The following is a 510,164-nucleotide window of genomic DNA, read 5'->3' as shown; positions in this document are numbered from 1 at the left end:
GGGACACTGCTGAAAATATTAAATAGTAGCTATCCTCTGCCATAAAAAAGAGCCTGTAGCCAAGTACCTGAATATAGGAGAGAATGTTCTGGAATTTTCAATCTGATAGCACTTTCAGTATGAATGCAGATCTTGGAAAATGAACGAACATATAAGGTGCTCCTTAGAAATAGCCATATGTGGGCTGAAAGTCCAGAACCATTCCCTTCATGCCTCTAATGCATCTTAGGCTAACGAAACATAATACTATTTTTTCCAAAATGCACCTATCTGATCACTGTTGGGTGTATATGAACAAGCTTCCAGAGATCGGCCTGGAAACTAGCATTTGAAGTCCTCGAGGAACCAGGAAAGGCTCAATATCAACTAGTCAAATGCAACTTATTCAGTCATCCATGGCTAAAAATATGGCCAAGGTGATTTCCACACTAGAAATCTGTTTCTATCTTAAAGCATCACCCTGCTATTATGAGAGCCATATCAAGACCCTTAATTAATGGTATATCACTATCACAATGGCTGGGGTGATGCTATAAGTTGTAAAATACTAATAATAGAATGAGCCATGTTCACTCTGTGAACCAGGGGACATAATGTGATGGCCTCTATTGATTCATTTGCTTATATCCCACCTTCGGCTGAACACACAAGATAACCAATAGCAGTGCCTTTATTGAAAATGCCAAATATATGTATAAAAAATAAAGGCAAAATATATAAGGCACATATGATAACATTCACATATCAAGCTGGCTAAAGAAGTGTGATTGAAAGATAGTAGGAGCTGCTTTAGATTTGTGAAGAACCGCTCTGGGGCATCAATATACTCTCTATATACCTATTATATTGATCGGTCCTTTTCATTTCTGATGGTCCCAATCCAGGTGGGGGGTATAGTTATTCTTGAGTAATGCCAGAACTGCCCCAGATTGCCTCAAACAAGTACAGTTGATAGGAATTATCCAGCCAGAAAAACTGGCCCCAGGAAATCCTGGCTTGGAAGTGGAATATTGAAACTGACACATGGTCTTGGGAGCAGAGGAGATTGTTTGCTTGAGAGAACATTCCAGCTGACTGCACATACTTCTCTTACCAGATACCTGCATACGGTTAGACACAAGACAATATAAGGCAGTGGGTGATTTGAGTGGTATGGGATTTTTCTTATCTTTTCTTATGTATTTTCCAGGACTGCTTAAATCCTGCAGTTAAGGGGCTTGCTAATCTAGGGAGAGAAAAAACCCTGCTTAAGTGCTTATTCAAAGAATGAGGTTTTATTTTTTTTAAAGGCTTGCCTTTAAAAATCATGCTCTTTTGTAGTGCAAAACATTATTTTATGTGTTTAAAATCACATACTCAAATAATGGGTGCTTTTAAAAAAAAATCCAAAGCAGTATATTATTTTCAAAATATCCATTATCCAAACAGAAGTCTTTTAAGAAAAAAAAGTATTGTAAAATTGCATGCAATTCCTCATATACTTCAGAGGAGTAAAAGGATGTAATAAAACCTTCCAGTAAAGAAATATGTGCTTTGGCTTTTTTGAGAGGTATTCTGGTACTATCCAGCATAGAAATGCAAAAGTTAAGAGAATTTAAAATCCTCCACAGGTGCTAATTACCTCTTGATCCAATCTATACAAAGAGACAAGTTACTATATGCAGAGCTATTCTGCTACTTTTCAGGTTTTTTATGGTAGCACAATGTGCCATTTCTTGTGAATAATTGCTTCAGTAAACTGATAGGCAGAATATTTCCAGCCACAGAAAGAGTAAAGTAAGAAGTATATGGATACACAAAAATCAGACACTTAATCCACAGCATTGTCCTTGGTTAAGGGAAGATTGTTCCCACAGTGGCAAACACTGCTCCAGCCCCAGTCAGTTCTCACTATTTTGTCATGCTATTTCTTGCTTTGTTTTTATACAAAACTTAATCCGCAATACCAGGCTGTTGCATGAATCCCTTTAGGGCTTTTGGTGGGGGTGGGGAATAAGGAAGGCTTGACCTGTTTGTATATGTGTGAGTGAAACAGGCAGGCAGGTAGGCAGACAGGTGAATCGGATGCTGAGGAAAAGATACAAAATTATATGATAAGGCCATGGGGTTAGTGGTGGCAACTGGTGTAAGTCAGTAGATGAAAGAGGACTATTGAAAAGCTGAAGACCTGCAGACTACTGTTAGGGACTAGAAAGTCAGAGGTGGTGTCTGGGAGCAAAGTTGTTTTTCTAAAATAAATTTTATTGATTTTTTCTATTAATTACATTTCCTCTTGGCCCCCTCTTATGCCTAACATATGAGATCAGCGGGGAATCAAGGAGAGTATGGCCCCTACTTCCTTAAATAGTTGCCTTCCCCCAGTGTGGATAGATTAGCCTTAACCTCATTCATCCAATCAATAAAAACAGAACTATTCTGCAGGTATTTTGCAACTTAAGGTAAGGCTGCTTAAAGTTGACAACTCCCAGGTATATTTAGTTGGTATGTTTGGTATACTGTATTTAGCTGGCATATTTAGTTGGTATATTTAAGTATAATGCAGCATTCTACTGAAGTTGGGGTTTTATGGGTGATCACAGTTCTGCTTAATTATTATATATGTTTCTATTTTACCGTTCTGACAAGGCGTATCATTTCACAGTATAGAAACTGAATAAATATATTTATGAGTATTAAAAACACACACATGCAAACAAGCCATGCACATTGAATATGCTTTGTGGTGCTAGGCTGTTTCACTTGAAGGGAAATAAACCTGTTTCATTTCCTGCAAAGTATGATCAAGGAGTGGGTTTTATTACACAAACATTGGGTTGCCCTGAGCATTCAGGATTGAATGAAAAAGGCTGGTAGTGGGGCATGGATCCCTTTTCCCCCAAGCAGAAGATTTTTGGGAGGAAACAAACCATGTTCAAGCCACAGATTGGCAAGGCATATGGCTGCGTTATTTATAACTGTAATGAGCCTCACATGAAAAGTGACTAAGAACCAAAGGGCTGTATTTTTAAACAAGCTTTGACGTAAGTGTGAACAAAGAGCTATAAATTAATCTCTGACACCCCATCTTCATCTTTCTGGGCTAACGGGGTGTTGGGCCATTAAGAATCCAGGGCTGTCTGGTTAGCACCAATAGTTCACCTATATTTTTGCAAAGCTTACAAATTGGAAACATTTAGATATGCACTGCATCCTTGAGATCATTCTGGCAGCCAGGCAGTCAAAACTGAGCAATGTAGTGGTTAAGGCGCCAGGCAAGACAGTGGGAGATGGTGAGTTCTAGTTCTGCCCTAGGCACAAAACCAGCTGGGTAACCTTGAGCCGGTCCATCTCTCTCAGCCCTTTATTAAGCAGCAGGAAAGGGCAAATCACATCTGAAATCTTGCCAAGAAAACTGCAGGGCCTTTATTAAGCAGTTGCTAATGTCAACACTTACTCAAAGACAGACAGACAGACAGACAGACACACACACACAGCAATCATTTCGAGTACAACAACTGTGTGTCCAAAATTCTGGCTATACTGTGTGTAATGCATAAAATCTTTAACACTAATTTAAAAAGAACTAAACCATTTCTTGAAAGTTTAGAAGGGAACACCCTTTTTTCTGTTACATGAAAGATATTTCAACTTGTATAGGGTTTACACAAAGAATGAATAATTGATGACTCCCAACAGGTATTTGCTTCTTCCAAATCAATTTCCTAAGTCACAAGATGTTCATATTTGTTGCCAGATGATACTTGGAAATGGTAGCTACATTTACCATAACCTTTCTTGGGAACTTATTCTTCAACCACTCAATAAATACATTCCCGGTCCTTTTGCCACACAGTATAAAATGGCCTTTTGTCAGATGCTGTGGTGGACTGACAATTGAAAAAAATGGGAGACGCAGGGAAGACGTCTGAGCAACTGCCAGCCCCGAGAGCCCTCGGGTAGCAGTATTTATTAAGAAAATGCAAATACAAAATCAAAACAATGACTTCAACATTAGCTCAGCAACATTATCTAGCTAGGCCTCGGCGAAGGTGATAAAGTTCCCGTGAGAAAGCAGGGCACCAAAGGTCTCATGGGAATGGCTCGGATAGGTACTGTGAACTCCCACGCAGATTCCTGGTCTCTGAGCTTAGCAGACCATAACAGGATCAAACTCTCATCATAAAGACACTACTGCCCTCATGAGGAGCGTTTGTGATACCCCAGATCTTACAAAGCTGTACAAGAACTTGCAGAATATGATGGATATATTACCACATTCCCTCCTTTTTTATTTATTCAAAGATAGGGGTGTTTCAGTGGCAAAATACACAGTTCCTCGCAAACTTGGTTTCGTACACTTAAGGCTGAGGCACACATTTGAAATAGATTAGGAATACATTGAATACAGCAACATAACATAATAAGTGTAATAACAATTATTACAACTAATTGAAACAATAAATGTAACCATGAGCTGTCAGGAAGCCAATCCCATAGCAAAGCCCAAAATGACTTATTGAAGCCATCTTTTCCTGCTTCGTGTTCAGCTATGCGGTCTTCCATATCATGAACAGTTCTTGTAATGTTAGGCTCATAATTATGTATAAAAAACACAACAATGTAAATGAATTAAAGCACAAACTCCTAACATTATATCTAAAGCATAAAGTAACTTGGCGAATTTCAGACACTTCTTCATTTAACATCTTAATATTCTCAACAGTATCATAAAACATAGCAACAGTAAAATTATTTAAAATATGAATATCTCTATAGTTCATAGCTATTCCAAAAGGTGGGTACATGCATACAAAGCTAACAATTAGTTACATTTAAACTCTTTGCTGCAATCCGAACGTCCTTGATGTAGGAATTTTCTTTCCATAAATTATCACCAAGGTCTCTAGTTTCTGAGATAATAGCAGCTCTCCGCCTCCGTATTAGAGTCCGTGGAGGCATAAGACGAATGGAAAAAGAAGTTGTGTAAAGTAACTTAGGCAACTCCAATTGACACCAATATTGTCCATAGTCTGAAACAGAAACATTAAACAGAATCAGAGTTGTAGCACAGGCTGAAGATATAATATCCTTATCAGGTCCCGAGTAAAGAATGTCTTGACCCTTATGCCAGGACCAATATGCTGGAAAAATCAAAAGATGCCGCTGTTTGCAGATTAATTTAGTCCGATTCCCCAAAGGAACCTGCTGCATACAAGTTGATAATCTCGGATAAGCAGTCATCTTTTCCCAGCTTTCACAGCGCCACGCCTGGACTGCCGGCATCAAGAGAATCAGGAACCACGGAACGCCATCCTGAGAATCAGGAACCTCAGGAACGGAATCAGGAACCCCAGGAACGCCATCCTGAGAATCAGGAACCTCCTCACTGGCACCTGCGAAGGCGCTTGTGAATGATCAGGCCGGATACATCGACCAGGAACCCAGCGAATTTGACCAAGATGTTCGACTGCTGCATAACCACGTCCCCACGTAATCAGCTCAGCAGGAACCCATGCTGGATCCGGAAGGAATCGCACCAACACTCGAGGTCTCACTGCATCTGTAGAAGGGGAAGAAAAATGCCTGCTGGCCGCCCGCAGGGGGTTACCAGACAAATTTAAAAAATTTAAAGTATACAAAGCAAGATTTAAATGATCTTGAATTGCCGGAAGCCCCAGGAGCTTCCTCCTTTTTATTTAATTTAGCTAACATGTTCTTGAGCGTGCCATTATAACGCTCCACAATAGCTTGTCCTGTGGAATTGTATGGAATTCCAAATTTATGTTCCACGGACCACTGTTTGCAAAACTGATCAAAGACTGTGCTCCGATAAGCCGCACCATTGTCTGTTTTTAAAGTTTGAGGCGTACCAGCGACTGAAAATGTCTTAATGCAATGATTGATGACATGTTTAACCGCTTCACCTCTTTGAGGAGTAGCCATTAGAAATCCTGAATAAGTATCCACAGTCACATGTATATACTTCCAAGGTGCAAATGATGGATACTGAGTAACATCCATTTGCCAAATCATTGAGGGTTTCAACCCCCTGGGGTTGACTCCCATAGGAATAGCTGTGCCTTGCTTTGAACAAGTTGGACATTGTTGAATTATGGCAGCAGCTTCTGCAGCAGTAAGCTTGAATTGATGTGCCAACGCTTTAGCATTTTGATGAAAATAACTATGGCTGTCCCATGGCTGGACAGTGAGAACTGAAGTTACAGCACTGTCAGCTTTGGCATTGCCTTGTGATAAAATTCCAGGTAAATTACTATGACTACGGATATGGGCAATAAAACACACATTCATACGCTGCTCCAAACATTCTTGCAACAACAAAAGCAAACGTAGAATATTAGGTGATATTCCAGGAGACAAATAAGAACCTGCTACAAAGGGTAACAAATTATATACATACAAGGAATCCACTATTAGATTAAAATCCTGATTTTGAAAATTTTGAAAAGCCAAAACTACAGCAGCAAGTTCTGCCTGTTGGGCAGACTTCTGCTCTGATGTCACTTTTGTATGCCAAATTCCAGATTTATCTTTCCAAACACAAGCACCAAAAACTTTCCCTCCATCAGTAAAGACTGTAGGAGCATCTGATATACTGATTACTGATTTAGGTCACACCCTGTCCCATTGATCTCTCATTTTGCTGACTTTGACCCCCAGGAGCCCGACATTGCGCTTTAAAATGTCCAGGCTTCCCACAATTAAAAAAGTTTCTTTTTAGCATTTCCTGCCTGGAGAGCCAGAACTAAAGTCTCCATGTTAAAAGTCTGACTCCCCACCTTTTGGCAATCTGCGTTAGCCTGATCTACTGCTAACTTCAAAAGCAATTCATTCCGGGCAAATTGATTGTCAATTTGCCTTTCAATAGCCACTTTCAATCTGCTAATGAAATTTTCATAGGGTTCATTGTTTCCTTGTTTGATGTTAGTAAAGGTCTTCTCACCACCTTCGCCGTCAGGGAGAGTCCCTCTGACTTGTAAAATTAACTGTGGGAGAAGAACGAACCCCTCCTCAGGCATTCCATCTCTCTGTTGATTTAAAGCAACGTCCACACCAATTTCTACTGGATTAAGTTGAATCTCCACTCCAAAATCTACCAAATCATCTCCTGATAATTCCCCTCTATTTGTTGCTTCTTGAATAGCTGCAGTAACTGCATCTACTTGAACTCTTAAAGGCAAACTCTTCTCTTCTGACAAAGTATTTTCAGTGCCTGACAGCCCTCTGGATTTATCTGGAGGTGCTGTCGGTGGCAATATACGTACCGCATTGTAAGGCGGCAAACCTTCTTCGGGGGTGATAGGAGCGGTTGTTCATGCGTAGCTAATGCATCCATAACCACCCTCCAGGTAAACAAAATTGAAGAAGGGCACGAGGCTCCTCGTGCAAAAATTTCCCTATCTTTCTCCAGCACTCTACTTTAATACTACCTCCTCTGGATAACACGGAATATGTTTCCAAACATACTGTAATAAGTCCTCAATTTCTTTCTTTCCTACTTCATGTCCTCTACTATGAACTCCAAACTTAAAACTATTCCCAGCGATCTCTCTCATTTCCCTAAGGTGCTTTGTCTGAGCTTTGAGAGACCTCCCCCATACTCACGAAAAGAATCTGTCTCCGTCCAGCGAAGAAGATGAGGGCCCAGTCGGCGTCCGCGATGATGAGTATAGGATGCGGGAAACGTATAGCTTTCAAGCTATCACGCCAAAACGTATAGCCTTCCAAACTATCACGTCGGAGCATAGCTTTTCAAAGCTATCACGTCGGGTCACCACTTGTGGTGGACTGGCAATTGAAAAAATGGGAGACGCAGGGAAGACGTCTGAGCAACTGCCAGCCCCGAGAGCCCTCGGGTAGCAGTATTTATTAAGAAAATGCAAATACAAAATCAAAACAATGACTTCAACATTAGCTCAGCAACATTATCTAGCTAGGCCTCGGCGAAGGTGATAAAGTTCCCGTGAGAAAGCAGGGCACCAAAGGTCTCATGGGAATGGCTCGGATAGGTACTGTGAACTCCCACGCAGATTCCTGGTCTCTGAGCTTAGCAGACCATAACAGGATCAAACTCTCATCATAAAGACACTACTGCCCTCATGAGGAGCGTTTGTGATACCCCCAGATCTTACAAAGCTGTACAAGAACTTGCAGAATATGATGGATATATTACCACAGATGCCAGTTGTTTAAGTCTGAGGTGACTGAATTAACCCCAGGCAGAGTTAGTTAGGATGTTGATGGATGTTTATGCAGCCTATTTTTTTCAGGGATCTTATGGACTATTTCACGAGAACCAACCCAGGTCATCCATTCTGTTTCATGAAAAGATTTTCAATGGCCACCATTTATCCTATCTGAATTTTCATTTAGTAGTGAGGTTCAGACATCACAAATCAGTTCTTCCATAGCCCTCAGTCTGCACAGGTTAAGGTTTTGCCAGTGAATCCTGCGTTAAAAATAAAGCTATCACAGTAATTCCAGCATCTATATTTTTCTGATCCTGTTGCCAGAATGCAGCTGTAGTGGGATGTGAGAATAAATGTGGGAGACAGGAGGAAGAGCTGCAGCTTTTCTTAGCCCAAAGCAGGAGTGGGAATAGAAAAAAAAATATATAAAGGACTCTTCCTCATTTCCTGGAATATAAAAGGTAGAGGAATAGGGAAGTGCTTTCTGGCTTGCAAGATTCTGCTACTGTAACCTTACAATAAAGATAGTATTTGGGTTCTTGGTTTTGATTTCCTGGTCTGAAGAAGTGACAATAGCAGGCAAGTTGAAAAACAAACTCTATGTGAAACGTTTGGCAGAGTTGAGTGAAAATTGAGGGGACAATTTCTATATCCGTTTTATTTATTTGTATTTTTATTTATTTTATTTGTCAAGCGATTATAAGATAACAGGTATAAGTATAAACATAGTTATGAATACATGAAATGGATACATATAAGAAAAATAAAATGAAACAATAGGACAGGGACGGTATGCATGCCCCCTACAGACCTCTTAGGAAAGGGGTGAGGTCAATAGTAGACAGTCTAAGGTTAAAGTTTTTGGGGTTTGGGGAAGAAACCACAGAGTCAGGCAGAGTATTCCAGACATTGACCACTCTGTTGCTGAGGTCGTATTTCCTGTATATTTCCATTTGATCATGACAACTAAGTGACTTCCAGGTGAGACACAATCACAGCGAGGCTAATGCTTGTTTAAAATCAGCTCCAAACCTGAGCAGCTGCACAATGTTGGGGTGATTTTTGAGAGCTAAGCTGAAAGGGAGGGAGGTTGGTGGCTTATTTGAAAGCGAAGCTGCGAAACCCCTGGGCACCCTCCAACTTCGACATTAGTATCTTTAGATCTAGTTTTCTGCAGTGGCAAACAGGATTCTAGTCCAGTTGCACAAAAGAGAGCAAAGCAGTTGGTGGATTGGCGGGTCCACCAGTGTATCGGTTACATTCTTTCCATGCTACAAAACCTTTTAAAAAAAATAGGCACCTCGCTGGAATAGGGAAATAGCAACCAGAGGCATCTAAACACTGCAATCAGTGCCAAATCTCTCCTATGCCAATAACAAAGTGGTGTCTGTTACTTCTGAAAGTTCTTTTGCCAATATCAATATCTACAAATAACAAAGGTCTAGGGGACTATTTTGACCAAGGCCAGATCTATCAAACATCCGGTGTTCATCACATGAAGGGCTAATTTTTAATTCCTCTGTCAAGAATGTTATGTTTCTCTGTCATTGGAAGTCTCATGTAGCTACCTGATCTCTGATATTTCCAGAAAGAAAAAAACTCTGCAGGAAGGAAAACTGCCCCCTTAGAAGAGAACCAGATGCTCAAATGCCTGACAACAAAGCTGAGATAGACTCTTCCCCATCCAAGGCCTTAGAAAGGTGCTTCTATTTTGAGTGGACTACACTCGTTGGCCACAACCAAGTAAACAATAATACAGCTTAGCACAATCTATGGATTTTAGGAACCATGGTGGCGTAGCGATTAGAATGCAGTATTGCAGGCTAATTCTGCCAACTGCCAGGAGTTTGATTCTCAAGGCTGACTCAGCCTGCCATCCTTCTGAGATTGGCAAAGTCAGGACCCAGGGTGTTGAAGGTAATGCACTGACTTTATAAACTGCTTAGAGGGGGCTTGAAAGCACTGTGAAGCGGTATATAAGTCTAAGGGCTACTGCTATTTAGCCAATGAGGTTTACAAGCCATGATTTAGGGCTTAGCATTATACCTAAATCAATCCTCAAGGACTTGTTCAGCAAATTGTAGTTAAATCAAAACAAGAAGCTGGCATGAAGTGTGAAAATAGGTTTTGAGTTAAAATGATGGTCGGATTGAATATGAAGTACTTTCCTGCTGATAGATGTGATCCATTTCATGAGCAGTTGATTGATGTGATCCGTTATAGGACCAAAATGAAAACCAGGGCTAGAAAGTAGTAAGATTTCTGCCCCAACCGGTGCCAGGTAGGATGGCAAATAATCAGGAAAAATAGGACCTGTTGTTCAGTATGATTTGAGAGCCACAGATATCTGAACATTAGTACAAGAAAGAGAAGATGTTTGAAAATGATTCAAAAGGAAGAAGAAACTACACTAAAAATATGAAACAGAAAAGGAATCTGAAACATAAATAAAAGCCACCATTGTGAAATCCCCTTTTATAAAACAAGTATTAATCTCAATGTAGAAACCATAACAGCAGTATCTTCTAGTAATAAACTGAAGAAGAAATACATCCAGGTGTCCTAATACAATCAATACATACACCATTATTTTCTGGGTTTATTACATCAAATTATGTCTTGCATATCTGGCTATTCAACATAGATACAGTATATACATGCCCAACGCTCTGTTCTCTTTCAGGGTAAATTACATGATGCAGAGCCCAGAAAAGGAATAAGAAATAGGAAGCCCAAATGTCTGGAGATTCTCAGTCATCAGTCATGGTTGTGCCAAAAATGTTTTTTTTTTTTCAAAAGGCAATGACTTTCTTTGTTTGTACTTGAAGATGCTTCACTTCTCATCCACATTCTGGACAGAGAGGATTGTTGGTTTGAAACAGAGGTCAAAGAGGCCACCTACATTAAGACTGAACAGCCACGTCTCAATAGAGGGGAAGGGGTACAATATCATCTATCTCCAATCTACAACACAGTCCTTTCAGCAGTTCCACCCATTTGCGCTATTCAGGTGATCCCGAGGACACAGACAAACCTCCAAGCGGCCTCAACAACTCTATAAAAGAATGCAGACAACCAGATGACTACAAGGAATATAAATCCTTCTGTTCTGCACCATTCAGTCAGAATATCTCCAAGCAAAAACAAAGAAAGTCTAGTTGCCTTTTGAAAAAGCATCTGTGGGACAACAGGAAGCTGTAAATTACAGCTGTAAATTACGTAACTGTAAATTAAAGTCACAAGATAACAAAGGAAATGTGATTAAAATTAATTTACACCAAACCATTCATGGTACCTTTTCATATTTTCCACCTTGGCAAGCCATCCTTGCTTCTACCCCAGTCATCCATTGCCTATTGTCCTTTAAACTTCTCATCTCCCTCTTTTTCAGGATCTCAATCTACCCCTCTCTCTCAACCCAGTCACTGTACTTCAATTTCATTATTTTACAGTTCAGTGATCGTTTATTCCTTCTGTATGGCCATGCCACTTCAAAGTACTCCTTCGATATTGATTACCCGTTTTTGTTTTTCAGTTCACATTCATTTATCCCCCTTTCATTCCTAGTTCCATTTCTTCTATTGAACATTTTTCTACCATCTACACATATAACATTTCTTTATCTATTTTCCCATATTTAGAAAAAAAACCAAATCCGTGTACTTGCTATAGTTCTTCATCATTTATGTATAAATAACTACTCATTTTCCTTGTCAAATACAGCTAACTCTTTTGATACATGTATTTCCAGATCCACACTTCTGATTGCATCATACAAGCTAGCTAACCTTTGTTGCAAATCCTTCAGATTCTCTGCCAACAACAGCAATAATATATTAAACTTGAATGCCATTCAACTCTCAATGTCTCTGCTACTATGCAGTAAGCCTTTAAAGTACACATGTATTCTTATCCCCAACAAATACATTTCTAATGTCATGTCATCACAATCATTCCTCACTGTCATTTGTTCATTGTCATCCTTTTATGTTCTTTCAGCTAGAATTCTGACAGATACCATTCCAAGCAACTTAACAAACCAGTTCCTTGAAGGTTTTTCATTTACTCAGGCTATATTTCTGTCCTCATATGCCTCAATAATAGTATTCTTTCATTTGTCGGGCATAGATGCAGTCTCCACAAACATGTCTGATAAATCACATAATTTTCCGCAAGCCAAGCACACCGAAAATTTAATAGTTCTACAGCTACATTACCATCACCACCCTCAGCAGCCTTACCAGTTTTAAACATTCTTATAGCACCGGTGGTGCAGTGGTTAGACTGCAGTACTGCAGGCTACTTCTGCTCCCTGTCAGATGCCTGCAAATTGGCAGTTCGATCCTGACCGGCTGAAGCTTGATTCAGCTTTCCATCCTTCCAAGGTAGGTAAAAAGAGAACACAGATTGTTGGGGTTGATATGCTAACATTGCAAACTGCCCAGAGAGTGTTGTAAAGCACTTTGGGGCAGTATATAAATGCTATTACTATTGCTATTTATTACTTGCTTTTTATCCTTCCCCCCCTCCATGGGTCCTAACATTTATAGCAGTGATTTCAATTCACTTTTGACATATCCCATTATATAAATATGTTTGTAGTAAATATTTCTGAATGTAAATCATTCAACATTCTGTCCCTTAAGTTCCATCCCAAATCATTTCATCACTTGTATTTTTAATTACTTTTGCTCTTCTAGGGACTCCTTGTTTTCGTCTTTTTCATTCATTCCCAAACTATTTTTTGTCATCAAAATTTCTCCCCCTTTTCTCTGCCTCTTTTGATTTTAACCACGATTGCTCTCTTTGCCTACCCTTTTGGCAATGGTCTTTTTCTGTTTATACACATTTACCAGAGGAATTAAATTTATGGATGACCTTGGGAACAAAGGGAAAAAAGATGCTTCTTAGGAAACAGACAAAGAAATGCAAGAGCCCCTAGTGGCTTAATAGTCAGAGAAAGAAGCATTAGAAGGAGTCACCCTAATGGATCATGCAGTTAAAGGTAGAGATAGGAAGTTTAATTCTCAGACTTGCATAGCGATTTAGCAACAGTTTAGGATTGTAAAAATGTTCTTGCAGGTTACATACATAATCCTCAATTTATGACCATAATTCAACCCCAAATTTATGTTGCTAAACAAGACAACTGTGAAGTGAGTTTTGCCCCATTTATGACCTTTCTTGGCCACAATTATTAAGCAAATCACTGCAATTGTTAAGTTAATAACATGTTTGTTAAGTGAATCTGGCTTCCCATTGACTTTGCTTGTCAAAAGGTCACAAAAGGTGATCACATGACCCTAAGACCCTACAACAGTCATAAATACATGTCAGTTGCCAAGCATCCAAATTTTGATCATATGACCATAGGAATGCTTCAGTGGCTGTAAGTGTGAAAAACTAGTCAGAAGTCACTTTTTTCAGTGCTGTTGTATGTTTGGATAGTCACCAAATGAATAGTTATACATTGAGGACTACCTGTACGTTTATGTAAACTTTTCTAGGACAATGTATTTATTAGTTTCTGGGATCAATAGGCTCTTATTTGGGTCTCTCCCTGGAATGTGCTGTCTCGTCCCTGGCAAGTCACGGTGTGATTGCCGAGATTGTGTCCCATTCCTTCTCCAGTTGCACATGCCATCAACTTAATACAGAATATTAATTAATAATTCTGCATGTTATATCATTTTTCAGAGTGTCATGACTGGATCTTGAGGATAAAAGGGCACAAAAGAAAGTGACAGATTGAATGTAAGAAGAGAAATATGTAGTCTGGTGTGAAAAAGAGCTTAGATAACAGATATATCTCCTGATAAATGAATGGAAAATCAAATAAAGAAAGAAGACGTGGAAGTTCCTTGAAGAAGAGTGCATGTGATAATAACGTATAGCTAACAAAATGGGGAAATATGAAAAAGGATCTGTGGTGTAATGATGAATTGAAAGAGGTTGTGGTGAGAAAAATGCATGGAAAAGAATATTCTTTCTTTCCTTTTAATAACCCTGAAATCAGGGGTGGGATTCTATAGGTTCGCACCTATTCGCTAAAACCAGTTGTTAACATTCTAAGCAGTTCGGAGAACCAGTTGTTAGAAGAAATCACTGGCCTAATCCTGTAAGGAAGGCAGGAAGGAAACATTCTGGTGTTGCTTACAGAAACTGCCTCTCCATTAACCCTTATTACATTCTTGGCAGGACTAGACTTCCTGTCTCAGGAACTTCTCTGGAGTTTTTTTTTCCCCTCCTTTGCTGGTACTTTGCTTGTGTGAAGTGACCGTTCAAAGTTACTATGGCACTGAAAAAAGTGATTTATGACCATTTTTCACACTTACGACTGTTGCAGCATCCCCACAGTCATGAGAGGCCAGGCGAGGAGATGCGTGCCTCGATGTGCGTGATATTGAGTTGGCCATGCCCAGCCAATAACATGACTACCAAGCCACATCCACCAATCACATGACAACCAAGCCATGCTGACTACCTAAGCCACTCCCACAGAACTGGTTGTTAAAAAATTTGAATCTCACCCCTGCCTGTAATCCAGGGGTGTCAAACTCTATATGATTGAGGGCGATATCAGGGTTGTGTTTGACCTTGGAGGGGCAGGGGGGCATAGCCAGGGGGCATGGCCAGCTCGGCATCATTTGAGGCAATGTTTTTGGCTGCGATGGTCTCCTGCAGCCTCTCTCAGGGAGCTCAGGGGTCTGCGTGTGGCCTGCCCAGGCTCTGTTTTTGGCCACGACGGCCTCCCACAGCCTTCTAGCAGTAAAAACAGAGTCCAGGCAGGCCGCGCACGGCTTCTCCAACCTTTGTTTTCACCGGCAGAGGCACCACGGGTTGGTCCTTCATTGTTTCCAGGGTGGCCCCGCGAGCCAGATCTAAGCATCCTGAGTTTTATTTATTTCTTTATTTTGTTTGTGAAGCATGTATGAGGAAACAGGTATAAGTATGAACATAACATATAAGCATATAAGTATAAACAGGTATAAGTATATACATAGTAAATGAGTACAAATAAATGGGAACAGTAGGACAGGGACGGTAGGCACGTTGGTGTGCTTATGCATGCCCCCTTACAGACCTCTTAAGAATGGAGTGAGATCCACGGTAGACCATTTAAGGTCAAAGTTTGGGGGGTTTGAGGATGTAAACAATAGAGTCAGGTAGTGAGTTCCAGGCATTGACCATGCTGTTGCTCAAGTTGCATTTTCTGCGATCGAGTTTGAAGTGGCTTACTTTGAGTTTGCATCTATCGTTTGCTCATGTGTTATTGTGGTTGAAGCTGAAGTAGTCATTGACAGGTAGGACGTTGTAGCAGACAATTTTGTATACTAAGCTTAGGTCAGACCAAAGATGGTGTTTGACACCCCCTGCTGTAATCCCTTGCATTGAGGTGGAGTAAGGGTGACTGAATCGATGAACGAATGAGCATTTGCTAGCCGGATGCCCTTCCTGATGCTCACCCAGAGTTTGCAGCAAAGGCACCCAAAGAGAGAAATAACTGGGATTACCTAGGACTGAACTCACAGCCTCCTGATTGTGAGGCAAGAGCTCCATCTCTAGGCCATCACAACACTCATCAAAGAGCACGCCTATTGGAGGAAAAATAGGTTGAGGGAAAGATACACAGATAGCAACTCCATTGTTTCCAGTGACATCAGGGAAAGTGTCACGGTGCACTTGTGAGTTCAATACCTCCTATTTAAATTGGGGAAAAGAGCAGATCCAGGCAGGGATTCTACTACCTATTGTGTTAATTTTATAAGAACGGTTTTCAAAAGATATTGAAAAAAAAATGACAACGTATACTATTTATACGGTGATTTTTTAAAGGCATGGTGTTCTGAGTCTGTAACTGTTAAATTAGATGAGGTATTAAATGTGAGGATTTAATTTGTTTCCCACTTTGAAATATTATTTCCTGCTGCAGAAAGGAACCGTCAACTTCCATCTGGATCGTGATACCCAAAGAATGGTACAGATATGAGCTATTTCCTCCATTACTGCAGGCCAAGCAAAAATCACATTTCCCTAAATTCTTACTAGTCTTACCGCGGCTCATTATTCAAACTGCAGCCACAGGGTGGCAAGAGTGTTGCATTAAATAGCATAATTTGGATCTGTAAGTAATCTTGAAATCTCCTGTTACAGCAACATAGCTAGAAGCAAAAATAATAATAAAAATCCAGATCTAATTATATTTTTCAGCCCAAAACCCCACAAGAACTTTGAAAAACTGAAAAAGGTACAAGCTAAGTAATCAAGAGGGCTATCACAAATCCTTTGTGAGGCAAAATTCAACGTTCAGGCATTTTAGGGGGGGAATACATTTATAAAGGGAGAAAAGACTTGCTGTTCCACAATACAAGTAGTCCTTGACTTACAACAGTTCATTTAGTGACTGTTCACAGTTACAACAGTACTGAAAAGATTGACTTATGAGCATTTGGACCGTTGCAGCATCCCCACAGTCACATGAACAAAATTCAGGCGCTTGACAATTGACTCGTGTTTATGACAGTTGCCATGTCCTGGGGTCATGTGATCACTTTTTGCCATCTTCTGACAAGCAAAGTCAATGGGGAAGACAGATTCGCTTAACAACTGGGTTACTAACTTAACAACTGCAGTGATTCACTTAACAACTGTGGCAAGAAAGGTTATAAAATGGGACAAAACTCACAACAAATATCTCATTTAACGTAAATTTTGGACTCAGTTGTGGTTGTAAGTTGAGGATTACCTCTAAAACTATTTAATTTCTTTTACAAAAATGTTGATTTCTTTTAATAAAATATTGCTGTCAATATCATATATACTTTAAATCAGTCCTATAAAGATTCTTGTTTTCCCTATGACAGAATAATACAGTTGCTTAAAGTGAAAAGATTATTTGTGTTTATCTGGGGTATATCAGAACTGTGTGCAGAAATCAGAACAGTATTCTGAGAATTGGAGGAGCAAACCAGAAAAAAGGTAGCAAATGTAAGCAGTTTCTCAACTTGTTTAAAAAACTCAAATTTGGCCATGGAATACAAATTGGATTGGATCAGAGCGACAACCAAGGAAGTGTTTTGATATCTTTTGCAAAACTCAAATTTGAGACCGCTCGTTTACCAGAATATTCTCTCACTGGAGCTCATCCATTCCAGTTCTTGTTTTTGCTTACCCAAATATACATTTTATTAATAAATTTAATACAGTAGATATTTTGTCTTTTTCATTAACCTGTTTTTTTTTTATAAATGTCTGGCTTTCTTGTGTTTTGCTTTATTTTAAAAGAAAGGAAATCTTTAATTTTCAAGGTAAAAAAATAGGTTTGAGTTTGAGTGTATCTAGGTAATTCCAAAGACCATTTTTTGCAATTTCCCATATTAATCTATGTCTGTGTCATTTTTGCATAATGTTAATGTTATCACCTGTATGCTAGATTTTGTCCTTTCTGTTCCTTTCGAGTTTGTATTTATGGTGATAATTTCCCTTTGTTATAGTAATTTTATTAAGGATTATAATTGCAAAATTACAAAAAGTAATACAAATTGGAAAAAATAGAAACTAAAAAGAAAAAGAGCAGAAAAGAAAGAAAAATGGAAAAATAGAAGGAGAAATAGAAAAGGAAGAAAAAATAAGTGACTTCCCACCTTCATTGCAACAAAAATAAAAAATTTTAGGAACTTATCACCTTTTCTTAAAATACAACAGACCTTATGTCAGCAAAAGTCCATTAATGGTTATCAGATATAAAAACATACACTGCTCAAAAAAATAAAGAAGACATCCTAGATCTGAATGAATGAAATATTCTTATTAAATACTTTGTTCATTACATAGTTGAATGTGCTGACAACAAAGTCACACAAAAATTATCAATGGAAATCAAATTTAGAAACCCATGGAGGTCTGGATTTGGAGTTACACTCAAAATGAAAGTGGAAAAAAACACTAAAGGCTGATCCAACTTTAATGTAATGTCCTTAAAATAAGTCAAAATGAGGCTCAGTAGTGTGTGTGGCCTCCATGTGCCTGTATGAACTCCCTACAATGCCTGGGCATTCTCCTGATGAGGTGGCGGATGGTCTCCTGAGGGATCTCCTCCCACACCTGGACTAAAGCATCCCCCAACTCCTGGACAGTCTGTGGTGCAACGTGGCGTTGGTGGATGGAGCGAGACATGATGTCCCAGATGTACTCAGTTGGATTCAGGTCTGGGGAACGGGCGGGCCAGTCCATAGCATCAATGCCTTCGTCTTGCAGGAACAGCAGACACACTCCAGCCACATGAGGTCTAGCATTGTCTTGCATGAGGAGGAACCCAGGGCCAACCGCACCAGCATATGGTCTCTCAAGGGGTCTGAGGATCTCATCTTGGTGCGTAATGGCAGTCAGGCTACCTCTGGCGAGCACATGGAGGCTGTGCGGCCCCCTAAAGAAATGCCACCCCACACCATTACTGACCCTCTGCCAAACCAGTCATGCTGGAGGATGTTGCAGGCAGCAGAATGTTCTCCACGACGTCTCCAGACCCTGTCATGTCTGTCACATGTGCTCAGTGTGAACCTGCTTTCATCTGTGAAGAGCACCGGGCACCAGTGGCAAATTTGCCAATCTTGGTGTTCTCTGGCAAATGCCGAACATCCTGCACTGTGTTGGGCTGTAAGCACAACCCCCACCTGTGGACGTCAGGCCCTCATACCACCCTCATGGAGTCTGTTTCTGACCATTTGTGGCCCTCTGGAGGTCATTTTGGAGGGCTCTGGCAGTGCTCCTCCTGTCCCTCCTTGCACAAAGGCGGAGGTAGTGGTCCTGATTCTGGGTTGTTGCCTTCCTAGGGCCTCCTCCACATCTCCTGATGTACTGGCCTGTCTCCTGGTAGTGCCTCTGTTAGGAATATAAGTCACTTAACAGGTATTTGGGTTGGAAATATATAAACCAGGATAAACATTTTAAAACTGTATCTTTAAGAAAATGCAAAACTGTAATTAGGTGTGGTTTCTCAAACGGCCATATGATGGAGCCAGAAACCTGGTTTGTTTAGTCTTAGTCTCAGAAGAGAGTGTGTCTGAGTGAGTATTTCTGTTTCCTTCTGTTGGAAAGTATTGCCGTTGTTCCATTTCTTCTAATTGACTGATATTACCGGATTTAATGTAAGTCTGTTACTGAACTGTTTTGACACTGGACTTTGATATTTGGATTATCCCTGGATTGAAAACTGATTGATTTAACCTGTGAATGACTTTGGACTGCCTATTTTGGACTTTGCTTAAACCTTTCTGGAAGTAAAAACCTACATTTACTGTACAGTGTATCTGTGTGCTCTGTGTGTATTATTCAAACACTCCTCTCAAATACGTCTCCCTGTATGCACTCATTCTCCTAATGGGGATTTATCTCAACAGCGTCCATACTCTGGACACTACACTGACAGACACAGCAAACCTTCTTGCCACAGCTCGCATTGATGTGCCATCCTGGATGAGCTGCACTACCTGAGCCACTTGTGTGGGTTGTAGACTCTGTTTCATGCTACCACTAGAGTGAAAGCACTGCCTGCATTCAAAAGTGACCAAACCATCAGCCAGAAAGCATAGGAACTGAGAAGTGGTCTGTGGTCACCACTTGCAGAACCACTCCTTTATTGGGGATGTCTTGCTAACTGCCTCTGCTTTCCACCTGTTGTCTATTCCATTTGCATAACAGCATGTGCAATTGATTGCCAATCAGTGTTGCTACCTAAGTGGACAGTTTGATTTCACAGAAGTGTGATTGACTTGGAGTTACATTGTGTTGTTTAAGTGTTCCCTTTATGTATATATTTTAATCTTGATCAAATAAACCAACATTATATTCCATTTACTTCTAACTATCTTAACCCTTAGCACCTTAATGTCATAGATCTTGATTTCTTTTCATTCTGCAAAACTTTAACCAGTTCTTGTAAATCCCAGGTCGGAAAGTATCCAGGTAACTCTCGTGGCTTGTTGTTTTTAATTATTGAAAATCAGTCTACTTCTTTTGCATATTCAGTGTAACATTTTTTTCTCCTATCGTTTGTCAGCCTTGGAGCTTTATCATTTTTAAGTCCACATTCAACTCAGTTTTGTAATGTAGAACTTGTTCCTCATCCAAAGGATCTTTTAGACGCAATCTATCTATAGAGGCAGACTCTCTAAATTAACTTTTAAGTTAATTCAAAATATCTATAAATATCCTATATATATATATATATATATATATATATATATATATATATATATATATATATATATATATATATATATATATATATTTCTCTTTGACAGCAATTAGGACCAGAATTTCCACTGCTAATGAATGTGGCTGTATATTGCTCTTCTTCTATTTTTATTCTTAAATGTAATTATTACATGGCTGTATCTTACTTAGGATTACCATGGTGATCGGTCGATTGATTGATTGATCGGTTAAATAAATGAATGAATGAATTAGTTTGATTAATTTCAGCTAGCATGTTGCATTAAGTGAACGACTGTGATTGTAAATCATGGTTTATGGTTTAATGTATTTCACATACCAAGCTAGTGGTGGTCCCCAATTCTTTGGAACATTCTCCCCCTGGAATTAAAGATGGCCCCAGCCTTGCATATTTTTCACTGTTATGTTTGAACATGCTTTCAAGCCTTAGTTGTTCTTAGGCACTGGGTTTATTCTTCTATTTACATTTCTCTTTTACATCAAATGCTTTATTGTATTGTGTTATTGTATTATTATTCACCTGGAATCTGTCAGGATTGCGCTGGTGGTAATGTAAATACTGGGAAATCGTTCAGTACATAAACAATGGTTAAACAAACCATGTTTTACCATAATGTGGGAAACCCAAATTACTTTGTAACTTTAGTTACCCTGTGGGCTGTTTGTTTGTGGTCTATTGCATTGTGCGTACCACCCAGACACTCTGATGTGTAAACTATGGCTTAGCACAAAGTGTACTATCCAATGGGGATCCCAAACATGCTTTTTCAAGGATGATTGAGAATCTCCATAGATATTCTCCCAATGGTGATTTATTCCAAAACCATGGTTAAAGAAGTTGTGGTATGGTGGGGTGTGCTAATCGGATCCCTCAGAAGTCCATCCTAAATGCTATCTCTGCTGAAGCTCACGTCTACTCAATCATGCCACTCTGTTTCTCATTAGCACGTGAGTTGGGTGTGAGGCTTGCTTTCTGAGAAATGCTCTATTGATCAATGGCTTATGCAATATGTACAGTAAATCTCAAAATACCATACTGACCTCTGGCCTAGATTCCCTTAGATGCTCTTTGGATTAGAAGCTGGAGCTCTGAGAATCCAGAATGGCACTCAAATGCTCTGGCCTTAAATTCAATGCCGCTTAAATTTACCTGCTTGTCCATCAAGGTAAATGTATTTCCTCTGTGGTTATGATGCAGCGATTCCAAGCAACCTTGAGTGTGGTAGGCTGTCACTGAAAGCACTCTTTCGTGTCTCTGAAACCCCCCAAATGATTTCTTTTCAGCTTCCCAATCTCCAAGGGTGAAGGATAAAATTTAAAAGATGACAGAACTGAACTCTTTTTGAAAATCCCAGTTTTGAGGTCTTGCTTGTCTGATTGTCACACTCTCTAATCTTGAAAGTCTGATGGTTCAAGTTAGGTGGAATATTCTGGTGTAGAAGTAAGCTTGAATTTTTGAGGTCTGCTATTTCCCAGAGGTATGAAATTAACATGGTTCTCCCTTCCATCTATCAGAAGAACCATGGAGCATAACACGAAAAATTAATTCCATAATGACAGGATTTTTTTTTATCCTCACCGATTCACTAGGTTAGGACATATAAGAATTCTACGCCATTGTGCATCGTGTTTGTTTTCCACTGGGGTACGATAGCTGAAGTGTCATCAGTTGCCTGTCTTTTTATGAACCACTGTGAAGTCCATGCTGTTGTGAAACTACATTTTGGTTCCCCAGCTTTATGTCCCCAGAAACAGCATTGTAGGCCTTTCTTTCACTGTGGCTGGCATCTCCAGGCAGGTAGAAGCGGCGTGTTACACATGCCCTGGCATCATGCCAAGGCCATTTCTAACTATTTACATTCATAGCTTCTATTCCTGGAGCTAGGCTGCCAGCAGTCTTAGTGTGCTATGACCTTTGATCTTAGCTCTTCAGTTGCATGATGTTGCAGAGGCAATTTTTCCCAGACGATCCTGTTTACACATTGCCTCCACCTTTGGCCAAAACCAACTCTCCTGTTATGTCTCTGTCTCAGACACAATTAAATAAGCCTCCATAACAGTCAGCGGCACCATGGTTCAGCGGTTAAGATGCTGGGCTTGTTGGCTGGAAAGTGTACAACCCAGGTTTAAGATCCAACCATGGTGGCACAGTGATTAGAGTGCAGTACTGAAGGCTACTTCTGCTGACTGCAATTTGGCAGTTCAAATCTCACCAGGCTCAAGGTTGACTCAGCTTTCCATCCTTCTGAGATGTGTAAAACGAGGAGCCAAATTGTTGGGGGCAGTACACTGACTCTGTAAACTGCTTAGAGAGGTCTGTAAAGCACTGTGAAGTGGCATATAAGTTTAAGTGCTATTGCTATTGTGAGATGGGGTGAGCGCCCATCTTTGCTCCAGCTCCTGCCAACCTGGCAGTTTGGAATCATGCAAATGTGAGTAGATAAATAGGTACCACTTTAACGTGAAAGGTTATAGTGTTCTGTACTGTCATGACATGGCCGTGGAAAAGTTTTCAGACAGTGCTGGCTCAATGGCCCTTGAAATGGAGATGAGCACTTGCCCTCTAGAAACTCTAGAAAAGGTGCAGAGAAGAGCAACCAGGATGATTAAGGGACTGGAGACTAAAACATATGAAGAACGGTTGCAGGAACTGAGCATGGCTAGTCTAGTAAAGAGAAGGACCAGGGGACACATGATAGCAGTCTTCCAATATTTGAGGGGCTGCCACAGAGAGGAAAGGCTCAATCTATTTTCCAAAACACCTGAAGGCCAGACAAGGAATAATGGATGGAAACTGAACAAGGAGAGATTTAACCTGGAAATAAGGAGAAACTTTCTGACAGTGAGAGCAATCAACCAATGGAACAGCTTGCCCTCGGAAGTTGTGGGAGCGCCATCAGTTGAGACCTTCAAGAAGAGATTGGACTGCCATTTGTCAGAAATGGTGTAGGGTCTCCTGCTTGGGCAGGGAGTTGGACTAGATCAGGGGTCGTCAACCTTTTGGACCTCAGGGACCACCAAACTCATAATTTTAAATCCCACAGACCACTAACCGGTTCTGTGGGTGTGGTCTAATTTGTGGGTGTGGCTTGGTGGTCATGTGACTGGCTGGGTATGGCTTGTATGTAAGTATTATAAATATTGATATAAATATTGATTTTCTATTAAAAAAGAGCAACTTTTACGCAAAATCAGGCAAAGCAGGCAGGCAGATTGAGTTGCTCACAGAATCATTCAGGGATCTATCTATCTGCCATCAGCTAGCTCGGACTGTCACATGAAATTTGCTTGCCATGAGTCTGCACTGAATAATAGAACCTTCAGTCCTAAGGGAGGTTCGGCTGTGCTTAAAAGCAGAGCCGAAGATCTAAAGACTAGCTAGAAAGCAAGGAATCCAACCATTTCCTGCTTCCTAGCTAATCTAAACCTCCCAGCACAGCAGAACAACTGATGGTCGGAAAAAGTTAAAATAGCAATTTAGCAGGCAAGTTTGCCAGGTAAGGAGTGAGTGGGAGGGAGGTGGGAGGGTTCCCTCGGGCCATGTGGGCAGCACAGCCTTGTGTTTCTGTGCAGAGTGGATTAATTGCTTTTGTGGGGGGTGCTCTGGGGGTGAGATTTCTGTGTGGCCCACCAAAATTTTCTCGCAGCCCACCAGTTGGCGACTGCTAGACTAGATGACCTAAAAGATGTTATCTCTACAGTCAGCAACGACTAATGGAGTAAAATCCTCCGGGACTCCTTTTTACCATAACAGCCAGCTCCACAAATATCAGATGGAGTTATTTCTGCCAAAGTTGGTGGTGGAACCTTTTCAAGGGATGCACACTACATCTAAGATCTTCGCTCCAGACTCCTACCCCAGAGATGATCACCATTTTTTCCAGGCTAAAGGCCACTCGGTCCTTTAATGACATGCCAGGGGCTTCCCTCCCCAAAATGGGTGAAGCCTGGACCAAAAGTACATTTGCTTTAATTTACATCTGCATTTGATTAAAATGAAACATAATTAATCTAACCACTCTCCAAGTTATAATATCCCCCTTATACCACAATAACAATTTCAGTTCAATTGCAGGTTTTGGAGCTCCTGGGGCAATACGAAACTTTAGGAAGTACATCTACACGTTACAGAAAAAGAAGAAAGAAAATATAGATGAGTTAGTCCTCTGATTAAGCAGTGGAAAATGCTTTATTTCCAGAGTTGGTTCAAGCAGTTATCGACTATGATCAGTGGATCATACAATGAAGATTAAAGCTGTGGCCAAGCGTGCATATTTCCTGCTTTTAAATACACTGTATTTTTTTAAAAAAAGGAGACACCCACTTAATCAAGCCAATTTATTCGGTTTGTTCTAATAAGAGAGCAAATGGAAATAATTGAAGCCCCTAGGAATCCATTGCTTTACAAGCTTCCAAAATTTTCTTTATCTTTTCAGCCCTGAGACATAAAGAGCTTTTTTCTTTGCCTTTCAAAATAAAAAGTTAGGATTTCCTGATCGGCTCCACATTCAATAGAAAATACCCTATTTAAAGATGATGTCATGGAACATTCATACCCCAAACAGCAACCCAGAGCTACAGGGATGTTTGCAATCACACAAATTCAGGCATTGCCCACACTATGTTTCCTAGTGATTAATTGCCAAGGAACTCCCTGCGAGCAAGGTCAGCGTTCTTACTAGGCACATGAATGCTGAGTTGATCCCAAAACCAAAACTTCTTATCTCAGTGGCTTTGGACCTAGCTGGTTCTTGATCCATATTTCTGTGGAAAGGTGCAGATCCTGTTTGTTTACGGGTCCATTTTCAGTGTTGCAAAACACAAGCAATTTCGGGAAGTAAACAGGCATGCATGAATTCTATGGCATTTATGCTAATGCAGAATCTTTGGTTGACCATCCAGGTTGCCCTCTTATTACCAGATCTTTAAAAAATACTAAAAACACATGACAACATGAACCAAGAATAGGTTTTCCCATCTGGAGAGTCAGTGAATCACTGCATATCCTAATGAAGATGTGGGCAGAGCCACATAAAATGTCATCAGAAACACATCCCTGTACAAAACCTCAAACGCAGTTTAACATCTACCCCATTAACTTCTGTCATAACTAAGCCATAAGGCTGTGGATTCTGCAATTACAGCTGGCTTCTTCCCTCTGATCTGATGCAGATGTGCTTTCCTTCTGTTGTCTTAGTTGTAAGACAACTGCTTAGAAATGTATGGTTAACATTTCTAAGCAAAAGTCTTACCTTCTTTCTCCATCCGGAAATAAATTGCTGTGTTGTTTGTTTGCATGCGCTACTGTCTTGGTGATATAACATTCATTCCTAACATTCTAACAACTTTTTGAGGTGACCAATCTTGGGAATTGTTTGGGATGTCTCCTCTGGCTCTTTTTATCTTACCAGTGATTGCGTGATTATCTTACCAGTGATTAGTGATTGCTCCCAGCCTCATGTTGGAGGTTGTATTTGGTGGAGAGATTTTTGCTCCCAATGATAAAATTATACGGATATAAAAGGAAGAAAATATGGTTGATCCTATATGCTTATGTAATGTAATCAGAATAGAGCCGGAAGAGACCTTGGAGGTCTTCTAGTCCAACCTCCTGCTCAAGCAGGAGACACTATACAATATGAGACAAGTCATTCCTTTAAAATCTCCAGTGAGGGAAATATATCATACGGCAGCCACCCTACTATGGATAAAGGATTGGGTGAATCTAACCAACAAAAGAACACTAGTATTAGAAGGCCACGATATGCAGAAAGGATGGCATGCCTTTCTGTGGGAAACTAGGAAACCCAGGCAATCATATTTCCATAGGCATCTTATCAGGGACTCTTTATTAACTAATTGGAAAAAAGTACGTAAAAAACTTTATCTAAAAATACCGATTTGGCTATCTCCAATGGAAGCGATAGTACACCCTAATAATTTGGACATAACCAAAATGATTAAGTACGAAAATTTATTAGACCCACAAGGAAAGCTGAAAACACGACAAGAATTACAAGAGCGAGGATTTATAATTGATCAGTGGGTGTACCTTCAAATTCATAGTAGATACAAACAAGACATTAAGGAATTTGGAATCTACAATAAATTACAGACTTTAGACAAAATTCTATTAGGACCGAGTAAAACCTCCAGTGATAATGTAGCATTGTGCTTTCCTGCAGACATTGGGACTAGCTATTTTACAAGAAACCCTTTGGCGGGGATTTTGTTTTAATGGTTTAGAAAAAACATACAAATTCAGTCAACAGTTTATGCACCTTCGCAGAGGTGGTATTCAGCAAATTCTGACCAGTTCTGGAGAACCCGTAGTGGAAATTTTGAGTATTCAGAGAACCATCAAATCCCATCTCTGACTGGAGATTTACAGTATCCTTCCCCTGCCATGCCCATCAAGCCACGCCCACAGAACCGGTAGTAAAAACAAATGAATCCTACCACTGCACCCTGGGCTCTCAATTCGCCATGGTCTTTGTAGTTATTCCTATTCATCTATTTGGTATTTTATAATAATTGGATGTAGCTAAATCAGCTATGTTCCGTACACTTCATTCCCATGTAGTAAATGACAAGAGTTTGGGGCATGCTTCGCTTGTTCCAATTGGAAAACCTGGGACATCCACCTGATTAAATCCAGCCGGATTACATTGTGGATTCTTCTGGATTACAATGGGAGGAAGAGAGGCCAGTGTTTGGTATTTTTGTCGGAGAGGAATATCCTCTCCAACAGTCTACATATCAAACAACTCTATTACTCTATTGCAAGAATAATTTTATTTTATCATGGAGTGTGATGGGAGTCATCTATTCATTCAAGAACTCCTTTTTGAAGGCTTTATTCGTTTGTATTTGCAGCATTGCTGCTTGTTACATTGATATTTGTGTAAGCCTCCTTACTGTTGTCTTTTTTCTACTGAAAAATACTGGCAGGTGGAAAAAGCATAGGATAGAAAAGATAATACATCATCATGCTTCCAGTTCTTTACTGCCAACTTAATAAGAATTGGATTCTATTAAAGTGGAAAGGATCACTGTAATTTTCCACTTTGGTTGTTGTGAAATACACCATTCTTTTTGCTACTTATCCAAAGCTACTATGTAGTTACAGGTAGCCCTCAACTTGCAACAGTTTGTTTAGTGACCATTCAAAGTTACAATGGCACTGGAAAAAGTGACTTGTGACCATCGTTCACATTTATGACCATTGCAGCATCCACATGATCATGTGATTTACATTCACAGGCTTCACAACTGACTCATATTTATGACGGTTGCAGTGTTCCAGGGTCATGCGACCCCCTTTTGTGACCTTCTGAGGAAGCCAGCTTCACTTAACAATGGTGTTACTAATTTAACAACTGCAGTGATTCACTTAACAAAGGTGGCAAGAAAAGTCGTAAAATGGGGCAAAACTCATTTAACAAATTTCTCACTTAGCAACATTTGGGGCTCATTTGTGGTCATAAGTTGAGGATTAGTTATATTTCATTTCTGTGGCATCCTTGGTGCTCTCCAAGTTTGGTTGTTTGCTTGCAGATGTTTCATTATCAAACTAGGTAACATCATCATGGTTACTGAGTGTGGAGTTTGCTCCCTATTTATTTATACAGTAATTGGGTAATGAAATGTCTGCAAACAAACAACCAAACTCAGAGAGCACCAGATTTGGTCCAGGGTAGAAAATAGAAGTCTATGAGTTCAAGTCCCGCCTTAGCCATGAAAGCCAGCTGGGTGTTTTAGGGCCAGTCATTCTCTCTCAGCCCAACTCACCTCACAGGATTGTTGTTGTGGAGAGAGAAAAAGGAAGGTGAGTTGCATATGTTCACTGCCTTGTTTGTAAAAAATAAATAAATAAAGATGGGATACAGACGGGTGGGATTCTACTGGTTCGGTCCGGTTCGGGCAAACTGGTAGCTCCGAGGATCAGCTGGGAGTGAACTGGTTCAATTTGCTCTGACAATCACCCACCCACTCACCTGGGCTCTAAGCTGTGCTTTATATCCCGTTTTTCAAACTCAGCTGTTTCACAGCAGATTGCCTCATGCCAGCTGTTTTAACACACAGGAATTGCTGGAGAAGGTCAGTAGCAAACGGTCTGGGTGCGCGAAGCATATGCTCCTTGAACCAGTTGTTACACTGGTTGAATCGCTCCCCTGGATAGAGAGAGGTTCTCTTCCGGTGTTCCATTTCCATTCATTGTTGGGATTTTTTTTTTCCTACTAAAAAGAAGCGGGGAAACAACAGAAGAACATAGAAAGGTTAGAAACAGAAGACAATAATGTCTGGACCTCCATCAAATATCACGGCCATAACATAAGAAATGGACTCGAAGCACCTAAGCTGCCAGGTGTAAAGAACCAGAGAAGAAACCCCAGGCTTATTTGGCAACCAGAATTATGATTCTGACGTTAGCTTTGCAATACATTTTCTTAATCTGCATCGTGTGTTCCACCTCTGGAACTAGGGAAGGGACACACCTAAGCGATGTGTCATGATCGAAGCATCTAGCGAGGGACCTTGACACCTCAGCAAAGCTAAGCTGATATCTCAAGGTGGCAGAACCCTGAGCAGCAGCAGAGTGACGTTGCACCTGCCATACAGAGATGCAAAAAAAAACCCACCCCACCCTTGGGTGCTTGCAATTCACCTTCCTTCCCTTTGTTTATCATGGGGTTTATTAGCAGCTGATAAGGGCTTCAGAGCTTCCGAAAAATGGGGCAGCTGTATGAACTCATGGGTGAATGACGAAGTTGGGGCCATTTCTCTCTGGCTAGCTAATGAAGTGTGGTACAAAGGTTGGCCACTTTGTCATTGGCCACAGGGGAAGCATAGCATATCCATCTAAAGGGCAATCACAGCAATAGGCAGCGCAATGATTCAAATGCCATGCGGTGAGACGTGGGATTTTCTGCCCTTTCTTTTTTCCTTGTGTGTTTTTTGGAGCAGTCTGAGGCTGTTGCACTTTTTCATGGTTTAAGGAGGCATGCTTGCAGGCCTTCTACTATCTCTTTGGTGTGCTTTCCCGACTAAAAAAAAAAGCATAAAAGCACATACAGTGCGCAATTTATGACGGACCGCTTAGCGACGGTTTGAAGTTACGGTGGACCTCAAGAATAGGACTTACGATCTGGATTTGAAGTTCTGATGTCCCTCTTCCCTTCCGCGGTCACATGACCACATTTGGGTGCTTGGCAACCGGCCCATATTTACAGCTGTGGTGGCGCGGTGATTAGAGCGCTGTCCTGCAGGCTACTTCTGCTGACTGCCGGCTGACTGCAATTTTGGCAGTTCAAATCTCACCAAGCTCAAGGTTGACTCAGCTTTGCATCTTTCCAAGGTTGGTAAAATGAAGACCCAGATTGTTGGGGGCAATAGGCTGACTCTGTAAATCACTTAGAGAGGGCTGTAAAGCACCGTGAAGCGGTATATAAGTCTAAGCGCTATTGCTAGTGCAGCAGTGGTGGGATTCAAGTTTTTTTACTACTGGTTCTGTAGGCGTGGCTTGGTGGGCATGGCAGGGGAAGGATAGTGTAAAATCTCCAGTCAGAGGTGGTATTTGCCGGTTCTCCAAACTAATCAAAATTTCCCCTACCGGTTCTCTAGAACTGGTCAGAACCTGTTGAATACCACCTCTATATTGCAGGCATTTGCAGTAACCTGTAGTCATATTATGACAATTTATTGTGGTTTTGCTGGAAACCAGTGTTTATTTCTGGTTTCTGGTGAAAAACGCCCCATAGTGAACAATGGGTTTGCCTAATGACCATGGTGTTTACTTAATAACTTTATAGTTGCCACATTTGTTTAATGACTGCCCACAGAAAAGACCATAAAATCAGACATGGCCACATGGAGACCTGTTTTAAGACCATCACAACTTAGGATCGAAATTGTGGGCTCAATTACCATCCTATAGTGGGCTTTTGGAAATATGGATCAGCTCTCTAGGACGCCACAAGAATTGAGGTTCTTCATCCAGATATAATGAATACAGGCGACTAAAGCAGCCTTCTGTACTTTGATACACCCCAAGTCTATTGAATGACAACTTCCATCATTTCCAGCCAACAAAACTATTGCAGAGAAGAGGGGATCAACCTATTTTCCAAAGCACAAGACAGCAAGACAAGAAACAATGGATGGAAACTAATCAAGGAGAGAAGCAACCTAGAATTAAGGAGAAACTTCCTAACAGGACAGTTAGCTGGTGGAATGGCTTGCCTCCAGAAGCTGCTACCATTGGAAATTGTTAAGAAGAGACTGGACAGACATTTTTCTGGAATGGTGTAGGGCAGGAGTGTCAAACTCACAGTGTCACGGTGATGTCATATGATGTATTGGGACTTTTCCCCCCTTTGCTAAACAGGACAGGGGCGGGGCCAGCACATGAAGCATCCAGCCCATGGGCCATGAATTTGACACCCTTGGGTAGAGTCTCCAGCTTGAGCAGAGGGTTGGACTAGAAGACCTCCATGGTCCCTTCCAACCAGGGGTGGGATTCTACCAGTTCTCACCTATTTGCTAGAATCGGTTGTTAACATTCTAAGCAGTTTGGAGAACCAGTTGTTAGAAGAAATTACTGGCCTAATCCTGTAAGGAAGGCAGGAAGGAAACATTCTGGTGTTGCTTACAGAAACTGCCTCTCTGTTAACCCTTTTTACGTTCTTGGCAGGACTAGATTTCCTGTCTCTGGAACTTCTCTGGAGTTTTTCCCCCCTCCTTTGCTGGTACTTCGCTTGTGTGGAGTGACCATTTAAAGTTACAGTGGCACTGAAAAAAGTGACTTATAACCATTTTTCACACTTATGACTTGCAGCATCCCCACAATCATGAAAGGCCAGGCGAGGAGATGCGTGCCTCAATGTGAGTGATATATAACATGAATAACATGACTACCAAGCCACGTCCACCCTGTCACATGAACATCAAGCCATGCCCACCACCTAAGCCACGCCCACAGAACCGATTGTTAAAAAATTTGAATCCCACCCCTGCTTCCAACTCTGTTATTCTGTTATCTCATTCCCACATACCTTTTAGAAAAATAGTGGTGATATGTGTAAGATAGGGATAGGAAATGAAGACTGCAAAGTTTCTAATCAGTTTTCTGTTGATTCAATTGCATTTTAATTTAGCAGTGGGGAAAGGTCCTTAGTATGATGTGTAAATCCAGATTATCTTTCTTTGTCCTGTACCTGCAGTCATGCCCTTTGAATATTCTGTCTTGGGCATGATCTTTATTGTGCTAAATGTGTAATATTTATAGCGCCCTAAATATAATGTATTCTCTGTATTCTAGTCTTACTGGCTGAAGAAAACTCAAGTTTGCTAGCACTTATGGGAAGTGGTAGATTAGTAGAATTGATCTACTGGGTCTACTAATGCTTTGGGATCAAACAGTTTGTTTTGCTCCTTCTGCGCAGCAAAAGATTCCACCAAAAGGTAGCTACTTTAGAATCAATACGGAGTTTTGCCTCTGCTTCTTGCAACATTGCTCCAGGCTGGATTTCAAGCCAAAAACCTAATTCAGACCCTAAGTAAAAAGCCACACAAGCCACGTTTAAAGAGCATGTTTTGAAAAAGACAAAAGTCTTCGGAGAGGATCAGTGGTTGTTAGACTGTGGGGAAGATCAGGAGGGAAGGTAGCGTCGTCCCAATGAAAATGAATGCTCTGTAGCCACACTTGGTGTTAAGCCTATAATATAAATACAGAGGTGGAATTTTAACGTTCTCTGCAGTTTATTAGCAGCTGATAAAAGCTTTGTGGTTCCTGAACCCTGGGGGGAAAGCGGTGATTTTTCAGCACAATTTTTTAGAGATACACCTGCTATGCATTCTATAGACATCAAAACATGTCAAGTAGGAATATAACTACATGCAATCTATACAAAGCGCTCTTTGTGCACTGCACATGATGTTATTCATCTTTTATAACAGTCCTCTTATTTGCTCCCAAAGGTACTGTTTACCATGAAGTGCACCATGGAAAGTTTTTTTTAAAAAACAACAACAAAGGGCTCGTGCACAACCCCCTTTTCCTGTGAATTCCTCTTCTGTCAAGTTTCTCCCATCCCTGCTCTCAATGCTACAGCGGCATTTCAGCAGCCCCTTCTGGAGCAAAGGGCACCCACACTTCCCTTCACCTCCTTGCTGTTTGAGGCTCAGTCTATCCTCTCCCCAGGCACCCATTCCCACTCTTTTGCTAAAGGCTGGCTCTGTCCCCAGCCGGATAAAACCTCCCTCTGAGCACCAGAAGGCAGCCAGCCAATCACAGAGGGACAAAGGGCAGGACCAAGGCTGCCAGAATGACAAATGTCGAGGCTGGCACTTGGGAAGAGCCAGTTGATGAGCTGAGATCTCTTAAGGGAGAGAGTCCTCCTGTTCTGGCAACAGCAGCAGGTCCTGGTGACCAGAAAGTCTCAGAGGTCCTGGAGCTGATTGTCTTCTCCTGATTCTGGGCAGATTGCCAAGCACCCTGGAATGCAGCAAAGGCACAATTCATGAATTCCAGGCACTGCCGCTAGACTTCTGAACGACATCGTTTTTCCCCCGAATCTTGCCACTTGAGTGCTTCATGGCTTCCACTTACAGCCTCCAAGGAAGCTGGACTCCTCTAGCCGCACTGACCTTACTATGGACTTCTTTGGCTTGGGTTGAAGGAAAGCCAAGCTGTCCTTCCTGCAGGATGCCCCCACTGGAACCCAGTGCCGAGAAAGCCTTCCTGATCGAAGTAGCCAAGCAACAGATACTCCAGAAACTGAACCTGAGCGAGAGGCCCAACATCACCCACCCTGTACCACGCGTGGCGGTGGCCAACGCCCTACGGCGGCTACACATGGGCAAAGGCTGGACAGATGGGTCAGGACACTTCTCCAGCTGGGAAAAAACAGAGTCCGATGAGCAGGGGTACGAGATCATTAGTTTTGCAGAGACAGGTGAGTGCCTGCAGGTCTTCCAAATAAATGTGTTAGCCAAGGACCGAATACGTTAAACCAGAAAGCATAGATCCTTTATGTTTCTGTCCCTCTGCTCCATAATTTGCTACCTATGAAAGTGTGCTTGGAGAGGAAAGGCTGCAAATAACTCCTGAAACCTATCCCATGGTTTAGGTTAGAGCCTGACTATGTGCTGGAATGCATCAGTTGCAAAAAGAGAAAAGGTAACGTGTGTTTTTGGATCTACTGATCAAGGGGGACAAATTACACCTTTATCATCAGATCTAGCTTCCTGTGGCACCTCAGATCTACATAGAGATCACTTCCTCTCCCAAAGAACGGCATGTTTCTGGGGTCAGAAAGATGTATATTTGGCATCGTCGTAACTTTATCCAACCAGCTGAATCTTTAAGATCTTCAAGATTGGAAGTTTTCAAACTTTTTGAAGTCCTGGAACCTGTTCATTTTTTAAACATGAAATAAAATCCCAGTATCCCTGATCAAGGGATAAGGTTCTGGTGATTTTTTTAAAAAAAAGCTATATTCAAATGAATTTCTCTCCCCCACTCCCTTAGTCTTTCATCATGTTGAAATTCCCATTTACCTGTTCCAGTGCAGCCACTGGGTTATGGGATGTTAAACTATCATTGCAGGTTTTGCCATAGTGAGAAAAAAAACCACCAGATGACCAAGAACACTAGGAGGACAAAAGAATCAATTCTGTCACATCAAGGATTCCATCAAATTGACTTACTATCTTTTTTTAAAATGTTTGTTTCCTGCAGCTGTTGGTCCATTTTTCTTTGCTTAAAATGCAACCTGAGATGAAATAATGTGATGCAGCGGGTTAAAAAGGATAAAGTCAAAGGGTTGCTTTTTAAAAATTTATATAAATTTTATTCTCTTATAGCCAATAGGCAGATTTAAAAGACGCTTGCCTGTCATTCTCTCATCATCCATATAGAAAACAGGTAGCTGCAGGAATATTCTGCACAATCTTATTGGTTTACCGCTTCATTTAGTCGTCCATATTTCTGATTTCATCCTTTGGGTTTGGCCTAGTAAACCCCAAAACTCGAGGTTTTGGGGGAATTCCTTACACGTCACATAGAATGCAAGAACAGATTCAACCCCAACACTGCTGTGTTGAAGGGTGCTCAGACTTAATTCAAGTATATGCAATTACTTCATTCTATGATGATTTTTACATTAATGCCTGAGGGACTGTATGAAGAACAGGTTTAATATGTACATGACCATCTCATCCTGGGCAAGGTTTACTATTAAGCTTCTAAGCATATTATTATAAGGTTTACAATTGAGGAGCCATATTTTGTGATGTATAGACTAGTCACACCGAAGATATATCTAAAGTAGACAAAAGTATATATTTAATGCTGTTCCAAGAGCAAGTGAAATTATCTTTCTTTTTTGCATTCATTTGCATACATGCACATAATTTTAAACACCGAAATAAGCACTGTTGTGATTATGATTATTACTACTGCAATTGCTATTAGGGCTGCTTGCACTGAGTAGCTCAATTTCAAATTCAGAGCTAAAGAAGGAGCTGATCTTAAAAAAAAAAAAAGTGAGCGTTCCTTAGACGGTTCCATGGTTTCAATCCAACAAGCTGCATTGGTCATCCCCTCCTGGTGCCTTTTGAACTAGTTGGGATTCTTGGCCAGCATGGTTTTGAAGGCAGATTAATATACAATATATGAGGCTAAATGCAAATGTAGCAAATAAGGAAAGACCAAAAAACAAAACAAAACCCATTCACCCTTTTAAAAGAACTCAGGCTCTAGTTTGGGGCTGGCAGCTTAGAGACCGATACTGATTTTTGCCGTCACCGTTTTCTCCTCCACAGAGCCTTCCGGCCTCCTTCAGTTCCAGCTGACCCATACAAAAGGCCAAGCCATGCATGTCCTGAAGGCCCAGTTGTGGCTGCACCTTAAGGCGCATGAAAACATCACAATAAAGATCTACGTTGCAGGACAGTCACCACTGGCGCTGGGTGAGCAGCATCTGGGAAGCCAGGGGAGTGGCTGGCACACTTTTTCCCTCATGCCAGCTCTGCAGAACTTCTTCGAGCACGAAGACAAAACCTTGCGCTTGGAGTTGCACTGCGAAAGCTGCCACCCCAACATTATGTCTTTGATGGCTACCGGTAGCAACTCTCACCAGCCGTTCTTGGTGGTGAAGGCGAAGATAAAAGAATCCGGCCATCGAGTCACCAAACGCAGCCTGAGCTGTGACCAGAACTCAGATCTGTGCTGTCGGAAAGACTATTATGTAAATTTTCGGGACATTGGTTGGAATGACTGGATCTTCAAGCCAGAGGGCTATCAGATCAACTACTGCATGGGGGAATGCCCTATGCACCTGGCAGGTGTGCCTGGGGTGGCAGCGTCCTTCCACACGACTGTCTTCAATTTGGTCAAAGCCAACAACATCCCCATTTCAGGCCATTCCTGCTGCGTCCCCACACAGCGAAGGGCCCTTTCGCTGCTCTACTTTGACCCTAACAGCAACCTCATCAAGACAGACATTCCCGATATGGTTGTTGATGCTTGTGGTTGCAGCTAAAGATGGGGTGATAAGCAGGGAGAAAAACCAAATGGACGAAGAGTAAGAAATGAGTTGCCACTTCCCTTTGGACTCCCACGAACGTCAAAGAACTCTGAGCCAAATTGAAGGGGTGATATTATCAGGTGGACTCTTTTCAAAAGAGCAACAGTTTTGTTCTTTCAGAGAGAACAAGTTACACTAAGATGTAAACTAGTCTGTTTTCTTACCATTGTATACTGCGTAATGTAGTGCTATGCAGGGCTGCCAAGTCTTGGGACACTGTATTTGTCTTCCTCTCTGAAGTTGCTCCACATGGGTTGGATTTACTTGGGAACTCCTTCCCTGGATGGGCAAAAAAAGGAGACCAAGAAGAGCTGCCCAGATTCATAGCCAAAGGACTCTTAAACAGGTTTTGCCTTTTGTACTGTGTGTGTGATTTATTGTATTTCTCTTAATGTATCTATATTATTTTATTTTTTGGAATGACATTTGTAGCAAAGCAAGTTTCAATAAAAAAAATAATAATAATAACCATTCAGTGTATTCTGAGAAATGTGTGGCAGGCCTATAAATGGGTATCTTGAGTAAAAAAAATGGACTTCAAAAACACTCTCTTTTACGAGAATCCATCCTTAGAATTCAACCACAGCTCCACTTTTGTTCCCTTTCCTCCTCCTTGCGACTCACAAATCTATCCATCTCCCACCTCCTGCTGCACCACACTTTGTCACTAAGCCAGTTTCCCACTGTTTGTACATTTAGCAAAATTCCTGAATCTAAACTCTGAGCTTTTCTGTCACTCCACCATGAACTGTCACCATAATGAAAACCGTGATTGAGGTGGAAATTGGCCTATGCGCTATCACAAATTGCACTATCATAATTGCCTGTGCAGAGAGCTAGAAAGATCCAAGAAGAGGGGAAGGAAGGAAGGAGGGAGGGAGGGAGGGAGGGAGGGGGAGGGAGGGAAGGAAGGAAGGAAGGAAGGAAGGAAGGAAGGAAGGAAGGAAGGAAGGAAGGAAGGGAGGAAGGAAGGGAAGGGAAGAAGGAAGGAAGGAAGGAAGGAAGGAAGGAAGGAAGGGAAGGAAGGAAGGAAGGAAGGAAGGAAGGGAGGGAGGGAGGGAGGGAAGGAAGGAAGGAAGGAAGGAAGGGAAGGGAAGAAGGGAGGAAGGAAAGGAAGGAAGGAAGGAAGGAAGGAGGGATGGAGGGAGGAAGGAAGGAAGGAAGGAAGGAAGGAAGGAAGGAAGGAAGGAAGGAAAACTCTAAGCTACATCAACAAGTACAATGTTATTATACTATTCAGCAATCATCACACTGCACCTTGTCCTCCCATTTTAGGAAGCACACTGACAAACTAACTAGAGGAAAGCCAGCAAAATGATAAAGTTACTGGGAGGAAAAACTTATGAGTAACACAGTACAGACTAAAGCTGGGATTGAATGAGACATGATCATCATCTGAACAGTTATGTAGAAAACGGGCCAGAAGTGTTCAGAAGACAAAGCAAGATAAAGTGTGTTTAAGTTATCAGAAAGTTAATTTCAGTAGGGCATCAGGGAGAATTCTCCCGATGGTAAGAGCTGTTCAACAATAACAGTCTGGATGGATGGATGGATGGATGGACAGATGGCTGTTCTAGCTGTGGTAGTAGTGAATTCCTGAACTGGGCCAGGAGTTAAGACTACATGATCCTTAACATTCTTTCCCACCCTTAGCTTCTATGTTTTCATGAAAAAAAAAAAAACAGGACTAAAACAAACCTAGTTATGGAAAAGGTTGATTTAAAACATGAATGAGAACCATATTCTGCCAGTTGTGTTTTGCAACTTCCGGCCCAGATGAGCTTTCTGCTGCTTCAGCCAACACAAGGTTTGAAGCAACAAGACTTGAGTGAGGAGCATCATTTTGCCCACTCGTGCACCACTTTGCCTATTTCATAAATGTCAAAAGTGAGGAAAATGACCTGGATGAACATCTGCAAAAGCTGATTCCTAGGCAAAACAGGCTGGAGCAAGGGTGTCAAACTCAAGGCCTGCGGGGTACTTAAATCTGGCCCTTGGGGCTGGCCTGGAAATAGCAAAGGACTGGCCCGCAATGCCTCTGGGAGCCAAAACCGGGCATGGGGAGGCCACGTGTGGCCCCCCAGCACCCTGTTTTTGGCCTGGATGGCCTCCTTCAGCACTCTGCCAGCCAAAATGGGGCACAGGGGGGCCACATGAGGCCCCTCTGTGCCCCGTTTTGGCTGGCAGGGTGATGCAAGAGACTGTCCAGGCCAGGGGTGGGATCCAACAGGGTTAACTACCGGTTTGGGGATTTACGATGTGCTTCCCTGCACACGTGTGTAACTCTTCGTCATCTAGCTGCCTGGACAGCTGAGCAGCGCTGCGTGCAGGGAAGCAGCATTTGAAAAAGTACTTTTTTCCTGCTTTTTCAATCGCAGCTGTGCCTCGCGTGGCAGCTGAGGCTGCAAAAGCAGGAAATAAAGGTCAGGTAAGAGCCCGGGCAGTCATGTGGGCCAAAACAGCAGCAGACATAGAACCGGTTCTATGCCTGCTGCTCTTCAGAGCTACCAGTTCTACAGAGCCGGACAGAACCGGCAGAATCCCAGCCCTGGTCCAGGCCAAAAACAGAGTGCTGGAGGGCTCTTGCACTCCCCTACACCCTGTTTTAGCTGGCATGGTGCTGCAGGAGGTATCTGTCCTGTCTCCCCGCCCGCCCTCCATAGCCAGCCCTCGGTGGAGGACTACAATGCTGATCTGGCCCGCAAAGAAATCCAGTTTGACACCCCTGGGCAGGGGTGGGATTCTACAGGTTCGCACCTATTCGCTAGAACTGATTGTTAACATTCTAAGCAGTTTGGAGAACCGGTTGTTAGAAGAAATTACTGGCCTAATCCTGTAAGGAAGGCAGGAAGGAAACATTCTGGTGTTGCTTACAGAAACTGCCTCTCCATTAACCTTTATTACATTCTTGGCAGGACCAGACATCCTGTCTCAGGAACTTCTCTGGAATTGTTTTCCCCTCCTTTGCTGGTACTTTGCTTGTATGTAGTGACCATTCAAAGTTACAATGGCACTGAAAAAAAGTGTCTTACGACCATTTTTCACACTTACCACTGTTGCGGCATCCCCACAGTCACGAGAGGCCAGGCAAGGAGATGCGTGCCTCAATGTGAGTGATGTTGAGTGGGCCGCACCCAGCCAGTCACATGACCACCAAGCCATGCCCACCAATTAAGCCACGCCCACAGAACCAGTTGTTAAAAAAATTGAATCCCACCCCTGCCCCTGGGCTAGCGCATTTTTAAAGCCTAGACTATCGATAACATTCAGAAGCAGCTCACACAGATGCCTCTCTAATTCGGTGAATTATAAGAAAGAGAAGGCAAAGCACCATCACACTTGCAAGATTCAGATATTATAGCTAATCTCAATAAAGCTACTTTTAGCCTTACTGTGGAGCTGGCTTCCTGGTCTGTTCTACCCAGCATGACTGACAATGGCAATTTGCAGGTGCTGAGAACCACTTCCTTCAACATTGCCACCACGTTGGATATATGGGAGCTTGAGTGAAATTGGCATGAATTCTGTTTGTTTTCCCTTTTAACCAGAGCAACAGCTCACAGGCACTGAGGAGTGGGGAATGCCCAGAGAAGCAGGAAAAAAGTATCAAGGCTCCTTACAAACCACCACCACCACTTCTACGTATTGGTGACCTATCACTTGGGGCAACTTGCAAGTTGCCTAAACCCTCCATCCTAGTTTTACTCCCCACCTGCAGCCACACAACGATAAACAAGATCAACTTCCTGGGAAGTATATGGAAATTTCAGAAGGAATCTCCTTTTTTCAATACGTCTCCATGATGTCCACAATAAGCAATGAGCTTTTCCTCCCACCCAAACAAATAAATATCTAGAGACTTTCCCGACAGGTCCTCTTTCTGAATGGTTGTGGGGCTGTCTAAGAAATGAATGTGTTTGTTCTGCTTTTCAGTCAAAAGAAGAACTGTGCAAGGGCATAATAAACACAATTTTGTTCTATCACTCTGTGAGAGAAATGCTGCTCAAAGTTCAGTGTTGCATGGCAGCTCAGAGGTCCACGATCATCAAGCCAAGTTGGTTCCCCTCTCTCATGGCCATGGATCTGTAGCTTGGAAAAGTACAGCGCAGAGAGCAAAGGGCAGCTTTCATCAGCCAGGACTCTTTGTGCACAATCTACTGCTTTATCTGATCACTCTGTGCACGAGCAGATCACATTGTGATGTGATTCCTGGATCAGGAAGGATCCATCAGACCCTGATACTTCTGTCAGAGGCTTACCTCTGCTTGCAATGTGCACGTCCTTTGAATCCCCAGTGGCTTTTAATTCAGAAACTCAAAAGACAACTCAATCTTAGCAAAGAGCTACACATTCTAACCCCCCAAACAAGTGGGAAATTCCATAACTAAAAGTCTGTCCAACTGAAACTATTGCTGTTGCATAATGCTTATTAATGAATAATAGCATACACATCTGGTAGAATGCTGAAAGAATTGGGTTGGACTACTGAGTGCCCTGCCATTGTATTGAGCATACTCTAGTGCCTAAATATTATGGTGAGAGAGCATGTCTAGTTCCCCATTTAAAAAAAAATATTTTTGGCTGTTATTGCTATGAGGATGTGACATTTGATAGAGTTATTTATACAAAGAAAGTGTTCTACTGGGCAAGACTCAATCCTATGTGTGATGAAATACTTCCCTTAGTGTATTAATATACACTTTTGAGTCTTAATATAAGATACATACTGGTATTGTCGCAATTTAGAAATACTGGGAGTTGGATGCTGTAGAAAATTAATACATAAAATAAATGCTTGATAGTGGTTGGATTGATACAACAAGTCAACTCAATCTATAGACTAAGTAGGTTACATAAATTCAACCGGCGAGGTTTCCACACCATGGCTTATGCTTAAGAATGGCCTCTTCAAATATAATGTTTAATCCAGTTTAATTCCTTGTACTTGGACAAAGCTTTGCGGTTAATATAACTCATAGGAAAAATGTAGGTACTGCAGAGCTTGTTGTAACTGAATATTTATCATTTAGTTCATACTGCTAATAAATGGCTTATTAGTAATTGCACTCAGATCATGACATTTTACTATATCATTTGCCCATTAGATTTGCATTGGAGGTAATTCAGGTTTGTCTTAAAGGGGAGAGTTCTCTGTTTATGAAACTGCATTTATTGAGCATAATGTTTTGGACAAGAAATCATCAGAGGGACTTGCTTTGCTAGGATTCATCACCCCTATCCCCATAGCTTCTTGACAAAAGTTTATAGATGGAGATAAGACAGACCTTGCAAAAATAACGATAGTGATGTAATACATTTATACCACTCCCTGCACAAAAGCACATCAAAGTTATTTTCAATTTACACACAAAAAAAATAATATAAAAATTTTATGTAATAAAATTAACAGGAGAGGGGCGAAAACCCATCCAGCTAATAATCATTCAGAGAAGGTCTGTGTTAAGTTCGAGCAATGAGAGGCTAGACCAGAGCATTAACAAGAATGGCTTTATTCAAACGAATAAAGGGCTGTCGCGTCTGCTGGCTAACTAGCAGACATGCCCAGCGAACAGCGGCTGGCTCAACCCAGCAGCCGGCTTTTATAGCCGGCTGTCGAAGGGAGCCAACCAATGGGAGCAGCAAACGCCCCCGCAACATGAACGGACTTGGTTGGGGACTTCGGTCAGTCCCAAGGACATAACACCCCTTCCCCCAGATGTGAACACGTATAGTCTTTTAAATACGCTGGAGGTCTGTGCTGGCGCCCGGAGCGGCGTAGCTCTGGCGAGCCACTGTGTGGCACCGAGTTCGGGGAGCCAGACCTGGTTGGCGTTGGAGAGCGGTTTTGTTCTGGTACCGGACCTGGCACCTGTGGACAGTCTCTGCCCTCGGGTTGGTTTGTCACATAGTCTCTGTCCAACAACCCGGTGGCTTCACTGGTCATCAACGTTGGAGTCTCTGGCTGGCAGTCCTGGTCTACTGCCCGCTCCCTCAGTGGTGACAGATCTCTCTGCTGGTCCCCGGTTGGGCCCGGCTGTGGCGATTGGAGATTGACTGGAGTCCAGGGCTCTGCGTTGGTGTGACCGCTCCGGCGCTTCCTGATCTGGTCCAGGTGCCTCCGCCAAACGCGACTGTCTTCCAACTGAATTCGATACGATCTCGGACCGGTGATGGCCACGATCTTCCCTGGTACCCACAGTAGATCCCCGGCGTAATTCCTGACAAACACAGGATCCTGCAAGACAAAATCTCTGACCCCACTATCAGAACCAAGAGGAGTGTCGGGGCAGTAGTGGGGGTGTAGCCTGTCCAACACAGTTCTTAGGCGTCTGCCCATTAGGAGTTCGGCCGGGGATTTGTTTATGACCGTACAGGGGGTTGTGTGTTGGCTTAAAAGGAAACGGGAGAGTCTCGAATGCCAGTCTACTTGGTTGAACCTGGCCAATGCCTCCTTCGTTGATCTAACAGCTCTCTCTGCCAACCCGTTGCTGGCAGGATGAAAAGGGGCCGTGAGGATGTGCCGGATGCCCAGGTTGGTGACATACCGGCTGAACTCTGTTGATGTAAATTGGGGGCCATTGTCTGAGACCAGGGTGTCTGGCAGGCCGTGTGTCACAAATAAGCGGGTCAAGGCCTTGGCAATGGCTTGGGTGGTGGTCGTGGGGAGAATGGCCACATCGATCCACTTGGAATATGAGTCCACGACCACCAGGAAAGTCTTGCCGTGCATTGGTCCGGCCAAGTCAATGTGGAGCCGTGACCAGGGTGCGTTGGCACTCTCCCATTTAGTTGGTGTGGTGACTGGTGGTGATGGCCTGGATTCCTGACAGGGCACTCTCCCTTTTTAGTTTGAGACCATGCTGCCTGAACTTGTCTAATACCGCTCTGACTCTTTGGAAAAGTTGGGGTCTGTCCCTGGCTGAGACCAATATGTCGTCAAAGTAAGGAACTACGCCAGGGAGGCCTTGGAGTATTCGTTCCATTAATGACTGAAAGATGCCTGGGGCCACACTTACGCCAAATTGGAGATGTTTGCACCTGAATGCGCCTCTGTGAGTAACAATAGTTTGTAATTCGGCCGTTTGACTGTCAACAGGGAACTGCTGATATGTCTGTGACATGTCCAATTTGGCGAAAATGGTGCCAGGTTCGAATGTGTGCAACAGGTGCTGAATGACTGGGACTGGGTAAGCGCTAACCTGTAGGTAGCGGTTAATTGTGGTCTTATAATCAGAACAAATTCTTAAACTGCCATCTTTCTTCAGGGGTGTGACAATCGGGGTCTCCCACTTGGCAAAATCCGTGGATTCTATTACCCCTTGCCTAAGTAATTTGTCCAGTTCCGCGTCCAGCTTTGGGCGTATGGCAAAAGGTACTCTACGTGGTTTTAAACAGACGGGAACTGCCTGGGGGTCTACCGAAAAAGAAATGGGCGTGCCATTATAACATCCTAATTCACTACTGAATACATCAGAGTAGTCTGCATATAACGAGTCAATATCAGAAGCTGAGACAGCATGGACTCCCGTTATGCTAAGGCCGAGAGAGGGGAACCAATCCAACCCCAAAAGACTAGGGAGGGCACCGTCAACGACCACTAAAGGCAAATGGCCTTTGAAGGTTTTAAATTTAACGAGGAACTTGCCTTTGCCGAGTACTGGAATGTTCTTTCCTTGATAGTCTCTCAAGGTGAGATGGCACTTCTGGAGTTGGTTCCTCGATAGACTGGGCTGGAGTTTCTTGAGTGTGTTCCATGAGATGATTGAGAGCGCTGACCCCGTGTCAACTTCCATGCGGCAAGGCTTACCTTCTAGATAGATAGAAAGTGTGATTTTGTTAGAGGTATGAAAGGTGTGGTTAGCGTGATAGCACGTGTGACAGTTTTCTACTTGCCTTTGAGGCCCAGGAGAAGAATAAGAAGGAGACTTTTGAGCCCCACTGTGTGTTGCCTGGCAGACCCTGGCGATGTGGCCTTTCTTGTGGCAGTTGTTGCAGGTAGCGTTCCTGAACCTGCAAGCTGTCCGGGAGTGGGGTCCTCCGCAGGATAGGCACAAGAGAATGTGCTTGGGTGCGTTGCCGTTACCCTGCCTTGCCCCTACCTGTGGCTGTCTAGATGGCTTGAGACGATGAACGTCTGAGTGTTCAGTAGGGTCGTCCTCACTCACCGCCTCCTCAGAATGTACAGAAGTAGAGCTGGGTTTGGGTGCGGTGCCCTGGATTTCAGCGGCTGACTGGGTTGCTAGTTCTGCAGCTAAGGCTTCTTCGACAGCTTGGGAGAGGCTAAGATCCTTTCTGGCCAGTAAACGTCTCTGGAGCCTCAAGTCTTTGACCCCGCAGACGAGTTGGTCGAGTAACATGTCGTCCAAGTAATTTTTGAACTCACAGTGGAGAGCTGCTGTCCTCAGGGCAGCCATGTATTGATTGATGGATTCTCCCTCGGCTTGCTTCTTCATCCGGAAGGCGAAGCGTCTAGCGATCTGCGATGGTTTTGGCAAATAATGGTTGGAAAGCGTTTCCAACAGCTCAGCCCATGGGACGTTCTTGATTTCCCTTGGCGCGAAAAGTGCTGTGGCTGTATCGAAGACTGCGGCCACACAGTAACTAAGGAAGTAAGACTTCTTCCTGTGCTCCGCAGCATCAGCCAGACCGATGGCATCAATGTAGTGGTTGAAGCGGTTTCTATAAGAGTCCCACTTCTCTTCGTCCGGTTTAAATGGCGGGAAAGCCGGGTTGGAGTTCATCTTGGAGTTTCAGTCTGTTAACTGACTGATCTATCTCTCTGGGTAATACGAGGCCCTGAATGTGTTACCGTGAGCGTGGCGGCTGTGGCTGCAGCGCCTTACTTGCTCAGTGACTTCAGCTCTAGAGAGGTTTTTTGTATTTCACGCTCCCTGTTAGCGCTTAGCGGCTGTGATTATAGCGCTGTAACTGACAGCAATTTGAATTTCGCGCTCCTGGAGAGCGTAGGCGGCTAATGGCTGTAGCGCCGAGACTGTCAGTGATTCAATTGCGCGCTCCCTGGAGAGCGTAGTGACTGTGGACACAGACGCTCTTCTTTCGCTTCTTGCTCTTAGCGAGCTGGCCGAGCTCTCAGCGGCGCGGCTGCGGCTCAGCGCTGGGTGTGATTTCAACTCGATTTGTTGGTTGCTTCTGGTTAGCTTGATCCCATCCTCGTCGCCAGTGTTAAGTTCGAGCAATGAGAGGCTAGACCAGAGCATTAACAAGAACGGCTTTATTCAAACGAATAAAGGGCTGTCGCGTCTGCTGGCTAACTAGCAGACATGCCCAGCGAACAGCGGCTGGCTCAACCCAGCAGCCGGCTTTTATAGCCGGCTGTCGAAGGGAGCCAACCAATGGGAGCAGCAAGCGCCCCCGCAACATGAACGGACTTGGTTGGGGACTTCGGTCAGTCCCAAGGACATAACAGTCTGCATGTTTTCAACATCCAAATGAAAGTTATAACAATAGATGCCTTATAGGTTTTAAGGAAGAGATTCCAAAAAGGCCATAGATTTTTGGCCTTCTTGGTTGTTAGGTATCAGCAATAAAGTCATCTCTAATAATCACTCAGGCCTATATTGTAATGTTGAAGGTAATCCATTAGGTATCCTGGTGTCAGACACAAAGTATCAGGACCATTTGTAAGATTGCTGCATAGAAGACTTATTTTAACCTATACACAAGAATCTGGTCAACTAAAGTTCAACACTAAATTGGCACCAGACAAGGGTCAATGAAATTCAGAAAGGATTGGACTTGGAGCGCTTGTGGGAATGCAACAACTATGCTGATGATACACTTAACTCCACCCCCTAGCTCTGTCTGCTCTTCTCCTACATCTGGTTCACATTGATTAGAACCTGACACTTTATAAGCATAACCTCGCTTGGTATTTAACAGGTAGCCGCTGCAACTTCTTCAAGGACAGAGGAGTAATATGTCCACAGCCGAGAACCTCTTCAGCAACCTGGCCACATGGCCAGAGAAGTTTCTGCATCAAATTCAAGCATTGACTCACATAACACATTGCATTAATCTAAGCACAAAGTTGTCACCGTGTGAATAATATTAGATATCTTGAGTGGCTTAGTCAAAACCAAAATGGGTGGTTTTTGTCCAGAAACAGAGTAGAACCAGATCATTTTGCTCTAGATACAAATTGACATGTGTTTTTTTCTAGGCAAAATATCATGTTTTATGTAAGGGTAACAATGGGGGAGGGGGAGCCAAGAGGTGTTTCCTTGTTGATGCTACATGCATATCATACAAACGAGGATGTGAGAAGCTATGAAATATTAAAAACAGAGAGATACCTCTTTGCACAGCCGTTGTGATGTTGAGAAGGGCCCACGTGTCATCTAAAGGCTCACCCTCTTTTCCCATGGTTTGCCATATGGTCGCTGAGGGGAGGCGAGTGGGATTAGATGTTCAGCAGACCATGGGAAGAGGGAAGGGGCAAGTTACAGGAAATTTTAATTAGTCCAGAGCAGTGATGGGTTTCAAAAATTTTTTACCACCGGTTCTGTGGACGTGGCTTGGTGGGCATGCTTTGCATGCACATGCACGCAAACAGAGGGTTTGCTACTAACCTTCTCCTGCAATCCTGCACTCTCCCTATGTCTTCAACAGCTGACGTGCAGCAATCCACAGCCGCGCCGTGCAACTGAGCTTCAAAACCAGAAATAAAGGTCAGTATAGAGCCCGGATGGGAGGGCCCAGCAGCTGATCGTCGGAGTGAACTGGTTCACTCTCGGATGATCCTCAGAACTACTGGTTCAGCCAAACTGGGCCGAACTGGGAGAATACCACCATTGGTCCAGAGAAGGGGAAACATAAGGAAGAGGTTCAGCATAATTCTGCCTTAATCACACTACTTATAAGTTGTTCTGAAGAATTCCTTAGGAAGGCTACCAAGCAGTCGTGGTATTCAACCAGTTCGGCCCAGTTCTGGTGAGACAGTAGCTGCTGTTGGGCCCACCCACCCACCCGGGCTTCCACACTCACTTTTATCTGCTGAATTTGAAGCGCAGCTGCTTTGCATGGCACAGAAGAGTGCCGTGCGGCAGCTGCTGAAGGGACTGGGATCATGCAGGCTTGCAAGAGGTGAGTTAGAATGCCTCTGCACCTGTGCAAACGCATCTGTGCCTGCGCAAAGTGTGCATTTGGCACACGCGTGCACGCAAAGTGTGTGCACGTGCGCAAAGCTCGCCCACCAAGCCACGCCCACAAAACCAGTGGCAACAATATTTGAATCCCACCACTACTACCAAGATACTGTTACATTGCCCTGCTAGCAATAAAGATCCTTCCAGACATTGAAGTGGTTTTTGATTTCTGACAGCCACAAAGTGCTTGACAGTAGAGGTGGGAGGGAAAGGAAAGTGTTGGAAAAACCAAGACAGACAGGCTGGTGAGATATATGTACTGGTGTGCTATACTGAAAGCTGTTGAGACCCCCCAAAGAATAAATCCACAGGCCACATGAAGGAGGCAACTGTGGCTTTCATTTTGAAGGAGGGTTGTCTTACCCAACTTGTAAAATCCATTTGGAGTTTCTTCAGGTTTTCTTAGTTGATATCTGGAACAAAAAAAAAAATTCTTTATCTGCCAAACTTAGGCAATGTAGAATTTCAGAGCTTGGAGAACCTTCTGTGACCTCCAAGAATGAAGCTAAAAAGAATTCATTTATAATTATAATAATATTATAAATTCATTTATACTATAAATTCACTCGCCAAAAACAACACCAACCATAAAAACCTCCGATCTCGTCCTGACCTAACCTTACAGTAACATGCCCGCTCCCGTATACTATGCACAGAACTCAAAAATCATCTAGACAATGGAGAGAAGGACCTGTACATTGATTACCATGCAGACTGTATCAAAAGAAAGTCACACAACCCACAACTCAGCATCCAAACCTTCTTCAACCAATCCACCATCACCCAAGACTAGGCACGCACGACCCCAACTACCTCAATTCAAACTACAACTGGCCTTAAATGCAAGCTACTCAATGCAAGAAGTCTTGTAAATAAAATACCCGAATTTCTCCTCTTACTAAATATGGCTAAATTTGACATCATATTTGTCTGTGAAACATGGCTCAATGCATCTCTCCCTGACTCCACTACCTCAGTAAGAGGTTTACCGATCTGATCGAGAAATTTGTAGAGGAGGTGATGTTGCTATCTTCTATAAAAGTCCTTACATCTAAAAACATCCAAGTTACCCAAGAGCTTGCTCTTCCTGAGACCATTATCTGTGAACTGACCTTAAATATCACATTTCGGTTCTTACTATGTTACAGAGCCCCTGATTATGACATTGAACATGTAAACAAACTAAATACACTACTAACATGGGCAACATCCTGCCCACATGCTTTTATCTTTCTTGGTGACTTCAATCTACCTCATATTAACTGGACCTAAACGAATGTACAACTGAACCCATACATGCAACCTTCTCTCGCTGGGAGCGCCAGTGTTAAGTTCAGAGCAATGAGAGGCTGACCAGAGCATTAACAGAACGGCAACTAGCAGACATGCCCAGCGAACAGCGGCTGGCTCAACCCAGCAGCCGGCTTTTATAGCCGGCTGTCGAAGGGACCAACCAATGGGAGCAACAAACGCCCCGCAACATGAACGGACTTGGTTGGGGACTTGGTCAGTCCCAAGGACATAACAGTCTGCATGTTTTCAACATCCAAATGAAAGTTATAACAATAGATGCCTTATAGGTTTTAAGGAAGAGATTCCAAAAAGGCCATAGATTTTTGACTTCTTGGTTGTTAGGTATCAACAATAAAGTCATCTCTAATAATCACTCAGGCCTATATTGTAATGTTGAAGGTAATCCATTAGGTATCCTGGTGTCAGACACAAAGTATGCAGGACCATTTGTAAGATTGCTGCATAGAAGACTTATTTTAACCTATACACAAGAATCTGGTCAACTAAAGTTCAACACTAAATTGGCACCAGACAAGGGTCAATGAAATTCAGAAAGGATTGGACTTGGAGCGCTTGTGGGAATGCAACAACTATGCTGATGATACACTTAACTCCACCCCCTAGCTCTGTCTGCTCTTCTCCTACATCTGGTTCACATTGATTAGAACCTGACACTTTATAAGCATAACCTCGCTTGGTATTTAACAGGTAGCCGCTGCAACTTCTTCAAGGACAGAGGAGTAATATGTCCACAGCCGAGAACCCCTTCAGCAACCTGGCCACATGGCCAGAGAAGTTTCTGCATCAAATTCAAGCACTGACTCACATAACACATTGCATTAATCTAAGCACAAAGTTGTCACCGTGTGAATAATATTAGATATCTTGGTGGCTTAGTCAAAACCAAAATGGGTGGTTTTTGTCCAGAAACAGAGTAGAACCAGATCATTTTGCTCTAGATACAAATTGACATGTGTTTTTTCTAGGCAAAATATCATGTTTTATGTAAGGGTAACAATGGGGGAGGGGGAGCCAAGAGGTGTTTCCTTGTTGATGCTACATGCATATCATACAAACGAGGATGTGAGAAGCTATGAAATATTAAAAACAGAGAGATACCTCTTTGCACAGCCGTTGTGATGTTGAGAAGGGCCCACGTGTCATCTAAAGGCTCACCCTCTTTTCCCATGGTTTGCCATATGGTCGCTGAGGGGAGGCGAGTGGGATTAGATGTTCAGCAGACCATGGGAAGAGGGAAGGGGCAAGTTACAGGAAATTTTAATTAGTCCAGAGCAGTGATGGGTTTCAAAAATTTTTTACCACCGGTTCTGTGGACGTGGCTTGGTGGGCATGCTTTGCATGCACATGCACGCAAACAGAGGGTGTTATGTCCTGAGGACTCAAGGAGTTCTCACTCAGGTCCACTCACTTTACGTGGGCGTTATTCCCCCATTCCCATTGGTTGGCTCTCCCCAGCAGCCAGCTATAAAAGCAGGCTGCGGGGTCCAACCGGTTGCTGATTGCTGCGAGCCAGTTCCAGGCTTGGCAAGCACGGTCAGCCCTTTATTGTAAAATAAAGTGTTGTTGCACTCATGCTCTGGTTCTGCCTCTCATTGCTCAAACAAAACACTGGCGACGAGGATGGGATGGCTGCCGGAGGCACCTTGCAGCCGCTGAGTCACTGGCCGCCGATCCGCAGCCCAGGGAGAGCGATCGGCTGGCGACGGGGGAGACGCTGATCCGCAGCCAGAGAGAGCGGTCAGCCAACAATACGAGCGATCAAAAAGAGCAAACGCTGATCCGCAGCCAGAGAAAGCGGTCTGATTCAAAGTTAGAAGCGTCTGTAGCCGCTTGTTAGCCCCGCTGCAGGGAAAGTGAAGCGCTGCGAGCACGCAGCCGCTCTGTATTTGGCGCGAAATTCAAACGGGTGTCATTTGAATTTCGAGCCAGTAGGAGACACAGCACAGCGCTGTAGGAAGTCACTAGCGCCCACTTTTTGGCGCGAATCAAGACACCTCCAACGGCTAGCAGCCAACGTGGTAACCCAGAGAGAGAAAGAGAGGGTAGCAAAAACCTCTCCAGAGCTGATATCACTCACGAGCGCCCGTAGTCCCAGAGAGATTTTTTCCGCAGGTTGCCCAGCCGTTCCAGCACCATGAGTTCCAACCCAGTATTCCCGGCGTTTAAACCAGACGAAGAGAAGTGGGAGTCGTATAAGAACCGCTTCAATCATTACATCGATGCGGTCGGCTTGGCGGATGCGGGAGAGCATCGGAAAAATCCTATTTCCTAATCTACTGCGGAGCCACCGTTTACGATACCGCCGCAGCACTCGTAGCGCCGAGAGAATTGAAAAACGTTCCGTGGTCGAGTTGCTTGAGATCCTCACTAACCACTACGCTCCCAGGCCTTCACAAATCGCCAGGAGGTTCACGTTCCATATGAGGAAGCAATCAAGTAAGGAGACCATCAATCAATATATGCCGCCCTCAGAACAGCAGCCCTGCACTGCGGGTTTGGAACATACTTGGAGGACATGCTCCTCGATCAATTAGTTTGTGGGGTCAAGGATCTCAACCTACAGAGCGCCTGCTAGCAAAAAGACCTCAACCTCGCGCAAGCGGTCGAGGAGGCCCTAGCAGCCGAGCTAGCAACGAACTCAGCCACCGAAATTCAGGGCCCAAGTGCCAAGCTAGCATCGTTCCCGTCCATTCCGAAGAGGTGGAAGCGGAGGAAACCCACAACGATGAAAACGACGTCCACCGCCTCGCCAACGACAGACGGTCGCAGGTAGGGGCCAAACAAGAATACACAGGTCCACCCAAGCACATCACATTGTGCCTAGCCTGTGGGGGGATCGCATCAAAGGGCCACCTGCAAGTTTAAAGGAGCCACTTGCAACAACTGCCATAAGAGGGGGCACATTGCGAGAGTCTGCCAAGCCCCCCCAGAGTGCTGCACACAGACCCCCCGTCCTCGCACGCGGGACCACAGAGGCAAGTATTAAACTGTCGCACGCACCGCCTTGCCAGGCGTACTTGCCACGCTGTTAGTAAAATTTCTCTCTCCATTTCCCTAGAAGGTAAACCGTGCCACATGGAGGTTGACACAGGGTCAGCGCTCTCAATAATCTCGTGGAACACCCTCAAGAGACTCCACCCCAGCCTATCTACTACCCGGCTTCAGAGATGCCAGTTCGGTCTGAAGGACTACCAGGGAAGGCCATTCCCGTGATCGGCAGAGGCAAGTTCTTTGTCAGTTTTAGAGCTTTTAAAGGCCACCTACCTCTAGTGGTAGTTAACGGCAATCTACCCACCTTATTGGGGCTCGATTTTTTTCCCCACCTCGGCCTAGGGTTAACAGGAGTCCATGCTGTCTCAACCTCAGACACTGACTCCTTATTCGCTGACTACGCAGATGTGTTCAGCGAGGAGCTGGGGTGTTATAATGGAACCCCCATCTCGTTCACCGTTGACCCCAGGCAGTCCCAATCAGATTAAAACCACGTAGAGTTCCATTTGCTATTAGACCAAAATTAGACGCTGAATTGGATAAACTACTAAAACAAGGGGTCATTGAGCCAACAGATTTCGCCAAGTGGGAGACGCCCATCGTCACACCCTTAAAAAGATGGTAGCCTGAGAATTTGCTCGGACTACAAGACAACAATCAATAAATATTTACAAGTTAGCGCCTACCCTGTGCCCGTCATTCAGCACTTATTGCACACATTCGAGCCGGGCAGTATTTTTGCTAAATTGGACATGTCTCAAGCATATCAGCAGTTCCTGTTGATAACCAAACAGCGGAACTTCAGACCATCGTCACTCACAGGGGTGCCTTCCGATGCAAGCGTCTCCAATTTGGCGTAAGTGTTGCCCGGGTATTTTTCAATCCCTCATGGAGCGGATTTTACAGGGCCTCCCTGGTGTAGTACCCTACTTGACGACATCTTGGTCTCGGCCAGGGACAGACCCCAACTCTTCCAGAGAGTGCGAGCAGTGTTAGAAAGGTTCAGACAGCATGGCCTCAAGTTAAAAAAAAGAAAAATGCGCCATTGCCACTAGACAGGTGGACTTTCTGGGTTATAAAATTGACGCCTCTGGCATTCACCCCTGGAGTCCAAGGTTAGAGCAATCCACGAGCTCCCACACCAACCTCCAAAACGGAGCTACAAGCTTTCTTAGGGCTGCTGAACTTTTATGCATCCTTCTTGCCCCATAAAGCCTCAGTAGCCGAACCCCTACACAGATTACTAGACAAAAAGTCACCGTGGCACTGGGGGCACAAAGAAGACCAGGCGTTTAACGCCGTCAAATCACTACTTACGTCAGAGGCAGTGCTCATCCAATTCGACCCCAACCTTCCTTTAGTACTGGCAGCAGACGCATCCCCTTTTGGAATTGGGGCGGTCCTTAGTCACAGACTCCCCAATGGCGCCGAGGCCCCCATCGCCTTTTTCTCCAGGACGCTCTCGGCCACGGAGCGAAATTACAGCCAAATAGACAAGGAAGCCCTAGCAGCTGTTGCAGCCGTGAAAAAGTTTCATGAATTCCTTTTGGCCATTTCTTGAACTGGTCACCGACCATAAGCCCCTCCTGGGCCTACTGGCTGGCGACAAACAGACACCTCAAGTCCTTTCCCCTAGAATGACAAGGTGGACACTTTTCCTAGCGGCCTACTCATACAAACTTATTCACCGCCCGGGCAAAACTCTATCCCACGCCGACGCTCTCAGTCGCTGCCCCTTACCCGCTCCGGCTGAAGACCCAGCTCCTGTCAACGCCATTTTTGAAATCACCCAGTTGGACCTGCCCATCACCGCCCTTGACATCGCCGCTAAAACCAAGGCAGACCAAACGCTCGCCCAGGTGCTCGACTGGGTGAGGAGGGGGTGGCCGGGAGGCAACGTTGATAACAAATTCACACCCTTTAAGACTCGCATGCAGGAGCTGTCCAGTTTGCAGGGTTGTCTACTGTGGGGCACTCGACTGGTCATTCCGACCTCGCTGCGCACCCGAGTCCTGGAGGCGTTGCACGAGGGACACCCGGCATTGTGAGAATGAAGGCATTAGCACGCAGCTACGTGTGGTGGCCGGGTCTAGACGAGGACATTGTCAATTGGGTAAGTTCCTGCAGCATTTGCCAGGAATCCCGTCCTGCTCCCCCATCGCCACCCCTACCAGATGGGAGAGCGCCAACGCCCCTTGGTCTAGAATCCATATCGATCTGGCAGGCCCGTGCATGGAAAGATGTTCCTAGTGGTCGTGGACGCTTATTCCAAATGGATAGACGTGGCACAGCTATCCACGACCACCACACTAGCAATCACCAACGTGTTAACGCGCCTGTTAGATTACACATGGACTACCCGACTCCATTGTCTCCGATAATGGCCCACAGTTCGCATCAGTAGAATTCAGCCGTTTTGCTGCCAACCTGGGCATTCGCCACATATTCACAGCCCCATTTCACCCTGCCAGTAATGGGTTGGCTGAAAGGGCCGTCAGGACCACCAAAGAGGCCCTCGCTAGGTTTGGCAGGGATGACTGGCACCACAAACTCGCACGGTTCCTGATGAGCCAGCACTCAACCCCTGTGCAGTCACCAATAAGTCCCCAGCGGAACTTCTGATGGGCCGGCGCCTGAGGACTGTATTGGACAGATTGCACCCACAATACTGCCCTGACTCTCCCCTCGCTTCTACGTCGGGGGTTAGACATTTTTTGTTACAGGAACCGATATTCGCAAGGAATTTCGCTGGGGACCCACTTTGGATTCCAGGCGAGGTCATTGCCATCACCGGGCCGAGATCGTATAGAGTCAGGCTGGAGGATGGTCGCGTCTGGAGGAGACATATAGACCAGCTTAGAAGGCGCCTCAGCACCCTTGCCAACAAGAATCCAGAGTCTCCAGTCGAAGGGGAACCGCCTCATCCGCCGCCCAGCCACATCGTACCCAGCGACCAGTCTGCACCAGCGGTCGTTCCGGTCAGCACAAACTCGGACAACAGCGCCCAGAGAGTTGACCAGCCTGATCCAACCCACGAGAGCTCGACCCCAGTAACCAACCCGGTGGTTCCCGAGGATGCCCAGTCCAGAGAGAGTGTTGGCGACACTATGCCGGCTCGACCATCACAGACTGGTACCGAACAGACAGACAATGTTCCCGAGTTGCGCCGTTCCGGGCGCCAACACAAACCCCCCGTCTACCTCAAGGACTATGCATGTTCGCATCTGGGGGGAAGGGGTGTTATGTCCTGAGGACTCAAGGAGTTCTCACTCAGGTCCACTCACTTTACGTGGGCGTTATTCCCCCATTCCCATTGGTTGGCTCTCCCCAGCAGCCAGCTATAAAAGCAGGCTGCGGGGTCCAACCGGTTGCTGATTGCTGCGAGCCAGTTCCAGGCTTGGCAAGCACGGTCAGCCCTTTATTGTAAAATAAAGTGTTGTTGCACTCATGCTCTGGTTCTGCCTCTCATTGCTCAAACAAAACAGAGGGTTTGCTACTAACCTTCTCCTGCAATCCTGCACTCTCCCTATGTCTTCAACAGCTGACGTGCAGCAATCCGCTGTGCCGCGCGAAGCAACTGAGCTTCAAAACCAGGAAATAAAGGTCAGTATAGAGCCCGGATGGGAGGGCCCAGCAGCTGATCGTCGGAGTGAACTGGTTCACTCTCGGATGATCCTCAGAACTACTGGTTCAGCCAAACTGGGCCGAACTGGGAGAATACCACCATTGGTCCAGAGAAGGGGAAACATAAGGAAGAGGTTCAGCATAATTCTGCCTTAATCACACTACTTATAAGTTGTTCTGAAGAATTCCTTAGGAAGGCTACCAAGCAGTCGTGGTATTCAACCAGTTCGGCCCAGTTCTGGTGAGACAGTAGCTGCTGTTGGGCCCACCCACCCACCCGGGCTTCCATACTCACTTTTATCTGCTGAATTTGAAGCGCAGCTGCTTTGCATGGCACAGAAGAGTGCCGTGCGGCAGCTGCTGAAGGGACTGGGATCATGCAGGCTTGCAAGAGGTGAGTTAGAATGCCTCTGCGCCTGTGCAAACGCATCTGTGCCTGCGCAAAGTGTGCATTTGGCACACGCATGCACGCAAAGTGTGTGCACGTGCGCAAAGCTCGCCCACCAAGCCACGCCCACAAAACCAGTGGCAACAATATTTGAATCCCACCACTACTACCAAGATACTGTTACATTGCCCTGCTAGCAATAAAGATCCTTCCAGACATTGAAGTGGTTTTTGATTTCTGACAGCCACAAAGTGCTTGACAGTAGAGGTGGGAGGGAAAGGAAAGTGTTGGAAAAACCAAGACAGACAGGCTGGTGAGATATATGTACTGGTGTGCTATACTGAAAGCTGTTGAGACCCCCCAAAGAATAAATCCACAGGCCACATGAAGGAGGCAACTGTGGCTTTCATTTTGAAGGAGGATTGTCTTACCCAACTTGTAAAATCCATTTGGAGTTTCTTCAGGTTTTCTTAGTTGATATCTGGAACAAAAAAAAAAATTATCTGCCAAACTTAGGCAATGTAGAATTTCAGAGCTTGGAGAACCTTCTGTGACCTCCAAGAATGAAGCTAAAAAGAATTCATTTATAATTATAATAATATTATAAATTCATTTATACTATAAATTCACTCGCCAAAAACAACACCAACCATAAAAACCTCCGATCTCGTCCTGACCTAACCTTACAGTAACATGCCCGCTCCCGTATACTATGCACAGAACTCAAAAATCATCTAGACAATGGAGAGAAGGACCTGTACATTGATTACCATGCAGACTGTATCAAAAGAAAGTCACACAACCCACAACTCAGCATCCAAACCTTCTTCAACCAATCCACCATCACCCAAGACTAGGCACGCACGACCCCAACTACCTCAATTCAAACTACAACTGGCCTTAAATGCAAGCTACTCAATGCAAGAAGTCTTGTAAATAAAATACCCGAATTTCTCCTCTTACTAAATATGGCTAAATTTGACATCATATTTGTCTGTGAAACATGGCTCAATGCATCTCTCCCTGACTCCACTACCTCAGTAAGAGGTTTACCGATCTGATCGAGAAATTTGTAGAGGAGGTGATGTTGCTATCTTCTATAAAAAGTCCTTACATCTAAAAAACATCCAAGTTACCCAAGAGCTTGCTCTTCCTGAGACCATTATCTGTGAACTGACCTTAAATATCACATTTCGGTTCTTACTATGTTACAGAGCCCCTGATTATGACATTGAACATGTAAACAAACTAAATACACTACTAACATGGGCAACATCCTGCCCACATGCTTTTATCTTTCTTGGTGACTTCAATCTACCTCATATTAACTGGACCCTAAACGAATGTACAACTGAACCCATACATGCAACCTTCTACAATGCTGGGACTGGAACAACTAGTAACCAACAATGCTAGGCTTAACAACTGCCTCGATCTCATCTTCTGCAATAGTTTGAATTCAATTTATGGAATACAAATTAAAGAACCCTTTTCCAACAGTTACCACAACATGATTGACGTTTGTCTCAACATACATCCACACAAAAATCATCACTATGACAAAATCCCCAATTATAACTTTAAAAAGGCAGCTACGATCTTATAATTAACGATCTCTCTTCCCTTGATTGGCAATTTCTATTCACTGGATGCAATACTGTTGAAGACCATTACAACATATTCTTACTACAAATCAAAAGAGCCATCAAACTATATGTAACAATAACAACTCGCAAAACCAGGAAAAACAGATTACTCATAACAATAAGGAAGCTTCAATCCAAAAAGAGATCACTTTGGCGAAAAAACAAATCTGGTCACGTTGCCAACTTCAAAAGCCGATACAAAAATCTATGCCACCAGATAAAACTGAATGCACTAATTATCACATTAAACAAGAGGAAAACCTTCTACGCACAAATTCCACCCATGCTTTCTACAATTTTGTAAACAACAAACTAAAAGACTCAAGGTCCACCCCACCCCTGAAAGGACCTAATGGCAAAGACTGCAATGATGACACCATCAAAGCAAACCTCTTTAACACATTATTTGGCTCAATATTTGTAAACAGCAATGGATCAAGCCCAGTACTTCCTAGTCGAACCACAGACAACTACATATTGATTTTACAGAAGACATTGTTGAAAAAGCACTGTGTAATCCATCCTTATCTATTGGACCAGACAGAATATGTGCCTACTTCTTAAAAAAGCTATCCACTGCCATAGCCGAACCTCTAAGCATAATCTTTGAAAAATCTTTCAGGACCAGCTCCTTGCCAAAACTATGGTCACAAGCCACAGTCATCCCCATTTTCAAAAAGGGAGACCCCAGCCTAGTTGAAAATTACAGACCAATCTCCTTATGCTGCGTCACCTGTCATGGAATCAATTATTAACCAATCCATTATCCTCCACTTAGATACAAACAACCTACTCTCTAATAAACAATTTGGTTTCAGAAAAAAAAACTATCCTGTAATCTGCAACTCTTACACTGCAAAAACATATGGACTACACAACTCGATCAGGGCAAAGCAATAGACACAATCTACATAGACTTCTGTAAAGCCTTTGATTCAGTGGTACACAACAAACTACTACTAAAACTAAAATCTTATGGTATCTCTGGACACCTACATAACTGGATAGAAGCATTCCTGTCAAACAGACAAAAAATGCTCAAAATTGGGAGCGTCCTATCAAATTCGGTACCTGTCAACAGTGGTGTCCCCCAAGGCAGTGTTTTAGGACCAACTCTCTTCATACTCTACATAAATGACCTCTGTGATCATATTGAGAGCAACTGCACTCTCTTCGCTGATGATCTATAGCTATTCAACACCACAGACAATACTACTACCCTCCAAAAAGACCTTGACTATGTATCAGAATGGTCAATCAAATGGCAACTTCAAATCTCAACAAATAAATGCTCTGTCTTAACATATTGGCAGAAAAAATCAGAAAAGAAAATACAAGCTAAATAATCAAGACCTTGTTGAGGATCCAAACTTTGTCAAGGACCTTGGAATACTCATCTCTAATGATCTAAGTGCTAGAGCCCATTGTAACTACATAGCCAAAAAGGCATTAAGAGTTGTTAATCTAATCCTACGTAGCTTCTTCTCTGGTAATATCACACTACTAACTAGAGCATACAAAACATTTGCTAGACCTATACTTGAATACAGCTCATGTATTCAATGTATCATGTATCTGATATTAACACAATTGAAAAAGTCCAGAAATATTTCACAAGAAGAGTTCTCCGCTCTTCTACTCATTGCAGAATACCTTATGCCACCAGACTTGAAACTCTAGACCTAGAAAACCTAGAACTACGCTGCCTCCGGTCTGATCTAAATATAGTATATAAAATCATACATTGCAATGTCCTACCTGTCAATGAATACTTCAGCTTCAACCATAACAATACAAGAGCACACAATAGATACAAACTCAAGGTTAACCGCACCAAACTTGACTGCAGAAAATATGACTTCAGCAACAGAGTGGTCAATGTTTGGAATACTCTACCTGACTCTGTGGTTTCTTCCCTAAACCCCAAAAACTTTAACCTTAGACTGTCTACTATTGACCTCATCCCCTTCCTAAGAGCCCTGTAGGGGGCGTGCATAAGAGTACCAATCATGCCTACCATCCCTGTCCTATTTTTTATTTTTCTTATAAGTATCTATCTCATGTATTCAAAACTATATTTATTCTTATACCTGTATCTTGTAAGCGATTGACAAATCAAATAAATACTAAATACTAAATAGAATTGATTCTCTTGAACTGGGGTGGTGGGTGTTATGACTCCCCTTCAAAATTCAAACGAACAAAACAGAAAGCAGCCGTTTCACAATTAAATCAAACAGAAAGAAGTCTTACAAGATAATGGCTGGCAGAAACCACAGCATAAATCTTTACTCTGTCCGGCAAACCAGTCCTGGCAATAAATCTCCAGTCTCAGAGCTCCTTGCTGTAACATCCTCACTCAAATAGTCACTTTGTTCCTGGCAAAATGTACCAGCCCTTTTATACTCATTGAGGCAACGTGCTAATTTACTGACTCGCTCTTCTCATTCGCTCCAGCTGATTTTGCCTTCTCAACCATCTTCTATTTTTTACATTTAACCACAAATTTTCCAAGTTCTCATCTCCACTAGAACACTCTCTCAAAACTTCCCTGTCAGCCATTCCCGGCTGTTGATCAGATAAGGAACCAGAGGAGGTCAAAGGTCCTGACAATTCTAATACATCAGGTCTGTCGTCCTTTGTCACGTCCATCTCCTCATCCTGGTTATCATTCAAATCACTAAGCCACGCCGGCTCATATTTTTCTGCCATGACCTCCTCACTTGAACTCATATCATATCTTGGACATGGTACCAAGTACCCTGATGACAATGGGTATCACTGTTAGTCACGTAGTTTCGATGGCCAGGTCGCAATATTTCATGATTTTTTCCAGTTCTTTTTCTTCGACTCTGGCATTTCCTGGTACAGCAATAGCAATAAATTGTACACTTTGGTTTTCAACAACTGTGATATCTGGCATGTTGTGTTCCAAATGACGATCCATTTGTATTTGAAAGTCCCACAAGATCTTTACCTTATCATTTTTGACTTTCTACTTTATGTTCCCCTGACTTTTTGATACAGGAAAGTCATACTTTTTTACATTAATGACGAGTGGATTAATTTAGCAACTTGGTCAAGTTTAGAAACAGTTTGCACGATTTTGCTGCACTCATATATTAAATGTGAAACAGTTTCAACTTTGTCATTGCAAAGTCGGCAGTTTGGATTGTCAGTGGATTTTTGTATCTTCACATTCATGGCATTAGTTTGTAGTGCTTGTTCTTGAGTAGCAAGTATTAAACCTTCCATTTCTTTCTTGATGGTTCCCATCTTAAGCCATGTCCATGTCAAGTTGTTATTGCATTTTCCTTCAGTGTTTTTCAAGTGCTGTCTATGCAAAGCTTTGGTTTTCCAACCATTTAATCTGTCATCCAGCTGTTTTTTCTTATATTCTGAGTTTGTTTCTGTTGTTTTTATAATGTTCTCCATTTTCACAGCCTGCAGCAATTTTTCTGTACCTTGGTTCACATAATCATTCAAATTATTATTATTATAAACTTTTATTCATTAAACATGAAAGTCAGTCAACTGAACATTTAAAAATGTATCACAAATATCATTGAGTGGCTCTGATTATTGATACGGGTTGCTGCCAGCATCTTAGGTATCTATTATTATTACTATTGTTATTGTTATTATTATTGTTGTTGCTGTTATTTTAACTGGCTCTCATTTACAACCCATTCCACAGAATTCAGTGCAAAGTTTTTCACTTCTAGAAAATATACATGCATTTTCCTCTTAATAATTTGTGTTATCCTTTAGCTGTACAAAGGATTATTCATCTATTTATTTACAAGTTAATCATCTTTAAGTCATCTCTGCTCCTCTTAGGATTTCCTCATCTATATAGCAAAATTCTACAACACTAAAAACAACAGCCATGGTTATATATCCCTTTTGATTGGAAGGGATGTAAGAAGATGTGTGTGTCTTTTGTTCTTTTACATTTCCTTTTTAATCATTGTTTAATAAAATTGCTTTTCATTGGATGAAATATTGTGTGAATGAGTTTCTTTTACCAAAAAAAAGTGTATTTTTTCCCCATCTCCCTCAACTTTGTCAATTCAAACATATACATTTATTACATTCAGCTGCATATTTTGGACACAAAATTATTTTTATACTGTTTTGCCTATCCCTACTTTTTAATTGGGTTTTTGTTAAAAATAAAGAAATTGTTTCCCACTTTCTGCAGTTCTGTTGTTGTTTTCTTCCATTTTGGCTTAAGTTGTGTTTCCAAATGATAGAAAAAGCAAAAACAGTCTGTATTGATCATGAGGTGAGAAATACAGATTGCACCAAAACTTTAATTAGATCAATTAAAAGTTTCTAAAATAGCATGCAAGCTTTTCAGTTTCCACTAATTCCTCATCATAAAGAAATTATTTTATTACTAGTTCTAGCTGCTTGGTGAGTAGTCTGTACTACATTTTTAAAATGTAGATTTTTCATAAGTTATAAGGTGTTTTAAAAATTTAAGGTCTTTGTCAAGGTATCTGGTAAATGTTTCCAGGCATGTTCATACAATTTCACAAGACCCATATCTGTTAGGTTTCTCTGAAATGTAAAATAGGCAATGCCATTTCTCTTGAATGAAATACTGGGTTAAAGGTTTTTGGTCCTAATCCAGCCTGCTATTTCTGTGTGCACTAATGAGAACAGATCCCCAATTTTTGAATTGAAAAATAATCCTCACAATTATGAAACCCAAGGAAAGGAAAGATCCTAGTAATAACTTTAAAAAGAAGTTGTATTACCAAGAATCAATCAAGCCTGGTAGCACTGGAGACAATGAGTGGAGTGGATAAGGCTGGACTTGAAGCCATCACTAAACTTTGAACAGTCACTAAATGAACAGTTGTAAATCAAGGACCACCTGTACTGATTAACTGAGATGTTTAATTTGCCTTCTCATAGAAACGTGCTCACTATATCAGAGTGGGTTATCTGTGGTTAAGGTCAGGGGTGCGATTCAACCGGTGTAACAACTGGTTCGGTGAGCACAAGCTTTGCACCCACACTTCATGTTTGCTACTGACCTTCTCCAACAATCTCTGCGTGTTAAGCAGCTGACACATGTCAATCTGCTGTGCCGCGTGAATCAGCTGAGCTTGACAACCAGGATATAAAGCACAGACTAGAGTTGGGGCAGGCAGGTGGGGCCAACAGCTGATCGTCAGAGCAAACCGGCTCACAGCTGATCGTCAGAACCGGCTTGAACTGGTAGGATACCTCCCCTGGTTAAGGTTAAGCTGGTATACCTCTAAAAAGCTGGTTTCCTCTTCCCTCCCTGCATTCCACCATCTTACTTTGCCTTGAGTTGTCCCTGTGTCAGTGCCTCTCTCCGCTTCCTATGAGAACCTGCACCTCCTACCCAGAAGAGACTGGTGTTTATCAGCTTTGGAAACAACTGTTTCACCTGCACTAGAATGTCACCTTTGACCTATTGCATTTGGGAGAAAGAGGACAGCAATCTCCATTTATTTGCCACTTTATTTGCACTTTTAAAGGAAAACACGTTCTCCCTGAGTTTTAACTGAGCCACCCGACCTCTACCTACCGATTTTTAAAAAGATAATGTAACCAAATATAGAATATCCACATAGGATAACCTATAAAGCACTGAACCAGCTCTGGTAGGCAGGAGAAATGTTCAAAGAGGGGCAGATTACAATGAACTTGGCCAACTCAGCAATCTGAATCCAGCTGTTCTTCTTCCCTTTTCTACACCACCATCTGATTTATATACTGTAGTATCGCTGCTGTTCCATTTCTTGGTTCCCAAATGTTGCTCCATTTCTACCAATAGCATTTCAATATCAGTATCAGAGAGGTTGTTCTCCCCAGCATGGAGGTGCACTTCTTGGTGCTGATTACTGTTCGGTAAGGCCATGCACCGAATTTCCCTTCTTCTTCACCATGGGAAATCACTTCAGCCTTACAGTCAATCAGGTGTTCTGGCTGGTTGGCAAAACCATTTACTGCAAGTGAAATACTCCAGATTAATTGCAGGGCCTGGGGCAATTTCAATCAACCAAAATACCTTGGAGGCCTTCTAGTCCAAACCCCTGCTCAAGCAAGAGGCCCTATACCATTTCAGACAAGTGACTGTCCAGTCTCTTCATCAAAACCTTGAGTGATGAAGCACCCACAACTTCTGAAGGCGAGCTGTTCCACTGGTTGATTGTCCTCACTGTTAGAAAGTTTCTCTTTAATTCCAGGTTGCTTCTCTCCTGGATTAGTTTCCATCCGTTGTTTCCTATCCTGCCCTCTGGTGCTTTGGAAAATAAGTTGACCCCCTCCTCTTTGTGGTAACATCTCAAATACTGGAATACTGCTTGTTAGAAATGTAAGTCACCTAACAGGTATTTGGGTTGGAAATATATAAACCGGGATAGACATTTTAATACTGTATCTTTAAGAAAATGCAAAACTGTAATTGGGTGTGGTTTCTCAAAAGGCCATAAGATGGAACCAGAAACCTGGGTTGTCTTAGTCTTAGTCACAGTGAGTCTCTTTTTCCTTCTGTTGGAGAGTATTGCCGTTCCTCCATTTTTCCTAATTGACTGATATTCATGGATTTGATGTAAGTCTGATACTGAACTGTTTTTGACACTGGATTTTGATATTTGGATTAACCCTGGACTGAAAATTGACTGACTTACCTGTGAATGACTTTGGACTGTGTTTGAACTCTGCTTAAACGTTTCTGGAAGTAAAAACCTACATTTACTGTACGGTGTATCTGTGTGCTGTGTGTGTATTATTCAAACACTACTCTCAAATACGTCTTCCTGTGTGCGCTCATTCTCCTAACAGGGAATTACCTCAACACTGCTATCCTGTCTCCCCATGTCCTTCTTTCCTGTAGGCTAGCCAAACCCACATCCTGCAACTGTTCTTCATATGTTTTAGTCTCCAGGCCTTTAAGTTCCTCTGAAAGGAAATCCTGCCAAAATTCCTATTGGTAGTCCTCCTGTACATTTTGTCCAAACTTTCACCAGCAAAGCAAGAGGTACAATCAGTAGGACTGTGCGGTGCTTTAGATTCAAGGCAAAACACCAAGTTGGTCTAGTGGTTAAGGTGCTGGACTAGAAATGAGGAATCCATGAGTTCTAATCCCCTTTAGGCTGTCATCCGGTGATTTTGGGCCAGGCACTCTCTCTCAGCTCAATCCATCCCATAGAGTTATCTTTATGTGGGGGGAAAGGTGTAGGCTTTGAGTTGTACAAATTAGAATAGAAATGTATTACTAAATAAGTGACTTGGAGCATGTGAGGCACTCACAGAGCATCTGCCTGCAACTCCTTAAAGCAGGGGTGTCAAACTCAGGGCCGCAGGCCAGATCTAGTCCTTCTGAGCTCCATTTTCTCTGGCAGAGGGTTGCAGGAGGTTGTCACAGCTGAAAACGGAGCTTGGGAGCCTGTTTTCGCTGGCAGAGGGCTTGGGCCACCACAGGCATTCTCAACACGAGTGATGTCAAACTGGCCACAACCACACTGGCCCCTGAGATCAAACACAACCCTGATGCGGCCCTCAATAAAACCAAGTTTGACACCCCTGTCTTAAAGCAACAGTATCTCATACTTGCAGTATGAGGCTGCCCACCATAGTTGTAGCATGATGCAACATGCTTGATTTAAGGAGCTGCAGGCAAGTCCTTGTGCCTGCTCCACTGCGGTCTGAAACCATGTTTGCCTTCCAATCCAGAACATTGTACAATATTAATAAGCCCTGTACAATCCAGTAGCAAAAAATGAAATCAGAGCACTGCAAATTAGCTCATGAACATAGGGCCAAAGTTTGCTCAGATCAAGGCTTTATCTATTTCTCACATTTCTAAGCTACCCATCTTCCTGAAAGAGTTCCAGAATCCATGGAATGGTTCAGAATGTTCAGCAGCATACACCATCAAGAGATGGTCAAAGTGAAATCATGCCATCGGTGAACGCAAGAATTAGATTCTGATATTATCCCAGTGATTAAATGTACCCATCGTTTCTCCATAAAATTTTGGATCCAAGTCCAGGGGTGCAATCTCCATGTTCAAATGTCTGTGGAGATTCTCAATCATTCAGGTCATGGTTGTCCCAAAGGTGCTTTCTTGGACCTTCTTGGTTTTGTTTTGTTTTTCCTTCTCATACAAAAAGCTTCTTCAGTTCTTCACAAGGGCACTTGTGTTGCACTGTCCGTCCGCCAGCCTTCTTGCACTCATGCATGGCTTACATTGGGCCTCCCAAGCCCTTCCCCAGCCTCCTCCACATCCCCTAAAACAGCTGTACTCTCCTTGCCTGAGATTCCCACCATTCCCTGCTTAACAATCTGCATGTCTTTGAATGACAACAGCCACTGGGAATGGTGAAATTGTTGTCTGTGGTCACATGCCATTACGACCACATCACTTAGCAATGGTAATCCTGCCCCAATTGCCATGAAATCCTGATGACCATTTCAGTGGTGGGATTCAAATTTTTTTTTACTACCGGTTCTGTGGGTATGGTTTGGTGGGCATGGCAGGGGAAGGATACCGTAAAATCTCCAGTTCTCTGAACTACTCAAAATTTCCGCTACCGGTTCTCCAGAACTGGTCAGAACCTGCTGAATACCCACCTCTGGACCACTTGTATTTTACAGTATACTGACATGTGGATCATGCAAGCCTTATTTATGCCCCATTGGTTTTGTGGATAATCCAGCAATTTTTATCTGGCTTTCTATTATCTATTTCATATTATTTTGTTATTGGAATATAGATTCCTTGGATGTTATAAGAGTGGCCTAATACATTTCAAAGATGCCATTCTGTTTGTTTATTAAGATGGTTTCCTTTATTCCATTTTGTGGTCTCCCCTCCACCCCCAAGCTAGCTCATATAACAAGCATTCCAGAACAATGGCTTCACCAAACTTTTATTTCTGGCAGAAACCTACACTTCATGGGCATCTTTGGAAAGCTGTTTCAGCTCTTGTATGTCAAGCTTTGCCTGTCGTTTGCACATCATGAAATGGTGAGGGCAGATGCCACTTTAGAGCAATATCTTCATTGCTTTGCAAGCTAACCACTAAACAATGGCCTCACATTTTGTGCACGGATGATCTCATTTAGCTCATGCCCCTGCTTACATGTTGACATTGCAGGCCACTTAAGGCCAGTTAAGACGTACAGCTGCTGCCAAATGCATCCCAAACTTCTGGGAGTCCAGCCATACAATCACTCACTGGTACCCATTTCCACCTTCGAAGGAGAGCAGAGCTTGTTTGTGGAGGGGAAGACAATTGTACAACCGATGAGGAAGAAATCAAGACTGTCCCAACTAAATATCTGGGAGAGGGAGGAGTGTGTTCCAAAGTGGGGAAAACCCAGACAGGAAAGTAGATGATTTGGGCAGAAACCTCCTCCTTGCTGTCCAGCTTCAGGAGGACGGATGGGACAGAAGGACAGAAAATGGAATCTTTAATAACCTCAACCCACAAAGAGATGGAGATCCTACTCGTCTTACTATCCTGAGTCAAGAGGAGGTCTGTAAAGGAGGAGGTCTCATTAGTTGTAGTTGACAAAGAAAGGAAACTCTAAGAAGCACAATGGTCCCCAGCCACCCATGACAGAAAGTGGCAGGAGGGGAGAGAGAAATTGGAAAGGGAGATGGCAATAGGAATGAATCCAATGCTAACAGTTCCCAGGAACATTACATTAACAAACCCTCGCTGCCTTCTGCATCCTTGGGGAAACTATCCAATTAACCATTAAATTGGAAAGGCCAGAGGAAAAAGCTTGCAATTTAAAACATGGGATGCATACATATATGTATATACAGATGTATGCATATATGGATAGTCTGTGAGAGGGTGGGGTAGGGAGGGAGGGAGAGGGAGAGATGATTGATAGAGATAGATTCTGACTGTATACTGCTGCAGCAGACAGATACCTTATGAAGTACAGTAAGGGAGGAGGAGGAGGTGGTGGGGTGGAGAAAAGAAGGAGAGAGGAGGAGGCGATTATTCTCCTCATTAGATCACTATTGGCTGATTTTGAATGCCCATGAATTCTGGGAATTGTGATTTAGTGTATTTGTAGGCCACTAAGTCAGTGAAGGAAAGCTAATGTAGGGAGCAGATCAGAGGTGGGATTCAGCAGGTTCTGACCAGTTCCGGAGAACTGGTAGTGGAAATTTTGAGTAGTTCAGAGAACTGGCAAATACCACCTCTGGCTGGCCCCTCCCCCATCTATTCTCTGCCTCCCGAGTCCCAGCTGATCGGCTGGGACTTCTTTTGTTGCCCTGCACAGGAGAACGGAGCTGGAAAGCAGGATAGTGGGGTGGGGAGGGAATGGGGATTTTGCAGTAACCTTCCCTCAGGAGTGGAGAGGGAATGGAGATTTTACAGTATCCTTCCCCTGCCATGCCCACCAAGCCACACCCACCAAGCCATACCACGCCCACAGAACCGGTAGTAAAAAAATTTGAATCCCACCACTGGAGCACACACTGTAGTGTCAGAATTAAACTAAAAGCCTTAGAAACACAATCCCAAATTATCACCAAAGCATAACACCTAGAGAAAATCAGTACCAAGGAAACAGGAGCAACATCCACATCTTTAAGAAAGGTTCATTATTGACAGAGCCATACCATTCCTGACTGGATTAATTTCAAATAATTCCATCCTGCCCTACTAATAATTTTCTTGAATGCAACACTTGGCATCCTAACCCTGTTTGGGCCAAGCCCAGAGGTTGGTCAATTATGTTTCCCACACAGCATTTAAGAAGAATATTTGCACAAGGATTTTGTTGGCAAGAAGCCATCGCTGTCACTCAACCTTGAGGACTTCACCGGATGGATCCCCCCTCCCTTTCTGTTAATGCTGAGACAGCTTAGAGATACCTGACAATGGACTTCAATATCTCAGAAGTCGAATCTCACTGCCATGTATTATGTCATATTCTGGCACTCTCAGAGAGAGGGCAAGGTCCATACTGCCTGAAATAGCTGCCTGTCCCTTCCGCCAGGGAAGGACCTCTGCCCTGCATCCAAGCGCCATGGCAACACCTGAGGGCAGGGACCCGCAGGCTGGAGCAAGAGGGCTTGGCCTCAGAGGTAAAAATAAACAGGGGTCTTGGATAAAGTGCCCATAGGGCCCCCCATGTCCTTGTATGTGTCTGAACACAGGTTGGGAGCAAAGATCCAGAGCTTTTAATTCTGAAGCAGAGGTCTCCAAACTTGGCAAATTTAAGACTTGTGGACTTCAACTCCCAGAATTCTCCAGCCAGCTATTCTGGGAGTTGAAGTCCACAAGACTTAAAGTTGCCAAGTTTGGGGATCCCTGTTCTAAATATAGGCAGTGAGGAAAATGAGGGTTTTGACTGGATTAAAACCTCAGGCCTGATCATCTTACCAGATGAGAAAGGCACAGAGAGGAGAGACTCTGTGGGGTGAGATTTCTCACACCCAGGGGTGGGATTCAACCGGTTCTCACCTATTCGCTAGAACCGGTTGTTAACATTCTAAACAGTTCGGAGAACCGGTTGTTAGAAGAAATTACTGGCCTAATCCTGTAAGGAAGGCAGGAAGGAAACATTCTGGTGTTGCTTACAGAAACTGCTTCTCCATTAACCCTTATTACTTTCTTGGCAGGACTGGACTTCCTGTCTCAGGAACTTCTCTGGAGTTTTTTTCCCCTCCTTTGCTGGTACTTTGCTTGTGTGGAGTGACCGTTCAAAGTTACAATGGCACTGAAAAAAGTGACTTATGGCCATTTTTCACACTTACGACTGTTGCAGCATCCCCACAGTCATGAGAGGCCAGGCAAGGAGATGCATGCCACGATGGGAGTGATATTGAGTTGGCCATACCCAGCCAATAATATGACCACCAAGCTATGTCCACCACCTAAGCCATGCCCACAGAACTGGTTGTTAAAATTTTTGAATCCCACCCGTGCTCACATCCCTTTTCCCAAAAGGGAACTGAGTTGATTACTTTGGTCTGAAAGGACTGTTTGGCCTGCTGAGAATTGGTTGCAGAATCTGGGAACGGCCACAGATCAGAGGTGATATTCAGCAGGTTTTGACCAGTTTTGGAGAACCAGTAGTGGAAATTTCGAGTAGTTCAGAGAACTGGCAAATACCACCTCTGACTGGAGATTTTACAGTATCCTTCCCTTGCCTCGCCCACCAAGCCATGCCCACAGAACTGGTAGTGAAAAAATTTGAATCCCACCACTGCCACAGATCCACCAATACTTTCATGCACGGGAATAAGCTTGAGGTTTGGGGCTTGGGAAGAGAATACTTAATGGAAGCCAAATTGGGAATGTTCCATTGATACATTGCAACCAACAAAAAAAAAGAAGAAAATTGTGGCAAAATGCATAAGAAAGTGAGTATCTGGCTGAAAGAGGAAAATATTATTCACACACCCTCACAGAATACTAAAGACAACATTGCCCAATTAAATTGATTGGCTGTAGGTTCAAACAAACTCACTTATTTTGGCTATATCATGAGGAGGAATTCACTGGAGAAAGCAATTATGTTGAGAAAAGTTTGTAGTAAAAGGAAACTAGGCCGCCCAAGAACACAGTGGCTGAACACCAGCCAAAGCACAGAAAAACTCAAAGAAGCAGTGCAAAATCAGAAGACGTAAAGAGATCTGATCCATAGAATCACCAAGAGTCATCATCATCATCATCATCATCATCATCAAGACAGACAGACTGATGGACTGAAGGACTTCTTTATATTAGTTCTCAGTTAGCGCATGAGTTCTCAGTCCACGCAGAAGAATCATAGAACCACAGAATCACAGATGGGGACCTAGAAAGTCATCCAATCCAACCCCTTGCCCACTGCAGGATTCACTAGACCTTCCTCAAATGCTCTTTGTCCTCAGTTTTGCAGAGTTGGTGACAATGAGGGTAAGCACAGGTGTTCTTCAAATTGCATTTGAAGGATGGAGGTTGGAAACCCTTCTGCTGTCAACCTGTCCTTAGTTTACATTCACTGAGATGGTGGTAGGAAAATGTCCTCGGTGTTTCAGAGGGAAGGACAGGTGTAATTTGCAATCGGTCAGTGAAAGAAGAGAAAAGATCTTAGTATCTTAGAGGGAAAATATTGAGATAACCCCAGTACATCCACTGAGTACATATTTAGAAAAGCATCTGTGTGCAAGTCAAACAAAGCTAATTAAAGGAAGCCCAGGGACAGGTGCTTAAGGTCTGAAAGGACAGGCACAGTTTATCTTAAAAAGTTACATATTCCAATAGAAAGTTTCCATCTCTGAGAACTGTGTTATCTACTCTTTTTTTAATAATATTTTTTATTGTTTTCCACCAGTACAAATCGTATTTACATTTTTGACAGCATTTTGCACTGACATACAGTTTTATCATATATTTTCTATCATCTATTCATTTATATCACCAATAATTATCTTCACTTATGTTTGTTATTAATCTCTATCTTTGTCTATTCTATATATACATCTTTATATATCATTCTCTTAAGGTTTCTTCTATGTAATCCTCGCTTTTCATTCCTTATCTCTATTTTCTACCCATTCGTACCATCTATGCCAAATTGAGTAGTATGATTCTTCTTTTTCCTTCATTTTAATGTAAGCATATGTGTTATCTACTCTTAATGCCCCCTGGTGATCAGCAGAATGAATGATGCAAGGAGTAAATGTTTCTGGAGGTTCGTGCCTCACATGTTTTCTAACTACAGATAGTCCTCAATTTACAACCATTTGCTTAGTGACCATTTGAAATTACAACGACACTGACAAAAGTGACCGATGACCATTTTTTCAGACATACAACCATTGCAGAATCCCCATGATCATGTGGTCAAAATTCAGAATGCTTGGCAACCGATTCATATTTATGACAGCTGGCAGTGCGCGCTGTGATAATGTGATTGATTCCTTTTTGTGACCTTTGGACAAGCAAAGTCAATGAAGAACCCAGATTCACTTAACAACCAGGTTACTAACTGAACAACTGCAGTGATCTACTTCACAACTGTAGCAAGAAAGGTTGCAAGATGGGGCAAAACTCACTTAACAACTGTCTCACATAGCAACATAAATTTGGGGCTCAATTGTGGTTGTAAGTCAAGGACTATCTGTATTCCCTTTTCCCCCATTAATTGCACCACAAGGCAGGGAAAAATAAAAGATGTAACCTGATGTGCATTGAGACAAGGAAGTAATTTTTTAAAGTTTCAGCTCACATCAGGTTGTGATATAAGTTTTTCAAAAAAAAAACAACCCAATTTGCCAAACCTCCATTACAGGATTCATACGGGCTGTGTTTGCATGACATGCTTCCACTAAATAACTGAAGCATGATTTACTTAATCCAACTGCGAGGTTTCACATATCATAATCAGCCATAAACTAAGCATGTGGACTGAATTTGCAAAATAGAATTAAAATGAAATGTGGGTGGCTAGCTTGTGGTCCTGCTTATGGTGCGAACGAACTGTGAGTGATCCAAATCTAATGGCGCTGAAATCCAGCATGTCATGACTTCCTGTTCACCAGGGAACAATGGAAGAGAAATCAGTATTTCCTCTGCGCCCCCTACTTTGTCTATCAGTCTGCCTACTCTTTTGCTAAGACATTGCTATTCTCAAGCCAGGTCCCTTTTGCTCTTTTTCACAAGCAGGCATGCACAAAGAAACAAAGAATACGTTCTCTTTAAATCTCCTCCAGGTGGGATCTAGCTAAGTGTTAGGCTTGTTCTAGCCTTTGTGGATGAATTTTCTATACATAAATGTCTTTCTATTACACTTAAGAAATCTACTAACAAACACTTGCTCAGTTTGAAACCTGCATTTGGGAATGCTCATACCCACACAAATGAAAATACTTCAACATGCAACACAAATTCAGTCTTAGGGAGGAACCAGATACTGTCTAGATAACCTTTCTTTAAATACCTTAACTTATTAATATAAAACTTATTGACTATAAATGTTAAATGTTAATTAAATGTTGTTAGCTAATAAATATTAATAGATTAACAGAGTTGGTAGGGACCTTGTAGGTCATCTAGTCCAACCCCCCACCTAAACAGGAGACCCCGCACCATTTCTGACAAATGGCAGTCCAATCTCTTGGACTGTCTCAAGTGATGGCGCTCCCACAACCTCCGAAGGCAAGCTGTTCCATTGGTTGATTGTTCTCACTGTCAGAAAATTTCTCCTTATTTCCAGGTCAGTTTCCATCCATTATTCCTTGTCTGGCCTACAGGCGCTTTAGGAAATAGCTTGACCCCTTCCTCTCTGTGGCAGCCCCTCAAATATTGGAAGACTGCTATCATGTCTCCCCTGAACTAGACTAGCCATGCCTAGTTCCTGCAACCGTTCATCATATGTTTTAGCCTCCAGTCCCCTAATCATCCTGGTTGCTCTTCTCTGCACTTTTTCTAGAGTCTTAACATCTTTTTATAGTGTGGTAACCACAGTATAGAGTAGTCCAGATATGATTTTATTCACAATTTAACAAAATCCAGTAGGATATCTAAACAGCAGTTGTGTATTGATTTGTTCCCCTCTCTTTTAGAAAAAATACTACACAAATGCCCCCAAAGGAGAAAATCCTTGAAACTACACTGAGCATGTCCTCTTTCAGATTAATCACCCAGTTCACAGATTCCCAAATCTTCTCATGGAGATCTATTAGATCACACAATGCTGTTGCTTAGTGCCAGGTCAGTAATGTGGCAAAGTAGGGTCATTTTAAAAAAAATGTAATTTTGAGTAGGCAAATTAACCTGATAAGTGTGCAAGAAAATGCACACTTATCTCCTCAAAGTTTGGACGGCAGCCTCAAAGAAGATCTGATTGAGTGGGAAGGTGAAGCAGAAGTTATTTATTCTGGATTCAAACAAATAGCCTGTGTTAAGTTACCCAGCCTGGCAATCATCAGGAACGCAGCTTCCATGCTTGATAGTAAAGCAATGAAACAGAAAAGGGGTTTTCTTGTATTCACCTTTGTTAGGAATGTAAGTCACCTAATAGTTGGGTTGGAAAATATATAAACCAGGATAGACATTTTAATACTGTCTCTTTGAGGGAATGCTAAAATTGTAATTGGGTGTGGTTCCTCAAACGGCCATAAGATGGAGCCAGAAACCTGGATTGTTTAGTCTTGTTCCTGTCCTGTTGCTGAGAGTGTTGCTGTTCCTTATTGACTGTTACAGATCATAGTTCTTCTTGGGTTTGATGTAAGTCTGTTACTGAACTGTTTTTGATACTGGACTTTGTTATTTGGATTATCCCTGGACTGAAAACTGACTGCTTTAACTGTGAATGACTTGGACTGCTTTGTTGAACTTTGCTTAACCATTTTACTGAAAGTAAAAACCTATATTTTACTATACAGTGTAGTTGTGTGCTGTTTGTGTGTTATTCTTTACACTCACTATGTCTCCCTGTGTGCACTCATTCTCCTAATGGGGAATTACCTCAACAACCTTGATGTCTATTCTTTTCTAAACTGCATGAGAAACATACTCCAGATGCTGCTAAACTATATATTCCTACAGTCCACACGACTGGCTATGCTAGCTATAGCTTCAGAGAGTCATAATTCCTTATAAAAATGTTATCATTTATCTCTATCTCGTAGCCTAAGTAAGTATCAACTTGGTTGATATCTGTTTTTTTCTAGTGGGAACATCTCTCCAGGTTTTCATGTCTCAGCCTTTTAGTCTTTTTCATAATGATTGGAATTCTATTTTTCAATAGAGGCTACATTAAAGAATCCTAAAGCCTGATTATGTTTTGTCTTATCTCTCCAGAGAGTTAAATGCAATCAGTTTGAGTTTCTTCAATCTATCAAGATTCAGAAGGATCTTGACAGACATGAACACTGGCAGCCCTATCCAACAAAATGCAATTCAGCCCTATCCAACAAAATGCAATTCAGTGGTGAGAAAAGGCAAGAAAAACTAAAGGCACAGGGGGAATAGGATAGAGCAGATGGTACATGGATCAACAGTAGCGACTATGAAAGGGATTGGATGTCCTAGTGAACAACCATTTAAATATGAGCCAGTATACTTGATTGGTTGTCCACCAGAACAAGCTGTATTATCCTAGTGGACAGCCACTATATATCCACATACCAACAGAAGGATAGCATTGACAATGAGAAGTGATAGTACTGTTTTACACTGCACTGGTGAGGCCACACTTGGAATACCAAGTCTAGTTCTGGTGACCACATTACAAAAAAAATGTTGGGACCCTGGAAAGTGCCAAGTTATGCAAGCTAGTACATAAGATGGCAGCCTAGGGATTGCAACATATTACCTGCAAAACAATGTCTAGTAAAACGTGTGTTATAGCCGAACTACATGACATCTACCAGTTTGTAAATGCTAAAACATACGAAGAACGATTGTAGGAGTTGGGTATGTCTAGTTTAATGAAAAGAAGGACTAAGGGTGGCAGGGTAGCCATGTTCTAACATCTCAGGGGCTGCCCCAAAGAAGAGGGAGTCAAGCTATCCTCCAAAGCACCTGAGGGCAGGATAAGAAGCAATGGATGGAAACTAATCAAGGAGAGAAGCAACGTAGAACTAAGAAGAAATTTCCTGACAAAACAATTAACCAGTGGAACAACTTGCCTCCAGAAGTTGTGAATACTCCAACACTGGAAGTTTTAAAGAAGACAATCATTTGTTTGAAATGGTATAGGGTTTCCTGCCTAAGCAGTGGGTTGGACTAGAAGACCTCCAAGGTCCATTCCAACTCTTTTATTCATTTTCAGCACGATGAAGGAGGGGCCAAGTTTGATTTCAGGTGGGAGGCTGTTCCAAAGGCCAGATCTGCTATGGAGGAACAGCATCTTCACATCAGCCCCCTCTTGGTAATTAATTACCTCTATGGCAATTTTTTTAATTTACCATAATGACAATGTTTCATGTTGCTACAGCTCATTGCTGTAAAGTTTCAGCTCATTTCTATTAAGTTTTAATCTCAAAGGAAAGTTTGCTTATCGACTTCTGTCTTGATGCTTGTCATGCAAGAACAGATGGTTGTGGGGAAATGTGTGATGTCCTGGTGGACAGAGCGTAAGGACAGTTTCAGCCTTTCTGGGAAGCAGGGGGTGTTTGGCCCCCTACTTGCATAAGAAAACAGTGAGGACAAGACACGCAACCCATCTCCAGCCTTGCCCAAGAGCAGGTTTTATTTTGCAGTACCTGCAACACAACAGTGCGTGTTTGCTTACCCTTTATACACAAATATACACAACGTGGCATTTGACTTTGCTTTGGAATGGGCGAAAGGGCTACACAGGAGGAGCCAGCAGCTCCATCAAAGTTTACCTCCTCTTACCCTTCACGTGCCATCTTAGGGAAACTGCTTTGCCCTTAATCCTACTTTGCTCAAAGAGACGAGGTGGGAAATCTCATATTTTTACACACTTATTTTCAGCAGGAAGGTAGAGTGTTGGTCCTTTGTCTGAACAGGACAATCCTTGTCTTCTTGTGGGACAAGGAAAGGCAATGAAGCGTCTTGGGCTTCACAATGTAACCTATTAGTCAGTCAATGGCTCTTTATTGCCTTCTAGTGGGCAAAAAGAGAGAGAGAGGGAGAGAGAGAGGGAGTGGGAGAGGGAGAGAGAGAGAGAGAGAGAGAGAGAGAGGAGGGAGGGAGGGAGGGAGAGGGAGAGAGTGGGGGAAGGAAATGATAAATCTTTTACTGGAGTCTACATGACAGCCTTCACCAAACTTTGATGCCAGACCTGGGCTACTAAGCTGAGCTTGCAAAAATCCCAGCAGATTTTACACATTCTGCACCTCTTTACTCTTCTTCCTGCAAAACTACTGCAGTTTTGCTGTCCAGATGTGCTACAGCATGTTGTGCAGTGCTTCAGTTCCAATCATCGCCTTGCTACCACAGTCTTTGACCATGTTGGTTGGTAATAATAGAAAGCACAGATGAAGAATATCAGATTGGGAGATCATTTTATGTAAAATGACATAAAAGGGGGGTTTGTATGCAGGTGTCAAGTCTCATTCTAGCAGAAATTACTTATATTCTTGGACCAAAGACCAGCTGGAGCGTCATTACTTTTGGCCTGAGGGTATTTTCCCTGAGCCATTTCTTTCTTTTACAACTAGGAAAGGATAAGAAGCCAAGTTTGTCTTGCTTGGTAGACCTGGCTAGTCACTGCAACTTTTCCTAACCTGTTGGTGGTCCTGCAGTCCCTAGGCAGCAGGAGTTGCAATTGTGGCATATTGGAAAGTGGCAGGTTGGAGAAGGCTGCTCTATTGGTCTGGATAACGAAAGGAAGCTCTAGAACAGGGCTGTCAAACTCCCGGCCTGCGGACCAGATGCATCACGTGCTGGCCACGCCCATGCCTGGTTTAACAAAGGGGGGGGGAAATCCCTATACATCACGTGATGTTGCTGTGACGACGTGAGTTTGACACCCCTGCTCTAGATAAAGAAAAGTGGTTAAGCACCAGGCACCAGGAGACAGTGAGTTCTAGTCTTGCCTTAGGCATTAAAGCCAGTTGGGTGACTTTGGGCCAATCACTCTCTCTCATTTCTACCAAGACAGCAATGAACCAGCCAACACCTGACAAAAAAAACCCCATTGCAACTCTGGACACAGCTATGGAATAATCCAAAGAAATACAAGAATGAAGCTTGGATGAAGAAGGTGGAGAAGGAGGAGAAATAAACAGAAATGAAATAACTTGAAACAAGAGCAGAAATGGTGGAGAAAAAGGTAAGGAAGATCAGGATTGATCAGAAATGGGTGCAAATGAACAGCATGTTTTGGGGTTGAAATCTGACTGGTCTACAACCACCCATTACCAAATAGTTTAATAATATACCGCAAAGAAGTGAAATTGAAAAGACATTAACATCTGATAAAACTTACTGATAATGAAAGATAGCAATAGCAATAGTACTTAGACTTATATACCACTTCACAGTGCTTTACAGCAGTCTCTAAGTGGTTTACAGAGTCAACATATTGCCCTCAATAATCTGGGTCCTCATTTTACTCACCTCAGAAGGATGGAAGGCTGAATCAACCTTGAACCTGGTGAGATTTGAACTGCCAAACTGCAGTCAGCCAGCAGTCAGCAGAAGTAGCCTGCAGTACTGCACTCTAAATAAAAAAGAGACCATACCAGGCAATTACAGGTCAATATCTGCTTATCAACAACTTTCAAAGTGCTAATTGGTGGTATAGCTGATAATGCAGTCCAACAACATCTAGCTGAAAGCAAGTGCTTTCCACCTGAGCAGAAAGGAAACTGCCTAAAGAGGAAGGGGGGAAAACAGATCAGCTCCTAATAGACAAAGTGTCTTTTAAAAAAAAATGCAAGAGAAGGAAGACCAACTTGAATGTAGCTTGACTGGTTACAAGAAGGCATTTGACTCCCTACCATATGATTGCATAATCAAATGCCTAGAAATAACAGAAGTCAGTAGAAACACCAGAAGCTTTGTGCAAAAATCAATAGCACACTGGAAGACACAGTAGCTGGTCAATGGTAATTGACAACATCAATAGAGGAATCTGTAATGGAAATTCATTATCATAACTACTGTTTACAATTGCATTGATTCCTCTGTCAACAACACAGCCACGGCTTCCAATCATCAAAACCATCTGGCACGCTAGCTCTCCTCCTTTTCATGTACAATTTCGCTATTTGGAAAAAATATCGCCTGAAATGGAATCGCTGCTCAATGCTGTCTGTATATACAGCCAAGATATTGCAGGGAAGTTTGGATTGGATAAATAAATCACCTTTACCATCAATATGATAAAGTAATGAAAACTGAAAAAATCAAGATGCCCTATGAAGGGTGGGTTTCAGCCAGTTTGGACGAACCAGTAGTTTTGGCGATTAGCTGGTCCCACCCATCCACTCCTGCCCTTGTCTGTCTTATATTTCTGTGTTTTGCAGCCCAGCTGATTCATGTGGCACAGCAGATTGCCGCGCCTCAGCTGTTTCACTCACCGGGGCTGAAGTAGAAGGTAAGTTTTAGAGTAAAAAATGGGCGGTTTTCAAATGTGAAGTGTGCGCTCACCAAAACGGTTGTTACACCAGTTGAATCCCACCCCTGACCCAGGGTGGAATATGGAAATAACATCAGGAGAACCTCTGGATGAAGAGGTTCACTACAAATATCTAGGCACCCTTCAAGCTGACAATTCCAAATACACTGAAGTCAAAGAAATTAGAAGTGAATACATCATGAAAGTGAAGAAGATCTTAAAGCCCAAACTCATCAACGCAATTAAGATTATTCCAGGCATTATATACACCGCTGGAATAGTGGACTGGATTTAAGCAGAACTAAAAGCCATGGCTAGGAAGAGCAGAAAAATAATGACAATGAATCATGCCTTTCATCCTCACAAATTTGACTTGCCATGGAGCATTGCTGGGCATGGAATGTTACAAGTAGACCAGACATTTAAAGAAGGAAAAAGGTCATTGAAAAAATATCTGAAGGAGATTAAAGAAGATGCACTGAAGCTAGTCCACCTTAGAGGCTTATTGAATACTGAAGAGACCAAACTGGGTTACAAAAAGAATAAATGAAGAAAAGAAAAGAAACACAGAAAGCTGAAGTCATTACACGGCCAGTATAGGGAAAAAAATCTAGCAGGCAAAGCAGATAACAACAAGACTTAGCAATGGCTAAGAAAGGGAAAATTGGAGAAAGCTAATTGTGGCTGCACAAGACTAAGCCTTAAGAACAAATGCACAGAAAGCCAAGATTGAGAAGACAGCTATAGACAGCAAATGCCATTTCTGCAAAAAGTTGGAGAAACAGTGGACTACCAAGTTAACTATTTCAAGACTGACTACAAACAGTGGCATGACAAAGTAGCAACAATAGTGCATTGGAATATGAAATGAGCTGGTGAGACCACAAAAAAGATAAAGTCATGGAATATGAAGAAGCTAAAGTGCTCTGTGACTTTGGAATCCAAACAAAGAAACACTTGCCACATAACACCCCAGTCTTAATAATTGTTGATAAGAAAGACCAAAAAGCATGGCTAATGAACTTGCAGTACCTGGAGATACTAATACTTCCATGTCGGAAGCATTGAAGAATAGAATGGTACTTTATTACAGTCATAGACCAGCAACAGACAATAATCATCACTATTTACAATAGTATTAAAATATAGTACTAATAATAATAGTGGATAATAACATCCATGGTAATAAAATCCCTGGTCTCAAACAGTTTAGATCATGTCCTTGTTTACATGATTGGAGAGCAGATAAGTATTGTGTAAATTTAATGTCTCTAAAAATTGTATTAGATATCTACAAAAAAATGGTGCAAGTTGACATCTATAGTTCTGTAACTGAATTTCTCCTTGCGGTCATTGCAGCAGCACAGAATTTTGTCACTGCATGCGTGACAGCCGGGTTTGAATCCCGGAGGAGATAGTCTACATAAAAATTGTCTACCCTCCCTGGTAATCTCTCTAATAAGGGGAGAATATACATTGACCTATAAACTCTGTATAACTCACAGTACAATAAAACTTGTGATATTTTTGACTTCTCTTTTACCACATGTACATATTCATTCCGCTATTGGGGTCTTCTTATACCTGCCCTGGAGGAGTGCTGAGGGGAGGATGTTAAATCTGGCTCTGAAGAATGCTATTCTATGTTTCAGGAAGATCAGGTCCTATAAATATTGTGCTGGTTCCCACACACCCTGTTTAATTCTGTTCCTACTGTGGAGAGGCATTCCATTTAGTTCTAAATGGAACTCCATGTCTTTTATTCTATTAATAACTACTTGCTTAGCTTGGTCAAAGCCTAGGGATATTAAGAGTACCGGGGAGAGCCCATAAGAGCCCAGGTTGTGGTCTATCTCCTGTTTCCAGGGGGAGGGGAACTTATCAGTCAACACTAATGGGGCCAGTCCCTCTGTAAAGAAATGCATTTTTAGTCAATAGATAATCATCAGCTTCCAGGCTTTTACCTGAATTTGAGGCATACTGAAGTGTTTCTGTGGTGAAAGGATTTGCTGGTGACATCACTGTTGCCTGGAGGACATTAGGTTGGGGGCTCCTTTTGCATCCCCATGAAGTTGCCCACCCAAAGTGTTTATGTACTTGCGGTCACCCACGTTTGAACCGTGGAGTCAACAGGAGCTGGAGCGTGTGATGGGAGCTTGCCCCACTTCAGGACAACAGGTCTCAAATGCAAGGCTGTGACCATCAGCCCAGTGTTCTAACCTCGTGAGCTACCACATTCTACTAGTACAGGGGTCAGCAATCTGTGGCTCTGGAGCCACATGTGACTCTTTCATCCCTCTGCTGCAGCTCCCTGTTGCCGGTCGTCTCCACAATTGATAGGGCTTTTGGTTAGGACAGGTAGAGGAAAAGGGACGCCGTGCTAGGAGGAGACTCTATGGTGAGGGAACCGCCATAGACTCTGGTCAGCTCCAGAATTGAATGAGGGGCTTCCAGTTAGGACCTTTGTGGCTCTTTGAGTGTTTAAGGTTGCCGACCCCTGCACTCGTACCTGGAGATGGTAAAAGAGAATAGGAAGAACTGGAGAAAATCACAAAATACAAAGACCTGCAAATAACAGTAGAGTGACTGTGGCAAAAGAAAGTAAAGATAATACCAATAGTAATGGGTGCCTTGGGCACAATTCCAAAACATCTGGCACAATATTTGAACACCATTGTTAAAATCACCATCAGTCAATTGCAAAAGGCAACTTTATTTGGAACAGCGTACAACTTGCAATGATATCTTTAACATCATCAAATAGCATCTGTCTATCTTACATCCTTGAGGAGAACTCGTCAGATGGATTAAAATGCCAAATTCATCTAAATATCTGGCTGATTGTGTGACCAACCCAAGTATAAATAGGGTTTGGCAGGGGTGGGATTCAAAAATTTTAACAACCAGGTCTGTGGGCATGGCTTGGTGGTCATGTGACTGGGTGGACATAGCTTGATGGTCATATTATTGGCTGGGTGTGGCTAACTCAATATCACTCACATCGAGGCACACATCTCCTCGCCTGGCCTCACATGACTGTGGGGATGCTGCAACAGTTGTAAGTGTGAAAAATGGTCATAAGTTACTTTTTTCAGTGCCATTGTAACTTTGAATGGTCACTCCACACAAGCAAAGTACCAGCAAAGGAAGGGAAAAAATCTCCAGAGAAGTTCCTGAGACAGGAAATCTAGTACCGCCAAGAATGTAATAAGGGTTAACAGAGAGGCAGTTTCTGTAAGCAACACCAGAATGTTTCCTTCCTGCCAGTAATTTCTTCTAACAACCGGTTCTCCGAACTTCTTAGAATGTTAACAACCGGTTCTAGCGAATAGGTGCGAACTGGTAGAATCCCACCCCGGGTTTTTTGGAAACCTCATCTGTTCCTTGAAAATGATTGGGTTGGTCAGCCTTTTATTCCTGGAATTGTACTTTACACACTAAACGGTATCTTTGTTTATCTTCTACATTTCTCCCATTCCTGTTGAAAAATGGTGGAAGTCAAACTGACATTAATAAGCTTAAAGGGAAAAATTATTCCCTGAATGTATGCATCTGGTTTTCTTTTAAGTTTTAGTTGCTTGGCAAAGTCATCGTGTTTCTCTAAATAAACTTGATGAAGTGTTATTGAAAACCATAAGCACAATAAATGGTTTAGATCCCCATTTTCCTTTCATGATGAAGCAGAAGTCTCAATCACAAAAGCCCTATTCAATGTTTTAAAAAAACAAAGCACTCCAGTAATGCCCCACCCATCAGCACTGTTGCTTAAAAGGTAAATTCTTCTTCAGAATGTATGCTTTTATCATGAATGTTGTGCTATGGATTGTTGGCGCCTCCCCTGGAGATATTCCTCCTAAATGCACAAATGTCTGCAGGAAGTGGACTTCATTTGAGCAACAGTATCTGGGAGGGACAGGAATGAACTGGTGTGCTCACATGGGAAGCACTTTTTGGAACACCTGATTAAAAAGGGGGAATGTTAAAAAACGTTCCCCTTGAACATTTTTTGCTCCTTAATTGCCAAGTCAATTCACAGCTGACTCTTGAGGATGCTAGGGAAGAATGGTCTCCAAGCCGTTCTATCTCTTGTAGCATTATGGGAATCTTGAAAGTGCATTCCTGAACCTTCCAGCATTTCAATATATTTAATAAAAATATTTCATCTATGGACCTCATGTACTATTGATGTCTTCTTCTCCTTTCATCTCTTTTAGCCAGGATTGTCACCTGTCCCACAGATGTGTCAGTCTGCATGATGCATCTACAGTACAACAGCTTAGCTCCCCAAGTTCATTTAACGTGAGTCTTATTCAGTCATCAGCTTTCTAAGAGTTCCTAGTGACAAACCCTACAAAGTTGTATTTAACATGAAACTACTCGGAGGGCATTCATGATCAGCCCTACTGCTCCGCTCCATTTAATTCCAGGAAACAATAAATATCCTTGCAAGAGCCGTGGTGGCATAGTGGTTAGAGTGTAGTAATGCAGGCAACTTCTGTTGACTGCCAGCTGCCAGCAATTTGGCAGTTCAAATCTCACCAGGCTCAAGGTTGACTCAGCCTTCCATCCTCCCAAGGTAAACCAAGGACCCAAATTGTTGGGGACAATAGGCTGGCTCTGTAAACCACTTAGAGAGGGCTGTAAAGCAATATAAAACTGTATATAAGTCTATAGGGCTATTGCATGCTGTACAGGTAGTCCTTTACTTATGACCACAACTGAGCCCAACATTTCTGCTGTTAAGCGAGACATTTGTTAAATGAGGTTTGCCCCATTTTGTGCCCTTTTTTGCCCCAGTTGTTAAGGGAACCTGGCTTCCCCCATTGACTGTGCTTGTCAAAAGGTTGCAAAAGGTGATCCTAAGTTTGAACCAGTTGCCAAGCACCTGAATTTTGACCATAGGATCATGGCGATGCTACAAAGGTTGTGAATGTGAAAAATGGTCATGAGTCACTTTTTTCAGTGCCATTATAACTTTGAACAGTCACTAAATGAACTGTCATAAATCAAGTATAATGTATTGCCTTATCTCAATAATAACCTGGCTAAGAGAAAACAGAGAAGATAGATGCACTGCAATAAGGAGTAAACTATACTTGAGGACTGAAGTGGAGCCTTTGTTGAAGGAGGTCATATTACCCCAGAAAGAGCAGATTTGGGTTTGGCAGTACTTCTTGACATCCACCGAATGAGGAACATGTTTGCACAACTATGCCTAGTAGATCAATATCAATCTTCTTGGAACCAACTTTGGCAACAACTATCCAAGTCTTGAGAAAAACCAGGAGAAGAAGGATATAGTTAGTGTTTCAGCTGTCTTTCACGTTCTTTTTTGTAGCTAAAATTGGGCGATTCTTGTGCGATGTAAAGTCATTAAGAAAGCCAGAAGGAACAGGAGTTTAGCCATTTTTCCAACATCAGACTATAAAGCTGAACAAGATGAGTTTGAATTTTCACAGAACATGGTAACCCATGGCTAACAAGGCATCGTTTACTGAATTAACCAGTTGCTCCCATTGGTTGTGTTTGCACAACATGCTAAGCTACACTAACCAATCATACAGGCTTAGACACTTAGATATTGGACTGTTTAATCCAAGACTGTTTCCTTCTGTAATAGTTAGCGGTCACTTAATTCAGATTAAGCAAGTGAGATTTTGCTCTCCCTTCTTAACTTCTTGGCTAGAAGAGGCCCAAATGATGTTTCTCTCTCAGATCTTATTCTCTACAAATTAAATTTGCAATGGAAAGCATATTGGGGAAGGGTTCAATTGGTGTCCAAATCCTTTGTTAAGAAATGGAACACTGTACCTTGAAGGTTTGCCGCAGTGACAAGTTCAGCAAAAAGTATGCACCCTCCTTCTTCAAAAATGATGGTTCGTCATTTTCTCATCTTTCATCTTTCTTCTAGCTGCAGAGTCAGATCACATTTTCTGTTTCCTTGCAGGGAACCAGGGGTGGGGGGGAGTCACATCCTCTGTATTACAGTATGTGACTTTTACTGATCAGATCCTTGCAATATTCACTGATTGAAAGGCAAACAACAGTGAAACAGAGGCTGCTGCTTAGGGTGTTGAAGCTAATGGTATCCACTAGAGGGCAGCAGGTGCCATGACTTGCAGTGCTGGCTTCCAGATGTGGACCAAACCACCCAAAGTATTCAAGCAAGAAAATGAATGGATGCATTATTTTTGGTAACAGACTGTCATGCTGCTATAAGTCTGCTGTATTTGCCGAAAGTATCTCAACCTCACAACCATTAAAGATTAAGATAGCCTTCTTCTCTTTAATATCAAATGATTGACAACTCCCCCCTCCCCCACACTTTATAAAGGCAGACCAATTTGCATCAGCCTAATTTGCAGTTGTTAAAAGGATGAAGCTTCTGGTCTTTTCTTTATACTTGGAAAAGTTTTGCCAACTTGACTTTTCTGTTCAGAAAACAGTGTTTTTCCCCCTAATGATAATGCACGTGTAGAAAGTTAGCACCCACCCCTCTCCTAGAAAAATGAAATGTCCTAGGAAATATTAAAAAGGCAGAATATTTCCCCTAAAAGGGAAGTAGAAACTCAGAGAGGCTGAAGCTCACCCCCCACCCTTGTTAATGGGAGGGCCATTAAGGCCTGGGCCAGGATATTCTACATAACAAAGGCCTCTATCCATCTCACCACCTGGCCTGGGAAGATTGCATCAGCCAGCACTCAGATGAAACCATGTGGTCCAGACAAAGCCTACAAAGTTAGCTAAGACCCCGCCCCCAGGAGTCTGACAGCCAATGGGATATATTTCTTACACAGGAACAGGAAACACTAAGGTGGGGCCCAACAAAGGGTATAAAACCAAGGGACTCTCAGCATCTCTTCCCTTTTTCACTCAGGAGCTCCAAGGCATGTGGTCCTGTCCATGATTAAACCTTCTTTCAAAGCAACTTCCATGAATCCAGTGTCTTTTTCCCCACTTGGAACTGAACCAAGAAGGATATTTCTTCCAACACATGGCTATCAAAGCAGAACAACGAGAAAGAATAAGAGAAAGAAAATACACTTGTGGTTGTTAATGGAGCCTGCCTGTTATAATCATAAGTTGGGATCATCGTAAAGCAGGTCATCCATGCGACCAATGCAATTTTACAACCTTTTTTGATCTGATGGTTGTTAAGCAAATGCTATGGTCATAAAGCAAATGTTGCAGCCGCTAAGCAAATCCCATTGTTTGCTATGGGGTGTTTTTGCTGAGACCTGGAAGTAAATGCCAGTTTTCAGCAAAAAAATATCATAAATCTTAGGCACATCATTTTGGGATGTTGCAAATGGCCATACACATGGCCTGGTTGCTGTATGTTTGAAATGCAGTCGCATGACTGCAGGAGCGGGCAGCTGCCAGAACTTTGGAACCGGATGGTAAGTGCCTTTTGGGGATATGTCATAACTTCAGACAGTTGCTAAGAGACCGGTTGTAAGTCGAGGCTTCCTATAGATACCTTTCAATTATGAATCTGGAGATGGTTATGAGAATATTGTGGACTGCAGGAAGAACCAACTAATCTGTCTTAACGAAATACTGACTATTCTCTTGGGGTGATCATCACCACACAGAAAGTCACATACTTTGGTGATGGGAAGCAAGGAATGATGGATTAGAAAAGCACTTATGCTTGGCAAGTTTGAGAGAGGCAAAAGAATAGGAGCCGATGGATAAAATATGTGGTTGGATTAAGGAGATCATCGGAATATTCTTGAAAGAGCTGTGGATTATCACTCAGGTCAGGTTGGAACAGCTACTGAGGGCCAAGTATGACTCAATGCCTACTAATGAATTATTCTTCATACTGAAGCAGAAAGTAGGTTAAAGAACAACCCACACATAGAACTACTGTTAGACATGATCTGAGGTATGTTTAACCCAGCTCAAGAGGGTTTCGATAGGTCCTACCTATAGAAACAAATGTCTGTACAGAAATCTCTAGGAGAGAAGCAGCAACTCTATAGATCCTCAGATATTGCCAACATATGGCTTCCATCATCCCCTATAATTGGCAATTCATCATCTGGAATCCGGGACTTCTTCTCATGTTGTATATATATATATATATATATGTTTCGGCAGAATCTCATCTGCCATCATCAGGCTTCTGGTTGTGTCCGTCTATGAGTCAGGCCCCCACAGTGGCCCCCCACTGACTCACAGACGACACAACCAGAAGCCTGATGATGGCAGATGAGATTCTGTCGAAAATAGTTGCTACAACTTTAAAAGCACAACTACAATGACCTGGGAAAATACCTGAACAAAGCTGAATGCCATACACGTAAGTACCGTGAAAACTTAAGAATATATATATATATATATATATATATATATATATATATATATATTCTTAAGTTTTCACTGATATTTATATATATGGTATTCAGCTTTGTTCAAGTATTTTCCCACGTCATTATAGTGCTTTTAAAGTTGTAGCAACATTCCTTCTATTATACATGTATAATAAATATATATATATATATATATATATATATATATATATATATATATATATATATATATATATATATATATATTAGAAGGATTATACTCCCAGAATTCTGCTTTTTTTACTAGAGATTTTTCCCTATATAAACAGGAGAAGCCAGGATTAAAAGGGAATTGATACTGTAGATAGGATTTGTAGATCAAAAACTCATGATAGTCAGAAAACTGCATTCTCCATTAAAGAACTGATTCTAGCAATTGTAACATGGGACAATCCAAAAGAAATATGTCCCAATATGTAATTATTATATTGTCATACTGTAAAGTTCTGATTGGCAGAAATATGTGTAACTTAAACCCATTCAAATGAGAGAAACTTCTGTTTTTCAGAATAGAGATGGCCTTCAGGACAGAGACAGGAGAAGGAATATTACAAATGAACCAGATCTATAGAAATTATGGTGGGAACAGAAACAGAAGGGATGGCACAGGCATATATGTAAATTAGGCAATCATCTAGGACACTAAAATGAATAGGGCACCATATTTCTTATATAGAGAGAAAAAGAAAGAAAGAAAGAAAGAAAGAAAGAAAGAAAGAAAGAAAGAAAGAAAGAAAGAGCTAGAAAAGGAAAAAAGTTAAAGGAAAATAGAAAAGAAACAAAAAAGTATAGCTTCCGATATTCTTCGCAGCAGTTACAAGTACCAATATATTTTGACTCCTCTCCCTAAAGTTACAGCATATTACCTTTATTTCTATAATTTGTCCTATCTAATCATCAATGCTATGTCACAATTTCATTTTTTAAAATTTTTATGCAAAAGATCCACATGAGGTTTCTAGCTAGCAATAAATGTAGATAATGCTTTTTCTCTTATCAAAGAATTCAATTTATCAATTTCTGCAAAATCTGTCAACTTCACTAAGAATTCATCCATAGAGGACAATGTCAAATCTTTCCCTTTCTGTGCACACAGTATAGTAATCTTGCTGCTGTCATAAAATATTGAAATTTTCCATGACTTTTTTCTATTTTTTCCTTTAGACTTTATTAGGATCTTAATAGATGTTTTATCTATTAAGAGCCTAATAAAGTCTAAAGGAAAAGTTCCAGCTTCAATTGACTATGCATTTTTAAAATCCTCTGTATCAAAATCTGTTTGGGTTAATTTTTTTAGATGTCCACTAAGCATAATAAAATGTCCTTTCAAGTTCACATTTCCAACATATATTTGATGTGCCTTTACAGATGGTTCTTGCCTTTTGAGCCTGTAATTATGGTTATAAGTTAAGTGAGTCATCACATAATCAATTTTACAACTTTTGTAGTAATCGTTAAGCGAACCTGTGGTCAACATCAGTGTACTTTTACCTTTAAAGATTAGGAATTCAGGGCAACAAATTCCATAGTACATGGGATATGCCAGCTGTTGCTAGCTACTCTAAGGGTCTTCACTGAACAGAAATTTGATTTACAAAAATTAGCTTGTGATTTTTTCCCCCCTAAGCATGAAGATGAACTTTTCCATCCATGAATGATTGCAGATCACACAGCAATTAAATAAAAGAACTGTGCATGATTCTCCTTAACTTTGGAATAGGTGATCGCTGTAAATAGAGATCCAGATAGGTCACACAGAATTGTTTTGGAGCTGTGGAATTATCTACTGTAAATCTGATAAGAGGGAGGGAGGGAAGTAGAGTTGGATGGAGGCTATCTCTCTCCCACCTTATGATTCTGCTGGCATATTTATTTGGCTAGCAATATCAGCACAGATGGCGGATACACTTGTTGTCTGGACTGACGGTATTCCGAATGCTGACTCAGCACATCGCTGGTCACCTGCAGAGCATGAGAGTCATTGGAGAAAATAAGCATCTGCTAGCGCTCAGCCCACAACCCGGTTGTTTCTGGGAAAGCTTGCTAGCTCCAATTTCTCATCTGTTAAGAGGCAGAACATGCAACTCAAAGAAAGGATGCTGCAAGCAGCGAAAACCACCCACAGGCAATGGCAGATGTGATGACAGAACTGAGCTCAGTGCTGGGTGTGGCTCCCAGATTGCACAGGGACCTGCTCGGCCTAGATCCAGATATTCTCTCTCTCTCTCTCTCTACACACACACACACACACACACACACACACCCCTCTGGATGGATAATCTTTATATACTAAGAGAAGATACCCAACTCTGAAGGCAAGCATTATTAGGAAGGACAGTGGTTTTAATTCTTGTTGTCCTTCAGCTATTGCTGTTAGTTATTCCTACCCAGCCCAGATATCCTGACCAATGTTTACATGGTCATAAAAAAACCCTTTTATTGGGCTTCTTGAGGCTCAAGATTGACTCAGCCTTCCATCCTTCCGAGGTGGGTAAAATGAGGACACGGATTGTTGGGGGCAATAGGCTGACTCTGTAAACTGCTTAGAGAGGGCTGTAAACAGCACTGAGAAGCTGCATATAAGTCTAAGTGCTATTGCTATTCTTTATGGAGAAAATGGGGTTTCACTGGGTCTCCCACCTTTATATGACACCCACCTTTATATATATGAATTATCCTTTTCTACCATGTAGAAAATACTCTGAAGATAATGAGAAATGAAATCGAATGATCTTGAAGTGCTTTATCCAGTTTTTTTTGGGGGGGGGAGGGGGCTTCATTCCTCTTCGCTAGCATATTTAGCTTCAGGAGATATGGAGTTCCAAATTCCACCACATTTGGGCAGAAATTCACCTTCTCATAGAGGTATAGCCCCCCCACCCCCACCCGTCCAAGTTACAGAGTGGCTAGTTATTGCTCTTCAGCCTAACTTACCTCTGTCTGTGGATGTTATAGAACAGGGGTGTGAAACAGGATTTTTTTCAAGGGCCAGATCAGCATTGTAGTTCTCCACGGGTCGGGGTTGGGTAGGGGGGAAGATGGACAGATGCCTCCTGCAACCCTGTGCCATCCAAAATGGGGCATGGGGGGGAGCAACTGCAGGGGGTCATCCAGGACAAAAATGGGGGGCCTCACACAGCCTCCTGCACCCCATTTTGGCTGGCAGAGTGCTGCAGGAGGCCGTCCAGGCCCTGTTTGGCTGCCAGAGGCACCACAGACTGGTCCTTTGCTATTTCCAGGCTGGCCAACTGGAACACCTGAAAGAACAGGTGAAGCATACATTGTCATCGAGAAAAGTTATCTATGTAGTCCCTAGCAATTAAAAATCAGGTACCTGATATAGCTCATAATCAATCAATGTAGTGGACTACCATTTCAGTGTCACTACTTGCACTAACTACCCCCGCTTTAAAATTCAAATCTCAGTAGGCTGATTAACATGAAAGATTAACATACAGCATTACATATAAAGCATCAAAATAAAAGCAAAGCAGACGAAAAACACACTAAAATAGATTGGAAATGCTGCTTTGAAACTTAAAAGCACACACACACACACACACCTATATATATATAAAAGTGAAATACCACTCACGCATCATCACAAAATCTCTAGAACCGTAAAGCCTACAAACTTGAAATTTGGCACATATGTTCCTCTTGGCCTCTAGGTGCTCACTGAGAAAGGATTTTTTGAAATGACTATCAGAGCATTAGTATTTTGATTATCATCATCATCATCATCATCATCATTATCACGCTCTGATGCTAAGGAATTCTACTCCCCTTCCCCACCTGAAAAAAAAAATCTGTTCCAAATGCAAAACACAAAGAGAGGAGTTTCAGTAGCTTTAGTACAGCAGCTTTAGTACAGAACAATTGAGCTAAGCCACGTCCAGGCTCCTTGCTGTCTCCTTCTTGCTCACACAGCAAATACTATTTCAGTTTCCAAACAGCCCTCAACTCTCACACACTGACTAGATGCTAGGCAGTTGAATGCCAATGGATGCTGGTAGGCAGAGGCACAATTTTTTCCCTTATTTTCCTCCCCAAAATCTAAGCCCAATTACATAGTTTCGTAGCGAAGCACGGGTATAGAGCTAGTACATATATATTATTTAAGGCAAAGTTAAAATACAAAATGCAAAACTCCCCCCAAAAATCCAAACAAAGGCAAAAAAAAAACCCTAACACAAAAAAACCGCAACATTAAAAAAGAAAAAGGTACATGAATCCCCACCACCACCACCACCACTTGCGCACATATTATCACTCTTTATTGAATACTGATTAACTTAAAAGGTGTCTTTTGGGCATCAAATAAGCCATTGGTTCCCAGATGACAACTGAAATGGGTCTGTTGTAAAATGAGTCAGCAGTGTCCCACAATGGCTATCACTTAAGAACAGGTAGGCTCAGGTTTATATCCCCATTCTTGTGTTTGATCTATAAAAATGTGTGCGTGTGTCTGTGGGTGTGGGTGTGTATAGGGGGGTGTCCATTTATATGTCTGCATGGATGTCTATCTCCATTCAACTGTGGGCCTCAATGGCAGCAGTTTCTCTAACCAGTTACTATGATATCATAATGGCAGCACAATGGCTCATTATATCATAATGTAAATGATATCTTTAAATCATGACATTGTGATGTCTCTCCCTTGTATACATATTAGCCAGTGATTCTCTCTCTCTCACTATTTACCACATAGCATTGTTGCCATGAGGATTTAATGAAAAGTCACGCTGGGCACATTATCTTCAGCATCTTATAAGAAAGGTGAGATATATATGAAAATAACAACCAAATGAGATGCATAAATACATACATTTTAATTACATATAAATCAAAGGGTAGTTTTAATTCTAGCAGCGGAACAAAACGCTTAGACTGCTACAACAACTCATAGTCCAGATACAGTCCTCTGCATAGAAGAAGCTGAATGCCTCTAGGTTCAAGTAAACATGGGGAGATTGAGATTCCTGTCATCTGTGAAGCTCATTTGGGATGGCTTTGGCTCGGCTGCTACTTTGCAGCCTAGTCTACCTCAGAATTATTGTGATGACAAAATGATCATAGAAAGAACGGTCCACACAGCTGGACAAAAAGTGGCATATAGATGTAATCAGTGGATAGTGCTTGTTTTAAAATGGGGTGAGATGTGTATCATAAACCAGGATTCATTTAGTAATCTAGCCATTTTCATTTTGTATTAGCTATCATTCCCGAATTGTTCTTTAAAATGGCATACACACAATAGACTGGATTTACCCCAATATGAATGAAGGAACTGAATTATCTCTTTCAGCAAAGGGTCAGTTTTGCCAGCACATCAAAGTTACATATATAGTTCTTGAAAAAGAATATAACCCTGTTCAAATAAACCAATCCCCACCTTCAGTATGCAGATGAACTACTGCCACCGAATATAGCGCATCCATTTTATCACAGAAAGGAGGTTTAATGCTCTCCCTGATCAAGATCAGCTCTATCCCCATCCAGTGGGAGAATCGGAGTCCATGTCTTCCTCAGCTGCTCCTTTTATATCTATGGAGATTCTCAGTCATCCAGGTCATGGTTGTCCCAAAGGTGCTTTTTTCAAGAGGCAATTGGACTTTCTAGTTTTTCTTTGAAAGATGTTTTGCTTCTCATCCAAGAAGCTTCTTCAGCAGCTGAAGAAGCTTCTTGGATGAGAAGTGAAATGTCTTCAAAGAAAAACCAGAAAGTCTAGTTGCCTCTTGAAAAAAGCACCTTTGGGTGCTCCTTTTATAGTTTTTGGTGCAGGGACTTAATTGTTTCTTTATTTATCAACTACCATGGGAATTCAGAAGATTGTTTTCTTCTCCCTTTAATGGTAAATCAATGATGGCTTCAAGGAGAGCTACAAAGTTTTGCTCAGTCCCTTCCGCAGTTCACCAATTGACTGTGTTGTAATATCTATGCTGCATAGAGCAACATGGAGGTTACCACACAACACGTTGTGCATTATTCTGAACCACAGTAGAACTATTATTATGTATTTATAACTTTTATTTTAATTTATAACTGTATTGTACTTATAACTAAGTACAATACAGATCTAGAATAAAACAACTGAATTATTATTTACAACTCATGGTGACATTACAAAGAATAAGAAACCTTGAACTAAAAGACCCATGACATATAATAATAACTTCTATGCTGCCATAGCAACAAGGGAGACCTTTTTTTAAAAAAAAAAATCTGTAATGGGGTTTTCTCTGAGATAGAAACACCCCCTACTTCCCTGCCTCTTATTTCAAAGGGCCCTGAAGATGCATCCAGGCCTTTAGTGAGGATGACTGGTGTCCCTTTTTTCCTTTCCATTTCTCCCCAAATTCTTTTTTCTGCCATTTTTCTTGGCATCTTTTTGAGTTGTTTTCAAATGTTTTTAACAATCTTTAAACTGCCCAAGACACCAAGAGTCTGGGAGCATATAAATAAATAACAACTATCATTAATATATTCACAGGCACCCGTGAATAATAAGCATTTTGGGATGTTCTTTTGAAAGCTCTAAAGGCATTATGGCTTTATATGTTTTCTGGTCACGGATAATAAATAAACTTCTATTTTATTGGACTGAACTGTAACTTTTTGGCCCATGCACTATCTGTGAGATGTTGAATGAGGGAGCCTATCTCACAACCTCCATTTTGGATGCTGTAAAAAAGTCACCTTGAAAACATCAAATATCTTACTGTATTTTGACTTCCAGGAAATGGGATATACAAGGGGGCAGCCATTCTGCTTTGGGTGCCCAAATATTTACCAACTATATGAGAGAGGCCCTGCCCCAGACACTGAAATACATTTTGTTTTTCCTTCTGGTGTTTCTTCAGAAATGAGGTCTGGTTTCCCTCCCCAATGAATGTAAGATTATATGCAAACTTTCTCCTTCTGAGGAAATGTGCATGGATACGAGCTTTCATTGAGATGGGACTTGGCAAAGGGATGCCTCAATATTTTCTGAAAAAGTTTCAGGGACATTTCATGAAAGGAAATACAATTTTTGACCTGGGCCAAGTCAACAGTTCCTTTCTAATGGTCTTTAAATAGGGTCTTCCGTTAGAGAACGACTTGGGGTGGGAGTGGGGAGAATGAGATAAGACTCCTTTAAGACACATGCATAGTCGTTTGCATCCGCATATGTCACATATGACACATGCCTATGTCGGCGTGTGTACTGTATGAATGGCCAAAACTCCAGGCCAGGTTTTCCACAGCGCTCTGGCACCGGAGGCAGCATGCTGTGAGAACTAAGCCGGAGAGGGGCTCCTTCATCTAAAACCTCACACAGGGCTCAGCTTACTCTTCTCCCGCTGCTAGAGATCCCACCTTAAGGAAAAGACAGCCAGCAACTTAAAAACTGTTTCCCCCCCGCCCCCCAAAAAACCCTCTTCTTATAACTGCTTGAAAGTTGCAAGGGCGGGAGGGGGGGTTGGGAGGGGGCGCGAAGAAACAAAACAAAACAAAACTGCCTTTCCATCCCATCTCGTCCCATCCCATTCCCGCCAGCGAGTTTCCCCGGTCCCAGCAGAGCCCTCCTTCAAAAGACAGCAGCGCAGAGGCTGCGGCTGATTGGCTCCATGTGCGAAAGCTCAAGAAAGCATCGGGAAAGTTTTGAAAGAAAATCAAAACTTCCTGCTTCAAGGTGGTCCCGGGTTGCAGGCTGGAGAATCGAATATTTATAACGCGTGCTGCTTATGCCTGGGTGTGCAGGCATGGAAAGCGGCACCCCCCGGTCGCCTTTTTAACGCCTTTCAACAGACTCCGGTTTTTGGATTTTATTTTTTATAGAGGCGAAAGAAGTGGAAGCCCAAGATGTGGAAAGTTTGGGGAATTTGGAGAAAGGTTAGAGCGCTCTCGATTTAGCTGCTGGGAGAGTCGTGGTTTGTTTTGGGGTTTTTTCCCCCCTTCCATCCTTTGGATGTTGCTCTTTGGGGAAGAAAGTTTACGGGAATTTGGGAATTTCGGAACCGGGGCCAGATCTTAGGAGTGGATCGCCACCGAACCCCAATAAAGAATACGAGGATCTCTAATGCCCGTCCAAACATTCCACCTCACCCTCCTTTGGAAAGGTAAGTTTGCGTGTGCGTTTAAGTCGCAACTGATTATGGCAATCTTTTGAAGTTTTTTTTTTTAAAAAAAATAGTGTCTCGCCTTGGAGGCATCTTTGACAACCTGCAAGATCGAGTGGTTGTAGCGTTGATGACTCCAAGGGAAAAAAAATGCGGGGAAGGAAAATGGGTTTTTTATTTTTATTTTTGAGCGAGAAAGGAGTCATCTCAAGGAACTTTAGAAAACAAGTCAAAGGAGCCTCGGACAGTGGTTGGGCTCTCTGTTCAACAGCCCTCCATTTAGAGTAACACGCTTTTTAGCTTGGACATTTCCTCTGGTGGGTGCCTGAAATTGGGAATTCTTCATGTTTCTTTGTCAAGTGAAAACAAAATGTGTCAGGTTTCTCCATCTGTTTTGGGTGGAAGAAAGGAGTCATTTGAATTAAACTGCAAAAAAAAAGATTGATTCTTGGAAGCATTTAAGATCCAATTAAGAAAGGGGTTGAAGCTTGCAACAAAACCCATCACCAATTGGTTTGCCAAAATGACAGGTTGGTAGCAAGATAGTCCCAAACAGAGTCTTTTTACCTGGTTTCCACTTTGTAATTTGCTTTGCTTTTCACATCTCAGTGGCTGGCCTGAAGTCCGCAGGACTGGGCACTTGGGAAACTTCAAGTCTATTGCTTTAAGAAGAGCAATGGCATTTTTCTTTAACATTTTTTTTTTCACGCAAGCAAGTCAAACTTCAAAAACTTGGTATGGGGTGAAACTGATGGATTCTGTAGTTGAAATTAAATTATTAGAATCAGGGTAAATTTCAGCTGGGTAAATCAGGTCTTAAAATATACAGTTCTATAGAGTAGTTAATTTTGGCCTCCTCTCACACTTGTTTTTAGACCACATCTTTGGGAATTGATTGGGTTAAGGGGGCAAGGACGTAATTGTTGGAAGATAAACAAGAGTCCAAAAATCTATTTTTCATTTAAAGTCCTTATCAATCCACAATTTGGATTTGATCATTTGAATATTAATACCCTTTTTCCTTCATAATTGTCTTTCACTTTACTGACCACATACATTCACAAGTGTCTGTTCAGGAGTAAATGGGATTCATGAGGTATGTTTTCACAGCAACTGGTTACAATTTTTTAATGCTCAGGTGTCCTGATTAAGGGAAATTACTTTAGTAGCAAAGGCTCCAGATTGCAAAGAGCTTTTCAAAGCCCTCACAAAATTAGACTTTCTGAGGTGCTTTAGAATAAGATGTGATACCTAAATTTGTTTAAGAACAGATGTGAATGTAGCTTATGAAAATGTTCTTAATGCTGGGTGAGCTTTAGAACCCCCCAGTTTTAAAAGCTACTCTGTTCATTTAGCAAAAAGAAAGAAAGAAAGAAAGAAAAAGGAATCCCTTAGCGTGACTCATCTCCAACATTTAGTGACACAACAGAGAAAAGAGAAACAAAGCCCTCCATGACAGGCTTGGAAAAATAATTAAGAATCCATTTCCCCTGTCTACTGGAATTGGCAGCTGGAGTGACCTGTGTGGACTTGTTGAACTGCTAAAGGGGATACGGTTGCTGGGGATGCCTCTTGACTGCAGCTCACATTAACAACAATCTGCTGTGAGTGATGGATTGAGGAGGTGGGGGCAGTGAAAAGGATGAGATGGAATTTGGAGCACTAAGAAATAAATCTTGTGGGAAGTTCTGCTGGTGAAAAAAACAACTCACTCTGTCCACTCAGGGTTTTGTAAGAGAGTTGCTGGTTCCAGTGTTTTGAACACCCAAGGAGAGAAAGCTCAGAGTGAATTTGTTGCTTGCAGATTACATATTGGGTGAACATCTGGCTGAAGTCTTAGGACAACTTGTGACTTAGTTGTTGCTGCTTCCAGGGTCTAATCATGCTGTGAAAGTGCATCTGTGCTTCTAATACTGTAAGTGTGATGGAGAGCCATCCTGAGAGATCCAGGATAGTCCAAATCAACTGTATGTGAGCTCTACCAAATTTTAATTGCTTGGTAAAATATTTTGCTTATAAATCCTATGGGGAAGGAGTAAGTGTTTCTACCTTTTGGACACATGCTGTCCCTTGCTGCTTCTGGAAATACAAAGTCCTATTGATTGCCTTCTACATCTTCTTGAATAAGTCCCTAGTTGATGTCTTATTGTAATCTAAAAGTCATAAACTCTGAGATGACTACTGAATTATATATTCAAAATAACAGAGTGTAAGAGAATCTGATAGTCCTCAGCCGAGGTTGTTTTATTCCCAGGATATTGTTGAGAGAGGTTGTCCATCGTGTAGGCCTGAAGTTTGGTAGGGCTCTATCCTCCTACCCTATCGAAAAACACTGAAGATTTACTCCCCTCCCCCCTCCCCCCCAAGTTCTGGGATAGGATGAGGTGTCTGCATGTCGGAAGCTTAACTTGGTGCCAGGTTTTTGTTTTTAATGTTTATGGTATTAATAGTTTTAATACAGTTGTTTTATTGACATTGTTTTAATTCTTGATTGGAAGTCACCCAGTTTGGTATAAGATGGCGGTTTTCAATAAATGTAATAAATAGTAAAAAAAAAAAAAGCAATGCTTGGTATTATTTGACCACCCAGATGGCAGATAATTGAAAAAGAAAAAAAAATTAAACCAGTAGCAGGATCATTAAATGGAAAAACCTTTCTAGTGTTTAGGTGTTTCTTTTGTAGAAGCAAAAATAGATCAATCTGGCATTGCAAAATATGGACAGTTACAGTTAAGACATTTATTTTTTTTCTGTTAAAAAGCCTCAATTAAAAACCCTATACTTCTGCTGAATTTACCTTTCAAAGCACATTGAAGTCAATGAGATATAGAGATAGGTCTTCCATGTTTCCAATTGTGTGTACTATAAAGTTGCCCATGCTTATTTACCAATAGAAGTTTTGATCAGGAAATATAGGCTGGACTTTTGAAAATTGGATAAAATCTTTCTTAATTTTTGTGTCACTGTATATTTTTTACTTTGTTACTTGGTTGGGCTATTATCTTTAGTACATTTGACATTGCTAGCTACATTCCATGGTTATTTCAGTGGTAGAACAGATATATGTCTACAATAGCATTAAGGCTGCAACTTAATTATTGAAATATAATGTGACTCTATTAGTACTATTGCTGATGCCTAAAATAGAGGACTTCTGTTAGGGTCAGGGTCTAGGTTGTAATATCAGTTTTGCATCTATTCAAAAGTCGGTTTGTAAATTTTTGGCAAATCTGAAATAGTTTTAAAAGGCAAGAAAAGGTGCATTTGTCTGTGTAGAAAACATTTGCTAATACGCTGATTTTTATGCACATTATGTAAATATTTTACTGCATTTTTGAGCCAAGGACTGCTAGGCAGAGTTTAGAGAAAGGAAAAAAACTTAGAAATAACTATTCCAATCTGTGTAAAAACCTAGGGGTGCAAATTAGCTTAGTTGACTTTAAGTTGGGCACCAAGAAAAAGAATTCTAACATCTCTAGTTGTGGCTACATATTCTTATATACAAAGCTGGAAAAAAAAACATACTGAAGCCAATCCTCGCTTGGAATGTAGTTACTCTGTAGTCTGTAGAAACTAGCATTACTGTGGATATTTAGATCTAGGCCACACAAGACTTGTAAAAACATATTCCTCTAATTTTCAGTCTCCTCTTCTACTTTCTAAACCATGAGATTGCTCTACATCCAATATAATCCTTCTTATTCACTTTGTTGTTTTCTGCAACTAAAATTTAGATTATAAGATTTTTGTTATTTGTGTTGTTTCTGGTATTTTTCTGCCAGTTTTGGAGAAGTATGAGCCTGCACATAGCTTCAGTTTCCTACAGGAGTAAAACTCCTGAGTATCCTAAGTACAGGTAGTCCCTGACTTACAACAATTCATTTAATGACTATTTGAAGTTACAAAGGTACGGGAAAAAGTGACATGACCATTTTTCACCCTTATGACCATTGCAACATCCTCCATGGTCACCTGGTCGAAGTTTGGATGCTTGGCAACTGACTCATATTCATGACAGTTGAAGTGTCCTGGGATCAATTTTGTAACCTTCTGCCAAGGAAAGTCAATGGGGGAGCCAGATTCACTTAACAGCCGTCTTACTGATTTAACAACTGCAGTGATTTAACAACTGTGGCAAGAAAGGTCATAAAAATGGGGCAAAGCTCACTTAACCAGTGTCTTGCTTAACAACCAAAATTTGGCCTCAATTGTGGTTCGCAAGTTGAAAACTACTATGGCCTTGATATCTCCAAGCACTAAATGGATTTTTTTTAGCTGTCTTTCCCAAGCCTCCCTCCTTTCCTTGCTCGCTCTGTTGTAGCTTTCTTAGTCATGTTGCCTTTGAACAGTTGCCTCAATCCACCTGGAATTAGCATTTTGAAAAGGAGATGTGATGGACCCACACCGTGCGCTTCCCGTCTTGGGGGGTAGACACACCTAAACACTCCCTGGACTGCAGAGAAAGTGGTAAGATAGTGATGGCTAGTTTGGGTGTTATCTGGGAACATCCATCTTCATCCATCTGCTGTGCTGAGGAGGCAGCGTCCTTTAGGGTGGGGTTGAACATTTCACAGGCCTGTGGCGGCTTCTTACAATCAGGGTAAATTGATTATTCTGTTGGACATACAGTAGATGCTATGGAATCGCCCCACCTAGGAACTCCTACTATCCAACCCATGACTCTTAAGCGTCCTTTCGGAGTTAACTTTCAAGTGAGATATACGAAAAAAATAGTCCATAAGGATGTGGCAAAATTCAGAAGCCTAAACCAGTATGAAAATTATGATTTTATCCCCATCTTTGCCAGATGACACTATCAGTCTACAATGAATGAAGGAATCTCTGGCCTTTGTGTTGTTTTCTACTTAATACATTTAATTTTTCATACATTCTCCACAGATTAATTAGGGATATTTAAGACACGTTATATTATGCAATATTTGGAAATAAGTCCTACCAAATTCCAGGGATTTTTAGTCTAAGCAGACATGCACAGCATTACTCTCATAGAAAACTACATTATTATTTTTATACAAACACTTACTACCCCAGTGTATCCCTAACTATTTTTCTATTAACTTTCTTATTTTCATCTATATGCCTGTTAAATATAATAATAAGCTCTATTTTTCCTGTTCTGAACCACCTCTTTTGCACTACATTCTGAACCAACTATATTAATGGTAATAAACTGGTACTAGCAGGTTCCTTCAAACAGACACTTATACATACTAGGAGCTGGTTAAACCATAGATTATTGAATGTACCACAACTGGCTGAGTTTGGACAATTTGCCAAGTAGTAACGCATGGTTTACAATTCACAGTAGCTAGGTTCATGCCACATGCCAAGTTAAAATGAAAAGACTCCATTATGGTTTAGTGTGATGGCTGAACTAGCCACACACCACTCTAAGTATTCTATTAAAGCTGTATTTTTATATAACTTCTATAGGAACCTGGCTGTTTTGAACAACTGCAGCTAAAATGTTATTTATTATTTGGTTAAGCACTTGGCAAAGGAGAAATGCAAGACTGAAAAGGATCACAGTATTAACAAAAAGATGTGTGCTGTTAAACATCTAACATGTATTCCCCCATCATTACTGAATTAGGTTAGAAAGTACCTTAATTATTTTGTAATTGAGCTAACTTTGAATTCTTATATTGACATGCATTTTGGAATTTGGCTTTTTACCATATTACTTCTCTGAACAATTTTAGGCAGGTTAAATACCTATATAGAAAACGAATGTGAACATCAAAGAATTGTGGATAAACTAATGTTAAAGTAGCATGGAGCAGAAATAGAAAAAAGATTGCATCATTTATAGTGGCTTTATATTTACCTGATTGTATAAAGGTCTGATTAAAAAGAGCAACTATGTATGTTAGTAAAAAGAAGTTAGAGGAGGTAGGAAAAAAGAGATTCACAATGAAGTGTACATTTTCATAGAGTTCTTCACCAATAACTAAAGCCATTCTTCCTCCACTCTGAATTTTTTCTTCCTGTTCATTTTCAGCAGTCATGTTTTTAGAAGTCTGCCTTTCCAATACAATAATCTAAAGGAAGAGAAATGGGAAAAGATCATGTAGTGAAATCCTCACCTTAATCAAGGTATCTCATGGACACTCCTGTGAAAGTCAAATGAAATAATCCTAAGTAACAGATAAAGTTCACTTACGTTCCGGATCCACTTTAAGATGGCTAGTAGGTAGCATTTAAAGGAAAGCGACAAGCTTGCAGAGGCTATACTTTTACAATGCACAGGATGAAAAAACTCAGGCAATTAAAAAAATATATCCACCAAAAGGAAAGATACTACCCACTCCTCAACAGTGCCAATAATTGTAACCAGATGATTGCATGGTACAAAACATGGCTTATGTGATACATTGTGGGTGGATTTACAGGCAGGGGATCCCGAGGATGCTTTATTTGGCCACGGTGTCCACGTGGGACTATCTTTAGTCTCTACCCACACTGTAAGCCCAATATTATCTCCTTGCCACAGCTACTTATGGAAGTACACAAGGAATAACTCACCGCTTGGAACAGCTATGTAAAGCAGTCTCCAGCTGCCCGCATCCTAGGTATCTCATTGGAAGATCCGCTATGTACATCCAGACTCTGAAACCCAGAACACTGAGATCAGTCATGTAAGAATGAAGCTTCATGTAAGAATTGGATGGCTCTCTCTGTGATGTCATAGAAATGCTCTACTCCTCTAAAAAACAATTACTACCAACCTGCCTTCAATCGAGGACCTGTATACTGCACAAGTCATAAAGAAGGCTGTAAAAATATCTACAGACCCCTCACATCCTGGACATAGACTGTTTCAACTCCTACCCTCAAAACGACGCTATAGAGCACTGCACACAGAACAACTAGACACAAGAACAGTTTTTTCCCGAAACCATCACTCTGCTAAACAAATAATTCCCTCAACCCTGTTCAACTATCACAAAGTCTGCACTACTATTACTGTTAATCTTGTCATCACTCCTTATCACCCATCCCCTCCCACTTGTGACTGTATGACTGTAACTTTGTTGCTTGTATCCTTACGATTTATATGGACTGTTTCCTAGTATGATTTGATTGCTTATTGTACCCTATTGATTATTATTAAGTGTGTACCTTATGATTCTTGACAAATGTATCTTTTCTTTTATGTACATTGAGAGCATTTGCACCAAGACAAATTCCTTGTGTGTCCAATCACACTTGGCCAATAAAGAATTCTATTCTATTCTTTGCTGACCCATTGGAGGAATGGGTCAGGGTTAGAGTTGATTCTATATGAATATATGTTAAATCAACCTATATAGATGAAAAATAATTGCAAGACTTTCCTCCAAACTTGTTAGAAAAGGGTCTATGTCCATAGAAAATAATGAAAGGGAAAAGTTTCATAAAAAGAAACGCAAAGTAGAAGATGTGCCCATCTTATCTTTATCTTAGGGAGAGTTGGTAGATGTTATTTTGCTGTAAGGATCAGGATAAAAATGTTACTGATCCATATTCCGTACATTATTTAGCAATGGTAAGAAAAGATGCACAAGCTATAAATTTGCTATGACATGCCTGCTTATTTCCCTCACAAAATGGTGCATAAATGGGAGAGGGAGAAGAGATTTTTCCACTCTTGAGAGAAGAAGCGGGAATAGAAAGTGCTTCTCTTCGAACTGCTTATTTTGCTCCTATTTTGCTCCTTGGTCGGTTCTATATTATTTCCTCATTTTACCAACATGGGGCTCTAATTCCCATGCTTTTCTTACAATGGTAAATGTAGTGTACCAAAGCCTCTCTAATCTAAGCTAAGTTCCAGGAGAAAGAATAAGCATGCCCAATTTTCACTTATCTTGTGTGTACCGTCTATTTATTTATTAAATATATGAGCCATTAAAATATATTGACTTTAATGCCAACTACCTTGATACTACTTTTACAAATATATTGTTATGATTATCTACTCTCAATTTAAACCTATTAGAACTCAGTTTTCTTTCCATAGGCAAAAACATTGGATTAAAAACAAATAAACCAACTCAATGTGTGGAAAATAGGTGGAAGGTACATTGGATATATTTGCCACCTTGAGTTATTTATAAAAATAATAAAGGTGGGAAATAAAATAATGAACAATTCTTAAAATATATAATAAATAAATTCTGAGTGAAAGGCTTGTTTCCCATACTATTTGTTTATTTTATGACCAGTTTGGCTCTACTGGTGTTTGCCAGTTGGAAGGTGTAGCTGTGTAGTAAAGACTGCTAGGGAAGAGAAAGCCAGGAGAAATGATTTCAGGCCTGTAAAGATCACCCAACACCGATCCTTGGAAAATTATAAAACACCAGTCTATAAAACTTAGGGAAACTTTTTTCCTTTTTTCCACACACTTTTATGCCTGCACTCCCAATTCTATAGTTCTCTGGTTCTCCAATTTGTGCTGACCACAGCCAACATATGAAAAGCTCTATTATTAGCAACAATTAGAAGGGCAGAGACAGCCCTGCATATGTATAGATATTAATGCAGTTGTACATCTCAGGCAAAATGCCAAGGACATTCAAAGACGAGCAAAACCCAATGAATGGCTGCATTCTAACGATAGAGATTTGTGGATGAAATCTGTCAGTTTGGGAAGTGTTAAATTTCTCATTCTTGAATCCAAAGTTTGTAGCTGCAGGTAATCCTCGGCTTATGACCACAATTTAGCCCAAAATTTCTGTTGCTAAAAAACAAGGCAGATATTAAGTGAGTTGGGCCTCATTTTACAACCTTTTTGCTACAAGTGAATCACTGCAGTTGTTAAGTGAATCATGCAGTCGTTAAACAAATCTGGCTTCCCCCATTGACTTTGCTTGTTGGAAGCCAGCTGGGAAGTTTACAAATGGTAATCACATGGCTGAGGACTGAGTGCAACTATCATAAATAATATATGCTAGCTACCAAGAGCCCAAATTTTGATCGTGCAGCCATGGAATGCTGCAATGGTCATAAAATGTAAAAATGATCATGTCACTTTTTTCAGTGCCGTTGTAACTGAATGGTTGCAAGCTGAAGACTATCTCTATTGTAAAAGGCTCTTTATATTTGCAAAAATATAAGCTGAAACAATAGTTTAATAAGTAAACTGTTGAATTCCAATAAGCTAACTAACAATACTATCCTATCTCCTATTTTGGATTAATCCCATTGGATTTTAAGGGATGATTCTGAATAGGCAAATAACAGATTGCATTGTAAAGATGGAATGATTATTCTGCTCCTTTGTCCAATTGTAGATTTTCATTATAACTTTCTTGATTGTTGTAAAGACATTGGAAGAGGAAGCCAAGTCTTCTGCCTCGTTTTGATCCTCCTAAATATACAGTATAACGATGGTTAAAGCATAGCAGAAAGGTAACCATTTCAAAGCAGAATATATTAACACATTTAAATGAGAAAAAAATAGTTCATTACAGTTTAAAGAATGACCTTTTCCCCTCTTCTTCCAAATTAAGAGTATCTTCCTTAATGCTTTATTGTGGCATTAAGGATATTGTAGTTTAATTCGGAATATAAATTATGACTAGTATAGCCCAAAACAAGATATAATTTTTGCTACTGTTTTGGATGTTTTCACACAGAAGGCCTTAAAACAAACCTTGATATCGTTCTGCAAACCTATATGTAGGAATAAATCCCACTTAATTCAGAAGACTTACTTCTGAGAAGAGAGGTACAGTTGTATTTTCCAGCAGATTTGCAACTTGCAATGTGCTACATGTATTGCCAGCATGTTTATTTACCTTTTCTTCAGACCATTTTCATACATTTAAGAACAGCGGGGCACTGTTTTACTGTAGGAGGATTTCAAATCTAATTTAAAGAGTAATACGGTGACTAAAAGTATGTATCCCGTCTGCTTTTCAGACTTTCCTTAGGGGACTCCATGAGGGTCTTCTGAGGATTCCTCAGTGCAGGATGGGCTGATCAGATGCTGTTGAAGTTGTACTGTTATTATCTCAAACTGTTGGTTATGCTTGCCGAAAGGATGCAGGTTGGAATCCAAGAACTTCAGAAACGGTTGAATTGTAGCTGATATAAAGATTATATTTATTATATGGTAATTGCATTTTTTTTGTTTCTTAATTATCATTACTTTTTCTCACTGATCTATTAATAAGCAGATCTGAAGTTGTCCATACATGAAACTAACTCCAGTTCACAACTCAGTCTTCAATTCGTTGGATGGCTTGAGTTGTCTGCAGTTAACGTTTCCAAGACTCAGAGTAGCAGGCTAAGGATAAAACCTGCGGGCTGCTGGTTGCCTTCTTTTCTGCACTTTCAGCTTATTCTATTCCACTGCAAAGTTCCAAATAATGTACAGGTAGTCCTTGACTTACAACAGTTTGTTTAGTGACCATTCAAAGTTACAATGGCACTGAAAAAAGGAACTTATGACTGTTTTTCACACTTTGAACCATTGCAGTCTCCCCACGGTCATATAATTTAGATTCAGATGCTTAACATCTGAATGTCCCCCCCCAATCATGTGATAATCTTTTGCGACCTTCTGCCAAGCAAACTCAATGGGGAAGCCAGATTCACTTAACAACCGTGTTGCCAATTTGACAACTGCATTGATTCACTTAACAAACATAGCAAGAAAAGTTGTAAAGTGGGCCAAAACTCACTTAACAAATTTCTCACTTAGCAACATAAATTCTGGGCTCGTAAGTCGAGGACTACCTGCGTGTGTGTGTATGGAGGCCTTGCTATTGAGTTTTATTTTTTGATTTCTATGAATCACTATCATAGATTTCCAAAAATAGAATTTACTAGCAATGTTTATAGATTGGCCCAGACCTGATTGTTTCTCTGGAAATCCCATAAAGCAGTTTTTTGTTCAAGATTCCTATGGAAGTAGGGAACGTGTGAAATGGCTACTGCAGGAAAGTTCTTGAAGGCACTCCCCTGTGGTTTTAGTTATGCTTGTGTTTTATTTGTTTTGTGCTTTAAGTTTTATTTTTAAATGTTCTGTTTTTTTATGTATGCCGCCCAGAGTCATGTTCATGAGATAGGCAGCCACCTGAATTTGATAAATAAAATAAATGGAATAGTTTCACAATGCCTGTACTGTATACCAACCATCTCCATCCAGTCCATGCATCCAATTCAAAAGGTTATTCAGGCATGCATGTGCTTGTCCTATATGATTATGCACATATGCTTTTTCCCACACCCAAATAATATTGGAGTATAAAAACCACCAATAAGCAGCCATGCTGTTTAAATCTTTAAGCTACATGCTATTGTTTAGAAGTTACTTCTTAAAAGAATCTTTTTCTGAGGCTTTGTATCAAAGGGGAAATGCCTCACAGGCAGTTCTTCCGAAGATGAGTCATTCACAGCAAATTCTGGTATGGAAATCTTTTATTTTCCTATATACAAGCTACGTTCTTCTCCCTAATCTGGAACATTGGAAAAGAGTCCAGGTTAAAAGCTTCAGTAGGATGGAGTAGACCAGTGCTTCCCAAACCTGGGTAAATTACCCAAATTTGGGTAAAATATTGGGTAATTTGTATTGGGTAATGACACATGAACCCATTATCCAAGCTCAACAGAGGCTTTTAAATAAGGTTTTTCTGTTCAGCGGTATACAGGACTTTCTCATAAGCGGTTCTGGGTAATAAAGGAAAAGGTCTGAGAAGCACGGGAGTAGACTTTGGCCCTCCAAATCTTCACACAGACATGAAGTGTACTGGATGACCTTTGTCCAATTGTAGATTTTCATTATAACTTTCTTGATTGTTGCAAAGAGGGAGGGAAAGAGGAGGAAGAGAATTTTTGTACTTATTAGAAAGTCTGAAGCATGGGATCAAGGCTATGTAAATAAATAAGTAAGTAAGTAAATAAATAAATTGAGTTTAATGTGCAAGCAGCTCATTTTACTTTAAATCATTTTTCATGTTTATAGATTGTCTTTACACTCCATCCTTTCTTTCTCTTTTTCTATTGGTAATTTCCTATATCGGTTTTGATCTTCCTCACTTACTTCATTAGAAGAATGACTGGTAATTAGCCACAATTGTAATTAAAATTGACATTAGCCTGTTCCTAAAGTCTTTCCATTCCCAGAAGGCTATTAAGAGGATGTCACAAGGAAAGGTTGTCTATCAGAGGTTGAGGAAGTAAAGACATTGACCCAGTTTTTAATGTAGACTAAGCCACCTGTTGATCAAATTATGTTGTAATTGGTGGTTTGCCATTGCAAACAACTCCTGTTGTTTATTTAGGAGGAAATTATTTATTTAATAATATTGATAAAACCAACCCAGTCTGAACAGCTCTAACAAATAAACAACCGAGTAACTCAATAATTACTTAAACCCCAAACAATATTCAGCATAATAACAAACAAACCTATTTTTAAGTGAATGAGATTTACTATCATACTACGAACCCAAGGCTTGCTAAAAAAAAAAATTGCCCTGAGTGTTCTTGGTTGCAAGATAAAGAGAGGACATCCTACTTATAAGGAGTATCATTAAATAAATAAATATGTTCCATGATGTGCTTCTTAGCTCACCCCCTTCAATTCCCTATGGGAAGAGAATCCATAGCAGTTTTCTGTTTTTCACACCTTATTGGCAATCCATTTAAAATACACAATTTAGAAACAACGAATAGGAAGGGAAAAGGACAGCCTTGGATTCTAGTTGGTTAAGGTGGGTTGACATCCAGATATTGGGAGCAGCCGGGAAACACTGTGTCAAAACAGGGTATGCATTATTTCTCCCTTTGTTTCCTTTTTGACAATGTTCCTCCCCCGCTCCCCCTTGCTGAAGTGATAAGGTAAACGGGGAAAGGGGCAAGTATCTTTGTCAGGTTGCATCCTATCACCTTGGCTCAGCTAGTCCTGCCAAGTTGTCCTACTTCCTTTACAACTGAATCCATTAGGCCACCCAAAGTAGGTAAGAACATAGCAAAGCCAATTCTGGATGTTTTTCAGAAGGCTTGGGAGACAGAAATGCTGATAGAGTGAAACTGCCATTAGTGAGCCTGGCATTATGGAAGCTTTTGGAGTGTCTAACATTGTTGCCAATGTGGGCTTGCGCTGTTGCATTTTATTGCTTGTTAGGTCCCATCAGAGTCAGAAAACGTTGTATTCCCATGTCTGGAAAGAAGGGCGAACAAAACTGATGTTTGGTAAGAAAGGACATACAGTATTTACTTCATCATCCACACCTTTAATTAACACTCTCATCTTGGATTACACAACATTGCTCGAATTGCTAGCTTCGCTTCTTCACATTGCTTCTTTTATTGGTTTTCATTATTAGGCGGACTTTGGAATGGCACAGTCGAACAAATGATTAGAACAGTAAGTTCTAGTGAACAGTAAAAGAAATAAAAAGTTTCAGCAACATGGAAAGAAAAGCTAGATCATGCAGCATAGTGATGTAGAAAATGGCACAATGAAAAAGGGGCATAGCAGACGGGAAAATAATAGCCACCAAACTTCCCCCCTCCCCCTTTGGGGTATTTTGGTTAGATGGTAGTTAAAAGAATGAGTAGTTGTATGTATTGGGTCAGAAAAGACATTGGTCTGTAATAATATTTTCGAGGCAGGAGCTCTATGTTGTTTCGCAGAAGCCATCTGTTGACAAGGCAGGCGTGTGTGTGTGTGTGTGTTTGTGTGTGTGTGTGTTTTAACTAAATCCCCTTACGCTTTTCCCCGTCTATCACTGTATAGTTAGGAACAAAACGTTACTGTCTTCACCAGCATTCCTGCCCTCCCTTTAACTTAGAAGATCATTACCAAAAACAAAACAAAATAATGACCACAGAAGGCCATTAGAAGCGAAGTGTTTTCCCACACTTCCTTCTCTATCACTGTCTTTTCCTCTAGGAATTTAAGATGAGGGTGGGGGGAAGGTCTCCTTTTCAGAGAATTAAGGAAAATGAAATCTTTCCTCCATTAATGAAAAATGGAGAAGAGAGGTGATCAGGAACAATATTTTAAGTTGACATGGACTCAAGCCCACTCAATGCGGGGGGGAGTTTTTGTGGGTTATTTTTTTCAAACATTTTTAACTACATTTTTCTCAGTCCAAGATTGTATTGAATTGTCTTTGTGAGCATTTAAAGCCAACAACTTTAGCTGTTATCTTTGGGTTTCAGATGTTTTTAATACATGCTTATTTTGGTTTTGACCAAAACACCCTACTAATTTCAATGGACGTTTTCTAAGTATGGATGATTTTAAATGCAGGATGGTTTCACTGCATTTACAGAGTTGAGATTGTGAAAGTGTAATCAACTGGTCCTCTCCTCCTCATCTTTCCATTTTTCAAGGGAGTTGTAAAACACCTATCTTCTCAAAGGTATGATGATAGGACAAGCTGCAGAGCTGAGGGTTTCTAGATACAGTAAGTCCTTTATAAAAGTATTGCCCTCTTTCTTTAATTAAAAGAGAAGAAGCAAAAAAAAATCAAACACCTGTCATCCCTATGTCATTTTTAAATCATTTTTCTGCTTTCTTTCCTTCCAAAGTGCATTTATTTAGGAGGAAAAAAAAAACAGAATGGTTGCATAATGTCTTTTAAATGATACTACTAGAGAATATCTATCTGGATGGAAGCACTTCAGGATGGTGTGATGCAACCACAAAGAAACTATGTGATGAATCAGGCTATTCTTGGCTTGAATTCTGCCTCAGTCAGTAACTCATTAGGTTGTTTGAAGCACACTCTTTGCATTTAACTTCAGGACCATAACCTGTTTCATGAAGATGATAAGAACTGTATAGAATTATTGTACTGATTACAAGATAATATATGCCACATGCTTCTAAAAGGTCACTATAAGAACCCCTTAGGGACAAAATGCCTACAATTCAAAAATGCTGTGGTAATGTTAAGTTTAATTGCCATTACTATTCTTCTAAAGAATGCTGCTTAATTATGTTGAGGTGGTTATGAATGCCACAGCATTGTTACATTCTCACTGGGCAAATGTTTGCTTTGGATTTAAGCTGGGTGGATAAAACTGAGCATAGTTTGTGATGAGATCTTCATTTCCATCTTAAGTGCTTGCACTTCAGATTTGGGCACTGAGCATTTTTCATTATAAAGATTGTGGAACTCAGGGTTACACTGAATTGTTGGGAATTTCTTCATTTAATTAATGGACTCTCTTGCGGTTCATGAGTAAGAGTGTGATGTGACATGATGACCTAGCTACCTCAAAGTATTTTAGGAAACTATTGTTTCCTTTAACTGGTGTGATGTTCAGCACCTTGTAATAGGGGCAGTGAGACACCCACCTCATGAAAGGACAAATAGTTAACTAGATAGTTTATTATTACCAATTTCCAATGTCAGAGAGATGTGTTTGTGGGATTTTCTTTCCAAATAAGATAGCCAGGCTAGTATAATGCAAAACTTGGAGGTTGCGTTTCTATATTAAGCATATGTTATATGGAAAAATATCCCATAACAGCATGAAAAGAATTGGTGTGAGGAAGTTGCATTCTGCTTGACTTAGGATAATATTTGAAGCCAATCCTTTTGTGATCTCCAATGTCAAGGTTCCAAGTAATACATCCCATTCAATAAGAACTCAGGGGCAGGCACATTCCTCAAAGAACATTTTATTGGAACATATCAAGTTGGCATTTTCTTGGTGAAAAACTGGCTCTAAGTTCCCACCAGTTTTACACCCAATTAAAAGTAAAACTTGTCACTTCCCCCCATGAGTCACCAATCTCATGATCCAATCGCATGTAGTACAGTTGCTTAGGTGATCTCAGTCTCCACCTTTTGAACACCTGCAGCAACGTCCTTGATTCCCAGGGGAAATAATTTTGGCTACAACACCCCATCTATCTCTACACCCACCTTGCTGGCTCCTTCGCACCAGAGGGAGAAAATGGCCACAGTTCGGCCAACTTCAGGGTTGACATCCAGATCAATTGCACTGTCATATGATTTTCAACAGACTGTAAGTGATGACCTAGCTGAGCCCAATGAAGGAGTCAAGTATGTCATCAGTCTGGAATCTCTTTGCACCCACAAGTGATCGAAGTCTAGCCCATCTTGAATTCCATTGACTCTTATCTACCACCAATTTGCTTTGACTGTTAGTAGTTCAGATTCTTGTAGAAAGCTTTAGCATACAATAAACCTATATTCATTTGAACCACCTTGACTCCTGATTTCCTGCATTTGACAAAGCATTAATTTTGCCTTTTATATTTACCTTTTTGAGTAGGTCACTTTAACATATGATTTATTTCTTAATCAAAACCAGCTTCTTAATCCAGCTTTGCACTGAAGGCAGAAAGTCCTGAGTCCAAAACTGGGCATCTTCATTTAAAAGGACTAGATTCATATATGTAGAAAATAGCTTGGAAAGGCCCACTGGTCAAATGGGATCATAATTGATTTATCTTTAAAAAGCTTCATAGGCCTAGAAAGATAAAAGTATAGAGATACATTCGGTCATAGAGTTCCAGGTCCAAACTAGACCATCTACAAATGGAAGGCACTGTTCTTTCACAGGCTCAGGCTCTTAACTTAAGCAGCTCTCTTTTGGCATTAAGCTAAGGAGAGCCAAAACAGAATCTTCTGCTTATTGCAACCCATTTCAGGGAATGTCTTGCTATTGTTTTGATGCCAAGCAATGACTTTTAATAGGCCTGTCTTTTAGATCCTAGCTTCTGGTTTAATAATAGAGCTCTGGTGGATTTTGGTTTTGTAACTGCTGTTTCTATGCTTTTGTTTTAATTTTGGTTTGTAAAAATTGAATTTTGAATAGTTTATGAAATTTTAGTTTTAAATGGAGATTTTTCACTAGGATAGTTAACATTTATTTAACTATATTTACAACTGTAGTTTCATGGTATGGACAGATATACATTAGTAGTGGTTTTAAACAAACATGCTTTATATTAATAATCTCAATTTTATTTTATAGAATTATACAACTCTTTATCAATATTTTCTATGTTTTATATAAAAAACTTAGATAAACATTTTTAATGGATTTATTCATTTTCTTTTCTAAATATAATTTATAATTGTATCCGATTATATCTGTATGATGATAGAGCATCATTATCGCCAGCACACGCACACACGCATACAATCCATAGCACTCTTGAAATGTGTTTCAGTAGATTGGGATAAGTTGCCTAGTAGATTTGGAGGCCCAAAGGTTACACCAGGAGGAGAGCACAGAGAGATCCCATTGCCTGAGTGAAGTTCTCTTCATGTCACCCTGGCTGTAGTTCATGATGCCTTGATTTGTTATTTTAGTAAAATCCTGTGGCTTGTCTATTCTTTAAGCTCTGTTTGCAATCTTTTAGTTTTTATGCCAGGAATAATATAAACAACTAACTGTTTCTGTTCTTCAAAGTAGCTATTTTTATATAAATAAGAAAACTCAGAGGAACTTGGAATTCTGTAACCCAGAAAGTTGCTTGTTCCTTTATCAGTCTCTTCAAACACATTAGAAATCTCCACACTGTATCTGATGCTAATAATTCTTATTCATTTTATCTCTTGTAACAGGAGCATCATCACTAAATACAACTTGAAAGTTAAAGAGAACTTGTATTTCTCACTTCCATATTTGGAATGAAACGTTTTTCCTATATTTGGTGTCCTTTTCATGATATAATCTTTTTCTTTGAAATGCATACATACACGCACATGTATATACATAAACACATACATACATACATACATACAAACACATATATCTCTATATGTGTTATTATTTTTTCTATACTGTATTTCTATATTATCCCTTTATGTTCTTCCATATGTCTTAATGGCTGATTTTCTCCAAAGGTAATCAGATAGAAGTGTCTTCTGATAGAAAGATTCAGTAATATTTTTATTAGGGAGGACTCATGTCTTCCCACTGGTCTTTCTTGGGTTTTTTTCCTCCTTGAAAATTTTTTGCTTCTCATCCAAGAACTGAAAAAGCTTCCTGGATGGGAAGCAAAATGTTTTCAAGAGGAAAAAAAAGTCTAGTTGTCTTTTGAAAAGCACCTTTGGAAACCATGACCTGGATGATTAAAAATCTCCATAGACAAGGACTCATATCATTTAATACTTTTTCCTCATTCCTTGTCATATATTACACTAGCAGTAGCACATGGATTTATATACTATCCCACAACGTTTTACATCAGTCTCTGGGGGGATTATGTCAGCATATTGCCCCCAACCATCTGGATCCTCATTTTACTGACATTGGAAGGGTGGAATGCTGATTCAACTTTGAGCCCTGTTGGGCTCAAACTCTAGGCTGTGGGTAGTGTTAGCCTGAAATACTATATTCTAACCACTGCACCATCAGGATTCCCTGGATATAATGTTACACTACAACGAGGCCTAAATTAACACCTATATTTAAGACTTTTTCAAGCTTGTAGTTAATATTGAATATTAGCTACAACACGGGTGTCAAACTCGCTGTGTCACGTTGCCGTCATGTGATATATTGTGATTTTTTTCCCCTTCGCGGAGCTTTGGTGGGCGTGGCCTTCATGTGACACACCCAGCCCGAAGGCCGCCAGTTTGATACCCCTGAGCTACAAGTTTGAAAACATTGCAAATAGAAATATAATAATTTTGGCTTTCATTTGAGAATGAGAAAAATCCAGTGCCGAAATTCATACACAGAGAGAAAGAGAGTTCCCTTGAGTTCACCTCGACTTTTGGTAACTACATGGACATATCCATTTAATTTTCTTTGCAATAATATGGGATTGATATGCTTTTGCCTTCTTCTGGAATTTTTTTACATCCTAGTTTATTCCATAACCCTTGCAAGAGTTTTATGAGAGAGAAGTTCGCTGAGGTTGCGCTCCAACACAAGTCCAAAAGCTTGGAAGACTAGTGACTGAACCAGATTAGATCCTGCAACATTATCCTGAGACACATATATTTGCCTTAATTTGTGAATACCATTGTTATTTAATTTTAGTTTCATTTATTTTTTGTTAATTATCAGGATATATTGTTTAACACCTCTGCGAATCTGCAATATAGGGTTAGAGTTCCTTCTAACTTTGTTCAGAATAAGTTAATTGAAAAAGGCTGAATTTGTTATTTATTCATTCCAGATGTTATATATCCATAACATGAAAAGGAGAGAAAGAGATAATCTTTGTTTTATATTTATTTCAGTGTTATGTTTTTTTCTGTTTTGCTTTTTCTTAGTTGTTTCTGAAATTGTTTATACTAGTGGTCTTCCTGTCTTAATAGTTTATAACACAAGACTTTGCAAATCTGTCCAAACATTCAAATATATCCCTTTATATGGATTTGCCCTATCGTAAAAGTGTCATTTATATCTTTTTCTGGAGAATCCCAAATGTCTTCTTCAGATGAACCTTTTTATTAGGTTGGGCTGGATCCTGACACACAGGTAGAATGTGTGCTACTTAGTATTTCAAGTTTTTAGCACTCCTGATCAAGGTCTCAGAAATCTTTAAACAATTCCTCTTTCAGTGTTATGTTTATTGTGTCACTTCAGAATCTAATCATTCTATATCAATCCATAATACTTTGCAGCACTATTTATGACACTGGTGACTTTTTACTTATTTTATGTGTTCATTAATTGTTTATTTATTTATATTTTAAAATATTTCATTTCAAATCATCTCTTGCTCATTTGTCGTTTTGTTATATACATAATTAGTATAAAATAAAATCAGCAACTTTCTTTTTCCTCTAATACATATTTCTTTTGCATACATGGCTGTTTTTAACATTTCTATTCTAATATTTTTCTAATTTTGCCTCTCTAATTATATTTCATAATTTTGAAATTAACATTTTAACTAGTAATTGTACATTTCCTGTTCACTTATGTATCTTTTTAGATAGTATTTGAAAATAATGATTGATTTTCCTTGAGTAGTAGTTATTTTCATAAGCACACAAGGCCATACTTTATGACTCTAGAAAAATTATCTAGAATATATAAAAGTGTTTCAAATTTATGTTGGAAATGCAGATAAAATGAAGGTTCATTTTATCATGGTTGGTGGACTATAAAAAAAATCAAGGAATTTCCAAGGAGAAAACCACACCCTTACCAACACTAGCAGAGCAAGCTATTGTATATAAGAAGTAGCAAACACCCCACACATTAGCACTGATGATGTTACCTAGCTTGGTTAAAAGCACCTGCATGAAAACCACCAAGCTCAGGGACCACCAAAAACTTAAGAGTTCAACCCTAATCTATATTTATTGTCTTCTATTGGTACTTGTAAAAAGCCAGAAATTTCCAGGTTCAAATACATATAACAATACAAATAATTTTAAAGATCAATATTTGATTGAAACAAGCCCTTTTTCTTGCTGGGATCAATAGACAGTCAATTAAAAAAATAGCCATGGAAGATTAATTTTACATATGTTTATTGCTGAAAAACTATTATAGGTCAAAAATGGAAGAAATATGAAATACCCACAATAGAGGAATGGCTGATGAAGATGATAGAACTAGCAGACATGGCAGAATTAGCTCAACAACTACATTTACTGGTGCCTGGAAATCCTTCATGAATTATTTCCTCGAGCCTCCGGGAGGAAAAAAATGGTCTCCCCCGGGCTCCGGAGGCCCTCCGGCCTTCTGGAATGTCTGGGAGGCCCATTTTTCGCCCTCACTGAGTCTCCATGTGGGTCCTGTACTTACCTGGCATCCAAACGGGCCACGTGGGGACTTTGGGGAGGGGCCAGCCGGGGTAGGATTTGCGGGTTTGCCAAACCGTGCAGTATCTTAGCTAGAGGATCACCGAAATCCATGCGAACTCGCAGCAGCCAATCCCCGCTTCTCTCTTTGATTCGTTTCCAGCCATTGATTCTTGCCCTGCCCTCTGATGCTTTGGAGAATAATTTGACCCCCTCTTCTTTATGGCAGCCCCTCAAATATTGGAATACTGCTGGCATGTCACCCCTAGTTCTTCTTTTCTCTAGACTTGCCAAACCCAAATCCTGCAACCATTCTTCATAAGTTTTAGTCTCATCTTAGTCTTCTCATCCCTTCCTCTCGACTGTAACTCTGCAGATACGTGGATGGGAAAGGATGCAGAAAATTAAATGGTAGCTCTGTCAATGGATGAACAAGGCCCAAATACAGCTGCTGCAACTCCATTTTTTAAAATTGCGTAATATAATTCTTAATACCATTAATCTTTTATAAATCAATTATACTAGTCAGCAATATGCTGTTTGGCAGATGTTATAAAATAAGTTACATATTAATTAAATAACAATTTACAATTTTATATTAAAAAAGAAGAAAATCAACAACTTGTTCAAATCTGAAATACAATTAGCACTTTGCAAATATTGGACATGTCATAACGTAATTCGTATTTTCACTTTGAGACATTATATTTCTTGGGACTTTAAATACAAATATAACATTTTAATAAAGTTACATATATAATTTGCCCTTTCTAAATTAAAAAATATATAGAAAACTCAAAACTACAGTCAATATTCTGTTCACATTTAAACTTAAGGAGAATATTAAAGAAATTACCTGATATTAATAAAATGATCAACAAAGAAATGGATTATTTTGAAAAAACTATCTATTAGCTGATCAGTTATGAGACAAGTTATCATTAGAAGCAGTGGTGGGATTCAAATTTTTTTACTACTGGTTCTGTGGATGTGGCTTGGTGGGCGTGGCAGGGGAAGGATACTGTAAAATCCCATTCCCTCCTCACCCCACTAACCTGCTTTCCAGCTCCGTTCTCCTGTGCAGGGCAACAAAAGAAGACCCAGCCAATCAGCTGGGACTTGGGAGGCAGAGGATAGATGGGAACAGGGCTAGTCAGAGGCGGTATTTGCCGGTTCCCCGAACTACTCAAAATTTCTCCTACCGGTTTTCCAGAACTGGTCAGAATCTGCTGAAGAGCACCTCTGATTAGAAGATACAACAGCACTGAAAAAAGTGACTTATGACTCATATTTATGACGGTTGTAGTGCCCCAAGGTCATGTGATCCCCTTTCGTGACCTTCTGACAAGCAAAGTCCATGGAAAAGCCAAGATTCACTTAATCACTGTGTTAGTAAGTTAACAACTTACCAGTCACTTACCAAATGCAGCAAGAAAAATGGTTAAATGGGGCAAAACTCACTTAAGTATGTTGCTTAGCAACAGAAATTTTGGGTTCAGTTGTAATAATTTGAGAATTATCTGTATTTGTAAAAATAGTACTGTTTTTTGATTTGACCGACTTTTTCCCTGTTCCTGAGAATGCAACTACAGTACCTCTCATTGGTCTGAATTGTCAATAATACACTCTCCTACCATAGGTCTGTATTGTGCTGTTCCATATCATTTCACTTTGTGAGGTTATTGTTCTATTTCTGAAACGACTGAAAGTTAAATTGCTCACTGATGGAATTGATTTTTCAAACCAGCTTAAGGGTCTGCTGTATAAAGTGATTGTATAGAGGCCTCAGAGAGTAGGCTGAGATCTATAACTGTTCGCATATCAAACTGTAATGATCGTTTCCATATGATCTGACTAGGGGTGCTAGTGTTCTTCCCATGCTTAGTTACTAGGAGAAAGCAGGAGGATTGTAAAATGTACTCTTAATAAAGATCTTTAAGAAATGGGTGGGGTTTAATTAACATGACCCATAGCAGGATTGAGAGAGAAGGGATGGGACTACTTGTCCTTTGAAATCCCTTCTGGGCTGAAACAGATACTTGAATTAAATTGTGAATGGATTTCTCTGTATTTCCCCTCCCCCCACCCCAGATTTGCATGAAGCAAAATTCATATTCTTTTCAAAAGACAGGAAAAAGATTGCCAAGGGATGCCTTCTCCCTCCTCTCCATAGGAACTTTTCACTCCAAATAATTATTTCTCTATTCTTAAGTACATTGCAACTCCATTGGCTGTCTAGCAACTTATAGGCTATAAGTAAAGCAAATATTCACTGATATTAACAAAAAGACTTTACAGAAATTTGAAGATTACTGGGGGGCCCTATACGGCCGCATCACACTGGAAGTGGTTCATGAATTAAAGAGCAATCCTGCCTCCCCCCCCCTCTATACATCCTGCTCCCTCTCTCCCCGTATTTTAACTATAATTCTACTTTTGATTATAATTTCTACTTTTATGGTTTTGGAAATATTTATCTTTTTTTTTTAAATTTTAATGCTTTTAATGCTGTAAGCCTCCCATGGTCACTTTAAATTGAGATGGATGGCAAATAGGTCAAATGAAGAAATGAAGGAATGAATGAAAGAAAGAAAATAAATAAATACATACATACATACATAAATACCCAAGCAAATAAGCAAGCAATACAGTCTTCTTCTGGCTGGGCCCTTCCAGCTATATCGGATTAGAACATTCATTGTCCCTCAGCCAGCAGGTTTTAATGTATACGGATGACATCAAAGGAGGCAAGATGCTTTGAGTAACATTGGCACTATAATGTGACATTAAACTTAGTCAAAGTGTCTATCAAAAATGCTTAGTTGTGTTCATCTACTAATAATTATGTGTAATGTAAATAAAGGCACAATGTAGCTGAGTGCACATTATTGCAAAGATAATATATGTTATTACTTTGTCTACAAGCAAGATTATTTGAAGCTGGCTGGACTTCTACTTGGCTCATGTGCAATGGCTTGGATTGCCTGAATAAAATAAAAACATGAATCACCTGTTTCTGAAACAAAGCTATTATGGCCCTATGAGATTTCTGATGGAAATCCACTTGAGAAAATGCAAGGCAATTGGAGGAAAGATAGGATATATCATTAGATACTCTTTAAAGAATCATAAGAAAGGGAGGTTAGGAAGGGTAAGTTGTTCATGAGAAAACACTAAGTAAGAAATGCATCATGAGACAGATGACCATCTTCAATCTACTTCATTGACACAGTATTAACATAATTAGTTTAAATGATACAATAATAGTGATGCTAATTTGTGATTTGTTGTAATTAACTCATTCTAGCTTTATTGTGTAGCAATTAAAAACTTAAATTGCTCTTTTAAAGCTATAAATTGATGAAGAAAGGTAGGAATCTAAGTATCTTAGAACCTCAGAAAAAAAAATGATACTTGGCAAGGAGAAGGAGGAAGGAAGGAAGGAAGGAAGAAGAAAGGAGGAAGAAAAAGGAAGGAGAAGGAGAAGAAGAAGAAGAAGAAGAAGAAGAAGAAGAAGAAGAATTAAACAATAGACAGTTTATTGAATAAAGTGGAAGGAATTGCCATGGCATTCTACACTGCGGTGTGAAATTCTTAATGTTCTCTGACTGTTACCACAGTAATTATGTTATCATAGTTGGGTAATTAACCAAGTTTAGAGAGCACCAAGAATTCCATATTTCCACCTGGAGCTACAGATGTTCTCTTTATTGGAATAATTCCACAGTGCTACCACAGGGATCATGAACACTAATAGCCTAACAAATGCATACTAGCATTTTTAATCTCCAGAGTTACTTCGTGCTGTTGTCAATACCACATTGCTCAACAAGCCCCAGCCCTGCCAATGGCAGTGAGCCATAGGATTGCTGCTCTTCCTTACCTGAGATTCCTCCTTATGTACACTCTCTTTGTCAACTCGAGGAACTGTTGCCTTCAAATGACCAGACAAAAGACTAATTCTTGCAATCATATACATATTAATAATGTATATATTAAATTTAAAAGTTATGGCTAGACTTTGATGGGAGAGTTACAAGGCTGGGTTAGATCAGCCTAATTCAGCAGAACTGATGAGAAGAATGTTTGAGGTGCTTCTTCACCAGTGTTGTTGCTGCTATCCCAACTGTTTAATACCAGTATGAGATTTATGTAGGGTTGGAACTTCAGTAGTGATCCCTAAAATGAAAAGAAAAAGAACAGCTTTTGAGGAGAGTTCTTCAACACCCCAATGGCTCAAGATTTCCAATAAACATTGATCAAAGGTGTATTGTACATAATCTTAAAGTTAAATAGCAAGTGAATGAACAGCCACATTGAGCCTCTGCATGTCCCCAGGAAATTGAAGCAATGAATATGGAGGCCCCAATGTTGCATATATGGAATTGTTAATAGGAACAATGCTATTTCTCTTCCTTTTTCTTTCTCTCCTGCACATAAATCTGCACAATGACCCTCCAGAATTCTAAATTTTCAGAGGACAGCTTAGAATTTGGATAAAACTATTTGGGTTAAGAGGAGACATTTCACTAGGGAACCCATGAAATAAAATCCCCGGCACTGGCATTAAAGCCAATGTAAAGGTATAACAGACAACGGTTGCATACCAGCGTTTCTCAACTTTGGCAATCTGACGTTGTATGGACTTCAACTCCCAGGATTCCCCAGCCATCCACACTGGTTGGGGAATTCTGGGAGTAGAAGTCCATACAACTTCAAGTTGCCAAGATTGAGAAACACTGACAGACCCGCTTTGTTTAAGGTATCGCTATTATTGTTTAAATTTAATCTTAGCCAGAATTGGCTATCATTACCAATTCACAACTGCAATGACCTAAGGAGGTGATTCTGATTTAAATTCAAAGGAGATTAAAATCAGACTCCTGGTTCTGTCAGGGCCTGTTGGGACTTGATCCGATTCTCCTGAGATCTGCATCCAGCTGCACTGTGTGGTAAACCACTGAGTTGCTGGTTTCAGCAACTATCTAAACAGAGAAATTCCTTCAGGCCTTGGACTGAGTCTGCCCACTCAACAAGTTATAGGTTCCTTTTAGATGAGAAAAACTGAGGTTGCTGTCCATACTAACCCTTTGTCAAAACTGCAAGGTACTTCAAAGTTTAGTGGTATTTCTCTATCATCAGACCCCAAATTTGCTCTTTTTCTTTCTGGTTTGTCTTTTGGTCATGAACAAACTCTTGGTTCCGAAAACCTCAAAGCCCCAAATTATTTATTCGCATCTCTACCTCAGCTGCCCAAAATTAGACCTTTTGGGTTAACAGAGTCAACTAAAGGAAACACACCAATAAATTAGGTGGAAAACAAGGGGGAAAACGGTGACACTTTGAGTGCACCCAACTCTTACAAGCTGTTGGATGTATATTGTTCTCCTGATGGAAAGGTATATGAATTCTTCCTTCTACCAAAAGTCCCATTGGTACATTTCTTCTCATCCCACTTTCTCTCTTAATTTCTGTCTTTAAGCTAATGACTTCTCACAAATACCTTAGATACAAACCAATTGAGGGCTGAAAAAAAGCCAGACAAGCTCTAGAAGGCAGCAAAGAACTTTCTGTGTCTCTTTGCAGTCTTCTAGTAGTTTTTAGATCCAGTATCCCCCTATACACTATCCTAGCTCTAGTAAAAGTATGTTTATCTTCATTTTGCCATAAGTCGCTGTTCTTCCATTAACATTTACCCTTCTTTTATTCCAAGCTATCTTGATGGCTGCAGCCTAATTTAGTTGGGAAAAGGCCATTTGTCATTTTGTATTTATTTAATTTTTGTACCATGCCCCAAACTGTAGATTCTGAGCAGCATACGATTCTAATAATAATAATACAAACTTTGATTGAGTGATTAATTGTGATCAAGTTTGTGTTGACTCTTAGCAATCACATGAATTCCTTCCAACATGATCTATTTTCAACTTGGTCTTTAGGCCTTTCAATAATGTGTCCATTTTCCTGGTTTTTCTCCAATTTTTCTGATTATTATTGACTTTTCAAAGGCACCAAGCCTTCACTTGATATGTCTCAAATATGACAGTTGGATTTTGGTCATTAGTGGTTTGAATGAACATTATAGTTTGATTTGCCCTATAAACTATTTGTTTTCTTGTCTACCCATGGTATCTTCAATACTGAAATTGAAATGTATCGATACGGTTTCTATTCTGATAGTTCCATATTCAGATTTTGAATCCATAGAGTCGCTATTGACTAAAAATTCTAATTATTGTTAGGATAAACACACTGCAGCATTTAGAAAAAGAAAAAAACAACAAACTTAAAACCATTAGAGACAACTGGCACTCAAGATGCATGGCACAAAACTTTGGCTCATATTGAACACATGTAGGAGAAAGTTGTTTTAATGGTCTTCCAAAATTCTAAGAGAAACAACTATAAGAGATTCCAGACCATGTCTGTACACAGAAAGATGTACTTTCTTGTTTATGTGCCTTAATCTCCCAATATGAGTTCATTGGTGGGGCTGCCCTGCCAAGAATATTACCACTGCATTTTCAACCCTGAATTATCTCCAAAGGCTGCCTTGTGTAGATTCCTAATTCAACTGCATGGTGATGCGGGCATGACTTATAGTTTAGTTATTTGTTAAATTTATTTGCTGCCTATCTTGCCATGGTGCTATTCTAGGTGACTTACACAATATACAAATAGAGAAATGAAGTGTAAACATAATAGCAAAGTAATGGAACAATACAAATACACAGTGAAAACACTGTGGTGTAAGTTGGCCAGTTGAGGAAGCAGGGAGTGAAGGTGGAGGTGGGGTTTACTATCAGTCTAATAGCCTCCTCCAGTGTGGTATTCGCCCATTGGGTCCCCTTTTTTGTCAAAGTTGTCAAAGTATCCTGGTCAAGTAGGGTTACAGCTGACACACTTGCTGAAGCTCATTGAACTTTCTCTGGACATGGCCTCTTTATTACAGTTGAAACAATAGCCCTGAGTCCAGGAAGGCCTCCATATCACCAACCGCCTCCTCCGAATATGTGTGTGAACCTCTTTGGAGTTTACTTGGCTTGGGTTGATATTCCTGAATGTTTCACAACACTCAGCATTTTAGTACAGGATGGATTTAATGTGATCTATTTTGCCCCATCAGACAGATAAGAGTTCAGACACTGCTTTAAGCTTTCCATTGTATCCCTGGCTTGGACTGGATTGATTGGACATTCAGTCATTAAATATTCTTTCTCAAATAGCATAATGAGACCACTCAGCTTTATAGTACCCCAGACACAGGGTCTCAAGGATGTCCCCAAGACCACAGTCTGAAACTCCCTCAAAAGAGAACTCTAAACAGAATTGCTAGGCCGAAGTCTACAGATACAATAATGGCAGAGAAGTACTGATGCTTTGCTGGTCTTATCAGCATTGTGTAGACTTGAGGGAGAGCCATGATCGGTTGGATTTATTTCAGGTATTTCGCCATCAGTCTAGGGCACCTTTTTGTCGGCTGTGTTAAATCTTTTGGAGTCAGAATCCTTGCTGATTGATTGGAATCTACTTGGAGATCTACCAATACCTATCCCTCAATTGGCCATTAAGCCAATTAGGGGAAGTTAGGTATCTATTACAGCTTTTTCAATATGTCAAACCAAGTAATAATACACAGCTCTTAAAACTGCCAGATTTTTTTTAAAGAGAAGAGCCACATTACAATCCTTTAATAATTTTTCCCTCTGTTCTCTATTAGAGTAATTCCTTACAACCAGAACAGCCTTAGAATGTATAAACTAATAAAGTAACATTCCTTTGTTTTTGTCCTTACAGATAAAAAGAAATTGCCCCACATTAATGAATCATCTCAAACTTTACATTACGATATAGACATAGCTTCCCTTGAGAGGTAATCCTCAGTTTACAACCACAATTGAGCCCAAAATTTCTGTTACTAAGCGAGACATTTGTTAAGTGAACTTTGCCTCATTTTATGATCTTTCTTGCAACGGTTGTTAAGTTAATGTGGCTTACCTATTGACTTTGCTTGCCAGAAGATTGGAGAAGGTGGTCACATGATCCCAGGACACTGCAACCATCATAAATATGAGCCAGTTGGCAGGTGTCTTAATTTTGATCACATGATCATGGGGATGCGGCAATGGTAATGTAAAAAATAGTCATAAATTCCTGTTTTCCGTGCTATTATAACTACAATAACTTGTTCCCTATGCCATCTGTCTGGTAAACTTTCAAGATCCGACTAGACTGTGTTGTTTCTCTGTGTCATATGATAAATGTGAGTATATGCATAATTTTGCATTTATTCATTTATTTTGTCATGTTTATGTAGTGTATAGTGGAGGTGGTGACCCTTTGAGAGTTGTATGCAACAAAATTTCATTTTAAAGTATGCCGATTAGTGTTATGACAAAGTTATTCCAAGTCTAAAGTCTACAAAGGGTCACTAAATGAACTGTTGTAAGTCGAGAAGTACCTGCATTTCAGAATCCTGTACCATCTAATTATTAGCTGGACTGTGGCCTCAGAGAACAAAGGTAATGGGTCTATTTAGTTGAGGAAACTGTAACATCTCCAAATATGCATGGAAATTTATTGGAGAAGGGATGGATGTCAGATAGAACCACTTTAAGCTTTTCAGTCTTAATAATATAATAGGGAAAACTTTGGGGAGTCTTGTGAGTGTATTATTGTTATTTTAGAACAAAACAATAAAAATGCACCGGCTCCTGATTGATTAAATTAAGGGAAGAACGCCCAGCAGGTGAAACTAAAGCAGTTTGATGTATTGATCCAAGCCATATTTTTATACAAAAGTGTACATGCGCACATTTTCCTACTGCATAGAAATTCCTTCCGTCCATTTGTCAGAAGAAAAGCAAAAGGTTTTGTGACAAGCGCCAATACAAACATACTGACGGACCAAAGCTCTCTCCACCCAAACTGTAGCCCCAGGACCACCTATCAAGCCAAAGCTGCCTTGCCTGGTTCCAGGAAATGCTTGGCTTGCTAGTTAGAAGGAAGGCTGTGCCTCCTATAATAGAAATGTGGCTAGAAAAGAGCCAAGAATAGAGCAGGCAGGTGGTAAGTTTTCCTTCAGCCTTGCACCTCTGGTTCCAGATGTGGCATTGCTATTCTGTTTAGCTGCATCCCCTTAATTTCCTTCCTAAGATATAGTTGGAGGAAATAGTAGGTTATTGGATATCCATTCTTTTTCAGGTTAACTTCCAACCTATTTCCAGATGCTTCAGACAAAGGGACAGTGAAAGGCAAGATAACAGATGTAGGAAGAAGGCAATAGGACAATGCTACAGAAGGAGAAGGTGGTTTTCTGGCATGGAACTAATGCCCTCACATTCCTACTTCGTAGTGGGGTCGGCTTCCCCTATATCAGCTCTCCAGCCTACAGATTTGACTGTGGAATGAAAATTGTGAGATTCAGCAGGTGGTTCTGACAATCCTCTTGGATACGTGGTAATTGAGGAAAAGTAACTATTCTGCAGTTCAGTGTATGCTAACAAAATGTGGAAATCCACAATAGTTCAAATTAACTTATGCTGTTTTCAGTTGGCCTTAATCTCTAATCAACCTGTTGGATTATATATATTGCATATAGCTTTCAAAGGGTCACCACCTCCAATATACACTACATAAACATGACTACATAAATAATTACAAAATTATGCATATACCCCACATATATGACACAGAGAAACAACACAACACAATAATTGACTGCAACTATTAAGGTTTAAGCTATTAAACAAAGTTATGGCTTCACTTGCTCTTGGCCATCACAAGCAATCAGGATGTTTGATTGAGAGTTCTCAAAAAAGGATTATGGGATCCCTCAAAGGTAATAAAACAGATTAAATCCAGATTATTTTTGGAGTATAGATTTAGAAGGCGCCTGGTTGGTTTAGTGGTTAAGGTACCAGACCAGAAACAACAAAACTGTGAGTTCTAGTCCTGCCTTAACCATGAAGGCAACTTGGGTGATCTTGGTTCAGTCATTGTCTCTCTTCCAGCCCTAAGAAGGAGGCAAGGACAAACTACTTATGAAAAACCTTGCCCCCCCACCCCCCCAAAAAACCATAAAAAACAACAACCCTGCAGGGATTTGTCCTGGTAGTCACCAGGAGTCAACACACAAAAGCCACATAAAGCATATCTGATCTGTACAGCAGTTTTGCAATAAATCTATAGCAGCCATCACTTGCGACCCAGCTTTCTCTTCAGATCAGATTATGATCGTGAACATGTAAGAGAAGCTGTATTATCTAGCCAAGGAAACAGTCCTGTCCTCACATGCTTTACTCCTCAATAGTAAATATTCAGATTGCTTAGTTGTGGAAGAAGAGACTGGTAGAGGTTTATGTGAGCTGAGGAAATAGTAACACCTTCTGCGAACAGATTAAACTTGATCTGGTCCTTCTATCTTTAGGTATTTGCAATGGATGTCAGACTAGCTATACTGAAAGGTAGGCAAAGGGTTTATTTATTATAAACTTGAGTCATTCTTAGGTCAAGGAAAACCGGAATATCATTCTGCCAGGCTTCCCTTGGGCAAGGGGGGGGGTTGCCTAAACCTGGTAGGAATGACTTAATGCCAGGCCTGCTGTAAAGTTATAGGACTTCATACCTGCAGCATTGCTAAGATCTTCTTGAGATGTATTGGCATCAAATTAGATGTGCTTCTGACTGATCAATGCATTTAAACCGATCTCTGCTCAAGTCATGCATGAAGTTGTGTGTCTGGACTTGCATTTTTAAAGAAAAAGAAAGAAGAAAAAAAAGAGCCCTGTAGTAGGAGGTGCTGAACTTTCATATGTTTGCTGTCAGGGGTAAATTAAAGCTATGAAAAGCTCCATGGAGAGCAGTAGGTCCTGAGCTTTGCTCCCAAAACATGACCTTAATTTGGAGAGAGGGCACAGAGAGAGGGGGGGAGGGAGGGAGGGAGGGAGAGAGAGTTTATGTCCAACAGAAACCCATCCATGTGCTCTCTCAGAAGCCAAAGACAACTAGCTCATCCTTGTGAAAAATGCAAACACAGAGACACCAATTTATCACTTGCCATTTTACAGGATATAATACAGACACAGAAAATAAACACATACAGATAAATATCTTTCTTGTCTCTCTGTTTCCTTTTTTTCTCCTAAGCACAAATACATTACAGAGTGACTCCCTCGGATAGGTCAGCCATTCAGGCTTCCATATCTGAACATCCGGATGACCACTAGAGGGCAGGCAGGACAGTTTTCTGTGAATCTCTGCTGCCCTCTAGCGGATATCTACATATTTCCAATCCAGACCTGGCAGCCTTAAAGGCTGACCTCTTCCAGTAAGTGAGAGATTTGGTAGCCCTAAGTAATCTAAAGGTATTACTAGGGTTATCTCTTGCTCTACATATAAGAAAGAGAAACACCTCCAAAGTGAAAGCTAACCTAAAGCATTTTGGACGCTGCATTAGAATGGTAGATCCCTTTGCTTTTCACATAAATGCCTTAATAGTCATCACTGCATCCTTTCCTACACTCCAAACATTGTTAGGACATAAATATTGGATGCTCTTTAGCAACCCAGAGGATGACATCTATAATATCTGATCTCAAAAAGAAAAATTTTCTCTACTATTCTTTTTGAGATGTGGAAACATGGTTTTTAATAATATTGCTATGCCTGGCAAAGAGGCAAGCTGTATTCTAAACTAAAGCAATGTTTTTCAATCTTGCCAACTTTAAAATGGATAGACTTCAACTTCCAGAATTCTCCAACCCGTATGGGAGTTAAAGCCTACAGATGTGTAGGCCTAGTTGCCGAGACAGAGAAATACTTGTTTAGAGTGACATATTGTCAATTTTTCACCTACTTTACCTCTTTTTTAAAAATATTATAGTTTCAAAGAAAATCTTTGCCCTAGAACTTTCTTCTCCTTTTCATTTGGTTCATTATTACTCTAACATCTTTTTTATCTCGTCTTTGTTCAAAGATTTTCTCATTCGTTCTTATTTCTCTTTTGGTGTCTAGTCCTCTAACTTTTGGATACAGGCAGTATTCACATATTATTATCTTTGGGAGTAAGCAACATTATTGCACAATAGGAAGAAAAAGAAATAGTAGTGAACAAAACAAAGTAAGTAGGAGATAAGAGAAAAGGAAAGCTAATTTATCATCAGACCATTCAGTGCAGTTCTTTATTTTTTCCTATCTTTGCAAATTCTCCTTGTTTCTACTATATCCACTGGTCCATAAGTTGCCATTTGATTTTTAAACTTCTGATCTCTGTCTTTCTGAGAATCTCATCCACCAACAGCTTTCTTGGTCTTCCTCTTCTTCCCAACTCTTGTTTTTTATATTTGCTTTTCAATTAAATCTTTGTCCCTTCTCTCTCTCTTTTTGTTCCTAAACCATTTCTTTCCTACTAGTTTCTCACTTTTGTTATCATTGTAGATTTACACTATTTATCAATCTATTTATCAAACCAATAAAAAAAATTAAACTCTCACAGTCTTATTAACCAGATTCACTGGGGGGAAAGCTGTTAGTTTACAGAACCCTGGTACCCCACTTATAATAATAGATTGTTTGATCCTCTTTCTGAATATCTCTTAAAGCAAAGAGAAGATTGCTACAGACTTCTCTAATATGGGAGGGATGTGAAAGGTTTGCATGATCTGAAGAGAAATCAAGAGTTCTTTATCTTTTTAAGATATAAGCTGGATAACCAGATTCTCCTGCAAAGATTTAAAAACATGACATATAAAAAAAAATGACTAGGGCATCACTGAATACCAAGATTTGGGTGGATTATTTCAACTTGAGTACCAGGAAATTATCCCACATATCTATCCTTCCGAAACTGCATAGCAAGTTCTTCAGAGCCAAATGAAAGCTTATTCCACCCACATTCCTAAATAATAAACATTTCCAAATTCCACTGAATCAAAGAATTTATCTCTATGAATCCAGAGGAATCAAAGCAATAAATAACATTTTATTATACTGCTCATTTTATAAGAACTCGTTATAAAATGTATTAGTTCTCTAGCATTGGAATATCTGTGTGGAACAGATGAGTTTATACAACTCTCCTCATTTTGGTTATACACTATTATATAATTCACGGGGTAGCCCTGTGTGTAGCTGTTGTGAAAAATGCACCCACATATTATTCAATCTTTTTTCTTGTCGATTTAATTCCAGCTAGGTCTTAATAATATTTTATTAGCTTGAATTTATCTTTGTGTTCAATCTCTGATTATAAATGAAGATTAGTGGACATATTCTGTCTTAGATCTGTACTCTAGAAAGAGTACAGAGAAGAGCAACAAAGATTATTAATGGACTGGAGGCTAAAACATATGAAAAACAGTTGCAGGGATTGGGTATGTCTAGTTTAATGAAAAGTAGGACTAGGGGTGACATGATAGCATTGTTCCAATATATAAGGGGCTGCCACAAAGAAGAGGGAGTCAAGCTATTTTCCAAAGCACCTGAAGGCAGGACAAGAAGTAATGGATGGAAACTGATCAAGGAGAGAAGCAACTTTCCTGAAAGTTAGAAAAATTAATCAGTGGAACGACTTGCCTCCCAATGTTGTAGATGCTCCAACACTGGAAATTTTTAAGAAGAGATTGGACAACTATTTGTCTGAAATGGTATCGAGTTTCCTGCCTGAGCTGAGATTGGACTAGAAGACCACCAAGGTCCCGTCCAACTCTGTTATTCTGTTATTCTGTCATTCTTTGCAAAGTGTCATCTTTTCTTCCAGATTCTGAGAAGTCCACTGCAACGTTTCATTTATTCCCACTCATGCTTTACTTCCATCATATATTGCTTGTATTGCATATAACAGCCTATACCTGTGATGAGAACCTATGGCATGTGTGCTGGAAGTGGCACACAGAGCCATGTTCGCCGGCACGCAAGCCATCGTCCTGGAGCAGGTCCACTGTGCATGCGCTCACACCACACGCCCGATCATCAGGTAGCTGCCGTGCGTGAGCAGGGGGGTGGGGTGTGTGTGGAAGATACGCATGCGCTGGAAGGCACGGGGCGCACAGGAGGAGTCATGCGCACATGCATAGAAACGCATGGTGTGGGGGAGGTCACGCGTGCATGTGCAGAGATGTGTGGTGTGCGTGCAGGCGTAGTGCATGCATGGGCAGGGGGTATGGAGCCCCCCACGTGCATTGCCTTATGGGTATTGGCACGCATGCGCACGCATGCACTTTTGGCACACAAGGACGGAAAGGTTAGCCATCACTGACCTATACTGAATATCACGTGCATACAAAATGTTTTATAATTTGGGTCCATTCACTTTATCATGTTTCTAAATTAACAAACATAGCATTTTTTTTCACAATTTTCTAGATAACCTGGTGAAGAGCAAAAAATCTTCTGAAGCAGGGGTAGGATTCTACCAGTTTGTACCTATTCGCTAGAACCGGTTGTTAACATTCTAAGCAGTTCGGAGAACCGGTTGTTAGAAGAAATTACTGGCCTAATCCTGTAAGGAAGGCAGGAAGGAAACATTCTGGTGTTGCTTACAGAAACTGCCTCTCCGTTAACCCTTATTACATTCTTGGCAGGACTAGACTTCCTGTCTCAGGAACTTCTCTGGAGTTTCTTTCCCCTCCTTTGCTGGTACTTCGCTTGTGTGGAGTGACCATTCAAAGTTACAATGGCATTGAAAAAAGTGACATGACCATTTTTCACACTTACGACTGTTGCAGCATCCCCACAGTCATGAGAGGCCAGGCGAGGAGATGCGTGCCTCTATGTGAGTGATATTGAGTTGGCCACACCTAGCCAATAACATGACCACCAAGCCATATCCACCCAGTCACATGACCAACAAGCCATGCCTACCACCTAAGCCACGCCCACAGAACCAGTTGTTAAAAATTTGAATCCCACCTCTGTTCCCAAGCACACTCAACAAACAAATTCCCCATGCAGTTTTTGCATTCACACATGCTCCCTCACTTCTTTGTATAGGGGAATAATAATAGAGTTACTTTGATCACTAGGCATAGATATAGTTTTCACACATAAACTAAATGAGATGTGTAGCTACTCCATAAGCAAACCACATCTAGTTTAAACATTTGTCCAGTGGTAGTGTTGATATTTACAGACTTGCCATTTCTCAACATTCTCATGGCATTGATACCTTCCCTTTCATCGTTTTTGGACTTGCAATAACAAGAGTTAATTTCTGTTCCCCTCTCATATGTCACTGTCATTCTAACAGAAATCTTCAAGGTACAGCTAGTCCTCTACCTTACAACCACAATTGAGCATTCATTTCTGCTGCTAAGTGAGACAGTTGTTAAGTGAGTGTTTCCCCAACAACCTGCACTGCAGCCGTTAAGTTAGTAACATGGTTGTTAAATGAGCTTGGTTTCCCCATTGGCTTCATTTGCCAGAAGGTCGCAAAAGGGGATCATATGACTCTGTGACACTAACTGTCATAAATATTGGTCAATTATCAAATTGATCATATGACCCTGGGGATGCTGCAACAGTCATAAGGATGAAAAGCAATCATAAGTCCATTTTTTTCAGTGCCGTTATAACTGAATGCTCACTAAATGAATGATTATAAGTCAAGGACTACCTGTACCCTTCCAATTTGCTTTGCCTCAAATCACTTCATTACTTTGGTTTATTACATGGTTACAGTCAGAAATGCTCTGAATGTTTTTTTGATATGGAAATTACTCAGGACTGTCTTATTGAGAAAGACAGGGTTCTGGCAGGCCAGCTCAGCTTAACTTAAAGATGGTATTTGAATTGGATTGTTGAGTAAACATATTTTCCTGTAGCTCTGTATTAACTTTGATGACTTCTGTTTTTGTGCTTCTGTTCATTTCAGTACTATCAGTGCTAGAAGTAAACCCTCCTGATCTGATTTTTCATAAGGTGGTGAGAAAATTTAATACCACCATTTTAACAAAACTCTCATTTCTATTTTCCATTTTAGCCAGATAGTTCTCCCGGTGATTTAGCCATCTCTGTCAAACCTTCTACGCTACACAAAGCAGACAGAAAACACGACTAGATGATCTAATTTTACTTTATTGTAAGGCTACATTAACAAAAACTTACTTGTCTGAAGAGACAAACTTCCCACTATCAGTTTTAACTATCTGATTATTAGGGTGGACCTTAAGTCTTTTCCTTTGACCATTAAGCCCTTGGGGGCTCTTGTCTGATTTTTTTCATAGGCAGGATTTCTTTTCCTGTCCCCCAAGGTCACCCACACATTCCATTCAATGGTGAGATTCAATTTTTTTTACTACCGGTTTTGTGGGTGTGGCTTGGTGGGCATGGCAGGGGAAGGATACTGCAAAATCTCCAGTCAGAGGTGATATTTGCTGGTTCTCCGAACTACTCAAAATTTCTGCTACTGGTTCTTCAGAACTGGTCAGAACCTGCTGAACACCACCTCTGATTCCATTGCAATCTCTAACCATATCCCTGGAATAATGGATGCACACTCAGCATCTAGATTTTACACATCAAACCTAAGCATTTGTAATTTTTTAGAAGCCCAGGGTCACAGCTGAGCTTCTCTATCTACTCTGAATCAGAGGTGGTATTCAGCAGGTTCTGACCAGTTCTGGAGAACCGGTAGTGGAAATTTTAAGTAGTTCGGAATACCACCTCTGACTGGGCCCACCCCCATCTATTCTTTGCTTCCCGAGTCCCAGCTGATCAGCTGGGTCTTCTTTTGTTGCCCTGTATAGGAGAACAGAGGTGGAAAGCAGGTTAGTGGGGTGGAAAGAGAATGGGGATTTTGCAGTATATCTTTCCCCTGCCACACCCATTAAGCTACGTCACGCCCACCAAACCATGCCCACGGAACCAGTAGTAAAAAAATTTGAATCCCACCACTGCTCTGAATGCTATCTAGCTGATGTCAGCAATTTTGGAGAACTTTAGGGTTTGTTGGGTTTGTTTTATTTTAGCACATTTGCATTCCCATCCTTAATTTGTTGTGGAATCAAAAAACCAATATACATGATCATAAAATACAGAAATTTTGTTTCGTGGTGCATTCGTGAGGTGGAAGGGAGCTGCAGACAGAACTGCAGACTCAATTGACTACCCTTAGATTTGGAAGGAGAAACTTTTATAAATGTCTGTGCATTTCTTTTCTGTTACAATTCATACAAAATAGATTTTACTATACTTTCACAACAAATAGCACACAACTGACTGATACCTTAAACCTAGTTTTTGCCAGCTTTTTCACAGCATAGGGTAGGAAAGCAATGCAAGAACCTATTTCTAACTCTAAACAAAATTCTAAATGTTAGGTCATGTTTATAGAGAGATCAATATTCCTTTTTTTTGGATTCCCTACCCCAATCTAACAGCTAAAAATCTCTTTTGAGTAAAAGAGCGATAGTTTCCACCTATCTCTTGCATTGATAATTATCTAATATCTATCTGTTTGCTTTTGTGATCATCTGCAACTGGTTCTCAACCTTCCTTAACAGAAACTTCACAGGCATAATCAACTCTGGGATTTTGATCATAAGACATTCCAGTCATAAATTGAGTAATCATATGACCAGATTTGATTTTACAGCTGTTTTATTATGGCTATTATGCGAGTCACTACAATAATTAAGTAGATCACATGGGTAAGCAAATCACACAGTCATAGTTCCAAAACCATCTTATCCAATGGGTGTTTTCAGTGGTGGGATTTGAATTTTTTTTTTACCACTGGTTCTGTGGGCATGGCTTGGTGGGCGTGGCAGAGGAAGGATACTGTAAAATATCCAGTCAGAGGTGGTATTTGCCAGTTCTCTGAAATACTCAAAATTTCCGCTACCGGTTCTCCAGAACTGGTCAGAACCTGCTGAATACCACCTCTGGGTGGTTTTTTTTATTGAAAACAAATGTTGCAAAATGCCCACACATGACCAGAGAATGCTGCAATGTCGCAAATGTGAGCCAGTTGCTAAACCCCCCAAATGCAAAAGTTGTATAGCAGTCATAACTTTGAGGACAGATTGTAAGTAACTTTTTTCAAATGACTATGTAAAATAAAAAAAAAACACTTTTGATATAACTTTTTAAAGTTTCAAGTTGAAGATTATGTATACTTCAGCTTCTTGTGGTATCCCGTTACATGGATCTATAAAACTGCTATTTATTTTCGGTCACTCACTTTTGTTGAACGCTATAGTCCAAACAAGGGATTGTACAAATATTGTATTTGGTTGGGCATCTCTTTTCTTGCTACTCTGTGTGTTTTATCCATGTCAATCTTCCCAGGTACCCCCGACAGAAAACACAAATTGAGCTAATTTAAAAACTACATTAACAGAATTTTACAAGTCTGAATGTACAAATCTCTCACCATCTCTTTTTACCCTCTGATAAACTGGCTTCCTTGCTGAGTTTCTTTCTCTGCAGCTGTGGCTATATCCTCTCTTATTTAATCATGCTCTTGGCAGCATCTGTTCCCCCCATTTCTCAAGATATTTCCCATATAACATTATCTATGAGCGTAGCTTATTAGCCCCCCAAATGTTTGATGTGTTATGACTTCAGAGAACACGTTGGTTTTATACAGTATAAGTGGTTTGTTCAATAGTCAGCTGTCCTTTCACTTGACCCACAACCCATCTCCGTACAGTCTGTTTTGGCTGTTCTTCAAGGATCTCAAGGAACTGAGAGAAAATAACAAGAACGAAACATTGGAGAACTCACTGGATGGGCCAAAGTGTATAGTATCTTTACTGTACTGTATTCAGATAGACCTATGCAAAAACAAGAATGCTCTGTTTAAATTTAAACGATAGGCAGGCACTCGAACCACAATTAGCAGATAAAAGTATCTGTTTTTTACAAGTGAATCCATAATAAAATGCCACATTAAGCCTGAAATCATATAGGAAAAGGCATTTGGGAAAACCATTTAATCAACAGTGAATGGGAGGGCCTATTTAAACTAATTCCATTGTTTTAATCCTTAATTATTATTTTTTAAATGTATAAATACAGGGGTTTTTTTAATGGAGCACAAATGTTTTAGAATGCTAGGCGGCTTTTATTAATTAATGTATTGTTTTTATTTATAAACTGAGTAATATGTTTGCCAAGGCATTGCAACATTTCTGTTGTTTCCCCTTCCATCACTACCATAAATCATTTCTCAATTTTCCAAGTGTCTCACATATTTCTTTGAAGACTACATTTGAAGTATTTGTTGATTCTACTTCACTGAACGTTCCCTGTAACACTGTTTGCCAAATTTGTATTTTTTAACTTTTTAAGCACTCTGAGCCTGGACATTCTTATATAATGGTCTGGTTTAACTCTGGTTCTTGAAATTTTACTTGTCCTTGACTTCTGTTAACGGACACTGGACATTAGCATTCTGGGAATTCTTTTTTTACATTTTGGAAAAAAAAAGGTATGTCGGAAAGAACTAAATTTAATGTTAAGCAATATTAGAATTCTAGCCATTTTCCATGTAATTATATTGACATTTAAATCATTGTAATTGTGGATGTTTGATATTGCAGTCATGACTCTTTCATTATCCTACTATCCAGCAAGAAATATGAAAAATACTATCATTGTACCTCATTAAAAAAAAGAATTGATGTGGAGGTAGCTGAATGATTTCTGAGAAAGTCTGTGAAGTATTTCATCTGCTGACTAGCATCTTATTCGATCTGTAATGGTTTGGCTTGATCCCTTTTTCCGGCATCAACTGTGTCTCACATTCTTCTTTCCCATAAGGCTCTGGACTATGAACTCTGTTTCTCTGTTGATTGTCAGGGAGAGAAAACTCTCTCTAAATTTTCACTTAAGCATTCTATAGCTATTAAGCCTTCGCTGCCTCTGTTTGTTTTGAGAGAAAAGCTGTTCTTTACCACCAAAATTAGTATTTAATAGCCTGAAGTAAATTAAAGTTAAAACTCCCAATGGTATTTTAACAAATGCTACCCACGCTATCTATGGTAATTCAGCAATTTATATACCAGTAGATAGATATACTTAAACGTGCTTGCGTTCAGATTTAATCAGACTATTTGTTTTCTTTAACAAGGAAACCTAAAACATTTAAAGTAATCTAGTAAAATTCATGTTTTAAAATCTAATTTTAATTCCAAGTTACATTTGCAGTTTTAATTTACTTTCAGTTGTGGTCTATACAACTTTCACTCCAGGTAAATATATTTGGCTGGTTCTATAAATATTTATCAAATTATTGAATTTCTACTCGGCTTTCTGTTTTTTCCTACACTCACGGCCAGGCACAGAGCCATTCAGAGGAAGAAAAAGTGTTATTTCTTTTTTATTTGGCTGTCTTAGAAGTGCCTCCTTTCTTATTTTTGTTCTTCCGCCCCTAATTTAGAACCAGGTAGGAAAGATGATGCATTTGATAGGTGCTCTCCAATGTGAGTTTGTAGTAATTGAATGCATATTAAAGATTTATGAGATGATGATGAATGGGAAGTTTGGAGGGTATAGATCCAGTAGAGAAGAATATCTGAAAATATGGGGACTGAGGCACCTTGATGAAAAGGAATCACTTTTCCCATCTTCCACAGCCTTCGCCAGACCACCTTGAATCCTGCACTGCAGCCTGCCCCGGTTTCTGGAATCCTGGTCTTTTCAAAGCCCATGAACCTGAAACAATGAGCTTTGAGGCAGCTGTCTGGGCTGGGGGATTAGCAGCATCAGGGGAGCAGAGCATGAATGAGGGCGGTGGGCCAGACACAAGGGGTCGGCAACACAGCGGAGGTGAGCAAAGGGGAGTCTTTCCTGTCACAGTGAGGGGACACAAAACCCTCATTCAGGTCACTGGGGGGAACAGCCTGGCTCACACATGGAGGGTGGAATTCAGTTTCAGTCTCAAAAAGGGCTAGGAACGACACATGCGCTCAGAGCTCTCCTCTTCTCTCCTCTTCCCATGTCTTCCCTCTCCCAAGAAATGAGAGAAGGGACCTTTCAAAAAAAGGCATTTGAGACTTTTCACCTGAGTGAGATAAGAATAATCCCAAGGGTCACACAAAGAGAGATTATTGGCTTTCCCCCCTCAAATATTATCATTATCATTTATATTATGTTATCATTATCATTTATTGGAGAAAGTTTGTTTCTGAGATTTATCAGATTTGCACTTCCATGGTGCTCATATGTTGATTTGCTTGGGCAGCCAAAACCTGGAGATAATATGCCCTGGACTCCATTATTAGCAAAAATCAACGTCATGTTCCTAGTTTGGAGACAAGGAATATTTCAGATACAGAAACCAATTCTCCAGTTAGATAACTTGGGGTTTCAACTGCTAGCAAGAGCAGCATATCCCTCACTGTGCCTGGAATTCTCTGACATGAGATTTCATTTTAAAAACTCACATGCATTTATTCTCACCTTTAATCTGGTCCTGAGTTTATTTAGCAAATGCATTCAGATTGCACTGTATGTTTTAGAACAATGCTTCCCAAACTTGGGTACATTATCCAAAGTAGTTTTTCTTTGGGTAACAACAGACAAATCCATTACCCATCACGATAGGGATATTTAAAATTACCCCATGTACTTGTTGTGGTTAGCCGGAAGCAGGTGCAGATTGTGGAGGAGTGAGGACTCAGATGAGGGGCCGGGACCATTAGGGAGTAGAAGGCTGCCTTCAGAGATTGTGGGGGCTGGCAGCAGTGATGAGGAGGTTCCTGAGGAGCCTGTGCCAAGTGCGCGTGCGTGCAAGATTGTTCATAGGAGAGAGCAGTTACAGCAGCACGGGCAACTCGGGAGTAAGGATGCAAGGTAATGGCCACTCCCTCAAGAGGATAAAAGCCAGGTTTGAAGAAGCGTTCTTTGCAGAAGGCAAAGATGCTCTGAAACTCAGCCTCGTGGACATTATAGTTAGTATTTGAAAACTCTTGTAAACGATTTCTTATCTGTGGGTTTTGGGCAGCCTTGAAAAACAACTTGGCAAGGCTTTTTCTTGTCGGAGGTTGAAGCAACCTTTTATCTGTGAAGAAACAGAATTTGTGGATTAAACCTTAAAAGATGGGGGCTGCTGCCTTTGTCTTGTGTTTGCTCTCTTTGAACCAGGTTGGGTCAGAACAGTACTAAAAAGTATTCAAAAATCTTCCAAAGTATTCCTATTAAGACAAAAATCAATGAAATTACCCAATGGTAATTTGTTGAAATGACAAAGATTGTTCAGTGATATTAGTTTTTAATAAGGGAATCCTTGAGTTACAATCATTCATTCAATGACAATTCATACTTATGTACTAAAGGAAGGGATTTAAAACTGCTCCTCAAAGTTTAATAAGACTTTCTGAAAAATGGTTTTGGATAATGAAGGGAAAAAATTGGAATGTTGACTAAATTCTTAATTTTCTGAATTCTCTTCCAATAATTCTTGAGTTTCAAACACACTGTGTGCTCAAATATAGGTGGTAGATAATGATGTATATATGTGGTACTTACCTGCTTGCTAGCTTTTGTCATTACTCCTCCAGTTCCAAACTAAAAGGACTATTTTAAATTTCAGTTCTCTACCAGAGTATTAGTAACTTGTGGCCTCTAGAAACAAATGATTTGCAGCTCCTAGTACTGTTACTTAAGGTTTTTAGAGGTTTAGCAGTACTTGGAAGTTCACTGATCTTCACACAATGAGAATCACATTGAATTTAAAGAAATTTGTCTCTATATAGGCATTAAAAAGGATAGAATTTTCAGCCAACCACCACAACACAATGTATATGCAGTTTTGACTTACTTATTGTGACTGTGATCATTTGAATTTTTTTTTTTCAACTAAGGCTGCTGTGAGAATAAAGCTGGGGTTATAGGGTGTACTCCTAATCCCCCCCACAGGGTGTTGTAGGATTTGTATAATGTGGGGAGACCAGCTGGCCGCCTAGCTTAGTTGGGCATTTTGCCTGCATGAAGGCTATGCCCTGGGTGTGTCACACTGGCAAAGTTGAGAAACAGACTTGCCCCATGCCTTTGGGCCACTCTTCTACAGAAAATAAGTTGGCCAGGACATCAGGCTCCACAGGGGCTTGGCAGCTGCTCAAGTATAGGAGTAGAGAGGTTTAAGGACCAGCACGTTAACACCAAAACTGTAGTGCTAGGTTCATGCCCTCCTGACAGATTAAATGCAAACAGGTTTTCAATTTACGATGGGCTGCTTAGTGACCATCCGAAGTATAGTGAACCTACCTTAGGACTACTTGCAACCTGGAATTGGTTATCCTACCTTAGGACTTGTTATAACTTGACACCCCCCCCCTTAACAACACTTAACAACTAGGCCACATTTATGACTGTTTGAGGCATCCTGCAGTAATGTGATTTATTTTGTTTTATTATTTTGTATTCTGCCTTTATTATTTATACAAATAACTCAAGGCAGCAAACATATCTAACACACCATCCTCCTTCTGTTTTCCTCACAATAACAACCCTGTGAGGCTTAACAGATTTAACAGATAATCAGAGTTGGAAGGGACCTTGTAGGTCATCTAGTCCAACCCCCCGCCCAAGCAGGAGACCCTACACCATTTCTGACAAATGGCAGTCCAATCTCTTCTGGAAAGTCTCAAGTGATGACACTCCCACAACTTCCGAGGGCAAGCTGTTCCATTGTATTGGGGTGAGAGAGTGATTGGCCCAAAGTCACCCAACTGGCTTTCATGGCTAAGGTAGGATTAGAACTCACAGCCTCTTGATTTCTAATTTGATGTCACTAGACCAAACTGGCTCTTTTACTACGATTTTGCAGAAAACTGGCATTTACGTCCAATTTTTGATGAAACCATTTGTAAACCATTGGTCTGCTTAACAACCGCCACAAAAAAAAGGTTGTAAGATCAGGTTGGTCATGTGACTTTTACAACTATCACAACTGTAGTGGGAAGATTCCATTACAGTTGTAAGTCAAGGACTAATTGTATTATGGTCCTTGTAAATATCAATTCTGTCATGCACTACTAGCTGTGGAGAACAGACTGATATCCTAAGACAAATAGGTTGCAAGACATTATAATTTCAAGAATTGCTCTCAGAGCATAGAAATATTTGATAGAGCTTGTTGCTGGAAACCTTTGTTCCCAATAAATTATAACTCACCCTTTAAAAATGGATAATAGTGGGGAAAATATGGGCCTTAAACATCAGAATATCAACTGGATCAATCAAATAATGAGCAATCAGCCACAATATCAAAAGAACTCAGAAAGGTTATTATAGAAATGCCTATGATTTAATCTTAGAGTTTTTCATTTTAATCTCCAAATATGTCTTGTGCTTCAAGCAGGTCCAAAAGTATATTGCATTGATGCAATGAATTCCCTATATGTTGTTTTTTCCCCATAGTTTTGATATGGTGAGTACGAATAAGGATTGCTTTCAGAGGTAACTGGAAATCATAGGTTTCCATAGCCAAATTCCTTTAAGTTTTCAGACATTTTCCAGGTGGTAGCTAATTGCGCAATCATATATGACCATCTTGCAGTAGCAACAACAAATGTTATATAAACTCAATTTAAATTTTGCTCCAGGGGGAAAAAAGGATTGCATTAATTTGCTATCAAGCACCATCTCTTTGAGAAAATTAGCTACTGCAAAAGCAGTTCATTGCATTGCAGAACTTCTCCTGTGTATTTGTTTGGTGTTTGTTTTTTTTTGAGTGAGGGGAAGTTCACCCATAACCTTGAATTTGCAAAATCACGCATGATGAAAAAGAAGTCTGGCTTGAAATTTATTGCCAGATATGAGTACTAAAGTTAAATCAAATGGAGACAACTCTACACCGGAAAAACACCTTTGCAATGAAATTGTGATGCTTAAGTTTTAGAAGCGTAACTATAATTCAAGCAATCTCAGGCATGTTATATTGTTGACATTAAGGTTGTTTGCATATGGGGTAAAAAGGTGCCTCATTTAAATTTCTTTGTAATGCAAACCAAAAAAACCCTATGTAAATCAGAATTTTCTTTTGCATTACAAATGTCTTTTTGCTTCTACTGTCCTTTTATTGTTTAATTGTAAACATTGTAAGTTGTTAACAGGATTAAGGGACTCAATTTCAATTTAAGCAAACTTTAAGGGAAACTCTTTTAAGCTATTCTACCCTCTCTTTTGAAAGCAAAGTTAGGAATCTTTAGCAGTGGATTCTTGGTGTTTCAGCAAGTGACATGCCCAACGATTAATTCCGGGGTGGGCGGGGTATATAATGGCCTTTAACATGCAGAACTGTGTATTGTTGATAGGACATTGAACTCCATGCAATGATGCACAGTTATCAACTTCTTAAAAACACCAATGTAGCTAAGTAGAGCATAGTTGTATAGGAACAGACATGTCCAGGAGAAGAACATTGCTACTGAACATAGTTAGTTTGAAAATGGCTTGTTGGTTAAAGATAACATGTTTTGTTGTTTTGTTTGGCCCTTTGCTACTTGGCTGTTTCATTGCTCTCCTTTTTATCCACGTTCCCCTTTTTCATCTACTCTGGCCCTGTCTGAGCAAGACTTCATGCTCATATATGCTACCTTCTTTCTCTAGCCTCTGATCCCATCCCTACTCTACTTTGAAACCTTCCCTCTCACCCAGTCTACATATCCATTTCTCATGGTGCATACAGAAGGGCTGCTTTCAATTGTCCATAGCGCACCTATGGGGAACATCCCTCACTCACTGTGAGGAGGTAGACGTCTTCATTTTGTTGATTCATCAACACTAATTTATGTTCCCCATTGGGAACAATAAAGGCCAGTATAACCTTCAGAGAGATATAGTAAAGAATCTTGCACTTCCGTTCTCTTTTAAAGAGTTAAGTGTGTTTGAATCAACTTGTCCCATAACTTCTTGCTTCACTGCTACAGTCTTCCAAATTTCCTTGATGCTCCTTTTCCACTATGGGCAACTTCTGTCTCTTATCTCTCCCAAATTAAAGTTGAACACGAATAAAGGAAACTTTTAAATAAATGATAAATCCATTGCGCCCAATCTATCCATCTACGTAACCATTTCCCAATCTAATTATCAAGCTGTGTGTGTTAACTCCCAGAACAAATGTCATAACCTGCTCACAGTATCAAGTCTTGGGCTTGTCTGCACAGACTTAAATGCACAGTAGAAGAACCCAGTTTTCATGATCAGTTTCGCTACGTGCAATTTCTATGATGTTCTTCGACAAGCCTAGGAATCCATCTATAACACTTTGATCCCCTACACATGCATACATATAAAACAATATCTACAAACCCCTTACATCCTGGACATAATCTATTTCAACTTCTTCCCTCAGGATGTCGCTATAGAACATTGTATGCCAAAACAACCAGACATAAAGATAGTTCCCCACCCCCAATGCCATCACTCTGCTGAACAATTAATGCCCAAAGCACTGTCTCATTTCTCATCTTTCCTCATCTCGTCATCTTTCCTAATAGTGTCTCCTATTTGGCTTTTACGATTTATCAATTTTGGTTTGTAACTTATGATTAATGATTGTACCTATGATTATGATCTATCACTTATTACTTGCTCTTTATATGCACACTGTGAACTTACATACCGAAGATGAATTCCTTGTGTGTCCGATCACACTTGGCTAATAAAGTGTGTTCTGCTCTGCTCTGCTCTGCTCTGCTCTGCTCTACTCTATTCGCTTCATTTTTCCCCATCTCTCATTTCAAAATGCATTTTTAATTACTTGGCCAAAACTTTGATCTATAAATTGAGATTACTTAACATAGACAATAAGTAATATACAGTATTGCAGCTAGTACCAATTTCAAAAATCTTGGATGCAGAGCACATACCGGTGTTTCTTTTCTGTTATACACTAAAATCATCCCCCAAAATTATGCAGGAAGTTATGAAGATAAAGTATTAGTTTGAGGCAGTTCAATAAAGCATGGCTTCTAGACAAACAAGCTTTGGCAAACTTACACTCTACATGTTTGTACATATTTAATCCTTTGTACTCTGGCTTATAGTATTTCCACTTTTCATAGTTGCATACAATAAGTCAGCAAAACAATAAAAAATAATATGCAATTCAACATCCAGTTTGAAAGGTAGTGTTACATCAATTTAAGGAGCAGGACCATGAAACTTTTTAGCAGAATTTAAAGATTAATCTTGGCTAAAAAGCCAGGTTAATTAAAAATATGTGGTCTTGGTGCTAGAAAGAGATCAGTTAAGACAAAGTAAGTTTTCTGGGGCGGAGCAGGTGCCACCACCAGTAAACCCTCTCTGCAATCTCTGTTAAAATTTTGAAGGTAGGATCACCAAGAAAACGGTGAGCAAGATAGTAACAGGCCGACATTTATATCTCTCATTTGTATTAGTTACACAATCAAAGTGTCTTGTATTTGTAAAAATAATATAAAACATAGACATCATCATCAAAACACAAATAGAAGTCAAAGATTAACAAAGAAATGCATGAAGTCTTGATAGAAGAGTTATGCTTTTACCACTTCCTACCTATTTGAATCAAATACTTTGGCCACCTAATGAGAAGGGAGGACTCACTGGAGAAGAGCCTAATGCTGGGAACAATTGTGAGCAAAAGAAGAAGGGGACAGCAGAGAATGAGGGGGCTGGATGGAGTTACCGAAGCAGTCGGTGTGAGCTTAAATGGACTCAGGGGATGATAGAGGACAGGAAGGCCTGGAGGAATATTATCCATGGGGTCACAATGGGATGGTCGGACACGACTGTGTGACTCACAACAACACCTATTTGAAGAGTACATTCCCTAGTACATCCCCCTAGAGAATGGGTTCCAGAGGAAATGCATAAATTATGGGTATTATATGAAAATCTCAGGGTTCTAAATAATTGGGGGAACTAGGCATAATATAGATTCCATCTTTTGGATCCACTTCCTCCCCCCAATAGTGTTATCAAAGGATTAGCGGAGTATGCTTTCCCTTACAGTTTCATAGCAGATTTGAATGAAGAAAGGGAAGTATGTGCATTGCTGCAATGTGCTTTATCTGTGGCTGCTCATAAAGAAGATGTGGATACTCCAGCAGGTCCACAATGCAGTAGCTTGGGGAGTTATGGATGTGCCTCAGTGCATGCATATTATACCTCTGCTCCATGAGCGGCACTGATTCCCAGTATGTTTCCAGGTGCAATTTAAGGTGCTGACTGATGGATGGTCATCTATAAAGTCCTTCATAGCATGGAGCCAGATTATTTGCAGGACCAAATCTGCCCAATTATTGCTACTCTTTTCATCAGATCCAGTAGCAGAGGCGTGCTTCAGTTCTTGTCAACTAAAGAATGTCATCTTGTGTCACCCAGAAAGTGGGTGTTTTCTGTTGTAGCATCTGCCCTTTGGAGCCATCCTTGTTGACCTTCCAGAAAGTCTTAAAGATTTTGACGTCTTCCAGGTAATAAGGTTGGGAGAAGTGGTGGTATTCAATTTTTTTTTTTTACTACCAGTTCTATGGGCTTGGTGGGCGTAGCTCGGTAGGCGTGGCAGGGGAAGGTTACTGCAAAATCTCCATTCCCTTCCCACTCCAGGGGGAAGGTTACTGCAAAATCCCATTCCCTCCCCACCCCACTAACCTGCTTTCCAGCTCCGTTCTCCTGTGCAGGGCAACAAAAGAAGACCCAGCCAATCAGCTGGGACTCGGGAGACAGAGAATAGATGGGGGCGGGGCCAGTCAGAGGCGATATTTGCCAGTTCTCTGAACTACTCAAAATTTCTGCTATTGGTTCTCCAGAACCTGTCAGAACTGGCTGAATACCACCTCCCTTAGGGTATTCTTCATTATTAGAAGTGCTAGTTACCTTAGTGGTCATTTATATATTGGGTGGGTTTTGGTAGACAATGCATAACCATTGGGTTATCCTTTCAGAGGTATTTCCTTACCTAAACAGAGAAACAAAATGACCACAGATAGGCAAAAAAGCAGTGAGAGCAGAAGTGACTTCCAATTTCCTGTTGGCTTTCCCACTGGTGTTGCTTGTGGGAAGATGGCAGGTGGTGTTGGAAAGCACTCTTCCTCCTTGACTGGCCTGTGGAACTGCCTATTACCTTGCTGAGGGGAGGCGGGACAAAATGGAGCCTTGGTTAGTACGTGGTTGGCGTTTGGATGAAAGAACATTAACGATACCCAGACCTGTAAGCTGAACTGGAAGTCTCAAAGATATTATGAAGGCAATGTTGCTGCCTTGAAAATAATGTACAGGTAATCCTCGACTTACAACCACAATTGAGCCCACAATTTTTGTTGCTAAGGGAGACATTTGTTAAGTGAATTTTGTCCCATTTTACAACCTTTCTTGCCACAATTGTTGAGCGAATCACTGCGGTTGTTAAATTAGTGACCCTGTTATTAAATAAATCTGGCTTCCCTACTGACTTTGCTTATCAGAAGGTTGCAAAGGGGATCATATGACCCTGGGACACTGAAACCGTCATAAATATGAGTCAGAGACCAAGTCCCTGACTTTTGATCACATGATCATGGGGATGTTGCAATGGTCGCAAGTGTGACTCATGGTCATAAAATGGTCACTTTCTTTTAGTGCCGTTGTAACTTCGAGCGGCCACTAAATGAACTGTTGTAAATCGAGGACTATCTGTAGATGTGCCCAGTCATTTGAACTCAAGGGCATCTTTAGTTTACCATGGTCTGCGGAAGACTGTAATTTTGGAATTAAATCATTTGTGCCATGTGATTCACAACTCCAACGCACCAGCCAAGTCCTTGTATTGTATCTTATAGTTTGGGAGCAGAAAGACCTTGAATGCTGTGATCACTGTTTGTTCACTTCCTTCTGGTGATTCCTAACCTAGGAGCGGTAATGAAGATGCTAAGCATTAAAACAGACATTTCTCCATCCCATTAACTTTCTTCTGAGGTTGGAAGTGATTCCTCTAAAGCAGGTTTGTTTACCTAGGTGCCCTGCAGACGAGTCAAACTCACAGGTCAATTTTCTCCTGCTGAGTCTATTATTGACCTCAACCCTTTCCTAAGAGGTCTGTAGGGGACGTGCATAAGCGCACCAACGTGCCTACCGTCCCTGTCCTATTGTTTCTTTTTTTATTTTTCATGTATTCATAACTATGTTTATACTTATACCTATTATCTTATAATCGCTTGACAAAATAAATAAATAAAAAATAAGTAAAGCTGGCTTTCCCATTGTCAGAAGGTCGCAAAAGAACATCACATGACCCCAGGACATTGCAACTGTCTTAAGTATGAAGCGGTTATCAAGCATCCGAATGTAAATCATACATTGCGGGGATGCCACAATGGTCCTAAGTGTGAAAAATGGTCATAAGTCACTTTTTTCAGTGCCCTTGTAATGGGGTTGGGAGGTAAGCTGGAACCCATGGGGTATTCTTCATTATTAGAAGTGCTTGTTCCCTTAGTGGTCATTTATATGTTGGGTGGGTTCAAACGGTCTTCAAACAAACTTCAAACAGCCCCTAAATGAGCGGTTGTAAGTAGAGGACTACCTGTACTCCATAATGGGAGAGTTAGGTAGGATTTGCTGCAATGGCTACAGAATGTTTCTTCTTGGTTTTTAGGGAGTCTTCTCTCGCTTTTAATTCCTCGATCTCTTCTCTGGACAGATTATCTATAGTATACATATAGTGCACATGTGTTTCTTTTAACAAAGGCCTGCAGGAGCCAAACTTACAAGCGCGGGGTGGAAGGGGATGAGTTTGGTTCTCTCTAGGGAGCCAGATGTGCAGGGGAGCAATCCAGAAAAGGAAAGGAAAGGAAAGGAAAGGAAAGGAAAGGAAAGGAAAGGAAAGGAAAGGAAAGGAAAGGAAAGGAAAAGCGTTAAAGCTCCTCATTGCTTTTGCAATGGAGGGCCAAAGTGGGGGGGCGGTAGCTTTGCCACCCCCTTGTAGTGTTTACGTGGAATGGCCTCGCTGCTTCTGGCCCAGCACCGTGATTTCTTGGCAGGCGAACCAGGAGGGAATGTGTTTCGGTTTGAGTTTTTTGGCAGGCATGAAGGCAGAGAGGGGAAGGTTCCCTTCAATCCAGTCCTAGTACTCAGTTCTCAAATTTATGCCCATCGGCTGCTACTTGGGTGGGCCAGAGGCGGCTGTGCAGAGGGAGGGGAGGAGGGTGACTCGCAGCAGGAACAGGCGTTCCCTCCCCATTGGCTGTGCTCGGCTCCTACGCCTGCACATGTTTTACACATACACAGACACACACACACACACACACACCACTGCTGCTCTCCTTGAAGGGAACTGCCGTTGACATCCACAGGAGGTGATTTTGGTGAATGCCTAATGCAAAACGCAATAGTCCCTGGTCGTTGTTCAGAAAACACCACGCGATTCTCCTCTTCTCTTGTTCCAAGCAATGTGGGAGAGGGAGAGAGAAACGGCTTTGTGAGTGTGTGCGTGCACACACACACACACACTCAAGGAGAGGTGATGTTGACTCAAAAAAAAATATTTGAAAGCTTTGGGCATCCTGCCAATCACAGCACAGGTATGTTGTCTCTTCCCAAATGCATCAAACCTAATCCCCATCCAGGGACAGGGATGCTGTTGAAGGAGAGATGTTGACCTGACTGTCCTCTTCTTTTGGAGGCCTGCATAGCAATATCCATGCCAGATTAAGTGAAGCCAAAGCCATATCAAAGAATGTTGCCCTCTCCCCGTTTCTTCTCACAGCCACCAACTTGCTGGTATTAAGGGTTGGGATATTTATTATTATTATTATTATTATTATTATTATTATTATTATTATTATTATTATTATTATTATTATTATTCACAAAAAAAGACAGTGTACACAGCAAATGAGATAACTATGCTGGGTTTCGTATCACAAATCACTAGTCGAACACTTCCCAAGTGTTTAGGATTGCGTGATATATCGGCGGATTATGCGAGCAGATCCCAGTAAGGTAGCCTTCTGCAGCTGATCAATGGTGATTATTGTTGTTGTTGTTGTTGTTGTTGTTCTTCTTCTTCTTCTTCTTCTTCTTCTTCTTCTTCTTCTTCTTCTTCTTCTTCTTCTTCTTCTTCTTCTTCTTCTTCTTCTTCTTCTTCTTATTATTATTATTATTATTATTATTATTATTATTATTATTATTATTATTATTATAGGAGTCCTTGTGGAGAGTCAAGAATTTGGGGCCAATAATCCACACAATTTTTCTTGAAACAGTGAAGGAAACGTGCTGCTTTAAAGCTGCACTGATATTCTTAAAAAAGAAATAAACAGGACTTGGGGAGGGGGAAATATTGCAGTAATCTAGCCCAATTTCCTGCTCCATGACAGCAATTGAAATGGAAAGCATCTCCAGCGGATGCCTCCCCAACCTCAGAGAAAGTGCCAACATGTGCCATTGTGGCATAGAAGTTAAGGTGTTAGATTAGCATGAGGGAAATTTAGGTTTTACTCCATCTTTAGCCATGGAAGACTTTGGGCCTCCCTCTCCCTCCCTCCCTCCCTCCCTCCCTCCCTCCAATTATCTATCTATCTATCTATCTATCTATCTATCTATCTATCTATCTATCTATCTATCTATGCTCAACCTACTCATGGGGCTGTTGTTGGGAGATAAAATGAATCCTTCAGTTCCTGGGAGAAAATATGACTTATAAATTGAACCAATAAATACACAATACAACTTGCTTTGGTTTGTCAACCCAATCTTGGAAGATTCTCTTTGTGAAATGGGACACAATCTATAATGGTTGCAAGACTTTTGAAGGAAACCAAACTAGGATGCTGAACAATAAAGATAACCAGAGAGGACAATAAGAAAAGAGAAGGAAGACATTGGTGGCTCTGACAATTCACATGCATGTTGGAAGAGGACATTTTCACTGCCATCTTGAATCCATACACATACAAGAGGAAGGTATGAATTGGCAACGGCAATATAGCCAGGATTACCCATTTCTCTATTACCTCCTTAATGATACATCATGTTCAGAATTGGAATCTGCAGAAAAGATAGCATTGGGATATATTCAACTGATGTGAGCAATCTTCAGCCATGTCTTTCAGAGCAAAACAAACATGGTATTAGGAGCAGTACATTAAATTATTCATCCTTTTTATGAAAAAAAAGTATCTAAGGAGACATTAAGATTGGAAAGAAATGTTCAGAAAGGGACAGTAACCTTTTCTTCCTATGTCCTCCTTCTCTCCCCCAGATCTCTTTATCTCAGAAAAAATATGTCCCAGTGTTTCCAGTAAAAACCTCCCTCCTGTGCCTAAGATCAAGATGTACAGGGGGAAAGAATGTGCCAGAGAAAGATCGCATCAATCATGTCTCCTCATGAACCATAGACTATTCTCTCCTACAGCAGCCATTTTTAGATTTTTCTCACAATCATGCTCCTACGAGAGACACTTCCAGCACCAGATATAATTTTGTTTCCTAAGTGGTGGCTTATAAATAAAAACATGAAATAACATACAACTCAAATTAGGAGATTATTTCAAGAAGTTAAGGATTCAGTATGAAAAATATAATTAAATCTTATCAAGGAAAGCTTGGGGGAATTGAACACGTTTTGATCCGATGCTGAAAAGCAGTAAGCCCAGCTAAATGTCAGTTCCAATTCGACTTTAGCTGATCTTGAAAAGCTAAGCAAGATGGCATCCGGATGGGAGACCATTACAAAATACCAGGACTATAGGCTAGACTAGCATGTTGAAAAATAACTCCCAAGAAAGCAGTGGTAAACCACTTCCATGGTGTGGCCAAGAAGACTTGAATGAGGTCTATGAGGTCAGCAGAAACAGAGCTGGAATCACAGGATACTTTACTTTTTGTAAGAAATTAAAGCGGCAGTAGACAGATCTCCTGGAAAAGGGTGTATCGAAGATGCGGTATCATGACTGAAAAAAAACTTCATTTTATTTCAGTTAACAGAGAAACAGGGTATCATAAAATGTCCTCATTTATGAATGTGGGAGCCTTTTATTTCTGCTAAAGTCCCCTAGATAGCTGGAAATGAACTATGTGAGCCAGTTCGAACTTGTGGTTAAGGCACCAGGCTAGAAACCAGGAGATAATGAGTTCTAGTACTACTTCAGGCATGAAAGCTGGCTGGGTGAATTTGGTAATTCTTTCTCAGCCCAACCCACCTCATAGGATTGTTGTTGTGCGAAAATAGAGGGAGGAAATAGCATTAAGTATGTTCACCACCTTGAGTTATTTATAAAAATAATAAAGGCAGAATAAAAAATAAATAAAAATAAGTTTAAGGGATTATGCCCTAATTCTAACTGGGCTCTATAATGAACTAAGGCATACTATCCCCTTTCAAACATTGGCATCCATATGTATTGAATGAGACTATTCATAACATGGCAGCTTGCCCACATACTAGATTTAGGGCAAGTGTCCTAAATTGTATGTGATACTACCCAGGAAAAAAAAAAGTATAGAGGGTTTGAACAGACAGCTTGCTAAAAATGTCGATTTGGGATTCTTTCTCACAAAGGCATTAATGTGTATTCCTCCGGTCCTTAAGCAGCAGGAAAAACAGCCAGCATAATTTGCACTGCCCTGGTGGCTGAGCAATAATCTGTCTCAGTAATGAGGTTTGCAAGAGGTCCATACAGTTTTATTGCAGGATAATTTAAGGGCAGCAGTTGGTGGAATCTCCTGTCTTTGCTTTCCCTCCCATCCAATGTCAGCTGCAAGTAGGATTAAGTACCTTCTTTCACTCTTCTTAAAGTACATAGGAGTGGACTTGGGTAAGTGTGAATGGATGCCTGGGATGGAGGCTTTAGCCACCTTCAACTGCGCCTAGGTAACTGAATGTAGAATTGATCTTGGGTGACATAGAGAGAAGATACGATATGAGAGAGCCATTAAAAGGAAAAGGCGAGAAGGAAATGACCCTGTCTTGATTCCTTTTAGTATAAAAAGAGAAACTTGGGCAGACTTTCAAGATTTTGGAATTAATTCTAAGGTTTAAAGATTTCCCCTGCCCCCTGACTCAAGGGGGCGATGTTCATCTCCGATTCTCAGCCGAGGAAACCTGCATTGGCTGATAGACGTTTCCGTCATAGCAATAGCACTATAGACTTATATACTGTTCACAGTACTTTTACAGCCCTCTCTAAGCGGGTTTACAGAGTCAGCATATTGCCCAAAACAATCTGGGTCCTCATTTTACCAACCTCAGAAGGATGGAAGGCTGAGTCAACCTTGAGTCGGTGGGACTTGAACTGCCAAACTGCAGTTAGCAGAAGTAGCCTGCAGTACTGCACTCTAACCATTGCACCACTATGGCTCTTCATGTGGCCAGCATGAAAGTATGGAATGCAGTAACCTTTCCCACTGAAGTGGTACCTATTTATCTACTCACATTTGCATGCTTTTAAACTGCTAGGTTGGCAGGAACTCGAATGAGTAACAGGACCTCATCCCGTCGCACGGTGCCTGGGTCTGAAACCCAGGCTGTCAGCTTTCCAGCTGACAAGTTCAGCTCAGCATCTTAACTACTGAGCCATCATGCCTCCCATTGTTATTCTATTTTACCACAGTAAAGAACATTTCTGGTATCCTGGCCATGCTTATTCCTTGTCTGGGCCTACCTCAAAATGCTAGGCTACCTCAAAATGCTTGTCTGGAAAGATTATGAGGACATGCCCTCTGAAAACAGTAATGGATATCTTGCTGTGTTTAGTGGGACATAGGGATGGGTTCTTGGTGTGTTGTGATGCTGGATTGTGTTACAAATCAAGAAGGAGATGAGATTGAAAGGGGGAATCACAAAACTTAGAACACCATTATCAACATTTATAGATACATTTTGTTAGAATATTACTGTGCAATTGCTATATAAATCAAGGTGAAAAAGAAACAGAAAAGTGCAAATTTAAACCACCAAATGGGTAGAGCATTTTCCATACAATATTAATATAGGCTTTAAAAGTTGGGAAAGCTTTTTTCATGTTAAATAATGTTGCAAAATAAAATTATGAATAGCATGGATACAATATTTGTCACCCAATCTAATGCAGTTGATTGGCAGTGATTATTTATTCACCAAAAGCATTTTATTATGTTCTTTAGCAAAAAAAAAGTTTCTTAAGCTGAATTACCAAAATAAGTTATAACGGTTCTTATCCTACAACTTACTATTTTAAAGCTACCACAGAAAAAGAGAAATCAAGAGGAGACAAAAAGCAAACTCATACATTACTTCTTGGTTACAAAGTCTGAAGTGTTCCTCTTGAAGGAAATAATGCTTTCTCGAGGATCTCCCATGGAGGTTTGGTAGGAATGCCTAATGTGTTATAGGAAACTACCTTATATCTTCCACTGGTTTGTTTAGCCTGATCTTGTCGATACTGGCTCAGGGTTTCAGATATGGAGTCTTTCCAGGATTGTTTAGAATATGGGTGTCAAGCACAGGAAATCAGGAGTCAAGGCAGTTTAGTGTAGATGAATATAGGTTTATTGCATGTTAATACTCTCTACAACAATCTGAACTACTAACGGTCAAAGCAAGCTGGCAGTATAAGTGTCAACAGAATTCAAGGTAGGCTGGACTTAGATTTCCTTCCAACTCTGATAATCTGTTATCTTGGACTCGTGACTGACCCCTTGGTCACAGCCTGGTCATCCCCTACAATAGCTGCCTAACCTTTTGGTTCATCTGGGCCACATTGAGTGAAGAGGAATTGTTTTGGGCTGCAGTGTGTGTGTGTGTGTGTGTGTGTGTGTGTGTGTGTAGAGTTAATTTTTTAAATATTTTTATTATGATCTTGTGGGGCCACATTACTAACTGTCCTGTGAGTTGCAGGTTGAACACGTCTGGCTTAGAGTGAATCTGACCTGTCCTTTCTCACTGAGGTAAAACAGCCCTCTAATTGGCAGTTGAAGTATGTCAAGAGGAAGTCAGTTTGTAAAATTAGTAGCTTTGATGGCTTTGAAATGGGGTGGAAGGCTTTGAAATTTGGGGAGTTGGAGGAAAAAAAGCCTCTGGAACAAGATATTGGCAAATCAATTTTGCTGCCAAGAAATCATTGTGGGCCTGTCTCATAAAGTCACTAAGAAATGAACTCAGTTTGAAGAACATTTTATCTTTATTTTAATGGGTATGTTAATTAAAAAGGAAGCCTCCCTTTTGAAAACTGTATAAAACTTTGGATTACCATCTGCAAGGGATTGGCTGGTGCATCATGCCCTATTTCGAACGGGCTTCTCAGAAGGTCCAGGAGTTTGAGGTAATTATAGATGGAACACTAAGATGGAATGTGGTTGGATTCCACAAGACCTTCCCAAGTATCTATATATGTTAAGTGAGGGTGGCCCAAAGTTCATCCTGCCCTGGGAGATGCTGCAAGTATGGTGGTTAACATAACAAATCAAATGAAAAATTCATTTTGAAGAGCTCATGATTGGTCTTGATCTGGGGTGGAAGGAGGAGGTATAGATGATTCATTTCTCCTTTTGAACTTTATGCATTTAGCAATTCTTTCTTGGGCAGGTATTTCGGGGTTTACCTGGATCTCAGTTTCCCATCTGTTCAATTAGAAATTATGTTGTAACCCTACCCTGCCTTGCAGGATAGGTTGAGATAATGAATTTGATATGGATTTGCAAATAAAAGGGTACCGAAAGGCCAGCATGAAGGTGTGCAAGGTGACTAGGAGTAGATGGAAAGTAAACCTCTGTCTTCTTAACCTTGTATTATACCGCGGACTTCAACTCCTTAAAAACTCCATATTGGAATTGGTTAAGAAATCAGTGGAAGCCACATCTGTCTCTTATGCCTTGTTCCCTTGTGTGCTCTAGAGAATCTTTTCCCATTGGTCTTTTCCCAGAATGTCACGTGGCATTGGGTATATCACTAAATGGTCTCCTCAGAGACATTCAGATCAAGTCCACTATAAATGAAAAGATCAAGGGGATACTATTGTGGGAGTGTATATGGTACATTAAGTGCCTTTAGGATGCCTTGGTTTTTAATAATGGATAAAACAGTCCAAGTAACATAGAGACCTAATAGTATAAGTACTAAGCAGAATTTTACATAGGCTGTGGTTTCCAGGGGCCAGTGAATGGAGAAGTTAACTTTCCTTTTCAAAAGCAAGTATGTAATACTTATTTAAAGCACAATTTGGAAGTATAGAGGTAACACTAGTTGAAACGTTGGAAGCCAAAACAATAGTTGTATACAGCTTTCAGTGGTTGGTTGTAGTATTTTGGTTCCTTGATTAGTTCCTTGTTCCTCCCCATTAGTTGAATAAATTATGCAAAATAACACAAATTACATATTGTATTATATAAACTTATGGAATAAGCTTAAGCTTTCCATAAACTTATGGAAAATTTGCTCAGATTATCTAACAGTGTGCACTATTATATTATGCCTTTTTCTCTCAAACTTCCCAGTGGGAGCTAACAAGGATGTAGAAGTAGCTATATTGTCATTTGTCATTTAATACAGGTAGCACAATTTTGTATTTTAGCTCCTAATTTACACAGCATCTTTGGAGGGAGAAATATAGATTGAGTTTTTTTAAAAAAAGTAAATCAACTAACTTCTAAAAAGGATCAGCCATCATATCCAGTTAAGGAATTTTAAAGAAATATATTTTCCCTAAAGTATATCTTCTGCTGTCTCTTACAAACTGATTTCTTGCATCTACAGGTAGTCTTCAACTTACAACAGTTTGTTTTGTGACTGTTCAAAGTTACAAAGGCACTGAAAAATGTGATTTATGACTATTTTTCACAGTTACAACCTTTGCAGCATCCCTACGATCATGTGGTCAAAGTTCAGATGCTTGGCAATTGACTCACTGCTGTGTCCCAAGATCATGGGATCCTCTTTTGCAACCTTCTGACAAGCAAAGTCAATAGGGGAAGCCAGATTCATTTAACAGCTGGGTTACTAACTTATCAACTGCAGTGATTCATGTAACAATTGTCGTAAAATGGGGCAAAACTCAACTTAACAAATGTCTCACTTAACAACATAAATGTTTGACTCAAATGGGGTTGTAAGTCAAGGATTACCTCTACAAGGCTTCCCTTTTTCTAGTTTTTCAAATAACTCTTGGTCCCATTTGGTATGATTTTGAACAGGGGGTATCATCGTAGTAGTAATCAGTATTCATCCAGCTAAATGGGTTCAGTACATAGTGATCAACAGGAATACATTGGGATAAAGTCGGCATTTATCAGAATGGAGTTACTTCATTGGCATGTGCTGGATGCTTCATCCATGTGCAGATGTGGGATTTTCATATTGTGCTGTAATCATATATAATATGCGCAGAGGAAGCTATGCCTCCTCGGTTTGTTCAAGGAGAGATAAATCAAATTAAATGTTGATGTACTCCACAGCAACTCTCTCTTGACCCTGCCCCACCTAAAGCCTTTGGCCAGTTCTGTGGGCGGAAGGGAAAAAAGATGGTAGGCGTGAATCCTCCTGACATTAGAGCCTTGAGAAGAAGATATGCTGACTTGGTTAAAATTCATTGCTGCCCTGTTTAAGGTTGCTGCCCTGTAGCCAGCTGAGCAATTTAGCATTAAAAAAAAAAAATCATAGGATTTTTCCTGTTGTGGACTGTAGCTTGTTGAACTGATCTTGTAAAAGCTGCCACATGCATGGAGAGCATGTTACATATCCCGTCTCCTCCAACCCCATTTTGCAAACCTTAGACAGTTGGCTACAGCAGATTAATTTTTTTGGAGCGGTTATTGAAATGGACTCGATTCAGTCAATCAGTAATAACTTTGGGAATTAGAGAACACATCATAATATCTATTATGAAAACACCGTATGGACAATATGGACAGTATTAGGGTAAGCAGCCATGTGTAAATGAAGTGATCTGCTCTATTCTTCTTTGAAAGAGGTACGGTATAAAATATTGCATATTTTGTGCAATATTTTATGCATATGATGAATGTTTATTTTCTTTTTATGAACACCGAGAGCATTTGCACCAAAACAAATTCCTTGTGTGTCTCCAATCACATTGACCAATAATTCTATTCTATTCTATTCTATTCTATTCTATTCTATTCTATTCTATTCTATATGCATATATTTTCCATCACATATACCGGTAGTTCTTGACTTGTGACTATAACTGGGATCACAATTTCCATTGCTAAGGGAGTTGGTTGTTAAGTGAGTTGTGCCAATTTTATGACCTTTTTGCTGCAATTGTTAAGCAGTTATTAAGTGAGTCACATTTTTTTTCTTTTCTTTTATAACAATTTTATTAATTTATGATATAACATACAAAAAAATACAAAAGCAAAAAGGAGAAACAGGAAAGGGAAAAGTGTGGAAAAGAAAGGGGGAAAGAAAGAAAAGGCATTGACTTCTAACACCCTTTGGTGGAGCAGAATAGGGTAATAACATCAAACCACAACTTTTCAGTTTTACATAGTAGTTTAAACTAGCCATTTCTGTAACACCATATCTATCTAATCAGTAAACCCCAAAAGCAAAGTTTCATATTTTTTTTCTACCTCAAGCACAAAGTCCAGAAACTGTTTCCAGGTAGGAACAAAGGTATTTGTGTTTTTTTTTCCTTAATGAAAGCAGTCAATGTAGCCATCTCTGCCAACTCCATCAACTTTTGCAGCCATTCGTCCATTGTCTGAGTCGAAGCGTCCTTCCACTTTTGAGCATAAAGTATTGATGTTGCCATCAATAATATGTATTGCATCAAACTTTCCAATTTTTAACCCCCCAAGTCTTTGAGTCACATGGTTGTTAAGGAAATCCAGCTTCCCCCATTCGCTTTGCTTGTCAGAAGCCAGCTGGGAAAATCACAAATGACAATTTTATGACTCTGTGATACTACAGCAGGTGTAAATAATTGCTGGTTGCCAGGCACCTAGATTTTTAAGGCTGGTCGTAAGCGCAAGAATCACTTGTAAATCGTCATTTTCTGTGTCGTTGCAACTTCAAACAGCCACGAAACAAATGGTTGTAAGCCAAGGACTGCCTGTATTCTTTCCGCCTTAACTATGGTAGGATATTCAAGTCATAATAACATGATGGAAATATGTGATCTACAGTATGATGCAGCTTCATACCACTTAGGGGAAAAAATGGTGTGCAATTAAATAGGGTTGTGTTGACAGATCTTTTAAATGGGGTGCCACCAACAGTGGATGAAGCAAGGAAGGTGTTAATCTTCTGGAGGCAGCAAAAAGAGGTTTGGTCCAGTGGGAAAATTTTGTTTCTACTGCCCGCAAATAAATGGCTATGGGAAGTTCTTGAAATCAAAGATGCATAGAGAAATAGGCAGATGGGCTGATGGGCTGAATTTTCCACTATAGTTATTATGTCCAAATAAGACGGAGATTATACTAATAGATTAAATTAAAAATTACCATCACAACAAAATGTTGGAAGAAGATCTAAGTATGGCATATAAAATCATACATTGCAATGTCCTACCTGTCAATGAATACTTCAGCTTCAACCATAATACAAGAGCACATGATAGATACAAACTCAAGGTTAACCGCAACAAACTTGATTGCAGGAAATACGACTTCAGCAACATAGTGGTCAATGTCTGGAATACTCTACCTGACTCTGTGGTTTCTTCCCCAAACCCCAAAAACTTTAACAATAGACTTTCTACTATTGACCTCACCCCTTTCCTAAGAGGTCTGTAGGGGGCGTGCATAAGCGCACCAACGTGCCTACTGCCCCTGTCCTATTGTTTCTTTTATTTTTCTTATATGTATCCATTTCATGTATTCATAACTATGTTTTTACTTATACCTATTATCTTGTAAGCGATTGACAAATCAGATTTAAAAAAAATTAACAACCTAGCAGGTAAGGTTAATATGTAAAAAGCTCTGTGAAATACTATATAGTGGTTAGTCAGTTAGTCAAATAGATTATATCCAAACGTCCAACTTGACATATCAAAATCGTGGCTATCTTTGCATAGCATAACATTTGTATTTGGGATCTAATAATCTTAGATCTGAATAAATCAGTTTCTGTTTATCCAAGAATAGGAAACTCCTATTTGGGGTTTTGATTTCAGTTTGTGAGCAACTTTCTGTTTGAGTAAACCAACAAATCATTAAATAAGCTGAGTTCATTGGTTGAGTAGAATCACAGTGAAGAACCGAAAGCAAGCACAGGGCTGCCTTATCTTTCTAACCACGGATAACCAGAAACATATCTCTGAATTCTGACAACTGATAACCAAAGCTGGACCTTAAAAACAGTGCATGAATATTGCTTGCACATTTTCCTGCATGCATATAACCACTCATCTGTAGACTCAATACTTGGCCATGCAGAATATATAGCTGGTTTAGCACTCTATATTGCTGTATGAAGAACAGAGTGGAGGTGGGGTACTGCAATTCAATGTACTGTCAGTAGAACCCACTGGGCACATTAAAATCTTTGGAAAATGTGCAATCTGTTGGGCAAAAACCTATCAATTAAAATGCGCTGCTGAACGCCCAGATACAGGCAGTTACATAGATGACCCTATACAAAAGGTGCCAGGTTTTGACCTTCCTTCCCAGCATTGGTCAACTCTGAACAGGATCCATACCCAACATGACGTCTGCCAGGACTCATTGCTTAAGTGTGGTCTTGTCTCTACCCCTCAGTGTGACTGTGGTGCTCCTCGACAAAATGTCTATCCCATTGTGTCCGAATGTCCATGAAGAGCTTACACCAGCCCAATGTCTGTTTTTTTTCAACATAGATCACCCTGTCCTTGAATGGCTGGATGGACTGGACATTAACATTTGAACCATTATAAGTCCATGTATTTGCCATATTCTCAATCAATCAATCAATCAATTAGAATCTAAAATTCTCAGTACAGCTACTACCGGTAATAGCATGGGGTTCTCAGGGGAGCAAGGAGTAGGGAAAGGAACTGTTTGTTCATTCATTAGATTTTTATCCCACTTTTATTGCTTTATAAGTAATTCAAGGTGGCAAACATATATGATATTCTGGCCTCCCCTTTTCCCTACAAACCTTTTGAGATCAGTTGGGTTAAGAGTGGCTCTTCTCTTTTTCTGCTACCTCTCTCCCACCTTTTCAAACACCTAGCCATTGCTGCCTCCCACCACAGCGATCCCTGCCCTTCCCTCCCAATTTGCTGGAGGGCACTGCTGCCTGCCTTAATGATAGTTGTGGGTAGCCATGAAGCTATCCAGCAAGCAAGGAGTCAGGGTAGAGAACACAGAAAAACCTTAGAAATAGAGATTGATATTTCTACTGGACCTAAAAGGCTACCTGTGACTGGTAGGTAAGGCACTGTTTGTATTTGTAGCAAAAAAAAAGGTGGGGGGTATTGGGACACAGAAACCCAAGGATACACTGGGGAAAAGCAAAAAGGAGTCTTGACATTTGAAGTCCTGCAGGTAGAATACAATAAAATACATTCATCATAAGATACAACACTTAGTGATAGTCATAGGTTACTAATAAGCAATGGAATCATACTAGGAAACAAATAAAACAATATAAATTGTAAAGATACAAGCAACACTGTTATAGTCATAAGTGGGAAGATACAGGTAATAGGAAGGATGAGAAGAATAAAAGTAATACAGTCTTACTAAGTAGTTTGACAGTGTTGTGGGAATTAGTTGTTTAGCAGAGTGATGGCCTTCGGGGGGGGAAACTGTCCTTGTGTCTAGTGGTTCTGGTGTGCAGTGCTCTATAGCAGTGGTCGCCAACCTTTTGGACCTCAGGGACCACCAAACTCATAATTTTAAATCCCAGGGACCACTAACAGGTTCTGTCGGCGTGGCCTAATTTGTGGGTGTGGCTTGGTGGTCATGTTACTGGCTGGGCGAGGCTTGTATGTAAATATTATAAATATTTATATAAATATTGAATTTTTTATTTTAAAAAGAGCAACTTTTACCCAAAATCAGGCAAAGCAGGCAGGCAGATTGAGTTGCTCACAGAATCACAGATTCATTCAGAGATCTATCTATCTGCCATTGGCTAGCTCAGTCTGTCACTTAAAATTTGCTTGCAAGCAAACTCACAAAATTAACTCACAACACAGCATGTATGTAAATATAGGTTTTTTTATTAAAAAAGAGCAACTTTTACCCCAAAGCAGGCAAAGCAGGTAGGCAGATTGAGTTGCTCACAGAATCATTCAGTGATCTATCTATCTGCCATCGGCTAGTTCAGCCTGTCACACAAAATTCGCTTGCTGTGAGTCTGCACTGAATAGAACCTTCAGTCCTAAGGGAGATTCGGCTGTGCTTAAAAGCAGAGCTAAAGATCTAAAGACTAGCTAAAAAGCAAGAAATCCAATCATTTCCTGCTTCCTAGCTACTCTAAATCTCCCAGCACAGCAGAATAGCTGATGGTCAGAAAAAGGAACAATAGCAATTTAGCAGGCAAGTTTGCTGGGCAAGGAGTGAGTGGGCGGGATGATTCCCGCAGGCCATGCGGGTGGCGCAGCCTTGTGTTGCTGCGCAGCCTGGATTAATTGCTTTGGTGGGTGCTCTGGTGAGATTTCTCTGCAGCCCACCAAAATTTTCTTGCGGCCCACCAGTTGGTGACCGCTGACCTAGCTGACCTGGCACAATAAAATCAGGAGCAACCTTTCTCAACTAGGGTTCTGCAGAATACTAGGGTTCCCTGAGTTCATGAGCTCATGAACCTGTGAGTTCATAAGTGTTTGAATGGAATTTGAAAAGAAATGTTTTCCGAGTATCGTGCATTGCGCAGTGCAAGCCCTTGCAAACAGTAGAAATTATTACACGCTGCAACTCAGTGGCTGGCTTGCTGCTTTGATGTTGCTTGAAACATTGTAAAACACCGATTGTGTAAGTTAGGAGTGCATTGTACTACATGGTTTTCATATTTTGGAAGATTTTTTTTTTACACCAGGATTCCCTGAGGCCTGAGAATTGGAGGCTTAACTCCGATCCCCTGAATAAGGGAAGGGCTGCAGTTGCGAATCCCACTAAGGTTGTTTCCTGCACACTGTGAAATCTAGCAAAAATATCTATGCATCAAATAAATGAATGGTTTCAAATTAACCTTTGAAATGAAGCCAAGGGAAGCCATTCTTTTAAAAAAGTAAATTGAACTTGCAGGTACTATAAATGTGACCATATGTCAAGATGCTTCTACCAATAGTTTAGGAAAGCATAGGAGCAGATAGGCCTTCTCTTAAGAACTGCCAAGTGACAGAATCCCATTGATATTTATACTAATTTATTTACACTAATCAAGAGATCAGAGGTGGTATTCAGCAGGTTCTGACCAGTTCTGGAGAACCAGTAATGGAAATTTTGAGTAGTTTGGAGAACCGGCAAATACTACCTCTGACTGGCTCCGCCCCCCTCTATTCTCTGCTTCTTGAGTCCCAACTGATCGGCTGGGTCTTCTTTTGTTGCCCTGCACAGAAAAACAGAGCTGGAAAGCAGGTTAGTGGGTGGGGAGAGAATGGGATTTTGCAGTAACCTTCCCCCAGGAGTGGGGAGGGAATTGAGATTTTGCAGTATCTTTCCCCTGCCACGCCCACCAAGCCACGCCACGCCCCACAGAACCGGTAGTAAAAAAAAATATGAATCCCACCACTGCAAGAAATGAAAATCAAGTCAGTTCTCTGCAGCATTTTTTTGGGAAGGTCACATTTCTAGTCGTTATATTGTTGCAACTTTGCTAGATCAGATGGCCGTTGGGTGCGAAATAAAACCCTGATTGTAACAAAAAGAAATAGAAAATTATTATCTGCTGCTGTTGCAACCAGCCATTCCTTCACCACCTTTAATATGGATAACTCACTAAATATTCCCAGTTATACCATTTAGTCTAAATTAGAAATATATTCCCTCTTTGCTCCTTTTTCTGTTTTATTTGCGCATCTGAATAGCATCTTTTGTATATATATTTATGATACATGATAGCCAGCGACTTTCCAATTATCCATTTTTCACAATATGAACTGCTCCATAATGGTTCTTACTAGAAAGCATTAACGTGCAGCCACAATCAGCATCACAGAACTGTCAACACCTGTATGATTCCTATCTTGCAATACGGATAATAATTAACAGAATCTAGAATCCTGTTGCTATTTATACCAATCAAATTTGATAAATATTCATATTAAATCGAGTCATTTAAGTAACAGGGAATTTGATTTTGAGGGCTAAGGGCAAGTTTTGCTTGTTGCATCTTAAAATGTAGAATTCCATTTTTTTTTAAACTCACAATTTTGGAATTCAAGTAACGTCTTCAGGAACACATCTCCTCAGTCCTTACCAAAATGCAATAAAAATGATGAAATGAAATAAAGCATTATTTACCAAAAATGTTGAATTCTATGATCTGTTAAAATAATGCAGCTCAAATTTCACTTGATCATAGTATATCAGTTTTGAAAGTTTAAGAAACATTGCATTGTGTAGCAGCACCTGAGGAAAAAGCTATTAGATAAAAAAAATATAAAAGGGGTAAAGAAGAAACAAAACACTTATTTTCCTGATGGAAAGTGTGGAACTTCTCTCTGATGAAGGGACTAAATATGATTTCATTCTTCTGCTTCAACCTCATTATTTGAATATCGTGACAATCTTGAATTTTATATAACCTGATCTACTTGTCAAAGTAAATTTCATAAGTGAAACAAGTACAATCAGGTAGCCAAGGCTGAGTACTTCCATAAATAGCAAAGCCCAGCAAAACTAAATAAGAAAACAAAGTGAAAAGCTATAATGTGACTTTTTCTGAATGTTATTAGCAATAAACAGTTGCCAAACTCTAGTTCAATGAAAAAAACAACACAACTGAGACAGGGTTTTTTTAATTCAATAATAATTTTCTTTCCATCTCAGTTGTGTTGTTATTTTACACATGGAAACATACTCTTACATTTTCACCAGCTGATCTTTCAGGGAGAGTATCGTTTGAAATTTATAAATTTGGCATGTCCACTTTTCCCTGCTAAGTCCATGCATAATATTAATTCAATTTACTTACTATTCCATTATTCTCTGTCAAATATAACAAAACCTTATATGACAATACTTTTTTTCTCCTTTCTTATTAAATATTTTGAAACCTAATCAAGAAAAAATCATTTCAATTTAATGTTTTTATTCACTGAGTCACTGAGAACCAAGCAGCATACAAATATAAATTGTTAATAATAATATTTAAATGCAGTGCGTTGGTGGGAATTTTATATCCCTGTTTTGTGCCATTTATAAATATCATTGTAAGTACAAAATAGACTTCATATTACATTCATGATCAGTTGAGACAAATGTGGGAAAATCTTTTGAAGAATTCCTAATTCACATGTTCAAATATTTAAACCATATTTAAAACTGCATTATTATTACAACGCACAGCAGTCTGTTGTTTAATGAGAAGGTGGGTAGGAAATTTCACCAGATATCTTTGCTGGAAGATTGGCAGCTGAAAGGGGACGCCTTCTGCACCAGCCAATATAGTCCTTTCATATGCATCCAAACCACTTGGGATCATTAAAATGGTGCACTGCAAATTCACTGTACCCACAACTTAGCATGTAAATGGAGTTATGTGAATCAGCCCTGAGCCAGATTTCAGAACTGCTGAGCAAGATCAGCACTTTAAGACTAATAGCACAATTAATTTAATTTAATCAAATTAAGTTGTAAATTAATTTAACTTGTGCAAAAGTTATTGCCAAGAAAATACGATCTGTTGTGAGCATTATCTCATCCAACAGGTGCTCACCTCTCACCATTGTGGTATAAATTTCCTTCTCTCTATCATCCTTTTGTATTTATTTTCCAGTGGATTGGCTAATAGAAGTATTGCAAATTTACTTTCCTCTTATGCAGCTCAGCTTCCTTTTCATTTCAGATGGATGGAGGGATAGGTGGATGGATATGAACAGGAATTTTAATGTTGATCATAGCAGATAGTGTTTTCTAATGATACAGTGATTAAATAATATTTTTAAAAATATTTCTTAATGCATATTTTGCCTTCGTTATTTCACTTTTGCATAGTTTCCTCATTTGTTTTCACAACTGCCCCCCCCCACTCCAAATTTGTATAGAATGTAAAGGATGTGTGTTTGTGTTTTATTTTTATAGTTATAATGTACACCGAAGATGGGATTTAATTTCGTTGTACGAGGTGCAATGACAGTAAAGTAAAGTTATTTAAACTTTATTTAAACCCAATTTCAAAGAAAAGGCTATTAATGCATAAATTTGAACAAATGTAAATTTATATTTGTCCAAATTTATGCATTGACAGGGGAAAAAAACTTTGGGAACAACATTATTCACAAAGAAGAGATACCGAATGATTTTGGCACAACACTTTTCCACAATTTGATATAAGCCAAAAATCTAAATATTGAGGGTCAGATCTGGCAAATCTTGACCAGAAGAACATTTTTCAAGACAGTTGCCAAAACTAGCAAAACCTCTCTGTTTCTCCTACTCCCTTTCCTGGCCTCCAATTTAGAGCAAAGCCTCAGCCAAGGCTCTTCCAAGATATTTGTTTATTTCTTTTTTAGAGGTATGTCCTACCTTGCCTTAAAGAGCTCAAGACAGCATCCACAGCAGAGGTGGTATTCAGCAGGTTCTGATCAGTCCTGGAGAACCATTAGTGGAAATTTTGAGTAGTTCAGAGAACCGGCAAATACCACCTCTGACTGGCTCCGCCCCCATCTATTCTCTGCCTCTTGAGTCCCAGCTCTTCGGCTGGGTCTTCTTTTGTTGCCCTGCACAGGACAACAGAGCTGGAAAGCAGGTTAATGGGGTGGGGAGGGAATGGAGATTTTACAGTATCCTTCCCTTGCCACGCCCACTAAGCCACGCCCACAGAACCGGTAGTAAAAAAAAATTTGAATCCCACCACTGATCCACGGGGCTGCTTCCACCTCCCCTTTTCCCTAAGGAGCAACCGTAGTGAGAAATGGTGGGCTGAAAGACCACGAATGGTCCAAAATCATCCTGTGCGATAGACAGCAGAAAAAGTTGCAGATGGCTCTCAGCAGGATCAGATGTATAATGACAATCACATATCTTTTTTATCCAGTTCGGAGTTTAAAAATATTATTATTAGCCATGATGGTTTTACAAAGGCACTGCCATATCATTCATAGGTGGGGGGGGAGGGGAGAGAGAGAGGGAGGGAGGGAGGGAGGGAAATAGATACAGACAGTCCTTGACTTACGTTCACAATTGAGCCCAATATTTTTGTTGCTAAATGAGACATTTGTTAAATGAATGTTGCGCCATTTTCAGTAGTGGGACTCAAATATTTTTTCTACCGGTTCTGTGGGCGTGGCTTGGTGGGCGTGGCAGGGAAGGATACGGTAAAATCTCCAGTCAGAAGTAGTATTTGCCGGTTCTCTGAACTTCTCAAAATTTCCCCTACTGGTTCTCCAGAACTGGTCAGAATCTGCTGAATACCCACCTCTGCCCATTTTACAACCTTTCTTGCCACGGTTGTTAAGTTAGTAACACGGTTGTTAAGTGATCTGGCTTCCCTCACTGACGTTGCTTGTCAGAAGGTCACATGACCGCAGGACACTGCAACAGTCATAAATATGAGTCAGTTGCCAAGCAACTTAATTTTGATCACATGGCCATGGGGATGCTGCAATATTGTTAAGTGTAGAAAACAGTCCAAAGTCACTTTTTTCAGTGCCATTGTAACATTGAATGGCCACTAAATGAATTCTTGTAAGTCGAGAACTACCTGCACCGTATGTGATAGAGAGATAGAAATAGATACTGTAGATAGAAATAGACATAGATATAGAAAGAAATAGATACACAGAGATAGAAAAGTGTGTGAGAGAAATAAATGACTAAAGGTAGAAAGAAAAGAGAGAGAGAGAAATAGAAATAAAAATCATATAACTATAAATCATTTGTGGACATTGTGGAAATAATCAAGTTAATAAGGAAGCAGAATAGTTTTTCTTTGTGTCCTTCAAGGGAATTCTGGAAGCTGTAGTCTTAACAAATTGGTAGAGAGTCCGATTGGGAGAGATGGGGTAGGACCTTGCAGCTCACATGAGGCTGAAAGAGGCTCATGGCTTTGGAAATGATATGAATTCAGTCCTGCAGCCAACAGGCTACAGAACCACACATTGCCTCTATGTAAATGCATCTCTCCAGAGAAAATAAGAAAAAGGCTCTCATCTCTTCATCTGATCCAGCAGGGTCTTTCTGAAACTAAGCAACGGAGACGGAGGGACACCGCATGTCAGTTGATCTGCCAGATGGCTGGCAGCAAACTATTCAAATTTCGTATTTTCTTCTCTTCCCTGCAAATAGGCGCCCTTCTTTTTCTCAGGGTATCCAGAGACAAAACTGGGTTGCCAGTTTTTTGAAAAAGGGCACATGGCTGGAAGCAGGTAGAAAATATTAAGTACCAATGATAAAGTAATGCATTTATAAAAAAATATTGTATATTTGCTCTTTGCACTCCCCAAATCAGGCCCTTTGGGGAGTTGTTTCTTCCTCTAGGGCAGGCCTTCTTTAGCCCCTTACATTTGTACTGCATCAACCATGCCTGCTGATCCTAACTACTTGTGGGTATATTGTGCCGTCTTGCCTCCCTGTGTTTTATAACTGTATAAATGCAGGAACGGAACAATTTACCTTCCTGCCCCAGGTGCAGCAGGACGCGGAGCAAAGGATACGCCAGGGTCACAAGTGTGTATGCTTATATTTGGGGCTTGGAGAAATCGGCCTTATTTGGACACTTGGGAGCTCTTGGGTGTCGGTTCCCTCCTCCCCTCCTGGTTCAGGCAGGCGGCAAGATTTGTCAACATGGCACTTCAAACCTCTTGTGGGTCATGTTGCCTGCAGAGGGGGGAACCGTGGCGGAAGGCTGTGCGAAGGCAAATAGTGGAGTTTGTTCAGGAATTAGCTGGCATTTGTTGAATAGAGAAGGGAGCAGGCAAGTGGAGTGGAGGGGAAGAGGAGTGTTTGTGTGTCAAACAAGAGGACGAGGGAAAACATCTCTTGGAGTGACACAGATCCCAGGCTAAGTGCACTGGCACTTCCCAGGGACTGGATTTATGCCCTGGATCGGTAGCAGGGAGACACAACCTTTTTGCCATCTCCAATCGCCTGCCCCTCTCACATATTTTCCCTCATTGACCAATTTTTCACATCTCTGGAAATGTGTGTGCTTTTCCACACTCCTTGCACTCTCTATTCTGGCCTGGTTTCTGCCTCCTTTTGGAATGTACCGGTCCCAAGTGACAACAGCTTCCTGACTGTGCTATAAAAGTTTTCACATTTCTTTCTAGGGTTTCTACTTCATTCAGCTTGTTATTCCTATTCTTATTGGAACCTGATTTGGGTCTGCCCCATTTTTATTCATTTCAACAGCCCCCAAATGGCTTATCCCTCAACTCCCAGACATCTTTATAGGCTGTTCTTAAAAATAAAAAAAAAAGAACGATTGTAAACTTCTATGAATGATGAATCTGTTTGGATTTGCTGGCCTTTAAGCAAGCAAGCAAGCATGCATACAAGCCAGCAAAATATCTGTCTGTCTACCTATCTAGCAAAATTCTACATTTGGAAAAACTGAATTCAGCAACTGCTTTGAATTACTGTTACGCAGAAGCTGGGAAACTAATTCCAGCAAGCAGCAGTGTGCTGTCCCAGCCAGTCTATGGGAATTGGATAGTTACTTAGGAATTATGAGCTGTCCCCTTAAGGGAATGCATCATGGTAAATGTACTTAAAAATATCCTAGGAAATGTAGTTCATGTCACGTGGCCACATCTGTAATCCCGATTGGCCACTAATTCAACCCTCGATGGGTTGGGGGAGTTATCCTCACTTTTGCCTGAACTCCCTAACTCATGGCAGCTGCTTTCTATCGCTACGAGATGGGTTAGGTGATAACCATCTTTTACTATGAGGCAGATATGCAAAGGTTTGGTCATTAAAGAAGAACTTTGTCACAAATGTGAGTTATGAGGATACCTGATGAACCAATAAATGTACTTTGTTATGGACGTCTCGTTGATTTATCTATCTGCATCTGCACAGCTTAAAAATCCACTACTGTGCAGAAGACAGAAAGCAGTAGCAGAGTTTAGATGACAACAGAAAAACCATCACATGTAAGGTATATTGTGCAGACGTTTTCATCTTTTAAAGCTTACAGCAGAAATATAAAATCTACAACATAGACACATAGGATATGTAGATTATATAGAGAGACTGTAATTGCACACATACACACAAACATATACGATCTCTGGCTGATATATGTATGTTAATTTTAGTGTTGTAATAATTAACTTATTAATTAATAATTTAAATATATTTGACAACTATAAAATATGTATAGAAAATGTTTTATGAGTTGGGGTACCTGCCAGAATCCTGACTATTAATTATTAAGTCCAAGAAATAAGAAAACATTTGTGACACTGTGCAGAATTCCAATGATCACACAATCTTTTTTACTTTGTTATGTTAAAATACACCAGTATTAGCAAGAAAGACCTGATTCTGACTGAACACAAAATAAATAAAATCACATTTGCTTGCAAATTGTAGTTCAGCAATAAGAATTTTTTTATTCTTTATTTTTTAATGGAGGCTCCTGGGATTTTTGGAGAACTGACAAATGTTCTTCTGATTTTTGAATGTAGCCGTTTCTAATACGAGGAACTGTGCCCGTTCGTTCCTTTATATCTCTTAGAGCAGATTTTAAGGAGCTACAAAACTATTTGTTTTGTTATTAGACCTTGGCTGATCTTGAACAGCTCAGGAGTGTTGGACTTGGTTAGTCCTGGGACTTCCAAGAAATACCAAGGATGCAAGTTAGAACAGTTTCTTGAAGAAGAAAATGGTGAGGCTTCTCTTGTGATATGGCAAGAAGACTTCATGGACATGTTCATGTAGTCACCTGAGTTGAATTTGATTGGAAGACTTATATACATGAATTGTATAACAATAAATTCTTTACTTGCTGATTTCTTCATTTGCTGTTACTAGATAAGTAATTTTTCACTAGATAAGATTATTTACCTAGATAAGTAACTTCAGCTAAAATAATTTTAGTACAATTTAGTTCAATTTTCAATCCAATTTAGCAGATACAAGTAACTTGTTAGCTTGACAAATACATTTGCATTAGTAATTATCAGACTGCATTCATAGGAAACCAAAGCAAAATGATATCTATTTGCATCCTTTTCAGAGATGAGATGAAAAAAAACCTAGGCAAAGGTTCTGCCATTGGCCCCTAGAATTGTTCTGGCTATAGTTCTATAAATATAAATTCCAATCATTTTATTTTACAGGTAGAAATATCAATATTCTAGTGGAATAATGGACTTGCTTTTAAAATTTGATCTGAAGATCTGAAAAGGAAGAAAATATGCATTTTCTGACTTGGTGCAGACCAGTGTCAAAAAAAGTTCAGAAATTTAAGTGATATGTCATTAACGGTACAGTATTTTAATAAATGAAACGGAAGTTAGCATTTCAACTAAGAGGTCCTTTGTGATGTTTAAAACTCTCTATCTTTCACTATCTATGATGATTGCTTGTTCTGAAAAACTTTGCAAATGACAATCACGTGATCGTGAGACACTCGGCCACCGGTCGTAACAGCAAACAAGTTGCCACTCATGCCCAATTATATAATAATCTAAATTAAAGTGACTAATTCTGATTCCTCCAAATTTATCCAAGTCTTCCAATTCCAATTAAGTGTTTTTCATTCCTATTTCAGCAAGTTAAAGTTCTCTTTGATTCATGCTTCTTTTATTTTGTTCAACCAGAGGTGGTATTCAGCAGGTTCTGACCAGTTTTGGAGAACCGGTAGCGGAAATGTTGAGTAGTTCAGAGAACTGGCAAATACCACCTCTGATTGGAGATTTTACAGTATCCTTCCCCTGCCACGCCCACCAAACCACACCCACAGAACCGGTAGTTAAAAAAATTGAATCCCAGCACTGTGTTCAACAGTATGGTTTCCTTACACTTTTAATACAGGAATTATCTGTGAGCAAACTTTGGTATGTCTTATAGGTAGCCATGGATGTCCTTCCAGATCTATTTGTGGAAATTAAATCCCCTTCCTTAGTAACCAGGAGGGTGTTTCCAGTGGAAGGGGATGTTGGGATCTCATCACCAGGTTTCTAAATTTGTCTAAATATTTCATCCATCTCCCCAATAAGGTTTTGGGAACAACAGTAGAGAAGCAGATTGGCTTTGCCTTTTTCTGGATTTAATTCTGAAGTTCCCTCTAGGTCAGAGATGTCAAAACAGATTTCTTTGAGAACCAGATCAGCATTGTAGCTGTCCTCTGCAGGCTGGCTGGGGTGGAGGTGGGGAGAGGGCAAGGAGGGGGGGAGATGGGACGGACGACTCCTGCAACACCCTTCCAGCCAAAATGGGGCATGGGGGCCTCGCATGGACCTCGGCATCCTGTTTTCAGCCTCCACAGCCTTTTGCAACATTTTGCCAGCTGAAAATGGGCCACGGGCGACTGTGTGAGGCCCCCTGCGGCCCGTTTTGTCTGGCAGAGACACAGTGAGCTGGTCCCGTAGGCCACATCCAAGCACCCCATGGGTTGGATCCGGCCCACAGGCCTTGAGTTTGACACCCCTACTCTAAGTGGTTGCCTTCCTTCCCATCTGGAAATTTCTCCTCTCACCCAAATGATGGATTGCCTTTAGTTTCCCTCTCACCATTCAGTCTAGCTAAAAAGTATGACCTTAGCAGGGTACCTTGTATCTCCTGATGTCACTATTAGGATAATTGGAACTGCTGAGCTTATGTCAAAATGGTAATCATCTGGGATGGTAAATAATATATCCTGATCAATACTGTATTATATTAATATAAAGGATTTGGTGAATGAAATTATTTTGCAAGCGGTTAGTTTCTCTTAATGTCAAGGAGCATTGAGATCAAACAGAATTCCAAAATAGATCCTTCCTTCCTTCCTTCCTTCCTTCCTTCCTTCCTTCCTTCCTTCCTTCCTTCCTTCCTCTTCAGCCCAATCCAACTTTAACCTTTAAAATTCAAGTCTGGTCGAAGAATCCAAGCTACGAATAGAAGTCAGGGTACCCAAAGATATAATATTGTTGGTTAAAGCAAATCATCTTAGCCTGTGGCAGCCTCTGACTGACTGATCTTGTCTGGGTTTACAAGTTAAGCAGGATCAGGCCTGTTTTATAGTCAGATGGGGACCACCAGGGAATAGCAGGATTGTTAATGACAGCAGGAAATTGAAAAACCATCCCAGTGGCAAAACATTTCCATAGTACCACCAAGAAATCTACATAGCCACATTTATGAAGTTGTGAGTTTTTGCACTCAACACAAAGAAGACTTTTATTTTCAACGGCCAATGGGAAAGGAGCATCAGCCTGGAAGGGATGGTTCAGCTTGATAAAGTGGAGATTAGAAGAAATGACAGAAATGGTAAGTATAGCTAGAAAAATTGGTAGGTATGATTTGTTTACGAGGCCAGACATCAGAAATGAGTGTGACTGAAAATTTTCATACATTAATCTGAAATATCAGTCATGTCTGGGACTGCAAGCCTCTATTATTCATTTTTCAAGTGTCTGTTCTTTTAATTTCCTATGTGCTTGATTAGACCATATGTACTAAATAATGTTATCTTTAAAAATCAAACTTTAAATATGATCGTTATAGCTTTCTAGGTTTTTTTTTTAAGTAATAAACTTTGCCTTGAGGCTCTCTTGAAAAAGCAATAAATAAGGAAGGCAAGAAATGTTTTTTGTTGTACTGCTCTTAGTTTTCCAAACTTCATTCATCTTAAGAAATATACAAAAGATGGAAAAAGGATGCTAAATTTTCCATTCCTTATATACTTAGCTGTTGTGATGGAAGGCCTTATTCATTGCGTGGCCAAACAGATATGTAAAGTCAGAGCAAATGCCCATTTTCAGTGTTGCTTCCCTTACGAAGTAATCTTGTCAATTGTTCCTTTCACTAACAGATTGTGAGACAATAAGAGCATGCACAGAGGTTTTTTTGAACAGTGAAAATAATCCTGCGGAACAGCTGTTTGGTAGAAAAAGAGGAATGGGCAGGGAATATAGTCTCACGTATTTCTTTTTGGTTATTTGGATTTTCACTTTTTAAATACTAATAAGTTGTGTCACAGCTGCTGAATTAGAGGGGGTGGAAAACCTCATGCATTCTTAATTCAACTACACCAGAACACCTTTCATATTATCCCTAACAGAACTACAGTAGTTAATTCTGTTTGCAGGATGTTACATGTACTGATCAGAGATAAATGGAAATGTGATGCGTAAAAGCAAAAACAATCTATAGCTAAATTTAACAACAGCCTTCTCCGGCTTTGTTATACTATCCAGAAGTGCGAGAATTAAATTCCTGTCTTACCTAGTCAGTCTAGACAAAGGCTGAATTGTCTGGCAATTACAGAGGGTACCATATTAGGGAAACTATTAGATGATAAAATTACCATTTTTATTAACGAGCAGTAGTACAAATAACCTCATAATCTTTTCTCATTGTCTTGCAAAAGTTACATTTCCTCCTATCAGCAGCACAGCAGAAAGCAGACCGGATCACCTGAAGTACATTCCCAATCTTCAAAAAAATGTTCTGCCTTTCTGTGATTTGCACCAAGCATTGCTCACTCGTCAGTACTTTAATTTACACACTAGTAATATGCATTTAACATTTGACTATTTGAAAATAATTAAAAAGAACTGAGATTTTCAGTGTGCGCTTGAAAGTTGGTTTCTGCATTTATTCAATGTTTTCACAGTATCACGTCTAGGAGTTGACTTTCTTATTCCCCTCTAAATACTTTTTTACAGCAAAGGATTAAAAGGATAGCTTTACTGTTTAGAACAACCTATAGGAGTAAGTCTGACACTGGTGAATTCTTTTTGGGATTGTTAGCGGCAAGCACTGTGGGTTAGAAGCAGTGGTGTGATTCAAATTTTTTTACTACCGGTTCTGTGGGCGTGGCTTGGTGGGTGTGGTGTGGCTTGGTGAGCATGGCTTAGTGGGTGTGGCAGGGGAAGGATACTGTAAAATCTCCATTCCCACCCCACTCCTGGGGGAAGGTTACTGCAAAATCCCATTCCCTCCCCACCCCACTAACCTGCTTTCCAGCTCTGTTCTCCTATGCAAGGCAACAAAAGAAGATTGAGCCAATCAGCTGGGATTCAGGAAGCAGAGAATAGATGGGGGCGAGGCCAGTCAGAGGTGATATTTGCCAGTTCCAAACTAAAAATTTCAACTACCGGTTCTGCAGAACTGGTCAGAGTCTGCTGAATACCACCTCTGCTTAAAAGGGAAAGTGAAATAGTACCAGAAGAATTCGGATGATTATTTGCTTTTTTTATGCTATTTCCTTACCACTCATGATTATAAAGTGATGCATGTTACTTCAAATTACAAAATGTATATGCAACCCTTGAGCTGAAAATGATTGATCAGGAAACAAATTTTAAAGTTATAATGGAAAGCTCAATGAAATGTTGGTGTGCTGTTGAGAGTGCCCCTCTTTCCATGAAAATAGTCCTTGATTTATGATCACAACTGGGATAAGGATTTCTATTGCTAAGCAAGGTCATTGTTATGTCCGATTTGACAACCTTTTCTGCCGCGATTGGTAAGCAAACCATTGCAAGTCGTTAAGTGGCCATTAAGTGAATCCAGCTTTCTCCGCTGAATTTGTTGGAAGCTGGGTGGGAAAGTTGCATATGGCGGTCACATGACCCTGGGATGCTACAACTGTCATATACATATGCCAGCGTCCAAGCACCCAAATTTTAATCACATGACTGTGGGATGCTGAGACAATTGCAAGTGCGAAAGCCAATTGTAAGTCACTTTTTCCAGTGCAGTTGTGATTTCAAATAGTCAGTAAAGGAATGGTTATAAGTCGAGGATTACTTGTACTTGTGCATTCCCTAAATGCCTCTTCCTGGCCACTGTAAAGAGGAAGGCAAGGGCAGGATCCAGATATTTTTTTTCTCCCTCTCTTAAATCAAGCTCGGCTCCCGGGTAACAGAACCTCTGCAATTTTCTGGGCACAAATACAGTAATGGTTTGCCGCTGTTTCTCCCGAGAGGTGTTTTGACTTTCCAGTCAAAATCCCCAGGTGGTCTCCACTCCAAGTATTAAACAAGTATTCGTTCCTGAAATCAGCCAAGGATATAGAAATATTTAATCCCACCCTCTTGGCTATGTTGTGTTTCCCTGGAAATCATTCCCTCTTCAGTGCCAGTGGGAACATTTTTTTACTAGCTATAATTGCTGCATGCGGGGAGTAATTTTTGAGTAATTGTGGCTAAGAAAAGAAGAATGAAACCACCACCACCCTAACCAGAGAGAGAGAGAGAGGTTGCAGCTCCAATCTGGGTTTCCACCACCTCCTCCTCTTCCTACACTTACTTTCAAGCGAAACAAAACACCCAGAAAGCTACACACTACAGATTTAATGTAATGTGTAATATGACTCTGACGGCTGAAGAAAATATTGGGTCAGTTTGCCAACAGGTGTCAGCCACAGGACTTAACTGGTTTCCATGTTAAAACTGAACCTCCATGTTATCTGGCAGTCACCGAGTCCCAGTCACTAAGGGAAAAAGTCGGGGAGGGTAATTGCTTTCTTGCCCGATCTTATCGGCCTCTTAGAAGCCTTTAGCTTGCTGCGTTTGGCAACAGGATGTTGGGTTGTACAGGCCCTTGATTTAATCCAGCTGGACTCCGATCATTATGCTCTTCCATAAAGTGTGTGTGTGTGTGTGTGTTTTTTAAAAAAAACAGTGCAGATCTCAAAACATCGGTTAACCTGCAGATTGTGGGCAAAAAAAGAAAAGATAGGAGAATCCTCAAGAATGTCCTGCCCAGCCTTCAACCCTGCCCGATTCTTTGGGGCAGGAAAAAAGGACAGCGGCCCTTCCTTGGCCCTCGTCCCTCTATCTGCTTCGCTGCCTTGTGCTCCCGACCCTTCCCAGCACCCTCCGAGCGCCCCTTCTTGCCCCCTCCCAGTGCCCCCTCCGCGTATTCTTCCTGAGTGACATCCCAACAATGGGAAGAGATGAGCTCTGAAAGGAGGAACTCGAGCGGAAGGTCCCGTCCCTTCTCTTACTAGCAATGAATCCCATTTCTCCCAGCGGGGCGAAAGGGTTCCGTCTCTTTCTCCCTCCCCCCCCCCCCCCCCGGGAGGGGTGTGTGGCGGGGTTGGTGGGCGGGGGTTCCTCTCTGTCTCATTCCCCTTTGGAAGAAGTGACGGGAAGGAGGGAGGGGGAGAGGGAGGGAGACACTTCCAAATGCCACACACAGGCAAGCCTCCCCCCTCACTTCATCCTTCTTAGTCAGCCGGTTCTCATTTCCCCACCTTACCTTTCTTCCCCTCTAGTTTTCTATTCCCACCGCCTCCTTTTTTTTTTTTTTAACCACCAGACAAGGGAGCTCTCATTCCAGCCATAGCCCCTCTCATCACCTTTCCCTGCTGCAGCTAGGCTGGCCTGCCTCATGGCACCCTTTGGATGTCCACAGTGACTCCAGCAAGACCCTCTTTCTGTTGCAGCTCATGTGAACAGCACATCTTGTTTTCAGCCTGCCCTACTTGCAAGACTGGAACTAATAGCCTTTGGGTTGGTGGGGGGGGCTAATGTCCTTCTGGGTGGCATTTCACCTATTCAGGGATCCTCCGGCCTGATGATCTGTGACATAAATCTCCTCAGAGATTTCTCAGATCCCGAGAGGAACGCAACCTGCTTGGAGAGTGCAGCTCCCCAGGGTGAAGTCTTTTGGCATTTAGCGCTAAGCAGAATGAAATCCCTGCGTAAGACCACGGTGGGCTTGAAGTCAGAAGGGAGACGAAGCAACTTGTGTTCATAGACACATGTTGGGTTGGCTCGGTAACTCCACATTGTTTTCAGCATGCATGTGTGAGGAGACTGGAAGGCACATGTGTATCACCGTTTAAAGAGTGAGGGATCAAGGAAAAATATTGGAATTTTGCATTCTGAGTGTGCCCGCATCTTTGCAATCTGGTCACAATTATACAGGTGAGAATAATAATAATGATGATAACGAAAATAATACTTTATTATCATTGTACATATATACACAGTATACACATACAATGAAATTCACATAACACTCAGAGACCAGACCCAACATGCACACACACACAATCCCCAAACAACCCCATCCGTCAAAATTGCCCGCCCCCTAAAAACACACAAGCATATCCAGACAACAGACCAAGTAATACTGTCCAACAGCTCAAATATTTTTCCCCAACAAGCATTTTCTACAGTATAATTAGCAGTGCATACCCCACTATTTGTACCCGTACTTGCTAACCATTGTGCATAAACATTTTTATTCTTTAACAGTACACGTGGCTACATCAGCCCATTTAGGGAAGCAAGTCCAGCACTGTGCAAATCTATTAAAGGCAGCGACCGCCATTCTGTGTACAAATATATGGGATCAGGCCCATTAAAATGTGAGAGAATTTGGGGCTTGGGATACAAAATAAAACTGGCTGGTGTTCTCAAATCTGCTTGTCATGTTGCCAGAGGCCAACACTCAGATGTTTCCAAGTAGGATAGCCAACCTGCATAGTTCTCTGGGTCAGAAAATCTTATTTTGATAACATAAAAATGATAACACTAGCAAGGGGTGCCTTTTGCTTTTTATAAAGTAGGAGGCAGTTTGGTCTGGTGTTTGAGGCACTAGGGTTAAAAAGCATGAGTCTGGGAGTTCCAGTCCTGCCTTAGGCATGAAAGACAGCTGGGTGATTGGGTCAATCAATCTCTCTCTCTCCCAGCCCAACCTATCTCACGGGGTGATGGTTGTGTGGAAAATAGGAGGAGTATTAAATATGTTCCCTGCCTTGAGTTATTTATAAAAAAGGAAGAAGGAAGGAAGGAAGGAAGGAAGATATCCTTTTGACTCAAGCTTGACTTCTAATGATTTCATGGACCCACCCAGGCAATTTTCTTGGCCATGTTATAGAAATGGTTTCATTGCCTTCTGGGATTTTTTTTTCCAAACTTTTCCATCGAGCCCATAGCAACTTTTTTATTATTCAAATACTAATCAGTGTAACCCCGCTTTGCTTTCTGAAATGGACTAAAGTCCACTTTGTGCCCCCACCTACTGCAAGTGAGAGACCGATTCCAAGTGTGATCCAAATTCAGTAAATCTCCAGATTTGAGTGACCAAGTGAGAATGCTCACAGTAGAATGAGGTAGTGCCAGAAGCAAAAAGAGGATAGATGCACTCATTTGTTACCTGGGATGGAGGGGAAAAATCTAGCTAGAAAGCCACGCCATCATCTACAGTTCCCACTATCTATGGATATAGGCAACGTGCAGAGCACTGCATGACAACTTTGGTGGAAACCGAGGGCTTTTGCAGTCATTATACTGTATGTTCATCACAGCTCTCCCACATTCCTTTTTAGGTTTCCTACAGATGAATAACTGAAAACAACAGATAGGGTTGTCAACGCTTTTTTTTTTTTTTTTTCTACCAGACTCTGATGCTTTCAGCTGCTTTCAGATGAGTGGAAAGTCTTGTCACGCAGCTGCAAAGAGTTACAGGAACCTTGCCAGCAAAATTGTAGGCAACCAACAAGGCTTGCCCAAGGCCACCCAGTAAGTCTAAGCAATGAGAACTCAAGAGAATGAGATCATCATATGTTTCCTATCTACTGTTGGTAGAACTCTCTTGGTGGAATGGGAAATCTGAACCCAGGTCTCCGGTTGCACTTTGTGCGCTGGCTTGCCCATTAAAGAAGGAAAGAACAAAGGGAAGGTGCCATTGGTACTCATTTTCCTCCAGTGGTGACCAAAGTCCTTCACTGATGGTGCTACAGTGAAACATCTTCTCTTAAACAGGCTTCAGCTTTAACCCTGGTCTCCTCCTATTGCAGTTTTAGCAATCGGTTGCTATTTCTCAATTCCCTCAGAAGAGAAAATTTACATATGCACCTCCAGCTTAAGATTCCCCGTCCCCCCAATTATTGTTTCCAGTCTCCATCCGGATGCATATATGAGAACAATAATATAAGGTTCCTTGCAGGCCAGTCTCTGATTTTTGGAAAGGGACAATTGGAGGTAAGGGGGGAAGTCTGGTGGTAGCACCTTCAATCTGAAACCTGCAGTAATTTTGTCTGTGAGTTTTTTTGTGACCGTATTTGAAAATGAGCAGGGGCCAGATTAGCCCAGAGGACTACAATTGTTAAAAGCTAACAGAGTTGGAAGGGACCTTGGAGGTCTTCTAGTCCAATCCCCTGCTTAGGCAGGAAACCCTATAGCATTTCAGACAAAGGTTTATCCATTCTCTTCTTAAAATCTTCCAGTGTTGGAGCATTCACAAGTTCTGGAGGCACATTGTTCCACTGATTAATTGTTCTGTCAGGAAATTTCTCCTTAGTTCTAAGTTGCTTCTCTCCTTGATTAGTTTCCACCCATTGCTTCTTGTCCTGCCTTTGGTGCTTTGGAGAATAGATTGACTCCTCCTTCTTTGTGGCAGCCCCTGAGATATTGGAACACTGCTATCATGTCACCCTTAGCCCTTCTTTTCATCAAACTAGACATACTCAGGTCCAGCAACTGTTCTTTATATGTTTTAGCCTCCAGTTCCCTAATCAAAACTGCTGAAAATATTATGTACATTTTAAACTTGATTTATAATGATGCTGTGTTCATTTTTTTTAAAAAAAGAATATTTTCATTACACACTATTGTGGAATGTGGTCCACAGTCATGACCACTTATAATTATAAGACACTGCACATATAGGTCTCTGTTTTGATGCAAGGACGATATGGCAGGCTGAAATTCAAAAAGTATCGCTTTCTGATACATCAGATACTCTCTTAAATATCTGCCTTAAAGATTTGGAGCTGCTGACATGGAAAAGGATAGCAGTAATGAACTACTTTTAATTTCTAATTTACTGTCTTCCATCATTACGACCTTGGTTTATAATTTTAGTTTTGTCCAGTCGTTCCTTACTACTCTCATTTTACAGCTGGAAAATTAAAATCTTGGGTAAATGACTTTTGTAAGATCCTACAGTACAGGGATGTTAAACTCAAGGCCCAATGTTCCGGATTCAGCCCATCAGGTGCTTAGATCTGGTCCATGGGGCCACCCTGGAAACGGCAAAGGACCAGCCCATAGTGCCTCTGCCAGTAAAAATGGAGCTTGGGGGGTGGGAGGAAGGAAAGGAAGGAAGGAAAGAAGGAAGATTGTAAGGAGAGGGAGGGAGGGTCTACCTTAGCACTTGGCCACCGGAGGTGCCCCCACCATGAGTGACATTGAGCTGACCACGCCCACACAACCCTGATGAGGCTTTCAATGAAATTGAGTTTGACACCCCTGCTATAGCAGGTCCTTAGTTGAAGTGAAATATGACCCCAAATTTCACAGATCTCGTTCCTTTCATCCTTGAATAGACTACCTCACACAAATATGTCCCATATTTGTGGTTAGTGGATTTTCCCTCCTGAGATCCAACTCTATTAACTAAGATCAGATCACCCGCTTTAATTGGTTATTACAAAAAGAATCTACAGTTTTGTCTGCCAAGGCTTGTCAGGGCATGCAAATTTGTTGGAGAAGAGGCCATCACTTAGCAGTAGTCTCAGTACTTTGTTTCTGTTTCACTCACTGGCACTTTTGGATTCCATGGTTGTGAAAATTCTAGATTAAACCTCTCTTGAACAGAACAGATAAGACATTAGTGTGAGCTAGATAAATTAAAAAGACTATTTCTATTTTTTTTAATAGATTGGCATTCTATATCTAAATAAGTTGTGAACATGTTTAGCCATAGGAAAGAGAAATGCTACTAAACATAGTAGTTAAAGAAGTGAATTTCAACGGTAAGACACATTCTTTCTACCCAAGATCAAATCTCTGTCTTTAATCATTCAGTAAAACACAAATAGAATAAATAAACCAACATACCAGAATGGTTGATTGGAGGTGAGAGTGTTTTTTAAAAAATAAACTATGTAAATCTATCTCACTCTCTATGAGTATAATAAAGATTTGATTTGAGTCCACCTCATGACTATTTAAAATATCTAGTTGGAAAGATTTTAAGAACCAGTGGGTACAACTCATTTATCAACTTGTTGCTTGAAATCACAGGACCCAGTGGTGGGATTCAAATACTGTATTTTTACCACCGGTTCAGTGGGCGTGACTTGGTGGGCGTGCTTTGCACCCGTGTACACACTTTGCGTGCACGCGCATGCCAAACGCACACTTTGCGCAGGCACAGAGGCGTTCTAATCAGGGGTGGGATTCAAAATTTTTAACAACCGGTTCTGTGGGCGTTGGCTTAGTTGGTGGGCATGGCTTGGTGGTCATGTTGTTGGCTGGGTGTGGCTAACTCAGTATCACTCACATTGAGGCATGCATCTCCTCGCTTGGCCTCTCGTGACTGTGGGGATGCTGCAACAGTCATAAGTGTGAAAAATGGTCATAAGTCACTTTTTTCAGTGCCATTGTAACTTTGAATGGTCACTCCACACAAGCAAAGTACCACCAAAAGAGGGGGAAAAAACCTCCAGAGAAGTTCCTGAGACAGTCCTGCCAAGAATATAATAAGGGTTAATGGAGAGGCAGTTTCTGTAAGCAACACCAGAATGTTTCCTTCCTGCCTTCCATACAGGATTAGGCCAGTAATTTCTTCTAACAACCGGTTCTCCAAACTGCTTAGATTAGAATGTTAACAACCAGTTCTAGCGAATATGTGCGAACTGTAGAATCCCACCCCCGGTTCTAAGTCACCTCGTGCAAGCCTACACAATCCCGGTTGCTTCAGCAGCTGCCACGCAGCACTATTCTGTGCCGTGCAAAGCAGCTGCACTTCAAATTCAGAGGATAAAGGTGAGTATGGGAGCCCGGTTGGGCGGGTGGGCCCAACAGCAGAGCAGCGAAGAGAACTGGTTTAGTCTTTGCTGCTCATTGCTGCTATCGGCTCGGCAGAACCAGGCCGAACCGGTAGAATACTACCACTGACAGGAACCCATTGCTTTGTCAGAACATACTAGGCTACCTAATTAGGTTTATTTCAGACATGATTATAAAATGTCTTGAACAAACTTGGAACTCAGACACATCTTCTTTCTCAGCCGGTTGAAATTAAGCATGCTTTCTTGTGACATTTAAATTCTGAAAGAGAGTTATGATTTGTTGAACCAAAATCACCATGAGATAGGGACTAAAGTGAAGTAATGGAGTCTTCTTATCTGTTACAGTCTGTGTATATCTTCAGGGCATGGTGACTCTTCCTGACGTTAGTATTATTATTATTAATAATAGTAGTAATATTCAGTAGGTGTGTTTTATACATATAACAAGGGGGGATAAAAGAATAACATGTTTTCAAATGTTTTATAAGTTTATTTACTCACTTGGGTCTATCTCACCCTGCTGATCCATGACTATAACAAAGATTTGATTCGAGGCTACCTCATGAGTTGCAATAAAAACTAATAAGAGACAATCGTAATCGGTTACATTCAGGGGTGGAGATTCTGGTTATGGAAGTCCACATACCTACAGGGTGCCAAGATTAAGAAGACTTTGTTTGCATTGAAAAGCTTTGTCTTTCATGTCTGCTCAAGTCTGTCTGCTGTTCAGTTGCACACACAAATTAACTTAGGGTGTCCAAGGCTAAAGTGTGGCAATCACATATGTATGGCCATTAAAAGATAACAAAGAATATTCTTTTTATCCCTTTGCTGTCATTGAGAAGTTGCCCAGTTTTTTACAGCTTGGATCTGGACGTTCTAGCTATGGAAAATCAGATTGACCTGTCAGAAGTGCAGAATTAGGGTTGTAGGCTACAGACTTTAATCTGGAGTTAAAGGCGATATTGTTTTATGGCTAGCTATCACCTCAGTCTGAATGGACTCCTACCCATTCACCTTCACCGATGCCCTGACTGTACAGGAAGAGTTTCAAGATTTGAAAGGTAAAATAAGGACGTGCTCTCTTAAGATTTACACCATTTCAGTGTGACCTTCGCAGTAGCCTGGATGGCCGTCTCACTGAAAGTTCTTTGGGTTTCAGTTTCAGCCTACTGGCTTCTGGATAACACATGCAGGGAAGCACAAATATGTCCTCCTTCATTATTTGAGTTTAGATCAATAGTGGGCAAGATGCTTTCCAGATGTTTTGTTCTTCGGCTTAATTCTCAGCCTCTCACGATTTAGTCCCAAACACCTGTTATGCATGAATCTGCTGAAATCCATCTTAAACCCAGGTCCTGTTAGATTAGAAAGAGGAAATTGCTTTGGAGCATGGGTATCAAACTCGACGTGTCACGTCGCCATCACGTGACGTTTTGCGACGTTTTCTCCCTTTGCGGAGCTGGGGTGGACGTGGCCTGCGTGTGAGGCATCCGGACCGTGGGCCGCCATTTTCACACCCCTGCTTCTGAGCATTTCTAATTTTTTTCAAATTGGGAGGAGTGGAGAACAAGATTAAGGCCTTCTGTCTGTTGGGGTTAGAATAGCTGGCTCTTTCTCCCTAGATGACCTCAACTTCAACCTGACCTAAGGTTGTTCTTAACCAGCTTGTCTCCATCCCAGCTCTTTCAGAAACAGAGAGGTTAACAAAGGCCAAGAAAAGAGCATATCAACATTCTAATTCTGATGGTTAAATTTCAATCCGGACCAGCCTTGTTGCTCTTGCATCCTATCTTACGACAGGCATGGAGAGAAGGATAGGGGAAGATTTGGAGCCAGCATTACTTATCTGTTACTCACTTGGAAGGAGTTTCCCTTTTAAAAAAAGGTTTGTCCAAAATAATTTGGTCTCTATTTTCTTCATCTTCCCAAAATAAAAAAAAATCTCTGGCTGATACAGTGGACTTTGAAACTCAGTAAATAAAATAAACCTTTTTCATAGCATACCCATTTACTGTCAGCTTCTTGCATCTTCGCTACACTGCTCCTTTACCAAAAGCAACGTTTCTGTAACATCAACGAGCACGTACAGATTACTGCTCCCTGCAGGGCAACTGCCCTCCATATTCAAGGAACAAGGAATCCCTTTCAAATAGATGGCAGGCAGGAACCTGCCGGATCATTTAAATATCAACCCCAAACCTGGCCTACTCATTCTAGCAACCTCTCTAGGCCCCATTTGGAAAATACTGTCCAACTAAAAAAAAAAAAAAAGATGGGGGGGAAAGGAAGAATGCTGATGCTTTTGATGTTATTCCCAAACCCTGCTATATTTTCTGTACCCTTTCAAATTGACCATTGGCCCGGCTGCGTTATAAGCGGGGGCTTGGCATTCTCTCACTGGAGAGGGATGGGGAAGATATGCTCTTTCTGAAGTCCCACCGCAGCATTCCTTTGCGCCTTTCAAAGGATCCTGGGATGCCCTTCTGACTGAAGACGGGTGAATCGAAAAACAGGAGCATGTGGAAAAACAGGCGTATGCCAAGTCGGCTTATTTGGACACCTAACCCAGCCGTCTCCACTCTGACTGGGATTGCCAGCTACCATGTCTCAAGAAGAGAGGAAGTCTTTTCCGTCACCTGCTCCCTGATCCTTTGAATTGGAAATGCCAGAGTCTGCCCCACAGAGCCAACGCTCCTCCCTAAAGTTACACTGAGATGGGAAAGAGCCTGAATTGCAGCAGTCAAAAAGCTCTGCCTTTGGCAAAGTCCTTCTTAGGTAGTTTGTCTTTTCCAACGTGGGAGTGATCCTAATGACTTGTCTTCCAGCGTGGTAAAGAATCCTAAAGCAGCATTTGTTTTTATTGTTGCCATTGTTACACAAGTATTTTTGGACCGTCTTTAATGACCACAATTCTTTTTCTGACAGGCCTATCTAATGTTCTCTTATGGAGTCTATGGAGATTCTCAATCGTCCCAAAGGTGCTTTTTCAAGAGGCAACTGGGCTTTCTGGTTTTTCTTTGAAGATGTTTCACTTCTCATCCAAGAAGCTTCTTCAGCTCTGAAGAAGCTTCTTGGATGAGAAGTGAAATATCTTCAAAGAAAAACCAGAAAGTCCAGTTGCCTCTTGAAAAAGCACTTTTGGGTTCCCTCTTTAGGTACCGAGGGTGACAGTGTGGGTGGTTTGCTTACTGCCCAAACTGAAGTCATCTGCCTAGGCTTAGAAATCCTGTCACATTCCCAAGGCAATCTCTTTTGTGTACATGCTCAGGAGTGAAATAATTCCATTTTCTCCCCCCAAAAAAAAAAAATCACTGTGAGGCATCTCGATTCCAATTCAGCAGGGGGATGGATGATGCATCCTGCTCGCATCCCTCCTTAAGCCTTTACGACCTCGCCGTCTGGGAACTTTAGTAGCTGGGGGTTTGTAGGAGGGCAGTACCCTCCTCCTCCTCAACTTTTCTCCCATTTTGGGTTGCGCATCGCTTCAGCCAGCAGTGCTTTCCAGGATTCATGGTTTCCGACCACCGGCGAGCATTAACGCTCCGGCGTTGAGTTCAGTTCCAAGTCAGCTTTGTCGAGTTTGGTAGCGGCGGGGGCGAGAGAGAGTCAAACGCGCACGCCCCCGCCGCCCCTTGAATTCGAGGCGGGCGGGCGCGCGCAACTCCTCCGACGAAGCCGCGCGGCGGGAGGAATGGAGCTGTCTGTAAGATCTGCCATTATCGGCTTCCAAGTCATAACAAACGCGCTGAGAACACCCACCTCGCTGGGAAGGGCTTCGGCTGACAGGAAAACCCGGAGCCCGGATTTGGCGGAACGGCAGGGCAACATTTCTGAGCCGCGCTCCGACGCTTGCAAGCAAGAAAGGGGGAGGGTGTAGGGGGGGGTGTTGTCTCCCCGGTGCTTTTTGTACTTGTTGGTCCTTTGACTTTTACACGTTTTTCTTTCCATCTCTTTTTTCCCCCTCTGATTCTCCCTCAAAAAATCATGAAACAGAATCAAGATCTTGTGAAGTATTACTACCGTTTTACAAAGCCTTAGTAAGACCACGCTTGGAATACTGCATCCGGTTTTGGCCACCACAATATAAAAAAGATGTTGAAACTCTAGAAAGAGTGCAGGAAAAAAAACCCACAGAGGACTGGAGACTAAAATGTATGAAGTACGGAATTGGGTATGTCTAGTTTAATGAAAAGAAGGACTAGGGTTGATATGATAGGTGTGTTGAGTGTGTTCCAATATTTGAAGGGTGCCACAAAGATGAAGGGTCAAACTATTTTCCAAAAAACCAGAAAAGCAAGATAAACAATAGAAGGAAACTAATCAAGGAGAAAAGCAACCTAGAACTAAGGAGTAATTTCCTAACCGTGAGAACAACCAACCAGTGGAATGGTTTTCTTTGAGAGGTGCTTCGTCACTGGAAGTTTTCAAGAAGAGACTGGACAGTCATTTGTCTGAAATGATATCGGATCTCCTGCTCAAGCAGGAGGTTGGACTACATGACCTCCAAAGTCCCTTCCAACTCTGATATTCTATGTTCTACTTAACACAACACTCCAGCTGGTTTCAACTTTCCACTTTCTTATAAATCCGAGGATAGATCTGAAATGTAGAAACAGGACTGCTCTGTATTGTGTGTTTGCTATGTGGGTATTTTGACATCCACATAAACATTTATTATTGTCAATATTTTATCAAACATAATTTACTGATTATATGGATCAGGTTTGCGTCAACTGTTAGCAAACACATAGATAAGACGAGAGTGGAGGTTCACTTCTCCAAGCTTGTGGGTTGGTTTCCAAATGTTTTGTGCCAGGCTGGGTAACACCTTCAGCGGAGTTTCAGGGAAGATAGCTGAAGATGTTATCTAGCCTGGTAATGAAATGTTCGGAAACCAACCTACAAGCTCAGAATGAGCCTTCACTTTAATCCTACATCCGAGCTACAGATATTCGCTACTATTGCAAACATAGATAAGATTTTCTCCCAAAACAATCTCTCCTTCAGGTGTTAGATACAGATACAGATTAACAGAGTTGGAAGGGACCTTGTAGGTCATATAGTCCAAACAGACCCTACACCATTTTTGACAGATGGCAGCCAGTCTCTTCTTGAAAGCTTCCAGTGATGAAGCTGCCACAAAATGGTGCCACTGTCCCTGAATCCATCCACATCGCTTCTGGTCTCTTTCCTTCCACCATTCCCAGCACTGGAGCCTTCTTCACATAATGTGCCTGAAGTAAGATCATTTGAGCTTCATCATTTGTGCCTTGAGTAAGAACAGTGTGCTGATTCTCACAAAGATCCTGTTTGTGCAAAGGAAACAAATGCATTGTAGTCGTATAGGACAAATACCTTAACCATTGGGGTTACACCAAACCATTCAAGTGCCAAGAGAGCTCTGTTAGCCCTATGCTACCCAAAATCCACTACTAATTTTATTGGGGCAAATCCAAGTGTCACAAAAGAGCATTCAAGGTTTTGAGTGCTCTGCAACTCTTAATTAGGAAAGCTGTTAGGAGCATGTGATGGAAGAAGAAGCAAAAGGGTTTCTTAAAAGTGTCCAAAGAATAAGGGTAAAGCTGTGTTCAAAACCAAAACGTGGTTCGGGATTGGTGTTAGATGATGATATTGGGTTCTACCAGGGATAGAGGTAGCTGTAGCTCTCCACAATTCTGAACATGTAAATGTCATTAGTTCTGTCTCTGCAGGTTTGGATTTGTTTTTCCTAGTGACATGGCACCCAAACATGTTTGGCCAAAAATCTTCTGGTACTTGGGAGTACAAAATAATTGTGTCAGTCCTATCATAGACAAAACCTGGAGAAGTCAGAAGGTTCTTTGCATCAGCATTCCGCAATAAGCTGTGTTGTGCTTGCTCATCTGGGTTGCTCTCGAGTGTGTAATACCTGAGAAAGCAAATAGGCTCCTCTTGTCGTGTGCTGTATAGGGCAGCCAGAGAGAAACAGGGGACTGGGTGTTAGAAGTGCTGCATGTGTCCGTGAGGAAGAGGATGATGAGGCTTTCCTTGGAGGAAGTAGTGATGCACCTTTTCCTCAAGAAGACAGAGCAACTGTTGAGGGATCTGGGTTGCCTTCAGAAGTTGTGGGTGTTTCATCACTGGAGGCTCTTAAGGAGAGACTGGACAGCCGCTTGTCAGAAATGGTCTAGGGCCGTGATGGCGAACCTATGGCACGTGTGCCACAGGTAGCATGCAGAGCCATTTGTGTCGGCACACGAGCTGCAGGCAAACTTACCTTACTGCACATGTGCGTGTCTCACAGCTGATTTTGGGCCAGTTTGAGGCCTTTTTCGGCCTCCCAAAGGTTTGAGGAAGGCTTCTTCAGGCTTCTACAAGTTTTGTAGGCTGAAATCTAGCCCTGTTCAGTCACTTCCAGTTTTTCCTAAAATACCGAAAATGACTAAATGGGGCTAGATTTCGGCTTACAAAGCCTCCAGAAGTCTGCAGAAGCCTTCCTCAAGCCTTTGGAAAAAGGCCTCAAAGCAGCCGAAAATCAGCTGTGAGGCACAGTGCAGGTAAGGGGGAGGCGTGGGGGAGGGGATTGCACACGCATGTGTAGTGGGCGTGGGAGGGCGCACATTACCTTCTGGGTAATGAGCATGAGCGTGCCATCACGTGCACAATTTTTGGCACAGGAGCCCAAAAAGGTTAGCCACCACTGGTCTAGGGTCTCCTGCTTGAGCAGGGGGTTGGACTAGATGATCTACAACAGCGGTCGCCAACCGTTGGGCAGCAGCCCACGGGTGGGCCGTGACAAAATTTTGGTGGGCCGCAGAGAAATCTCATCTCCAGAGCACCCCCAAAAAGCAATTAATCCAGGCTGCACAGAAACACAAGGCTGCACCGCCCACATGGCCCACGGGAACCCTCCCCGCCCACTCCTTACCCGGTAAACTTGCCTGCTAAATTGCTATTTTTCCTTTTTCCGACCGTCATCTGTTGTGAGATTTAGATTAGCTAGGAAGCAGGAAATGGTTGGATATCTTGCTTTCTAGCTAGTCTTTAAAAGATCTTTGGCTCGGCACAGCCGAACCTCCCTTAGGACTGAAGGTTTTCTTGCAAGCAAATTCAGTGCAGACTCACGGCAAACAAATTTGAGAAACTGAGCTAGCCAATGGCAGATAGATAGATCACTGAATGATTCTGTGAGCAACTCAATTTGCCTGCTTTGCCTGATTTTGGATAAAAGTTGCTCTTTTTTATAAAAAAATTCAATATTTACATACATGGTGTGTGGTGAGTTAATTTTGTGAGTTTGCTTGCTTGCAATTTTTATGTGACAGACTGAGCTAGCCAATGGCAGATAGATAGATCACTGAATGATTCTGTGAGCAACTCAATCTTCCTGCTTTTCCTGCTTTTGGATAAAAGTTTCTTTTTTTATAAAAAATTCAATATTTACATGCATGGTGTGTTGTGAGTTAATTTTGTGAGTTTGCTTGCAAGAAAATTTTATGTGACAGACTGAGCTAGCCAATGGCAGATAGATAGATCTTTGAATGAATCTGTAATTCTGTGTGCAACTCAATCTGCCTGCCTGCTTTGCCTGATTTTGGATAAAAGTTGCTCTTTTTTTACAAAAAAATCAATATTTATATAAATATTTATAATATTTACATACAAGCCATGCCCAGCCAGTCACATGACCACCAAGCTACACCCAAAAATTAGGCCACGCCCACAGAACCGGTTAGTGGTCCCTGGGATTTAAAATTATGAGGTCCAAAAGGTTGGCGACTCCTGGTCTACAAAGTCCCTTCCAATTCTGTCATTCTGTATTCTGAAGCGGAGTGTGTGGATTGTTGAGAGTTCGGATCTAGGCACAGGATGGAAATCTTGTTAATTCTTCATAGGTGGAACTTAGAGGTGGAATATTAGATCTCAATGGCATTATAAACTGAACAGAATAATAGAGTTGGAAGGTCTTTCTAGTCCAAACCCCACCTCAGGTAGGAAACCCTGTACCATTTAAAAATAGGGTTGTCCAACTTCTTCTTTAAAATCTGTAGGATAAAATAAATCCCCACATTCTGTCTTATTCTATATCTGTAGCAAGAAAGACAAACTGAGATATTATTATTATTATTATTATTATTATTATTATTATTATTATTATTATTATTATTATGAGCTGCCTAGTGATTTGTTACGCAGGAGTGCATCAGCTTCCCTCCTCCTTTCCCTCCTACAGGAAAATTATTTGAAAGTATCATCTTTGCAAGGTTTTAAATTGATTGGCTTTTCTATTTTGATTATGATTTTGTATTTGGTCTTCTTTTTGTAGTAGAAATACAGGAGACGGGTTTAATCAATACTTAAAGAAATCGGACATAAAAGTAAATGTAATATTGAAAGAAAAGATCATTGCACAAAATACATCACATTTGACTCCGGACATGATGGCACCTTCCCCCTCAGCTCCTCCTCACAAGTCCTGCCCAAGTAGCAAGTGGCAGCTGTGGCTGGAAAGTGTGTGTGTGGGGGGGGGGGGCTTGTACAAATTCATCTAATGTGCCACTTGGGCCCTTTCCTGGACTTGACGGCCTTGCTCACGATCACTTGTGCTTTAGTCACCTCCCATTTGGATTACTGCAATGCACTTTACATGGCCGTTGAAGACCACTTCTAAACTTCAACTGGTCCAGAATGGAGCCCCACACACAGTAATGGGGGGTGGGCTAGATTTGCCCATGTAACACTTCCGTTGTGCAGACTGGATTCTAGTTTCATTCGATACAAAGTGCTAGTTATCACCTTTAAAGCCCTAACTGGCACAGGGCTGGGTTATCTGCAGGACCCCTTTCCCTAAGGACATCTATCCTACAGATCGAGGGTGGGCACATTCCTAGTCCCTTCCCCTAAATATTACCGTCTGATGGGAGCTAGGAAGCGTGACTTTTCTATGGCCTTTTGGAACACTCTTGTCTCTGATGTTTGGCAGGCCGCTGCTCTCCTTAGCCTTCCATAATGCTTTTAAAATCTGGCTTTTCCCTGAGGTGGAGGGATAGAAGACTGTGTGACTTGGTGCCAGGTTTTTGTTTTAATATTTTTAATGTGCTTAGTTTTATAGCTTTATTATGCTTTTTATGTTGTTTTTACTTTGAATTGGGAACCACCCAGAGTTGGTTATAAGATGGCCGGCTATATAAATGTTTTAAATAAATATGCAAATAGGTACCATGGTGAGTAACTTTCTAGACAGCAAAATTGAAAGAGAGTCCTCACAAAACAGTGGGGCAGAATTCAGATTGGCTCAATTTTATGTCCATAAAAAAACAATCGATTTGTAACTATGCTTTCTATACATATCCCAGCCTCTCAAAGAAACCGGCAATTGAAGACTAATATAGCATACTTTATTGGGTAATTTCTTCCCCACCCTTTGAACCTGGATGATCTCTAAGATAATTAATATAAAAATAACTAAACGATCTAAACGATAATACAAATAATTTTTTTAAAAACAACTACATATTTTCTCCTTCTTTAGAAGCTTTTATTTTTCTTTCCAGCACAGCTTATTTTCAAGTTAGCTATTATGATTGAGCTTACCTTTTCTCCTGCTAATATGAATTAGAGAATGTGCATATAAACTGGCTAATTATGCATCTTTATCAGACAGAATGAACAATATGGCCAATAGGAATGAATAGAGCATTTTGACAATTCCTTCCCAATAAATCTTCTGTATACCTTCTCTAATCTCCAGATCTGATTTTACTTTACACGAGTTTACGTACTTCAAATTAAAAGAAATCCACACATTTTTAAGTCACCGAGGTTAAAAATGACTGTCCTATGCCAGCATCACTTCTAAAGAAGGTTCTACTCTCCAGAACAGTTTGAACATGGTCTACAATTATCGTGACTGTGCCAGCCTCACTTGCATAGAACAAAGAGCAAAAAAAGTCATTGCTTTGCCTCAAGCTGCTGCTGCTGCAAGCCTTGAAGAAGTAACATTCCATGCAAAGGGAGATGAAATAAATTACTTGCACACACTTGCCTGCATCCATATACTTAACTTCCTAATGGATACATTTGCTGGGACATTATACAAAATCTGAGCTATTCCTATAATAGGTAGCTTCAAAGTTGTCAAACCCTCTTTCCTCTTGGAAGACCTCCTGGCTGCTCACAGTCAGGCCTTGTGTGTGGTAGAATTCTAGTCAATGGAGAAATGAACCTTTCCCAAATTCACGAGGGTCTCAGTGTTCAGAGATCAGTCCTAGTAGCACCTTTTTCCAACTAACATGTTTTATGAGATTTCATGAGATGTGCCTCACTTCGTGAGCTCACATGAGCTCACAGTGTCTTTTAGCAATAGCAGTAGCACTTATATACCGCTTTATAGTGCTTTTTACAGCCCCCTCTAAGCGGTTTACAGAGTCAGCCTACTGCCCCCAACAATTTGGGTCCTCATTTTACTCACCTCAGAAGAATGGAAGGCTGAGTGAGTCAACCTTGAGCCTGGTGAGATTCGATCTGCCAAATTGCAGGCAGCTGGCTGCAGCAGAAGTAGCTTGCAGTACTGCACTCTAACCATTGCACCATGGAGGCTCTCGTATATTTTTGTAGTATATCATGTAACATGTAACAGGATATTCCAATTGCCATGTTATAGTTGAATATTCTGTATATTCATTGCATTGTGCATTATTTTTCAAGAAAGGGAAAACAACTACCTATAAACTATGAAATAATGCAAATGAATTCAAGTGTTAGGCTTCATTTTTTACATATATTCAGCTCTAGTACATTGGCAGATTATTGCAAAATGTGCTCCAAGGACCCCTTAGGTGTCTCCAACAGATGCCTGCAAAATCAGAATTATTTGCCAGCCTATATTGAAAAATAATACAGTATTAAAATCCCATCAAACATTTGTGAGAAGCAGTAGTGATAACCCATGACTCCTTGGGTCATTGTTTCAGAGACATTTTCTCACCAGATTCCTCATTGCCTTCTACAATGGCAGAGCTTCTAATTACTGGGAAAGTTCTTTAAAATTCAGAGATGTATCTGCCTTCAAAGTAGCCCATGTTGAACTGTATAGCACAATCAACCATCAGAAGTTGACCCCAGACGGCTTTTATTTATGGCTTTTATTATTTTGTCATAAAATACTTTATGATAATTTGTGTTATAAAATATTTTATAAAAAATGCTTAATTTCAATTCAATGAGAGTTGCAGGCCCTGGATTTGGGATATATTTTGTAGGTAGACCTATTAACTATATCTTGGTTGAAACAAGTTTGCCTTGTGATGCTTTTTTTGGTGCAGTTAAAGGTTACAGACATTAGAGTTTTAGTAGTACATATACCGGTCTATTTATTGTGTGTTTATTAAATTTGTATGCCACACGTTTGATTGTTGAAGCAATTCTGGGTAACTTGCCAAGTAATGAAAGGATCATATAAAATGATTAAAATTAAAAGTATTTAATCTCTTTTAATTTTTAGCACTTATTTAAATAGAACCATTATAAATTAAAAGATATTAAATACAGATTAAACTATTGAAATAAAAATATGGTAAATATTGATAAATAAAACACATACAAACAAAATGGATGGATAGATGGAGTAGATGACCTACAAAGTCCCTCCCAAATCTGCTAATCTGTCAAAAAGCTCCATAATTTTTAAAAGTGGGAAAGGGTCCCTTGAGAAAACACTGTCCAATGGTATAATGTATAAAATTTAAATACAGATAGAATTCTAAACCAGAGAGGTACCCAAAGAAAGGGAATATTTTGGAGGGAAAAAGAACAGAAAACACTGCAATGATTATTATAGCAATACAGTGTTCAGATCCTGAAAATGCTACCTGTCTATTTACAGTATGATATCAAACTGTTGTGGCTCGGAGGTTTGAGCCTGCTTTGCTAGAGGACACAGACTTGGACGGTGAGGAAGGGGAGGATTTGGCTCTGAGGTTTGAGCCTGCTTTGTTGGAGGATTTGGAATTGCCTTCCTCCCCAGGACTGTCCTCCTCGGCAGGATCTTCCCCCCTGATTGTGCCCCAGGTGTCGGCAGATAATCAGGAGAACGTATCCGAGCCTCTGACTGAGGATCAAGCCGAGGAATGCTGGTTTGATGCAAGGCAAAGACGCAGGCAAAAGCGTGAAATGCAATGTAAAAAGAAAGGACAAATCAGAGACTGAGATGAGACTGACACGCCCCACAGGGAATAACAGTGGGCGTGTTAGCTCTGGATTCTTGTTCGGGACAACGTGTTATTTTGTGAGAGAAGCTTCTGCATTTTTCCTGTGTGTGGCGTCAGCTTGTGATTTATGCTTCCTTATCAAACTTGGCAGACAGCTGGCGTGAGACTGCCAAGAATGTTTTCAGATTAAGGAAGTTAACCCTGTAATTACTGGACTTGCCTGCTTATTTGTGTTTCAGTTGGAAATTTGGACATTACTTTGTTTGTCCAGGTGAGACATAACATCAAACTATTCCAGATTCCGATAATTCAGATACTAGGTAAGGAGAAATTAAATGAAAATTTAAAATTTGCCATTCAAACTCTATTATTGCTTATTTTGAATAAATACCTGTAACAAGTATCTGAAATCATCACAAGTTTTTTCACATTGTTTTTACTTTCCAACAATCTTCATGTCATCCACTCTGTTTTTTTCATGTCTAAAACTTTGATACACAATGAGATTTCACCCCTCCCAATTTTAACAACATCTCTGCTCCCCTCCCTGCACCCAAACAAATGACATTTTCAATTAATGGATCTTTATATTTGTATGTTTTCATTTGTACACTGTAAAAATTACATGGAGATTCACCTCATAGTAAGTACTCCTTTAAATGATGATAGGCACGTCTGCCCTGCCTTCTCACTTGGAATGTTGGTGATATTCTGTCTAATCATAATTCTTAAAATTTAGAATCTGAATAGTGCCTGTACATGACTGGGAGGCCAATTCTTGGAAAGCCTTGTTCATTTTCACACAAACACACTAACACACAAAACAAACGTATTTGCTGAATAGTATGAACTTGCACGCCTAGATAAATTTTCTGTAAATATGTGTGTTTGTGCGAGATTTCTCATGAGAATGGAGCTCTCTTTTCATCTCTCCTTTATGTATGAATTTCTAAATTGGAGCATGAGGAAGTTTTTCCAGACCTGAGGATGAGTAGACGTATCAGTGACAAAAGGATTCTTAGGCTACAAAGCTATATAAAACTGAGAGAATTTGACACAGCCTGGATTAAGGCTCACTTTTATTATCTGGTGGCCTGGAGTTTCTTACTATGAACTATAAAAGCAAATGAAAGTGGGCAAAATCGGAATCCTGAAATACCTGTTCCCAGGGCAGGATATACATCAGAGCCATATTTCATTTATGAGTCATTGCTTTTCAAATTGAGTTGCTGTTTGGGGTTCTTATTTATCAACCCAGCACAGCCCTCCTTTGGGGGGGCGGGGTGGGGGGAGATGCAGATGGTTCGTGAAACCCCAAACGCTTTACTATTTCTTTACTACTGTTTTCGGTCCAGGTATGTGCAGTAGGCCTCCAATAGCACCACAATACCAAGAAGAACTGGGTGAGGTAGGGTGGAGAATTATGCTGCTACCAGCTAGACACATCTCTACAGTATTTAAATTATGTAGCTCTTTACAGCTGCAGTCTTATATATGTGTGTTGTAAAAATAATAATAAACCACTCAAAACAAATTCCTTCCCCCTATTCCATGATGCGAAACACATCCTCCATCTTCAAAGTCATTTCTGTTCATCGGAGTTCTAAAACTAAGATGGGAATACACATGATCAGTAGTCCTTAGAAAGCAGCATCACTGACAAAACAATTTGGATGAGAAAAACAGATTAGAGAGAAAGAGAAATAATACCAGGAGAATGGGCTGAGGAATAGGCAACTTGATAGGCAACTGAGCCACATGTTCCAGTGCTGAGGGAAACATCGGTATAGATCAGTGGTGGGATTCAAAAAAAAATTACTACTGGTTCTATGGGTGTGGCTTGGTGGGTGTGGCAGGGGAAGGATACTGTAAAATCTCCAGTCAGAGGTGGGATTTGCCGGTTCTCCGAACGACTCAAAATTTCCGCTACCGGTTCTCCAGAATTGGTCAGAACCTGCTGAATACCACCTCTGGTTTAGATCAGCCTTAATAGCACTTCTTTACAGCCAGGTTTTTTGCCTTGCTCTAGTAGGACTCATCCCTGTGATCAAGAAGTTAACCAGTGTTCCTTCTAAGCAGCCAGTGGGGTGCCTAGAGATTGGTTCCCATCTTTAATAGTTTTTGCAGCCAGGAAAAGATCAAAGGTCACCATGCCGTGCAGCAGCTGCATTTCTGCTCATTGCCCAGACTGGTGAAAGGGACAATGCCTTTAGGATGGAAAGGGGGCCATCTAAGGAGCCAGAGCAAGTAGTACCCAAGGGGACTCGTGGAGGGAAAAACCCTCATCCTAAAATTCCAGAAGAACAAAGGCAAATTTCTCCAAAGCCATCAGCTGCCATAGACCTCCCTTAAACCATGGCATGTGGTTCAAAAACATGGGGCTTCTGAACCAGGATCATCACAGCCAGTGGTGGGATTCATTTTTTTTTTTTAACTACTGGTTCTGTGGCCGTGGCTTGGTGGGCATGGCATGGCTTGGTGGGCCTGGCAGGGGAAGGATACTGTAAAATCTCCATTCCCTCCCCACCCCATTAACCTGCTTTCCAGCTCCGTTCTCCTGTGCAGGGCAACAAAAGAAGACTCAGCCAATCAGCTGGGACTCGGGAGGCAGAGAATAGATGGGTGCGGGGCCAGTCTGAGGGAGTATTCCGAACTACTCAAAATTTCCACTACTGGTTCTCTGAACTACTCAAAATTTCTCCTACCAGCTTTCTGAACTACTCAAAATTTCCGCTACTGGTTCTCCAGAACTGGTCAGAACCTGCTGAATACCACCTCTGATCAGAGCCCAAAAGTGCAGAAGGAAATCCAAGGATTACTATAATTATATTCTAAAACAGGCTGTCCAAACTTGGCAACTTAAAGACTTGTGGACTTCAATTCCCAGAGTTCCTCAGCCAGCCATGCACGTACACCTACCCTATCTGTACAGCCGCCCATCTGACATGGAAGTGACTGGATGGCGTATAGCATTTCAGATATGTACTGTATTTGGGATTGTCCTCTGGGTTGTTTTGCACTTCTTACTGCTTGGGAAAATGAAAGAAAATAAAAGGACAAAAGTATTGGTGTGTGGTGGGGAGGGAATACTCCAAAACAGAACTGGTGGTATAGTTTACAGTTAAGAGCAGAGGGATTTTGATTCCGATCTTTACTCAGCCAAAAAGCCTCCCTGGTTAATCTTGCACCAGTTATAATCTCATAGCCGAATTTACTTCTGGGTTTGTTTTGAAGATAAAATGAGATGGGAGAGAACGTTAGCTCTAAGGCATTAGATGAAAATGTGATAAATAAGAACGCTTAACAATTTTTATTTCAAATATTAAGCACTCAGATAGAATGTAGATTATAAAGGCTAATTGTCATATTGTAGAGAATATCTATAGTACCATCTGCCTTTTTTAAAAAATGAAATGTATCCCTCAATGGTTGTCAATTGCTTTGGAAGTAGGATCAGAGTTACTGCGTACCTAACAGGGAGTAGGGAAACTTATTCATATTTGTTATGCATGGACTTTGGCTTTAAAGAATTAATCTTTTCCAACACATATCCTGCAAATGCCTTGGACTACAACTCTGGCTGTCTTCAGGTGGCACAATTAGCTGTGCTGATTTAGCGACAGTGGATGTTATAGCCAACCTGTTTTAGCAGCAACAACCTAGGCAACTATTTTAGTAAATCCAATTCTATTAAGAGCGTTATGAACGAGCTCCCTCTGCTGGAATCCAGAAGCAGTGCTGGTTATTGCCGTACATACCAAATGAGGTGCAGATGGATGGCTTTGGCAATGGAAATTCGGTGGTTCTATTTGGAGATTAATAAAGCACACAAATTTTTGCAGAAGCCCGGCAACACCAGCCAAGGCAAAGTGGGCAATACGTTGTTGTGCCAGCATGCAGCACAAGGTTGTCACCTAAGTTTTGCTAAACATATAAAACTTAAATTTGTGACTCCTATGAACTTGGATTGAGGAAAAAGCAAGCTTAAATACATATGGGTAGTTCTTGATTTACAACCCTTTGTTTAATGACTGTTCAAACTCACAACATCACTGAAAATAAGTTTCTTATGATCATTTTTCACACTTAAAGACCATTGTGGCATCTCCATGGTCACATGATCAAGATTCAGACACCTGGCAACTGATTCATATTTATGACAGTTGCAGTGTCCCTGGGTCATTTGATCACCTTTTGCAACCCTCTGACAAGCAAAGTCAATGCGGAAGCCGGATTCACTTAACAATCATATTATTAACTTAACAACTGCATTGATTCACTTAACTGTGGCAGGAAAGGTCATAAAATGGGGCAAAATTCACTTAATGTCTTAGATGTCTTATTTAGCAACAGAAATTTTGGGCTCATTTATGGTCATAAGTCAAGGACTACCTGAGCCATGGTGATGCGGTGTCTAGAGTGCAGTACTGCAGGCTACTTTGCTGATGGCCGGCTGACTGCAGTTTGGCAGTTCGATTCTAACCCGGCTCAAGGTTGACTCAGCCTTCCATCCTTGTGAAGTAGGTAAAATGAGGACCCAGATTGTTGGGAGACAATAGGCTGACTCTGTAAACTTAGAGAGGGCTGTAAAAGCACTGTGAAGTGGTATGTAAGTCTAAGTGCTATTGCTACCTGTATTAATAGCAAAGATGATTTGTGTTATATCAGAAGCCTTCCCAAATGATTGCTGTGGTCTTTCTTCAATCCTTTTTTCCCTAAGAATAAAGGTGCTTCTGAGTGAGGAATCATCTTGATCCACTCACAGAATGTTACAGGGCAGAATCTATATCAGGGGTCTCAAACACAATTTACCTGGGGGCCGCTGGAGGCAGAGTCTGGGTGAGTCTGGGCCACATAATATTATACTTTATATTATACTTTATATTATACACTAATATTATACTTTCATATCACAGTGGGGGCCACAGGATATCGTCCTGCGGGCCGCAATTGGCCCACAGGCCGCGAGAATGAGACCTCTGATCTAGATAGTTTTGTCTTCCGTTTGGAGCGCTTCTGTATTTCGTCCCTACTTCTTCCTTTTAAACCTTACTATGGAACTACCCACCTGGTAGTTATCTAAGTGAGCTTCAAGCCTGAATAAGGATTTGAATCTAAGACTCCAAGGTCCCAGTCTGACTTCCTAACCACCATATCCCAATGTCTTTCTCTCCCTGACAATGCTACAAACTAAGTATCCTTTTTCCGACAGACAGGTGCTTTTTGGACCGATCTTGAGATGACTGCAGAATACATCAGAAATAAGCTTACAAATACTTATTCACATAAAATGCTTTTGCCCTACACACGTATAATAACAAGCGGTCTCTCTTGCAGGTCTGGATTCTTCAACGAAAGCAGTGCCAATTTTCAGCCCACCCTGCCCAGATGTTCCTTTGACTGTGTTCAGCCTCTGACAAACTATGTTCAATCCGATGAACCCACCGGTCAACAGCTATATGGAACACTGCTACCTTCGGCCTCTCCATGGGCAAGGGCAACCTAGTGCCATGGTAGAAGGTCAGTGTGACTGAAAGAGCTTGACTTCAGAGAGTGCCTGTAACATCCTATTTAAGAGGGATTTCCAGATTTCTTAAGGGCTCTTTCCATGTCAGTTGCCTAAGAGTCTTGGCAAGCTTGCGGTGGAAACCTTTTTTTTTGCAAAGCTTTTGTTGTGAGGTTCACTTCAAGTTGGATGCTAACCAAATCTATGAGTCTTAATGCTTTATGTGCCTAAAGTAGTGCTATGTGTCCCAGCATATATATCTCACTGGGTATAATAAAGGAAAATATTTGTAGCTCAGAGTTGAAATGAGGGGTTCTTAATGCTCTCTGAGCTTGTTTCTTTGCAGTCATTTCAGTGACTAGCACTGATGATGTTACCTAGTTAAGGTAATGAAACATCTTCAAGAAAACAAGGAAGCTCAGAGAGCACCAAGTATCCCTCATCACTGAGCATAGCTTGACAAGGAAGAACTTACATTAGGGATAATTTAGATCTTGCTGATGGTAATGTTATGGCAGAGGAAAGAGATTGTTTTTGCCATAGTTAGAAACAAGTACAAAAGGCCCCATCGTAATTTTTGTCTTTAGCAGAAAAATGTTATTGCTCATGCAAGACAGAATGTCATCCTACACACAAGGAAGAGATATCAAAATAGAAAAAAAAACTTTTAGGGAAATAAACCTCAGAGGTAATTCCTCTATCCGCACTTCCATACCAAAAAACAGCTAGTGAGGGTTAAGGAAACTCAGTTGCCCCTTCTGAAACAATAAGGGAAGATGGAGTTGGCGGGTGTGTGTGTGTGTAGGGATAGGGAAATATAGAACTGGCGAAGTAGAATGAAATGGGACAAAATTGCAAGTCATTTCTATGATGTCTCAGTTTCTGTGTTTCTGTCTACTTGTCTCCCCCTTCTTTCTCTTTCCCTCCATATCTATGGCTTGCTTTGTTTGGCCTTTCCTTCACAGGCATCGGCGATTTACCATACTATCACCAAACCAACTCAGTGGGGAATCACCACACCTATGGATTGGTACCTGGAGGTGAACATCCTTCTCAAACTGATGGTAAGGTTTTTTGTTTTCTTTTAGGGGACTGTGGAAAATGGGAATCTTTAGTGGACATAGATTATGAAATGATCAGCCGAGGACATTTCTTCTCCCCAACAATAATGATTTTATCTAAGGCACCCATTTCAGTTCAGTCCATTTAATATCCATATTGATGTGGGAGGTGGGTTTCCTAGCAAATGAACTGCTATCTCCTTGGCCTCTACCGCTTCTGGGATGCCTCTGAAATGCCCCACTTGAATCCCTGCTTAAAAGTGTCTCCAGTATAACTCCTCTTTGAAGAATTTTCTGCAGCCATATTGGAAAAGAAGAGTCTGCCTGCCTGGGAAATGATTTGGGTAGGAAGGATGTGAATTGTTCCACATGACAAATTAGACAATTAGCGCTTCTTTTTTTCCCCCCGCTTCCCCCCGTTTTTTCTTTTTCTTTATGAATTATTTTGATGGCAAAAGCATGTGGTATTGTAATTATTTTAAAAACTATGACATCAAATATGAGCTGGTGAAATAAACAATCATGTTAGTGATCTAAAATAAATCTTTGAATCGTAATAATTGTGAAAAATAGACAGATGAGAGAGAGAGAGAGACAGAGACAGACAGACAGAGAGATAGACAGAAGACAGATATTGTAATATCCAAAACTTTATTGAAGAATTCTTGGAATCATCTTGATAGATATTTTATTTTATTTTAGTATTTAATTTAATTAATTTAAAAGTAAATAAAATTGTAGAATCAGTATAAAAGATACATCCTGTGGAGGTTTCTAAATTTAGGAATGTCAGTCTTTCAAAATGAATTTTTAAAAAGAATGGAAAAAGAACCTTCTCTTTATTTTGAAAGCCTGACATGTAGATAGGTGGTGAGAGAATTCCATCTGGTTATGGCTCAATAAAACTCTAAGCCATATGCCTTATGCTGCTCCCTAAATAAAGGCCGATTCTAAGGAGACTTTCATTTATCCAAAATTGAAGAAATTTCCAGGTGGGGAGTGTGATTTCTACTTCGTTATTTCTTTCAGACAAGGACTCCCCGGTTGCCCAGTTTTGTGCTACAATCTGTACTATACATTGCATTATCAATTGAGCTTGGATATTCCTTTCATCATCATTCTTTAAGGATACTATTTTTATTATTGTTTTATTATATATGTTTTTATTTTTATTTTTTAGATCTTATGATACTCATTATTTTTCTGCTGAATACATAGGTGTACGTAGCAGTTCTACTATTAGCTATTTTACCGTACCATAGCTATTTTACCATAGGCTATGACTGTAATAAATTGATTTCACTGAACTCAGTCAGTCATCCTTCAGGTTTTGGACCAGAGGATGAAGAAGCTGTTTCTCAGAATGCCTTACAATGCTTTGGAGACTGAAGTGGAGAACAGAAGCCTTCTAAATAGCAATAGCACTTAGACTTATATGCCGCTTTACAGTGCCTTACAACCCTCTCTGAGCGGTTTATAGAGCCAGCATATTGCCCCCAACAATCTGGGTCCTCCTTTTACTGACTTCAGAAGGATGGAAGGCTGAGTCAGCCTTGAGCCTGGTGAGATTCGAACTGCCAAATTGCAGTCAGCCGGCAGTCAGCAGAAGTAGCCTGCAGTACTACACTCTCTGTACTGCGCCCCATTGTTACAACTTCTATGGTACAATTTCTATCAGCCACTGCTAATGATAGGAGCTATAATTCTGGCACATCCAAAGGCTTTTAGTTTTCCCATCCCATCTCAGGAAACTAGATATATGGAGAAATGAATTTTCATATTTATCCATGTTTTCCTTATTTGTTTGTCAGCTTTATCTTGCCTTTCTTTCAGGAGCTCAAGGAAACATACAGGCAGTTCTCCACTTACAGCCATTTGTTTAGTGACCATTTGAAGTTACAACAGTATTGAAAAAAGTGACATGACTGGATTTCACACTTATGCCCATTGCTTCATCCCCATGGTCACATGATCAAAATTCAGGCGCTTGGTAACGAGCATGTATTTATGACAATTGCATGTCCCAGGATCATGTGATCACCCCTTGTAATCTCCCCAGCTGGCTTCTGTCAATGGGGGAGGAGCCAGATTCACTTAACAACTGAAGATTCGCTTAACAACTGTGGCAGAACGGTCATAAAATGGGCTATGGCTCACTTAACGGTATTGCTAAGCAACAGAAATTTGGGGCTCCATTGTGTTCGTAAGTCAAGGATGACTTCTTCTCTGCCTCTTCTCATTTTCCCCTGCAAAGGCATTCTTGTTGTTGGGTTGGGCTGAGAGAGAAACCCAAAGTTCCTTAGTGAGCTTCCATGGCTGAAGATAAGCTTGAACCTTGATCTTTTTAGTCCTACGTTAACCTTTGAACCGTTGTATCACATTGCTTTCACCATGATCTGGGATCACATATCTGAATCTCTCTTCCCAAAATAGAATCAATTCTTCTTTCTTGGCAAAATTATATCCCTGAGATCTAGTTCATGCTTAGCAGGCTGAAGATCGCAAAGCCAATTCTTGCCATTTCCAATAAATATTAGGAGAGAATCCTACTTGAAACTGGAGACATCCATTGCCAATTCATAGTAACCGTCCTGGGGCTGATTGCAGGGGTGAAATTCAAATTTTTTTCCCTACCGGCTCTGTGGGGGTGGCTGTGGGAGTGGCTTGGTATAATAATAATAGCAACCAGGGGCGGATTGGGGTGATTTTTTACCAATTCAAATCATCCCTATTCACATCTCCCGAGGTAGGCCAAGGTGGTTGAATTTTACCCCTGGCTGATGGTCTCATTGGAATTTCCTTTGTTCTTCCTGTGTTTCCCCAGGTAGTCGTTTTTCTACACCCCGGAGCACAGCAAAACTGACCAAAAAGCGGGCCCTGTCCATCTCGCCCCTCTCAGATGCCAGCGTTGACCTGCAAACTGTCATCCGCACCTCTCCCAATTCGCTGGTGGCTTACATCAACTCTCGCTGCGCTTCAGCTGGGGGCTCCTACGGGCACCTCTCTATCGGGGCTGTCAGGTAGACATGTGATTCAGCCTTCAGGGACTGCAGCACCAATTGCTGACTAGCCTTGGAAGTCGAAGCCCTCTTAGTTTTGTGTAGATTTCTTTATTTATTTAGAAATTTTATGTTGCGGCCTACTCACACCTGGCTACTTACAAGGATATGAAAACACCATATAAAAGAAATAGAAATTATAAAATAATAACCACCACCACTATTACCCCCAGCAACAACACACATTCATACTAGCCATGTAATGGGCTCCATCCCACTCTGGGTTCCCCAGGCCCGCTGGCAGAACAGGCCTTCCGAAAAAGTGTTGTTGGGGAGCAGTCTAATCTCCAGAAGGATGATGTTCCAGAGAGAGGGAGCCACCACAGAGAAGGCCCTTCTTCTAGGTCCCACCAGGTGTATCTCCTTAGGGACTTACACTTATTATGCAGAAAGAGTCACATCTTCCCAAAGTGACACCAGCTAGGTGCTCTACTAGAGTCACTCTGTAACAGAATCAAGCCAAGACTGATTATTTGGCCTTTGTTGAAAACTCCATCCCAGACCACAAAACTCTTAACACAGAGAAGGTATCCACAGAAATGGGCAGGCAGCTAGGACTGACCAAGGTCATCTTAGTATTTTACCTCTCAAGTTCCCAACCCTTTAGACTGGACTGGATTTCTTTGTTGATTGAACAAATTTCTAATCCATATTTTCAAAACGGTGACTATGATGAAAAAAAAATCCCTATCATTGCTGTCCAGTAGGCAGACAAGTATAGAAAATGAGAGAGAAAGAAAAGAAGACAGAGTATATGTAAATTACAATGAAAGTATCATAAAATTGCTTCTTAAAGAAGACCAGAACAAACAAAACCATAAATAATAAAATCCAGAAGAGCAGCAAAATTATAATCAGGGGATAAGTTTGCTGAGTGTAAGATAAACTAGATGCTGTATGGGAACAGGAAACAAATACATTTAGAAAAAAATAGTGTAGACACAAAATAATTTGTCGACATACACTATCAGAAATTTTAAGAGCTCTAAGGTTTATACTAAGAAAAACTGGAAATTTATCTTGCTTTAAAGAAGAAAAAGGCCCAAAGAGCAATAGCAGAAGACCCAGACTTATATATCACTTCACAGGGCTTTATAGCCCTCTCTAAGCGGTTTACAGAATCAGCCTATTGTCCCCAACAATCTGGGTCCTCATTTTACCCACCTCAGAAGGATGGAAGGCTGAGTCAACCTTGAGCCAGTCAGGATTGAACTGTTGGCAGTGGGCAAAGTTAGCCTGCAATGCTGCAATCTAACCACTGCACCACCACGGTGCAGAGTCCCAGGAAGTTACCCTCCCCCCACAACATATTCACCCTTTTAGTTGCACTGCTGTGAAAGACACAACCTTTGTTATGCTTCTAAAACTTGGCAATTCTTGGAATTCTTGTGACGCAAGTGCTTATGCTTTTTCTCATCCCCATAGCCCTTCGCTTGGGTTCCAGAAACCTCAAGGCATGTCCTTTGGCCACAACCCCACAACAGTCCCCTGTGGGCCTCATGAACACGTGACTGGCCGGCCGGGGATGATGCACCACATGCCACCCCCTCGTGGGATGCTGAAGCACTGCCAGGTAAGAGGGTGCCCATCCAGCCCTTTGCGACCTGTCACCCTCAAACATCTTATGCCTCAAAGATGGCAACATCTAACTTGTTATGCGGAATATACTGAGCCCTGCAAAAAACAGATAAGAGGATAGAAAAACGTGTCATTATCAATACTTAAAACGCCTGGAGGTGCCTTATCACACTTAGAAAGATCTGTTGAATGAGTTTGGGAGAGGAAGATGGGGGGCTACGGAGACTAAGGGGGCAGTGTTTGGGGCTGGGGCTATAGTTGGAGGGGGTGCCATCACCTGGAGCTCTCGCCGTCTCTCTCCCACAGCTGAAGTCAGAGTCCAGCCTGGGCAGCCCGCTGGATGCCCTGAGCACCAAGTGCCTGGAGGAGTGCTCGGAGGGTGACATTTCCAGCCCTGCCTCTACGGGGACACAGGTAACAGCAGGCCTCAGCAATGTGCTCACAGGCCCATAGATGCACCCCCACCCATAGCCTGGGGACCGGCTCGCGGGGTTGAAAAGAAAGAAGAGAATGACCGGAAATTGTTCTCTCTCAGAGACAGTGTTGTTACACAATGGTTAGCAGTTGTGATTTTTTTTTTCTTCCCTTGAATATCCATAGCTCACGGATGTCTAGGTTAATCACAAGTAGGTTTATTATACACTGTCGCTGCTTTTACCTGTTTAATGATGGAGAGCCACTTTGGACATGAGAAAAAAAGGCTACCTGTGCACCAAAATGACAAGGCACAGCCTTCCTTATGGGACGGTTGGAGAGATTTCTTAACGTTGGGATTATTTCATGTGACAAAAAAAAAAAAATTAAAAACCATTACAGATAAAAACATAATGTGTGAAGAAGAGCAACCGTTCCAGGGGTGGGCTGCTGGGGGTTCGCAGGGGTTCAGGAGAACCTCTAGCTAAGATTCTGTGCAGTTCAGAGAACCCCCAAATCCCACTCCTGGCTGGTCCCGCCCACCCCTCCCCCCCAGGAGTGTCCACATGGCCCGTTTTGGATGCAGGTAAGTAAGTGCAGGGTCCGTGCAGAGGTTCGGGGAGGGTGAAAAATGGGCCTTCCGGAAGTTTGGGAAGGCCGGAATGGGCCCATTTCTGGCTTCTAGAGAGCCTCCAGAGCCCAGGGAGGCTGTTTTCATCTTCCTGGAGGCTCAAAGAAAGCCTCTGGAGCCCGGGGAGCGCAAAAATGCCCCCCCCCCACTGTTGTGCAGGAGGCTGACTAGGCCACGCCCACCATGGCCACGCCCACCCAGCAATCAGGCAGAGAACCCAATGCTATAATTCCTGAAGCCCACCCCTAGACAGTTCTACATGTGCAACTTATCCATAGGAAGTTCCCCATAGGAGAAAAATCCCACCACAAGTACCCTGAAGGGCTCGAGTAGTTGATTGGCACCTGCTCTGTCTGGGACATCTGTATCAGGGGTGCAGTTACCCATAGAGATAGCTAGCAGAAGACATTCTGCAGTGACCGTTACTAAACTGTTATTTAGGACTGTATGGCAAGAGATCAGTTCTTTAATTCAACTGTAAAAGAAACCCACCCATGAAAATGAGTTATGTTTTCATTCCATTTATTCATTCATTGCGCTCACTGGCACCTCCTTAAATCAAACCCACCTTTTCCTGGGATCACGTGACGTTGGGACACAAAGCCCGAGATTCAGCTTCTTTAAGAACCTGCTGTCAAGTGTAACAGACCTGACCACACAGATTTCGGATTGCCTTCTTCTCTTGAGATCCAGGTCTCTGGACAGCCCTGTGAAATGGAGTAGAAGCCTTCACCATTCAGTAGGCAACTATCACTCAGGGTCCTTACCTAGCTTTACTCTCTCAGAAGCCCTGGACTGAATCAGAACTTTTTTACATAACGAACATGTGGTGAATTAGTAAATAATGGCTCCTCATGCTGCCCCCCCCCCCCAAATCTTTACATCAGTCATGTGGCAGGTAAGAAGAAACCAAGATGGTGCTCAAGACCATGGAACCTTTGTTAGCGTAAGGTGGGGAGAACTATCTGTTCTCTTTTGGTGAACTGAAGTGAAAGAAAATTCTGAGTGAATTCCCAGAGTATCTTTGAATATGCTTCTTATTTCCACCCCAGGATCCTTTACTAAGTGTTCTTGATCCACGAGATGAATTGGAGAAGGAAGACGGGAAGGTGGAAACTGAAGCAGTATATGAGACCAATTGCCACTGGGAAGGATGCACCAAAGAGTTTGACACTCAGGAACAGCTAGTGCATGTGAGTTTGACAGGGTAACGAGAGGGGGTCTTTAAATAAACCGAAAAATCCCGTCGCAATATTCCACTTGAAATGTACCTCAGAAAGAGGCTTGTTTTAGTTTTATATGGTTTTCTGGCAAGAGGGCAGGATGACTACAGTGGTATTCAACTGCTTTAACTATTGATTTTGGTACTCAATGCATTATAACACAGACATTTTGTCCCGGTGCTCATTGTTTGTTTGGTACTCAATGAACAAAGTAGAACTTGTCGGTGTCAGCTGCCTTGTGACTCACTACATTATTCCTTATGGGAAATATGTGTTTGGTACTTAAATGCTTGTCCAATCCCTTTTTAAAAAAAAACCCAGTGCTGGAGCACCCGCAATTTCTGGCGGCAAGTTGTTGTACTGATTAATTGTTCTAAATTTAAGGAAATTTCTCCTTAGTCACAATGTATGGTTGTGACAACTGCAACATTCATTTGCCTGAGCAAGTGACACTAAAGTGGATTTCCTGGGTCTCTGCTACATAAATCTAGATGACTTTCACAGGGGAATTATGATGAAACATTAAGCATGTTCACAGAATTATAGTATGCTTAGTACACCAATTGATGTTTATGGTGTGAGTTGACCTTGCGTTATGTTCCTCATCTCTATTCAAAGCCAAGAGATAGTTAAAGATCCTAAAAACCTTTCATATATATGAAAAATCGTCACTTCTTTCTAGCTGCTAAGAATGATATTTTTATTAATACATAAGATCACACAAGTTTGTCATGTCTGTGCTCTTTATTTCCATTAAGACTTACATGCAGTCATGACATTTTTCCCTCACAACAGTCCTACAAAATAGGTTAGATTAAGAAATATTTTACTTTCCCAAGAAGTAGGTCAATATTAGGAGTTAGAAATGTCTAATATGATTTAAAAGCCAGAACTTTTATCATTTTCTTTTATTAACCACCTTCTCAATAGTCCTGTAAGCCACATACCACACTGCAGCCAACAAGCCAAAAAAGACAAAACCAAGAATATTGTAAAATATCCAGCAAGGTTTAATATGTTATAGTAAAAGGGATACAAGAATCATACTGATATGTGTACTGAAATGTTGTATTACATGTGTGTAAGGCAAAAGGTCTTTTTAAAACTAATTTAATCTCCCTAGTTTGCAGTCCTACGTACAACTTCTCTAAGACAACTTCTCCTTTTCTCCTGTGAAGTCGGGTGAATTCCGAAATAGTCATTGCCACTTAATTCTGGTCTCCGTGCTTCTTTGTCTTCTCTAACATCGCAGCATATTAACAATGAGCACATCCATGGGGAAAAGAAGGAATTTGTGTGCCACTGGCACGACTGCTCACGAGAACAACGACCCTTCAAAGCTCAGTACATGCTGGTCGTCCACATGAGACGCCATACAGGAGAAAAACCTCATAAGTGCACAGTAAGTAGGACAAGAACAAACAGCTGGCATTTGAGCTGGCTGGTGTGCCTCAAAAGAGAGGCAGGGTTATCTGGAGCATGGGCACTGCAAGAAGGACAAGGGAGGCAGGCAGTCAACGTGCATCATGCCATCGTGACACAGATAGAGGCCACCATCTTTGAATTTGAACCAGGCCTCAGGATTGCGATTCCTCGACTTATGATCACAATTGAGCCCCAAATTTCTGTTGTTAAGTGAGTATTGCCCCATGTTATGACCTTACTTGCCTCAGTTGTTAAGTGAAACACCGTAATTGGTCAGTTGGTAACCCGGTTGTTAAGTTGAATCTGGCTTTCCCGTTGATTTTGCTTGTCAGAAGGTCGCGAAATGGGATCACGTGACCTTGGGACACAGCAACGGTCATAAATATGAACCGGTTGCCAAGCACCTGAATTTTGATCACATGATCGTAGGGATGCTGGAAAGGACATAACTATGAAAAATGGTCATAAGTCACTTTTTTCAGTGCTATTGTAATTTTGAACAGTCACTAAATGAACTGTGGTAAGTTGAGGACTACCTGGTAAGATTTCATCATGATATCACTGCATATGGATTGGCATTCTTAAGCCCTATGGTTGGCTGCAGATCTGCTGATTAACGGAATAATAAAATAACAGAGTTGGAAGAGACCCAAGAGTTCCCATTCAACATTGTGAGACCAACTTATCAGTGTAATTTTGCAGCCCGATGCTTTTCCCAACAACTGGAACCGGAACCGTAGGTGGCATTGAGAAATCTTTATCTGTAGAGATGTGTGCAGGATTATAGCTGGTTTCACTGATAAAGTTGACCATGAAATCTACCAGATACCTAGAATCGGGAGGCAGATTAAGGCAAGAATTTCTGTACATGAGGATAAACCCCCACTCCTTTACCCTTAAACTATCCACTATTGACCTCACCCCATTCCTGAGAGGTCTGTAAGGGGCGTGCATAAGTGCACCATCCTGCCTCCCGTCCCTGTCCTAATGTCCACATTTACTCGTACCTATTTTCTGTATTCTTACTCACGTTTATACTTATACCTATTATCTTGTAAGCGATTGACAAATCAAATAAATAAAATAAAATATTTTAACCTGGCTAAACCACAAAGTGGGCTTTGAGAGTAGTTCTATCATGCAGTGAACCTCTCTCCTTGCTTTTATTTTACAGTTTGAAGGCTGCAATAAGGCCTACTCACGGCTGGAGAACCTCAAGACCCACTTGCGCTCCCATACCGGTGAGAAGCCTTACGTTTGCGAGCACGAAGGCTGCAATAAAGCTTTCTCTAATGCTTCTGACAGGGCCAAGCATCAAAACCGGACACATTCCAATGAGGTATGGACAACTGCTTGAGGTAAGCCTTGATTTTAAGGCCTGAGGTAGACGGGCCCCCAAAAGGAGGCCCGCACTTTGGTGTTGGGTGTATATTATCTTGCAGTACACACAAAAAAAAGGTGAAGAAGCATTGTCTGGCCTGAAGGTATCTGTACCCTAATGGCCTGTCTGTCTTCTGGCAGAAACCCTACGTCTGTAAGATACCCGGCTGTACCAAACGCTACACCGATCCCAGCTCACTGCGGAAACATGTCAAGACAGTGCATGGGCCAGATGCTCATGTCACCAAGAAGCACCGTGGAGACACTGTACCCACCAGTCGGATTCTGGCTCTCCATGGTGACATGAAGCAGGAGAAAGATAGTGAGGTCAGGAAGGAAGAGGGCAAACTCATGGTACCTGATTCTAATTTGGTGAGCAGCATGGGGTGGAAGTGGAGAGAAGGGTGGGAGAAGAGGACATTGGATGGCAAGGGTGTTTGATGGGCAGGTTGGGCCGATACTGAGGTCACATTTAGGGGCAAGCTTTCTTCAATTCAGGGAACACACCAAAGGACAATTCCCACACTGTTGACTCTTTGTATGTATTTTACAGTGAAAACAAAGATGTGTGAAATGTTCTTGAATGAACATCTGCACATATGGAAAGCAGATCTGGAGACAAGAAAGGGAAATCAAAACGCTTTGTTCTCCACATCTGAACTGTGTATGCTCAGAAATTGGTACTTTTATGTTTGCGTCGTCCCAAAAATCTTTTTTATTGTGTTAAGTAAAAACACAGTTTAACCTTCATGGCTATAAAGGGGGAAGGGGCTCGAAAACAGAGTTTGTGCCACCTTCAACAGTCAGAAATTTAAATTAGATTTTTTAAAATCGGGGTGTAGCAGACTTGTTGCAATGTGGCAAAGGTCTGCAGTTAATGGAAGCAGAATTTGTGGTGCGAAACATTCACACACACTCCAAAGCTGCACAGTTCACCAATTTTGATTTTTCTATGTGCAGAACTCAAATTAGTTTGCCTTGGAATGTTTAGTCAAATCTGTGACAGTTTTAGCACAACTATAAATCCTTGGGCATAAGTGTGTCATGTCACTTTTGTCACACGTGCACTTATCTCCAAAGAGACGAAAGAGAACATTGGTTTTAAACTGCAGAATAAGATGAGATCATCTCAAAGATTAGCTTCTTTGAGATCAAACAATAAGCAATGCTGAAACCAGTAGCCATCTGATGTATTCGGTAGCAGCTGTCCATCAAGACTGACATTGAGCCTCCTTTTTCACATAACTTTGGCTTGCCGCCCAAAGCACACCTTAAGAAGGAATGTGAAATAGTTAGCGCAGAAAGCAAACTTGAGCTGAAACCATCACTTCAATAAGATGCTTCTGTATTTCCACCTCCACCCAGAAGCCGCAGCCCAGCCCTGGGGGTCAATCGTCTTGCAGCAGTGAACACTCCCCTTTGGGCAGCGCTAATAATAACGACAGCGGTGTGGAGATGAACGCAAACGCAGGGGGCAGCTTAGAGGACTTGTCTGTGTTGGAGGAACCATCCGAGCCCATGGGAACCTCCGGGCTCTCAGCACTGCACAAGTTGGAGAACCTGCGCATTGACAAACTTAAGCAGCTGCGTAAGCCCCTCTCAATGAAGGGAGTCAAGCTTCCTTCCATCCCTGGGGCAGGTAAGTGGAGAAAGTTTGGAACCTCCACGGCCACATTTTCAGCCACTTGAAAGCAATGAAATGAACGGCATCATCGCCAACATGGCTATTCAAGAAGGTAGCTGGGGGAGCTGGAATAGTTTGGGGTTTTTTTTTAGGCGGGAAGCAAAAACTCTCTTCCAAGCATCATCCTGAAGCACATTCTTCTTCCTTTCATGGTGTCCCAACGGTTGTCCCTAAATTTTGCCTCCTTCTCCCCTTCCTTTTTGTTAGTAAAAATCACTTGGAACGAGGACACCTTCCAGGAGATTCTGAATCTATTAATTTGCTTTCCTTGCCTCCAAACCAGAAAAGAGGTTCCTTGTTGAGGGTCCAATCCCCTAAAAGGGTTGAGTAGTTGTTCAGAACCAAGATCCGATGCTGAGCAGGCTTTGGATAAGTTTAAAGTGGGAGAACTCTTGATGCAGTGGGGAGGGGAGAGAGAGACAAGAGGGAGAGGGACAAGGAGAGAGAGAGAGAGAGAGAGAGAGAGAGAGAATCTGCTCTGCTTATTGATATATATTTGGAATTTATTTTAAAAATTGCAAAACGGAGAGCCTGCGCTCTCTGTCCTTTTAATTGCTTGCTTTGACTTTTTGCAGGTCCTGCAAGAGAGATGCCTGGCTTGTGCGGGGGGCCCTCTGCGGCGGCTTCTCACCGGCGCGTTATGGAGCTCTCATCCAGTGACCTGCCTTCTCTAACCGTGGCAGGAGACCGACGAGGAAGCACTACCAGCACCGTCAGTTCAGCTTACACCGTCAGCCGTCGCTCTTCCATGGTGTCACCCTATCTGCCAGTCGGGGCTGCCCCCAATGGACTAGGCCCACCGGACATGTATGACCCCATATCCCCCGATGCCTCAAGACGCTCCAGCGAGGCCAGCCATTGCGGAGGACTTCCAGGGCTGGGTAACCTCACCCCAGCCCAGCAGTACCGCCTCAAGGCCAAATATGCCGCAGCAACGGGGGGGCCACCTCCTACCCCTCTCCCCCATATGGACCGAGACGCTCAGTCAAATCTTCTAGGGGATTATTCTAGTTCGTGCTTGCCTCCTTTTGTGCATGAGCACAGCACGAATGACTACCACGGTTACCCCAGCACTGGCGTTCTCCATCCCCACCTGAGCCACAGCAGCCGGCGAGCCAGCGACCCCACGCAGGCTGCGGCAGAGGCCCATCCGGTTCCACGAGTGCAAAGGTTTAAAAGCCTCAGCAACATGAGCCCAGCAAGCGCAGGGCGAGCCAGTGGACAAGTGACGGGGGGCGCCGAGGCCACCCTTCCCCACCACCTCTTCTCCCCGCGGCCACCGAGCATCAGCGAGAACGTTTTTTTGGAAGCTGCGGCTATGGAGAGCACCATCCCAGCTGGGGAGCCGGAAGTGCTGGAGATGGAACCTTATCTTACCTACCAGGAGCGGAACTACCCCTACCAAGCAACGGCTATGGAGCTGCAGAGCAACCTCGCTCATCGAGGCACCTCGAAGCTGGTGGCTGACTTGCAGATGAGTCCAGTGACTCACGAGCAGCTGGAAGGCGGTTTTGAACACCCAGGCTACATCCAGTCTCAGTGCCAGATGAACGCGGCTTTCCACACTGCACGGCAGTGGGACAGCCATAGCTCAGGGATAAATCCTGCATCACTCCCCGGCATGGGGCAGTGCCATGCCACCCAGTATCCAATCCCTGAGGCTAAGCCCCTGGGAGCAGAGCCTGCCAATCATGGCCGACAGGGGACCTTCCAGTTTGGCCAGGCCCATATTAAAGCCGAGCAACAGTTCCAACCGGCCGCTGCTGCTCTTGCCTCCTGCCAGAGCATGAAGCAGGCGTTATACAACCAGGCTCAACCAGTCTGTGGGGATGGCGGATATCAGGCCGAAAGCCAGCAGGGCTCTTGCTATGGTGTGGGGCAGCCCCCAAGCCGTAGATCCCAGACCCCGATGTTGCAAGTCAAGGAGATGATGGTACGGAGTTATGTGCAATCCCAGCAAGCACTGATGTGGGGGGAGCAGCTGGCCAGCAACGTCATGGATGGCGCAGAGAACGGGCAGAGCCAGCAACACCAGCCTTACCCCGGTGTAAAGTATCCAAGCTACCCTGCCAGGCCATCGCCAGCTATGGAAAACAAAGCACTTTCAAGCCCAAACAACCAGTGTTACAACCCAAGGATGGTCCCCCATCCACCTGGTGGACCAAAGCCACTGAACCGACAAAGCAACTTGAGCTATCAAGCTAGCTCTACTTACGAAGCCCCCGGGGATGGTGGCCCCCACCCTATGATGCGCTTACCCCCTCTTCACGGCCCTGAAGAAACAAGCTTTCCTATCCCAATGCACCTGCCTCTGAGCAAAGCTCCTGGGCACAAGTTGATGAATACCCACCAGAGGCACCCCCAGCCCCCCAGCTGTGTGGCTGAGGATCCCGGTGGGCGTTACGCTCCTGGGCTGGAAGCCCCTAAATCTGACTCGTTCTCTTACCTGCCAGAGGAGCAGGTGTCTAATAGTTTGGACACCCTGGACTTAGAAAACACCCACTTGGACTTCACTGCCATCCTTGATGACGCAGAGGCCCTTAGTCCTACCCCACCCGGGGGCCCGACCAACATGGCGGTGGGGGATATGAATTCCATGCTGAACTCATTGGCAGGGGAGAACCAGTTCCTTAATACCCTTTCCTAGTATGTTTCGACAAGGCTCTGATGACGAAGACTGCTATTTATCAGAATCAGGCCGATACGAGAGACAAAGAATGCCTCTTACCAGGCTGAAGTCACTGGGGGAGAGAGCCGATTCTAACTAGTAACCTCCAGGTTCCTTGGTACAAAATAGCATTTACCTTTTCATACTCCCTAGATAAGCTGATCTGCTGATCGGAGGGGCTGAAAGGTCGGCAGCTAATGGGAAAGGAAGTGTGTTAATTAATCCCAGTCCCTTAGTGAGAAAAACCGAACTCAGGACTGCCTAGATTTTTATCCACGATCATTCATCTCTTCTTTCCCCTAAATCCCCTTTCTGAAAGGGAACCAGTATTTTGGATAAGCTTCCCAAGTGCCTCTTTTCAAATCAGTTGAAAACAAGAGTGTTACAATGCATTTCTTGCACAGTGCCTCAAGAGTTTGTTGATAGGGTACCTTAAGTCTGTTATCGTATATATTTATAATAGATAGATGTATTTATAAAAGCAAGCTTAGATACATACCGTGCTGCAAAAATTGTGCGGGATTGTCACCTGCTCCTACATCTTTCCTGTAAAATATACAGAGGAAGAGAGTACATCCGGAGGAACAGTGTATTAAAATTGTCTCTGCTGACCACATGGAGTCTTTTAAGCATGACTGTAGAACCTTCTCAGATGCTGGAGTATACATTGCACCTTCCTTGGCTATTGACCATGCTGGTTTGGGCTAATGAGTCCAGCAACATCTGGAGGACGAGAATTGGCCCACCCTTGGAAGTTGCTGAGTCTCAGATCATATCCCAATATGTAATACGCCAGTTCATTCCCACATTTCATCTCCCAATTTGCAAAGCTAGCAAAAGTTAACCTGGCATTTCTAAGTACCACCAATTTATCTTTTGGCATAAGCTCCCACCCTATAATTATTGTCATTATAAAACCTGCAATTATATATATAAAAGCAAAATACCACTCACGCATCATCACAAAATCTCCAGAACCGTAAAGCCTACAAACTTGAAATTTGGCACATACATTCCTCTTGGCTTCTAGGTGCTCACTAAGAAAGGATTTTTCAAAAGGGCCATCAGAGCATTAGTATTTTCTATATTATTGTCAACAAGCTCTGGTGCTAAGGAGGTCTTCTCTCCCTCTCCACCTGAAAAGAAATCTGTTCCAAATACAAAACACAAGCAGAGGAGAGGAGTTTCAGTTTCAGTTTTAGTTTCACAGCACCAAGCAGTTTTAGTATAGAACAGTTGAGCTAAGCCACGCCCAGGCTCCTTGTTGTCTCCTTGCTCACAGAGCAAATGCTGTTTCAATTTCCAAACAGCCCTCAACTCTCTCACACACTGACAGGACACTAGCCAGATTAATGCCAATGGATGCTGGTTGGCAGAGGCAGATTTTTTTCCCCTTATTTCCTCCCCCAAAACTAAGCCCGACACATAGTTTCATAGTGAAGCACGGGTATCGAGCTAGTATAAAATAAAAGTACAATGCTAGGAAAGTGCTCGTATTCTGTAGTCCCGCCAGGATTCTTGCCTTAATTATTTTTGCCTACCTAACAGTTTCACGCATGCCTCTCCCCCTCGTCTTATGGCATCTGGCCACATTGCAACAAAGATCCCCCCTGCACTGTGTTGTAGATTTAAGGGCCCCTCCTCAGCTCTGTGTATGACTTGCTTGGTTGGAATGTGGTTGAGGAGGTATGGAAAATTTGTGCTCATGATTCCATACAGAGAGGAGTTCCATGGTGTATTTTCTTTTTTTGTAAATTTTATTGGTTTTTAAAAACAAACATAAACAAACAAAACATAAAACATACAAACATAAAACATCTTTTTTGAAAGCAGCATAATCCCAGGTTACATCTATTCGTACAGACACAAATTCAAGTTCATGCTCATTTTTATATTCCATTCCATATCTTATTACTATTCTACATTTTCTATATAGCTTCTCCCCTCTTTTAACTCTCTTAATTTTATTTTATTTCATCTCAATTCAAATCATTGTACTTATATTCTTTGTCTGTCCTGTTTCAACTGTCTACTATCCTTTCTCATTAAACAAAATTTCTCCTGTAATCACTGATTGGAGTATGATGCCTTTATATCTTTCCCCTAAAATTATAACACTTAATATAATACATAACTTCCATTCAGATTTTGCTTGGTACATTCTAAAACTACACACTGTATTTTGAAAAAAGAAAAAATTATAAATGTATAATATAATTAAAACAATCCATTCCAATTCAATTCTATCATTAATATTCATTTAAATCTTAACATTTTGCACATTACTTTTCAAATAAGTATCATACTTCTATGCGAACAATTATAAACTTTCCATAGTTAATTCCCCCGCCTTCACTTATATTTTATAAAACATTGACTAATTAAAATGTTCCTATTCCTTCCTAATTCAATTTTCTCATTTATTTTATTTCATTTATTTTATTCACAAACGTTTCATTAAATTACACTATTTTATCCCTCTTTTTAATCATAAGTTGTTTCCAATTTTCTAACATTATTTCTATTACAAATAACAATACAATCTTATGTACCTTCACAGAATCCCTTTTTCAGTTAGATTTTCACCCATTATCTCTAAATAGGTCCTGTTTCTTTACATCTTCCTCCAAACCTTTATAACTTCTCTTCCTTTCCTTCTTCCCTCTCTTCTTCTCTCTCCCCCCTTTTATCCCCCTGTCTCTCCACCTCCATTTCCCTCTTCTGTATTCCCCTTTTCTGTTGCTTTCCAACATTATATCCACTTTTCAAATTATTTTTCCCTTTTTTGGCTGGTTTTTTTTTTAGGTCTTAAATTCTCCATTCTCTTTTCCCCCTTTCCCCTTTCTTCCCCACATAGAGTTACTTGTTCATTAAAGATGGCTTCTTCTTTGTCCCAATCTTCTTGTTGCGCAGTCTTTTCTTGTTGTTTCTCGTAGTTACAGATCTCCATTTCTAAGAATTGAAAAACGAAGCCAAAAGAGCCCTTCCCTTCTTGTGCCTCTTCTTTATATTTTTTAAGTTCCATTTTCAATTCACCCAGAAGTGATGTCATTGTTAAAAATTTTAAACAACCACCCAATTGTTTTTAGTCATTCAAATATAATAACCAAAAATCCAAAAGTCACCAAGCAATCCAAATACACACAAGCTGTTTCTTTTTACACTTCCTTCTTTTTTCACTTTCTCTTCCTGGGGTTACTATCTAGTTGCAAAGTTCCAGTTAAAATGTATCTTTTAGAAGTCTTATTGAGATTTTACTTTAGATTCTTTTGAAGTCCAGGCAGTCTCCTCCCTCCACATCCTGCCCTTATTCTTTTCCTCTCCCTTCCTGCTTATAGAAAAAAAAAATTGTTAGTGTCCAGAAATCTTTATTGTCCCTTTGGCATTTAATTATATTTTCAGCTTAATTGCCTATTGATGCCAAAGCGGATTTTTCAAATTTCTTATTCAGATCTCTTAATTGTCAATGTAAGGAAGGAGAGAGAAGAAAAAAAATTTTTTTCCCTTTTCACTTTCTTTCACTGCTTCCAACTCTTCTTTGGGAGTGATGTTATCTTTTATAAAATTTAAATTCCAGGGTACCTTGGTTGTTGCTTTTTAACCCGGTCAGCCAAAACTTTCACTTCTTATCTTCCTCCTGCAGTTTCTTTTCCGGTTTAGTGCTTCTTTGAAGTGGTCATTTCTGACCACCGCTCCTACCGCCTTCAGGAAAGGGAGTTTGGCCAGCTGAGGAGGAGAGATCCGGCTCCCCTTGACCCTGCTGGTGATCTCCCCCCTCTTCACTACCTCTATGGGGTGGCTTAGCCCCGAAGCCAGCTGGCTCCGGACGCTCCAGCAGTGAGCCCAGGCAGAAACCGCACACAATCGTGGATTCCTGCCTGCCGCCGAAGCCCTTCAAACCGGAAGTCCCCATGGTGTATTTTCTGAGGGCTGGGATAAAGATGTTTTAGATGTATGTTTGAAAAAAAACCTAGATGATCATGTGGGAGGCAGATGTTTGCAAATGCAGCCTTCATGCAGATACATTTCTCAAGGAACTGGATATTGCTGTAGTTCCCTTTCAGTGTGAAAAGATTTGTAATGCCACATATTGGGGAACAATGAGAAAACTAGGCAAAAAGGGAAACCACAAGCTTACCCACCACTTGCCACAAATAAACTCATATCCGTTGCAGAAGGCTAAATGGAAAGTTGGACAAATTGGCACGTTAAAAGTAAAATGCCTATGGAACAAAAGAATCTTCTTGTACATTCAGATTAATTGGTAAGAGAAAATAAACAGCCAGCACGCAGTTCACTCATTAATCCAGCCTACAGGTAAATTCCTCTTGATCCCAAATGAGCTAGGGCTGGTTGACACAAGCATATGCACCACTGGATTTCATAATACTTTTTATGATTTCAACCTCAAGTGGTACCACAGCACTTCATTGTGTTTGAAGCCATTTCTGAGCTCTTGGACTTAAAGCTGTAATTACCTGATCATGTACGCAACCACAGCTTTATACATACTTAAAAATCAATTCACATAGATATCCCATCCATGAGGCTGCTGAAAGTAGAAATTTGGCAACAAGGGCTATGCTAGGTTGTCATGATTAGTCCCTTAATTTGAAATCCATGAAAGAGAAACTGAACAAATCATTGCAATAAGGAATATCCAAATACTGTGTTGAAGATAGCAATAGCACTTAGACTTATACACCGCTTCACAGTGCTTTACAACCCTCTCTAAGCAGTTTACAGAGTCAGTGTATTGCCCTCAACAATCTGGGCCCTCATTTTACCCACCTCGGAAGGATGGAAGGCTGAGTCAACCTTTAGCGGACAGAATCAAACTCCAGGCTGTGGGTAGAATTAGCTGCAATTCTGCATTTTAACCACTGTGCCACCTCAGCTCTCATATCAGGGAATCCCCAGAGACATTCAGTATGCAACTCCATGATGTACTGACTATAGTAAACAGCCTACCTTTGAATTTGTAGACAGAGTCAATAGTTTCATATTTGCTGATTGAAAATATAACTTTGATATGCTTTTTAATATTTTTGCCATACTTTAAATAAAACTAAAATAAACTGGCTTAGAGGTTGTAGAAGTAACATTGCAGCACATATCCTCTCAGACCATAAAGGCAGTCGGCAGAATTAGCCTGCAATACTGCATTCTAACCACTGCGTCACCACGATTCAAGGTAGTGTTTCCAGCTGTACACTGGAGAACAACCGGCCCAATGCTTTTAAAGTCCCAGTTCATCCCATCAGTTTTCTCCACATCCACCTTCCCAGTCTGAAAGAAACTTTGGAGAAAGGCAACTCCTGGTGTTGTGAAAAGGAAACTCTCCCTACTGCTTCTTCTACAAAAGTCTTTTAGTTGCATGTTGATAACTTCAAATCTGAAGCACTTGAAAAGCACTTCAAACTCTTCATATATGAATTTATGTTAGGTCAGATGAGACTTACCCAGCCTATTCTCTGCTTGCAACTGCCCAGAGAAGTAAAGCTACACGAGAGCCAAGAACATAATTTTGAAGTTTATTATGGGTCTGTCAGCAAACTTATGTTCTTGCCCTCCTGGTTTTTCCCCCATATATAAGCAGATAGGGCAGAGCGAAGTGTATTGAGGCAGGTGGTAGGGAAGCAGAATCATAACTTTAAAAGTTTAATGGGGAATCTCATTGTCTGGTGCGTATAAGCTCACCCCTCCTATCTACTCTGCTTAATTAGCCTTGGAGGGTGTTTTTTTTTTTAGTAATATTCCAAAAATCTGTTGAACTAAAGTGACAGAGAAAGAAAGAAACCACACACAAGTAATGGGAAAAAGTGAATATATAAATGAAAGCCAATAATACATTTGTTTTCAAGCTGTCGTCAGTTCTCGCAACCGCACTGCCTGCCTGTATCCTTACATTCCTGCTGTCTGCTTGTTTCCAAGTAAAAGATAGGGGTTACCCTTTAAAACATCCTCAGCAGAACACATCAAGCTATTTTGTACCAAAGCTGAACCTTGGACTGCCTGGCTCAGAATCGTCCCTGTGCTGTTGGGAGCTCTTCAGGGCTTCAGACAGGAGACCTGGATGAAACGTCAGGGGCTGATTCACTCTGTTATGCCTCTCCCATTGAGGCAACATCTTCTCTCATAATTCCACCTATGCCCTTTTCCTCGATGCCCCTCACCTCAGCATTTTCCTCATAGCAAAACTATAAAACTCAGCCTAAGAAACCAAAGAATATACCTTGCCTCTGTTTTAGCTTTCCTTTTGTATCTTTCTGTTTATACTTTAGCCTAGAAGCCAAACCAGTGCCTGTCTCTCCCTGGTGATTATCATCTAGGGAAGGGGTGAAGGGAAGTATTAAAGCAGGGGAACAAATTCTAGGTGTATCACGATGACATGTATTTTGATAATTTGTACATAGTATATATGTGTGCGGATATTTTTTACCTATAAATCTTTTCTCTCTCACCTTCTTTTTTTAGAGAAAAAAAGCACCAATAAAAGGTTTAATAAAACATTTCCTCAGGAAAAAAAATGAAAGCAAAGCTATGTTGTTCATTTATTTAAAAGCCACTCAAGCCACGGAGGGTCATCAACTAAGCCTTCATTTTGATGAATGGCTTCTTTGGCCCCCAAACTTCACTTTTCTCTAAGGCCATGGAAGGGAACTACCAGTCCACAGGCAATTTTCACCATAATTTCAGTGGAAGGAAACAAGCCAAGAATCCAATGAGAAGAAAAGGGACAACCTATTTCTAGCACTTATCAGACAAATTATTGCAATCTTTTCTGGGCCAAGGTATAGAAGTGGTTTGTCGTTGCTTTCTTTAAGAATGGTCTTTGGATTTTCCAGTGTAGCTTACAGCTGTAGCATTTTTCTAATGAGATATCAGATATGAATCTGATAGTTATATTGATTTGAGTCACACCCAGTGATCCTTTTTATCGAAGAATCAAAATAATTTCCCCTCATAGCATCACAACCAACTGCACATTACATTGTTGTACATATCAACTTCTCATTGACACAAAAACCAGCTAATCAGCACTATACAAATTTCTAGTAAAAATCAGAACCAGATTTTCAGGTTATTGACTGGCTGGGTCTTTCATCACCCAGCCATTATGGGTTTCCTAGCCTTGTTTGGAGGAGTAAATGGATTATATGCTTACTGTGAAAGCACTGAGTGAACCGCCATAGTAGTTCAGGGCAAATGTAACCCATCCATATATACACTGTTTTTGTCCTGAATACAGCACATTGTCCAAGAATGGGTTAAGGAAGCTGCTGATGAGAGACCTTTTTAAAGCATTGAGAAAAATGTGGAAAAAATCCTGCATCTGAAGTTTGGCCAGTTTCCCCCTTGCTCCAATGGTGTATTTGTTAAGATGTGGGCAGTTGGTCATGCTTCCTAAGAAGCTTGTACAACTGAATTATGATCAAGAAGATTTACATGTAAAGCTGAAAACATGCTAAGTGGTCAAATCAGTCTTTTCAGAGCCATAGGTGAAACCGTCAGTTAAAAAAAAGAAAGAAACCTTTCCCCTTAAGGCTAACGATTTCCTCATTTAATTAATTTAGGTTGATCAGTCTCAACTTTCGCTGGCTAAGGAATTCTGGGAGTCCCCATATCTTAAAATTGCCAAGGCTGAAAAACACTGGTGTAAATTATGGAACTCCTGTAATGAATTTTTTTGAGCTCGGTTCTAACCCAAGTCAGATTTTTCAAGGTTGATTGTCTAAGATGGAGAGATGCGATGATTTGGGAAAACTGAAGAAGGTTATGCATGAAATTCAGGTTGCGAGGGAATATGTTTGTTTTGTTACTTTTCCCCACTTAATTGTGTTCGATTCTTGAGGATAAATTGATGGTACCCATCAATTAACAGCTAAACGGCTGGCAAGAATTAAACAGTTTTTGTGAACAGATGGAGAAACACTTCTTCTTGTTTGGACATTCATAAATTTGTTAAAGGCATGAAAGATCTGCTAGGAAAAAAACAGTAGCGAATTTTCCCTAATTCATCCCAATTTACATCTAAAAGATAAATGAGATCCCTTAAAGACGAAGTTCAGCCACAAACAATACAGAAGAAATGGATCACCTGGCAATATTTTTTTTTAACAAATTTTATTCAGTTTTTCACATTAAATCTCTTTTTAGTGGACAACATATTTCCAGGTCATCACCTTTACATACAAATATGACAGCAATTCTACATTCATATAGGCATACTTAATTCTATTATTCCCATTTCCTTTCCAAATTTTCAGTAAGGAGAGAAACAAACACATTAATTCTAGCCTCTTTCATTAATCTCAATCGAAACATCTTTTTGCTGGCAATATTTTTATTACTGAACACTTTCCTTGGCCACAAATCTGAGAAACAGGTCACATGCGGGGTGAGCTGGAGAATTCAGTCATATTTATTTCTTTTCAAACCAGTTCTAAACCATAATTTTATAAAGGAACAGGGTTTTTGATAATAATATTCAAACATTACCTTTGATGTTTCCCAAGTTATTTGGCAAAAACAAATAAACCCCGATAGCAATTTGAAAGGGTTTCAATTTTATTCGGGGGGAACCTATATGCCCTAATAATGACTTAGAAGGCATCTCCTTAAAAAGATTTTGCCTGTGCATGGGATTTGTAGTCCAACACATCTGATGGGCAGTTGGGGAAAGTAATCCTGAAGAATTATGCTTTCAAGAGTACAGAGGCTATTTGGCACCGTGACATCAGACAGGAGACCTAGGGGACTAGGCTGTTGGCATGATATCAGTTCATCTGGTGAGAGTCTTTCCCCTCCAACATAGAATGCCCAATAATTGAGGGATAAAAGTGTTCTATTCTTTATAGATTTGTCTGGATTGGAATCCATCTAAACAGGTCTTGCTCACTGTTTAAAGTCAAAGCACTTTCAGTCATATAATTTCTCTTTTAGATTCTCACCAGTGGTTTATTGAGTATGAATATGACATCATTTTGCTAAGGTATACCAGATTAAAAAAAAATGAGCAACTTAAAAAAAATATCTCGGAGAAGGAGGATGCAGAGATAATATCTTTTCCAAAGAGGATGGTAACTTATGCTGCTGTGATTGATGCAGAGAGTTTCACAGTACCAATGCTTGCTTCAAAAAACATTGTGATCCCATATGTCTTGAGAATAAAGTAATCCATATTCAAAAAGAAGAAGTATCAACAAAATCATTCGGCATCTGTCCCGAAGATACTAGTAAATTCGGTAAGAAGCAACTCTACCACCTGATTCTGGTACACCATGTCCTCTATCAGGCTGGCTACATCTCGCTCATGTCGCAACAGCGTTGGCCCAAAAACAATGCCAATGTTCTGAGTTGTCATCCGGTTGATATCTGAGTGATCCATCACTCTGAATGGGGGAAAAAAAAGCTATAATGAGAACATCATAGTATTTTGGTCCCGTTCAATGTATCCATTGCTAAAGCAGACAGGTAGGTTTGAAATTTCATTTCTAAAACAAAACATGGTGAAAATCACTTTCATCGATCTGTAATCAATTTGATTGCCTAAATAACAAAATAATCAAAGACACAATCAGTCAGGGCAACAAATCATAAGAGAAAGAGAATACAAAGTGTATGGAATCACTTCTTCTACAAAGCAACTTTTGGATATCCTGAATTTCTATTTCCATATTCCCAAAGTTAGCTCCAGGATCAAATTTACAACCAGTTGCTCAACCATCCACGTAAGGCAATGTTTTCCATTTAAGTTCTCTTTCAGGAGGCAAAATATGAGGTTCTAGACCACATCTGATACATCGCCTCATTTCCAAGAGATGTTAATCCACATATTCAACTCGGCTTGTCTGCCAGATTTTCAGAGTCTCATGATTCTATATGAAGTTGGGAAATCCATTGCAACTGAGGTTAGGAGGAGATGGGACTGCCTGGAACCACTTCTGTAAATGGTGCTCAAGATCAGTGGCACTATGTAAAGTGTACAGGTCTTTCAAGAACTTAATAAGAGTAGAGTAGAGTAGAGTAGAGTAGAGTAGAGTAGAGTAGAGTAGAGTAGAGTAGAGTAGCGTAGAACAGAACAGAACAGAACAGATCAGAATAGAATAACAGAGTTGGAAGGGATCTTTGAAGTCTTCTAGTCCAACCCCCTGCCTCAGCAGGAAACCCTTCACCATTTCAGACCAATGGTTATCCAATCTCTTCTTAAAAACTTCCAGTGTTGGAGCATTCACAACTTCTGGAGGCAAGTCGTTCCACTGATTAATTGTTCTGTCAGGAAATTTCTCCTTAGTTTTAGATTGCTTCTCTCCTTGATTAGTTTCCACCCATTGCTTCTTGTCCTGCCCTCAGGTGCTTTGGGGAATAGCTTGACTCCCTCTTCTTTGGGGCAGCCCTTGAGATATTGGAACACTGCTATCATGTCACCCTGAGTCCTTTTAATCAAGGTAGACATACCCAACTCCAGCAACCATTCTTTATATGTTTTTTAGCTGGCAATGAAATACCTGTTGCAACAGCAAAACCACTGGTACTTACAGTGCTCAGCCATAGAATATCATTATTGGACTGAGAATGTGCTCAGCTATAGAATAATAGTGCTGTACAGGTGGTCCTTGACTTACGGACACAATTGAGCTCAATTTTTGTGTTGTTAAGCAAGAAAAATGTTATGTGAGTTTTGCCTCATTTAACAACTTTTCTTGCCACAGTTGTTAAGTGAATCACTACAGTTGTTAAGTGAATCACTACAGTTGTTAAGTTAAAGTGAATTGTTGAGTGAATCAGGTTTTCCCATTGACGGTCAAAAAAAAACCACAAGAGGTGATCACGTGATCTCAAGACACTGCAATTATGAGCCAGTTGCCAAACATCTGAATTTTGATCACATGACCACAGGGATGCTAACACAGTCATGAGTGTAAAAATCAGTCGCAACTCACTTTTTCAGTGCCGTTGTAATTTTGAACGGTCATTAAATGGTTCTAAGTCAAGGACTATCTGTACTCAGTTGCAGGAAAATTCGTAAGTGTGAATAAACAAATTTTCTTTTAAAATGCTGATCCCAGGCTGAATTTTCAATTTTAGCCTCCAGCGTTAAAATATGCATAAGAAAATGTAATTGCCAGGATAGTCTACTTTTAATTAGTAGATTCTTTTTATTGCTTCTTATTCAATGATATAAGTGATTAATTGCTCTTCAATTCATTGGCTTTGCTTCCTACCTTTGAAAGAGAAGTTTAAGTATTAGTTTCCTTTTGCTTTTTTTTCTGACTAGTGATTTTGTTTGCTTTGCTATAAAAGAAAAAAAGGGGGGGCTTAGTCCTTGACTTACAACAGTTCATTTAGTGACTGTTCAAATTTACAACAGCATTGAAAAAAGTGACTTAGGACCAATTTCACACTTCTGACCATTGCAGCATTCCCATGGTCATGTGATCAAAATTCAAATGACTTATATTTATGACAGTAGTAGTGTGCCAGGGTCATGTGATCACCATTTGTGACCTTCTGACAGGCAAAGTCAATGGGGAAGCCAGATTCACTTAACAATAGGGTTACTAATTTTAACAGCTGCAGTGACTCCCTTAAATAACTGTGTCACAAAAAGTCATAAAATGGGGCTAGATTCATTTGTTTCACTTAGCAACCAAAATTTTGGGCTCAATGGTGGTTATACGTCGAGGACTACCTGTAACAAAAGCCTAGATTCTGCCAGGAAGAAAGTATTAATGGACAAACTCGAGGTGAGTAATTTACCTGCGGAGGTGCTGAAGTAAGTAATGCAGGGTGTCCCGGTTTGGTTGAGGGAGAGACTGGATCAGCCCAGAAAGCTTTGACACTTTTTCCTTGTGATCGGACAACTCTGTGCAGAGGAAAGCAAAAAGATGGGGTTGGTTTCAGCTGAGAAGGCAACAAAAGACATTCTAGCTTCCAAAGGGCAGGTCAGAAATCTTCAGTGTTGTTATCAGAATTACATCTGGAGCACATTTTGGGGAAGAAAATAAATTGTAATTGGGATGAAAGGTGTCAACGCTCCGACTAATGAACCCGAGCAAATCAGAACCCTAAGACTTGAATCCTCCTCAAAGGTCTTCTTTATTGAGTACATCATATCGGCACAGCTCTAAAGGAATACCAACTCTAAATCTTTCCCACGGTTTCAGTATAATTAAAATAGGAGATAATCCCACCCGCAAGTGTCACAGGTCTCGTTGGCCAATTGGGTTAATTGGCCAGCTCTCCAGGCACTCCTTCCCTGACCTTATCCGTTGCCAGTAGAGATGACCTTGATTCTCAAGAGAAATTCTCTGTTTTGTCTAGTAAGGCATTCCAACCTCCTTCCCTGCTTCCCCCTGTGTGTGGCAATCGAGGAACTGAAAGATGGCTGCTGCCAGGTTCGATTCGAAGTTGACAATAGGATTGTTGATTCAACAGTCTTACCACCCCACCTTAATCATAAAAAAGGTGGACTTGAGGCCAATGGCTCAAACAAATAGCGAATTATTATGAGTGATAAGGAATAAGTAGAGAAAACTGTTTCATGCCCCGTCATGGCAGGATGCATGACTACAGAAGCTAAAGGAACACAAACAAAACCATCTTCAGATCCACTAAAAAGCCGGTTTGAGAGCTGGCATGAGTATACCTGCCTTGAATGATGTCTCAAATACTAAGCAATGAGAGTTTTAACTGAATTATGCTGAAAGTTCCAGGAACAGAATAGAATTTGAAAAATGATGGAGAGCAAGAAAAAAAAAAGTATTTTTCACACTGATCATTAGGATTTTAAGATTCCCCAGCTCCTCTAAGCAACATGACATTTGGGCGCAACTTAAAATAAGGCAGTAATTTTAGGTCTTCTGCATCGAATGATATATTATGTTTCTAAAGCAAAAATAATAATAATATACCTGCAGATAATTTGAAGTACATCTCAGATTGGAGAATTGGTATTAGGAAAGTCTGAGATGTTTTCCCATGCCGCCCGCCCTTCCAGGGAAAACCAAGATAGACAATTTCATTTTATATAGCACCTTTTCTAAAAATGAGTTGCAATATTACAGAAAAGTCACAGGTTTTTAATCCTGGGCTCAGAATTAACCTCTTCTGGAATCATATATTTGTGTTTGTCAATTCAGAAGAGTAAGAAGTAAGAAGACGACTTACTGACAGACGCTATACATTCATCAACGTAGCTGTAGGGCACAAGGGACTCAGGTAACTCTCGGAAGAAAAGCTTCAGGGCCCCTGTTATCACATGCACATCATCCCACTGAGGACTGGCCAGGTTCAACTTCTCCTCTAGGGAACAAAGAAGAAAAAGACTTCAATGACCCTCTAAAAGGATGCAAATGACCAGCTGTCTGCAAGGAGTATAAATCCTTCCATTCCCCACTATCTAGTCAGAGCTGAAGAAGCTTCTTGGAGGAGAAGCGAAACATCTTCAAAGAAAAACCAGGAAGTCCAGTTGCCTCTTGAAAAAAGCACCCTTGGGAAAAAGACTGATTCACCAAAAAGGACAGAGTCATATCAAAGGGGACCTTTTTCAATGTAACATCTTTCTGTTTTGTTGATTAGAATCACCAAACATATTAAGGGGCTGAAGTATAAACCCTAATCAAATGGAATGGGACAACTTGCCATGGCCAACCCACCACGATCAACTCACCACGGCCAACTCATCGGTAATCATTTGTATCTGGCTGCCTTATACTGTTACACATTTGTGAACCCATTAGTTTCAATGAAAGACATTTGGGGTATAATCCAACAGCTGCCCAATGAGTGGTTTCTTTAGTGAGACAGTTTCTAGGCCACTGTAGGAGTCGCCAACACATATGTGAAAAGCTCTGCATGTATTGATAGTAAGTCCTTGAAAGGCCACCCCGCTTCTTTTCCTGACAGAACTCCAAAGGCAATATTCTCACCACTGCTCTAGCTGATACAGCCAATGTCCCTTTTCCTGGGGCAGCTGAAAGAAACTGCAGAGACTGGGGCAGAAGAGGAGAAGACATTTGGTAAACTCAGATTTCCCTTTCTCTCTCTCTGGAATCAAAGCAGCTTAATTGTAGCTAAGACAACAAATCCAACTTGAGTCACGAGAGGCTACTGTGACCCATAAATTAAAAGAAGGACCGTCTAAGTCCAAAGATAAATATTTATTTTACCACATGAATATGGCTGCTCATCTTATACAAAGATGCTGAACAGTTAATAACCATCAACAGATATAATTCGTTACAAATCAAACAACGCAATGCATTATAAGCATAAGATATATTTACATTTTCAATACTTCACTTTCGCCACATAATTTTTCCCCATATATTTCTGTGTTCCAGGATTCCTTTTATGTAACTGGAACTCTTATTAAAAAATAGTATGCTTGTCTCAGTGGATCAGTGGATCCTGAAACTTTCAGACTAAACATAAGACTGCCTGACACAAACATTGGATTCCCTTTCTCTCTCTTTCTCTCTTCCTCATTCTCTCCTCTCCTCTCTCTCTCATTCTTTCTCTCTCTCCTCTCTCTCTCATTCTCTCTCTTATACTCTCTCTCTCTTTCTCTCTCTCTCTCTCTCTCTCTCCCCCACCCCCATTGGTTTGGGTTTTTATCCTTAAAAGGAACAGAAAGTCCTTTGGGGATTGTAGCATTTTTTAAAATTATTCCCTTTGAAGGAGACTTTAAGAATTCAGAATTTGTACCCAACATTCAAAACCTAACTTGGTTTCATTAAAATCCCCAGCTTTTTCCATGGCTTCTGGGTAACCAGGGTTGCTATTTCAAAGATTGAGGGACAGAAACATTACCTTGGCAACGTTGCTCTGGGAAGACATACCGGCCATCGGATGTCACTGCCCGTTCTGCAAAGCAGCACAATGGTTACTGAGGATGCCACAGGAGAAACAATATCTTGTAGCAAAAGATGAAGACAGGTTTGACAGTAGCCAGAATGTGTCCATACATTCTGGATGAGTTTATGGAGTGCTGAAACCTAAGGTGGCTTGTTTATTGGGGTTTTTTTCCCCTGCAGTGTAGGAACCCAACCATTGTCACCTTGTCATTTGTTTTCTATCCTGCTTTCAGCTCTGGTAAACAGAATTTTGATCCATTTTTTAGAGGGGTTTAAGATCTTCTGCATTGTCTAGCAAACTTTATGTAGCTGTAGCAACTGGCATAGTTCTGACTACCTGCTGTCACTCAAGCAGAATTGGGATAGGTGGAGAATGCTGTAAATCTCGACCTCTCTGACATGGAAGATAATTACTTCCACATTAGATCATAAAACCCCCAAAGTAGCTGACCTCATCAAAGGGCTAGGGATGAGAAGAAGATTATGTCACATGGATATGTCCTTGAAGAATGGTTAGCAAGGCATCCTTGAGGTAAAATGAGGAAATACATATATTGAAAATTATAGATGACGGCAAGACTGACCAGAGGAACAACATTTCTCATTTTACCTCAAAGATGTCTTGTTAACCATTCTTCAAGAGATTATATATATACACACACAATATATGTGTGTGTGTGTGTGTGTGTGGCATAGCTTTTGTTGTGTGTGTGTGTTTTCATTTCTTAGTTTTTGGTTCCACGCATCATTGTAGTTTTGTTTTTAAAGTTGTAGCACAACTACATTTCATCATCAGGCTCTGATGGCAGATGAATTCCCAACAAAGCTGAATGCTATATAAACTGAAAACCGTGAAAACTTATATAATATATAATATATATATATATATATATATATTTTTTATATATATGTGTGTGTGTGTGTGTGTGTGTGTGTGTGTTTATATATATACATATATTCTCAACCTGGTGAGGTTGAGAAACACTGCAAACAAAAAAGAAGAAAAAAAAGCATGAGGACAACATGAGGACAGTATAGTAGTTACTGTAATGTAATAAGGGTAGCCAATAAATGTTTTCTACCTTTAAGGTTAGAGAAAGAAGTACATATTATATGATGTTAATTGCTGTCATAGCATTTTCAACAAACTCACTAGCCTTGAAACACTTTATCTCTTTTCATCTAAAATAAAGCAACATGGTGGTAGATGAATGATTCTGGAGGATTAGACATCCCTCCCACAACTCCATGTTCACCATTTATCATTCTATAAGTACTCACCATGGTCAACTATGAATCTCAGCTTCTGAATAATGGCCAAGTTCCCGTTGACCCTATAGAGTCCGTCTGCATCCAATCCTGAAAGAGAAGGACAGAACTGCTGTGAATCCCCCACATCTCCCAGAACTAGGAGGAAGATCCTAGCTGAGACAGAGCTGGAGTAGTGACCCAGGGATAGCCTACCTCTCTGTTCCACAGCTTCCACACATTGTTGTACAAATTGGGGTACTGTGCCCCCTTCTCGCTGGCACAGGGCTTCTAGCCGACAGCCAAAGACTTGATCTGGGAATAGAAATGGAAACGGTAAAGCAATTGCAGATATTTTGTTTTAGAGAGGCTACAATTATCTCTCAGCCAAGAAATAAATATAGATGAGCAATTTGTACACTCCAACCCCTATTTTTATAGAGCCTAGAACAGGGGTCTCCAACCTTGGCAACTTTAAGCCTGGGGGACTTCAACTCCCAGAATTCCCCAGCCAGCTGGGGAATTCTGGGAGTTGAAGTCCCCCAGGCTTAAAGTTGCTAAGGTTGGAGAGCCATGGCCAAGAGTATCACAAGATCATGGTGCTAAAGTAAACCAGATTTTTGACCGTATCTATACACACATATCCATGGACTAAAATCAACTTATTAAACCTTTCCTTGATAGATCTATTTATTTTGCTTTAAACCCCATAGTTAAATAAAAACTGTAAAAAAAAAAAACTATGCCACTTGTTTCCCTCAGCCACAAAAAAACAATGGCCCCTCAGATTTTTAAACTCAGATTTGTGAGTTTTAGCAATAAGCGATTTGATCCAGGAACACAGAAACAAGAAAAAACTTAAATTTGTCTTGAGATCTGGATGAACCTGATTCTGCTGATGTTTCAAAGGGTTTTGAAGATCTGGGTCTTCACTAGGCCTTTGGTGAGGGTAAATGAACTCCTCTTGGATAGTTTGAGGTCATTTTTCTTTCACTCCTGACTGGTTTTTTTCATCTTTTCCATTTTTATTCTTTTATTTTGTCTCTTATTATAGTCTAGTTCTTGTACCCAGCGTAACCAGAGCTGTTGAGAGTTGGCAGCATGCAAAATAAATAAATATCTAAGGATAAGGCCAATGTTTCCCCACAACAACCTGTGAGGAAGGCCAGACTTCCAGACTTGGAGGGCGGTGTGTGAACTTCTGTGGCTCAGGATGGGTAAGAGGCAGGTTTTCCTCATTTCTGGTGCAACACTTTCAGTTTTCCATCCTTCCGAGGTCAGTAAAATGAAGACCCAGATTTTGGGGGGAGGGGAGGGCAATATACTGTCTGTCTCTGTAAACCGCTTAGAGAGGGCTGTAAAGCACTGTGAAGCGATATATATATATATATATATAAGTCTAAGTCAGGGGTCTTCAAACTTGACAGCTTTAAGACTTGTGGACTTCAATTCCCAGAATTCCTCCTGCAATCATGTTAGTTCAGGAATTCTGGGAGTTGAAGTCCACAAGTCTTAAACTTGCCAAGTTTGAAGGCCCTTGGTCTAAGTGCTATTGCTATAAAGCACACTAACTTTAAAAATAAATTCATGCATCAATATTTTGGGGGGGCTAGATATATAGGGAGGAAGGAAGAGTCTGGTGATAATTTTTCATTAAAGGTGACAAATGTATTAGAAGTCATAGTGCTCATCCTTGTTTGTTCAGAAAAATCACATATACATACATACACATATACATACACACACACACACACACAAATTTACATCATTACCTCGGATCAGTCCTTTCTCCTGTAAACTTCGCAGGGGTGGCCTCTTGGCAATGAAGCGTCTCAGCTTGCTTTTGACCCTTTTCTTGTAGACTCTGCCAGGACTCCCGGGGGCTAGAGGAGTAAGGAACAGAAGCCAAGAGAAGAAGTTAAGGCAGCTGCAATCCCGTCATTCACAAATAAGATGCAATAGCCCTACTTTTGGCAGATATTAGCACCCCCACACCCCCACCCTGGATCTGCTGGTCTCAAACCTGCTTGCACTTCACCCTTGGAGACCCCAAGTTCGTCTTCATCATCCCAGCTCAAATCCACAAGCTCAGCACTGTTTGACCGATAGAGTGGGTACAGAAGCGGCTCATCCAGAGGGTTCTCTTGATCCTGCAGTGGAACAAGGAGTGAGCTTAATCCAGAGAAATGAGCAGCCAGATAGGAAGGAGCAAAATGGGGAAATGCGTTGCCATGAACTACAAAAGGGTTCTGTTTCAAAGACCTACAACCTTGGATTGATACACTTAGGATTTCATTATGACATGTGCCTCTGTGATAAACCCATGGGGTGTGTGTGTGTGTGAGAGCGAGAGAGAGACAGAGAGAGACAGAGAGAGAGAGAGAGAATAAAAGAGAAAGAGAATAAAAGAGAGAATGTGAGAGAGAATGAAAGAGAGAGGGGAGAGAGAGAATAAAAGAGAGAATGAAAGAGAGAGAAGAGTGAGAGAATAAGAGAGAATGTGAGAGAGAATGAAAGAGAGAGAATAGGAATGAAAATAGAGGAAGAGAGAAAAGAGAGAGAGAGAGAGAGAGAGAGATCATTGGATGGTACGCATGAAGAACTACAAGCTCAATAAAGGACAAACTGTGCACAGAGTCCTTTTTGTGGTCTGTCCTTTATTGATTTTGTAGTTCTTCATGTGTACCACCAGATAACCCCAAAGGACTTCTCTCCCTCTTCTGCCCTGGGTTTATCACAATGGCACGTCATTATGAAATCCTAAACATATCGGTCCAATTATGTGTGATAAGCTGGAAGCCTTAAGGAAGAATTAATGCTTCATCTTCAACGTTAATCCCACTTTCTCAGTGTTCCAGGAGAGTCCCCCAGGGATGTATCACACCCAAGTCAATGAGAGTCCATCCCTGATCAAGAGCTCCAGATCTATATGGAGGTGGGTGTGGGGGAGAGAAGCGGCTGTGCACAGCACTGAACACCATTCCACTCATTGTGAGCTCTCATCAAAATCAGTTGAATACTTTTAACAAGACCAGAAACAAGAGGGGAGAGAGTGAGTGACTGACTGACAGAGACAAAGAATGATTGTTGTGCCCTCCCCCCAACAGAATTTGCTTTCTGGGGCAATAGGTTCTCACTGAAGAAATAATGAGTTCAAGCATGTTCTAAACCCGAAACAAAGACCTTCTGTCTTCCTTGGGAGTAGCTCTAAACTTTGTAGAGGAAGGGTTGGCAACCTAGCATTGTATAAACATGGGGGACTTTGATGCCCATTAACACCAATTAAAGCACAAACAATTATAAGGTATGATGGGAGTTTCCAAACCAGTTTGGTGTAGTTGTTAAGACACAAGACTAAAACTGGGAGCGTGTGAGTTGTAACCCAGCAAGCCAGCCTAGGTGAACTTGGGTCAGTCACTCTCCCTGAACTCTAGGTTGCCCCAAAAAACACCTATATAATATTGTCTGTGCATTCATCAAGAGTCAAAACTGACTTGAAGACACCCACCCACCCACAGGCAAAAACCAGAGGAGATTTTAGTCTAGAAGGCTCCAGGCTGCTTGCCATTTGGGCAAAGTTAGCTGGGTAGCAATCCCCATCCCGGACGGAGTGAAAGAATTTAGGAACAGCTTTTTATTCTATATCAATATTTCAAAGAAGAAAGGAAACGACTGAGATAACTTTCACTCACTAGTCTGTGGATGACCCCTTTGATTGCCTGGTACCAGTCCTGGCTCACAGTTTCATTATCTGATTGCAAGAGATACTCATTGCCAGTCACAGTGCGAAACTAAGAAGAAAAGAGGAGAGAACAAATTGGATGAGACAACAATTTCACTTAACGTAATCTCACGCTCCTCTAATTGATCCTCACCAGCTAAGACTATAGCAGGAATCCTAATTTAATTTTAAATAATTATGACAACAGCTTCATGTAATCCCTTGTTCCTGCTATGTTCCTTTACTTATGGGCAGGTGAACAAACCAGGAAAGGATACCTTAGTGTTACAACTGAACCTGGAATTATAGTGAAGTACAGCCAGAGAAACCAGAGTATATTAACCAACTATCTTGATTTAAAACAGGACCACTGTGAGTCAGTTCTGAAGAATTGAGAAACTTATATTGGGACAATCGAGGCTAATCAGCTGCATGAAGTCTCACTCCAAATACCTTAGGTCTAGATGAGCTGGGGTTCCCACACTTACATAGATGACATTCCGCTTGCTGGACAAATCCCGGGCCCACTCAATACGGGCCCCACGCAAATCCACACTGCTTTCAGGCCGGCTACCAGATGGAGTCTGCAGGGGGAAAAAAGACACAGGTTAGGAAGTTCCCTATACACATTGCCAAACTTGACCTCTGCCAGAAGTAACTGGGAAAGGACCAGGGAGATGTGTATTACTTCCTTATTGATTACCACAGCAACATAGACTTTTGTGTTAGTGGGTGGGTGGGTGGGTGGTGGGATGGATGGATGACTGGATAGATAGATATAGATAGATAGATAGATAGATAGATAGATAGATAGATAGATAGATAGATAGATAGATAGATATAGATAACAAGATAGATAGACAGATAGATAACAGAAGGTAGATAGATAGATAGATAGATAGATAGATAGATAGATAGATAGATAGATAGATAGATAGATAGATAGATAGATAGATAGATAGATGGATGGATGGATGGATGGATGGATGGATGGATGGATGGATGGATGGATGGATGGATGGATGGATGACAGATGGAGAGAGAAGAAGACAGAGAAAAACATATATACATACTAAATGCATGCGGACAAATGCCATCTTTGAACAATACTGGCAGTGGGCATATCTAAAGCTGTACCAGATCTCCAAATGGGCAAAATCATCCCTTTTATTCAAAAGTCTCTCCCTCTTCCCCCCAGCCAACAATTTCTCAAAGGGGCTATGTATGACTTTCCAGAACTAACATAAAATTTTTAAAGTTAGTTGCGAGGATTGTACAAAGTTAAACAGCCAATCAAAGAAGGCCTTAGGCTGCCTTTCCTGATTTTTCATTTAAGCATCTGTCTGCTGCTGCACTCACCCATGCAGCTGTCACCTTGGGGTCCTTGTAGAACATGAGGCTATTCCCAGCTAATACCAGCCACGATGATGCCCAGCATTTTCTGGAGGTAGAGGAAAAGAAGAGAAACTGGAGCCCAGCCCACCAAAGCCATAAACAAAACATCCCCAGGACTTCCAAGTTTAAAAGTGTCAAAAGCTGCTTGAAGTATCAAGATCAATGCTCCCACATACAGGCATGTGATCTGTTTGTGCTTGGAATAACCTCCGTAGTTTCATAAATGACCGTGTCTCGATGTGTCAGTGACCAAGTATTGGAGGAGACACCAAGGAAGAGCAATCTTGCTGATGGTTTCTGGTCTCAAAAAGAACATTTCCTGAATTTTCATATCATAAATGAGAAATGTCACTCTGCCCCTTTCTTGCTGAACAATCACTAATGAAATAATAGGCTGGTGGAGACAGGATACTATGAACTGGAATTAGAACTGGGGTCCGTAGTATTCTCAGAGGGACGCTACCAGGGGTGGGATTCTACCGGTTCTGTCCGGCTCTGTAGAACAAATAGCTCTGAAGAGCAGCAGACATAGAACTGGTTCTGTGTCTGCTGCTGTTTGGCCCACCCGCCCACCCGGGCTCTTACCTGACCTTTATTTCCTACTTTTGCAACCTCAGCTGCCATGCGAGGCACAGCTGTGGTTGAAAAAGCAGGAAATAAGTGCTTTTTCAAATGCTGCTTCCCTGAACGCAGCGCTGCTCAGCTGTCCAGGCAGCAAAGCTGATTTACATACGCGTGCAGCGTGCAGGGAAGCACATCGTAAATCACCAAACCGGTAGTTAACCTTGTCAGATCCCACCCCTGGATGCTACCCATCCTCTCCATGATCTATTTTCCTTGTTACCTTCTGGGAGAAGGCTTCATGGTATCCGAAGCAGAACATCTAGATTCGGTCAGAGTTTTGTTCCATATAGTACTATCAACCTTGTGAACACTTAAGTTTCCTCTTTCTGCTACGCATTAAAAATGACTATAAAGGTTGTCTTATTCTTGTTGTAGTAGACATCCTATTGACTCTCTTCCTTCAAGGCCTTCTTTTGAGAGGAGAATACCCTGAGCTCAAACTTATTCTGAACTTGCTTTCATTGGCACAGAGTTGAATGATGGACCTGTGTCCAAGTTTGGTTCACGTTTGTACATACGGACATCATTTGACAAGAATAAGTGGGCATGTCTCTTCTTTGACATAATCCCATTTCCCCGGATTTGCTTCCCCTTCTCTCCCTTACAAAAGGTTCAGCTCTGCCTTATTTTGCTCCCCCACTCCACTCCTCCGGATTTATGTCAATGACTGAGAAGGTCCGTTATTCACTAAGGCCCCTTTCCAGCCTCTTTGTCTATTCAGGCCAGGACATCGCTTCTCAAAATCCCTTCAGCTCAGGGGTGGGATTAAAATTTTTTAACAACTGGTTCTGTGGGCATGGCTTAGTTGGTGGGCGTGGCTTGGTGGCCATGTGACTGGCTGGGTGTGGCCAACGCAACATCACTCACATCAAGGCACGCATCTCCTCGCCTGGCCTCTCATGACTGTGGGGATGCTGCAATAGTTGTAAGTGTGAAAAATGGTCATAAGTCACTTTTTTCAGTGCCATTGTAACTTTGAATGGTCACTCCACACAAGCAAAGTACCAGCAAAGGAGGGGGGAAAAACTCCAGAGAAGTTCCTGAGACAGGAAGTCGAGTCCTGCCAAGAATGTAATAAGGGTTAATGGACAGGCAGTTTCTGTAAGTAACACCAGAATGTTTCCTTCCTGCCTTCCTTACAGGATTAGACCAGTAAGCAACACCAGAATGTTTCCTTCCTGCCTTCCTTACAGGATTAGACCAGTAATTTATTCTAACAACCGGTTCTCCGAACTGCTTAGAATGTTAACAACCGGTTCTAGCGAATAGGTGAGAACCGGTTGAATCCCACCCCTGCTTCAGCTGTGAAATGCCCCTCAGTCAGAGCTGGAGAAGTAGCCAAATGAGGATTGAGAAGCACAAATGCCCCAGATTCTTCCTATATGGACAATGAGGAAGGTATCCCGCTTCAATCTCCCACTCCTGCTAGGGAAGCTTTAACTGAGTACCTGAGTTTCCGACCTCCTTCAGCAATCTTGGTCTTGTTCAGCTGTCCACATTTCTCCACCATCTGCCAAAAGAAACCGTGTCAACACACTTGCATTCCTAGCTGTGTCCTGTAGGTCCTTCCTGGAATCCACACCACTCCACATACTCCCAGTTCTCTGAAGATCTTTATTTCCTACAGACTCTGGTTCCAGATAGGACTCTACTGCCAGCTCTCCTACTGGGTCAGTTGAGAGAGGAACTTCCTAACGTGGCTGAGCTGCAACATATAGTAGCCCCAATCAACACAGTCAATAATGAGGATGTGTAGTTTGGTGACGCCTGGAGGACCGTAAGGTTCCCAATGTGCAAGAAGCAAAACAATTTGGGGTAGTGAGATGTAATCTTTTTTCAAAGAAGATAGAGAAGAAACACATTGGTACACACATGCTAAAAAGGACATGTGGAGATGGCAAAACCAAGAATAGGACAGATGTATCCTCTGAATGCATTACCCTAGTCCCAGCTAGAGATTTCCTCCCCAATGATTCCATTTTCCATGCCAGCTTCTCTGGCTTGATTTTCTTTTTACTTATTTCACTCTCTAGATCCTGCTACATTCTCTTCACCATCTCCTTTGCCCCTTCGGTTTCCAAATCTCATTTTCCCTCTGGGCAACATTCCCAACCTCAGCTGAGCCAGATGAAGAAAGGAGGCAGCAGGATGGACCCACTCCAAAGCTCAGAGGGTGGCCTTCTCTGGCACGGCACCAGAGGTGGTATTCAGCAGGTTCTGACCAGTTCTAGAGAACCAGTAGTGGAAATTTTGAGTTGTTCAGAGAACCAGCAAATACCACCTCTGGCTGGCCCTGCCCTCATCTATTCTCTGCCTCCCGAGTCCCGGCTGATCGGCTGGGTCTTCTTTGTTGCTCTGCACAGGAGAACGGAGCTGGAAAGCAGGTTAGTGAGGTGGGGAGGGAATGGGGATTTTGCAAAAACCTTCCCCTGCCACACCCACCAAGCCACGCCACGCCCACCAAGCCATGCCCACAGAACCGGTAGTAAAAAAATTTGCATCCCACCACTGCACGGCACAGCTGGCCTCTGCAGCTAAGCAAGAGAGAATATCCTTTCAGATAATGGTGACTGAGGGTACTGCCATGGAATGGAAAGGGGGATATTTATATACCGTTCAACCCAGGAACATATGATGGTAGTGCAAATATCTTCACATCTACAGGTAGTCCTCAACTTACAATCACGTTTGAGCCCAAAATTTCTGTTGCTAAGAGAAACATTTGTATGGCCTCATTTTACGACCTTTCTTGCCACAGTTGTTCACATATCACTGCAGATGTTAAGTTAGTAACACGATTGCTAACAGAATCTGACTTCCCCATTGACTTTGCTTGTCAGAAGGCAGCAAAAGGTAAATAGGTGACTCCAGCATACGGCAACCTTCATAAATATGAGTCAGTTGCCAAGGGCCTGAATTTTGATCATGCAACCATGAGGATGCTGCAAATGGTCTTAAGTGTGAAAAACGGTCATAAGTCATTTTCACTGCCGTGTAACTTTGAACGGCCACTAAACGGACCATTGTAAGTCGAGGACTCCCTGTATTCCATAAGGCAGACTAATTTGATGAGATGCAGCTATAACCTGGGACACCTCTGCCCCTAGTCAGACTGAGCCTAACCATTATAATCCTTGTATAATTGTAACATACATGCAGTAGTTCGGCATTGTCCGTGATGGAACCATTGGTAGGTGATGGCACAGAATATTCTCCTAACCAGGCATCGAAGCTATATTGGGAATGGTTCCGCCGATGGTTTCCCTGTACGGAGAAAAAGCAAGATTATTTACTGACCATTTTGGATATCCATTCCCTTCCTGCTGCCAGTAGGCACTGCCAAGGCTGAATCTTAGGCCCAAATCCAAGGCCTAAATGGTTGACCAAACTGAGTGGCAAATAGCGAGGTAGCTAATAAACTGTTCTGGCCCAGGCTTCGTCAAACGTAATTAAACACAAACTTATTTTAAAAGCAAAACCTATTTTATTGCAACACTGGGAATTACTTACATTCCCAGCCAGAACTTATCTTAAAAAGTTCCCCAAGATAAGCAAACACCTTTCTGTGCTGTGGAATGCTGCCATAAACAGAAGTATCCAATTTATTTATAACAGGAACCAAACGAAGTACCAGAAAAAACAACAACCAGATTACATAGAGCTTCAAGGAGGACTCAGAATCTATCGAAGTACTTTGCTTCCTGCAAAGGTTTCATCATTGAGGCCTGACTTTTATCCCTTATGGGAGGGGCAATCACTTCCCAGCCTTACTCCCGAGTCGCTCCTTTTGTTTCAGCTGCTCTCGCCTTCTAGAAGCTCTGCGCACACGCGCACTGGGAACAGGCTCCCCTGGGTCCTCTGCTTCACTGCTGCCAGTGAAGGCTCCAAAGGCAGCATCCCATTCCCAGATGGTCCTGGCCCCATCCCTGCAGCAGATGCAGGACCCTCGTCTGAGTCCTCTCCAGACCTCCCTGACGGGTCCCCTTTCTTCCTCACTGTCCGATTCCACTGCTGTCTGCACTGGCTGCTGGTGAACCACAACATAAATGGCACCTCAGTGTGCTTTCTTCCTTCCTTTTGAAAACACTTTATAAAGGGGGAAGTGGTCAAGTGGTGCCTGTGTGATTACCAAACTGACTTTGCTAATGTAATGGGAAGAAGGAATAGCTTTGAGGAACAAGAGGAAGAGCCACAACCCCAAAAGACCTAAATGCAGGATAGAAATGTAATTTGAGTAGGTATCTCAAACAGGACTTTTCCTAGTTCTCACAAAAGCAAAGGTGTTGTTGGGGAGGGAAGACAAAATATTCAGGCTTGCAAGATTCTATTATTGTAACGTTATAATAAAAGTAGTATTGCATTCATAACTTTGGTTTTTCTAATCTGGTCTACCTGGAAGGGCTGATAGACAGTCCCTCCCTCTCTTCTGCAGTACACTATATTTAGGCTCAAGGTTGACTCAGCCTTCCATCCCTCTGAGGTGGGTAAAATGAGGACCTGGATTGCTGGAGGCCAGCTCTGTAAACCGCTTAGAGAGGGCTGCAAAGGACTGTGAAGTGGTATATAAGTCTAAGTGCTATTGCTGTGGCTATTTAAGGTATAGGGCTATTAACTCCAGTATTTAAAATTCCACACCTACATGCACTCGGGACTGCTGTCCTGCCCTCTCCTTCATGCACATCTCTCCTTTCACCCCAATTGGATAAAGATTAACCCTTCCCTTCTGCAAACCTTTCCTGCCAGACCAGGGGGTTGGACTAGAAGACCTACAAGGTCCCTTCCAACTCCGTTGTTCTGTTGAACCCTTTGAGCAAAGGCATCCGTTTTGTCCTCCAAAACTTGCCATCCCAGTGGATCCCCTCATGACCGACGCCTTACCTTGTGAGGCCGTATCGCTGGCAACATCAAGGATTTGGTACATCCCAGCTTTCTGTGGAGACTTTGAGCCCCAGACTGCTCCCCACTCACTCTGCCTTCCGTTCGATCCAGATTGGCTCCTGGAGTAGGATCTGCTGGAGCTGAGAGATCATTCCCCTCTATCTGCATCGAGCTCTGGTGAAACAAAATCACAGAAAAGGGGAGGGGGAGGGAGAGAGGAGAGAGAAAGGACGTGAGGCAGGCATGAGCCCAACTATGGCTACCCTTCCTTGTTCTGGCTCTCACCAATTTGATCCACAGCAACCTATTTCTTTCAAACGTGGGCTTCAATTCTTTCAGTGCTGTCCCACAGCTGATGATATAGGCAGAGCCTTCAGGTGCATGGGGACGTGACAAGGAGATGTTGGGAAGGGGGATGGGAAGAGGGATTACTGTCCAGACTAGTTGGCAACCATATGCCCTCTGTTCTGACATAGCACACAATAATTCCTCATTACAGACATTTCTCAGGCATCTCTGGCTGGTGGCCCAAAGTGGAATTCTGGCTTAAAGTACCAGAGAGCAATCATACTCAAAAGGAAGCCTCTAGAAGAGATATATTGGTGGCAGGTGTCTGTCAATAGCTGAGCCACCTCAGGGCTTGATTTACAGACTGGGAATATCCCCCCACCCCAGCAATAATGCTGTCAAGTCCACTCCAGAACATTTCCCCCATTGAACAAGTCAGCAATGTGGAATAATTTCAAAACACAATATGCAAAGCAAGACACGTACCTATCATATTCTTCCAAGAGTCTAATGCTACCTAGCTGGATTTCTGAATCATAGAACTGAACTGTAATTTCCATATCTGTGTGAGCTCCTGACCTATTTTGCATGCAACCCAAAAATGAGTTGATCCCCATTCTTCAGAGCAACAACCACAAACATCCCTCACTTTGATAATGCTCCCATTGTAAATATTTTTTCTTTCTTTCCACTCTCCCAACGGCATCAAGAAGTACATTAGCCTGAGAAAATGGTTACAACTGGCTCAAGTTCGCTTAATACCTGAATGAAGATTTGTTGAATCAAGTTCTCACTGAAATACATTTAACGTGCCAGATTCTAGGCCATTTTTATCACTCTTATACCAACAGTCTGAGTTCATACATTGATTGGGTTTAGACAAGGTTGAATTATAAGCCATCTTTTACAAACCATCATGGCTAAATCAAAAATGCTAAATCACAGCCAAATAAGTGTCTATGGACATTCTCAGTCATCCAGGTCATAGTTGTCCCAAAAGTGCTTTTTCAAGAGACAATTGGACTTTCTAGTTTTTCTTTGAAGTCAGAACTGAGGAAGCTTCTTGGATGAGAAGTGAAAGAAAAATCGGAAAGTCCAGTTGCCTCTTGAAAAAGCACCTTTGGGATAGCTAGATAAGCCACACTGTATGAACAATGTATGAACTCTGCCTTAGGAATGCCAATACACCTGAATTAGATTTTTGAATCATAAATCTCTGCTATTAAAACTATTTCCATCCTATCAAGTTACAGAGATCTCTTAGCTGAAGAAAATACTACTAGTATTAGCTCCAGGTATCTCTTAATACATAGTACCCTTAATAATTAGTACAAATATTAGGTGTTACTAGCAAATTAATTACTTGACCATGAAATCTTATATAGCTAAACTACATTGCCCATACAAAGGAAGGAAGTATCAGGAGGCGAGAGGGTTTGCAGAAACACAAAACTAAGGGGGAAAAGGCTGAATGATTTCCACTAAAAGTCAGTGTGATTCAATGGCTATTGGATTAAGATGGGCATATCCAAGTTTACATTCATTTTCAGGTACAGAAAAGTCCCTGGGCCATTGAATCCTACACTCCTCACAGAGTCGCTGCTGTGAGGACAAAATGAAAGGAAATCACCCTGGAAGCTGCTTTTACTGAGCTCTCCCAATTAGAGCAAGATATAAAGCTAAATAAATAAGCAAATAAGCTAGATGAATCCAACTGAAATGATTGCATTCCACTGCCACAGAACATCGATTGCTTCATGGAGATGGAAGGAAATCAAGCAGAAAGCAGAAAGAATAGAAAGGTGTACTGGAGAGAAGGAAATTATTGTCTGGGTTACTCTAGATGCAAGATTTTCTCCCTCCTATAACTTTTTAAATATTTTTTAGCTCATTTGGATCAAACCACATCCTCAAAACAGAGACCAGCAAGTGAAAAGTCATTTGGTTGAAAGTGTACAGGAAATCCTTGACTTACGATTGCAATTGAGCCCACAATTTTGGTTGTAAGTCGTGACCTTTGTAAAGCAGATCACCATGGGACTGTGCCTGTTGTTAAGTGAACCCATTGTTTGATATAGGGTTTTTTGGTGGAAATAAACACCAGTTTCTGGAAAAAATGTTCTAACTCAGTCACATTTCCACGGGATGCTGCAAATGGCTATAAGTGTGGGCTGGTTGCCAAGCAACCATAATGCCATCATGAGGCCACAGGGGATCCAAACATCGTAATTCTGAGTCTAGGCCATAGTAGCTTTTTCAGGGTCTGACAGAACTTTGAACAGTCACTAAGTGACCTATTTAAGTCAAGGACTACCTCTAAATCAGCTCAGCATTTGCCAGCTAAAACACTTCTTGGGTAAAGACACAAACCAATCAAAAGTAAGGATTGGATTGCTGAGGCTAAGTAGCATGGATGTCCCCCAGCAATTCTAGCTTCTCACCATCTCTTGGCTCCTCCTGGGTGGCTTCCATGACTTTTCACCTGTTGTAGGCTTATAGTAGAAACTACGCAGGGAGTTGGAATCTATGTGATGTTCCCAGGCTTCCAGCATCTGTAATGGTGGGCTGCGTGGGGTAGGAGGTGTCGCTGGTAACTGCTTCATCTCCTCCAGATTGTAATAAATTGGAGGCTTCTCCCCCAAGAGAGGCGGAGGAGTATCATCCAACATCTGCTAGAAAGAAGCAGGAAATGAGAGTTGGACTTAACATACTGCTTTCATCACTGGAAAAGGGACCTGGTAGGAAAGGATTAACTCTACCACTTTTACTCAGAATGTGGAGGCTTAGGATCTCTTCCTGTCCCATGGAAGAAACTTCATTAACTCAGTAACTATCTCTCGGGCCAATCTACTTCACAAGGTTGTTGTGAGGAAAAATGGGAGGAAGGAGCACTATGTACACTGACTTGTGCCTGAACAAATGGTGGGATTTAAAAGAAATACCTCTAACAAATACAGTAAATCAATACATTACACTGTGAGGACAAGAACTTTCAATTAGTAAGGTATGCAGAATGAGAAGAATAACGTGTAACGATCAGTACAAGGCAGTAAAGTAATTCTCTTCTTGATCCTTGGACCCCTTAGTTACTCTTAATCTTCTCTCTTTTCCTAAACAAGAAGAGACTGTAGCCTTCTCGTTCCTTTCTCTCATTTGAAAATAGGCAAGTGATGTGGATGAATAGGAGCTAACGGATGGATTTCTCTAAGTGCCAGCAACTGGCTCTCTCCTCCCCATAGTTGGAACCATGTATAATTCTGTTCTGGAAAGAGCTTCATTTTAGGGATGGGGAAATACCTTTCTTGAGTATCTTTTCTCTAGTGTCTGACTTGCCTAATGGATACACTAGCCTTCCTTGTTCTTTTCTAGGGGTTGTCGCCCAGTGCAATATACTTCCACATCCACTATCCTCCAGTTCTTCCATCAGCCACCCCACTGAGGGAATCTTGGGGGCTTGCTCTCCTTGTGGTCTGAGAAGATATGTGCTGTTGTATTGCTTGTCCAACCTCTAGACCGGTTTCTTTTATTTTTACATTAGCATATGGCAAAAATATTAAAAAGCATATCAAAATTATATTTTCAATGAGCAAATATGAAACTGTCTACTCTGTTTACAAATTCAAAGGTAGACTGTTTACTGCCTAGAGTCAATACATGATGGAGTTGCATATGGAAAATCTCTGGGGTTTCCCTGATATGAGAGCTGAGGTGGCGCAGTGGTTAGAATGTGGTATTGCAGGCTAATTCTGCCGACTGCCAGCAGTTCGATCCTGACCAGCTCAAGGTTGTCTCAGCCTTCTATCCTTCCGAGGTTGGTAAAATGAGGACCCAGATTGTTGGGGGCAATAGGCTGACTCCGTAAACACTTTAGAGGGGGTTGTAAAGTACTATGGAGCAGTATATAAGTCTAAGTGCTACTGTTATTCTTATATGTGCTCAGAGGGGCACAAGGAAGAAACCTCCCTGAAGAGTATAGGAATCGATGGCGATGACACACAATTTCAGCTAATTCTTCTACAACAGCAGCCAGACAATATCCTGGCTTAAAACACATCACTATGAGAAGACCTCATAGGACTTAGCATATAGAAGGACTTAACATATAAAAGTGTAGGCCTGTGTTTCAAACTTGGCAGCTTTAAAATGTGTGGGCTTCAATACCCAGAATTCCCTGGTCAGCATGTCATGTTAGGCATTTTCTGAATTTTTGACCTGCCAAGCCTAAACTTTTTCACCATCCTAGTCCGACCATGCACGAGCACTTTCAGAGATGGCCTCGTGTCAGCATGAGAGAGAGCAGAACTTTGTGAGACCAGAGTTTCTAGGGGCTTTTACGACTGTTAATTCCTCTTGCCATCTTGACTGCCTGTTCTGGCAGTTTCCGGCTGGCCAATAAGATTTTGCTCTCCCAATGCTCCTCATGAAGAGGAGAAAGAATGCTTTTTTCAATATGTCAAAGAGTCAGCACCAATGGAGGGTAAGGATTTCCTCAGTGGCCTTCACCCACTCCCCAACCCCTGAAGCACTGCAGGCAAAATTACAGTCATCCTCCATACTCTGCAATCTCTGGAGACCTAATCAAGCTCTTCCTGCATTTCCTAAGCTATTTTCCTGGCCCAGCATCATAGCGCTTTCAGGTGTGGCCTCTTGCCAATATGCCAATCAAATGGCATATGGTTACCACAAACCACTTCATGCAGGGTGGGGAAGAGCCCTGGTTTCGGCCTTCATCATTACTTTCTTTTTAATCTCCCAAGATTGAGCCACTGGTTCCTCTCTAGAAAGCAGAACAGAAGGCTAAATTGAGAGGTATTTTCTCCAGGGGGAAGTGAAGATGTTTTAAGATCCTTTTCTATCAAAATCAGCTTCATCTATGTAAAAAGGACTTTTACATAACAAAGAGCCAGACTTCCCCTCTCTGCATGTTACAAGGAAGGATTAATGATATTTCAGGGATTTATGGAATTTTATGGTGGGTCTCATAAAGACAGTGAGCCATTTGAGCTTCAGAATAAACTGAGTAGATTACCTTGGTCATCAAAACATTTGATTATTCAAATAGGAGGGAGTGGGAGTCCAAACCGTTAAAAGAATCAAGTTATAATTCTTTAATCCTGCTGATCAATTCATCCAAGTTCTAAGCCTATCCTATTTAGCACTGTTTTTTTAATGCAGCCATGGTCACTTATTGTTTCAATTGTTTTTGTGCAGAGCAGAATGTTTAAATGAATAAATAAATAAACGGTCCTATATCACAGGTTGGCAATCAAAATGGATGCCACCAGATGAGAGAAGATTAGGATTACTGATTTAGAGATCACAGTTACTTTCCAAGTTTGTTCTCATGGCCAGACATAAGGTATGTTTTTAGGTATGCACAGAACATTTATGAAATATGTGTATCTCACTGCATTTGCACCGTCACAGCACAATGTGACAAAAGAGTTAAACATTTACCTTCCACCAGGAGCTATTGCAGGTTAGAGCCAAACTGATATTTGGCACCTATTGCTTTTAGTAGCATTTTAGAATCAGTACTTGAGCCCTAAAAATTAAGCCAGATACTGGGTTTTACAAAGTTTTATTATTTGTAAATTGCTGTAAAACTGTTGGAATCAGGAGTCTATAAATTCAGGAAACAAATACAAATAAAAATTTCTAGAATTCAAAGGAATCCTAATGTACAGTGAATGATCAACTGCATAGAATAGCTTGTTTGTGCCATTGCAGTCAATTATGGCTTTGTATGATAATAATTAGCATCTTCATGTTTTGCCTAAAGAAGTTGAAGGCACTACTGATATTAAAAGCCTTCAACATTCCCATCAGGAAGTAAACAAAGCAAAATAAGTGCCATAGATGTCTTAGGAAGAGATAGATATAGTTGGTTTGAGCCCTTCTCCAAAATAGTCATTGGGATAACCAGAGAGAGGGTCAACAGTGCACACATAGACAAAAGGAGGCACCCTAAGATGGCAAGAAGCTACTCCTGCTTAAGAGATTGTAAGGATATAAAAATATAAGGAAAGACTTGCTCTTTGCTATTATTTTTTAAACTTTAAATCCCCAAATAACTTTACTGGGAAATGTGGCAACCGAAATCCACTACATCTAGAAGATACAACCTTAAAGTTGGTTGGGGTACAATGTTGGATTTTGATCAGGAAGACCTAAATTCTATCCCCCTACAGAATGAGGTCCATCATTTCCTCATGTTGTCTACAGTCTATTATTTTGAGGATAGAATTGGGTCACTTTTCAATTATGGAACAGGGACATATTATTCCAAATAACTATGTAAGAATGAATAAACACCATCCAGAGTCCAGCCAGAGTGGAACAGTTTAAACTTTTCATGGATGGGTGGATGGATGGATGGATGGATGGTGGACAGATAAACAAAGATACATAATGACCAAATTTCCTTCTAGCTACTCTTGTCTAAATAGGAAGAACACGGCAGCTGTGGGTCTTTTCTTAGGCTGGGCCACAGCTGTTTCACCCTCTACCCATGTAAACAATTTCCATATAACCCCACTGACAGATGCATATAGCTCCAGCCAATTCTTCCCAGCTCCACCCAACTCCATACAGATTCCCTGCTAATGCCTATCTACACAGTGCCCTCTCTAGCTTAGTCACAGCTGTGGCTCCTTCTGCCTGCTTGTCTATGTTCATTGCTCAAGAGGAAGTTGAAAACGGGTTGCTTCATGGCAGAAGTCTGAAAGAATATTGCTAGTGGTCCAGAGAGTTTCTTCCTCTTCCTCACTTTGTCTCAATTTTGATTATGTCTTCTTCTAAAATCCACCTCTCAGAGGTGACCCCTTTTATCCTACCTCAAGTCTTCAGGACTTCAGAAGTTTTCTAGGAAGCACCGATACCCCCACAGTCCGGTACTTACTGTCAGCGCCAGCTGTGCGGTTCAGGGGCGTGTGCAGAGGAGTTGGCCCTCCCACTAACTTCCCCCACATCCTGTGTGGGTGGCAGAGGCTACTACCCCTTCCAATCAAGGGAAAGACAAAGAGGAAATTGTGCAAGGTAGCAGGGCAGATGTTCAGATAAGCAGCTCTCACCCATCTCGTAGAATCTTGACAGAAGAAAAAATATGTACGCAGCAGTCCACAGCAGTCAGAGACCGTGAAGAACGTATGATATAAGTCAGGATGGAAGGACTGGAACTTAATGCAGTGAAAGCTTACAGTTAAACAGCTTTAAAGGGGTTATGAGTCAACTTTTCTGAGAAATTTGTCATTCTAGAGGTGTGTCATAAGGTTATATGAAGGCCTTGACTGAGAGTGACTTTGAAGGTTTTTTTTGAAAATTTCACTTAATGTCTATGCTTATACTGGGGACACCTTCAAAATATTCTGCTTTCTTCCTAAATTCGGTAGTATTATGGACATTCAGATGATTCTGTTCAAAATACAGGGGAACTTCTAAATCCTCATGTTGTGCTTTTCAACTATTTCCAGAGGAGCATCTATCTTAGTCTATGCTGCCAAAAGGACTGGATCTTGTGATAACTTCAAGACTAACAGACTTTATGATAGCTTATATTCCTATGGACCACATCAGGAGTTTTCAAACTGTGGATTGGGACATGAACACCCAGGGCAGGAAGTGATGACACATTTGCACAAGCAAAGTAGAAGCACTCTCAAAACTCACTTCTGGTTTTGCTCCTCATTTTGCTTGTGAAAATCTGCAATGGATGTTTTTTGTAATGCAGAATCCCTTACCTCATCCTAATTACATAACTCGATCAGGGCAAAGCAATAGACGCAATCTATATAGACTTCTGTAAAGCCTTTGATTCAGTGGTACACGACAAACTACTCCTAAAACTAAAATCCTATGGTATCTCTGGACACCTACATAACTGGATAGAAGCATTCCTGTCAAGCAGGCAACAAATGGTCAAAATTGGGAGTGTTCTATCAAATTCTGTACCTGTCAACAGTGGTGTCCCCCAAGGCAGTGTTCTAGGACCAACTCTCTTCATACTCTACATAAATAATCTCTGGGGTCATATTAAGAGCAACTGCGTTCTCTTCGCTGATGATGTAAAGCTATTCAACACCACAGACAATACAGCTACCTTCCAAAAAGACCTCGACTATGTATCAGAATGGTCAATCAAATAGCAACTTCAAATCTCAACAAATCTCTGTCTTACATATTGGCAAAAAAAAAATAAGAAAATAAAATACAAGCTGAATAGTCAAGGCCTTGTTGAGGATCCAAACTCTGTCAAGGACTTTGGAGTACTCATCTCTAATGATCTAAGTGCTAGAGCCAGCTGTAACTACATAGCCAAAAAGGCATTAAGAGTTGTTAACCTAATCCTACGTAGCTTTTTCTCTGGTAATATCACACTACTAACTAGAGCATACAAAACATTTGCTAGACCTATACTTGAATAGAACTCATCAGTCTGGAACCCATATCATGTATCTGATATTAACACAGTTGAGAAAGTCCAGAAATATTTCACAAGAAGAGTTCTCCACTCCTCTACTCGTTGCAGAATACCTTATGCCACCAGACTTGAAATTCTAGACCTAGAAAACCTAGAACTATGCCACGTCAGGTCCGATCTAAATATAGTATATAAAATCATACATTGCAATGTCCTACCTGCAAATGAATACTTCAGCTTCAACCATAACAATACAAGAGCAAACAATAGATACAAACTCAAGGTTAACCGCACCAAACTTGATTGGAGGAAATACTACTTCAGCAACAGAGTGGTCAATGTCTGGAATACTCTACCTGACTCTGTGGTTTCTTCCCCAAACCCCAAAAACTTTAACCTTAGACTGTCTACTATTGACCTCACCCCTTTCCTAAGAGGTCTGTACGGGGCATGCATAAGCGTACCAATCATGCTTACCGTCCCTGTCCTATTGTTTTTTTTTATTTTTCTTATACATATCCATATCATGTATTCAAAACTATGTTTATACTTATACCTGTTATCTTGTAAGCAATTGACAAATCAAATAAATAAATAATTCCACAGAAATGCCTTGAATGTTTAATATATCATTTTTCCTATGTTTTTATTCTTTCGCCCACCCTTTTTAGTTTGTTTACTTATTATTTATTAAATTAATCTGCTGCCCATCTTCCTTAAAGGCAACCCTAGGCACTTACACAATTTTAGTTGTTCTGGAGATGGTCTTCCTGCTCATTCAAGAACTGAAGCAAAATATTAGGGAGAGACCTTTTTTTTAGAGGAGGGGGAGTGAGAGAGGGAGGAGGAAGCATATCCCTTGCAGCCAGTCTGAATTCTTACAGCGTAGACCCTTGACACAAGGATAAGAATATAAGAGCAGCACTGCTGGCCCAGGCCAAGATCCATCTTAATCCAGGGTTTTTTGTTCCCTAGAGTAAACCAACCAGGTGCCATTCAGAAACACAGTCATCTCTCAGGATTGCTCCCCTGCAGCTTCTGGATTGATGGCAGACTACAACCTCTCCCCACTTGCTCTCTGCTCTCCATCTATTCATCTTTATGTTATCATGCTTGTTCCGGACTAGCAGGCTTGTAGCCTGCAAATCTGATTGGCCCGCTGAAAGCCGATCGTGATTGGTCACCATAGACTGATGCAATTGGCCAATAAACGGGCTGCCGCGATTGGCCCTGCCAAGAGCGGCAAACTCAAATCGCCTTCATTGGCTGCCTAGCCGCAGCCAGCCGGGGCTGCTGCGGCTGGGATTAGTTGCTCAGATCTGAAGTCACAAATAAAGAGCTTTAGTTACTATCTGAGTCTTGCCTCCGTTCTTGAACCGTCCTCCCAGATATAACACTGGCGACGAGGATGGGATGCGGAGGCAACGAAAGCTATTGAAATTGAGCTAGCCGAAGGAGCATGTAGCTGACAGAGCGCAACGACGGCGACATGGCCAGCAGCGCTATACCACCCGCACCATTCGATCCAGCTAGCAAAGATTGGGACTCATACATGGACAGATTTCAAACGTTCCTGGAGTCCAACAACCTCAAAGATGCCATGCCCAGCAAGAAACGAGCCGTTTTTCTAACCCATTGTGGACCAGCCATTTTTAAGATGGCTAAAGCCTTAGCCAAGCCAGCTGAAGTTAAAACCATGGATTGGGACACCCTTGCTCCCATCCTGCGCAACCATTATGCCCCAGCCGTGCCAACTCTCATTTGCAGGCATGAGTTCTACCAGAGGGACCAACGTGAAGGTGAGAGCGTTGGGGATTTTGTGGCAGACCTGAGGAACCTGGGTGGTTTGTGTGGCTTCGCCAACCTTGAAGAAGCCATGAGAGATCGCATCGTCCTTGGCCTCAGAGACCCCACCGTCCAGAGCAAGATCATGGCCAAGGGGGACATCTCGCTTGCAGATGCCATAGCAGACGCCACAGCAGCCGAAGCCACTGGTAAATCGGCAGCACGAATGCGTCAAACCAGCTGGACCAACCGCCAACCCACCAACGATGCTGGGAAACCTTCAGACAAGTACACATCAACCATCCATCAAGAAGACGTCGAGTCATCCTCAGACAGCGAGGAAGAAGAAGTCCACAGGCTCCGGTCAGAACGTGAGCAACGGGACCAGCGGGGTCGCATATCCAACTACCAATGCGCCGGATGCAGGGGAAACCACCCCCGATCCGAATGTAGATTCTTAGATGCCATATGCTGTTTCTGCGAGAAACGAGGACACATCACGAAGGTATGCAGAAACAAGAGAAATTCCAGCCCCAGACGGAGAGGGAGCAGCCCAAAGAGAATCGATGGCAACGCCACCATGCAGAGGGACCGCCCTAGCAACCAGTGGAACCGGTACAGCAGGCCCCAAAGGTTTAACGACGCCCCCAGATGAGAGGAGGCTCATCAAACCATCACCATCGGCCACGCTTCATCACTTGATGCTAAAAAGATCCGAGTAGAGGTCACGATTGAAAACCAACCGTGCAACATGGAAGTCGACTCTGGGTCATCACTATCCATGGTATCCTGGAGAACACTCAAGCAGCTAATCCCCAACTTCCGATGCCAAGACCTCAGCAGTCAGAGACTCATACTAAAAGACTATCAAGGCAACCGGATTCCAGTCGCAGGTACCCGCCATGTGCAGGTCTCGTTCAAGGGACATAAGGCAATTCTACCACTCACCATCGTAGACTGAGATCGGCCAAGTCTATTGGGTCTTCAGTGGTTCGCGCCATTAGGAATCGGAATGGCTGGCATCCATCATACTGAAGACAATGACTGGGAGGCAGCCCTCGTCCACGACTTCCGAGAAGTGTTCAACGAAAGCCTAGGCAAGTACAAGGGGTCCCCTATTTCATTTAATCTTCGCCCCGCCATAGCACCCATTCGTCTAAAGCCACGCCGAGTTCCCTTTGTTCTTAAATCCAAAATTGACGAGCAACTGGACAAATTAATTGTGCAAGGCGTGTTAGAACCTATCGACCACGCCCGATGGGAGACACCAATTGTCACCCCCATAAAACCTGACGGGTCCATAAGAATCTGCAGTGACTACAAGGCCACCCTCAATCACGCGCTACAGCAGAACGCCTACCCAGTGCCAGTTGTTCAACATCTCCTGCATTCACTTGGGGATGGCAAAATATTCACAAAATTAGATCTGGTCTAAGCGTATCAACAGCTACCAGTTGATCCCGAGACTGCAGAAGCCCAAACTATAGTCACACATCATGGTGCATTCAAATGCAACAGGCTCCAGTTTGGTGTAAGCGTAGCCCCAGGCATCTTTCAAAGCCTGATGGAGAGACTATTACAAGGGATAAAAGGGGTCGTGCCCTATTTTGATGACGTATTAATAGCAGCACCCACAAAAAACCAATTAGAAAAACGTCTCAGAACAGTCCTACAGAGGTTCAAAAATGCTGGCCTCAAGGTTAAGAAGGAAAAGTGCCAGCTTTGCACAGAAAGGGTGGAGTTTCTTGGCTACCTCCTTGACATACAAGGAATCCACCCCACAGAAAAAAAATTGGCAGCTATCAAAAATGCCCCAAGACCCAAGAACAAAACCGACCTCCAAGCCTTCCTGGGACTTATTAACTTTTATAACATCTTCCTACCCCAGAAGACGACTGTTGCTGAGCCCCTCCATAGACTACTCGATAAAAGGGCATCCTGGATTTGGGGACGTTGGGAGGAACAGGCCTTCCAGCAAGTAAAAGACCTCCTTACCTCAAAGGCAGTACTAATTCAGCATAACGAGACACTACCTTTGACTGTCACGTGTGATGCCTCACCATTTGGGGTAGGGGCCATCCTGAGCCACGTCCTACCAAACGGCTCAGAAGCACCAATTGCATTTTTTTCATGAACTCTATCAAAAACAGAAAGAAACTATAGCCAATTAGATAAGGAAGCCCTTGCTATTGTCTCTGCAATAAAACGATTTCATGAATATGTTTATGGGAGACCGTTTTCTATTATAACGGATCATAAGCCACTACTTGGGATCCTGGCGGGCGACAAACCTACTCCACACATTCTCTCCCCCAGAATGACGCGATGGTCAGAATTTCTCGCCACCTACGACGATCAATTAAAATACCGCCCGGGAAATCTATTCCCCACGCAGATGCCTTGAGCCGCTCACCGCTACCCGAGCCACAGGAAGACCCAGCTCCCACACTCCCGGTACTGCAAATAGAGACAATGCCATCGCCTCCACTAACGGCTCAAGACATCGCCTTTGAAACCAAAAAAGACTCTTGTTTGGCACGAGTTCTTGGCTGGGTGGAGAGGGGATGGCCAGATTACGACACTAAGGAACTGTTTAAGCCGTTTAAAAACAGACAAATGGAACTTTTTTCACAAAAAGGGTGCGTTTTGTGGGGAGACCGAGTTGTTGTACCAACTAAGTTACAAAAAAGGGTCTTTCAAATGCTACACGATGGACACCCAGGCATCGTGCGTATGAAAGCTCTGGCAAGAAGTTACGCCTGGTGGCCTGGTATAGATAAACAAATCGAAACCTGGGTCGCCTCTTGTAACAAATGCCAGGAGAACCACTCAGCGCCACCTAAAGCCCCACCAACAGAATGGGAAACAACCAGGGGTCCTTGGTCTCGCATTCATATTGACTTTGCGGGACCTACGAGAGGCCATACCTTCTTAATAACTGTTGATGCCTACTCAAACTGGCTTGAGGTCAATAAGATGAAAGCAACCACTACTGAGGCGGTCATTAAAAAACTGAACAGACTCTTCGCCACACACAGGTTACCAGATGTCCTGGTCTCTGACAATGGGCCCCAATTTACTGCCTTAGCCTTTGAACAGTATTTAGCGGAACAGGGCATCCGACACGCACTCACATCGCCGGCTCATCCTGCGGCAGGGTAGGGCTGAACGAATGGTTCCGTTTAAAAAGAAAACCCTGCAGAAAATGGATCAAGGCAACATCCATGACAAAGTCACTAGAATGCTGCTCCTGCAACACATCACACCAAACAGCATGACCAACAAGAGCCCAGCTGAACTCCTGATGCCCAGGAAACTCAGATCGCCTCTAGATCATTTGCACCCTGCCTACACCCCGGAAAAGCCCCTGGGTTCCAGCAGCAAGCACCGTGTTTTCAAGGTAGGAGACCTTGTTTTCGCAAAAAAAATTTCTGGGGACCCCCTTTGGATTCCTGCCCAGGTAACTCAAGTTATGGGTCCCCACTCCTACCGTCTACTCACCACTGATGGCAGACCATGAAAACGCCATATTGACCAACTGCGCTCCAGACTAACCACATCTTCCAACCCTGACCCTAACTTTGACACTAGGGGGGGAGGGGAAGCAGTGAACTCAGAATTAGAACCAACACCTGTTTATTCCAAGATAACACCGAGATCACCGCACCATGGTTGGCAACACTCACCAGCTGCAACTGAGACTGGACAGTCAAACGCTTCGCCAAGAAGCAGCAACCAGGCAGGTTCAGCGAGCCCCGGGAGCCATGGCAGTAACAGTGAGGCTGAGGACTCCATCACCCCGGGAGCACCAGAGGAGAGCCCTAACCATGACACCGGTTCACCGTTCCTGTTTGATCCAGCAAGCAGTCCATCTGAACCCGGGTTTGAACAGGGTCAAGTGGAACTGCGTAAGTCAGGCAGACAGGTGAGAAGACCTGCCTACCTGCGAGACTATATTACTCCACCCCTTAAACGGAACCGAAAGGGGAGGGGTGTTCCGGACTAGCAGGCTCGTAGCCTGCAAATCTGATTGGCCCGCTGAAAGCCGATTGTGATTGGTCGCCATAGACTGATGCAATTGGCCAGTAAACGGGCTGCCGCGATTGGCCCTGCCAAGAGCGGCAAACTCAAATCGCCTCCATTGGCTGCCTAGCCGCAGCCAGCCCTATAAAAGGGGCTGCTGCGGCTGGGGTTAGTTGCTCAGATCTGAAGTCACAAATAAAGAGCTTTAGTTACTATCTGAGTCTTGCCTCTGTTCTTGAACCGTCCTCCCAGATATAACAATGCTGATGTATTTTCACTGAGTTCTTTTTCATTATTTATTTTATTGTTCTATTACTTTATTTGTGTTCTGTTTTCATCTCTTCCTTTTTATTGTTGCAAGCTACCTGGAATAGCCCCACGGCAATATAGATGGCAAAAATATTTAACAAATAAAGTAAATAAATAAACTGATATTTGGACACAATGCTGGAACAAGAATTCTAGGAAGAAGCCAAGGGAAGTCAGTCAAATGATTTGAGGAGTACCTAATATCAAAACCAGCTTCTACAGCTCTGAGGGTGAAACCAATTTTTACTTCTGCTCACTTGCAGCATTTTTACCTAGGATAACTGGGGAATATCCTGCTTGGCCATGGCCTATGACTGTCATTTAGTCTGAATAAATGACACAAAAGATTAAACAAACAGTAGTGAAATTAATCTTGCTTATTAGAGTCATGGTAGCACAATGGTTAGAGTGCAGTACTGCAGGCTACTTCTGCTGCCTCCCAGCTGCCTGCAATTTAGCAGTTTGAATCTCACCAAGCTTAAGGTTGACTCAGCCTTCCCTCCTTCCGAGGTGGGTAAAATGAGGACCTAGATTGTTGGGGGCAACAGGCTGACTCTGTAAACCGCTTAGAGAGGGCTGTAAAAGCACTGTAAAGTGGTATATAAGTCTAAGTGCTATTGCTATTATAATGCCCCTAAGAAAGAGGACTAATTGCAGGAGATTTGGCATACTTAAGCCAGCCTCATACTTCTTAACATAATAGACAGTAGAATTCATTAGTAAAGATGTAGGATTGACAGGTTTATGAAAAAGCTACTTCATAGAAAGTCCACATTCAGAGAGATAGCAGATGCCTAAATATTAGGCCCTGAATTTTGATGTCCAGAGAAAGACTTAGCTCTCACTCACTGCTGGAAAGCTCCCAAAACTATTAGGCTGCAGAATGTGCAAACAGAAACATAAGGCATGAAATTGCTCGTACTATGTCCAGAGTGAGTAGAGGGTAGATTGAAATCTAACATACGTTTTCAGGATGCTCTAATGAAAGATCAGCAAGATTGTGTGATTTTCAGCACAAAAGCAACAACGAGAGTTTTCTTTCTAAAATTAGATGAATGACTGAAACCCAGAAATGAGTCAGTTACAAAAAGATAGAATTCAAGTTCTGAAAAATTTGGTTTATGTTCAAGGGCATTCTGATGGCAACCTTGTGTGCGTAGGTAGCAATGCACCTCCAACAGTTCCCCTGACATTGACTAGGTTCTTAGAGTCACTCTGACCATTGTTTTTATAAAAGCATTTAATATTGAATGGGAAGGTAGCATGGCGCAAAGTGCTGGATCCAATATAACCTTTTTATACAATAATGTTCAGTGGCACACATAAGCCTCCAGGCATCCTTAGGAGTTTAAAATGGTGGGTAGCTGTGGCCCAATGCTTTGTTTAGAACTGGGCTCAGCTGCTGAGAGGAATAAGATAAGATGGGTGAATAAGGAAGCATCTGGAGCAGCATGTCCCAAACTTTCCAGCTTTGCGGATCAGTGGGGAGGGGGAAGTGGATGGTTCTGTGTTAGTGGCAGGTGAGCACATGTGCATACACATACTCGCCGCCCACTTCTGTGGCCCAGTTCTGAATGGGTCGTGGCCCAATACTGAGCTGTGGCCCAGAGATTGGGAATCCCTGATCTGGAAGATTCAGAAAGTACTTTCTCTGCTGCCTATGTCTACTAGGACAGTTCTTCTGTGACACTGCAAACCCACCATCACAGACAGATTGTGACCACAAGCCATAAAACACTCTAAATTCCAGGTTTGACACCACATATGGAACAAAACCTCCCTTGACAATATTCGTTTGCAATTTTTTAAAAAATAGAAAAATCTTTGATAAGCAAGTAGGCTTTAACGGCCAGTTGGAGTAGTTGCTAGATGTTTTTCTTTTTCTTATGCATTTTAGTTGGATCTGAATACTTTTTAAAAAGTGTTAAATTATAATATTAAAACAATTATAATCATTAATATATTTTTATTGCTGTTCGTCTCTTGGGTACCATATATTTATATCTAAAAGAAGCTGTCAAGCTTTGAATCACATTATTGTATATTGTATGTGTCTAAATGCTACCTGTGTCATGATAATAGCAAAGGCACTTAGACTTATATACCGCTTCACAGTGCTTCACGGTCTTCTCTAATGTTGAAAGTGCTGTTTGGGTTTATCCCAGCTGCTTTAATATTATCTTGTTATGATGTTTTTTATTTTATTTTTATTCCATGTTAGCTGCCCAGAGTTATGTCTGCAATGGGCAGCTGTATAGATAGAATACATAAACTTATAAATGAAGTTTGAGAAAAGTAAAAGGCTGAACTCACCCTATAATATGTCTCACTTCTTGCTAGCTCTTCCTCTGAACTTTGCCACTGCTTTGTGCTTTTGCATTTCATCTGAGACAGGGCACTCAGGCTGTGACGCCTACCAAGAGACAGCTGGCGGATTCTCATCTTGGCAGAAAGGTTGCGGCAGGACAATAGATCTGTGTGGAAAGATGATGAGGATGGCTGCACCCAAAGATCCTCCAGAGAATGAGACATTTCCAAGCATTCTGCAAGGAAGAAAAGACGAATCAGAAAGGATAATTCTTGCCTTTCCTCACACCAAAGGTGGTATTCAGCAGGTTCTGACCAGTTCTGGAGAACCAGTAGCGGAAATTTTGAGTACTTCGGAGAACCAGCAAATACTATCTCTGACTGGCCCCGCCCCATCTATTCTCTACCTCCCGAGTCCCAGCTGATTGGCTGTCTCTTCTTTTGTTGCCCTGCACAGGAGAACGGAGCTGGAAAGCAGGTTAGTGGGGTGGGGAGGGAATGGAGATTTTGCAGTATCCTTCCCTTGCCACGCCTACCAAGCCATGTCCACCAAGCCACGCCATGCCCACAGAACTGGTAGTAAAAAAAAATTTGAATCCCACCACTGCCTCACACATTCTGTGTTCAGTGAAGCTTTTAGTTCAACAAGGGTTGATCCAAATTAAGGAGACATTTCCTGAGTGTGAGGAAAATTACCTTTGGGTTTTGCCTACTGTTGTTTTGATTTTATACTGACTCCCACCTTGGGAATGTCTGCAGTGAAAAGTAAAGAGACATTCTGGAATAATTCCCGACTCCTGGGGACTACATCCATTTTTTTTTCTTGGCAGCATTGCAATTATAGCTAGCCATAGCCTTTTCCTATAATAGGTCTTTCACTTTCCAGTCCATCCAACAGTCGTGGTGAAAATCCAAGTGTGAAGTAAGCCCTACCAGTCTTAACTTTCAAGTTCGGGAAAGGCTGCCGAAGTCTTTTTGAGACTTCCAGTGGAAACAGAATATGAAAACTCTGTCCTGAAAATCTTCTCTGCTTAGATCTATATCATAGCCCTTGAAGCAATCCCTTTCTGTTTCTAAGCTCCTGAGGGTCCAGCCCATTGACATAAGTTTGCTGTTTCTGATTGTTCAGTGTCAGTGGGAATCTTTGGGAATCAGTGACACTGTGAAATTTTAAAGATGTTTGGTCCTTTTCTTCTAACTCACTCTCTCAATTGTCAGGGTTTTTTTAGCTAACAATCTTTCTATTTATTGTCCAGGAATTCTCTTTGTCACTGTCACTACTGACTAAGTGTCACAGGCCAGCCATCAGTGGTCAAATGCTACCGGTTCGGCCTGGGTTGGCTGAACCGGTAGCAAAAAGCTCCGACGATCAGCTGAGAGGAGAAAGAAAAGCGCCGGATTGACCCTCCCACTTGCCCCAGCGCTTTTCTGTTCTTTATCCTTTCAGCTGATTGGCACGGCAGAGCCTCAGCTGGTGTTTGGAAAGCTGTGCACGCACCTGCGTTAGGTGTGCATGCGCGCAAACCCGTGAGGTGTGCGATCACCGAACTGGTAGGGAAACTGGTAGAATCCCACCACTGCCGGCCATCATCTTATTGGTCTGCTTTCCCACAAACAATTTTCTGTTTTCCTAAGTTTAGGGGTAGGAATGTGATTTTTTTTCCCCTTTGCTTTTAGAAATTGTGTTTACTAAGGGTAATCAAATTTCCAAAAGGGGGGCGGGGAATCTATACACCAGTGGTAGTCAACCTGGTTCCTACCGCCCATTAGTAGGCGTTCCAGCTTTCATGGTGGACAGTAGGGGTTTTGTCCCCTACTTTATAAATCTCCATTACTGTGGAACCGGTGGGTGGTTAGAAATATTTTTACTACTAACAGAGATACAAAAGTGGGCGGTAGGTATAAAAGGGTTGACTACCCCTGCTATACACAAAGGCTAGCAGGTCTTGGCTTCAAAAATCTATACAACCACTAGATGGCAACAGGCCTATTCACAAAATTATAACTCTTTGCTGCCATCTCGTGCCGTTTCGGTTTCTCACAGTTCCAACATGCTTGTTTACTTGTGGGTACCTGAGTTGCAGTGAGTGACAAATACTGATCATTTTCTATGCTATACTTGACTGATTTGGAGTGATATGGCACTTTTCCTCTGAAACCAGGATGTCTGATCCCCTGAATACGTTGCATTTTTTGGGTGTGAAATGTTTCCACCCCAAAATGATGGGAATGTCCATCCAATGTTCAGCTATTGTGGTGGTGGGGACTCCAGAGATAGGATAAAGTTGCTTGGGAATTCCAACTCCTGGAGTTCAAGTTGCCCAATCCTGATTTAATCCCTTGAACTTCAAAAACAAACAAACAAACAACTTACCTGGACCTCCATCCTTTTCTGAATGGATGCCAGGATGCAAGATGACATTTTGCTGTAGGCCTGTTCTTTTATCATAGGTCACTTCAGCCACATAGGATGCTGGGACAAAGATGGGCCTCTTCTGCTTAGGCTGGCCGAACCGCTTCACCTGCCACCAATCCTCATTGGCCTTGTGCACAAGGTGGAAGAGCTCCCCTTCCTCAATGATCACCTGCCTCCCATCTTCAGATTTGTACTGATAGTCATAGAGAGCCTGCAGTACTACACTGCCTGGAGAATCCAGAGAAGATTCACCCAGGGGGTGATTGAACCCTTCCCAGAATCGCCTCCTATTTGAAAACATCTTGCCAAGTCAGGTTGATCAGAAAGAACAAGGAACTCTGGGCCTCAGCATGCTAACTTTTCACCTGTGATGAAAATAATTGCAGCAATAAATTTAGATATGGTGAAAATATAACTGATGTACAATGCCAGTTAACTAAATGCCTTAGACATTGTTATGTCTGAGGATATTATTCAAAATTTCATAAATTGTGAATTATTTGGTAGGTAAAATACTAGGCAATACTGATCTATGTAAGTTTGGACTACTAAAAATAAGAAGCATGCTGAAAAAATTAAAAATTTCCTCTATAGTTCAATGTAATATTTTGTGATGATAACTCAAACAATAGCTGGCGATGAATCTCTTTTTCCCGGGAAGAAAAAGGATAGAAAAAGTTAGTTAAGTATTGGCTAAAAACAAACTTTCTTGATTTATTGCTACAAAAACTGTCTCTGATAGAATTAGTCTAAGCTAGTGATTAAGGTGCTGGCTTGGAAACCAGGACACTGGGAATTCTAGCCCTCTGAGGCATGAAAGCTAAATGAGTGATTTGGTGCCAATCATTCTCAGCCCAACCCATCTTACAGAGTTGGGGTTAGGGTGAAGTTTTATGAGTGTACAGAACAAACTGTCCAGCATTTGGCTTTTTTTTAATGCAAAAAAACATTAATGGTGCAGAAAATGCTAGACTATAAAAGGAAAGTTGAGCCAGAAAGAGGTAATAGTTCTATAACCAAGAAGGGAGTATCTATCTTCAGCCCCCAACTATTGGACTCTTTTCTCAGACAATGCATGTCAATATTTCTGTATACATGGTTCAAGTAAAGTCATGAATGACTTTTCAGGAGAGCTATGAGGTTAGGAAAACAATCACAGCATTTTTTTTAACCTATGGTTAATTCTATCCTCTCCCACTTCTGAAGAATCTTCTAAGTCACCAGAAGCACCCAAGTAGCTGTTGCAACAGGAAGCAACAAGCTGCTTGCATCTTCTTGCAGAGAAGGAACACACAGTCATATTAAGCAAAAATGGTTCCCAGTGGAATTTGAAAAACAGAATCATCTGGAAGGGAAAGTAAAGCTGTCTTCACCACCACCACCCCTGGAATTCCCTAATCTTGTTCTTGAAAGCATCTCTCGGAGTGTCTTTGCTCTCCAAGGCAAAGCTTATATTGACCCAGAAATTGCCCTCAACACACCAGATCATCTTCAGAACCAGGGAGAACCAACTCTGTAAAGATCACTCTATCCACTATATGAGGGGCCATTCCACATATGAATGATCAACTTTTGTGATCAAGAACTGGTAGTTTCACACTCACAGACACAAGAACTCATATAATACAAATGTGGGAACTCCACATTTAAAAGTGTTTATATAACAATCAGTTGGGAATAAGAGTGCTCTAAAAATGAAATGAAAAACAAATATTTAAAGTAAAAATAACAAAATAAATACTCATTCTATAAAATGCTTTTGACCAAAAGGAGAAATAAAGGCTGATGTGGTGAGCTGGTGAAGCTGAACTTTAATCTCTTTGCTGTCCTTCTTTCTGGGCCTTTAGATTATTGTCCCAAAGTTCACCTCTAGCTATACCATTAAAAGGACAGATTAAAAAGGCCATGGAGCTTCAAAATACCATCTACGGTGGTGGCATTGGCTTTGTTTCCAGGACATGGTAACCTTGGCCAGCTACTGAAAGCGGTTTAAGACAGAATCCAGAGGTGAGTGTGGCTAGATACCCTTATGTCACCAAAAGGCTTCTCAGAAGAAACTTGTCTTTCTTGTGTTTAAAAGTGCAAGAGAAAGAAAGCCAGAACCTAACAAATTACGTATGGGTTCCATGTTTGAAAGCGAAGGTACTACTCAGAACTCTTCTGCTTTCAACATTTTTCCTAAATATATATTTTTTTCACTCAGTGCACAGCATTGTCTCAACACTGTTCCTTTCCAGTCCTGATTGTCATTAGGGAGATGCAACACAAGATCATGCTGGCAGACTTCAAGACTGACAGCTAGATTGAAATGCCCTTTAATTTCTCACTACCCCCTCCCCCGCCAAAAAAAAAATTGTCCTGAGACATGTTGGGAACTTCAAACCTCTTCTTCCAACACTTCTCCCTGCAATAAACAATATTCATCTGGATGAGAAGCTCGGAAGACAGTGATTCCCACTCTCAACACCATTGATTAACATCACTGTAACCTGGGTTTGTCTTTGAAGATATCTCAGGAACTACAATCAATACAAAAATGCTGCAGTCAAAATGTCTACAGGTGAAAGCAGCTATTTTAGCATAATATTAACTCACTGGATGCCCCAACGGTCACCAATAGGTATGAGAGTCACGTTCTAGGTCTTGTAAGCTATCAAACAACTCTTTCCAAGCTGATACTCTGAGATACTTTGACTACAAATCCCACTGCCTTGGACAAATGCAAACTGTAGTTGTATCTTGGTGCTCCTGATTGCTATTGAAATTGAGTATTTGCAGTTTGGGAGAAAGTTGATTGAATACATGCAGGGCCAGATGGAAAGACAAAAAAAATCTTTAAGTATTCCTAGGTATTCTGACTTCAGATGAAAGCTTCCTGTTTATAAATTGTACCCTTTTATTGTTTCCTGTTGAACAGAATAGAGAGTCAACTGAAAAGTGGCCTATTCATCACCGCTCTAATAATGACTCAAAATCATTGTTTAGGGCCAGTTTCTGTTGTGCTTAGATGTTTTTTTTTTAAGGTTTCTTGCCATTTTTAATGATTTATATAATGGATTTATATGGCCACCCATCTCTCTCGATAATGATTCTGGAGGCTTGCAACATTTAAAAATGCACAAACCATAAAACATAGCAGCAGATGCAGCAGCCAAGGAATCAGACCAGTCTAGAAGGAACAATAAGCACATCATGGGCTCCTGTTAATACTCCCTTCCGAGATAACATCCATAGGAAAAGGCCCTCCCTAAAGTCCAGCAGAATTGAGCTAATCTAATCTTAGGAACAACAATATTCCATAGGGCAGGGAAAACAAGGTAAAAAGCTTCCAGGTCCTGCAAGAAGACACTATATTATATACTTGCATGGCAAGAGGATATGTTGAAAAAAATATAATTAAGAAAGCCAGCTTAGTGTTGTGGTTAAGTGCTAACCCAGAACTAGGAGACTGTGAGTTCTAGTCCCATCTTAGGAACAAAAGCCAGTTGGCTGACCTTGAGTCAGTTGCTCTCTCTCAGACCAACATCGTTTTCCGGGAGCAATAGGGGGAGGGAAGAGTATTAAGTATGTTTGCTGCCTAGTGTCACCACTGTATAAAATAACCTGGAGTTATTCTGGAATGCATTTATATCTCATGGAACGGACTAATTGCTTTAAAGCAGAATTTGGAATTTGTTGGGGGGGAAAACCCTTTCCTTTATTGAACTAAATTCCAGCATTGGGTCTTTGCCAATAAGGGATGCTGGGAGAAAACCTTCAACAGCAAAGGTTCCCATTCCTTGATCTGAAGACTGGTTTTATCCATCCAGTGGCTTTCCAGTTCTTCTATTTTTATCATATATTTGCACGTACATCTCAGAAACAGTGCATTCACACATCACACTAAAAAGAAACCAGACAGGTCATGTTATGATTTCCTTTGTTGGTTCAATAGCATTTTGTATGCTTGTTAAGCTCCCTTATACCTGTAGGTACATATATGGGTTTAACTCCTGATGAACTGTACATAAGCCACAATGGAAATCTTTTTTACAGAAAAGTAACACTGCTTTGGATAGCACTAAACACTATTTTTAACTAACTGCACACTGCAGTTATTTTTATTGTATATCAAACACCCTACTTCATTTATTGTTACATTTGTTTGTTGTCATCCTCTAAGTTTGCTATGATTAGGATTTCAGAAATACAGATGAGCTGCTTCTCTAGTTCCAGAAACCGTGAGAAGGATTGGCCCATTTCTGTTTGCAAGGCGTCATGTGACAAGTAGATCTGCTTGAAAAAACATACGTGAAAGAAGAATCAGAGCTGCAGTCCTAGCCTGAATCCTAGCCTGAATCTTTCAAGATGGGAGTCCAGCTTTCAAAATGGAAACTAAGCCACTGACAGTTAAGATGGCCTTAAATCTGAGGAAGACTGTCCTGCATCAATGAGTCTACAACAGATAACTCTTCTTCTACAGCTCTTTGGGAATATTAGCTGACCCCACTACAACCCTTTCCTGTTTCTGACAACTAGTCCTTCTGAGAAAATATGCCTTAGAAAACACTAATCATGGAAACGTTGTCTTGTTTCTTCTTGAAACTTCAGATAGAAATAAGAAAGAATGCAAACTCCCACTTCCTTATGTTTTTTTCTGCATTTCCTCCCATATCAGAATACTGCATTCATTTTGCTGTCTTGTTCAGAAGCCCCATTTTTCCCCTGCCACTGCTTGCCCACCTAAAATGGGAAACCCCATTCCCTAGCCAGTAAGACAGGAGGAATGGAGCATAATTTCAATTAACAATCCACAGAAAAGAAAATAAGATTGTAGCCCTACTATAATAAACTTCTCATTATCCCAGAACAGTTATATTTACCTGAGCCCATCACATAAAGAGACCGATAGATGACTATCCTGGAATAACAGCTGTTATTTCAGTCTTGGACCCATTCTGTAGCCATTCTTTTCATCTTTCACAGAAAAGAGAGAACGGAGATGTATTTTCCTTTTTAAAAAACCTTTGGTGTACAAAGCATAGGTACCACACATACATCCGCCTTCAGAATGGTGAATAGTTTCCTGTGGGTTGCTGCTTTGCTTATGTGTACCACAAAGCAGGAAGGAGGCTCCATTTCTGAGTTGCAATACTCCCTTGTGGACAGAGAAACTGGCTTTATTGTAACATTTGTGCCTATAAAACATATAGCCTTGCAACAAGTGTGATCTCGTTTAGATCAAGAAGACAGCAGTTTCCATCACAGGCACAGCAGTAACGGCTACCACAATCAGAGAAGGTTATATCTAAGTAAACCCAAGGTTTTATGACACAGATGCAATTTATGCATACCGCCTTGGATGTTCTGCTTCAAACTTGTTTTCAACTGAGTGTGCTTCTAACCAGATGGATCACAGAACGTAAATCTTAGCTTACATGTCAGTCACTCAATTATCACTTCTTGATGTTAACTGAATTATTTCGCTTCTCAAAAAAAAGCTGTTTTTGTTCTTTTTCCTTCCCACTGCTACAATTCTCCTCTTGAAGCATCACCCTACCCTTGTGACTTCCTGAGTTTCTGACCAGGGTGTCAAACTCGCAGCCCATGGTCTGGATGTGTCACACGCTGGCCATGCCCACCCCCGTTTTAGCAAAGGGAGGAAAAGTTGTGATACATCACGTGACAACACGAGTTTGACATCCCTGTTCTAGGAGGTAGTCTAAAAAATTAAAAACTGACCATAGTACCTTTTAAAGAGAGGAAGTGTAGTCCTCATATAAAAGTACTAAAAAACACTACCAGGTATTTGTTTTCTTTTGAAAATCTTTAGGCTGCCTTTTAATACAAAAGCTTTTCCAAGATACATGATATTACTGTTATCTATTTATTTATAAATAGATATAAGTCCACAGTAGACATAAGTTTAAGCTTGAATTTCTTAATTTTTGTATTTAATTTACAGTGATTTTCTTTTGCTATCACTGTGCATTAGGTTTATTGGCCTACTGATGGAACAGACATCCATCCATAAGGTTACACCACCATTACTATGGCTAAATTTATTTCTCTAACGAATGATGGTTAAGGTGTTATATCGCTAGGGTCAAATATATCCTCAGCCATAGAAGTTTATTGATAACTTTGAATTCTTAAACACAAAGTGGGATAAAAATCTAATCAATAAACTTGCAACCCAATAATGCCCGTGTGGCTTCTTTAGAAATTAAAAAAAACAATTGACATACAGATATTGCAAAAGTCTATTACAAGTCAGATATCCAATCCCTAAATTTACCAGAAATTTGTTTCTACCAACTTGATTTGTCAGGCTGAAATTAACCTACTTTGGACACATTATGTGAAGACAGCTCTCTGGAGAAAGCTATAATATTGGGAAAAGTGGAAAGAATTAGGATGACAACTTAAGTGGAAAGACAGTTTCAGTGAAAAAGGTGTACCACTAGAGAACCAGGTTAGGGGTAGATCTATATGGTCACTGATTTGACATCACGGCACAGAACCAATCTGGTTACTAGCGGTTTTGCAAATTATAAATTCCTATTAGGGTATTAACTGTATTAATCCAACTCCAATTAGAAGAGTGTGCAAGCTTTCAGGTTTTTCATTACTCTTCCATAGGCATCATTCGAAAATCTTCGGAACTTCAAACTGATTTAATAAAAAAAATTATTGGTATTTTTTTTCTCCTGGACAAGCTGCTTTCGGCTTTATACTTAAATTACTGTTGCCGAGTCTTCAATTTATAGTAGTTTTGCTGTTTAATTACTTAAATATTACAGATTTGGTCCAGATTTAGACCTAACTTGTTCTAGAAATATGGATTTCAACTGCATGTTTAACGATGGGCTTTATTACCCGCAGGAGCTAATTCAACACAGCTAAAGACAAGACATTACGCCTCCCTATCCTCCCGTGAAACAAAAATCTGAGTGCGGTATTATTACGCAATATCCGCTTTTCCTTTTGCCTCGGGCCTGGTCCTTCAAAACTTCCGGTTGGGTAGGCAATGCTTGTCGGGATTGGTAGTCCCAAAGGGTGCGGCCTTGTGCGCGGATGAGGGAGCGAGATGTGCTCGACCGCGCAGGCCCCAAAGTGGGCGTGAGGCGGGTTGGGTGGGAGGCGGGACCCGTTTCCAACGCGACGTAAGGCGGGAGAGGGCGTGGACTGGGAGTGGGCCTTAATGTCAGGGCCGGCTTCGTTGCATCAGCTGAGGACGAAGCGTGGCTGGGAGGCAGAGGGAGGACGGAGCATGAAGCTGTGCCTGAGCGAAGGCAGCCTCGGTGGGCTGAAGGTCTTGGCGGCTGCTAAAGCCACCGGCGCGCCCGTGGAGGTGCAGTGGCTTCCGCAAGAGGGTGAGTGCCAGGAGGGCGGTAATTCCCCCAAGAAACGGCAGCCTCTCCTCGCAGGGTCCGCCGGAGGGGGCGCCCGCGAAAATCTAACTTTTTTTTAATTGCAAGATCTCCTATCCTAGAGATCATGGTATTTATTGACCTAAAATTCGAGGCAGCGAGCAACAGAATTAATAAACTTTCCCCCACCTTCCTCTTTAGGATTTTTCTTTAGTCCGTTCTCTGTTTGTACTAACTCCTTTCAATTTCCCTGCTCCCCTATGACTTTGGGGTGGACTCTAGTCCCTTTGGGCTTTTCTGAATACATGGATGAGGGTGAAGAATCTCAACTTGCATTTGTGGTGATGCATTCAGAAGTAGCAAGTGACCAGACTAAATATAAATGAACTTAGCAAGTGTATTCCAATAAATAAGTTTATAAGGAATAACAGAATTGGAAGGGACTTTTAATCCACTCCCCACTTAAGCAGAAGATCCCATGCCATTGCCGATAAATGGCTGTTCAGTTTCTTCTTATTCATCAAGTATCTTTGATGGGTGGCAAGACTTTTCTATTTTTTCTTCCCTGTCATCACTTTTTGGCAAGGCCTCCATATTTAAATAGTAGCATCATAAGCAGAAATTTGATAAAGCCTTCCTTATTATCTAGTAATTTTGCCTTGGAAAATAACTTTGCCAAATTTTGAGGGGTAGCATTTTCAATCTTCAAGAAGAAGAAAAAAATGGTCTTTTCAAGTAAAAGTAATTGTGTTCTGTCAACCCCTGTCCTGTATGTATGCACAGCATAGTATGTATGCACAAAATAAGCACACACTGCTCCTATTGTTATGTCATCTTAATACATGCTGTATTCAATTGGAAAAAGATTTTGGGATGCAGATAAAATTTTCCCCTAATTTGTTTTTCTTCTTCTTTGATAGCTCATGTAGTACCATTCCTCACCCGTCCACAGCTCCCAGCTCTACAGCTGGAAAACGGATCCTTCCTCTTCTCCACAAATGTAATTTCTCAGTAAGTAATGGAGTGTTGATCGTTCTGTTCCTATGGCAAGCTTCTTGCAAAACATAATGTGATTGTAATACTAGATAAACGTTATAGGCATGTAAGTGAAGCACTGAATTAGTACAAAAGGGGATACTAATAAAGGATCTTGTAGAAATTGTGCTTCATAAACATCTTAAGGTTATAATTTGGAAAGCTATTTTCACATGTCCAGCTGCTTATTGGTGATTTTCTTATAATGTCAATGAACCTAAAGCATGCTGAGTGGTAGAGACTTGGCATCATTGCCATGATATTTCCAAATATGATTTTTTTTTGGCACAAAAATGGTAATTAAGAAATTAATGGCAATTTAAGAAATTAAAATATATTTAATATAAAAAATATCAAGAATTAAGCATGCTTCTCTTTTTCTCAGTACTGCCATGAGTTCTGTTTCCATCACCTAAAATGTGATAGGAAATTGAAATAGTATAACATAGAGAAGGGAGGTAAGGGTGCCTCTTCCTGTTCTCAGTTCTTTGGAGCTGGAAGGAAAATCCTCTGTTCTTCCCACAACTTCCCGGTAATTGATTAACTTGTATAGGGGGTAACAATGGTATACATTTTAAAACCTCAGCGAATAGTTACAAATGTTATGTAGGGCTGGCTCTACTATGAGTCAACTATCTCACCAGCCAATACTAGAAAGCCGGAAGGTACAATGGGATATTATTGGTAGCAATGCTGGTCAGTCTTGTTCTTAAGCTACCTTGCTGTTCTTGGATAAAATGAACCATTTGGGGCAACTTCTGTAGATGGAGCGTGGTGCGTGTATATTATGTATGGGAAAACAGGGTAGTACATCTCAGGTAGCAGAGTGTCTTGGATGGCTAGTGAGTGGTCTTTTTCTATGCCAATTTGTAGGAAGGAAGCCAGAATGTATGTTTTTGAAAATAACAGCCTCATGAAGAGTCTTGAATACAGCTTTTTAGCTTCTAAACATTATTCCCAACTGGCTTTCTACTATCAGTATAAGTAATGGGTGCAAAAATGAAATTGCAAAACTAGGTACAGGTAATCCTAAATGGTACTATCAACTTGGTCATAAAACGAAGGGTTGCTACGTGAAATCACTCCTATGCTTACAATCTTACTTCAACTTTGCTTTACAGACCTTGTAAATAAAAGGTCACAAAATTACTTTTTCAATACTATTGTAACCAGGGAAAGGATGCTAAAGGAGGCAGTTGTTAAAGGACTGTATAGAAAGGGTCAACATTGCATCTGGATGTCCTTATTTGGCTTTAAAGCTAAAAGGGATTAGACTTAATGAGTATTTGGAAAATGAGCACATCAAATAATGGCAGGGTAGACTAGAAGGTTAAAACAAAACAAAACAAACACCTCCTGGCAGTGGGAAATGTCTTTCTTAAACCTACCAAGGAAATACCCTGTTTCTCCAACAATATGGCCTCCCCCAATAGGAAGTCCCAGCATGTTTTATAGGCATGAAATGAAATTAAGCCCCTCCCCCCAAATTAAGGCCTATATTAAAACATGCGAAATGGTGGGGGGGGGCTTGCCGTTAGGAAGTACTTTTGTTGCACACCCGGATATGGTGCTGCCTGCATTGACCCCGATACGAAGTGCCCCACCAACGCTGAGGTCAACATCCAAGCCGTCGCCGCCCGCCCGAAGATGCAAGGGGGGGGGAATTAAGTCACCCCCGAAAAGGCGGCCTAGCCATTTTCGGGGGGCTCAAAAAAAAATAAGACCCGGCCTTATTATATGAGAAACACGGTAGATACAACTCTATAGTCACAAAGAATTGAGTTCAATTCAAGAGCACCTGTATTCTAGACATGGGAAAGAAGCATCCTTTGCCAGAAGCAAGTAAATCTAGAATGGCAAGTGCTAATGTTAGCCTCTTGTGAGATAGCAAGACCTAATGGTAGAACAAAGGCTTTTTTTACAACATTTTTAAGTCCTTGGAAGTGCATTGCCTGAGAGAACTCACCCCCTTTTATTTGTTTATCTTTTAGATACTTTTTCCGCTTATCTGGAAAAGAAATAAGCAATTTTAACAATGAGCAGAGTGATTTTGCCAATCAGTTTTTTGAATGGGATATAACTGAACTAGAGGTGAGTAAAACAACCATGTATTTGGAATACATACATACATACATTTTTCTTAAAGGGAAGAGCTCTTCTTGTTCAGGTGGTGGTTTAGATCAGCGGTCGCCAACCGGTGGGCCGCGGCCCACTGGTGGGCCGTGACAAAATTTTGGTGAGCCTCAGAGAAATCTTCCCCCAAAGCAATTAATACAGGCTGTGCAGAAACACGAGGCTGCTCAGCCCACATGGCCTGCGGGAACCCTCCCTGTCTACTCACTCTTTACCCGGCAAACTTGTCTGCTAAGTTGCTATTTTTCCGACCATCATCTCTGTTCTGCTGTGCCAGGAAATTTAGATTAGTTAGGAAGCAGGAAATGGTTGGATTTCTTGCTTTCTAGCTAAGCACAGCCGAACCTCCCTTAGGACTGAAGGTTTGCTTGCAAGCAAATTCAGTGCTGACTCACGGCAAGCAAATTTGAGAGACTGAGCTAGCCGATGGCAGATAGATTACTGAATGATTCTGTGAGCAATTCAATCTTCCTGCTTTTCCTGATTTTGGATAAAAGTTGCTTTTTTTATAAAAAAATTAATATTTACATATATGGTGTGTTGTGAGTTAATTTTGTGAGTTTGCTTGCAAACAAATTTTATGTAACAGACTGCGGTAGCCAATGGCAGATAGATAAATTTCTGAATGAATCTGTGATTCTGTGAGCAATTCAATCTGCCTGCCTGCTTTGCCTGATTTTGGGTAAAAGTTGCTCTTTTTTTAATAAAAAAAAATCAATATTTATATAAGTATAATATTTACATACAAGCCATGCCCAGCCAGTCACATGACCACCAAGCCACACCCACAAATTAGGCCACGCCCACAGAACCAGTTAGTGGTCCCTGGGATCTAAAATTATGAGTTTGGTGGTCCAAAAGGTTGGCAACTCCTGGTTTAAATTATGCCCAGCTATATGAGTGGGCTATGTGGAGAGGAGGCAATTGATACCAGAGAACCTGTGACAGGTATAGTATATTTCTTTGTAACATTTCTTTTGCCAGTATAGGATGGATCACTTACTGTGTATTATGTGGATAAAGCTATGTTTCTTCCTGTAGCCTTTACCTTATTTAATCTAGTGAAGTTCTTTTCTCTTTGGAGTAAAAAGCATTTTATTTAAAAGAAAGAAATTAAGATGTCCTTCTGGTTGTCATTATGTTGGAAGCTGATATTGCTCCCTTCCCCAATAATGTTTCAGTTCATTGATTTCATCAAATTCAGTGGGATTTACTGACTGCAGGCTATAGCTCATGCTTGTCTGTAAACTAAAAGTTTAAAATCAAGTGATGAGCACACTCACAAAATGACTGCCATAAAAGACCTGCAAACATCTTACATATCATAGGACAAATTACTTCACCACCCTATTTACTTGGGATACCCTCTACCATTCTAGTAGGGTCTTGTGAGATCCAAAGATGTTATTGCAAATAAAGTGCCAGAGACTTTGGAGAAGCCAGTGGGTGGGAAATTAGAAGTACATGCTGATGCTTGTGGCATATTTACTTCTGCCTAGTTTAAGTCTTAGTATATAATACACGAACTCAGACAATGAGATAAAGAAAAAGCTATATTTTACATAGTTTAGGCTCTTCTCTGCCATTCCATTCTATTAGTATATAAGTGAAAGAAAGAACACCAAGAAGAAAGTTTGGAGTATGTAAACAGTCAACATTAGAAGGGGCAATCTGTTTGTAGAGAAAAATGGATAGGTGCCTTGGAGGCACCACTAGAAGCAGATGAAGCCAGATGTTAAGAATCCAAAGTTTGCATGCACTTGCTGTTTCTTTTTTACCCATACAATGTTGTGATCATGTTGGGCTATTGAGTTAGGTATAGAAGTCTAATAGCTCAATATTGCCGTGTTTCATTTTTTTCCTAAGAACGAGCCAGTATAATGGTTAAGATATTAGATAAAGTGTTAGATTAGGTTGGAAAGATCTGGGTTCATGTCTATTCTCATGAAAGGTCACTGGGTGCCTTTGGACTGATCACTTACTCTCTTAGCCCAGCCTACGTTACAGGCTTGCTACAGAGAAAATTGGAAATCACTGTGTTCCTGGAGGAAAGGTAGGATATAAATTTGATAAATAAGTACAACAGTATGAATTTACTAAAATGATTGGAGAAGTGACAAAAGATAATAGAAGGAGGATGAAGATCGATTAAAATTCTTCCTTTTCCTCTCAGCCTGCTTTGTCTGCAGCCTTGTATCTTCATGTGGTACAAGAAAAGAAAGGAGAGGATGTTTTGGGCATCATCCGAAAGCCATTGGACTATCTTGACCAGATTCTTACCCAAAAGGGTAGCTCTTACCTCACTGGGGTAAGTAAGAACCTCTGTAACCAAGCTTTGCAGTACTGGCTGATGTATAAGCTGAGATGTGGGAGAATTGAAAGGATACCTGATTGTTATAAAACCTTAGCTTTTTGTAAAATTGAATTTAAAGCACAGTACAGTTAGGTGGAGCGTGGTGGCTCAGTGGCTAAGACATTCATCTTGTCGATCGGAAAGGTCGGCAGTTTGACGGTTTGAATCCCTAGCATCGCGTAACGGAGTGAGCTCCCGTTACTTGTCCCAGCTTCTGCCAACCTAGCAGTTCGAAAACATGTAAAAATACAAGTAGAAAAATAGAGGCCACTTCGGTGGGAAGGTAACAGCGTTCCGTGTGCTTTCAGCGTTTAGTCATGCCGGCCACATGACCACGTAGTCATCAGACAGTGCTGGCTCTTTAGCTTAGAAACGGAGATGAGCACTGCCCTCTATATGGAGCCTGGAACGACTAGCACGTATGTGTGAGGGGAACCTTGATTATATCTGCATAAAAATGTTACTCAAGATCAGAATAGAACATGGAGAACCATAATTCCTCTCACAGCTTTCTTGCAGCTTTTGAGATTTTCACAAGCATTATGTATATGGGGAGTTACTTTAGTAAATTTTAAGGATTAAAAACATATATCTTAAGAAAATTAGAAATGAGAGCTGAAATCCTCTGGGTGCTTTACCACTGTTTTCATGCCTTAAGCAAAACGTATATAATCAAAGTCTAGTTAGTGTGGGACAACTTCTTCCTTTGCGGAATGCCAAGACCCTTGATAGGTGAAGTGATTCTCATCAACAGAATAATCTTCAGAGAAGAACAGATTTTTAGCCTATTTTTTTTTCTTTTTTGGTTCTTGTGGAAGACAAAAGTTTCTTTCAAAGATGGGTTAATTCCTGGGAGAATTTTTTATTACCTATAAAAAGTAGTAATAGATAAATAGGTAGATTTTTTTAGGTTTTATAATCCCATTTTGTTATCCTAATAGGAATATGGTGGCTCACATGGTTAGGACGCTGGTTTGGAAGTTAGCAAGCCTGCATTCAAGACCAGAAAGCTGCTATGGGGAGGGGTGAGCCCTTGTCTTTCACTCCAGCTCCTACCAGGAACATGGAAGGAGCCCACAACTGGGCATCCCCCAAGTGACAGTAATGTCACCAGCTAATCCTCTCAACCCAGAAGCATCGCGATGCTTCTGACACAAGTGTTATGCAATTATAATTATGGGAAGACTCCAAAGTTTCCCAAAATAAAGGCTTAGAGACCCATGTATAGGTTGCAGATTGCTTACCTCTGTTTTCATTGGGAAAAAGCACTGGAGTATCCATTAGGTTATTTTTTTTCTTTACAAAGTTACTTCAGAACTAATTTTATTGTTGTATATCATCTTATATAGAATCAAATTCTGGAATGTGGAAATAAAAATTACCATGTGTTATGTAAAGCCAATTAAACTGAAGTGGTCCTTGCTATGCTAGCTTCTCTTGGTAGTGTTCATGGTGGAGATGAGAATTTACATGTGTACCGTTAAAGAAGTTTCTGTCCTGAACATTTGGGAAATGTTTTTTTTCCAATGCAAGTGAAATATGCTAGTTGCTCCTACTGCATATCCAGACTGAACTAATTTATTCTGATTTTTTTATATCCAGGATGTTGAGTCAGCTGCTGATATTGTCTTATGGGGGTCTCTGTTTCCTCTGTTAAGAGATGACTCCTTCTTACCAAGTGAGTGATGCCCACAGCTTAATTCAGCTTTCTCCAACCTGATAACCTCCAAATTGCCGGATTTCAATTCCTATTATCTATCAAAGTTGGGAAAGGCACCAAAGATGGCCTTCCTGCTTTGACAGGAGGTATCAATGTCTGCTGCTAATTTACACAAGCCATTTTTTTTGCTTTTCCTTTATCAATTCATATTTGTTGGATAAAATTCCTTTTCTCAACTTTCTCCTTTCTCTAAATATGGAGGTTACCTAGATAATGGCTAAAGTCCCACGCGCCTCAAAAAACACAAAAACAAAACAAAAACACCCTGTCTTTGCAGAATATCTTCTGCACCAGGCCATCATCCACAGGATTCTGTGGCATGGCTGATTGCATGAAATGCTGCCCAGGGGCTATTCACCTTTGCTGTCAAATCTGTAATTGTGAGGGAAGACTAATAGTTGGGAGGCAAGATTTTTCTTTTCAGACATGGATTGCCTGCCCTTGCTGACCTGTTTGAACAACACCTAAACGTCCTAAGGTTTAGAAAGGGCGCCTTGGCTAATGTTTGAGTTCTTTTTGGGTTCTCTCGAAATAACCATGTTCTAATTTAATATTCAAGATGAGCTGAAAGCTCTGAGAAGTTGGTTCCAGAACATGAACTTGAAGGAATACTGCAGAAAGGCAGTGGAATCTGTATGGACACCCAAGGGATTGCTGGAACTTAAAGCCTATCTACAGAAACATCCTGCTCCCAGTTTGACTTTGCAGAAATCAGCTACCAATGAAGCCAAGGTATTCCTGCTGTATTTCCTATGTGAAGCAGTTGTTTTATTTTCACTTAATACCACAGCATGCTAAGTCTCTAGCCTAATAAATTGCAGATCATTTCATTACAGAATTCCTTGCACTTATCAAAGTAGGGAATCAAGAAGAAACTACAAATGCCCAGCACTATCTTGAATGGACTTTAGCATACATATACTTCACAGACTCAAGGGATTCCATACTATTAAACAATGACTTCAGCTGTTGTTAAATAGGATTTGAAATGGGGAATACTGTGGTTTGGGGAAAGGGTAGTCCTGTATAGGCAAGGGATGATATAACCCATTTAAAATTTGTTTTGTTAAATGGAGTAACCCTCAAATATTATTGCATTGCTTAATGGAGGGAGGGGGGAAGTAGGTCAGGGGAAGGATTGGTGCTATGGTTGTTGTTTTAGACTTTGGTATTACCTGGCAATTATCCATGATCCATTAATAACTCATGGATGTTGGTTGCTGAATATCAGACATCTTTACAGGGTGTTTGTCCTTCTCTCTAGGAAGAGGAATCAGCCCAGCAGCATTTGTCTGATGTGGAGATTGAAGCCATTGCTGAAATCTGGAGCAGAGGATCAGCCAGCCTTCCTAACCCCTGGAAACCACAGCATCCTATGTAAGAATCTTGCTGGGCTGAAATGGTTATGAGGGATACCAAAGAAGATCCTCCCCACCCCTACGTCTTCCTGTCTTCCCATCTTTGGCAATTTTAAACCAATTGTTGCTATTTATTTCTTTAATGGTTTTATTGGTTTTTAATCATTGTAAACTGCTAGAGTTGCCTCTAGGAGAGATGGACAGCATATAAGTTGAATAAATAAATATAAATAGCTCACCTTTTCTTTTGTCTCCTAAAGATCAAAACGGCGAATACACACATTATACATTCTATGTCTAAATATAGGGTGGGAATTGTCAATATGAAGAGTTGTTTCTTAACATTATCAAAACACAGCCATATAATTCCCTATAGCATCATTATTATCTGTCTCAATGACATAGACACTTGTAGCTTTCTGAATATTGTTGTATTATAATTTGATCGTTGGCAGTGCTGTTGGCGATGGCAGGAACTGGAGTTTTGACAAAGTCTAGAAAGCTACAGATTATTCACCTCTTGATGTTTCTGCGCAACTCTGGAAATTATAAGCCAATTCTTAAATTATTCATAGCATTGTGATTTGCAAGGTCATTAATTTGCAGAAGGCCAATTTTGCCTAGAGAGAGTTAACCTTTCTAAATTGCAGATGCCTCAGTATATTGCATAGCTTTCCCCACCTGCCTTACCTCTCCCTGACCCAATCCCACCTCAGTTGTTTGAGCAAGTTATAAATCTGAATTTATCTCTGAGTTAATTTGTCTGTCCTCCCCAGATTGCCTGTGGAAGGTATGAAGAATGTGCTGATCACAAGTGCACTGCCCTATGTAAACAATGTGCCTCATCTTGGAAATATCATTGGCTGTGTTCTCAGTGCTGATACCTTTGCCAGGTAAGTTAAAGCATCTCTTTCCAGGTACCCACACTCAGACCAGACTTCTGGTCCACGTGGGCTTATAAATTATCCTCACTGTGTGTCTCTGAATTCTGCTTTTGCCATACTTGCTTCCTAAGTTTGTGCCTTTCCCGGGAAATGTTGGGTGTGAGGTTTTTTTTTTTGCATAGCAATAATGCGCTTTATTGGACTGGTTTTTATTTATAAAATTCATTAGCTGCCTATCTTACCTCAGGGTAACTCTGGGCAATTTACAATCATAAAATGAATGATGCTCCAGACAACATAAAACAAGATCTTATGAAGCCTTAGTTGTTGTTTTTTTAACCTTTATATATTTTAGTATTTTATGGTACACTACCCAGAATCCCTCTCTGAGGGATGGGTTTAAAAATGTGAGAAATAAAAACAAAACAAGGTCATAGGAGATGGTAGTTCTTTTTGATAGCAATAAACCTCCTGCTTTTTGAAACAAGTAGCATTTATTTATTCTAGATACTGTCGTCTACGCAACTGGAACACCCTCTATATATGTGGTACTGATGAATATGGTACTGCCACAGAGACAAAGGCCATGGAGGAAGGACTGACACCACAACAGATCTGTGATAAATACTATTCTATCCATGCACAAATCTACCAGTGGTTCAACATCTCTTTTGACTACTTTGGTCGCACAACCACAGTACAACAGACCACGTAAGTACTGCAGTTAGAAGAATTTTCAGTGGGTGGAAAGAAACACAGAAATGAAACAACTTTTTTTCCTCCTTTCCTCTCTGTCTTACAGTCTTCGGGTTACCTAACTTTTGTATTGTACCTGCAATAAAGTTTGTCTCTTGTTTTGGAGCTGGCCAAAAGACTGACAGATGATTGAAGGTAGTTTCTGCAGCTAGTTTCTGAAAGTGCAAAGTTGAACACTTCGAATGTTCAGAGTAAAGAAGTGCTATTCATTTGAAGCATTTTTTAGCTCATCTCTTGGCCAAAAGGGCTCCAAGCATAGTCTTGACATTATCAGAGAAGAGCAACTATTACCAATCACAGAGTTAGTAAATGACTGCCCAATTCTGGCAAGTTGTGTCATCTTCTCTTTGGTATCTACTGTGATACTTTCCTCTTAATCTGTAATGATTAATGGACTTTTGTTGGGGCATGTAGCTTCCTTGTCAAGCCAAATTGGGGGATCATTGATAGGTAATGGATGAACACTTCAGAAATGTCCATTGCAGACACTGATTTGGGATGTGAGTTCTTTCTTTGGAGTAAACTTCGTAGATTTCATTCATGTGTCAGTAATGAGGATATAGCAGGACTGAAAATGATACAGGTCATCATATGCTCTGTATCCTCCATTCTGTGTTGGCCATCATGAATGTAATTTTCACATGAAGCTATGCTCCTGATTTATTAGCTTCTTAATCAGTTGAAAACATCCTATTTTGTAGTAAATAGATGCCAGAAGATTTTCATTTTTACCACTTTTATCTCCCAAACTTGGGAGATGTCATAATGGTAAACTGGGACACATTTAAACAAGTATTTTTTAATAAGCCATGGTTACATTAAATCAAAAACAACCCATGTTTCTTGAATACAAATAAACTTGATCAGTTCTGGGATTTCTTTGACTTGATTTACTCCTTATTCTAAATCCTAGATGACCTAACAGCCAATTTTATTGCTCTTCAGTTATTTTAAATTACCAGGCTGCTGGCTGCAGTTACTGAGAAGCGCATTCCAGAATATTTAGAGGGCATTCAGTTACCCATCCTTGTTTGTATCATTGGACTAGAACATGTTGCCATTTTAACTGAGTGCCTTGCTTTGACCCTACCTGTTAGAATTCCGCTATGTAAACACTAATAAACTTAATTAAAATGAATCATGGCTCAATAATCCTGATATTATTGTACTTTACACTGAGAGGCACTCATCCGCTCAGGGGCAACTAACAACAGAGCCATGGATTACATACTGCAGATCAGTATACACTGCTGGATATACATCCACATGGAATAAGACCTTGATAAGATCAGAAAGAGCGATTTTGTTTTCAAGGCTTGGAGTGCTTTGCCTACATACCAGTTTGCCCACCACTATACTAGGGCAAATGCAAATGAAATTGACATGTCAACATGGTTTGGAAGCCGAGACAAATTAAGGGCAAGCAGTCCTTTGCTGTCACAGGTGTTCCTGTTTCTGAGCCATACTTTACACTTAAAAACTATTTGAGTGAAGGTCCTTACATCTCCCCTTCTTTCACCCTTCAGGATAGCGCAACGCATCTTCCAACAGTTGCTGGAACGCAACTATCTCCTGACAGAGACAGTGGACCAGTTGAAGTGTGAGAAATGTGCGAGATTCCTAGCAGACCGCTTTGTGGAAGGCATCTGCCCTTTCTGCAACTATGAAGAAGCCCGTGGAGATCAGTGTGACAAATGTGGCAAGCTCATAAATGCCACTGAACTTAAGGTATTTTTTGAAACATTTACAGAAGCCTGATCCTGATCTAGACTCTTTTCCAATAAAGGGTTGATGAAATCCAAATCATCTGTTCTACTGAAACTCCATTAAACTAGATAAGATCTCCACTCCCTTTCCTGAGAAGAGTACAATCATTTATGCTAGTTCAGGGGTGTCAAACTGGCGGCCCGCAGGCCGAATGCTTCACACACAGGCCAAGCCCACTCCATCTCCACAAAGGGGAAAAAATTGTAGCGATATGTCACATGATCGCAACGTGACATGGCAAGTTTGATACCCATGTGATAGTTCATCTTTCCTTCTCAGCCTCTCCCATGATTATGTACTAAACCATCTTGCGATGTTTACCCAGATGCTGTGATTTGTAACCTATGGTTTATTGACTGTGAGTTATTGAGCCTAGAGGGTTGTGATTTATTCAGTAAACCATGGATTAAAAACCCTACCTTAATAGAATGTATGCCTCAGGGCTTATACGATACTTTGACCACGTGCTTTTCTTATGACAAATAAAAAAATCAGCCTTCTTGTCCTCATCGTATAAGTCAAGTCTTGCCTTAATTTGTCTTGTGAATCTATATCATTAAATATTGGGTGTATCTACATTCACAATTATTTACAGTAAATATCTCTCGTGACTAGGGAATCCAGCAGGCTACAATCAAAGTGAAAGTCAAATAAAAGCCAATTAAGTATTTATCTTAAATCTTCAGACCTTGCAATATAATAGATAGGGTTATTTTTATTCACACTGAGATCCAAACTATCCCCAGGATCTGAGATATTACCACCATTGTGGAAATGTTATATTTTTGAGATTTTTACTTTGTTAGATTTGTTGTGTTTTATTTTTGCTATTGTAGCTTTAAGAAGAACATCCTCATATTTTCCTCTTGTCTCACTTTTTCTGTTACTTGCTGTGTTACTTATATTGATCTATTTCTTCATTGGCCATCTACAGTTTTACAAAAGGAAATGCATACTCCATATTTATCTTTCATATTATTATTTTTCACTTGAATTTCTCTCGCTGATTTTCCACAATTATTTCAACACATCCTGAACATTACTGGATCTTTGTCTTAAGAGATGCTTAAGAGGTTAAGTCTCTTAGCAGGAGCTCAGTTAAAATTGATCAAACAGGCAGTATCTGAATTTTTTGCTATTCACTGTACACTTGTCAAAATTGGCTTAAGCGTCTATAGCAGAGGTCTCCAAACTTGGCAATTTTAAGACATGTGGACTTCAACTCTTGGAATTCCTCAGCCAGTTTTGGGGTTTAGGGATCCCTGGCCTATAGCTTGACAGGTATTATAAATCTTTTGTTTAATTTTGTTATTTTCTTACTGCTGAAGCCCATCAGGATGTTCCCTTTTCATCATTTTTAATAACCTCTTTTGTTTGCATTGGCCATTTAACTTCAAGTTTATCCATGCACAAGAAATGTATTTAAGATTGTATTTAAAATGTTGCAGTAAGAAGTGTACAACAAGAGAGAGATGTTGGGCTGGTGTCAATTCCAGGATTTTAAAACAAAACGTCATTTTCTTTTGCTCTGCCTTTCTTAACAATGACCATTGTATCCATGGGCCTAACTACAAAATATTGGTTTGTTTGATGTCAGCAGTCTCCGCGTAGCATAGTCATTGTTCTGGATAATTGGTTTTGAAAGGATCGAAAGGCTTCTTTAGATATAGAGGTATACTGCTATGAAATGTGGTAATTCCATTTAGATAATTTTTTTTCATGATGCATTCTTCTTTCTCTTCTGACAGAAACCAGTGTGCAAAGTCTGCCAAGGAACCCCTGTGGTGAAATCTTCCCAGCACCTCTTCTTGGATCTACCCAAGGTGAGCCTCTTGTTGTTGTCCTGCCTTAGAAGGCAGCATTCTGTGATTCTTTGAATCAGCATGTGTGGCAGTGATAAGCTGTCAATAAACTTAGATTGAATCCAGATTGGACAGAGGTGTTCTTCTTCAGGACAAGTAAACGAACTCTAGAATTGAACAGATGGGTGTATTTCTACATTCAGCTTTGCATCTGGAGGCACATCTCCTTTACCCAGTTTAAGCTAGTTTACCAGTTATGCCAGTCTTTGATGAGGCCTAACATGACCGTGAAGACATAGGATTTAATTTGATTATCAAAGTGGACTTCACTTGGAGCTATCTTTGAAAAATCTTCTTAGACTGAAATTAGTCCATTGTGAAGCAGAAATAAAGTTGATAGTACAGGAACCAGTTCAAATAATTTTCCATTTGCTCATCGAAAATAGTACAACTTCTGGAAAATGATGCGAATGCTCTACACATTTGCTGAATATTGATAGTTGATATCAACTACCACAATAATATAGTCACTTCATTAAAATTGTTATTAACAGTCCAGGAGAACTTACGCTCACATTTTATGACATATCTGAAATTATTTTCAAGTTGCCTAGTTACCAACAAAAGATGGTATGCACTGGGATGATTTCTACCATCAAAACTGGGGAGTACTGGGCAAACCTTGACAGCATCTTAAAGCTTATAAAGCCCCAATAACTAAATGGTAACTTAATACTGAAAAATACTGTTCTGAACATGTTTCATACAACTAATTCTGATAAAGGCATATTTAATATGGAACCCCTGACCCTTCTATTACATATTGTCATGTTGTAATGTTCTGATAGGGGAAAAATTAACAATGGATGTAATCACGACTGGTACAGGCTCAGGAAAATTAATTCATCTCCTCAGATGAGCAAACTACTTTGATCCATAGAAGGGCACCAGAAAATTTCATTTCCTACCTGGATTAAGTTAGTTAACAATGGTAATTGGGATGGGAATCTATCACTAAGCGGTAGTCATAAAGTGCAATATTACATACTGTAAGTGCACTGACTCAATGGTGGCAGTTCTACAATTCCAGTTACAGTCATTAATCAAATGTCACATGTTCATTAAGGACAATGTCATGTGAGTGCCATTTGCCACTCCTGATGGCTTCCTATACTGATGCTACATGTCAGAAGCTGGCAGTGAAGGTTGCAAATGACAGTTACATGACCATGGGACACCACAACCATTGTAATTGTGACTCAGTTGCCAAGATACCCAAATCAAGATATGTGACTGAGTATGCTGCTACAGCTGTAACTTTGAGGATCAGTCATAGGACTCCTTGTTCAGCACTGTCATATCTTTAAACAAGTTGTTTAACCAACACTAATTAACCAAGGACTACTTATATTACTAATGTTAGGATAAAGAAACACAAAATCCCAGTTGTATTCCAGAAGGGCCAGCTAAAGAAAGGATGAATAAATAATAAAAAGGAAGACATTGAATGAAACAAATTAGCTGGGTAAAATATCATTTTGCATGATATTTGGTAAAATCCAAATACAACTAGAAGCCCAAATTTAAAGTATAAGCGGAGACTGCAAAAAGACTAGAAAGAATGGAGGACCAAGCATGTATTGTTTCATAAATAGAGGCCAAATTGTGACAAGCAGTCATGTTCATCAGAAGGTAAATCATTACTAAGACCAAAATTTTCCAACACACTGGCCTCTTAAATGTTCTTTCTTGCAGGAGATGCTCTGGTTAATATGTGGGATGTGGTCAGTTGTCACATTACTGGAATAGTAGGGCTGAACCCTTTAGCTGGATTCATTCAAACATTCATTCTTTCAAATATACAGGCATTGTGAAAAAATATATACAATGTACATATGATGATGAAAGGTGTGTTAGAAGAATTAATAGTGGCTTCTAAGTCAGTATTCCATATAAGAAACTGAAGAGAGGTAGTTGAAATAGTTACTAATTATTTCTATGATCCTTTGGAGGATGGAGCATTACTATATTTGATTTTTGGATCCAATTTTGTTTTTTTGTGTAATACAAATTTCTAGTTCGTTTTGCGTTGTTTTGCATTGAGGGACAAAATTGATGTCTCAAGCCTTAGAGAGGTTCTCGACTTTGACAACTATGAAAAATCAACCCTATATTTGGGAGATTTTAAAGGTAAAGGAACAGGATATATTTTTTTGTCCTATCCTCTCTGCAAGTATACTTTCTGATCCATTTTTGATATACTTTCTGAGTATTAGAAACTTGAATACTGTATTCACCACAACTGAGCATGTAATGTTTTTTATGTATAAGGAATGTGTTTATCATTAAATACTATTTTTAATTTTGATTTTACTTGTTACTCTGAGTAGTGCATAAGCATTAGAAGTACAAAAGAGAAAATGTTAAAATTGATGCAAGCAGAGATGTGATATTATTTGCCTAATGCTGGTATCATCATGGAAAGTGCTGTATTTTGAAATATCATAGCCAGAAATCCTGTTTATTTTTTCTAACCTCTCAACAACTAGTTAGAAGACAGTCTGGAGAAATGGTTGGCTGTGTCCCAGTCCAGTGGGGATTGGACCCCCAACTCAAGATACATCGCCCGCTCTTGGATCCGGGATGGCCTCAAACCACGTTGCATCACTCGTGACTTGAAGTGGGGCACACCAGTTCCACTTGATGGCTTCCGTGAGAAGGTGAGGAATAGAAGAGAGAGAGACATTTTATGTGTGATTGAATGTCACACTATTAGATATAAAATATGATGCCTGGTTAAGATTAGACATAAACCCTATAAAACCCAGTTAGGGTTAAGGTTAGACATAAAATGCCCGCCCCTCCGTGCCTCCATTTTGGTTTTCAAAGTGCCAGGTGAGGCCTATGCAAACCTAAACGGAGCTGCGTGAGGGGTGTGCGTGGCTGAGAAACTGGAGAGGAGACAGCTTGTTAGATCTTTGCATGGTAAGTGACCCGACATTGCAGGTTGGGTGGGGTGGGGAAGCAGTTGTGGGGAGCATGAGGTATTTCAGTGGGTCGGGGAGGCCTTGGTTTGTCTTCATCAGGTGACCTGCTCCTTCACGAGGCTATCCATGCCCTTCCCCACCCAGAAATATCTCAGGTACACTTAACGAACCATGTATTTGATTAGCGAATGCATGGGCAAAAGGAAGGAGTGATCCTGTTCAAGGTACAAGATTCACTTCCACAAATTTGTTGGACTAGAAGACCTCCAGGCTCCCTTCCAGCTCTGTTTCTTTTCTTTTCTTTTCTTTTCTTTTCTTTTCTTTTCTTTTCTTTTCTTTTCTATTCTATTCTATTCTATTCTATTCTATTCTATATCCTTGGGTTACGAATGGAATAGGCAGACTCCATTACATTCTTAACTCGAGGATTACCTGTAATTAATGTCCAAGAGATATGCAAGTGGTATACAGTATGAAGCCCAAATCCCAACTGCTATGTAGATATTTCTTTTTCTGTGGGTCTATCTCTACATGTAACCTCTTCCCTACTTTTAATAGGTATTCTATGTTTGGTTTGATGCTCCAATTGGCTATCTGTCCATCACAGCTAATTATACTGACCAGTGGGAGAAATGGTGGAAAAACCCAGAACAGGTGGGCTAATCCAGTCACTTCCTTCTGAAAGCTGTTTCCTTTGTTGTATCGTATATTTATATGTATAATACTATGAATACATCTTTACAATATTTATATCTTTTTTATTTATAATACAAAAAAATACATCGTTATGAAATTTTCTGTTTTCATTTATATATCTCAGTAATATGTATAATATAAATAAATTTGTGGCAGGGAAATAGGCAAATCTTCCATCATTCCAGTCCATAAGCTCTTCTGAGTATTAAACATGCTCACTACTTAAGAACCAAAATTCTTCTTAAATTTTTCAATTCACTCTAGCAAAATTCATGTTACTAATATATCCTTAGGAAATCTGTAGCTGTGATTGTTGTAAGATATACTTTTTAAAAACTAATTGTGATAATATGCTGTCACAATCATTAGTTATTTGACTCTACATAGGATAAGAGGAGGTTGTCAGAAGGTTGAGGTAGAAGTGTGCCTTATACCATGTTTTCATGCTTTCTTCTTTTCCTTCAGATTCAGCTTTATAACTTCATGGCCAAGGATAATGTTCCCTTCCACAGTGTTGTGTTTCCTTGCTCATTGCTGGGCACTGGTGATAATTATACTCTGGTCAACCATCTAATTGCAACAGGTAATTTCTGGGGAGAGAAATAACCACAAGCCTCATTTTTCATTCCTGTCTTCTAGTCTCGTTGGGTTCCTTAGAACCAAAAGTTGACCAATTGCATTCCCTTTCTTCAACAGAGGAATCCTGATGGAGTTCCTTATCTCACCTTCATTTTTTTCCCTCTAGAATATTTGAACTATGAGGATGGCAAATTCTCCAAAAGCCGTGGTGTGGGAGTTTTTGGTGATATGGCCAAGGATACGGGCATTCCTGCAGACATCTGGCGCTTTTACCTGCTCTACTTGCGGCCAGAGAGCCAAGACAGTGCCTTCTCTTGGAATGATCTCATGATCAAAAACAACTCAGAGCTGCTGAACACCCTTGGCAATTTTATCAATAGGTAAATCTGGGCAAGAGAAGAATGGTATAATAATATTCCATTGCAATATTGTGAGTTCAATACAACAATGTGGTAGTTTTGCTTTGGGTATAGGGTGAGCTAAAGAGCAGTATTAAAAAAAATCTGATTCAGGCAAACTATTTACTAGCTAACTACAAAGGCCCTAGAGTTAGGATGAAGAGTGAAGCAGCACAATAGGAAGAAAGGTTGTAATTTAAAACACCCTGTGCATGTAAATGAGGATTATTTTTTCCATCCTTTCACTGTGTCTTCGGGTCAGTAACTGTTTCAGGCTCATTTCAGACCTTGTGTGCAGTGACCCATGTGCTTCTCTAATTCTGAAGAACATCAACATCTCACATAGATGGACAGAATTTTATGTCGGTCAATAAAATGAATAACACAAAATTATCCCATAACAAGAAGACATATTAGCAACCATTTGTGGGCAAAGTTGTATTGTGTGATAGTTTGGTGTTAATGTGTGAGATTATTAGAATCTCAGATGATGTAGTGACATTATAAAATTTGGGGAATTCTTTAAAAAAATTGAGAGACGATTTTGCAAAACAGCAATCATTGTCCCAAAGGTGCTTTTTCAAGAGGCAACTGAACTTTCTGGGGTTTTTTTTGAAGACAGTCAGTCAGAACTGAAGAAGCTTCTTGAATGAGATGCGAAATGTCTTCAAAGAAAAAAGTCAAGTTGCTGCTTGAAAAAGCACCTTTGGGACAACCATGACCTGGATGACTAAGAATCTCCATAGACATTCAGCAATCATTGTGTTGCTCATAAGAGTTACAAATAGACATCATTGTTTGCCTAAACTTAATGTGTTGAGGATGAAAAGGAGAAATCAAGACTCAGATTGAGGAAAAAGAAAACTTATTTTGGCTAGTGCAAACATTTACTAAGTGGAGGCACTGGAAAAAAAGAAAATTGAGGTGTGGGGGGGGGGAGGAAATACTTTACTCTGGAATTTAATACTACTTAAATCTCTGTACTAAGTCCCTTTTCTGGGGTCTTCTAGAGTGAGAAATTCAGATGTACCAGAACAGGCCCATAGCTGTGACCTACAGAATGTGGGTTAGGCAAAGTGTCAAGTAACTAATGGATTAAGTCATCCATGTGTAGACATCTTTCATTATTGAACTGTTCAGGAGTTGCCCAGTTGGGTAGAGTATGATAGTTGGAAATAAAAGATGAGAATGAGTCTAGCTTTCTGTAAACTTCTAATGTACCAAACTTTAATTTGCTCATTCCCTTGTCTTTGTTTCCTTTTTCAGAGCAGGGACTTTTGTGTGCAAATTCTTCGGGGGTTGTGTTCCTACAATGGACCTAACCCAGGATGATAAGCGCTTGTTGGCTCACATCACTTTGGAGCTGCGGCAATACAACCAGTTGTTGGAGAAGGTCAAGTACGTCCTGGAAATCTAGCATCTGCCAGTAACTCTAGGAGCTGTGTAATCTGTAGCTTAGACAAAACTTTTTCTGAAGGACATGCATGAGTAACTGCAATGGTAGAAGTTCTGAGAAAAATGGAAGGCTCGTTTCCATCCTCTCTTTTGTGCGGAGTCAACTGACCTAAAGATTGTCCCAGATTGACTCTGAATGTGTGAAGTAGCAACACCTGAATATCTAAATGTTTGTAGATGCTGGTTTCATAATCTTGAAAACTTCAGATGAGATTATGATTAATTTGCATGTTCTTTATTAATTTGCCTGCCCAGAAATGTCCAAGACAACATATTCTACGTGGCTGCTTGAGAATTTGAGAGGAGAAAGCCCAACAGATTTTACTGGGAGGTTTCCTGCATGTTTGCATGGGACAGCTGCTTAGTTTTGCCAACTATTTCTCAGCAAAAATAAGTAAACTGCCATTTTCTTCCTTACCTCTGCTACTTCAACAACTTATCTCTTGGGTTTTTTTCCCCTCTCTCATAGGATTCGTGATGCCTTACGCACCATCTTGAATATTGCTCGCCATGGCAACCAGTACCTTCAGGTCAATGAGCCCTGGAAATGCATCAAAGGCAGTGATGCAGATAAGTGAGTGTCTGATCCTGGGCAAATGCTAGTTTGTGATGGTCTGCTTCAAGCAGAACCAACTAAAGAAATTCTCCTCTCAGCTTTGGGATATAGCTTACTTGAATTATGTTAGTTGTTTGGGGAGAAAAATGCATTGGCTTCCCTGCCTTTATTCTTGTTTGCTGGGTTTTATTTTCAGATATTTATTTAAAAATGGATTTTTTTTTCATTTGTATCCTGCCTGATTATTTTTACAAATAACTCAAGGCAACAAACATATTGTTAGGGATACACCCTAGCAGAATCTGCAGGGCAGGCAGGCAGGCAGGCAGGCAAAATATGTGAAATAAACGTTTTTGTAGCTTACACTCAGTAAAACAGATACACAGTGCTAATTAAATAGTTTATTCCAGTAAGAGTTAAAGCATAGTCAAACAGTCCATATATCATTCACTAGTTCAGTCCATCCAGGGATTATTCAGTTGCAAATTCCAGTGTCGAAAAAGAGAGGTCAGTAAACTTACAAATATCAGTCCAGTAATATATCTCCTCGCAGTAGAGATATGAAGAAGTCAAAAACTCCTCTCTTCCTTCAGCAAACTCAGCAGTAGGGGAAACACGCAGCTAACAAACCATCAACCATGCAATCCAGTAATTGTCAGCAATCAATCAGGTTCTCTTGCTCCCTCTTATGGTGGTTTCACACCACACCCAAAATTACATGCTTTGCAGTTTTAAAGTGACACACACTTAAACTTACAATCATAGTTTATATATATTATTTTACCCAAACTACATTAGGTAACCTGTTATTCCTAACACATATTCAACATACTTTCCTCCTCCTAATTTCCATGCAGCAACAACAGAGAGACTGACTGTCCCAAGATCACCCAGCCTGGTTTCATGGCTAAGGACTAGACCAAACATTCAGTGTTGCCTATTGATTGTTGCACCATTTTCTTGGCTTTGCTGTTTTTCTTCTTCTTAGAGATGTTTTCTCCGCTTTTCTTCCTAGAAAACGGGCAAGCACCGTGATAGGGGTGGCTGTCAACATTGCAAGCTTGCTGTCAGTTGTGTTGCAACCTTACATGCCCAATGTGAGCACTGCAATCCAGGACCAGCTGTGCATTGCATCCAGCTTTAATGTTGTGACCAACGACTTCGTCTGCACCTTGCCGGCTGGACATCAAATTGGCATGGTACGTGCTGTGGGATAGAAGCCATGTGGAAGGTGATGAAAGCAGTGCTAAGGACCAGTTCTCCAAAGTACCCCCCAAGAAGGATAAATAATACCAGCTTAGATAGCAATAGCAATAGCATTTAGACTTATATACTGCTTCCCAGTGCTTTTTTTGCCCAGTGCAGCTGTAAACTCCTCTCCAAGGAGTTTACAGAATCAGCATATTTCCCTCAACAATCTGGGTCCTCGGAAGGATGAGGACCTTGAGCCTAGTGAGATTCGAACTGCCAAATTGCAGGCAGCCTGCAGTCATCAGAAGTAGCCTGCAGTACTGCACTCTAACCACTGTGCCACCGCAGCTCTAGATGTAGTCAGGATTCATGTAAGAATTATTGTTTCATGCTGGGGGAGGGGGAGAAAAAAATATCTACTTTTTCTATTACAAGCTTGAGCTTCTTTCCTTTTACTGCTCCTAAAAACTGTTGATTTGTATCATAGTGGAAACAAATGAGGAAAATAGCTTCTGTGTATTCTATGCAGCCAAGCCACAAGGAAAACTTTAAAACCATTTATATAACTTAATTTCATGATCTCAAAGTTTCTTCCATTAGTTAATGTGGCTATCAGGGGTCAATGGGATTATCCAAGGAGTTGATGCTGTTATTCGCAATACTGTTAGTTAAAGTAGTATTTATTAAATTGTTTTCATATTTATTTATTTGTATCTTATCTTTATTATTTCTATAAATCACTCAAGGTGACAAATATATCTAACACACCTTCCTCCTCTTATTTTCCCCACAACAAAAATGTTGTGAGGTGAATTGAGCTGAGAGAGAGTGACTGGCCCAAGGTCACCCAGCTGACTTTCATACCTAAAGCAGAATTTGAACTCACAGTCTCCTGCTTTCTAGCCTGATGCCTTAACCACTAGGCCAAACTAGACTACATAATAGTGGGGATGATGAACAGTCTGAAACTTCTTCTACATTTCATTCCAGGTGACTCCTTTGTTCCAAAAGTTGGAGGCTGAACAAATTGAAAACTTGCGGAAGTGTTTTAGTGGAGGACAGGTAAGAAATGGCGGATGAACTGATTCACCCAGACTTCTTTGGAAGCCTTTGACAGTGAGAGGAGACATCTCTACACCTCTTCTGAGGCTCCTTAAAGTAGTTGGGATGCTTTCGCTGTACCTCACAACTTTATGAGCCATGAGATCAGTAGCCAGGTGATCCTCTTCTCTACAAGATGAGGAAAACCCTGAGAAGGAGGCTGCACTTAAAGCTGCTGTGGTCAAGAACCAAATGCACAACCCCGTTCCCAGAAAGTAAGGCCTCTTTGTCAATCACAAAGTTGTACACTTGCCTCCTCTACAATTCCTCCTACCTCAGGCATCAGTCATAGTTACTGGAAAAAACCAAGGATGAAATCACACCCTCTTTGTAAAATGCAGATATACTCCTCGCTTTACCAGTGGCCTTGACTTCTCGTTTCACTTCATAGTTGCTGAGTTGTAGCACTGTCATTGCAAACCAGTGACTAGGAATGAAGAATTGAGAGGGATTGTTCATATGCCACCGAAATGAGGAAATTGAGCAACAGGGAGTGAGAAGTGCCCATTCATACAGGGGATCTTGCTACGTCCCACATTCCAGCATGTCTGACCAAGGGAAAAACAGATCTATCCATTTCTGGTGTGCCTTCCGCAGTCTTATGGACATGCAGCAAAGCCTCATTTTAATGAACTGGTTGGAGGAGGAGATGGCAAAGCATATGTCACAGATTGCATCATTTACACAATTGGTGTCCTTGTGTGATGACATTATAATGAAGCAGAATTTGATCCCTCCCACTGAGGTCTAGATAGCTAGGTTTCACTGTACTGTAGAGTTAATAATACGGGTATACCTTCTTAAAAAGTTAAAAGGCCTCATTTTTTAAAAAAATGGTACAAAACGCAAATGTTTTAAAATACTTACAGGTGTTGCCTGTTGTTAATTTCCCCTCCCCCCCCAAATCTTACATTCATGTTCCGTCTTAGGAAGATCCTTAGTGATAATTTCATTACTCTTTGCTGCAGAGAAAATTACCTGTTTTGCAGGTAAAACACTGGGGAGTTTCCTTTTTGGTATAAACTGACTAATCAGCTCCTGTGCTGGTGGCCATTTCTTTGATCCTTTCATTCTCCGAAAATATTTGGGGAAACGTACACTGAGATATTCTTTAAAAGTGTATTTTATTTTCAGAATGGTGGAAAAGAAGTATTGCAATTTACTTTGCCAGCCAGTTCTCCTACTTTGACCCTTTATACTTTTCTGCGTTTGTGGTTTAATTTTCCTGTTGACAGTATTTTATGTTGATGCTGTTGACTGGGTTGGAATGGGCTCTGTGTCCCAAGTACAGGTATTCCTTGTGTTACGAATGTAATGGAGCCTGCCAATTACATTCGTAACCGGAGGATTCATTGGAGTGAATCATGTAAAATGAACATGAAAACTCCCTGCTTCCACTCACACATTCGCTAATCAAATGTGCAGGTTGTTAAGTGCATGTGAGCTATCTCAGAGTGGGAGTGGCCTACTGATGGAACGGACCACTTGCTTAAGACCACCCAAGTCCTCCCCTGACCCACTGAGAGACCTCATGTTCCCCACAATTGCTTCCCTCCTCCCATCCTGCTGTGCCGGGTCACTTGCCTTGCGGAGATATAGCAAGCTGTGTCCTTTCCAGCCTCTGTGCCATGCAAAATCATGATGCCCAGAAGCTTCCAGTCTCCGTGCAAAACGTTTGCAAGCCGTCCGAATGCTTTGAGGCAGCGGGGTTTTGCTGGTCCTGTCGGTTTGCAAATGTTTTGCACGGAGACTAGAAGCTTCTGGGCGCCTTGATCTCACGCAACTTCAGGCACTCATTTGCTTTAGCAGAAATCAGGGCCCCCAGAACATTTCACTTCCAGCACGCAAAAAGTGTTTGCAAGCCACTCATGCTGGAAACACAATCATCCTGCTCTCAAAGAAACCGCAGCAGAGAGGAAACAGATTTTTGCAGGGTAAGTGAGTCTGGCACAGCAGGATGGTAGAGGGCAAGCAATTGTGGGGAGTGGGCAGAGCGAATAGGCAGGTTGAACATTGCAGTGCCTCTGCGGTCATTCGTAAGGGGGAATGACTGCCGTGGTATTGCAATATTCATAATTTCAGGACTGTCATAAACATTTGAGGGGATTATGGAATAACTTTGAACAGTCATTAAATGAACTGTCACAACTCAAGATATTAGTAAATCTCTCCTGTAGTTGTGTTCTCCTCCTCCTCCTCCTCCTCTTTGTTGGGCAATCTGGTTTAGATACTCTAGTTGCTTTCAAAGAACTTCCTCTGCTGTAGCACCTAACCATTCCTGCCTCTTTCTGGTCTTTCTCTGGTTCCCTTCTCCTGTTTTCCAGCCTGAAGACTTCCCACTGAAGCCAAAGGTAAAAATTGTTAACACGATAGCATTTTGTGACCTAGGGTCTAGATATTTCGGAGGGTTGTGTGTGTCACCTGTCTCCCATAGTATCTCCCTGACCATGATTTGGTTGGGCTGGCACGCTGATTTGGTTGGGCTGGCACACTCCAGGTTCTTTCGGTTAAGCAATACTATTGGAAACCTGGAAACAAACCTTCTCTGTAATAGCACCTAACTTCTGGGAAATACAAATGGCCCCTACCCTTCTGGTGTTTTGAAGGTCCTCCACCCAGGGCTTTGGTGTGATGATGATGGATGTTTCCTTTTAACCCAGGTTGTTTTCCTTTCTTCCAACCCAGTTTGTCATCCGGCTATCTTTACCTTTCTTTTTGTTTATTATTCTTGTTTTAAACAATTCATAAATTTCCCAGAACACAGGGAATTGGGCAACATATAAGCTTGATAATTGTTGGCTCTCCACAAGCATGCTTTGGATTCTAGACTTCCACCAGAGAATCACATCCTTGTATGAATTCCTAAGTGCTCTAGCCATAACTTGAATCTTTCCTCCAAGAAGCATGTACCCATGGCTTATTAATCATGTTAATCATTGTTTTGTAGCTTCCATTGCAAATTCAACCCTCCTCCCCTCCAAAAATATTAAGATTGCTACAATTACACACCAGTCCTTTGTCTCTGCCTTTTACCTTAATATTGTGACACCATAATATTCCTTTTATGGATGATGCTTAGCAAGCAGTGCATGCCCTCTTTCTCCATTTCCTGAAATTAGCTGCATTGTAGCACCTGGTAATATTGTTTTCCCTTCTTGTCAATAAGCACAATCCAATTTGGAGATCATAGAAGCATGGTGTGAGTAAGATATGTTAAAAAGTCGAGAGGTGTGGCTCATTTAATAGTTTTTATCTGCTTTGGCTTGCAGCAAAAAGCAGCTGCAAATATCCAGAAAACATTGGGAGGGAAGGAACATCAGGAAGGAGACAAACAGGTAAGGCTGGATTCTGAAGTGTTAGGGATGAAATTAGTAACAAGTGTAGTTATCATTAAGGTCTAGGCTTTACTTTATAGCTTATTGGTGCGTTAAGCTTTTTCTAGTTCCAGTATGGTGAATTTGCACAACATACTACTTGAAGAGATTTTCTTCTTTGGGCTGAGCATGTAGCATGACTCCAGCCAGTCTTATTTGTAAATTGTAGGACACATTCTCATGTTCTGGTTAAATGGGTGTTCTGCAACTACCTATTCCTATCATGGTAACTGTTTTGTCAGAATAAGCACATTTTGTTCACAGATGTTCGGTGACCCTAGAAATCAAAGTTCTGAAAAGACTGGAAAAAATGACCCATGATCATTTTTCACACTGATAACTATTGCAGTATCCCCATGGTCATGTGATTTTTTCATTCAGATGCTTGTCAGTTTACTCATGATGGTTGCAGTCCAGGAGTCATGTGACTTTTGCAACCTTCTGACAAGCAAAGTCAATGGGAAAACCTAGATTCACTTAACTGTGTTATTAAATAACAACTGTAGTGATTCACTTAACAAATGTGGCAAGAACAGTTATTAAGACAGGCCAAAACTCACTTAACAAATGTCTCCCTTAGCAACATAAATTTTGGGCTCAATGGGGGTTGAACTGTACTGGAAGACAGCTATCATGATACTCCAATCTTTCTTTGTTAGGCTAGACATATGTATTTCCCTTAACCGTTTATCATGATATATGAAATATAGCATTCTCCATATTCAAGTCTGCCTTTCTCCCAGCATTATTTCTGTTTCCCCTTTTCTTTGAAAGTATAATAGATAATTTTAAGAAGTTATTAAAGGAACATATTCTGTCTTAGCTTATGTTGTTCTTAACTTTGAATTTCCTCCTGAACAAGGTTGCCATATACTCACGGCAGTTTTATATCTAGGGTAACCACATAAAACATACAAAGGCCCAGGGCGCCAGAAAAGAGCAAGTTGATGTTGTGGTCTCAGAGTTGGTGGAACTGCAGAAGCAGCACCATGTGGTAGAAGGAAAAGGGAAAAAGAAAAAGTGACTGGCGGAGTTGTGATCGCAATCAAGACGTCTCAGGTTCCTTTGTTTGTGACAATTGCTAGCAACTGTGATCTCATTTCATCTTCTCCTTTTACTAGTCTTTTTGTGACTCCCAAGAACAGTTCCAGAACCTTCAAATTGTTGGATTACACAGGACAAAATAAATACTTTATTGCTCTTTATACAAGTACAAAGCACTGTTGTACAGAATGATACATGCAGACATTCCTCCCTGCAACCTCCTGGCAAGGGGAAGAACAGATATAACTATTAAAAATAAGTCAGTTCCACAATTGCCCCAGTCAGTCTCTAGGAAAGTCAGGGATCTCCTCTTTGCCTAAAATAACTGGGCCACACAGATTAGTTCTGCAAGGGAAGTCCATTTGCTACTCAGAGTAAGTTTCACAGGGCATTGATGTGCTTTAAGGTGTCAACAAATGCCCCTCTTTTCAGCATGTTGCACAGTCACTCAATCTGGAAAGGATGAAGCCCTGCACACTTTCAGTCCATAGCAAGGAGAAATAATTTCAGTGCAGAAAAGTGTCCCAGGACCCCATCATGTCTTTAGGCTCACCATCCGCTGGATGAGCGCTGCTCGGGTAGCTTCCACCTCGGCGGTCAAGCGCTGTATTTCCTGCTGGAGATGCTCATTATGTGCTGTCAGCTCAGCCACTCTGCGCTCATTCTGCTGCTCCCGCTCTCTGCCGCACTGTCTCTTGCCACCGTGAGGCTGGCCACTCTGCCGCCTCTTCCGGCTAGTAGACATCCCCTCATCATCATCTGTGCCTGTCTGTGTAGGAGAGCCATGGCTAGAATCGGACTCCACTGGCCCTGGAGGCTCCTGGCCCAGTTGCTCCAAAAGTTCTGCTGTAAGATCAGGCTCCAACTCATAGCTTCCTGTCGTTATATCCCCATTGAGCTCCAAGGAATTGGAAGTCTCCAAGTTCCACAAGAGAGCAGCACCATCAAAGCCATCGAATTCCTTCTGAAAAAGAAATGGAGCCAGAGTCGGGTTAAAAAAAGGATGCATATTGTCAGCTTCCATCTCCAATCATTTCCAAGGAAAGAATAATTCCTGAGCCTGTGAATGTGTTCTCTTAAGATGTCATGGAGTTTAAAAAACAACACACCTCAACAAGCACACTAACAACTCAAAGACATGTATTACACATTTATATACTGTCCATCTCACATTTGAGCAATCTTCTGGAAGGCTGGGACTATGGCACTGAGGGGCTTGCTTCTGAACATATGACCGACCAATGAGTACTATAAATTTAAAGTATCACCTTTTACCCATTTCATTTATCACTATTCAAAATGGTTATATAGCTGCCTATCTTCGACCAAACTGAGAATGGCTCCCAATCAAGAATTAAACAACATTAAAACTGTAAATGTTAAAAACAAAAACCTGTCACCAAACCAAGCTTCTGACAGGCAGTCACTTCATCCTATCCCAATGCTTGGGGGGAAAGCCTTCAGGACTTTTCAAAAGGTGGTAGGTGGGTTATATAGGTCGTCCATCTCACACAGTAACTCCTGGCAGCATACATAACAACAAAACACATAAACACTTATTAAGAACCACAACTAAAAAGCCCCTAAAAGACAGAGTGGCTGCAAAGCATACAAAGAGCACATCAGTTAACATCATCTAACAGGCTTCAATCTATCATGGGATCCTGAGACTCATCAGCAAAAACTCTATTTTTGAGGGTCTTCTGGAAGGCCAGCAGGTTGGGACCAGCATGAGTAGGGGTTGATTGACGTTCCACAGGCAGGAGCCATGACAGAAAAGACAGGAGTCAAAAGAAGCTCAAATGAAACACTTAATAGAACCCTCTTACTTGTACCTACCAACTTAAATCTGAGTTCAGTGCAATTAGTCTATAGTTTAATTTAGTTTAGTTTACTTTATTGTCACTGAACCTCGTACAACGAAATCAAACACCATCTTCAGTGCACATCATGACCATGACAATAAACACAAACACACATCCTTCACCCTCCACACATTGAACTGAAAACCCCCGACACCGCACCAATGCTGCATTATATAGCAGAATTCAAAAGAGCTACTGCCCCTACTAATGCAGTGAAACTCAACTTTGGCATGGCTAACGGGGGAATTCTGGAAGCTGAAGTCCTCATTTTAAAAGCCAAGGTTGAGAAACTCTGCTATAGTGGAAGCCAGCCAAAAAGAATACTCCCATACACCCACTACTCAAATTATACATTTACTGAAAGGTTACAAGTGGCTTCTGAGCACACATGCTTACATTATAAGACTACCCTGGAAAGGCCTGAGGAAGCTACTATTTACTGAGGAATTTTTAAATTGAAATAGGTCTAATAACTCTTTGGACTTTAACTTGAATTATTGAGACTTTAACTTGAAAAAAAATGAAAGTACTGAAAGATTAGTATAACAACTGTAGCATTCTAGAACTAAATTCTGTAGATCATTACTTGGCGGAGGGGAAGAATCATAAATGAAATAAAATATAAGGGCCTCTTCCTCTTATTAGTTGCTTTCCAGGTGTGTGTGCAACTACAACTCCCCAAACCTGGCCAGCATGAGCAATTATGGGAACACCTGAAAGGCGCCTAAGTAGGGAATGTAGTTTTATGGTATAATGTATGCATTTTTAAAGGATTACAAGATCTGTTACTGAGGGTAGTGGCTACATCTCTCCAATGCAGATTTAGGATACAAAGTGCAATGCAGAGCCAGCCCATCATAGAATCCAACCACCCACTTGAATGCAGGACTTAGCAGTTCCGGAAGCACCAAGACAAAAGCAAACCGACTCACCTGCTCCTGTCCAACCCCAGAGGGGTCTGTCCTGTTGGATACATCCGAGGATAGCACTTCCTGCAAGTCCTGGTACCAGGCTTCCAATTCCCAGGTGGGCACTGGTGTGCCCAGTGGAAAGGGCAGGGATTCTGCCATCATGGTTCAGAGAAAGCCACACTGCTTCTGAAAGATGAAAGTTATGGGTGCCATCAGAAAACTGGATAACATCTGCATAGATTGCCACACAGCTCAGCAAGTTAGACTTGCTCTGGGAGAAAGAAAAGTTTATCCAGAGCTCCTTTTTAATTCAGATCACCTACAACAGGGCTGTCAAACTCCAGGCCTATGGGCTGGACGAGTCACGCACTGGCTACTCCCATGCCCAGTTTAGCGAAGGGGAAAATATCCCTATACGTCATGTGACCCTGCCGTGACGATGTGAGTTTGACATCCCTGACCTGCAAATAGAAGACCTTTTCATCTTGCATATTAGGGAGCCTTCTCTCCCATGTTCCCAAAAGAAGCCCGTACAAATCTGCTCAATGTACCTGAGGCAGAGAAAAAATTTAAGAGCAAAAATTAAGAGAACAGTAAAAACGGCCATGGACTGTGAGGGGGGAAAATAAAAGCAACCTCAAATTGCACTTGGGCAATCTTCATATGGAGAATCAGCCCGAATGGGCAACTAGGTTGGGAAAGGCCGAACACCAGATTAGCAAAACAGAACAGCTCTTCAACGAGACCAATCGTTAAGTTCTGCGGTGGCATCGGCCATCTTACACCTCACTTGACCCTATCTCCTAACAAGCCAGTTCTGAACTTTGTAGGACTTCTTCAGAATAAGAAATGTGGCTGTCAATATAGACAATATTTTTGATAATAGGACTGAAATTGGTCCACTCCATATACCTGCTGTGAACCGATGTCGGTTGTCTTCGACTTACAACAGTTCATTTAGCGACCGTTCAAAGTTACAATGAAACTGAAAAAAGTGAGTTGTGACTTTTGGAGCATTCCCATGATCATATGATCAAAATTAAGTTGCTTAGCATCCGGTTCATATTTATGATTGTCGCTGTGTCCCAAGGTCATGGGATCTCCTTTTGCAACCTTCTGACAAGCCAAGTCAAGCGAGAAGCCAGCTTCCCTTAACAACTAGGTTACTAATTTACCAACTGCAGCGATTCACTTAACAAATGAGATAAGAAAGATAGTAAAATGGGGCAAAACTCGCTTAAGAGATATCTAACTTAATGACAGACATTTTTGGGCTCACTTGTGGTAATAAGTTGAGGATTACGAGTACTTTATTCAAACTTTGAATTAAATACTGTATTTCAAGTCATACTCAACAGGGAGATAAGCTAGGGGTTTTCCAGATGTCTTAACAATGGGTGGAGGTTAGCAAAACCAAACCTCCTGCACTGTGAGAAATAAGAAGTGAGTCATCATCACAAGACAGGCTGGGAGGGCTAGCCAAACTTTCTTACATCTCAGACATGGAATTTTTCTTTCCTCCTTGGCCTTGAGGCCAGCCGGGACATGCTCAGAGCAGAAAGCTCCATCCATTTTTGTATGCTCTGAATTAGCAATTAACAGAGCCACAAGCAGGTTTGCCAAAACAAGTGACTCATAACTGAGCAGTGAAGACTTGCATAGTGGAGGTAGGTGGCACAGTGAACCTCTATGTCCAATTAGCTTTTCTTGTGTGAGGTACACTCTGAAACATATTGGACCACTAAAGCAAATTTCAGGCACCTTGAAAAAAGCCTAGCCTTTTATGTAAGCTTCTCACAGCCAAGCAGGTCTGTGTTTACTGACAACTTGAACATGAGCAGATTGCCATGATTTCCAGCCACCCTGTGTTGAGCTGAGAGTGTGATGGGCCCAAAGTCACCCAACTGACTTTCATGCCTATGGAAGGACTAGAACTTGAAGGCTCCGGGTTCCTAGTCCATCACCTTAATCCCTGTACCAACTAATTCTATTTTACAGCTACTAGCTGCATAAATTACCTATTCTGGAATAACCTTCATATATACAATGGAAGGAAGCTTAAAGACACTTAAGAATATTCTATTCTTAGTGAAAAGCACTAGCATTGTCTATCACAAAGAAACAAATCACAATACCTTTAAAAACCACTGTTTGTTCTACACAACCCACAAAAACCAATTATTAAACCAAAAACTACATTGTTCCATGTCGATTCTCTGTTCCAAGAATGGTAAGCATTTATTTGTTGTTGTTTCAAAAGATTAAAAAAACATTCTTCACTTTAAGGTTTCAGGTTATCTATATCTTCAAATAAATATGTATGCCCTTTCCACTGACCCAAATACTTTACATGAATAAGTCCACCATTCTAGGCATATTTCAACTGATAACAACCATACGAACAACAGAAATTTGAGGCATCTTAGAGACATTTATTTATGACATAAATATTTGTAAATTATACAGATAGAAGATTGTATTGTGCAATATAAATACACCAGTTTGGGGGTCAAAGAAAGAACAGTAAGTAATCTATGTTAACATCTGGACACTCCTGAAAGAGTCACAGGAAATCCTCGATTTACATCTGTAATTGAGACTGCAATTTTGGTCGTTGCTGTGACAGTTGTAAAGCAGGTCCGCATTTTGTGATCTTTTTGCAGAGGTTGTAAAGTGAATACTGAATACTGTAAAGTGAATGGCTGGTAGAGATGACAGAATTAGCAGAGGTTGACTTGTTTGATTAAAGATCAACAACTGCATTTGTTTATGACTGGAAAGCCCTTTTGGACTTTCTGTTGAAAAAAGAAAAAAAATGAACTTGTGCCTGATGATTAGAAAGGGTAAACTATGGAAAGAAAGACATTATGATGTACTCTTATGGAGAGAGGGCAAAATTTAAAGGTACTTAACTGGTGTTAAGATTTAAAGTTGCTTCTTTACAGCTTTTTTCTTTCTTTCATTGCACTTTCTCATCCACATTACTTTCCTTAGTTTGTCTTTCAAAATTTCTTAGTGATAATTAAGGAGGAATGAGGAATGAATGAGCAAACTGTGAAAGGGGGATGACTTTCAGAAAAAAATTACTGAAACCCAGAGAGAAAGGGATGAGAAATGACTCAGCCTTGATTTTGTTTAATTAAGGTAAGGCAGAGAGAAATTAAGGTGGGCTTTCAAGATTTTACTCTATCCTACAAAGAGCATTCCCAGAATCCCTGCCATGACCCGTTTCTTGGCTTGGCCTACCTTGAACACCTGAAAGCCTGAAGACTCTATAATCCAATCTTAAAACATGCCTATTCTGGAGCAACTCCACTGAACTCAACAGTTCTTACTCTCAAAAGTGCAGTTCTTAAAATGAACCTATTTAAAGTTTAGTACAATTCTCCCATGCTTTTCCCTCCATGTAATCTGCTTTTCTTGGATTCTTACCTTTTTTTCAAGTGTGGTGATGTATTAGCGTGCGATTTTTTGTTCGAAACTGAAAGAATAAGAGAAAAGTCTGTGATTATTATCAAGAGGGTGCCGTGTATCATAAACATGTTACAACCATCCAAGGAAAGCCCCCACCACCACCTCCAAATTTGCCCATTGACATTAAACAGCAGAATGGAATGTGGGCACCACAAATTTCCTTTAGCATTTTTTCTACTCCTATCCTTTAAAACAGGGAACTATGCTGCTGCTGTTTACCAAAGCATTATCCACTTCTTCAAGCTCATTGATAAATACCTACATGTTGCATGTGAATTCCTTTTTTTCTCAACCATCAGAAAATCTCAATATATTTTGGATGCTTCTAAATAACAGGAGTTGGACAAATCTCTTATCCAGAGATAGACATGTCATGCCTTTGTATCATGATTTAGATTGCAGCCAAAGCAATTATTAAGGCTTTTTGGAAATAGCACTTTAGGCTCATCATACTCAAGACCATTTTTAAAAAATTCTTTTAAATGCATTATTTCCAACACTGTAAGTTATTTTTGTATTAAAAAGGGCAAATCCTTTTGGAAAAACATCTGGATGCAGGTCACCCCTTTTTCACTGAATTCTGCATCAGAAAGAGTTATATTCACTCTATCCTCACCTTGTAAAACAGAGGCCAAATTAGCATGGGGACATAGGCTAAACCAACGTTCGCCAACTGGTAGGCCACGGCCCACTGGTGGGCTGTGAGAAAATTTTGGTGGGCCGCAGAGCAATCTCACCCCAGAGCACCCTCCCAAAGCAATTAATCCAGGCTGCGCAGAAACACAAGGCTGCGCTGCCCACCTGGTCCGCGGGAACCCTCCCCACTCACTCCTTACCAGGCAAACTTGCCTGCTAAATTGCTATTTTTCCTTTTTCTGACCATCAGGTGTTCTGCTGTGAAGATTCAGATTAGCTAGGAAGCAGGAAATGGTTAGATTTCTTGCTTTCTAGATCTTTAGATCTGAATGATTCTGTGAGCAACTCAATCTGCCTGCCTGCTTTGCCTGGTTTTTGGGTAAAAGTTGCTCTTTTTTAAATAAAAAAAATCAATATTTACATACATGGTGTGTTGTGAGTTAATTTTGTGAGTTTGCTTGCAAGCAAATTTTATGTGACAGACTGAGCTAGCCAATGGCTGATAGATAGATCTTTGAATGAATCTGTGATTCTGCCTGCCTGCTTTGGGGTAAAAGTTGCTTTTTAAATAAAAAATTCAATATTTATATAAATATTTATAATATTTACATACAAGCCATGTCACATGACCAAGTCACACCCACAAATTAGGCCACACCCACAGAATGGGTTAGTGGTCCCTGGGATTTAAAATTATGAGTTTGGTGGCCCCTGGGCTAAACTGCTGATGTGAAGACGCTTGCAAATGGTCAGTTCTCTTTTAGTAAAATATGAACAAATCTCATTTGATGATGAAATCAAATGCCTACAACCTGATACTTGTTACATCTTTCATACACTAAATCTCTGCTTTCCAGTGAGCTTCATGGATAGTGACACTGAGGGTGTGTGATTGTACTCCCAGCACCCAGGGGCAGGAACCAGGAGAGCTGCTTTCCATTCTAGCCATGCATCTTCGACAGAGATTTCTGCAATGCCCCAAATCAAACAGCAAAGCAGCAACACTACAGTGAACCCCACAGGAACACACATCAGGCACTGGGGACACGCATCACTGGTTTTCATCAGCCCCGAGTGATGCAAGAAACTAGGAGAATTAGGGATCCAAGAATTGTTATGCAGCTTCGTGGAAAAGATGTATGTTTATGCGTATGCAGGAGAATGGTCCCCAAGGAATTAGAGAAACAGGCATTCCAAGTAACAAGAGTACCCTGGGGGTGGAGGGGAGAGAGAAATGGGACTTTCCAAACTTAACCGGCAAGAATGCATCCCTTTTAGACTTCTCCAATAGGTTAATAAATTCTGATAAAGTCTTCAAGCAAGGCAAGAGTTTGTTTGCAATTTTTTTTTTTTTTGGGGGGAAGCTTGCTATAAAAAATGCTTTGTCCTCAGGGTCACTTGCCAAGCCACAGCAAGCACACAGCTGTGGGAAAGGATGTAGCCTCAGAGCTGGCCAAGCGCCCACAATTCCAAATTATTTTAGAAGAGAAAACAAGCCCCACCAGCTCTCCCTTCTCTGCACTGGAAACTAATAAGCAAGCCAGGAAAAGCAGGACGTTTGGCTCCAGTACAAAAGCCCAGCTACCAATCCTTAAGTTCACCCGGGAAATCTGGGCACCTCACTCAAATTTGCTAGGAAGGAAATGAGAGTTGCTTGGGGGAATCCTCAACGCCCTGTACCGTATACCGGTTTTACAACATGCCCCCCACCTCACCCTTTCTTATGAAACTCTGTTTTTGAACTGTGTTTTTTAATAATAAAAAATAAGACTCACACTCCCCCCACCTTTCTTACAGCACACACAAATCCTACAGCCCGTTGTTTAAAATGTTAAACAGCGTACGTGAGATGAGCAAATACACACACACACACACACGACCTCTGAGTAGAAAGCCGGGATCTATGCACTATCACTACCCTGCAGGAAAAGAGGCGAAGAAAAGGAGCTTTTCCAACTCGTGGTCGGGCAGAGAGAGAGAAAGGACCGGCTAATTGTGGCCAGGGGTTCAGGCAACGAAAGCGCCGCGCCTCTTTGCAAAGCGGAGCCCGGCTTAAGAGCGCCTGACCCGCTGTGCACCCATGCAAACCCTCCTCCCTCGGGCGCCCGAAAAGTGCTTTCCTTAAAGCGCAGGCGTTCCTCTTCCCCTCCCAGGCTCCGCACCTTCCCACGCGGCCCCTTCTCGCCCGCGATACGTTCTCCAACTTCCTGGCTGCGGCTCATTCTCCTCTCGCGGCTCATCGTCTCCCGCTCTCGACTCCCACCGGCTCCCAAATGCCTCCTCCCGCCTCCTGCTCGGGATGGTCACCAGAAGTCTTTCAGAGAGCGCCCCTCCCCTCTCGGCATGACGCAACCCTTGCGCCATATCTGCCCAATGGGCGACGCCGCGCCTTTCCATTGGCGGGACGAAGGCAGCCGCCGCCCAATGGGCCGTCGTCGTCCTTTCGCTACGCCCCGCCTTCTCCAAGTGTTGGGTGACGCGGCTCCGCCGCGGTGGATACTGCCGCGTCGCACCCGGAAATGACTCCTCCCGAAATGTCCCCCCCTCCCTTCAGGGTCACGAGTCTTTAAGTGGGTGAGTCATGCGCTGGGGATGATGCAATGGCCTGGCAACCGTTGGCAGTCACTGCAGCGGGAGCCCAGGCTGGAGTCCTGACCTTGGCCCTCCTAGATCCCCTTTACGGGGCCTGCCTTGTTTCCTTTGCTCTTTTCCCTCCTCCCACTTCCAACGAGCCCGTGTCCAAGTCTCCCAGTAGTAACTAGGCCGAATTACGTTGGGAGGCCCCCAGGATCATATTTTATGACGTCACGCCACGCCCACTGTTTGGTTAAAGGGCCAGTTCTCCCTGGGGAAACAGCGGCAGGGCCTCCCCTGAGCTGGCCTTACCCAGAGTGTATTTGGCCCCCAGCTAGTCTGGTGCTATTATTGTCATTACCATCACCTTTTTTTGCAAAGGAAAATGAAATAGAGCTGCCGATCGGTTCAAGAATAATAGCACGGATTTGAAAGGAATAAATCTGTGTATGCATTTGCTTTTGAATAAAACGAGAGTTGTAAAGAGGAAAAAAAAAGCATTCTCTCCCTTGGTTTTTAATGGTGCCACATAGGAATTCCAGAAAGCCCATCTCCGCTAAAATGATTGCGATTTTGAAAACAATCTGCTCTCTGTAATAAGCAGTTCTTAATCAGAACATTGTAAACCAGTCATTTTAACTGGTCACATTTAAATGTTGCACCTCACCTAAATGTTTAGGTGAGCGATTCAAACCACTTGAATAGGTTTCATAAAAATGAAGGCAATTGCAAGTAATTTATAATATAAAACAACCATCTGATTTTTAAAAAAGTCTTGAATTTTCAACTGATATTATGATTATTTCATTTGAAAATGAATCTGAGAAGCTACCTTTATTTTATTGGCAGTGTAATTTGAATAATTTGACATTTCATTTGATTGTTATGCTCGTGAGCCAGAATCTCAGTTTCCCAACAGCAAACTTCTATATATCATTTTGCCTGATAAATAGCATTGAAAGTGAAGCTCTGAATTGCAAAACATTCTACGGTTTTTCTCTCAGTGTTGTTTAAGAAGATGTCTGGTAGAGAGTGGACAAGCTTTCAGGGAACCTTCAGAGCTCCCACAAGAACTTCTAAATCCTTGGGTATATTATCAAACAACTGAAAATGTTTTATACTTGGCCCTAAAACTCTAGCATACAAATCCACATTAAAATATGGCTCTTTCTGTCATAATTACAGCATTACAGATTGGGAATATTAATAACCTATATTAGAATTAGAAAATCAATAAAGTTAATAAAAAGCATGCTTTTTATTAAATTGCCAATGTTTATATCCAGTAAAGAATTTTGGGATTATGACTGGATCTAATTTCTCACCACCACCATTCTCCTACATAGAACTATGCTGTATGTTTTATTTTGGACATCTGTTCGCAAATATGACCACTGACCAACTCAGATGTCTGCTTCTGATAGTCCTTGACTTATAACCACAATTGAACCCAAAATTTCTGTTGTTCAGTGAGACATTTGTTAAGTGAGTTTTCCCCCATTTTATGACTTTTCTTGCCATAATTCTCAAGTGAAAGACTGCGGTTGATAAGTTAGCTACCTGGTTGTTAGGCAAATCTGGCTTTCCCATTTACTTTGTTTGTTAGGTTTCAAAAGGGAATCACATGACCCTGGAACACAGCAAAAGTCATAAATATGAACCAGTTGCAAAGCATCTGAACTTTGATTACATGATAATGGGGATGCCGCAAAGGTGGTAACTATGAAAAAACGGTCATAAGTCACATTTTTCAGTGCCATTGTAACTTTGAATGGTCACTAAACAAACTTGCAAGTCGAGGACTACTTGTATAAAACAATATTTTTATTTTGGCCAGAATATTGTTGGATGCCTTTGAAGGATAGTGCATTGGACTTACATATGATTTATGGAGTATAAGTAATCAAGCCTTGTAGAAATAATTTCCCTTTGAATTATTTAATATGAAATAACCTTTTGTCAGCTTCTGCTCCATTCCTGAGAACCACAAATCATAATTTACCATGCTTGGTGGTATGCCAATACAATTGCCTATTTATCCATTTTAACACATTTTATGAGACACCTTTCCTTGATCCCAATGTCTGCTTAATGTATATTTTGCATATTTCTACTGTTTCATTAAATTTTTCATAATTAAGATAAGTATTGCTTTGATCTCAACTTTCAGTTTCTTTTGTTTAACATCCAATTGTGCTCAGGCTTAATTAGCTGAATATGTACAGCCTTTTATCACCTCTATGCTACACAGATCATCGGCACTTTGGATGGCTATTATGTTCTTGCCTTCAAAGCATGTTTTGGGAATCAAATCCAGAACCCTAAACTTCTGTTAAATTAGGAAAACATCTGAAAAGCATCCCACCAACGAATCCCAGATAAAATCGTATCTGGTAGTGGAAACACCTCACTTGCACTATACCTTGAATGCACAGCCATGTCAAACAGCGAATTATCAGTTCAGAGCATTTAAGAAAAAAGGCTAAATTACTTGCACTGGATCTCTATCAGTTATTACTTAATAGCTAATTGTTTACCTCAACTTCTGAGGTTGAGACAAGCTGCATGAGAATCTGTAGGCTCCTTCCCTGTTAGTTTGAAACAGAATGCTGGATTGTATGGCACTTTCATTTGTCCAAAGAAGTAATTTTAATGTTACTTAAAAAAAGCTTCTTTGCTGGATCAAATGAGAAATCTATTCAGGGTATTGTTTGCAGCATGGTCAGTAAGATGCCTGTGGGAAGCTAGCAGCACAGGCATGGAGGCAAGAGTTTTCTGCTAATTCCCTACTTTCTCCAGGTGAGAATACAACTGCTTCCTTCACACAAAGGGCTAGGCTAAAATGAGGTTTTGTTTAAAGCTGTTTGTTGCCCAGGTACTTTAGTCCAGTAAGTTATCTAAATACAGCCAATTAGGTTGAGCATATCATGGTTAAATAAATCTGTATATTTATTCTATAGCCATCCATCTCATACCTGTGATTTTAGGCAACTTGCATTAATTCGTTTTTAATTCTTCCTTGGAAGTTTCTGCCCACTGTGGGTTTTACTTTTCTCCCCAGAATGGGGAGGAGTTTCCCTAGAATAACTTTTTACCATCTAGAGCTTCCATCATCTTATAGACAGTCTTGACTTAACGTAGTTGCACATACAGTACACACAAATTTTATCCATTCGGAGGCAAAACAAGGATGGGCATGTAAGGACTTCATCCTTCATTCCCATTTAAAAGATCACTGAGGTACGGGAACGGGTCCTTTCCAAAAGCACCCAAACCTCTCTGCAAGCGCCTTTCGAGACAAGCAATTCGTTTCCGAGCATCTTAAGAGCTAATGGGCAAAAGGAAAGGAAAGGCAATGCAAGGCAGGCCGCAAACAACAGGCGACAGGATTGACTGCCGCGAGTGCCGCTCCGATCTCCGCACCGGGACTTCAAAACAACCCAAAGGGCCCAGGCCAGATTTTACTGCGAGCCCTGCGCCCTAAGCGCAGAGCGAAGGAGGTCGGGAACGGAATTCCCAGGGCTGTTCCCCCACTCCCCAACCTCCACCCTCAGCCGGCCCCCAGTGCGCATGCCAGGGAGGAAGCTCCCTTGCTCTACCCCCTCCTCTTCCTGGCACTGAGTCCAGGGGGGAGGGAGGGAGTGAGGTAGGCACTGGGGGGTGGGGGTGGAGAGCACCAGCGATCCTCTGCACCCTGACCCCCCCACCCAACCCACGCACCCACCCGGCACCCACCGCAGGTGGGAGGGGGCCTCCCGTAGCCCCCCCCCTCCCCGGGGAGAGACGCGATTACAAGTTGGAGCTTGCAGCTGCTTCTGGGGAGGGGGCACCATGAACCAAGGTAAGTGCCAAAGGGGCCCCGGGCACACTCTGAAGTCGGACTCGAGGGGTGCATTTGGCATAGGCGAGGGGAGTCGTGAGTGCCCGGAGTCGAGCCGATCTCCCGCTGCAGCTTCTCTTGACAGTTCAAACTTCTGCCGGAGTTGCCCAGGCTTTCCATTAAAGAGGAGCTGCTGGGAAAAGGCGATTTGGCCGCCACCTCTTAAATTACTACTCTTCCTGTACCAAAAGGGAATGAATAATGGCTTTGGGGGAAAAGGAGGGGGATTCCCTTTTAAACCCGATTGCACAAAGCTAAGGAGAAAGGTTGCCGGGGTGCTTGGTTGCCTTATGTTCTCTCTGCTTGGGGGCGGGCGGGGGAGGGGGGAAGAGGTCGCAGACCCCACTCCTAGATCTTCAGTTACTGCTATGGTGGGAAAAGTTCAGCCATCCTTCAAGGGGTCTATGACCTAAGGAAGAAGGGGCAGTAGCAGAAATTACTGGGTACTGTTTCCAGCTCCTGTTTTCAGGCTCTCCCAACTGCAGGTGGTTAAAAAAAAAAAAAAGCGGGGCGGGTGGTGGGTAGACAGAAGAGATGCATGTCACCGATATATTTCCCCACAAATTTCTCTTAAGAGGGTTCTCCTGGAATCCGGTTTGTGTATTTCCCATCCCTGCCTTGATATCTTTTCAGACTGTGTGCAGAAAAGTAAAAGGAGGGCTCACTTCCTCCAGTGTGATTGAAAGGTTAAAAAGTCACCAGGAAAGTGGTTAGGACCATTTCCTGACTCTCATTCACTAGGGGTTCCAAATAAAAGGAGATTAATAAACTTTCTTGTGATCATTTAGGAAAGCCGGGGGCCAAATATGCAGAAAGTATTTCTGTCTAGAAGTGTTGTGTAAAGAGGATGGTGGGAATAGTGGTCCAACATACCCAGAGGGTACCAGGTTGGGAAAGGCAGGAGTAGAGAAGGTAACTCTCTTAGAATCCTTTTCTTCAGATTACAGAATTGCTCTGGCTGTTCCCATCCAAGCATCCATTATCTTTAGTGGGGTGGAAATTGGAAACTGGATAGCACATTTGATCTTATTCAGCAGGAATTTGCTTATCAGCTAGGGTAACTCCTCGGTAATTGTTAAAAAGTTTGAAAGCCGCACTCGCTTCCTATGCAAAATTCCCATTTCTTATTAACTTGCAGGAATCTAGGCAGTAATAATTAATGGTACAATATAATAATTTTCATCCAGGCTTGTTTGTCTCGCGATATTTTATTTTATTTATATTGATGCATTTGAAAATATGCTGCCTTCCAGATACTTTGGACTACGGTTGCCAAAATATTATTGCAATGATTATGTAGCTAGGGATCAGAGGAGCTGAAGTTGAGAACAACTGGAAGGCACAGAGTTTTGTATTCCCTTCCCCACCCCCACCCCCAAAAAGAACTAGGTTCGATTCTACAATATTACCAATTGTTCAAAAGGCGCAGTATGTGTTTGTTGAAAATAGCTAGATTAGGTAAACACACCTTGCAGAACATAAACAATGCTAGCCTTGTTTAAAGTTAGATCAGAGTGCAGTTATAAAATCAAGAGAGTAGTCTAAACTTTTTGCTGCATACATTTTATTACGGGTAGTCCTCGACTTATGACCACAATTGAGCTCAAAATTTCTATTGCTAAATGAGTTGTTTTGCCCCATTTTATGACCTTTCTTGCCACATTTGTTAGGTGAATCACTGCAGTTGTTAAGTTAGTATCACATTTGTTAAGTGAACCTGGCTTCCCTATTGGCTTTGCTTGTCAGAAGATCATCACATGACCCCAGGACATTGCAACTGCCATAAATATGAGTCAGTTGCCAAGTGTCTGAATTTTGATCATGTGACCATGGGGATGCTACAGCAGTCACAAGTGTGAAAAACTGTCATAAGTCACCTTTTCCAGGGCTGTTGTAATTTTGAACGGCCAACTTAATGAACCATTGTAAATCGAGGACTACCTGTACTTAGGACTGGTCCTCAGATTTCCACCCATTTGATCATGTGACCACAGGGATCCTGCAATGTTAAGTGTGAAAAGGGGTCAGCCACTTTTTTCAGTGCCGTTGTAATTTTGAAAGGTCATTAAACGAACTGTTATAAGTTGAGGGCTATCTGTGTCCTAATGGAGGATATCTATCCTGCGTTTACAAGATCCTGCCCATGTTGCCAACTTCTGTTAAACTGTGGCAATAAGGTTCCTGCATATAGTTTCTGCCTTTTTATCCTCTGCAGTGGATCAGTATAGTTTTCTATACTGCTTTAACATGCTCCCTCCAAAGAATCAAATGCCTTGAATATATTGAAAAAAACATATGGCCAAATCTTAACACTTTAAAATATATACTTAGTATAAAATATATACTAAAACCTATACACATACTGTTGATTTCTTTGCAACAGAACTACCTAAGCCTAAGCCTTAGTCAGTGACAATACAAGGCCTGGGCACTTTAACTTGGATGTGGAACTGTCCTTACCTCATTGACAGCCACTTTAGATGTAGGTGTTAAATTTCACTCAGAAGAGTAACTAGTATGACAGGGCCCAATCTCAGGAATAGTGCTTTCTTTAAGGATGATAAGATGAACATCCTTCCGATTTTCCCCTGTTGTTTATAGTATTTTTTAAAAATGTAAATAAATATAGATGTATAATATAAGTATAAGATGAACACCACATATAGTTTCAAAAGAAAGAGGAATATTTTTTCTATTGCTTCAGCATTGCTTTCAGATGTTTCCTTACAAAAAAAAAAAATCTACATTCACCTGCTCTGAAATAAGAAATCTGTTTTTATACTGCTTTAACCTTTAGCTCTGTCAGTGAGTGAATGGGAGGAGCCAGTCAATGTGTAGGCAGGTCTATTAACCATTCCCAGTATTTTTCCCCTGGATTTCTAAATTCTTTAGATATATTTTAATCAATTTATGTGTAGTGAGAGGAACTGCCAACTTTTTAATGGCTGATCCTGTTTTACGCTTTTTACATTCACCTGATCTGTAGCATTAATACAGATTCTCTTTTTTCTTTTTTGTTTTCTGCATGCCAGGCTACTGTTCAAGGCACTAAAAGTAGAGCATCCGATTCATAGCATATTAAGAGTGTATTAACTATATACATGTGATTCATTTGGTTTTGGCTTAATTGTGGTTGATATAGTAACCATGGTTAAAGAAATATTGGCTTCACACAATAGATGGAATTAATCTGTTTTTTCATTCATTGGTAATTAATTCGAATTGGGCTATCATTTTCGGTCAGTTTTTATAACTGCAATGAAGGAAAATATAATATGGTGTCTCCCTACCGTTTAATCCTTGGCTACTAGCCTGATGAGTGTAGATTTTTCAGCTAATGTGAGAGCCAGTTTAGACTAAGCTAGCAAGCAGGAGACTGTGAGTTCAAGTTCTGTCTTAGCTGTAAAAGCCACCTTGGTGACTTTGGGCCAGTCACTCTCTCTCTCATCCCAAGCCACAGAGTTGGTTGTGGGGAAAATAGAAAGAAGATATATTGGATATGTTTGCCATCCTGAGTTATTTGTAAAAATAATAAAAGAAGGATAGAAATAAAGTAAATAATGTTCAGAATTCTAAATAAGCATTTCTTCTAATTGATTTAGATGACAAAGATTTGCTTTTGGCTGATCAGTCAAAGAGCTTTCCAAAAATAAATGCTTGTTGTCTGTATAGGCTAACAAGATGGAGTATATATGTATAGTGTATAGGGTATAGTGTGTGTGTGTGTGTGTGTGTGTGTGCGTGTGTGTATTTGTTTTCTTAAGTTTTCGCGGGTACTTACATGTATGGCATTCAGCTTTGTTCAGGTATTTTCCCACGTCATTGTAGTTGTGCTTTTAAAGTTGTAGCAACGTTTCGGCAGATGAGATGGCAGATGAGATTCCGCCGAAACGTTGCTACAACTTTAAAAGCACAACTACAATGACGTGGTAAAATACCCGAACAAAGCTGAATGCCATATGTATATGTATATGTATATGTATATGTATATGTATATGTATATGTATATATGTATGTATGTATGTATGTATGTATGTATGTATATGTATAGTGTATATGGAGATGGGCCACTAGCCCACAGGCTTTTTGTGGGCTACTAACAAATGAATGTATTTGTAAAGCTCCAATCCATTACTCATACGCTCTGATTTTTTCATTCCTAAACTTCAGCCAGCATCGACATGTTCCTGGAGAAGCTTCTTTTCTTTGTGGCATAGGAGAAACCAGTATCTTGTCTACAGCTTTGTATCTGCCTAGAAATGCCACTCTTATGAATAAGAAAAATTAGCATATGATTTAGATGTGCAGCCAAAGCAATTGGCCATTGGTTTGCTTTTATGCCAGTCATTATAAGTCATGCACTTAGGGATTCTTAGGGATTCTGGATTGGAGAGGATTTCTGGTTTTTGCATGCAACGTGGAATGGGCTGGACTGAAACTCTTTCCTCTCATTGGTTAAATGTTTATTTGCCAGGAGGAATATAGAAAGTTGTGTTATGTTAAATCAGGCCATTGGTCCAACTAATCCAGTATAGTACTGTATTATCAACGGCCGTGTTTTGCCAATGTTTTAGGCAAGATTTTTTTTGGCTGAATATGCCAGAGGTTGAACCTGGATTCTCCTGCATGTTTACTTAAGAAAATTTGCAGTGATATAGTCCAGTCCAGGGGTGTCAAACTCAAGGCCTGGGGGCTGAATCTGGCCTGCAAGGTGTTTAGATCTGGCCCGCGGGACTGCCCTCAGCAAAAACTGAGGTTGGGACGACCACAGGTGGCCCACCTGAGCTCCATTTTCACTGCCAGAGGGTTGCAGGAGCTCGGGAGCCCATTTTCGCTGGGAGAGCACTCCGGCCACCACAGGCGCCCCTGACATGAGTGACATTGAGCTAGCCACGCCCACCCTGACTACGTTCACCCAAGGTCAAACACAACCCTGATGCGGCCCTCAATGAAATTGAGTTTGACACCCCTGGTCTAGTCCAAGAACAGGAGATAACCTGGTGGTTCCCCCATTGTAGTCCACTTTGGGCTGTAATGCCCAGAATCCCTGATTCTAGCCATGTTAACTGGTTGTGTGGCATACGGGAACTGTTATCCAAAATATCTGTGTATTCCAAGTTGACTATCTCTAGACTGTTGTCTCTTATGGATTTACATTTGTGCAGATTATGTTCACAAAGCATGATCCGATGGTGTACAATATGGATCATATATTTCAATACATGCAGTCAGTCCTCAAGGATTGCCACGACCTTATATTTTAATCTCTGTTTACATTCAAGTTGGCAAATATGCCATTCCCCCCCGCCCCCGCCCTTTAAACTGGGATTTTAATCCTCCATAATAATGAAGAATCTAATGGTAGGCCTTGTTTTCTTTGGGCGTTTATCTATCACTTCCTTGTACCACACCAAATAGTAAAATGCGATTCGTTTTAAAGTAACAAGAACTTTTACTAACCCAGACTGGAATAGTAGCACATTAGAATGGTGTTCTAACATTAGCCCCCCACCCCCATATCTCTCCCCCAAAAAGTATTTGACCCAGTTATTTTCTATCAAAACCATTGTAGAGAATCTTGTTTCCCTCTTTCTCCTCGCTTGAGTCATGTTCTCCTTCCTTTCCAGGGGTAGGCTAGTGTGGCTCCTGAGTGGCGCGAGCTTACTGGACAGGACACCATCTGGATTCTCAGAAGAGAGGCCACCGGACTGACTATGAGTGACTCAAGGGAACACACCCAGCCTTAATATCGCCTGCCGCGAGGTTTGCAGCCATGAGCAGGTAGGAGCCATCTGCATAGTAGAGCTGGATTAAAGGATCAGCCAGCTGTTTACTGTTTCATGACTCTCCTAATTTTCTTTAATAGGGCAGAGCCCGCTCAATTGGGAGAGGAGAGGGTGATGGGACTTGGATAATGTAAATCTGTTTCTCTGACTCCCTTCAGATCTTCCTGCTGGTTTAAGTCTTGTCTTACTTGTGTCCTAGTGCCACCCTTCTGCAGTGCCACCTTTCTGTCTCCCTCTTTTCTTCTCTTCCAGTTACTTATATGCTCTCTTTCTTTTGAATGAACCCCAACCTTTCTGCCTCTCCCCAGAATTTTAGAATAGAATCCTAGGAGAGAACTCTTCTATACCACTGTACCACTTTGGACTGTATAAATTAGTAGGGAAGTATATTGGGAGCTATTGTTATTATCCTTTTTTAAAAAAAAAAATCCATTGTAAAAGAAAACAGGACTTCCTCCTACCTGGAATTTGAGGTGGTGGAGTCCCCAAAGTGTGATTCTGTTGGTTTGTGTAGCTTGGCCCGAAGCCATTCTGTTGCTGGCTCAGCTAATAATAACTCTTACCCATGACACAAAGCCTCTTGCAGTCCTAGAGCTAATCTCACCTTTCCCTGATAGGAAAGGCTCAGTGGCAGGCTGTTTATTCTGCCAGAGGGTTTACCTGGGGAGTTGGGAAACTTATATAGAGGTGGGGACCCAGTTTCAGATGGCAGGTTTTTGAGCAAAGCTAAGGGTGAAATCTCATGTTTTGTTTGTAAAGGTAGCAGATGCCTTAAAGACTCCACAGCTCCTCAGTGCTGTCAGGCCTGCGCAAGTAGGCCTCATCCTTTTCAGCTTAGAATATAGCCCCAGCTCTTGGGACTAAGGTCACCCATCTCTTACATTTCCACCCCCCACTAATACTACGGTGGCGAGGATCCTCTCCTACTGCTGCTCTTGATGCTCTTTGACCACTATGGTGCCTTACGTCCTAACCACCACGGGTTCTTCCAGGTCCCCAAGAGCTGAGGGAGCACAATGAATGGCGGCGATGATTGCTCTGGTGTGGATCGAGGTGGGCGCCCGGCAGTCACACCCGTGCCTGTGGGCTGGCAGCGCAGGGTGGAAGAGGGCAGAGTGTGCTATATCAGGTACAGCCTGCCCTCGACTATGTGTTTCTTTCTCCCCTGCTCTCTCCACTGTTGTTTTCGTGCTAATCTGGCCTGTCCCTCTTTTCTTTCTCCTAGTCCTAGCGGGACAAGCTTGGCTTCATTGGAGCAGACTCGTGCGTATCTGCTGGCGGACGGCACTTGCAAGTGTGGGCTGGAGTGTCCCCTCAACGTGCACAAGGTAGCGAGGGCTTAAGGGAGAAGCTGATTAGTATCTGAATGTTGAGAGATTCTGGGGTAGAATTTTTTTTTTATTTGCCCAAGTGGAAACAAATCCCCTCAAGCATAAGGGATTAATAACACGTAGCAAGACATGTAGGAAACTGTGACAGCAAATCAGTGGGCCCTTCTAGGTTTTCTAGCTGGCTGATTAGAGCTTTCTAGTTTCAGCCAGGTGTCCTTCTCAGTCTTTGTGCAGGTGGCAGGAATGGAGCCTGGGAACATTTACATGCAAAGCATGTGATTTATCACTGGGACATATTTCTTGCTAGTCAGGTGATAGATCAACTAAGTACATGATTTACCACCTTAGCTTTCCAGCTTCTGTAATCTTGCCTGTTGGTTGGAAGTATATATGAAAACTGAATTATGGCACATCTGGAGGACACCAGTTTGAGGAGTAACTAAACTACTGTATATGCTTTGGGAGGACTTATTAATATCAGGCAGACTCCCTCACTCATGATATACTTGTTTGGCAATTAAGGTCTGCGGGAGAGGCTCTTCTAAACACACACACACACACACACACTAACTACTCTCAGCCTCTTTTAACTGGCCAAAAAAAAAGACTGAGCCAAGTGGTGGAATAGCATTTTTGAACAATTTCATTTAAACCCCCTTCTTTATAACAGCAATCAAAACACACTCTTCCATTTTGTCTTTTTAACTGTCGATTTGAATCTCCTTTTTTAAATGGTTCATTTTATGCTCTTTTATTTTAATTCAAACATACACGTTTGACTAGGAAGGCAGAATGCTTTGTGGTCCCGCTCACCCTTAAAGCCAGGGAAAGCAACTTCTTCCAAGCCAAGCACCATACTTGGTCTTTGAGTAGCTTGCTGTGGCTTGCGCTCAGAAAAGTAAGAGCCTAGACAATACTCAGTTGGGTTACATTTCACTCAGGTTAAACACAGGTTTAATTGATCATAGCATGTGTTATCAGGGGCTGGAGGTTAGGCTCCTCCACTTAAATCTCCCTGAAACCAGTGGAAAGTCCTTCTGAGAAACTCATGAGGTTTCTGATATTCAGCTACATCCCAACTATGAAGAACCAAAGAACAGGCGAATTCCTGCCCTAGCACTTTTGTCAGTTGAGGGAAGGGTTGGGTGTTCAGTCATTAAACCTTTCCCCGTTATGGTTAGGTTTTCAACTTCGACCCTGCAGCGATGGTGATTGGGAGTGAAGGCAGCAAGGGAGACCAAGACATGACCAAGCTCTGCAATCACCGGCGGAAAATTGTGGCGATGGCAACACTTTATCGCAGCATGGAGACCCATGGACCCCTCAGCCTGCCACACCTGGGGCCAGGTAACTTGTGTTGTTTGATGAATGGCCTGGTTTGTTTTTCTGTTTGTACATCTCTTCTTCACCTGTTCTTCTCATCTGGTCTCTTGCTTGGGGTAAACAAGAGTCTGAGTAGAATTCTGGATTAACCTTCTAAACAGAAGCCATGCCAAGATCTCTCCCTCCCTCCCTCTCATCCATCCATCCATCCATCCATCCATCCATCCATCCATCCATCCATCTATCTCTATAAAATGTATTTGCTGCCTATCAAGAATTCTGGATTAACCTTGAAAACAGAAGCCATGCTGAGATCTTCCTTCCTTCCTTCCTTCCTCCTTTTCTTTTATAAAATTTACAATAATCTTATTGATTTAATATGGCTTGCAGCTGTGGTTCTGGGTGGCGAGCATAGTATTAAAAGCAACAAGCAACAAAAATAAAAACCATAAATAACAATGATAATACCACTGATAGTAATAATTCCACAATAATGGCCTTAGTGCTACAACTGTAAAAAAAACCCCTGTGTCTTAAAATGGGGACCAAGGAGGCCTCTGAAGGTGTGAAATGTGATGGTAGGTTTTTCTATTTTATTGCTGAGGTGGAAAAACTTGGATGTCCCAATTTGTTTAAAGGAAGCTTGATTTTAGGGTGGTTCCCCCCTTCCCACCCACCCCCACCCCCACCTATCCAATCTTCTGCATTCTCATTCCATCGAAGCAGCTAGCCAGCCTCTTGGTATAAATTGGGGCTTCCTATTTTTTTTTCCTTCCTTTTGGAGAATAATCACCTTTTCCTCTTATTTACAGGGGCTGGAATGACTCTGCCATCTCACCCGGCCATGCCAGGGCCTAGCACTTGCCTGCAGCAGACTCTTTCCAGCAAAGCTCCAACCAGCTTGCCCAAGGGGTCAGATCTCTCCTTGCAATGTTCCTCTGATCGTTATGGAAGTGCCTGGTCTGGTCCAAGCTCTTCCTTTCCCCGCCTTCACAACACTTTCTCTGCGGATGGCTTCCCAGGCCGTCTGCCGGCCACTGTCAATGGCAGTGCCCGCCCAGCCTTCCCGTCTGAACTGAATGCTGCCGGGGGATCTTTTCCACCCAGCAAGACCTCAGCAGATGCCTCGCCCCGGCCCTATTCATCCAACAGTTTCCTCTTCCCCCTGCTGGATGAGGTGGGGTCTGGTCAAGAGAGCAGCCCCTGGAGTGGTCGTTCCGTCCCTCTTGGGTCGCAAGCCAGTGTTGCTGGCTCGCCTGCCCCCACCAGCCTCTCCTCCGTTTCTTCATCAGCAGGCAGCGCTGAGCCTTCTCCACAGCGGTCACGGCCCTCATCCACCTCCTCTGAGCAGGGCCCCTCTGGATACCGCCTGGCTTCCAGGCCCTCCAGCTTGGACGCAGCACCCCCGACCAACGCCTTAACCAACCAAAGCAGCAATAACCTGCCCTCAGTGCCCTTAGGAGCTGCCCCAGAAGGCAAAGGGCCGCCTGGCCTGCTGCTCCTTCCTCCACAGGGCCCAGGCTCTTTCCCAGCCAGCAGTTTGTTGAGCGCAGCCGCCAAGGCCCAGCTGGCCAGCAGGGGGCGTCCCGACGAGCTGGCTGCCAGCACTTTACCCAACCGCTTGCTGCTGTCAGTGGTGGGCGGGCGGACACCTCGGCGGCAACGTCGCTCCCCCACTGTCCTGCGCCTGCTCAAGGATTCCCACGCAGGGCAGGCGGGGGTCACCCACCCTGAGGAGGCACTGACCCGACACCCTTGGCCTCGGGACCAGCCTCCCGGAGGAGAGGCCAAGAATGGACCCCCAAGTGCAGCCACCCCGGTACAGCCGCTGGCCTCTCTGCTCAGTCTGCTGGCTCCTCCCGGGAGTTCACCTACGCCAAGCCTGCCTCCACTTCTCCAGGTCCCTGCTGGCGACGGCCCCAATTCTTTGCCGCCCTTCCAGGACTTCAACAGCCAACTCCTCAGCCTCTTTGGTCAGCTGGCCTCCACGTCTTCCGAACAGATCTCAGGGAGTTCCCCACAGCCGAAACCTCCCACCTCCCCGCTTGCATCCCATGGACCCCCAGGTAGGTCTCTACATGGAGGTGGAGGTAGCTTTCCTCGAGTTTTTTGGTCTTTCCCCAGACTGGGAGCTGCAGCTGAGTGACAGCTGTCTGAGGTGCCTGGAGAGTTTGCTGCTTATTCTCTTTTAAGGGAAATTTAAAAAGGCAGGGAATTGCTGGCCCCATGGCAGTCATGTCTTGCCTCCTTTTCTTGGCCAGGGAAAACAGATCTTATCTCTGCTGAAGCAAAAGGCCCTGCCCAAGCTGGATTGCCGTCTGATCCTTTCTGATCATGCAAAGTTCAGGCTATGCAATCCTGAATTTATAATGAAGGCTTTTCTCCAGTTACAGATTTTGGTTTGAATAATGTTTATAACAGGCTAATGTTTGGGCAAAAGAAATATGTACAAAATGGAGGAGGTGGGCACCAAATAATCAGAGGTGCCCATTAACCGGGCATTTGAATATGGGCCTTTGTTTTGTAAAAGGTTATACAGACAGAAATAGCTATGGGAGAATGGTATACTCCATTCTGTAAAAGTTTACTCAAACCAGCCTTTGTTGTGGTGCGGCACAGTGAACAACTAGCCATGGTTTAATCCTTTGCAGTTAGATAAATTGCTGATTCTTACTATCAGATTAGATGTGCCAGTTAAATTGTTTATCTTCCCGTCTTGAAACTTACAGATTGAGGAATGGAGGAGCAGTGGTGAGGAGTGGTTAGTCCTACCATTAACACTATCCCGTTCTGTCTAATATATTCCCCTCTCCCTCCATCATGGGGACAAGTGTAGAAGGTGCATTCTCCACCCCACATACCCCCAAACAATGTCATTCATAGTAGGGAAAATTAAAAAAAGGAAAACAACATTTGAGAAAAGTAGCTCTCCAATGCTGCCCTAGTAACACACATAATTATAATGTAAAACAAACATTGATTGGATTCATGTGTTATATTAAACCACTTTTGTTTTAATTAAGGCTTGCTGAATAAGCTACAGTCGAGTGGGTTTATACTATGCTAACCCAAAAACTGTGTTTTTGCAAATCAGTGCTCAGAACCAATCCTGTCAACCCAAACAAAGTATTTTTGAAGTTGCTCACTCATGTCTGACTCCTCACGACCCCTGGACCACAGCACGGCCCGTCTTCTGTTATCTCCCAGAATTTGCCCAAATCCTTGTCCATTGTGTCAATGACACTATCTAACCATCTCATCCTCTGCCATCCCCTCCTCCTTTTGCCTTCAATCTTTCCCAACCTCAAGGCCTTTTCCAACAAAAGCAAAGCCTACAAAACTTCAGGCTTAAAAGTTGATGCCTCATCAAAGGAGAAGCAGGCAAGACCAAATGGTTGACTGATACATACCTCAGTGGTGACCTATACTTATAAAAGATTTTACTGGTCTCTGAATTAAATTAGAATTATTCAAGCACAATTAACTAACTCTGAGGCTGAAGGGTAGAAAGGATGAAACTCCTAAGCCCCTAGCACAGGGGTGTCAAACTCGATTTCATTGAGGGCTGCATCAGGGTTGTGTTTGACCTCGGGCGGGGGGGAGGACGTGGGGTGTGGCCATTTCAACATCTGTTTTCAGCTGCGATGGCCTCCAGCCCTCTGCCAGCAAAAACTGAGCTCATGGGGGCTGCGCATGGCTCTTCCAAGCTCCATTTTCACTGGTAGAGGCACCGCAGGCCCTGTTTCCAGGGTGGCCCTGCAGGCCAGATGTAAGCCGGATTCAGACCGGAGACCTTGAGTTTGACACCCACGCTCTAGAAAGTTGCACCGGGATGAATTTTCCACCCTGCATGTCCCTTTAATTATTCAGGAACACCGGCATCCCAAAACGTTGCTCGCAAGCCTACGTTGTCCACTCTAAATACTCGTGTAAGGAATTAAGCGGAACAAGTGTCTGCTGAGAGTTTGGCTACCGATGACCATTCGGGCTTGGAGGTTTTGCAAAAGGGCTTCTCCCAAGCGCAGTGCATTCTGGGAACAAGCATCCCTTGAGGCAGGGGTGTGGCCATTCCTGTGATTGGTGATGCCTTTGTTTTCTTTCCTCCAGGTGCTGCTGCTGCTGCTGCTGCTGCTTCGGCTTCACTCATGACTCCCAAAGCCCCTCCCGCCCCCAGCCCTGTTACTCTCACCACCAGCACAGTGGAAGGTGGGGGCGTGGGCTGCCCGCTGCCCGCAGGCCCCGATCCATTCCCCTTCCTGGCACAGGAGCAAGCACTGCCGTTTGGGAATGCTCTACCTCCTGGGCTGTTCCCGCTGGGCTCCTTCCCCTTCTCGCTGACCTTGGGCCCAGAGACACCACTTCCCCCTCTTAACCTGCAGGAGGAGCCAGACGGACAGCCCCTGTTGCCTCTGGTGCTGCCCAGCCTGGATTTGCTACAGCAGCCAAGTGGGCTCCTGGCATCCCTGTTGGCGCTGCCAGAGGCGGCTTGCGAAGGGCAGAGGGAAGCGGCGACCACGGAGCCATTGTTGGAGCCCTTCGCCGGCTTGCCGGAAACTCTGCAGCCCCTGCTCTTCCCAGCACTTTCCACCCCTTCAGCTGTCCTAGCTTTAAATTCAGCATTGTTGGCAACCGGCCTGGGCCCTTCTGACACAGGACCGATCCCTACACAGGTAAGAAGGTTACGCAAGAGGCCAGTTGCTTTTAGGGTTTTTTTTTTTAAATTTCATCGAGATGCGGCGGGATCGGATGGGAAGTGCATCCCTCGTTATAAAGATCTTGTGGGATTGGATCGTAGGTTGAAGGCTGTCTTAGGAACATGAAAGGTTGGAAGGAGTATAGTTGCTTTTTAGCAAAGCCTTCGCAGGGCATATCCAGCTACTGTGGAGGTAATACTGATCTGTTGACTTTATGTATTAAGGAAGTGTGGTTCCAAGGAGACGCATTGAGTGTTATGAACTAGTTGTTGGATAATGAAAGAACCAATATTTAAAGAGCTCCGCGCCTGCTTTAAAGGATAGAAACCCTGTTTATAGGGTCAAACCTGGTGGCTGAGCCTGAGCAACAGCTTTGAGTTCTCTCCTGAAGTCGTGCGAGCGGCTTCTCCTGATGGCTCTTCTCCTGTCTCAGACCTTTCCTGTCCTTCCATCCCAGACCGGCCTGGCTAGCACTCCCGTGGCACCTACCTCCACTAACACCACACCGACAACTACTGAGGGTACCCCCTGTGTCTCTGGGCGGCTGAATCCCATATTGCCCCAGCTTGTCAATCCGCTGCTGAGTACCACACTTCTGGGTGAGTTGATGATCCCCTTGTCCGATGCCAAACTCCTGGGAAGGTGAAAGATATTTCTGCCCCTAAGCAGAAAGAGATTGTCCCCCACAGATGTCCTATTGTGCTAGTGCAGGGGTGTCAAACTGGCAGCCCAAGGGCCGGATGCGCCACGCCCAGGCCACGCCCACTCCAGTTCCACGAATGGGAAAAACATCCTGGGACAGCAACGTGACGTGGCAAGTTTGACACCCGTGTTCTAAAGTTTTGCTCTTCGTTTCTCCAACCTGATTCTTCCTGGCAGGAGATAATTGGACTTGTGCATGTCCTCACTTATCAATCGCAATTGAGACCAACCGCGCTATTGTGACCAGCTTAGGATCTCACTTCCTCTTTGGTTGCTAAGCGATTTTTCCAGTCATCAAGTGAGGCATCCTGTGACCATGGCTGGTGATTTTACTCCTGTGTTGTTCATTAATCCTGCTTGTCAGAAACCGGTGGTGAAGCACACAAATAGCCATCGTGTGACCGTGGAGCACTGCAGTGTACACTGATTGCAGAGTGCCCAAATCGTGACCGTGGGTTGCCACAGTAGTCATAAATGTGAGGATTGGTCACAAGCACAAGCTGGTTTTCTCTACACCATCATAACTTTGAACCGTCATTGACTGAGGCATCAGTAAGCAGGGTCTATCTGTGGAGAACTGCAGTTTGAGGAAAGCTTTTGCCCAATGCGGATATGCCAACAATTTGCTTCTCCCTATACAGGCCCTTTTGGCATTCCCCTGCTGATATGATTGGGTGGAGAGGGAATAGAGTTATACTTACTGGCCGCAACTTCTGCCTGTGCAGGAATAGTTGTAAAGGGATAATTTTTCAGTTCAGCTCCATGTGCCTGCTTTAATCCCTTACAAACGAAAGCAGTTGTGTGCACGTAGATAGATGTCTCTTTCAGATACCTTCTTGACTTGCCAAAATTGGATAGCGGATAAAATCCTCCTGACCTTCCAGCAAGTTCACTATAAGTTTGGAGGAGAGAGGGGAGGTGTAGAAAGGCCTACTGCTAGTACCCCTGGAAGTATTTGGGATTGGTGCTGATGACAGCTATATGCCAGCAGCAGAGCTGACCTTCTCCCCCACCTTTTGCCCATGTGAAGGTGACCTTCCATCCCTGAATCCAGCTTCAGGCCCCTCGTTGATTGGAAGTCCTCTTCTCCAGGCTCAGCAGCCTCTTTTGCCACCCAATCTGCAAGGGCCTCTCGGAATCCAGCTTTTCCAAGGACAGCTGCCCTTACTAGCAGGCTCCAACCCCCTGGCTTGCCTCCTCCAGAGCTTACAGGTAAGCAGGGTGTCGCTATCAGCCTCAGGGGTAGATGGGCAATGGGCAGGGCTTAGCTCTTCTCTCATATGCAAAATTCAGGTTTCATTCCCAAACATGTACTCAAGAGTAGTGCATCTGCAAATTGTAATTGTGCATAGATTAAGCTTGAAGCAAAAAAAAAGTGTGTTTAATATCTGTAAGGACAATATATGGTGGTTCAAAGGAGTTCATTAAGACTATCGATTCAATTTCCAGGTTAGTGATTGATTCCCTGGGATTGATAGTCTTTGGGGATTTTAACCTTCCCCTTGATGGTACTGAATCTGGGACGGCTAAGGTGCTCATGGCAACCCAGTCATCAAATAGCATCACATATTAAATCTGGTTTCTGGTCCTTGGGGTAGCTGTGATATGATGTAAGGAGGAGTACATTACACCAGGCCTTTGCCATGATTAGATCACTCTTATTTTGGTGTGCCTGTGCAATTTCCCCTTCCCCTTCCCCTTCCAAAAGGGTATGACCTATAAGCAATAGCACTTAGACTTATATACCGCTTCACCGGGCTTTCCAGCCCTTTCTAAGCAGCTTACAGAGTCAGCCTATTGCTCCCAACAACAATGGTCCTCATTTTACTGACCTCGGAAGGATAGAAGGCTAAGTCCACCTTGAGCAGGTTAGGATCGAACTCCTGGCAGTCGGCAGCCTGCAGAATTAGCCTGAAGTACTGCATTCTAACCACTGTGCCACTACAGCTCTTATTAGGCTATCTGCACCAGGTGCCTGATGAACCTGAAGGAGTTTCAGACGACACATGAGGTTTTTCCTGAGAGTCTGGTAGGTCATATGTTGGAGACCTCTGTTTGTGCCTGGAATGGCCAGGTATTGAGGGCCTTGGACCTGGTCGTTCTTACGCAGCCTCTCACCATACAATAATGAGGACCCATGGTGGCACAGTGGGTAGAATGCAACATTGCAGGCTAATTCTGCCAACTACCAGCAGTTCGATCTTCACCGAGTCAAGGTTGACGCAGCCTTCCACCCTTCCACAGTCGGTGAAATAAGAACCCAGATTGTCGGGGGCAATAGGCTGACACTCTAAACGACTTAAGGGAGGGCTGTAAAGTATTGTGAAGCGGTATACAAGTCTAAACGTTACTGCTAATCCCACGGAGGGAGAATGAGGAGGAGCTAGATTTTCCAAGAAACTCCAAAAGATGAAATGTCAGCAGAGAAACCTAGAGAACCCTTGGAGGAAGACAACCAAGTGAACCAGCTGAGCATGCCTAAGGACCCATAATGAGGGATTAAACTGTTGGATTAAGATTGGTGACATTTGATTATTTCTGCCGTTTTATTGCATTGGCCGATTGCCAGCCAGCTATCCTTTTTAGAGTGATTCCTTCCTCAACATCAACTCCTGTGAAGAACAGTGATTCTCAAACTCTCTTAGTTCATAACATCCTTAGTGTCCTAGTAACTTTGTCATTGCCCCAAGTTCCCAAAATGTGTGTCTGGGATGCTGCATTATATTTAACATTTTCAAGAGAAACACAGCAACCTTCGGCTAGTAGTTCCTGCAATATCTGACAGTAGAGAGCAAGAACAGCCTAGATGGAGATACGCAAGATCTGTTGCTACTTTAATGAAAAGTGAAACTTGTTTTAAGTCCACAACAGAGAGATAATATTCAGAAGTGACTTAGACACTTCTTAATTTACTGAAGTATAAATAGAAAGAGGAGCTACTACATAATCCGACTGGCAAAATTCTGTTGTTTTACCCATCACAATAAAAGGAATTTTAGTCTTCCTTGTGGAGTTAATTTTCTACTCTAGTCTACCTACGATTGACAGATGTTGGGCATTACTGTATTTCCTGTGACAATTGTTGGATACTGTTGTACTTCCCTCAAACATTTAAAATATCGTGTGGCTGTAAGAAATAGAAATAGGGTGGCCAGTTCCTGTTGATTTTAGTTAGAGGAAGAAAGGGTTGAACCTGAAAACTTCAATTTGTAGAACACACCTTGCAGAACATAAACAATGCTAGCCTTGTTTAAAGTTAGATCAGAGTGCAGTTATAAAATCAAGAGAGTAGTCTAATCTTTTTGCTGCATACATTTTATTACGGGTAATCCTCGACTTATGACCACAATTGAGCTCAAAATTTCTATTGCTAAATGAGTTGTTAGAGGAAGAAAGGGTTGAACCTGAAAACTTCAATTTGTAGAACGCCCCAAGACTTTATGTTCTCACCTCACCTGTTTATACAAGGACACTGAGGGAGGGCATTTGTTGGTTCAGAATCGGGTCATCAGTATGCAGGTGATACTCCGCTGTATTTATCAATCCCTGACTGATCAACCAATGTGATCAGAGTCTTGTCCAGTGTGCAAATATCAGTGTGAACAAATTGTTGTGTGGGCAATAGCAGAAGGAGTAGAATTTTCTGGCCCCAACCTTCCAATCTTTTTGTAAGAGCCTAAAGTTGTGGCTGTGCCAATCGGCTTGGGGCCCCGCTGTGGGGATCAGCGCAGTGGAGATAGTTGATTAATAACAGATCCTCCCTCCCCCCACCCTCTGCTCCCGCCCTGCCCATGTGTCTTTGGTTTTAAGGTTTGATTTTAACACGTTTGTTTTAACTAAGATGTAACCGTAAGCCGCCCAGAGTTATCCTATGGTAAGATGGGCAGACGATAAAAAAACAAATAATGAATAAAATCAATTTCTTCCAGAGCTGTAAGGAAGTTAGAGCCGATCCTTATTACCAGCTGTCAGGAAGACTAGTTTGGAATACATTCCTGCCTAAGTCATAAATTATATGGGCAAGGAGCATATAAATAAATAAAAGGTTTCACAAAGTTACTGTTGTTGGATTGCATCAAAAGAAGAACATACCAGCAAGAATAGGATGCTTTTTCCAGTGTCCCATCCCATCCTTCTTTGGAATTGATGAAGTGGAGAAGTTTATTTGCCACCTTTCCTGTTGCCCTTTCAGGGTAGGCAAAACCTGAAATCAAGATGGGTATATTTCTTTGAGCCTCCCCCAGGTTTCAGTGATAATGCCAGGTTGGTGCCCTCATCAAGTCAAGTCATGGAGGAGGGCAAATGTAGCTTTCAAAAGCAACAAGCAGAACCCAGGGCCACTAAGGATTCCGTTAACTGGTGGAATAAATACTAACGTGAGGCTCATAGAAGTTTTAGGGGTGAACGAAGCCGTGAGACAGCAGAATCTCGTTACTCCTCTATTGGGCCTATTCATTCCCAGTTGGGATTCAGTTTTCCTAAACAAACCAATATATTCTGAGACATGTTTACTGCTGTACTTAAGTGTGTGTGAACTAACTGGACGTTGTTTGTTCAAGTTGTTCCTTCAAGATGGCGGCAGCGGAGGAAGCAGTATCAGATCACAGGGAGAAAAGTTACTAAATTAAGTAGGAAACTAAAAGGAGCGGGGGGAGGGAGGAAAAAAGGAGTAGAAAGTTAGATAAGTAAGACAGAAAGGATAAAGGAAAAGAAAAAATTGGAGCCAGGGGGAAAAGGCCAGCAAAAGAGCAGCGCAGTTGAGTCAGAGGCAGCCAGCCACAGAAAGGCCAGGCTTCTGTCCAATACGTTGTTTCTCTGAAAGGTTAAAAGATGAGAAAGGACCAGGATAAGCCAATGGAGTGTGATAATAATGGTCTTTAGGAAGAAAGTCCCAAGAAATGGAATATTCAACAGCAACGTAAATATTCGAATATCCGTCCTCTTGGCAGCATGTAAATTCAGAAAAGCTTTTGGAGATGCAACCTCTGAATGCCGCGGGGAAAATTGAAACGATCTCACGAAGGTTTCTTCTCTTTCTGTTTGCCAGCTAAGCACTGGCTTCAGTGCCCCAGAGAAACTGGTGCTACCCAGTGAGCCTCCAGCCTCAGCATTGTCCAGCATGCTCCCTGTGCCAGAGACTGAGCCGAGCCACCAGGCTATCTTGCCCCCTTGCACGGACACTGCCCTCACAAGTGCCTTAGAGTCGCCCAGAGCCCTTGAGCCAGCCAGGCAAGGGGAGCAGGAGGCCGCCTCAGGGCAAGAAGCCAGCGGTTCCCACTCCCCCCACAAGCGGCTCAGATGTAGCCCAGAAGAGCTGAATGGGGACCCTGCCAGCAGTCTTTCACGCGGATCACTCCGGGGCAGCAAGACTGGACGTCGTGGGGGCGGGCGGGGGCGGGGCAGGCGGCACTTCAATGGACAACTTCCTGAGTTGGGCGCAGGACATCTCTCGCATCCCACCTGGCGTTGCAATGGGGAAATGGTGGCTAGCAGTGAAGAAACCCAAGCAGGTCCTTTTGCTGTTCAGGAGATAAAGGTAAGTCGAAGTGTTTCAGTGGTCCTCTCCAACTTGGTACCCTTCAGGTGTTTGGAGACTGCATCCTCCGGGATTCCCAGCCAACCGGCTGAATTCTGGGGGTTGTAGTCTCAGTATGACTAAAGGGTACCCAGTTGGGGGACGGCTTGGATGGAACAAGGAAGGAGTTCAAGGAAATTATAGAGAAATTGCTTTACCACAATTGTCCAGATACTCCAAAAGGGAAAAAAAAAAACTTGCTTTCTGGAGGTACTTTCTTATTGACAACTCTATCGAACCCCAAGTGCTGGACCAGGAGGACCTTTGATCTAGTCCACAAAGCAGTTATGTTGGTCTCTTCTTTAGGTGAATGATAACTCCAGTTTGAGCCCTGGGTCCCACACTGGCCACAATTGGGATTAATATTTGCATTGCTAAGCTAGGCAGTTGTTAAGAGAATCATGACCAATTTTACGAGGGGTTTTGTGTGTGTGTGTGTGTGTGTGTGTGTGTGTGTGTGTGTGTGCGCGCGCGCATGCCACAGTTGTTAAGCAAATCAGTGCAGCTGATTCAGCAAATCTAGCTTTCCCCATTGATCGTTTATTAGAAGTCAGCTGAGAAGGTTGCAAATGGGGATCATACGACACGTCAACCGTTGTGAATGGCTGCTGGTTGCCAAGCACCCAGTTTTGTTCACATGACACTGGGGATGCTCTGACAGTATATAAGGATCACTCATAAATTATTGTTTTCCATGCTGTTGGTAGCTTCGATTGGTCACGAAATGAATGGTTAGAAGTCGAGCACTAGCTGTGTATCATCCTAAGTGCTCTTTTTACATCAGTCCGGATCTGCTAGGAAGATGCCCAGTTTTTCCATAGTCCTCCAGAAAGTGCTTCATGGTGTGTCTTTGTTTATTTTCTTTTATTGGACCAATAGACAGATGATTTCATAGTATTGATTAGGTTCATACATTATGCTAAGCCATCATTTTCGTAATCATGATTTGTTAAGTAAGCTACAGTTAGCAAGATTCATATATCATAAATACCAAGGCTAAACTTTTCATTTGCAAACCAGAACTGCTTGGGTTTTATGTCACTCTAATCAGGGGCAGGGTAGCATGGCTCTTTTATGACTGGTGGACTTCAACTCCCAGCCATGCTGGCTCAGGAATTCTGGGAGTTGAAGTCTCCCAGTCCAGAGGTGGGATTCAGCAGATTCTAACCAGTTCTGGAGAACCGGTAGCGGAAATTTTGAGTAGTTCGGAGAACCGGCAAATACCACCTCTGACTGGGGATTTTACAGGATCCTTCCCCTGCCACGTCCACCAAGCCACACCCACAGGACCGGTAGTAACAAAATTTGAATCCCACCACTGCCCCAGTCATAAAAGGGCCAGGGTCCCCCACCCCTACTCTAAAAGCACAGGTTGCCCCTGATCCTCGCAGTGCTTTCTACCCCTCCAGCTGTCTTAGATTTAATGTCAGCACTGTTGGAAACCGGCCTGGGCTCTTCCGACACATGGCTGACTCCACACTAAATGGAGGTCAAACAAGGAGGCTTTGCTTTTAGAAATTGAAAGCTGCTGCTTTTCATCTCAGTGAGACGTAAACAAATTGGAGGGAAACTGCATTTAGTGCTCCAGTCTCTCCTAATAGAGGTCTTGTGGGATTTGGTCATAGGTTGAAGCCTATTTGAGGAACTTGTGGGATTGGTTAGATCATGGGTGTCAAACTCGCTGCGTCAATTTGCCGCCATGTGATGTTTCGCGATGTTTTTCCCTTTGTGGGGCTGAGCATCGCCTCCGGCCTGCAGACCGCCAGATTGACACCCCTAGGTTAGATTATAGGCGCAAATAGCGGAGGGTTTGCAGGTCATAACCAGCTTCTAGTGGGATAAGACTGATATTATGGCTTAGTGTGATGTGTGAACGCAAACATTGTTTTGTTTCCTTTGATTGCTCCTTCTTCAGAGGACTTTGGTTTTAAAGTAAAAGACTATTCTAAAGCTTACTCAGGAAGAATTTTGGACTCTTCAGACTATGGGGGAGGTATGTATGTGTTGCTGTTTCAATAACTTGCCCTCATTCTAACAATATTAAGTATAAACCCATGCATGTAGAGAAAAGGAGAACCACGTAGCGATGTGCCAGATTATCTAATATTGTGCATACCTTACGTGAGGGAGCATTTAATTATGGGTGTCTCTTTGTGTATGCACTTACATTTTCCCATTTTGTCTTTAGATTGAAATGAAAAAAAGTTTAGGAAAGCTTTACTCTTTCCTTAAATTGAATGAATAATCTGATCCTTATAAAACGGTTGTGAAACCATGCGTTGCCAATGAAGCAAATTGTGTGGAGGGTCTTATTGCCAGTTCTGGAGTACTTTTAGGAAGCTGACACCTTCAAAACGGATACTTATCTTCTAACCCATTTCTTTCTCTAGGGCCCTCCTGGTAGGCGACCCGCCAGACGTGGCCGAAGGAGGAAAAGCAGGTGAGAATCAGTGTCCAGAAGGGACGGAATTCGTAGAGATAGCAGAATTCAAGACAAGCTTGGGATATCTCAGAGATTATTTATTAATTTATTGTTTGTAGATAGTCTCAGTCATCCAGATCATCGTTGTCCCAAAGGTGCTTTTTCAGGAGGCAACTGGACTTTCTTGTTTTCTCTTTTAAGACCAGTAAGCTTCATCCAAGACGTTTCTTCAGCTGACAGGATAGTGGGGAATGGAAGGATTTATATTCCTTGCAGACAGCTGGTCATTTGCATCCTTTTAGAGCAGGGATCTGGCCCACAGAGCCACCCTGGAAATACTGATGGACTGGCCCATGGTGCTTGGGAGCGGCCCTCCCAAGTCCTGTTTTATTTGGCAGAAGGTTGCAGGAGGCCGTTGCTGCAGCTGAAAATGGAGCTTGGGAGCCCATTTTCACTGGCAAAGCACTTGGGCCAGCGAAGATGGATCTCCCGGAGGGCTGCAGGAGGCTGTCATGGCCAAAAACGGGGCCCAGGGAGGCCCCATGTGCTCCCCAAGCTCCATTTTCACCGGCAGAGGGCTCAGGAGCTCATTTTCATTGGCAGAGTGCTCAGGCCACCAGAGGTCCCCCCGACATGAGTGACATCAAGCTGGCCATGCCCATCTTGGCCATGCCCACCCCAGCCCCAAGGGTCAAACACAACCCTGAATGCGGCCCTCAATGAAATCGAGTTTGACACCCGTTTTAGAGGGTCGTTGCAGCACTTGGAGGTTTATCTGTGTCCTCAGGATCAGCTGAGTAGTGCTCCTGGTTCCTGTATTCTTAGTCCTATTTTCTCTTTGCAGTGGTGTCCGGCCCAGTGGCCGCCCTGAGACTACACGGATTCGGGGTCCTAGCATTGATCCAGGATCCAGCCCATTGGTAAATATTTTTTTTCTCATGGGTGAATGGGTGATAATGTGAAAGGGGCGTTGGTTCTTACCTGATACGCCTCTTCTCGTCGAGCTGCGAAGAGCATCCAGAGTGGGAGGTGTTCCAGTCTCTGCACTCACAGGCTGAGCTTGAATTGAGGAACGCTCCTCCTCCTCCACGTGACTCCACCGTAGCGTTCCCCAGTTTTGCGAAGACGAGAAGACAAAAAAAGTGTTCTCATCCTAACTACCTTGGTGATTCATTGGCCGAAGCAAGATTCCCCACCAGATGGTGAAATTAGGGTGGGGCTGGATGCTCTTCGCAGCTCAACGAGAAGAGGCATATCAGGTAAGAACCAACGCCCCTTCTCCATAGAGCTGCTCAGAGCATCCAGAGTGGGACATACCAAAGCTTGGCCTGTCCTACGGGAGGGACTCCGTCTGGTTCGGAATATCCTCTGGGTCCCTGAGGACTCGCTGTAGGACTCATCTGCCAAATGAAGCCTCCGCTGAGGTAAACACATCGATCTTGTAATGTCTAATAAAGGGTGACGGGGATGCCCAGGTGGCCGCCCGGCAGATGTCTGTTATCGATGCCTGAGTGGCCCAAGCTGCCGAGGTAGCTGCACTTCTAGTGGAATGTGCTGTTATTCCACTGGTACCGGCAAGGCTTGTGATAGGTAGGACCTAGAAATTGCAGCTCTGATCCAACGGCCTATAGTTGACAGGGATACTTTGTAGCCCAGCGTCTTGGGCTGGAATGAAAGGAATAAAGATTCCGACTTCCTAAAGGGCTGAGTGCGCTTAATGTAAATACGCAGCGCACGTCTCACGTCAAGGGTATGCCACTGTCTTCCCCTATCCCGTGAGGGTCTGGGACAAAAGTTAGGGAGAATGAGTTCCTGCGCTCTGTGGAAAGCTGAGTTGACTTGGGGCAGGAAGGTAGGGTCAGGTCGGAGAACCACCTGATCAGCGCGAAAAACGCAGAGGTCCTTTCTAACAGACAGGGCTGCGATTTCCGATATCCGACGGGTGGATGTGACGGCTACCAGGAACACTACCTTGAAAGTTTGAAACTGGAGTGTTGTCTCCCTTAGGGGTTCAAAGGGGTGTTTGGTGAGTGAAATGAGGACTTTATTAAGGTCCCAGGTTGGGTACTGGTGTACAGTTGGAGGATGTAAGTTAGTGGCTCCTCTAAGGAAGGCCCGAATACGGGGGTGATGGGAAAGGGAGCCAATGTCGCCGCAAGAGATGACGGTTGTTAAGGCTGCGACTTGATGTTTCAATGTATTGGGGGATAACCCTTTATTCAGTCCCTCCTGAAGAAAGTCCAGAATTTGAGCGATAGAAGGAGAGAGAGGGTTGATTTAAGATTTGTGGCACCATTTACAGAAAATGGTCCATGTAGCGTTATAGATTCAGGTGGTTGAGGGCCTTCTGGCAGCTAGAATGGTGTCGATGACCTGGTTAGAAAACTTTTCTCTCTTTAAACGGTCCCGCTCAACCTCCAGACGGTTAGTTGGAGCCATTGCAGATTTGGATGCAGAAGGGGCCCCTGAGATAGCGAGATCCTGTCCGGTGGGATACTCCAGGGGGGCGCTACTGATAGGTTGCGGAGGTCCACAAACCACGGTCGTCTGGGCCAGTAGGGGGTCACCAGAAGCAGTTCCGCCTTCTCGAGGATCAACTTCTGGATGATTCTGGGGACTAGAGCTAGCGGGGGGAATGCGTACAGGAGGCGCGTGTGCCAGGGACAACGTAACGCGTTGTGATTCTCTGCCCCGTGAGATGGGTACCTTGAGAAGAATCTCGGGAGTTGAGCGTTGAGCGGGGATGCGAAAAGGTCCATGACCGGTTGTCCGAAGATTGAGGACGCCTCCCTGAACAGTGACGGATGGAGGCGCCATTCTGACTGGTCTATAGTGGCCCTGCTCAACCAGTCTGCTTGGATGTTTGAAACTCCCGAGATGTGTTCTGCCTTGAGAGATAGAGGTTGGACTCTGCCCAGCGGCAGAGGCGCTCGGCCTCATTAGTCGAATGGATTGTGTGCCCCCATGTCTGTTGATGTGCACTTTGGCTGTGATGTTGTCTGTTATTATAAGGACATGATGTCCGCGTACCTGGGGGAGGAAGCTGCGTAGGGCCAGGTGTACAGCGTGGAGTTCCAACTAATTTATACTGCACTGTTGTTCTGTCGCCGACCATCTGCCCTGGGATGAGAGTGAGTGGACGTGAGCGCCCCATCCGGATAGGCTGGCGTCCATGGTGAGGGTGAGCCTCTGGGGCTCCTTGAAGTAATGACCTTTGTTGATGGCTGGTTTGGTCCACCAGAGGAGGGACGTGAGGACCCTTAGAGGTACCCCGACCATGCATTTTGAGTTGCTTCTTCCAGATCGCTGGTATGGAAGCAGGAACCGCTGTAGGGATCTGGTATGTAAACGGGCCCAGGGAACAATAGAAATGCATGAAACCATTTTTTCTAATAACTTTGACAAGTCTAATAGAGACACCTTTTTTGATCGCCTGATCTCTCTTACAGATTTTTGGATGCTAAGGAGTCTTTCCCAAGACAGGAAGACCATCCCTTGAACCATATCAATTACTGCCACCAAGTGGGTTATTCGGGTAGATGGAGATAGTTGACTTTTCTTCCAATTTATAAGGAAACCATGATCTTGGAGAGCGGTGAGGGTAATTCCAGTGTCCCTTTCTGCCTGACGTTTGGAGGGGGACAGGATGAGGATGTCATCCAGATGACAGTGGATACAGACAGGGAGGTTCCTGAGGTGGGCTGGTAATGCCGCGCGGACCTTGGTAAAGGTCCTTGGGGCCGAGGCCAATCCAAAGGGAAGGGCCACATACTGAAAGTGGTGGTTATTATAACAAAATCTCAAGAATTTGTAATGGGAGGGCCGAATTGCGATGTGTAAATGGTAAGTGGCGTCGGCCGAGAATTCTTCTGCGGCCGTAAGCTTAGCGATGTCCTGATGCGCCTTGGTGTTGGATGAAGAGACATGCTGTTTTAATTGGCGGAGCCACCGGATCGAGGACCTGGTGAAAAAGGATGCAGCCATAGCCGATCGAATGGCCCAAACATCAGATTGGTGGGCCCGGCGCAAGGCCAGCTCGGCCCACTTGTCTTCAGGTTTCAGGGCCTCCAGGGCATCGTTTGGGGTTGAGGAGGACGCTAAGCCTACTATGGGCTTGTCGACCTTGGGGGTATTTAGTACGATAGAGAATTCTGGGTCGAGGTTGAAATATCTCTTATCCTGACTGGACGGGGCGGGAGGCACCCCTGTTGAGGCCAGCTGTTTTGATACTAGGTCAGAGAAGATAGGAGGAGTTGGAATGACTTCGGTCTCCACTATGGGCTGTTTAAATATGGAGTCATCCTGGCCCTCCGAGAGTGGAGGGGGGGTCAGAGGGTGACTGCGTACTCGGGCCTGAGATGTTTTTGGCCTTGAATAATAGTGACTTATATAGGTGAGGTTTGAATAAGCCCACAAAGGCGGGCTGATCATGGGTGAGACCCTCATCCTCGGACATCTCTCCTTCCATTGGCTCCGCCTCCGAGAGGGGCTCGCTGTAATGTGTGGACCCCAGATCGAGATCTTCATCTTCCCTGAATTGATCCAGACCCCCTTCCTCCTCCTCCTCCTCCCTTTCTGTAAGAGGGATGTCCCTCTGCGAGAGTACCTGACCAAGGGGAAGTTCCGATCTGGGCAGGGATCTGCCAGATAGAGATTCGAGTTCAGGGGCCATCGGGTGGAGGCCAGGCCTGGTTATCTGCTGGAGACCTTCTGCGATTCTTTGGCGGATAGCCAGCTCCATCCAGGATCTTGTTTGTTCTGGAACCTTGACTATGGATGGTTCCTCTTGGCATAGGCCGGCGGCTAAAGGGGTAAACGTAGCTTCAGGTGCCCATCTAGCTGATGTTCCAGTAGCCTGAAGACTCTGAGAGGGCGAGCTGCGCCTGGATAAGGAGGAATGATCTGGAAGGAGGGGGTTGAGTAGAGGTAGAGGGAGTGGAGGGTGGGAGAACCGGAGGCACTGGGCATGACCCCCTGGTTCGTCTGTCAATCTCCTTTTCTAATGCCTTATGGTGTCTTAGGGCATCCCTCTGAGAGGCTTTGGATGTTTCCTTAGCCTGCCTGCGCAAATGGTGGGTTTTAGATTTGTCCTTCAAAGAAGGTCCTCTGGAAGAATTGTCCTCTGCCATTTTAAAAGTAATTGCAAGATGTAAGAAGGACTAGAATGAAGCGGTTGGCTCGCCTAGGGGTTCAACCTGCAACAAGGCTGGGTGTCCTAATAGTTGTTCCACGCCCCCCTTTTGGAATTTTTATTATTATTATTATTATTATTATTATTATTCAAATATTATATATATATATATGTATATAAGGCAATATGAACTGTGAGCTACGGCTGGGTACTGCTCCAAAAAAGGGTAAGTAAAGGAAAAAGACTAGTGCAATAAAGAAAAATAATTGATCAGTTTGTCCAATTAGCTAAATGAATGCCTGAGGCCTAGAAAAGGAGGTAGGGCCTCCAGCAGCTGTCCTCCCAGGCGGAACTGGGAGGGTTGTAGTTCTGCTGCTACTTCGCCTGCTGAGTGGGCTGCAGGATAGCCAACAATAAACAATGCAAAAGGAGATCGGACTCAGTTGCCTCGAAAAAAACAAATTAGAGGAAGGTAGCTCTAAGCAGGCCTACGGGTCCTGCCTTCAGAGAACTAGATTGCACTACAGCAAGAAACAAATGCCACCCGGCCACGAGGCGACGCCCAAAATGGCGGCTGCCTGCCGACGCGAGGGTCGGAGGGTCTCAGCAGCGGAAAAACTTCCCCCGGTGCAAGCCTGAGCTTGAGGGCGTGGGGGGGGGCAGGAAGGGAGAGAATAAATCTTCCTGAGTAAAGTGGCGTTCGTTGGGGGGGGAACAATGGAGCAGATAAAATCGAAAGTAAGCCGCTAGCAACGAAAACGAGGGAAAGAGAAGCGGAGGAGAAAAGTAGCAGGGAAAAAAACTTTGGGTTTGGTTTGAGGGGGGGCAGCACGAGAGCACTGCTATTCCTCCCGTTTGCTCCCCTCTGGTGCAAAAAAACGCTCCTGGGGGGGATGGCAAATCAAAGGGACCAGTTGCGCAGGGGTTAAGGGAAGAAACAATCAAACCTGCGTGAACGAAAGAAATCCAATAGAAAAGTCCTGAGTCAGCCAAAGAGCTCGATAGCAAACTGCCTGTCTCGCACGAGGCTGAGCTAAAACTGGGGAACACTATGGTGGAGTCACGTGGAAGAGGAGGAGCGTTCCTCAATTCAAGCTCAGCCTCTGAGTGCAGAGACTGGAGCACCTCCCACTCAGGATGCTCTGAGCAGCTCTATGGAGAATAGACCAAGCCTGTATTTCTTGGGGAGGTGATTCTCCTAAGGTTTGACGTACATTATTGATGCGTTTTGCCTCTTTTTAAATTGAAGTAAACAGCTCCTTTGTGGTTTCTACTGCAGTTTCTACTACAGTGTGGAAGAAAAAATACCATTGATTTTTGGCAATTATGGCTGCAGAGGGCCATTTACAAAGACTGCAGAAGGGATGCTCAAGGATTATTATTATTATGTGCTCCTGAGGATGCCCACCCCCCACCCCCACTTTGCAAGGGAAGGAATAAGGAGTGTTGCTGTCACCCCAAATTGTGAATTGTGCCTTAACTTGTCTTTCCTCACTGTTCCCCCTTATAGGTTGACTACACTGTTGCTCGACGGCCTCGGCCTGGCCGGCCTGTAAAAAACAGGAGGAGGAAATTGGCCACATAACACTGCCTGAACTGCGGGGTCTCCACCACTGTCCATTCTTAAGGAAAGAGAGCTTGAGACATCTGTCTCTCTCCTCATCCGTGACCCCCTTCCATCTCTGGGGCCCAGCCTATGGGCGTAGCCCAAAGGAGGGGAGGAAATACCAGCAAAAGATCGGTTGTTGCTGATGGCTCTGAGCATCTTGACCATGAATGTGTTTTAGCTTCACCACTTGCCTGGATCCGGAATCTTCCGCCAGAGGGATCTCTAAAAGCACACGGTGCAGCTCTGGTCTCAGCAATTTTTTGGAGGGGGGCTGCTGTTGGGAAGTGGCTGGGGGAGTGGGGGTGGGGGAGAGAGAGAGGAAGAGGGCCATGCCCATAGCACTTCTTGAAGCCATGTTTGTAAACGTTCTTGTTGGTAGCGCAGGAGGCCCTCCTGCCCTTGCTTTTGTGTCTTCCCCCCCCCCACCCCTGGCGAGATTCCCCTACGGTTGGGTCCCCCAAACCTCAGCAAGGAGTAGCAAGGGCTCTGTCCTCCTGGAGGGGGACAGCACCGCCCTTTCACTTCCCACCTTACCTCAGGCCTGCGTGCGCCGCATGCAGGTGAGAACCGGCTCAGGGTTTTAGTACAAGAATCAGACGCTTCTTCTCTCTACCTTGCCAAACACACACGCTCTCTTGCTCTCTCTGTCTCTCTCTGACACACAGACAAGCTCGGTCCTGATCCCAGTGGCCAAGGTACAAAGCAATAAGGAAAATAAGCCACGTTAAGTTCAAGGAAAATAATTCCTTCTTTCAGTTTTTCTTCCCTCCTTTTCTTCCCTCAGCCTCCCTGCCTCTATGGTTACTCAAAGACAGCGACAATAAGCTAGACCCTGAGTGGTGACTTAGCCTGTTCTCTCTTCCTCCTCAAGTCCTCCTAAAAGCCCTACTTTTTAAAACTATATATTATTTCCTTGTATTTTCCTTTTTTTAAAAAAAAAAAACCCTCAAAAGAACACTCAGGTCACAGCATATTGGGGTAGGGTAGAGAGTTAAAAAGAAGATTTTGTGCCCAAAAATATACTTGGCCCATCTTTTGCCAGAGCAAGCTCCCTCTTCTTCCCTGCTCCTCTCCTCATTCATTCCCCAAACACATACACTACAATCCTCATCTCTAAATGACCAAATCACTTCACACCACCACCCCCTCTTCCCCCCAACTGGTTGCAACCCTCGACACATTATGCAAAAGCACTGTGTAGATACTGTACAGGTTGTGCTGTGTCTCCCCTTCCCTCCCATGCACTTCAACCAACCAACTTCGGCCTTTCTTTTTGTATAAAGAAGAAGAAAAAAAAGGAATGGGGGGGGCGAGGGGGGGGAAGGAAAGCTATTTTTCCTTTTTTGAGCTTAAATTTTGTTTTGTAAAAATAAAAACACACAATTGTGAATTGTAGCTTTTCTATGGGAGCGACTTTTAATTTAACAGATGAAAATATTTTGAAGCTTAGATTGAAGTTACTGTTTATTTGTTTATTTTTTGGGGGGGTGTTTTGTATCAAGTATTAAAATATGTATTTAAAACAGCTGGATGCGATTGTTTTTGGGCAGCTGAAACTCTAGGCTTGGAACAGGACTATACACTCTTAGGATGTGGGAGAGGCTGAAACTGCCTTGTCTAAAAGAAATAGTTTTACTGGGCAGGCAAACTTAACAAGCAATAACAAGCAGGTGGTTTGCAGATTGGCAGCTGCCTCCCTTCATTGTGCATCTTTCGATTCTCATTCAGATCTAGCATTAAATTAGAAAGTGTTTTTTTTCTTCATGACTAATGATACCTCAAACGCATTAGGTAATGCAGCATGACCAAATTACCTCACTGAGCTCACCTCCTGAGAGCATGATAAAACCTAGCCCTCCTTGTCTTTTGTCAGCCAGTCATCAGCTTGCATTAGAAACATGGAAGCAGCAGTAGCAAACTAGTTAAAAAAAGCTAAAAGGAGACCTAAAAATGCTACATATTCTAACTCCTTGAGAGAGAAAGCGAGACGGGTTATTTTGCAAGATAAATCATGCTTGCTGATCATCAGTTTAACAGTTCCAACCAAGTTTTGCTTTTTCTTCCCCATACTGGACATCTTTTTTTTTTTCATTTGCCTAATTATTATTTTTCTTTGTTCAACCTATGCAACATGAAAAGGCTGTGGGACGGTTTTTATAACTGTCGGTATAGACTGTCCTGGATTTCAATCAGATATTTCCCAGTTCATCTGTTCACTGACATTAAAACCTTGTGTATTCAAATTGGGTAGCATTCCATTGGTTCTATCCCTAAAAGGAGATGAACTAGTTTGATCCACATATACAAAAATAAACCCACCACACCGATGTTTGGCTAGAGCAATGTGATCGATGTAATAGCAGGATTCTAGATAGCAAAATACTGCTGGAAGGAAAACAGGGCAAAGTTAAATGAACAAACTACCTGGGTTGACTCTTAAGTGACATTAAGTGACCGAAAAGATTCAAGACAAATTTCCCCTTTCTCCGGAGAACAAATCTTCCAAGTGCTTTGATTTTCAAAGCTCCGTTGAGTATCATTCTGGGAGAAGCTACTAAGTTATACAAAAATACTGGAAACCTAGAAAAATCTTTGAAACTAGCCTGGTTACCTGCATTTCATTTCCAGAACGTTCACTACAATTCAGTATCTCTGAGGGGTATCCATACTATACAGCAGCTGCTAGGAAGGGAGCCGAGAGGGAAGATTAGGGGTCTTACTCTCTTGCTGAACCCACTGAAATTAGGTGGGCAGAAATTTAAGGAGGAGGGTGGGTGCGTTTGGGAATAACAGATTTACTTTGCTTCTGATGTTTTGTATACCTTTGAGACGCAAAGAGCTTTGAGGGCTCTTCAGAAATTGTGGTATTACTTTGCAAAAGAAAGGACCCCTTTGCGACAGGCCGAAAGCTCTGCTCTCTTCATTCTTTATTGATACACACACACACACACACACACACACACACACACACGAGGCCCACTTCTCCAAGGCATTCCAGGTACCCTGAATCTGTTATGCTCCCCACAGGGAAGAGAAGAATGTGAGGCCTCACTAAACCCCCTGCGCCAGATGGCAAGTTTAAAACAGCCCAACTTTAGACAATGAGCTGGAGAATCCCCCTCTGGCCTACCAGGATGCTCCCAGACAGGCACAAGACTGCCTTGCTGCTCAGTCTCCCACTGATACTTAGTGATATATCATCCTAGGCCTGGAAGTAGCAAAGGAGAGTTTAATCCCTGATGAAAACAGACAAGATTATAACAAATCATCTAAAGGCAAGAGATGCGTAGCATCTTACGTCACAGTTTAAAAAAAGAAAGACTTCAGCCCAAAGCGGTAAGCATCAGAGTTTAATGACAGAAAATAATTATACAACACAATTCAACTCCATGCTGAGAGCGTAAGACACCTTTTAAAAGGCCCTACCTTCTGGGCCAAAGAGGCACCGCGCCTTCCTCTAGAAATGGGCAAAGGGTGACTTTCCCTCCCTTGGGACAGAGCTTCCTCACCCAGTAGGGGAGTGTAGCTTTCCCCTCTGCAATCGGCAACCTTGGGGGACACGGAAACATTGGGAGGAGGGAGGGAGGGAGGGAGGGAGGGGCACGGCTGCCTTTTAACATAGAAGCGCACAGTCCTCTGGCCTGTAGGAAGGTTCAACTGCTTTGAATGTGCAAGACAAGGGAGGGAGGTAAGGAAAGGACAGAGCAATTAGTGTGGGGGAAAATCTTCCCACCCTGCCTTTCTGTTAGAGGGCATTTATTTGGCCAGCTTCTGTACCCGTGAGTTGATGCTGGCAAAATTGTCTTCAACAGCAGCTAGATTCTCTTTCATGGCTTTCTGAACCTAAGGAGAAGGTGAGTGGAGAGTTGTCAGCCACGAAGGGGAAACAGCCAGACAGATTCACTGGAACCCCTCGCCCACCACCATATACAGTGAGGACCCCATGAGCACCAAATTGAGATGATCTTATCAAATGGAACCCCCAAATGCTTCAGGGTAGTGCTGATAGCTAATAACTAGAGACTATGCTGTAGTAAACCAATTCAATAGACATCAAGAATACCAGCATACTCCACAGAATACTGGAAATTGGGCAAACATCCATTTATTTTACATTTTTCATAACTTGCAAAATGTTCCATAATTTCCTATGTATATCTTATCAATGTCCATCCATCCATCTCTATTTCTCTCTTATCTATCTATCTATCTATCTATCTATCTATCTATCTATCTATCTATCTATCTATCATCTATCTATCTATCTATCATCTTTTATATCTATCTTTATCTATTTTCTATAATCTATCTTCTATATCTATCGTCTATATCTATCGATCTATCGATCCATCCATCCACCCACCCCTCTCTCTCTCTCTCTCATTTGTCTGTCTATAAAATCTCTCTTATCATCTGTCAGTGCATTTTATTTTTAATAATATTAAACACCCAACACCCAAGCTGAGCATGGAATGCCAGGAAAAATGTCTAACATTCACATATTTACTTGAACCCCAAATCTTCTAATGTGGTCACTGCCCTATCTGCCCTATCTTTTTCGGATTTAGATATGATCTAGATCAATAAAAGACAACCTCAGATTCAATGATGAACACCGTATTAGTAATTTTCCTTTTAATTCCATTACAATATTTTTGGAACCCTGACTGAGCATCTGGGAAAAGAAACAGAGCTGGTAGAACAAACAGAGTTGCCATTGTGGCAGACAGAGGAACTTGGTTGGCTCTGCTGCATGAGAGGAACTCCAGTAGTTTTACCGCTGCAAGGAAGAAGTTGCGCTAACAATGGAGTCCTGGATGGACCAGATGATCTATCTCTGAGATCTTCTCCATCTCCTAAATTCTATGATTTTGTAAGGAGGAACAGAGCTACTGAGGACTTTATTGATACTATCAGTCAGAATTGTTGCAAAACTAGATACCAGCCCTCTTTGGAAATCTTGACCTCTGGTGTTCAGGAGACATTTCTAAGAACACGTTAAACATACCTTCACAAGTATAAGGTCTACAAACTATATAATTTTGAGCAAATGTTACATATCAAGATTCCTCCCTCTAGACCTCACAGTCATAGGATAAAGGACTCCGCGTTATCTTTTGGTGAGCACAGAAGCTTGCTCCCTACTCTTAAACACTGTGAGACCTGCGTGCATGTTTCATCTGTAGAGGGATGGGCAAACATCACTCATGCAGATTCAGGTCACAGAGCGTCTTGGTGACTACGACACTGGCACTACGCTGGGTGATTCTCAGCCTTCTAAACCTTACCTGTGTCAGCAGGGTGACGTTATCCTTCAGGGAATTAGCAATCATTTGCTGGGTAGTGTCCAAATGAGTCAGGAGCTGCCCAAATTGCATGGCTGTAACCAAGACGAACCCAAGTCAGTTGGAGAAAAAAAACCTGATCAGCACTAGATTTCTCCTTGGGGCAACAAGGAGCCCAAAGGCTGAGAATTTTTTTTTTAAATCCATGATTTCAAGACTGGTTGTGGGTTTTTTTTCCTGGTTGTTAAGAAGCCCTCGCCGTAATCCCACCCAAAGAGCCTGAGAACTGACCTTGTTCATGCAATTGCCGCACAGCAACCAGACGTTGCACCACCTCAGGGAGGGTGCTGGCCAGTGGGCTCCACTCCTGCACAAGTGCATACAGCTGATGAACCTATAAGGAGAGAGAGAGAGAGGAACCTCCTGAGCAAGGAGAGAAGCCGAATGATGATCTGGCCCTGGCCTTGACTTTCTGAAACTCCACAACACCCAGGTTAACAAACGCATGTATTGGGATAAACCTGGGACAAAAATTCACTGAGTTTGGCCCTCAAATCTCATGATCTGGTTGGCACTAATAGATAGATAGATAGAATTCTTTATTGGCCAGGTGTGATTGGACACACAAGGAATTTGTCTTGGTGCAAATGCTACATTCGTCAAGAGCCAAGAATCATCAGGTACCACACTTAATGATAGTCATAGGGTACAATAAGCCATCAAATCATACTAGGAAACAGTCAATCAATAATTAACTGACCATCAATTAACTAAGGTGTATAGATAGTCCTCAACTTACAACCAAAGTGAGGCCAACATTTATGTTGCTAAGTGAAACATTTGCTCAATGAGTTTCCCTCATTTTATGACTTTTCTTGCCAGAGTTGTTAAAGCGAATCACTGTGTTGGTTAAATTAGCAACGCGGTTGTTAAATGAACCTAGCTGCCCCACCGACTTTGCTTGCCAGAAGGACGCAAAAGGGGATCAACATGACTCCAGGACATTGCAACCGTCATAAAGATGAACCACTACCAATACCAATAAGACATTTAGAGTAAGTGCGCTTGAAATTGTGATTTTATTTTATTTCAAAATGACCGGCTTAGTTCAGTGTAATACTTGTTTTACAGCTGTCTTTCGCAGTACTCTTTTCAAACTTGGATACTGTCCTCTTTGTAAAAAAAATTACCAGTCTACATGGACAGATTACCTATCTAGAATCTCTAATTTGTGCTCTCCAAGCAGAAATTAGGTGCCCAATCTAGCCATCTATTGAGCTGCCGTTCTACCAGCCCTCACTACCACAAAGATCCTACAGGAAAAGGGCAGTATGGACAACCGTGGGATCTGGCAGGGTGAGAGCTGTGGACCATAAACACAAAACTTTTGCTGTGTCCCAGCATAACAGATAGTGCCCTTGCTGACCTTAATAGGGACACTAAAGTGACAGGTCAAGGTAGTTGCGATAATGATAACTTAAGTAAGCCAGGGATCATGGTCCTAGAAGAAGAACTTACTTTGGAAAGGAGAAAGTGTGAATCAGGTATTATGCACCAGTCACACAATAAGAGCAAGGGATCCAAAAAGAGAAACCACCTTCTGGTTGGGGACTCAATTGTAAGGGATGTAAATTTAGGAAAGAATACTGAGGTTTTGAAAGAGGTCAGGTGTCTACCAGGTGCTACTGCCAGCAGAGACAAGAAGCGCATTCTTAAGATAGTCAAGAATGCCAGCAAGGGCTGTGATGTTTTGCTATTATACATTTTGGTACAAATGATCTGTCCCAGAAGGATGTACATTCTATTCAGAAAGACTTCCAGAGCTTGGGGTATGAACTTAGTAATATGGGCTGCAGGTTTATTCTTTCAGAGGTTCTACCAGTGTACAAGGAACAAAAAGGGAAAGGCCAGTGTGTAGCAGTGTTTAATGTGTGGCTAAAGGAGTGGTGTAAAAGGGAAGGCTTTGGTTTTATTAGTCATGATGTCTGCAGCTGGTCCAATGAAAAACTGTACAAAAGAGATGGTTTGCATCCATCAAAGAAAGGCACTGAGTTACTTGGCATTAAATTCACAGATTTCCTGGATAAACATTTAAACAGAACAGTGGGGACAGAGAATTAATGGATTCATAACATTTCTGTCCCCAGCAACCAAAAACTAATAAGGATACCAGTGCATGCAAAATAGATGTTTGTGCAATTAAGATTATCAACCTTGATGCCAACCAAAACCAAGCATTTAATAGTGAGTGCCATACCATGTGCACTAATCAAACAGGTGGCAAGAAAGTAGGGACAGGCAGGCACAACACAGATTATGTAGACAGTAAACACAGTGTCACACATAAAGATCTCAAGTGGCTATATACAAATGCACAAAGTCTGGGGAACAAGCAGGGTGAACTTGAACTACGAATACATGAAGGTAAATATGATATAGTTGGAATAACAGAAACTTGGTGGGATGAAACCCATGACTGGAATATACTGGTTGAAGGATACAAACTATTCAAAAAATACAGACCCATAAAAGAGGAGGTGGAGTTGCACTGTATGTAAAGGACCACTATATTGCTATAGAAATGCATGAAACCAAAGATGAAAACCTCCTAGAATGCATATGGTTCAATATAAAAGAAAAAAAGAATGACATGGCCATAGGTGTATATTATAGGCCACCCAATCAAGCAGAAAAAATAGATGTCCTTTTTGCCAGCCAACTAACAAACATATGCAGGAAACACACAACAATAGTAATGGGAGACTTCAATTATCCTGATATCAATTGGAAAACTAATTCTGCATCACGTGAGAAATCAGATAAGTTCCTAACCAACCTAGCTGACAACTTTGTTGTCCAAAAAGTAGAGGGTGAAACTAGAGGGACAGCCATACTGGACTTAATTCTTACAAACAGAGAAGAAGTGATAGAGGGAGTTGAAACTGCAGGAACCTTGGGTGAGAGTGACCATGTCATACTAGAATTCAACGTAACACAAACACAAGCAACAGATTTTAAAAGAGCTGATTTCAATAAACTCAGAGAGAACTTGGGAAAGATTCCATGGATGAAAATCCTAAAGGGGAAAACAACTCAAGAATCTTGGGAAACTCTAAAAAGTATGATCATAGAAGCCCAGACCAGCACAATACCACTGAGAAAGAAAAACAAGAAATCCAAGAAGAAACCAGCATAGCTACACAAGATCTCTCTGGCAAACTGAAAGAAAAAAAGGACAAGTACAAAAAATGGAAAGAAGGACATACAACTAAGGCAGAATATCAGCAGGTAGCCAGAATCTGCAAAGACCAAGTCAGGATAGCAAAGGCTCAGAACGAACAAAGACTTGCAACAAAAGTCAAAGATAATAAAAAAAGTTTCTTCCAACATATAAATAACAAGAAAAAAATCAAGGAAACAGTTGGTCCACTAAAGAGAGAAGATGGCAAGGAAGTAACAGGCAACAGAGAGAAAGCAGAACTGCTTAACTCATTCTTTGCATCCGTCTTCACGCAAAAAGAAACTATAGTTCAACCCACCAAAAACATAACTGTAAAAGACAGACCAGAGATAAAAGTTAAAATAAGCAAAAAAATAGTAAGAGAACACCTGTCTGATCTTGATGAACACAAATCACTGGGGCCTGATGGATTACATCCCAGAGTTTTAAAGGAGCTGGCAGAGGTCATCTCAGAATCACTGCACCATATCTTTCAAAAATCCTGGAGCACCGGGGAACTACCAGAAGACTGGAAAAGAGCTGATGTGGTTCCCATCTTCAAAAAAGGAAAAACAAAAAAACAGACCCAGGAAACTATAGACCAATCAGCCTAACATCAATACCCGGGAAGATACTGGAAAAGATAATAAAAAAACAGATCTGCCAACATCTAGAAACAAGTAAAGTAATAACTAGCAGTCAGCACGGGTTTGTTAAAAACAGATCATGCCAAACCAATCTTATTTCATTCTTCAACACAGTGACTAAATTAGTAGACCAGCAAAATACTGTGGGCATAATATATTTAGATTTCAGCAAGGCATTCAATAAAGTAGACCACAACCTACTTCTTAGTAAGCTAGAAAAAAGTGGAATAGATAGATGGATTCACAACTGGCTGGCAAACCATACTCAACGAGTAGTCCTTAATGGGTCTAAGTCTACATGGAGGGAAGTAAGCAGTGGGGTGCCACAAGGTTCTGTCTTAGGCCCAGTACTCTTCAATATCTTCATTAGCGACATAGATGAGGGAATAGAAGGGGAACTTACCAAATTTGCAGATGATACTAAGCTGGCAGGAATAGCTAATACCCAAGAAGATAGGCTCAAGATCCAGATAGATCTTGACAGACTAGAACACTGGGCCATATCTAATAAAATGAAATTCATTATAGAGAATAGCAAAGTCCTACACTTAGGCAAGAAAAACCAAAAGTACACATATAGATTGTGTGAAACCAGGCTCAATAGCAGTAACTGTGAGAGGGATCTTGGAGTCTTAGTGGACAACCAGCTAGATATGAACCAACAGTGTGCAGCAGCAGCCAAAAAAGCTAATGCAATCCTAAGTTGCATTAACAGGGGGATACAGTCAAGATCAAGAGAAGTACTAATACCCCTCTATAAAGCCTTAGTAAGACCACACCTAGAGTACTGCATCCAGTTTTGGTCACCACATTATAAAAAAGATGTTGAGACTCTAGAAAAAGTACAGAGAAGAGCAACCGGGATGATTAGGGAACTGGAGGCATACAACGAACGGTTGCAGGAACTGGGCTTGGCTAGTCTAGTAAAGAGAAGGACCAGGGGAGACATGATTGCAGTCTTCCAATATTTGAGGGGCTGCCACAGGGAGGAAGGGGTCAAGCTATTTTCTAAAGTGCCTGTAGGCCAGACAAGGAATAATGGATGGAAACTGAACAAGGAGAGATTCAACCTGGAAATGAGGAGAAACTTTCTGACAGTAAGAACAATCAACCAATGGAACAGCTTGCCCTCGGAAGTTGTGGAAGTGCCATCACTTGAGACTTTCAAGAAGAGATTGGACTGCCATTTGTCAGAAATGGTGTAGGGTCTCCTGCTTGGGTGGAGGGTTGGACTAGATGACCGACAAGGTCCCTTCCAACTCTGATTATCTGTATCTGTATCCGCTCTCCAAGCATCTGCATTTTGATCACAGGACCATGGGGGATGCTACAACAATCGTATGAACAACAGTCATAAGTCACTTTTTTCAGGGCAGCTGTAACTTTGAACAGTCACTAAGCGAACCAGTGTAAGTAGAGGATTACCTGTAGTTAGTGCAGTGTTGGCTAACCTTTTTGGGCTCCTGTGCCAATAATTGTGTGCAAGCTTGTGCGCACACGCTCACCTGCCAGCACCCAGAAGGCAATGCATGTGGTTCCTCTGCCCCCTGCGCATGTGTGCACGACCCCCCTGAACGCCACACAACTCTGCGCATGCACACATGTCTCTCGCACACACACACACCCCCGTGCATGCGCGCCAGATACCCGACAATCAGCTGGTGGGTGGGCGGGCAGCACGCACGCACAGTAGACCTGCTCTGGACAAGGGCTCACATGCCAGCAATAATGGCTTGGTGTGCGACTTCCAAGGGTGGGATTCAAAATATTTAACAACCGGTTCTGTGGGCGTGGCTGAGGTGGTGGGCGGGCCTTGGTGGTCATGTGACTGGGTGGGCATGGCTTGGTGGTCATGTGACTGGCTGGGTGTGGCCAACTCAATATCACTCACATCGAGGCATGTATCTCCTTGCCTGGCCTCTCATGACGGTGGGGATGCTGCAACAGTCATAAGTGTGAAAAATGGTCATGTTACTTTTGTCAGTGCCATTGTAACTTTGAATGGTCACTCCACACAAGCAAAGTACCAGCAAAGGAAGGGAAAAAAACTCCAGAGAAGTTCCTGAGACAGGAAGTCTAGTCCTGCCAAGAATGTAATAAGGGTTAATGGAGAGGCAGTTTCTGTAAGCAACACCAGAATGTTTCCTTCCTGCCTTCCTTACAGGATTAGGCCAGTAATTTCTTCTAACAACCGGTTCTCCAAACTGCTTAGAATATTAACAATTGGTTCTAGCAAATAGGTGCAAACTGGTAGAATCCCACCCCTGGCCATTTGCCTGCCATAGGTCCGCCATCACAGAGTTAGTGAATAAATTACAAATATTCAGCTCTAGTGCGGGCTGAACAGTCTTCTTGCTCAGTTGTGCTTTAGTTATGATGCTATCCAGCAAAGTTCAGTTCACACCATCACATGCTGACCACTAAGTGCAAACAAATGGGGCACCTGCCTGTGGGACAGCAAGCCATGTCATGTGCCACTCCCTTCTCCTTTCTCAAGAAATCATACAGGCACGTATGTGCAATCTCCAATTTTTACAGGCAGAATCTGAACAAGGTATCAAGGATACCGTTTGCTCAGAGCAATCACAAATGCTCTGTTTTTCTCTTCCGGAGCTGACCAAATGAACTGAGGAAGCCACCAAGATCTAGAGTCATCAGGACCCCATGAGTTAAAAGTTACCTGAAGCAACAGAGTATTAATATTTCAAGATGTTAGAAACAAAATCTGAGTTGGGGTAACTACTGCATTGGTAACAGGCAGTACAAATCCCCATAGACTTAGATTATCAGCCAGAAAAAAAATGTTGCCCTTGCTGAATGTCAGACTTTTACACCAGGAGGGCAGGGCTCCAAAATCTGAATTGACCTAAATGTAGATGCACACCTAGCATCTCTTGGAAACCCCTTAAAACAGAGGTGGAGAACTCTGGCCCCTTTATGATTTGTAGATTTCAATTCCCAGAATTGGCTGGAGTTGACATCCCCATGTCATGAAAGGGCCATAGTTTCCCCACCCCCCTGCCTTAAAATAGGAGAAGGAAGGTGTGTTGGATATGTTCACTGTCTTTGAGTTATTTGTAAAAAAATAATAAAGGTGAGACACAAATAGATAAATAAAATAAATCCACCCACCATATTTTGCTGCTACTCACGTCAAGGGAAAAAAAGCAATTACTTTTAAAAGTTTTCCTGATTGCAATAGCCATTGAGTCCACAATTGCTGTTGCTAAGCAACACAGTTATAAGGTGTGGTGTCATGTGACCATGGCATTTAGTGATGGCAATTTCAGCAGCCTTGGTTACCATCATTAAGTGAGGACCTCCCATAACAGCAATCTCTGTGAGAAGCCAGCAAGGAACATCAAAAATCACAGTCACGTAACTGTGGCTTGCTGTGATGATGCAATCATGAGCCAGATGTTGGGTACCGCCCAGATTGCGATCATGTGACCCATAGGGATGTTGCAATGGGTGGAAATCTGAGGACCAGCCCTAAGTCCAGGCAGTCCTCGACTTAAAACGGCTCATTTAGTTGGCTGTTCAAAATTACCACAGCACTGGAAAAAGTGACATGACAGTTTTTCACACTTACGACTGCTGTAGCATCCCCATGGTCACTTGATCAAAATTCAGATGCTTGATAACTGACTCATCTTTATGGCGGTTGCAGTGCCCCAGGGGTCCTGCAATCACCTTTTGTGACCTTCTGACAAGCAAAGTCAAAGGGGCAAGCCAGATTCACTTTACAACTGTGTTAATAAGTTAACAACTGCCGGGATTCACTTAACAACTGTGCACGAAAGGTCGCAAGATGGGGCAAGATTCATTTAACAAATGTCTCACTCAGCAACAGAAATTGTGGGCTAAATTGGGGTTGTAATTCAAGGACTATCTGTACCATTTGTTCAGCACCCTTGTAACTTTGAACAGTGAACGAATAGTTGTGACCCAAGGATATGTATGAATTAAAAAGAAAAGTTTGTGGATTTATCACTAGATATGCGCATTAGAAAGACTAAACAGAAGCTGACCTTGCTTTGGGTGTCTGCATCCTCTACTGTGGCTTTGTGCTTGGCAATCTCGTTCACCTTTCCCAAAACACTCTAGGAATGAAACCAAAAACGGATGTTAACAGCGCATACCAGAATGCCTTGCCACAATGTCAGTGTCCCGTCTGATAAAACTGAATGTACTGCCTGCTGGGAAACTTTTTCCAACTGTTTGTCCTTCCGTTCCACAATACAGACTTCCGCTCTCAACTATATATTCATCTTCAAAATCCTCTAAATCAGCATATGTTGGGGAAAAAGGCAATGGAACTTCATTTCTGTTTATGATAAGTGCAGCAAGATTATTGTAGGCACAAAGATGGAAGCATCCGGCAATACCTACAGTGGAGGAATGGTCAGGGAAGATGACGGAATTTGCTGAGATGGCCAAATTAACTTCTTTGTTAAAAAAAAAAAAGACAACATTTACATTTATTGCTGACTGGAAACTCCTCATAATGGGGGGGGGGAGGAGGAGAGGACCCCAAACTTACGATTTAGGGTTTTGAAGATTAGATAGGATAGATAATAGAAAGAAGAAAGACATAACTTTAGAGAAAGGGCTAAATTTATAATTGTAAGAAATGCTGAAAAGCAGATTGGAAGCCATTTCTTAGTATTTTTTTTTCTATTTACTCTTTTCTCACTTTTAGCTTTTTCTTTGACTTCCTGCTTTTCCTCTTTTCCTTCTTATTTTAAAATACTTTGTATTAGCTTTTAATCTTCTTTTTATTTTTAAAATACAATTATATATTTTTTAAAAAGAAACCCTAGAATAAAACCCACCTGTAGCCTTGCCTCCACCTGGTCCAGCGTTGCCACATCTAAGGAGTTGACTTTGGCCTGCAAGAGCTCCACAGTTTCCTAAGGATGGGTGGGATTGAAGAGTGTCAATCACTCAGTTGACAACACAGAGAATGAAAATCTAAAGGTCCTTTAACTGCTTACAACATTCTGATTGATCAAATATACATGCAGTCTCTTGGCCTCCTATGACTTTTATCTCGGTTTTCCCTTTCCTTTCAGAACCCTATTTTTCTAAATATAAGGAGGCTCTCCCTCTTGTCACTAGCTCACAATGCCCAGAAGTGCCTATTATTTTGTGTCATTTTTAGAAAACAAAACAGATTGGTGTGTGGGGGGGGGGAATAATATACTTTGGAGCTGTTTTATATTTCTTTTGTCCATAGCCAGCTATAAATCATTGAGTATTTACGACAGATAATATTGTCTGAGGTTAATGTGTACATACAAACTTTACGGTGAGGAGACCTACATGTACAGATATGATTGAGATTATGTCACCAAGAGCTTAGTCATTCAAAGTATGAGGTTATACACAATCTTTCGATCCCTATATAGCATTTAGGAAAAAATAGGTCCTTTTAAACCGGTGTGTCAAACTCGCGTCGTCATGGTGGCGTCACATGACATATCGGGACTTTCCACCCTTCACTAAACTGGGCAGGTGCGGGGCCAGCACACGACACATCCGGCCCGTGGGCTGCGAGTTTGACACCCCTGTTTTAAACTATAAAATAACATTGGGTGTCTACAGGATATGGTTAAAAAAAATCAAGAAGACTTATTGAAGGTGCATTCAAAACTCTACTCATATTATAGAAAGGCAGGGCTTGGATCACACCACTGTGGTCATGGTTTTTACTATCTGACTGTTTTCTACAGACACTCCTAAAACTATAACATTTATTACATTTTACTCTCATGCTAACTTCTGCATGAGGTCAGGAAAAAAAAATACTTTGCCAGACCAAAATGCTCTTGGCAATTTCTCTGTCCCTTTGATTTTCGGCTTCTAAGACACATAGCCAAGTCTGGACTACCTGGTCTAGAACATCTTGCAAAAGTGAGAAATACGTGCCTCAATCGTGCCTTACTGAAATCTCTCCACCCGCCTCAAATTTCTTCCTTTCTCCAACCCTCCCTCCTCCAGGATTTCATATACATACCTTGCACAGCAACTATCAATCACAATATAGTTTTGCAACCATCCACAGTATAAACCAATCTCCAAGATTCCTTCATGCCCACTCCCGAAAAGCAGACATCCCACTTAATTCCTTCCAAGTCACAACAGGCACAAGAAGACCGAATCAATGCCTTACCATTAAACTAGCGCCCTGCAGTCCAACAGACAGAGGATTCTAGATAGAGGGGAGGAAAAAGGGTGATTTAATACAATGCCATTCGGTTTCTAACAAGGACGGTGGTCTGCAATACAATGTTATGCCATTGTTTTAATACAGGCCAGTGTCTCTCAACCTTGGCAACTGGCCACTTTAACATATAGGGACTTCAACTCCCATGCTGGATGGGGAAATTCTGGAATAATAATCCAGATGACAGGGACTAAGGTGTGGGGGCAATTTGATCTATAAAACAGACTGTCAAATGTGCGCCAAGCCATGGCTGCCATCTGCTGTTCAAACTGAAGTTGTGAGTCAGAGGGGACTCTTAAAAGGCACAACTTGGCCTATCTGGAGTAGTGCAGCAGCCCCATCTACAGCCAAAGATGAAAATTCCCTGAATTTAGCTAGGCCCCAAATCTTCAGCCACTCAATCTGAGTCTGAGTGGAGTCTGTTTTCCCCTATCTAAGGCCCCTACAACGTGAGGCCCTACTCCTCCTCTCACCCCTGTATTAAAATTGAACTCTAACAAGTTTTTGCTTCTCCTATAACATAATTGGATCTCGGAATTCACCTCATAAGGCAAGTGAATAGCCCTAGAAAGACCCCCAAAGAAAGCTCTTCTTCACGCAATCCATCCATTGCTGCGTTTCAGCTGTTGACATACAATGTTTTTCCCTATGCTTCTCCATAAGGAAAAAAAACACCCCTCATCTCAGGCCTGAATAAAGGATCAATACAACCGATTAAAATCACCATCTTTATCACGCAACCTGCCAATCTACTGCCCCCCGTGTCTCTCACCTGCACATCCTGTTCACAACGAACTGATGCCTCCAACTCAGCCAGACGCTTCTCCAATTCTGCTATCTGACAGGGCACAAGAAAAACAAAACAAACCCCATTAAAACGTTTTACTCCTCTCTCCTGATCCACAAACGTCTGCTAGCTTGGAATCAAGCAGTCAAACTGCTTCTAAAGTTTTGCTTTGAATTGAGACAAGTCTTTTGGGAAGCAGGCACTTCAAAGAACAGGATCGTTTTGGGGGTTTTTTCATGCCACTAAAAGCGAGTTAAGAGGCCAGGCAGTGAGAACTTGTGGCACAGAAATATCACCCCCAGCATTCTTTGCCAAAGATCATGCTGGCTCCTGCTACTGAAGTTGTCCTTTAGCAATTTCTGGAGGAATACCCTGGATTTCTAACGGATGAACAAATCCTTTGTTGAATACACTTTAACTTTATGGAGCTGACTAGAAATGGGATCAGCCAAGGTTCTGTTTTTGAGGTGCATACAGTGCCAGCAGTAAGGAAATAGCCCCAGAAATCTGGAGTGTCTGGAATTCCAGTTCTCCAACGTTATTTTTCCTCTCTAAAGTCATCTTAATACAGTATTTCAGCAGCAAGCAGAACATCAGTGGGTGTGATATCAGCCTGGCTCTGGCCTTAAACAGTTTCCATGCAGAAGTAATAGTGATTCTCATTCAGAGGTAAACTTCTGCCAATCCTTATGATTCAGTTAATTCCACTATGTGCCATATTTTGTTTTTAACATCACACACAAATATGAATACACACACAGGCACACAGAGATGGTGTGTGTGTGTGTGTGTGTGTGTGTGTGTGTGTGTGTAGGTTGTTTGGATCTGTTTTAGATTGGTTGTTAGGGCATCCCAAGGGGATAATTGAAGCAGTGGTTTTTGGTTGTGCTTTATGGTTTTTATAGTTCAGGGTTTTATTGTTGTGAACCACCCAGAGTTGCATTTGAAGAGGGGCAGCCTTATAAATCTTTTAAATTTAAAAACAAAATAAATATTCCTTTTTAATTTACCAAAAAACATTTTTTTATAAAATAACACACATATTTTAAAACATCATTTATTGAGGTCCAAGCATTCTGGAGAGTGGGTTGTTTGTGAAATCATGAACATTAGCCCATCAATGCAGCTTTTATTCGTTTAAACCGCTCATGAGCTTGCAGAGTCCCTCCACTTCGGTCACCCAGGATGGTCCTGAGGAAAGGTAACTCACCTCTGTTCTACCTTACTTCACATCCCGCTATTCTAATGGATTTCCCCACCGTCTCAAGAAAGGACCCAGGGAACAAGCCATTGTCCCATTCTTACTTTTGCCGCTTGAGAGAACTTGTCTTGCTCAGGTCGAGAATGCAGTTCGTACGTCACGGTGTTTTCTGAGCCCGCTGTGACTTTGGCAGCACCTTTCCCACCAGCAGAAACACTTTTAGCAGTTTTTGTCGCTTCCAGTTGAAGAAGTAAACGCCTGAAAAGGCAGAAGAGCCCAAAACATGGGAAAGTCGCCCCCTCACCAATTACACCTGCGGTGGCAACTATCTTGTTTCAGGTCAGAGAGGGCGGGTGTAGTTATACATCCTAACACAGGGGTCTCCAAACTTAGGCAACTTTAAGACTTGTGGACTTTAACTCTCAGAATTCCCCAATTCAGCATGGCTGACTGGGGAATTCCGGGAGTTGAAAGTTTGGAGACTCCTGTCCCAACAGGAGGACATAGTGACATGGTGTTACCAAAAGATTTGTGTCAGCGTTCCAGAAAACCTCAACTCCAACTCCCGAGACAGACATCTTCTCAAAGGTTCCTTTTATTAGAGTAGTAAACTGGCGCATTTGGGAAATCCCGAACCTGGAAGTTCCTGGTTTCCTTACAATAAGTAAAAATATTACAAATCCACCCCCTGCACCCCCCATGGCATCACATGCCTCAATCTCCATCTGCTGTCCCAACTTGAGACATCCCTTCAACCACTCCTCAGCCAGGTGCAGAAATAACATGACCTTGACTTAGAGAAGAAGAATACTATTACATCCAACCATACACGCTCCCTTCAACCACTCCTCAGCCAGGTGCAGAAATAACATGACCTTGACTTAGAGAAAAAGAATACTATTACATCTAACCACACACGCTCCAAGGAAGTCCCCCCTCCTCCCATTTTCCCAGGCTCAAGAACGTGGCAGTGTGGAAATGTCTGGTGCTAATATGGCTTCCAAAGCTGACAATTTGCACTTCAAGTGTGATCAATGGTGGAGTTGCCTGTTTGCATTTGGACACAAGTTATTTCATTGCTCTGACACATGCGGCATGCAACTTTTTCTTTTTATACAATATATATTAACCACAACCTAATGGAAACAACAACCCTAACCCTAACCTAACACTCAAGTTATAAAGAATGTTTCTAGTTCTTTGGGTGTGTTGAAATGCCAGCAAGATTCGGTGCCTTCCCCTCCCCCAGCTTAAAATAGAAACATGAGCACAGCATGCATTGCTGTCATGTCCACAAATATTTACAGGAATGCCAATTAAAATTTTCCCACGTCAATGTTTTAACTCTTAAATGCTTTTAATTGACTTTGCTTGTCAGAAGGTCGCCAAAGGAGATCACACGATCCCAGGCACTGCAACCATCATAAATATGAGTCAATTGCCAAGTGTCTGAATTTTGATCCCATGATCATAGGGATGCCTCAACGGTGGTAAGTGTGGAAAATAAGCATAAGTCCCTTTTTTCAGGGCCGCCATAACTTCAAACGGTTACAATGAGCCGTTGTAAATTGAGGATTACTTGTATACCCCTCAGAGAGTCTTGAGACAAAGAAAAGATATATTTGATCTTGAGCTTCCCTGGAAAGGGGCACTCACGATCTCCTCAGATCCTTAAGTGCAGAAGGTCTGATTGGAAAAAGCTGGTGATAAAGCCTATTATTCCCCGAAGAAAGTCCTGGCCCTACCACAACCTACTTGGCCAGAGCACCATCAGGGTCCGTCAAGTTGATGGCCGCCTCAGGTCCTAAGAGTTTCTCCAGATGGGTGGAAACCAGTTGCTGTTTCAGGCCAGCCACTTGTTTTGCAAGAGTGACTGGTGTCAGTTTCTCCTCCGCTGAGGACTCCTTTACGCTGTTCTGAGGAAGCAGGAATACAAGTGTTCAAAAGCCTAATAATCAGCAGTTCCCTCCCCTCCAACTTTAATGCAAGAATATAATCTGAAGAAGCACTTAATTTTACATACACAGAAACTAAAGAATAGACCGAGTCCTGGACAAGTTTAACCTGACAGTAGTTCCAAATCAAGAAGGCCCCTCAGGAGGCTCCAGACCTCCTTTGTCTATCTTCGATTTTTACCTTGATCTTCTCCACTTCAGTAGTCAACTCTTGAACTTCATGCAGTAGTCGCTGATATTTCTGCTGTGGGGTCTCTTTCACATGGAGTCCTTCTCCTAACTTAATGAAAAAGGCAGAAGAGCAAGATTAGCACTTCAGGACAGCAGCTGGTAATGTAAAATAAGATAGCACCTTCCATTTTATCCTAATTGCTGAGTTATAGCGGGCTTGACGGAAATGTTTTCAGAAATGTGCCTGGATTTTTCTCCCTGCACTGGCACCTAACTCTGTGTGTGTATGTGTGTGTCTGTGTGTAGCTGAGCCAGAAGTGGACTGGAAGACTCCCTTTTCAATCAAATTTGTCCAAATAAATCAACAACTTACAATTTCGTAATCTCCAGACTCATAGCCCGTTCTTTTGGATTTGCCAATACGATCAGAGAAATCTGTTGAACAGAGAAAAGGAACAAAGTTAAATTTTGCATTTTTAGACCATATGAGTTGCAGGTTCATATATTTCCATAAATTTAAGTTAAAGCAGATGAGTATTAAACTCCCCTCCCTTTGAACTCTGTAGTCTAAGCTTTCTTTTTTTTTTTTTTGAGAAAAAAATATTTTTAGACAAACTTACACAAACAAAACATAAAACATAGAACCATCTTCAAGTTGCATACAGTGTGTCCGTTGGTTACAAATCTTTTGTGCCTCCTCTCCGTAGTCCTCACTTACAATTTATATAAATTCTCATATTATCAATCTAACATATATGTGTATATGATTACCAATTATCGATCATTTATTTGACTAAACTATTCTAAGCTTTCTATCATTTCCTCTTGTCACAAAGTGTCTGGAAGCCCTGGCTACAGTGTTGACACTGATGTAAACTCTGATATTGGTACTCATCATTTGCAAGTCATCACATCACCGACAAACCCACCCAAATATAGGTAGGCCTCGACTCACAACAGTTCATTTCTATTCAAAGATACAATGGCATTGAAAAAAGTGACTTATGACCATTTTCCATACTTATGACCATTGCGGCATCCCAAGAGTCACGTGATCAAAATTCAGCCACTTGGCAACTGGTTCATATTCATGACGGTTGCGGTGTCCAGAGGGGGTCCTGTGATCCCCTTTTGCAACCTTCTGACAAGCGAAGTCAATGGGGAAGCCAGATTCACTTAACAACCGTGTTCTTAACTCAATAAGTGAGGTGATTTACTTAACAAATGGGTCAAGAAAGGTCATAAAATGGGGCAAAACGCACTTAACTAATGTCTCACTTAGCAACAGAATTTTTGGGCTCAGTTGTGGTTGTAAGTCGAGGACTACCTGCAGATGTATTTCAGTGTACCTAATGCATTACCACCGCCATTATGTGGGTAATGTCCTTTTTTTTTACACTTGTAGTCAATGATAACATGATTTACAAATTTTTTAAAAAAAACCCTAATGGAAAACCGTACAAAATATACTTAGCATTTCAGAGCCACGTAAATATAGCATCAAAGAATAAATAATCCAGATTATCATTTTAATGGACAGAGTGTATTCGAATGTTTTTAATCATGACCTTCAGATCCTCTCTGTGGATTTTATGATAAGAGTATAATTACCACCATCACCTTTTCATGGTACATTTTCTAGTTTGGGGGAGAACCTATTGCTCTTCCCTGGATCTATTGTAAGTTTCCATGGTGACAGGTACTTACTTACCTAGGCCTTTTGTACCCACTCTCTTATCCTTAAATTTGTCATAAGCTGCATTGGGGTTGACTATGATGTGCTCCACACTGGTGCTAGTTAGCTCCTCCTATGCAAAGAGAGGAGAATATATTAGACAGCGACACCATCAGTTCTCCTCCCGCTCTCCAATCCACCCTCCTGACTGCGCCCGTTACTTTCCAACAACTTTCTTTTATTTAGTTTATTTATCTTAGTTTGTCAAGCATATAAGAGAAAACAAGTATAAGTATGAACATAAGATAGAAACATATTAAGTATAAACAGGTATAAGAATATACATAATAAATGAGTACGAATAAATGGGAACAGTAGGACAAGGACAGTAGGCATGCTGGTGCGATTATGCACGCCTCCTTACAGACCTCATAACTTGCCTTAAAGGTCCCCAGAACAGAGGAGAAGAAGCTCCACCAGTGGCTACCCTGTCAAGTTGCAGTAACTATGTTATTCTCTCTCTCTCTCTCTCTCTCTCTCTCTCTCTTTCTCTCTCTCTCTCTCTCTCTCTTTCTCTCTCTCTCTCACACACACACACACACACACAGACAGACACACACAATTCCAAACAGCAATTCACTGGATATACAGTTTGAAACGCTATTGTTAAGAGTCAAAAGGGAATCTCTAGGTTGAAATCAGCTCTGCACTGGTCAGCTGCAGGGAGAAATGGATTTCTCCTCCATTAGCCCGGTTTGGTTTACTGGCGTTTCCTAAAAGAAACTACTCTGTGGTTGTTTTGGATCATTTTGGTCTCTGCTACACCACAGATTTTCTTTAGCCCATAAATCTGGGAGTGCTTAAATGCCTCGACAACCTGGTTTATATATGACTGGGAAAGGACTGGACAGATCTTTGTTTCTCTGTCAGATCTTCAACTCTGTAACTAAACAGAGTTGTTCATACAAGTAGACGTTAACAGGGTACACAAATGCCTCTTGAATACGGAGGGAAACAGCTAATTGCCACATACTCTTTCAAAAAGGAAAAACATTCAGGTGTTTAGATTGGCACAATTCTAGCTGTCTTGGTCTCTAAAAGTTGACCAGAACCATATTTGCAAAACCAAGATGAACGTTGATGTTTAACTTTGTCCAAGTCCACATGGCTACTGAATAAACTCTGATTTTTACTCATTTTTTTCCTCCTTGAAAGATGAGAAAAGGAAAGAAACTCTTATTGTGTATATGGCTGGAAAGACAATGCCATTTACTTTTGAGCCATTTATTCATCATCATAGTAGGCTTTTGTTCTTCTGCAACCCGGGATAAAATAAAATATTGTCTACATACAAATAGACATGTAGAAATGTTTAGTTTGGTTTTTTTTAATGACCCAGCCCATGGTTTGATGAGCAACAGGGAAAAAAACAAGCTTGTGGAACTCACACAGCAGCTTTCTAATTCTGGGCATTATATCTATCAACCATTATGATGATTAAGACAATTTTAATTATGAGATTTACTGATACTCCAGGTTTAGGATTAACTAGTTTTGTTTTACTATTTTGTGAAAACCACCTTCCGTCTTAGATGGAGGTGCATAAAAAGAAATCTATCAATAAGTAAAATAGGAAAATCCACATTGTGGGTGAAAGCCTATGGAGTCCACATTTAGAAGAAGAATCTGTCACTTTTGACCATCTTTCACACATGACTGCTGCAGCATCCCCATGATCATGTGCCCAAAATCCAGATGCTTGGCAACTGGTTCATACTTATGACCATTGCAGTGTCCCAGAAGGTCATGTGATCCTGTTGAGACCTTCTGACATGCAAAGTCAATGGGGAAGCCAGATTCACTTAACAACCGGCTTAATAACTTATCAACTGCAGTGATTCACTTAATAACTGTAGCAAGAAAGGTCGTGAAATGGGGCAAAACTCACTTAACCACAGAAATTTTGGCCTCGATTGCGGTGGTAAGTCAAGGACTACCTGTACCAAAGACATTTTTAGATACCACAAATAGTATCTAAAATGATGGAAGCTAGTTCTCCCATTACAGGAAAGATGAAATTTTAGATGAAGAAAAAAAAATCAAAGCAGTTGATTATTATCAAGCATTAATTTGATGTATTATTAGCTTGGAAAATCCGAACAGTCTTTAAAACAAAAGAATGGACAGGGTTACAAACAAGAATTATGTTAAAAAGACAAAGAAAGCTACCCGGGATTGACAGGATAATTACGGTACTGTTATAGCTCTCATCCATTTTAAAGAATGATACTAAAAAAATAACCATGAGGAAGGCAGGGAATCGAACTGAAAAGTCATTTTGGCCAGCCTTTCACAACAGGTTCCAGAGAAGCTTAATAGAGTAGGGTCTAAATTCTCATCCTAGCCTCCTTCTGCTTGTCTTTGGGTCTTGAAGGATTGCCCTCCAATGACAGGCAATCCCCCCCGCTCAAAATGTGAGAAAAGAGAAACGGTTTGTACGCAAAGGAACTCTATGGTGCAGGGAGAATAGGCTTGCAAGTAAGACTTGCAACAGCAGTACCAGCTGCAAAACACAAAGTGACATACGGTTACATAAGATTAAGGTTGGTACAGGGTAATGAAAACATCCAGAGGCCTGGCTGACTCACACGGGCTGTAAACATAAATGATCAGTAATAGCTTAAGGTGGTTCCTTTTATGGGAATTTTAAGAATGCCTCCTGCCTGGCCCCAACCTTTCGGGCATTCTCTACATAGCGCAGTGGAATATGTGCCCTGCAAAAAACCAACAACACACACACACACACACACAAAAGGTGGGGCTACGCTCACATGGAGGTTTATCCAACTGGGAACAAAAGCTGTTTTTTTTTCTCTCTGCCATGCACCCAGCAAAGTTGAGGGCAGTTGATCCCCTGTTAAAAGGATGGGACACTGCCACAAAAGCATGAGCAATCAAAAATGTGGCTGGGTTCATTCACTAAAGCTCGGTGTAATCTTCTGCATCACTGCAGGTCAGGGAGTATATGTGTCTTGTTCGGAGATGGTTGCGTAGCTGTTGCATTTAGACTTCTGCCCATCTGTTAAGGTCCTTTGAAAGGGCCTTGCCTTCTGCCCGTCTCCCAACAGGAAGTCGGAGCAACCAATCAGCACGCAGGACGTACACAATACACAAAGTTGAGATTTGGGAGGTGCGAGCATCAGCCCATCTGCAACCATCTGCAACCTATGGCTTATCCACCAGCCCCTTTGTAACGTATGTATATATCGCCACCTACAGGCAGTTGTGGACAAGCCTAAATGAAACCATGGATAACGAGGCCCTAATTCAATACAGGTAGTCCTCGACTTACAACAAACAGTTCGTTTCAAAGTTAGAACGGCACCGAGAAAAGTGACTTAGGGCCGTTTTTCACACTTGCAACCTTCGTAGCCTCCCCGTGATCGTGTGATCAAAATTCAGAAAGCTTGGCAATTGGTTCACATTTCTGACCGTTGTTGTGTCCCAAGGTCAGGCCCTTTGGCAACCTTCTGACAAGTAAAATCAAAGGGGATTCACTTAACAACCGAGAAAGGTTGTAAAATGGGGGCAAAGCTGACTCAACAAATGTCTCGCTGAACAGCAGAAATGCAGGGCTCAACTGCGGTCGTAAGTCAAGGACTACCTGTATGTGGCCTTATTATGCTGGCTGAGGGGACCAGACATGCTCAATTAGAACTTAATTCCTCCTCCCTGCACTTTTACGCAGCTTCTTGGGAGGGTGGGGAGGCAGAAATGGGGCTGGGGAGGGGAGAAGCAGCTTCCTTGCAGGACTGGAACTTAACTCTCTTCTTTTATGATCCTAATTCCCCTCCTCTAAGCTAAGAGATGTCAGCCCTTTTGATTCTAATGGACTCTGAGGGGAAATATATGGCTGCATCAAGGCCAGACTGCTTTTGAAGAGCTATTACAGGATTCTCAAGCTCCTGCTTTTATTTCCCTTGGCTTTCTCACATTAAATGCCTCTGGATAAATTGTTCTCAAAATACCAATGGCAAAAAAAAACAAAAAACCACCCTCAATAACCGCATTGGATTAAAGCAGCCCTAATGCCACAACATGAGTGGCAGAGATGATAAACAAAAAGAAAACAATAAAGATGAACGTCAAAAGCATATGGGATCCCTCAAGATAGGATTATGCTGCCTGTAGAATCTATTCTACAAATTATGCCTTGAAGATTTCTCATCACAAGAAGTAACTCAAATCGACTTTAATGTGGAATATGTGGCAGAAAAATTATGCACATGTTCTTTGGAATTGTATGATTTCATAATGCAATTAGAAATTATTTTTTCTTGTGCTAGCGATACCAGAAGTCACAGGACTGTAAAACTATGGTAGCCATTAGAATAAATGAACTGCTAGCTATCAACAAATCTTGCAATATATCAATTTAGCTATATAATATGAACTCTCAAAGTAATATTACAGTGGCAGTGAGATTACTTGTGCTAACTATGTAGAACAATAAAAAAAGAATGGCTATTATTGTCTTTTCCGATCTGTTGGTCTGCTGATGAACTTCTCTCATCTCTAGTCATCTGGGAGAGCTCAAAGTTATCAATACTCAAAGGGTGAGTTGATTAAAAACTGAAAGAAGATTTAGCCTTATTAAGAGTAAATAAAAGTTATTAATTAAAGTATAAGCTGCAACTAGCTGACTGATTTGTTATACAAGTGAACACCAAATGGATAACAGATATCTAGAAGGCTTAACATTAATGGTTAATGGTATGATAAATCCAACATAAATAATAATAATATATTCCTTGTTTAGTGTCACGATTGGGCCAGGCAACTCGATCATTAAGCAATGTAGTTGCTAAATAAAACTGAAATTGTGCTGATGAACTTACTTCAGCTTCCCTTTGTTTTACAAATCTGCAAAGGTCATAAATGCGAGGATTGGGTGCAAAGTTACATCACTGTGAATGGCCGCTGTAGGGGGCAGTTGCTAAAGGAGGACTACCTGTACTAGATTTATTTTGTTGGAATCCTGTATACAAGTCACCCTTTAAGAGATCACTAGAAACAAACAAATCAATGGCTCTTACCACCCTGGTTACCCAAGAGGATGCTCGCTCCTTCTCTAATTAATGAACTGCCTGAATTTTGTTTATTACCATCCAGAAGACCACCATGTGGGTTTCTCCAACAATAGATGCTTAATGTGCTTTCCATTCTAATTCAGGAAAGGGGGAAAAAGCACTCATAATCCTGGTTTGTTTTTGGGGTTTTTGTTTTGGATAACCAGAATTTTGGGGCACTCTGCCTGGAAACATAACAAAAGGGTTTAATAAATTAATCTGTACCATTCTTCTGGACTGGCTCTTGATTTCCAATCCAGCACTGAATTGATTTTATTTTATATTATTTATTTTTATTTCATTATGTTTTATTTTATTATTTTATTTTATTGTCCATCCATCTTGCCACCAGAAGATTTGGGGAGACTTACAAGATTAAAACAATCAAACCAGGGGGGAAAAATATAGCAGGCGGGATCAGTTTTTAGTCTACCAACCACCTCCAGGGTGATGCTCTCCCATTGGGAACCCAAGCCAACTGGCAGAGCCAGGTCTTCAGGCTCTTGCAGAAGGTCAGGAGCCACTTCAGAGAGTGAGATGTTCCAAACAGCAGAGAAGGCTCTTGTCCTGGACCCTGCCAGCCAAAATTCCCTGACCAATGGGGGTCCACAGAATTGGGATTCCCTGACCAAAGGGGCCCTCCTCTGCTGTCACGGGTCAGGCGAGCCAGTCCCATTGGGATGAGACGGTTCCTCGAACAACCTATACCCATGCCACGCAGGGCTTTAAGGATGATAACTGACACCCTTGAATTAATTGCCAGAGATTCTAAACTGCAGGAAAATAACATTTTATTTGCATTTGCATGTAGGCTCCAATGTCATTCAAAAGCACGCAGTGCCAGGTTTTTTGCACACTTGCAAGCCTTTTACTGCTGCATCGTATTTAAACAAAGACCTCACTTTTTAGCAGTTTAATTTCTAGCCCAAGCCATCTTTAAATCCATAGTTATATTTAAACGTTTTATAGATATAGAGATAGAGATATATAGATATAGATATATTTGTTTTCTTAAGTTTTCACGGGTATTTATATGTATGGTATTCAGCTTTGTTCGGGTATTTTCCCACGTCATTATAATTGTGCTTTTGAAGTTGTAGCAACGTTTCGGCAGAATCTCATCTGCCATCATCAGGCTTCTGTATTCTGCATCATCATGCAGACTGCTTGCATTGGCACGAAGCCGAAAGCACCAGCCTGAGGATGGCGAGTGGGACCTCGCCGAAACGTCATCAAGATACTCTTAATCTTACACAGGAAAAGACCCGAACACACCTAGACCTACATACCTGTTCCCGTGAAAATCTATGAAAATCTATGAATATCTATATCTATATCTATATGGCTTGTGTATTGGGTTGAACTAAATGGTTGCCAAAACCTGACACACACGATTAAAAAAAAAAACAATACACAAGTCTGAGGATGGCAGATGAGATTCTGCCGAAACGTCACTACAACTTTAAAAACACAACTATTAAGACGTGGGAAAATACCTGAAGAAACCTAAATACCATACAAACACACACACACACACACACACACACACATCTCCAAGGGGCAGTATTGGAATGCTTATGTGGTCTGCGAGCATCCCCAAAGCGGCAGGTGCCTAATAACAATCGGTTCAGATGAGCATAACTGAAGATTTTTACCACTTTTGTGCTGAAAAGGAGGCCAAAAAAAGACACACACCGTTCCAGACCAGTCTGTCTTATCCCTGCTCACTTCTGCAGCCAGTGACATCTAGGAGTATAATGGAGTTATCTCCCTGCAGGGTTTTCTGCAGAAAAGCAAGCGTCTTTCAAATCTGCAGTTGCGGCTGCAATAGCTATGCTATTAATAATAAAGTATCTTAGGAATAAATAACTTTATACAGTGAATGTAATATTAATGAATTTATGGAAGAAGAGAGGAGGACCCATCCTAAGAGCTTTCTGAGAATCTGCCATGGTCATCCTCCTTCGGCTTTCTGATAAAGTGGGCTATTACCAAGAGAAACTTCCAAGTTTCAATGATTCTCAAACAACGTTGAGGAGAAGCTCCCGGGAGCTTCCTCAAATAGGGAGCAAGTCATAGAAGAAAAACAATGAAACACAGGAAACAACCCCACCCCCAAAAAGGAGCAAATGCATGATCAAAAAGGGACAAATGAAGACACTTTCGGCTTTCTTGTTTTTGCCCAAAACCACAGAGTCATTTATAGTTACTATAAATTACAGTTATTCCATTATAGTCATTTATATGGAGAAACCTGTAGCCTGGTGACCTGTATCTCATCTCAGGCAATTCTCTAGATGCCAATTGTATCGGGGCAATGTCCAAGCATCCTCTCTGGTCTCAGGAAGCCTTTCTGACATATGGCTAACCTAGCCACTTATTCTAGGGTAAATTTCTCAGGCCCAAGGGCTGTGAGAACTTGGCCTTAGGGCAATGAAATGATTATCAGGAACTTGACAGCCCAAAAAAAGTGGGTGTAAGTCAATACAGCAAGGATTCTCTCAATTTTATCTAATCTTTTTATTTATTAAATTTACATGCCACCCATCTCACCCAAAAGGCAACTCTACTGTATGACAGACTGCTTTTCTTTTTAAATAGGTGCAGACTTTTTTCTTCTTTTTTAGACTGCAAAATGAAATCTGTCAGCGCAACTCTTTCCTTCCTTCCTTCCTTCCTTCCTTCCTACCTATCCTTCTTTCCCTCCGTCTTTCTTTCTTTCGCCTAACTCCCCAATAAGGCAACTCTGGACAGCTTGCCAAAAGAACGATAAATTAATGATTCTTTAAATTATGGAAAGTATTTCAGGCCCTAGATTTTAATAGCTAATATTAAAACTGCTGGGCTTTAATAGCAAATATTAATATTTTGTATTAATCACAAATATTAATATTTAGTGTTAATAGAAAACATTAATACAGTTGTTAATACTATAATAACTGAAAAGTGCAATTCAGAAAAGGTTCTGCTGCAGTAGTCCCTGGTTTTGATGCCTTAATGAACACAGATTTCTAGGTACACTAAAGGCAAGGTGTTTAAAATATTCAGAGGCCTGCGACAAAGTGTTTCATTTGCGTGCATTTGTGCACGTGTATACAGTATGCACACCAGTGGTTTTTTTTTTTACTATTTTTTTACTACCAGTTTTGTGTGCGTGGCTTATTTGGTGGGCTTGGCTTGGTGGTCATGTGACTGGGTGGGCATGCTTGGTGATTGGGTGGGCATGGCCAACTTAATGTCACTCACGTCAAGGGGTGCCTCACCTGGCCCCTCCCCTCCCAGCCATTCCTAGTCATACCCAGCTTCAACATATCTATAGTTCTGTAAAAATGTTGTTCATCTTTTTTTGACTTGATTATCTACATCCTATAGATGTACTTTCACGGACCACTGAAAGGAGGAAATGGCTCACATGCTTTGCTCAAGAGTGTGATAGGCAATAGGCTTTGAAGGGGCTGCCACAAAGGAGGGGGGACAATGTATTTTTCCAAAGAAGCCGAATGCAAAGAAGAAGCAATGGATGGAAATTGAACAAAGACAGAAGCAAACTAAGACTAAGGAGAAACTTCCTGTGAGTGAGAACAATTAACCAGTGGAACTGCTTGCTACCAGAAGTTCTGGGTGTTCAATCACTGGAAGTTTTTCAGAAAAGACAGGACGGCCATTTCTCTGAAATGGTATAGCTCCCTCAAGGTCCCTCTAAATGTTATTCTGTTATGCTGACATTTCCCCAGGACCTCTACTCAAATTTATTTCATAATTTCACGTATAAAATAGCCATTCGTGTAATACAACTTGCATATCATTCAAAACAGTAATTATTATGGCTGATGTTTGACAGCAAGCCTAAAAGTCAAAGATCACAAGTGCTTCTTTCTCCGTATGTATACAAAATATCACATACCAGAAATAGCATATTAAGCTGGATTTATGAAACCTGATGTACAAAATAAACATACGTATATTTATGCTCTGGACTAGACATTGAATGCATGTAAATCCCTGAAAAATATGTGATAGCCCTGGGCAAAAGAAAAGCAGTAAAATCACTCTAGATGTAGGGACAGTGTAAAGTATTAACGCATGATAAATTATGAAACGATTAAAAATAGCAGTTTTCTTTCTCTTTCTCTCCCTTTCTATTTCTTTTTCTTTCTCTTTTTTCTTCTTTTTCCTTTTTTCTTTCTTGTCTCTCTCTCTAACACACACACACCACTCTCTTATTTCTTTTTCTTTCTTTTGTTTCTTTCTTTCTCTTTCTGATCTTCCTTTTTCTTTCTCTTCCTCTTTCCTTCTCTCTTTCTCTCTCTCTCTCTCTCTCACACACACACACACACACACACACACATATCCCTGGTGTGGGATGAACTCAATGATCCCGCGAGCTCCAGTCAGCAGCAGGCAGCATGAAAAGGAAGGAAGTGGGTGGCGCGCCCTCCCAAAGACCTCTGGCGACCGCTCGCATTATTTGCGAGGGGAGGGGGGGCGTGTAGCACCCCCCCCCAGTCTTCCCAAAGCACCTCAGTGGACAGCGGCAGAGGCATCCACCCTTCCTCCCAAAGACCTCCAGCAGCTGCTTGCTTTCTTGCGGGCAGTGGCAGGAGGGCTGGGGCCACACATGTGGTGCGCAATTTTCAGCAACCCCGGCTGGGACATCCACCCGCCCTCGCTGTGCCACGTCTGCCACGTGGTAGGGAAAGCTGGGAAAGCGCCACGTGGGATGGAGCCACGCCGGCTTAGCCAGCCAGCCGAGCCCAGGGATGGTAGGGAAGGCCCAGAAATGTCCTGGGATGGTAGGGAAGGCCCAGAAATATCCAGGGACGGTGGGGTAGGGCTAGCACGACTCGCAGGCTTACCTGTGAGCAGGACGCAGGAAGATCAGGGCTGCTCAGTTGGGGCGCAGGCACCATGTGGGAAGGCTAGAATGGCAAGACCCAGGAGTGGAGGAGTGACTGGGCGGGGCGAGTGGCAGGCGGGCGGGCTAGTGGCGGTGAGCGATCATCAGGCGGGCAGGGCAAGTGAGCGAGCAGGGCAAGCGAGCGAGCAGAGACTGGGCAACCGGGTCGGGGGTGTGGCCAGCCAGATGTTGCTATCAGTTTGGCGACCCACGCCAAATTCTTGCTACCGGTTCACCCGAACTGGTGTGAACCGGCTGAATACCACCACTGATGCACACACAAATACTTTCTTCTTGAGAGTTCCTATATCAATGCCATATGTGAACTTGAACTTAATAACCCAATAATTGAGTTTGCTGGAGTAAGCCTGAAATGCTGAAGTAATTTTTGGCATTATATTTTAACTGGTTACTTTACAATTTTGGATGAAAAATATTACTGTAATTCATCTATCTCAAATGCCAAATAATAATGTGGATACACCCCGTTAGCACTGCCTCTTTAAAAAGAAATTCTTATTTACAATTTCTAATATACCTAGGAAGCATACCCAATTATGCAGGTTGTAGTTAACAGATTTGGAGAGCACCAAAGTGGAAAAGTCTATTTTACAGTATCAAAGACAATCAGCTTTTGAAGTTAAAAGGGAGCCTATAGTACAGATAATCTTCCATTTAAGACCACAAATGCGGCCAAAATTGCTATGGAAGGTAAAGTGAGTCACACCCAATTTTACAACCTTTTTGCAACTGCTGTTAAGCAAATCACTGCAGTTGTTTAATGAATAATGTGATTGTTAAGCAAATCCTGCTTCCTCCATTGACTCTGCTTGTTGGGAGCCAATTGGGAAGGTGATGATATGACTTCAGAACACTGCAACCATCATAAATACATGCTGGTTGCCAGGTGCGCCAAATTTTGATGAAATGACCATGGAGATGCTGTGACAATTGTAACACTGTTTTTCAGTGCTATTGTAACATTGAACTGTCGCTAAATGAATGGTTGTAAATTGATGATTACCTGTACTAATAAATGAGCACTTAGAGAAATTGTGGCAATTGGAATTTTGAGAGCAGCACTCAAATTTTGCTTTCTGAAAATTGTTGGAACTAGAATAAATTATGCAAATTATTTTATATATTAATATTACACACATTTTTGAAATGTGAAGCCAGCTGTAGCTACGTGGTAATCGCTAGCTAGCTGAGTGGAGACCCAAAATAAAAAAATGAATAATTAATTTAAAAAAAAAAACACTTTATAAACACTGGAAAGAAACCATTTTTCCAGAATTCCTTACACTGGCCTCCAATTGATAAAGCAAACACAAAGCAAAAACAAAATGCTGAATTTTCTTGAACCAGTAAGGAAAACAGCAATATTTTGAGCTGCAGAGATGAGGGTTTCATACCTTTTCCCAGAGATCTTTTCCTGGGAAAATCAACTGGTAATTCATCTAGCCCACATGGTTCTACCAAATTTCATTCAAGTTTATTATGAGTTTCACTTGTAAAAGGGAGTAGAATGTTTTACATTTTACTTTGCTTCCACATTTCGTACCTGCAGTGGCATCTACTGGCATATTTCTGTTAGTGGAAGCAACTTTATGGAAACAGAAAGGAGAGGAGGAGCAATTTCTCCTCTCCTATATATATTTTTATATACCTGTAAAGTTTGCTTCAGAAGATATTCCAACCCCAAGGGAAGGGATGTGTGTCACCAGAGAAATCCTGTTGTGCTAATGTAAGTGTCTTTGTGAGAGACAACCCAATAACCTGACCGTACCAAAATATTTAAAGGCATCCCAAAACGAGAGAATTCATTTTATTGCTGTTATTTATGTGGAACAAAAATATACTTCATTTTCTTTTCAGGTAATATGACAGTTAAGTCCATCCAGCAAACTTCAAATCCTTCTTCTGGATTTTTCTGAGAGTAGAGTATGATCATCTCAAATGTAGAAGATCAGAGAATATCCCAATTAAATATCATATATAGAAAGTTGGATGAAAAATATTATCTAATGAGATCCTATTCAAGAGTCAAGATTTGGGCTATATAAAGCAGGGCCTCCTTGGTTGTGGGGCCATCCCAGTGATAGAAGTTTGCCTGGCACCTTTATTATACTTAGGGATAGCTCTATTTCTGCAAGCTTTTAAAAACTCTGTTGTCTTAAGTGTAATTTTAAACCATTGTGTATACACTGTAGTTTTGATGCCTGATATTTTCTATTTTAGATAGCTGGAATTTTAAATTACACCTTCGTTGATATCACATCATCAACTTATTTTATGTAATGTATGTAATTTACAACATATTACTGCATTTCAGTCTTTGGCACACCACCCAGAATGTGCTCTTATTAAGCACACTTATATAAAAAAATAACAAAGGTTGTATTCCAAAATATTGTTCCAGTTGATTTAATAGGCTGGCTTTCTTTATGAACTGAGCATTATGAGTCATCTTTCCACAATTAAAATGAAATTTTCCCCAGGCCAAATTAACAATCTTGATTATCCATCAATCTATCTTTAGACTGTGTGGAATGACAATGGATTTAGTTCTATGATAGATGATGGCAAGCAAAATTTTACTGATTTATTGATGCATAATTTTAAACAATAGCTGCAATAAGGTGGCTAATGAAATGAGAATACTTGGGGTAATTGGATAACCAGAACTAGATTGCTGTATGAAAGGACATCAAGCTGCCTTGACTTGGACAATCAAAATCAATTTCTAGGCTCAAAATTTGTTACTTCTATCATTAACAATTTAAAAAATATGATAGGAAAAATATACAGAAATTGGCTTTCAGAATGCCTTCTAACATCTTATAAACTCACGCAGTGCCTAAAGGAAAAGTTAGCAACAGTCAATTCCCAATTGCTTCTCTGTCAGGGATATTTGGGGAAATATTTTTATATGGACTCTGGCCTGATCAGTTTGCCTTTGAACTACATTTCTCTTTGTCTCTAGGGCAAATCTTGCCCTGTTTTTACAGAGTTTTCCCTGCCATTAGACAGGCGGCTGAAACCCCTTATATAGTTCCTTTCCAATATTGTAATCTGTTGGGTTGTAAGAATTATAATGATTTTTTTCAGCCCAAAGGCTAGCTAATCCAGAGCAATCCATTTAGAATACTGTACGTTGTTCTGGTTATCCAATTTTGAGAAAGGAAGAAAGGTATATTTTGCATCTTCATGTTCAAGGGCCACCAAAAGGGGCTACTGCTCTCAACTCTTGTTTGTGAGTCTTCAAGATCAAGAAGCTAGGGAGGCCACCATGCAAAAACTGACACTAAGCTAGATGGCAATGGGTTTTCATCTTCTATTTTGAGGCAGACTGTTGGAAGGAGTCTTCGCCTAACTGTAATAGCCATAAAACTTAAAATGGCTCTGCGCTTCACTTGCTTGCGATTGATTAATGAAAGGGTATATAGAAAGGGCCAAGACAAAGAGCAGGCCACCTATCAGGTCTTTATCAAAACTGAATGGCAGTTTTTGCATGGTATGAAAACCTGGCAAGCAAAGCAATAGTTGTTCATTTCTTAGAATTCTTTTAATGTGGTGTGGAGGAAGCAATCCCGAGCATTTTCAGTTTCCGGTAACAATACAGGTAACCTTCATTTAGTGACCGCCTTGTTTACTGACTGTTTGCAATTACCAATGGAAAAAGTAAGTCTGTAACCAGTCCTTTACAAGTCTGAAAAGCCAAGGGAAGCTGAAGGGAGACTGTCAGCACAGTTGCAGTTTCACTTGGCAATCGCTTCACTTAATGATCAAGTTGTTAGTCCCCACTGTGGTCACTAAATGAGGACCACTTGTTTCTATTTGGGCAGCCAGCGAACAACTGTCTGCCTAAAATACAGTAAGTTCAGTCCTCTACAGTAGCAAGCACTGGCAAAGATAAAGAGGTTAGCAGCTACCACTTCTCAGCACAAATACCAAAGCAGATGGAAGGTGAGGCTTCTTACCAGCTCCTTGCGTTTCCACCAGAGATGGAAGAATTGGGGGCGGGGGGAGTTAAGAAGAAGGAAGGGGGAAACGAAGAAAAGGAAGGGAAGAAAAGACAAAAAAAAATTATTAGAACGCTTTCACATGCACTACACACCAAACATTCAAATATATTCACCGATCAAGGTAATCATTTCTGCTAAGCTTGCCCCTCGCCCAAGCTGTTTCAAACTTTCAGTGCCTTGGAGGGAAGGCCCCGTGAAAGGGAGATGTTTTGAAAAGAAGAAGGTTGACCGTGCAAGGTCGCCAAGTGGTTACTGGGTTAAATGGCAGCTGGAGGATGTTAGATTACAGTGCCACCTCTGCATATGTGGAAAATGGAAGAGAGGGTCAAGATATGGGAGCAGCAAGTGGTTACGGCAAAGAGCTCAAGGGAGGGCTCCCTGCCACTTCTTCCTTCTGCTGAAGGTTGAAGATTCCCCTGTCACTGGGAGCGGTGCAGGCTGGGTGGAGAGCATGAGAAAGAGGCCTTCAAAATTCATCGGCCAGCGGGTTTCTGCCGCGGCGTCCAATGAAGCTTTGCTGGACCAAGCACCCAATGGCTTAAGGCTTCTAGAGCAGCTCGTGAAACTGTGGACAGCAGAAGTGGGAAGCTCTGAGGGGAAAAAATGTTAGCTTCCCTCTTTTGCTTAGAAAGCTACCATTTACAAATGGATAATAGTTACCATGTTTAAGTCTGAGTAACTCTGGAGGTTAAATTTTTAAAAAGCAAAAGATTAGAAGCTATAAGGGTATTCGCAGGGTATACTTAATCAGCCAGGGTCATTTTTTTTTATCCATATGAAAGAGGCAACTAAGAGCAGGCAAATAAAACCCCCAAATCACCCCGCTCAACTCTCACTGAAGTGAAGCTGGTTTAAAGGCTACAGGTTCTGGACTCCAAGATGGCTGCAACTGACGCTGAATCTGCGTTCTGTAGTCCTCGACTTGCCTCCACAGTTGAGCCCAGCTTTTATGTTGCTAAGTGAAACATCTGTTAAGTGAGGTCTTGCCTTATTTTTCTTGCCGCATCTGTTCAGTGAAATCGCCGCCGTTGTTAAATTGATAACATGGTCGTTAAGTGAATCTGTCTTCCCCACTGACTTGGCTTGTCAGAAAGTCGCAAAGGGAGACCTCACGACTCTGGGACAGTGCGGCCGTCATAGATAGGAGTCAGTTGCCAAGTGTCTGAATTTTGATCACGTGACCGTGGGGATGTTGAAATGGTCGTTAGGGGTGGGAAAACGGTCCTATGCCACTTTTCTCAGGGCCGCTGTCATTTTGAACGGTCACTAAATGAACTGTTTTAAGTCGAGGACTACCTGTAATCATTGAAAGGAGCAATACTGATGCACAATGTGCAGGGATGTTTAGATCCCCCGTTGCTCTTGAAGGCTGCTTCTCAAACTGGGAAGCGCACTGATACAACAATGACTTATCGGCATTATATCTGTGGGAAGTTCAAATCCATACAGCCACTATACAGCCAGGCAAAACAAGCCTCTAGCTGCCTTCAGAACCCCTTCTCAATTTTACTTGATGCCCCCCCCGCCCCCCCAAATTACTATCCAAAGTATACTCAAAGTATCCAGCACATTTCCATTTTAATTCAAACCTCGGGGAGGAGAACTAAGTTGCCTATCAGGAAGAAGCCAAGGGCTTCCTCGTATTTTAGGGCTGCAAGCAACTAGAAGGGTTAAAAAATACTCCCTCTTCTACCTGTGCAATGCTGAAATGTGAAATTGACGCTGTAACTGTGTCCCCACCACCCCTGTGTGGCTTGTGTGCAGCTCATCTTCTACAAATACAGTTTTGTAATGGTTCTCTCCTAGGTAGGAATTTGACTTTACAGCAGGGGTGTCAAACTCACAGCATCCCGTTGTCACCACATGACATATCACAGCTTTGTCCCCCTTCGCTAAAATGCGGGTGGGCATGGCCAATGCAGGATGCATCCAGGCCGCGGGCCGTGAGTTTGACATCCTGCTTTACAGGTAGTCCTCGATCTACAACAGTTCATTTAGCGATCAAAGTTACAATGGGATTGAAAAAAAGGGACTTACGACCATTTTGCACACTTACAACCATTGTAGCATCCCCATGGACAAAATTAAGACGCTTGGGAACTGACTCATATTTTATGATGGTTGCAATGTCCCAGAGTCACGCGATCGCCTTCTGCGACCTTCTTACACACAAACTCAACGGGGAAGCCAGATTTTTCTAACAATCACTGGCTAAATTTAACGTCCGTGATCCGTTTAACAACCGTGGCAAGAACAGTCGTAAAAATGGGACAAAACTCACTTAACAAATGTTTCACTTAACAACAGAAATGCTGGGCTGAATTGTGGTTGTAGGTCAAGAACTAACTGTATTTCATTTCTTGGTGTTCCAGACTTCTCCCCTTCTCATCACATTCCCTTCTTCCCAATTGGGGACATAGCAGTCTTGCCGATCTTTTTGCTTCCTGCCATTGGTAGCTAGAGGGGTCACTCTCTGGCAACATGAGAGGACAAAACACCAACAGTGGACCATTCATGCAACAGTGGGCATCAGCCTACAGAAATGCATAAGAACGGCAAGATCATCGGTTGTATGGAAATTCTCCTAGAGTAACTGACTTACATAACAAGCCTTAGAAGTCAATGTCTGTGGAGATTCTCAGTCATTCAGGTCATGGTTGTTCCAAAAGTGCTTTCTTTCATGAGGCAACTGGATTTTTTCTTTGAAGACTGTTTCACTTCTCATCCAAGAAACTCCTTCAGCTTCTTGGATGAGAAGCGAAACGCCTTCAAAGAAAAACCAGAAAGTCCAGTTGCCTCATGAAAGTAAGCATCTCTAAGACACAGAAGTCAATATTTTTTTTCCCCAAAACCTACATAAGAGAGTCATTTCTCTTTTGTAGTACTAGTTCTACTAAAAACCTGATTGTCAAGATAGAAAAAAAAAATCTGTGGGAGCTATAAAAAGGCAACTGATATTTTACAGATCTAAAAGTCTGCAAAACTGGGTTTATCTACAAGAAAGCAGATCTCATAATTTCAAGGAACACTACAGAATTAATTAGCTAATTACACATCGCCTTAGGATGCGTGCAGCAAAAATTCAGAGATGCTTATTTTCTGCAATGGGGTTTTCTTTTATGGGATTTTCTTTTCGTGGATGTGTGCTTGGATGTGTGCTAGCAAGACTGTATCAACCTTTTGTCTCCTCTTCTAATTGCAGCATTCTGCAGACATTTGTCTGAGAATAGAGGAAGTCTTACATGGAAGATGCTGTCTACTGGCAAGTAAAGGAGGGGGGGTGCTCCCACAGCAAAGAAAGCTCTGCAGATACCCTACAGATACTTGAACTTTAAATCCCAAGACTTTCCCTGCTGAAAATTTTGGAAGCTGAAAACTATATTCAGCGTATTTAGATAAAAGTCCATGTTGTAAAAGGTAGACGGAGGAGTCCAATTTTGCCACTTCAAATTTTTTTATATGCATGTATGCCTTGGACCATGAATCCTTTTCCAGTAAGAGTCTGTCATTAGATTAACTTGTTCCTTTGCTTGATCAGGATGGTTAGGTAGATGGGAAATTGATGGTGTCGGCTTTGTTGGGTTGTTTGAACCCTACTGCTGAATAACAGTACTATTAGGTAAGCAAGCCACTCTGTTTGGAGCATCATATAAGCCTAATGAATAAACAATGAATAAATTAAGGCTCTACTGAAATCATCAGAGTATCTATCTAATTTTATTGGGGTCATATTTCCTTTATTCAGAAAAATTAATCTCATACATTAGTTGTCATCAGATGTTTTTCCTTAGATAATTCCTTTGGCAAACAAGGCCAATGCAAAATAGATCGCTGTTGTTTCATGCCCTTGGTAGAGTCGGACTCTGAGGGAGAGGAGGAACAACCGACAGGGAGTGGAGGTGTGGCTCTGGAGGTTGTGGAGGAGGCTGGGGAAGAGCAGAGGCCGGCTGGGCAGTCAGAGGAAGAACCAGACCCATCCACTATGCATCCTAGGACACGCAGGGAGGAACGGAGAAGGCAACAACTTGGCTTGCGAGACAGGAGGCGGCCATGATCCTCCTCATTGGTTGCAGCTGGGGAGACTAGTATATAAGACAGACGATTACAACACAGCGTTGCCAGAAGCAAAGCGTGTTTTATTTTGGGCTGAAGTTATCTTGGTTTGCGTCCTTCCAACAGATTGTGTCTTGTTATCTCCTTGAATTTAGTAATTATTTATCCTGTTCCGTTGTGGAAATGTCATCATTGTAATTTGTTTGGGTTTTTTTTTTTATTTCACCTCTATCTGCTCATTACGTTCAGACTGTATTGCTCTATTTTGAAGACTATTTTTGAGTACGTTTTATCTCCAACTGAGAATTATTGAACAGTGGGGCCAAGTTGGAGGCATTAAAGGACATTTATTTACATTTTGGATTTTGTTACGTTTGTGTTACACTCCGGGTCGTCACACTGTTGTTTCCTAGTGAGCATCTACCACCCTTGGTCAAGCATTCAGCACAGTCACAATCAGAGCCTAAACAAGGTTTCCATTAGGATCTAATGAAAGGCAGCTAAACATGTAGACTAAAAACAGGAACCAAGTATCCAGGTGTATCAGCAGAACATCTGCCATGATAATCATTATGGGCATTAAATATGAGTCCCATCTCAGTGTGAGCTTTTTAAATATTCATTAAAATGTTCAGCTTGGGGCAGATTCTCTTCCCAGTTGATTTCTTTGAAAAAGCTTTAACAAAAGCAATGGCAAGGGTGATTAAGAGATCGATAGTCCTCTCTGTGCTTCTGCAAAGTGAAATAACTGTCAAGGATGAATCTTTTGGCAGCTATGTGCCTCTTCGTTTCAACTTGCCATTAGAGTAAGGGGGGGGGGGAGGTGTTGCTTTCGAATGGGTTAGATGGAAAAACGAAACTTTTACGAGTCTGCTGGAGACCATGAGAGCCTGGAACTTTTTCAACATCATAGCAGGTGTGGAGTTGACGCAGACAAGTTCCCATAAGTGAAATTATTTACATGGATTACGTGAGAGGTTGGGGATTTGGGTGGGAAAATTATTGTTTAAGTCTATGGACTGGTGTTTGGGAACCAAACTAACTCTGTTTGGCCTCGACATTACCATGCAGTGCATTCAATAAACAGTAAGATTTTTGAAAATGGAATATTGACAATAACTTCCCAGAATTAATAGAAATCAAGCAGTTTTAAGAGAGGATCTTCAGCACGTCCACTTCACTCAATCACTTATTTCCCACAATTCAATTAGATTTCTAAGAAACAGCATTAAATGATTCAATTTTTGTAAATCAGGTGCTTCGATTTTCCAGTCCTAATTTGATTAAGCAATACAGGAAGCACACAGAAGCTACTTAGAGATCAGGCGAAAAATACACCAAGGTATAGCAATCTTCTAATCAGACTTTTGTTCCAGATTTTCCAAAAGTCAGAGCTGGCTGTTACACTTTCCATAGACTTGGCACCTTGAGCCATCAGTTCTCAGGCTAAGGAACTGTCCTGAAAGGGCACACCCTTCTCTCCAGCAAAAAATCCCCCTTCCCCTTCTTAGCTCATTTCAGTTAAATCTTGCACTAAGCATCACTAATAAGTCTCCCCAAAATTATAATAACTTTTCATGGTTGATGCAGAGCTGATTACTGCTATTAAAATGCAGATTTCCATCAGTGCTCTGTTACTGGATGTCTAATTCAACACGTTTATTCTAGAATCTAAAATGTTGTTGCCTCACATGCCCCTGGGGCACTTAATGCTGGTTTTTTACAACTTCCAGAAACTCCACGCTGACTTTCTTAACTTTCAGGAGTATAAAAATAGGGCCTAATAATGCCAATTTTTTACTGGTCTTTCAATGAATTCCCTTCGCTAAGTAAGTTCTCTTGCTTTTTAAAACTTACAATTTTAGAGTGTTTTTGTTCTCCCCTCTTTTGTGACATGACCCAATGAAAAGATAACAGTGCCATAAAAGTACAAACAATATAGATTATACAAAGAGATTTTAAAAACGTATTTAATTTTATATAATGCAGATTTAGTACCATGCAAACACAGATTCTAGAAGCATGCAGAAGAAAAAAAAAGCATTTTTAATGGTCTTACTTGTGCAAACTAGTATCCAGGCAAGGTGGTGTGAAGGGTGATGGGGAAGAGCATTAGGAAAACTCAGATAAGTTCAAGTGGTACAATAATTCAATACAAACACAGTTATAACAATGATTAGGCATTTTCTCAACATCCCAATCGATTCCTGGAAGTGGCTGTAAAAAAAAGGGGCCTTATAGCTAGCAGAGGATGGAAAAATGTGATTTTTTAATAAAGCTGGATCAAATCTGGAGGACCCTTATCAATAACACTGGCTTAAAAATATAAGAATATTAGCACTCATCTTCTTGGTGAATCTTCCCTACAGCAATTTACAACTTTAGGTACGGTGGCCCTAACTAATATGATGTATTATGGGAGGAGCTTGGTTTGGACATTCAGAAAATAGAATCCCAATGGGCGCTCTCTATCATTTGAAGTGATAACTTTTTTTGGTTACTTCATAATTCTTCTTTGTCAGGGGTGTCAAACTTGCAACCCATGAGCCAGATGCATCATGCATTGGCCACGCCTACCCCTGGTTTAGCGAAGGGGGAAAAAGGCACAATATGTCACAGGACGACACGACGATGCGAATTAGACACCCCTGCCCTATGTTATCCTTCTGCATCTCTAAACCAGGATTAATTGTGTGTGGTCCTGCAAAACATCACATTTTATTCTATCAAGTCTGACTATGGGTTAAATGCATCAGTAGTACATGAAATATAGAAAGGAAAGGTCCTTTTGTACAAGTTGTTCTCAAACATGACAATTTTAAGTAAGATATATAGACAAACTCCCAGAATGCCCCAGCAAGCCATGCCCGCATGTCTTAACGTTGCCAAGTTTGAGAGACACTGTTGTATACAATAAATGCCACTTTCTGAGAATTCTAGCTCTTTTTCTTCTCTCCATCACTCTTTCTAAGAAGCAAGTTCTTATTCCTTACCCCTGAAAAGAAAGTCTTGGAATAATTTGGAAGAATGCATATTGAGAAGGTATACTTAAGGTACAGCTTCAGCTTAGCTTGGCATTAAGATGCAATGCCTGTAATAAAAATGCATTATATATTCCCAGTAAGATTTTGAAGATTTATATTGTCCAATTACCCTCACATCTGAAATCTACCATAAACTACTGAATATAGCATATTCTAATGTGTTCTCATGTCATGGCTACTATTAAAAAGTATAGTCAAAAGCAGAAATATGCTTCTTGCTTCTTCTCACATGGTCATGACTTTCTCTAGAAAAAGGCTCAGCTCAGGAAGTGGAACAAATAAACACTATCATGAACATTTGACCAAATAACCCAATTTTACACTAGGTCCCTTCCAGTTTGAGGGTATAGCAGTTACACAGATCTTTAAAAATAAATTTAGATTCACTATAGCTCATTATTGCAGAGCACATGTAACACTCAAGTGGATTCCTTCCTATATAGCAGATAGGGACAATTGGATTGCAGGTAACACCCAAAAGAAAATCCTTATTAGAGCCCAAAATACTATATCCTGTTATATCCCAAGAAAGGATTCTAAGTAACTGTTGGCTGGAGGCCAGAGTGGGTTAGTGGCCACTTAAGGGATAATCTGGGAAGTTATCATCTGATCTCTTTATGTCAGACTATATAATCTCTGCAATGCTTGATTTGCAATATTATTTTCACACAAGCAAGAAATCGGTATTGCAACTAACCAACAGGTACAAAATCATCCTAAAGAAAATGGTAAGGAAATTCAAGGTTTTTTTTTCTACCACAGTCCCTTTTTTATACACCAACATTAATGTTCATGCCAGCATGCACTGTTAATTGTATTGCCTTAGCGTCCCGCTTGCTAAGCCCAAGGCATGGTAGCAGAGAAGGATGCAAATTGCTAATCACTAATTCAAGCTGTCATCCATTTTAGCTAACAGAGCACCTTGACCCATACCTGAGCAAACAGAGCTGCCAAGATTTCCCCCCCCCCCCAAGTTGTTTAGAAGTAGACATTGTGGGCAGAGGGAAGGGAAAAGAAAGCCTCCTTCTGAAGTTTTAAAATGTGGACAAGCTTTTTCTCCCATTTTGTCCATCAAGGGTAGATGCAAACAACACCGAACTACATGAACTATTGATCTAACTCAACGTTAGGCAGCTGTTTATATTTATAACATAACAAAAATAAATAATATAATTTAAAAACCTAGTTATTCATCTCGGGAAATCATTCATTAAAATCCCGTTGTAATTTCCAAGTCCATGAATAGAAACCAGCATTAACCTCAGGCTACATGTAAAGTTAGTTATTTGAATTAATTTTTTTTTCAAATCAACTTTGGATTGGGCTTGGGTTTTTTTTTTTTTTTTACAATATTTGTAATTCTACTCTATAACAAGCTTCTTAGTGGAACTCACATTTTCTGTGTGGGAGGTGAAATCTGGAAATGCCCCATACTGTTTCTTCCTAGCTTATGTAAGATCTGTAGATCTGATTCTAGCTTACAGTAGATCTTATTAGAACTAGAAGCTTTGCTCCTGAAGGTCCAAAGGCTCACCTCCTCTGCTCAAGCTCACATTTGGAGGGGGGTGGGGGAGATAAACAGCACCAAAGATTCAGCGCCCAAATTGCTAGGCAGCTTCAGAATTTGGTCATCACAAAACACGGCTGAATAGAAGTTGATAACATTCACACTTCTACCGGTTACTAGAATTCCTACACATTGGACATGGAGCCCAAAGATCAGACTCCTGTGATAATATAATGAAAATACATTTTAAAAAACTTGACTGATGTGGATGTAAATTAAGATAGTGAAACTTCCTCATTTAACATATATGCACTGCCAGTTAATTAACCTGACTTCACAAGTGGACGTATATTAAAATCCATTTATTTAATTAAAATCATTATGGTTTCAATTGTACAGAAAGTGGGGAAGCTGAGAACAGGATTACCATCTGCAAACCTGTTGTGTATATTGCTGTTCTCTTCTCAGATATAACGCCTCAAAAGAAACTATAAGTAAAAACTATACAATGGCTATTCATATTCTCCCAGCTATAATCAATACATCAATAAGATGAGCAGGATCTACACATAGAAAGCTTTTAATTGACTTTGGAAAGGACCTTTGCTGTAGAGTATTTATTTGTTATAGATATTATAAGTCTTTGACTATAAATACAAGATAGCTGAATAAAATAGAACTGTATAAAGAATTAGTCATTTTCTTTTTCCATGATGTTTTCAATTGCTTTTGGGGGTTTCAGAACTGCCAAATGCAAAAACATGATCCTTCACTTCTTATTCACTTCTTACTCTTTAAAATGGGAAAAATAAGACTTACCAATGAATGTTATGAAACTAAAATACATCAAAACGATGACAATGCATATTTATTACACAGTACGGTTGTAATTGTATCCATAAAATTTTCAATACAACCACTGCAAAGAGCAAAATATTTGTGTATGTCACTTCAGCAGTTAAAGCTTCTGAGACAACGCAAAAGTTATTTATTTTTCATTATGGACCAAGGTGAACCTCATTCTCCTCGAAAAAATATGTGATTTGCTTATGAGAAACATTTTTCCATCCACATTCTTCCACAGAAAAAAGGCTGGGGTTGGATATATGCAGTAATGTGTATAGCAAAAATGCAACACAACTGCATTTTACTTAGCAGTATTTTCACAAGGTTTCTTCCGTTTTGTTATAGCTCCATTAAAAACATCATCAACTGATTATATCAGATGTAAAACTACAATGGACTTCCACCAAGATCGCATGCTTAAGGATGAGGCGATTTCTTTCTCCTGCCCACACACAGCTGATTTTTGTTGCCAAAGCAGGTTTTCACAGCCTGCTCCCTAGATCTAAAGGGGAGCAGGAGTGAATTCTTCAACAATTCCAACCCTATTGTAAGACAATTAATTCAACTGGTTGCAGTAGACATTTTAAATGGGCTAAGATATGTGAATATCTCAGCCAATACAGGTATCATCGTCTTACAACTGGTTGCATAGTGAACAATCAAAATTATGGCAGACCCGCCATAATCTACTTATGATCCAGTCCCTATGGCTGCTACAACACCTCAGGGAGTATTGGAGGCCTTGGGAAGCCTGGGGCAGGGTCTCTACTAAGCCTCCGAGGCCTTCCCCCAGGGCCTCTGAGGCACTCTGTGCGCCACAACAACCCACAGGTTCATTTAACAACCAGAAAAAACAGAGATTGGCGGGAGTACTGAAAATGAGGTGATTACATGGGTGCCTCACTTAACAGCTGACACAACCTCCAACTGTACTGGGCAGGGTCTATTATAGTTGTGAGTCAAGGACTACCTGTATTTAAATAATGCTTTGTATGGTAGTTTAAGCTCTATAAAACAGTGAGCAGTGAAAAATGCTTGGCTACGGAGGGGTGGTTCATCTGAAAATGAGCTATAAAGCAATCATTTATTGTACAATTACAGCTTCTATATTAATACATCTAGCTTTCATTACAGCAGAAATAGCTTTGGCTCTTTGTCAAAGGAGTAAGAGGAACAAAACATTCAAAGATTTGTATGGAAACTGGGATAAAAGGAATAACAGGTACAGTAGTCCTCAACTTACAACCATTCAGTGATCAAAGGTACAATGGCATGGAAAAAAGTGACTTATGACCATTCCTCACACCTATGACCACTGCAACTTACTGACAATTCACATGATCAAAATTCAGACTCTTGGCAACTGGCATGACTGCAGCATCCAAAGGCCATGTGGTTATCATTTGTAACAACATTCCAGCAATATCCGAGCAGCAAAGTCAATGGGGATAGTTGGATTCACTTAAGAACTCCATGATTCACTTCAATGCAGCGATTCCCTTTAACAATTGTGACCAAAAAAAGTCATAAAATAGGTTTCAACTCATTTAACAATTGTTTCACGTAGCAATGGAAATTCTGGTCCCAATTGTAATTGTAAGTCGAGGACTTCCTGTACTATGTAAACATTTAAATACAGGTCTTTCTACCGTTCCCTCAGAGTCAAGATTTAAGTTTTACGCTTTTGGCACAAAGATCTGCTGCTGATGCTTATAGAATAAAATACTATGTGCAGAAGTAATAATAAGAATACATTTACATATATTAAAAATATAACAGTGGAAAGAGGGGAAAACAGTCAAGCGTGAAGGGCAAAGGTCCAGAAATGAGGCATAAGTTAAATGTGAAGAAAGTATTTGGAGAAATAGGGCAAAGGCAAACAAATACAACAGCAAGAGATATAAATAGACTGGAAGTTAATTCATAATTATTTCGGAGCTTCCATAACAACACATGCTGATATCTTTCTTTTTAGTGTTTATACTGTGCCAACATTTTACAGCACTGACTTCAGTGAACTATTTGAGGATTTCAATAAACATTATCAAATGCCTATATTTTTTAAAAAAAACTTTTTCCCTTCTCAACTCCGTCACTGAAAAAGTACTTCCTTCTTTAACCAAATGAATAAACCATTTAGATATACATGTTATACAATGAAATCTTTATACTAATTCCCATTAAAACAGGTTTTGTATTCCAATGTTTCATTTGGACATCTTTTTTCCCCAAATTTTTTTACTGATTTTTAAAAAACAAACATAAACAAACAAAACACAAAACATGAAAACATAAAACATCTTTTTTGAAAGCAGCTTGATCCCAGGTTACATCTCTTCGTACAGACACAAATTCAAGTTCATGCTCATTTTTATATACCGTTCCATATCTTATTACCATTCTACATTTTCTATATAGCTTCTTAATTCTATTTTATTTATTTCATCTCAATTTAAATCATTATACTTATATCCTTTGTCTGTCCTGTTTCTGCTGTCTATTATCTTTTCTCATTAAAACAAAATTTCTCCAGTAATCACTGATTGGAGTATGACACCTTTATATCTTTCCCCTAATTTTATAATACTTAATATAATACATAACTTTCATTCGGATTCTGCTTAGTACATTCTAATGCTACACACTATATTTTAAGAAAAGAAGAAATTATAAATGTATAATATAATTAAGACAACAATCCATACCAATTCAACTCTATCGTTAAAACTAATATTCATTTAAATCTTAAACATTTTACACATTACTTTTCAAATAGGTATCATGCTTCTATGGGAACACTTACAAATTTTGCATAGTTACTTCCCCCTCATTTCACTTATATTTTAAAACATTGTGTAATTAAAATGTTCCCATTCCTTCCTAATTCAATTCTCTTATTTATTTCATTTCATTTATTTTGTTCAAAAAAGTTTCACGGAATTACACTGAGTATTTTAACCCATTTTTTAATCATATGTTGTTCCAATTTTCTAACATTATTTCTAATACAAGTATAATAATACAATCTTATGTACCTTTGCAGAATCTCATTTTCAGTTATATTTTTACCCATTATCTCTGAATAAGTCCTGTTTCTTTACATCTTGCTCCAAATCTTTGTAGCTTCTCTTCCCTTCCTTCCTCCCTTGCTTCTTCACTCTACCTTTTTACCCCCTTGTCTCTCCACCTCCATTTCCCTCTTCTGTGTTCCCCTTTTCTGTTGCTTTCTGACATTATATCCACTTTTCACCTTATTTTTCTCTTTTTTTGGTTGTTTTTTTAGGTCTTAAATTCTCCATTCTCTTTCCCCCCTTTCTTCCCCAGATAAAGTTACTTGTTCATTAAAGATGGCTTCTTCTTTGTCCCAATCTTCTTGTTGCGCAGTCTTTTCTTGTAGTTTCTCATAGGTACAGATCGCCATTTCTAAGAAATGAAAAACGGAGCCAAAAGAGCCCTTCCCTTCTTGTTCCTCTTCTTTATATTTTTTAAATTCCATTTTCAGTTCATCCACAAGTGATGCCATTGTAAAAAGAAATATTAAACAACCACCCAATTGTTTTTAATCATTCAAATATAATTTCCAAAAGTCCCAAAGTCACCAAATCCAAATACACACAAGCTGTTTCATTTAACACTTTCTTCTTTTTTCACTTTCTCTTCCTGGGGTTACTATTTAGTTACAAAGTTCCAGTTAAAATGTATCTTTTAGAAGTCTTATTATGATTTAGATTCTTTAAAATTCCAAGCAGCCTCCTCCAGCCAAATCTTGCTCTTATTCTTTTCCTCTCCCCTCCCACTTACAGCAAAAAAAAGTTTATTAAGTGTTCAGAAATCTTTATTGTCCCCTTGGCATTTAATTTTCCAGTTTAATTACCTGTTGGTGCCAAAGAGGATTTTTCCGATTTCTCATTCATCTGCTGTCAATGTAAGGAAGGAGAGTGAAAAAAAAAAAAAAACTTTCCCTTTTCACTTTCATTCACTGCTTCCCAATCTTTTTTGGGAGCAATGTATCTTTTATAAGATTTAAATTCCAGGGTACCTCAGTTGTTGCTTCTTATCCCAGTCAGCCAAAACTTTCACTTCTTAACTTCCTCCTGCATTTTCTTTTCTGGCTGAGTGCTTCTTTGAGGCAGCCATTTCTGACCGCCGCTCTTACCTCCTTCGGGAAAGGGAGTTTAGCCAGCTGAGGAGGAAAGATGCGGCTTTCCTCGACCCTGCTGGGGTCTCCCCCATCTTCATCACCTCTATGGGGTGGCTTAGCCCCAAAGCCAAACTGGCTCAGGGCGCTCCAGCGGCAAGCCCAGGCAGAAACCGCGCACGATCGCGGATTCCTGCCTGCCGCCGAAGCCCTGCAGACTGGAACTCCCTCATTTGGACATCTTTAATGGCAGCTTTTTTAAATCCCCAGCAAAGAAAACGTTTTTCTTTGCCGGGGATTTCTTTCTTTTCTTGTTTTTCTCTCTTTTGTAACTCTTCCTCTTCAATTGCAGAGATATGATATTTTTCATCACTTAAGACACAAAGCAAATGATCTCCCTCATTTGCAGAGCAGGTAATGACATGCTAAAAGTGTAATGCTATCCGTTAAAGCTGGATAGGCAGCTGTTTTCAGTTTCCTTGGGGCACTCAGTGCTAGAAGCTCCAGGGCTATTATTCTGCAAAAAACAAGTGGAGCACAGTTGCCTGACCTTTAAGGAAGCTTAATATCCTTTGGATGCCACTAACTTCAACCCTTAGCAGCCCTAGCCAACTGGACCGAATGATAAGAGAAGCTTGGAGTCATAGTTCACCAATACCTGGAGGGTCAGATTCCCCACTTTTCGGTTATACCACCAAAGATTGCCTAGAGCAGGGGTCCCCAACTCCCAATCCATGGACCAACACCAGTCCACAGCATGCTAGCAACCAGGCCATGCACACAAGCAAAGCCCCATTCACAAGATATACACAGCACACAAAACCACGCCCCCTCCAGTCCATGGAAAAACCTTTCTCTACAGAACTGGTCTCTGGTACCCAAAAGGTTGGGGGCCACTGGCCTAGAAGCTGTATCTATTAAACTAACCTTACAAGATAAGCTTAATCAAGCTTGAATTAAACATAAGGAATTGCTTTTCATTTTGACATCTTCAAGACAATCTCCTCTTTTTATTTTTTCTTTCTTCCTACTTACTCTTTGGTCCTAATCCTTAACCTAATAATGGCTGGCTTAGAGCTGGGTGGTCCCCAGCTAGCAGCTGGTGGGATTTAGTTTACAACAGCAATGGGGTGTGCCAGGATTGCCATCACTAAGCAATGAGGTTATATGACATCATGCTTTATCTGTATTGCCAAGGTCATAGGGACTAGAATTCCAGCAATTACAACCCAATAAGCATGAATATGCCAGTTGAAGTAGGCAGCCTTTAAACTGCACCCCAGTGTCTTACTGGTATCATACACTGTGTTATATTAGATGAATTTTGTGAAATGAAAAAAAAAAGTACATCACAAAATAATAAGATAAATGCTTCATGCCGGCATTAGGGAGTCAGGACTGTTGCAGTAATTTTGAAGATGAGATATGAGGTCCATTTTATCCATAATCTCTTCTGCCAAGAGGGTTTCTGGAGCTTTTGTTGAAGCACAACGGAGAGGGTCAAATGCAAATCCTACGTTTTGGCTTTTTACTGTGTCTCTCTGTATTTTTTATTCTATCAGCATACTTTTTAATTGGCCTCTGACAAACATGCATATCCTGATTCAATGTCTGATTCAAAATGAAAGGTTAAATTAAAGCCCAAAGATGATATATTAAGCTCAAAGATGTACAAAGCACACGGTGACAAGCAGCAAATTAAAACGGTTATGTAAATTAACACCAAGGTAAGATTTTTCCGTATCACTTGGCACTAGATCTAAGGCTTGAATATCAGACACTGTTTATCTCAAAGATTGGTTAAATTGTTATATAATTTCCAGCGCTAGCCGTAGATTTTACTAAGCCCACAGAAAGGAACCGCTACTTCAGAGTGCTTTTAGCTAGCATTACACAGGTAATGCTTTGTTGACCTGATTACTCTTCCATCCCTATGCCCCGTTACTATGAGACTAAATGTACCTCCCACAATTCCCTTTGGGAATGCATGCATGCCAAGAAGAGAAAAATAGCTTTTATGCAACTCACTGCAAAACATTTAAGGGCGTACATCAACGCTACACATCATACTGCAGGTACAGGCGAGCCTTTAACAGGAGATGGGAGAAAATTTAAATACAAACTATATGGTTTTGAGTTTGATATTTATCTAGAGAGACAAAGGATAAGACATGCTATCATAGGAACACAGGGACATAACACCTATAGAAAAACACAGGGGTGGTGTGCCTTCTCCAGTCAACTATGAGCAGTTCTTGCATTCGAGGCACCAATGTGTCTTATTTACATTAGTGCATTTTATTATGTATTACTTTATGGAAAGGGCCAACTAAGGATTGTGTGCATCCCAAAACTAGGTAAATTATCCAAAACTGGATAAAAGTAGGTATTTTTTTCTTTTCCATAATGACAAGTAAGATATGTGGCACTGTGGCTTTTCATCCCGATTAACCAAACTCTTTGCACCTAGAAATACCAAATGCTGAAACTGGGCATGGGTTTTCAATATCAACCATCAAAACTGCATGGGTCCTATCTTATTCCCATTGGAGGGGGGAGATCAGTAAGAGGCCCTCTACTTCAGCAAACTGACATATATGAAAGGCAACTTCTCTGCAGCCACAGTAAATGAATTGGCGTATTTCCTTCCATATTACTGGAAGGGAAATATTGTAAAATGCTAAGAGCAGAGCAAATGCGCCCAGGTAAACTAAAGCAGAAACAAGAGACAATGCATTATTTTGCTGTCCATTCTTTTCAGGTTATCACAATAATTGAATATAATGACTCATTGCTATGTACTCAAACTCTTGAGCAGTTGACTCAAATGAACATAAATCCTTTTTCCAGGCACAATCCCTCAAGGTTGGTGAGGTTTTGATATGTATTCTTGTTAAGTGTGTAAGGAAGTACAAGGAATCAAATTACAGATGTATTACTAACTGATCCATGTGCTGGAAGTGGCACGTAGAGCCACTTCTGCCGGCACGTGAGAAGTCGCCCGGAAGAGCTCCACTGTGCATGCGCATGCACCGCCCACCCGACAGCTGATTGTCAGGTATCTGGCATCCATGCGCAAGGGGCGTGGGAGACGCATATGCATGCGTAGGGGGGAAGGGGGGCATGTGCATTGGCTTCTAGGTGCTGGCACGTGAGTGCTTCCCAATTTTCGGCATGGGAGCCCAAAAAAGTTAGCCACCACTGTAATACATCTTCTAAGACATTAGGGCAGAATCTTTTATAATTTCTCTTCAACAGAAAATATATATTTTCACTGACACAATGGACAAGCTTGCAGGTGTCTATTTACAAAACCATCTCCTAAATTTTGTCAGCCTGAAAAACAGCCTTCCCATATATGCAGTTAGTCTAAGGCAATATATGTTATATTGGTTTTTACATGTATCAAAAATATTGTAACTCTGTTCAACTGCCACTTTTATACAAGAACATTTGTTTTTGTTGAAAACTCCTGAAAAATTCAATCATATAAGTTTTAAATCACAAAATTTTTAATTAGAGTAATTATTTTCTCTACATAATTGTGAGTTCTTTTTTTAAGATAAAAATACAAAAAACCTTAAAAAAAAACAAATGGAACAACCAAACCGGAATCACTCCCTCTCTAATAAGCGAGGGATCAGAAACAACAAAATTGTTTTTCAACTCTGACATGTTATGAGAGATAAAACGGGGTCCCTGATTCAAGGAGGAGCCAAAGAGGGATATTAAAGTTAATAAACTTGCTATATTAGTAATGGTAATACTTCTGGATTACCATGAAGTGCCAAGAGCCTAATTTAAAATGACTGCAGGTTGACATCATATTAAATCATTGTTTATTTTAATGAGAATAAAATGACCTGAAGCTTTCAGTTTTATTTTTAATAAGTTTCAAATTAATCAAAGGTTAGGACATAAGGCCAGAGGTGGTGAAGATGGGAGAGACTGCCAGCAGCGTTGAGGAGAGCCGCATCTCTCCTCCTCAGCTGGCCATTACTCCCTTTCCTGAAGGCAGTTGCAGCGGTGGTCAGAAATGGCCACCTCAAAGAAGAACTCGACCGGAAAAGAATGTGCAGGAGGAAGATAAGAAGTTAAAGTTCTGGCTGACCAGGTTAAATTGCAAAAGCAACAACTAAGGTACCCTGGAATTTAAACTAAAAAAAATAACATCGTTCCCAAAGAAGATTCTGAAGGAGCGAAGGAAAGTGAAAAGGGAAAGGTTTGGGGTTGTTTTTTTCTTCTCTCTCTTTCCCTATACTGACAACTAAGAGACTTAAATAAGAAATCAGGGGGAAAAATACGCTTTGACATCAACAGGCAATTAAGCTGAAAATAAAATAAAATGTCAAAGGGATAATAAGGATTTCTGGACACTAAAAAATTTTTATAAGCAGGAAAGGAGAGAAAAAGAATAAAAGGGCAGGATCTGGAAAAAAGGGAGGAGACTGCCTGGAATTAAAAGGAATCTACAGTAAAACTTCAACAAGACTTCTAAAAGATACATTTTAACTGAAACTTTGCAACTAAATAGTAGAATCCCAGGAAGAGAAAGTGAAAAAAAAAGCAAAAAGAAACAGCTTGTGTGTATTTGGATTACTTGGTGATCTGTGGATTCTTGGTTATTGCACTTGAATGACTAAAATCAATCGGGTGGTTGTTTAAAAATTTATACAGTGGCACTACTTCTGGATGAATTGAAAATGGAACTTAAAAAGTACAAAGAAAATGCACAAGAAGGGAGGGGTTCTTTTGGCCTCATTTTTCAATTCTTAGAAACAGAGATTTGGAACTATGAGAAACAACAAGAAATGTCTGCAAAACAAGAAGACTGGGACAAAAAAGAAGCCATCTTTAATGAACAAGTAATTCTATGTGGGGAAGAAAAAGGAAAGTGGGGAAAGAGAATGGAGAATTTAAGACTTAAAAAAACAACCAAAGAAAAGAAAAATAGTTCGAAAAATAAGTATAATATTGGAAAGCAACAGAAGAGGGGAATACAGAAGAGAGAAATAGAGGTAGAGAGACAAGGGGGTAAAAAGGGGAGAGAGAAGAAGAGAGGGAAGAAGGAAAGGAAAAGAAGTTACAAAGGACAGAAACAAGATATAGAGAAACAGGGCCTATTTAGAGATAATGGGTGAAAATTTAACTGAAAAAGGGATTCTGTAAAGGTACATAAGATTGTATTGTTATATTAGTAATAGAAATAATTTTAGAAAATTGGAAACAATGTATGATTAAAATGAGGGGTAAAATAGTTACTGTAATCTAGTGAAATGCTTGTTAATAAAATAAATGAAATAAAATAAATGAGAGAATTGAATTAGGAAGGGACGGGAACATTTTAATTAGTTAATGTTTTATAAAATATAAGTGAAGAGAGGGAGGAAATTAATTATGGAAAGCTTATAACTGTTCCCATAAAAGTATGACATTTAATTGAAAAGTAATGTTAAAGAAGTTAAAATTTTAATGAATATTAACATTAATGATAGAATTGAATTGGAATGGAATGTGTTATTTTAACTATACATATTTATAATCTTTTTTTTTTTAAGAATATAGTGTGTATTTTAAGAATGTACCAAGCAGAATCGGAATGGAAGTTATGTATTATATTGAATGTTATAACTTTAAGGTATATATTGAAGCTTAAATAAGAGTTAAATGGATAAAATTAAAAGATATAAAGGTGTCATACTCCAATCAGCAACTACAGGAGAAACTTTGTTTAATGAGAAAAGATAATATGAAATTGAAACAGGACAGACAAAAAGTATAAATATAATGATTTGAATTGAGATAATTAAAATAAAATTGAGAAAATTAAAAGAGGGGAGAAGCTATGTAGAAAATGTAAAACAGTAATAACATATGGAATAGAACATAAAAATGAGCATGAAATTGAATTTGTGTCTGTACGAAGAAATGTAACCCGGGATTACGCTACTTTGTATTTCTTTGTGAAAACTCAAATAAAATTTACAAAAAAAAAAAATGTCAGGATTAGGTCATAAGGAAAGCAATGTTGGGAGAAGGTCTCCCGATACAAAGTGCCCCACCAACGCCAAGGTCAACATCTAGGGCCAGCGCCGCCCGCCCGAGGATGCAAGGGGTGGAATTAAGTCACCCCCGAAAAGATGGCCTAGCCGTTTTTTCGGGGTCAAAAAAAAATAAGGCCTGGCCTTATTTTGTGAGAAACACGGTATTTGTGCAGTTAAGTAAATGAAAGTTTATGTAACTGCAAAAAAGTAAGTTTTGTAATACTGAATTTACCTTCATTACATAGAAAAACATAAAACAGCTTCTTCATCCATATATTAGGGCATAGACATCTCAAGATTTTAAACTTGTGAGATCGTCTCTTGTAATTCAAGTATTTTTCCTTTCTGAATGTAGAACATAAATGTGAAACAGTGCCTATATATAAAAGTATAGCTTATCAAATGAGACATCTAATATTTTCAGTTATATTTTTGGTGAAAAATATTTAAAGAAAAGAAATACTTGCCTGGTTCCACATATCATATTGCGACAGTTTAAAATTCATGCCAGCCCTTCTGAATTATTTAAGATTTTTTACCCTAGCTTTTCCTGGAATGCTTTCTTTCTGACTGGACTACTAATTATTACATCTAATTGTAAAAGCTTGGATTTATTTATTTTTCTTATTAATCTTATCTGTATAGTTGCCCATCTTATAAATAGCAATTCTGATCAGCTTCAATAATCAAATAAAACAAGAAGTATAAAACCAATTGATTGTTCATTACAGCAAAGGTCTCATCACCAAAGTCAATTAATGCTTGCCCAATATAGTTTTGCTGATGGTTTTCCACCAAGAATTTTAAGAAGTTGTCAAGGGAATCTTGTACTTGAGTATAAACTGACTAAAATTCATATGTAACTAATAAACACACACACACACACATTAAACATATACAAAAGTACAAAAACGACTATTTTCCGGCAAGAAGGAGTAACTTTGAAACATTCAAAAACAATTGTCTAATATCTATACTTGATTTACAAAATTATTATTACAAAACAACTAATATTCTCCTTAGAAAATCTACAGTTCAGAATTATTTTGTGGAGTCACATTAAGGAAGCAAGAGACAGTCAAGAAGATCAACAGTTTAACAGTTTGGTGTTTTTAAGAAAGTTTCTTTCAGTTTATTCAGGTTAAAAGAAACAATGAAATCCAGTTTTATTTAACAAAGATTTCAAATTCCAAATTATATCACTTTCCAATTTCCATATTTCCTTTTACTTGGTCACTCTATATAACAATAGTAGGCAATACAAGCAGGGGTGGGATTCAAATTTTTTAACAACCGGTTCTGTGGGCGTGGCTTGGTGGTCATGTGACTAGGTGGACATGGCTTGGTGGTCATGTTATTGGCTGGGCGTGGCCAACTCAACATCCCTCACATCGAGACACGCATCTCCTCACCTGGCCTCTCATGACTGTGAGGATGCTGCAACAGTCGTAAGTGTGAAAAAGTGCCACTTTTTTCAGTGCCATTGTAACTTTGAATGGTCACTCTACACAAAGTACCAGCAAAGGAGGAAAAAAACCTCCAGAGAAGTCCCTGAGACAGGAAGTCTAGTCCTGCCAAGAATGTAATAACGGTTAACGGAGAGGCAGTTTCTGTAAGCAACACCAGAATGTTTCCTTCCTGCCTTCCTTACAGGATTAGGCCAGTAATTTATTCTAACAACCAGTTCTCTGAACTGCTTAGAATGTTAACAACCAGTTCTAGTGAATAGGTGTGAACTGGTAGAATCCCACCCCTGAGTACAAGTCACTTTGGTGAAATGACATTTTTGGAAATAGTCTAAGGATAGATACCCTCATTTAATTTATTCATATTTTTTAAAAAAACAATAGAATTTTATATGTTCCTACCGCATCAAATTCTGCTTGATCATCTTCAGGGAGGTCACATGTTTCATAAACATCAGGCTCATTCCTGGCCTGAAAAATAATAAGGGACAGGGGGGGAAAATCAGAATATTACTCCAGATCCTGAAGAGACCTGTTACAATAACATTTCCTTAAAAAAAATCCACCATAAATTAATAACAGTATGCATGAACTCTTTTTATCTAAAGAACTCAAATCAGAGAATATAACTAGATGGATCACACTCTTAATGTATGATCAGTTAAGTAATAAACCTTTCTTTTGTAGTATCTTTGTATATTTTTATTTTTAATATATCTTATGTTGTATGTTTCCCAGAGGCAGGATAGAATTGGGAACCTTCAAAATAAATAAATCCCATCTACTGGCCCAAGGAATATTTATTAGCCCATTCACCACAAAGCAGCTGTTTTCAATAAGTAAAGATTCAAAGGGAAGACTTCAGGGTGAAATTCATGAACCTGACTGAATTGCATGTATAATCTACATTTATTTCTGGCGTTTCCATGCTCAGAAAATACATAGTGATGGTTAGTTGATATCCGAAAAAAAAGCCCGGATCTTATATTAATTTTTGATCCAAAAAATGCATTAGGGCTTATTTTCAGGGAAATACGGTACTAAATGCATCCATCTGGCTGACGATCTTAACTGGGACTTCTTTGGGGGATAGGGCTTATTATTGCAACCATCCTGAAAAATCATGCTAGGGATTTTTTTCCAGTTGGATCTTTACCAGATCTGCTGTTCAGAACCAGGTCTATAAACGCCAATACAGAATCTCAAACTATTGGCCTCATGAGTGCTAAATCAAGTCCATGGTCATTAGCAAAGGCATGTTGGAGATAATTTTAAAAACTCAGCAGAAAAATGCACATACTATGATCATCACTGGTACAATAGGAAATATATAAAATAAATAAAGAAGGTGCATATTGCTTTGTTTGGGGATTTCGAATTGCAGCATTGTTCCTCCCAAATTATCAATTGGCTTTTATTTATTTAACAGATTTAAATAACTGTCCATGTAGTCAAGGATCTCTGGGTAGCAAACAGAAGTGGAACACAACCAAATTCTATAAATCCAATTTTAAAAAAAACTAGGTCAAAGTCCCTAAAAATTACATCTTTAGAACATCAACCAAAACAATACCCACACTGTGGCTCCACCAACTCCAGTATCTGGGAAAGGGGCCAGATTTTCATAGCCTTCTAAAAGGCCAATAGGATCTAGGCCTCTGTGATGATCCAGGGCGTGGCACAAAGGCAACACAGTCAAATAAGCAAGAAGAGTCCCTTTATTATCTCCAACTTTGCCCCCAATGTCCAGGTTACCTTCGGCTGGAGAAAAATTGTCCCAGAACAGTCTTTAAGTGGAGGAAATTCAGTCCGAAAACAAAGTACATAAAACTGTAATTAAAAATCCAAACAAACTATGCTGCAGTAATTAACTTGACAGGACAGGAGAAGAAATTGCAGACTTGAAAGCACAGCAAAACACACACAGTTGGAAAGATGCCAGGCCAGGAACACAAATAAGCCTCAAGGATGCCAGATAATTCACGATTTGCTCCCAACAACTTGCTGTGCGCAGCTTCCCTTTTTAAACACTGTGTTCCCAGCTGCAGCTAATGAATCAGGGCCCTTTCCTCCCCCATAAGCCATGCAACTCATGTTGCTCCCTTCTCTGTTCCTCCCTGCGTGCCCTAGGATGAAGAGCTGGTGGACCTGGGTCTTCCTCCGAATTCCCTCTCCCTTGCTCTACCTCTCCCCTGCTCTGCCCAGCCGGACTGTGCTCTTCCCCAGTTTCTTCCACAGCCAATGGAGCCACACTCCCACTCCCTGTCAGCTGCTCAGCCATCCTCTCCGAATCAGATTCCAACAGGGGCATGATAGCCTCTGTATTTGGGGGGAAAGCAGTTTCACAAGATACGTTATTACAGAAGATATGCTTCCTTGTGTTAACAGAAGACGCTACTTCACTGAGAGGATTTGGAGCATGCCTATCTGCCACATTTAGTGGGAAAAGTAGAAATCATTAGGGATCAGTGGCCTTGCAAGTAAACTGGTCCCATGTCATGTAAAACTTTAAAAATGATAATCAGCAATATTAACTGCATCCAGAAGCCCCCTGGATTCACTGCAACTCTCTTGTAGCAGTGGTGTTATGTCTCATATTGCAGCTCTTTAAAGCACATTGTAATATTTCTAATTGGAAATTGACTAAAGTGTGTGTAAATATCAGTGCTTCCTGATCTAGGAATAGGTACAAGTGGAGCATTGGGAAAATATGTTCTGATGAGCAAAATGCAAAAGCATAAGGTAAATGGCAACTCCATAATAATTCTATTAGCCATCGTTTATATGACAGTTGCCTCAGAAGAGTGCCCAGTAAAATGTTTCCCAAATGTAAGCAGTAAGGTCACATAACTGCAAAAATATGGGAAAAGCAAATGTCCTTTCAAAGGAATGAGAAGAAATTCTATATGTAGTGAAAAATGAAACATTCTACAACTTGGCTTTTGACAATAGGATAAGAAATCATATTGTTTCAGAATAGCCATCTAACAAAAAAAATTACTAGTGTCTGAATTAAACAATAATAGATCGGGTTAGGCAAAACTCACCCAGTTTTATCCTGTTAAAACTTTACTGGCTGCCAGCATATTTCCTAAAATATAAAGTAGACTTCCCTAACATGGTACATTTATAAAAATAAGGAATCCACACATTTTAATCAACTTTTAATTCCTTTTTATTTTACAGTACAATGTACAGAATAAACAAAGCTGCTTAGTTAGCAATGTTTATTCTGGCTAGGTGTTGGCTCTCCAGTATCTAAAGAAGAGAAGGCCTTTCCCATTTCCTGCTATGCAAGCTAACTGAAGCTGCAGAGGCTGAATGCAGAATCTCCTGTGTGCCTAATAAGCCACTAAGCAATAATCCCTCACAAATACTGAATTACTCCAATGACAGGACAAAATAGAGAGATGTTGCTACAGGGCATGGAATATGCCACTCCAGGTTCTTGTCCACTCCAGATAAAATACCCATAAAGTATCTGCAACCCACGCCTTAGGCTATATCCTTCAATGTGACACTTGCCCTTTCTTAACTGAGACAAGCACAATTTATTGGTTATTGTTCTATCTGGCAGTTCAATCAGCCACTAACACCAGCAGCTTTTCATACTCTCATACCCTGCATTTAAGACACTGAAACAAAAGCATCCCTCTGTCTTGAGCTTTTTCAATCATCAGGCTTGTCTTTAGAGAAAGCTGCCATAGGATTTGCACAGCGTATTATCACTAATGGACCCTTTGATTGTGGAATCGCTTTTGATGGGAATATCTAATTTTCACATTCTTCATTCGAGTACATTTTATCATCCTAGCAGTGGTGGGGAAAAGCCAAAGAGAAGTGGAAAGTTTTTTTTTTTTTTTAATAAAATGTGGGAGTGAAGAGAGGACCCCAGGAAACATTTATATTTTCTATGTTTGCACCAACAAAATCACATGCAACATTCGTTATCAACCTTTTCCTCAATTTCCATTATGGCTCTTTTCTGTGTAACTAAATAAAAGTTTAATTAGTACAGATACAAAATACAGCCAAAATACATATTCTGAAAAGTGTGAGGAACTAGCTCCAGAATATTACTCAACCCTCCCTGATCTTTCTGCAGGGGATCCCCATCTCTCTGCACAACCTCAGGGGCACTCCTTTCTTAATGGCATCCCGGCTGTCAGATACAAACCTCCTTCGGGATCAGGCTGAGCTCTGGGGCTTCCCTTAAATCCCTCTAATTTTCGCAAAGACTAAGGAGCTCCGCTCCCTGGCGCGGATCAAAAGCCCCAATTTAGGTTCAGGTGCTTCACTCCTTACAAGCAGATCTCCCACCCACTTCTTCATCCATCCCGCAGCCCCATATCTCCAGTTCCACTAGCCTCTCCGACCCCACCCTTTCCCTCTCCCTAGGCACAGTTCATGCTCATCCTTAAAACGGCACCAGCCTCCCCGCCTCCTTTCTCCCTGCAGGGACTTCTTTTTCGCCACTCACAATGCCGGGCAGGTCCGCATACTTGGGATCGGCCATAGCCAGGTGCAGGGATGGGTTGAAGCCACCTAGGCCGGTGAGAGGCAGAAAAAAAAAAAAAAACCACAAGTATCGCGAGAGCAACCGAGACACGCGATGGGAAGACTGAAAGACTTTGGGCGTTGTTGTTTTTTGCCGCGCTATGTTTTCTGGGAGCCGTAGTCCTAGAGACAGTAGTCATCCACTGCTGGATGAAGAACATAAAGTTTGATCGTTACTGGGAATGTTCTTAGCATACGCCTGCAATTTCTCCAGTATTGATTTTAATTTTGTTTTCATTTCAGACTTCAAAAGTACACAAGATTCTTCTCATCCAAGTTAAAAACAGAAATTCCAAAAAAAGGATCTCTTTTTGTTATTAGTAATTGGCTATTTTTAGCCTTCTTTATGCCCTGGTGCTTTTTATTTTTATTTTTGTGCTTTCATTTATTTAGTATCCTAATTCTTCTACAAGAAAAATAGCCATAAAAAAAAAACAAATACAGTTAAACTTTATAAAATAATGTGCTTATTTTTCCAAAACCATTTAAAAGAGATGGAGTAAGGTGCCTTCAAGTCACTTTTTTACTCCTGGCATATGTCTGGATTAGTCCCTGTAGATTTCTTGACAAGATTTTTCAGAAGCAACAGTAACAATATAACAAAGTTGGAGCGGAGCTTGGAGGTTTTCTAGTCCAACCCTCTACTCAAGCAGGAGAGTCTATGCCATTCTAGACAAATGGTTGTCCAATTACTTCTTCAAAATTTCAGTGATGGATCACCCACAACTTCTAAAGGCAAGCTATCCCACTGACTAATTGTTCCCACTGCCAGGAAATTTCTCCTTAATTCTAGGTTGGCTTTTTCTTTGTTAAGCTTTCATCCATTGCTTCTTGTCTTGCTACTTTGGAGAATACGTTGACCCACTTTCTCTTTGTGACAAAACCTCAAATATTGTAAGACGGCTATCAAGTCATCTCTAATCTCTCTCTTCATTAGACTAGATATTCCCGGTTCTCACAAACATTTATTATCTGGTTTAGCTTCTGGTCCCCAAATCATCTTTGTTGCTCTTTTCTAAACTCTTTCTAGAGTCTCAACATCTTTTTTACATCATGGTGACCATACATGAAATGTATCCATTCATATTCATAGCTATGTTTATACTGCATGTATATCTGTTATCTTATAATTGCTTGACAAAATAAAATAAATAAAAATAAAATAAATAAAAATAAAATAAATAAAAATAAAAATAAAAATTGGATGTAGTATTCCAAGTATGGGTCTTACCAGTGCAGTGATTTGCCACTTGCTTCTTCCTAGGGCTGAGAGACAGTAACTGATCCAAAGTTGTCCACCGGGCTTTGTGCTTAAAGTGGAACTAGCACTTAGGATCTCACAATATCAAGCCTGGTGCCTTAACTACAGACTATCTTGAGACTGCTTAGTTTATACCCCACTCAGAGTCACCTTGAACTGACAGGTGGGCAGCATTTACATTTAATAAATAAATACAACGAATATTCCAAGTGTAAGTGCTGGGTTTGTTAAGTAAGCTATAATAGCTAAATATTAACTAGGTAAGCTATATGTGGCCCAGGAACCTACTTCTGAATCCAATTCTACATTCTTCTCCTCCAGCATATTTAAAAAACTCCCAGTCATTTCTTCCTGACCACACAACTGATCTTGGCTGGGCTCTTTGGGGCCAGAGGAATACCACTCTTCAAGAAGATTAATAAACTGTTTTACATGACTGCATTTGTAACAGAACGGAATGTTGCAACCTGATGGGACCTCAGAGGCACATCTTCTCAGTGGCTGCCCTAGCCTTTCGCTTTTATGGATTCTTACAAGCTGTCTTGCTTTATTATATGGAATAGATGCAGGGGTGGGATTCTATCAGTTCGCACCTATTCAATAGAACAGGTTGTTAACATTCTAAGCAGTTCGGAGAACCGGTTGTTAGAAGAAATTACTGGCCTAATCCTGTAAGGAAGGCAGGAAGGAAACATTCTGGTGTTGCTTACAGAAACTGCCTCTCCGTTAACCCTTATTACATTCTTGGCAGGACTGGGCTTCCTATCTCAGGAACTGCTATGGAATTTTTTTCCCTCTTTTGCTGGTACTTTGCTTGTGTGGAGTGATCATTCAAAGTTACAATGAAAAAGTGACTTATGACCATTTTTCACACTTATGACTGTTGCAGCATCCCCGCAGTCATGACCACCAAGGCACGCCCACCAACTAAGCCACACCTACAGAACCGGTTGTTAAAAAAATTGAATCCCACCCCTGAATAGATGGCTATGTAAATCCTGTAAATAATAACTCCTGTTGATTCCACATCATCTGCTCAAATTACTGCAAGGAAATGGAAGTGTTGGCTGATGGTGACCACAGTTGGCAGAACCTGCTATCCCATGGTGTTTGCAAGATGTGATAGAGTAGGCAAAATGGTGCTGCCTATCTCCCACAACAGGAAAACAGCTGAAGGGATGGGCTTGTAAAACTTCCTTGTTGGTGGAAGCAGCAGAAAATTTTCAAGCACTCATTTAGGACAGAATCAGCAAAACATCTCTTTCCAAATGCAATTGACCCACTATCACTACAAAACTTTTATTATTTTTTTCCAGACAAGGCTATTTGATCTTTGAAAAACTACGGAACAAATGTTTAATAAAAGGCCAAGTAGCTTCTAGGAGACCAGTGTGAAATCCCCCCTTGTAACTCTATGTTAAAAGCCTGGATATGCTTGAACAGTCTTTGATGAAACATGGATCATGCATTACATGAGACATACCTGCAATATAGCACAAAACAGCGACCAGGGAAAGGAGGTTGCCCAAAACAGTTTTAGTTGACCAATAGAAGTACAGCAGATACAATCACTGGCTATGCCATCACAAAGACTGCATGTGAAGCATCAAAGGTCATTTGGATGCTAAGATTTGGGTCAGAAAAACAGCAAAGTGGAACAGTTAAATTTAGGCTGCTTTTTCAGTGGGCTAAAGGAGACAATGGTTGTATTTATGGGAACAAATCCTCCAAAATGGTTAGCAGGACAGCTTCATACCATGGGTGATGGGATTTGAAGATGAGCTCTGAGTTGTATGAAAGGAATGTTGGCTTAGAGAAAAAATGTTTATATTGAAAAATACCTTTCTTGGGTAAAGGTAACAAAATAGGAAAGTTGACTTTTTAAGAATGCATCATCAAAGCGAATAGTAAAAGTTGTGACTGAAGAGTCAACGATGTTTACTCAGATAACAGAAGGGAAAATGGGAACTCTCTGCAAATTGGACCCTCCACAAGACAGGTTTGCTCAGAGAAAAGCCTGTTTACCCAGGCTAGCAAATAACTAAATTTTACTAACTTTAGGGATGTCTCACCTTTTAAAACTATGTACTGCTCATGAAATTTCTAGCTAATCATTTCCAACTCCAGGATACTGTGTTCAGCATTTCTCAACATTGGCAACTTGTGTGGACTTCAATTCCTAGAATTCCCAGCCAGCCTGCTGGCTGGGGAATTCTGGATGTTCACATATTCAAACCATTCCTCTTGAATATTCCACATTCATCCTCAGTGATCTATTGTTTTTTTTCAGATGCCCATCACTTTTAACTTTTTATTTCCTTCCCATTTTCCTTTCTTATCTTGATTTTTCTGCAAATCTTGAGCATTTAAATGACATCAGCAGGATTACAATTTGCCTAGATTTTCTCCAGATTGTGCCAATGGTTTTCATATACTGTCTGTAGGATGTTAGAAATAAATTGGAGTGTACAGTTATGAGCCCAGACAAATATATGGATTTAAATAAAAATCCACCAGTTTCAAGGGATGTCCTTTGTACCTATGACATGGGCCTATGATCCCAATCAGCAGTTAGCTTGCATTAGGTGTGAAGAGCCAGCGTAGTTTGTATGTCCCACTGATCCAGAGATATAAAACAGCATCAGCAGCTTTGGGTAGGGCCTTTTCTTCACTATTCACTCAGTTGCTCCTTCCACGATGCATGCAGAATTCTCACAAAAACGGAAACAGAGGGATTCAACAGAGCTCTCTATCAGGTGCAGGAGTCAAGAGCATTGAAGCACCTGGAAGAAACAGTTTCATGAGACAGTTTCTTTGGCAGACTATTCTCCAGCTGCACAGAGTAGGAACCAGACAGCTTCAAGTGGCAGAACACCAGGAAATGGCAGCAAACTATTGAAGATAAAGGTAATGGTTTCCCTCTCCAATCTGATGCTAGGGTACGGTCCTCTTTTCTGTTTCTTGGTCAAAGGAGCCAGCTTGTCTGAAAACATTTTCTGTGGCCATGTGCCAAAGGTGTACAGAATGCTGTTAACTTCCCACCAAAGTAGTACCTATTCATCTACTTACATGAGCATGCTTTCAAATGGCTAGGTAGGAAGGAGCTGGGGCAAGGAACGGGAGCATACCCTGTTGCACAGTGTTTGGTTCTTGAACCTGGCCAGCAGCTTTCCAGCTGACAAATTCAGCATCTTTAACCACTAAGCATTGTGGCCCCCTCAACAACTATTGAAGAGGATAGCTAAATGCCTGCAGAGTTTGAGGGAGAGGATCCCGCTCTGCATTCCTAAACCAGCCAAATGTTTTCAAGTGTAGGGCTGGACACTTTACCTCAAATTTTGTCCTATAATAAAAGAATACTTATCTGCCGGTCCAGCCAACATCTGGGTATTCAGGGGTTGCCATAAAGAAGAGGGAGTCACGCTATTCTCCAAAGTACCTGAGGGCAGGTTAAGAAGCAATGGGTGGAAACTAACAAGGAGAGAAGCAACCTAAAACTAAGGAGAAATTTCCTGACAGAACAATTAACCAGTGGAACAACTTGCCTCCAGAAGTTGTAAATTCTCCAACACTGGAAGTTTTTAAGAAGAGATTGGACAACCTTTCGTCTGAAATGGTAGAGGGTTTCCTGCCTGAGCAGTGGGTTGGACTAGAAGACCTCCAAGGTCCCTTCCAATTCTATTCTATTCTATTCTATTCTATTCTATTCTATTCTATTCTATTCTATTTTTTGAAAAAGAAGGCAACATATAATTTTTAGCCTTTGGCTGCAAAATAGATTGGGCCAAACCTGGTATTCATGAAACAGGGAATAATTGTGATGGTTCTCTCTCCAGCCTTTACCCTTTCCTCAGCCATCTTCAGTAGGATTACAGGTCTTGCTTGTATCTTGCAGAGACTTACTTTGCTGCAAGTCAGGAAATAATACAAAATGTACTCTGCATTATATAGGGGGTGCATCTTTTATGTCTGTATAGTATGAATAATTCATTATGCCTTTTTATTAAGTATGTGCACCTAATCCATTTGAACATCCTTATTGTAAATCTAAATAATTCATTAGGCAGATTTGTTGTTGTAAGTTGTAAGAATTAAAGGTGAATATGCTCCAACTTATCATAGCAAGGGAATATATTAAAAGTGAATTACTAATGACAAATAAGCTGAGGTTCTATATGCCTGGTATTTATAGAGTTTTATATTTCCACATGACTTTTAAACAATTCACTCTGCAGCTGCACATCTACTTACTTGAAAAAAAAAGTTCAGTCAAACTGAAAGGTCATAAATAGAACCCTAAAACATTCTGATTTAATATTTTAAAACTTACTAAAATGTTAAACGTTTAGAACTTTTAAAACATTTTGGTATCTCTTTTAATGATACTTATTTGGTTTGATTTTTTAAAAAAATATTTTTGCATTGTGAGATATTTTGATTGTCCTTTGAATGGAACCACAGGATAGAAAATAAATATTCATATAACATTCTGCTTATTTTGAAAATATTTTCTTGTTTCAGTATGAAAGTCTTAACTCAGTTGAAATATAGGGCATAAAAAATGTAAGAAAAAGGCCTGTATGTACCCCGAGTTTTCAAAACACGCTGCTCATTGGCACCAATGTGTCAAGAGATATCTCCCTTAATACATGTATGGCTTTCTACCAGTGGTGGGATTCAAAATTTTTTACTACCAGTTCTGTCGGCATGGCTTGGTGGATGTGGTGTGGCTTGGTGGGCATGGCTTGGTGGGCATGGCTTGGTGGGAATGGCAGGGGAAAGTTACTGCAAAATCTCCATTCCCTCCCCACCCCACTAACCTGCTTTCCTGCTCCTTTCTCCTGTGCAGGGCAACAAAAGAAGACTCAGCCAATCAGCTGGGACTCAGGAGGCAGAGAATAGATGGGGGTGGGGCCAGTTCTCCAAACTGCTCAAAATTTCTGCTACCGGTTCTCCAGAACTGGTCAGAACCCTGCTGAATACCACCTCTGCTTCCTGCCCTACCTGAATTTTTAACAATATACCAGAATTTTAATTTAAAAAATCAGGAAACTGTCATGCAGCAAAGCATAGCCTTAATATTCAGCACAATCTTTAACATTAAAATATCTTAGATTCTATGTAGGCCTCATATTTTTTAAACAATAAAAATGTCGTGGCTACTGAGACAGTGGTGGGAATGACAGTACAGGGATCAGAGAGAGACAGTGGAGATCATCTTCACTCATTTACCTTTGGTAAGTCCATGCTTTATCATCAATCATCTCTCCCCTAGCAGCCAATTTATGAAAAGAAAACTCCACGGACATTGTCAGAAAGTGACTACAAAATTCCAGAGGCATATAACATTTGGGGAACCCTATTTGTGTGTGTATGAGTCTACCTTCCTACCATAGCTTACACGGGGCAACTGCTGGACAAATCCCTGTAATTTTATTAGTAAGGTGTTTTTTTCAAAAGTGGTTTGCCCTTGCATTTTTCCTAGGGCTGAGAGAGAATTACTGGCCCAAGGTCAACCCAGCTAGCGTTGTACTTAAAGTGGGACTAGAACTCACCCTCGCCCAATTTCTACCTGGTGCCTTAACCACTACATCAAACTGGCTCTTGGGGTACCATATGGATTTCCTGTAAATCTGCATACACTTTGTCACATTGTACAAATATGAGGTTTTGCATCTGTGTGGGAGCACATATGAAACATTTATTCAATTGTTAAAGGAGCTGCATCTCTTCCCAGATTCACGTGACTGTTTTTAAACTGCTCGTGGCTATTTTCACATGCATTTCCATGAAGTATACAGCTACTTCGCTTTGCTGATGAAAGAAAATCAAACAAAGCATCTCCTTGGAAGGTTTTGTAGAGCTCTCTCTGTGCACAAATGTTTATACTATTTGTATGTTCACTATAGACATACACAAATGTATACTTACATGTGATGTAGATCAGTGATGGGATTCAAAAAATTTTATTACCGATTCTGTGGGCGTGGCTTGGTGGGTGTGGCAGGGGAAGGTTACTGCAAAATCCACATTCCCTCCCCACCCCACTAACCTGCTTTCCAGCTCTGTTGTCCTGGGCAGGGCAACAAAAGAAGACCCCGCTGATTAGCTGGGACTCGGGAGGCAGAAAATAGATGGGGGAGGGGCCAGTCAGAGGTGGTATTTGCCGGTTCTCCAAACTGCTCAAAATTTCTGCTACCGGTTCTCCAGAATTGATCAGAACCTGCTAAATACCACCTCTGACATAGAATCAAAGCATTTCTCAGAGTAAGTCTCCAGTGCTTCCTTCATTAGACGTACAAATTTTGCTCCTTACTGAATTTGTTTCTAATTTTCAGCATTCAGTATTCGACCTATGCTAAATTGGTCTTTACTAGGTAAACATTTGATCATTTTGAATGATCATTTTGATCATTTTGAATCTCCAGGGAACAAAGTATGTATCAATTAAAATATGTAAAATGATTGATATATAGTTCTCAAACTCCTTTTGGGGATAGAGTGAAGTTAAGAGGGAGGGGTTACATTTTTAAATTGTCCATTTATTTACACATTAAACATTGTTGCAATATATGCACACATGATGTACAAGCCCTGTCAAACTCAATGGAGGTTTTTGTAAGGTTGGCAAGCAAACAAAAGCATTCCATTTCTTCCATTCTTGACTTGAACTAGTGAGCAAAATCCATAAAGTAGAATGTGATTTCTTTCTAAATACTCATACGCAAATATCTAAAGTACATATAACACGTACGTTACATATATCTAACTGGCCTTCAAGGAGACTAAAGTATCATTCTTGGCTTCTCTCCTTTTGTGTTCTCCATGCATAGCATCTCAAAGCAGTGCTATGGGGCAGACTATTCAGAGGCCTCAATTTACTCAACTAGCTGCAACTCTTGAGTAGCAGTTTCAGCATGGCCTCCTTAGTCCTTGTCTATCATCAAACTGATTATTTTACAGTGCTCTGTATTCCTCTGTTTAATGCTGCAGCATATGGCTATTGTGCTAAAATATGACACTGAACACGTAGCACTGTATATACCATAAAAATTGGCGTTCGAGATTTAATTAGGCACCTGGTGTTCTCCTCAGTATCCTACCTGATGTTTCAGAGACCTGCAGACTTCACCTCTCTTTTCTCAGCCATTCCTTTTAAAAGCTTCATTTAGTTCAATCCATCTGGAAGAAAAAGAACCCTCTTTGCCAATTATTGTAGTTGTTCTGCTCTTGTCTTCTTGCCTGCTGCAAAAAAGCTGCTGCACTTCTGCTATCGTTACATCTTCATGTGTCAGACTTCTTCTGATTTCTGCTGTTTTTGCAATATCTGCCCAAATGGCTCTCTGTTTCTTGGAAGAGTAAGCAGTGGTGGTGATTAAAAGGTTTTACTGTATGCATATCTTCCTGGCTGGGCCATTACTTAGAAGCTTAGAGGAAGGGGGTGGTAGGAATAACTCCGGTTATGTAGCCAATTTCTACCATATTCCTGCCGCACCTAATAGAGGAATGGATCTATAACATATTGCATAACAATTATTGCCCGGTTAAGCTCTATGAGAAATTCACATGACTTTCTTATTTTAAATTATATACTGGTACATTTTTAATATTATACATTAAGGCCTAATACTGTATACATGAGTAGCTATATACGAATACAAATAGTTTTCATACATTCCCTTATGTAATTTAATAGGAGAAAAAAATACAGCTCAGACATAGTGTCATTTGAAGGTTAGACATGGGCAGAAAGTCCTACAAAGGAGTTTCATCAGCAAGAGGGGAATTTTTACCTGAATGGACCAGTTAGAAAATGATGCAAGGCTGAATTGCCAGCATGGGTGTCCTCGTCAGGGAAATAATAACAACAGACACAGCCTAGAAGCCACTGGATCAATAAAACTGATTTACTCTTTGATTCTAGGACTGGGTTCCATTCCTGTTCCAACCTCACCTTTAGTCCATGATTTTTTAAAAAAGTCTTATTTGAGAAAAGGTCTGTTTCCGGTGACTTAATGCACATAGGTAATGTCTTGGCAACGAAAGGAAATGGTTTGTCATTGCTTATCATGACGTTTTTCAGCTTTCCATCCTAGAGAATTTCCAAAATCCAAGTACAAACCAGTTCTGGCCCGGCTTAGCTTTGGTTATGGTTATGTTAAAAAGGAGAGGACATTCAGGAAAATAATAATATTAATAATAAAGGCAACAAGAATCTTCCTTCACATAAGCTAGCACCATTTTGAAAGTGGTAGATAATCTGTTAATTTAGCCCATGTTAGTTCCCATTCTTCTTGAGAGCATTGTGCCTATGCTGAAATATATATTAATCCTATGTGGCTTATTAATTGTAGAACAAGCCTACATTTTTTTTCTAATGCCAGCACTAAGCAATATTCACTGGGTTCTCAAAATGCTGCCTTTAGACTATCTACCTTTCTATCCACAGGCTCCTTGTTCTTCCTTTATTTAAGGATTCAGTATTTTTTTAAAGGAAATCAGCAGGCAGCAAAGCAAAGACTGACTTGTGAGAGTGCTCAGGGGCCCTTCATGTACACCAAACAAATCCTTAGAAAATAAGAAAAGATGGGGGGCAGCAGCAACAAGCAACGTTTGAAAATATCTGAAAAATCCAGAAATAAGAGGAAGGAATGGACAGCATTCCAGGAAGCTTCAGGTAATGGTGAGAAGCAATATCGTTCATTTGGCTTCTAGTGGCCAATGGCTTGCTGTGCCACTGTGGCAGTTATTTTGTGAGAATACCAAAGATATGGTTTCATTCCAAGTACTTCTACCAGCCCCAAACATTTGGGAACTTAGACTTGAACTAAACTCGAGCCTGTGAAAGTATGAGCACTTCTTGACAGCATGCTGTTTAAAAGCCAGTCAAAAAGTTCATTTTTAATAACTAGGAACAGAATATTCACCCCTAAATTAATGAGTCATAGTCTTTAAAAGAAAAAGGAAAGGAAAACATATGTCTGGTTCAATCTCTCATTTGGAGAAGAAATGTCAACCTTTATCTCAGTTGATGAAGGGAGAACCAGCACAAATGCTGGACTGAGCAGATACAGTCTTGCAGATATCATTCTATTATGTAATGCCATTATGGTCTATGACTAGACACTGGAAGAGAAGCTATTTGTAGTCACTGTGCAGGACATACTCACCATTCATTTTCAGGTCAAGTAACTCCAGTTCTGCCTCTATGCTCTCTATGATCATAAGGTGAGAATCAAAACAAAATTGAGAAATTATTTGTCCTCTTCTTCACAAGATCCATTTCTCTCAGTACCATCAGATATTGTCCCTCATTGCTTAGTCATGTAAACATATGCAAGCATTATATTGCTTATTGAGTGGACTTCATGGATTAATCGATCCTATTATTGGTTGACTATGTTAAGGATACTACCACATTAAGCTTCATTCCTACATAATGAGTTGGAAACACCATTCAGTAAGTCAAACAGGCATTGCCAGTTACAATTATATTTACTTATCTATCCTTACTAATAAAATGTTCTTCAATTTATAAAATACCTGCTCATTTCTCATTCCCATTTGTTTGGAGCTCTCTTAAAACCAATTTGAAATAACCAGATTAATTGAGGAAAATTAGCACTTTGCTATTTCCAGTCTTCTATAAACAATCATAAGGTGAATTTTTCAGCGATGGCTTTGAATTAATCCCACCCCGTTCAAGTCCCATTCAATTGTGATTTTTTTTTCCTTTTTGTGGATATTTCTAAAATAAAAGAGAAGCTTTTAAAATTTTTACCAGCTGCATACAAAGGGGAAAAGTAACTTTTGTAAACTTTGCATGACAAATTCTCGTTTTCAGTATTTTCTCTTCTATACATTTATTGTCTGTGGGAGTCCCTATACTGTTTTGTCTTTGGAAAGGATAAAGGGAACAAAGTGACTGCTACCAACTGAAACATCAAGTGAAGAGTCTAGCTGGAAAGTGCAGCTCTTTAAAAAAGAAAAAATCATGTCCACCTTAAGGCAGTGGGGTTGTTCCACCTTAAAAGTATTAACCCTGAGCTAGAGCCCAACCCTTTGCCTGATGCTGATGCTGCCAATTCCTGCAGCAGGAGGAGGGGGATACAGGCACTGCAAGCAGCATCCCAGGGTACCACAGGCACGGAAGACTTACCAGCCCAGCTGAGAGAGCCAGCTGCTCTGCTGCTGTGGGGTGACAATCTAGGAAAGTCTTCCCCTTTGTGATCCTTCCTTCGAGAGTGCCTGTGTGCAACCTGCTTTTTCCTGTCTCTCATTTTGCTTGGGAATTGTATCTCCCACTACTCTCCGCTCCTTCTAGCTACAAAAGCCGCACACCAGGACAGAGCTCCATTGCCCAGCCAGCATGACTACCGAACTCAACGAATGCAGCATCAAGGTGCTCTGTAGGTTCCGGCCCTTGAATCAGTCGGAGATCATACGGGGAGATAAATTCATCCCGGTTTTCCAGGGCGATGACACCGTCATCATTGGGGTAAGCAAACACTGGAGGTGAGAGAAAGATGTACATTTGTCTGGAGATGCTTCAGAAATGAAAGGCTTTCACTTCTTGATCCGCTTAGCAAGGCCTGTTCTGGATGGCAGATTGCCCTTGGGTACAAGAGCCAGTTGCTTTTAAAGCCAGCTGAATTCATGCTTAAATTCAGCTCTTTTGTGTGCTAAGGGGCCACCCAGGTGGAATATTTTATATCTTCCTGCCAGCTTAAAAATTATCATCATAAACAAAGGCACATCTCCCATCTGTCCAAGGGGAAATTGATAATGGTAGAAAGATGCTTTGAGGTTTGTATTTGTGTTTGCATCCTTGAAGCCACTGGGTGTGGCTACTAGCTCTTGGTTTGACTCCTGGGAGAAAAATAATAATAATAAAGGAAGCTCTTAGAACTAGATGAAAAACAAAAAAATTCATAGCAAATGCAATGTTGGTTTCTCTTTATCAAATCTCTTTGCAAGTCCTGTATTTTCTTCTCTTTCCAAGCCTTAAAATTATTCTGTCATTTCAACTTTAAATTATGCTACGCTTTCTCCTCCACATCCCCATCTACAGAGTATTCGCTCAAAGATGAAAAGTTGATATCTAATTTGATTTTCCAACATTAGCAATTGTGATTTTTTTCTGGCAATTGCCGCTGCATCCTATCCACCTCCCTAATACCCCATGTTCAGTTCCATTCATAAGTATGAGAATACAAATTATGCAGGTGCTTGCTAAATCGTCTGCAGATTGTTTACACATGTCTGACAACGCCCCTGAAGCTTGTCCTTGGGGGCGGTCTCTGTGTTTCTTTCTTTTTGTTATAATTCTGTTTTTTTGTCCTTGATTGTTTGGCTATTTCGGGAGTTAAATATAACCTCTAAGGGAAGGAGTCATGATTGATTTTGCTTGGAATAGAAACGTATATGCTGTTACTATGTTGAAGAATGATGTTTAAACCCCCTTCCCCCACTCATAATGCCACAAGCCATTATTTTATCAGCTGATTGCAATTGTGGGACTAAAAAGTGTGTATGTTCAAGAAGTAGCTAGTTGTCGCTCTGCAGACAGCCAGCAGATGAATAATCTACGTCAATAGTTTTTAAACTATGAGTTAGGGTTCATCCACTGGCCACAAGTGATAGATATTAAATTAAAATTAGTCTGGTTCCACCCAAGGTGACCCAGCTCCTCGTGGTATATGAGAGGATACAAACTCCCAAATAGTCTACTTACTGCACATGGATTTATTCTTCCAAGATCTCTCCCGATTCCCTTGCAGCAGAGAAAGTTCTCAATCAGCATGGCCTGAGTGCTTTCCTATTGCGCTGGTAAATTAAGGCCTGTGATCTCCAATTTATTTTCCACTTGGATGTCAAGTTATTTTCTCTTGCCTTGGCTTGGAAAAGGCTGGCATGTAAAAAAAAAAAAAGCCTTTTTGATTTGATCCTGCTGCACTGCAAAGTCATTCCAGTTGGTGGGTTCAGCAGAGATTTTCAGTGGAGCTCCTGAACGCGATGGGCCTGCGTTTACAATTTGTGTCATTTCTTTCTTTATAAAGCCTGAACTAGAGTTGTCTGTTCATTTGAACTACAATATCAAACTATTCGAAATTGCTTAAGCTCTATTCCAGTTTATCACCAGATCAGTTAAGACTGGCTTATTGATGGATTGATTCATTTAGGCAGTTGAAGTTGGGTAGATTTTTTTCCCCCCTCTTTCCTGAAAGACAACCCCATTCTTCTTCCTTTGGAAGAAAACCACACTAAGGCATTAATTTCGCTGCAGAGAGAGCAGGCAGCAGGATGCCTGGGCTCAGCTGCTTGGTCATCCCTCAGAGCAATGACTAGGAGCCTTCCTTCCTAGGTACCACTCCCTTTCTTTGTGTTCAGCTCTAGGCCTTTCCTGAATCCATTTCTAGGTTACATCTGTGTTTTGATGCCGCCATCACCTGGATCTTCTGCCCTTTACTGCTCTTTCCAGTTGTGATTACACATGGCATTTTTTTGAGGGTGGGGGTCTCCTTTGCCTGTGGCAACAGGTAAAGCCACTGACTTTACAATCAACATCTATCTGCTTGCATCCATTCCAGGACACATGGAACGAGCAATAGTGATGATGTATTTATTGCTTGATTTGCTGATTTCTTTTCTATTGATGCCGAACCAATTTCCAGCTGGAAAGAGCTTGTATTAATAATTGATTTTATTACACATCAAGGAAAACAAGTCTGTTTAGCTGTAGCTTTTTTTCTCCTGAAATATTCTTGGAAAATTATTCTCATATCTTTTTATGAATGTTTAGTCCTGGCAAAAATGGTTAAAACTCTGTTGCTTTTGAACATGTTCTAAGGAATCTTCATGACTACATACCTTTTTTTTTCCTATTATTATCTCTTGCTATAAAATAGAAGTAAACCGTATGCAATGCATGACCCTCTTTTCCGAAACCCTAATATTTTCCAGAAATTGTGTTGCTAAATACAAGCAATTGATCACCACAAAATGATGAAAGTATTTCTCTCCATTTTTCAGTAGATGTAAAACAAATCCCATGTCATGCGTTGCTCTGTACCAATACAACCTAGATTTAAAAAAAAAAAATCCTAAAGATAACTAACCAACCCCTCCACCCCTTGACAACATCACTTTACCACTTGACCCATTTCATCAGTTTGATCCCACAGAAAAAGGGAAAAATTAAGGATAGTCTTGCATCATTGAAAAATGTCTAGATACCGTTCTAAAAGACTAGGCAGCAACATGTACACAAATTTCTCTATCCTGGTTAATATCTAGTTGAGGCAGATTCTAAACCTATCATCGTTACAGACATAAATAATGGAAGAGCTGGTTGGGGTAATATTCAAAACAACTGGAGATTATTTCCTGATGAAAGGCTGGTCTTGGATTTGGTAGAAATCCACTTCTGCTCTTGGATTTGGCAGAAACCTTTATTTCTGGGAGGCATGTCACAGCTAAATCAGTCATGCAACAAGCAATATGATTTACCTATGTTTGGAATATTTTAGTCTTTAAAACTATTCAAGTGTGCGGACCTTTCTGGTATAAATATTCCATGTGGGTAAATGGAAACTTAAAAGGGTCTGCGTGGTGCAACTTAGAAAATGGACCTTCTACTCTACCAGCAGAGTCAGCAAAAGGAAGAACTGCCCCAGTACTTATTCCTAATCTACTTCTTACCAAGTCCCATCATTCATTCTTTTCTTCTCTCTCTTGACATGGGTTGGAATTCACTTTCACCTTATCTTAAAAAGGGGAGAAGGAACTTCGTGATAACTGGTAAGAAGGCCCTCTCCCTGCCTTTTGAATTTTAACTACTTTTGTCTCCTAATATAATATTTAGTGTTTATGTTTTTAGATTTTACTTTTTTTAATAAATCATTTTTATTGTTTTTTTACATACAACAAATCATTCCACTTCAACTGTGCGCCGACTTGGGTACATATTTCAATTATTTAAACATTATAAATTATATTCTTCTTATCAAATCTAACAATATATCAATGTTCCCATATATCACACATTATAACTTTGCTTAAATTTCTTTAATTGCTCTATAAATACATAATTTTTTTTTAGGTTGTTCTATTCTCTATCCACTGATAAAACATATTCCATACCATGTAATATTCAGTTTCTTCTTTTTCTTTAATTTCTAGTGTCAATCTATTCATTTCTGCACATTCAAATATTTTTTCAATTATATTTCCCTCTATCGGTATTTTATCACTCTTCCAATTTTGGGCAAATACAATCCTAGCTGTTGTTAAGACATGTATAATTAAGTAAATCTTTTCTTTACTATAACCTTCTGGTACCATTTCTAATAGGAATATTACAGGTTTCAAATCTATACGTTGTTTAATCATTTTTTCCAAACTTGTGTATTTTAGTCCAGTACCTTTTGACCTGTTTTTAGATTTTACTTATACACTGCCCAGAATCTGTCTTTGAGGGAGATGGGCAATTTCTAAGCTTGATATATAAATAAATAGAAGCAGCATATGCATTTGTAGAAAAACTCTTGTATTTTTTTTTATTTAACGTTTAATTTGTGCTTATTTGGTTTAGTCACAGTATTTCAGTACTGTACCACATGGAAATAGAAAATTCTGTTGTAGTTTTTAGAAAGCCCTAAAACGGTAAAATATTGAAAGCAGAATAAAAAAAATAGCAACAGAATACAGCATAAAACTAGCAAAAGGGAGCAAAATAGCATAAACAGGACTAAGGAACAAACAAACTTTTAGACTGAAGTTATTTAAAAGATAAAAATACTGCTAGAACAAAAACAAAAGTCAGAAAGTATAGACAATGTGCAAATCGCAAATCCCTCTGGGGAAATCGTTCTTGCGAGAAGGATGATACCACTGTAAAACCATATTTATAAAAATCACCTTACTCACTAGTGGAGGGATTCAAATTTTTTTACTACTGGTTCTGTGGGTGTGGCTTGGTGGGCATGGCATGGCTTGGTGGGTGTGGCTTGGTGGCCATGGCAGAGGAAGGATACTGTAAAATCCCCATTCCCTCCCCACCCCACTAACCTGCTTTCCAGCTCCGTTCTCCTGTGCAGGGCAACAAAAGAACACCCAGCCGATCAGCTGGGACTCGGGAGACAGAGAATAGGTGGGGGTGGGGCCAGTCAGAGGTGGTATGCCAAACTACTCAAAATTTCTGCTACCAGTTCTCTGAACTACTCAAACATTCTGCTACCGGCGCCTCGAACGCCCCCCTTTGCCTCTTAGCGCCCCCCTAAGGCATCCCCCCCAGGGGGCGGTACTGCCCACTTTGGGAACCACTGGGTTAGAGGGACCATTTTCAATCTTTTGTGTTGAGATTATCTCCCAGTGTAAGCAGGTGGCTTTGCTCTCTGCTGGTAAGGACTTGCATTCCCAATGAGCTATTTTCTGTAACAGTGACTTGTTCTGTGATGATGCTAAAAGGGTAATCTATTTTCTAAATCATCATCATTATAACCCTCAGAATGATTTACTAACCTGCTAAGTGATTTCTGGCATGGAAACACATGCTTAGCAAATATAAAAATCTGCCTTGTAAAAACCAACTGAGATGTAACTTAGATGACTATTTATGCAGAAAGAAAGGATTCACTGTGAGAATGAAAGGGGAGACAACTTCCCCAAATTTCCATATTTTAATTCGTGTATTGAAATTCATATTTAACACTAATTACTAGATTTTAAATGGAACCCATATAGTATTTCTTCATCATAGTATAAACTGGTACAAGAGATTGCACCCCTAAAAAAACCCTCTTGTACCAGCGTTTACCAGTGTTGGGCCCTCCAATACTTAAACCAAACATTGTAATATACTTGGTCATTATATTTACTTTGTCCCTTCTGAACCAGCCTGCTAGGTTTCCATGTTGTCCAAGGAGAAAGCAAGGCAACTCACTCCATTTTGTGTGGGATTTTCTGTTGCATATAGTTAACAAGTACAGTAAATTGTCCTTAAGCTGCACTATGAAATACTTTTACTAAGGAACAGGCTACCTATTATCTTAGATTGCATATTTTGCTCATTGTCAAAATAATCTTCTAAATAGATGAACATTCCCATCTTACGAAAAGAGAACTAAGATTAATTTTTCTTGTGAGAATGTCCTATATAATGTAGCTTTCTTATTTCTCAATGAAGCTAACCATGAAGCTGTATGTACACTCCTGACACTATTATTTTACTATACAAATGTGTATAGAAATATACCTAGAGCTATGAGTTTTGAAACTTGCAAGACAGACCTGTTCATAGACTGTACTATGGAAGAGAGATAGCTTTGTTGTAGAATTGGAATGGAAATGTAACAGAAGAAATAATCTGCATAATTTAATATGATAGTCCAAGTTGTATGTTGTTATGTAGTTCATCTGTGGATGCAGAGATGGCTCTGCACTCTGTGTCTGGAAACATAGTCTAACACAGCAGGGGGAACTAGAATCACCTTCCCAAATTTCCTTGAGCAGCTGTAATATCTCAGGATGATCCAGAGAGTCTCCCTATTTACAATTTCATATGCTTTTGTAAGATCAGTGAAGACCAAGTAAAGAAGTGCTCAGTGCACTTCTCCCAGACTTGCCTTGTGGCAAATATCATGCCTGCTGTACTCCATTCTCACTGAAGGCTTCTATGCCTCTGGGAGTTTCCTTTTCAAGACAGTGATAAGTCTGTTCAGGAGAATTCAGGCAAAGATCTTGCCTGTAATGGAGAGCAGCGAGATATCTCTCTAGTTTCCATCATCTGTAATGCTTCCCTTATTTATGTAGGGAACCACAATGAAGGCATCATGGAAGTAATTGGATTAGGTCTGGGTTTTGTAGACGGCCAATGTTGAAGGTCTTTCTGGTGGTCTTTGGTTGTTTATGAGGTAAAGGAGCCAATTTGGTTTAATGATGAGCGTACTGGCCTTGGAATCAGGAGATTGAGTTCTAGTCCCGCTTTTAGGCATGAAAAACATGGCTGGGGGACTTGGCAATCACTCTCTCTCTCTCAGCCCACCTCATTTCACAGGGTTGTTGTAGTGGGGAAAATAGGAGAAGGAAGGAATATATTAGGTATGTTTGCCAGCTTGTGTTATTTATAAACAATAATAAAGGTGGGATATAAATAAAATAATAAAAGTGCAAGTTGAGGACAGACTGGACCAATCTATGATCTGTCCAGCACTTAGGACTTTACGTGGCATGAGTGATTGTGACGTGGTTAAGATTATGCTGATAAACTATGACATAATCAAATAGGTGTCAGTGTAAGGTTGTAGCTTTGTATTGAATATGGCCAGTCTGAATATCGTGTTGTTGATTGAGAGGCCATTGCTGTTTAGTTGTCCTACTCCCTGCCACCCAAGGACTCCACTATCCAGAAGGACACATCTGTCCCTTGCCAGAGTTATCTGAATAGTCTGGTCCAGGTCCTCATAGAAGCCTTCCTTGTCTTCATCTGGACCTGTGAGCGTTGGTGTGTAAGTGCTGACAATGGTGATATAGCGGGACTTGATAAGAGAAAACCAGAACTTCATAATACGCTCATTTATTCCACTGGGTAGAGTAGAGATGTTTTTCAGCACAGCAGTTTTGATTGCAAAACCTATTCCGTGAGTCCTGTTGGTCAGTCTGTGGTTTCCCATTCCAAAAGAATGTATTGTCTATTCTTGCTGCTTCCCATAATCAGAGGTGGCATTCAGCAGGTTCTGACCAGTTCTGGAGAACCAGTAGTGGAAATTGTGAGTAGTTTGGAGAACTAGGAAATACCACCTCTGACTGGCCCCGCCCCCATCTATTCTCTGCCTCCCTAGTCCCAGCTGATTGGCCGGCTCTTCTTTTGTTGCCCTGTACAGGAGAACGGAGCTGGGAAGCAGGTTAGTGAGGTGGGGAAGGAATGGGATCTTGCAGTAACTTTCCCCTGGAATGGGGCGGGAATGGAGATGTTATGGTATCCTTCCCCTGCCACGCCGACCCAAATCATGCCACGCCCACCAAACCACGCCCACAAAATTGGTAGTAAATATTTCTGAATCCCACCACTGCCTGTAATGTACTGTACTTTTATCTGCCGGCCTGGTCTTATCGAGTGCAGTAATTTCAGAGTTATAGAATGTTATATATTTTACCACGATATTAAAAAAAAGATGTTGAGACTCTAGAAAAAAATAGAGAAAAGCAACAAAGATTGGGGTACGATCTCCTGCTTGGGCCGGGGGGGAGGGTTGGATCAGAGGTGGTATTCAGCAGGTTCTGACCAGTTCTGGAGAAGCAGTAGCGGAAATTTTGAGGAGTTCAGAAAACCAGCAGATACTACCTCTGACTGGAGATTTTACAGTATCCTTCCCCTGCCAGGCCCACCAAGCCAAGCCCATAGAACTGGTAGAAAAAAATATGAATCCCACCACTGGGTTGGACTAGATGGCCTATAAGGTCCCTTCCAACTCTGATTATCTGTTATCTGTTATGATTAGGGGACTGGAGACTAAAACAGGTGAAGAACGCTTGTAGGAGTTGGGTATGTCTAGTTCCATGGAAAAAAGGATAGGGTGACATGATAGCAGTATTCCAATATCTAAGGGGAGAATCAAGCTATTCTCTAAAGCAGGAAAAGAAGCAATGAATGGTATCTAATTAAGGAGAGAAGAAGCAACCTAGAACTAAGGAGGAATTTTCTGAAGGTTAGAACAATTAATAAGTGGAACAGCTTTCCTTTGGAAGTTGTGGGTGTTCCAACACTGAAGGTTTTTAAGAAGAGATTGAACAGCCATTGTCTGAAATGGTCTAGGGTCTCCTGCTTAAGTAGAGGGTGGACTTGAAAACCTTCAAAGTCCCTTCCAATTCTGTTTTTCTTTTTCTTTATTAAAGACAACATTTGGCTGCTATGAGTGATGTTCATCTTTCACACTATGACAGTTTGTCTGTATCCAGCAAGGAATGGATATTCCAAGTTTAAAAAATGAGTTTTCTTTCATTCATTTTTCTTGATTCTCGACCACTGTGTAGAAGATTTGCTAGTCAGATGTTGGAGGCAGGCAATGTGTAGGGTCCTTTTTTTGACCCTCTCCCTCATGTGAAGGTGGGCAGTGCTATCCTACCCAGTCCTACCCAGTCATTCTGGATTCTGCCAGACATCACTATGGCCCTGGTCCTGAGATGAATAACCACTGGTCCAAGGGCCAACCATACCCAGGTTTGTGACTACAACTGCCAACGGTCGTCTCCATCTGTTGCTTTGCCACTCCCCCACTGCTGAAAGACTCAGTGAATTAGGTATGGGTTAAGATGATTTGCAGATGAGTTGTAGAGGAAGATGAATTGTACAACAGAATCCTATGAGTGATAGAGTCTTAAGTGTCATAGCTGTTGTATAGGGACAGTCCCACTCTCTCGGTAGAAGGGACTTTAATCCAGCGGCATGGAGAACATACAGCTGGAGACCTCTTTTGGTGCAGTGGAAGATAAGGATGCCTAAGTGTGCCGTTGTGCTGTTAGTGCTCCACAATGCCTGATGGGCCTGTCAATCTGCCAGGGTCAGACTTTACATGCTGGAATAGACAAATGCTGTATCTCACCAAGAGTCAAAGGCCCATCGGCTTCCTCACCTAGCTTGGCCCATCTGCTTAGATGGTATACTTGGGTGTGGCCCCTGTACCTGTTACAGCTACTTAGAGCCACAGGTGACAATTGAATGCCACGTGGGGCCCAAAGGTAAATCAACAACTATAAAAAGGCTTCCCCATCCAACATAGGTGCTACCCCCTCCCTGAACAACCCACATGCCCTTAAGTAAAGGAGAAGTTTAATACAATATAAATAAACAAAATATAGAATATTTAGGAAGGACTTGGGCCTAGATTAAGGAAATAGGATTCTGGAGAAGGCTTTCATTCCTGAATTTGACGCAGTGTTTGTGGAAATTTAGAGTCAGAAAGGATCATAATATGAGGGCTGTTACAGGCATTGATTCTTTTTGACATTCTTAAAACAGGCAGACTTCTAACTAGTTGTAAATTAAGGCTGCACATAGATAATAGAACTATTGGCGCTGGCGAAGAAAAAGAGAACACAAAAGAAAACATACAAAGAACAGACTGGTGTTTCTGTCTTACCCAAGCAAAAGAGCCATTCAATTTAATAATCTGGGAGAAAGAAATTAAACAATTCACAGGGATCCCATGTTGATGAATTCATTTAATAAGGGGTGGAGTTTTGCTGATTTACTTTCCAAGATTCTATATTCTAAGTCCCCCTCCCCAAGAGTAATTAAACTAAACGATGGCAGTCACTGTCAATGCTAGCTACTTCCCTGTCTTTCTGTTGCTATTCAGGCATTTAACCCATATCCCATAATATGGGACTGTGTCTTTATGGACATAAATTTCTTGCAGGACTGTACATGTTGATTAAAGAGGACTCATGCAATTTAAAATTTAGTTTACAATCTAGGTTATTGGCTGTTTATCTGAACCACTAAATAAAAACTAAATTAGAAGGTAATGAAGAAGTCTTGCTGAAGTCACTTCAGACGTCTAAGATTGACAGTTCAGTTCCTTCTTATTTGCAAATTGTTCTGATAAACTTGTTCAGCAATCGCCTTGATGTAGAAATGGGTGATTTCATTATGTAAATGGCACACCATCCTAAATTACCGAAGCTTTGCTGTCCTTTGATAGTATTATTTGTTGCAATTTATGTCAGTGATGGGATTCAATTTTTTTGCTACCGGCTCTATGGGCGTGGCTTGGTGGGTGTGGCAGGGGAAGGATACTATAAAATCAGAGGTGGAATTTGCTGGTTCTCTGAACTGCTCAAAATTTCCACTACCCAGTTCTCCAGAACTGGTCAGAACCTGTTGAATACCACCTCTGATTTATGTGCTAGCTATTGTAACCTCAGAAAATGTTTGAATACAACAGTTCATTTAATGACCGTTCAAAGTTAAAATGGCACTGCAAAAAGTGACTTATGCTCATTTTCCACACTTACAAACTTTGTAGCATCTCTATGATCCTGTGATCAAAATTCAGATGCTTGGCAACCAGTTCATACTTACGACCATTGCTGTGTCCCACGATCATGTGATCACCTTTTGCAACCTCTTGACAGGCAAAATCAATGGGGACGCCAGTTTCACTTAACAATCGTGTTACTAACTTACCAACTGCAGTGATTCACTTAACAACTGTGGCAAGAAAGGTGGTAAAATGGGGCAAAACTCACTGAACAAATGTCAGACATTTTGGGCTCCATTGTGGTCGGAAGTCGAGGACTACCTCCAACACAGGGCATTTAAGATGCCTGGAAGACGACTTCTGGTTTGTTCCTCGTCGGTGCAGACCGGTGGGGTGGTGAAGAAGGGGGAAATCGCCTGGAGGGTCGAGGGGAGCCGCAACTCCCCTCCCTGACAGGAAAATCCCTCCCAAAGGTAAGCTGCAGCGGTGATCCCAAAATGGTCACCACAAAGACAAAGAACATTCCGGGAAACTAAGTTTTGTGCTGGAGAGAGAAGTAGCGAGCAGAATGTGAACCGGGCAAAGGACATCGCTTTTAAGGTACCCCGGTATCAAATTAAAGGGCTATTTTGGAGGAAAGTGTGTGGAAGTGGCGACTAGAGAGAGAAAGAAAGAAAATGGGTTTTTAAATTTGGATTTGATTATTCTATTGGACCAATCTGGAGGAGAAACTTAAAGGAAAATACACAACAAAGGTTTAAAAATTAAACTGGACAGATATTGAACTGTAGGCACTTAAAAGGCATAACTAAATGCTGGAATTGAGTGTGTTGAAAAGAATGGCTAATGATTGAAATTAGTGAACTTAATAAAAATATTATATTCAACAAAGAAAATTAAAAAGAAAAAGACTCAAGAGCGCCACCTGATGGTACAGGAAAACTTTAGTATGTTTTAAAACGAGTGTCTGGTCTTTTTGAGAGTTTGGATCTTGAAACTTGAAAGAAAATAAAAGGAACTTTATTATTGCCAGTAATTTGGGAAACAGTTGAGAGGCCAATTAGAGGATTTGGAATAAAGAATCAAGAGTATGAATTGTTGAAAATAAACTCAAAAGATATTGGCTGAAACAATACACTGGACTCTGAGATTGAATATATCTACTAAAGAAGAGGATTTCAGCTATTAAAGAAGAGGAAAGAAAAAGAAAAAAGGAGAAGATATAATGGAGGAGCTACTTGTTGATATAAGACTGGACTTACAAGATATAAGATCGGATATGCAAGATACAAGGGACATGATAAAAATCAAAATTGAAATGTGTAATTATGTACTACATAAATTAGAAATGGTAACTGTATACACAAGAACATATGTAGGAATTAGAATTAAAAATTTGTGGTCTGATGGGATGATAAAAGGGAAAATGGTTTGGAAAATGGTTAAAGAAAGAAGGAAAAAGCAGAAAAAGGAAGTACAAAAGAAAAATCAAAAGAGGGAGAGAGAAAAGTTTAATAACTGGAATGAGAAAAGGAGGGGAATAAGAATGGAGGGAAAGGGAATTAAAAGAAAGGATCAGAAAATAAAGAGGAACAGGAAACAAACAAGGATGAAAAGAAGGTATATTGTTCAAAGAGTGAGAGCTAATGGGTGAAAAAAAAGGGATAAGGAAGGGGATTCCGCAAAGCAATGTGTTGGGATGTATAAGAATATATTGAAAATAGCATTTTGTAATGTATAGATCATTTATAGAGAAAATCTGAGAAAAATATATATATATGTGTTTTATATTAGATAGGGGGTGATATTAAAGAAGAATGAAGGTGGTTAGCTCGAATTACTAACTAGAGGGGACAATTATATTTACAAATAAGGATTGATAAAATGACAAATGTGACAGAAAAAAATAATATGAGAAATGACAATAGAAAGGAGATGAGAATTTTAGATAACATTGTAAAATAAGATATGAGAATATACTAAGAAAAATGGAAGGAGACATATTAGGATTTGGAATTGAATAAATGAACATAGAATTGAGATGAGAATTTTAGATAATATTGTAAAATAAGACATGAGAACATGAATTGCGACTGGATAAGATAAGTTTAATATTTAATAATGATAAAGATGACATAATATGAAATTAAACAAATAAAATGAATAGGTAACTATGGTCATGTTTGTATTGAGATGTGAAACCTGGAACCGTACTGTTTGCCAAATGAGAATTTTTTATTAAAAAAAAATAAAATGAAAGCAGGGAGAAAATTGAATAATGGAATTACTATGTATGTTTAACTGATACGGTGGAGAGAGTAAAGTTGAAAATAAATATTGAAGAAGTATGAATTAATATGAATATATGCAATGAGAAATGTGTGATATATTGATGCTACACTGTTAATGTATTGTTGTTATATGTAGATTGAAATTAAAAAAAAATGGGGAAAAAAAGATGTCTGGAGGACGTAAATCCTCCAGCAAATTTGACAGGAAATTGCAAAGACTCAAAGTGTGTAGCCGGTAATTAACAGCTTAACTGAAACACTAATACACAAAGGGGATTACTGTACTGAACCCAGAACAATTATCCACAGGGAACTGTTGGATCTCCCAGAATAGCTAAACTCATCCACCCAATAATTCCAGCCAACACAGCTGATGATGATGATGTGAGTTCAGCAAGGCCTGGAGTACCTCACATTCTCCATCCCTGCACCGAATGCTCTCCATACTGTGGCCTGGCTGTCTCTTGCCGTTTTCTACTGCCGCAGAATGTGAAATATGACTACTCTTTTCCCTGCAGTCAGTGGGTTTCTTCAATATTCCTGCAGTCAAATATGATGATTGCTTTTAAGGCAGAAGAGAAGTAGCCACAGCCCACAGGGGATGGGGGGTGGGGGAAGAGGAGGAATATTCGTAGCTTGGCAACCATGGGAAGAACGGTTCATACTGCAGAAAATCTCAGAGATAGGGTGAAGAGGAACAGACCAGGAAGGCGGAGAGCTACATTTGTCTGCATCTACTCAAGTGTGGTGGCTTCTGACTTAGAGTTAGGCAGCTCTTAGTACTGCTTTAACTTAGATGCTCTCCTCCAGTTGTTTTAATTTGTCCACGATTGGGGCAAAAGCTTTCGCCTCTCTACTGGGGTGATTCTTTAGCAAAATACGAGTGAAGGGGGCACAGTTCAGCAAAGGCCTAGCATAATTATGGTTTGCACTTTCACTGCCAGTCTCAAAATGATATCTAGCCACGTGATTTTTTTACATTGATGTTATCTTCAGGTCAGCTTTTTTCCTGACAGTGTAGCATTGTACAGTAAATGTGGAGAAGTATTATTGTATTATATTTATCCAGAGAATCAGTTGTTTATCATTATGCTATTAAAATTTTGATTCCTTTAATCTTTAACCAGGTGAAAAGGTGCATTGTAAGGCAAAACATTTTGAACTATGGTGCCTTGGTTAACTTATCATCTGGGACCCATAACTTCCATGGAATTGAAATTTAGCAAATTCTATAAAACATTTCTGTGTTATAAACATTATTATAAAGCAGTCTATAATCTAATATGAAATGTCATGAAACATTTTCTGTGCTGACTGTGCTATACAGCTCAGCATGGGCTAAACAGTTTATGTCATAATGTGAAATGTCATAAAACATTTCTTGGTATGATGTTTGATTTTGCTAAATTGTTCGACATGGAGTATTTTAAGGGCAGATACAAATCTAAATGTATTCCAACTTTTCGAGTGAAGGCAGTACATTAGAAGATCTGTCTTTGTTGAAGACATTGAGAAATATAATAATGAAATAGCTTTGAAATGATAATCCAACAAGGCACAGGTTGACTACAAAAGACTTAAAACTTTAACAGGAAGATTGTATGAACAGATAATATAGCTGTAACTTGTGCCAATTTAGCAAGTGCAGAATTCTCTGCACTTGCTAAATTGTAGAATTATTTTTTTCACAAGAGCCACAAATGTGTCTCTTGTATTTTTTCTTTTATATATTTTAGTTGTCTCCTTTTCCTTTTGTTTCCTTGCTTTATATTTAGTCAAATGTTCTCAAAACTTTATCCAAGTTACTTTAATTTCTGCCCAACTTGCCTAATGTAACTGAAAGTCTTGCATTACTTCAGCACAACTTAAGTAATTTGCCATTTCTTTCAGCATGTGTTTCATAGAGAAATTAATGTTTGAGTGAATCAGCCTTAAACTAAGAATGCAAATGGATGGAGCCTGAGAGACAATAATATATATATAAAAAGTAAAGTTACTTAAACAGTAACTTAAATCTTTTCTAGTTTAGGAGACTTAACTTTGGATTTGGACAGCTGGTATTCTTTTTCTTCTCAGTTTCTGACTGTCTCATCCAGGTTTCTAGCCTTCATTGTGAAAAATATTTTTAGAAAATTGTAAGTATTTTGCATAGTACCACAAGGGGTGTCTATAGTTCTCACATGCATCAGAATCTCATACAGTACAGTATACTGTAGGATTTCCAGTTCATGTTTGTAATTGTTTCTTGCTCTGTTTTTGATATCATAATACCTATTAACAGTAAATGAGACTCTGTCATTACTCACATATTAGATTCAGGATGGAGTGTGCAACTTAAATTGGCTTATGAGGAATGAGCTTATTGACTTATACTGTACTGTACTATTTCTTCATCCAGTGGATAATTCTTTAGGGAATAGGGAGATGTGATGACCTGTGTTGTTTAAATGGCCTTAAAATGATAAACAAAAGTATTCAACCATAATAGCTAAATATAGTTTTCAAATTGGGTGTTTTGGGATATCAGATACCATAGCATTAGATCGCAAAGAAGGAGCAAACAAATATTTATAAATTTTCCACTCAGAAATATGAGAACCAAGTTTATGCACTCAAAAGCATCCAGTTAGTCAGTTTTAAAACAGAATATTCCAGAACTACAAGGTTTGGGTAGTTTCCCTTAGCATGTTCAGAGTACAGGTACATACATTATCAACATATAACCACAACTGAGCCCACAACTTCTGTTGTAAAAAACAAGGCAGTTGTTAAGTGAGCGGTGTCCCATTTTACAACCTTTTTGCCATGTTTTTTAAGCAGATCACTATAGTTGTTAAGTGAATCATGAGGTCATTAAATAAATCTGATTTCCCCCATTGATTTTGCTCGTCAGAAGTTCCCTAGGAAGACTGCAAATGATAATCTCAGGATCCTGGGATGGGGGGATGTAGCAACCATTGTAAATACATACTGGTTTGATAATATGAGTGTGGGGATACTGCTAGAGTCATAAGTGTGAGAATTGATCATAAGCCACTCTTTTTCAGCGCTGTTGTAACTTTGGTTATTAAACAAATGCTTCTAAATCGAGATCTACCTGTAAATACCTTCCTTTGATTTTAAATGCATCTGTAATATCTGTAGCCTTGACACCTAGTATTTTTCATTTTAAAAGTAAGTGGTTGCTGCTGAATCTGTGATTGCCACTCCATTCGCTGCTTATGAATGGACAATTCTTGCCTATTTCATATCTTTTCTGTTGTTTTGTGTCTTTATCATTCTCTCCCAGTTTTTCCTTTCCTGAGAGTGAAAATACAATTAGCCATATGCCCTGGATTGTTTTTCCTTTTCCACATCCAGCACCCTGAGATAGCTGAGCACTCATGGTACAGATGGTGAGATTTTAGCGGCTGTTTCAACCCCGGATAAAAAAACACATACAGAGGAGACTAATTGTAATCTTAGCAGATCCAGTTAAGGATTGTGGTTGTAAATGAAAATGGACCAGGATTCAGTTCAACCATAGAAAAACCAAATAATTACTATCTTTGAGTTCATAAGTTGCAGTATTTTCAGTTTTCTGCTTCTTATACAGTCCTAGAATACTTGGGTGTGGAAGTGTCTATTTTTCTCACCAATTTCATGAATAAAGGAAGGACCTTGTGAGCTTAAGAGGATCCCATTATCTTAGAAAAGATTGGTCAGAAAAAAATTATATCTGAATGATCATAATTCTCAAGGAACCTAGCCATATTATTTAAAGACAAATTGGGGAGAAAGCTCTTCTTTTTTAAAAATCAGAATAGATTTTCTTGTAGTATTCCTAATGTGTACACTATATTTAAATGAACAATTTGTTTAAATTCAATTACAATTAAATTATAGTTTTGCAGAAAAGTTAAATGTCTTGCTTTCAGTGTCTTAATCTAATCATATGCCTCAAAAGATTTGCCTATTATGTCTAATATGCCATATTGAGGTTAGCAATATTCCATAAATTTACAAGGCCCAAAATGAAAGCAGTCCAGTTTGTTTTTTTAATATATGGCAATTCATATTTATGCTGATGCCAATCAAATACCAAATTATTGCTTCATGTAGCTTGTAAAATCAAATATGTATAGGAGCATTTTTCCAAATATAAAACCAGTTCAGCTATTTCATGTAAGAGGATGAATAGAAAATCAATCCCATTATGTGCCCAAATTGATAAAATAACTTGATAACTTGACATTTGCACTAATTTATTTTTTGAGAATTCTGTATTGCACTATCTGTGTTTAATTTCTTTGTTATAACCTACCATTCAGGCAAAACCTTTTGTGAACACTGTGCGGATAATGTCATTATTTGCTTTAGCCACTAGATGGCACTGATGAAGGATGAAGATATACAGTACATGGGTGGACTCATAAATTTATATTCTCTTGTAAATGAGACAATAAAGTTCTTAGATAGCCTCTTGGCAGGTAACATGTTTCCTCTAAACCACCCATGTCAAATGTGATAGATCATCATAAAATGTTCGATCTGGGCTTCTTTTGAAGAGCATGGCAATAAATTCAAAATATAGCTACGAAAAAGACCAACAAATTGGAACTGAAATTTACTTCATCCATGTTTCAAACAGTTGCTGTGATTTCCAGACAGTTTCAAGACATATATCAATATTATGTGCCTGTATTGGATTTTAGAATCCCATCTAGTTTAGAATTGGTATACCTAAAGTTTTGCTTGCATCTACACCAGTCGGTTCAGCTAGTAAGCTCATCACTTTTGTTAGCTGAGAAGATACATCGTTCGGTCCTCTTCCAATTATACTTAGGCTGTGGCATTTTCTCCGTGGGGAAGTTCAAGACGTACCGTAGTTATTAATGCTTCTGACGCCAGGCTAAATGCTTTCTATTCTCTCAGGTATTTTCATTCAGTCATAATCTTGGTAGAATTAGTTTTATAGTAGACTTTCATCGGCTGTCTTTATTTAGTTGTTATATTACTGCTGTTTTTGAAATCGGGTTAGCAGTCCAGTTTACGCATCAGGAAGAGCGTAAGGCATGTCATGAGGCAGTCCCGGCTACGATGGTTCGGCCACGTGAGCCGTGCCAAGGGACAAACGCTGAAGAAAAAGAAGAAGAAGAAGAGCGTGAGGGCCTTCAACCAGGTGTAAGGCATCCAGAAAGTATCCATGATATCTATCACTCCGAGACATTCTCTCCAATTGATTTATTAGAAACAGATCTGGCATGTCAAAAGCAATTTCCCAAGTGAAAGTTTTTTCGTGCAGATTACACAGAATCCACCTTCTCTCCTCCCTTCTCTCCTCCTAGTTCTACACTTCATAAATCACGGGAACCAATTAACTGCAACTGGAAATTCTTAATACAGACATACAGAATAACCTTGAACTTTTCAACTCCTCTAACTCTCTCTAAGAAAATATGGCAGCTGAATTTCAAAGCTGACACCAGGAAGAAGTGGGCAACAGGCAAGTGATCTGAAGCTGCCCAAAGCAAAGAAGCTATGACTACCTGCATCTCTCACTTCCCCATTCCCCTCAGAGAATGCCTCATGTCTACCTTGGGCTAAGTCTAAAAGAACTTTGCACAGGGCTAACAAAGTTCCTTGTTAACAAACAGGTAGTTCAGGTTGATGTGGTTATTCTCCCATTTTACTGCATGGTGAGTAGTGTTACGGTATTCCTAGTTCATTTTGTCAATGCAAATGGCATTTTTTTGGTAAAGCACAATGACTTTTCCTCGTCTACCACCACCTCATTTTGTAGAAATCCATCTGCATGATTCATCAGGGCTTACAGGTAAGGATTAGGGACGTAGGGCTCTAAAGCTGCCATTGAAGATCAGATCTTTTAAATCAATTTTGTTGGATTACTTTTTATGCCATTTGAGATTTATGTATGGATTCTAAAAGCCTGTGTGTGAGTGTTTGTACAGCTACTGTGATTAAATAGCTTAACACTGATTTTTTATCTATCTATATCTTATCTATCTACTGTATCTATCTACACTGATTTTTTATCTATCTATATCTTATCTATCTGTCTGTCTATATACATACACACACATACATATATGGGTTTTATATATAAAATCCATATATATATATAAAACTTCAGTCCAACAACAAAAGAAACAATATTAAAGTGATAATGCTGAAAAACAAAACAAAAAAGTCACCCACTAAGGGGCCTATCATGGCATAGGATCATGATGGCAAACCTATGGCAAGCGTGCCAGAGGTGGCACACAGAACCCTCTCCATGGGCATGCATGCAGGCCAGCTGGTCTTCAGTTTTCTAGTGCTCCAACATGTGTGAAGACCAGTTGGCTGGCACATGCATGTGCACTGGCCAGCTGGTTTTTGGTTTCTGGCACTCCAGTGCACATGAAGTCCAGCTCGCCAACACATGCATGTGCACTGGCCAGCTAGTCTTCAGTTTCCAGCGCTCCGGCATGTGCACATGTGTGCCCATGCGTCTGTGTTCCAGTTTGGACACGGTGCTGAAAAGGTTCGCCATCCCTGGCATAGGATCTTTGATATTTTTATTTATTTATTTTTATTTGTCAATTGCTTACAAGATAATAGGTATAAGTAAAAACATAGTTATGAATACATGGATACATATAAGAAAAATAAATATATATATAAAAGAAACAATAGGACAGGGATGGTAGGCATGTTGGTGCACCTATGCATGCCCCCTACAGACCTCTTAGGAAAGGGGTGAGGTCAATAGTAGACAGTCTAAGGTTAAAATTTTGGGGGTTTGGGAAAAAAACCAGAGTCAGGTAGAGTATTCCAGACATTGACCACTCTGTTGCTGAAGTCGTATTTCCTGCAATCAAGTTTGGTGCGATTAACCTTGAATTTGTATCTATTGTTTGCTGTAATGTTGTTATGATTGAAGCTGAAGTATTCATGGACAGGTAGGACATTGCAATGTATGATTTTATATACTATACTTAGATTGGACTGAAGGCGGCGTAGTTCTAGGTTTTCTAGGTCTAGAATTTCGAGTCTGGTGGCATAAAGTATTCTGCAACAAGTAGAGGAGTGGAGAACTCTTGTGAAATATTTCTGGACTTTCTCAACTGTGTTAATATCAGATACGTAATGTGGGTTTCAGACCGATGAGCTGTATTCAAGTATTGGTCTAGCAAATGTTTTGTATGCTCTAGTTATTAGTGTAATATTACCAGAGAAAAAGCTACGTAAGATTAGGTTAACAACTCTTAACGCCTTTTTGGCTATGTAGTTACAGTGGGCTCTAGCACTTAGATCATTAGAGATGAGTACTCCAAGATCCTTGATGGAGTTTGGATGATCAACAAGGTCTATGACTATTCAGCCTGTATTTTATTTTCTGATTTTTTTTGCCAATATGTAGGACAGAGCATTTATTTGTTGAGATTTGAAATTGCCATTTGTTTGACCATTCTGATACATAGTCGAGGTCTTTTTGAAGGGTAGCGGTATTGCCTGTGGTGTTGAATAGCTTTACATCAGCGAAGAGAATGCAGTTGCTCTTGATATGATCACATATCACATATGATCACACATGATATGATATTTTGGGACAATCTTCTTCAATTATTTCTGCCCAACAGATGAGATTATGTAAAAGTTTTTTAGATTCCTTCCTTCAGAGATTGAGCATGGACTTGTTTAACCCCGTCCATGTGGTCTCTAAATATTCTTTCAGGACCTCCATCTTGTAGATTAATACTGTTGTGCTTTTTCATGCTTCAGATAATTTTTCCAAGTTATTTCTGAAATCCTACACGGCTATAGAAAACGCCGATTAAATACCTACGTGAAGCTGTTCAGGAAAGACAACATCAGGAGAATGTGGCAGAAAAAAATGTTAGAAGGGCACAATTATGCAATTAATGAAATTATCTGGGCAACTCTCTTATGTTCTGCTGTGTCCTTTGGCTAAAGTTCTGCTTAATCATAGCAGGTGAATTAAGCACATTGCTCATTTCTTTAACTAAATGCCAGTCGTGATCTAAAGGTAATTCCCACTGACTGTTTGAATTGGATATGGGAGTTGACTTTTTTCAAAGCTGCTTAGTTGAAGCCCTTTCATAGTCTGACCTTCTTAACTTTCCTGCTGAACCCCAAAACTGTCACACCGAAGAGACAGTAGTAGAGCAATAGCTGATAGCAGAGCCATCTGCCTCCTTCCCCTACGTTAAGTCCAAAAAAAGGCATCACATCTGCTTTTACATAATACAGCTGCAGTCTCAGAGGCCTTGGTCTTTTCATTACAGAACCTGATCATCCCATCCAGCAGTACTAGGAGAGGCTGTGAAGATAAGCAAATATGGCAGATTCTAGGTGTCTCAATATAATTGGCCCTGACGAAGCTACGATTAGCTAAGTCAATTTCCAGAGGACTAGTTATGTTAGGTCTGTTGTGGCAAAAATAACATCCTCAAGGCCTCTTAAGGAACTAGCGGCAAAATGATGACTTCTGCTTTCTTAAAGTCCAACTCATCTCAGCAGCTGCCTCTGATCGAATGGGGCCTAGCCCATAAAAAGCTTATGTCATGTGTGTGTGTTCGTGTTCATATTTAAATTTACACAAGACTCTCAACCCGCTGAATGAACACTGGGGTAGGTTTGAAATTGGTCAGTCTCAATTACCTAAGTGCTTTTTCACAGCTCAGTTATTAATTGGATTATTGTTCTGTGTCCACTGCCACCCTGCCACTAAAAATACGAACGTGTCAGAATCACTGAGGAACAGGTGAGGTAATCCCCTCACTTGGTACCTTTTCTGATTCTCCCCATTATCTGTCAGCCTTCCCAGGTAGACAGGACAGGAAACATGATTAGATCAGCTAATTCTACTTTAGTGTAAGATTACATTAACAGAATCTTGCAAGTTTGATAGTACTAATCTCCTGCTGTTTCTTTTACAGACTGAGGAGATTAGGAAGGGTCCTTTCTGGGTCTCCCTTTCTGCCCGTACGCAGCTGTAGACTGTGCCCTTTCTTAACTGATCATTCACAATGCAGCATCTCTCTCCTCCTCCCGCCCCCCAAGATCATTCCCATATACTATTACAGGTAGTCCTCAACTTTATGACCATTCAAAGTTACAACAGTATTGAAAAAAAAAACTTACGACCATTTTTCACACTTATGGCCATTGCAGCATCCCCATGGCCACATGATCAAAATTCTCCTGTTTGGCAACTGGTTCATGTTTATGATGGCTGCAGTGTCTTGGGGTCATGCGATCTCCTTTTGCGACCTTCTGACAAGCAAAGCCAATGGGGGAAGCCAGATTCACTTAACAACCGGGTTACTTACTGATCAACTGCAGTGGTTCACTTAACATCTGAGGCAAGAAAGATCATAAAATAGGGCAAAACTCACTTAACAAATATCTCACTTAACAACAGAAACGTTGGGCTCAATTTTGGTCATGAGTTGAGGATGACCTATGCATCATCTCACCTTTGACATGAGAGGGACATTACTCCACTTGTACAATGAGCAAATATAATCAAGTCACACCAAACAAAAAAGTTGATACTGGGAAGCCATAATTGGAAGCTATCAGTTTTTGGCAGGCTAGCCTGAAGCTAATTATACATGCATATAAGAATCCATGAATCTCTAATGAGTAATTTATTATAGAACAGCTAAGAATACATATTGAATGATTTCAGCAACTGCTGTGTATCATATTATTTCTGTTAATGTTAATAAACATCCTGTTTTCTTCCCACTCTTTGTAAAGGGCTAAATTTGATTGTTTTTGGACAGAAAGTACAGTTTCCATCTGTTCTTTTTTTGGGATGGACTGAGGCTGTATATTTCTGACTGTGTAAGAATTAATTTATTCATCACCTTTCTTCAAACAATTTTGTATGCAGCTTGAGTATTAAATGCAGCATTTTGATAAGGGAGTAAACCAAAGCATGATACAAATTTTCCATGGTAAAATGTGTCACAGAAGAATATATGAAAAAGAAGACCTAATGCAATCTTTCCCCAAATTGGTATTTTCCAATTTGGAGGAATTAACCATAATTTTCAGACATGAGGACCAATATATCTTTAAGGCTCTAAAACAGTTGGTGCTGACTGGTGCTATAAATTGTACCAAGCATCAGAACTTGCAATTATTTTGTTACAAAAATGTGTTGTAATTTTATAGAACTTATTGTAATTAGAATAAATAACAAAATATAATTTGGTTATTCTAAACATCAATGGGAAATGAAGGAATCTATTAATCTAGAAGCTCTCCTTAAAAACAGTAGTGCAGCCTACAGCCATTTTCAAAAGCAGTCAACACTAAGCAGTTAATAGCAGAAAGCACAGGTGTTCTGACCCAGCTTTTGCCAAAGCAAGAAACAGACTCCTCGCAAAGAAAAATGCCTCTTTATTTACATCTTGTGAACTAATTGCATTCACCAACCGAAAGTCCAGGCAAGAGTTAACTGCAGCAATAGCCCTTTTCAGTTCCTGAAAGGCTGCAAATTATGTTCTGGCAAGGCAGTCTTTGCCAGAAACACAATGAGCAAAATCTCCAGAAATGTAAACTATTATCTCCTATGACCACTACTCCCTTTTTACTTCTATTTATTCCTCAGCCAGGGAGGGGCCATTCAGCATCCATGTTTGATTTGCTTCTCGAGTCGACTCCCTTGTCCTTGTTCACTTCTCCTATCTGCTCTGCACATATGTGCATCTGGAACAGGCCCCAGCTGTTCTTCCTCCTCACTCATCTCTGACTCCAAAGGCAGCTGCCTCTCCGGTGGCTGGGAGATGCCAGACAGATGCTGGCTCCATCTCTGTGTCTGATGCTGAGTATCCATCAGAGCCTTCCCCAGGCTCCAGAACTGGCCCAAGTTCTTCTCCAAACCTCCTTATCGTCCAAGTCCACCAAATCTGCTCTGCTAGCAGCTGGCGGACCACAATAGGTCACATTCCTGTGTGGATAAGGTATACTGCACCCCATTCAAATGCATGTTGTGCACAATTAATTGCATTAGGTTGAGAATCTTTAGAATCTGAAAAATTTTAGAAAGTAGTGTAATGCAGATTTTAAAAAAATCTAGGTAGTGAGATTTAGGGTGATTTTAACCTGAGTTTGCCTCTGGTTTCTGTCCATGTAGCTGTCCAGCATGGTACCTGGAATGCCAGTGTCTCCTCAGCAAACTTCCATTAGACCAAGGGTGTCAAACTCACATTGTCACGTGACATATTAGGACTTTTTTCCTCTTCGCTAAACTGGGCATGGGCGTGGCCAGTACATGGCGCATCTGGCTCGGGAGTTTGACAGCCCTGCATCTGACCTTGCAGGGTTCCTTGTGCATCAGATTGTTTAAAAGATTGAACTTAGATGGTATGGAATATCCTGAGAGATCAGAGGGAAAGGTTAGGAGAAGTGCATACATATGGCAAATGAATTGTGATTGGCCATGCCTATTGTGGCATTCACATGAATATGAATATGCCCATGACAGATTTTCAATATTACAAATATGCCCACTGCCTAAAAGATTGGGCATCCCTGCTTTATGTTAGTGATTGCCTTGATTTTTCAGGCTGCAATCTTGGACTATTGCAAGATGATAGGATGCCATATTAGAAGAAATGTTACAAGAGGGTCATGTTCTGTTCATCTAACGTCCCGCTCCCCAACCTCAGATTTTATTTAAGGAGTGCCTCCCTCAGAAACAGAGCAGTAGGACGTAATTCACTATTTGCAAATGTAATAAATGTGGTAAAATTAGAAAGCAGGTGCAGATTAACTGCATACGCTATTATGCAAAATATGTAGAGGCCACTGCTATTCAGCTTACAATGGGTTGAGTAATGACAGGCTAAAACATGCTTTGTGTCCTGGACATGCCTTTCAGATGATAAACGTGGGCCCTATAACATTTGCAGATGGAAAAACATCTGCCTGGACATAAAATAAGTAGCTGCTTGTGTGCCCCTGGGCCCTATAAACCAGTCCAATAAGCTGAACCTGAACCACTGAATATATTTTTCAGTGCTGTTCAGCTTCCTCATCATTTTCTAACTGTCTAATTGACTTTCTGGTCAGGCACTCATATTTTTGAGAAATTGTGCACGAACATTCCCATGGTATATATTATACTGTCTCAAGTCGGTAGTTTGAATGGGTCTGAATAACCTTTAGCGGCATTCACATAACACAGAAGTCAGAAAAAAATAAGCAGATGTATTCACGTAGCATGCTAAATTGTTTGGGTTTAATCTTGTTTAGCTTTTGTATAAGTGGTTAGTCTGTTGCGTAAAGCCAGCCTGTTTGGCTACTTTATCCTTCACTATACTGTGTGACTCAGTTACAAGTAAAGTGTGCTACGTGAGTGCTACCTTACTTGTTTAAGATTCCTTATGTGTGATGACCCAGGGCATGGCAAAAAGGCAACACAGTCACATAAGTAAGAAGAATCCCTTTAATACCTCCAGCTTTGCCCCCAATGTCCAGGTTACCTTTGGCTGGAGAAAAAACTCTCCCAAGAACAGTTTTTAAGTGGAGGAAATTCAGTCCGAAAATAAAGTACGTACAAATTGTAAATAAAAATCCACACAAACCACGCTGCAGCAATTAACTTGACAGGGCAGGAGAAGGAATTGCAGATTTGAAAGGCCAACAAAACACACACAGTTGGGAAGATTCCAGGAACCCAGATAAGCCTCGACAATAACAGATAACTCATGATTTGCTTCCAACAAGTTGCTGTGCACAGCTTTCCTTTTTAAACATTGTTCCCAGCTGCAGCTAATGAAGGGAATCAGGGCTGTTTCCTCCCACATAAACCATGCAACTCACGTTGCTCCTTCTCTGTTCCTGTGTGTCCTAGAATGAAGAGGGGGTGGGCCTGGGTCTTCCTCTGAATTCCCTCTCCCTTGCTCTACTTCTCTCCTGCTCTGCCCAGCTGGACTGTGCCCTTCCCCAGTTTCTTCCACAGCCAATCCAGCCATACTTTCACTCCCTACCAGCTGCTCGGCCTCCCCCTCTGAATCAGATTCCGACAGGCATGACAGCAGGGATAATACCGCAATGTGCCTAATTTCAGGAGCAATCTTATGCCTGTTGTCTTAATTGTTGCTTTTTGATAGTTGTTGTAATTGGTAGAGATGCAGCAAAGTGGTTTTAAAAAGCCACCTAACCTACATTTAGACAAATCAGCATTTGAACAGCGCCTTATTCACAGTCTATCCTGGAACTCATTTTCTCCTGTATACTGTATATATCATGTGATCTGGCCCAAATATTAGTCTTGCCAAAAACAGAACCCAAATAGTGGGGTAAATGTATTGTGAGAACACCATAACTTGGTTAATAATGGGGTAAGAGTGGTTTAATTTTAAAACAGGCTTGTTTTGAATTACAAATACTCAGTCAGCAGTGCTTTGGGTACACCATAGCTGAACAAAGATTTGGGGCAGTGTATAAAGCCCTCCCAGATGTCTGTCAAAAAATAGAGTTGGAGACATAGAGTTTTTGAAAAAAGTGTCTCTGCTTTCAGAATTCATTGCATGACCTGATTGGCTGCAGCTCCTAAACAAAGTCTATTACTGTCTGCCCAGCCACCAGTAGGGCATTAAGCTTTGCCTTGTATACATTCCTAGTGCAATAATTCATGGAACACCAGGCACTTCCAGGAGAAAGTGGTTAGGGATTTTCTGTTACATAACATAGCAACATTGGACCTAATTATTATAGTTAGAATAGCCAGTAACTACTTTTCATCAGGTTGGTGGCTGACTGGATTAAATGGATTGTATAAACAGAGTCTTTTTGATAGACTGGGGAAGAAACTGTAATATGTTTTTGGAACTGTAAGCCACCCAGAGTCATTGATTGAGTTGGGCAGCCAAAGAAATCGAACAAACAAAGAAAAATACAATCAATACAAATCTTAAGACATGAAAAGCACATGCTCAGCAAGGTATTCAACTGAAAGGCTTCATTCGTGGGGAAAGTAAAACCTTATTTTCTCCCTGTTCTAATTGCTACATCATCTTCCAGTGGACATTTCCCTGAAACAAGTACACTCTTGGCTGGGCTTCCCAGAATATGTGGCCATGAACCATCTTAGACCATTCTAAGTTCTTGTTGTAAGAATCACAAAGATGTGACAATGGCATTTGCCCTTAGGCTGGGGATACAAATGTAGTTCTCCATGGTTTTGAAGAACTCTTTTATCCATTCTGGTAATAAGTCATTTTCTGTGCTTTCCTCTTGTGAGAAATGTAATCTGACACTGTGCCATATAGGGCTTTGTGAGTTATTGTTGGCACTTTGAATTAGGTGATCCCCTTTTATAACCTTCTGACAAGCAAAGTCAATGGAGAAGCCGGATTCACTTAACAACCGCGTTCCTAACTTAACAACTGCAGTGATTCACTTAACAACTGTGCCAAAAAGGGGGCAAAACTCACATAACAAATTCTCACTTACCAACAGAAATTTTGAGCTTGTGGTTGTAAATCAAGGACTACCTGTATTGACTATGACAGGAGCGATCAGTTGCCGCTTCTGGGTCACTTCCAAAGTCTGCATCTTTAGATGTCTTATTACAGTAATCCAGATGAGTAGTTATCAAGGGATAACACCATCGTCTTTGGTCCAGATAGAAGCATAACTGGATCATCAGCTGAAGTGGAGCAAAAGCTACCCATTACGGCCTCTACCTGTGATTTAAGTAACAGCTGTGAGTTCGGGATCCCTCACCCTCTCCCTCCCCTCCAAGTATGTATCAGACTTCGGGTGAAATAATACTGGATCCAGTGTTCTGTGTTCTGAATGCCTACTGAGATATAGCAGTTCAATTATGGAGGGGATTAATCTGATTTTATTTTGTCCCATCTAGACCTCTGGGCACCCTTTTTCAGGAAGAATACAGCTGGAAAATTCATGTCAACATTTGGGTATTCTAATCTACTATGATATCTATCTGTGTCCCTCTGCAGGGCAAGCCTTATGTCTTTGACCGGGTCTTCCCACCCAACACTACACAGGAACAAGTGTATCATGCCTGTGCCATGCAGATTGTCAAAGGTCAGTCTGGGCATTGGGAGACTATCAGGGGCTTAGTAGGATTGCTTGGGTGGGGCAGCAGAAAGAGAATAAACAAGATCCATTAAAAATGGCTATTTATTTTTGTCCTTCATTCCCCCCCCCCTTTTTTTTTTTTTGCAGATGTGCTGGCTGGATACAATGGAACCATCTTTGCCTATGGGCAGACGTCTTCTGGAAAGACTCACACCATGGAGGTGAGGAGGTTTCTCACATATACATTTTAAAACCTGGTCTCTAACTAGAAAACTTTGGCCTGATAGTAGCATCTGCAGTTAGGTCCTAGGTTTCAAGAATGAAGCTTACCTGAAGAATTTGGGAGGGCTTTTTGAACTTACTGTCAACTTTTCTGTTCCACTAGGGCAAGCTGCATGATCCCCAGCTCATGGGCATCATCCCACGCATTGCCCAGGACATCTTCAACCATATCTATTCCATGGATGAGAACCTGGAGTTCCACATTAAGGTCAGAGACATACAACAGTACAAGGAGGGACCAGTGATATAGGTAGTGCTTGTTACTTATTTGCCTAAAGCATTCTGTCCTATTCCTTAACTCCAGAAGGTTCTTAGAACATTGGGCAGGTGTCCCACCACTTGCTTTCTTGCGCCAACTTGTGCAGTTCATGCCCTCTAGGGAAAACAACCAGATGATGGCAGAGGTCCTGTGTCTTCGAATGGCAGGTTCTCTTAATGCCAGCCCTGCTAAAGACATGCTAGATCTACAAGTTAAGGACTGAGAGGAACTGTGATTCACCATATTTGGAACCCAGTAGATTGATAGAAACTTGCTTTTTTTGTCCTGTTGCTCCATTGTATTTGTTATAAAAAGGCTAAAAGCTTATGAGTTCCCATCTGGAAGGTTCAAGTTACCTGTCTGGAATGTCTTGAGAGCGGATAGTTGTTTGCTGCTTGAAAGGCATGTGTCCTTGAGGACCAGAGCATAGGCAATTCCCATCTCCCCATTTTTTTTTATTTCTTTATTCTTTCCCCTCTCAGGTTTCTTACTTCGAAATCTACCTGGACAAAATCCGTGATCTGCTAGATGGTGAGCAAACTTCAAGGGATATGAAATATCAATGGGGTGGAGACCGAGCCAGGAGATAGAACAAATCAATGGCTTGGGAAGAATTTTGGCAGTTGTGAGGATAGCTGGTAAATTAAATAAAACATATTTCCTTGGATTCATTGAGCTCTGTTGGACCCATTTCTTCTTCATTCACAGTGACGAAGACCAATCTCTCTGTTCATGAGGATAAGAACCGTGTGCCATTTGTGAAGGTGAGTTGGTTGGGAAATTGAACTAAGACATTTCCTAAAAAATAATCAATACTGGGCAATGGTCAATCTCAGTATCAAATTTTATATCTAGAGGAGCAAGATTGAAAAGTCTGTCTTTAGGTACTGTAGTACTAAAATAAACGAAAGCATTGCATCTTAAAAGAAGTTCTGCTATTTTAAAAAACACCACGTAATAGAGAGACTTATGTAAAAATAGGATCTACAGTATTGTATGTGATAGATTCTCTGCTCTTCTTAGATATACTTTTTTAGATGGACAATCTCCAGATGATTTAAGTGATTATATTATCCAAATGTATACATTTTTACATCAATCCCAAGTAGCAAAGCCAATGGCAAGGAATTGTGGGAGTTTGTAGCCCCTTACAAACAGAAGGCACTAAATCACCCACTTCTGTCACAGAGAATTTCCTAGGACATGAAGCCTATGGAAATTCTCAGTCATCCAGATCATGGTTATCTCAGGGGTGCTTTTCCAAAAGGCAGCTGGACTTTGTTTTTTCCTTGAGGAAGATATTTCACTTCTCATCCAAGAAAGTTAGTCAGAACTGAAGAAGCTCCTTGGATAAGAAGCGAAACGTCTTCCTCAAGGAAAAAAAGAAGTCCAGCTGCCACCTTTGAGACAAATCACGAAAAGTTATAGAGATGCAAGGCTGAGGGAGATACCTAGGAACAAAGCATGGCAATTAGCGGAAGGGAATGATGGGACCAGGAACAAAATACTCTCTCTTTTTTTCTCTTTTTTTGCTTAAGGGTTGCACTGAACGGTTTGTCTCCAGCCCTGAAGAAATCCTGGATGTGATTGATGAAGGAAAATCCAACCGCCATGTGGCTGTCACCAGTGAGTTTTGAAGACAGGCAATTGGGAAAGGATGATGGTGTATGGAGCAGGCAGTTGGGGAGCCCATACACAAGACAGGAATAAAGTCTGGTTCACTAGGGCATTTTCAAGTGTTTTTTTTTTCCCTGAGAATTTTGTACCTCCTTTGCTTTTGCAGAACCAGAAAAGCAGCAAAAACAAGGGGGTTGTTTATGTCAGATTGAGGCAGTGATTTCAGGCAGAAGATGCCAGGATGGGGTGGGAATTGGTGGCAAGACATTGGAAATCCTTGAGCAGCCAGTTTTGGTTAGCTCAAAGAATGGAAAATCATGTTCTGTGCCACAGGCTTTGGAGCAACTCCTTCATTGGTTCAGTTGGTCACAGACTGAAGAAAATGTAAGAAAAGTTCTTGTACTCGGGGAAAATCAGAGTGATATCGCTTAAGATTGTAAGAACCATGCTCTGAAGGACGGAACATAGACTATGTGTGTAGCAGAGGTGATATTCAGCAGGTTCTGACCAGTTCTGGAGAACCAGTAGCGGAAATTTTGAGTACTTCAGAGAACCAGCAAATACCACCTCTGACTGGCCCCGTCCCCATCTCTTCTCTGCCTTTCAAGTCCCAGCTGATCGTCTGGGTCTTCTTTTGTTGCCCTGCACAAGAGAACAGAGTTGGAAAGCAGGTTAGTGGGGTGGGGAGGGAATGGGATTTTGCAGCATCCCTCCCCTGCCACGCCCACCAAGCCACGGCCACCAAGCCACACCCACAGAACCGGTAGTAAAAATGTTTGAATCCCACCACTGGTGTGTAGGCAGTGGAGATGTAACTTTCAGGAAGGGGCAGACAAAGACACCTATATAATCCAGATCTATATAATAATGGCTGTGTGAGGCTGAATGAGCTCCTATTAACATATTTATACACTAATACAAAGTACGACTATGAACTATCCCTAAAAGGTTACAGCAGCCGATTTTGATAAAGCTGAGCAGGATTAGAGATAGTTAGTTCTTAGAGATTATCAGGAAATCTCAGCTCTCCATTTAAAGCCGAGAGAAAGCAGTAACCATCCAGCAAGATTTTTAATTGCCACCAAGAGATAAAGTAAGAACATTGCTGTCTCTTACTCTCAAACATGCTTAAAGTATAAAATCTAAGTTGATAACAGGCTAAGACTAATAAAAAACTGAAGGTAAGGAGATAATATTCTTTTAGTATGGCCTAGTATACAAATGAGAACCAATTTGGTGTAGTAATTAAGCCATCAGGTTAGGACTGTTTTGGACATGAAGCCAGTTGGTTGACCTTGGGCCAGTCTTTTAGCCCTAAGAAGGAGGCAATGGCAAACCAATTTTGAAAAAAATGTGCCAAGAAAATTTCAAGAACTTGTCCAGGTAGTCTGTGAGATTTGAACACAATTGAAGGAAAGAAGGGGAAAAAAGTATACATATCATCCAGTTCCTGTATATAAAAAAATCCTGCATCAAAGACCAGCTTATCATTTAATTTTCTGTACATAAGGAATTTTTTTTGGTTCTCAATTTATAATTAGGAAACAGTCGCAACTATTTTATCACCTATTTTGTTTTGTTGTGGGTTTTTTTTCTGCAACTCGAAGTGTTGCATAGGACTTGTGGGTGTGGGGTGTGGGGAATGTGGAATGTGGATTTCCTGTAGAGAGTTGAAAGTAATATAATTCTTAGTATATTCAATTGAAGAAGCATTTTGATACTGTCTTTAAATAATAATTGCTTATTGTCTCAAATCAAACAATTTACAAGTTTCTGTAATGTTTATTTTTAGACTTGCATATATGAAGATTATAGAAAACAGAAAACAAAGTCATTTGCTAAGCTTTTTTCAATAATACTGCCAATCACCACACCTTGAAGAGCCCTCAGTTAGGCTGAATATTGTACAGTTTCAGTGCAGGAAATCTCTGCCCAGGATGTTTTTTTGGGTTGGGGGGAGAAATAAAACAGGCTTGTCTCTTTCTCTCTCTTAACCTTGCAGACATGAATGAGCACAGTTCTCGGAGTCACAGCATCTTCCTTATCAACATTAAACAGGAGAACATGGAGACTGAGCAAAAACTGAGTGGGAAGCTTTACCTGGTGGATTTGGCTGGCAGCGAAAAGGTGCTCGGGGCTTAAAAGAGATCTGAGCGGGGAAGCAAGCAGAGTTATTTATTTCATAAACTAAGATCACATCATACATAAGGAGCAGGGTGACTTGTGTGGTTAGGATGCTGGGTTGGAGGTTAGCAAGCTTGTGTTTGAAACCTGAGTCCTGGCAAGGGGTGGGGCGAGCACCCGGCCTTTGCTCCAGCTCCTGCCAGGAACATGAAAGGAGCCCCAAACTGGGTGTCCCCTGGAAAACAATGATGCCACCTGCTAAAACTTTTAATCCAGAAGCGCCTTGATGCTTCTGACACAAGTGCAATGTGAGCATCATACACATACTGTATCTCAGCAATGCCTTCATAATATATATATCTTGAAGCTCGTTAAAATGTTGCACTCTCCTCTCCTGAGCATCAGGAAACCCATTATTTGAATGTTGGGTCTCCAAATCAGTATCTTAGGGATCTCCAGAGAGCTATGTGCCTTAAATGCAATTAGGTGGCAAATCTGAATAGTGTTTTGGGAAATCACTGAATGGGAGATTAGGCCCTGATTTGCCAGCCATAACTGTCTGCCACCCAAAGGAATTGATAAGGAGTTTGCTTGAGCTGTTTTTGGACTGAAATACCTTTCAGATGTTTGGGACAATTACTTTTCATTGGTGTCCATGTCTGTCCCAATTCTTCTGAGCCTTCTAGTTGGGTCCGTTGGTTTTCTCCCAATACCTAGGAAGCATGTTTATTCAGAGAAGAAAGTCTCATTTAGGATTTAGTCCATATAACACAGAGATTTATTTCCACTATAATAAACAAATGCCTTCTCCTGGCAGGTCAGCAAGACTGGAGCTGAGGGAGCTGTGTTGGATGAAGCCAAGAATATCAATAAATCTCTGTCGGCACTTGGGAATGTTATCTCAGCTCTGGCTGAGGGCACAGTGAGTCGTGCATCCCTTAACAAAAAGATTGCTGGCCAGTTTTCCCCATCCTTATGCTATATGGATATCTAGAGTTTTATTTATTTATTACATTTATATGGCCACCCAACCCGAGTACATGACAGCGGGTGGAATGAAAGCAATAAACAAAACGATAAATAACATAAGCAGCAACCAACAGACAAAACTAACAACCCTTCCAATTAACACAACCAAGGGGAAACATAATCTACCAGCTGTTTGGGGAGTATGGGAGTTGGCCTAATATCTCAAGTTATAGCCCCAAAATAACTCACAAAATTCATAGCTGATATGACCTTGGGACTTCTGGGAATAATGGATCAACAGGCTTGAAGAACATCAATTTGGGGAAAGATGTAGCAAAAGCATCTGATACAGTCAGAACTGCTGGGAATATGTTGACTGCGCTAGAAAATATGCTGCTAAATATTAATTATTTGCTTCTGATGATTTAGGTTTTCCCTTCCTATCTGAAAGATGAAATTTCTAGATGAGTTTGCTTGTCCCTGTCTATTGGATGTCCCTGTCCATTGGTTGTTGTTTTTTTTAATTGATAAGAACTGTGAATAGATTGGCATTTCTGTGGTCAATTTTGTGTGAAAAAGGCCAAATATGTTCACTCCCATTATCTTATGCAGAAAAGCTATGTGCCCTACCGAGATAGCAAGATGACCCGTATCCTACAAGACTCCCTAGGTGGGAACTGCCGCACCACAATGTTTATCTGCTGCTCTCCTTCCAGCTATAATGATGCTGAGACCAAATCTACTCTCATGTTTGGACAGCGGTAAGCATACTGACAGAATTGCTTTTTGAATGGATACGTATTTTGAATAGCATTTTGAAAAGGCTGATATAACAGTGGTAGTATTCAGCCAGTTTGCACCGGATCGGGCGAACTGGTAGCAAGAATTTGGCATGGGTAGCCAAACCGGTAGTAAGTTCTGGCTGGCCACGCCCCCCCCACCTGGTCACCCTCCCGCCCGATGCTCGCTCACCCTGCCCGCCTGCCTGACATTTGCCTAAGGTATTTTTTCTTTTTTTCCCCCTCCTGACAATCAGCTGTAGATAAGATCAGCTGTGTCGGGATTCCCCTTGCTGAGGCCCAGGAAGGCAAAAATGGAGGAGGAACTCAGCCCCCCTCCATTTTTTGCTTCCAGAGCCCCAGAGGAGCCTTAGGGGAGCAAAATGCCCCCCGAGGCTTCTCTGAGGCTAGGAAGCTCCCAAAATGGAGCTTGAAGGGGTGCTGCATGCCCCTCCCATGCTCTGTTCCTTTTCTTCCAGAGCCGCAGAGGAGCCTTAGGAGAGCAACCCACCCCCCCGAAGCTCCTCTGTGGCTAGGAAGCTCCCCAAAACAAGTGGGGGCTGCAAAAAAAGCCACGCCCACCCAGTCACATGGCCACGCCCACAGAATTGGTAGTAAAAGTTTTTGAATCCCACCACCGTGCTATAGGAATAGCCAGGTAAAATTATTCTGCTGCTATTTCGGAGATGAGGCATCTGAGGAAAGGACTGACTTCAGCTGTGGAGCACAAGCCTTGCATGGAAAGAGCCAAGGTTTGATCATAAGCATCTTCTGCTGAGGTAAACTCTAGCTTTAAAACCTATTACTGCTAGTCAATGAGCAATGTAGTATAGTAAGAGCTTCCTGTATTTTTAGAGTTTCAGCCATCTATGTTAATACTAGGAAGATGATCAGTATAATGGATAGGGTGTAACGGGATGTCTTGGTGTTCTGACCCAAACCCTTTTCCAATAAAACAAAAACAAACCAAAGAGAACAGAAACCTTTTAATGATTCTTACGAATCCCCGGTTAAAAGGCTGCTGCAAACTAATTATCTTTGATAAGCACAAGCCTCACCAAAACTGTGCGAGGCTGCCAAAAATAACAGATAAGAAATATTTTAAAACACAAGAGTCTTCAAATACCAACTGAAGATACTGCAATGTCCATGAGGCTGGAGTTTCAAAACGTTTTTGCTTCCTACAAAGAACATCTGATTCACAGCTGGCTTTTATCTTCTTGAAGGAGAGGCCATTACCTTGCAGCCTTACTGCCGAGTTGCCCGTGCTGCTGCAGCTGCTCTTTCCTTTGAGCAGCCCTGCACACACATGCACTTGGCACAGGCTCCTCGGGAACCTCCTCATCGCTGCTGCCAGCCTCCACAATCTCTGAAGGCAGCAGTCCACTCCCTAATGATCCTGGCCCCTCATCTGAGTCCTCACTCTCCTCAGCCGTCCACACCTGCTGCCGGCCATATCACTTGGAAGGAAAAAGAAGCAGCAAGGTGACTGGACTCAATTCTGGTGGCAATGAGTGCATTGTTGGAAAACCTGAAAGGTCCGATTATGGATATATTATCATGAAGAAAACATAGCCATGTAGTTGCTAGGAGTCGAAAACAAGTTGGCACAATCGATCAATCAATCAAAGCAGAACATCAACTAAACAAAGCAAAGTCTTATCCATAAAGCTGTTCTCTTCCATTTCAGAGCCAAGACAATCAAGAATACAGCATCGGTGAATCTGGAATTGACAGCAGAACAATGGAAGAAGAAATTTGAGAAGGAGAAGGAGAAGAACAAGACCCTCAAGGAGACAATTGTCAAGTTGGAGGCTGAGCTAGGACGTTGGCGCAATGGTAAGTTGGATGCAAAGAAAACCAAGGTCCTCTTTGCTTTGCTGTGGACCGCATTCCCGTTTGCTCTTTCAAAATTGCGAGATTAGCAGTAGATATATTTCCTGTATATCAAGATGTATTTTCTGTATATCAAGCATATGTTGACATTATAAGATATGAACAAAAGGCTGGTTTGGGGGTAAATTTTATTTGTACCTGTAACCAAGCAATGATAATTGCACATTTCCTCATTTTTTATTCTGCCAATAAATGTTTGGAGTGGAAATTTTTTTAAAAAGGATGCAAGCAAGGACTATGGCTAGACTGCATTTGCCTAATAGAAAGACATTGAAAATGGTTATCAGTGTCCTGAAATGTCACATTGCTTCATCTAGTTTAAGGACAGGTGATCCCAGACATATGCTGCATGTATTATGATGTAATAAAGATGCCTCAGGTTGCCTAGGAGCTAAATAATAAGTGCAGATATGACAAGGGTCTTAGAGAGGTGAACTTCAAGGGACAGTCATAAAAACCTAGATAACTGTCATATATCAAGTCAGACTATTCAGCTTTGTCAGGAGATGGAGATGCTAAGGCGTGAACTTGGAAACTTGTGCAATGTAATTTCTCTTCATTGAATTTTTGATCTTTATTCCTATGATGAAACAGATGTAAAACTCCTTTAATAGAAATTTAAAAATTAATGCTATAATCCATTCTCCATTCAGAGATTTGGACCAAAATGGCCTTGAACTGCAGTTTGTCTAGCACTGGAAAAAGGCATCTAGTTTCCTTAATTCTGATTCCTCTGAATGGACTTCACATTTCTAAGATGGTGAAAACGTGTGATTTCTCATGTAATCATTGCACAGATCTGTCCTTGAAAGGCACTATGGTACCTTGTGAATCATAATAAATACAGCAGTAAAATATGTGTGTGAAAATGTCCCTTGTCTTCTATTTAAACATTTTTAGGTGAGAATGTCCCAGAAACAGAGCAATTGAGTGATGAGGAAAAGGTGGTACCTGACACTTGTGATGAGACACCCATTAATGATAACAACTCCTCCATCGTCATCCGGATCTCAGATGAAGAGCGGCATAAGTATGAGGAGGAGATCCGCAAACTCTACAAGCAGCTTGATGACAAGGTAGAGATCTCTTCTCCGTCCCATGTAAACTTCTCCTGGGTTGCTTTTTAACCCCATCTCGTTCACAATGTCTTTTCTTTGAGCCTTACCTGTCTAAAACCATGATCACAGCATAAGGTAGTTAGCAGTGACATCTTTTTGTCCAATCAGGATGATGAAATTAATCAGCAGAGCCAACTGATGGAGAAACTAAAAGAGCAGATGCTGGACCAGGAGGAGGTGAGCAATTTCCTAAGAGTACTTTTATGCACAGGCATGCATAAAAATGTACCTTGACTTTTCATCTTTGTTATTTGGTTTAAGCCAGCCGAAATTTCCTCAAAGGAACAGATGATATCATAGATCATTCTTTCACATCACATTGCCCTCCCAACAGTCCTGTGAGAGATAATGATGTGTCCAGCATTGACTAATAAGCTTAGTAGCTGGCTATGGATTTTGTCCTTGGTCTTCCCATCACTTTAATTAAATACTGTAATTGTATTCCAGTCTTCCCCAGTTAGGTGTCCTCAGGCTGTATTAGATTACAGCTGTGATAATTTTAAGCAAGCTACACCTGACTGGAATGAATGGAGATATTATCAGAAGGCAATTGGGTAGAGTAGACTAATATAACAGTAACGCCCGTCTATTTTTTAGCACTGTGTATCTCTCTATATTTCTACCTCTTTTTACATCACCCAAACTTGGCCTTCCTGTTCTTCTTCCTTTTTTATATTTCCCCTGATATTTCTCAAACTACTCACTAACTCACCCTGCCTTTTCCCTCTGAAAAGCTTCTAATGTCCACTCGTGGGGACAATGAAAAAGTGCAGCAGGAACTAAGCCATCTGCAGTCTGAGAATGATTCTGCTAAGGAAGAGGTAAAGGAAGTACTGCAAGCTCTGGAGGAACTGGCTGTCAACTATGATCAGAAATCCCAGGAGGTAGAAGAGAAGAGTCAGCAGAATCAGCTATTGGTGGATGAGTTGTCTCAGAAAGTGGTAAGTGCCAAGATCTCCTTGCAGAACTGTAAAACACGAGTTAAAATTTAGCAGGTTCAAATGTTGCCTTTCTAGAATCAATGCATTCATCAAAACTTCAAAAGGATTTAGTAAAGTTTCTTAAAAAGCCATTGAGTAACTAAAGAATACCAATAGTGGTATAGAGAGATTCCTTAGAGAAAGGTTCCAGAACTGCAGTGATTCCAGAACTCCAGAAGATTCCAGAACTGCAGTGCCAGGTGTTCATAGATCAGGCTAATAAAGCTATGGCCTTTGTTTTTGGTTTAACTAGTGGAACTTCCATTCCCATAACAAAGGGAATGGACGTGCAATGGATCTCCAATTAGATATTTACTCAGAGCCCTTGCATACGTTCAAGTTTAAACCATCTTTTTCTTCTTATTTGTTTTCTATAATCTAATTCCTACCAGAGGGTTTACATTTAAATTAAGACACTTGAGAAATTAAATAATTAATTTAAGAATTAATTAAATTAATTACGGAAATTAAGGTTTTTTCCCTTTAACTAAAATTGAGGGTGCCACATTTCTAAACCAGAGGAATTCTCTTTGAGGTGGATAAGCCATAGTTGTCTTTATCTTTGCAGGCCACCATGCTGTCTTTGGAATCAGAGTTGCAACGCCTACAGGAATTCAGTGGGCACCAGCGCAAACGTATTGCTGAGGTCCTCAACGGACTTATGAAGGATCTGAGTGAATTCAGTGTCATTGTGGGCAACGGTGAAATCAAACTGGTAAGCAGCTGATTAGGGGGGGGTGTCAATGTTTGGAAAGAAGAAAAGTAGTCATTCACTCTCAGTTTAGAAACATATAAGATGGATCTGGGGAAATTCCTATTTTTTTCTTTGCTCTATTTAATCATGGCCTTTTAAATGTTGTGTCCAATTAAAAATGGAAATAGAAGGGTTCATTTAAGGTAAGGGTGTCAAACTCAGGGCCTGCAGGCCGAATACATCACACGCTGGCCACACCCATGCCCAGTTTAATGTAGTGGGGGAAAGTCACAATACGTCACATGACAATGCTGTGACAACGCGAGTTTGATATCCCTGATTTAAAGTATTTAGTGCTGACCTTACCACAAACAAAATTGAAGAAAGTGAGACAAACTACTTAGAAAATAGTGGAATCTAGTGATCTGGGAACAGTGTCATATGATGAGCAAAGGAAAGAAGGAAGGCTGTATAAACAGTTCTGCTTCTTAGAATCATACATTGAACTACAGACAATTCTCGACCTATGACCACAATTGAGTTCAAAATTTCTGTTGACATTTGTTAAGTGAGTTCTCCCCATTTTATTGTCCTTTTTTGCCACAGCTGTTGTGAATCATTGCAGTTGATAAGTTAGTAATCTGGTTGTTAAGTGAATCTGGCTTCCCTACTGACTTGACTTGTCAGAAGGTTGCAAAAGATGTTCACATTACCCTGGGACACTTCAACCATCATAAACTTGAACCAGTTGCCAAGTATCTTAATTTTAATTATGTGAGCATGGGAATGCTACAAAGATCATAACTGTGAAAAATCACATTTTTCAGTAGAGTACTACCTGTATATTCCTCAAATAATATGTTCTCTTTTTAAATCATTAATTTCTAGCCAATAGAGATTAGTGGTGCCATTGAGGAAGAATTTACTGTTGCCCGGCTCTACATCAGCAAGATCAAATCAGAAGTGAAGTCCGTTGTGAAGCGTTGCCGTCAGCTGGAAGGTCTTCAAGTTGAGTGCCACCGCAAGATGGAGGTGACAGGACGGGAATTGTCTTCCTGCCAGCTTCTCATTTCTCAGGTCAGATTCTGTGAAAGTGGGGATGAAAGGACACTAGCTGTGGCATTTAAAACTGATAAAGGGTAGAAGAAATAAGAGGAACCAGAAAAGGGTAGAAGAAATAAGAGGAACCAGAAAAGGGTAGAAGAAATAAGAGGAACATAGAAAAGCGCCTAGATTTTCACAATCTGGGGAAGGAATCTCTGGTACTCCAGATCTTATTGAATTAACATCCCCTCCATCTTTCATCACTCACCATGCTGGGTGAGGTTCAGAGGTGGTATTCAGCAGGTTCCGACCAGTTCTGGAGAACCAATAGCGGAAATTTTGAGTAGTTCAGAGAACCGGCAAATACCACCTCTGACTGGAGATTTTACAGTATCCTTCCCCTGCCACGCCCACCATCCCACGCCCACAGAACCGGTAGTAAAAAAATTTGAATCCCACCACTGGCTGAGATTGATGGAAATTATAATTCAGCAGTATTTGGGATTTATAGGCTACCCATCTCGGTTTTAGAGTTTTCCATCTATGTTTGAGAACTAGGAGGTATAAAAGGAAATCGTATTGGATCGGGAATTTCACTGGCTTTCTTTTCTTCCAATCTGGAGTAGAAAAGGGATGATCTCCCATGCTGGTAGGAAAGGACTATGTCGGAGAAAGCTTGAAAAAAAGCCTTAAAGAATTAGTTCCTTGTGTATCCTGGCTTTCTGTTATTTCTTGGTCAGCTCCTATAAACAGGCATCAGGAAACTTGAAGCTCCAGCATAAAGGAGGATAGATAAAGTGGGAAGTCTTTTGGGGAAGATCAGTGAGGGTTCCTAATTCAAGGACACCTTATCTTAGATGACTGGTTCCAGCTTTGGTTCAGGGTCTAGTCATTCAGGAGCTTTGGAGCTTGCACCACTGGTCTTGCTGATCTAGTCTATTGCTACTATCATTATTTCAGTAGGGAGATGAAGCTCCCCCAAATGTGCATTTTCCTTGTGCACAGGAAGATACCATTGCTATCATTGCATAAAGGGTTGGCATGTATCTTTAAGTATTTATACATACATATCTGGGAGACCAAGCTCCAGCAGAATGACCAGAAGCACATACTCAGCTGTTTACAGATAGGCATTTTAATATTCTTTTGGACATTGTAATATCTGTAATAATGGATCAGCCCAAACTGTGGAGCAGGTGTCATGGGAAGCTAACCTCAAAGTGGGATTTTTGTTTGTTCTTAAATCACAGAGGAGAGGGCTTAACTTTTCTCCTATTTCCATTTTTTCAAACACTAGTTCATATATTATCCATCTTTCTCAAATGCCACTGTTCTAATCCATTTTCCAGCTTTTCACAACTGCTTCTAAGTGCATTTGAAAATAACGAGGAAACTAATTATAGATCACTTTGAAACACAAAGCTCCGTTTTAATATTTAATATTTTGAGATGTATCTCTGGGGCCAGATTTCATGCTGTTGCATGTCATAATTCTCGATACCAATTTTTAAAATGGGATCAGAGAAGTAGCAGATTGAAGATAAGTTAAATTCTTTCCCCCTTTTTTATTTTCTGGTTCTGGATCACACAGACATTCCTTTCTTTTAATTAAAAAATTCTGCTAGTGAGTGTTCATTAATTCTACAGCTCCATGAAGAACTTTATGAGAGTGTATGTGAAATGGGGAAAGCACACAACACATCTACACCCACAAGCACATACGCTGGATATTTTTTGCTCCCAAAACATGTCCTGATTCAAATAATCATTAATGATCCATCTAATTAATATTAATCCTAGTCTAATCTAATGATTCATGTGTTCTTAGAAGCGGTCCTATTGATTGCAGCTTCTGGATATACTTGCATAGAATTGTATTGTAAACTTCAAGGGTACTGTGCCCTTGAAATGCAGCATGGAAGGGGCTTTTGGATTGCTTGGTCCCCTCTTTATTTTGCAACTCTGAAGATGAATTTAAGGAGAGAGGACGGTTTCCAAGCTTGAACAAGCAAAAAATTGAATTCTTCCTTATAGAAAATGAGATTGGGAAGTCTGGAATCTGGACTTTGTTTGTGAAAGGGATCTCTTACTTGCTTACATTTCCTTATCTTCTCAGCATGAAGCCAAGATCCGTTCACTTACTGAGTACATGCAGAGTGTGGAGCTGAAGAAACGGAACTTGGAAGAATCCTATGATGCTTTGAGTGAAGAGTTGGCTAAACTGCAGGCCCAAGGTAATGTGTACGGGACTGGACTTATGGTATAGTTTAGGATCGGTACAGAAGTATGTGAATAATTCAGGAAATGAGTAGGTCAGAGTGGTTGAAGAGATTTTAATGCAGAATATTTGTGTCCTTGTGTATTTGCTTACAAATATCCTTGACCATGTGTAAATATTCATGGTAACTCCTTCCTGTTGTTATTTATTATTTGTAGGTAGCTTGTTCATTTATTTTTCCATAAAGTCTTTCCTATATGTATAATGGTATGAAGTAGATTACTGTTTCCATTTTATAGAGAAGGGTTTACAGAATAAGTCTTTTAAAAGAAACTTTTTACTCTACACTTAAACCTTGAGATTGAGAGATAACATCGAGAGAATAATCTGCTCAAGAAATCATAGAAAATTAATGGAGCAATTGATGTTTTAGCCTAGTCTCCTAGATCAAGAAAGCAAATTACTAATCTAACACTGGTCATCAACTCGCTGCTTTAACTCTATCTCCAGTCTCTCATTAAGGATCCTTCTTCTCTCCCACAGAGACTGTGCATGATGTAGCCAAGGAGCAGGACCTAATAGAAGATACAGATGAAGTCAAAGTTAGTACAAGAGATGAGGCATGTCCTTTTTCATCAAAGGTGTTATCCCTCTTACACAATCCTTTTGGCCCCTGGCAGTGCATGGATATTCCTTATAGCAGACCTGTAGAAATTAAAGGGTTGGCATGTATCTTTAAATATTTGTACATACATATCTGGGAGACCAAGCTCCAGCAGAATGACCAGAAGCACATACTTGGCTGTTTACAGATAGGCATCTTAATATTCTTTTGGTCATTGTAATATCTGTAATAATGGATCAGCCTAAACTGTGGAGCAGGTGTCATGGGAAGCTAACCTCAAAGTGGGATTTTTGTTTGTTTTTAAATCACAGAGGAGAGGGCTTAACTTTTCTCCTATTTCCATTTTTTCAAACACTAGTTCATGTATTATGCATCTTTCTCCAATGCCACTGTTCTAATCCATTTTCCAGCTTTTCACAATTGCTTCTAAATGCATTTGAAAATAATGAGAAATCTAATTATAGATCACTTTGAAACACAAAGCTCTGTTTTAATATTTAATTAATAATTAATTAAATTATTAGCATTAATTAAAAAGAGGGGTAGAGCTGGAGGAAATAAAAGAAAGATAGGGAGACAGAGGGCCAGACAAGCATATTTCGGGCTCTAAAAGGAGAACTGTCACGCATGGCCAACTCAGATTCAGAAGATGAAAAGCAGTTACAGGAGAGTCATCAGCCTGAGGAAATTCACTGGAAGAGTTGCAGGCAGGGAAAGCAGTGTTGCCTAGCAACCTGAAGAGGCAGCTGTCAGAGGCTTTACAAGATGAAGAGGCTGAGCGAACACCACCTCCTCCCCAGTGCAAGGGTCTACTGGGAAAAGAGGGGGACTGAGCAAAGAAGCTCAGCAAGACAATTGGCTGGAAATAGAGACACAAACACAGACCCACACATGCTGCCCCCTCCCCAGGAACAAATCCAGATCACACTGCCCCTATATAAGGAGGGCCTCGTCCATCAATTGGCAACAGCTCTCCACCTTGTTCCCCAACTCTTTAGCTTGCCTTCTCAAGTAGTAAATCTGGACTATGAAACCACAACTGACTGACCCTCTGGTACCTTATTTATGATTTGAATACTCTCTCGCCTCTGATTTAAGCTGGTTGAGTTTTGTGGTCTGGGTAAATCATGAGGGACTACAATTGTTTGTCCAACCTTTTTTGCCATTAGAGTTCTGCTAAAAAGACTTTGTAGTAAAAGATATAAGACTCAATCGGGCATCGGTGATCTCCATGAGCCAGGATGGGACAAGAAACAAGAGGACAAGCATACGATGGGCCAAGAGAGTATAGCTTTGCTGGAGAATAATACATTTTTGAAGCATGTCCAAGATTTGCTGTTTTAAGAGGGGTCCTGGCACTGCCATCTACACTTCTGAACTGCTTTCCTTTCCTACAGAAGGCCTTGGAAGTGCAGCTGGAGAGTCACCGTGAAGCTCACCACAAGCAGTTGGCACGTCTACGTGATGAGATCAACCAGAAGCAGAAAATCATTGATGAGCTTAAAGAGTGAGTCATTTTTAGGCTGGGGCAAGTTGTTCTGATGGGAAAGAGAGAGATTCTTATTATAAGATAGGTTATGTTGGAGATGAGAAGCTGGGTTATTATTATTATTATTATTGGCAGGGCCTGACTTAATCAGTTTCAAGAGACTGATGGCGGATATCAGCAGAAAATTGGATAAGGTTTACAAGGCAGGGCTAATGTGTGAAAAGAATAAAATAAGCGACAACCATTTATGAGCATGTACAGAATAGAAATTAGGAGCAAAGATGGAAGTAGGGGTAAGGGTAAATCAACACCAACCTCGCACACTCCAGCTGTTAGGACTACCACAATTCTTAATCAGCATGCTTACTAACAATTTGATTTATAGTCTTTCTTAATAAGTCTGGAGGAACCAAATAGGAGAAATCTCATGTTAATTAATTCTAGAGTAGTGGGAATGCAGTGTAGCTAGGGTTGTTGCACTACTGTATACCCATATGCCTTGTGTGACATAAATTCATGCCTTGTGTGACATAAATTCTGGTATTCTTTAATTTGTGTATAATGAATAGGATTTATAGACTGATAATTAAGACCCCTGAGACAGTATGAACTGAAACTAATTTAAGGCTAGTAATTCCTTCCTGAGAACTGAAGTTCATTCAATAGAACTAGTCTTAATAAAAAACCCTTAGGCTGGATTGCTGGAGTTAAAAAACAATTTATAGCAATGCTAAACCTGTAGGTATATTCAAAATTAGCAGCTGGTTACGATGGAAAAGGCTAAAAAGATGGTTGACTCAAATATCCTCTTTTATACATTGTCCTGAAATGCAGTCCTTTAAGCATCAGGGGTTGTAGATTTTAGTTTCCACGTCTTGAGCCTTTAGCATTGAGTCCTTAGCCAATTTAGCCTTATGCTAAATTGAAAGGCTGCTGAATAACTAAGATCTGCTTACCATCCCAACAATAGCATATTTCTCCATACATTCTTTCCTGTCCAGCTTAAACCAGAAGTTAGAACTTGAACTGGAGAAACTTCGTGCTGACTATGAGAAACTCAAGAATGAGGAGCAAGAGAAAACACAAAAACTTCAGGAGCTGACGTAAGAACTCTTCCTTTCCCTAAACATTTTCAGCTGTCTTTCTTCATTCCTGTGTTTAAGAATAAGTCCCATCCTCTAAAACGAAAAGGTATTTGGTCCTGATGAATTCTGGGGTTTGATGCTACCAGGCATCAGTTGAAAAACGCTGATATACATTAAACCCATGTAATAAGTGGGGGAAGGAACTATAATTCAATTGGGAAAGGGACACATTTAATAATTTATACATATTTGGTGACCCCTATGGGGCTTCTTCTTTTCCTACATAGAATAGTTCTAGAACATTTTACAGCTTCGGTCAAAACAAATGGTGCTCAATCCCCAACTCTAAGAGATTATTTATATTCATCTGCAGTGAAGTTATCTGGAAGGGATCGGTGAACCATTCCTCCTCAGTTACAGTACTTGGTTTTCCTCTGCCACCAAATCTGCCTACTCTCACATATATACAGTTGAATTCAGCTACTCACTATCCACATTTCCCTCATTCAATGAAAAAAACGGTGTCCTAAGATTTTATAAAACAGGCATGTACAATCTAAGGCCCCATGGCCTTGTGGTAAGCCTGGAATGGAGCTGATAGAGCCTCCAAAAATTGCCACTAATTGTGACAATTTCTCAAAGGGCAGAAGACAGGATGATTAGGCATCCGGGGAGTGATTGTATCAAGTCAAGTTTTTGTCCTAGTTCGATCGTCTTCTGTATGCATCTATAGTTTGGAATATGTAGGCATACCACTCAAAAGAGCAATGAGGCTATTAGCCTGGTAAAAATTGTAAAAGCTCAGAACATGAAAATTAATTTAGCAATATATATTTTTTTTTTAAATCATAATTTGTATAGCCATCCATCTCAATAAGTGACTGGGTGGCAAACAATGTCAAAATAAAAATAGAAACAAGTACAAGAATGAAAATACATAGTAGCCCAGGAAGTATCGCAGTTGACAGTCACTAACACAGCTAGGAGATGGGTCCCTTCACACTTCCAGGCTCCCACACCCAAGGGGTGTGGGCGCAAAAGACCTGCAAGTTTGCGAACATTCTTTTTATTTGGTTTGTCAAGCATGTGTGAGAAAACAAGTATAAGTATGAACATAATATATAAACATATAAGTATAAACAGGTATAAGTATATACACAATAAATGAGTATGAATAAATGGGAACAGGGACAGTAGGCATGCTGGTGCGCTTAGGCATACCCCCTTACAGACCTCTTAGGAATGGAGTGAGGTAGACTGTTTAAGGTTAACGTTTTGGGGGGTTGAGGATATAAACAATAGAGTCAGGTAGTGAGTTCCAGGTATTGACCACTCGGTTGCTCAAGTTGTATTTTCTGCAATCGATTTTGGAGCGGTTTCCTTTGAGTTTGTATCTATTGTTTGCCTGTGTGTTATTGTGGTTGAAGTTGAAGTATTCATTGACAGGTAGGACGTTGTAGCAGACAATTTGGTGTACTAAGCTTAGGTCAGACAGTAGGCGGCGTAGCTCTAAGTGGCCTAGGTCCCAAATTTCAAGCCTGGTGCTCTACATCAGGCAGACGCTACTTCAGAAAAGGCTCACTTTCGGGTGGGGGTGGGGAACATTCCTTTGAAGCCTGCTCATCCTGCGTATCTATCACTGCTTGTAATCTTGACCATATGCAGGATTCTAAAACTTAAGGTAATGGACAGCCCCTGGCTGTGCTATCAGAGTTATGCTTCAGTGAGGACAATTAAATTCTTCTGAGAACACTTTTCCCATGAAGTCTTTGCCTCACATGCTTTTTCTGCTTCACAGATTTCTCTACGAGCGCCACGAGCAGTCCAAGCAAGACCTCAAGGGGCTGGAGGAAACCGTTGTAAGCATCCCAAAAGGCAGTATTCTTTCATTCCTAGTGAATAGGCTCAAGTCTGTGGCGGTGGCAGCATCCGGTACAAGGAGGACTCTGTTATATGATGGCCACTTTTTAGGGTTCCCAGCTGTTGTAAAGAAACCTGAAAGATTGTCCCTTTCCCCCCATCTTGTGGCCTTTTGTATTCCATTCCCCTCCATGGTGAAGTTTTTTTTTTTTTAATCTATAGTGAAGTGATTGTGATTCACACTACCGAAGAAAGATTTGGAGGGAGAGCTTACTCACTACTAATCTGTTTCTGCCGTCTTTTGTCCTCCTTGTGGGGCTATGTTTGAAGGGAGATAAAACTGCTAAGGCACATAGACAGACATTTTCAGAGTCTCTCTAGAATTACCTAGAGTGTATGTTGTAAAACAACTAATTACCTCATAAGTAATTTGCACATTAGCTGATTTTATCCACAGAGAACAGCAGTTTTTCTGATTGGGGCTAAATCTGACCAGATTTGGTTAAGCAAGTGACTAACGTAGCTTAAAGGGGTTACATAATATGCTCCCCTTCTGTGACCCAGTTATATGAGTTTTGTGAATAGAACCAGTGGAAGAGAACAGGGAGGCTAAAACATCTCAGCTTGCCTTTCTATGTGTGTGCCCTTTCTAGGCCCGTGAACTCCAGACCCTCCACAACCTTCGCAAGCTGTTCGTTCAAGACGTCACGACTCGAGTTAAGAAAGTAGGTAGCTCTTGAAACTCATTGAAAATTTGTGAATCTTTGAAATGCTTTATCTTTGAAAAGTAGCTTTATAAAAACCTCTTAAAGTGGAGACTAGCAATTCTGTCCCCAAATTGCAGGTTACAGTAAGAAGGTAAGGTGTGAGATATTGTATTTGCCTAAAGCCACCACCTGAAGTCATTGCAAGGATGGGATTTGATGTGAAAGCAAATCTATGTTGATGTGCCATCTCTCTTAGCTATTATTCCAAACTAGCTAGACTCCCTGTAATTCCTCTGACCCACTAATAACTGTAAAATGAAGTAATCTTAGTGTTATAGGTTTGGAGCCTCAACCCAGTCTTAGGAAGCCCTTTGTGCAAGTTAGATGTGTTCTTTCCATTGTGAAGAAAATCCACTTTCTTCTCATTTCCCCACCCAGCAGTTTTGAATCTTTGCTCAAATTAAGGCAGAAAATGGTTCTGTTGAACGTTTCCCAGTGAGGTTACATTAAATTCACAGTCATTCCCAATTCTGGAACTGATTCTTGCCATTGGTTATCTTATATGATGCACATTTTGCACTTGGAATTACAGTTCTTTGTGGAGGTAACTAAAGAATAAATTTTAGCGTGGACCAATCCAAATAGTTTTATTTGGGCTTTGCACTGCTGGTGTCATTGCTGTACTACCTCACAGGATCTTTCCCTGTTCCCATCTCCTTCACTGCTGCAGAGATAAATATCTTCTTGCTCCTTCTTTCCAGAGTGCGGAGTTGGAACCCGAGGACAGTGGGGGGGCTCATTCCCAGAAACAGAAGATTTCCTTTCTTGAGAACAACCTGGAACAGCTTACAAAAGTTCACAAACAGGTGAGTCGCTGAGTGAGAACCACAAAGAGGGATGGAGCAGATGGAGAGAAGGACAGATTCAGTGCTGTTTTCGTTCCTCATACAGTAGTTAGGATGGGAATCTTTTTCTCTGTCTCCATTTTGCAGTCACTATGTATTGTAGCAGCATTGTGTGTTCATAAGGCCATCTGGATGCTCAATGTTTTTCATTCACCTAGGACTCATCTGGCACAAATCTGTGCATGGACGTGTTACTTGCTTGTTTTGGAGTTCACATAATGCAGGATCAATATATTGCCAGACCTATTCTTTGACTCTTTCTATAATAAAATTCCTGCACATATCTGTTCCCATTCAATATTAAGTCTGGTGGGGAATTGGCAAGCCTGATAGATATTGCTTAATGATAAACTCCTGAAATTTATTTATTTCCCGCCCTTACTATTTTTAGAAACAATTCAAGGTGGTGAACATACCTAATAGTCCTTATTTTGTCCTTGTTTCCCCACAACAAGCCTGTGAAATAGGTTGGACTGAGAAAAGAGTGATTAATGCAAAGTCACCTAACCAGCTTTTCATATCTAAGGCAGGACTAGAACTCAGTCTCCTGGTTTCTTAACTATTGCACCAAACTGGATAAAAACGTGGTCAGTTTTAATCAGGCTGCAAGGCTGGTTAGAAAATAGAGTTCACCAAATTTAGAAGGCAACAGGTTTCTTCTTCCTACTTTCCCATCAAAATAGAACAACTTTTTCTAACACCAGATTGAGAGCCCATTGATCCCAAAACTCATCACGAAGTCTTGGCTTGTACCGAGCTGACTCTTGTTTTCTGCTAATCCATAATAATTTGCCCTTCATACTGTATCAGTATCCTTGATTATTTGGCAAGCCAATCCTGTGGATCAGTCAAAGGATGGTTTGGTAGTTTAAGAGAGAAGAGTTGTGTGTTCATTTCTTTTATCACACACACTCATGAGGGTGTATTTCTGAGTGTGTGGCAATTCACAGGGATTATTATAGCATGTTTATGTCTAGATAAATTATGCTTATGTATAGAAAGAAGAAATATAACATTGTAAAAAAATAGAAACCTATGTGTCAAAATAAGATCTTGTGAGAAAAGGATATGTAGAGAATTCAGTAAGGGTTTCCACAAATTACTGCATGGTGTGCTTCTTGCTGTGTCTTCATGTAAGCATTAGAAGGAAATATTATTAGGCATATAAATAAGGCAGCAGAGGAAAAGAGTTAGGAAGAAAAACCTAATACATTATCTAACTCAGTGAAATGCACGTACATGGTTTGTGTATATTCATTGGCTCTTTGCTTATAGCTTCATACATTTTATTTCAGTGATGGATAGGCAAATTAGGGCCCTCTGGAAGTTTTACAATGTGACTTAACTATTTGCTCAGTTGCTTGGCCTATATTAACACTTCAGTCACTAATGTCTCTGGAGGTATACATAGCACCATCTGTAAATTAGTTAGAAGTTTAAACATAGAGAGACCAAATATAGCATAGTGGAGTATGGAGATGGTCTTGAAGAAGATATGCAACAGCCATTACAAAAAGATTAGATTAGCTTGGGAAGATGGAGTGGAATGGAGTGGAGTGCGGAAGAAGCTCAAGACTCCCCTGCCTTGATTCACTTTGGTATAAGAGGGAGAGAGAAACTCTGTCACTCTTTCAAGATTCTATTATTATATCTTATAACAAGGACATAGAGTTCCATTAATTCTTATAAAGTCTGTTTCCTGACATGGTCTACCTTGAAGCTGACCAATATTAACTTAAACATTAAAAATGTTACTTAATTTAAACAATCTTTTGTGATTAGCCATTCTAGCAAAGAGTAATGAGAGTTGAAGTCCAAATAATTAGGGTTGTGTCATTCTATCTTTCCCTCCATAGATTTAGGGTGATACAGATGGGATCTTGCATACATAGAGAAAAGGAGTGAATACAGAATTGATACTTGAAACATGCCACTGGAAGACAATATACAGATTGAGGTCAAGGTTGTCTTTACCACCAAGTCAACATAGATCTGCTACAAGGAGCTCTGAACCAAATTTCTTCAGATTATTTTAATCCACTTTTCTGGATTTGTGTGACACATTGGACTCTAAATAAATTGCCCAGGCCAATTTCACACGAGACAGTAGGCTGATTTGTGGTTCTGTATCAGTGCATTGTGTGAACCCAGCCAAAAACTGTAAGATCCATAGGGCACTCTGCTATTTCCCTTCTGAAATGATAGATACTCTCCCCTACAATGATATTTTTGATAGTTAGGGCTTATTGTTTGCCTTTTCCTTACAATTTTCAAGAAATAACTCCTTGAAAAACATTGGCTTTTTTGAGATAGACGTTTCTTGGCATGATTTGCATCCTGTGATAATTTCAAATTAATAAAGTAAAAATGATAAGAAAAGCTATCTAGACATTTGTTGTAGCAACAAGGAAGATTCCAAACAGAGTGAAGGAACCATTCATAAATAATTATGTGTCCTTTTTTTTCAAACTGAAGAGTTGTGAGTGATGAAACACTTGAGAAATATTTATTTAAATGGAGGCAGAAAACCTGAGGAATATGCAGCTGGAGAATGAGCTCATGAAGTTTGCCAAGTTTGTAAATCCAATCATTGATCCATTGAATTGACAAATACAGACGCCAGAGTTGGCAGCAGACAGTAGAGTGATCCAAAGCCGGTCATAAATAAAAAACAAGATGTACAGATCATATCAGAGTGAGACAGTTATAATGTAAGGCCCATATAATCAAAGCACTGAGATTTTGGGGCATAATGCAACAACAAGGCAGATGTCTGAAGATGTTTCAGTGGGTCTTTCTACAGTTACTAGATTCATCAATGCATATTACATCTAAGAAGCCTGGCCTCAGAATCTTGTACTCTTGCTTAGTTCTTTGTTCTTTCATAACTGTGGCATGGACATATTGCGGGAGTCAGTGAATCTTCTTTAGGATTTGAAGAAGTTGGAGAAATGGGATCCAGTTTGGGTTCTGCCCTAGAAGAGCTCAGGTCTCTAGGGAGGTTTTATAGCCTCCTGATAACTACTTTCCTTTTTGTCTGCTTCAGACTTGGAGCTCTCATCATCATCTGCCACCTTGTTTACTGAGCCTTTAAGGTACTTTTTTCCAGAGACAACTGGAGTTTCTGAAACTTACCAGAAGGTCCAGTTGCCTCTTGAAAAAAGCGCTTTTGGGACAACCATGGCCTGGATGACTGAGAATGTCAATGTCTGGAATACTCTACCTGACTCTGTAGTTTCTTCCCCAAACCCTCAAAACTTTAACCTTAGATTGTCTACTATTGACCTCACCCCTTTCCTAAGAGGTCTGTAGGGGGCATGCATAAGCGCACCAATGTGCCTACTGTCCCTGCCCTATTGTTTCTTTTATTTTTCTTATATGTATCCATTTCATGTATTCATAACTATGTTTATACTTATACCTGTTATCTTATAATCGCTCGACAAAATAAATACATTAAAAAAAATATCCTTAGACCTTGTTTACTGAGATACCAGGGACTCAGTTTGGGTTTTCTGCATGCAAAGTAAAAGGTGCATCCACATTTAATGTGTACGCCACAGTAGCAGATTAAAGAATGGCTCTTCTGTGCTTAGCTTTGTTCATGATAAATTACCATTTTTGTCCCTCGGGAATTGTGCCTTCTAGTACAATACAGAAAACACTCCTTACCATTTGGCTCAAGCAGGAATTACCCAGCTCTCTTATCCTGGCTTTTGAATTCTGCTTCCAATTGTATTGGTACTTCAGTACCTCTCCCTTCTGGTTCCTTTTTCCTTCCCAACAGTACTTGCTATGAAACCGTTGGTAGCTTTAATTGAAAACCTCACACTTGTTTCCAAGTCCAATTTGGTGAGATTTTGCAGCAGGTCCTGGAAAGTTTCAAGCAATGAATGGAATGAAAATAGCAGGAAGTAGAAAGAAAGAAGTGAGGTGGATTTGCATTTCAGGCTAAGGCTATTCATTCCCTCATAAAATCATATATTTACTGAAAGTGAGGAAATTCGACAAGGTGGCAAAGTAGCAAGGGATGGTGTGTACTTAGAATATTGGTAGATATTTGCTTATATCCATTCCCTGCATTGCTTCTCATATCCATCACATATGATTTCCATTACACTTGTTCTGTTCTCCCTCCTCCTCCAATTGTCCCTGCTTACTTTAGCTGAGTAAGATGGTAGAAAGATGCTTCTGCCACATCTCATGCCCCAAAGAGAGAATTTCCCCTATTTTCAGCTCAGGAAAGGAAGGTATTACTCTGATACCAGCAGTCAGAGGCAACAGACATTGCTGAGGTGTAACTTCTTTCTCTCTGGGTTTCCAGAGCAGGGTTTAATTGGGGACTCCGCTGGTGTGCTGAGTCATGTCTGTATCCCCCTTTTCCCATTGCTGCTGTACCCTAGCTGGATCGCTGGGTCTCCAAGGTACCGTACAGCCACTCTCACGTCTTCCTCTGCCTATTGGGCTGGGCAGGAAATGTTTGCACTTGGTGACCAAATTGGGAGTACAGATATTTATTTGGGGGTGCGGGGGAGGACATTGATTGGGTGGAAAGGTCAGGTGCCTCTCACCATTCCACTGTCATGGCAACTCCATCCCCCTAATGACCCTTTTGCATTAGGTCATAATTTGCTGCCATGGCAACCACTACCATTGTGGCCTTCATATGTGTACAAAGGCCTCATTCTCAGCAGCTTCATGTGTGTGGTTTCTACTATCCATTCTCTTGCCATGGCAATCCTGACCAAATTGTCCTACACAGCATCTGTCACAAAAAGAGAAAAAAAAGGTAAGGCTTAGCTGTTTCACCACACTAAAATTTCAACAGCAATGCTCTTTCTTCCATTACAACATTAAGTAGATTCAGATAAACATTAAAATATTTACAATGAATTCCAGATAATTTCCCAGTTTGAGGCCATAGAGCCTCCTTAGTAACAACTAAAATTGATGGAAATTGTAGTCCAATCACATCTTGCTGACATCAGATTACAGAAGATTGCCCTACAGTTATCTGGAAAAAACATGGTTCATAAATTCTCACTATATGCTTCACCCCCATTCTGGTTTGATATCGATCTCCGGATATGGGAACTAAATATTATTATCTCAAACATTTTCTCTCCCTCCCCTTGGAGGCTGGGCTGCCCAGTAGTTTTCCTGCCAATTACTATTGTGCTGCTGGCTGCCTCTTGAGTAATTGTTCATCTCACACCATTAAGCTGTCACCTCATGTTGCTTACCCACCTGGTGTTTAATTCAAGCTTACATATGGTGAGAGTTAAATGGATCATTGTGACTCTTCAGCTGTTATCTCGCGACCTTGCATTTCATAAAATGTTCCCACCCCAGCATGGTGCATGGCTTGGATCTGTAGCACTTGGGGCCTGCTTAATGGGAACAAGGGATGGGTGTCACTTATAGAGGGCAGTGACTTATCACCAGCATCTGTGTCAACTATAGGTTGCTTTTAATAGATGTACAACAGAGAGATTTTTTTGAGTGATTTTTGAAAGGACTCCAAGCTCTGCTACTTTTCACTCTGACATTCCTCAGGGCCAGCTCCATAGGATTTTTCCATCATGGTGTTCAGAAGTAGGGCAAGAGTAAACATAAAGCTTGTTCTCGCAAATTGAGATGTTGGCATTGAATATGCCCTTCGTATTTTGCCCTGAGGGGTATATTCAGACATTCCAACAAAATCTATGATACAAGGGGATAAGAAGCAATGTAGTAGTTCCCCTCTAGAAAAAAAAAAAATCACGCTTCTGAGGTGTGAGATTTCCAGGTGGATCAAATTGGGTAGAATTAGCACAAACTGTGTGTTTTTCTGGAAAGGGCAGAATGTAAGAAAGCAGAGCAGAACCATCTTGGGATTGGAAGCACAAGCAAAGGTTTCAGGTCTTGGGGAATGGCGTGCCTACCTACATCCACTTCACCTCCATTACTCTTCTTTCCCTTTCTTGTCAACTTGGGGCCCAGCTGGTTCGTGACAATGCAGATCTGCGTTGTGAGCTTCCTAAACTGGAGAAACGTCTTCGGGCTACGGCTGAGAGAGTTAAGGCCCTGGAGGGTGCACTGAAGGAAGCCAAGGAAGGGGCAATGAAAGACAAGCGGCGCTACCAACAGGAGGTAGACCGCATCAAGGAAGCAGTGCGCTTCAAAAACAGCATGAAGCGCAACCACTCTGCACAGATTGGTAAGCAAACAAATTCTGCAGTTTGGGGGTCCGTTCCTGTGAGCATGGAGACATTTCAGTGTAGTAGGTATATTATTGATATGCGTCCTAGGAAGGAACAATTATCTTTTCTACTTGGCTGAAGGTGTATATTCCAGGAAATCGTAATGTAGTATTTGGTAATTCTGTGCAGTACTTTCGATTCTATTCGGAAAAGGTAGTTTGGAAGATGGGAGTGTCACTGCTGCATCAATCTGAAATTTCTTAAAGCAATCTATCATTTTCCACGGCAGTTTCTGCTATAGGCATATGATCCTTAAGATTTTACAAGTAGTCAACTTACAACTGTTCGTTTAATGACCATTTGAAGGTACGACAGTCTCGAGAAGAATTCTTCACAGTTCATAAACTGGATGTTGTGAAACATCACACATACATACCCCATGATCATGTGAGCTGGATGCTTGGGAACTTGTTTGCACTTACAACTAGTTGCCAAGTGCCCCATGACCACGTGATCACAGTCTGCAGTCTTCTCTGCTAGCTTTCCCAGAAAATCTGTAGAGAAGCTGCAGGGAAGATTGCAGGCTAGTATTACCTTTATTGTCAAGAGTACAACATGTGTACAATGAGATTGGCTGAAACTCCCTTCGTGTACCACCACCACCCTCGCCCCAACAATTCACAGTGAGGACAGGAGTCTGCTGTCACCTACCACAGATTTGAGATTCCTGCTGGGCTGAAAGCTCTTTGAGAGCAAAAGGGCTGCCACCCAGCTGGGAATCTCAACTTTGCATGGAGCTGATTCTGTTCCCCCACCATCTCCCCCCCCCTCCCCGCCCACACACATACACAACCTGCAGGCAGGCCTTTGAGAGCAAAAGGCCTACCCCTTCCAAGGGGAGGAGAAATGGATATCAGATTCCAGAAATCCCAGCTCCTTTCCTGCAGCCCACTTCAGTAGCATCCTTCCATGCATGGAGGAGAGTTAAACTTTTCTAATGGGGTGAAGAAACAGAACTCAGATCCTGAAAATCCTAGCTCCATCAATGAATTAATGAAAGAATGAATGTCTGAATGAATGAATGAATGAATGGTGTGTGTGTATGTCCATGTACACACACACACAAAATGACCATACATCCTTTATTATAATGGATACTTTATTTCAGAAAAATAAATAAATATAAAATAAATCTTTTGCTCTTGAGTTTTCCTTTGTAAAGAAGTTATAAACAAACAATATTGTAATCCTTATCTTTCAGATTTTTCCCTTGTTCAGTTTGTCCTTTATTCTTCCAAGAAAATACTGTATGGTTTATCTACGACATTTTTATCCTCTTGTAGCAAAACCAGTGCGACCAGGGCACTATCCAGCTTCATCCCCAACCAATCCTTACGGTGTTCGCAATTCTGATTGCATCAGCTACACCAATAGCCTCTTCCAGAATTATCAAAATGCCTACCTAAATTCTGGCGGCACTGTGCCTGACAGCTAGTGAGTATATTTTATTTCTATTTCTGTTAAATTGTGCAAACTATGATTGACTTAAACTGTGGTTGGCTTAAGCAAGCTTCCTAGATGAATCTATCAGTTTTTCAGGAGCAACCTGAAGAACATTTTGCTCCATAAATCAGACTTGAATATGCCATCATTGCATTTGATTTACATAAAATCTGATCTAAATCATGTCCTGTCTTAGGTATTAGTTGGTTGCAAAGAGTAGGCCTAGGCTAACTGCAAATTTTGAGGGGTCTGGACCTTGGAATTCTAAAATAATTTGAATGTGCAAGATCCACTATATATTATAATGTGGAGAAGTCATGCCAGAAGAATGAATTACAACAAGTCTTGAGCTGGAATATAAAATTACTTACCAGATCATTGCAATCTTCACAAATACGCAGGGAAAAAAAAACTGGCATTAATAACAAAACATTAAAAAAGAGACTGCTATCTTTGGCTGTCATTCAAAGGTGCAAGATTTAAGTTGGATAATCAGGGACGCCTTGATTTCTACTATAGAAAGAATGATTGCAGAAACTGATGGAGTTGGCTGAAATAGCAAAATTGACTACTCTGCTCAAAGAAAAGAACATAAGTATTTTTGTCTCCACATGGAAACTCCTTCTGAACTTCACGCTTGATATGGAAAAGAATGAAATTTTGACTTTGGGTTTTGTAGATTAGATTGATAGACTTTTGCAGAAATAACTATTATGGTAAAACAAAAAGTTGTGATATTTTGATCATGCCCTTTTCTACTGTAACAGAGAGTCGGAAGTCAATGTTTCTTTTTCCTTTCCCCTCATTGTCCTCTTATTTGCTTTTGTATTTTGTATTTTATAATGTTTTATAACTTAATAAAATGTTTTTGGAAATCAGTTTTAAATTGGAGAATCAGGTACATGTTCATCCACATTGAGGATTTAACGAGATGACTATTTCCTAAACTTGCCCTCTTCAGATTAAATACCCTCCCCTTGAATCTAGTATTGCTTTTAGTAATTTGAATACAAGATCTTAATAGTCATCTATTTGCCACACATTCTTACTTGAAAAGGCTTTTTAAAATCATTTTGACACACAGATCTTCTCTCCCCAGTTTTTAACTTCACATTTGGCTTTAGGGTTCTGTTCCATTACAGCAGAATGATCCCTGGAAGTTCCCCTCGGCTCTAAGCTTCAGCATTGAGCCAAGTGGAATAGAACTGAGATAGCTAGGCACCTATGGTCCTTTTACTATGCATTACCTATTAACATCCATTGACTGCTTATATATCCCCTTTCTTTTTCCATTTGTGCAGCTTTACAAATGCACCTTCCAGTAGTGGAAGCAGCTCCTCTACTGCCCCTCTGACGTCCTATCAGAAGCTCAATATGGATAATGGTAGGATATTGGGAAGAAAAACAAATATGCCCTTGGGGAGAAGGGAGGGTACCTCTTGCTTTTCTGTTTGCCTAGACTGGGTCTTTCAGTAGCTTGAGATCATTGTGGCCCTGTTTAAAGGACCCACTTGGTGAGCAGGCAGAGTCTTTATAATGAAAATCTGTTCGCACAGCCCACTATTTATTGGTTTACAGACAGGGATGTGGGGCATGGGTTCTGTCTTACAAAACAAACAAATGGGACAGAAAATCTGAAAAGCAAAGGAAATAAACTGAGAGATGGGTAGCTCAGTAGAAAATACTTCAGAATAAGTCTCCTTTGTGATTATCTTGTGCATGAGGTGCTGGTAGGTTTTATGTTTTACATTTCAGTGAGGCAGCACTTTCGACGCAGAACTAAATACACACACACACACACACACACACACACACACACACACACACACGACACTGTTTGCCCCTTCAGTATGTGCCCTTCTCTGAATTGTAATGCTGCTTTTTTTCTTTCTTTCCCTGTTCTTCCATTGGACGGGTGCACAGGAAATGCCACAGACATCAATGATAACAGGTGAGCTGTATGAAAGACAATTGCCTAGCCATTGGATCAAATCAGTTTTCTCATTTCTTCAGAGTGGTTAGTTCCAGGGATAAATCATTTTTTTATACAAAAGTATGGGGAAAGCATTTAACAGGGAGGGAAGGTTTGAGTTACTATGTGTTCCCTTTTCCTCCATGCTAGAAGTGACCTGCCTTGTGGTGTTGCAGCTGATGAGCAAGCCAAGCTCTTTCCCTTTCATCAGGAGACTGCAGCCAGCTAATAGCTAGTACCACCACCTGCCCAGAGCATCTAAACACACCATCAGGTATAGTCCATCATATGCCCTCTCTCTCACCAACTTTTTATTGCATCTCTTAATATTTCCTCTTCCCAGGACTCCATCAGATTTGCCCTTCAGCTTCTTCCAACTGGGTAAATATGTTTCTCACAAGATTTGCTAGACATCTTTTAATTTAAACAGAATAAACTCTGCCCTGCACAAAGGGTTATAGAGTAGGTTCTTGATCCTTCACTACAGAAATCCTGTTTGTGAGCTTCCAGGAGTAAGTATTCTGGCTACCTGTCATTAAATCAGTGGACTTAAATGATTCAACGACACTCATTTTATCTCTGTAAGATCTACTGGTGAACTAAATTCAGAAAGCTTCCTCCTCAGTATTTAGCTTGAATAGAGGGGCTTGAATATTAAGATCATTTCTATTGACTTTTCCCTTTTTCCTCTTCCCTCTTTTCCTCATCTTGTAGTTTCTAAATGGGATGGAAGCCTCACACCTGCATGCTGCAGCCGGCTTTCCTTGACTTCTGCTACAATTGGCCCTGTCCTTGTGTCCTGCTCTCTCCGTGTGCTGTATATTTATCAGCTACTGCTTCACTCTCACTGTTTCTCTGTCTTACTTAACTAGAGAATAATGTATTCCCTTATCTCTTTGGATCCCTGCTCTTTACTCCAGAAGGACTTGTGCCTCTCCTTTCCTGCCTCAGTTGCCTTAAGGGATGGGCTGCCAGGGAAGAACCTAGATGTAGAAGCACCCCTAATGTGCAAACAATTCTTACCGAAGAGAAAGGGCATAAGGTATTTCTCACATGTCGTAATGACCCTTGACCTGCAGTAGAACACCACCCAACCCAATATCTTTAGGTCTTACTGTAAGAATAGAAGTTGAATACCTCCAAGTAGGTAGGCTAGAACTGTTATAGTGTATGTATTAGCTGACTTTCAGATAAGGCCTAGAGTTTTAACATCTAGTTCTTATCCTTTGGGATAATCCCCAAAGAATATAAAATATTGGCAGCTAGCTTCACCTTTAGGAGTTTCCCATGATGCTTGAGCCTCAGCCCTTATGGACTTAAATTTCCCATTTTTCTTTGGTCACTATGGCACTTCAGAAATGGCCTTGGGAAGTCTTCTACAGAAAGGAGATCCTGCTAGTCATTTCCTTCAGTTGATACAATGTTAGGAATAACATTTCTAACTGCCTATCCTGAGCAGTTATTGTTTCCTCAGTGGGAACAGAAGGTTCCAATGGGTGAGGATTTTATCAGTGGGGACCATAACTCCTCTACAAGCCAGCAACATGGCCTCAGGAATATAAGTGGCCCCATTTCATTCTGTAAAGGGGAACCTAGATAGTGGTTTTGCTTTTGCAGGGGCAGAGTTACAGTTTGCAGAACAGACCTGTTGGATTTGACGGGTAAATTCTCTAGCAAGTCCTAATCAACCATAACCACTGCATATCTGGGGCACAGGCCGGGGCCTAATGATTCTGCAAAGTGAAACAAAAATTAGGCTGCTATCAACATATTTTCAGTTATTCCCTTTTATTATCTTTTGATAGCTGGCTCAGGGGCCTTTCATTTGTGCTCCCATGTGTATATTTTGAGGGAATAGTGAGTCCACTGCACATCTTTAACTTAATGTCACCACTTCTGAGTCAATAGGGCAAACAGGGTTGGGGGACAGGGAAAGTGGCTTTTGCAAAGGATTGCAAGCCTCTTTCCTGTCAAACTCTTAAAACAGCAATAACCCTGTTTAACTGTCTTTTTGATGGTTGTTGACATCTTGTCATTTTATCCCTGTCTGCTCAGATCACATCAAATGTTGCATGTCAAGCTATTCAAAAGTTTATTTAAAAAAATAAATAAATGAAGAGTTAAAAAAAAAACAGATTTGTGTGCTCGGTTAATGTGCCCATAATAAAAAAGGTGAAATTCAAATCCTCATGTGACTTCATGGACATATCCATGCAATTTCTTAGCAACTATATAAAAGAGCTTTGTAATGTGAGGGTTTTTTCTAAAATTTTCCAGTCTGGTCTATGGAATTTCCTGGCGATCTCCCATCCAAGTCTAACCTGGTCTGAATTGCTTAGCTTTCAAGTCATCAGCTATCCATTAAAACTGGAAAAAAATGGGGAAGGGAAGAGTATCTGCAGTAGAACCTTAAGAAACATTTAAACTAAAAGTTCACATAAGATTGCTGCAATGAATATCAGAAGAAAAAAAAAACAGAATGGGTGGTAAGGAAAAAGACCAGTAGGTTAATTACTGAAATATTATGAGTTAATTCTCAGAACACTTTATCACAATAATAGTGCTTCCAAATCTTGCATTTCTGCTCACCATCCCAAAATAGGACATTATACAGCTGGTATATAATAAAAATACAAAGAGGAGCTATCAAAATCATTAAGGCTTTCCATTAATGGATGGTTATATTTGGCACTTTTTAAACAGAACAAAAATATTTATTACATATCTATGTATTACATATATATCTCATAATCTCATTTTATATCCATAAAAATAATGCTTTGAAATGGTTGATCTATAACAGAGTGACTGGCCGAAAATCACTCAGTAGTCAAATTACTGGTAACTCTTTGGTCAAATAAGGACTTAAATACCTGTTGTCTCAGTACTAGTCTAACATCTTAACTGTAATGCTACTTCCCTTCCATCAGTGAATAAGAAGTAGTATAAGACATATATTAAAACATGGATAAGACAATGTGTTTTTCTCTCTCATAACGTTAGTATAACATTATAATATTACATAATACTACTACTCACAGACATTAAGTTGAATAGTGAGATTTGAGGCAGATAAAAGGAAATATCTCTGATCTCTAAGTCAGGCGGTTTTAAAAGAAGCCTCATGGGGGAATAAGGTTATTCAATGAGTGGTCTTGCTGCTCTCTAAGCTTGGTTGTTTTCTTATAGATTTTTCATTACCCAAATTAGATCATATTAAATATTGTTAATCATAATGATCCTACAGCCTCTAGTTCTGAATGTAACATTCCAGTTGTTAGTGGACATAAGCAGAAAGATGTTGCTATGTTCCTGTCCTGCTTGGCTTTTTACTGAGTATCTGATTGTCCTATGTAGGAACAGAAAGTTGGGTTAGATTATTGGACAGATCCACAGAACTTTTCTTATGTTCTTGTACAAAACTTTAGATATTCGGGCTCAGAATAATGGTCCTATGATAATGGCATGGTAAACATCAGTATTAATAATCCTGTGCCATCCAGAGTTTGAAAAACATTCTGTTGATTGTAGATTGTTTATATATTTAAGTAATAAATAACTGGAGGAATGTACATTTCCAACATCTTATTACAACAACTTTCTTTTTTTTTTGCATATAAATTTTATTGAATTTACAATTAAAAAAATAACATAACAACATTACATAAGAAACAGAGAGAAAAAAGAAGAAAGAAAGAAGAGAAAGAGAGAGGAAGAAAAAAAAAAACGCTCGGTCTTGCGACGAAAAAGGAGAAAAAGGAGTATAAAAGAGAGAAGAAAAAAAAAAAAAAAAAAACAAAGAAATGGAAGAAAAAGAAAATACGTTAAAACCAGACAAATATTCTTTTGACAGTCTACAAGATCCAATTCTCCAATTCTTCTCTTACTTTAAATATACACATCTTATCGCTATTTATGGATATTTATGCTTATTTATGCTCATTGAACAGTTTATCTCTGATATAACCAATTATACCATGCATTCCAATTATTATCAAATGCTGAAGACTCTTTATTTTTAAGAGCTATGGTTAAATTGTCCATTTCTGCGCAGTCACATATTTTCTGAATGACCAATTGATCTGTAGGTAAACGGGATGATTTCCAGCACTGAGCAAATGCTAATCTGGCCGCAGTTAGAATATGAATTATTATATATTTCGTCTTTTTAGGAAAATGTTTATCAGAAATCCCTAGTAGGAAGAACTCTGGTTTATATTCAATTTGATCTTTGGTTATCTCCTCCAGCCATTTTCTAATTTTTTGCCAGTATTTCTGGGCTTCTTTACAGGTCCACCACATATGAAAGTAGGTTCCCTCTATGTTTTTACATTTCCAACATTTTGGACTAGAGTTTGGGTTCATTTTCGCTAACCTCGAAGGGGGTAAGTGCCATCAACCCAGTCCCTCCAGATATATTGAAACAATTCCTGGATTTCTATAACTAGGATCCCTGTTGGTTATGCTGGTGATGAAATGTGGAAAGTGCAGATCTGAGTATCATATAGAAAGACTATCACAGGAACATATGGTGGTTATAAGTACTATAAGTTATTACAGAAAATCAGAGAAATCCCAAAATCTGATTTAAAGTGACCCATGGCTTAAGATCCATGGCCATATTTATCTCAGAATTTTTATCTGGGTTTTTGCTTAAAGTATAAGGTAAAAATATTTGCCTGCAGTTTAATACCTAGGGAAATAGGTTTCAGATATATGCAATAGAGGTAAGGTCATACAGTTTTTTCTTTCTCCCTTTAGATGCAAGTATATGTTTCATAAGTAAGAAAGTTGTGCTGGAAGGCAATTCCAGTATCAAATGCAAAGTGTGTAACAAAATGCACTCTTGTATTTTATAATTATTCTGGACCACTCTTTTATTTCATGATATGTACTATCCAACCAAAGGATTTGCTGATATACCTTTTGAGGGGTTATATACTTGTATAAATCTTACTATCAGGAAAATTTAGAATATCAGCACCAATTGTTTCCTGGATAAGAGCTAGGCCATTTCATTCAGGAAAATCTGATCTTCAAACTGTCAGAATACATTCAGGAAAGAAGTACTTTTTCTTGACTCTAATCAAATTAAAGAGACAGAGAGAAACAGAGAGAGAGAGAGAAAGAGAGAAAGTTCTAGGTTTTCTGAGAATTAACAGTAGTAGCATTCATTGAACTCACACGTATTTTATGGGAACCCAGGCTCTATAATTTGTAAACTATTGTTTAAGGCAGCACAAATGGTCTAAACTTTAAAGGTCTAAACCAGGGGTCTTCAAACTTGACAGCTTTAAGATTTGTGGACCAACTCCCAGGATTCCTCCTCCAGTCATGTCAGCTCAGGAATTCTGGGAGTTGAAGTCCACAAGTCTTAAAATTTGCCAAGTTTGAAGACCCTTGGTCTAAACTTGTGATTACAATTGCTAAAAATAATGTGCTTTCTTGCCATATTGAAGTAGATTTATAGTCTACCTTACCTGTCAATGTAAGGGTGGAAAGCTGCCAAGCTAACTATCAATGACATAAAAGGATACAAAAATAAACATTCAAAAACATAAAAAATAATTCATTTGTTAAAGTCCAAATGTAGTACCTGGAGAATTTCTGGGAGCATGGACATCTGGTGGGTAAATGATAAAATGTGCATTATGATTTCATCCAAATGTACTGGTGTCATGACAACCCCTCCCCCACATATTGGCACTACAGACAATCTTACTACCAACACCACCATCATCACCTCATAACATCAGAAACATCGGTTTAGCCTCATAACATCAGAAACAGATTATTTGTCCAGAAGCAACACTGAAGCTTCTCTCCTGTATGCCAGATAAACAAGTCACTGAAAACTACAGTGGGGAAAGTCAATGAAATATCTAGAACACACTATAATCTTGCAGTACTGTGACCTACAAGGTGATCAGAGCTTCAACTAAACTCCATTACTAGATAAAAGTAACGATAAAAGATGTTGGTTAAATGAACAACACAGGAAAGAGTCTTTTGTCATGTCTTTATCACACATTGAGCCAACATTTACTGGGGGGATTGCAAAATTGTCCCTATAAACTGCAAATTATCAAAAAACACCACGGCTTATATTTGAAATCTCCCAAGAAAATCAAAGAGGCTTAATGAAGACGAAGAAAAGAATTTTTACAGAAGAGAATACATAAGAAGACAGATGTTAGAACTTTCTTTGAAGAGCTTAAAGATGGTTTGCAAAAAGAAGAATACAAGATTTGACCAAGATTAAAGTAATGGGTTATTATTTTGGGGTGGTGGGGTGGGGTGGGAGGGAATGTTTAATGGTTTATTAGAAGTGGTGATAATAGTTATTTCTAATCATCTTTGTTTCTTGAGTGGGACTGAATGTCGATTATTTGAAGAAAGGAAAAGGAAAGATTCAGATTGGATGTAATAAATATAATTTGTAATACTTTACTTCTGATAACCCTTACTGGACTTTTAACAGGGAGGGTTGAAGTTTTAGACATGGGTTTACAGAAACTGGGATGAGATATAGAATGAAAAGATGTTTTGCTTTCATTTTAAGAGATAGTGATAAGTTCTTAATGCTTGATTATACTCTACTGCTAAGGATAAAGAGGGAGGTTTCTTTTTCTGCTTTTCCTTTTTCTTCACTTTTTAAATTTTTAAATCTTTAATGTATTTCTTTATTCTGTAGTTGTGTAAATTGTAACTTGTATAATATAATCTTTAATAATAAAATTATTGGGGGAAAAGAGCAAGCAGGGCTGCTTTATAACCCAGCCTTTAATTTTTTTAAAAAACGTCTTTCTGTCAGGACTCCTTTCCACTTCTAAAAATTAAGGAGGAACCCCCACCCCACCCCAAAAAAGCTTTTTGTTTGTATGGGATTTGTTTGCATACTTATGGTATTTAAAAGGTCAACTGAACTGGGTTCAGATAATTAGTTTGAGGCAGATGGGTCTCAACACCTTTCCCAGATAGTTTTTAAGACTATTATACCTTAGGTTTTAACAGATACTACGGCCGGAACATTCTCTAACAGATATACAGCAACACATAAAGAGGTGACCATTTCATTCTGCCTACTGTCTTTTTGAGAGGCCAGATGAGCAAATTTAGAACTCAAACTTTGTAAGGTTAGTAGCCTAGTAATGTCTGTACATTTATTGAACTATAATTATTCTAATTATGGATAGACCAGTTTGGTGTAATGGTTAAAGCATTGGGGTAGAAACTGGAAGACCACCGAATTCCAGTCCCACCTGAGGCAAAAAGCCACCGTGTTCTTGGGCCAGTTCTTCTCTCTCAGCCCTAAACAGGCAAGGCAAACCACTTCTTAAAACACTTGCCAAGAAAACAGCAGGGACTAATAGAGTCAAAAACTGGCTCGAAAGCTCTCTCTCTCTCTCTGTGTATGTGTATATATACAGTTACTCAGAATTTAGGGTGTTGTGGCTCAGTCTCTCTCCAAAAAACATTTCCTTAACGAAGAGCTCGATGAACTAACACTCCTGCCTAGTGTAACGACCACCTCCTCTGTTCGGGCTGCATTTTTAAACGCTGCCCTCCAACCTTTTTCCTTTCCAACCCTTCCTCCAGACCAGGGGTGAGGGTGGGGAATCTGTGGCCTTCTTGTGACCTGTGGACTTCAACTCCCAGAATTCCTGAGGCAGAGGAAGTCCATGCTGGTTCAGGAATTCTGGGAGTTGGAAGTCCACAGGCCACAAAAGAGCCATAGTTCCCCACCAACTCCGCTCCAGATAGTTTCATTCACCGTGGTACCTGCAAGCGCCGTGTTAGCTCTCAACGTCCCCCATAGAGTTAAAGTACCAAAAAAAAAAAAAAAAGCGCGTAATCCTAAACAGGGAACGTTTACACGACACCGAGCGTCACAAACTAGCCAACCACCTTTTACTAGCAACGCCTTCCGCTACACTAAGGCCTAACGCTCGCCACAGACGGACGCCCCGAGACGGACGTCCAAAGGAGCTATTTCCATCGCCGGCGCCCCGCTCCTTTTGTGACGCAGCTTCCCCGCCGCCTCCCTTCGTGGTCACATGCGGCGGGAATCAGCTGAGCGTTTACTTCCGTTGCCGGCGTTCCGGGCTGCCGTTGAATCCGAGCGGCCGGCGCGTGGGTGGGTAGGCGGGCGGGCGGGCGGGCGAGCGGCCACTCGGAGCGAGATTCGCAACAGCGAGGATGGCCGCCTCGGTGGGTCCGGGGACGCGCACGAAGACCAAGAAGAAGCACTTCGTCCCGCAGCGGGTGAAAGTGCTTCGCTCGGCCGACCCTCTTCTGGGCGTGCTGGCTTGGGGGATCAACCATCAGGTAAATTCGACTTCGCCCGAAGTTTTTGGGTGGGGTCGGGGGAGAATATATAGGGCAGCCCACCTCTTGGGCTGGGTCGCCTCCCTCCACAGCATTCCGTGGCTGGATAGAAGGAAGGCGGGGTCCCCCCACATGTCGAGCCTCTCCTTGCCACCTCTTCAACCGGCCGGGTTTCTCTTTCTCCTCTGGCCGCGGGATCTGTACCCATCGGGACGCGGTTTTGGGGGGTCACCTCTCGTCCCCTAATTGTTTGGATTCCCGATGTATTCGGGACAATGGTTGGTTTCGGAAAGCTTCAGCAAGAGCGGATAAAAGGGTGTGTGTGTGTGTGTGTGTGTGTGAAGGCAAACAGGTGTGTGTCCCGGGGATGATGGTGCGAGGTCGAATTTGGGTCGGTCCCCGGGAGCAGAGATTTTGACTAGATCTCAATCAAGATAGGAGAGACCACCAGGAAATTCCAGGGTTTGAAAGTTAGGTCTAGAAACACCCCCAGCAGAAGGCACAAAACTGCTTCAGTAAATGGGGTGCCATGAATCCCATAACACATCAAGTGTTAAGTGAGACTTGTAATTTTGTTTCTTTTCTCCTTTTTGTCTATGGAGATGCTAGAGTCATCCAAAGGTGAAAAAGCACCTTTGGGATTTCTTATTTTTCTTTCCTGCGCTCCTGCTCCCCACACCTGGTGTTAGCTCTTATTACTATGATGAGTGCCTTGGAATAGCTTTCCCTACTGCGATGCCTGTATTGTTTTATGACAGGACTAAAAAAAAATACATGGGGTTGTTATTGTAGGCATTGCCTTGGGGAAGGCTGCAGTAGTGTTATGCTCATCAACATACCTGCATAATTTTCTCTGTTCTTGCTGCAGTTTTCTTTTTATATGCACAGTGGGAAAAGTATAACTTTGTATAAGTATAATAAAATGGCTTGAAAAATGTAATAGATTTTGCACAGATGGTTTAACTTTGCTTCAGAATCTAGTGAGAAAAAAATTGTCTACCTGTTAATAAGTTGACTAATGCCACAGTGCTTAATCATAGTCCTGACTCATATGGGAGGAGATTGTTCCTATCTATTGAAGGAGACATTAAATAGTTCCGAGTATAGGCTCTTATAATTTCTTCATACATGTCTGAATTTGTATGATATGATAACCCCTAAACTTGAATGAACAAAACACAATTGTGTGTTAATATAAATATGCTCTGAACAAACAAAAATTACTGGCTAATGTGATGTTCTGGTTCACACAGTACATTTAGATATGCTGCTGAATGCAGAATTGCTGTGCCAGTTTCTCATTACCTCTTCCATCTCTTTGACAGAATCAGACATCAGGGAATTTCCTCATGAGGCCATTGCCCCAGATTTTTTAAAAGATATTAATAGTAATATTTATGGATTTTATCAATGTTTTGATATAGTCTAGAGTTGTTTGAGCAGGTAGCAGAAAATGTTAACACTGAAATTCCAAGGTTATTTATCGGCTATTGCATAAATAACCTTATACTTTTTGAAGTCTGGCCTCATTCAAACTCTGAAAAAAAGCTTTTCATGTGATGAGTTGGAAATGGGAAGGGAACTTGTGGCATCTGATAGCAGAACATATATTTGTGCCTACCAATGATTGCATTTTTGTTTGTGTAGGCCTCAGAGAGGCAAAGCTGTAATCCATTGTCTGCCCTTTCTAAGCTTCATTAATCCCTTCTCCTCTGATTCCAGCAGTTTTATGACCCCAACCATTTGAGCTTCATGACACAACATTAGCATAATTCAGATTCCAGAATTAAGGAGGTAGCTGGTACGTGAGCCTTACTGCATGCTTTTCTGGGTTGCAAGCTGTTTTTGGTGCTGTAGGCTAAGTCTCTTGATGGGCAAAAAGCCATTTGCTTCCTTCCATTTTGTTCTTTGGTGCTTTCAGAGTTTGACTGCTGCATTTGAGTTTTGCCTAAAAATATGCATGGTTTTTTTTTACTACCAAAGAAGCTGGATAAAATGCATTTGCAAAAAAACCTGATTTTGTCTTGGCTTCTTTCCCTAAACAGGCTGAAAATATTCTGGTACATCTAACTAATATGATGTTTCTAGATCAGTATAGTAACTTTTTAATCCTGTGTGCTCTGTTTTCCTCTATACCCAATGTGGCTGTTTTTCCTTAGATGGTTTCCATTTGGGATTGGCTTCTTTAACAGAAGCAATGCTGGCTCATTTAGATAACAAAACTGAACCTTGTTTTGTATTGAGAACACTGTAAAACACTGTATATTTTAAAATGCAGAGTGGTACAGAATCCTTATCCATTCTCTGACTCATAGCAATTATACAAAGGAGATGGTAATTTTTTCCCATTAAGGAAAGGAAACTAGGACAGACTTTATCCTTATATTACCTGAGTTTTCCAGCTGTGGCAAAGTACTACTTTTTGACTTCATGTCAGCTCCTCACAGCCAGCTATCCTTTGCAGCAGGTGAGTTCAAAGTTCTAAGAAGGGAGAGGTTCTTGCAGCATGCAGAACTGAAAATATTTCCTCTAATTAAGAAAGCTGTGATGGGAAATATATGGATGCTTTGGTCTACAGAAGCTTCTTCTCTGTGTGCTTTCTTCCTTAGCTGGCTTGCTTAGAAAAGATTCCTGAACGTCATATGCTGGAAACTGACCAATATGTCCAGATTCCATATGAGTTATTTGCAAGCAGTTTTAATCGGCTTTGCAATGTGTGGCATTTTCTCTTTAGGGGATGTTTTTTTAACAAGAGCAGAATAGCAGCATGTATGTCATAAGCATCTAAGAAATACAACTTGAAAATGTGAAATTGTCTTAAAACCATGAAATCTGTTGAGAGTAATACCAATGCTTCTGGATATTAGCATAATGATAAACTAGCTCTAGCTCATCAAATAACATTTCATTACAGATACCAATCAAGTCTGTTAGAATAACCGGGCAAGTACCAAGCTTAGATAGCATTAAACAGATTAAAGTTCGCTTGAAGTAGAAGCCAAAAGCTGACAGGTAAGAGATTCCTGGCTCTTACTAGTTTTGCCCATCAGCTTTGCTAATCAGTTTGTTTCTTCAGCAATGCCTCATTCTTATAGACCAGGTATCTTTGAATCTATAGCACTTTCTCCTTCTAAGTCTGGTAGAACTGGAAATAGGTCATATTAGCTTCTAATTACATGTAGTCCTTGACTGACAACCATATGTTTAGTGACATTCAAAGTTATAGTGACACTGAAAAAAGTGACTTATTGTTCCTCTTACTAACAACCTTTGCAGTCCTTGATTTACAATAGTTCATTTAGTGACTGTTCAAAGTTAGAATGCCACTGAAAAAGTGACTTATAACCATTTCCCCCACTTTTGACCTTTGCACCTGTTTATTTTATTTATGGAATGGGAAGTAACCTGAATATGTATAAGCCCTCACAGCACCTCACATTGCATTACTCTAATTTGAGGGACAAAATGCTAATAAAGGTAGAGTAGAAATAAAATAAAAATAATGCTCAGTGAGGCAATTTTTGGTCTTGTTCTTGGGAAAGATATTGGCTAAAGTTGCAAAATATTGTAGCCATGGGAAGCCTCCAAGTTTTAAAAATGATCTTATGTTTTTTTAAAGCCCCAAATTATCTTGTCTTACTATAATGACAGGAACACCTTACCAGACATACTTGGTCTAGCCTTTAGAAATTGTTGGTATTATTGTTATCATTTTGAGAAGTACAACATTTTGGTGAGCCAGCTTGGTCTAGTGGTTAAGGCAGGGATCGGCAACCTTTTGGACCTCAGGGACCACCAAACTCATAATTTTAAATCCTGCGGACCACTAATATGAATTTTGGCTGATGGTGGCTTGCTGATATTGGTGGGAAAATCGGTCCCATATTCCAGAGATGCAATAGTCACAGGACTGACCCTTTGGTCATCCTGGAGCAGCTGCTCCTCCACCTGGGTGCACTAGCCTGCCATGGACTGGAGGAGCTATTCTGGGATAACCAAAGGGCCAGTCTTGTGACTACTGCAGCTCTGGAATATGGGGCCGATTTTCCCACCAATGTCAGCAAACCATCCCTGGGCAGATTTCCCTTCCCCGCCATTGGTCTTACCTTCCAGTTCTAGCTCGTGTGGCTCTACTCAAAGTAAGGTTTGAGCTCGGCCAAAGAGTGAGGGGCAGCGGGTGGGCAGGCCATGTGGGCGGCGCAGCCTTGTATTCCTATGCAGCCTGGATTAATTGCTTTGGGGGGGACATTTCTCTGCTGACCACCAAAATTTTCTCATGGACCACTAGTGGTCCCTGGCCCACCAGTTGGTGACCACTGGGTTAAGGCACCAGGCGTTCAAGTCCAGCCTTAGCCATGAAAATGAGCTAAAAGGTGATCTTGGGCCTGTCAGTCCCTCAGCCCAACTCATCTCAAAGGGTTGTTGTCGTGGGGAAAATATGAGGAAGAAAAATATGTTTGCCACTTTGAGTTGTTCATAAAAATAATAAAGATGGGATATAAATTAGGTAAATGAATAAAACATAAGAGTAAAGAAGTTTTCTGCTTGGTTTGAGGTGACAGTTTTACCTCACAGTCGGATATCTAAGTTAGACACTAAGCGATGCTTGTTGGTAACTGTCCTATGACAAAAGGCTTGTAATTGGAGTACCAGCTGAACTAAATTAAAATACTTCTTCACTCAAATTTATTAGATTTTATCATTAATCATTTTATCTCGTGCAGATTACATTTTGCAGATTTTTACCCAAAAGGAATTGCTGCAGATGGGCCATCCCTGCAACATAGGCATCAATATTGATCTTTCCAAAACCTTTGCAAAGTGTAAAAATTGCTAATCCCAAACTGAATTGAACTATTCTGTTGTCAGAGGACAGTCAGAAGGCAGCTGGATTATTTGAAGCCAAACAGGAACATCTCCCTATAGCACTAGTTTTGGAAGACTGAAGTACAAAAGAGAACAATTTTTTTACTCCAGTAAATGCCTCTAGCACAAGAACATCAAGTAGCACCCACGTATATGCTACTGTGATGTCTTTGGAGGCAGAGGTTCAGTAATTTAATACATAAGTAGCTTGATTAAAAATAATACGTAACACAGTCATAAGTGCATCTGATGTAGATATCATCAAGCTTGAATTAATGGCTTTTTGGTATTTTCAGTTCTGCTGTGTTTTTGAACTATAAAGGTCATAAGTAAGCCATCTTCTGTGACCATAACAGGATCTCATATAATAAGTACAATTCAGATGTTACTTAATATTTCTGAGTTTGCCCTTTTTGTGGTGGCAATATTATCTTTTATAAGTGCATGCTATTTGCAAAGCTTTTCCTCAGTAGAGAAGTTACTAATGAATATTTCCACTATAAAAGCACTATATTTTAAAGCTATCCTTCTAGCCCCTATGATTGTTCAAAAATATCTTTCAGACTGTCAGAATATTCCATTGTGTTGCTATTTTGCTGCTTCAGTGTATGCTGAATAAAAGAATAATCTAGTTTTTGCACTTTGGATTGTCTTTGTGCAATATAACATAATGTTATGCACATATTTGTATAGAGGATTGTGTGTTAGTATGATTGACTGGGTTAGGAATTTTCTTTCTTTCACTTTGAGTTATTGAGATGTATTTGTGTTGCTGGGTGCACTAAGGGAGGCTCAGCCAATCTCATTGTACACATGTGCATTGACAATAAAGGTTTGAAATTGAATTTTTTTTAAATGGCAGACCCTTCTAATTAGGCAGAGTAACAGATCAAGACAATATAAAACTTTCTAAAATATATGTCAACTGAGAGTAGGATGCAAAATTTGAGGTACTGGACTATATGAGAAAAATGAATACTGTACATATAACACATATAACTATATGCGTATACATTTACCAACTACAGTCCAGTATATGTCAAGGATCCTACTTTTACATTTTATGAGAGAAATGTGATTCTAAGCAGGTTTCAAACCCCCCCCCCCTTTAAACAGAAATGCTGGATAGTTCAGTATGAGCTCACCATAGCTGTTATAATATCATTTAAAGGCTGGTTTAAACTGGCTCTGGCTCTGCTGCTTGAGTGGCTGCCCAAAGGCAATAGAAATGGAACATGAAGAGTGAAGCCTCATAGCTATAATTCTCTGTGGTCCATTCTTCTCTGATTCATATTTTTCTTACCAGAGATTATAGGGGGAAAATGGCCAAGCATGCTTTGTGCCTCTCAATGTGGTCATGCTGATTTGAGGTTTATATGCCCTTCTCTGATAGCAATTAGACATTTGGTGCATTTTCCACATTTTCTTGGCATTCTCTCTAAGAGAAACACATTTTCTCTGCCATAACAGAACTCTCCATTGGTTTTGGTCCTTTTTTCCACACAGTCATGTTTCAATAGGGATTAATAGATGGCTGTTACGTAAGTTTAAAAACTCATGTCTGGATGAAAATGATGTGACAGGCTACTTTCAGCCTCTGGTCAAAAGATTATTGATGTTCTTGGTCATGGGCTGCTTCAGTTGCCCATCTGAAGTTGTCAAGAGCTAGAATGAAAACAGTTGAGCCTTGGAGGTGCTGCAGTCTCTTGGCAAGCAGAAATACTGAGGTTAAAACACAGGGACTTTTGTCTCAAGCTCTTGACCAAACTACAGCTAGAAGAATTGTCTCTGTGAAACTGAATCTGGTAGTGGGGTGCTGGGTGTGACTTTGTCTGGTTTTACCTTCGTTTTCTCATGTTAGATCAATGAACTCAATCAAGTTCCCCAGCCAGTGATGCTGCTCCCTGATGACTTCAAAGCCAGTTCTAAAGTAAAGGTGAACAATCATCTCTTCAACAGGTGAGGAAAGAGCTGGAGATACAACGCAGATGGCCTTCCTAATCCAAATTTCATCCTAATGCAGGTCCACTGCAGTGTTTCAGGCAAAACTCATTCCAGTGCTTTCAAATGAGGTCCAGTAACTAAAACATGGGGATTAAGCTTGGCATTGTGAGCTTTGCACCGTATATTTATTTATTTATTTATTTTGTTGGGTTTATATTTCCGTCTATTCACCCATGCATATGTGCATGGATATGCTTCCTACATGGAATGTTCTGAGGCATGTGGCCTAATATTGTCTGCCTATATTACCCCATGAGAAGGATAATAACCCCAATTACTCCTAAATAATATAACTTCAGGTACAAACATCCCTCAAAAATAGTTTTGCCAGTTGAGATGAAAGATTCTCCTAATGCAGCCATTTTTCTCTAGCTCTGACTAGTGTTCTTGTGGTAGTTGAAGAGCTTGGAAGTTGTAATCTGACACAGTGGGCAGATATATGCTTTTCTAATTGAGTGTCTAATTGATCTTTGTCCTTTATCAAAAGATTACATTATTTATTAGACAATAAATAGCTACCCAACTCACACATAGGTGTCTTCAAGTGAGTTACAATTGATTAAAATTGATTAAGCCTTATAAATCTATTTATACAGATTACCTTATTTACAATAACTAAATATATAAACCACTACAGTCTAGCAGAAAGCCTCACTCAGCTAATTCTTGCTTCTAATCTTAAGGGTTTTCTTTTTCCCAGACAGATTATGATATTAGTTTCTCTACAGTGATTATGAACCTTCATTGAAATCTCTTTTTGCTCATTTCCATTCCTTTGTGCAGTAATGGAACTTCTTTTTTAATATACATTTTCTCAAACCTCTACTGCCCTTTAATATAGTTTTACTTGTGACTAGGCTGAAAAGGGATTTGCTGAGAGAAAAGGGAATTGAAATGACTGAATTCCAGGAAATGTTAGTAGTCTATAGTCCATTATTTTCTCCTCTTTAGGGGCCAGTTTCTGTTAAAAACAAAAACAAAATATTTTGCTTGCTGAGATTACTAGATAGTTGTTTGAATATTGTACTTTATTTATTTATATCCCACCTTTATTAGTTTTCTAACTCAAGATACCTACTCCTATTGGGTTGAGAGAGGGTGTTTGGCCCAAGGTCATTCAGGTGGATGGATGGGGAGATATAGTGTATATAAAATATAAAAATATATATAAAATTGCTAGAAAGGGTGGCATTCAATAATGCATAATGTAAGTTTAATTTACTGTATATCAATGTTTGTTTTTCAGTGCCTTAACTGCAAAATGTTTCGATTGTGAACTATTTGCATAATTTCTTTTTTCTTATTTTTCCTCTTTGAGTCATGATTGATTACTGGTGACTGGCTCTACAATTCTTTTCAGTTTTCTTGGCAAGATTTTTGGAAACCGTTTGCTTTTGCCTCCTTCCTAGACCTGAGAGAGAATTAATCTACCTAAAGTTACCCAGCTGGCTTCATGCCTAAGGCAAAACAAGAACTCATCTCCCAGTTTTTAGCCTGGTCCCTTAACCATTATGTCAAACTGGCTCTCGCATAATTGATTAGGACATGGTTTTTACAGTGCAACAATGTGTGTGTACATATATACATATGATTTAGTCTATTGTTTTAAAATACCATTTTAGAAAAAGCCAAATATCACAATTTTTGAATCCATCGTCATGTAAAAGTATGAAATTATTTGCTAGTACAAGCTGAGGGCTTGCCTCCTCCTTTCAGATACCGAATGCTTTATATTCTTCGGTCTGAACAGTAATGTAACCAACCTTCATAATGGAAGATTACACCATGTGCTAGAAGAGACTTGGTGAGAGGATTATGGAGCACAGGGCATAGATTACTGAGATTTCTAAACTGAATTGGCAGCTATTCCAATTAAAGCCTTGTTCACTTGTCAAAAAGACTGCTCTTCTGATAAAAGAAACAGTAGGGCCTTTGTATTCACACAAATGAGATATAATATAGTGTTCTTCCAAAAGTGAACTTGTTCTTTCCATAGCAGAAATGGTTAGGCCTGAACACCAGATATGGCATAGTCTGGAGGTGATAAAATGGCTTGTAGCACTTCAGGATGCAGGATGGGGAAAACAAACAGAATTTTTTTTCTCCATACGTGAATCACTACAATGGAGATCAGGTTGGGCCAGAATCTTTACTGATGAGCTGTGTTTTTACTTTAGGAGTGAAATAAAAACATTCCATTCATTTTCCACTCCTCTAAAGTATTTCAGGCCTCTTGTCTGCCTCATTATGCTCTTATCTGCAGACTAAACTTTGGCTTGGCATCTAACCATGTTACTTATACTTCTGCAGGGAAAACTTGCCTGGTCACTTCAAATTTAAGGAGTACTGTCCACAGGTTTTCCGCAACCTTCGTGAACGCTTCAACATTGATGATCAGGATTATCAAGTAAGTAGATACAGGGGTGGGATCCGACAGGGTTATCTACTGGTTCGGTGATTTAAGATGTGCTTCGCTGCGCACGCCTGTAAATCATCATCAGCTTGCTGCCTGGACAACTGAGCAGCGCTGAGTGCAGAGAAACAGCGTTTGAAAAGTACTTTTTTCCTGCTTTTTCAACTGCAGCTGTGCCTTCCACAGCAGCTGAGGTTGAAAAACCAGGAAATAAAGGTCAGGTAAGAACTCTGTCAAGTGGGTGGGCCAAAACATCAGCAGACATAGAACCAGTTCTATGTCTGCTGCTTTTCAGAGCTACCGGTTCTACAGAGCCGGACAGCACTGGTAGAATCCCAACCCTGAGTAGATACCACCTTACCCCAAAGAGTTTGAGTACCTAAAAACCTGAGGGTACACAGTTTTTCCAGCTGTAGCCACAGAGCCCCCTCCCCAACCCCCACCTTTTTGGAGGTGGGTTGCCTAATGCCTTTTTCCATAATGGCACATTGTGAGAGATCTACCATTTCTTCCTTGTAATAAAAGCAATGAAGATGATATGGCCAGGTGAACTAGTTTGGTTTTATGTGGATTGGTGGATTTAGCTATTATGCATTTACTGGCTTTACAGTAACAAGCCCAATGTTGAAAGGTTTAAGACCAAAAAGTTAAGAAATCATGTTTTAAATTAAACAAATTTTATAATGTATTACATGTATTCTCAAGTTACAACAGTTCATTTAGTGACCGTTTGAAGTGACTTATGACTATTGCAACATCCCCAGGTCATGGGATCAAACTTCAGATTCTTGGCCACTGACTCATATTTGGGACATTGGCAGTGTCCTGGGGTCATGTGATCACCTTTTGCAAAGCTCTGACAAAGTGAATGAAGAAGCTAGATTCACTTAAAAACTGCTTTACTAATTTAACACCTGCAGTGATTCACTTAACAATTGTTGCAAGAGAGGTTGTAAAATGGGGCAAGACTCACTTTACAGATGTTTCACTTAACAACAGAAATGTTGGGCTCAATTGTCATCGTAAGTCGAGGACTACCTGTACAATATATTCCTCTAGGAATTAAATTGAGAAAACGTAGCCTGTTACTACAACATGCAGTTACAATCATCATCATCTATATATATAAAACTGCGAAAGACCACTCATGCATCATCACAAAATCTCCAGAACCATAAAACCTACAAATTTGAAATTTGGCACATATGTTCCTCATGGCCTCTAGGTGCTCACTAAGAAAGGATTTTTCGAAATGACCATCGCAGCATTAGTATTTTGTATATTATTATTAACACGCTCTGATGCTATTCCCCCTCCCCACCTGAAAAAAAATCTATTCCAAATGCAAAACACAAGCAGAGGAGAGGAGTTTCAGATTTAGTTTCACATACCAAGCAGCTTTAGTACAGAACAGTTGCTGTCTTCTTCTTGCTCGCACAGCAAATACCATTTCTGTTTCCAAACAGCCCTCAACTCTCTCACACACTGACAGGACACTAGCCAGATGAATACTGATGGATGCTGATAGGCAGAGGCAAAACTTTCTTTCCCTTATTTTCCTTCCCAAAAGCTAAGCCCGACCACATGGTTTCGTAGCGAAGCACAGGTATCAAACTGGTTCTTTTATAAGGTTATTTTAGCTTTCATTTAAAAACCCAGAAGAGACTAGTTCAAATCTGTTCTCCTGAGCAAAACTAATATTAAAGTCAGATTGCTTTAATGTTAAACCAGTGGATTATTTTAATCAATAACTGTATTAGTGTCTATGTTTCTAGATATGCTTGTTTACATACACAATCCTTATTACTCTTGCAGATGCCATGATACTACAGTAGTTGTTTTGTCCATTTAGTAGAAAGTTCAGGGTAGCAGAGGGGCTAAGAGGCCTTGCTGAAATGTTGCCTTTGTCCTGAATTACTTGCATTAAATGCTTTACTCATGACATACACTTAGTCTTATTCCCACACCTGCTCTGTAAAAACAGTGATGGTGACATATCATATAAGGTTAAGGGAAGATAGAGGAAATGAAGCTCCTTGAACTCCTTCCGAAGTATCAAAATATTGATATTGAAAAAAGGTCGGTGTGATGACCCAGAGTATATCAGAAATATCACAAAACCCAAAGTCCTTTAATGCCTTCGACTTCGCTTCACTGTTTAATCACAGTGGAGGAGTAAACTATTTTCAAAATAACATTTCAAAGGAAAGAAACACAGTTCAAATTCAAAGAGCCGATAACAAAGCAAAAACCAAAAACAAACCACACTGAATAATGTTCCACGACAGACCAGGATAGATAATTGCCAATTTCAGGAAGATAACCAGGTACAGTCCGTTGGAAGACAGACCAACCAAGATAAACCACCTTTAGGAATAAAACACTAATTTGTCTCCAGCATCTGTTAGCACGCAGGTCCAAACTCTTATGCAAATCTCCCACCTGCAACCCATGAAGAGGATCATGGCCCTCTCCTCCTGAGTAGACCACGTTTTCCCTGATCCCCTCCTCCCTGCCTTCCCTAGGATGGATAGGGGATGGGCCTGGGTCCTCCTCTGATTGCTCAGTCAACCTCTGCCTTTCCGCAGCCTCCTCCATCACCTCTGGAACCACATTTCCACTCCCTGTTGGCTGTTCCTCCTCTTCCTCAGAGTCAGTCTCCACCAGGAGCATGACAGTCAGAAGTGCAATAGCTTAGAAGTGGTACGTTGCCACACAAGAGGTTGTATGCATCCAATCGAGCACTTAAACAACAGCTACAGGCCCAATCTCAGAATGGGTTAAAGAGAGATGTGGAAAAGGAAGCCCCAGGCCAGGCTTGCTATGTTCTCACACACACACACACACACACACAAAACATTTGCGCAGCTGTCAGGAGTATTTTGGAGGTATCCTTTGAAGCTGAAGCAGGCACCGCTATTTCTCCTTGTTGCCTTCTGGTATAAAAGCACACAAAGCCGTTCCTCATACTGTAATCTTATAAGCATGACTTGTAGTCTCACTCTATTTCTATTTCTGTTTCACCCCGCCCACCCACCCCCCTTGTTTTGGAAGCTACTTGAACACCTGAGCAATTAGAATTCTAACCAGGAAACAGATGTGTTGTTTTCAATGTGCCTAACTTGTTTCATAGTTCTTAGTCAAGCTTCTCACATTATAGAGTGAATCAAGGCTGGGTGAGAGCTGTCAAAAGATCCTTCGTATGGTGCCCCACTAGGATCTGCTCTAAAAAGTGTCCCCACTTGAAGGTGGCTGATTGAAAGAGCATTGTCAAAAGGAGTGGAACACTTTAGGAGGATTCTGAGACCTTGCTTAGGTGAAGCAGCATCTACTGATCTGCACATGGAAGGTACCTTCAGCAGTTTCCATAGTCCCCTTGTAAATTTCCTTGCTTTGTCCATTCTTTCTTTTTAATAGGTCTCCTTGACACGTAGCCCACCAACTTATGAGACTGAGGGTGGAGGTCGCTTTCTCCTGTCCTATGACAGGACAGTGGTCATAAAAGAGATAACCAGTGAAGACGTAGCTGATGTGCATAGCCTTCTATCCCATTATCATCAGGTAAGACAAATTGCAGACATAATGGCTTCAGGGGGATTATAGCTAGATAAAAGTTTCTTTGACTTGAATCCAAAGATTGGTTAACTGGAAGATTGTTACAGAAGGAAAGTTTCCCTTCTGATCTTCTCTTTTCCTGTAATATACATTGCTAAAAAAAAAAAAGGCCTCACCCTCCAAAAAATTGCTAACAAGGGTCAGGTAGCTATGGGGCCAACAGAGTCTAGGTAAAAGGGGTAAAATCTGGCTTTACAAGGCAAACATCAAGAATAAAAACCTTGAATGATCATAATATTATTTGTTATTATCTTCTTCCACGGTTTTATTCCTGACTTCTTAATCTGGGATTGAGATTTCCCAGTGATCTCTGGTATTAACTAAATATAACCCTTCTAGTTTCAGAATTAGAAGAGAAAAGGGGGCACTTTATGTGTGCATTTTCTTATTGATGCATCGTACAATAGCAAAAACGTGTGCTTTAAAAACAAGTTTAGTTTTTGAGCTCAGTAGACTTGAATGTAAATGTAGGCAACTGCAGATCTGTGCATTATTTTTTTTCTGGGACAGAAAATACTGAAGCCTAATTACAGTCTAAAGAATTCCTTGTTTATTCCTAAGATTTGAATAGGAACAGCCATTTGTGTTCTAGCTTTGCTTCATGCCTTGGGAGCAAAAAATGTATTTTTCAACAGAAAGCTCTGAAGCTTGACATTTAGAAAAACAAAAAGATTAATGATATTTAGTCTTCTCTCCTGAGAAAAAGTGATTAAAAATATACAATCCGCCCACTAGGTGGTGCATTTGTCCTTTGGAGATTGTAGCTAGAGAGCTGTCTCCTCCCGTAATGTCTGAATATCCTCAAAGATGTGAATTATGCATTTCCATCTTTCATACTTGCGTTCAAAATTTGAATCTGAAATTTGCGGGGAATCTTTACCAGTTTATTATTTATTAATAATAATGTTTATTATTGCCCTTAATAGTGCTTAGAGTAGGTACCAAAGGGCACGAGTGTTTGGAAACTGGATTTCTAACAGGCATGGGCTTTATTCTGAGATCAGGAACCATTTGCTTTCTGAAAGGATCTGATACCACACAGAATATGCCTGTACCTTTGACTGCCTCCACCATTATTAGGCTCCTTGAGAATTGTCACAACGTTTCATAATTTTTTTTGCCACTATTTTCTTTCAGTACATTGTGAAATGTCATGGGAGTACCCTCTTGCCCCAATTCTTGGGTATGTACCGGCTCAGTGTTGACAACGAGGAGAGCTACATGCTGGTCATGAGGAACATGTTTAGTCACAGACTCACTATACACCGAAAGTATGATCTGAAGGTAATGGGTGATAGAGAAGAAGCATTGTGTGAATCGAGTCTCTGTTTATTCATCTCTTGCACGATGCTTACCTAAGTCGTGTGAAAATGAAAGCCCACCCACCCCCACCATTTTTAATGCTTTTACGTATCAAGAAATAGTAAAAACCACTTTATCTTTAGCAGTTCTTAAAAGAAGGTAAATACAATCTCAGATGGACAATTTTTTGTTCAGATGATTTTTTTTACTATGTCCTGATATGTAAAACCATAGAACTCAAAAGAGTATGTTTTTTTTCCCCATGATTGTATGCATGCTGGTATATGTGGAGGTAGTTTTTATTTATGTGTTATTTGATTTTTATCTTGCCTTTATTGTTATTTACAAGTAACTCAGGACAAGGAACATACTCCTTCCTCCTCCTATTTTCTTCATAATAACAAACCCTGTGAAATGGGTTGGGTTGAGAGAGTGACTGACCCAAATCACCAAGCTGGTTTTCATGCCTAAAGTGGGACTGGAACTCACTGTCTCCTAGTTCCTAGATCAGTACCTTTAACTATTAGACCAAATTGACTCTCATTGTTTTACTTGTGGTTTAGCTCAATTATCCCCTGACACACTGTTTTGAAACAAAGCAGTCAGACAAATGGATTGACTCTTTACAAGGAAGAGGTGGGCTGTCAGGAGTTTCGGCTCATTTCTCTGACTCAGCCCATATTCACTGACATGTTCCAAAATTCCCAGTCATAGCTGTTTGGTACAATGACATATGGAGCTTTAAGGAGATACTGATTTCCAGATCTTTCTCTCCTGGGGAAGGGGAGGGGGAGGATGATACTTGTGTGATGACATCATCAGGCAATTGCAGCAATGTACCTGTAATAGACTAATATAAACCTGTCATGGCATTTGCCTAGTGATATCCTTGTCCTTATATTGCTTTAGCATTAGTGGGTTTGGTGTGGATGCCGCTGTTTCCATAACATCCCCTTCTCTCCCTTTGAGGAACAGAAGGGGTTGAGCCAAGGGAGAAGTGCATAATTGATTTGGGAAACTGCACAGCCTTAAGTAGACTGTTGGTATCCAATCTCCTTACCTTGTAATAATCAAATTTCTCAATAAGGCATCCTCTTTTGATGATTATTCTATAAAAGGGATAATCATCCTAAAGGAGTAATTGAGGAAAAGGGTCATTCAAATAGCAGTGTTTATTTAAAAATACCCGCTGCTTCACCAGGCAGTGTCTTAAAATGGTTTTGGGTCACAAATTGTCAAGCAAGCATGATTTCCATCTGATATGAGACAAGGGCGCTCGTGGAGTCGTTATTTAACAGTAAAGCCTCATGCTGTATATGCTTGGATACATGGCTCTGATCAAGCTTCTTCCCACTTAACTGTGCTCAGCCCCAAACATCTGGTTTTAACCAAAGGTTTCACAGAGCTAGCAGCTGACACTATTTCTAACCACCTCTGCCCTTTTCCATAAGAGAAAGGATAGTGCCTCTACTTGGGAGGAAGCACCATTCCCAAGTTCAGTGAGCTTTTATTCCTGAGTGAGAGATGTGGGATTGCAGGCTGGGATGTGCTTAATTCATTCCATGAATCTTCTGCCACTGCCTGCCAGACTCCCTCATCATCCAGACACAGTGTCTATATTTAGATAATGAGCTTTTTAGGGCAAGGGCTGCCTTTTGCTTATGTAGCTCTCTTCATGCATCATGGACTCCAGTGGCCTCTTCAAGGAGCAGATCACAATAGATAGAAATGTTTCAAAGGCAAAATCCTTTGGGAGTCATTCCCCACCTCCAACGCTACTGTACCCAATCAGTCATTTTTAAGGTCAGAAATGAGTCCTCGATCTTAAAGCAAGCAAAGCATTCCCTCTGAGCTTTCTCTAGTCCTTTCTGCCACAGCTGAGTTAGAGTCTAACTGAGGAGGGATCTAGTTCTCCTCTGACAGCTGCCCATTGGAGAAGATCCATTCTGTTTTCCTGATAGTCTGTTAAACATCGGCTGTTGTTATACAAGGTAGTCTGCAGCTGAGCCCAAAATTTCTGTTGTTAAAGGAATCTGGCTTCCCTATTGACTTTGCTTGTCAGAAGGTCACAAAAAGGCAATTTACATGACCTTGGGATACAGCAAGGGTCATAAATATGAACCAGTTGCCAAGCATCTGAATTTTGATCCCATGATCATGGGGATGCTGCCAGGGTCATAACTGTGAAAAACGGTCCTAAGTCACATTTTTCAGTGATATTGTAACTTTGAAGGCTCACTAAATGAACTGTCGTAAGTTGAGAACTACCTTTACTCCCATTTCCCATCAGGAGCAGCTTTCCTTGGGGGTAGTCCTGCAGAACCATGGCTGGAGTGGGATTTTGTCTGATGGGTAACCAAAGCAATAAGGGCATTCTGTCAAAAGCCTGTGCTTCATTTCCTGTTCCTCATCCCAAAGCCTGCTAAGGCAGCCTAGAGATGGCTCTGGCCGCGGAGTTCTCCCTCCCCATATTTCCTGCCTTAGGATTGCCACACAAGGGCCCCCTTCTTTCCTTGGGGAATTCACTCAGCAGAGGAATGGTTTCAAATGCAAGGTCGCTATTTTGTGCTGAAAAGCTCAGCTGGGAAAATGAGATGGGTCGTGTCCATGCCTCTCTGCCTTAAGCCTGATTACGCATCATTAAATGCTGACCTAAAGCAAGTTCTCTCATACCAAGGGTATGTGGATAATTTACAAGCAGTGTTTGTATTCACAAGTATTTTAGGGGGCCACTCTCTGTGGAGGGGTCGGGGACTAGAAACTGCATTGCCACAAAGGGCTATAGCTCAAAATGCAGCCGGAGAATTGTTTATTAGTACATACATTATACAAGGATGCAGATTAAGTCATTTGCAGAGGCTGTTAATATATTTCTTGACGGTAAAATATTGCAGTGATTATGTTTAACGTGCTGTTTACCCTGAAATTAATGCCAGCCCCAAAAATCAAGTCAGTCTGAGAAGGATGAATGGGCAGAAATGATACGGCAGTGTCAGTGAATTGAATGTGAGATTTGGGCTGCTTTCCATGTATGCGTTATTAATACTTGACCTATTCCTCCATCAACATTATTTCTGGATCTACAAGAGATAGTGTTTTTCTTTTTCTTTTTGAATGAAATGTTGGGTCTCAAGTGATACCTTTCTTCGCTTCCGATGCTCATGCTGCCAATAGGTTTATAACTCTTCCGAAGGTTAGCCTATCTCCCCGGGAAGCTTTGGAGCAGGGAGCTAGATTTAAATGTGTTGGGTCGTTTCTCTATCTGATGCCAAGGGGTATTGCAATTACTTTGCAGAGTACAGAGGCAATATAATATAGTCTCTGCTCAGAAGGTTACATAAAAAAGTAATAAGGCAAATAGAAAAGCAGGGCAAATTAGCATTGTAAAAAGGAGAGACTGTGGGTGGGTATAGCAAAGGCCCCGAAGGTGTAGAAATTAACCAAGGCATTAGTGACAAGGACACCAAGGGGGTGTATCTTGACAGAAGGTTAGAAAGGGGGAAAAAGCAAGCAATAGCAGATGGCCTGGGGGCTTCTCAGTTGGTGTTGATAAGATCATTCCACGTTCTGAGACATCTCAAGTATGTTCTATCGAGAGGATTTTTTTTTTAAGAGAAGGCACCAAATTTGGTGTAAATCCAGTTTCATGGTGGTACAACAATAGCATGTTGAATTCCTGACAAGGGAGCTTCCTTTCTGATTGCTGAAGTCTTAAAAAAATAGTAAGAACCAAACCAAACCATCCACTAAGGTTTTAGAACTCAGTGGGTGAGAAGCAAGTTCATATGTTGGCTTCATTAAGAACCTCTGGGTAGCTTTAATTAAGTCATGTTTTCCCAGTTTCTTCTCTCCCTTCTATTAAGTAAAAAAAAAAAAAAAATGCCTGCCACATATGTTCGGAATGAATAGAGGATGTGATTAATCTGTATCGTGAAAGTGTTACATTGTGTACTGTTGGTTTTTTTTTTATGCTGCAACCCCTCCATTTCAGATCATCTGATATACCAAAAATAAATGTAAACCAATGTGTCCAGGAAATGGTTGAAAGCCTATGCCCATTCAGTATTATTCTTATATTATCTTTCCTGCTAAAGATAGTTTTGATATGAATTCATGGTGGGCCTATTGTTGAAAATGGTGTTAATGTCTCTATGCCTATTTTGCTGGGTGCCAAGAAATGACTAGTCAACTGTGGAGCCTCTGTAACCGTCTCATTAAATACTAGGACATACTTCGTAACTTGAAGGAATTGCTTTAAATATTGGAGGAGGAAGGGAGGACGGACACACACAAATAACCTGAAGGCAGAATATAAAACCACTATGCAAAGCACCATAAAGGTTCTTCCACTCCTCCTTCAAACTATCCAGCTAGGAGATAACAGCCAATAGCATTGAAACATTGGGATGAAATAAATGGAAGATACAAGTAAAAGAGGTTATAGAAAGATGGAAGATTTCCTTACCAATTTCCTTGCCATCTAAAATGATAGTATTAATCATGAAACAATTTACAGTTTATATGTTTTAATTTGTGCACCTTAGTATATAGTCATGCTAGCCGTATGACCATGAAAATGTTTTTGGACAATGCTTGCTCCCTCTGCTAAGAAACTTAGATGAGCGCCAGCTCCTAGAGTCATACACAACTAGACAAGGGAAACCTTTACCTTTATTTTTTAACTGACTCTGGTTATGATGATTTTATTTAACATATTGTCCCGCTATGGCAGCCCTTTGGAAGGTTTAACATAACTCTTCACCTTCCATTGAGACTTTAAAGTTTCTGATGTTATGAACCATTTTCCCTCCCACTTTCTAATAATTTTATGTTAACACTTTAATTTGAAAGATGCTCCAAAAATACACACCTTATCTTATGTTTTCTAGACCGTAATCCTTATGTTCTTGCCTTTTTTAGGGTTCACTGATATCCCGTGAAGCCAGTGACAAAGAGAAGGTAATTGGTGATTGTAGGTGCATTTTCATGTTAACCTGATATGGGTTGAATTTGCTGGCACAATCCAACATGGTATTATAGCTTTCTCTGTAGAAAGGTAATACATTATGTCTAAACATGATTGTTTTTATTTCATAAACCACAATTAGCTGAATTCATGCCCAGAGTTAAGCCAAGAGGGGGAAATCTCTCACTCTCTCTTTCTTGACTCCGGGAAGGCTTGTGAGAACATGGAATCAACACTAAGCAGAAAAATGGCCCATCTCACTGGCATGGTTTTTCCTTAATTTTAAGTTTTGGAGCAGGGAGGGTTAATTTAAAGATGGAAATAGTGTGCAGAAGGCCTCTGAAAACAAATTTAAACACTCTCATTTCCATCTTCAATCTCTCCATTTGAGTAAACGGACTTTTTTGCCCTTGTTCCTTCTAATGGTATCATTATCACTGGAAGGCTTCTAGAAGTTCCAGGTCAAGAAACTGAGTAGTAGGTACCTAATCCAGAAGGAGTCATGTACATTAATAGGATTTGCATGATCTAGTACACTATCAGTTGGACAAAGTACAGAATAATATGTATACCCCGCTACTGGATAATGTTTCATGTAACCTATAAAATCATCAAAAGTTGAACTTAATCAAGGGAGTCTTTGCTTTTTTTTTAAAGCAAAGATGGGTAACCTGCACCCCCCATACTTTTTCTAGAACTGCTGGAATATCCTATTATGTGCCTTATGTTATGCTTCACTTGAAGTTGATGTATTTTCTACAATTTTAAAGTCAGAGACCTACAAAATCTAAAATAGATTTAGTCCCTTTACAATAAAAGAAAAAGTAATAAAACTGTCTGCATCGTTACCCTGACCCCTGGTATTTTTGTTTCCTCCTTTGTAACTCTCAGTTATCACTCTAAGCTTAAAGTGAGCTTTCTCTTTTTAAATATAAACATAAGACATACATAATAGAAAGGGGGGAGATAGACATAATTTAAGGTACTATTTTAAGAACTTAAATGCAAAACCCTGATATTAATGGGAAGATAGAAAAATGTGATATTGGGCAGAAATGCTACTTCCTGTGAATTATTTTAAGAGCAATTTCAAAATAGGTTAAGAATGACTTTTTATGTTTCTTAAACTGACAATTGAAAGGTATATGCTCCATAATTAGTTTAACTCTGCTATTAGTGAGAACAGAGTAGATATTTTCTTATCTTTTCTGAAGGGTGTTTAAAAATATTTTTTATCTCACTTTACAATTACATGGTTTGGGCTATTTGCATTGATTTGTAATTGCCATTTTTGTCTCACCTTTCCACCAAGGAATGACCCTAAGTCAGATCATCAGTTTAAAAGTTACACTGAAACCACAATGCAAAACCACAGCCTATATATGGGGAAGACACAATCCACAAAATGAAAATCTTTTGTTCTATAGTACATGTACACACAAAACCTTAGCTTCATTTTTACATTATTTTGTCACTTTTTATTGCTTCTAGTTCTCTCTTCCAAATTTGGATTTAGCAAATTTCAGTTGAAGTTTGACTTGCTTCATCTGCCTCTTTTTCATGAAACTGTCCTCTTTTCCAGGGCAAGGAACTACCAACTCTGAAGGACATTGATTTCCTAAACATGAACCAGAAAGTGTACATCAGTGAAGAGACCAAAAAAGACTTTATGGAAAAGTTGAAGCGAGATGTAGAGGTATTGTAACTTTCTCAGTCTGATCTAGTATAAGAGGGGTGGTTATGGGTCAGTAATCTAATGGGGCAAGCTGTGGATGCTAAAGAGAGACTTTTAAAGGTAAAGTGGGCAATTTTTCATGGTTCAGTTGAGTCTGAGAAGGTGTTACTAATGGTAACCCACCCTACTGTTCTGATTCCCATCTTAATACCTTTTAAGGTCAAAAGTTACAATTTTCTCTCTAGTATCTGTCAGCAAGTCAACTCCTTCCATTACTCCCTATCTCTAAATAACATCTAGTGTTGTGCTTGAGATATGGGAGCATCTGCAGCATTCCTGACCAGAAGCACCAAGGCTTCTTCCCTGTCTGCGTCCCTCTGCTGGATTTGAGGCTGAAAAAGCCATAATACTGGAATGCCATCTGTATGGCACAAGGGAAGGATGCCACAATGGTTCCCACATCACAGACTGAATATGAGCTTTGCTATTGCACACACACACCCCGCCCCCCCATTCTACCTTACATTTCTGCTTCTTTCCCTGTTTCCCACGCTTGAGCCATTGAAATCGCCATCTTCCTACTGCAAATTTCCTTGGATGGAATTTGACTGAATTTTTTTGTACAGTTCCTCATAACTGATAATCTGCTTCTTTAAACTAACAGGCCTCCCAGCAATATAAACAGGAAATGTCCTTAAAAGGGAGAAAATATTCTCAGTATAATTATTTGTAGGCAGATCGTTTTCTGACAACTCATCAAGTCTTAGGCTTGGGAAAATTACAGGGGCAGTAATGTCATCCTCAGTTGGAGGATGTCATGAAAAATTGTATAGTTTGAGAGTAATCGGTTCTTGTTTCTGAAGAACGAAAAACTGTTCCCAAACTGTGTTCTAAGGTTCCAGGTTGGCTCTGGAAGGCAGTGGGGTAGGACTTTTTGACACAATGAGCAAAGGGCTTTCAGTAACTATATTCAGTTTGCTCCAGGCAACCCTGAAGGTCATTGATACAGTATATATGATGGACCTCTCTTCCTCTGGGTATTTTTCCCTATATTATTTGCATGTGGCAAAAAGCATTGGTTCTGTGATAACCCAGAGTGTAACACAAACATAACAAAATCCAAAATGTAAATAAATGTCCTTTAATGCTTCCGACTTGGCCCCACTGTTCAATAATACTCAGTTGGAGATAAAACATACTCAAAAATAGTCTTCCAAAGAAAGCAATACAGTCCGAACTTAATGAGCAGATAGAGGTGAAATAAAAACCAAACAAACTACAATGACAAAATTTCCACAACGGAACAGGGGAAGTATTTACCAAATTCAAGGAGATAACAAGGCACAGTCTGTTGGAAGGATGCCAACCAAAATAACTTCAGACCAAAATAAAACACACTTTATCTCCAGCATTTGCCAGAACGCAGGTCCAAACTCTTATTCAGTTCTCACACCTGCAGCCCATGAAGAGGATCGAGGCCCTCTCCTCCCGAGGAGACCACGTCTCTCCCTAATCCTCTGCTTCCTGTGTGCCCTAGGATGGAGAGGGGATGGGCCTGGGTCCTCCTCTGACTGCTCAGCCGGCCTCTGCCCTTCCCCAGCCTCCTCCACAACCTTCACAGCCACACTTCCTGTTGGCTGTTTCTCTTCTCCCTCAGAGTCAGTCTCCACCAGGGGTATTGACGGGTTCCCAGGATATTTCTAGAGTTGTACAGCATTCTTATCTCAGGAGGATTACATAGCGGCAAATCACTTTCCCTCCATTCTTTTCATAAGCTAATTTGGGAATTTTTGAAGCTGCCTCCTAGCTTCTGAATTTTCTAGTCATCTAAGGTCGGGTGGAGATTCTATCAGCCCTGTCAAAGATGACATGTTAGAGAAGGGTGCTTCAGAGTCTCTGTAGATATGATTGATTTGAATGACAGGATATAATCGTATTGAGAATCAGGGAAGTCAGTGTACGTAATGTTTATTGGCTGGCATTTGTGTCATCATAAAGGCACACTCTTCTAACTAAAAACATTTTTCAATTTATGTGAACTTGTAATGGCCGAATTGTATAGAAAGCGCTTTAAACAAACCGAACAGGAGAAAAGCAATTCTAAGCATTTAACTGGCCCCAGATTAATGGCAAGAAGGGTTGTTTCCATGGCAGAAGGGGAAGAAATCTAAGCTTCTCATGAGAAGTAAAGTTCATAGCAACTGTTATGTACTGAGGTATTTATTCATTGTTTTTTTATCTCTAGTTCCTTGTTTTGCTTTTTTATTCTTTCAGACTTCTGGTATGGCAGCTGCAAATATTTGTACTGTATTTGTAACTTTGAGGGACAAGTTCTGTTGTGAAAGAATTGTGGTTCAGCTCTCTGGTAGAGGTCTCAGACCCCGATTTTCTGAATAGCTGGTCAACATTTGCACCCCATTTGCCATAATGAGGTGAGAATTGAGGTTAACTTCCAGTTCTGGAAAGAATTGCTCACAGCTAGCATTTCATCAGCTATTATATTTCCTTAGGGATTGAATCTGCAGAATTTAAACTACTTCTGCAGTGTGAGATTTTTCCTTATTGGCCTTAATGACTGTTAATAGCATGTGATTGTGGGGGAGGGCTGCAGATGCTCAATGTCTAACTATTAACCTCATATACCATGCAGCCTTTCTCCTTCATCAGCTCCGTTTCTCTCAAATGTTCTGATTTGTCTTGCTCCAGCTTCAGTTTTACTGCTGACCCAAATCAGGGGAGTGGTGGGCAATGGGCTTCTTGGTTTTTTTTTTAAAAAAAATGATGCTTTGGGTGTGACAATTGAGGTCACTTAGTGTCAGCCCCTAGGCACAAGTAGGCTGAAATCTTCTTCTGATCTTCTAAATGAAAGTCTCAGCCTCATGAGCAATACACTGAATGTTTCCAGTGAAGTTGTAGGAGGTGACCAGACTGGAGCCAGAGGGAAGGTTCAAACACATCATCATTCCGTTGACTCTTATCTACCATCAACTAGCTTTTACCGTTAGTAGCTCAGATTCTTGTAGAGAGCTTTAGCTTACAATAAACCTAAATATTCACTTGAACTGCCTGGACTCATGATTTCCCTGCACTTGGTAGGAGTTGGCCAAACAAGGACAGATCTTGTTTCTGTATTATGTTTCTGTTGTTGGAATCCACCTGCTTCAGTTCCAAGCTGGAGAAAGACACTGGAAACATGGAGGCTGTTTCGAAAGAAAGGTTCCATTTATTGATGAAGTAAAACCATCAACCACATGTGATTTTTTGGGACAGCTGACAAAATGGAGTTGAGAGTGTGGGGGGGTATACCTTCTTTGGGCTTTGTATTTGAGCTTCCCGTTCCTGTGCGAGAACATGTATTCTATTGGCTGTTGTCAGATTCCTGTGGGGTCCTGTAGGGGTCATAGCTGGCTCCAAAGGCAAACGAGGAAATGCAAATCCTAGGTGCTTGTCTGAGCTAAGTTTGGTTGAAGTTTGGACTGCTTTGCAGGCGGTGCAATATCTGAAATGCCCTTAGGACATTGTGCAATGTAGTGAGCTCTGTGTCTTCTGCTAAATGGTAGTGGGTTAATCCTATTATGTTCTGAAGGATCATGTCCTGTTCTTCTTAATCCCATCATCCTGGAGCTGAAGGTCTGATAGGCTGGCCCAGTCTTTCTTAATGGGTACAGAATATTTGCCGGATGCTATTAAGAAAGACTGAGTCTGTTTCCTGCCTCTAAAAAACATGTTTCTCCATTTCTCATTTAGGGAAATATAATATTCTGCCTTTTAAAATATTCCTCAAAGTATTTCATTCTTCTAGGAGGGGGTTGCTTCCCACAATGTTAATGCTTGCTGATTGGTTCTTCACAAAAAGTGAGGTTAGATTTAGGATTTTTCTTTGCTTTCTGGATAAGGAGTTTCAGAAGAGATGAGAATAAATTTATTTGTTAATTATATTTTTGATTCCGCCTTTATTACTTTATAAATAACTCAACATACATTAAACTCCTTCATCCTCCTATTTTCCCCACAGCGACAACCCTGTGAGGTGGATTGGACTGAGAGACTGACTAGCCCAAAGTCACCCAGCTGGCTTTCACAGCTAAAATGGGACTAGAATTCACCATCTCCTGGTTTCCAGACCAGCACCTTAACCACTACATTCTACTTTAACCACCAATATTCATCAATCTCCAGAACTTGATGGCTCCCACTCCAGATAGATTAAGGCTAACAACACTCAGAAAGCTCAGTTAGGATGGCCATTAGCCGGAACCTGTGGGTGTTCTAGTCACAGAATACCAGGAGAAAACCAGATTGAGAAAGCCGCACATAATGATCTCTTGGTATCCCTCTACCATATAATATTAAGAGCAATTTTATTGTGTGATGTCTTGTTTATTTAATAGCTTGGCTTTCATTCCCAGAAACCCTCAATAATACATTTGGGACTTTTCTCTCCCTTCTTTGCTACCCACTCAAATGCTTCTGTGAGATATTTCTGACTGGTTCATAAACCCTAGTGAGCTTTATGGCTGTGTGGGGATTTGAACCTGCGTCTCTTCTGGCTCTAGTTCCGTACTCTTAAGCACAACTCCATACTTGCTTTCAATCTGGCGGCCTTGTTATAAAAATGACTGATGTAATGTAACATGGAATTCTTGGGAGAACTGAAAATATGCTTTTAACAATAAGCTTTTTTTCCCCTTCTTCTCCCTGATGGCTGTAAAGAAAGAAGTGGTGGAATGGAGTAAAATCTCTGTTCTGTTCATTAATTATGTTGCCTAATGTTTTTATCCTGCAGAAGGAAAAGGTTATAGCAAATGCTTACAGTTCTATGAGATTGTTAGACTGAGATGTGAGGGTGATTGATCTAAATGAGTATAATGACCTAAAGAGGGAGGGAACTTAAGTCCCATGAAGATAGATTGAAAGAATTGTGGGTCGTTATTTGACAGTAATCTTCAAATACCTGAATGGATGCCACACAAGAGTAGGCCAAGATTGATCTCCGTTGCTCAAGAGTACAGGACACAAAATGATGGATTTCACTGACAACAATAAAGCTTCAAATACAGTTCCATAGTAGATGAGAATTACCCAATCAAATAGAGACAAAACAGGATCTGTCTGTCCAACCATCCATCTCCCACCTATATTATTTTTAAAAATAACTCAAGGCAGCCAACATATCCAACACACCTTCCTTCTCCTGTTTTCCCCACAACAAAAACTGTACGGTGAGTTGGGCTGAGAGAGAGTGATTGGCTCAAGATCTCCGAAACTGGCTCTCATGGCTAAGGCAGGACTTGAGCTCACAATCTCTTGCTTTCTAGCCTGGAGCCTTAACCACTAGACTATACTGGCTCTCATTTGTTGGGGTTGCTTTAATTTAAATTCCTGCACTTTGCATAAGGTTAGATTCAATGGGTTTAAAAGCCCTTCCCACTCTATGATTCTTTTTCATTGTGACTGCTTAATATCCTGGTTAAAAACATGAACTGTGATCTGAGAGGTTTCTAGTTAAAAAATTCTAGGTTTTGAAGTGATGCTTTTCCCAAGATTATTCTAGATTTTTTAGTCTTAGTCTTAGATGCTGTCATATGGTATAAGAATAAACTCATTCATGCTAGCATTATTGAATTATAATTCAATAGTAATTGTATAGAACCACTTAGATGCTTTGACCAAATGAAAACTCTTGATAAATGTCAAATATTTGCTTGTGGAGGAATCTTCTGTGCTTCCGTTTCTCTTAGAACAAGGGTCCCCAACCCCTAGTCTGTGGACTGGCACTGGTCCGCGGCATGCCAGAAACTGGGCCGCTCAACAAAGTGAAGGCCCATTGGTGGAATGCAGGCAGCACACAAAAATACACCCCCTCCAGTCCATGGAAAAACCTCTCTATGTAACTGGTCCCTGGTGCCCAAAAGGTAGGGGGGGCACTGTCTTAGAAGACTGTTTTATGTCTTTGAGTACTGAAAGCAAATGTTCACCAAAAACAGCTTCTGGTTCCTGAAGCCAGGTTGACCTACTGTAATATGTATTCAATTTCTGAGTTTTAGACAGTTCTTTAGCTTCTTATCATTGTAATTGTGTTGCCTTTCAATAACCTTTGTAACTGCCATTGTGCCAATACTCTCGAGAGGGGTTGGGCTCGATTTTTTTCCTAATTCCACAGGGTGGGAAAGAAAAGGCTTGTTTTAAAAAGATTAATCATTGCAGTTATAGAAAAGGGCTCACGTTTGAGAATTAAAGTTGGATGCGTTCCATTTGGAAAGTAGGCCCACTAGTTTGAACAGCCAAAGCAATTAATCATGGGGACAGGTTGCCAAAGGGGGAGTGTCCCCCTCCCTCAGCACATGCCATCTTCAGATTAAAACTCGGCTCCTTTTAAAAGCAAGAACTGTTTTTATGCTTGTTTGAATTCAGGGTAAATGCAATGTAAATTTTGATTTTGCTGTCACAGCTGCTAGATGAATCTATACATGCATGATAGCTTGAGTGTTTAACTTTTAACATGACACAACATAGTGGTTTAAGGTGTATTTATCAGTTAAGATACCATAAACAGATACTCAGTTTATACCGTGCTGATTTTGGAGTTTTGGGGTCTAGGCAAACTGGTTTTGTTATCAAGTTGTTTCAAAATGTAAAAAGGCCAGAGCAAGGAAAATAACCATGATATATTCTTGAACTGCTTTCTGTATGCAAAACAGGCTGTGTTTTAAGTGTAGTTCATTACATGAATTACAGCCCCAGACATGTTAAGTCATAAATCTTGGTATACAAATTACAAGGGTGTTATTAGGTGTGCAAAGGTAGTTTGCACCGATCCACATTATGGCCTAGTATTGCTGGGGATCATCACAATCCAGAATAGGAAACTAATTTGAGTCATCTTGATTGAAGAATGGGTTTTTACAACATTCAAGAGTTAAAATCTTAGGTCTAATCTTTGAGATGCTGAAATAGCAAGCTGGGTTTAGATGAAATTCAAATGTCTAGTTGCCTACAAAATTCGCAGGGAAGTCTCAGGCAAGCCAATAATACCATCTGCCCAGATGGATCCATCTTAGATTCTTAATTTTGCATGATGTCCTTGATGTTAGTGTGCCCATGGATATCTTCCTTGCAGATCATTCTACTTTAAAAAAGAAACTTTTTAAGTCTAAGCAATTTTTAAAGGAAACTAATGTAGTGCAAATAACCAATGCTGACCAGATTTTCAATTTCCCCAAATAATCTTGGATTTCTCATAGACTCCTCCGTATTGGTTGAGAATAAATATGGGATGCTTATGTAGCACAAGTACCTATTTGTAAATTTGCCCACATGCCTAAGAAAAATAATAAACCACAGGTTGATAGTGAACAGAGAACAGGGTCACCAAATTTGCAAATTGGGCACTTGTGACCATACATTATCTGCCCCCTACAGCCATTTAGTAAATGAGCAATTGAATGGTGGTTTTCATGGAGCACCCAAAACATGTTATCAGAATGAATGAAATCTTGTTAGTCGCAGCCAGTGTGAATAACCAACTTTATTTGGATGGCCTTAGTTTGGAGAAAGCCTACCTTTAAAGTTTATGTTTATTTTGAAGCTATGTTGAAACCTTGCTATTTTCAGACTTCTTTTGAGCTAAACTAGCTACAATGTACCTCTAAAACAGCAATAGAATGACTGTTGTGACTGATGCCTCTCAACAGTAGAAGCGTGGTTTTAATGTGGGCTTATTGGCAAGCACACAGCCAAAGGTTATAGATACCTTTTTGAACCTGGGGAGTTCCCTGTGATATTTTAATCATTCTTTTTTAATCACATAGATCCAGAAGGGGCATTCAATTAAGCAACAATCATCAAAGTATAATATGTGTGTTATTTTGAACTTACCATTAGCAAAGCCCCATAGGTGCTTGTATATACATATTAAGAACAACAGCAATAACAATTATATTAGAAAAACTTTTAAGCTCTCACTAAAAGCAGTTGTTCCATTTGAACAGGAGACTTGTTTATTTTTAAAAAGAATATCTTTTCTGTCTTTTTGCCTGTTGTCCCGAAGAGTCGAGGAAAGCATCTCTGATAATTACTTTAGTCCTTGAATAGAAAAATATGGGAGAATGAATAACTATTGCAAGGCTGTTAAATCAAAGAAAGACCAGGGATGGTTCCTCAGTCTAAGCTAATAAAAGGTAGTCTCAGTGAGGACATTCAGCTCTACAATTCCCCATAGGCTACATATCTAATTCTTTAGAATATAGTCCCCTCCAGGGTGAGCAGTACCTTACTGGATTAAGTGTGTTTCCTTCTGAAACTGTAGCTTGCTATATGTCAAAGCAGTATTTCCTCCTAGGTTGGCTATATATTGTTTTGGTGAGGGAAACTGTTTTGGTCACTTTGGGAGCTGTTGTGATACTACAGAAGAGTATCAGTCACAGTTTATTGAAATGACTCTCCATTCTCCCCATTAAGGGATCATGGGATCTTAAGCATTATGACAGTCTTCAAGTAAAATATAGTGAAAAGGACAGAGACAGATGCAAAAGAGCATGAAGTGATAAAAAATCTTTGCAATTTTATAATATATGGAATAAATTGTTTCATGAGTTTGTGTTGTGGGATTTTCATTTGGAATGAATAATGAGACAAACATATACATCTCCTGGCCATCTCACTATTGTGTTTGTTTCTTCAGTTCCTAGTGCAGCTAAAGATTATGGACTACAGCCTTCTGTTGGGTATCCATGATGTACAGCGAGCTGAACAAGAAGAAGAGGAAGACATAAAAGAGGAAGAGGAAGATGGAGAGGGTGAACCAGGGGCACCTGTGGGCTCATATGGAACATATCCTGAGGGCATTGGCAGTTATCTGAACTCCCACAAACCGCTGGAGCCTGGTGACTTTGACCCTTATATTGATGTGTATGCCACTAAGAGTGCTGAAAGTAAGTTGGGATAAAACAAAATTTTTATTAAACTGGTGTTTAAATGGATAGAAAAATGCCTTCGGGCCTTTTGTTTATTGCAGCATTTTGCACACCAGAATCTGTATCATAGTTATACTATCATTTGTGACTCTTTCTTAGTTTATCAAGAAAGTTTTGCCTTTAGTCAGTTCCAGAGAACACTCCAGAGTACAAAAGTCAGTTCTTTTACTTTAATTTTCTCTTGTCATATGTGATTACAGGCAGCCCAGAAATATCAGAAACAGCCTTTTGTTGAGTCAAATCATTCATCCATCTTGCTTAGGAGTGATTAACTAGCAAGGATTCCAAAGTTTGCGGCTAGCTAAAAAAAAATTAAGCCTTGCTTAAATACTTAATATAATCAGTATATACAATAAATATCAAGCAATGGAATCTCCTCCTAGCTTATAATCTTGAAAGGCATACACAAAGGATAACTTAGTAACATCTGATTAAAACTGAAATCCCAGTGTAGTTTAAGCAGGGTTTGTGAAGGAGTTCCCTTTGTTAATTCCAAAATACTAGATTACTCTTTTTCAAGCTGACACCCTCCAAGTAAGTTGTCCTACAGCTCCTGTAATTTTCAGCTGGTCAGTCAAAGGTGTTGCTGAATGGGCATTATGGGGAGTTTCCAGACTGTACTAGTTTGGGAAAGGCTCCACCAAACTCATAAAAGGATTATTTTAACTATGATATCAAAGATGTATGTGTGCCTTGTGGTATATTCCAACTGTAACATCAGGTCCTCTCAATTTTCTCTGTGCCTGTGGCTAGTTATACAGGTCTTCAACTTACAACCATTCATTGAAAAAAATGACTTCTGACCGTTTTTCACATGACTGTTGTAACATCCCTAACATCACGTGATCAAAATTCAATCGCTTGACAAGTGGCTCATCTTTATGATGGTTGCAGTGACCTTCTGACAGGCAAAGTTGATGGGGAAGCCAGATTCATTTAACAACCAAGTTACTAACTTAACAGCTGTAGTGATTCACTTAACTGAGGCAAGAGGGAAAAACTCACTTAACAACTACTTTGCTTAATGTGATATAAATCAAATTGACAGGAGACTCATGAACAAATTCAGAGCATGTTTATTGAAAAGTACTTGCAAAGGCTGGAATCCTCCTTTGGGCTCAACTGTAGTCATAAATCAAGGACCACCTGTATTTAACTATTTGTACCAGGATGTTCAGCGCATCAACTTTTGTAACCTCTTTATTTATGGAAGGGAGAGAGAGGTGCTGATTACATGTCAGTCAGATCTGGATATCAGCTTCCGAGAAAGAAGGTGTTTAATAACCAGAATTGTCTTTAATATTTTTTGTATATTGCTATGGGCTTGAATTTGCAATGCAAGTTACACAGAAGGAAGATAAAGAAGGATACATAAATTTTACTAAAGTCTTAGACCAGCCTGTGAACCTAAAGAATGTGGTTGCTCAAATCAATTACTCAGGATTGGTTTGCTATATTTTGATTCAGGAAAGGAATCTTTTCTTCCTGCCTCAACCCTGTATAACTACTCTTTTTGCTCATGTGTTTTCTATGGGGGCTTTGTTGTTATTGATGTTCATCTTTTGGGTTTGCGTATGGATATTTGTGTGGAAGGGGGATACAGGTAAAATATGGAATCATATATATCCTTCACTGTTTTCTCTTACTTTCCTAGATAGTCCCCAAAAAGAGATTTACTTCATGGGCCTCATAGACATCCTCACGCAGTATGATGCCAGGAAGAAGGCTGCCCATGCAGCTAAGACAGTCAAGCATGGGGTGAGTTTGGCTTGCCACCCTGTCTGTTATGGTGATCAAATAATGCTAAGAAGGGAGCCGTGCTTTTGATTAGCTGGCCAGCACCTCAGCCTTTATCTTCCCTTCCCATGACCATTATTTCTGCCAAAGAGTGTACTCTTTTCCTGCTTCAGCATTACTTTTTCCTTCTGAGTAACTGGATGGCCAAAGGCTGTCCCTCTTAAGGTGGTTATATTGTATCATCACTGTGTGATAGAGAAGGCATAAAAGTGGCCTTTCCTATAGATGGGAGCTGTTCCAGTGTCTTGCCGTATGCTTGGGAGCAGCAGGAATTTAGAATCTCTTCTAATTATGAGGGAAACAGAGAAGAAACCATGGTCCCAACCAGCATAGCCATAGGCAGTGCATGACTACCCCATGGAGTGGGGACACGCTGAAATTGAGGATTTGTTGTTTTAAGTTAGTTATCAGAGATAACTCCTGATACTTTCTATCTAGCTTTTTAAATCAAAGAATAGTTGCATCCTAAAGAATACAAGTGATGTGAGTTTTGTAGCTACAGACTAGAAGCAAGGAAGTGAAGTGGAGAAACTATGTCAGTGCCAGGAAGACCTGCACCACCCCTCAATAGAATTTTGTTTTAAAATGCTATTTGCTGTGGGTGATTCGTAGAAGAGTTATTTTTATTGTCCCATTGGGGCAATGGCTTTTATGTTTTTTTAAGTACAAGGACATTTCCTTGAGGGGAAGATGGGAAGGAGCAGATATAATGTATTCAAGAGAAGCAGCTAGAGGGATGTTCCACTGGTTCAGAAATATTTGCAGTGGAGAATACGCATGTTAATAGCAGCTGATCGTTGCATTTTAGTTTTAGATATATATCTGATCTTTATTTTGTACAACTAAAGGCAGTATTCATACCTAATGTTCCTTCCTCCCATTTTCCCCACAATAAGGACTCTATGACATGGGTTGGGCTGAAAGTATCTAGCCCAGCTGGTTTTCATGCCTAAGGGTTGGAACACTCCAAGGTTCTAGACTAGCACCTTAACTGCTACTCCTGATTGGCTTTATGGAATTTAGGACTCAGGTGTTATATCCCCAGTGTCTCCAGTATTCACAGCCCATTGCCACGCTGCTTTCACTGTAATGATTAAGAATTAAGGGGGCTGTTTTGTGGTGGTTGTTGACATTTTGTCTTCCCCTACAGGCTGGTGCAGAGATCTCTACAGTGCATCCGGAACAATATGCCAAGCGCTTTCTGGACTTTGTCACCAATATATTTGCTTAGCCGTTTTTCAATATGTCTTGTTGACCCAAATCAAAACCTTTTCAGCACCTTTGTAGTTGTCCTTCACCCTGCTCCCTGATTCTCCGTAAGTAGGATAGTTTTCATCCTGCTATTCTGGGGTCAGCAGGGGAATTGGGCTGACTTCCGACGAGCCCCATTCTTGCAACTGAGGGACGGCTGCTGAACCAAGTGCCTTAACTCTGATCTTCTGCTGAGGTGAGGAATGATCCAGAGTACCAAAGAAACTGGTTATGAATGCTTCGAGGAGCTGCTTCTCCTTCCATGCAGGGGGAAGAGGAGTGGCTGGTTTTTATCTAAACATTGACTTCTTCCTTTCCGTTAAATAGTACCAGTGTTTCATCATTTAGAGCAGGATAATGTTGAAATAGAATAATATGCAATGCGAAGTTAGTCGTGCCTTGGAAGAAGGGGGTTGAAGGGAATCTTCCCCATTTACACAATCAAATATTGTATCCTACAATACCCCATTGTACTGTCTGTTTCAAAGCCATGCACCAGTTGTATACCTTTTCTACCATCCCTGTATACACAAATGGAAGACTGTACTGTGCCCCATCCTTGTGAATAGTTTTGCTCTGATTCTAGTCCTGTTGTCAATAATAGAAATCTCTCCTACTAAAGAAAAGAGCCCAGCACTGAAACCAGTATCCCTTAACTGTTTTCCATGTAGAATTGCAGGTTCTTTGAACTTTGTGACCCACGGGTTGCTATTGATGAGAAAAAAATATTTTAGGTTCATTGCTCTCATGTGTCCATTTTCCTTCCCTTTTCTAGTTGAAGCAGGGTTTGGGAGGTTATCTGCTAAATAAATTTGGAGTAAACTCCTGAGTAATAGCACTATCATCTGAGTCCCTATTCTGCATACCGTAGAGCTTCGTTGAGTCTCCGTTGTCAGAAGACACAATAACTCTAATCTTTGGGGTAATTTATACAGGGGGTGTCTATTGGGCACATAACCCAGATTGAGTTGGCGTAACCCACAAAAGGGCCTAAGGTATATATCTAGACTACACTATATAATACTACATTTGAAAGCTGCTGAGAAATGCTAAAGGTGAAAGTCCTTGCCATTTAGTTTGTAAAGCTTTAACATTAAAATTAAAGCAAGTCTCAGATGTTGGTGAACTGGCAACAGCATCAATACCATGACCAATAAAGGTAGGGACTGTTGAGAGTTCAGCAATGGATAGAGAGCATTGGTTGCCTATCCAATCATAAACACCTCCATGTTGAAGTGGGAATCAGACCAAGCCTCATTTATTTTGTTTAGAGTTATGGGATAGGGAAGGTATTATGCCCAACTTCAGGATGCTATGAGAAGCAGCATCTGTCTATGCATAACGGCACTATATATTTCTTTTTATATATATCAGATTGGCAAACCAATGTATTTTGGGAAAATGGCTTGTCTCAGTGGTTGATCAAAAAGCCTCTTAAGCGGAGGAAACTGCTATAAATTAGCAGATGCATTAAAAACAAAATCCCTTTTCATTCACCAGAATGGAAATTCTTGGATACTTCATTTAACAAAGTGAGGAATGCAGACAAGGAACTAGATAAATTAAATGATCATTATTCATTTATTGTTGGCTTGGTTAAGAGATCTCACAGTAGCTGTCCTAGCAGCATGGGGAAGCAATCACACTCCAACTGTCTCTGAACTATAATTTCCAATAACTCCAGCTCTCTATGGTCATTTATGACAAACACTGGGAATTACAGTTCAGCAACATCAACAGCCAATATTACATACCTGGAAGCTCTAGTTATAGTTCAAGGTACAGTGCTACTCCGTTGCTTTGGACCTAAAACATGCAGACTTTATGGTTTTTCATGTTTTCCCTTTCTGCCCATTACTGGTGTGTTGGGACTGATGTCATTTCAGCTCCCAGCACACTAAGGACTGTGCCATGGAGGTACATTTATGCTGTGGGGCTGTCTTCCTTCCAACCTCTTTCAGTGTTTTGTAATTGTATACAATATGTATTTCTGGTTTACTCTTGTATGGCTAAAAATAAATTATTGAACCAAAAGTTGTCTGTATGAAGTGTCCAGCTGTGCTGTTGTATACTGCTAACCTAGCGGGGTAGAAGGGTGAACTCTCCGTTTCAGTGAAAGAAGAAAAGACTTTCCTAGGCTCTTCACAGCTTTCTGAATTGAAATGATGTCAATTATTTTTACTTATCACATTTCTGAACTTTCAGGAAAAAAATTATCCAAGCTTCAGGGGGGAGACAAATCAGTTAAACAAGAATGTTATGATTTTGGCCAGATGAATCAGGGTTAATTTGAAATGAAACTGGAGACATTAAGTCTTGTCTGGATTGCCCTCTTCACTAGCAGATCTTGTTTCA

General features: G+C 41.0%; 9 protein-coding genes and 1 long non-coding RNA gene across 21 annotated transcripts; 6 read left to right on the top strand and 4 right to left on the bottom strand.

Moving 5' to 3' along the window:
• Positions 1 to 32,522: 32,522 nt before the first annotated feature.
• On the top strand, positions 32,523 to 36,494 carry LOC113444868 (inhibin beta E chain). The gene is made up of 2 exons (XM_026713775.2): positions 32,523 to 33,376; positions 35,247 to 36,494. Exons 1-2 carry the CDS (start codon positions 33,016 to 33,018, stop codon positions 35,963 to 35,965), a joined length of 1,080 nt encoding a protein of 359 aa, XP_026569560.1. The 5' UTR covers positions 32,523 to 33,015; the 3' UTR covers positions 35,966 to 36,494.
• Positions 36,495 to 94,074: 57,580 nt separating this feature from the next.
• On the top strand, positions 94,075 to 215,105 carry GLI1 (GLI family zinc finger 1). Its single transcript, XM_026713726.2, has 12 exons — positions 94,075 to 94,645; positions 197,803 to 197,985; positions 198,937 to 199,035; positions 201,857 to 202,052; positions 203,517 to 203,664; positions 203,976 to 204,083; positions 205,767 to 205,907; positions 207,190 to 207,339; positions 208,537 to 208,701; positions 208,884 to 209,114; positions 210,108 to 210,381; positions 211,002 to 215,105. Exons 2-12 carry the CDS (start codon positions 197,889 to 197,891, stop codon positions 213,071 to 213,073), a joined length of 3,681 nt encoding a protein of 1,226 aa, XP_026569511.2. The 5' UTR covers positions 94,075 to 94,645; positions 197,803 to 197,888; the 3' UTR covers positions 213,074 to 215,105.
• A 6,083-nt stretch (positions 215,106 to 221,188) lies between these two features.
• ARHGAP9 (Rho GTPase activating protein 9) lies at positions 221,189 to 264,365 on the bottom strand. 2 transcript variants are annotated; one of them, XM_026713828.2, is made up of 18 exons: positions 264,231 to 264,365; positions 259,327 to 259,733; positions 256,959 to 257,188; positions 242,551 to 242,778; positions 239,822 to 239,995; positions 238,097 to 238,207; positions 236,392 to 236,453; positions 234,284 to 234,365; positions 233,413 to 233,508; positions 232,896 to 232,994; positions 231,227 to 231,353; positions 230,976 to 231,086; positions 229,420 to 229,518; positions 229,237 to 229,314; positions 227,912 to 227,965; positions 226,268 to 226,402; positions 224,858 to 224,963; positions 221,189 to 222,489 (listed from the first exon to the last, which is right to left on the bottom strand). In XM_026713828.2, exons 2-18 carry the CDS (start codon positions 259,667 to 259,669, stop codon positions 222,306 to 222,308), a joined length of 2,319 nt encoding a protein of 772 aa, XP_026569613.1. In that variant the 5' UTR covers positions 259,670 to 259,733; positions 264,231 to 264,365; the 3' UTR covers positions 221,189 to 222,305. The 2 variants fall into 2 exon arrangements, with proteins under 2 accessions (XP_026569613.1, XP_087781577.1); XM_087925451.1 differs by lacking the exon at positions 242,551 to 242,778 and having other exon boundaries at positions 221,205 to 222,489.
• Positions 264,366 to 266,367: 2,002 nt separating this feature from the next.
• Positions 266,368 to 294,072, top strand: MARS1 (methionyl-tRNA synthetase 1). 2 transcript variants are annotated; one of them, XM_026713869.2, is made up of 22 exons: positions 266,522 to 266,723; positions 267,641 to 267,731; positions 269,747 to 269,846; positions 272,062 to 272,196; positions 273,844 to 273,919; positions 274,521 to 274,693; positions 275,226 to 275,338; positions 276,096 to 276,212; positions 276,711 to 276,914; positions 278,486 to 278,687; positions 280,475 to 280,549; positions 283,078 to 283,248; positions 284,074 to 284,169; positions 284,677 to 284,794; positions 284,957 to 285,170; positions 286,455 to 286,586; positions 287,113 to 287,217; positions 288,215 to 288,398; positions 289,381 to 289,452; positions 291,816 to 291,842; positions 292,761 to 292,826; positions 293,761 to 294,072. In XM_026713869.2, the coding sequence occupies exons 1-22, from the start codon at positions 266,552 to 266,554 to the stop codon at positions 293,887 to 293,889; spliced, it is 2,772 nt and encodes a 923-aa protein (XP_026569654.2). In that variant the 5' UTR covers positions 266,522 to 266,551; the 3' UTR covers positions 293,890 to 294,072. The 2 variants fall into 2 exon arrangements, with proteins under 2 accessions (XP_026569653.2, XP_026569654.2); XM_026713868.2 differs by lacking the exon at positions 291,816 to 291,842 and having other exon boundaries at positions 266,368 to 266,723.
• A 224-nt stretch (positions 294,073 to 294,296) lies between these two features.
• DDIT3 (DNA damage inducible transcript 3) lies at positions 294,297 to 303,093 on the bottom strand. 2 transcript variants are annotated; one of them, XM_026713872.2, is made up of 4 exons: positions 302,958 to 303,093; positions 300,119 to 300,166; positions 296,707 to 296,873; positions 294,297 to 294,873 (listed from the first exon to the last, which is right to left on the bottom strand). In XM_026713872.2, exons 3-4 carry the CDS (start codon positions 296,845 to 296,847, stop codon positions 294,445 to 294,447), a joined length of 570 nt encoding a protein of 189 aa, XP_026569657.2. In that variant the 5' UTR covers positions 296,848 to 296,873; positions 300,119 to 300,166; positions 302,958 to 303,093; the 3' UTR covers positions 294,297 to 294,444. The 2 variants fall into 2 exon arrangements, with proteins under 2 accessions (XP_026569657.2, XP_087781576.1); XM_087925450.1 differs by having other exon boundaries at positions 294,297 to 294,870.
• A 3,753-nt stretch (positions 303,094 to 306,846) lies between these two features.
• Positions 306,847 to 337,347, top strand: MBD6 (methyl-CpG binding domain protein 6). Of its 2 annotated transcripts, XR_015741941.1 has the most exons (14): positions 306,847 to 307,210; positions 312,877 to 313,030; positions 314,028 to 314,164; positions 314,261 to 314,363; positions 315,548 to 315,713; positions 316,502 to 317,755; positions 319,797 to 320,359; positions 320,841 to 320,982; positions 322,116 to 322,297; positions 326,133 to 326,621; positions 328,576 to 328,653; positions 329,051 to 329,100; positions 329,927 to 330,002; positions 335,724 to 336,747. XR_015741941.1 is itself a non-coding variant. In XM_026713803.2 (13 exons), the coding sequence occupies exons 3-13, from the start codon at positions 314,052 to 314,054 to the stop codon at positions 335,796 to 335,798; spliced, it is 3,213 nt and encodes a 1,070-aa protein (XP_026569588.1). In that variant the 5' UTR covers positions 306,847 to 307,210; positions 312,877 to 313,030; positions 314,028 to 314,051; the 3' UTR covers positions 335,799 to 337,347. The 2 variants fall into 2 exon arrangements, 1 of the variants encoding a protein (XP_026569588.1); XM_026713803.2 differs by lacking the exon at positions 328,576 to 328,653 and having other exon boundaries at positions 335,724 to 337,347.
• Positions 337,348 to 339,157: 1,810 nt separating this feature from the next.
• Positions 339,158 to 396,766, bottom strand: DCTN2 (dynactin subunit 2). Of its 2 annotated transcripts, XM_026713810.2 has the most exons (14): positions 396,625 to 396,766; positions 392,547 to 392,615; positions 357,029 to 357,125; positions 355,691 to 355,752; positions 355,328 to 355,426; positions 354,947 to 355,107; positions 353,296 to 353,449; positions 351,976 to 352,041; positions 351,150 to 351,188; positions 349,810 to 349,887; positions 349,006 to 349,077; positions 341,399 to 341,501; positions 341,111 to 341,202; positions 339,158 to 339,665 (listed from the first exon to the last, which is right to left on the bottom strand). In XM_026713810.2, exons 1-14 carry the CDS (start codon positions 396,658 to 396,660, stop codon positions 339,579 to 339,581), a joined length of 1,215 nt encoding a protein of 404 aa, XP_026569595.1. In that variant the 5' UTR covers positions 396,661 to 396,766; the 3' UTR covers positions 339,158 to 339,578. The 2 variants fall into 2 exon arrangements, with proteins under 2 accessions (XP_026569595.1, XP_087781575.1); XM_087925449.1 differs by lacking the exons at positions 392,547 to 392,615; positions 396,625 to 396,766 and adding an exon at positions 366,978 to 369,521.
• Positions 396,767 to 408,292: 11,526 nt separating this feature from the next.
• KIF5A (kinesin family member 5A) lies at positions 408,293 to 468,736 on the top strand. Of its 3 annotated transcripts, none has more exons than XM_087925443.1 (29): positions 408,293 to 408,460; positions 436,228 to 436,315; positions 436,457 to 436,530; positions 436,695 to 436,799; positions 437,333 to 437,381; positions 437,559 to 437,614; positions 438,389 to 438,476; positions 440,470 to 440,594; positions 441,409 to 441,513; positions 442,173 to 442,321; positions 444,030 to 444,178; positions 445,136 to 445,311; positions 445,462 to 445,530; positions 446,088 to 446,294; positions 446,902 to 447,048; positions 447,916 to 448,104; positions 450,188 to 450,305; positions 450,833 to 450,891; positions 452,312 to 452,421; positions 453,405 to 453,506; positions 455,287 to 455,347; positions 456,002 to 456,073; positions 456,817 to 456,921; positions 462,943 to 463,159; positions 464,486 to 464,636; positions 465,947 to 466,029; positions 466,569 to 466,596; positions 466,768 to 466,891; positions 467,332 to 468,736. In XM_087925443.1, the coding sequence occupies exons 1-28, from the start codon at positions 408,332 to 408,334 to the stop codon at positions 466,844 to 466,846; spliced, it is 3,090 nt and encodes a 1,029-aa protein (XP_087781569.1). In that variant the 5' UTR covers positions 408,293 to 408,331; the 3' UTR covers positions 466,847 to 466,891; positions 467,332 to 468,736. The 3 variants fall into 3 exon arrangements, with proteins under 3 accessions (XP_087781569.1, XP_087781568.1, XP_087781567.1); XM_087925442.1 differs by having other exon boundaries at positions 450,833 to 450,909; positions 455,287 to 455,344; XM_087925441.1 differs by having other exon boundaries at positions 450,833 to 450,909.
• Positions 461,459 to 474,664, bottom strand: LOC148127109 (uncharacterized). The gene is made up of 2 exons (XR_015741940.1): positions 474,526 to 474,664; positions 461,459 to 461,725 (listed from the first exon to the last, which is right to left on the bottom strand). It is a non-coding gene; the product is annotated as an uncharacterized LOC148127109 (long non-coding RNA).
• On the top strand, positions 474,548 to 509,843 carry PIP4K2C (phosphatidylinositol-5-phosphate 4-kinase type 2 gamma). 5 transcript variants are annotated; one of them, XM_087925445.1, is made up of 13 exons: positions 474,663 to 474,945; positions 476,668 to 476,746; positions 477,261 to 477,412; positions 477,860 to 477,957; positions 481,673 to 481,770; positions 484,126 to 484,222; positions 487,646 to 487,789; positions 488,981 to 489,127; positions 494,066 to 494,104; positions 495,694 to 495,807; positions 504,470 to 504,719; positions 506,416 to 506,519; positions 507,709 to 509,843. In XM_087925445.1, the coding sequence occupies exons 5-13, from the start codon at positions 481,706 to 481,708 to the stop codon at positions 507,787 to 507,789; spliced, it is 1,041 nt and encodes a 346-aa protein (XP_087781571.1). In that variant the 5' UTR covers positions 474,663 to 474,945; positions 476,668 to 476,746; positions 477,261 to 477,412; positions 477,860 to 477,957; positions 481,673 to 481,705; the 3' UTR covers positions 507,790 to 509,843. The 5 variants fall into 5 exon arrangements, with proteins under 5 accessions (XP_026569520.1, XP_087781571.1, XP_087781570.1 ...); XM_087925444.1 differs by lacking the exon at positions 477,261 to 477,412; XM_087925446.1 differs by lacking the exons at positions 477,261 to 477,412; positions 477,860 to 477,957.
• The last annotated feature ends 321 nt before the right edge of the window (positions 509,844 to 510,164 follow it).

The sequence above is a fragment of the Pseudonaja textilis genome, chromosome 2 (genome assembly GCF_049901715.1).
Source record: "Pseudonaja textilis isolate UNSWEBS1 chromosome 2, rPseTex1.2, whole genome shotgun sequence".
NCBI classification, from domain to species: domain Eukaryota; kingdom Metazoa; phylum Chordata; class Lepidosauria; order Squamata; family Elapidae; genus Pseudonaja; species Pseudonaja textilis.
Note: the sequence above shows the minus strand (reverse complement) of the source record. Positions and strands in the feature narration are given on the sequence as shown.

Excerpts from the sequence above, each read along its gene's own strand:
- LOC113444868 (XM_026713775.2), top strand. The coding sequence starts at position 33,016 with ATGGCTTCCACTTACAGCCTCCAAGGAAGCTGGACTCCTCTAGCCGCA. Across the intron at positions 33,377-35,246 it reads CATTAGTTTTGCAGAGACAG|AGCCTTCCGGCCTCCTTCAG; the intron begins GTGAGTGCCTGC and ends TCTCCTCCACAG.
- GLI1 (XM_026713726.2), top strand. The coding sequence starts at position 197,889 with ATGTTCAATCCGATGAACCCACCGGTCAACAGCTATATGGAACACTGC. Across the intron at positions 197,986-198,936 it reads ACCTAGTGCCATGGTAGAAG|GCATCGGCGATTTACCATAC; the intron begins GTCAGTGTGACT and ends TTTCCTTCACAG. Across the intron at positions 205,908-207,189 it reads CTCAGGAACAGCTAGTGCAT|CATATTAACAATGAGCACAT; the intron begins GTGAGTTTGACA and ends CTAACATCGCAG.
- ARHGAP9 (XM_026713828.2), bottom strand. The coding sequence starts at position 259,669 with ATGTTTTCAAATAGGAGGCGATTCTGGGAAGGGTTCAATCACCCCCTG. Across the intron at positions 229,315-229,419 it reads GGAAGCTGTGGAACAGAGAG|GATTGGATGCAGACGGACTC; the intron begins GTAGGCTATCCC and ends CTTCTCTTTCAG. Across the intron at positions 224,964-226,267 it reads TGAATGTATAGCGTCTGTCA|AGTTGTCCGATCACAAGGAA; the intron begins GTAAGTCGTCTT and ends TCCTCTGCACAG.
- MARS1 (XM_026713869.2), top strand. The coding sequence starts at position 266,552 with ATGTCAGGGCCGGCTTCGTTGCATCAGCTGAGGACGAAGCGTGGCTGG. Across the intron at positions 266,724-267,640 it reads GCAGTGGCTTCCGCAAGAGG|CTCATGTAGTACCATTCCTC; the intron begins GTGAGTGCCAGG and ends CTTCTTTGATAG. Across the intron at positions 272,197-273,843 it reads GTAGCTCTTACCTCACTGGG|GATGTTGAGTCAGCTGCTGA; the intron begins GTAAGTAAGAAC and ends TTTTATATCCAG.
- DDIT3 (XM_026713872.2), bottom strand. The coding sequence starts at position 296,847 with ATGATGGCAGAATCCCTGCCCTTTCCACTGGGCACACCAGTGCCCACC. Across the intron at positions 294,874-296,706 it reads CTGGGGTTGGACAGGAGCAG|AAGGAATTCGATGGCTTTGA; the intron begins GTGAGTCGGTTT and ends TTTCTTTTTCAG.
- MBD6 (XM_026713803.2), top strand. The coding sequence starts at position 314,052 with ATGAATGGCGGCGATGATTGCTCTGGTGTGGATCGAGGTGGGCGCCCG. Across the intron at positions 317,756-319,796 it reads TGCATCCCATGGACCCCCAG|GTGCTGCTGCTGCTGCTGCT; the intron begins GTAGGTCTCTAC and ends TCTTTCCTCCAG. Across the intron at positions 326,622-329,050 it reads TTGCTGTTCAGGAGATAAAG|GGCCCTCCTGGTAGGCGACC; the intron begins GTAAGTCGAAGT and ends TTCTTTCTCTAG.
- DCTN2 (XM_026713810.2), bottom strand. The coding sequence starts at position 396,660 with ATGGCCGATCCCAAGTATGCGGACCTGCCCGGCATT. Across the intron at positions 392,616-396,624 it reads ATGCGGACCTGCCCGGCATT|GCCAGGAATGAGCCTGATGT; the intron begins GTGAGTGGCGAA and ends ATTATTTTTCAG. Across the intron at positions 351,189-351,975 it reads GTTGTGAACAGGATGTGCAG|AATCCTCTGTCTGTTGGACT; the intron begins GTGAGAGACACG and ends CCCTCTATCTAG.
- KIF5A (XM_087925441.1), top strand. The coding sequence starts at position 408,332 with ATGACTACCGAACTCAACGAATGCAGCATCAAGGTGCTCTGTAGGTTC. Across the intron at positions 437,382-437,558 it reads AATCCGTGATCTGCTAGATG|TGACGAAGACCAATCTCTCT; the intron begins GTGAGCAAACTT and ends CTTCATTCACAG. Across the intron at positions 445,312-445,461 it reads ACAAGCAGCTTGATGACAAG|GATGATGAAATTAATCAGCA; the intron begins GTAGAGATCTCT and ends TTGTCCAATCAG.
- PIP4K2C (XM_026713735.2), top strand. The coding sequence starts at position 474,817 with ATGGCCGCCTCGGTGGGTCCGGGGACGCGCACGAAGACCAAGAAGAAG. Across the intron at positions 489,128-494,065 it reads ACCGAAAGTATGATCTGAAG|GGTTCACTGATATCCCGTGA; the intron begins GTAATGGGTGAT and ends TGCCTTTTTTAG. Across the intron at positions 506,520-507,708 it reads CTAAGACAGTCAAGCATGGG|GCTGGTGCAGAGATCTCTAC; the intron begins GTGAGTTTGGCT and ends CTTCCCCTACAG.